Source organism: Vicugna pacos, chromosome 6, assembly GCF_048564905.1.
Source record: "Vicugna pacos chromosome 6, VicPac4, whole genome shotgun sequence".
NCBI classification, from domain to species: domain Eukaryota; kingdom Metazoa; phylum Chordata; class Mammalia; order Artiodactyla; family Camelidae; genus Vicugna; species Vicugna pacos.
In genome coordinates this window covers 52,854,756-53,395,873 of record NC_132992.1, presented here as the reverse complement: position 1 = coordinate 53,395,873, position 541,118 = coordinate 52,854,756, and the positions used below count along the sequence as shown (strand labels likewise).

Genomic DNA, 541,118 nt, shown 5'->3' with positions numbered 1-541,118 from the left:
TTTTCCCCCAGTGATCACGTGCTGTTCTCATTGCAATTGAAGGTGTTGGAAAGATAACCTAGTTTACAGGACTATTTCTCCAAGGGCAGGGTTATAAGCAGTCTTTTTCTTTCTTTCTTTTTTCTTTCTTTCTTTTTTTCCCCCTTTCTTTCTTTCTTTTTTTTTTTTTTCTTCTTCTTTCTTTTTTCCTGCACAGTAAAGTGATTTAAATGAGCTGCATGTAATCAAGTTATCTCTTTTTTGGAAGATGGAAAATTGGAAGACTTGTTAGAAATTGGAAAGAAATTTTGTCATTTACTTCATAAATCACTCAGCCAAAGGCAGGCAAGTGCTACTTCAAATAAGTTACTACAGAATGTCACAATGCCACTTAAAGATTGTTTGTTTGTTTGTTTGTTTTGGTCCTCCACCATCAAGTCAACAGTTCTGCAAGGGACAGGACCAGTTATCTCCAGCAATGTTCGGGGAGAGCGAGAAGAAGGGTTCTTAATACACGAGGTCTGACACTATAACTAGCCGCCCACCAACATCACCACCCCAAGCATCGCGCTAGAAGAAACAGAACCCAGCATTCTGGAAGCTGTGGTAGATGCTCGGGCCACACAACACGGAATAATGCTATTTGGAGTCACTCGAGACTGTGCAGTGACAACGTAATTCATCTAGAGATAGTTTACTAAACCTTGGGCACTCAGAGAATAGACAACCCATTTCTGCCTCAAGTAAACCAAAGGCTCTGGGGGCCTTGTGAAAGCTCAGCCAGGTTCTGGGAGCCTGTGGGAACACAGCTTGGGGTGGAGGAGAGGTGGGGAGGTGGAGGGGGGTGGGGGGGCGGGGAGTCGACGAGGGGCAGAGGCTCTTTGATGTGAAGAGGGTAGATACAGAAGCACGTTCACACCGCACGGTACAGAGCCGCTGCGCCGAGGCTGAACTGAAGGCGTGAAATGAAGGGGACAAAGATTTTAATTCATATACCGAGGCTTTACATCAGTCACCTAGTTTAAATCTCATGACACTAGGAAATCGATTATCCGTCCCCTTTCAGACGCCAGGAACTGAAGGGGAAAGAAGCGGAGAGACCCCCACCAGGGCTCACGGCCTCCGCCGTCGGACACCCGGGATGCGGGATGGCCAGGGGCCGGCTTCGGCGGGCTCTTGAGAGGGAGAACCGCCCGGCGGCCTCGCGGAAACCCAGGCCCTAGTGAGGCGCCAGCGGCGGAAGGAGAAGGGAGGTCTCCGAGCGGCGCAGCTCTCGCTGAGGGGAGGCCGGCGGCAAGCGCCAGCCCCCTCGCCGCGGGGAGGGGTTTCTCACGCCCCGCTCTTGGGTAACTGCGCCGGAGGTCGGAAGGAAGCGGGGCGAGGGATGAGTCACCCGCCTAATTCCTCCTTCCCGGTGCCCTCGCCTCCGCACGCCGGCCCCCTCCCGAGATCGTGCAGCCAGGAGCGAAGATTCCCCTCATCCTCACTAAACCCCCTGCGGCCTGCAGAGGAGAGGAGAAGGACGGGGCGTGTGGCCAATGAGATTTCCCCTCTCCCTACCGCCGTCCAATAGGTCGCTGTTTACAGGCCGGGGCGGGACGAGGGGAGCAGGATGGGGTGGTCTCGGGCTGGCGCGCGGCTCCGCGGTTCGGTGGCTCACAGAGAGAGCGCCTCACAGGGAGTCGGCGCCTAGGCGACGCGGGAAGGCGCCACCGCCACTGCCACTGCCGCCGCTGCTGGCCAAGGTGCTGGACACGACAGGCCTCTCGGCCACCTCGTCACCTCAGGCACCCGTTGCAGCTGCCGCTGCTTCGCTCCCAGCCCGGTCCCCATGGAAGAGATGGAAGAAGAGTTAAAATGCCCCGTATGCGGCTCCTTCTATCGGGAGCCCATCATCCTGCCCTGCTCTCACAATATATGTCAGGCGTGCGCCCGCAACATCCTGGTGCAGACCCCAGAGTCGGAGTCCCCTCAGAGCCGACGGGCCTCGGGCTCCGGGGTCTCTGACTATGACTATCTGGACCTGGACAAGATGAGCCTGTACAGCGAGGCGGACAGCGGCTATGGCTCCTACGGGGGTTTCGCCAGCGCTCCGACTACCCCGTGCCAGAAGTCCCCCAACGGTGTCCGTGTGTTCCCCCCTGCTATGCCGCCACCGCCCACCCACCTGTCACCGGCCTTGGCCCCGGTGCCCCGCAACTCCTGTATCACCTGCCCCCAGTGCCACCGCAGCCTCATCCTGGATGACCGGGGACTTCGCGGCTTCCCCAAGAACCGCGTCCTGGAAGGGGTAATTGACCGCTACCAGCAGAGCAAAGCAGCGGCCCTTAAGTGCCAGCTCTGCGAGAAGGCGCCCAAGGAAGCCACCGTCATGTGCGAACAGTGCGATGTCTTCTACTGTGATCCGTGCCGCCTGCGCTGCCACCCGCCCCGGGGGCCCTTGGCCAAGCACCGCCTGGTGCCCCCGGCCCAGGGCCGCGTGAGCCGGCGGCTGAGCCCGCGCAAGGTCTCCACCTGCACAGACCACGAGCTGGAGAATCACAGCATGTACTGCGTGCAATGCAAGATGCCAGTGTGCTACCAATGCTTGGAGGAGGGCAAACACTCCAGCCACGAAGTCAAAGCTCTGGGGGCCATGTGGAAACTGCACAAGGTGAGTCCTAAGAAAACCCACTCGAACTCCCCGCGCCTCCAGTCATCCGGTTTTGCAGCATTCGTTCCCCTTCTTTTGAGCACAGTGCATCCCAGCCGGGGCGCAGTGCAGGTGCCTCCAATATCTGCTTCCCCCGTCTGGTGCATTGCAGGAAGCGCAGGGGGACCTTAAACGGTGCACAGGGGAGTTGAACATCTCCAGAGAGTTGTTGCGAGGATGCGTAGAGCGGGTCTCGCCTGGGTGTCGCCTGGCGCAGGGCTCCCCCTACCCGCCGCGGATGTGCAGCTCTAGGCCGCCACCAGCGTGCGGTAAAGCAATGCATGACTGGGAGGACCCGCGGCAGTGCTCAGGGCCGCCTGGGACACTCCGGGCAGGTTGTAAGGCTCCGGCCGCGGTCCCCTAGGAGGAGGTGGGGGCGGTTGGGCGGCGCAGACCGCTGGGATTTGGAGCTGCTGGATAGGCTGGAGCTTGGAGTCGCGGCGGGGCGGGGACAACGCCGAGAGCGGAATACAGATGAGTCGGAGCTGGCCCAGACCCTGTGTCCGCGCTGGAAAGGATGCGGGTCTGGGTGCTTTGCGCTCAGGAGGCAAACGTGTCGGGAGTGGGGAGGAGGGGGGAAAAGGGAAACATGTAGTCGCCATGGCAACACGGCCTGAAGGCTGTGGCCCTGACCCTACCGGAGAAGATCTGGACTGGAGCGGCAGGACTGGCGGTTTCAGAGCTGTCGAGGCCCGAAAGCTAGGCAGGTGCATCTTCCCGTCTCCCAGGGGAAACCCCTCCTGCCGATTACCCACACTTATGTTTATCCAGGATTCAACCCTTTTCCCCTGTCAGTAGTTGTCTGTGCAAACTTTGAGACACTTGTTTCCAAATTTCCTTCTGATCTCTTTTGACGGTGCCTCTGCCAAAGCTAGCTTCAGGAACAGTGCCTTTAACAACATGTTAAGTCATGCCACTCCTCTGTTCAAAATGCTCCAATTGACCCCCACTTTTCTTAGATGGTCCTTAAGATGGTCTACCAGGACCTTACATGACCCATTCCCCTTTGGCCTCATGAACCTCGTTTCCTCCCATTACCTCTGCTTCAGCCACAATGCCTCTCTTGCCGTTCCTCAACCAACACCAGGCCCCTTCTGGTCCCAGGGCCTTTGCATTTGATGCTCCTTCAGGCTGAGACCAATAACCTATATCTGAATCGTTTAATCTCTCGTCTTCTTCAGATCATTGCTCAGATGTCACCCTTACAGTGAGACCTTTCTGATCCTCTTAGTTCCCTCCCTGCTTTTTCTTATCACTGACTGGCATGCTATATATTTTAATTGTCATGTTACTTTCGTATTTATATATTACTCAACCAACACACTTACATGAAAATAAACTTAATGAGGAAAATCTTTATAATGCTATTGCCCACACTGCTTAGAAGAAAGGAAACTACTCTTGAGAAGATGTACATGAATTTGACTTCCACTTTTTAATAATCCACTTAATTGGAGGTGCAAAGCACAGGGCAGGGGTTCAGGACTATCACAGGGAGGTTTTCTTCACATCATTGAGTTGCAAGCCCAAGGATGAGGTGGGGTGGTAGACGTGGTGTTCAGGCCTCAGCTGTGCCTCTCTCACAGTTTCCCAGCATTCCTTGGAGACTAGACAGGCTAGCCTTTGAGAGAGGCCCTGGGGTTAAGGCTGAAACATTGATATTTTATTTACAGCAAGAAAAAATAAAACATCACCATTTTCAGTAATGGGGGAGCTCTAACGTTTAATTTTAATATTAATTGAACATGATCTATGTTTATAGTCATTTGTGTTCTCGCATATAACCTATTAAACCACATTAGTACTGATGGAGACAAGTCAGCACAAATTTGAATCCCCTAGGCACATGCCCCTAATTTTCAAATGCTTTAATTGAAAAATTTTTAATGATACTTAATTTTGAACTTTTTCAAAACTTTTTAGTTCATGGCCAATTTTTTCTTCATAAATGATTTCACTCTTAAACTGCTAACTATAGCCTATGTTAAATGCCCTACAAAACTATCCTTGGAACTAAGAAATTAATCACCCTGTCTGGAAAAAAAACTTAGAGGCACACTCTAATTGCAGTGGTCAAACCACAGCATTACTTTTCTGTGAAGAAGAACCTATACTTCATCCATTAAGACCAAAGGCAACTTTTAAATCTCTGTCAAGCCCTGTGCAGATTTGCAATGTTAAACCATTTGTTTTATTGGTAATGGACGTTGTGAGTAGGTAGTGTGTTATGGATAGGGTTGCTGTCTGCTAAAAAAGATTTAAAGCCCTTGAGACATGACATAAGTAGGCTAGGAAGGGACTATTGGTTCATTTTTTGAAAAGGCCATTTCTTCTCTGATCTTTGGGCACATTTTTTCAAAATAGTAAATAGTCATAATTTTGTCCAGTCAATATCTAGATTATTAAACTGCCAAGAAATAATAAGGCGGAAGGATGACAGATTTTAACATTCATTTATCTGTTAGAAGAACAACAAACATTACTCCCCGACCTTCTCTCCTTCATAAGGTAATGTGTTAACATTCAATTTTTTTATATAATCTATTTATCTTCCATCCTCATAAAAAGCTCATGAGCCGGAATTTCTATGCCCTTCAAAACACAGGACAGCAAAGAATTACACTAAGTAGTTCTCCTAAATTTGGGCAGTTAGTTATTAACACCAGTTATCACTAGACCTGAAAGTTTTCGTTAATATTTAGTCATTTCTAGTGATAAGGAAGACCCTGTGAATAAATGTTTCCCTCAGGCACTAAGTCATCGATCTTACACATTCAAGGCAAAGTGGCTGAAGTTTATCTTTTAAGTGGTTTTAAAAACAACTGGTTGAAATTCATTAGTTGTCAATTGACCAAATTAAAATACCTTTCAGATATATGTGGCCTTCAAAGTCCATGAAAAACAATAATGCAGGAAGTTGTCTTATAAGACAGATAGCTGGTAACACTTTTTATTTAGTATCAGCACTTGTTCTGTTCCTTAATTGAACTTAGGTTGGTATAAAAAATTGCTCAACACACCAAAAAAAGATTCTGTAGACACTTTCATATAAGCAATTGGAATCATTATTATGACTTTGTAGTTTTAGTAATTCATATTTCTAACTCTAACATTATCCTTGAATTCCTGGTATTTTATCAACCACTGAATCAGTAATATATTTGTAACCATTCCTTTGTGTTTGTACTGTTGAGCAAGAATTTTCTTTTATCTTTCTACCCTAAACACTGGCTATTCATTGTGAATCTTATCTCAAATGTTAATTTCTCTTACCTTCTTTTTTTAAAACAAAGATTTGCAATTTAAACGTTTTAAAATAAATCATCAGTTATTATGCTTTCATCGTCAAAGTATTATGGGAAAAATTTCCATAATTTTTTAACTGCTTTGTAGTATGGTGGCATCTCATCAAACATTTGTGTAGCAAAAATGTTATTTAATATAACTAAAGTGGTGTTCAGAATATATATTATATATGTGTATATATACACACACATATATATATACACGTATATATATGTATATATCAGCAGTAAACACAATATAATCTAGATATTCCTGTGGTAATTGTAAGGGGTAACATATGTTCATGTTTTGTAAAATTTTTAAAAAGTTTACTTCTAGTGTAATTAGACATTCTGTGTGCAATGTAAACATTCTTACAGGTATTAAGGAGAATGTTACAGAGAAATGAATTGTTGCCCTTTGTACTGAGACAAGATAGAAAGAGCTATATTACAGGAGATCTGGGTTCTTGATCTGATGCCACCACTTATTACTTTAACTTTAAGTAAATCTCATAACCTTTCTGTGCTTCCTACTCACAGGACATAAGGTAGTTAAAACTATATTTGGGAAATATTTTGAAATAATTTGAAAAAAATAACTTAAGTGTTTATAACTTACTAATTTCAGTTTGGCAAAATAGAAAGTTTTTGCATAAAACAGAAGTTATTATCATACTAATCAATAGTTACTGCGTAAAAAAAAATCTCATCCCCCAGCTTGGGATACTTTGCTTGCTCCTTTCAGAGCACGGGGTGTAGTACAAAGGCTACTCTTGACAGTGGCCTAAAAGAATGAGCCATATCCTCATGGATCCTCAGAGAATAGTCAGTTGAATTAAGCTCAAGGAACAGAACACTACACCTTTGTATATTAAACAAAGGTATTTTGTTTTTCAATAATAAAGCTAAAATGATAACTGGTATGACTTTTTTCTAATGCTCTAATGAAGTTATTATTATCACTGAGAAGTAGTAGAAATTGTTCCTTCTGTATATACCATTAAAAGATGCTATGAAGTGTAATTTCAGATCAAATCAATTTTCATAAAGTATGAGAAAATTGTCACAGCTATCTGTCATTGATTAATAAGAATAATGCACAAGGAAAAATTACCCTAACCATGAATATAATACATTGCACTTCTCTCACCTAAACACCTTCCAAAGTGTGTGTATGCATATAACTTAACCCTGGCACAGAGGAGACTAGAACCTATTATATCGTAGATGTTTAAGAACAAAATAATTCTAAATAATATAGTTTTTAATCAGTTTTGTCAGGGATTGTTGGTTGTAAGAAACAGAAACCCACGTAGGGGATCTCAGAGGACTTCATGTGAAATAAAATCAACTCACAAGGAGAAGACAACCTGAAAACTAGAGATTAAGTTCACTCTCTGTGTATCAGTCAGCTTGGACTAAGTTATGCTGCAATAACAAACAATTTCCAAGTCTCAGTGAATTACAACAACAGCACATAATTTCTTCCTCCCACTAATGACCACTGAGAGTTGGCTGCGGCACTTCTCCACATCCTTCTTATTCTTCAACTTAGGCTGAAAGAACATATTTGGAATATGCCAAAGTTATTGTAGAGAGACAGGAGCAAAGCAGAACCACTCAATGGTACTTACAGTTTCCCCTCAGACATGCTATGTCACTTCTGCTTACATGCCATTGGCTGAAACAAGTCATGTGGCCAAGACTGACATCGGTGCTGCATGAAATCCACTCTTCCAACAGAGAGAGGCACCAGGGAAGGTCCTTTCAGAGTGGGACAGAGAATATTTTGAACACATCATGCAATCAGGCACATGTCTAACTCTCTCATGCCACTTCTCTTTCTCTGGATGGGCTCCCTTGGCCTGCACAAGGCCCAACATGACTCCTCTAGCCCCAGTACAGCATGGCTTTTCAGTTCAAGTGTTCACTCTCATCTAACTAGTGTCTCCGTGTCTCTTAGGCCACATTTTCATGTTTAGAGAAAACATTGGCTTTGATTGGCTCCGATTGATTCAGGAGTTTACAGATGACCATCTGGGTCACAGGCCCACCCCTCTGGTGAGGTGGCTGCAGAAGACTAGGGCCAGGCAAGTGAGGCACCTTGGGTGAAAAACATCAAGGGGCACCAAAAACTCAGTAATCAGGACAAAAAACCTTGTGAGGCAGTATCTTGGAAAATAAAGATGAATGCAAAAAATCCATAATGAGCAAAATATCAACATTTTAAATAAAGACAAGATCAGTAGCAGTGCCAAGCGGGGCCATACTAGAGCCTGAGTCAAAAGGGGAAATCAGTAATATTGATCCTGTCTTTGTTTAAGTTTTTGATCTTTTTGTTCATTGTGGATTTATTCTGGCATTCATTTTTATTTTTTAATTAAATTTTAATATTTTATTGCATTAAAATATTATTTATGTTTATTACTAAGGTTTTTGGCACCCCTTTAATTTCTGCTCCAAAGAGGGTGCCTCACTCTCCTCACCCTAGTGCTGGCCCTGACAGACAGACACTTGATACAAACCTGGCTCCTCGTATCACTGTTCAGCAGGAGGAGAGCCCAGGGCAGAATGCCTCTGTGAGCAGTAGGGGCAGGGAGGCACTGACCAGCACCTCTTGTACAATCTAAGAGGAAGCCATCCTGAGTGCAGAAGAAAGTCCTTTTGCTTTACCTGGATCTTCTGCATTTTAACTGCAGCACTAATTTGTTGAGCGGCTTCAAAAGTGAAACAACAGAGTTGATGATGAAGAAGTCAGACAGTGTAGAGGACACTGACAGCTGAAGCTCAGTGCTTCCTCTCCCCAATAATGCTCCACTATCAAGCAGTTTGTGGGGCTGGCCACCTAACAGCAAAGTGGTCCCTCAGGTTGCTTGTGTATGAGTGGAGGAAGGAGGACAGAAGGTGCCAAAACATGATATTGCACTAACTTTGGGTACCTCTTTTAAAGTATGTGATTGGGTTGGGCATGGAGAGAAAGAAAACCATATAGTTTCACTTCAGTAATTTCATCTATTTGTTAGAAGAAAGAAGAGCTAGAGTAACCATGAAGTTTAGTGTTGTTGTTTTTTTTTTTAATGTTTTGGTTTCTGTACTCTTCTTACTTAGTTAAGTGCTTCTTCTCTCACCACCACATACCTGCCTCTGCCCAGTCCATGTGGTTCTGCTGGGGCTGCCAACCCAGTGCTCTGCCTTCCCTGTCCAAGTTGGGGTGGGAACACGTGATATAGGCCTGGCCAATCACCACACCTCTCCCTCTGGCCAATGTGATTAATTCAGAGGATGAGCACGTGACACAAGCCAATCCAATCAGAGTCCTTCTCTGAGGGTTTTAGATACTGAGTCAGGGACAGAAGAGGCTTGCGTTCTTCTGGGCTTGTTGCAGCTAGAATAAAAGCCAGGAGCTGTCTGTGTCCATGCCTCTTCCTCCTCCTCCTCCATTAGAAGAACGTAAGGCAACCCACAGAGATACAGAGCTAAGAAGAGGAGAATTCTGAGAATGCTGTTTGAGCCCCTGAAACCCTTCATGACTGAGGCCAGCTCCCCACTCCTGCCTTTCCAGCTATGTGAGTCAACAAACTTCCCGCCTCCTTTTTCACTTCAGCTAGCTTATGTTGGTTTTCTGTCCTGACTTATAAAAGCATCTGATTTAACACATATGAACTTTTGTTATTGAAGGTACTAATTCTTATTAATTCTAAGTATTGTCTCTATAGTACTATACTTAGAAGACTGCATTCTGATGCTATAAATACAAAAAGAGCAGTTTTGATTCAATGAAGCAGAAATTATACAATATTTAATTTAACACTACCTATTCATTTACCACTGTGTAACCTTTACTAGCTTATTGGCTAGTTTCCTCTATTCTTATCTAGAGATTGCTTACAAAGAAGCCTAAGGGAATTTTTTTTTTACCAACTCTAAATTACTTGGCATATACAGTGATGTTATGTTTAAGGCCAATAGGTTGGACAAGGTGCTTGTGAAATCAAATTTCTGCCAACTTTCCAACTTGCCTGCCTCCCCACCAGCCTGCTCCCTATCCACCAGCCCTGCCCTCTACCATTTTCTTGACTAGACTAGACCTTCCAGTCACCCGACTTAGCTTGCCAAGCCCAGCCCACCAGCCTCCACAGCCTTGCCCAAGGCCAGCCTGCCAGCCGGAGCCTGCGTGCTGCTCCTGCTCCCCGCTCCAGCAGGGTCCCTCCTGCACCAGCAGCACCCCCACCCCAGCTGGGTTTCACTACAGATACTTTTTTTCCTTAACTGTAGAAAAGTTTTCTTCATTTTAGCTGATTCATTTTAAGCTTAAAGAGCAAGAAAACTTGCCTTGAATTTCTAGTCGTGAGTAAAGAAACATCACTGACTTTTCTGTCCTCAATACACCTGTCTCCAGAGACCTGTCTGCACCACAGTTTTGATTCCCTCTTGTACCTAAATGTCTGAAACAGATCCAGTCATTTCAGTCCCCTTCCCTTTCACAGCATGGTCCCAAACTCTGTCCTAGCTTCTATCCACTCTCCCTCCATTGCTCCCATCTCTGTGTTCTCACACTGAACATCCTCCCACTATATTAAAATTACATATTTTAGAATCTTCCACTGGACCCTAGTAACTCAAAGTCATAGACTGTTTCTTGTATGTCTCTATTTCCCCCATTTCTGCACTTAGAAGATGTTTTAAAAGGTTTGTTTAGAAACAGACTCACAGACATAGAAAACAAACTATGGTTACCAGGGGAGAAGGGGTTGGGAAGGAATAAACTGGGAGTTCGAGATTTGCAGATATTGACTAATATATATAAGATGGATAAACAAGTTTATACTGTATAGCACAAGGAACTATATTCAATATCTTGTAGTAGCTTACAGTAAAAAAGAGTATGAAAATGAATATATGTATAGTCATGTATGACTGAAGCATTGTGCTGTACACCAGAAGTTGACACAACATTGTAAACTGATTATACCTCAATAACAAAAACTGAAAACCAACCAACAAACAAAAAGATTTGTTTACTGAAAAAGAGACTCAGTGAGAAGATGATTAAGAATTAGTAACATATCCCATTATTTTAAGTTTCTTATATGAGCCTGACAGTAATAATTAAATTCGAAAACCTGTATTTCATGCTTTTTGTTAAAAACATTTCTGAGCACTCACTCTGTGCTAGATACTGTACTAAGTCCTTCCTAGGCACTTTCTTATTTAATCCTCAGAATCCACACATCTTCCTATGAGAAAACCAGGGCACAGAAAGGTTATAAAGTTGTACCGGTTGTAAGTGGTAGAGCCTGGCTTTGAATCCAGGCTGTATGACTCCAGATTTCCTATGTGGAACTGCTGTTCTGTCCTACCTTCTGATAATCACAGGAAATACATGACCTGCAGAGCACGGTTTTATGGTCTTATGCGTTATAATGACATAACAAATAAATGAGATCTTTTAGTTCTCATGTATGAAAATTACTGGGAAATTAAAAGCCATTTGTCTCCTAAGTTTCCTTGTGACAAAATAAATTTAAAGAGGAAAATGCAAGATGGAGGGAAAGGGTCAGATAAGTATGTTGAGGATTCCATAGACCAGATCAGTGAAGTGTACTAGGCTGACCAGATCACCTCTGCCTCCTTGTCAGAACCAAGCAAGGGACAGATAGGCAGTAGGGTTCTATCAGCTTAGCCATGGATTCATTGTCTCTCTCCCAACAAAATAGTCATCTTAAAATTTACAGACAGAAATGATACAAAAGACTAAGTAGATTTGGGGGAACATTTTAAGTATCTTTATTTCTATAGATCTAAGACATTTATAAGTCTATCCTGGAAAACATAAAAATATGTTCAAATCTGTAAGTGGGTATTAACTCTATGTTTATTTCAGTTTTTTCTTGTGTCCTTTGCTGAGATGGTTGAAAAAATTAAATGTATATTCCTGTTCAATAAAAGACTTGACCTGCCTTTTACCCAAAATATAAAAAGAAATATATGGCCTGGAAAAGCCTATTGTTTAAGAATGGATTAAAGCACAGCCAAATAAAATTGTTTTCCATAAGCCTTGTACAGAACCAGAACTGTGTGTTTTATAATAATATAGTTCTGGTCAAAGAAGAAACTATTCCTTAAATAATTACCTTTTGAATTAGAAAGCTGAACATTGTCCTTTAGTTCAATAGCCTAAGGGAATAGCCACTTTCTGTCATTAGCCAGTACACATAAACGGTTAATCCTCTTCTACTGCTGATTTATTCATGTGAAGCTGACTTTCCGGCCAGATAGCATCAATTCGGCTTTATTGAGATTTTCTTTCATCCTCTCTTTACTCTTACTTTGCTTGCATTTTGCATTTTAAGAAGCAACTGACACCAAACACTTATCACTCTCTCCCATGCTCCAGGAAAAGCCTGCGAGAGGACCTTGCTGCTCTGATCTCTGCTGTGCATTAGTCTAAGACATTATCTAGTCTCTGAACAAAGCCAGTTGCAGAGAGAAGTGAATCTCAATACAGGGGATTCTAACTAAGGCAGGTCTTCATAACAGGCCTTTTGATTTTGTAGGGAACAAATGCCTGAAGGTCAAGTATACACAGATTCAGTTGTAATTATAACTGACCCAAAGCCAAAGGGAAATGACTCTATAACATAATCTACCATTTTTGATCACCTGTACTTTAATTTCTTTGCATCAGTGCAAGTAATCAACAGCTGATTTTGCTAGCAGATTTTGTAGTCTGTTACACCGTGCTACTGGTGATATTTATGCCATCACCCAGACACACCAATTTATGAACTTGATAAAGTGGTGTCACTTATTCTATGCCACCCCCCACCTATCTATGAAATGTTATCCCAAGAGCATTAGTCACGTAAAATCAAATGTAGAATTGGACTTCCATCCAATCTAATAAATCTTACATGGCACAGATAAATCCATGGTGTTTTTAACAAGCAGTTGTTATTGATTTTACTGCCCATCAATCATCTGGTCAAGTCCTAGCAAGAAAATATGATGAACAGCTTTCAGCACTCAGTCAATGCAGTATGAAGAAGCTTGATGTTTACATTCAACTCATGTTTTCTGGCTAACTTCTGCCATTATGGAAGCAAATCTGCCACTGGTGGAACTAAAATATTATTCAGAATTAAATCAAATTGTCTCTACATCTTGCTTTGAGGAACAAGATATATGGAATATAGACGCTTCTATGAGCACTGAATTTCCAGGCTGGCTTCAACAAGCATGATAAGCAAGTTGTACGGTGTAACTACCATTCTCTTTCTGTTCAAAAATAGCACCTTCTCCCCTGAACTAGGAAGGATTGCTCTGGTCACTGCATATAGAGATTTTTGTGGAAGAGTTTGAATTGATAGTAAGGTCCTGTTATGTAGGCACAAAACATACTACTAAATATTGGTATTAATTGTCAAATCAACACAAACATTTTATACTAATTTTTAAAATACCATCAAGCCAAAGAGAAAATTAATGCTTCTGGCAGTGAGAATATCTTTGATTCTTATTTTCCAAATAAGCTACATTATCTTACATTCTTACCAGCAATGTATGAGGGTTCCAATTTCTCCATATCCTCACCAACACTTATTATTGTCTGGCTTTTTGACTAGAGCCATCCTAGCTGATGTGAAGGGGTGTCTCATTGTGGTTTTAATTTGTAACTACCTAATGACTAGTGCTGTTGAACATCTTTCCATATGTATATTGGCTATCTTTATATCTCTTTTAAAGAAATGTCTATTCAGAGCCTTTACCCATTTTTAAATTGGGTTGCTTCTCTTTCATCATTGAGTTGTAAGAGTTCTTTATATATTCTAATCTTGTTCAATTTTTTAACGAAAGGGACATAGATGTGAGCCCTTCATCTCTCAGACACACAGAAAATAAAAAACAGACACAGAGCTGAATGTGAGAAAAATTTTGTCAGGACTGGCCCACCAGAACCTACTGCTACTTCCTGGCCCAGTTACCTCTATCAGCCAGTTCTGAGGCAGAGCTTGGTTAAGCCCTACCAGGACTGGCCTATGACAAATATGTAACATGGGAAAATCCAAAAGCAGGAGGAGGAAATAATTTAGTTATCAAAGTCCCCAAATATGATGGCTGTGCCTCCTCCTTACCTCAAGTTCCACTTCTCCTGACTTTGATAGTAGAGTTCACTTCAGTGCAATATTATAAAGTTCCTCATGGTGCTGTGCTTTCTGTTACTTGCGGCTTACCGTTGTGGTATTCAAAAAAGTAACCTCAGGGTGTTAGAGTGGTGCGTCCTTCCCCAATATTTGAGTCATAAACTGATAGTACTGGGATACTGGGTATTTGAGATCATTTGCTCAACTCCCTCAAAAGTCAGAGAAATAAATCCCAGAAGACTTCAGTAAATTACCAAAATCATATAGTATGTGTTATCAAAAAAAAAACCCTTTGATTTCTTAGAACTTATATTAAGAATTCTGAACATCCACGGACCTGTTTTTAGTTGCTTCTGTGTGTGTGTGCGCGCACGTGCATGTGTGTGAAGCTCAACTGAAACACTTATTCTCTCTTTTGGAGGCTCCCTTGTGCCCCTGGACAACCATAATCTTAGGGTTTTCCCCCATATTCTGTGACTGCAACTATCAAAGTTTACCTTGTTGTTCTCTCTTTAAGGGCAAGTTATGTATGTCTATACTATTGAATAATGTTCCTTCTTTATAGACAAGATATTCTTTTTTTTAACATTGGCCTTCAGTAGACAGTGCCTTTGCTCAAACTTTCAATCTAGTGGTAGGAGTTTCAGCATAAAGGCTGGAAAAGGAAGAATGTGTAAACAACAGGCTTTCCTTTGTCCCTCACGCAGAGAGAAGTGCTGCATTGCAGCATGGCTGTCCCTTGATTGGCTCCCGCCTTAGCCAAGTGCTCAGAAGGAGTTGAAATGAAGCAAAAGAGTCTTCTGTTTCTCCTCTCCCACTTCTGCTACACTAGTTCCCAGCTCTGTTGGCACCGTACTACTGCCAGCCCTCTCTACTCCTCTCCTCCCCTCCCGCTGTGAATCTCCTGGTTTCTGCCTACCTGTCTGCTAACCTAGCTGTGGCTCCAGGGTATGCTTTCCTTCCTGGTCATCTCCATGGCTTGCTCTGACCACTGTGGGTCCAGTCTGCTTTTCCAGCCCCAGACCCTTGACTAGCAAGGGTCTCTCTGGGTGTCTCTCTGCCCAGCCCATCCAGCTTGTGCAGCTTCAGCCTCCAACCTGACACTGGCTTTCCCAGTCTGGCTCCCTTCCCAGCAAAGGTCCCAGTACTGACAGCTCCTCAGCTCATACCGGTGGGCAGCAGCTTCAGAGCTGGCACTGATTCCAGCAATAGATTACTGTAATGTACTTGGCTGATCACCTGTAATGTAAAAATAAGCTTACAACATATACATCTGGGTTGTATAAAAATGAACTCACATGACACTTTTCCTTTGAAACATGCCATAAAGTGATTTAACTAAATACAAACACAGACTCCATTGACATAGAGCCAGCCACTACTGAAATGAAATATGGCAGATATTTAGTGGAACCTGGAAGCTCTGTTTACGTTGAAGGTAGAAAGTAAAGAATAATTTATAAATTTCATCTGCAAAACTGGAAAGCAATGAATTAGTAGACAGAAGATTATTACCCAGTTTGGAGGCTGGCCCAAAACTGGTCAATTATTCTCTTCTGAGTGGAGCCAAATAGTTCAATTATATTATAGTTTGACTCCTTTAGGTATTCTATTTACTTTTGTGAGAATAAAGTCATCAATTTACTATTTATATTATTTAATTTGCATGTTATGAAGGCTTTTGGGTGATGGTCAATTATTAAGTTTTCTAAAACCTGTAGATACAAAAGGTTATTATTGTGAGATATAGCCATCAAAAAAAAACAGTGTTTTTAGAGAAATTCTTTCGTTAGTATATCTGAAGGGGTTGGTACAAAATTTGCATAAATATTAGATATGAAAATCAATTTCATGTAGTATTTGTTCATATCTCATGGTTTTCTTCAGGGATTAAATCATATTTATCAGTGGTCTACCAAACCCTCTATGTTCCTTCATGTCCTACTGTTCTTTTATCGCCCCAGCCATGTTAAGGAATTTAGATGATCAGTGTTCAGAGCTTCATCCTCAATGTAACTTCCCTGAGGCCCAATGTAGACTGAGTCAGGGCCTTACTGTTGATGAATCAAGTTCAGGGTACTGATGGTGTAGCATGAGGCCACTGGCTCTTTAGCCACCACTGAGCTCCAGGTATATTCAGTTGCTCAGCTGGGGAAATTCATACAATGAGGGAGATTTCCAGTTTGATCAGATAAGCACCTTTATATGCCCAGAAAGAGGACTGGATAATGGTTACACAGATAATGGTGTGTAACCATTTTAATTCCCAAGCACCTCTGAGAAGAACTTGTTCTTGTAATGTATTAAAACCAAGGTCATGTGTGATTACTGAGCTTCTAAATGTGGCTACTCCAAATGGAGATGTTTTGTTGATAGAAAATACACACTGGATTTTGAAGACCTGGAATAAAAAATGAGAGAATGTAAAATGTCTCATCAAGAATTTTAAAATATTGAAATTATAATTTTTTGGATATGTTAGATTGAAATGATATTTTAGATATATTGGGTTAACTAAAACATATTATTGAAATTAGTTTTAACTGTTTCTTTTTTACTTTTTAAAATGTAGCTACCACAATGTTTAAAAGTAACGTGTATGGCTTACATTGTATTTCTGTTGAACAGTGTTGGCCTAGAACACAGTAAACTCTCAGTGAATGTCAAAAAAAAAAAAAAAACAAAGTCATGGAACAGCTGTTGCTAGAACAGGATTTGCTGTGTGAACTGTGCTACGAGATGTGATTTCATATCAGTGCCTTTTCCACCATGAACGATTTCTTTGATTTAACAGTGGTCATCATTAGAATTGAGCCAGGAGAGCTTCATGCATGTTGAAGCTGAGGCTGAGGGCCAGGACTTAAGTCTGAAGCTCATGATCACCATACCTCAAACCTTGAAATACCCTATCGAAGACACCATGTCACCTCCAAGAAACATGAGACTCCTTACACCTCACTCCTAAAAGCAGTTGATCATGTATGTCATTGTGAAGTTGCCACATCAATGCCTTGTTGGCTGACAGCAAATCATGACAAGCATTTTAACACTATATGTAAGCTAGAAGAATCTGAAATGCACAGCAGGAATTCAGGAAACAGACAATAAAACAATCAGGAGAAACAGGAAATAGAATGAGCATGGCAGAATGTAAAAACTAGTGTCTGGTTAAGCCCTTTTATAGCAAACGCTAAAATGAGAGTTCAGGCCAAAAGACTAGAGCCCAGCTGAAGAAGCCTTTTCAGATAATGCTATGGTGGAACTGCCTACACGGTATTGAGCAGCTTACTGGTATAGCGCCAGCAAAGCTGAGTTCTGTTCCTTCATCTGCTCTTATTCAGGCAACACAATGGAGGGGTTAACAACATGGGCCTTGAAGCAGACAACCTGGGTTTAAACCCTAGATTTTCTACCATTTATCTGTGTGAATTTGGGTAAGTTACTTGACTTCTCTGTGCCTTGCTTTTCTTATCTGTAAAATGGAGATAGTAATCAAAGCAATCTCCAAGGATTGTCGTGAGGATGAAAGGAATGGTAGATACAAAGCCCTTGGAACAGAGCCTTGTCAGAATATGTGATGATTAATGTGAGCAATTGTTACCTGTTAAATAGGATAGGAAATAATATTGTTATATATGTATATGTCTTATTTTAAGAAACTGCCTCACCGAGTTGGAGGCTGAGAAGTCCCATGATCTGCCGTCTGTAAGCTGGAGACACAAACAAGCTGGCAGTGTAGTTCACTCTGAGTCTGAAGGCCTTAGAACCAGGGAAGTTGATGGTATAATTCCTAATCTGAGGGCAGGAGAACAGTGCCCCGGCTCAACAGTCAGTAACAGAGAGCACATTCTCCCTTCCTCCACCTTTATGTTCTGTTCAGGCCCCCAGTGGGTTGGATGATGCCTGCTCACACTGGGAAGGGCAGTCTGCTTTACCCAGTCTACCAGTCCACATGCTAATCTCATCCTGAAACATCCTCGCAGACACTCCCAGAAATAATGTGTAGCCAAACGTCTGTGATCCAGTCAAGTTGACACATGAAATTAACCATCACATTGGGTTAGTCAGAAGCAGGACAGGAGCCATGAGAAATTCAGATAGATCCAACCCCTTCCCCAAAGGCTTGAGAGTTTGGACAGTCCAGCCATCCACTTTACCATTTGCTCTTCCTCAGTGGTGGCTCTAAGGCTTCCTAACTCTCACTCACCTCTGGGTGTTTGAGGAAATTCAATCCATGACTTCAAAGAGAACAGCAAAAATGGAAAAAAGACTGACAGGCAGCAAGCCGCTAAGGAGTGCTTCCAAAATGCAGCTCCAAGTGGGCTTGCTTGTATTCCTGCAGACTTCTTGTAAACAAGATCATATTGTAAATGTACCAAAAACATTTCCTAGAAAGAAATCTTTGGTATATATTTTTCAAATGTAAATATCTGTGGTAAATCTACATTGCCTAGATTCCAGGACACCAACAAGTAAATAAAAGGCTTTAAATTCTTTTTCTAGAAAAAAATAATGAACAAGAAAAAGAATTCTTGAAAGAATTATAAGGTACATCTCAATTTCAGAAACATTAGCATGGGGTAAGGGTCGGGGAGAGGGTCCATCAGGAATTTAGGAAAGTGGAGGCCAAGTATAATAGAAAAAGCAGGAGACGCAGAGTTAGAGGCCCCTGTTCTGATCCTGTGTCTATCTCTCGGGCAACCCACTTGACTCCTCTGAACCTCCAGCTTCTTATGTATAGAATAAAGATGTAAAATTAGATGAGAGCTAGGGTCCCCGTCAGTGCCAAATTTAATTGGGATCTGGATTTATTGATGTTTCTCTGGCTCAGTTCCTGACAAGAGTTTCCTGTATAAAACTGTCTGCAGCCTGCTGCTTGTGCCTTTGTAAAGAGACTTCAATTTTCCTACTGTTTCAAGTTTCTCAGCTGGGGCTTCAACATTTGGGAATCAAAAGATGGACTGGGTAACTGTAGCATCTTCCGTTCCCCTCATATTACCCTGGCCTTGAAGTGCCCCAGGGGCTCCAGAGCCAGGTGAGAGGGAGGCTGCCAGTGCAGGGTGGAATGGGCAGAGGCAGCTCCGCGGGGAGATGGGAGCACGTGCTGCCCAGCTTTGACCTCTGCTTCTCTATCCTGGCTGGGACAACCGACTGGTGGACCTGTAATGACCCTTGTCTACAGATGACACTCATTGTCACTTCCTTGCAGAGAAAGAAAAGGGCAGGGTGGAGGGCGGCAGCCAAAAAGGAATAAAAAAGCCGCTTTTGACTACTTACTTCCTAAAGCGAGAAGTAAGATTTGACTGAGAGAAATAAAAGGTGGGAACAAAATGGATAAATAAGCTTTTGCCTTCTCACTTCCCCATCATGGTGATTTTGAAGATTGAGTCTTTTTTTTTTTTAATTCTTCAAGTTATAAGTTTTTTTAAACTTTTTTTATTGAGTTATAGTCATTTTATAATGTGTCAAATTCCAGTGTAGAGCACAATTTTTCAGTTATAATGAATATACATACATTCATTGTCACATTCTCTTTCACTGTGAGCCACCAGAAGATCCTGTATATATTTCCCTGTGCTACACAGTACAATCTTGTTTATCTTTTCTACATTTTGAAATCCCAGTCTGTCCCTTCCCAACCCCCTGTCCCCCTGGAAACCACAAGCTTGTATTCCATGTCTATGAGTCTGTTTCTGTTTTGTATTTATGTTTTTTGTTTGTTTGTTTTAGATTCCACATATAAGTGATCTCATATGGTATTTTTCTTTCTCTTTCTGGCTTACTTCACTTAGAATGACATTCTCCAGAAACATCCATGTTGCTGCAAATGGCGTTATGTTGTCAGTTTTCATGATTGAATAGTATTCCATTGTATAAATATACCACATCTTCTTTATCCAGTCATCTGCTGATGGACATTTAGGTTGTCTCCATGTCTTGGCTTTTGTAAATAGCACCGCTATGAACATTGGGGTGCAGGTGTCATTTTGAAGTAGGGTATCCTGAAGATTAAGTCTTGATGTGAACCTGGCCTGGAGTTCCTTATCTCAGGGCGGGAGCCAGTTTGGTGCTGATCTTATAAGTGGAGTCATGTGTGTTCATTTTAGATGCCAAATTGCTTCAATTTCAAGCAATTATTATTTATGCAGAAGAAATTGATACTTGGTTTTTGTTGTGGGGTGGTCATTGCTGTGATTCGGTGACATGCTGTAAAATAATGTAAAGCCCTGATTTGCAGCGTTTGCCATGGCTGACCTCAAGCTACCCTGACATGAAAGCACTGACCTTGGAGTTGGGGAGAGTCAGAACAAGCCAGCTCCAGTACACCACTGCTCATTGTTAGTTATTTTGCTTTAAGTCAGATCAGAGGAAGTGCCAGATTGCAAGTTGTCTAAAATTATTTCTAAAATTATTTAAGCCCACAGCTGCAAAAAAAAAAATTTACAGAAATTTTTAGTGCAGAAATCATGAATGTACAACTCAAAGAATTTCCACAAACTGATCACACCTGTGTAGATAGCACTAAATCAAGAAAACTATCAGCCTCCTGGAAGCCCTCCTTTTGCCCCCTTCCAACCAACAGCCCTACTTGCCCATGCCAAGAGTAACAAGTGTCCTAGCTTCTAACAGCATATGATTTGTGCCTGGTTTTGTATTTCAGCATGCACTCCAGCATGGCTTCTTTTGCTTATCTTTATGACTGTTGGATTCATTCGTATTGTTCCGTGCAGTTTTAAATCACTCATTCTCATTGTTTTGTAGTATTCCATTTTAGGAATATTCCACAATTTATCCATTCTACCATTGGTGGGCATTTGGGCAGTTTGCAGGTTTTGGCTATTATGAGTAGTGCATAAACATTATAGTGCGTGTCTTTGGTGCACACATGTGACTGTTCTACTGTTTTTGCCCTAGGAGGGGACCTGCTGGGTCCTAGGCCTGTATGTGCATAAGCTCAGCATTAGCACGTGCTGCTGTTAATTGTGTTTTCATTTTAGCTTTCCTGGTAGGTATATAGCGGCATGACAGTGTTGTGAGAGCCAGTGGTAGTGAGAACATTTTCATATATTTTCTGGTCATTTTAATATCCTCTTTTATGTGGAGTCAGCTAAGTAATTTGCCCACTCTTCCATTGAGTTGTCTGCCTTTTTATTATTCACTTGTCTTTTAAATTTCTTTCTTTTTCTAAAATTCAAAAATACTAAAAAAAAAAAAATCCTAAATCTGAGTTAAGCTGCTTTTCCTTGTGGGCCAGAGGTACTAATTAGAAAAGATTTGCCACCTCTGCTTTCTCTACGCTGTACATGGCTCTCTATCAAGTCATCAGATTTTGTGCATATTTCATAGTGTCACTTAGCAATATTATAGAGCAATTTAGAGTGAAGGGTTTTTCAAGAGCAAACACTTCGTGCAAAATGCAAATACATTTTGAAAAGAGAACAATTCTTTCTTAAATGAAAGTAAGAGCTATTCAATAGTCCGTAAGAAAAAAATGAGTTGAAACCTCAATAACCTCAAAAAAGTAATTCTGATTTCATATTAAATATGAATTTTTAAAAGTTTCCAGAGGTAAGGCTTCTTTTTCCTTTCTATTATCTCAATAGAAAAACCTTGTTCCTTATCTACAGTCTTTTTTTTAGAACCTTTCCACTAAAAAATTGAATTCTTCCTATGTATTGTGTGAGGCGTCTTATTTTTTAAATCCTTACTTAGATATGAGAGTGCAATCTATTAATCCATTACTGATTCTGTGGCAAGAATATAGAAAATTATAAAGAATAGTTCACTAACTTCAGAGGTTAGGGTACTTTCCTTGGATGGCTGGATGTGGGTCAGACACTCCAAACAGGTTTTTCAAATGAAAGAGCTATAAAAATCTGGAAACTGGAACAAAACATTTATCTTACAGAATTTATTCCATATTTTCCCCTTAATGAATTATTTGGAACCTGGCTTTTAGGGCCTTGCTAGTAACCAGTATTGTAAAGATGCTACACTGATGGTTAGATATTCCACAGCCCTAGTAGAGGAATATTAAATTCCCTAGTAAAGCTGCGTTTCCCCCCATTCTTTTCATTGTGCCCCCAGTTCTATGTCTTCAATTTGTGGCACACAATCAGAAGTAAATGTTGAAAGACAAGACTACCCCATGGTGTGTATTTAGCAGATGGCCTGTATTTCCTATTATTAATGAAAGCACCTGGGTAAATGCTATGCTTCTGGGCATCCACCATTGCTGTTTCTGTAGAAATTAATTCAAAAGTCCTGTGGTAACCATGGTAACAAGAGGCAACATTGTAGAAGTGGTGTTTAGGGGAAATGAAAAATCTTGCCCTTCCTCTGCTCTCTGATCGTCCGTGGGCCACTGTTTCCCTACTCAGAGGAAAGAACTGATTTCCCAAGAACCATTATGGGTGGTGGGGGATGGAGGGAAGGAGTTTGTGCTAATATTGGGCCGGTCCTAGGCCTGGCCCACTAAGCCTCCATTTCATCAGTTCCTCTTATAAACATATTCTAACCTCCTCTTATAAACATAGAATTTGGAGAACTGTGTAGTCAGTCCACGGGGTCCAAAATCCTTCTTTCCTACTATGATCTCCAAAGAAAAATGCAAATCCTCATGAGAATTCTTACTTGTATGTGGAGAGTTAAGAATCTAATTCTTAAGCTTAAGAATCATCAATATTTTTCTTATTCTTCAAACATCTCATAACAGGTCCCACTGGGATGTTCAGGGCATTTGTCATTCTGATTCAGTGTGATAGAAACACACCACATGCAGGTGAATTGAAGGCATTTAAACACAATAGAAATTTGTTTCTTTTGTAGAAACGTCTGAGCTGAGTGTATCTGTTCTGCTGAAGCAGTCACAAGAATCTAGGCCCCTTCAGTCTTGTTGCCATCGTCCTCACAGTCGAGGATCGGTCACCACCCACCTGCCTGCTCACTACCACAGTGGCCGGAAGTTAGGTCTAGGGCCACACCCAGCTGCAAGAGAGGCTAAGAAATGCAACCTTTATTCTGGTGGAAAGAATTCACATGCAGCTGAATCAGTAACCAGACTAATACACACAGGATCTCATTTAGTCTTACCAACCTACAGCACTGATAGAATACACGAGGCAGAACTAATTCTTCCCATTTGGTGGATGTGAGACTCAGCTACTAGCTCAAGTGCACTTAGATAAGTGATCATGTCTGGACCAGACTCCAGTTTCATCTCTGAGCTCCAGTGCAAGACTATGTCGTGCTGTAATGCCAGGACCCCTTCAGCCCTACCGGGGGAGGTTGAAATGTGCTAGCCTCAGCCCCTAGATTACATGGGACTTGTCTTCATTGTCATTTGTTTTTCAGTCTCTCTCTCTGAGCTCCAGAGCGAGACTATGTCGTGCTGTGATGCCAGGACCCCCTCAGCCCTACCGGGGGAGGTTGAAATGCGTTAGCCTCAGCCCCTAGATTACATGGGACTTGTCTTCATTGTCACTTGTCTTTCAGTCTCTCTACTGATAGGCTATCAGCCATTGCTTCTTGCTGTAATCTGTTTATAGAAATGTTACTTTCAATGAGTCCTAGATTTAGAAACTAAATAATCAAGGTTGTTAGAATTTAATTTAAAATCAGAGTAAATTGTCTTGGAATCAGGGCCCAAATTTCTCTCCTTTAAGTAAATTATCTTTAACTGATCTTTAGTGGATAAATTTGTGGATCAAGTTGGCTCTGCAGACATCTTTTCCACCTATTCTCCTTTTTCACTCAATTCCAGGGAGATGGTTTAGCCACGGACAAATGTTTTGATTTCAAAAGAATATTTTTTAATTTATGAATTTTATAAGCTTGGCCGTTTTTTAGTCAACAAACTATATTAATAGAAGAAAGATGAATAAATTCATATTTAAAGACCATGATTTTGATTTTGCAACAAAAATAAAGCATGATTTTCATATATTCTGAAATTTGCTGATGTGCAATGCTATTCTGCCCATGTATGTCATATTTTCATTGACCATTGACAAGCAGATTTTAAAGATAAAATCTAAAAAAAAATTTAAATATAACAAAGCAGTATTTTAAATTTAATGTATATGTTTTAGCAGATAGAATAATATTGTAAAAGATGGGGAACTCAAGTTTCAATAATATTAATTATGATGACTTCTAGAAAACAAATCCCATCATCTGTAAGAGGAAATTTATAGTAACCTATAATGAAAAAGAATAAGGAAAAATATGTGTATATATGTATTATGAAACATTATGCCATACACCAGAAATTGACACAACATTGTAAACTAACTAGACTTTAATGAAAAAAAGAGGAAATAATGTGACTTGCATTATAACCTTCTTGAAGACAACTAAAAAAATCTGTAAATTTCTTTTGGTTTTTTTGGAAGGCAGAAACATTTTAATTCTATAAAATGAGTAGCACTCCCAGTAATCAGGCTAATATCAGTAATGGAATAATTTATTAGCTCATAGTCATTTGCTGTCAAGACCACCCAAGCAATTTGCTTCCACTGAAAGTGTGAGCAGCAATTTCTGTGAAAGGGTGGTGAGGTTTTAGGGTGATGAAATAAGGATCGGAAGACAAAGCACAGCATCAGTGACTATGCGGATATATGTCTAAAGTCCCATACTGGCTACGTAAAGAGTCTTATCAATAAATGCTCCAAAAAGTAAAAGCCTCCAGAATGATTCTGTTAATAAATGGGAGATGGGTTCATTTATTCATTATTTTATTTGACGGGCTGAAGCTAAGCCAAGCCAGATAAATATTAAGGTACAAAATATTGCCTTAAATCTGTTTCATCTTAATAAATACTTGCTTCTTGATCCCAGAAGCTGGAAACACTGACATTCGGTTTGAAGGAGATAAGAGAAAGGCTTGGGCAAAGTGCATTTTGTATAAGAAGACAGCAAGGATAAAAGAAACAAAGAAAAAGAAAAAACATTGGCCAGAAAAACCAAGATCTTGAACCAGCTACGATTAAGATCCTGGAATTGTGAAACTGGAAGGAAGGATAATGGCATAAGAATAACAAAATAATAATTTTTTTAATGGTTTGCTGAGCTGTTGCTCCAAACCAAGTGCCTCAGTCATCTATTTTGTATTCAGATGTGGCCTCTGATGGATAGCTCGCTGCACACACGTGAGGTGACCTTTCCAACCTGCCTGAAAAATGTTGGACTCATTTGTTTAATGTCAAGGTTTTTACATGAGATTATGAAATCTGGGATCTAGAGTGTGGTATAGTTGGTGCTGAGGATTACTTCATGATGAATTTGTTTATTTTGTTTTATTTTTAGAAATTCAGCTTTGGATTTAGGTAGTACAGTTGCAAGCTATACATTTGTATCAAATGAATGTATTATGTGCTGGACAGAGGGCTAACACAAAGAATTTGATATTTCAAAAATTTTGAAACCAAATAAATACGAATTAACATTTTTCATTCCATTGCATGATAAAGGTTCACTGACTATAAACTAATTTCTGGTCTGGTTTGAAAGGTTTTAATACTCTGGTATATTCTGATTTTTTAGCTAGATCAAGGATGATGAATGCATAGGTGTTATTTTGTCCCATTATAAAGATTTGCTTCTCCATGTCTGTAATAGGAGTGAGCAAAACATCAGAGACATGAAGTGGACTGTTGAGGAGTGAGGTTGGTTTCTGGACATATTTATCTGAATTTATACATCCTAATGAAGATTGTCCCCTATGACAGAGGCGTGCATAATTAAACTTTTCAGGCTTGTCTAAAATTGCCTATTTATGAATAATAATTGAAAGTCTCATGAATTTATATATCTAGTAAAATACAAATATTATAACTTCAAATTTGTACAAGTTATATTCATGGATTCTACGATGTCCATTGTATTAGCTTCCTGTCCCTGCCATAACAAATTACACAAACTTGGTGGTTTGAACCATCACAGATTTATTTAACCTTTTCAATTCTGTGGGTTAGAAGTCCAAGACAGAGAGCTGGGCTAAGATCAGGGTGTCAGCAGGGCTGCATTCTTTTATGGAGGCTCTAGAGGAGAATCTCTTTCCTTGCCTTTTCTAGCTTCTAGAGGTCGCCCACATTTCCTGACTCATAGTCCCTTACTTCATCTTCGAAGCCAGCAATCTTGCTCCTCTCTGATGTTCTTCTGTAATCATATCTCCCTCTGACTCTTCTGCCTCTGTCTTCCAGTTCAAGGACCCCTGTGATTACATTGTGATTACAATCCAAGATAACCTCCTCATCTTCTGATTAGCAACCTCAATTCCATCTGCATATATTCGTGTGTATGAATACCTAACATATCCACGGGTTCTGGGAATCAGGATGTGGACATGTTTTGGGTCCATCATTCTGCCTACCACACACATTTTTTCACATTTTATCATTTCTGCAGTCAGGAGACATCTCGTAAGCAATGTGGTTTAAAAAATTACTTCATATTTTAACTGGCAATGAATTTCTTTCTTATTGGAATATAAAATGATGGTGCTTCTTATGACTGATGGCATTTAGACTTAATGAAATAACTTACGGTAACTTCTAAGTAATAAGCCAAATGAGTACAAATAAGATCCAACCCTTTCTCTTCTGTGTGAGTCAAATCATACTCTCAAAATGATGTCAAAATTATTTCTAGAGAAAGTTTAACTAATTCTGTGATGGTCTCTGGACTTCAATTACTAAATTTTAAGGTAATGAATTTTAGAAATTCAGGTTGACCATTCATCTGTCTTTAGAGATGGCAGCTAATTAAATTTAAAACTTCCTTTATTAAAGATTTTAAGACAGCAGACCCTTGTAGATTCATCCTTGCCCATAAATATTTCCTTTATTTACATTTGATAGTGTTTATCTTTGGGTGATAATTTAGAACACCTCCATCCCTAAAAATACTCATTCTGATAATTTTATAGTTGAGCTTGCATGTCTGAGATTCTCCCAAAGAGTGTGGAGTGTGGACTACAGACTGAGTATTGAATTAACTTTTCTGCATTTACACTGAAGCTTTATCCCCTATTGTCAGTGCACCCGGCGCGTCACTCCGGTCAGTAAGAGCACCCCACCTCCATGAAGATTAAGCTCTTTAAAAGGAAGTACCAGGAAGAAACAGAGGACTTCCCTCAGGACTTTGGGAGGAAACGGGCATTTGACAATTTGACTCATCTTTGGACCCTTAAGAGTCTGATAAATACTGTGAGGATACCTAAAAAAAAAAGCTCATCTTATTATCATTAATAAAACATTTCATAAATATGAAACGAGCACTTTGTGCAAGGTATTTTTCAAGATTCTTCCCAATCTGAGTTGTTGGTTTGTTTACTCTGAAGGTAGTGAAATGACAAGTTCTCTCCATCGATGTCAGGTACACGGTGTGGGGCTTATACGGTGCACCAGTAAAGTGATGTGACCGGCAAATCCTAACTCTCAACCCTTAGAGATTTATAGCCAATGATGTCTATATCTGGAGTCAAAAATGAGGGCCTTAGAGGAATCTGCTTAAGTAATAGAGTCTGAGTGCACAGTGGCAGCAGCTAAACTGCATGTTATAGAATCTTGCAACTCCTGTGTCTACATCAAAACTCCTACTTTGAAATCAAGGCCTTGTATCAGTTGAAGAGTGATGATATGTCAGATAGATGGTGCTGCTTCAGGCAATCAGAATCATTGTTCCCTTCCTATTCAAAATCAAATCCACAGGGATTTAAACATAAATTAAATCCTACTAGCAACAATAGCCAGAATACTAAGAGAAATACTGATGATCAAATTTAATTCCCGGGAGAAGAGGAATCCCAGCAGACACGCAATAGGGGGTAAAATGTTCTGAGAGTCTTTATTAACGAAAAAGCAATTCCTAATCCTTTTGACAGACGCTGGCTCTTTTGTTATTTCTAAAGGGTCTCCTTAAGTGTTAGGGAGTTGGTAGTTTGCTTTACAACATTTGTAGGTACTTTTCCACCATATTAATGATTTTGGAAAAATATATGTTGACAGAATTAATTTAATGACAAGCGGGATAAGGTATTAATACAATTCAGTAGCTGGATCATTGGGCCTGTTAAATAAAAAGACAGTTTGGATTGTTTTACTGCTTCATCTTTTTCTTCAGGAACCCTCATTTCTACCTCACTAACAATCCCAGCTGAGGATGATTTAGCTGTTTATTTTACACTTCTCTGCTCATTACACCCACACTAGCAAGTTATGTGAATGCATCTCTTCCTTGGTGTTTTGTGTAAAAATCTCCCACCTCCCAACTTCAATATGCAGCAGGGACCTGCCAGGTAAGACTTGCCTGCCTTCACCTCACCCACCCCAAATTCCTCTTCAGTCCTTTCTCCACACTGGTGGTCAGGCTCAGAGAATCACAGCTTCTCTGAGGGGCACTGGGGAGGCCAAGGAGGAAGGGATCAAGAGTGAGAGCACAGAAGGGAGCAACAAGAGGTAGGGGAAGAGAGAGAGACATTAAGGAGACAGCAAGGGTGGCAGAGATGAGATAAAGAGAGGGAGGAAGGAGATAAAAATAGAGAACATTTTCAGGGACAAAGAGGGTTTCCTGTAGGTATCTGGGTTATGATAACTTTTTGTAACTGGTAAATCAGAGCACATCAGTTCCTTACTTTCTGGTGACATTTCATCATACTTAGAATTAAATCCAAGCTCCTTACCATAACCTATAAAGCCTTACATGATCCAGCACCTAGTGACACCACTTAATGACTAAAAATAATTCATTCCCTCTCACAGCTTTTATGAGTAAGGAATTAGGAGTGGCTTAGCTTGCTGATTCTGCCTTAGACTCTCTCATGAGGTTGTGGTCACATGCTGGTCCCAGAGTCCTCTGAAGGCGTATGTAGGCTTGGAGAATCCATTTCCCAGGAGATTCACTCATAGGTGCTGGCTGTTGGCAGGAAGACTTAGTTCCTCTCTACATCAGTTTCTCCAAGTGGTCTGTGCTTCCTCACAACCTGACAGGTGGGTTCCTATGGTGAGCATCCATGGAGACAGAGAGAGAGAGAGAGAGACAGACAGAGAGACAGAGAGACAGAGAGATTGGAAGCCAAGCAAAGAGAAGCTTTATCCTTGTTATGACCTAGCCTCGGAAGACACATAAGATAGTCCATTGACTGGGACAATCCCAAGCCCCTCGCTGGCTTCAAGGAGAGTGAACATCGACTGCATCTCTTGGTGGACCACATTGTTAGAAGTACATCTAGGAAGAGACAAATATATAGGTAATGGCCATCTTTGGAAAATACAGTCTTCCATGGGAGAGGGTTTCCTGTGGTTAGATGGTTATAATAACTATTTTATGTAACTGGTGAATCAGGCAATATCAGTTTGTCCAATGACTTTCCATCAATTACTTCCCAAAACTCCTTACCTACAAAGCCTTACATGACCTAGATCTTCACTGTGAACTCTTTTCTACCCTTCTTGGCCGACCCACGCCCACCTCCAGCCGCACTCATCTTTTTGCCACTTCTCACACAGACTAAGCTCATTCTCTCTCCCTGGGTTGGTTTCCTCCCCTATAGTCACATGATTTGCTTCCTTGCTTTATTCAGGTCTCTGTTTAAAAGGTACCTTCTGAGAAAGGCCCCCTGTGACCCCATGCGCACTTGCTGTGCCCATGAACACTCTCCCTCTGTCAACCTTTATCTTGCTCTATTGTTCTTCAAGGCACTTGTCACTACCTGACATTGTGGATAGGCGGATGGAGAGAGAGAGCTAGAGATGTATATCTATATAATGTCATATATTCGCTATAGATATACTTATATCTTTGTACTTTTGCATCTCAGCAGAATATGAGTTCTATGAGAGCAGGAACTCATTTTGTTCACCACCACATACACAGAGCAGTGTCTACTCCACAGTGCTCACTGTAGTTGTGTGTATGTGTGTGTGTGTGTGTGTTCAGTGTGTAAATGAAAAAACAGAGGGGTGGTACTTCTCCCTGTCAGCCATTCCCAAGTTGCTGTGACCAATGGTGGCAGCACCATCATGAGTGTGTCCGGGAGGATTAGGAAGGGCAGCGCTCCACCGCGTGCGCACCTTCTAGCTGCTAAATCACAGTGAGACCTGACATAATCTTTTCCATCTTGCTTCCACCAAACTAGGGTAATGTAAATGATAAGAATGAGATGGGATGACTTTTAATTTGTGGATTCAGAATCCAACCCAGCCCTTCTCTTTGCTTCTGCGTTTGTTGATTCTCTGTGCCAAAATCAATCATCTTTGAGGCTTTTTAAAATAGTGGGGCATGATCTTCATAATGATATATCAAAGGGTTAAAACTTCAGGGAAAATAGGATACTGTAATGCATTTTAAAGGCAGGCTTGCCTTGCCTATCACTGGATTCAAGGTAAATTGTATCGCTAAAGAGATGAGAGTTCAGATCTCTTCTGAAAGCCAGCAGAATAAAAGCAAGAATAATGCCTGTGCTTACTCATTTAAGAAATTTAGCAATGACTTGATCAGTATGGCTGTGCTTACTACGGGAAATGGAGAAGGCACCAAGACAGCTCTGGACCACATACCCTGAGCACCCTCCTGCATCTGTGCTCATGGTTCCTCAGCAAGCCAGGCCTTCTCGCACCACCTTCGCTCGCTCTGTTCCCTCTTCTGGGAATGCCTCGAATCTTGAGCTTCATGTCCCCTCTGAAGCTCTCTTAACCCACACCCACCCCAAAGGAGAAGCAGGTGCTTCCTTCTGTTGAGTCCACAGTACCTTGTGCACATGCCTCTCCCAGTTTGCATGCCTGCCCCGCTCCTGGATCACCAGCTTCTCGAGGGCAGAGTCTGGGTCATGCTGGTCTTTGCATCCCTCCGAAGTAACCAATGACTTTGACATAGGACACACTCAGTGGAAGGATTTGATGGCTGGCCAGGCAGACAGACAAATGCGTGAAATTTCTTAACAGTGCTCTGTTGAGAAGGGCTCTGGAAAATATGAGGGAAGACTTGCTCGGCATCCTGCTCTCATTCTCACTGGGGAAAAGCATTGGTGGCTCTCCTCCTAGACTGTCACACTGAATATGGCTCCTGTCTGTGAAGTCTGTGAGATGAGAAATTCTCAGGAGGGGCCTCTGGAGACAGAGCTGCACGGTATTCAGCCCGGCCTCTACGTCACGTGCAGTCAAACATTCACAAGGCAGACTGCCCAGCCCATGTTGAGTCTTCCCTAAGCTGCCAGACATCCATTTTTAACCCCCAAAACCTTGGCCTGCACAACAATCGGACAATTTAATTTGATAGAGTGGGATATTCATTGTTCTAAAATTAATGACAGTCTTGTATAAGTAAATTTTAGCAAATGGTATCTTGGAGCAAACTGTAAATCAGGAAGGAGAATATTACCTTTCAGTGCCTGGATGAGGGCAGGTACTGTACAAGTGTAAGATTTGCTCAGGGGACTTTTTTAAAAGAATAAATTATTTAAGAACATATATATTCAAAATAGATTGTTCTTTTAGGTGCTTTTAAAAATTACAATGAAATATAAATTTTTGTTAAAAGGTATATTTTCATTGAAAGAATTTTTTACATAAAATAATATTAAGAGCTATATACTTCAATTGAAAGCTTTGTTCTTGTTCTCTAAAATGTGTGTTGCATTATTCTCACTTGAGGAAAAAAAACCCAAATCACTCAGGATTTACCCATAGCATTTGGTTTGTACTCGTCTTTGGCCCTTTTTCTTACTAGATACAGATCATATGTGCAAGTTTTTCCTGTACTGGATCAAATGTCCCTTTTCCTGTTTGTATGTCAGGGCCTAGGCAGTGCCTTACATGTGTTAGATGCATCATGAATATTTTAATTAATTACCAGTCCAATAATTTGCTGCAGAGTGTTAATTGTCCTCTCTTGCTTCCTAACTTGAAATTATCACTGATAACAAGTCGATCCAGTGATTTAATCACCCTGCAGGATGGTGTTCTAAGCATTATGTTCATTCCTCAACAGTGAGCCATTGCCCAGCGCACATGTCCTTGCCATCCAGGAGCTCTACTGGGGACCACAGCCATGCAAGAATGAGTGCTCTGGCAGAGGTAGGGGAAGGTGCTGTCTGAGTGTGACTAACGGCCTTACCTGGAGCAGGGCAGTCAAGGACAGCATCTCAGAGGAGGTGATGTTTGAGCTCCAGAACTCAGAAATAACACACTCTGCAGACAAATGATGCTCCCTGTATGCCCCTCCCCAGGGACAGTCCCTTCCCCATTCTCAGAGGTGACTCTGTCCTGAATTTGGATTTATCGCCTTCTTGTATTTCTTTATAGTCTTACTATACATATATGTATCCCTATTCTAGCATTAGCCATTTTCAAACTTTGTATCAGTAGTGTCAGACTGTTCATACAATGAGAACCAACAATTTAGAGGACACTTAAGAAGCACCAACACTGTTGTAAACATGCATATATTGAGCCAGTTAACAACTCGATGATGTGGGTACTATTGTTATCCCAGTTTTCTAAGAAAGAAATGAAGACTCAAGAGTCTTTCATCTTTCATTTGTCCAAGGTTTCACAGATCATAAGTGGGAGATCCAGGATTCCATTCCAGACAGCGTGATTCTAAATTCTAAGTTTTTTATCCCTTTGGCTTTAAAAGTAATTTTATTAATGAGAGTCACCTTGTTTTCTTCTCTGACAGTGAGAATTTTTAAAAATTTCTATCATAGAAGACCAAGAATGTTTTCCAGGGTTTTCACACTTGAAGTGATTATTTCTTTCTTTTTTTTTTCCCAATTCTCGATTCATCTGCAGCTGTTAAGAAGTAGTATATCGAGAAATCCCTTCTACATTTTCCCCAGTTTCCCCAGTAGTAACATTTTGCAAAACTGTAGTACAATATCACAGTATAAAGGGATATTGACTGATACAATCTACCGATTTTATTCAGATTTTCCCAATTTTCTTTTACTTGTGTGTGTGTCTATAAATTTCAGCACTGGGGTAAGCTTGTATAGACACCACCACACTCAGGATGATCAATAGGTCCAACCCCACAAGGATCCCTCCTGTGGCCCTTTTAAGCCACACCTTCTCTCTCGCAGCTCCACCCCCAACCTGCTCTAGCCCCTCTCCTCCATCCCCATTCCTAACCCCAGCAACCACTAAGCTGCCTTCCATTTCTAAAATATTACCATCCCAAAGCCTGAATTTTTACCTCTCTATCATACTGCAATTTGCTTTTTTCCAGTGACTGTTAGATTTTCAAGACTGATACTTTTGTTGAAGTATTTTGCCCTGGTTCAGTCACTGTAACTGCTGGGTGGGTATTCCCTGACTTACTTAGCTTTTCTTCTGTTGATAGACACTGAGGTGGTTCCATGTTTTTCACCACTACAATTCATGAACATGTCTCCTTGTGTAGATTATTGCTTCTTCACACTTGAATTGGGGTCTGTCTTTGATGACCAAAGAAAGATGAATGAGAGAGTTTATTTGTTACAAATAATGGGCCTAAATGTTATAATCAAGTTCACCAGAACCGTCTTTTCAGAGCTGTTCACTATCCTTTTTCTCACGAATATCCAAATTACTAGATCTGCTCTGTCACTTCTAATGAAGGTGTTTGAATTAAGGCAAACAAGGCTGCAATACAATGACAATAACATGACATGTCCTCTGTCCTAATGGGGATTTATGTTCCAGTACTCCTTGAATCACAGGAAATCTGGTTGGAAGGGACCTTGCAGGTAGCCCCGACCAGTTGGGTCTTGAGTACCCTATACAATGTTCCAAACAAAACTTGACATCCTAGACCTCACATCCAGGGTCAGGCAGCTCAGCCCCTCTCCAGGCAGCCCAGCACACCTCCTGATAACTCTGAGAGTTGAAAGTTGTGTTTTACATTAAAATGAAATCTGTCTTTTAATCAGCACTCATTAGTTAATGTCACACTCATAGGGCCACACACAAAAAGACTGGCCATCTTTGAGTATTTAAAGATAACCCTCATGTCCCATTCCATCCTGTATCACCCAATTCTTCTCCTCAGAGCATGATGTTCAGAACCAAACCTGGTACTCAAAGGTAGGATGTGATGCCAAGGAATGAGACAGATTCTTCAACACAGACCTGAGCTCACGAGCTGACCTGGGGGTCATGGGCTAAGCCCAGCCTGCAGATGAGTCTTAAAAAGCCCCAGCAGAGTCAGTCCACATGGTAAACAGTTTGCCATATTTTCACATGATGACAACCCAGAAGAGGTGAGAAGCAGCCACTCTCTCAAACAAATGAATCCTCTGGTTCATCACAACCCTCTCCAATCCCAAGGTATCTCACAGCTGCAATACTGGGCCAATGTTAGAGATAGCCTAGATTTTTCTTCCTTAAACAAAACAGAACTACTACTACTACTACTAACATAGGAACTTTGGTGTGGTGGAGTTGAGTAGGAGTGGCAGGGTAGCAGCTACTCACCTAACCCATTTCACTCCTTTTTTACTGGTCTCTTGCACAAGTTAACTACATAATGGAAAACAAGTTTGGATTAAATAAAATAAAATTCTTTTTCTCACTCATATATCAGCACAGTGATTGGCAGTCAGCTTATGGTGGCTATACTATCAGCAGAGACCTATGTTCCTGCTCCACCATCCTTACTGTTCATCTTCTACCCTCCAAGTTGCCTCATAGTTCAAAATGGCTGCTAAAGTTCCAGCCATTGAGCTGACGTCCCAGACAGGAAAAAGAAGGAAAGGAGGGAAAAAACAAAATGTCATACCTCTCATCTGAGTCAGTTACCATTGAAGACCTTTCTCAGAAGTCCCTTCCCAAAACTTTAACTATGTCTCTAATCATAGTGCAAGGGAGGTTTAGAAATAATTTTTAGCCGAGCACATTGTTGCTTCCAATAACATAGGTATCTGTTGGGATGGAAGAAGGAGGAACTGGACATTAGGAAAGCAATTGGTAGCCCCAGGAGGAAATTTAATTGTTGACCTTTCTAAAAATAGAGATCTATATCAGTGCATCCTAATTTTTTTTCCTGCATTCACATCATTTTGTGACCACTGCTGAACCTATTGTCTAAAATTCCTAAACCATTTTTGACATTATTCTGCAAAATCACATCCTATAATCTTATACTTGTGCATTGTTTTTGGTTTTTTTTTTAGATTTTTTCAAGCACAAAGCAAATAATCTGGTTCAATTCAGACTATTGCTCCAACCTATCAGAATCTCTTTGGATCCTAAATCTGTCTTTTAATTTAAATATATGCAAATTATGTATCCTCTTTGCCTTTAAGCCTTCCATACACCATTGAAATCAAAAAGTTAAACCAAGCAGGACCAACATTATGCCTGAACCTGCATTATACCTTCAGAAATCTCCTTCTGTTATTTAAAAAGTTGTGATCCACCCAACTGAATAATAAGTTAGCTAATTTTTCTTTTTCTTTTCTAGAAAGTTGCCACACTAGATTCATTCAAATGGCTTTTTGAAATCACACTATTAAGTTGGTTGACAGTACTTATTTCCTGTGAACCCTTATTGGCTTCTGGGGATCACTGATTTCTTTCTAAGTAAACACAATCCTATATTTAATAATTATTTTGACACTTCACAATTTCTGTTAGCTTATACTGAAAATAAAACTGACTACATTTCAAATTTTACTTAGATTTTATATAGCTAAAACCTGTTTCATTTATCAAAAAGACTTTGAGATTGATTTCATTTTTTTAAATAATTGCTTTATTGAGATATAATTCACATACCATAAAATTCACCCTTTTAAAGTTTACAATTCAATGGGTTTTAGTGTAATATTCACAGACTTGTGATCTATCACTACTATCTAGTTCCAAAATATTTTCATACTCCAAAAAGAAACTCTGCACCCATTAGCAGTCACTCTTATTTCTCCCTCCCCCTGGCCACTGGCAACTGCTAATCCACTTTCTGGCTCTACAGATTTGCTTATTCTGGACAGTTCATATAAATAGAATCACACAACATGTGACCTTCTGCATCTTGCTTCTTTCACTTAGCATAATATTTTCAAGGATCATCCATATTGTAATGTGTATCAGTACTTCATTCCTTTTTATTGCTGAATAATATTCCATTGTATGGATATAACATTTCACTTATCCATTCATTAGTTAATGGACATTTGGATTGTTTTCACTTTTTGGCTTTTATGAATAATGCTGCTATGAATATTTCTGTACAAACTTTGTGTACATATGTGTTTTCAATTCTCTTGGGTATATACCTAGAAGTAGAATTACTGGGTCATATGGTAACTCTATGTTTAACTTTCTGAGAAACTACCAAGCTGTTTTCCAAGCTGTTTCCCAAGCCCATAGTGGCTGCACCATGTTATAGGCCCACCAATAACGTATGAGGTTTCAGTTCCTCCACATCCTCCAACACTTGTTATCATTGTCTTTTTTTATTATACTCATCCTTATGGATGTGAAATGGTATCTCGATTCACATTTTGATTTGCTTTTTATATGCACAGTGTTCTTAGTCATTAAAAAAGACTTAATTTGCTTATTCCAGAACTAAATGTTTTTCAAATCTTTCTTAGCCTTCTGTATCATTCAGGATTCAATCAAAGAAGTAGGACCACTAGCTATGTCAGTTAGTTAGTTAGCCAGACAGGGGGATTTGTTACAAGGATTTGACCTCACACAATTGTGAGAGGAAGTGATTAAGCAGTTGCTATAAGGCTGTTGTCTGAATTCACATCTGATCCTGGAGCTTGAAGTCCCTGGGGCAGAGCTACAGGAAACTGAAATGCACAAGTATGAACTAGAATCCATGAGGATGGACTGAAAGCCATTTCAGTTCTTCTTGCTTCCAACTTTGGTGACATGATGCAAGGGTCCTGCTGAATCTGGGGCCTTTTGTCATAGAACTAAATGCACACACACACCTGGCTCAGGAATTGCAAAGGCTGAAGGAGGAGCCAGAGGAAGGTGGAGCAGTTGCTGGCTCAGTGGCAGCCTCATGCCAATTAGTTGAACCAGCAGATAAGCGACAATATGTGTTACTTACACAATGACTGGTAATTCCCTTCCACCTCCAAATCTCCCTGAGCAGTTGCTGGCTCAGTGGCAGCCTCATGCCAATTAGTTGAACCAGCAGATAAGCGACAATATGTGTTACTTACACAATGACTGGTAATTCCCTTCCACCTCCAAATCTCCCTGAAGTATCTCTCTTGTGGCCCACCCTACCTAGACATCCGGGAAAGAGAATTCTGGGGAATGCAGTTCCACCTTCCTCGACACTTTTCCAACCTCTTCTCAGTTTCATTTTACAAGCTGAGAACTGAAAAGCAGTCATATAATTAGTGAGCTGCCTAGTTCTATTAACTCTGGGTGCACATCCTATAAAAACGATCAAGGATCTCTAAATTATAAATCCTAATATTTGGTTTCCTGCCCAAATTTCATATGAAACGTCTGTGACATCGCTTCCTTCTAGTCCCTCAGGGTTCACCCTAGTTGAGGCCACACTGCATAGTTTTCTGGGCTGCAAATGGACTTGGTCAAGAAGGCTTATGAGTCAACAGGCTTTTCAGCACTACCCCAGAGGATCCAGTATTGGATTCTAGCTTGTTCTCCATCTTCTCTCTATGCATCTCTATACCTTCCTTCTCTACGTCATCCCCACCATTCTCTGCCTTCCTCTTTTGGATGCCCCTTCCTCCAGCTTGATGTCTCAGCTGGCCTCTGCCCGTGAGACCACATATTCTACACATGCTCGCTTCTTCCTTCCCCAACACTTCTCCTCTCTCTATACTTAACTTTAATCAATTAGCCATTAGCAGACCTGAGTTCTGTCATTTTAAATATATAACCAGAAATGGGCAGAAGAGGCATTCAGGAAGACAATTGGCATAAAATTGATTCACTCTAGTAACATTCTCAGTCTGAAATTCGGGTAGAAACACTCTAGGAGATGTAATATTTGCATTTTAGGACTTCATATAAGCAAGTTAATTCTTAAACATTATTAACCATGAGCCTAATGTTTTATGCCAGGAATCTCTATTTGTGATATATATATATACATATATATATATATATATTAGAGGTGACAGAGGAGGCGGCCAGCCCTGTGGTCACTCAGAGAGAGTTGAGGACAGGTCTGGAAGAAGAAGTAGGCAGGTCTGTACCAGAGCAGTCTCCGGTTGGCTCCTGGGAAAGGCTCAGGATGAAGGGACACTAGCTTCTCCACACCCTTACCTGCCAGTGGGATTGGGTCTCCAAAGGCCCCAGAGGGCTGCTCTTGCCCTAAGAAAGAAGATACCCTCCATGGGAGGGATGGGAGGAGAGAAACTTCATCCTAAAAAGATGATTTCAGGTTTTCCTTTATGGCCAGCAAGTTTGTAAAACTAATGTAATTTCAGGACCCTTTTTCACCAAAATTATTCCCACTTTTCTCAACATTATCAAAAGTTCCCTTAACACAAAGTCTTTCATTTGACAACAGAAATAAAAGATTTAAAAGGGAAATCTTTGGTTTAGATAAAATTTTAATGTGAATGAATTTCACTGAAAGAATGATGGGATGTTTGGCCGTTCATTCTTCCGTAACTGGTATCAGGTTCTTCCTAAGCTTTGCAAGGAGGGAGAAGAGTTAGCATTAGGGGACAAGCTGAGGGGACAAGGAAGGCACACAACATGGAGAGGCAGACTTTACCAGATATGACCATAATTATCTTCTGCTGGGTGGGGACAATAACAGGCCGGGTACTGAGGAATTGCTGTGGAATACTTGCAATGGCATATAAAAACAGCTCATGTAGCATAATGCATCACGTGCTGGGGAGGGAGGGGTAGATTTAGCTATCAAGTTCCCACTTTGCAGAGGGTCCTCATCACAGTCTTCAGTAATCTGCACCCTTATTCAAAGCTGCATACTCATTTCCTCCTCAGATCTCCGCTGAGGACACCACCTCACTGCAACACAACTTCCTTCTCCAGCAGTAAGTCCCACTGTTCAGAGGAAACGTGGTTTAATGGATTCAGGAATGGAGTTAATGGAATTCACTCTGTTAATTACATGCTGCTAGATTAATAGCATTGATTTTTTTCTTTACAAATTGGAATGAACCATTTTGATTTGTATAAATGTTATTAGGAAAATATGTTTATAAAACATTATTTGAAGCACTGACATCATGTTAGGCTTTTAAATGAAAATTAAAAACCTGAAAATGTTTCTATATATTTTTCATATAGAGAAGAGATATTTTAATTATATTTTTAATTGAAAAAGTAAGACAAATTATTAAGAAGGAAATGATGGTAAAGAGAAAAGAGAATTCTTGTACAACAGCAACACCTAATTTTAACAAAGAAATAGTAAGGAATTAAATTTATATCATACTTAAGAACAGCTCTGGGAATCTCATCTTTTCAAGGAACTAATAGTTTCTGGAAATAAGGAGGAAAGACATTTAGGGGTGAACACTTGTCATTTGCTGTGAGATGCTCTAAAATCTATTCCCTCTACCTGGGATGAAAACATCATTGAAATTCACAGGAGAGCCAGGCTGTGCCGCCCACACTTGGCGGGTGCAGAATGGAGCAAGCTGCAGCTCCAAACAGGCCTTTCCCTGCACGTTGCTCTCTCTGCCTGATGTCAGCAGCAGATTCAGTCACCTCACATAACCCACCCTTGTTCGTGCAAGCTTTTAACAGGCTTTTCTTTGGAAATGATTGCACAGTTATTTAGTCGTTTACAAAATCAACCAATTCCCATGGTGAGATTTATTTCTGTGGGAGTCAAATCTTAAATCCTAACCAGCAGAGCGAAAATCTGTTGTCATGGAAACCATCCCCATTTCACTAGGCTGGAGTTGCAGTTCACTCGCCTTGGAGATGGATTGACAAAGATGCAGAAGGAAAGGGTGAAAAGGAATCAGACATGGCTTCAATGCATTTTTCTGAACAATATTGATGATCACTATTAATTTTACTTTGGATGAAAAATTGATCTATTAATACTGGACTCTAACAAACCTTTCAATACTGGGGGGAAAACCCTAAATATGTTTTAGAAGCTATTTAAGATAATCCCCCTCACAAAAGATAACCCAAAGAGTTCCTGTTTTGCCAGTGAAGAAGATCATTTATTAGAATAAGATTGTGTTCTAGTTTGTTCTTAGACTAATTGAAGTCATGGCAGTGAGAAGGAGAGTTATGCAATTTCCTTATATTCAGGTTTTATAAATTAAATGTTAGGAGTATGCATCTCAAACTCATAGTCAAACCAAGCAAGTCTGCATACCAGTTCTTCTTCCTACAAACTTATGGCATCCTGAGTTGACTAGAAAAGACATGTGTATAAATAAGCTTTATTTATGCCTTTCTAAAGGACAAGACATTTCTGAGGGTGGGTGGAGGTACCAGCAGAGGTGGTATGAGTCATCCCAATTCTTACTCCATGGCCCCAGTCTTCCTGCTCCCTCTGAGAATTGACCACTTTTCAGATTAGTCATACATTTCCTCCTAAAGGACGTTCAACCAGATACATCCTTTAAATTATAGTGATGGCATTGTGAGAGGGCACGCAGACCAGAGTTAGCAGTTGCCATGTGACTAGATTTCAGATGCTATGGGGTGTCTGCAACGGAAGTGACAGCATGGCCAGGAGAAGGGCATGAGGGATGACAGTCTTCATCCAAGGCAGCAACAGCTCCCAATATCAGGTATTCCAGATAATTGAGTGAAATATTTCTAGGAGTCAGGTATCAGATTCTCGAGGGGTTTGTAGGTGTCTATTTAAATTCAGAGATTCATCTGAAAAAATGACAAGGCTATCTGAAAAAAATACTTATTTTTTTCTACACAGCATTGGGTCTTAGTTAAGAAAGATTAATTATATACAAGGAGTATTTACTCTTGGGGGAAAAAATGCCCATTTTAAAAAAGCATTAAGTATTTACAATATAATATACAAATCTTAAATTTACAGCTCAATAAACCTCTACATATATAAATATACTTATATATGTATGCATGTATATACACATATATATATGTATATATAACTACCACCCAGATAAAGGTGTAGAACATATCGGAGAATTTCTCCAAAACAATTTCCAGTTATTCTCCCCACCTACCAAGGTTACCATTCTCCTGACTTGCATCATGATAGATCAGTTCTGCCTGTTCTCGAACTTCACATAAATACAGTATGTATATTTTGTGTGTGTCTGGCTTCTTTTGCTCAACATGGTATGTTTTTTTCAGGGGGTAGTAATTAGGTTTATTTATTTTTTAATTTTTTTAATGGAGATGCTGGAGATTGAACACAGGATCTTATGCATGCTAAACATGTTATTTATCACTGAGCTATACCCTCCCTCCTCAACATAGTGTTTTAAAATTCATTTATGTTTTGCATGTATCATTACTTTGAATGTTTTCATTGCTGAGCAGTATTCTATTGTATGAATATATGGAATTTATCAGTGTTACTGTTGATAGACATTTGGGCAGTTTCCAGCTTGGGGCTATTATAAAGCTGCTATGAACATTTAATCTAAGTCTTTTGTGGACAAATGCTGTCATGTAGGGTGGGTGCATATTTCACTTTACTGGGAAGCATCGGTTTCCCCAAGTGGTTTTGCCATTTTAACTCTTGCTAGAACATGTGAGGCTCTCCACCCCCACCAGCACTCAGTGTTGTCAGTCTAGTGGTCTCTCCTTGTGTGCCCTTTTTTCTAAAGAAACTCTTCAAAGAAGCTGTGCTGATGTCTGCCTCAATGTTGTAGTGGGGTCCTGAGGTTAGCATTAAAATGTAGATGTTGTGATTAACATTTCCTAGCCTCCCAATGACACCATGCCTTTGAAAACAGTAGCTTTTCTAAGATAAATAGAAGTTCAAGGTGAGCTGAGATTCCAGGGTAGCCTTAAACTGATGATCACGACAGGCTGAAGTAGATAGGAGCACTTTGGTATCCAAAACACATGTCCATTTAGGCTTCTGAAATGAACAATAGCCACTTGCTCTGAAGAGACCAAGAATCTATTCCCTGTCCCTATTTTAAAATAGCTGAAATTCAATAGCTGCCTCCAGCCTGATGGGGAAGCCTCACCTTTGTGATTAGCCATAGGGCTGTTGAGCTAGCTCAGTCTCACAGAACTTCTAGTTTACCAGGAGGTCAAGTGCCTCAGATACTTCAGATGTGTATGAAAAGAGCTGAATAGCCATTTCTTGTTCCTTAACTCAACCTTGAAATGTGTCCGCAGATTTCAGTGGGCCAGCTTATTCTTCTTCTTTGTGGCCATGCTACTTTCCTTTGGACGCTTGCCCAAGGGAGTAAGCATTGGGCTCCCAACTGACTGCCTTCTCAAGTGTATTAGGTTTCTGTTTCCACAACCTTCATGACCTAAAACAATGTGGATCTTGTATTTTATATTTCTGTACATTAAAAGTCCAACACACAGGGCTGATTCCCTTCTGGATACTCTGAGGAGAATCTGTTTCCTTGCCTTTTCCATCTTCTAGAGGCTGCCTGCACCCATTGGCTCACGGCCAACTTCAGAGCCAGCAGTATGGCTTCTCCCTGATCCTTCTTCTGTAGTCACTCTCTCTCTCATTGACTGTAGCCCAGAAGGTCTTCTACTTTTAAGGACTCGTGTGATTGATTAGAATGGGTGCATCAAGATAATCCAGGATGATCTCCCCAAATCAAAGTCCATAACCTTCCTCACATCTGCAAAGTTCTTTTTGCCACAAAAGGTAAGATAACACAGATTCTGAGGATTTGGGCATGGACATTTTGGGGGCCATTAGTCTGCCTACTACATCAAGAAACAGAATCAATACCCAGGGATCGAACCTGGTCACCCTGATTCTGGTGGCTGAGCCTGGCTCTCAGTGACGCTGTTGAGGCACAGGTGCTCCCTTGGAGTGAACATTCATTAATGCTGCTTAATGGTATAGGTGCCACAAATGTGGCTTTTATTCCTCCCAAGGTGTCCCAAAGGCTGAGAAATAGGTGGTAATGCCACCCGTTGTATTTGTTTCCCAGTGAAGTTTAAAGGAAACCTGTCTTGTGGTTACCAGTGGGGTAGAGGGTGGGAAGGGATAGACTGGGATTTCAAAATTGTAGAATAGATAAACAAGATTACACTGTATAGCACAGGGAAATATACACAAAATGTTATGATAAATCACAGAGAAAAAAATGTGACAATGAGTGTGTATATGTCCATGAATGACTGAAAAATTGTGCTGAACACTGGAATTTGACACAACATTGTAAAATGATTATAAATCAATAAAAAATGTTAAAAAAAAAAAGGCAGAGTGTACCTCCATGCTTCTTGACTTTGTTAAATAAATAAATAAATAAATAAATAAATAAATAAATAAATAAAGGAAACCTGTAACTTCAATCTCAGTTACAGGTTTGCTTAGCCAAGTGAGCTATTCTTTGATGTTATGAAAAATATTTTTAAAAGAGATAGAGAGAGACCACTGTATCTTGCCATGCAAGTCACAACTTAATACTGGGGAAAAAGACACTCTGAAATTATTGAATGTTCAGAACATAAGAACAGTCATCCAGAGCCATCCTGATGTAAGCACTGAAGTGCAAAAAAAGCCTCTTCTTTCTTTTATAATCTGGCCACCATTGTGATTTACCTTTGAAAGTGTGTTAGAAGTGGGAAGGATTCTGTTCTGGGTCTAGAAGGTGCAGGATAGGGACAAGTGAGAAAATGTTGCTGGTTTTCCAAGTTCCATCTAAGAACAGTATTTCTAGTGGGAACAAAGTTATGAAGAGTATTTATTTAGGTTTCCTACCTAGTTCAAATAGTCACATTTTTTAAGTAATATATTTTCATAACCTATTTCTCTTCATTAATATCTAGGTAATTTATGAATTCAGTTTCAATTTCCAGTTTGATTCAAGGGTTGTTTTGAATGGTATTTCTGAATTTCCAAGAGATGCATTAAGTGGAACATTTGCAGGACTGTAGTGAGAATGGAGAATCAAAGTTATTACTCAAGTTTGACTTAGTAATGGACAGGTGTAAGTTTATGTGTGATAAAAGATGGGAAGGTAACAGCTTGCAAAGGAGAAAAGCATAGCAAAACATCCAAATTCATTGGTGAGTGGGATTAAAATAGTAAAAGAAACGTGATAAAGCCACACATTTTTTAAAAAAGGAAAAACAGATTGTAGCAAATAGAAATATATACAATATTGGGGGACTAAAGCCAACTATATCAATTAATACAATAAATGTAAATAGCCCAGATTTCCCTATGATAATGAAAAAACCGTCAGATTGAGGTAAAAACAAATGTAGTTTTAAAATAAATGAGCAAAGCTTTATGAGAGAGAGACAGGAGGGTATATACAATAGTATCAAATGAAATGGAGTTCAAAACCAAAAGAACTAAGTGAAACATAGAAGGATAAGATCTAATGTTAAAGATATAAAGAAAGTATAACAAACAATAAAGCCACAGAAAAAGAAGGCAAAAACTCCTAAAAATAAAGGAGAACACGATTCTTGTGGGGAATTTGATTACCTGTTTATTTTAGAATATTATAAATCAAGTAGACAAATAATGGACAAAATATACGGTATCTGAATAACCCAATTAACACGTTCAATCATGTTTACAAATGTGTTACAAAGGTTTATATTATACATATCATGTTTATATTATACATATCCTCTCCTGTAATAAGAAAGTATATTCTTCTCGTCTGCCCATTGCATGTTTACCAGATGTTGTGTACTTGTAACTGTCCACAAAATAATGACTATAAATTCAAAAGAGTAGAGATTTTGTGAACCAGACATTTGATCATAATCTATTAAGACTAGTAATCTATGACTTCGCTTCCTCTCCAAAAGACCACTTGAATTTTCCAGATCATTTTCCAGCTTTGGGGCCCTGAGGCTTTTGTGGTAAGCAAACATGTGTGGTGAGGACAGCCTTGCCCAGTTATCAGCAGTAGGAAGAAACTAGTTTGTGTACCATTTAGGTAGCATCCCATGGGCTAGGAACTCCTCTAAGGGCCTCACAAATAATACCAGTGGGAACTGACACCTTAACTAGGGAAAGATCAATAAGATGCTTTTGAAAAAAACTCACCCCACCCCCTAACCTTGGTAATTTTAAAATGCAAAATTTAAAAATGAGATTCCATTTTTTGCTTCTGATTACAAAAATAAATATAAATGATAATATTTGGAGTGAGTTATATAGGCAAGAATACTTGCCTATATATCACCTTCAGCAGGAGTGTATATTAGATGATCACCTAGGGACAATATGATTTTCAAAACCCCCTAAATATGAAAGTTTGCTGATCAGGCAATTTTACTTTTGGAAATGGGAATAATCAAAAATGTGTTCAAATATTTCCTACATGAATTTCATTTCAGCTCTTTGCAACAAGATGAAAACAAACTAAATATCCTAAACTAGGAGGTTAGTTAAATAAATTACAATGCACCTACACAGTAGGCTACCCTACAATTTATCAGTGAACAGTGTAGATTCTGGCCACAGGCTTCCTAGGTTTGAATCCCTGCTCTGCTCCTTAACAGCTTTTTGGCTTTGGACCACTTAACCTCCCTTGCCTTCATTCTATAACCTATAAAAATATGAATAATAATATTTCCCACTTTTGCTGGGTTATTTTGTGAAATAAAAAGGAGTTAATATGTGTAAAGATTTGTAAGCAGTGCCTACCACATAGTAACTGTTATCGAAGTGTCATGTGGTTACTATATAGTTGGATAGGCAGTAGCATATCTAGTCAGATGGAAAAAATATTTAGAGTATGTTAAGTGAAAGGGGCAGATTCCAAGACAACAATGGGTATATGTCATGATCTCAGTTTTGTTGACATGCATTATATGGAGACATACATATTTGACTGTAAGTGTATACAAAATGTCAAAATATAAACATCAAGGGTTAATTATCAAGGCTATTAGCAGTGTGTCTCTGGTGAGACTGAGGGTTTTCTTTCTTTCTTCTAAGTCTTTTAATTTTCTGATTTTTCTGAAATGAGCATGTTCTGCCTTCGAAATAAAGATGGGAAAAGCTATTTCTTAAGACAAATAAAGTCTTACTCTCACCAGTTCTCCTCATCAGAAACTTGAAGGGATAAATAAGAAGTCGTTCCTGTCTTGGACACTGAAGTCTCTGAAAAAACACAAAGCATTTCTATATGAAAAATAGTTCAGTGATTTTTTTTAATCTTTTCGTATATATTTCTAAGAGCATGTTTTAAACTATTTAGTGAAAACCCCTTATTGTAGAACTGGGAGTTTCTACTATACAGGGCATTTAAATACTACAGAGAACTGAAAATTCATAGATCTCAAATCTGTTTTGCTTGTCTTAAAACTGTCCCCTGGTAGTAGCAGACAGAGTGGAGTGCTATGCCACCTGGAAGAACACGACAGACCCGTGTGAATGTGAAGGCAGCCGGGGGGATCCAGAGAGAAAAGAGCTTTCTGGGAAAGGACTCAGACCTGCCGGTTGGGGCCCTAGAATTCTCCTGAGAGAAAAGGCAACATACACACAAAAGAGATCTGTCCTATAGTTCATCTCTGGGATGTAAAATCCAATATTTACACAAAGGCTTAGCCCAAGGAAGGCATGTTTTTTGATCCTCAGCTATAAAAACTTAGGAACTGCCTAACAACACACACATCATGGTTTAGACTATCCATAGAAAGGCATGCTGTCTGCCGGAGCCTTGGGCAGAGTGGTGTTGACCTTCCAGCCTGTGTGCCTGCTGCTTTATCACAGTTTCATGCCTTCAGTCACAACAGTGGCTGCACGAATTCTTTCACAGCTCCCAGCATTTTAAGTAAAAGCCATAGAGACGTGGCAAATCAATTTTCCCTGAGAAACTGTGAACACTGGGGTGAGGCAACTGTTTTTTTGCTCTGCTCTGAGGCAAAAAGTGGCTTCTCTATCTTATTGCTGAAAAACCCTGCCATGTTGATTTGCATCTCCCATTTAAGAGTTTTCTGTCTAAGATGGAGAAATATCTCAAGTTTGGTGGATAAAGACTGTACAGAGGATTTCTGGAATTCAAACTCCAGCCAGAACTCACTATGTCTTACTTGGAAGGCAAGTACTTCTCATTTTCCCTGAGAGTTGGAGGAGCTACATTTCCGTTAATTGTTAAAATAGTCCAGTCTTCCTCTGCTTCATTAGGGCACCTATGGGAGAGAACTTTTACATGGACATTATTAAGCTCAGAATGGTGGTAGTTTCACTGTAATGGCGGTTCCATGAGGGAAGGGATTGTGTCTACTTTCTTTATCATTGTTTCCTTAGCATGAATCACTGTACCTGGTCCATGGTGAAACTCCATCATTATAGATTAAATTAATAAGTCATGAAGGGAAAATTATAATACCTATCTTGTATTAGTCAGTTTTGCTGCAGTAAGAAAAAACCATCCAAGTCTCAGCAGCTTATAAAACAAAGGTTTATTTCTTGCTCTTATTATATCATAAGAAGCAGTCTGAATTCCATTCTACATGTCTTTTTTCTGAGGCCTAGAGCCACTGTGTGGAATGCCAGCCACTGGCATGCTGACCTGGCTCATACCAGCCCACAGCTCAAAAGAGTTGATGGTATACATCTTTTCCCAACTCTGTTCAGTAGTGCCATGTTGGTGGCCTAAAATCAACTGCGTATTTACACCATGGAAATTGCCAAACACTACAAATCAAAATTTGTTTGTTTGTTGTTTTTGTTTCTTGAGAATCAGTTTATCAATACATCCCTGGATTTGTGTGACAAAAGGAGAGAACAAAAGAGCTGGCAGAAAATCTCAGTGACTCTTTAGGCTAAAGCAAATCACATGGCCAAGTAGGACAATGGGGCAGAGACACATGCTCTATCTACAGGAGGAGCTCCAAGTCCTGGGCAAAGATGGGGAGGGAACAAACAGTTGTGAATACAACAGCATACCCCACTGTCTGGATAATTATAATTGACCAAACCCCAAACTGGGACATGTGGTTTGACAATAGGGTTTTAATGATTTATGTATATCTATGTATCTTACTGTATAAACAATACTACTTATTAAATGCTTACAATATGCCAGGCATTGTATAGAAGAACTTTATATACATAATGTCATATAATCCTCACCAGAGTTCATTGATGCAGATACTGTTATTATCCTCATGCTGAAGTTGAGGAAACTAAAGCCTAGAAAATTGTATTATAAATGGGGGTTCCCTGGACACAGATTCAGAGAGTTGCGTAGGGATCGTTAGTTGCTCAGTGGTCTCAGTAGACCCACGTACAAGGAAGTGAGACGGCCAGGACTGAGCAGAGGGAGGTGGTGACCTGAACGGGCTTTAGCCAATCCTGCAGGGAGTTCCAGAGCTGGGATGGCCCTTCAGGATTTTTCTCAACTCAAGGCAAGGGGCTTCTAGCCAGTCCCTAGCCATGGAATACCCCTGGAAGGGGGCATAGCCTTGAGCAATTCAGTTTCCTATGGCCAAGAGCAATTCCTGGTGTAATCTATCAACAGTGACTATACCCAGCTGCAATAAGGATGCATCAGCCATGAAAGGGAATGTGGGCAGAGCACCACAGTATGCACTGTGATGAGGTAGCATCCATGGTCACACAGCTAATAAAAGGCTAGGAGTTAAACCCAAGTCCATCTGCAAAGGAGGCAAGAATATACAATGGAGAAAGGACAGTCTCTTCAATAAGTGATGCTGGGAAAACTAGACAGCTACATGTAAAAAAATGAAATTACAACAACATACAAAAATAAACTCAAAATGGATTAAAGACCTAAATGTAAGACCTGAAGCCATAAAACTCCTGGAGGAAAACAAAGACAGGAAACTCTTTGACATAAATTGTAGCAATATTTTTTGGATGTGTCTCCTAAGGTAAAGGAAATAAAAGTGAAAATAAACAAATGGGACCTAATTAAACTTAAAAGCTTTTACACAGCAAAGGAAGCCATCAACAAAATGAAAAGATAACCTACTGAATGGGAGAAAATATTTTCAAATGATATGGCTGACAAGGGGTTAATATCAAAAATACGTAAACAGTTCATAGAGTCCAACATCAAAAAACAAACAACCCAATTAAAAAATGGGCTGAAGACCTGAATAGACAATTTTCCAAAGAGGAAGTCCAGATGGCCAACAGGCACATGAAAAGATACTCAATGTAGCTAATTATCAGGAAAATTCAAATCAAAACCACAGTGAGATATCACCTTGCACTTGTCAGAGTGACTATCATCAAAGAGAACACAAACAACAAATGTTGGCAAGTATGTGGAGAAAAGGGAACCCTTGTACATTGCTGGAGGGAATGTAAATTGGTGCAACCACTGTGGAAAACAGTATGGAAGTTTCTCCAGAAACTGAAAATAGAACTACCATATGATCCAGAAATTTCACTCTTGGGTATATATCCAAACAAAAACAAAAACATTAATTCAAAAAGATATATGCACCCCGAGATTCCTCAAAAGACTAGGAATAGACTTACCATATGACCCAGGAATCCTGCTCCTGGGCATATATCCAGAAGGAACCCTACTTTAAAATGACACCTGCACCCCAATGTTCATAGCAACACTATTTACAATAGCCAAGACATGGAAGCAGCCTAGATGTCCATCAACAGATGACTGAATAAAGAAGATGTGGTATATTTATACGATGGAATACTATTCAGCCACAAAAACCGACAACATAACGCCATTTGCAGCAACATGGCTGTCCCTGGAGAATGTCATTCTAAGTGAAGTAAGCCAGAAGGAGAAATAAAAATGCCATATGAGATTGCTTATATGAGGAATCTAAAAAACAAAAAACAAAAAAACCCCATAAATACAAAACAGAAACAGACTCATAGACATAGAATACAAACTTGTGGTTGCCAAGGGGGTGGGGGGTGGGAATGGACAGACTGGGATTTTAAAATGCAGAGTAGATAAACAAGATTATACTGTATAGCACAGGGAAAAATATACAAGATCTTGTGGTAGCTCATAGCGAAAAAAAATGTGACAATGAATATATGTATGTTCATGAATGACTGAAAAATGGTGCTCTACACTAGAATTTGACACAACATTGTAAAATAACTATTACTCAATAAAAAAAATGGGAAAAAAAGGAAAAAAAAGATACATGCACCCCAATGTTCACATCAGCATTATTTACAATTGCCAAAATATGGAAGCAACCTATGTGTCCATCAACAGATGAATGGATAAAGAAGATGTGGTATATATAAGCAATCTATATATTCAGCCATAAAAAAGAAAGAAATTTTGCCATTTACAACAACATGGATGGACTTGGAAGGTGTTATGCTAAGTGAAATAAGTCAGACAGAGAAAGACAAATACTGTATGATGTCACTTAGATGTGGATTCCAAAAAAGACAACAAACTAGTGAATGTTTAAAAAAAAAAAAAAAGAAAGATCCACAGATATAGAGAACAAACTAGTGGTTACCAGTGTGGAGAGGGAAGGAGGGCAAGGCAATCTAGGGGTGGGGGATTAGTAGATACAAACTACTATGTATAAAATAAGCTACAATGACACATTGTACAACACAGGGAACATAGCCAGTATTTTATAACAACTATAAATTAAGTATAACCTTTAAAAATTGTGAATCATTATATTGTACATCTGTAACTTACACAGTGTTGTACATTTATATGTCAAAAAAAAAAAAAAAACAACCCAAGTCCATCTGACTTTAAAGTCCATCCTCTTAACCCAAATGCCATATCGGTCCCCATTGCCCTGTCTCTTTTAATTGCTACTATCTGATGAAATAATGGCATTTCTGGTACATGTTTATGGCTTAAAGAGTGGCTGAACAGAATATTTGGATTTGAATCATTATAAAAAAGAGAGTAAATGGCGCTAGCTTTTGGCGTGAACGTCTGTGTGCTTGTGTGTGGAGGTAGCACTGGGAAATGGGAAAGGGGCTTATATGTAACTGTGTATTAGATTAAAAGTGCATGAAGTCTTCCTTCTTTCTGTCCTCCACATAGCTTTTGGGTCAGGCTCACAATTGAAATGGTGAGACTGTGAGAGACGTGCCCGCTCAGGCCGGGGGCTCTGGGTCTGCTGCTGATGTGCTTCCTTACTCATCCTTAAAGCTAACCTGGCCTGCTTGAAGGGTCAGAGCCAGGGCCAGCTGCTGTCAAAGCAAAACAAAGCCGGACACTAGTTAAAGGGGTGAGGACAGGTTTTAATCTTTAATATACTATTGCAGTAGGGGAAAGAGTCCAAGGTGAACTAAACTCAACTTTGAATTGCACAGAGGTGATTGGACATTTTAAAGAGAGAATGAAGGAGTAGGGAAGGGGTGAGCAGGGGCTCAGTAGAGTCAAGAATGTGAAAAGTTGTAAAGTGGGAAGGGGGTTGGTGTGTGAAACACATCTGAGTTTATTAACTGGTGCTTACCGAGGATAGGCTCCCACCTTCCCACAGAGACTGGGAAGGGTGGGGGTGGGGGTTCCTGTCTTCACATGTTGGCTAGAACAACAGTAAACTTTTTAGGCAGCCTTGAGTTTTCTCAGACAGACACTTTAAGGGGGACTAGGGTCACGCAAGAGGGATACAGTCTTGAGCTGTTAAGACTTGAGCTGTTAAGATTATGTTAGTGTTTATTCAAGTCTTATAGGCCACAGTTGAGGCCTATAAAATCAAGAAGAGGGCTCAGAGGAGCCTGGCTAGAGTTTGGTCAAGGAGAGAATCTTTGTCACAACCAATTAGCAATAAGCAGCACTTTAGCGAACCAAGGCCCTACCTGTAAGACTCCATGGATACAAGCCTCCTCCAAAGCCAAGAGCCTCCCCATACTCCACTGATGAGCTATCTCATACACACACATTCACATGCTCTCACACTCACATGCATACTCTTGTCCCTAGATTGTGTGTTTCAGTTCCCAGCCCAGCTACTCAGTTTGCAAACTGCAGCATGTTCACTGCCCCAGCCCTGCTGTTAGGCTGAGGGACAGGGTGGCATCTTCAGGCAGCCCAGCCTCTCACCCAGCTACCTACAGTGAGCTGAGGCTACAATAGATCCAGGATCTTCCACCAACAGAGAAACCAGAGGAAAGAGCCCCTCATGGGGGCAGGGAAGGTACAGACAGGAAAAATAGAAGTTTTAGCTAGAAGGAGAATCAGGCCCCTTGGGCATCTCAGCTTGAAGGTTCCCCAGGTACTGGTCACTCTGTGAATTCTCATTCCTTGATCTCATTCCACACTCAGCCCAGTCCCTGCCCAAAATCTCACGTCAGTAGGTGATAAAGCCAGCATTGGACCCCAACCCAAAGCCTCTGGCCCTCTCCTATGAGACGCCTCTCTGACGGGGATCCTTTTAAAATTCAGTGAAGGAGGTAGTGTATAGCTCAGTGGTAGAGCGTGTGCCTAGCATGAATGAGGTCCTGGGTTCAATCCCTAGTACCTCCATTAAAAAATAAATACGTAAACCTAATTACCTCCCACCACCACCAAAAAAATTTTTTAATAAAATAAAAATAAATAAACTGATATAAAAAATAAAATAAAATTCACTAGAAAACTTTATGCAGGAAGAAAGTTGACTGACCCATAGGGTGACTAGCCATACTAAGGATTATATATTATCTGACTGTTAAGCATAATCACATTCCCCCATAATCCTAATCCCCTCATTAACTCACCTTCTTGGGTGTTAACATGCTCTCGTCATGGGTTGTTTCTGTTTCCTCCTGTGTGGGCAAGGAAGGAATTCTCTTCTCGGGAGGCCGAAGCAAGAGCACAACTTTGGAATCAGACGAGGGTTTGTTTTCTGGCTGTTGTGTATGTGAGTGGTAAAACCTGAACTCAGGAGTATCCATACCTCTGAGCCTCTGCAAAATGGCAGGCTAGAGATTGGGATTAAAAGCACACATCAGAATTCCTGGCTCATAAGAAATGACCAATATGTTGTAATTATTTCTTGCTTTTAGTTTTTAATTGTATAATGTCAATAATGTAGTGAGACTCAAAAATCAGCATTTCTTTGAGGAAGAGTGTTATTCTCCTGGGGGACCGGAGGGGCTTTCTTCAGAATCACATTGCATCAATTGTCACTTTTCTCCTGTGTTTCGTGCTGCCCTTGGTACCTGGGAAGGGGGAGGCATGGGCCACAGTCCTGAGTGGCGAGCACTTGTCGGAGCTGCCCAGGGAGGCAGCAAGGTCATTTTTGGGGCCATCAAGCTGCTGTTGCATATTTGCTGCCTCATCTATTTTGTACCGATTCTTTGGCTGATCCTTTTTGACCCATCTGGCGCCTGTAACTTCAAATCTCAGACAGCCAGGAAGCTTCCTTTCATTTGTCCCAATTTGTCTCCATCCAATATTCGTAGTAAATTGAGGGGGAAATGACAGATGAGTAATGTTCACAGCAGGGAAAGGAAAGGAGACCTGGCCTTCTGTCTGGGAAGGTGCAGCAGCTAGGGGGATGCAGAGGCACAGAGGGGGTTGGTCAGGATGGACTGAATTCGTTACCGTTTGCTGAGCCTAAATAATAGTGGTTCTGAAACACCCTCCACAGGGGACCGATCTCTTATCATATGCATTCCTTTGGGAGGCTAGGGGAGCCAGAAAGGGTGGAAATTGGAGGGGAAAAACAGTTGGAGGGAGAAAAAGTAGGCAGGAGGCGGAGTTCTTTGTTTTTCTTCTTCAAGCTCCAAACAACTTGTCATCTTTCCAGGCAATTTCGGTTATTTTGAGCATGCTCTGAGCTCTGGACTGGAAATCTGTCAGCACTGCTTTGGCTACATCATTTTCCCACTCCTGTTCACTTTCGGATCATGACACCTTTTCAGTAAATTGGAAAACAAACATCCAAGAAATCAGAATGTCATTACTTAGGCATTATAAACATCTTCTAATGGCTACACGTACCGCCAAGGATGCTGTAACGAAAACACACACTAAATATTTGTATCTTCGGTGTTCTCGTATAAATTCATAGGGCTGGTCTGTGGTGCTGAATACAGAACATTTCTGCTAACATATAGCAGGAATTTAAATGCTTCTGGGAAACAAAATCAGTCAATAATAATGTTCTCCTATATCAGATGTAGCTTATAAATACGATCAAAAGACTGTCCAATAAAAACAATGCTCATATAAATCCTCAGAAGAAGGGCATTTTCTAGTGATAAACAGTTTCCAAGACTGTCTCCTGCTCAGTTTCTACAAGGTGACAAAACTTAAGAGAAAGGTTTCTAGATCTTTATCTTATAGTGCAGTTGTTTATCAAATACCAGCACAATTATTAGCCAGGTAGAAGGCTGAACATAGACACAAAGGGAGGAAATCTGCAAATAAATTGAGTTTTGCAGTTTACTTACTGCTTTGCTATATAAAATCTAGGGAGTGGATGAGGCCAGCGCTCTTTATCTACTATAGTATAATTTTTTTCTAAGTATATAGCAGCACCTGGTCAATAATCCTTATTGGGTGTCAGGTATGACTTGCATTATACAGACACAGATAATTGCAAGACTGAAATACAAGAAATCAGGTAACTCCGGTTCTGTGTAGCTGAATGAATTTGGTTTCTCTACGTAAACCTCCAAATGTGGTTACTAAGGTGTAGGTTACAATCAAATGGGGAAGAAAACTCGTAGCCCAGCGAACTCTGACTCATTCAGGAAAAGAGGGAGTATGTGTTCTAAAGCCACAGGAACAAAATTTGTCTTTAGGATATGTCTTCATTCTACTGCCCACTCTTCCAAATGAGACCCTCTTTCCCTCCTCCATCCCCTGGGCTCCTGTGAAAGGTCTTGAGGAGAAAACTTTTACCCCAAATTGTAGTGCACCTGGGACCTAGTAATAAATAACTGAGTAGCCCTTTAAGCAACTGTGGGCTGATTGTGCTTTCCCTTCCTTGGCTGCATTGGTCTAGCCTCCCAGAGTACATCCATCAAAGCACAAGTGATGAAGGGTATTTTCCAACAGATCTTGTACCAGCAATCTGCCCTGCAGACCCCACCCCCCACATCAGTCTGCAGGTGTGTGAGCAGGAAGGGAGAAGGCGGAAAAGAGTCAACAACAGCAGATGTGTGTTAAGCCTGCACCATGTGCCAGCAGGGTTCTGGGCTTTAGATACAGTGTCTCATGAGATGCCCACAGCACCCAAGAGGAGTAGTATTCCTCTCATTTATGGAGACGTAAAACTATGTGTGAGGTATGAACAGCCAGTAACTGGCAGCGTTTAGGAATTTGGAATACTTCCCTTAACCACTGTACGTTACTAGCAGGAGCTTTCACACTGATGAATGCATTAAACCCTCACAGTGATGCAACTAACAAGGTATTATTATTCCTGCTTTTTTCACTGGGTCCACTGGGACTTTCTCAAGGTCATGCTTAGGAAGGGGCCAGAATTTGAACCTTTCCAAAGCCTATGCTTTCTCTGCCATCCCACAGTGCTTCCACCAAGCACATGGTACGCACATTTTTAAAGTGATTCAGTGCCCGATTTCGTATTTAATGATGTAAAAATAAGTGAAAAACATCCACAGGACCAAGACATATAATTGTAAGATTCTATTCTTTTACTGAAAGGAAGGAGTGCATGAGGCATTGTGTTGGCAAGGAGGAGAATGGGCTTTAGTTTTCAAAGAAGGTGTTGTGGGAAAGGGAGTTTGTCCTGTAATTTGCAGGAAGGATGGAAGGACTTGCCCAGGCTGTCAGGAGAAGGAATTTTGTATGAAGTACAATGTTAACGGCAGCAAGTAATAGAAAACTCCAGTACGGGGATGTAACTGGGAGGCCATTTTCTCCACATGACAAGAAGTTTGGTGGTAGGAGACTTCAGAGATGCCATTGTAACCCAGGCACTTTCTCCTTTCATCCCTCCTCCTGTACTGTGTTGGCCTTTTCCTCATGAGGGTCACAAGACCTCTGCCATCAAGTCAGGAACAAAAGGGAAGAGGCTGCACCAGCCACACTGGAACCACGTTAGCAGAAAAAGCAGAAGCTTTCTCAGACCTTCCAGTCCCAACCAGTTTCCACTTTGGTCTCATCAATTAGCAGCGTGTCCCATGCGCCAGGCAAGGAGGCTGGGAAAGCCAGTGCTTACCTGGACACGTGTCCCCTGCCCCACCCTCCCAGCAGGACTGCTTCCCCACATGGATGGGGCGGTTTGGGAAACCAGAAAGAGAGAACATGTTGCTTTGGGAGGCTGGTGTGGAGAGGAGCTAGCACGACAGGGCTGCACTCGAGAGAAGGAAGACATTGATGGGGAGGAACGTCATCCTGCCCTTTGTGTCTGTCATGACATTAAAGTGGTCCCAGAGCATCATATGTGCTTGCCCCTTCCCTTTCCTCATCCTGTTCTTGACTCTCGTCATTCTTTCTGCCCCAATCCCAGATCAGTAGCTCTTTCGGCTAAATAATGTTGTTAATTATCAGATCGTCTGACTCACAGATTTTTAAATTTAAAATTAAATAAATTATTGCTGAATTAATTAAGTAATGAGATGAGGAAATTCCAGGCAGAGATCAGCTGGTAAGGGTCTTTGAGTGGAATGGCCACAAGTTTTCGCTGCTTCAGAGGGGACACTCTGCAGGAGGCAATGGAAGGAGCCTGGACGCCATTATTACCAGACTCCTCAAGTACAGATGTTGGCCAAGTGGCCCAGCTCAGACAAGAGGAATCTGAGGAGAGTGAGGACTCTTGGGTCTTGGATGACAACCACCCTGCATGGCCTTGTTGTTGCCTCTTGCGATGGTAACTCCATGGTTTCCTTCTTCGTCTCTGCAGAGCCAGCTCTCCCAGGCGCTGAATGGGCTGTCAGACAGGGCCAAGGAAGCCAAGGAGTTCCTGGTGCAGCTGCGCAACATGGTCCAGCAGATCCAGGTACTGGCAGCCCCTGAGACCGAAGGCAAGCCCCACGGGTTAAGATGTAACTGTGTAGTGGGGGATCTATCTTTGTCTTCTCTTATATTTTTATGTGTTGTGGGGAATTTCCTATGTATTTTTTTCTGCCTTGTCTCATCTGATACATATAAACACACATAGAGAGCAGCTTCAGATATATCCCTTTTCAAGAGGGTTATATTTTCCCAACAAGCCACACCACCCTACCTTCCGAATACTCCCTATCTTCCACACTGAGCTATTAATTCTCTACTGCTGTGCATAGAAAGACACCCATTTCTTTGTGAATTCAGAGTCATGACTGTTGAGTTTTTTAAACTCTATAGGTTCCCAAAGCACTATGCAATAAGTATATCTCATCTAATGGTAACAAAAAATCACATTTTCTCTTTTTTTCTTCCTTTTTTTCCCTCCTTCCTATCCCATAATAATGCTTCTCCTCTACTTAGGTACTTAAATATTTTTCAGCCGTAATCTCCTGGCGACTATTATTTCAGATTGCTTTATCTGGACATGATGATCAGCAGATCAGCCAGCATTTGAGGGCTTGTGAATTCTCTGCTGCAGCTGAAGGGGAGAAGCCATAAATTGCATGGGATGCTAAAATGGTGACCTTCCACGCTGTTTATTGTTCTTATATTTTGAGGTTCACTTCACAGAAATAACCTTAGCTCTGGCCTCCAGTAAATTGGCTTTCTGAGTTAGTATGTAACCCATGTCAAGGCAGAAATGGCTTTTTAAATGGAAGCCAGCCCTTCCGAAGCATCTCACGCTGATTTCTTTGCCCTTTTTTGGCATGCTGGCCCATGTTAAAACTTTTGATTCCCTAATAAGCCTACAGTTGTACACTTCCTTCTCTTTCCCAAAGCAATAGAGTTTATCAATTGGTCCCTTCTTTGCTTTTGCTGGCATAAAATCTGCAGCCCCGGGCCTGCCTCTGCACATCGTCTCTTCATCAGAGCAAAGCTTTCTTTCTACTCTGAATCAGAGCCTCCACGGAGAAACTGCCCCCTCCCTCCCGACATTACCCTGCTCGAGACATAGAGAGCTCTTAAATGATGTTTTCCAGGGAACTGTGAGCTCAAAAGCAATTGCCGTGAAAGCCAAAACTGAACATTTAGAAGTCACTGTTCAAGTGATTACAAATACACTCCTTATGTGAGGAAGACCTTGCGCTTGAAAACAGTGACCTAACACCTATCCATAGATCCTTGTATTAAGAGACACAATTCTTTGTGACTTTGGGAGCAAATTAAAATTTGATAGACAAAGCTCTTCCTTCCTTTCCAGCCCCCAAAAGTTCACAGTTTACTCAGATGAGTGCTGTTTGTTCCCTGCCATTAGTGTCTCTGTGAGGAGTATTCAGCTTTCATTTGCTGTAAATTACAATTGTTTTTCAGATTATAGTTTGAGAATCAAAATTACAGATGTAACTCAGCAAAAATATTATCTTTAACAAATACTTATCATTTAGTGAGAGAATTGCTTAAAGGAAATATCTACAGCACGTATAGATTTAAATCAAGTAAAAAAATTAGACCCGGCTTTCAGTGTAAACATCATGGGAAAGCTATAATCCATTTAGAACATAGTTACTGGCCCCCAACAAGCTCTTAGTTCAGGTCTGACTTTCACAGCCGAGAGACGCCTGTTACATATACCGACTGTTCTCCACTGCCTCCCTGCACTTATTATTTGCTTCTTGAATGAATGGAGCAAGTGCTTTTGCCCGTGATTATTCTTACAAATTTCTGCTGCCATTGGATTATTGTTTAATATCGAAGGCCATTGCCATCCACCTTCCTCTTTCTTCCCCTGAATTCAGTGATTCTGTGTCTCTCGTGCCTCAGCCATACCCAGCTCCCTCAGACGCCCAGCCTTTCTGCACGCCGCCTCCCACCAGGCACAGCTGGGCATAGGCCAGCCCTCAAAAGTGTTCCTGCTCAGCCCCACAAACTAAAACTTGATTTTACCTGTTATAATTCAAACGGAGGAGATGATTTCCTTTTGATAAAAAATAAATGTATTAAAGAATATTGATCCCTTTGAATCTAAATTTAAAGTGGAACACTACCACTGTGGAGTGAAACTCATTCCATTGTTCACAAGAAGCAGCTGTGCCTTGTGGACAGGGCTCCTCCCTCCCTGCGGCAGGACCGCGGCCCTGCAGATGCCCAGGAGCCCTGCTGTCTCCAGCAGCCCCGGGCGCCCAGGCACCTCGCAGCTGAGAGCTGTGCCCTCTCGTGCAGGAGAACAGCGTGGAGTTCGAAGCCTGCCTGGTGGCCCAGTGTGACGCCCTCATCGACGCCCTCAACAGGCGGAAAGCCCAGCTGCTTGCCCGCGTCAACAAGGAGCACGAGCACAAGCTAAAGGTGAGTCCTGCCCCGGGGGAGAGCCAGAGGCCAGCAGGCCGGCTCCCGGGGTGTGATGGACAGGCTGGGAGGGTGGCGCCCGCTGGACGGGGCACAGGGTACCCGCAGCCTTGGGGGGCCAGTGGCCCGGCCCGTGGGGAGCAGACATATCCCTTTATTCACCACTCACTCCTCCCTTTATGTCACCTATACTCTTGAGAGACTTCCCTACGCCAGCAAGTGCTCTGGGTACAGACGTAATAAATCAAAATCAAAATCAAAAAATGTCCTCCTCGGGCTTGTACTCCATCAGAAGGGATAAACAGTAAGTAAAATTTGCAGTATATTAGTAAAAAGTGCTAAGGAAAAAAATAAGGAAAAGCAGATGGGGGATACTAGGGATGGGGGTTGAAGTTTTAGACAGACTGGCCAGGACGACCATGCAGAGGCGAATATATTTTTGAATTGGGAAATGGAATCTGTACCTTCCAGAAAACAAACAAGATTTGTCTTAACTTCTAAAGCAAACTGTGCGATTGAACAGCTGTACAGACTTTGCTCATCACACAGTAGAATCAATTGATTACGAGTTTGGAGACCTATTGGCAGAAGGACTGGTCCTCCTGGAGACACTGGAGACATCTGACACCCCATTTATTGCCCCCTTGGGGGGCAGCTACCCATGAGAGCAGGCTGGATAGACGGGCAGCACCCAGCAGAAGGAAGCAAGAAGCAGGCCATGGGGAGACGGCCACCTACAGGGCCAGCAAGCCTCAGGGTGGCCACCAGTGGGTGGTGGGTGGAGGGAGGAGCGAGGTCTGACGGTAGGCTCTCCAGTGAGGTCAGGCAGTCGGCATCAGGGAGCTTCAAGAGTGGGCAACAGTGATCCGACACAGCCTCAGGGGAGCTGGTGTCTGGAGAACAGCCCAGGAAGTGGCAGATTTCCCCAGCAAGTGTAGAACAGGCTTTAGTCCCTGAAGAGCAAGAGAAGGTCCCATTTCTAAAAGAATGGGATTCCAGTGAGAGAGTCAAGGAAAAATTTCATAATGAAGAACTGAGAGAACACAGCTTACAAAATTTGGGGTTAAAGCTTTGTGGCAGGGATGCTTTGAGCAGGACTGGTACCCAGTTCATGGTTACTAGGAACAAGGCAAGAAGCCAGTTGCTAACTGGGGCATGAGACCTGGGCAAGATCTGCAGCAGGACTCCCAGTGCTGAGCCCTGAGCAGCAGAGTTACCAGTCCTTAACCTGTGCTCACCACACACCAGGACCCAGGGCCCAGGGAACTGTGCCAGGAAGATGGGGACCAGGCAGTATGAAAGAGAAACCTTTCCCAGGGATGCTTAACAGGTCTCTCCAAAGGCAAAGAAAATCCTGACCCCAGCTTCCTCGTTGAGGTTCCCTTGTCTGCTTCCCACCTACAGCTCCAAAGAACACATTTAGATCCACACACCTGCTTCTTTCTTCCCCAAAGCCAGGGCAATAATGCGGCTGAAATATAAATCTTTCTCCCCCGCCTCTATGACTTACCCACCTGTCACTGTGAGGGGGCCAGTGGGATGGAGGCAGGCTGGAGGCTGAGTTATGACAACAGGGTCCAAGTGAGAGGGCTTGCAAGGATTGTGCCCTCCAATGAAGTTGGCTGGCCTGACCTCGCTGGTGCTGTATCAGGGCCACGTCTCTTCGAGTGCTCCCGATGCAATAGCAACAGCACAGTTGCATCAAAAAGTGACACAGCCGATTCCTTGGTAAAAACATTGCACGTCTTAAAGTTGGAACCTGAACCAGGAGTTAGGAGAGAAAAGTATCCAAGGCTCCAATGTTCAGAGAGCCTCAGCCTGTTGGCTTGGTTGGCGAACCAAGGCTGGGGATCTTACCGCTCCTTCCAGAGAGACCATGACTGTTTCCTGGGAGCGAGTCTAACTGGAAGACCCTCTCAGGTTCATCTTAGAATGAACACAAGCCCCTGAGGGGCACCCCACCAACCCCAGCCTCGTGGAGCCTTCACCCTGAGCTGCAGGTATCTGGAAAGCACTGGGTTTCCTAGGGAGGCACCCCCACTGCCCTGTGTCTTGCATGATTCACAAAGTGCTGAAAGATGGCAGGTTTTACTTAGATGACTTCCTCTAGCTCATCAGTTTCCAGGCTCCAGTCCTTTAATGTCTGTGATCAAGTTATTTGCTTTTGAATTCCATAAAGGACCACTGGACTGTGTTTCATGATAACGTATGTGGTAATTCCTAAAATGTAAGGGAGAGAAGTGGGGGCAGTATTAAAGATACTATTTTTTTTAACTTTTTTTATTGAGTTATAGTCAGTTTACAATGTTGTGTTAATTTCCAGTGTAGAGCACAATTTTTCAGTTATACATGAACATACATATATTCATTGTTGCATTCTTTTTCGCCGTGAGCTACCACAAGATCTTGTATATATTTCCCTGTGCTATAGAGTATAATCTTGTTTATCTAGTCTACTTATGCCTATCAGTTAAAGATACTATTTTTAACCCAGAAAGTTCCCTGAAGGTTTTCCCATGTGGATATTAATCTTATACATTTAGCTGCAGCAACATGGGAAATGGATTTAAATCCACAGGCATTTTCATCCAAGATGGGTTAGGCCTGAATGAAAAATTTTCTGGAGTCATCATTTTTCAATCTGAATTAAAATCTAGAAGTGCTGTGAAATGTGATTCTGTAGCTACCCAGGTAGAACACAGAATGAGCATCCTTGGTGACCAGGCCCTGGCTTTTGTGACAGCAATAGCTAACATTTAGGGATACTTGCTTTGACACAGCACTATACAAATTGTGTGACAGGGATCAACTCCTCTGTTCCTCACAACAGCTCTACAAGGTTATTATTGCTACTATCCACATTCTAGAAATGAGGAAACCTTGGCACCATGATATTAAGAACTGGTCCAAGGATCCAGAATTCTGGTCCTGGTAACCTGGCTTCAGAGCCCAGAATCTGGACCGTGGCACTCTGCTCCTCTGGCTGGTAGTACGGTACAGAGAGAAGGCATGTTCCCACTCTCATCCTTTCACCAGTCAGGCAGCACCTACCTAATGCACACCTGCTAGGAGCTGAGTGCTGGGCAGGGGGGCGGGGGAGAGGGACACGAGGGTGACTCAGGATGAGTCCTGCCCCTGTGGGCTTACAGTGCCACGGAGGAGATAAGTCATACCCACAACTGACTCCAACATAGGTTGAGAGTGAGTTTCCAGGTGAAGGTGGCCCATGTCATGGAAGTTCTGAGGTGGGGAAAGTTACTTCCAGCTGAAAGGGTCACAGAGCGCCTCCTGCAAAGCTGGCATGGAAGGAGCCCAAACTTTGGGAGGCATGTGTTGGGGTGGCTGATGTCCTTGCCTGCGGGGATGGGCAGGGCTGCGAGGGAAGACGATAGTGAGCAGCACGGTGCACCCTGGCCTTGCTGCATCCAGCTGGCCGTGAGGACCAATGGATGCTTTCTGTTTCCATCACCTCCTCTGACGTTGCTAAAAAGATGATCGCTATAGCCCTTCATTTTAGCACCCTTTGGAACCCAGAACTTTTATTGGTATGGTGAAACTTAAAATGTCATTTGAACCACATAGAGTATCTAAGATAAAACCACAGTTGTCTTCCTTCAGGTAATGGGCTGGACAGCTGGGAATTCCCCCTTAAATAGTGGACCAGCCATTTTAGTATGTAGCCATAAATTTCAACTTTTTCCTTAATGGACATCTCTTTTGTGAAATGTTGCAGACACTTTCCTGGCATCTTTAACAGAGCATGGTAAACAGTCTGCCATAGGTGACTATAGTGGTGACTCCAGGTTTCTTATACCGGAGAGGTGGAAGGACAGCAATGTGGATGGATGAGGGTATCAGGATTGAGAGAACATCATTTAGAGCATCACAAAGTGCAAAGGGGCATGAAAGCCCCCCAGTTCTCCTTCCTTAGTGCTGCCTCTGCAGGATGGGAAATCAGTTCTGGGCCTTCCGGTGGGCGCAGATGGAGACAGCACAGAATGCACAGGGACTCCGTGTCCAGTGATGGTCCATCGGTGCTGGTATCCCGCCCCCACTGGGCACACTGCTGTGCTCCAGGCCTGCTGAACAGAGGCAGCTGCCTGTCCTCATTCCTCCCTAGCCCAGGGTGGAGTTCCCTGCCCCAGATCCCAGAGGGCTACGGAAACGAGAGACAGGTGGCCGGTCGTCCCCCACAGCAGCGAAGCTGTTTTGTCTTCTGTCTCCAGCGATTTGTTTCTCTGCTGTTTTGAGCCAATTGTATCTGTCACCACTTCTAAAAACAGCCAGCAAGGCCAACGCCGTGACTGCTGATGCCAGTCTCCATGTCTCCCTCCCTCTGCTTTTCTCCTCCTGCCTTGTCCCTTTCTTGTCACTCCTCAGTTGCTACTCAGATTTGTGAGAAAAGACTGGCCTTTTGTAGACATCACTTGCCAAGCACAGTACTTCTTTCTGTCATTGTTGGCTAACCCATCACTCAGAGTCCGCCGGGGATAATCTTATGGTCTTCCGCTTCCCTTTGGCAGAGTTCTCTGGGGGCCTGCTTTTTGCTGACAAAGAGGAGAGTTGTGTGTGTGTTCTTCTGGCAACTTTCTCTTCTTGAGCAGTCCGAAAGGCCGGGGGTGCTGGAAAGCAAGTGTGCATAAAGGCAGTCTTTATAATCTATCTACTCATGCCCCTCTCTGAAAGCACTGATTGCTTGAGCAGATTGAACAGTTCTGGTTCTGAAGCGAGATGGAGCTGAGTGAGGAGTCCAGATCCTGGGTCATAGAGAACAAGGTGTGAGGAAAACTTCACTTACTAGATCTCTAACCGTGGACAAGTCTGTGACTCAGTTTCTTTTACCTGAGTGTCATATAAGGCTCGAAGCAGTTGTCCCCTCATAGGGCCTTGTAAAGGCCTTTAGCACAGTACTTAAAATATTAGCTTCATTACTGTTCTTATCATTGAAAGACTGAAAGTATGGTTTCACTCAGCACACTGAGGATATGCCCCAGGGACTCATGCTCCCTACGACCAGGTTCGTATTGTAGAATTAGCCCATGTACTAGCGCGATTGTCCCTGACCCTGGAACTTGCTTTAGTGGCTCGAGTTTATAAATGATCATCACATAAAGTGGTGCACCAAGTTTGGTGAGCTATTTTTAAAAGCTGAAAAACAGGCTTTGAGGCTTATGCAGATGTGACCATATTTTAGGAACACTGTTTGAAATGTAAATTACAGTGAATACCCTTCTGTGGTTTAAAAAAACACTGGGGGCCAAATATCTATTTTCAGGATGTAGTGAATTAATCAAATGTCAGAAAGCTACTGTAGGGGAAAAATGCTTTTGAGCTTTCAAAAAATGTTTCTAAGTCACATTTGGCACTACTGGGCAACACCTGCACCGTCAGCAGAGTCACCTGGGTCCCCAGGTTTCTTGTCCAAACTGTATGTTTTGTTCACATCCTCCCCAGGTCTTCCTTTGCTGAGTAAGGCCTTAAAATATCCTACTATCTGTGATCCCCACAGAGAATTTGTGACAACACTTATAATTATTGAGATCTACAGTTTTTTCAGTAACTTTACAAATGTCATTCTTCTCTTGGTAAGCCCAAAGAAATATCTGGTTTTTTTTTATGTAACATGCAGAATTTGAAAGAATTCTACAATCATCTTAAATGTGTTCTCTCCCCAACAGTTTAGAATGAACTCATGTGTTGAATGGTACAAGGTGATACGTGTTTTCTTGGTTCTCTTTCAACTCTAAGATCCTCCAAAAGAAAAAAAAATTGTCATAATTATTCAGAAATATTCTGAAAAACTCTAACCTTTAATTTCCATATGTGGTTGGTAAATTAACATACCAATGAAATTACTCAGTGAGAATGCTGAAGGATAGTGATTAAGCTTCCTGATTTACAGAGCTTTTACTTTTACAGAGGGCCTCCACGTCATAATTGTAGGTATCCATAGAATACTTGATTCTGAATCCAAGTATACCGTTGGGTTTTGTTAGAAACATTATTATTATTGTCATCAGCATCTTTGTCATTACTTACCATGTATTGCCTGTTTGTTCCCATATGTTAGCATAAAAATTAATTATATGTCCATATGTTCAGAGTACAAATTTACACTAGGGATGTTATTGGCGTGTCAAATTGCTTACTTAAGTCATTTTGCCAGTGCTTTGCATAATAGACAAATAATCCTTTGATTCAGATTTAGAGAAATAGAGGAAGGAAGAAAAGGAAGATGGAAGGAAGGGAGGGGAGGGAGGGAATGAAGGAGGAGGGAAGGGCCTGCATAAGGTCACCAAGAATTTAAAAATAATTAGGTAGGATTTGATGATTACAGTCCTTACTAGAAAGAAAAACGATAAACTAAGGGGGAAAAGTCAATAATCCACTCAAGTTCAATAAAACTGCTAGCAAGGAATCCTGTTAGTCCACGACAATGAAGACATTTGAAAACATTAGGCACATTGGAACACTTGAAACCTTTGCCCTCAGCCAAAGTCTTTAGGGGGCCAACTCTAATCATTTAACCACAGTTGTTATTGATAACAAGCCCACCATTAATGGTGAATGCATTTGTCAAATTCTGTGGTGCTCTGCTTCCCACCATGTAGGAGCAAAGGTCAAAGAGACCTGTAAGGAAGAGAGTGCCCAAGATGCCCGTGGAACCACCAGGATGCCACCACATGCAGCTGGAGCTCACCAAGTTTAGGGGACATAGCTTTGAACACCCTCTACCCACTCTGGCAGTGCCAATGAGGGCCAGTCACAGAACTTCTTTAACGGCCTTTGACTAAACCTAGACATGAGTGGCACTCCTTAGCTCCAGAAGGCACTTAACGCATACTCAGAAGATGGTGGAGTATCCATCGTACCTCACACCCTACAAAACACCATACTGGCTGCATCACTTTCATTGCAGAACACCATAGATGGTAAATGCTCTCCTGTGTGAATAGGACCACACCAGGATGCTTACCTCTCCATATGGCTTGCATTTCTTCCTTCATTAACTTCTCTGTACAAGGATACAGTATTCTAGACACTAAGAGCATGCTTTGGTATTCCACTCAGTGTTTATTGATAAGGTTATTGATGGCATTCACACTTCTGAGATAGGAAGTTGTTAAAATCTCAAGCCTTCCTTAAAATAAACAGGTATGTGTTTTATTTACTTAATAAGCCTAAAGAATACATTTCTTGATTAAAAACTCCAGGCCTCAGACTTGTCTTTGAAATGATTAGTTGCCAGTGTGGTTAAATTAATAACACTAGTACAGAAGGTGGTATCAAGAGAATGGGGGAAATATTTGTCATATTTCCATAAACCATGTGGGAGAATGGTGGCATGTGATTAAATTAAAATGTTCTTCCTTCATTTAAATGCCTCTAAGTTTCAGTGAATGTAATGATAATATAGGAGATAATATTCTACTCTAGGAGAAAAGGAAGAGAATTATTTATTCTCATAGATGAACCTATAACTCACAAGCATCAGTTTGTCATCTTGCTTCAGGACATGATGGGACACACAGAAGAAACCACACCCACTGACCAAAGGGACTGTGAAGAATAAATTCTTCAAGCTTGTATCTTGAAAGTACTTGTACCTTAAATAGGAAAAAAAAAAAAAGGATTGCCTTGTACTTAGGGGAAATTGTTTTAAATGGCAATTGAAATGTATAGATTATATTTCTGTTACTATTTACTTAGACTAAAATATCACTAGGGATATCCCTCCAGACCACATGATGAGAGAGAGTACTATGAGAAGAAGTATTTATTAAAAAGAAGAATTAAAGGAAAAAATTTAAAGAGCTACATACATGAAAGATGGAGAGGTAGATGGAGGTGTCAAGGTCAAAACTGGATAAAATAATGAAATTCCCCTTAATTAAGCTCAGTTTTTGCTGGTCTTTGTATCACATGAGCTGAGTGGCAGGATATGGGGTGGGAAATGTACTGTGGATAGACAGAACAACATTTTACATTTGTGTTATATAAGTTGTCATGGGTTGCTCTCTGCTACTAAAAAAGTCTAAGCATTCAGAGGGACACAAAAGTCTGCTCTCAGATTCTCCTTTTCTGAACAGGTACAGTGTCATATCGTGACCCAAGATATGACCTTTATAAATGTACCATTCAACAAAATAAAACTCTTCAAGTGATCAGTAGGACTTGCCGTCCAGAACAGATGGTGACTACTGGTAAAATGGTGAAAGCCTTCTCTAATCTGTGGTCTAACTGTGGACCACAGATTAATTCCTTGTTCCCTGAGAGCTGGTTTAGGCTTTAATGCATATGAAAACTGGAATATTGCTTCCCAGTTCCTATTTATGTCACTCTTGCAACTTGTACACTTCCTTCTTAAGGAAAGAAAAAGCAATTCCTTAAATCCAGCCAGCTACAAACATAGTGTCAGGGGTTTCTCCAGAGCATCAGAGCTACTGCACAGAAATGTGGAAGTCAAAAAGTGACATGGCCTGGCTTCCTAAGAATTGTTTTTCATTAAAAAAAATATAATGTAGAAATAAATAATAATTTAAAAGTGGTAGATAACACAGAGTGAAGAAGGTAGCAAGTAAGAAAGCTGATAAAGACACTCAGAGAAAAAAAAATTATGCTCTTAAAAGATTTAATTATCTGGCTGATTTCCGTAAGATGGGAAATCTTGCTAGATTAATTGAGAAACAAAGTTAATTACAAAGCACCAAAAAATGCTTCTCTGGGACCCCAACTATTTAAGTTTTAGCAGTGATTTTTATCACAGGCTACTGTGATCATTGTGAAATGGTTGATTAAAATGTTTTAAAAATGGACCAACATAGTAACAGTGGGAGTTGAGAGCCAGAAACTCAGGATATTGAGTCCTTCCAAGAAACTTGAGCCATGGAATACAGGAGCCAATGGCAAACACCCCGAGACTCACAGGCTCTTTGGCAGTGCAACAATGAAGCTTCTTAAGAGTAGCTGGAGCACCCCAACACTCCCACAGCTCCTTTGGCACCAAATAAACCTTGCTTGAGAAGGAAATTTATAGAGGCAGACATAGAATTTCTTGAGGCCTGAGTAATGTACTTATTTCAGCACATTTAGGTTATAAAATTATCACTGAGCTGAATGTTCTGGAAAATAAACACAGTTCGGTCTGTTTTGCCTCAAGAACAGACTCACTCTGGGTTACAGTGCTCAGATCCAGTCCGTGCTCGTTATTCAGACTTTCACTACCAGTCAGTTCTGCAGTCTTAGGGCAGAGGCCATCTGGATAGTGGGTGGTGACTGATGAGGTTTCTGCTACCTAGCAGCACTTAACGCACTGGCTACTGAAATATAGAGACATTTTCTGGGAACAGTTTAGTCTAACCTCATATAGCAGAGAGGAATAGCATTATTAGCTGTAGGTCACCTGTCTTGCATTTTTAAGTATTTTAGTTGTGGGTATTTTTTTTCTCCCCAAGAAGCAGAAACTTAACCTTTCTTTACTTTCTTATTTTAAAGTAAAGTAATAAAATTAAAATAAAAATATAATCATTTGCATTTCTTGAGCCCAGACCAACAGTGTTGGTGATTTGACAGAAGCATACTAGATGTCAGAAGAAAAGACATCAGCCAGTGAATTGTAAAATTTAATTTCCCCCCAATCAAAAGCACAAAATAATCTTCACATCAAAGTTGGTTTCTTTCACCAATTCTAATAAAGAGATTTTTTATTCCTATATTTTATTTTATTTTAATTATATTAAAAGTTAAAAAGCAATAAATAACAAGTCATCTGTCAAAATATTAGGAGACTCCAAGTAGTCAAAACAATCTTGAAAAAGAAGGGCAAAATTGGAGTTCTCATACTTCCTGATTATAAAACTATTACAAAGCTACAAAACATAGTACTGGCATAAAGATAGACACAAAGACCACTAAAAATTGAATAGAGCCTGGAAATAAACTCTCACATATATAACCAAATGATTTTTGACAAGGGTTCTAAGAGCATTCAATGGGAAAAGGGAAGTTTTGTAACCAGTGATGCTGGGGAAACTGGCTATCCACATGCAAAAGAACAAAGTTGGACAGTTACCTAAAGCCATGTACAAAAATTAACCCAAAGTAGATCAAAGACTTAAATGTAAGAATTGAAACTATAAAACTCTTAGATGAAAACATAGGGCAAATGCTTCATGACACTGGGTTTGGCATTGATTTCTTGGATATGACACCAAAGGCACAGGCAACAACAAAATAAGCAGACAAATTGGACTTCATGAAAATTTATAAATTTTGTGCATCAAAAGAAAACAAAAAAACCCAATTTAAATTAAAAATGGACAAAGAACTTGGATAGACTTTTCTCCAAATAGGATACACAAATGGCCAATAAGCACATGAAAAGATGCTCAGGATTATTAGTCATTAGGAAAATGCAAATCAAAACCACAATGAGATACCACTTCACACCCATTAGGATGGTATTATTATAAAAAAAAACAGACAGTAGGTATTTAGTGAGAATGTAGAGAAATTGGGAACTTTGTGCATTTTTGGTGGGAATGTAAATGGTACAACTGCTGTGGAAAATAGTATGATGATTTCTCAAAGAAAATTACAACAGAATCACCATATGAGCCAGAAATTCCACTTCAGGGTATATACCAAAAAAAGCAAAAGGGACTTGCAGAGATATTTGTCTTCTCATGTTTATAACAGCTTTATTCACAACACAAAAGCTGGAAGCAACTCGAGTGCCCATCAATGGGTAAAGGGATAAACAAAATATGATATATATGTGTGTGTATATATATATATATATATAATGGAATATTATTCAGTCTTAAAAAGAGGGAAATCTTGACACAAGCTACAACATGAATAAACCTTGAAGATACTATATAAGTGAAATAAGCCAGTCACAAAAAGACAAATCCTGTATAATTCCACTTATATGAGTTACCTCGAGTAGTTACATTCACAGAGGCAGAAAATAGAACGGTGGTTTCCAGAGGCTGGGAAGAGGGGTGAATGTAGAGTTATCATTTAACGGGCACAGAGCTTCAGTTTGGGAAGAAGAAAAAGTTCTGGAGAAGGTTGATGGTGATGGTTGCACAACAGTGTGATGTATTTAATGCCACAGAATTGTTCAGTTAACAATTGTTAAAATGGTAAGTTTATGCTATGTATGTTTTATCACAATAAAAAATTAGAAAGGAAGATCAATAATGAATGAGCTGTCCAAAAATTAGGAAGAACTTAAAATGTCAAAAAATAGGTTAAATAAATTATGATAACCCACTCAATGGGATATTTATGTACCCAGTAACATTTATTGATAGTGGCAACACGGAAATGCCTATAATATGGTGTTAAGTGGGAAGGAGGTAAAATTGTCACATACTATAATTGCAACTATAACTAAATCTAGCTCAAGGAAAAAAACTAAAAGGAAATATCAGAATGTTTTAAAATTTTGCATTGGAGTAGTGAGGCAATTTGGTTTTTTTAGGTCTATTTTCCTATTGGTTTTGAAAGTAGGCATAATAATCTTTCATGGAAAATAAATTTATAATCAAAACTGAAAAGAAGGGCCTGAAAACTTGATTTGCAGTTCCCTAGGAACAAAACTGAAAAGTTTCCAAATAATTATTATTAAAACTCCTTTCAGTTATTATCCATAAAATCCAGAATGCTGGTTATTTTTGAGGCTTTTGCAAAGTACTATAAATATAGAGGATGAGTAATTGAGGTTCCTAGAAAACCCTTGGTCAACTCTGTGCTTCAAAAACCGCTTCAGGATTTGGATCACTGAGCAGAGGACACAGAAGATGAACATTTCTAAAGAAGGAAACTTTTTAAGATCTGTCATGTGCTTGACACTGGGGAAAGACAGCTTCCTAGAGGCAGCAACTGCACATTCAGAGAGATGCCTCTCTAGGTTAAGGCAGACTCATAGCTGGGCAAATAGCCTTTAAAACTATTTTGCAAAGCGAGGCAGTGAGTGATTCTAAATGAATTATTTTTAAAACTTGCTTCTGCATAGTCCTTCTCTGGCTTACTTCTTGTCATTAGCTCATTGTCTTTCAGCAAGTCTCACCTCTAGCCCTACCCCACCACCCACCCAGGGAAAAGAGAAACAGAAGAAGAAAGGAACTGGGTTCAGATGGTGACATTTGCTCTTTTGAAAGGACAATTAGAGGGCAGGAGAAGATGGGCAACTGTGTCACGGAGCAGAAGCTGCCGCTCCCCTCAGGCCACTCAGCTCCTTTACCCGTGCTTCACAACCTCCTGCTTAGAGCAGCTCCCAGCGGAGGGCAGTGAGGGAGACCTGTGGAAGGTGTCCCTTGAGGTGCCAAGGTTACCAGCTTCCCAGGGTTCCAACATCTACATAATGTTCTGATGAATTCGGTTGGTCCAAGTCCCTGTAAGAGCCATTATCCTACCTGTCCTCCAGAGCCATTGCCCACAGCGGGCACTGCCACAGAGTATCCTCATAAATATAATTCAATTCCGTAATGCTCTTGGATTCTGGTTTGAAATTTTCCAAAATCCCAGTTTGCTTCTTTTGTACCTTCTGCCGTTTTGGACCGTTCTGTTGTCTCATCCATCCCAGGTGGTTCGAGATCAGATCTCTCACTGCACAGTGAAATTGCGCCAGACCACAGGTCTCATGGAATACTGCCTGGAGGTGATTAAGGAAAATGATCCCAGTGGCTTTTTGCAGGTAAGTGTCAACTAGTTTCTGCTTCAGATTCTCAATGTCCTGGGAGACTGAGTCTATGACACCAAGGCCAGGCCCCCAGTAGCCCTGCTGGGCACGGGTCCCCCCATAACAGAACCCACCTTGGTGCTGACGTGTGTATGTGGGTGCCTAGGAAACTTCACTGACTCCCCAGAAGTCTCTGCCCCCATGTGCCACAAGACTGAGAAGCGTATGGGCTTTTTAAAATTTGGTTTTGTTCATGTTTGATCCTGAAAACATGATTCCCTGCAAGTTTTTCCAAAGCAGAATTATTGCCTTGCTTAAGAATTGGGCCCTTTTACTAATATCTTGGACAGTTCTGTCAGCTAGAAATGTCTAATCATACAAGGTTTCTACCTCCTTGACACCTCCTTCTGGCCAGTAAGTCAGTTTCTTCCCAAATAAAGTGAAGTTTCTTTCATTCCTTGGGTGTCTCATGATTTCTTCCGTGCTGTTTTAGTGAGATGCTATGATGTCAGTTGAATTTTACTTAACTTTTGATCCCAATGATTCAAGGACCTTTTATTAAGGAACATGTATCCCTTCTAATTCGAATTCTGCCAAGCTGGACAAGAATGACAGAGGGGGATTAAATATAAGAAATGAAAAAGTGCTCTACCAAAGAATAAAATGATACATGAAGATGATGCATGTAAAGTTTAAAGAAATTCTATTTTATTGATTATCATATGCAGCCTCCCTAATCTATTTAATAAAACTCATTTCTAAGTCTTAACAGGGTATACCCACAGCTCATATCAGAAACTTAGGGTTGTTGGTTCCAGTAGACTTAATGGATTGCCAACATATCATTATTTAATGTTATTGGCTTCTATATGATCAGCCATAAATAGCGTGATCATATATACAGATCATATATCATATATTAGAGCAATTAACAACCACTAATTATTTATAGTGCCCACTCTGACTCATGGAGTATTTATATTTTCATAATAAGTCACAAGGCATCCTTGTCATAACAGGCTCCTGGCTGCCTGCACAGAAATGGGAAGGGTGTGAGTCCCACGGTGGCTGGTGGTGTGCTCCCGGAGCTGAGGAGCAGTGATCTGTGTCCAGTGTGGGGTTGTACTGCTTAGGCTGTGGTCTTTGATGTGATAGATTTCTGACGCCCTCATAAGGAGAGTGCACCTGACGGAGGATCAGTGGGGGAAAGGCACGCTCACTCCCAGGATGACCACAGACTTCGACCTGAGTCTGGACAACAGCCCTCTGCTGCAGTCCATCCACCAGCTTGACTTTGTGCAGATGAAAGGTGCGTGCTTGGGTCTCCCTCACCCCACTACCACCCCCACACCCCCACACCCCGCCCCCACCATCATAGCCACACCCTGAGCGGATCCTGGTGCTGCCAGCATAAAGACTGCCACCATAAAGGCAGCTTTCCAGAAACTGCAGCAAACACAATGCAGCCACTAGGTTTATAAATCACATGACAGGTGGGAAAGTCAACACACACACAAACACACACACACACACACACCCCTCTGGTTAAGGTTACAAACATGTGGAATGGCTCCTGTCTTACCATGAATCGGAAACATAACTTGTAGCCGTGTGACCTGCCTCTCAGAATCAGACAAATCCAGATCAGCTCAGTGCTCGCCTCTTTGAGGGTCTTAGAGATGTCACATGCTCAGTATCAGAGAACAGCTGACGTAAAAAGAGATAAGGAGAAAGAAAGAAAGAGCGCATCACTGTACATAAAATCTTGTTGCAGACAGTAACCCAGATGTCTTGATAAAAATCAAAGGAGTTCAGAATTGAAACTGCTTCCACAGGGACAGAGATAGTGAACAGTGGAGCGTGGATTCGGGGGCATTTGAGAGGATCACAGTCGATTTGCCTGTGCTGGTCAGGAAAATGAGATCCTGGGCACAGAAGGAAAGTGGAAATGTGAAATCAACTTGTTAACTTTTGGTCTGTGTGGTTAAGGGATATGGCAGGATCTCTTAGAGATTTTCGGGTGGCTGAGGGGAAGTACAAATACTTAAAATTACCTTAAGGAAAATGACTCTCAAAGAAAAGTAAAAATTCGCGCTAACCATGAAATGGTTATGATATTTTTATGGCAGCGTAAGTAATATCTCATTTGAAAAATATTTCAGATTTTTTTAACTTTTTAGTTTGAAATGATTATGTATTCATAGGACGTTGCAACAATAGTAAGGAGGGGTCCCCTATACCCTGTTTCCAATGTCCATTAGTGGTTGCATGTGGCATATCTATTACAGAATATCAAAGCCAGGAAACTGACATCAGTACAATGTGTGTGTAGAGGTCTGTGCTATCGAGTGTAACCACCTCTGCAGCTGAGACACAGCTCTACTCTATCACCAGAAAGATCTCCCTCATGCTGCCCCTGTGTAGTCGCACCCACACCCCGCCCCAGCCCCTGGCAACCACTGATCTGTCCTCCACCTCTGTAACTTTGTCATTCTTTCTGATCTTTTTTAAAACTGAAGAAATTTGATTTGCCCTTTGCTTCCCCAATTTAAGCATCCATGTAATAAATGACTGAGAATCCAGTGCTTTAAAATGTTTGTTTCTTAAGAAAAACCTACATGCATCTTTTTATCAGACAGAGAACCGTGTAACCCAGTGAGCGTTAGAGCTATGTACATCATGCAGTTACATTTATCCCTGTCCCTGGTACATGTCCTTCTCTCATCCTTTTAATGAATTTTTGCCCTGTTTTATTTTCAGTTTTCTAATTTTTTATTTAGTATGAATTGCTTTAGGATGATGCCTTAATTAACTTTCGAAGTAAGTTGTGTATAGATTGTAAATAAAAATGCTTCACTGTAGTAATAAAAATATTTAGCATTTATTGACTGCTCACTAGGTCAGAAGTACTCCTAAGTACTTTCCAGAGAGTAACTCATTTTATTCTCATAACCCTGTTAGGCAGCTGAGGAAACTGGGGCACAGGAAGACTGGGTTACTTGTCTAAGCTCACCCAGCTCATGATGGGCAGGCCCAGGATTCATACCCAGGGGGCATGATTCCAGAACCCATCTACAACTTCCAGTGTGTGCTATTAAGTTAGTGCCTTACTAAGGGGCTTCTTTAGGGAACAACTGAAGTCTTCTCTTAAATTGAAGAAACTGAAATTTTTGTTGCAGCAGTTCTTTCAGGCTTTTACTAAATTGTTCTTTAACCCCTTCATGGTAGCCTATGAAGTGTCACCATCCAAGGAGTGTACAGAGCCCGAGGTAAAGTCCCCTTGATCAACCTCTCTTTATATCCTATTCTTTCAACCAAGTTGAATCATTGAAAGGTCATGTCTCAAGTAGCTCAGAGGAGAAAATGTGTCACAAGAGAGCAGTGGAAAGGCTGTTGGTGGAAGAGAGAAAAAAAAAATGAGCCAACCCAATTAGCCTTGGTGATGAGGCAGGAGGAGGGGCCGGTAGAGGGCAGAAGCCTACGGGCTTTCAGATGCTTTAAGCAGCTGGAGAGCCCTCTCCTCCCCATCCTTTTTGAGTCATGTCCATCTGCCATAGTGGAGCCCAGGCCTGCCGGCTTGCATGATGCTAACAATTGTATTGGAGTGAACAGGCCCTTCATCTGGTGTGGGAACTGCAGGCACAGACCGCATTCCTAAAGCATCCTTGCTTGGCCATTTATGGCTGTACACAGAAGGAAGTGTGGACATGGCTGTACACACAGCAGAGGATGCTACCCATGCTCAAGGCCGAACACAGAACACTCTCACAGCAAAAATTCACCTGGAACCCAAAATTACCCAGAACAGTTATGTATGAAGTTAATATAACTATGTATATATAAAGCTATATTATATGTATAATATAAGGCCATTTGGTATGAGACTGGATTATTCCATTTTCCTTTTCTTTTTAGCATTTAATTTACTTCTGATAAGTATCCTGCAGAGTTAATTCATGTGCTTTGCTTTGTGCTCATTAAGCTTAGTTAATTCAGTGAGAGCCCAGTCCTCCTTAGAATCTGAATAATTTTCATCTGTCATGCTTTTGATGGCAAAAAAAGCCATAAGGTCATGACACAGTAGAACTTGATTGGCTGTAGTTAAGACTTCTCCTACTGGCCCCTTTGGTATCTGTTAGCATATACACAACTGTGCCTGGTGGAGTGTGGGTCTTTTTATTTTCTTAGGATATTCACAGTTTAATAAATTGTGCTTTTACAGCTTGTCAGTAAAAATATCTCAAGAATTTGCACCCCCATATCCATGTACAAGTGGCCAAAATTTAAGTGACATTTGGAATTGTGTTAATCTGACCATCGTGAGACTAACATGTTAGTTTCAATGTATGTTTTCTAATTGTGCTAAATATGTGGATTAGTAGAAAGTTTAAAATATTTTCAATTATTTGAAATATGCATTTAAAGCCATGACTCAGACCTACAACTAAAATATCTGTTTACTTTCTGACTCAAAATTTGAGCATCTCTCTGGTTTTGAAATTTCATCTCAGATGCCTTTTTTAAAAATATCAAAGAAGATAGGTCCGTTGTTGGTTTTTAAATACTTCCGCTTAGGCCAGCTGCTGCTCAGCTAAAATGCATTGCCTAAAATTATTCTCTTATTAGCTAAGGATTTAACTGATCTGCTCTTTTTGTTTCACCATCACCTTCAAGCAGCTGAGATCTGAGTGGCAAATGCTGGCACCCTCTTTGTTGAAACATCCCTAAATTGTAATGGCATGTTTTCTGGTTACATTTTGATTAGAAAATCATCTTACCCTCTTTCCAGACTATTGGGAGTAGTGGTTGATATCTCAAGCTTTTCTTTTGTAGAAAACAACTGATTAAACCTTGTTTTCTGTTTTTATTACGGAGTAATAAAAACATTTTTCCTGAATTCTACATTGCTATTGTCAATTCTTACCAGGTCATGGGAATGAAATTTTAATATTTTTTTCCAGTCCAACCCAGGTCTGGTTCTTGGCTCAGAATAGATTTCAGATACCTACCCTCTCCCAGAAAAATATTACCCCAGAATTGTCTAAGTACACAAAGGATCCCAAGGTTCATGAGTCAGTGCTGAAATGAAACACTAATGTGTTCACTGTGACCCAAGATGAAACACTGACCCAGTAGTCCATCAAGCCTTTTTAGCACAAAGACTACTGACTGTTAATCCCTTGAGTGCCTCTACCCACCTAAGGACACATTTATCTTCATTAACTCATTCTGAATCTTAAGAGCCCTGATTATGCACCAAGGTCATAGACAAGGACAGAGTGATCTGAACAGACCCCTCCTATAAATCATGGAGAAAGAGTGCCCAGAGATTTGGCAGTGATGAGCACACATGCAAACTCCCGTGGGATCTGTATCATGATCTGGGAGCCTAGAGTCCATGTCCTCAAAGCCTGTGTTCACATTTATCCTTAGCAGGGTACTGGGAATAGCTTTCCAGAAACCGCCTGTTGTCCCTCTAAAATCTAAACTTCCCTCAGATGCCATTTGTATTGTTTGACCACCATAAAAAGGAATGACAGTCCACAAAAGAACCTTCAGAGGAGTTGATGGAGTAAAACTGCGTTCCCGGTCACCATAGCTCTGAAGGTGAAATATGCCATTCGTCTAGACCAGCAATTCTTGAGCTTTATCGTTCACATTGTAGGAATCAAAAAGGAACATTCCTCTTGAAATTAGGCCTGCACCTTCCCTCTTGTTTACTATTACTGACCCCCGGGATGGAGAGGCAAGGTAAACACATGGCCCCTAGAGCCGGTTGGCTTGGCATCGAGACCCAACTCAGCCCCTGCCCAGCTGTGAACCCTTCCTGTGTTTCAGTTTCCTTGTCTCCAAATAGATAGTAATACCTCATGGGGTCAGTGGGGTCATGGTAAAAATTAAGCAGGTGGACACATGTAAGCCTCTCCCCACAGTCTGGCCCTCAACAATGTTTCCAGGTCTGGGGTGGGTGGCCAGCCTCCTTTTCTCTCCCCCACATCCTCACCAGTCTCCTGTGAACTCTCACAGAGGAATTCTGGAGGGTTAGGAGTATTCACAATCTGAAGGATTAAAGAAAAAAGTAAACAAATGAGAAAAATATGAGCTCTAATTGGAGCTAGAATGGCCTTTAAAAAGTCAGACATTTGAAAATTTGGGTATCACAAGCCACTGTGGCAGAATTTAATTTTGAGCTGAGGCTCTGCCAGACCCCAAGGAAGTCAGTAAGAACAGCTACCCACCTGTATCTAAGAGGAGAACTCCTAGCCTGAAGCTTGGTTTTGCAGGCTAATAGGATGCTGAGTGCTAGAATTCTGATCAGGTCAGGGGAAACTAGTTGTTTAAGAAAAATAAAGATATCCAGGAATGATCATCATGGTGTTAAGATTAAGATAGCTATTGTAGCTCCAATTCCAGGGGTTTCAATAAAATGTTCTCTCTCCAAGTTCAGCCCAGGAACTGTCATGCTGTCCATTTCCAAAACACAAGAGACAACTAATTTGAAAATACTTTGGATTCTTGTAGACCATTTATTTTATACCTAATAAAGTGAAAAAGGGTAATGATATAATACCCAGTATAAAATTAGTTCTGAAACATCAGCCTTAGCCTTTTCTAATGAGTCTATAATTTTGTCGTATTTCCTTTTATATGCAACATCGCTTTGGGGTAAATAAGGAAAAAGTAAAAATAATTCTCAGCACATTGAGAAATAGATTTAAAGTGTTTCTAGGTTCCTTCCTTCTCTCTCTTTCCGTCTCACGTTGCTTTTTTTTGTTTGCTTATTTGTTTAAATTTGGGACATATGAATATGAGTGATTGGTCAGACTTTTTTCTGTCTTCTTGGCCTTTTAAAGTGTATCCACTGAGGACATATAAATGAAGTTCACATGTTTTAATTACACATGACACCATGTATTTCAGTTAATCTTTTAAGTATACCTACATCTATGCAGGAAACTTGAGTTTCTTATCAGAGACATTGTAAGACATTGTATGATTCAAGTTGAAACCACCTTGTGATCCTACTCTTCAGTTTTAAAATTGATGAGATTTAGATGTTCTTGAAACATGAACAAAGGGAAAATGAAGACTGACTGTGTAGATAATGAAACAGAGTCCAAAGAACAGTTGTTATATGGTAGTTAAGAACAAATGTCCCCAGGAAGAATCATTCTATGTCGCTAGAAGCCCTTTGAAGAATGGTTTGCTTAAACTTGTGAGATTTTACTCCACTGTTAATATGTTAAGATATATTATTTTAATTTGGAAAAAAATTTAAATGACAAAGTAAGTTCCTAAGTGGTATAATGACCTCAAGTTGACCCTCCAATTACAACTCCTAGGTGATACCTGTTTACATGTAGATGATCATTTAAATCATTAGAAGGAATTATATCTTTTGTCTCCTCTTTCTATACAGTCCTGTGGTCTAGTTATTGAACAAGGCAATGCATTTATTTCCTTTCCTCCATATCCAGATGTCCTGGGACCTCTGAGGCTGCAGAGCCATTGTTCTCTGATAAGGTTCCACCTGAAATCTATGCCATTGAAACTTGAAACAGGACTTCCCTTCCTAAACTGATCACCTCCAGTTGACTCGTCATAATTTTGATTTAATTCTGCTTGATCTAGTAACTCAGGCATGGTTTTCTTGTCATGTATCAGCCTTCTTAAGTGTAAGATAATAGGCCTACTTCATCCTCACATCTCTTATGTTTTAGTCCCTGCTTTTGTTTTCTAGGTTATCTACCATAGAACCTGTTTCCTAAACTCCTGCTAAATTAACCGTCTTCTTACTCGGGGTGACTGGCAAGGAGCAGATTTAATTCAGTGCATGACACTCAGAGTCCAATTTTGGCACAGCATACCAGGTGTTCTGCAATTAACATTTGTTTCTCTGAATGTCCCTGGACATGGTCCAAACTGTTCTCTCCTGTTGTTAAAGTGCCACAAAAAATAAATGAATGTTTTGATGCTTAAAAAAAAAATTAAGCAGTTGCTAAAAACATTGTTCCCAGATACCTATATTGAGTTCATATATTAGGAACTAGGATTATTCATTACCTAACATTTCTATGTCTGTATGTCTAAAAGCTCAACTAATCTGCAGTTTTAAGTAATACAGAACGGGGAGAGGGGATGTCGTGACTGGTAACACTGTGACAGATTCTCACAAGGTCACAAGGACACTCTGACCCTCTCTGCCAGGCCCCATCTGTTCTCAAACTACTCTCTAGGCTCACACTTGACTGTTCTACACCTACAGAAAGAATAGTCTCGAACTAGTGCCATTTTCAAGGTATAGCTACCTTGAAAGAATGCTGTCAAATTCCTCAGATATTTCAAAACTGAGAAATCACTGTAGCCCTTGGTACCAAATTTTTGGAAATTGAAATTGTGAGCAGCTATAGCTACTTATGTGCACAAAACCTTAAGTAGAATCATTAATTTTAAAAAAATGATAGAACCTTAAAAATATAGTGGTTTCAGAGCTATTTCTCAGCATAGGCAGTCCTCAGTTTATAAAGTGAGGTTTAAGGCTCAGAATAAATTTTATGAGAAATTTATCTATCAGCCATGTTATGGGTAAAATAGGCTTTAGTGGGCTGGACAGGAAATCCATCCCCTGTGTAAAACATTTCCCATAGGGGTGATACCTTCAGTGCTCATGGGGGTGAGAACAGAGCAGTTGTCTCTACTCTGATCAAGGAGGAAGGAAGTGCACCATTATCACCAAGTCCAAACTTGACAGGCCAGTAAATTGGGAGACAAGATGCTGGGGCAAGGAATAACAACTTCATTTGGAAAGACAGCAGATCGAGCAGATGGGGGCTAATGTCCTAGAGAACCACCTTCCCCAAGTCAGAGTTCACGCTTCTTTTATACTAAAAAAAAGGGGAGGGGGTGGTTCGTTGTTGCAAACTTTCTAGGTGTTGGAATCCTTTGTTCTTTTAGCTGTCCACATAGGTCAGGTCACGATGTTCCTGTAAACCTCCAACAACAAGACAAATGTTATTCTCTGTTCAGCAACTTTTTATCTCTATATGAATGGAAAAACGGTATACCCTTAAAGGTCAGAGCCTTGAGAATGGGCTATCTTGTATATTTTGGGCTATGGGCAACATTCTTTTACAAAAGGTTTAGAACCATCATGACAAAGCCCAGGAAACAGAGCACAGGGTTAGAGCTAAAGGAACAGATCTAATATGGATTCAGATTTGTTCTTCCCTGTTACACCATGAGCTTGGAAAAGCACTACAGTAGACCAGAAACCAGTCCCACTTCTGGAGACTGAGAGGATAGTGTTCAGGTCCCTACCCACGTACCCCCAGCTAGCTACTTAGCCTAGTCACTTGTTTATAAGGAGATGTTTATCATTCCTATTTACTGAAATGTTGGCAACTCGACAGAAGCCAGGGTTACACTAATTTCTGTTTAGCTTCCTCTCCAGTCCCAGCGACCCCCATCCTGCAGCTGGAGGAGTGTTGCACCCACAACAACAGCGCTACACTGTCTTGGAAACAGCCACCTCTGTCCGCGGTGCCGGCAGAAGGCTACATTCTGGAGCTGGACGACGGCAATGGTGGTCAGTTCCGGGTAAGTGGAGCACCTACTCCTTGTTAACCAAAACTGTGCCGAGCTCAGAGGACCCACCCTGGCGTCTCAGGCCCATCCGGGCAGGGCCTGCCGGCCCTTCGGCTGAGGCTTGCCTTCTCCCTGTGCCATCAAAGATGGACCAAGGAGCCCCTGCATAGGAACTGCCCCGCCCTCTGAGAGAAAATACGTCCAGTCCTGCAAAAGCTCTGGAGTCAGACTGCCTGCATTCAGATCCGAACTCCACCACTTAGCCGTGGGGCTGTGCCCACTTCTCACCTCTCTGAGCGTTCAGCGGCTCCTTTGTAGATGGGGAGGTGATATTAGCATGCACCTCAGGCACTGTTGTTAAGAGTGACTTAGGTAATTCACATAAAATTCTTAGTGCCTCAGTCCCAGGCCCCAGTCTTCCTAGTATCCCACTGGAGAGTTGTCATTTTATGGCCGTGCTTTGGATACAAATTATTTTTACTCATTACATCAGCGTAATGTTGCAAAGTGTACAGCTAAAGAGGGAGGCCAATGCCTAACCTGCGCTAAAGATGTATTATGCTAGGATGTATTTTAAGCTTCTGAAATGTCATTCTTCCTCCCTCCCCTGTTTCCTCCCTCTTCCGTCTGTACTGTGATGAGATCTGAAAGCTCATGATTCCCCTTCCTAAACTTCAAAACTCCTATTGCTTTGAGTCTTATCTTGTGACAGTTCCTCAAGTTATCAGTGGGTTATAAACACAGCATAGAGAGCACCCTCAAATCCATTTTTTTTAGAAATCATACTGAGTTAAAGAGCTTAGTAGGTATAATATACTGAGTAAATGCCAGCTTAATGCTAACTATAAGCACCCAATTTTAATATTCAAAGCCCTGTTAATAACAATCATTCAGGAAGCTGCCAGACCCACGCTAAACACAGGGCACTATGCTAGTCAGTTTGCACAGATGACCTTACATAATCCTCCCATCAACTTCATAAGGTAGGTGTTTTTGCCCCCATTTTACAGAGAAGGAAACTGAGGCTGAAAGCGGTCAATTCAAAGGCATAGTATCTCCCAGATGAGTCCACATCAGGCAGACACAGAAGCACCTGCTCCGTCCACCTGCAACACTGCCTCCTTAACAACCTCAAACAAGGGTTGGAGTTAAAGGGTGGCCTGTTATTTTTTGACCCTCAGGAAGTGTATGTGGGAAAGGAGACAATGTGCACCGTGGATGGTCTTCATTTCAACAGCACATACAATGCTCGCGTCAAGGCCTTCAACAAAACAGGAGTCAGCCAGTACAGCAAGACCCTGGTCCTGCAGACGTCCGAGGGTAAGGCCCTTCAGCAGTATCCCTCAGAGCGAGAACTGCGAGGCATCTAGAATGGCTGGCCAGCCTGGAGGTAACCCCACCACTGCCCACATTCTCAAGTGTTTCCATGACTTGCTCTGCATTCTGGCACAGAGCCGCGGTTTCTCTCCTACCTTTAGAGAGCCCATGGTATGTGGATGTGATCAAACCAAAGAGTCCACAGCGGCTGTTCCAATGGCCTGGGCCGGCGGCTTCCTTCAATAATGCTCTAAGTAAGCTACAGTGGAAGAAGCTGAGAAGTGAAGGCCTGAATGTGCCGCGGTGTGTAGGGCGCATGTGTCTGGGCTCTAGGGCAGGCTCCCCTTCTCCACGATGCACATCACTGGCCAGTTTGGCCCAGAGGATGCTAAATTGCTTTGTAGGGTTTGCTTGTGTCTGAGAGCGGGGCCCCGGTCCTTGCCAGCTGTGGATTTATCTGACTGGATGTGTTTCCGAGGGGTGTGGGGTGCAGGAGCTGTTCCAAGAGGGCCTGTCGGCAGCCACTCCTGGCTTAACCAGTGAGCACCGCTTCCATTTCACATGCGGGGACTGGCTTCCTGTGGGCACCAGACAGGAAGAGACCAGCGCCTCGACATTACCTCGCCATTTCCACCTTTGCCCGTCCCTCTAGGCTTAGCTAGGCTGCCTGGGCCCTTCACACAAGGTCCATCTCTAGAGAGCTTTTGCTTCTTGGCTATACTATACAGATTTTGGCCATCAGAGGCAAGCTGTCCATCTCAGAAGAGGGGCTTGGATTTGATGGCCAGGTATAACCTCTGAGGCTCTTAACATTTTCATTCTAAAAGCAATTGCGAAACATGAAATTAAACTTCTAAAGAGGTATTGGTGGTCGGTGCCAAAGCATTTTCAGACCTGAGTGTCATTTTAATCCTAGCAGCCACCCCCACCCTGCCAACATTCTCCCTAACTTCCCTCTGCAGAACTAATTATGTTGATTTGTTCACATTCAAAATGTTAGCTAAAAGAACTGTGGTGGTGTTTTTTCCCACTTCCCACGAACCTCAGCATGTGCCAGTCACCCCAAAAACGATTCACATGGTTAAAAACAAGCACAACTTCAAATCCCATAGCAAGGTTCAAAGGCCCCTAGCCGTGAGAACCACGCCTGGGGAGCAGTCGTAAGTCTGTGAGCGATGCCATTCAAAGAGAAAGGTCTGGCGAAGGGGAGATGCCCACACGACCTCTCCCCATCTGGGTTATCGGGATGTGGGAGCTGAGCCTCCCCTGAAACAATCTATTTTAGCACCTTCCCTCTGGGAGGAGACTTAGCTTAAGAGCAGTTGCCTCTCTTCCCAGAGCCCCACACTAGATGCTAGAGTTCTCCTGGACGCAATGCAGAAGGCCCTGGACGGTGATGGCCTCACGTGTGTGTACAAGGCGGTTTGATTGAAGAGTGAAGTGCATGCCGTCAGAGCAGGGAGACAATTTGCAGCAATGTTGTTATTTACTCTGTGTCACCAGACCTACGGGAAAACTATTTCTATTCATAATGCATCATGGAACTCATACTATTCTGCTAAAATCAGTTGTTAGCATAGCGGCCTGAGCACTTATGTCTCTCTTTTCATCCTGCAGGAGGATGTAGTTTCTAAGTTTCGATTAATGTTCATAAGAGTATGGTGTCTAATAAATTACAGGATTGGAACTGCGATCCTTGGTACCACAGTCACAGAACTGGGGGTCATTTTCTAAAAGAAACTAACGGAACAAGTCCTCTTCCAACAAAGAGACTGTACTGTAGAAATTAATTTCCTCCATGAATTTTATATATTGTGTACAAATATAAGGTATGTATCTAAATACAAAGAAAACCCTATCATCGTGTAGATATCAGTATTCTCTGTTACTGCACAGAAGTGATTTTCTCATGATGAAATAAAGTTCACACACATACTTTCTCCATAACTTTGGTTTGTTCTATTTGTTTCTCCCTTATTCTAATTCATTCCAACAGTGAGACAAGATTTAGACAGCAAGAAAAAATATAATAAATAGCTTATTAGAACAAAAAGATTTCATGAATCTGTAACAATAGAGAAAGCTTATAAGAACTAAAGAACTATACCTCTTTTTTTGTTTTTTTAGAAATCAGTGAGACAAATGGCATTAACAGAATTTTGGTACATTAATGGAATTTATACTTTATTCGTCTTATTTCCTACCGTTCCTGGAAAGGTTTGCTTTGGAGATATTTTTCTTTGCTGCTGTAGGGGGAGGGTGATGGAATGCTTTGTTTTGGCTTTCTACTTTAACAAAACATTTTACGTTCTTTTAGCAAGAGTTAACCCGTTTCCACGTTGCAATATCAAAAGCCTGTATCACAGAAGGGTATGATTTTGTATATGATAGCAAGTCTAACGTGTGTTTACATGCTTTTGGCCTAAGGGTTAAATCACTTACCACTTGTCCTCTCTGAACTATCACAAAACCTTCTGCTGACCTAAAAGTCACATCATGCAGGAGAGAGCAAAAGTCCACATTGTTGTGAATTCTGACTGTTTTTTCCGAAAACAAATTTGTTTATTTGTCTGTTCACCTGGGAGTGTTTGGTAAGTGCCTGCTGTGTGCTGTGCGGTGGGTATAGAGTGTTGAGCAGAGGTCACCCAGCTGTTGTGGTGCTTACAGTCTAAGAATAGAGACAGGCCTGAAAGAAATAGACACACGAATATAACATCTTCACAAATTATGATAAATGCTGTGAGAAAAGAAAAGGAGACCATAATGAAGATGTAATTTGTATAAGGGAACCAGTCAGGAAAACAATGAATATACTAATTCAATGCAATGGAAATTATAAAGAATGTGTTACCAGAAGAGAAAAGGAAAGAAAAACGCATTAGTGTGTGAGTTCAAGTTTGGCTGGTTCCCTGAAAGCAAAGTTCTTGGGGATGTACCCGAGACAGCCATGCGAATAAGGCCAGTTGCAGATCAAAACCAAATTACCCCGACCTAAGAAGAAACATAAATGTAAGCACTGAAGAATTTTAATGAAATGTTCAGATAAGGCCCACAACCTGGTTGTATGCATCTTTAAAGTAATTCATTTAATAGCCGTGATGGCTGTGTTACAGTGTCTGAAACCATCTGCAAAAGGATATTTGTTAAAAAACATTATGTAACAAGGCTTACTTAATGCATAGAGGTCTGGGGCTCATTCTGTGTCTAGAAGACTATTTTTCTGAAAAAAAAAAAGACATGGGTAAGAATAAGACAGGAAAACTTTCTGTTTATTTTCCCGTATTTTCCTTCTCCCTATCTAACCAGACTGTGTATTTTTTTTTCTTTTTTTCAAATCTGGAGAGAACAGTAAGATAGAGTAAAGATAATATTCCTGGTGCTTGGATAATTCACTGAGACTATTACCTGGCTGAAAACAGGTCTTTCTCTGACTGCCCTCAGCTCTGGGAGCCAAGAAACTGCTTCACGCAGCCTTCTCCGCAGGGGTGGAGCTGCGGCTCACCCATCCTTCAGGGGAATTAGAACACAGAGCGTTGCACCTTCTGTGCAAAAAGTACTCTTAAATACAGATCTTTGCGTAAAAAGATTATTTTCCTTGGACACATGCTTAGAAGTAGAATTACTGAAGCGTATGAACATTTTTAAGGCCCTTGATCTATGTTTGCAAATTGCTTTCCAGACATATTTTACACCAGAAATGTATGAGCCTTCCCTTTTTTTTAGTATTACCTAATCCTACTATTCAGAGTTTAATTTTAACTAACAAGCAGCCTCTTCTAAAAGAAAAAAAATAATGTTTCTAAAAGAGGGATTTTTAATTCATTGTTTCATAGAAATAATATTCTGATTCTTAGGTCTCATAGCTACATGAGATAACTTACAACACACTGCAGGGAAAATGAACAGGATCTAAAGGGGAAGGAAGACTTCTCAGGGGTGAAAGAATAGGAGAGAGACGGAGAGAGAAAAATCCAGAAAGAGGGAATAACTATGCAAAAGGCAAAAACGTCAAAATGTGCCTTGAGCTGACTTTTGAAAGGAAACCTCATTCATTCAGAAACATCCGCTGAGTCGATTTTGTGATGCGTACAGCATGGCCCTGCCCTAGAGTTTGCAGGCTTTACTCTTTCTCTTCCCTGACCTTCATGGCACCTGGCTCAGTGCCTCAAAACTACGGTACCCCCTCACCTCTCCAGCGTTAAGGTAACCACCCCACGATCCAGGTAGTCCTCTTACAGTCAAGAAGTAAGCGACAGCGACTTGTGACTGCGGGGGAGGAGTTCAGGCCGAGACGCTCCGTGCTGTCCTCACAGCAGAGCCCTTGGTGCCACTCAGCTCTCGCTTCCTCCCTTACACGGAGCTCAGTGACCCATCTGCGAAGAGCACAGCAGACTAGACGTGTCATATTAGAAGAGAGAAGAATTTGGCATAGAAGTGAATGGAGGCTGTTGGCAGCCTTGAGCATGGAAGGTAACTGGAAAAACTGTGAACAAACCGAAAAAAAAATCTAAAGAGAACAAACATTCTGTGGCATATGCTCAGATTAAGAAAGTCAGAAAGTATATAATGAATTTTGAAACGATTTCCACCTAATACATTTAAAAGTCAGTTTATTGTCTGGAGCCCTTAGTAATGGGATATTAGGTCCATGTCAGACGGCTTTATGGAATCAAACATGAAATAAGTGTCTCCCAAGTCTATGATAATAAACCCTACTACATTTTGTGTCCAGCTTCTAAGAACTTTCTTCACTGTCCACTAAAAAATTCCATGGAAAATGACAGGAAATATTTGTAGGACACTGAAATCCAGTAGAATTGTATTAAAACTACCCATTCACTGCAAGGTCCTAAGGAAAAAATAGGGATTCTTTTCTGCTTGCCCTAAGCCCACTGTGTAGACTTTCTGCCTCTGTCCCCATTGCTGATGTCTAAACTGCTCCCCTGTCCTGTTGCTGCGACATTCTAGATTCACCCTGTGTATTAGTTTCCCATTGCTGCTTTAACAAATTACCTCAAGTTTAGCGCTTAAAACAACACTAACTTAGCACCTTATCACAGTTCTAGAGGTCAGAATCCTAAATGGGTTTCCCTGGGCTAAAAGCAAGGAGTAGCTGTGCTGCATATCTTGGAGGCAGTTCCAGGGGAGAATCTGTTCTGTTTCTTTTTCCAGCTTCTGGAAACCACCTGCATTCCTTGGCTCACAGCCCCTTCCTCCATCTTCAGAATCAGCAGCGTGGGATCTTCCAGTCTTTTTCTGACTCTGACTCTCCTGCTTCCCTTTCACAAGAGTCCTTGTGATTGACTATCTTGGGTCCATCTGGATAGTCCAGGATAATCTCCCCATCTCAAGATCCTTCACTTAATCATCCCTGCAGAGTCCCTTTTGCCATGTTAGGTGACATATTCACAGATTCCGGGGCTTATGACACGGAGAATTGTTTTTGGCAGGCCATTATGCTACCTGTCACACTCTAAGAGGAAAGTATCATCATCATCATCATCATCATCATCATCATCATTATCCCGCTCTGCATATGGGAAAACTGAGCCTCAGGGAGGTTAAATGAGATGTCAGACCTGGGCCTTTCAGCTCCAGTGCCCGGCGCAGTGCACTATGATGCTGACATAAAAGAGTGCTGTGTGCACTCAACCAAAAAGGAAGGAAAGAGGGAAAACTATCCTAAGTCTGTTTGCTGGATGTCTGACAGCACTTTGTGGAAGCAGTGTTGTGTAGCTGCCTCATGTGTTCATCCAGAAACCCTGGGCAGAAATAGGATTTTAACACTTTCAAAGAGTCGTGTAGGAGTTTTGTTCAAAAGAATAGTGTGCCTGCTTTAAGAGGGAGATGTGGAGCTGGCTCTGGTCTCCAGCACAGTACCCAAGCACCTCCTTGGGTCCTTCCTGTCCTTTCTGCATATCTCTCCATTTCCTTCAGGTCCCCCCTGCCCTCCAGGGTGGCTTCCCTCCACTGGATACCAGTGGATGCTCTTGGCTGTCTCACTGCCTGGGAAGGAAAAGGAATGTCAGAGCCACATCTTCAAGGTCCTTGAAAGACCCCACCAAGTAGGCTCTGGGATGAGAAGCGCTGCTCAGGTTGAAACCCCTGAGCTGTTTACTCACAGATGCTCTCAGCCCTCCAGATCTTAAGCATGAGGAAAAGTGGGGAGAAGGCAATCAGTGATAATGAGAGAATCAGGCTGCAGATGAGGCTGAAAATTCCAGCGCTCTCTGCACACAGCTGCCCAGAGCACTGGAAAAAGAGTGCTCTCAAGCATCCTTTTACTTGAATGTCCACAGGAGCCATCTCCCCAGAGCTTTCCAGGATGGTTTTATCTAATGATAGCAAAAGGGTTGGGATTCTTGAAATTACATCTTAGAGATTGCTTTCTAAAAAGGGACATAGAAGGTGTTATTCATAAAGATTAAAATGCCTTTTTCTCTCCCATTAGACTCTCAGCATCACAGTACCCTTTCCAGTGTGATAGCTCCTTCTCCCACACATCAAAGGAAATAACCCAGAGAATATTCAGAGATGCAGAAAGAATACAGGCCCAGAACGACCCCAGATACATCTGTTCAAAATCTCTTTGCAGACATTTTATGGTGATTTGGGGCCAGGATAAGTACTGCTCTCTTAAACTTTAATGTACTGAGACACCATCAGTGTCCCGCCAACCCTCCACCACCAGAGAAGACGTAATCTCATCTGACCTCAGCCTGCCCTTCCCATGTGGCCAGAATCCCAAAGGGGAGGGTGATGTGTGTTTGCCCAGTCATCACAGTCCATGGAAATACTCTATGTAGACGAGAAAGATTCATCCTCAATACAGTGCAGGATTTGGAGAATGATACTATACAAACCTTGGTCCCCCTGAGACCACCGGAAGCGGCCCCATGGCCCAGATCATAAACCTTATCTATTACACATTTCCAAGGGGCAAAAGAGCAGCATTGGCCTTGTCACACAACCCCCCCCCCCCAGTTTTAATCACCAGGAAATGATCCTGCCTGGGCCCCTGTCCTGTCCCATCACAGCTGGTAGTGTGACTCGAATGTGTCCTTTAATCTCTCTGGACTTTGGGGGTTTTGTTTTTTATGGTTTTGTTTGTTTTTGTTTTTGGTGAAGAGTTGTCTCTAAGACTATAGATTTAGAGTAGATGACTTCTTAAGTTCTTTACAGTTAATACTCCCTGGTTTTCTTCTGTGGCTTCTCTCTTCAGAATTACTGCTAAAAGCTTTATTTCAGAAAATGCTACCAACAGGCAAAGCCACCTCCTGCTTCCTGCAAGAGTTTTAATGGGTCTTGGAGGCCACCTGTGACACTGAAAATTCTGTGCTGATAGGGGATAGTTGATAAAGGCTCACAGAAGGGCAAGTATACGGTCCCCTGGAGATACTTCCCCCTATGCCTCTGCTTCACCTTTCCTCAGTCGGAGCATCAGCGCTGCCCCCAAAAGTATTTAGTTAGAAGGATATGCATTTCCAGGACAAATTCCTCATGGTAGGTAAATCATACCTGAACAAATCTGGGTAGATTTTACAGAATTCAAAGTGAGAGGCGTAATGATAGCTTTCAGGCCCAGAAAAGAGAGATTTTGTTCCTTTTAATTTTGACAACATGTATGATATCCCAGGGAATTCCCTGCATCTTTTCAGAGGACTGGGTTGGATCCAAACCCTATTTTTACTTCTAGGGAATGGTCTTTGGAGTTGATACTCTGGGGAGCAGTTTAGTCCTTGGAATCTTTTTTGCCTGTTTGAAATATAGGAATGTTCGATTCTTCTGATGATAGTTCCTTATAAATAATGCCATGGTATTTTTCTGAATTGGGGTAGAGGACTTGGTGACAGAGTGTACAACTGTCCCGGGGTGGAAGGAGGCTGTTCCCTTTCTTCTTTTAAAAGGAGCTTTTCAAAACAGATTTGTTTCTCGCTTCTCAACTACAATTTACGCCACACTTAAGAAAGATTAAAATACCACCTTTGGCTGTAAATTATGTACCAGTGGGACGTAATTGTGACTTTGGATGCTTATTAGATCATTTAAGAAAACTCAGCCCCCTTCATTCATTTCTTCATCTCTTTTAAAGTCTTCCCAACAAAAGCAAATTATTTTACAGCTGGTTTGTAATTGAACTGAAACTCATCTCTGACACTGCTTGTGCAGCTCTTGGTGACATATCTTACCTTACTGTGCTCTGAAACACAACCATCGTGTTGAACCAGCATCCAAGGGTCCTTCAGTTATGAAGCTGTTCACTACCAGACAGGCAGATAACCAAGAATTCTACCAGGGCACAAAGGAAGCTGGATTAGTGTACATTGTCATAAAGAACTCCTGTCAGCTTGCTTTTCCTCTTTGAATTCCAAAAATAACATCTCAGCGCCTGTACCTTACATTTCCAAAATATTCTACCACACCCATAGAAATCTTTAGTGTGCTATACATGTTGGAATCAGTCAAGAACTTCTACCCTCCGAAGTGCAAAAATCAATCAATAATGTAAGACAAGAATTTTCTTTAAATTATTCTTTTTCTTACAGTCAGCTCTCCTCCCAGCCCCGTGTTTCCCAGCTGCTCAGTTCTAATGTGATGTCTGCTAGTGAAGAAATAATATGAATGTGTAGTAAGCCAAAAAGGAGTACGCCACTAAAATATTCTTTTTTTGCCTCAAACCCAAGAGTCAGTAGATAATAAGTGTGGTCCCCAGCCAGCCTTTGCTTTGATTATTCTTGATTGCTTCATTCAAGCAGAGGACCTAATCCCAGAATCCAGCCAGCCCAGGTGGGAAGGGAAAGCAGTCCAGGTAAAGGCAACAAGAGAACAAAGGCCATTGACACAGTCAAGCGAAAGTGTGTCTTGACACATTTCTATTATAAACGCCATCCCCATCCCAGAATTACTGATCTGCCCGGGGTCACCACCCTCACATTCAGTTGGCATTCTGTTTTCCATTGCTCTTTCCTGCTAGACTGCTTTCACTCAGCAAATCTCTTCAGCAGACAGGATCACTGCTTGGGATGAAACATGATAAGAAATTTTAAGGAACTATTTGTCTTTCTCTAGTGACCTATACATTAAAAATTAATAATAATCATCTGGATATTAGCTGTGACCTGAAACATAGCTTTGTATCATGTATTCTTAAAAAAAAAAAAGCATTAACCTCATTCCTCTTTGTTGTGACTAATAGAATATGAATGGCTGAGAATCCTCCAGATCTCAGTAGTTGTACTTTGAAGGAGAGGTGAGGAAGCGGGATGGACATCCGTCCCTCATCCTGTGGGGATAACACAGAACACACACTTGGCTAGCTGTGTGTGTGCCCAGTGTTCATTGTGGGATTTGGTCAAAGATGGGTGTGGCACTGCTATTCCCAATACTGTCTTACTGTCTTGGGTTCATGTCTTTGAACATGTCAGAGGGACATGAGGAGAGTGAAGATTTGAAATCCATATCCTAGAAGAAAGTTTGGAAATAGTTTCTGTTTAGCCCTCAGAAAGAATGGTTTAAAGGGGACCCGTGACTGCTCTCAAATATTTGAAGACCCAGTGATCTGCATGGCCCCAGAGAGTAATGCTGCAGTGGAGGAGCAGAGCTCCCAGACAGGTGTATCCAGACCAGTACAAGCAACACCTGTAAACTGGGGGGCCTGGCCGGAGGCCACGAGACCTTCAACCCAGGGGATTTCAAGGGGCAGCTTGATGGTGGCTGCTCAGATGTTATCAAGATAAGTGTCTTCTCTCTAAGACTCCTGCAACCTAAGGTAATATCACGTGGCATAGATGACCTACAGGCAGCTGATCCAACATTTGCACCACATGCATGGGGAAGGGCTCAAAGGTTCTGGCTGGTGGAAAGTTCTCTAGAACTTCATTTGGACAGTTTTCATGATGAAGTAGTAAATTTTTTTTTAGGAGCTTCTTAGAGAAAATGGGATAAGAGTCCAGGTAGTAGGGTATGGGAGGCCATAGGTGGGAAAAACTCCGGGACAGAGATGGAATGATTGGATACCATGGATATTAAGTAAGCTTGCCTAAAGAGAGAGCGTGGTTCAAGAATGAGAAGGGTCAAGGAAAATTGGGTCATCAGTAAATAACAGCTCTACGTAAAAGAATAGGAAAACCAACCATTTAACTTAACCATGTCAAGTTACTGGTCGCCTGTGTAACCATAGCTGCCCTCAGCCCCTACCCCGCACAAAGGTGCCGTCACCAACTCTAAGTTCTACCCTGTGATGAGACTAGAAAAGGTGAGTACCATGGGACTAGATATGCTCCCCGAGTCTGGATTCAGTACACATGTCTTCACTGGTTTTCAGATGATTACTCAAGGGTATGGTATACTCTGAAATTCATTTTACTGTAAGAGTCCTTTCCCTTCATTTTCAGGGCAACCAGAATTTTCAGTATAATGACTTGATTGTTGTCACCTGGTGAAAAATACCTCTCCAAGCAAATTCTTGTTAATAAAAATCTTTTACTGACATAAATAGAATTGTAAATGCTGTCTCTCCCTAAAAGAAGCCCATGCCAGTTTGTGGTGCTGTGCTAGTTATTGTCTTTCAAATTTTTCTGTTACACTGAAAAACCAATTCCCCCTAGAGATAATTAGAAATCATTTCCGATTTACCATTTCTGGACAAAGAAATGACCACACATGTCAAGTTACCCAAACCATATGAAATTTAGGTAGAAGAAAACTCAGATGAATGCATTACTATTGGGAACACCATGCCTTAACTCCATAAATAGCAATTCCTTTTCTCTGAAAATCTGGTTTATACTTTTCCGTTTAAAAAAAAAGAGTGCACACACACACACACACACACACACACATTTCCCCCAAGGGTAAGTCTAAAGCCTGAAAAGCTAATTAATTTTAATGTTATAAGTTCAGAAATGAAAATGGAGCTGGGTTGGCAGTAATAAATTGAAACCCACCTATACCCTTGCTCTGAGCTCTCAAGTAGAATCCTATTCTGCACACACACGCTCCGTTGAACATGCACAGAATAGCATTTTCATAGGATGAGGGTGTGTTCAACACAGAGGAGCATGCTAACAGACTCAAGCCAGAAAAATATCCCACGAACGTGCTCTGGCCACGAAAACAAAATGATGTTTTCAATGAGAAGGAATTTCCTCGATGGTTTTCGACACAGAGTGCTGCCATCATGCCACCTATATTTCCTAAATTATTACTATCACACTGAGTTCTAAGAAAGCCCTAACTGGTAAAACATCTCTCTGACCAGATCACCCTACTGCATACAACCAACTACTCTTTCATAAATGAGAAAGGAGCAATTTTAGTAATTTAGAGAAACTACTCCTAAATTGCTCTAAAGTCTAAAACCAGATCAAGTAATTGATACATTCTCACTGTGGTATAATAGTGATCTTTGTGCCAGACCTAACTATCTGAAAATAAAGACATTTTTTGCCACTAATGCACCTCACCACTGCCCATGGTCTGTTTACTGTTAGAGACCCAGAGGTGGTCAGGGATATCCCTAGAGTCTGATCTTAATTCAGAGACAAAGGTAAGGCTCTTTCCCAAGTACTTGTTCAGCCCTATCTTCCTCTCCTATTTAAAAAGCAAGTCTTAAGCATGTTGGTATAGAAAAAGCACCTCGTCCATTTAGAAATGGAAAATATATATATATATATATATATATTAAAAGAGAAAAGGGAAAATATGGAACAGCAAAGAATTGGTCAAAATCATCATTTCTTACATAGAAACCTTGTAAGAGGCCATTGGACAAGTAGTAACATCCAAGGGGGCTGAAGAGGGTAGCGTGTTCATCGCCTCTTGGTCATCAGTGGACCTCTAAGGTTTCTAAATTCAACTCCGAAACTATATAATTAAAAGGAAACCTTCCAATACTTTCTCTACTACTAAAAACTGGGAGGAAATGAAAACAATTGTCTGAGATATTTGAAGTGTCCTCTGGTCTTGGTCTCTGACCTGCTGAGAATTCCCTCCCAGTCTCAAATCACACTGGTTTGGTCATGTCTGTGGCACCTGTGGGGTGGATGAGGCTTTGTGAAAAAAGCATTCGTAAGGCAGGTCTTGGGGAACCGCGCACGGGCAGGTAGCAGATTTCTGATCTCTAGTTTGCATTGATCTTACATTTAGACACAGATTCAGAAGAACAGACACTCCCTTTTCCAGTGCCTTCGGAAAGATTGCCGCTCCGTAGAATGAGTCCTTTCTCCTCCACCCTTAATCTACAACCCAGCTTCCCGGGGAGATCCTACTTTGATTTCCGATCCTCACCCCACCAGCTGAGCTTGCATTCCTCTTTACAGTCTCTCAATGCACCGGGTGAGCTGAGCTCGTCTGACCTTTCCTCTTGATCTCTGTGCCTTGAAGGCATCTCTGAAATACCTGTTTTGTTCTTGCCATTCATGTGCGTGGAGAGGCCAATGAGCTGTCTCTGTGTATGTGGCCTGCTTCTGGGATGAGGAGCATTTGGATGATGGAGCTTTGTGGCATTCTTGTTTGTCATGTGAGGACCAACCTCTATGGTTGGTGTATATGATGGTGTTGGAAAGTGTTGAGTGAAGTCGTTCTATTTGCACGAGCTGGTACCACCATGGGAAACCTGCTCTGTCATCACATGCATCGGCATAGCACGCACCAGTGCCGGCTGAGTGGAGGCTGTGGCCTTAGTTTGGAGATTTGCAACCCTGCTGTATCCAGGAAACCAGCTGTGTATGGGAGACTGGATCAGTGCATCCAGCCTGGAGTGGTCTGATTAAACATAGACTCAAGAGATCTTTATTGAAAAAATAAAAGTGTAAAACTTGCCAACAGCAGAATGCATCATGCGTAGCAGGCAAACCGGAGAGTAGAAAGTGAAAGTATTTTCTGCAAAAGCCTCTGCTCCCTGGTCCAACAGTCGGTCTCACGGCTGATTTTTTTCTAAGCAAAGAGGGGACCCACCACAGCTGAATCAGAAACCCTCAACTAGCTTAAGGCCCAAAGATGGGAGTCCCTGAAAAGTCTGGCCTCCTCAAAGTTACCCACAGCCAAGAGAGCCGTGGCAGGGCTTCAGGCTCATACCAGGGAAGCTAGACTAGTGTTTCCATGCGGTGAACTCGGTCTAGCCAATAGAATCTTAAAACATCTAACACGCAGACCTTTGTGATCTCTTCAGGACTATATTGTAATCAGGGATACACACGATGCACATTTCACATTTCCAAAGGTTTATTTTCTTTTTTATTTTATTCTTTTTGCTCATCCCACATCCTGGAATGAAGAAGGCCACAGCATGACAGTGCAAAAAGGATGCAGGGACTTCAAGCTCTCTTGAAAATGACATTTTTCTTTGTGCTTTTATGTTTCTTATTGTTTTTCTGTGCACTACTGGCTTTTAAACATGCTTTGTTATGGAATTCTTTGCACTTGTGTCTAATGTACTGAAATATTGTTATAGTCTTTGTAACGTATATTGTCTCAAGAATTAAATGAAATGTGGGTTTGGGGATATTTGATGGCTGTACTTGACGCCATTGTTCTAGCTGTCTTGTTGAATCTTAAATGTACGATGGTGTGTTTAAAGTAGCGTAAAAAGATTTCAAAAACTTGTTTTGAAAAAGACTTGCACAAGGCATGATTCATTTAAAAATTTTTAAAGCCCTATTCAAATTCTACAAATTGATTTCCAAAGCTAGCTATGAGATTCGGTTTTGAAACTCAATGTGTTCCGTACTCACTAAGCTCCAAGCTGTGAGTAGGAATTGAAGTGATGGTTGATAGAAACTAAATATCGGCCATGAGTTGGAGAAAATTATTCTTTTGAATATGAAGTCATCCCAGAGAAATATAATGTAACCAAAAGTGAGGTCATAATCTTTACATTTTGTTTTTAATTCAATCAGTAGTCCTTTCTAAGTTGCTTTCTTAATTCTTCTGAAATTCTTTTAATTCAGTGTAATATCCTTCATTTAGCACATAAGGGCTTTAGAGTGTTGAAAAAAATTAAATGATTCTTTCTAGAGGATACCCTAGTGCTCATCAAAAATGTTTCCTAGATCAGTCACTGATACCACTTGAAATTGTAGTTCACACACCTTTGAACATCTTAAGACTAGACTGTTTCATCCATCTGATGAAACTTCTCACAGGTTAGGTAGAGCATTCCCAAATGTTAAGGAAGGGGGAAGATGGTTGTGAGAGTTCCACAGGTGATTCCAACATATCCCTGAGGCCACTCCTCACCCACTGCCCCCCACCTTCTTTGGTGAAAAGGACTGATGTAGTAAAGCACTCTAAGACGGAGACTAGGTCATTTTTGTTTTTACTACGTTTAATTCATGTCATTATTAATAATTATCAGATGTATGTATTAACATACGGATTACATTACACATTTAGTTACATAATTATCATTTGACTTGGGCCCAAGTCACAACAAATGCCTTTTGGCATAATTAGAGTTAGAAGTACACAGCATAGTGATGCAGAATGGAGTGTTACCAAGATCCAGTGATTTCTCCATTTCAGTTGGAAGCCTTCTTAATATGGAAACTTTAGTGGAAAAGATTGAACTTGGAAGATGATAAAAATTTAAGCTGTACAGTTTAGAAACAATTGGAGAAGAATTTATTAAGTGGGGGGAAAAGATGTACCATTCATTTTGAAAGAGCGGAGAAGCAATTTTTACCCAACCAAGTAAACTAACATAAAAAGGGCTTTGGTTTTTCATGAATCAGGCCTCTGGTGACTCTGTTCAGCTGGTGCTTTTTACATGTATACAAATTATTTTTATCAACCTGGTTGTTTCATAGCTTTGATGTGTAGTATCTCTTTATAGGATGCAATTTTGAGACACACTCTGCACCTTCCTCTCAATTAGGCAAGTATACCTATTGTAATTGTTCTCTTTTACTGATGTGACCGATATGCTCCATTCCCTTCACAAAATAAACGGCAGCAGCTTATTCTATGTCAATAAAATTGTCTAATTGTCATTCAAATCCCATTATAGCCATTTCTCACGTACTTACAAAGGTGGAAAAGATACGCGGATTTTGAAATTTTATGCCTCAAAGATTACCTTTCCCCTCAGTTTTCTTGTACATCAATGCAAAGCACTCTTTATAAGCAGAGCACTTGTGGGCAAAGGCATTAGTCAGACCAAAGGTTGTAGTGTTTGCAGGTTTAAACTGAACTCTTTTTTGATATTGTTTTATCAAAAGAGACATGTTTTCTTATCAATGTCAATTTTGCTTCCTATTTCTCTCTCCCATGCCTCACTTGGAATGACAACAGTTGACATTAAAAAGCTGTTGGCAGGTATGGAATAACCTTATTCTGTTACAAATAGCAAAGACACAGTGCATGTGAGGTGGTTCACAGGTTTGAGAAATCAGCAGTTTCGTCTCTCTGAGCGCTTTCTTGGCAGGCGGCTTTCAGAACTCGGGCATAGCTCTGTGTACCAAGACATCACTCTCTCTGCACCTGATGTCCAACATGTTTCACGTGTTTGTTTTAGGAGTAACACGCAAACTGCATTCTTAAGTGTGAAGGAAGCAACCTGTCTCACATCCAAGTCACAATCACTCAAGAAAAGTAGTTTCTGTTGCTGATAGCTTTCAAGCTTTCAAGCTTTCAAGCTTTCAAGCTTTCACTAACACTGAGGCCATTTTCAAAACGACTAGATCTGAGCACTTCTGCCGAAGGACGATTTCCTTGTTTCACTCAGTGTGTTTTATCCCTCCTCCATCTAGGACTCTAGATCCTAGCCTCCCCGTCTCAGGGTTACACAGGCATCTTAGCGTATCCCTCCCCCTTATGTCTCTGGTGTACTGTTCTGCCAGTCACTGGGTGAAGGGACTTGCACCTTCCAAACCGATGCCACTTCACTCCCGGATCACCTGGTTGGGAGTGCAGTCTGAGCCAGGTAACCCCTGCTGAATCGGTTGTGTGTCCTCCGTCTGCTTCTGGGCTCAGAGAGCACCAGCTCCCAGGACGAGCGCCCTGTCTGCTCACTCACGGCCCTTTCTGGCCCCGGACGCCTCCTTCCTGCATGGCAGCATGCAAACGGGACAAGATGCTCCTCACCTGCCCAGGAGTGAGTGATGGGGTTGAGCCCATCGGGTCCCTCTTAGTAACCGCCCTCCCTTCTGTTGTTCCCAGTGGCCTGGTTTGCTTTCGACCCCGGCTCTGCACACTCTGACATCATCTTCTCCAATGACAACCTGACTGTGACCTGCAGTAGCTATGATGACCGGGTGGTGCTGGGGAAGACCGGCTTCTCCAAGGGCGTCCACTACTGGGAGCTCACTGTGGATCGCTATGACAACCACCCTGACCCTGCCTTCGGTGTGGCTCGCATGGACGTGATGAAGGATGTGATGTTAGGAAAGGACGACAAAGCTTGGGCAATGTATGTGGACAATAACCGGAGCTGGTTCATGCACAACAACTCGCACACCAACAGGTACCCTGCAGCCCTCAAACCGAGCCTTCTTCACGTTGGCTTCTGGTCTAGAATGACAGCCCAACTTCAAAGACCTGTGAAATAGACAACATTGAGGAAGTAAGGCAGGCGATCTTTATTAAGTAGAAGTTCTACTGATCTGAGCCGAGTCCACCCTGGTGTTTTATTTTTTTACATAATGAGAGAGACATGAGTACTTTCCTAGGCCCCCTTCTTGCTGTATTCCATCCAGGGCTGGAAAATAAGAATCCCTGTGCATATGTACCATAGAAACATTCCAGGATTCTAAAACCCAGACTTACAACTTACCAGAAAAGCACTTTTGGACAAGGTACTTCGTTTTTCTGAACCTCGGTTTCCAAATCCACCAAATTAGAAAAGTCATATTTTGCCATGCAGAAATGTTCCCATGATCAAATGAAACATGCAAAAATGCCTCCCATCAGAGTCACCTGAAAATAGAAGCCATTGTTCTTATGATGATGATTATCAATGCCACTGCTCAGAATAGTAGCCATTCATTAAACTAAATTTTGTGAATGCCAATTGGGAGAGTTTTATGCTTGAAGAACTCTCTTATTATAGTGTGGTTTCAGAGCACCCAGTTTTCTGGGAAAAGAACACAGTAATCACCTTAGGTTTGCCTTTACCACCAAAATATAGGCAGTTATAATTTAACCCATACTATGTTTTCTCTAGATTTCTGTTTTCATTTGGTTTGTGTTTTCTTCCTCATCCGTATTTTTCACAAATTTCCTAGGTAGAGAAGTATCTTTTATGGGCCTTGGTCTACCTTACTGTCAAAGATTTCCCCAGGATACATTTTCATTGGTATCTCTTGGGGTCGGGGGTCAGAAATACAATTGTATTCAGTCTGATCACAAGGAAAGTGAGTCGGGCAGTGGTGGGCAGTGGACATTTTCTGTGTCCTCATCATTGCTCCTTTTCGAGCCAGCAGGACTCCCAGGGCCTCCCCTTCCTTTTCCCTCGAACAGTTTCTTTACGCCTGCATTCAGGTGTATGTTATTAACCATCACTTGAAGTGCACACACATGCCATTTCAGCCTGATAGCAAATGCGACTAGATGTAGATAAACCATCATCTTCAGTGATTCACATTTGGGGGACGCCTCTGTGACTACATTCCCGATTCCATCACCCATGTACCATACATTTCCTTTTCAGCTTCTCTATTTTGGCGTAAAGGAATGAATAAGCTGGGCGGGTATAGCTCAAGTTGTAGAGCACATGCTTAGCATGCACAAGGTCCTGGGTTCAATCCCCAGTACTCCCTCTAAAAACAAATAAATAAACCTAATAACCTCCCCCCCCGGCCAAAAAAAAAAACCCTAGAAAAAAAAGAAAAAGAAAAAGGAATGAACAATCTAATAGCACAGCTGCCACACTATGCAGAGAAACACCTTCTTAAGTCAGAACACGTCTGCTTGCGTATAAGCCGCATGTCACCAGTGCCGTCGTCGTTGAAGCTGGGAGTCCCCAAGATGCAGTTGATACCCCTGTGCTTTAAGGCCCGTGTGCACTCTGTATTCTACACGCTGGGCTTGCGGGCGAGTGGCGAAGACAACACTACCATTTCTGCGCTCTGCTGAGATGAGGATGAAGTTCAGTATTGCTAGATCTCAAAGAGGAGGAAAAAGACAAATCTGATCATCCAGGCTTAATGGCTTTTGTGAAACTATCAGTTGAAGAATAAGACACAATTTATAGTCAAATGACAATCACTCCAACTGGTACAGTGTAATTAATTATTTCACCTTACAGAGAGGAGACCCCTCTCCTTCAGTGTTGCCATTTTACAGAGCGCCTCCAACTTCTCAACATGCCCAGAATTACCATCTTTCTGAAATGAGTTTTTCTATTTAATGGATAACATCAGGCCCCAAGTCCAGTTTTTCACATCCGTGTTTTAGGTTCAGATTCAATTCTTCTTTGCTTTGACTTTCCAATTAAATCACATTGGATTTAGTGATGTTTCATGCACACTGTCTGTGCCAAGTGTGCAAGCCAGCTCTGGGCAGAGCTTCGATAGCCCAAAGGCTGCTGGCTGCTCTCAGGCTTCGGCGTTTTGCCTGCCTAGTACTGTGGCTGAGCAGCAGAGCCCCTGTGTGGAGGCACTCACCCTCGGCGGCAGCAGAGCAGCACAGCTGAACCTCACAGGGGAGCAAAAATTCTTAACTGCTTTTACATACAAAGCCCAGATACATACATAGCACATAAACAGATACACAGTGTATCTGTGCTATTAAAATGTATGTGAGGAGGGGGGGTTGGGGGGGAAACATTTTAAAAGGCTCCTGGGGTGGGGGTGGGGAACAGTACCTTTAAACAGGTTGAGAAATACAGGTTTAACCATACGAAACGGGAAGCTGCTAGAATGACCACAGGCAAGTGAAACCCAACTGTTTTCTTTTCCCACAGAACTGAGGGAGGGATCACAAAGGGGGCCACGATCGGGGTCCTCCTCGACTTAAACAGAAAAACCTTGACATTTTTTATCAACGATGAACAGCAAGGCCCCATAGCATTTGAGAACGTGGAGGGGCTGTTCTTCCCGGCGGTCAGCCTGAACAGGAATGTGCAGGTGAGCTGTGGGCTCCCAGGGCTGCCGCGGGCGGGCGGTGAGCTGGGCCCCTGACCCGGAAGGCCCAGATCAAGGGAGGTGGGGGGTGGGGGGATGGACAGAGACAAGTGAGAGGACTCGAAACCAGCATAAGCACTCCGTTACACTTGGACACAGTCTAGTGAACAGCACGTGGGAAACTCCTAGTTCTTTGCCTGGCTTGCCGATGATCGTCCCTCTAAGCCCTAGATTCACCTCCGGTAGGAATGAAACTCTTGAACCAGCTGGCATGACAACAAATGGACAGACTGACGCAAAGCCCGTGAGCACCTGAGCAGTTCAGGTGTGAGGCTGCAGCGTGAGCTCCACGCTCAGAAATGTGGGGCATCTTCTCTGCACTCTTGTTGGCTGTTAGGTGCTCCTGGGACAGAAAACATTATCGCTGCCTGAGAGTTAGTTACTTATGATTTACTGCAAATAAAAACAACAGGTCCTCCTCATTTGTTCATTCAACAAATATCTCTGGAGTGCCTTTAACACATCAGGCACTATTGTAAGTATTTGAAGTATTGTTGTTTCTCAGTGAAAATGAAAAAAATCTTGCCCTCTTAGAGCTCTCTTTCTAGTTACAGGAGGCAGGCAGTAAATAATATGCACAGTTGCTACATTGGTTATATGGTACGTTTGAAGGTGATACGCAGTGGAAAGAAGACCGAGAGGAGGGGAAGGGACGAGAGCGCCGGGCTCGGGAGGGCAGCACAGCCTGAGCAGGGTGCTCTGGGTGCTCAGTGTAGGTGGGCCTTCCTGCAGTCACAGGTGAGCTGAGCCTTCAAGGGGGTGAGGGAGTGAGCTGTGTGGGGCTTTCCGGGCAGAGGGAGCAGCCAGGGCGGTTTCTAAGGCATGAGGCAAGGAAGGGCCAGGAAGCTGTGGCTGGGGGAGACAGGGGAGCGGTGGGAGAGAAGAGCAGGGAGCGCCCCGCCAGCCACTGCTAGGATCGGAGCTTTCACTCCCGTCTTGAGCTGGAACGCTCGTTATCAGCTGTGCACCTCATTCAGCAGATGGCTGTCTGATGATAGAGAGGGCTTGAGGATCAAAACACTGCTGGTGATCTGTGCCCTATTCAGAACCACCATCTTGAGAGCTATTAAAAAAAAAATCCATTGTTGCTTATCCGTATGTGCAGTAAAAGTGATTGCAACCCAGTGACCTCTGCCCTTCTCTCTTCCTGCAACTAGATGGGTTTTTATGGGAGGCTGAAATCTAATCTGTCAGAGTTCAGCCTCTACACTGGAAAAAAGAAAACCATCCATTTCCCTAGCAGTGTGTCTCAGAAAACCCTCATGCAGAATCTTCCACATTTTCAGCTATTTCCCTTCCCGAGAATATTGTACTTGATGCTCTTCAGGGGTTTCCAGGATGTTCTGAGTATCTTTAGGTCTTGGGCTGCGGAAGACAGGGACAAGATGGAGAGAGATGACAGCACTGCAGGAAATGCTTCTAGCCTGGCCCAGGCAGCTACCCACTGGGGCATGAGGTTAGACAGAAATCAGTGAAGTAGCATCAGGGCCCATGTTTCCTCGTACCTGACAATCACCTGTGCCATCCCAAACTGAAAGGTTTATCCTAACTGGAATGACCAGTGGATAAATAACAGGGGAAGGGTTCTCCACTCATCTGTTCTCCATCCATGGATCTGGCAGTGATCACTGTGATGTGGCCAACAGGCTTTGCTCCCTGCAAATCAGTACCCATGTCTTCAGTCATAAGGAACACAATCTCCCAAGAATCCTTAGAAGAGGCAGGTGGATGAGAACCATATTATTTGGGATGTGGGAGCCCAGCATGGTGGCCAGGTTCTTAGCACAGGCTGAATTCTCTTTAGCGTCTACTAGAAGAGATGTTACAGAAAACTCAGTAGGATCCCCTTTTAAGTTGGGGACATACCCACTGTGTCTGGGGAGGGGGCGTGGGGGGCATGGGGGCTCCTGCAGTGCCTGCAGGACTCACAGTCTCTTCCCCCAGGTCACGCTTCACACCGGGCTCCCAGTCCCAGACTTCTACTCCAGCAGAGCATCGATAGCCTAAGGATGGGCTGTGGAGGCGCCAGCTGTCTGTTCTGACCTCCACCTGGGAGCGACGGCAAGGCATTCAGCCAGAGCCAGAGCAGGAGAGGGAGGAGGAGGAGGAGAGAAACGCTGGTCCTCGCTGCCCACAGCCCCCTGTCCCTCCGGCCTCTCCACAGCTGTGCCGCCTGCTTTCTCTTCCATGTTCAGTAATTCTAACCAACAATGGACCTAGACAGCCCACCACGTCACTTCGTTTCCACGCCCAGAGTTTGCTTTTATTTACATTAATTTTTTATGTAGGTGAGTTCCATTTCGTTTCTTTTCTGATCATGTCACTGGTGACTACTGAGCTGGCACTGCCGAGAGGAAATTCTCCTGATAACTTTTTTCCTGAACTTTCTGTCAGAGAGGTAGGTGGTAGGGAAGAATGAACTGGATTTGGAGCCGGCAGTCTAGAATGTCCTTGAATGTTTTTGCCCCATGACCTCTCCTGCAGTGTTAGCTCTGCGTAGCTAATCTTTGGGAGGTGGGTAGAGGGAATGCAGCACTGAAAAGTTTTACTCTCTGTTGAAGCACAAAAATCTCAGCTACACAAAGGCTCACAGTGGGGTAGGATCATAAGACAGCCAGGTCCTTAGGACAGGCCAGAAACCCCAGTCACTGAATGAAACTGGGACATCTCCAAACATAGGCAGGCCAGGGGACTTCATGATTTGGTTCATTTATTTAATCCAAGTTTTTAGTTGAGAACCTTTTATGGACCAGGCACTGTTTTGACACCGGAGACACAGTGACGAATACATAGGTGTGGCCTCTGCCCTCCTGGAGCTTATACGGTCCTAGGAGAACAAACCAAAAATAAAATAATTACAAGTTCCACGTACTAGAAAGGAAATAAACAAGGGCCAACGAGGCTCATTGGCAAGATCTTTCAGATCCCCTAGAACGAGGCTAAGACTCCATACATTCTGGCTGTAGCACCAGAAACATACCAACTCAATGCCTTTTCAGCCGTGCTATTTTAATTGTGGTACCTCCTGCCATTCATCACAGAGCCTTTCTTTGGTAGAAATGATGTCAGCATTCTTGTTTGTTAATGCTGCAATGGTACTAAGCCTTAAAAAATGAATGTGAAAAAAAAAATAGTGACCAGACGGAGGAGGACCCATTCTCTGTCCTGGGGGATCTTAAGTTGCAGTGCACAGCATTCACATTCTCAGGATTAACACACTTGTCTCCATGTAGACTCACTATCTGTGCCTGTCACAAATGAAAAGTCCATCCACTCTGCTGCCATTCACAGACTGACTTTCTGGAACAGTTCAAATAATGTTTAGAAGGAAATGAAACTGTAGGTCATCGCTATGACTGATAGCAGAAGAATCAGCTTATTCCATGTAGAGGTAGACTTGTATAAGCTGCCCTTCAGAGCCTTTAGTTTGACACAAGTTTTAGAAAATGTAGGACCTGGAAAGAGGTTCTGATTAGTTGTCTAAATATTTGCCAGAGAGCCAAGAAATTCACCAGGAAAAAAACAAGTATAACAAGGGAAGAGGTAGGATGGGGTGGGAAAGCTAACCATTTAAAGTGTTGGCAGAAGTGATCTATGTAAATAGCTCATCATTTACTTTTGAGCTTACTTGATTTGGATAATCTCTATGAGCCGTGGTGTTTTGCTAGTTCAGTGTTCCTAATTTATTGAATGGGTGCTATCCTGTTTGTGTCCACCTTGATCTTTCTTGGCTACAGAAACACTCTGTTGCAGGCCAACACTCATTTGATATTTGATTTACTCTCCAGTGAGACTCAGTCGCTGGGCCGCTGTAGACCCATAGTTACTCTTGTTCTTTATTAAATTCATCCTGCTAATTAGATTTCTAGTGATCGGTAACACGTAGTTTACACAGAACTGCAATTATAGATGCATACAGCTACTGTGCGAGAAAACATGGATATTCCTGGTGTGCCAATAAATGACTTCTATGAGAGAGCATCCCATGTCTCTTTAGAATTGTGTAGTCTGGGCCTATTTGGGGTGACAATTTGTTTTTGTCAGAGCAATACTTCTTCAGCAAAGTGTCATTGGACACCCCCCCCACCAAGAGCTCAGGAAAGCACCTGCACTTCACCCCATCTCCTCCAGAGCCTGGCACTGCTTCCTGGTGGTACTCACATCCTGGGTCTTAACTTAGTGTGAAATGTCAGTAGTTAGATGCTGTTGGGGATCTGCCTCCAAATACTGGGTATTTAATTTAAGAAACCTGCTCCTAAAAAAGCCACAAGCTTGTACCTCAAGAGAGTGTCACTAACTTTTTCTAACCTGGTTCCTTCATCGCTTCTTGGAGTGGCTAAGCATACGATTGTTTTTAAATAATTACAACGTCACTGATCGCCCTTACATTATTATTAGCCTTTTAAAATGAGCCACTTTTGTTTTTTATTGAAAGGAAAACACCACCTAAAAGCATATTGAAACCATGAGTTAAATCCATTTCCCAGGCCATCATTCATCAAGGTCGTTTTAAGACTTGCTTGTCCTCCAAGAAGCACGTTGCCTAAACTGTAAGATGTTGGTGGGAGTCATTGTCCAGGAACTTGGAATCAGCTGTGTCTGGTTCCAGCTGAGCTGATTAAGACGAGATTGGCGCCCCCCCCCCACCTTTCAATTGCGCATGCGCGAGTGTCCGCCCCGGGGACCTTTGGGAGGTGCGGAGCCTGTCATGGGTTACACCTGCGCAGACTGCCGATTACCAGCACCTTCTTTCAGTCATCTTTCCCCCGTCCCCCGCGCCCTCCACGCTTCAGACTGCCCTGCCCGTAAATACCCCAGCCTTGGGTAGGGATGGGCAGATTTGAGATTTGTTCTTGTCTCCTCACCTTGCTGCAAATTTCGCGTCTCAGCGTTTTGACTCGCTGGTGTTGGTAAAAAGCCCATGGTTGGGTAGCAGTAGGATCCAGGTGAGAATGTCGGGGTGGGCCCTGAGGTTGTCCATCCGGGTCTCTGTGCGCTTCTCCAACCCCACCCCACCCCACCCCCGCCCTTCTTTGTTCTTCTTCCTCTTTGGGGACCATCTCCCTCCAGGTTTTCTTCTCTTCTGTCGTTACCTAATGGAAACTTCAGCCGTTTTTCACTCTTCCTGCGGTGCGGAGGTTAATAGAACTTCTGCTCCCCCGTATTTCCTCACGGGAGTGATTAAGTGATCTGCAAGAAATCGCCCTTTTTTCTGGAAATGAGATCTTTTTTTTCTGCCTCTAATGTGTGCGTTCATCGTTTGCCCATCTGTTATTCAAAGCGCTGATAAAAAAGGAAGCCTTGCTATTGAATCAGAATTTCTGATTACGAGTCAGAGAAACTACAGTAGTTAAACAAAGGAAGTTCTCAGATCACACTACCTGATAGTTTATATGAACACGCCAGAGACATCTGCATATATTCTTCAAATATATGAGCCAGCTATTTCTACCGAGGCTGGTGTTTAGGGAGCCTTAGGCTTGGCATGATACATCACACATAAGTAAGGCTACCTAAATCGTGTCTTTATCTGAAGAACCAGCTTTTCGGCTACACACAGAACTGAGGGTTTCACTGAATAAGAGTGAACAATGGATGCATCTAATTAAATACCCAGAAACATCAGCCTGGTCCTTTGGATTTATTACCTGCTCCCCTTTACCACAACATGTTAAATATAATTATTAAGTAACCTCTACCCTCTGCATTCTCAGACAGTGAGCTGTCAGGTATGGTGGCTGAGAGCGCAGGAGCCGGCAGGTCTGGTATCACTAAAATCAGCTCCAATGTAACTCAGAAATAGAGACGTCAATGAATGTTGAACAGAGAATCACAAAAAAGGAAATGAAAAGTATTCCAAACCGTTGAAAAATATTATTCAAAACTTGGTTAACTATTTGGAAAGTGAAACTATTTTTTAATCATATCACATCTCAGATATGATGGCATTAAACATGAAATATTTAAAACTTTAATAAACCAGAAGACAAGGCAAATATTCATCTGATCTTTTTCAAGGAGGCTTAAGTCACTGTAAATTACTTCACGCAAAAGGCTTATGAGTTTTCTGAAACTTCTCTCCAACCTGTATTTTTTACATTTTAAACCCTCCTTTGTTACTTCTGCCTGTATATCTTAGCCATCTGTTTTCTTCCTTAATTCACTGGGCCTGTCTTTATTCTGTCTAAGTCCACTTCTAGTACTATAGGTAAACTGAGTGCATTGATTTATTGTTATGCTGCCCTTTAACACATGACTCTTCAGAAAAGACTGAGGTATTAAATAGGAACTACTCTGCATTCTGTTTCTGAACTGTATTTTCAGCCTAATAGTTAATGGGTTTATAATGAGCAAGTAAATGAAGATTCTAATTGTTCCTTCTGTAAATGCTGCTTGCCACATGTGATCTGTGAGAAGATGGCTCCACCCAATATATTTTCCTAATTGCCTGGTGGGCAATGTGGTTGTCAGATGCGAAGAAATAAGTCTCCAGTCTTATCGCTTGGCAGGCTTAAAATGATGAGCATATGAAGGTTAATTGCAGCTTCTCAAGAGGTTGGTTTCGGAGTTGGCAATACATGGGCTTTGCAGAATATGCAAACTTTACCTAGGTGTCGTGATGTCTGTAGACCTGCTATGCCTGCAGGAAAAAAAAATCACAAATGTCTATCAGAAAGAAATCAGTCAATCTTAAGAAACTTCTGAGGATCAATCAAAACTCCATGCCTTTATTAAATTCCTTGTCTTGAAGATTTCAACTAAGACCAAGAATTAAAACATAGCCTAGTTACATATCCTCTGTGTAAGTCAGTTGTCTATCATCCAAATGGAGGGGACACTTTCCCTTGATATTAAAAGAATCTGAGCATCTGCTCTCCATACCTTGGGGATGGGTAGAGAGAGGAGAAAGAATCCCAGTAGATCTGATGAGGCCCTGAGGGCTGGTTCGGGGGCAATCAGGATGCCACATCAGGGGCCCCAAGGGAACAAGAGAGACAAGGATACTGGGGCACACTCAGCCACAAGGAAATTCAGATGCATTTCACATGTGTTTGTTTGTTGTTGTGTTTTTTTCTTTTGAGGTCTCTGGTGTCAGGCTTCATCCTTAAGATGCTTGTCAAGTCTTTGGTAGTAACTAAAGGAAACTCAATCACTGGGGCACATTCCTAGTAGAAACTTTCAAAGGTTTTGCTATAAAGGATAACAAAGGATCATTGGTTCTTCCACAAAGTGGGTCTGACTCAATATGATATTTTTCATGGTCTGAATCTTCACGAGGCTAGGCTAATAATAACAATAACAGTAATACTCTGTTTTCTTATTTCTCAAACGCAAGGGTTGTTTGTGTTTTTACTCCCCCCACCCCCACTTTAACATCCCTGCAGTGAAGATACATCTTACATGTGTCAAAAGAAACTCACTAGCCACTGGTAAAGTGATGGTCCTTGACCTTCACTGCATTGAAATCATCAGAAGGACTTTAAAAATACTGATACCATGCTACTAATTTAATTGGTTTGAATGCAGCCTGAGAATGTGGGCTTTTTCAAGTTTCCCAGGTGATTCTAATGTGCAGCCAGGGTTGAGAATGCAGGGGTAAGGGATGAGTGGGTGGCAAATGCTCAGAGACAGTTTTCATTGCCTGTACGTTTGGGAAATTAATAAGATGCAGGGGTAGGGGAGCATCAGTTCATCAGTCTGTTACTTCTGTGGAGTTATGTGCATTGATAGCTGGTAGATTTAAATTCACCTCATAATTGTCAGTTAAAAGAACCACTTTAAAAGATTCCACTATAATGTAATATAGAACAGAAAAAATATGTTGTGTATGCACAAAATTAATAGTCACACACTGGGTAATGCAATAGAAGGCAATAAAAATTGCCAAAATTCTGAGACCAGATCACAGATCTTCAATTGTTGGGACCAGCTGTGTTAAAAACTATCATTCAGATGTCCACATTCGTCAAAAGCTTCCAGCTAGTTTCCAAAAAATGTCTCTAGTTATGTATAATACAATTAGCAGCAACAATACAAACAAAATGGCCAAGAGGGAAATGCAACCGAACAAATTTTTAAAAGCCCACATAACGCACAGTATGCTTTGATGTGTGTTTAAATTATTCTGCAGCATCACAAAGATGCTAACAAGGTCCAGGTCACCCACCGAGGTGGTGATTACATTAAATGTAACTGCCAATGGCCATACTTGATACAGAGACTCCAACTGTGGTTGTCATTCTGAAGAGGAAAGGAGCGTGTATTTGTGGGAATAAAGGTACACAGTTGTAAATTAGATTTAAAAAATCGTGTGGGCATTTAATGTTGCATTTGGTTTTGGTTTTCTCCAAAAGAACTAATATTAAATTAGTGGTCAATAATATAGTAGCCATGTATTAAATCTCATTGTTTTCCATGCAATGTTCAAAAGGCTTTACATGAATCATCTTCTTTGATCTTCATCTTACGTATTTTTGTTATTACCATTTTAGAAATGAGAAAATTGAAGCACAAAGAGGTCAGTCACTTGCCCAAGGTCACACAGCAGGCAAGTGTCAGGATCTGAACCCAGATGGCCTGAGGGCTCATGCCCTTAACCCCTTGGTTATAGGACACTGGTTGCTGCACATAGGGTGTACCCCGTACAACACAGGCAATATATATTTAATGAGCACCTATTAAGTGCTATAAACACTGGTATAACAACTAGAGATACTAGTGAATAAAATAGTCAAGGTCACTCCCTTCTTAGAGCTGATCTTCTAGCAGAGAAATGCAAATAAGTAAATCAATAAAGCTCCAGATCATTTGAGTACTAAGTGCTGTACCAGAAATTGAACCGACCAATGGGATAGAGGGATGGGGGGTCAGCAACGGCCTCTCTGAGGAGGTGACATTTGAGCTGAAGCGCTAGGGGCAGCTGGGGGTAAGGCAGCAGGCAGGGGTAAAGGCCTTTGGGCAGGAACAAGCACTGGGTGTCCAGGGAACTAGAGTCAGTGCAGCTGACATGCAGAGAGGAGAGGAGAGCCGGCCAGTGAGGCCCGGAGACGCTCAGGGCCAGACCTCCAGGCTCCCGCAGGCCAGATGCACCGCGTGGGAGTCTGGTTACAAAAAAACCCAACTTGACTCTGGTTGACATAAAGGCACAGAAGGAAGCTATTAGAATGGCACGGAGCAGCTCAGAAAGATGGAAACCAGGGCGGCTCTGCATCTGGAGGGAGCAGGGACTGATGAGCAACGGCCTTCTCCAAGCCCCACGGGCCACACACACACTCCCATGACGTCTCATCATTTACTCTCTGCTCGAGATGTGATTCCAGGAAGATGGTGTCTGATCTGGCTTAGGTCCTGTGTCTGCCTCTTAGCTGACATCATGGCCTATCACCCCAACCACTGCATCCAATCTGAGTGCCGTTTCTAGAAATGCGGGGATGAGTGCTGGCAGCCAAAGGAGGAAAGCAAAGGGACAGGTTATATCCGTGGCGTGTTTTGAATGAATGAATGCTGCTGACATCTGTGCCTTCAAATTTCTGGTGAGGGGGTTTTCTGGTTTTGATTTTGGTTTTGGTTTTTGTGTCCGGGTGGGTTTTTTTTTTTCCCCCACAAAAGCAAATGTTTTAGAAACGGCAGGAAGCGAGAAGGCTCAATTTCAACCTCTGCAGAGAATAAACATTGAAGGGGACGTTCTCTTCAGTATTGAATTTATATCTCACAATGCTAAACGCTCACAAGGCGTTTTGCTCAAAAAACAACAGAGCTTCCACGATCAGTCAAAACTGGGGCCACAGCCATTTTCACCTAGTAAAATTTTCCAAGCGGTGAACAGAGATATCGCTGCCTCTAACTACTCCAAACTGAGCTGGGAATTTTTCTCTCGTGATATAAAGATCCCACATAGTAAATTTTTTTAAAAAACAGTATTCTTTGGGGCTTGCTGATCTGAAAATCTGTCTCAACATGGGCTTTTGAGTCACAAAAACCAGTTTCCCAACCCAGATCATCCACTTTTTAAATAAAAGCTTACACAAGTTAATTAACCACAGTCGGCCTTAGTTTGTCATAAACTGGAGATAATAATACCCACACCATAGGCTGATTGTAAGCATTGAGTTGGAAAGTGTGTGGCCTGCCTAATACAGCACCTCACTGGGCTTTCTTTCAATTAAGCTCGTGTTAATCCTTGCAGTGGAGAGCAGTCAGCACGTAAATGAATACACACTGCCAGGATGTCTACCTTAGTATGGATGTGGAGGGGAAAAAAGGTTTACAAAGGGTTTTGGCCCTGAATAACTTAAAAAGATTTACATTCCTCGAGTATAGTTCATGCCAGTGTTTCTTAAGACAAGTAATAATAATCACTACTGTTACTTCAATCCTCACGATATACTGGACACCATTCTAAACAGTTCATATTTATTTACTTATTTAATCTATACAACAACCCTATGAGATTGGTATTATTATCCCCCATTTAAAAAACTGTAATGTGCACTTAAAAATTTGCCAAGATCATAAATCTCACGTTGTGTTCTCAGCCCAATAAAACAAAACAAAATAAAATAATGTAATAAAATAAAAGGTTTATGTCCAGGGCATGGAGAAATTCTGATAGAGACCTGGTCTCCGTACAAGCTGGCCCTGGGCCTTGGCCCTCCCAGAGACCACCAGTCTATTGTGAAGAGGCTGGCTCGCTCTTCTCTGGGCTCTAGTTCCCAGTTAGTGTCCTGGAGGAGAGAGGACAAAGCCAACTCCAGGCAACATTCCAAAGTGAAGGTGTCTCTTTGGTGGCCTCTCTTTCCTTTCTGTGTCCATCACTTCTCACCAGGAGTACAGTATCCAAAGTACTGAAAGCTTCCAACAGTGACAACTCACCCCATGCCTCAGGAGCTGTACTCCACTCACTCTCTCTTCCATTTCCCTCATTAATCACATCTTCCAGTCTTCAATTTCCAGGTTATTGCTGAAGCAGGGTAATAAACTCCAATATGGTTTCTTGCAACTGCCCACTAAGATATCCATATAAGCTTCTTAAAATATGAAACTTTCAACAGCATTAGAAATCCTATCAACCACTTGACAGTGCCCCAAAAAAATTTAGACCAAGGTCAGCATAAAGCAGGCCAGACCGTGAAACACAATCGTGGCAAAGATGCAAAAGAACTGACTGAAATAAACAGGCTCCACCCTCTGGGACAGAGCAGCACAGTCACCTGGGAAGGAGAGAAAAAGACACTGGGTCACCCCACTAACGGCACCCAGCTCAGAAATGCAGGTCCTGCACAAATACCCAGGGAGCTCTGCCCTGCTGCAGCCAAGAAGGCAAGCGCCTCTACTTGCATCCTTTCAGGACCACACAACAGCTGTCTGCCGAGGGGACACTCTGCCATGGAGATGATGCTGGCACGTGAGGGCTGAGGAGGGAAGGTATTCAGAGGCCAGCCATGCTCAGGGCGTTTTGCTAATATTCTTGAAGACAGAAATCACCTTCTCTAGTGAAGCAGAACTAAAGAGAAGGAGCAGGTTAGGAGCAGGATGGCTGGAAGGAAAAGAATTTTTAAACTGCAGCCACTGCAGGCATTGAGGACACTGTAAACAGCTGCTTTGGGGAAAGCGTTTCTTCTTCTTTTTTCTCCCTTTTTTGTTAAAGTGCTTTAAAGGGACCTCTGATTATACAAAAGTCAGCATGGCTGGCTGGGAGAGTGTGGCCTAGACCGTTCTGTGCGGGAGTGTGAGTGTTTCCCCTTTGTCCAGACAGGGTTTGGGGGAGAGGGGTTTGTTTGCTTGTTTGCTTGACTCATTTTAAGAGATTTCTTTTTTCCCCTGAAAAAAAAGGAGAAGCCCAGAGATTGTGGTTGGGGTTCCCAAGAGAAAGAGGAGATAGAAAATGCCACAAAAGGGTGGTCTCCAGGGACAGGGAAGGCGAATAGGACCCAAGGAAAGAAACAGCCAGTAAGGAATTCCTTCTGACAACGTTTGTCTAATGGTCTTCAGGCACAATGATGTCTGCTATCTGATTTCAAGATACTTCCCATTTGTGAGATAATTCTCTTCTATTACCAGCCTCCCTGCCTAGTTTTTACAGAACCTTCGCTAGCTTATATAAACCAGTGCCAGTTTTAAATAAGTGCCTCAATGCTTGAGACTAAGTGATCTGAGGGTCAGGAAGTAAACTAAAATGCCCAGGGTTGATTGAGAATAAGCCAGCACCCAAGTAACACGTACAGTGTTTCTTCCATCACATACAGTAAGGAGACTCCAGTAAGTAAACATTTCTTAATTTTATTACATATTTGTGCTTATTTTGAAGTTTTCTTCTGTTTCCCATATTAACTCTTTTTCATTTGTGTGTCAGTTTTGTCTGTTGAATCCATGCCTGTCAGGCTGTTGGTTTTCCTTAAGTGTTTGGCTATATTTGTGTTGAGGGTATATTGAACTATGTGAATAGTTACAACTTTTTCTTAATGCCAGTGAGACTGCTCTCTTGCAATAGGATTGTTCAGGGCAGGGGAGGAAGTGGATTGAATAGGCAGCTATTCCTCAGGAACAGTCTCCCCAACCCTTCTGTGGCTGTAAGTTACCTGGGACATTAAACCATTTCTCCTGCCCAAATCTCCCCTCTTGAAGCATCTCATTTGAGGGGACTCACTCAAAGAGTTGTATTCCCAGCTCTTTCCTAAAGGCCACCATAAAAGTAGAGGTAATGACTCACCTGGTAATTTAATTTCCCAGTAGGTCCTCATATTCGCAGCCCCACTGAACCTCTTGTTCACTGATTTACTAGAAGGACTCACAGACTGAGAAGTAGTTATATTAACAGGTATAGTGTGTTGAAATTAAAAGAAACAAAACAAAATCAGCAAAGGAGGAAGGTGCATGGGGCAAAGTCCAGAGGAAGCAGGGCGGAAGCTTTCCAGAGTCCTCTCCGAGTGGAGTCACACTGTATGTACTTAACTCCTTCAACAGCGGTGTGTAGCAATGTATGCAAAGTGTGTCTACCAGAGAGGATCACTGGCCTCAGCATCCAAAGTTTTTATTGCAGGCTAGTCATGTAGAGACCCTCTGCCAAACACGTGTCAAAATTCCAGACTCCCAGAAGCAATGCAGGTGTTCAGCATAAACCTAAGTATATATGCAATGCCTATTTCTCCAGATCTTATGAGCCTTTGAGTCAGAAGATCTCATTATCTCCAACACAAATGTCCCTGGTTCTTGCTCCCATTTTCCTTATCAAACCTCCACCCGCTGAGCACCGTCTTATATTTCTGAGGGTCTCCACTAGGTGTCTGCATGTCCTGCTGGCAACATATCTGCCCGCTGAGCAAAGCAGTTTGTCCAGACCCTCCTCTGGGTGTGCAGCAAGACATGCAGGAGAAAGGCTCACCTGTTCAGGTGAGAAGGCAAAACCTTGGATCTAAGTATTTTTTATAAGGCTTAGTGAGAAGATTCCATCAGCTTTTACTGACAGCCTTCTACGTGCTCCTGGAACACACGCTGCTAGGTTACCTAGACCAGGGACCAGAACCGAGAAATTGCTACAATGCCCCAATCAGACCTGCTGCTCCCCTCTGATGACTAAGGCTTCTCACTGGCTCAAGCGAATCAGCAGATTCCTTCTACCCTTAGGGTGAATTCTCCCCCAGGAAGCTTCTCAGCCTCACCAGCCACTTACAGCTTGCTAGACACTCCCATATATACTTCACCCCAGCCGGGGCATGGCTTGACTTCTTTCCCAGATGACTCCAACCTCCCCTGGGTATATTGATTACACTCAGGCCTGTCTCACCAGTTCACAAATGTGCCCAGACAGGCTCAAAAACCTGCAATAGACCCCAGATAAACCAGTGCGGAGATCCCTCTACTCTGTTTCTCTAATTCTGCAAACTCAGATTCTTGACTCACATGGAAGCCCCAAGCCAACAGCACACCCAACTCTGAGTGTGTTCTAAATCCAGCATAAGAATGTTACAATCTGATGCTTTTTGTGAAATATTTCTTCGATTTTCTGTATGAGCATAAATTATTGCTTTAGATTTCAATAGATTTACATCTTAGATTTTGAAAGGGAGAAAGTGCCATCTACTTATGCTCTGGCTAGAGTGATGAAAGTAATCAGCTTGGATTCATCTTCAGAATATAGGTAATTTTTTCAGAGGGTTTTAGTGCATAAATATCTGGAACAAAGAAAGAGAAATAAAGCAATAATTAAAATTGCAATCACATCCTTTGCTGCACCACTTGGTGGCCTGAAATGTTGAGTTCAAATAGCAAATTCCTCCACCTGCTGGTACAAGCTTGTCTCTGCAATTCTCACACAAATCTCAAAAATACAAAAGAGGATTTGTCAGGAAAATTATGAGTGGACTGAAACTTCATGTGTTCATCTTAAAATGGAAATGTACTGTGATTCAATGATTCAGATACTGTCATTCAAGAGGGTGGAGGAGGAAACAGTACTTTCAGGAAGAAAAACAGCTGTTGTCTTTTGGCTTCAGGATGAATACAAGATGCTCTTCCCTTCTTGTGCACTTAGCGCTTCAGGTCTGGACTAATTGTTTTTCCCTTTAGCATACTCTGCCTTGTGTTTTCCTATGAGTGCGGTGCCCTCAGCTAGTTTAAAAGTTCTTGGTAAGGCAGAGGCCATGACCTGTATTTTTTGTACCATTAACAGTGAGCACCATACCTTGTATACAGTAGGTGCTCATTCAATAATTGTTTTGTTGATTTTCCAAGTTGGTGAATACTTCCAGTTCCTTCTTTCACCAGGGACATCACCAAAGGGGAATCCTTTAGTCATGGTTGTAACACCTACTCTGGGTTGTAAAATGACCACTCCTAAAACAAGTACAGGGAACTATCCTTAAGTATAAAGGGGAAAGGGAGAGGCAGATAAAGAGAGGGAGTCAGTTTCCAGAGGACTGGGGAAACACTGTGTCTGGCTGCTGTGCAGTCAGTTTGGTCACTGATGTACCCCAAGTACCCAGCACAAGGCTGGACTCATAGCAGATTCTTAACAAAATGTTTAATAAATCAGTAAATTAAAATATTAAATTTGAAAAACAGACAGGCTATATTATGCACAACTATGTTGAATGAACTCCAGCCCATCTAACACAAGAAGTGCAAAAATGAAAGCCCAGTATTTGTGAATGAGGATCAGCTTTTAATAAATCATCCAGACTCCATCCTTGAAAAAATGAAGTAGAAAGGAAGCTATTTTCCTCTGTATTATCTGTTTTAAACTAATAAATGCTACCACTCAATTTACAGTTTTAAAGATGGATGATTAAACAGCTCAGAGAAGTTAAAGTATTTGGCATTTGAGAACCTGGTGTTTGTGATTCCTTCAGTTTACCCCTTAAGGGAACAAAATTCTAAAAAACAGTAATATTTGTATGGCACCTATATATTTTATAGGTAATCTCACGATTAATCAATCACACACAAAGAACAAGTCAAAATGTGGACCAACCGTGGTTGGCACAACAGAGGCCCTGGGACAGAGGCCAGGGAGGCTGTATCTCTGGTGCACGTCGCATCCTGATTACCTGCTGAAACCTAGTGCTTAGCACACTTCTCACTTCCCTTCCTCTGTCAGGATTTGCTCATACGTCTTTGCAAAATTTTCCCAGAATTTATCTCCTCATTCATTCCCACAGCAAGGTGAAAGCTTTTTCTGAAACATAAGTCTTGTTGCATCAGTAATAATCCAGAGGGTGAAGCAGATACAAACAGTACATAAACTCAGGTGTGTATGAAATGCAGCTTTATTTTTTTATCATTTGAATTTCTAGTTTGAACCCCCATTCCTCCAGGAAAGGGAAAACCTGATCTCAGTCAATTGGCCCATTCAGTCCAAGCACCAGTGGCAGAGAGCTGAGGGTGGGAAGCCCAGGTCTGAACAAGTCTCTCGCTGGTTATTCTGAGTCAGCCTTCAGCACACGGGCTTCAGCCAAGGGCTGCCCCACGCCTCCCTAGGGACAGGGAGTCTTTGCGGTCATGGCTAAGGCCCAGCTGCTGAGAGCCTCCAAGCAGCTACTTTCTCCCTGGGGTTTCTGCTGCCTCCCCAGGGGAGCAGGCGCCAGGCTCCTTGCTCCACTCCCCGCCCTCCGCTGTGACATCTTCTCACTCCTGGGAGTCTTCTCAGACCCTTGGCCCTCATTCAGTGTGTCTCCCAGACGTTAAGCTAGGCCTGCTTCCAAACCAGGAAGGTACATCCTTCCTTGGAGATTATAAGCACAAGCTAGAGTGGCTCCTCAAGGGAGATGGGGAAAAGGAAACCACGAGGAGAAGCAGGAAATGCTGGCTAATATTTCAAAATATAACTCCAACCCCCAAATTGACATCTTAACACTGCTTTTACTGTTTCCTAGCACTTGTCCGCTCATGCCTTGTTTGCACTCAGCCATCTTGGGGAGTGAAGAGGCAGAGAGCATTCTCCTCACTCAGCAGAGGTGGAAGTCGAGGTGCTAAGCGAGTCTCCAGCACATTCCATAACAGGCATCCTGAGACCAGCTGCTGACCGAGGCACAGGGAGAAGACAGGCCGAAATATTTCCAGCTTTTCAGGAACTCCTACTGGACCACACCTAACAAGCCAAACTACCATATTAATGAGCAAATCAGATATGACAGGACCTGAAAGTGCCAGGAAAACCCGCTTACTTCTCGACAAGTCAAATATATTCTCGTAATAAGCAAATGGTCACAGTCACAGCCAATTAGAGACGGCAATGTGGTCATCATGCTGTCGGCAGGTTCTAAGGGCACTCAGTAGTATAAAAATCTGGGCTCTTGGTCATCTTACTAAATATTTAAAGCAGTAGAACCTAGGTAGCAACTTTGGTTGACAGACTCATACATTAAATATACTGAATGAAATGTACTTAAACGCACTCATCGGGCACAAAGCTCAGCTCACCTTTCAGGCTGCCCATCTCTGGAGCATCAGAGCTCATTTGTGGGGCCACTTTGGACCACAGACATTTCTGTGGACTTCAGAACTGACTTGAAGTAGGTCCAAAGGCCAGAGAACAGTACAAAACAAACTAAGGCAACAGGGTAAGTAGGTCAGCTGACATGCAGCAAGAATTCAGGTTTACTGAGAAGATCCCAGACCTGGCTCAGAGGAAGGAAAACAATACACAAAGATTTGCAAACCTCTTCAGCCCCTTACTTGTCAAGTGATCCTGAGCAAGTGACCTAACTTCTCTTAAGTTCTTCATCTATAAAATGGGAAGAAAAATAGAACTTGCCTCACAGAGCTGGTTAGAGGATTGCACATCGGGAGCCTAGCCAGAGCCCTTGGAAAATGCTAGTTGCAGTTTAGATGAATCTGAAAGTGGTATGCTGACACCAGAAGCCCTACTCTGAAAGCTGGTGGCTTCTAACCTGTGTTTGTTATCTGATATCTTTCTCTGCTGGCCACCAGAATGGGGCTCACAGACCTCCAATACAAGAAGCCTAAGTGACCAAGGGCCCGGCTATCCTCACTGTGCTTGTACAGAGGCCACACCTTCCTGGGGTGCTCCTGCCAATGGCTAAGAGAGCATGGGGACTCCTCTGGCCATTGACTTTGGCTCCAGAACTGCCAGTGGCCTTGCTGGACCTTCCTGGACAGAGGGCAGTCTGGGATGCCCCCTCCCGTTGTTCCCTCCCTCTCTCCCTCACTGGGGGTCAGACTTGCATCACAGCCCAACACCCCCGGGCTAAGTTGGCTCCTTCCCCATTCTCTCCCCCACAGGCATCTGCCCTAATAAAATCCTTGCACGTTGAATCGCATCTTAGCATCTGCTTCTCTGAAGAGCTGGACAGACACACTTCCCCCAAGTTCTCTTCTGACAGTAGGAAGCTTATACTTGTCCACAGAGGTCTGGATGGTTTGTCCAGCTGTTCACAAGGGCCATTTCATCAGAGCAGCCACGGGGAAGTCACAGCTGAGAAACAGGAATAACACAGGCCCTGGTTGCCAAGGCTGGTGTAAACAGATGTGAGCAATTCAGTCTCATAGTTTTTCAGGGAACCACAACTTTTAGTGTTTCTAGCCAGGGAGATGCAGAAGGAAAGGTTTTTAAAGATAGTAATCTTCTTGGTCAAGTAAAAACTTACCTAGGCCTTAGTGTTCCAGACCAGTACAGAACAGCAGATGTTAGATTTCGAAGGGACCCAGGAGACCAGAAGCTACATGTTACCCAAACTTTGGTTACATTTGTGCACTTTTTGGCCAATCCATGTGCCACTCAAATGACAGTTTTTCTTTAAGTAAATTCACTTTAACTTAAGATTTAAAAAGCAAACTTAGTGTCAGAATGCTAACTAGAAAAGTATCATTTACCATAAATGGAAGACAATGTTATTAAATTTCAGTTAGATGCCAAGACCTGAAGAAGGTATAGAGTCTGGACCTGCTGAGACAAGAGGGAAGAGGGCAGGTCACAGCCATTCAAGGAATGTCACAGCAGTTAACACCAAAATGGTGGAAGATTCAACTCCCAGTAGGCCTTGAGGCTCAAGATGGTGGGAGAGTTGACTTCTAATGGACCTTGAGCTTCACTATAAGCTCATTGTAATACATTAGCATGATAAATAACACGCCCACAGGTGCCATGACAGTTACAAGGCTGACCATAAAAGCTCAAAGAGTGGATGGTGGCCCAGTTCCTGGGAATCCCAGCCCCTTCCACAGGGTAGTTGGAATGGCCCTCCCACTTGTTGGCACGTGAAGCTACTGAGCCCATAAAAACTGGCAACACCTCACCTCACTGCCTCTCTCCCTCCCTCATCTTCGTCTTTGGAGACAGCCTGCACTGTCTATGGAGTGTGTATCTACTTTTACTTTAGCCGAGCACCCAACCTCCACACCTCATGGCCTTTCTTCTACTACCTTTTGAAACAGCCTACACTCTATGGAGTATGTATCTCTTTAAATAAGTCTACCTTTACTCTACTGTGGGTAGCTCTTAAATTCTTTCCTGTGCAAAGCCAAGGACTCACAATTGGCATTCACATCCCAGGGACTCAACCTGGGACAAGGCCCTCCTCTCACCCCACATTAGTTTTTTTTTCCTGTATCACTGCCTTCTGTTAAAAATACAGATTAACAAATGTTAAAGAAATGCTAACACCAAAGACTTTCTAGGAAGACCGAAAGAGAAGCGATAGTGATTCACTATCATTCAAGACTGGATCTCTGGCACACTCCTAAGTCACTTAAGTCACCTCTTTCACATGGGGTTGGGTGGTCCCTCCCCACGGTCTGTAGTTTGGACATCCTATCATTCAGTTTTTCCTCTTTGAGGGATGTGCAACTCAGGGGTGCAGCCTCACTGACTGGACACAGAATCAAGCAAATAGGGTGTTTATTAGTTCACCATTGTCCTAGGTTTCCAATAAGAATTCATCCAAGTAGATAGGGGAGCTGGGATCCACCCATTTGAAACTGTCTTAAGCAAAACTAAGAAATAGCAAGTTTGCCTTTGGTGTCATCGGTCTCTTCTTTTGCACCCTCTAATTTCTCACTCCCCATCCAGGTACCCAGACAATTCTTTTGCCTTTTGCTGCTCAGAGGTCTCTCCAGGAGTAAGACCTACTCAGACCTTGCCTCATCCCACTGCCCCACTCTACCCTCCAGCTGTGAACTATTTCACACCAACATGTGAATGACTCAAAACTGGCTTAATGCTGTGACCATCCTAGAGGTCTGCAAAACTGATTTTAAAAACGCTTTTTTAATTATCTTACTTGTCAAAGGAACAGTCCTTTCAGGCCTGGTTATGTTAAGATCAACCATTTTGATGCTGCCCCACCCTCACTTTTAATTCAGGGCATTTCTGGCCTCATCCAGATGGCCAAATGCTCATCCTCGTGTCTCCCGAATGCTTTCCTATGCAGGTCATCAGTGATGCAAGTATTGTATATTGGAGTTCAGTCTCAGCTCTGCCCCACAGGCCTAGAGTCTAAAGCCTGGATGCTGGGATGACAAGGGTCTGGATATTTTGCCAGACCCATGCGATCTGAAGTTTTATTTTTATGGTGAAGGCTGCACTTAGCTTGAGTCAAATAATCCCACCCAGTGCATCATCTCAAAATTATCAGCTTTGCTTTATTATTAACAGTAGAGTCTATAAATCTAAGATTAATAAGTCTATTGTACTAAGATTTGGTGGGGGGGAGTCAATTCTGGCAGTGAACTATTTTTGAAATAATAGATTAATATCACTTTTAATTGAAGAAAAAGTCTCTGACAGAATAAAATACCATGCGTTTGCCTTTGCCAACTTTTAAACACACACACATAAATACCTCCAAAGCTGGAGGTGAACAGTGCAAAGATCAGCCCGTACTGCAGATTAAAACAGAATGCTTTGTTTTATGTAAACAAAGCAACCGGCTCAATGAGTTATCCTCCATTGTATAGGGACACACCTTTCTCTCCTCTCTTCCTCCACCCGCCCTCGGTTGAAACACGAGAGTTCGAACAAGTTAAAAAGCCCCGGCCACCTCATCAGCCCGAAGGCCCAACTCCGGGCTTCTGATTCTCACCAACCTGTACCCACGGATGAGCAGGAGGGTGCTTTGACAAGGCAAGCCCGGGTCTGGGAGTCAAGAAGCCCGAACGCCTGAGTCCTCAAAAACTAAGTGAAAGGAAAGGGGGCGCCCTGGGATTCCTTGCTGAGGTCTGGGATCCAAGATGGGGATGCCCAGGACTAACAGCGACGCGGGACAGCTGCAGTAAGGGTGCTGACCCTCCACGATCCCTTCTGAAGCTTACAATAGAACGCATTCCATACGAGAAATAATAACAATCACATAGCAAATTAACATCTCTGAAACAAGTTTGCCAGTAGCATCCTCCTTGTATCCAATACTCTAGAGTGGGGAGGCAGGACAAATTCACCCTCCCCTCCCTATTCGGCAGATCCGGAAAGGAGCCTCCGGCTATCTACGTGATCCGCCAAAGGTCCCACCTTCAACCGCCCAGAGGGCTCAGCCCAGGTCCCAGCCCCCAGCCCCCGCCCCATCCAGGCGCGTCGAGCGCGCAGACTCGCCGGCAGGGGTCCCCTCCTTCGCGCCCCGACAGCCGCTCCTACCCTGAAGGAGGGGCCAGGCCTTCCCTCTCTCCGCCACCCCGGCGGGAGGGCTGGAACCCGGGCGGCGCCGCGCCGAGGGGCGGACCCCAAACTTTCCTCCGACTCAAAAGCGGCGAGCGGCGAGCGGCGCGGGGCGGCTCCGCCCCTGTCCTGCAGCCGGGTGCCTCGGGCCGCACGTCCGGCTTTGCCGCTACCGCCGCCATGGCCAAGCCTCTGACCGACCAGGAGAAGCGGCGGCAGATCAGCATTCGCGGTATCGTGGGCGTGGAGAACGTGGCCGAGCTGAAGAAGGGCTTCAACCGGCACCTGCACTTCACGCTGGTCAAGGACCGCAATGTGGCCACCCCCCGCGACTACTTCTTCGCGCTGGCGCACACGGTGCGCGACCACCTGGTGGGGCGCTGGATCCGCACGCAGCAGTACTACTACGAGAAGTGCCCCAAGGTACGCGCCCGGGCGCGGCGGTCGCTGTCGGGGGGCTCCTTCCGGGGCCCGGCGCGCCCAGCAGCCGCGCGTCGGGGCGGTGTCTGCGGCCTGTGGGAGGAGACCACGGAGTGACTTATCCTTACCCGGCTCCTGGCCCCCGGGAAGTCCCAGGGAGAGTGTTAGGGCGCTGGGTGGGCAGCCCAGGGGACAGTTGGCCCTCTGCCAACACCCCATTCCGGTCCCGGGGGCTCGAGCGCCGTCCCTACCCAAACCACTGCGGTGCCCGCCCCTGGGGACCGCCTGGCGCAGACGCCCAGGACGCCCTTGCCTGTCCTCGTACTTCACAAACTTTGGGGGAGCGTCTACTCTCAAGTCACGAGTCTGTATGCTAGGCACCAGTCTAGGCTTCAGGTAGCGGGCCGTGAACAGATGGGATGAAACCCCTGCCTCCGGGAAGCAGAATGTGTAGGGAGGGAAGACAGATGCAAAGGTCGTCCTATGGTAATAAGAACTAGGCGGAGAGGAAGGAGAGAGAGGAAGGTGCTTCACAGCCCATAGGACCTTCAGAAGACGAGACGGGTTGCGTGGGAGTCCAGGGCTTGGCGTGAGCACCGCCTGCGTGTGGTGGAGAGGGGGAGGGAGAGGGGGAGGGAGAAGGGAAGTGGGGGAGAGGCCCCGCCCCACCGGCACGGCTCTGCTCGCCTCCTCCCCACCAGCTCCTCTGAGTGTGGTGTGGAGCTCTTGGACTTCCTTGATTCCTGCGGCATGGAAACCGAGGGTCAGGCTCCCCAGCTGAGGAAAGCTGTTCATAGACCACCCCTGCCCGCTGCGCAGGGGCCGGAGTGGACGCTGCTGGGCCCACGGAGGAGCACCTCCTCACCCCGGAGGGTGCAGCGGGGAAGGTGGGGCGGGGTGGATGGAGGAGAACTTGGCAGCGAGAGGGACTGCGCTGTGCAGTGAGGGTGAGAGCGGCTCTGGCAGCTGCAGTGAGGGCGGTTGTGAGTCTTGGGAGAGGAAACTGGAAACGCTGGTTGGAGGCGTAATTGGAAAGTGTGAAAGGTGGATATATTCTGGATGCAGTGGGAAATACGTATAACATTTATTAGGAATTTTTAAAATATTAAAGTATGAAAAAGAATAGTCCATAATCCCAGTGCTCAAAGAACCCCTGAGCAAAAGAAAGTAAATTTTCAGAGTAAGAAACTGCAGCTGTTGCAAAGCATTCAAAGGGAAGGTAACTTCCTCACCCCAGAGGTCTAGGCCTCTCTACCCAAAGGTAGCAATGGCTAAAATATATCCTAGAAAACACTATATTTACAGTATTTACAAAATATTTACAAAATATTTACAGTATTTTTTATTTGCATAGAGGAGACTGCACCTTACATTAAAATTAATTTTTTGAGCTTTTAAGCTGGAGATTTGTTTTAGACCCTCACTCCCCAACCCCCTACCCCCACATACACACTCACCTTGTGTGTGTCTCCTCCAGTGATTTAACTTATCTGGTACTTTATAGTTTTCTAGTTCTCTTGCTAGTTTCTGCATTGGGCAAGCACTTCCTGCTTGAGTACAGGTGTGAGCCAGGTATTCTGAGTGATACAAGTGAACAAGACCCATGCCACATATGTTAATAAAGTATCTACTCTATGACAGTCGTTCACATAAACGGAAGGTCCCTGCCCTCAGCGTAAGAGTGGAGCCAACTGGTGTGTCCAGGCTTCTCTCCCACCTCCCCTGCTCTCCAGTAACTGCAGACGAATCTCAAATCTGGATCTCTAGTCTGAATTCCTTCTCAGACTCCATCCCTACATTTGTAAGTGCCTGAAATGTAACCCAGGTCTCCCCTTATTTCCTTGAACTCAGCGGGTTAAGAACTCAAATCACCACCCCTCCCAATCCTGCCCTATCTTACGTGTTTCTGAGTTTAATGGCATTGCCATCCTGACAGTCACCTGGGCACAAACTTCAGTCTCACCTCTGATTTCCTCCCGTAATCCCCATTCAGCAAGTTGCCAGATTCTGTTGATTTCTGAAGCTTGCCTTGAAATTACCTGGTTTCCTCCATTCTCACTTCTCTGCCTGATTGAGGCCCTAGCCTCTAGTCTTCAATGGGGTAGTTCTCTAAGTGGTTACCTTGCTTCCCAGAATTGGTTAAACTGGCAGCATGCAGCTGAATATGGCTAACAGACTTATTTTGTTTGGTTGGTGAGACATCTTTAAGCAATTTTATTTTCCGTGCCTTTGGGCGGGACGTGTCCTCTCCAGTTCTTGGCCCAGGACTCCTTGTTTTTCATGGCCGCCCTTACGCATTTATTTTTTCTGCCTGGCTCCTGAATGCATTTGAATTTGCAGCCCCATCTCATTCTGTACATTATAGTCTGATTAAGCTTCCTAAAACAGTACATCGTGGCCTCTGCTCAGATATGTACCACTGATGCCCATTGCCTGCCACAGCCCTTAATCAAGGATTAAAGACCCTTCTCAGTCCGAGTGAGCCTGTCCCTCCCATCTTCTCTCTCATTACCCTCCCGGACTTACCTTATTCTCCCACCAAACCTGTTCACTATCCATGTCCTGTTCCCCCCACTTCTGGGCCTCTGCCCACACTGCACCTTCAGTTGCAATGCCCTTCAGACCACATGTCTCTGTACTCAACCCTTGCCTGTCCTGTGAGTCTCAGTTGTGTTGCCTCCTATTCCATCCACCTTCTCAGAACTACGAGGGCCTCTGCTTAATGCTAGGAACAAATTATAATTATTTAAAAAATATTGGTTGTTGTTATGTCTTCTTTATTTTATCATTACAAGCCTTTTGAAAATGTCCATTTTTTGTAAAATATATATAGAATATTAGTAATGGTGGTGCATATATTATAATTTATAAGGTATATTGGAGCTGCTCAATTATTCTACTACCAGAAATTTTAAATGTTTAAAGACCACTAAGAGGATGGGGGAGAACTTTGATATTTTAAGAACTTTGATATCCCTAAATATAAGGTGGCCCCCCAATTTATTTATGAGAAAATGAGAAGTCACCTTAAATTCTTGTCCTTATAAAATCTGTCATATAACAAAGTGCTCTCTCAATTACTTGAATCTTAAGCCCATGCTCATTTGGAATCGTTGAAAAGGAGGCAGAGTTAACACAGATCTAGTCATTATTCGGGGCTATGACCTAACTACATATGTTGGCTATAGATACTGTATTTATAAGCAAGCTTTTTATCGATCACTAAAAAGTAAAAAGCAATATGAAGTGGTTGTATTATAGAGATCATGAAAATACACACAGGGAAGAATAAACAAACTGCTCTGATGTTATACATAAATGGATATTTGTGGCTTGAAATACTCCTCCCTGTGACATACAAGAGCCTGGCCTTGGGGGTGAGTGGCACCTTGCACCTCTTTGGCCTGTGTCTGTCCCAGGAAAGATGCTTTTTCCCAGCTCACACAAAGGCATCTAACAAGATAATGAGGCCCCTAATGACAGCGCTATAGGTATTCAAACAACTTGGGTAAAAATAATGGTGATGTGCTCTGCAAAGTAGTGTTAGATGACGCGTTGACTGTGCATGTGAAGACTTACAATTCAGTTGTTTCATAAAATGAAAGTGGGAAAAAGTGAAATTTCTAAATTGACACTTTCATATACTATTTTCAGTATGTACGTGTAACTAATAGGTTAAATATCATAATAGGCATTTCGTACATTAAACTATATTCATATTTTTTTATATTTTCAGGTTGACCGAATACTTTTCTTATTGATTCTTCCTGTTGGGAAATGGGGGAGCCTCTAAAATTTGAGGTGACTTTGTATTGATACTGATGCATTTACAAATTTCTGTTTTGTGTTTGAAAACAAAAGAGGAACTGATATGGAAAGTAAGATATTTTAAAAGGGGAGGACAAAGTTACTCACTGATCTCTTTCGGTTTTTTAATTAATAATCTGTGCTTGTATTTTAAAGGGTTTTAGGCAAGTCTGAGCTTTGTACCTTTCGCTTTCAACTCTGATAGTATCTCCCTGGCTTTTGCTATGTCAAAGGCAAACAGTTTCTAAACTAATAACGAAATGACCCATTTCATCAAGAATAAACACCGACGAACCTGAGGTAGTCTTTTGTTATGCTTCATAGACTTTCTAGAATAATTTTAATTCTAAAATAATTAATTATATCGTCACTTGCAGGAACAGTTAAGGAGGAATATACGTGGTAGCCATCGGGTGTATCAACTCCTTCTTGAAGGAGTTGTGTTTCCTGGATGACTTGAGATTATCACAGCCCAGTCCACCTGACCCTCATTCTGTAAATATTTTACATGATATGAGCTGTGTCAGTCTGACTTCGATTTACCCAAAATGTATGTTTTTTCATAAGGCTCATGAACGGGGGGAAAAAAACCCCACAAAACACTGAATCTAATTAGTTGGATGAGTTTGCTTTTTTTTTCCTCCCTGGGGGTAAAAGATATTTTTAAAAGTATTGCCAAACCAGGATATAAAATGGTTTTCCTGAAGCCGGTTATCAGGGGCACTCTCCTTCAGCCCTGGGTGCATCCTACTGGGGTCTCATTTGGACCTGAGTTACAGTGGTCCTGCCTGTGTGTTTCTTCTTGGTGACCTTGTGTTTTCATGTTGACAAGTAAGGTTGGCCTCATACAATTAACATGACCTCTCTTTTCTTTGTTTCAGAGGGTTTATTACCTCTCTTTGGAATTTTACATGGGCCGAACCTTACAGAACACCATGATCAACCTGGGCCTGCAGAATGCCTGTGACGAGGCCATTTACCAGGTACGTTGTCTTCACCTTTCTTTGATTCTCTCCCTTTAAAGTTCAAGTTCAATTCAGGAACCTTGGGTATGTCATGCTCAAAAAAAAAAAAAAACTGAAAAATTGCTTCTATAGGCATGGCTGTCCCGAACTATTCGAAATGTGAACTTGGTACTAGAGAACTAGTGTTGTCTCATGAGAATTTTCTTCCACAGTCCGTTTTTGACAGCATTCCACAGTAAATTACATTTTAGAAATTAGCACCTGAGCAACCTTTGAAAAGTGCTTCGGTCCCTGCTGTCAGAATCACAAGCTTTACTTTGGGCTCCAATCCACTTTTTCAAAATGATCAAAGTTTGACGTTTATTCATTTATCAGGGCAACATCTGAAAATAATAAGCTTTTAAAATTCTGTTGTCAGACTTTCTCTATTGCTTAATGAGACGTAAAGCACACGTCCTCTTTATGAGGAGCCTGAGGCCGTGAGCCTAATGTGCTCATTTGTTTTTTATGAATATGTTTAACTGTTTCTCCTCTGAGCTTCCAGTATCTTCATACCGAGAATAATCCTGAACCTTTCTGATGTGGTTGAAAGGAGGAACGTGTACTTGCAAAGATGCACTCTAAATGAGAGACTGCTCCTTGTCCTTGGCAGGGGATTGTCCCCTTGTGACCAGCTGCTTGTCACTGGGGCTGGTCTCCTTCATGTGGGCCACATAGACTATTTCGTATGAAAGAACCATTGCAGCTCTTCTCCACTTCCATTTTCTCTGCTTCCCCTGATATCAACCGACAAAAATGTACCTCCTTCAAACCAGCATCTACCAGGTTGGGATGAAGTGACCAACTAATGCCTGCTTGCTCAAGGTGCAGACTTACGTGTTTAGAATTTTAAAAATCCTTGGTGCTAGTATTAGCATTTGATGTGTTGTGCACAAGGACCCCAGGACTCTAATCACCAGGGAACAAATTTAAAAGCCCTTTCAACAATGAACAGAAGCAAATCCATTTTTGAACTCTTAGAGGATTCAGTTATCAAGATTTGTGTCAGAAGCAACTTTGGATAGAAGGTTAGGGATCCAAGTAGGTAGCCCCATGCCAACTGGGGCATCAACTTCAACCATAGTTACATCATATGCATACCTTTTCAAATGTGCAAATTATGTTTCTGTTTTAAATAATATTTTATTTCATGGATTACATCACTTTCAGATAAGAGTGCAGGCATTTCACAACAGACCATCATTAGCCAAGCACAGGCTGGATTATCATCTAGTCAGCACAGGACGGGTTGTTCAGTGTATTTGGCCATCAATTTCCTCACTGTCAGATGAGCAGACCAAAGTGGTCTCTAGGGCTGCAGAATTTTGCCATGAGTCCACACTGCTGCTAGTGGCCTCTGGCTGTGCGGGTCCCAACAGTTTGGGGCAGGGAGCTGGCTGGCAACCAATTCCATCCAAGCCCAAGGTCACAGATGCTCTTTGGCTTCCCATAGTCTCTTATGGACCCCAGAGAGATGTAGAGGATTTTAGGCCCATCCACCTGGACCACAGTTTCCTTGACTGCCGTCGGGCCCCAGGTTCTCACGGGCAGTGACTCACTAACTGGTTTTGGGTTAACAGTCTTTGACCTTATTGCGTAAATATGTTGTGGTCATGAAAAGATGAACTTTCATCCTTCCCAGAAAGTCTGACCACATACTTTTTGATAATTTTCAAAATCCTTTAGTCCATTTAGTGTCAGCTTGGTACTGGACTATTTCTGAAGTTTTGCATGGACAGCACAAAAATAATAGTTTTAAGAAATAGTAATAGCTAACATATTTTGAGGAATATCTGCCCACGAATAATTCTAAATGCTTTGTAAAACCTCATTTAATTCACAACAGCTCTAAATGAAGTATTTCCTATGACCTTCCTTTTTAAACAAGAGGTAAAAGGAATAGCAAGATTTAGTACCTGGCCCAAGGCCACATAGCTAAGAAGTCGCGACGTCAGCGATGGACATTTAGAGCCCATCTTCTCCTCCAGGCTGGGCTGTGCCACGGGGCCGTGCGGAACCGTGCGGGACCGTGCGGGCTGTTTGCGTCTGCAGACCCTCATCAGCAGGGGGTGGCTGATGCCAGAAGCAGCAGTGAGGGGAATGCCAGGACTGAGGTCACAGATGAACCCAGAGGCCCAGCCCAGAGCTTTGGGAAATGACTGTTCTCTCTGACTGTGGGCTGCGTTTGTATCTGTCTGTGCCCAATGTTGTCTTCCTTTCATCACCAGCTTGGACTGGATATGGAGGAGCTGGAAGAAATTGAAGAAGATGCTGGGCTTGGCAACGGTGGTCTTGGGAGGCTTGCTGGTAAGTGACGTCGTGAGTGTGTCGTGCTGCCCCGCCACTGACGCCTCCGCACGTGCTGTGCCCGACCACACGGAAAGAGCCTAAAGGCTTTCCGGGAGAAGTGTGAGCTGTGACCTGGTTATAGATGTGCTTGTTTTTGAGTCTGCACCGTGCTGTGACCAGTTCTAGACAAACGGTAGGGAAGGGAACTTGAACAAAAGAGACATTGCTTAAAACGCTTGGAGACCTTGCTTCAAACCCCAGAGTTACCAGATCCTTCCTGTGCACTCAAGGGTTTCCCAAGTGGCCCCTTCACTTCACTGTTACTTGTTCACAGCTGCTCAATTCACATGCCTGTGTGATGTGACCTAAGTTGTTGAGCCATTGTGTTGTTGTCCTGTGCACTTGACAGTTTGCTTTTTGATTGACTTCATAGGCAATGACACATGTGTTGTATTATTGGTATGATTTAGTTAATAAATACCCTTTTTTGGATGGATGCAATTTGAGTTCTTTGCTTCATCCAAGAAATGGTTTTTCAACAAATATAGAGGAAAACATCACAAATATAATACCAATGCCGTTACATTAAAAATGTGCATCCCTGTGACCAAGCAGCTCTACTTCCTGATGTCTGCCGCGTGTGCATAAGGAGGTGTGTGAAAACCTTGTTCCAATACTGTTTGTAAGAGCAAAATTTTAGGAATAACCTAGTGTCCACTGATAGGATAAGTAAAGGAACAGCCACGTTACAGAATAATATGCATCAGCCCAGGAGAATAAAATCGCTCTGCATGGGCTTCCCTGGACAGACCTTGGGGAGGGGCAGAGGGTGGGCAGAGGGTGGGCAGAGGAAACAAGTTGCCCTAAAAGCCACACAGTGTGATACTATTTATGTTTTTAAAACTGTAATATTTCCTGTGAGTATGTGCATATGTAAATCCATAGAAAAAAGTCCGGAATTTGAAAGGCTGAACTGCTGCCTGTGATCTTCCCTAGAGGGGAGTGCAGAATTGGAGGTGGCAACCAAAGAGGATGCTAGCCTGTCTGGAACATTTTCATTGCTTTTACAAGGAGGATGTGAGTGTATTAGTTGTGAAATTTAACTTTAATAACAAAATTATATGACCACACATCTGTGCATCAGATTGTAGTCTTTTAGAAAAGATCCCCAAATCTTTTAATTTTACACACACTTTCTAGTGACTAGAAATCCATTTGCATGTGATGTGTTTCATATTGTTTACTACTCACTACATTAGTTGCCATGTATTTTAACGTTGCAATTAGTCACAGAGGACACTGCCTTTGGGATACTTGTCACCTTGTGAGGTCGCTGACCAGGTAAATTGGTAGGCTTTCCACGGAGTGGAAGGAAGACCAGCAGGGTCAGTGGCACGCATATCCAAGAGTTTCAGCCAGCCTGCCTTCCTTTTATGTAAAGCCTATTTGTTGGCAGGATTAACCCCACTCCGGGCCAGACAGGGAAGGAGCGAATGAAGCTGGGTAATTCTCAATAGATGACCTGATCTGTTACCAGACTGAAAAAACTGGGACTCCATTCTCGTCAGGATCTAAGGATAATTTGATTAGGACCCAGGAAAAGACAAATTACCACAGCTCATCGAGAGCAGAACCTGGGGCAGAGCCAGGCCGCATGTGCACAGGATTGGAAGAACTGTTGTGATGTCACAGTAACTTGAAGGTCTTGGCCACTGGCCTCTGTGGATCCATTCTAGGACTCCACCATGAACCTAAGTCAGTCTCTTTCTGTTTGATCTAGTTTTCAGTGTTTTCAGTTTTAGAACCTACTGTATTTTTTCATTCTCTGTTTCTCTGTTCAAATTCCTGAGAGGGACAGTCTGGCAAGTGTAACCCCTCAGATGGCACCTGGCCACAAGGTAGATCCTACCCAGCCTGCCGATTGGCTGCCCTGGATCAGCTGCTCTGTCATTAAAAGCTCTTGGCTACAAGTAACAGAAAACCTAGCAAAAGCTAGTTCAACCGACAAGTTCATGTATTACCACAGAACAAGAACTCCAGAGGTTGGCCACTCTAAGATTAATTTATTCAGTGGCACAGTTCAGTCAGGATTCTGGGTCTTTGTGGTTCTTTTGACTTTCCCCTCAAGGAAAAAAGATATCAGCAGTAAGAAAAATCTTTCACTGCACCCGGCAGACTTCCTAACACCTCTCGCTGGATTGTGTCATTGTATGTTCGTGCCAAAGCCAAACACCAGTGAAGGAACCAGAATTACTACAATTAGCTTTGAGGTTTAGAGCAGTCAAGCAAGGGTCACTTCCTGGTCCAGCCTCCCTGAAGCAGAAGGCCACCTGATGTGTGAACAACACTAGAATTCCATTAGCCAGAAAGAGTCTGCCACAGACGTCCAGCTTCCCCAAAAAGGACAGTGTGAGGGGCAGACACAGGAACAGACATATCTAACGCAGGCCAGCTTCCTCATCTGTTCTCACATGAAATGCCAGCATGTACGCAGGGGTTATTTCTGGATGGCGAAGTAATAAATGATGTTTGTTTTCTTTTTTATACATTTTTGTATTTCCTAACTTTTCTATAGTATTCATTTTATAATTAGCAAAAAAAGTGTTATTTAAAAAAAAATCAGTACCCACTGTGTAGCAGGCTCTGTGCTTTAAAATACAAATACGGTTTCTCACAGAAAAGTGTTTGTGGCCGCTATGTTTTTTAGAGACAGACTAGAAATTGTGACTCACCTTGCTGACTGCCTTTTGCTGGTGCTGTTTCCTTTAGCCTGCTTCTTGGATTCCATGGCAACTCTGGGACTGGCAGCCTATGGCTATGGCATCCGATATGAATACGGAATCTTCAATCAGAAGATTCGAGATGGATGGCAGGTATGTGAGCCACATTTAAAAATTTTGTTATTAAAGTACTTTGCCTTCATGGTGTTCCAGGTGACTTATAATTTATGGACATTTACCTTAGAGCCCTACTCATTTCTCTGGTATTTGTTTGAAATCAGTGAATACCATCATCTTCCTGCTTTGGGGTGTAAGCTCCCTGAGAGCAGAGAGCCTGCTGGCATCATTCCCCACCAGGTCCATAGCATCTCGTCCAGTGTCAGTCTCCCAGGGGTGCTCTGAAGATACTTATCACCCACTACCTGACTGTGGACCACCTATAATGTGCGATGTCCTGTCTCTGCAGCACGTAAAATGGAAGAACATAGCTTTTAGTTCATGATCTTTCCCAGTAGCCTTTGATGGTAGGAAACATGTCACCATTTTTGTGAGACAACTGAGGTCCTTAAGAGGAGATGCTACCTCAGACCACACCGCTGGCAAATATGATTTTGTGTCCCCAGATTTCCAGTCCACATTCAGTATTCTCTTCTACTCTTGAGAGTCTTGCCTTCCTTAACATGTCTATCTGACAAGATGCAGGAGCTCAGTGTTCTGACTTTTTTTTTAATAAGATAAAAGCAGACCATCTTGTAAACTATTATAACAAATAAGTCTGGCACATATTTAACATTATAGCGCTCCCTAGAAAATTGCACAAATAGTAATTAATCCATACAAATGATTCTCATTTTATTTTTATATAACCAAACCAGATTCTTAAGTATTTATTTTTCTTTGTCTTTGATCTCTCTTTGAGCTACAGTTAGCCCTAGTGTTCACAATTTTCCCGGTTGTGATTTGAATTTTTTTCTCTCTCTTTCTTTGCATCATGCACACACACTACTGACAACATTTCCAAAAAGCCTGAGGTCTCCGAGCCCCTCCCACACTCCCAAGAGTCAGTCCAAGGGCAGCGCGCTCAAGGATTGAGTGGGGGAACCTAGGCTGGAGCTATTCCCAGGAGAGAAAAGGGTCACTCTCCCACTCACATCAGCTACATGGTTGCACTTACAAGGGAGAGAGCTGATGAAAATTGCACTATCTGGGAAGATTTTTAAAGGTTGATGGACTTTCAGTTTTTGAAGTCTCTCTTCAAGGAAGATTTGCAGTAATAAAGTTCATTGTGAACTCTCTCCCTCTTCCCCACAAAAATAATTTTATCGTTAAGTGCCTTGAACTCTAGTGGGGATCGTTGAAACCTTATCAGGAATCGTCCTCTGTGAAAATAACTGGTCGCTGGGAGGAAGATGGGGAAAGACAGTTGCGACAGCCTCGCATTAAACTTTAACAGTCACACACTAAAGTTCTTCACGGAAAGTCGCTGACAGTAGATATCTCAGAGTTGAATCGAGTGGTATCTGCTGGAACCTTCTCTCTTAGAACCCGTGCCGAGCCCTGCTGTAACTAGTCATGCGCAGTTCACATTACCCAGCAGGCTTCTCGTGACCACTGTTGAATTCTCAGCATTACCCAGAACATTGTTCAATTATTGATATCATCAGAAAGCAAAGTTTGTTGACAGCTCCTGCTGTTTGCTCACTGGTTCATGTCCTGTGCATCCCACAGCTGAGGGGAAAAGCAGTTCTTAGAATTCAGCCACTGACAGGTCCTGAGCTGACCCCTGCTCCCATGCTGGCTGGGTACAGATGCTTTGATAATTCCTCTAGGAAGATGCCAGTCCAGCTGCCACCTGCCCTCCACCCTACCCCTCAAAACGGGCATGTTGCCCCTGACTCCACAGACCCACGCTTGCTTTGTCTCAGCTCCTTTTCATCTGGGATGTTCAGCTCCAAACAGCTCACTTGAATGTGAGTGAAAGCTCTTCTCCCATCTGGCCCCGCCCCCCTTCCTATGGCTCAGCAAGTGAGGGCATTCAGCGGTCACTGGCTACATGGAAGCCTAAATGTACAGACCGATTTGTTAATTCGTTGGAAGAAAGCAAGGTAGAAAGGAGATTTATCATCATCCCACAGCTTCTGTGGATTTAGCAGGGGTGGCTGGGGGCCATTCTCTCTCCTTCGATCTGTTCAGACCAGCTTGTGTTTATGAAGTATCTATTTTTCAATTTATCTTAAAAACAGACTTTGTAACATTGAGGGAATTATTGACTGATTCCTTGCCAAATGAGGAAGAGACTCAATAAAGAACAGCAAGCTAGGAAGTCTTTTCTCCTATAGAACTTGTTAACCCAATGAAATTAAAATCAGCCATTATTTGGCAAGGAAAAATCAGAGCAACATTGGATGGCAGTAAGAGTAATTGGCTGACACTATGAGGACAGTATGGAGGTTCCTTAAAAAACTAAATATAGACTTACTGTATAATCCAGCAATCCCACTCCTGGGCATATATCCAGAGGAAACCATAGTTTTAAAAGACACATGCACCCCAATGTTCATAGCAGCACTGTTTACAACAGCCAAGGCATGGAAACAACCTAAATGTCCATCAACAGATGACTGGATAAAGAAGATGTGGTATATTTATACAATGAAATGCTACTCAGCCATTAAAAAGACTGCAGTAATGCCATTTGCAGCAGCATGGATGGACCTAGAGATGATCATATCAAGTGAAGTAAGTTAGACAGAGAAAGACAAATATCATATGATATCATTATATGTGGAATCTAAAAAAAAAAAATACAATGTCTATTTACAAACCAAAAACAGACTCATGGACATAGAAAACAAACTGTGTTACCAAGGAAAAAAGGACAGGGAAGGGATAAATTAGGAGTTTGGCATTAACAGATACACATTACTACGTGACTATATATAAAATAGATGACCAACTGTATAGCACAGGGAACTATATTCAATTTCTTGTAATAACATATAATGGAAAAGAATCTGAAAAGAAAAAATATGTATGTGTATAACTGAATTGCTTTGCTATACACCTGAAACTAACATTATAAATCAACTACACTTCAATAAAAAATAAAAAGTCATTAAAAAAAAAAAGTCATTAAGGGCAGAAGAGAAAAAAAATGAATAATTGGCTGACTAGTCCCTTGTCATTTAACAGTGTGTCCTTAGAGGAGCAAATGCAACCTCTGCCTTGTGCAGGAGGCCAGGACCGGAGCCCAGACTTTCTTCTGTGAGCGTTTCATGCTGCTTGAGGGCAGAACAGTCTAATTCTGCCAAGTTTTTCAGCAGAGAATATGTTGTCAGCTCTTCTGTGTGTGTGATTTTTGAGAGGAAAGCTGTTTCTCCCTCATCATCCTCCTGGTTTATATAATACCCTAAGATGTGTTTTACAATAGTCCTGAGCACTGAAATGAGGCAGATAGGCCTTGCGGTTCTTTCCTGTTGCAGGAAGCAGTGTTCACACTGACCAGTATTTGAAACCCAAGTCCTGCCCTTGCCTAAGGGCAGCATGAAGTGTTTTGTAAGTTAGGGTGTTTGATCCTTTGTGGATATTCTTACGTGCTTTTCATACAGTTTCTAGTTATTAACACAAACTAGTGGACTCAACCAATTTCTTTTTTTTCCAACCAATTTCTTGTCAGCTGATAACATTCTATGCTTGTTAAAATTTTAATTGTATTTTTTATTGTTCTCTTTGTGACTGGGATAGAGGAAGTCTAAATTCTGAATTACAGTTACTGACTTTGTATCACCACGTACCCGCCGGCCACACGTTAAGCGGCCAATTTTTAAATGCGAAATTTCAGACCCCACCCCAGACTGACTGAGAGTCTGCATTTTAACAAGATTACCGATTAACTCACATCTAGCTCTTGCCTTCCCTGGGCCTCACCCTGCATCTCATACATCCTCTTGCCTCCAGCTGCTAACTCTAGACCTTCTATCTAAAGATGTTGTCTCTGTGAGTCCCCTTTTCATTTAACACGATGCAGGTAGTTAATGGGCAGCTTACCGGCATTCCTGATAGAAAGTTATGATCAGTGTTTGAATAAATGGATGTTTGCTTGTCAGGCTGTTGATATTAATGCTTTGTCTAATATCCCAAAAGACAGCAGCTGTGTTTGTTTCTCTCTCTCCACACTGTGCCTGGGGCAGACATTGAACTCTTATATAGGTGATCGTGAAACATCACATTGTGTTGTAATTCATAGTTAATATCCTTTAAAGCTGAGTTTTCTAAGAGGGAAGAATTCAAAAAGGTAAAATAGCCATATTTGGGGTAATCTCATGGACAAGGGAATTTTGTACTAAAAAACTTTACCCTTCCTTTCCTGCCAGAACACAATTACATTTTTAAATATATATGTAATATTTTAAAGGTTTCACTAATAATATTTTTATTTTTAAAATGCATCCCCCTACGTGTTTTTTGTTCTTGTTTTGGCATTTTTGTTTGCTTATAGAAAACAAAATTCATTTGATATCCAAGATACCTTAAATACAAATTATGACCTTATATTTTTTATAAAAAATTATATTAAAATTAAAATTTTATAAAGCTTTTGTTATAAATTGACATAAATACATGGGAAAATGTTGAGATTGTCAATAAAATAAATTCCTTACCTTCAGTGTATGTTATTTTCAAAATGAACTATAACTAATAGTTCACTATCAGATCAAAATTACATTAAGGATTAAACTAAACAAAGACTACAGAATTGTAATACTGTTCTGTTGGTGGGAGTATAAATTGGTGCAGCCACTATGGAAAACAGTCTGAAGTTTTCTTAAAAAAACTAAAAACAGAGCTACTATATGATCCAGCAATTCCACTCCTGGGTATATATCCAGAAAAAATGAAAACACTAATTCGAAAAGATATATGCACTCCAGTGTTCACAGCAGCACTACTTACAATAGTCAAAATATGGAAGCAGCCTGAATATCCATCAACAGATGATTGGATTAAGGGATTAAGAAACTGTGATATATATGGGATTAAGAAGATGTAAGATACACACACACACACACACACACACACACACACACACACACACACACACCATGGAATATCACTCAGTCATGAAAAAGAATTAAATACTGTCACTTGCACATACAGCAATGTGGATAGACTTAGAGAATATTATGCTTAGTAAAATAAGTCACACAGAGAAAGACAGATACTATTTATCACTTATATATGGAAGATAAAAAATAATACAAATGAATGTATATGCAAAACAAACAGATTCACAGATGGAGAAAACAAACTTGTGGTTACCAAAGTTGGGAAGGAAGGAGGGAGGGACAGATTATAGGTATGGGATAACAGGTACAAACTACTGTGTATAAAGTAGATAAGCAACCAGAATATACTGTATAGCACAGGAAATTATACCCATTGTCTTGTAAGAGCCTGTAATAGAATATAATCAACAAAAATATTGCATCACTATGCTGTACACCTGAAACTAATACCATTTTGTAAATCAACTATAGTTCAATTTTAAAAATGAAATGAAAATGTGACAGTGTTCTGTACCAACACTGAAATAAACTTTATCAAGGAAGCTTTCTATGAGTAGCTTTTCTTAACTAATTCTGTGTTTTCTAGACACAGGACTCTTGACAGAAACCATTTGCAGATGTTAAAACAGGCTACAGAACACACAGACCTACCATCAGATCTTATCTGTACCATTTAGTATCTGTGCAACTTTGAGGAAGTTACAACTTCCTTATCTTTAAAAAAGGAGAAATCATAGTTCCCTCCTATTGGGTTGTTATGAGGATTAAATACAATCATATGTTTAAAACATTTAGAGCAATATTAGCAAGTATTGTTCATTTAGGCTGTAAGACCATAACAAAGATGAATTGAGATTGACAGAACCAACATCTTTTTTGCCAAAACAGTATTCTTTTTTTTCTCTTTTGAATTTTATCAAATGCCTTATTGGAATTCATTGACATAGTAATACATTTTGTTGTTGTTATTGTTTTGGTGTTTTTTTAATTGAATTGTAGTTGATTTACAATGTTAGTTTCAGGTGTACAGCAAAGTGGTTCCGTTATACATGTACATATATTCTTTTTCATATTCTGCTTTATTATAGGTTAATACAAGCTATTGAATATAGTTCCCTGTGCTACACAGTAGGACCTTGTTACATATCTATTTTGTATATGGTAGTTTGTATCTGCTAATCCCAAACTCCTAATTTATCCTTCCTCTCCACCCTACCTTTCCCCTTTGGTAACCATAAATTTATTTTCTACATCTGGGAGCCAAAACAGTATTCTTGAGTTGATTCAGTCAAAAATACTTTTCATTTGATAGAATTGAAGGGCTAGGGCCACATCTCCTGAAAATCAAATTCTAAGCCATGTTCTTTTTGCAGATAGAAGAGGCAGATGATTGGCTCAGGCATGGAAACCCCTGGGAGAAGGCCCGCCCAGAGTTCATGCTGCCTGTGCACTTCTACGGAAGAGTAGAGCACACCGAGGCCGGGGCCAAGTGGGTCGACACGCAGGTATTCTGAGCATCCTCGCACTGAGCGCTGTATAGAGGATGACACAGATATGTGTACATAGCATTGACTATAGTGTGTTGTATATTGAGTAATAGAGTATATTTTTATAAATAAATCTGTTACTTCTCTTAGTGGAACCCACTCTTTTTGGAGACAAAGGAGCTGAGGCTAAGAGAGAAATGACTTCCCCAAGGTTAAGTGACTTACCAAGGTCATTTTGTCATCCACTGTCATCCACTTTATCAGAGGCTAATCAGTTCTATCATCCCAGCATATTTAACTCCCCCAGTAAAGTTGTGGAAACCAAGATTGAATAAATTTAAGTGTCGTTTCTCACCCTATTGCCATATGTACATTGACTTGTAAATTCTCAGGGGTAAATATTTTGAAGCTGAAGTGTTTATTCCAAGGATCACTAAAGCTCTTCTCATTGCAAAGTCAAGAAAAACAATGGAAAATATTACGAAATGCACTCTGTTATCTTGGTGCCAAACCACTTCTAGAGAAATCACGCTGGTGTCAATCCAAGTGTCCTCAGGTCACGGACGTGTATTTATCCTGCTGCTAGATTAGAGTGTTACCCTGTTGCTGAACAAAATTCACTTTTCAGCTCCTCCAGTGGTGGTTTGTGCTTTGCTGGCCTCATACTTCCTGATAAATAACCCCTAAGAACTCCTGGACTGTGTTGTCCAGTCACTGGAGGCTCCACTTGAGACATTTGTGTAATAAATATGGCCTCAGGCTGGAAAAGATGTCTCACTGGCCATTCTTTAAAAGCTTAAAGAAAATGGTTAAGACCAAGGAATCATTGCTCTTACATAGCAAAATCAGGAGTGAAATTCAGTACTGTAATGCTAAATTCAGTTCGTTTATGGGTTAATCTCCATAAATAAATGCTTCATTTTGTCTTAGAAGAGTCAAGACCCATGTTATAGCTGACTTTTAAACTGATGATTTATTCTGCTAATCCATGCAAAGCTATTCATGGTTCAGAAAAATAAGACTTTTTAAAAAAGCTTTTCCTATCCGAACATGATTTATTCAGCATATGAAATAACGGATTAGAAGCTAAAATAGATCATTATACATAATGATATAAGGAATAAACTAATACTGTGATTTCAAGATAAGTTTCCCTCTGTCCACACCCCACCCCTTTTATTTTGGTTAAACAATGGACCACAATCTAAGTTGTAAGCTGCAGTTGATTACAAATATGATCAGGAGAGCTGCAAACAAATCAATTGTTAATATGCCCAAAGAATTTTCACATGTTTTTGATATTACCTAGCAAGTATTTGGTGTCTAAAACTTCCAGTGGCTTCTAATCTGTTTAAATGTGTGCAGTTTACATGATCTTGTATTTACAAAGCACCTCTAGATGTTTTTGAAATATATCCAGAAATTCAATTAAAGAGAATGTGCTTTTCTGTGCCCACAAAGGCAAGGTTACGGGGCAGATGGAACAAAGTGTGGGCTGACCCAAGCCATATAGAACTTTATGGATTGACGCCACTGCCTGATCAGCCCCAGATTTGCAGTGAGTGAGGCCAGAGAGCATGAGATCAGACCTGGTGTACGCCGGCTATGACGGCTTCCAGTAAACCGAGCTGTTTGTTTCATTCTTGTGTCAGTTCAGGCCCTCTGGGAAGCAGACCACAGGGAGAATTAGCAGCATCGTGAGCTATTGCAGAAATGCCTGTGAAAGATGAGGGGGAAAGGGAGCAGGAGGAGGTGGGAAGTCGTTCAGACTGCAGCGCAGGTGTGACACTTGTGAAGAGAGAAGCGGAAAGGATTCTCACGAAGAGCTTCAGACCTCTGGAGCTCTAAGCAAGTGCCCAGGCTGATGGGACATCACTCAGGAGGGAAGTCCCAGCTCCCACCACGATGGGAGCATCCCAGAGAAAGCGCAGCCTCGGCGTGAGCTCCGAGGTGGCAGCTTCTCCCTGAAGTTCTCTAAAGGGACATCTGAGCCATGGGCCTCCCCAGCTGCCTCAGTTATGCTTTGAGGGTTAGAAGGATGAATCACTTTTGAACCCAGACTCAATCCCACTCTGTAAATGACTTTTTCTGATTGATCGCAATGCTTTAAGAACCTCCAGACACCTTTATTTCCTAGTGAAAGATAGTCAAATAAGGGTGCTTTTTTCATTCTGTGGTCATGATGTTCATGAAAGCATGACTGAATATGTGTGATTGATTGATATAGGCTGGAGTGCTTCATTCCTTCCTAATTCAGCAGACCAAATCAAAGAGCTCTTTGGTTAGGTTTCACCCTACCACTGACTGACCTTGGGCAAGTCACCTCTCTCAGCCTCCTTCCCCTCTTGTCCAAAATGAGTAAGTTGCACCAAATGATCTCTAGCATCCTCCCCTTCCTTAGAGCTTGGCTTTGATGAGGCAGGGAATAGAAAACTTTCTTCCTACGTAAATTTTAAATTCACGTGAAACGGTTCATCTTCCTGTTTTACTCTAATTCTGTGACTGTCGCAAATATTGAGCTAGAGTTTCCAAAGCCCACCACTTAGACGCATCTCAGCCAGGTATCAGCTGGTTTGTCAGATCTCTAAAATAACCCTTCATGCAACTTTGAAAAACCTAGCATAGCATTTTAAACATTGTAGGTAATATTTGTCTTCATAAATTTCCTATTCCATTAATTTCCACCATATTTGAAATTAGATCATGGAATAACTCACATGAAGCTTATCCTGATTACTGCTTTTTAATGGGTATAGATCCACATTTGCCACTTTTCTGTACATCATATTTTATTATTCTTAGAGCAGTGGCTTGATCTTAAATGTGAAAGGTCTGCATCCAGATCAGGGCAAGGGATACAGAGGGCAGTCAGTGTGGAAATGATATAGAAGACCATCTGTCCAGGGGGTCCTAGCCATCCAGATTGTTCCAGTTTGGGAGGACGACCCCCACGGCTCCCCTCCAGTCCTGGGACCCTTGTCTTGGTTTTGAGTTGGTGATGGAGCTGGGAAGCAAATTGCAGCTGCTGTCTCCCAGGTCTGTTCAACCTACGTGGGAAACAGCGAGCAGCAGCTTCGGTTTCATCCCACAGGTGGTCCTGGCTCTGCCATATGACACCCCGGTGCCTGGGTATCTGAACAACACCGTCAACACCATGCGCCTCTGGTCAGCCCGAGCACCCAACGACTTTAACCTCAGAGACTGTGAGTACAGCGTGGGCTCGCTTTCCTTGTGTGTGTCTTTAATCTTTTTGTTCACTAGTTATTACCCAATTGAACTTGAGAAAAAAAGCCCTGAGTTTCTGACCTGAACTGTTTAGTGACTAAGCAGCCCCATTTTATGGAGCAGGCATGGGACACACATTTAAAGCAGTCCTTCCATCTGACCCTCTTAGACACTCCTGTGAATCACTGCATGAAGGTTTCCTGAAATCCTTTTGAATTTTTAGGAATTTTAGGAATCCCACATGGTACTCAAGAAGCATTAGGTGAGACCAAGGGGCTTCTGAAAACAGTGGCTGGCTTGTCTGCTTATTCGTTTTTCTAATATTTCCCTCAGTTAACGTTGGAGACTACATTCAGGCGGTGCTGGACCGGAATCTGGCCGAGAACATCTCCCGGGTCCTCTACCCCAATGATAACGTGAGTGATCAAGCTTGCTTTCCCAGCGGATACGGGAGCCGCTTACTTCACAAGTGCCTATTCAGTAGCCATAACACATATACTTAATACTTTATTTTTTTCCTTCAATGAGGAAAAATCTCCATATCTCTTCCTGAATTGTCTAGATTTCCCCTCCCATCCAAGTAAGGAAAACAAATTCATACCTATCATGAAATCACAATTGATATTTTGCCCTTGATTACTGAGCCCATCACTAATTGGGAGGCTCTATACATGTGTCTCAAAACAAAACCGGGGCATAAAAGATGAGGTGCAGCACTGGTGAAGCGCTACATGTGTCCAAACAGAAGTTTCATCCAGTCTCCTGCCTGTCCTCTTCCCCTCACTGACGGGGCTCTTCCGACCTTCCGGCCCCAGGTGAGGGGTGTCACGGACCTCAGGGTGGACCCAGGAGTCGACACTTTTTTCTTATGCCACTTGTTTATCTTACGTAACTTTTTCTTATAGGTGATTATAATCTCAGAAGCAACAAAATTAGTACTCTCCTCCACTAAGATGGCATAGAACAAGGATCTTGGTGACTAGGACATAAATGGTCCTAAGACCAGAAGTCCACTTGGTGCTAAACCCTGGTGTCCAAGGAGGATGCAGCATTTTCAGGAACTTAATTGTATATATTATTTTATCTTTGTGAGAAACAATGTGACTTCAGTACACTGCAGAGAAATCTGTAACCCAAAAGCAAAAGATTGTTCAATTTTATGGTCAATTAAAGAAAGAATCCTTCCATGTCTGGGGCCATACTGCTTAACAATACTCAGGCCTACAGGATTGTTTAACTGGAAGGGGCTTGAAATTCATCCTTCTATCCTCAGTAAGGACCAAACCTAACTTTACTTGGAAATAATCATCTACAGCAATTGACAAGGCACACTAAGTTAGCATGGGCTGCAGAGTTGACCCAATTCATTGGGTAAAAGGTAGCTCTCAGGATCATGCTTGTTTCTAAGTATGAGTTAATAAATCTTTTTTGTACTGTAACCATAAGAACAAACTTATTCCCTCTCCCCAACTTGGTCACAGCCCTTGTCATCAGTTTGTCTTCCAAGAATCTTGCCCCTGTTCTCCCTTTGCAACTAGTGAGGTGTTTTTTTCTTCTGCTTAAAGTTCTTTAAGGCTTCTGATCACCCCTAAGAGAAGTACAGAATCTTAGGTATATTCCTGGGTTCTCTGACGCGTCCTCCGTGACCTTGCCCTGGCAATGAGGTCCCAGCTGGACGGGATTATTCACCCTGTTCTTTCTCATCTCCATGCCTTGCCCACACTTCCTCCGCCTGAACAGGCTACTCTGGCTCTCTGTGCTCACCTGGCAAATTCCTACTCATCTTTCAGGGCTTTTAGATAAAGAATTACCTAAGTACCCAGTTTCCCAAAGTATGTATATTTAAATACAACACAATTTTTTAAATGTCATGTTTTATTTCATGCCTTGTCTATACATCTCTCTCTCCTCACTAGTTTGAACTTATTGAGATCAGTGATTATGTTTAATTAGTCATTCTATTTCTAGGACATTAAAAATTCCCTAACTCAATAAATGTTTAATTCATTATGGATAGATTCATGTGGGGTTTTATTTTAGAATAATGAGTTCATTATTTTTTTTTACCATGAAACATGCTATTAGAAAAAGAAATGAAAACAATATTAAAAAGTACAAAGAAGTAAATTTTTTTTAAAAAGTTCAAATTCTACCACTTATAAATTCCCATTGGTAGTATCAATCCAGACAGTTTTCCTATTAATGGCTTTTAATTTTTAATTGGCTTTTAAATTTTTATCAAAGTTGTACATGCCCATGGTTTAAAGAGGAAAGCAGTTCTGTGGGGATGATTGTAAAATCAGTCTCCCATTTCCACTTCCCCAAAGCAATTCTATCCCCTTGCTTTTAATTGATTTTCTGGATATTTACCTCCGTATCTGTAGTAACATGCTGTTATTGCTGCTTCGTGATTTTCCTCTTTACAATTGTTTATCGACTCACCACTACTGAAGATGAGAATCTCGCCCACTTCCTCACACAAACTTCCACCCGCACCACACAAGCACGTTTCCTATGCCCCAGTCTCTTTACATAATTACATGGTAATTCCCGCTTGCTCCGCAATCAGTGTTTACATATTTTGACCCTGTCAACGCTACAGACAGCTGATCTGTGCATATACAGGTCATCATCTAATGGTTATTTTTCCTCTCCTTGAAAAGTTTTTGTTTTTCTTGGAGTTAATAATTTTGTTTGCTTGGTTTCCTGAGTACTTCCCCCTAATTTATCCTACACTCTACCCCAGCTGTAGAAATTTCCTCCCAGTATATTCAAACAGATTAGGTATTCTGCTGACTTGGTTTTGAAGTCTCTTCTGGGTGGATCTCTCCTGTTGGCTGTGCCACTGTCACCTTGGGACCTACTTTCCCCATCGTTCTGAGGACCTCTGTGCTCATATACTCTCCGGGGACATTTGTTTCCTGGGTTCCAGTCTGGCTCTCTCTCTCTCTCTCTCTCTCTCTTTTTTTTTTTTCGTTTGCCCCTTTGTTTTGGTAGTACACATGCTTGGGGCTTCCTGGAAAAGGATGCATGTGAGGTGAACTTTTTGAGGCCTTGCAGTTGGACAGTGTCTTTATTCTGCCCTCACATGGTAGTTTGCCTGGATACCAAAGACTCAAAGATTTTGGTTTTTTTAATCACTTAGTTTTTGGTGTTGCTGAAAAATGCAATTCAATTCGGATTCTTGGTCTTTGTTTGAATTCTGCTTTTTTCTCCTTTGAAAGCTTTTAGTCTCCCTCCCTGTTTCCCTTTCTTATCCTCCTATCTCCAAGGGCACTTTTAGTGGGGGGTGTGCTCTGGTGTGGGTCTGTTTCAGCTCATCATGCCTGGGTACCCTTTCAGTCTGGGAGCACAGGACTCCGGCTCTCTGAGAAGTGGTCTGGCGTTAAACATCCTCAGCGAGTTCTCTAGTTTCTTATCTTTTATATTTATCATTTCTTTGTCTTCTTGCTCAAGTTTCTGGGCCATCACAACTCTTTTCTTCCAGTCTTTCTACTGGGTTTTTCATTTTGGCTATTATGTTTTAATTTGCAAGTAATCTTTTTTCCTCCAGGTATTTTCTTAAAGCATCTTATTCTTAGTTCTTGAATACAATCTCTAATCAGAGGATATTGATGGTATTCCTATAATATTCTTTTCTCTAATCTCTGTTTCCTTTAAGTTGGCTTTTGTTTGTTTGTTATTTTTACCTCTTTTAGAAGTTTTTCTTAGATGTCCAATGATCCTTAGCTGCCCACTAAAACTGAAGAGCAAGGTCCCTACAAGCTTTAGGGAGCTTTAGGAATTTATCTCTTTGGCTTCACTGTCCTGTGACCTGCTGGGGCCATTTCCTGGTGGAGCTCCTCATGTCAGTGTCTTTAGGTCCTCCCTCCTGGGCTGGTCAAACTCCCTAGACAAGACCCTTGCAGCTTCCTTCCTGGTGGGATTAATGTTGGCTGCCTGTGTTCTAAAATTTGATTGGGAGGAGAAGGCTAAAAGTGTCAGCATTCAGTACATAAACTTTCACTGAGCCCTCTTCCCCCAGTTTCAGCATGGTGTGGGGCCCCTGCCTTCAGCTGCACCTGCTGCCCTCCAGCGCAGAGACCCGTGTTTTACCATCTCTCAAGAATATCTCTCCAGCTTCTGCCTGGGTTGGCAAAGGATACTGCTCAGCTAAGGGAACTGGAGATGAAGTCTGGGGCCACCTGCTTCTTAGGCTCACAACTGACCTTTTTCCTCATTCTCACCTGTACTTCTTAGGGCACCCAATGCTGACAATTCCTGTGCCTTTTGGGGGCTTCAGTGTATACACCAGGTTGCTCTTTTGGCTTTTCTCCACTACTCGATCAGGATCTTCTGGTTCAATTGCCATTTATCCACCTGTTCTTCAGCTTCTAAAAAGTTGCTGTTGTCTTCTCTTCACTCCCTTCATCCTTTATGAGTCTGCTTTTTAAAAATCCCTTCACCATCATTCTAGTGGAGTTTCAGGAGGCTCAGGCTTGGCATTCAGCCTGTCATATTCCATCAGACGTTCCATGGGCTTTAGCCTTAAAGTCCTCTGAGCAGGAGATGCCAGCCACTTTCTGGCCACATCTAATAATGCGAGCCACTCTCACTCAGTCTCTCTGGTTTGAAGTTTTTTGAAGGGAAGGAGCTAAGATTGAAGCAGGAGTACTTTGTGGTGGCTGCTACCTTGCAAGATGTCATCCGACGTTTCAAAGCCTCTAAGTTTAGCTCCAGTGATGGTGCCGGAACTTCATTTGATGCCTTCCCAGATCAGGCAAGTATTCAGTCTGTAAACACAGATGGGAACAGCTCAGAGGATCGGGACCTCCCATCAGATTTACTCCTCTGTCTCAGTCAGTGCTAAAAAAGTTCAGTATCTATATACAAAACAGAAACAAATTCATAGACAAGGAAAACAAACCTGTGGTTAACAAAAGGGAGGGGTGAGAGGGACAAATTAGGAGTATGGGATTAACAGATATGCACTACTATACATAAAATAGATAAGCAATAAGAATTTACGGTATCGCACAGGGAATTTATTCAATATCTTATAATAACCTATAACAAAATAATCTGAAAAAATATATCTAAAACTGAATCACTATTTTATACACCTGAAACTAACACAATATTCTAAATCAACTGTACTTCCATTAAAAAAAAAAAATTGAGTAAGTACAGTATGCTTAAAGCGTTTCCCAGGAGGTGGACATTTTGCTTGGTGTAGGGATGAGGGAAGTGTCAGGACAGGGAAGCCAGACCCGGGCCACCGGGCAATCTTCATGTTGCTCTCTTTTCCCCACACAGGTCGCCATCCAGCTGAACGACACTCACCCCTCACTCGCCATCCCGGAACTGATGAGGATTTTTGTGGATATTGAAAAATTGCCCTGGTCCAAGGTCTGGATGGTTTGCCTTCTTTTTCCTTTGACCAGAATATCTGTGGCTGGGAGATTTTGCCAAAAGCTTCTTTTACAGTTTTTCACAATAAGTTACTGTTGCAAACTTCCAACCGTTAAAAGTCAGTTTGCCCTGGTGCTCACATTTCTCAGTCCTTACTGCTTTTCAGGGAATAAAACTAAGAAATAAATAAACACATTCCTAATGGAACGCAGCTTGGTAGCTATATTAAGGCTTAAACTGTGTTCACCATTTCTGTGTCTGAAAGGAGTCTAAATTAAACTCTTAACTCAGAATACAGCCACTGAAATTGTCCTCATTGATTTCAAACATACTTTGTACTTTCTCAGAACATTACTTAAGTTTTATTCCTCAAATTTTGTTTAATAAATGAAAGTTAGAATAATATATTGTGGGACACAGTGGGGGCCGATCAGTGGCATGGTGATGCGGGTTGGTAAAAGAATTTACCAGAGATAAAGTATGAGAGTAGAAAAGGAGTTTATTAGGGTATGCTGCCATAGACAACAGTGGGCGACACAGACGAGGGGTGCCTGTGTGAGCCCCAAGAGCTGTTATTGGGGTGTTTTATAAGGTTGGGTCACAAGGTGCCTGATCGGCTTGTGCACAATCTGATTGATTGTAGGTGAGGTAAGAGGTTTAGTCAGTGAAGGGCAGTGGGGTCTATGACTCTGATAAGGTGGGCCGAAACAAGCCAGCCTGAGCTATAGATTAGGCATTACCTAGGGCTATTGGTTTGTTAGAGCAAACATGCCCAATAAAAAATGTACTTTATCTATCGAGAAATCACAGGCAGACATCTGAGAGCCCAGGAATGGGGGTCCTTGGACTTTGAAGGATGTCATTTGGCCCAGCATAATAGAGAAGATTTATCAGCATGCTGTCTTAAGTTTTATGCTACAGTTTTATAGCTTACCCACCCCAAGCCCCCCCCCCAAAATAAAACATGTTCCCACTATCTGGACCATTCAGTAACCTAGTGGAATTGATCATGTCTAACTATACCCGCAGATAGAACTGTCCAGTTGCAGATGGACGGGAGTTGAGGAAATGTCTGGCCTGTGGGATGGGGTGCACCTGCGGGCAGCCTGTCTGCAGGGCAAAGCTGCTGACCACCCCTCCCCACCCCCATTCCCCTCAGGCGTGGGAGATCACCCAGAAGACCTTCGCCTACACCAACCACACTGTGCTCCCTGAAGCCCTGGAGCGCTGGCCTGTGGAGCTGGTGGAGAATTTGCTTCCTCGACATTTGCAAATCATTTATGAGATAAATCAGAAGCATTTAGATGTAAGTCATTTTGAGAGACCAATAACCCTTTTGCTGCGGTCTTCCTTCCTCCCAAACTTGAGGCCCAAACATCTTTCAGTCATTGATACTTCAAAAGCATGCAAGTCTGGTGGGGCTGTGTTAAAGATATCTTTTTAAAATACTAAAATGGAAGATGGCATCTCCCTAGGGCTAACCCAACCCCTTTCTGTGGGAGTGAATTTTATATTCGCACCATCAAAGACTTCGCGGGGGAAGTAAATGATGTTATCCCCGGTTGTCTTAAACCTGAGTGACCAGTGAGGCCTTTCTCTTCCTTTGCCTAGAAAATTGCTGCCTTGTTTCCTAATGATGTCGACCGTCTGAGAAGGATGTCTCTGATAGAAGAGGAAGGAGGCAAAAGGATCAACATGGCCCATCTCTGCATTGTGGGCTCCCACGCTGTGAACGGCGTGGCTAAAATTCACTCAGACATCGTGAGGACCCAAGTGTGAGCCTCTCTCCCTGTGGTCGTGGGTCTCCACTGCTTCATTCATGGGACAGTGCCAGTGAATGCAGGGTCACATTTGGAGATGAGGAAAGGCCCTGTTAAAATGTTTATAAGTATTTTCTTCTATACAAAGAACACTTCTCTAAAAAGAAAAGGCCTTCCTCTCTGAACCATCCTAATTCTAGACTTAGGAGCCAAAAAAAACCCTATTCCGCAGAGAAGTCTGGTGTCAGAGCCAGGAAATCGTCTGGTGATTAGATTTGGGATTTTTCTTGTAATTACTTTGAATTGCAAATGGATTTTTATTTAGAATGACAGCCATAGCTGCTGTCAGCCCCTCCCTCCACCTTTACTTAATCTTTCTAAGTCTGCACTTGGCTTCTTGAATATGACTCTGAACTCCATTCAGCATGCAGGAACCTGCCGTTCCAGCCAAGTTCAGTGATGTCTCTCTTCTGTCTCCAGATTCAAGGACTTCAGTGAGCTAGAACCAGACAAGTTTCAGAACAAAACCAACGGGATCACTCCAAGGCGCTGGCTCTTACTCTGCAACCCGGGGCTGGCGGAGTTAATAGCAGAGGTAATCAGGAAGCACTGAGGGGAGGGGAGCCCTGACTGGAACGCAAGAGGCAGAGAGTATACTTATAATTTGCAAATCCAGTCTGCGTCTCTAAGAGCCAGAGGCTTGTGCAGTCCCACGGGGCCCCGCTTGCTTTCATTCTCTGCTGGAGCCATCCTGAAACTCTTAATTTTTGTAAAAAAAAAGAAAAAAAAAGCCCCACATGTTATGTTGTGGGTTTGGGGGGAGGTAATTAGATTTATTTATTTAATGGGAGTACTGGGGATTGAACCCAGGACCTGTGCATGCTAGGCATGCACTCTACCACTGAGCTACACCCTCCCCCAAGCCTCACATGTTGTGTAACTGGTCCTGGTTAACAGCACTCATGACATACAGATGGGAGATGGTACCCTTCTTAATAAAACAGGGTAACAGAGGGCATAAACAAGTAGAATCTGTGTTCTTTGTCACCCTCTTTGGGTAGATTTTCTGTTTTTAACACTTAATACCCCTGAAACTACATGTAAGATTCTAGCAAAGTGTTTCTCCCGCACAGCATTTCTAGCATCCTCTGTGAGCGAAGCCATCCTGTGTCCGGTGGGGCAGGGGCAGGCGAGCTTTAGGGGGACGTGAGCACATGCCGCAGGCTGACAGAAACTGCTCATTTGGGCTTGACTGCCATCCCTGATTAATGTCACCTTCTCCTTTAAATGAAAAGAGAATTGGGGAGGACTACGTGAAAGACTTGAGCCAGCTGACGAAGCTACACAGCTTCCTGGGTGATGATGTCTTCCTCCGGGAAATTTCCAACGTGAAGCAGGTGGGGCTTCCTGGTGTGGGTTCCTTCCCCGCCACTTGCTGGGAGGGTTGGGGCCCCAGTCTGTAAACACAGACCGGCCACCTGATGCTTCTGAGCCCAGAGGGCTCTGGCACCATGCACTGTCTCCACAGGAGAACAAGCTGAAGTTTTCTCAGTTCCTGGAGAAGGAGTACAGAGTGAAGATCAACCCGTCCTCCATGTTTGACGTGCAGGTGAAGAGGATCCACGAGTACAAGCGGCAGCTCCTCAACTGCCTGCATGTGATCACCATGTACAACCGTGAGTCGCCCGCAGCCACCACCACCCCCCGCCCCCAGGAGGAAGCCATAGTTCCCGTGTAGGTCTCATCATCCCAGCCGTCACCCATCCTCCGCTCCATCCACTTCTCCATCTTTTTCAGGCATTAAAAGAGACCCCAAGAAGTTATTTGTGCCCAGAACAGTGATCATCGGTGGCAAAGTAAGTTGATTCTCTTCACTGGGGACTTGGGGGCTCTTGTCTCTTGCCGTTCTCATCTCATCATGCCTGTCTTCTGACATGTGTTCCCCACTCCTCCCCAAGGCTGCCCCAGGATATCACATGGCCAAACTGATCATAAAGCTGATCACTTCAGTGGCGGATGTGGTGAACAATGACCCCATGGTTGGAAGCAAGTTGAAACTCATCTTCCTGGAGAACTACAGAGTGTCTCTTGCTGAGAAAGGTAGTGCCCTCCTCACAAACCTTGCGGGGCCAGGGCAGATTCTAGATTACACGCTACAGAAAAATGGAGCCGCTGACCTCAAGCTAGAAGGTATCACCTTTAGCTAGAATGAGGCCCTAAGCTAAGAACTTGTAAGGTGACTCAACTGACACTGAGATGACTGTCCCCACAGTCAATATCACAGACTACAGTTGCCAGCACATTTTCCTCCCCACTGGTCGGAGCTGGGTGCTGGAGGAAGTGGCTCCAAGATTTTGGTAATACACACACTGTGCTCTACAAATGAAAAAAAGGGTCTTCAGTTCCCAGCCCCAGTTTTGTCGTGGAACACCCATTCCCCAGCCCCTAGATACTCTGGTCACCTCATGGAGGGAAGGGCTGTCATTTGCTCATGTGGCAACAGAGAATGAGGGCAGGTGTCAGGCTGCCAAAGCCGGAGGCTTAGATGTGCCTCAGATTGGCTCTGAGAGCAGGCATGAAGTTCCCACGTCGGGACAGCTGGACTGGCCAGAAGCCAGCATCCCTTTCTCTTCCACGGGGACCTTTGCTTATTTGCATCTCAAAGCACGATCCACATGCAAATGCTAATGCTGTATTCACCCTTTTCCCAAATTGAAAAGGGACCTTTCTCTTTTTGAGGTGTTTTTGGGTCCTCTGATGTTACTGTTTAAGAACTGTCAGCATAAAGAAAAAGGAGCCAGATTCTTATGGATGCAAATGAAGATATATATCTAATCCACAGATAAGCTCTCAAAGTAAAGCAGAAAATTGGTCTGACCCTTTGAGACTGGTTGGCGGTGGGCGGAGCTGCAGGCAGCACTAATTTGTGTGTAAATCAGGCTGGCTGTCAGGCCCCAGGCACACCTCCTTACCTGTGGCTCATTTCCCTGCAGTGAAACTGGAAGGAGGGTGGTGAGAAGTGGAAGGAATGACACAATCCAATTTCCCCAGATTGCGAAAGAGGGGTTGGGAAAGATTCTGAATTTTAAGAATCAAGAAAGAGAAGTTTCAATGTATTTTGTAAAGTTACAAAATAGAAGAAATAAAAATAAAACTATAACAAAAATTGAAAGGAAGAAGGGGAAGAAGAGAAACTTAGTGTCGATGGAAACATTAATCAGTCAATCTAAGAAAGAAATGGAAAATTTTATTCGAGCCAAACTGAGGATTATAACCTGGGAATAGCCTGTCAGAAGGCTCTGAGAACTGTTCTGCTCCCAGGAAGTCCAAGCACAGTTATGTAAGTTTTTTGAGACGGAGGGCTTTACCTTAAATGTCGTATCACTGACAGTTTACACAGTCGAGATCTGCCAAGTACAGAGTGGTGGGTCATGCAACCCCTTACAAGATGAGGAAGGAATGTTACCCTTTAAGGAGTTGTCTTGTTGGTGCTAGGAGCATGTTGCTTTTTATGGGTGAACAGGTATTTCTGCTGATGGGGAAGTTTGGCTGACGCACAGCAGAGGGGAGAGGAGGCTAAAGGGCAGAGAAAATTTTTTATGTTTAAATTTTTCTTGTCTTGCCATAACATATGAATTTTATTTCCCAGTAGTGTCAACCTTTATAGCAGAGGTTCAGTAGGTGCTCTTTAAAGCTGATTGATGAAGAGAGAGTAGTACAAGCATATAGTTGTTTAGCCTTGTGGCCATGACCGCCAGCACAGCGCATCAAAACAGGGCGAAAGTGGTTGCCCGAGTCAAAGGGAAGAGTGCGATCTGTCCTGCTATACTGTCTGATGTTCATCTTGATGCACAAGTCCCACTGTAGCAAGCAAAACAGGCCAGCTAGATGGACGCTCGGACACCATACGAGCAGATCCAGAGAGACGGAGTCACTCATTCTAGCCTGCCTTCTTACAGTCATTCCAGCCACGGATCTGTCGGAGCAGATTTCCACTGCAGGCACGGAAGCCTCGGGGACAGGCAATATGAAGTTCATGCTGAATGGGGCCCTGACCATCGGGACCATGGATGGGGCCAACGTGGAAATGGCCGAGGAAGCCGGGGAGGAGAACCTGTTCATCTTTGGCATGAGAGTAGAGGACGTGGCTGCTTTGGACAAGAAAGGGTGAGAGAGCAGTCCTGCTTGTTGGGCAGGCGTCTCCCCAGGAGGGTGCCTGCTCACTCAGGCGTACCACTGAGGCAGGTCACAGGAGGTGTGGCAGCAGAACACCTCCCGTGAGTCCCATCTCCCTGCTGACCACCGACGAGTCCTGGTACACCCAGCAAGTAAAAGCAAAAGGGGTTTGGGCCCAGGTACGTGGGGTCACTGCTATTTGTCATCAGCCATGGCAGAGCTGCCCTCGTGAGCTAGTCACTTGTCCACATCTGTGATTTTTTTTCCTTTATCAAAAAACTGAACTGGTATGCAGTTGAAGTTTTTGCCTATAACTTAAACCATCTGATGTTGCTTTACAATCTCAAAGAAATGGACTAAAATGTAGTAGAGAATAGGTCTGGTTGTATAGAAGTACCTGGAATACTTGTTCCACTTAATATCAAGATAGGTTTATTAACCTGGATTAAAATAAGAAATAAAGAAATAGTCCAAAGGAACCACAGGGATCACAAAATTTGGAGGGTGTCAAATGTACTTCCCAACCCTTGGGAGTAAATTTTCACTCAGTATCAAAAAATTCAGGATTTGTGAGTCCAAAAACCAAGTGCACACTTGTTTAGAGCTGTAAAGTCTGCTTTGAAATGAATCCTACTGTATTTTACCAGATTAGACTGTTGCTCTGTGACGAGGAATTTTATTATCTATTGTCCTTAGTGTCTTTGGTTACAAGGAACTAATCAAATTTAGTGGGGAAAAAAAATTTCAGGATCTGGTTAAACATTATTTATACCCCCGTTGAACACAATGACTGCTGTAAGTGCCAGTATTTCTGAATGCAGTTTTCACAGCTAATGGAGTGTCTAGTGTTTTGTTAGTCACAGACACTAACAGAACCTTTTCTCATCCTCCTCCCCATCTCCCATTCAACAGGTACGAGGCAAAAAAATATTATGAGGCACTTCCAGAGCTGAAGCTGGCCATCGATCAAATTGACAAAGGCTTCTTTTCTCCCAACCAGCCCGACCTCTTCAAAGACTTAATCAACATGCTGTTTTATCATGACAGGTGAGTTCCCAAAAGAAGATGGAGCTATTTGGGCTGTGACAGGGGACGAGAACGTCTTAAACTAAATACAGCACAGCCGGCCAGATTAGCCTAGATCTGTGATCCGATAAGCTAACCCAGGCTTGGAAAGAAAAACTAGACATTGTCCACTAACCATGCTGGGACGATTTAAGCATAAGACCCACAAATCTGGGATTCTTCTTCTCCATCCACCGGTGTACCCAGCTTTCAGATGCATCCATATGATGCTGCTCTTATGTGTGGGAAGAACCATAGAAAGGCTGAGGGCTGGTTGAAACCCTTGTGAACAGAAATACCAGTTTGGTAAGCCAGCCATGCATTAAGCATTAAGCAAAAGAGAATTTTAAATGGAATCTTAGTACACATCTGTTACTGAACTTTCTGTTTTGTTTTTTCCTTCCAATTGCAAAAAAAACCGACAACAAAAAACAACAGGTTTAAAGTCTTTGCCGACTATGAAGCCTATGTCAAGTGTCAAGAAAAAGTCAGTCAGTTGTACATGGTGAGTACACTGCCGAGACTTATGAAGGAAACCAGTTTACTACGGTAGATTAAAATTTTGGTTTCTTTTTTTTTAATCTAAAGAACAGGTCCCCACTAACCAATCAAAAAAGGGAATTGAGGCAGTTCTCTAGTTTTTTTCAGATCAAAATTTGACTTTTTTCAAGTTCAGGCAGAGATTGGGATTTGAGATTTCAGTAGCAGTTGTAAGTTTTTTAATATCCAAGTTATAAGACACAAATAATTCAGTATGTATTAAGCACCCACCATGGAGCCTGCATGTCCTGGAAACTAAGAGTGTGAAGCCAAATTAAATACTCACTTTACCCACTCATGTATTCAACAGAGAGGCACTGGGGCCTCCTCCACGTTAGGCTCCATGCTGGGCACTGACACCGGTGTGGACAAAGTCTAACCCCTCCCACCTCCTCCCCTCACAGAGCCCACCAGACGGGTTCCTTAACGAGAAGTGCATCAGAATCATCAGATTTTGCAAAGTATAGATGCCCCCTCCTCTGAGAGATTCTGACCCAGTAGTGACTGGGATCACCATCAGTATTTGAAAAATCTGCTAAAATGATTCTAAAACTGAGGCTTAGCTTATTGGGAAAGTGTTGACCCCTTAGTCTTTGAAAACTGCAAAATAAGTACCTCTCCTGGACAATCCAAGAAGTGAGGCCAGATGAATAGACTATAAGTGTATAGAAAGAGAGGAGGTTTCATGTTTGAATTTTAAAAAAGGAAAAAAGAAAAAAGAAACAAGAAAGATTATACTTTACAAGAAGGAAGGAAGGAAGGAAAAAGAAAGAAAGAGAAAAGAAAGAAGGAAAGAAGGAAAGAGAAAGAAAGAAAGAAAGAAAGAAAGAAAGAAAGAAAGAAAGAAAGAAAGAAAGAAAGAAAGAAAAAGAAAAGGAAGGAAGGAAGAGAAAAAGAGAAAAAGAAGAAAGAAAGGAAGGAAGGAAGGAAGGAAGGAAGGAAGGAAGGAAAGGAAAGGAAAGGAAACAAAAAGAAAAGGAAAAGAAAAAGGCTGGTGGAGGAGGGTATAGCTCAAGTGGTAGAGCACATCTTAGCATGCATGAGGTCCTGGGTTCACCTGGGTTCAATTCCCAGTACCTCCTTTAAAAATAAATAAATAAATAAACCTAATATCCTCCCTGACCGAAAAAAAGAAAAATTAAAAGAAAAAGAAAAAGGCTAGAGTCATGTGAGTAACCCTTCACATGCGAAGTTATACACCTTTACCAACTAGCCCAGCCCTCTCGGTGCATTTAATAAATGTATGGAAAGGCGATCATCTCTGACAGGAAAGACTTTGAGTGAACGGCAGACACTACAGAAGAGGCTATAAAATAAATAGCTTCTTATGATTCTTTTACATAAAATTATGAGATTTGAATGTTACATATTTTATTAAGGATAAAGCCTTAATTGATCCTATTTTCAGAAGAAAAGACAAGGAGGAGGCTGGCTCTGTGCCAAGACTGCTGAGTGCCCTTGCCTACTGAGTCTCTGCTTTGGCTCTCCAGCTGGAAAGCCATTATGTGGCAGAACAGTGGGAATCCATAAAATGCCCCCCCTCGTGCCCTTTGACACATCAGTGACCACTTCCAACAGAAACATACTTCACTAACATTTCTTTCTGCTCCTTTCCCAAAGCCAGGTGACAAGGTAGTTCCTAGAGTCATCTCACATATCCCACTGGGGTTTTAAAATAGGACCCTTTAAGGTCCATGCTGCTTAACAGCAGATCCAGCTCCTCAAAAGTGTATATAAACCAGAATTTTATATCCTGCCCAAGGGCAGGCAGTGCTAGAGTTAACGCGGAGTGGCTCACCTCCAGCCTCCTGAACCCTGGAGACAGTCACATCAGCCTCCAAGAACTTGGAGAGGAAGGGAAATGGCCATCTCTAGCCCCTTCCTCTTGATCTCAGCCCAGGCTTGTATGCAGAAAAGCTTTAAAGGAAAAGAAATGGATGTAAAACAGAGCGGGAAAGGGCAATGTGAGCGAGGGCAAGTACATATGTGAATGTCAGCTTTCCACAATGGTGCCTTCTGTTAAAATGATGGCCCTAATCCAAAGGGTGTCCCCCTTGAAGCCCAGCATTTGGTCCCATCTTTCTCGTTCATTAGTGCAAATTGCAGTTTTTAACTCTTCACAGTAATTGTATTGTTGATGCTTAGAAAACATGTCCCACATGGTTGGGAAGTTTAGTCATTATCCATTTAAATAAAGAACATGAAGAGAGGAAGCTTTTATTGTCTCATTTTAGTAAGTTTCCAAAGTCTGAATAAATCAATTTCCGACTCTGCTCTGCAGTACCTTAAGGAATGTTGGTAGTTTTAGTTTTTCTTTTAAATGCTTACAGTATATTGCTATTGGTTTTAAATAATGTTTTGGTCATTTTCATTGAACTCTTTCTTCAAGTTCTTTATAAAATCATGAGGCTATAAAATAAATAGCTTCTTACAATTCTTTTACATAAAATTATGAGATTTGAATGTTATATATTTTATTAAGGATAAAGCCTTAATTGATCCTATTTTCAAATCCCAATGGAGTATTTGGGATTCAGTGTAAACCTGTGGGAGCGTCTACCTTCAGATAGAACCGGAAAAGAGGAGTCAGTGAATCAAGTCTCCCATGGGATTACCTGCCTGCAGGACAGCTAATATTCTAGAATAGTATTTTTCAAACTTTGACCGTGAGCCCCAGGGTAAATCTCTTGCATGGCATCTAGCGGACAATGAATGTGATACTCTTTCTTCTCCCTGCTGTTTAAAGAGAGATGAGGTGTCATCATTCAAAATGAAGCATGGGAATACGGCTTTCCTGCCAAAACATTGTAACCACAGCAAAAATTATCAATTAGGGAACTTACATCCATGGTTTCTCTAAAAGTGAAAAATACTTTCTTTTCATTTGTAAGAGAAATATGATCTTAAATAGGAGAAAAGCACGGTCTGCCCTATCCAGCTCTCAACTCTGAAACAAGTGTGTTTACGATTCACTGCAGTTTACTCCTGTCACTTTCCCCGTGAGTTGTGCTTGGATGTGCTTGGCTTGATGTTTGTCGTAAAGCTTAGTGGGGACTCGGACCCTGAGCCCTAGGTGCTTGTGTTGCTTACAGAATCCAAAGGCTTGGAATACCACGGTACTCAAAAACATAGCTGCCTCGGGGAAGTTCTCCAGTGACCGAACAATTAAGGAATACGCCCGGGACATCTGGAACATGGAGCCTTCCGATATAAAGATTTCCCTGTCCAGTCAACCTAGCGATGGGGTGAACAAAGCCAATGGAAAGTAAGTTGTAAAATGTCCCTAGAGAAAAAATGCTTCTTACTGGACTTGAACATTTTTACGACATTCTTTGATTTTATTTTGTTAGCTAATAATCCAGTTAAGTATCTCTGGGAATTGAGAGGGGAAAGTGTATGACTCTGTTAGCGCTAAAAATAAATTGTCAATTCCCAAAGGCTTCATGGGTGCCAAAACTCACTACTTTGTAGCAGACTGAGTAGCACACTAGGACTTTCCCCAGTGCAATGCTGAAAGCTTAGAAAATTGCTTGGAACTTTTTAATACCATTTAAGTTAACTAAACTGAAATACAAATTATTTAACTACATTGGAGCACCTTTCTTATACTGCTGTCTAAGTCCAAATCGAAGACCACCTAATCCGCAAATGTTTGGTAACTATACATTTTTAGATGGGATCCAATTTTTACCAAACTCTGACTCTCCACAGTGAAGTTTCAGCATGTTCCACAAAGTAGAATGTGATAGGCTGAATGAGAACATTCCCTGATGCCCAGCATCCATGTTTTCGCTTACTAAAATGGCAAGTGACTTGTAGAAATGCCAGTGACTTCAGCTTATCCAAGCAGCCCAGGACAATTTTACATTAAAAATACACATCACAGGTGATGTTTGGATCAAGTCTTCACTCTCCACTGCTCTCAGACCTCATGCCCACTGCTGGCTCAGGAAATCTCTGCAGAAAAAAGACCTAGATGAGGTCACATGCTTTCCCCAGCTCATGGGCTAAGACAGCCAGACCAGCCCTAATTGCATTTAGCAAAGCAGTGCTTACCTCACGGTTTTTAACAGCATGGGGCATTTACAGAGGAAGTTGTGTTGGAAGCCAGGAGGAAAGATCACCATCCTGATCCTCTCTTTGTTCCTGTATGCACTGTGGGCAATTTCATAGAGCTGCAAGGGGCAGAAAGACAAGGACCCAAAGGCTGATCATCAAAGCTGCTGTTTTTCTAGTCTGATTTTCCTAAAAGGGTACGGAAACAGCCAACTTAGGGAGTTAGTTCCATTAAGTCGGGGCTAGGGACACTTTCCACATCCCCAGGTGCTGCCTCTGCAACCACAGAACTGAACGCTGCCAGCCCATATGAAGCAGTGACGAGACCTCATCCTGCCCTTCCCATACCACCCTGCAAGGAGACAAGGAATTGCAATGGGCCCCCTCTATTTGTTGAAAAGAAAAGAAACCGTGTCCCTATTCTTAGAGCCACTGCAAGGAGAGACTGCATGGAGGTTCTCAGAGCAGCCTGGGATCTTCTGTATACTTGCAGAGCCCAAGACCCAGCTGAGGAATCGAGATCTGCCACAAACACTCCTTTGAGCTGAATAGCATAGCACACTGATGCTTACTGTATACACCAGGCAGCATGGCAATTGAGGGATGCAGAAAATCCCTCATAATGTCAGAGACCCTCCTTTAGGCTCTAATCAAAGTTCGGCTGGCTGAGAAAACGCTGAGGTGAGTAGAGTGTGTTTCCATCGGCCGCTAAGCTTAGTTTACCTTTCTTCCAAACTCCACAGGCACTGTTTTGTCATCCTCACCATGTAGGATGAGAAGGGGAGAAGACAGGAATTTAACACTAGGAACAAGTAGAAGAAAAGCATTCAGTTCCAGGATTGTACATTGGGATTTCTCCTCTTCTAAGTTAAAGCTTTAGCAAAACATGAGGTTTGCCCAAAATACAAGAACGCCCTTTCTTTCCCTCCCAGGAATAACAACTTCACATATAATAAGCTTCATACAGTAACTTCTTTTTCCTCCAGGCAAGATTCTTCTGTTTACTCACACAATTCAATTAGTTATTTAATTTATTCCTACATGATCTTTGAAAATAAAGAACAAAAACACTGAAACACTGAATTTGTACAGAATTAAAAGAACCTCATCTTTTTCCGTAAGGTATTCTACCTTATTTCTTAATATCTAGAGTGTTTTAATTAAAAGACTATAAAAGAAAAATAAAATAACTCAAAACCCAAAAATAACAAGAACTACCACAGGACAAAGAACTTATTATAGCAATTTATTTATGTTTCCCCGTAAATACATGGCATGGACATGTCATTAACAAGTTCGATTAGCTTCCTGGTCAACCTCCTGTTTGTAATTTAAAAAGGCTATGACATGAATGATGACTTGTTTCTCATTCTAATAAATAGTACTTCCCTCTCCCCGCCCAAATTCTGATTCCACCCACCCTGCCACTGTGGCTCACTGCTACTCCTGAGAATGTTAGATCCCTCAAGTGTGTTGAAATAGAAAAAAGGACTGATAAGACTGCCTACGTGTAGGCACTCCTAGGTTCTCCAACTATTTCGGTTACACAGGGAGTGAGGCCTACAATTCCTCCAAGGAATGTTAGGCTAGACCCTCCAGGACCTTTCAAAGGTCCTGATATGTCCTAAACAACTCCCTTTATAACATCAGAGGAAGTACTGAATTAGACAGAAGGATAATATCAAATACTAAAAATCTGTAGATACCTTATCCCAAATGCTAGTGCCCATCTACGAATTTCCATCTACTCATTCAGACTTCTTGCCTACCCATTCAATCAGCTGCATGATAGTTACCCCTAGAATCCTGTAGATACTAGTAATAATGGACATCTTTACATCATTAAACTTACTTTTCATCATTGGGGAAGACTATTTTGTCTTTCCTCAGGGCATCCATAATTGTGCGTAAAAATCTTGGAAGGTTCCGGTAAATCTATTTTTTTAAAAGGAAAAAAATTAAAACATAGCATATAGCTAAGTCATTTGCTATAGTTTCTCACTATGAACTGTAGTAATATAGAGAGTAGTGACTTTCTAAATATAATTAACTTTTTTTTTGAAAACAAAACTTAATGCTTTTAAAAGTAATTCATGTCATTGTAGGGAATTTAGAAAAAACAAAAAGGAAGAAAGAAGAAACAAATCACACATAATCCCACCGTCCATACATAATCGCTTTTAACGTTTTGTTTTTACTTATCTTTTTTCAGAATACAAATAGCACCACTGCCTTATTTCTTCATACTTGTAAAGGAGCAGTGATATGCATAATCTAAAAATCACTTCTGTGGTGAACTACAGAGTAGTTAAGTGGTTTAGCTGAGGAACGGAGTATTCTAATTAGTTGGAAATCCTGGTAATGTATACAATACAGAGATAATTGGTTTTAAAGGGTTTGACCATTATAAACTCTGTTGAATGTGCTTTAATGCTGCAATGTTTTTAAAAGGCATTTTAGGTTTTAACAATGACCACAGGGCTTCAATTATAACAATTATCATTTTAGGTTTTAACAATGACCACAGGACTCCAAATATAACATTTCCTCTTTAATGGCAAGTTCCAGTAAATAGAATGCTAGCTAAATATCAGCTCTTACCATATTTTAATTAAGTTGATGGGCAAATTAGTTTTATGCCCTAAAAATATCCATCTCAACTGAAAATGAGGAAAGGACAGAAAACCTAAGCAACCCTGCACCTTCCTTAAGCTTTTAACCCTGCCTCCAAACTGCAGCCCAAGTCCATTCATTTCTCTCCGTTTCCACTAATCCCCTAGCCTAACCCTCCTTCATCTCTTGCTTGGGTTATACCAACAATCCCAGGTCGCCCTGCCATAACCCAGTGCCCGCAGGGCGTTTTAACAGGCAACTCTCATCACATCACTCTTTTGCTTTACATCCTCCAAAGGTTAAACCCACATGTCACCTTGGCCTTCAGGGCCCTATGGAATCTGGCTGTAGCCTCTGTCTCCTGTCACTCAGCTCCCATCCACCCTCAGGCCCTGCTGCCTTCTGATCCTGGAGCTCATCAGCCTTGACCTCACCTCAGGGCGGATTCTCCCATGATACCTTGCTGCTTATCATGCAGATCTCAGCTTGGATGGCATTTCTTCAGAGACCTCTCCCCTAACCAGCGATCAAAACTTGCCCCTTCCCCCCCCCCCCCAGTCATTCTTCCCTCTCACATCATTTTATTTCTTTTACAGCATTTCTCACTAATCAAAATCCTCTTATTGCCCACTTGTCTTCTATCTGCCTTTCCAGCAACTATACAAACCTCATAGGAGGATGGACCACACCTTTCTTATTCCCTGTGGTGTCCCCAGAACCTGGGAGAGTTCCTGGGACCTAACAGATACTTGTTAAATATTTGCTAAAAATGGAATGAGTCTATTGTGCAAATATCCCAGAGGTACACTTTAAGCTATTTGTCATTTTTATCTTCCTGTGACTGAATTTCATTCAGAGTTTATTCCTTGGAATAGACTCATAAAGAGAAAAGACCAGCAAAGTATTGCATATGTTCCTCTGTGGTGCCTGAGCGGGGAGCGGGGTGCAGTGTCGTAAATGGGACATTGCCGAGGGAAGGGAGGGGGAACAGAACAGGGAGGCTGAGGGCGGAAATGCAACGTCTGCTTCACAGTTTAAAAAGGAGAGAATTGTGTTCACTGTACAAGCACTTTCTACATTGTGTGCATCACTGCTCCTTTATGAGTGCGGGGAAGTAACAACTAGTGGCTGTTGCTCAGCCCTTGAGTGTGTCCTTGGTTGTGGTCTCCCACTTTGAGCTGTAGTCATGTAGAGAATAGTAACTTGCAAAACATAATGAGCTAAAAATAATTTTTTTCTCTGATTTTAAAAAGTAATTCATGTCATGGTGGGGAATTTGGTAGGGGAATGCGTACACAACGTGCAGGTGGGGGCCAGTAAAGATGAACTCCTACTTTCCCGCTGTGCTGTGGGCCTGCTGTTTGCAGGAACCTGTGGGCTTTCGGGGGGTCTGTCTGGCCTGCATTTCGGCGTGGTCTCACAGCAGATGACTTGCATTTAGGGTGCGGTCTGGAGATCCTAACACTGCCTCTCCTTCCTTCCTTATCTCTCCTCTTACTCATACTAAGGGCAAGATTTCTCATCTTCTCTTTCCTTTGTCTTCTGGTTCTGCTACCCTTGGAATCAGGACTCTGAGAATTCAGTAAAGCGAAGCCCTTCAGCAATTCATCTAAAATTCCAAAGGAGTAAGAAGAAAGCAGCCCCGGTCAGTCTCCTCCCGGTACCCACCTCCTCTCCAGCCAGGGGTGCCCCTCGAGACTCAGAGGTCAGACCACCCTCTCCAGCCCAGACCTCCTAATTGGTCTCCCTGCCTCCTCTCTGTTCTGAAATTCCACCAGATGAATACTCTTTAAATACCGTTACCTGAAATCTGCTGTTACAAAGCTTTGGGAGTAGAACAGTATCTACTTTAAAAAACAAACAAAAAAAAACCTCCTGTCTTGGCTGCAAGCCCATCCACATCTGGCCACAGTCTTTCCGGCCAAAGCCTGTGTGCATTCTGTCTGTCTGCCTGGGGTTAGAAAATGTGGGACTGAGTCCCACTTCCTCTCTGTGGGCTGCCGGGCAAGCCTCTCAGCCCCCTTTTTCCCTCAGCTCTCAGCGGCTTCGGCAGTGATGCCAAACCAAGGGCTGCTGTGAGAATTTAAAAGGATGACAAGTGTGAAAAGATCTTACATGGACTCTCAGGTACTTGATGACACATTATCGCCCCATTCTGGCCATGTGCCTTGGCCCACATGCCCCCCTCCTCTCTGTTTTCTAACTGCGCTCCCTCACCTTCAGGAAGGGAGCTTACATCCTATCTCCCTGTGCATCTTCCTTGGTCACACCTGCACACAATACCCTCCTCTTCCCTGAATTCTCCCTACCCTGAAATTACTGCTCTGGGTCCTCCCCCGACACCTCGCTTAGTCTACTATAACAGAAAGGGTGGGACAAAGGAACAAGCATTTGTTGAGTGCCCACTAGCAGCTGGGTACTTTGCATGGATTATTTTACTTAATTTAACCTTCACAGCAACCCTATGCAGTAGCAACCTTATAAAAATAAGGAAAACACAACAAAAGGAAATAATATACTCAGGTCATAATTGGTTAGTGACAGAGGCCAAATTTGAACTCAGATCCGAATCCGTCCAGCCTCAGAGCCCATGCTCTTTTCCACTGTGCCTTGCTGCCTCCCATTCTGAGTAATGAGATTGATTCCACAGTGATACATGGAAACCTCTGTCGTTACTTTGTATCCCCCATTAATTTCCTGTCTCCATCCACAACTAGACAGGAAACTTCTTGAGGGTAAGGACCTATGCCTTTTACTACATCCAGATGTCTCACACCACCTACACTTCCTTATTCAACAGTAATGTTCAGAGTTATGGCACTCCACTGATAAAAACAGCTAATGACTATTGAGTGTTTACTGTGTCAGGCACTAGTATACATGTTTTTCATATATGAATTTATGTAATTATCTCAACAATCTTGAATACACTATTATTACCCCCATTTTACAGATGAGGCAGTTGAAGCATTAAAAACCATGAGTCTGGGGGTGGTGGGTATAGCTCAGTGGTAGAGCACATGCTTAGCATGCACGAGGTCTTGGGTTCAATCCTCAGTACCTCCATTTTTTTAAAAAAATTAAAAAGAAAAAAAGATTCAGCAGTTACACTGGCAGCCAGAAGGCAACAGGAACAGTGCCTTCAACATTCTGTTGGGGGCAGGGCAGGGGGAACTCTTTCTAACCCAGAACTCAGCCAAAATACCATCAACTGTGAAAGAGTAGAATAAAAACATTCTTACACATGCAAGGATCTCAAAAAAAAAAAAAAAACTACTTGACTCTCCCTTATTCAGAAGGCTACTAGAGGATGTGGCCACCAGAATGAAGGAATATGCCAAAAAAGAGAAAGAACAGGATCTAACCAGGAAAGCAAGTGAATCCCCAGGATGATTCCCCAATGACAACGGCACAGCAGACCTAGAGAACACCAAGTCCATACTGAAGCAGGCCAGAGGGCTCTGGGAAACAGGAGATGAAACTGACAGAACATCCATGTGTTTGAACATACTGAATGTTTGTGTTAGTAGAGATTAGACAACTGGCAAAGAATCTAGATTAAATTAAGGATTGAAAAAACCAAAACTCTCATTAGTCTAAGGTCACATAACTGTTAAGTGACACCCCTGGGGAAAAACTCAGAAAGTCTGGCACCAAAGCCATGGTTCTTAAAAAAAAATTTTTTTTTTTAACTTTCTGGGAAGAAGTCAGAGACATACCAAGGCAGTGAGGTCTTGAGTGGTCAAGAACCCAGAGAGAAGGGAAGCCCAGAGAGGTGAGCCTGACACTCAATACCGCTTTTTCTCCTTGAGATGCAGCTCCCAAGTCAGAAGAAAGCCAGAAAGTAGAGGCAAAAGAACACAGAACAGACGACACAAGTAGGTATTATCTCTTATATATACAAAAATCCACACCTGTGGATTATAGCTCTAAATGTAGAAGGTAAAACAGAATTTCTAGAAGGTAGCATAGAAGAGTTATCTTTAAAAAAATAAAAGGACACTTGTTAAAAGTATTAACTATAAAAAATGGTAAACTGGATCACATTAAATTTAGAAACATCTCTTCATCACAAGAAACCACTGAGGGAGGAAAGAGACAAAACAAAACAGTAGAATATATGTGCAGTACAAGTAATTTTCTAATGACTCATCCTATAAAGAACTTCGACAAATAAAAAGAAGGACAATTCAATTTAAAAATGTTTGCAAAAGACATGAAAACGTATCTAACAAGAGATGGTATCTAAATGGCTAATAAACATAAGGGGAAAAACACCCAGTTTCCTTGGTTATCAGGGAAATGTAAATAAAACCACGATGATATCAATATAAGGGTCAGGTTGTGAAGCAATTGGAACTCTCATACACAATACGTGGGAAAGTAAAGTGGCCGTCACCTGCGAAAACTGCTTGGTGCTAATAACCACTAGAGGTGAACTGTATTTTCCAGCATCGGCTCCTAGGGTATGTGCCAGTGAATACTTGGACATTTACAGACATTCGAGGATGTTCATAGCAACAGTGTTATTAATTATCCCAAACAGAGAACAACACAAAAAGATAAGAAGTACGGTCTAGTTCATGGGGGGAATAAAAGACCTTTGGCCCTTAATAAGCCACTCAACCCATTAGGAGAAAATAAAAGGACTATAAAATCCAAAAGCCACTGTGCCCCTCTTTACTAGCAACTGGCTAATAACCTGTCTCAAGTTAGAGTAACTTAGAAATATATAAGCCTAGTTAAGAAAGAGGCCATAGCTAATTAACAGAAGTGTGTGGAAACAGCTACGTCTTGACGTCTTGTGAAGACGAACCAGAGACTCACCTTCATCAAGGGATAATTGATGGTCGCATCCCACATGTTGGTAAACGGAGCTTCCAGGATAATAGCATCAACTGGAGATCCTTGAGAATAATAAAGAAGAAATAACTCCTCTACCATATTTAAATACTATCTTTCCTAAATAAGGGGTCCTCAAGGTCTCGTCCATGAACTACCTGCATCAAAATCATTTATGAATCTTCTTAATAATACAAATTCATGACCCCACTTCAGACTTGAGTCAGAAGTCAGAATCTCAGGGAGGGTGGAGGGTGTGAGAATGTGCATTTTAACAAGCACTCTCACTAAAGCTATTTCATTTCTCTGCACTGATCATTGAAAGTCACTACCTTCCCCTCATACACAGGCAGATTTTCATGACTTGGGTAATTGAAGGAAGCAAAGTAGTGCAGGAAGGGAGTGTTCTGCAGAGACTGAGTAGGCTGTTTGGCCAACACTCCCTCCGAGACCAAAAGGTCTAGATGTTGGAGTTACCGTATATAGACTTTAACTTACTGAAAATAACAAATGGTAAAATAGTAAAATATTTATTAAAATTTTAATATTAAGTCAAATTTTATATAATGAACTGTGTGTAATATGTAAAATATATATAAATATATTTAAACTAGTGCACAAAGAGAAAAATGTCTGAAAGACTCAGAAAAAAACACTGGAGACATATAGGCCACAGGAACAGATCTAAAAAATTTCCGTATAACTATAGTCACAGAGAAAGAGAAGACAAAGAACAGAGCAGACATAATATTTGAGGATATAAAGACCGGCAGTCTTCCAAAATGGATGAACATCAAGCCACAGTTCAGATGTGCTATGACTCCCAAGCAGGATAAGAACTTAAGAACACCTAAGAAAATCTGAGTAAAAATGCTGAAAAACAAAGACAAAAAGAAAATCCCCAAAATCACCAAAAGCAAAAGTAAACACTATCTTCAAAGGAGCAATAGTAAGACTGGCAGCTGCCTCCCTAACAAAACAGGGAAAGCCAGAATAAAGTGGATGACAAAAGCTTCAAAAGGCTGAAATAAAACCATTGCCACTCCAGAGGCAGCGTGCGGCTCAAGTGGTAGAGTGCGTGGTTAGCATGCATAAGGTCCCAAGTTCAAGCCCCAGTACCTCCATCAGGAAAAAAAGAATCTGACAATAAATAATTAAATAGACCTGATGACCTCCCCACCAAAAATAGAAGTTTTTTTTAGAAATTACTGCCACCCTAGAACTCTATGCCCAGTGAAAATATCCTTCAAAAGTTAAGATGAAATAAAGACATTTTCAGGCCAAAACTGAGAGCATTCTTCACCAACAGACAGGCAGACAAAAATCCCAGATGGGAAGCACAGAGATGCTGTAAGTAATAAAGAACAAAGAAAAGGGTAAATCTAAATATTGACTTTATCAGAATAAGAATGTTTTATGGAGTATTTGTAGAGAGAAAATGAAAATACATGGTAGCAAGAGTTCATAAATCCGGGATGCAAATGGAAATAAAATGTTCTAAGATAATGCATGATCCAGGAAGCAAAGTACTCTTTTTCATGAATTCAGTTCAGACAATACAGCATTGCCAACACCATGAAGGAGGTGTGCACAGAGAGCTATGAGAGAGCTTATAGGAATCTTGAAGTGACGTTTATTTTATTAAAGTAAGTAATAAGTCTGTAGGTAATTAAGATTGTGTATCACAGGTGACATGCTTTAAAATGCTTATGTAATTCTGGGTGGAGGGTCTAGTTCAAGTGGTAGAATGCATGCTTAGTATGCATGCTTAGTATGCATGAGGTCCTGGGTTCAATCCCCAGTACCTTCTCTAAAAATAAATAAACCTGATTACCTCCCCTATCCCCTGCCAAAATAAAATAATTAAATAATATGATGATAAAATGTTTACGCAATTCAGTCTGACCTGTGTTGCCAAATAAGGTTTAAGATAACGCAAGAGATTTGTAAGCTTTTAAGGCGCATCAGCATCACGTGGTCCTAGTTACAGAGATTCTAGTTCATGAAAACAGCCAGGATCCAGGACACTTACGTTAATAACAAACGCCCCCAGAGATTCTGATAAAGGCAGTTCTCAGAACACTCTGAGAAACACGGACATAAATATTATGTAAGAAGGGCTGCAGAAAGCAAGTCCTGCTTATTATTTCATAATGTATTAATTTCCTCTCCTATAATCCAAATTACTCCATAAAAACACTTATTATCTCTTCACAATGAGGGCCCTTTCAGGGTAATTTGAACTCTTTTCCTAGTATTTACTTTCAATTTCATAACTCTGAAAAGCAGCTATTGTTTTATATTAAATAGAAAAAAGGAAGTCTGTTAGACCTAAAGTTGGGGTGCTTTAGGTATCTCTGAGTTCAGCATATGCACAATAGTCTCTTGATTGTTTTTATTTTCCCACCTCAAGCCAAGAAATTATACCATATAAGCATCTTATCGTACCTTTCTCTTCCAGAACTTTTGCAGCATTTGTCGCAACTCTGTAAAGCAATGAAAGTGAGTGCCAGTGCAAAGCAGTAACTCTATAGTCAAGTAAATGGTACAAAACGCAACATCCAGTATGAGCATCTAATGAAAGCTCTGGACCCTCAAATGCATGTAGACACACATTTTGCACAGGATTTCAAGGGGTTCCACTGGCCCTAAATAAGAACCCTTTTATTTAAAACTCTCAAGGAGCATTCTGGAATGGGCTTCAGTGTCACAGATAATGACAGAGCTAAACCCTCCCTTGTGTTACAGAAAGGCACGCTGCAGTGCTAAGGTCACTAGCCACTTGTGGGGTGTAACAGACACCAGAGAAGAGTCCCCATCTCCAAGCTCAGGGGTCCTTCCCCCGCTCACTGCTGCCTTTGATACGACACTCACACCCCAAGAACCCCATCTGGGGACCAATCTTAGGACCTCCAGACCCTACTTACGCTGTACCCAGAGAGTGGCCCCAGAAACACACGGGGGTGGTACCACTTCTCGCCTTGGTCCATTCATAAACACAAACAGTGTCTGCAGTCAGCCCCTCCTCCGTGGGTTTACCTGTCGAGTCCCCGAACCCTGGCAGCAAGAAAAGGCAAACACAGTATCACCACCTCCAAAATAAGGGTCATCAAAAGCCTCCTGCTTATTGGAAAGTCTCTGTACACTGTTTCTAACACGTACCTCTGTAGTCAACAGACAAGACGTGAAAGCCGCCATCACTCAGCACCTAGATGACAAAGGAGCTGTTATCACCTGAATTTGGAGATATAAACAGGAAAGGTGTTTTAATCTCCTCAAACACGTCCATAATCCTGGTTGTGGTGGTTTAATAGGTAGGGGAAAGATGCATGTCTGAAACCTGGGGTTTGACTTCAAACTCGAGAAGCTGAGACTCAGTGGGACTGGAGGAGCGCAGCGTGGCAGAGCAGGGTCACAAAGCCTGGGGCACACCCTGGCCCTGCCACCTGCTGGCTCTGTGCCCTTGGGAAAGCCACGTAAAATTTAGCTATGTAAATATCCTGAGTCATGGAAAGCAATGCCTTCAGGATTGTTGGAAGATTGCATGAGATGCTACACTAAGTACACTGGTACCTAGTAAACAGCTTCTTCAGGAACTTCCTGGAGGATCAGAACTCTAGACAGAGTTGTAGTAGAAGCAATCAAATACTGGGGAGATGTTTATAGTAAGTATGAATAGATAAAGAGTTCATATGGATCAAAAATAGATTGCTTAATTATATGAAACTACTGCCAAGCCCCAAATAAAGGAGAAAAGAATACAAAAATGGCATTTTAAACGAAATAAAACACAGTGATAGATGAAAATAGAGATAAAAGAGGGCAAAAATTTACTGTGCAGGCATCTTTAAAACTTTAATTCTCAGAACAGTCCTACACTGGAAGTATTATCCACATTTCATGGATAAAGAAACTGAGCTCTGGAGAGTTGAAGTAACTTGTCCACCCGAATGGCAGCGGCAGGACCAGGATTCACACCTGAGGCTGCCTGTGTCTAAACACTGTGCCTCCGCTACTTCTGCAGAGATGCGGGCGACTGAACCTTTAAATACAAACTGCATTACGAATGAGGAAGTAAATGGAATGTTTTAGTATCCTCTTATACTGCATTCACTCCCAACAAGTTATCCAAGACCCGGGGCAGTTCAGCATCCAGGGAAACAGGAACACCTGTGTGTTGTCCGTGGTGCCATAAACTGAAGATGAACTTGACAATGTAACTCAAGCCACAGATTCTATTCCTCAGAATTCATCTCCAGGAAGAAATTCCAAAAGAAGAATAAAGCAACTGCTTATAGTTTTCTGTAGCAATACAATTTTAAATGAATGGGGGGCAGGGAACCTTGTATTCAACAGCAGTGGAATATTTAAGTAAATAAACAACTGTCTATAACTATAACAGAGAATGATCCCCCTTTAAATTGGCAACTATGATGACTACAGAAAAACATAGAAGAATGTTTTAAAAATGTTGGTATTAAGTAAAAGCACAACATAAAATAACTTATGGATACAATCATAGTAATGTAAAAACTGTGTAGAGATAAAAACTACGTGGGAATGCAAATAAATGAAAAATAGCTGTATTGGGTGATAGAAGTGATGAATGAATGAATGAGAGAGGGAGGGAGGAAAGACAATTTCATAATTAAGATTGAATTTTTAAAGGAAATTGCCTATGCAAAGAAGAAGACTCAGGGCTAAGGAAGTCTGGTCAGACTGGGAGATAGTGACTATGGAGTGTGGTATCTAGGATCCGCCTTGAGAAGAAATCTTATAACATCCCAACTCCCACAAGGATGCTCGGGCTACTTTTCACACCTACACCTACAGCTCTTCTCCTTTCTGTGCACACGGAGACATACAATTCAGCTTTGCCAAGAGTAGATGGGGAGAAAAAGTACACATTCTCACGGCCATCAGCTTCATAACATTCCACATGGGAAGTACACAGTGGGTTTGGGGTGGAAAGCAAATCTAAAAATTAATAGACATCGTCATCCCAGGCACAACTCCATTCAGGCAGCACTGCTGGGAGTGAGGAGAGAGGGGAGGAGCGTCCTGTCTGAACAGGGGAGGGGGGTGAAGAAGGTGTCTGTCGGGTCCCACAAATGCTGTTCAATCCGGAGAGGGCTCTGGGGTGGGAGCTGGCTTGTGGGGAGCGCGATCAGGTCCTGGGGTCAAAAACTGGACAAGCAGCTGGGTCACCTGAGGGAGAGATGACTAACTGGAGTGTGGGCGCGCATCAGCTGCTCTGCGCGGCCAGCTGAGTCAGACGCGGCCACGTGGAAAGCCTGTCGCCTTCCTCGCACCGGGAGATGCGGGGCTGCCCCAGCCACCTGGAGCCTGTGGCCACCTTCCCTCTGCCGAACCTCTGATGGGGCTGAAGCAGGGCCTGAATGACTTATGAGCAGACATCCTATGTCTTCATCCCATACCACAAAAAAGGGTGTTCCAGTAGAAGAAGTGGCTTTCATACTCAGTGTATTTTCTCAACCCCTCCCCCAGCTCTCAGAAAAAGCACATAAATGTGACTTCAACTCCATCTGGTGATAAAGGGAATACGTTCATGAAAGTGTTTGGGACTCAGAGATGTTCACATCTGCTTCGATGCCCCACGGTCACTGTAGGAAGAGAGGTGCACTCAGGGGATGTGAGGCTCCAGACACCACCACCCGCTCCTGGAGTTCTCCGTAGATAACCACGCCTGGGCTGAGGAAGATCAGATGCAAATAAATGGAGACATAAAATCGGTGCCTCGAGGCCTCTTTGCACATACCTTTACTAGCCGAAGTCTATGAGGAGCTGCCCTGTAAAGGAGGTTAAAAGCAAAAAGGGCAAGAATTAGGCATTACCATGACAAATTTATCAAAATCACTGCCACGCTGCTGGCATCTGTTCTCACACCTTTCTCTTTCAGGTTAGACAAACAACTAGGAGAAAGGGCAATGTTTCTTGGGGTCAGAGCCCACCTGCACATGTCGGGGCAGATGATCCACAGCCCCCATGGCTGCTGCCTTCCTCGGGGCACCTATCAACGTAGGCATGTCAGAAACTCCTGACAGTCCGTCTCCTTTCACTGCTACACAGCAAACCTAGTCCTAAGGATACTTCTAGTAGCTAAAGGAAAGTCAGTTCTAGAAAGTGGCTTTTCAGAAAAAGGATAATATAATCAAGTTCATAAACTCAGATCTGTCCAGTCTGCTATGAGGCACAAGGTGAACAGCCCTGGAGGTACAACAAATGGTTGTTTCCAAAACAACCACATCGTTACTCTATTAGCCACATGAAAGGGAGAGACGAAGATAATTCAAAGGGCAGAGAATTCTTTAAAAAAAAAAAACCATTTGAATTTTGTTTTAGAGACAAGTTTCTAAAACCTTAGTGTGTTGTTGAGTCCTTTGAACATGAAGTTAAAGCTACAGCCCATTTCCCAGAAAAAAAAATGTATCCATCCTTCAAATTTTGTGTAAAATTTTGAGCTGGGAATTTGTGGACCCTCTGGGGGGCACCTATCGGTTCCAAGTCTGGAACCACTGTTTTCATCAAGGTTCTCTGTGGCCTCTCATTTGGCCTCCTTCCAGCTCAGGACTGCTGAGAGCAAGCTGCCACTTCCGGCAGGGACGGGAGGACGGGGCAGCTGGATAACGGAGGGCAACTGCGGCTGCACTCAGAGGGCAGAGATGAATATGTGATCCACACCAGCCTTTAAATAAATGATGTCACACCATGCCCAAGCTAGCACAAGCACGACAACGTCAAACAATGTTGGAAAATGTCTATTTCACAGGAAATCTCCGCAAATGTGACTCTGAAGCGTACACTCCTAGAAAGCCCCTTGAGCACAGGCCAGTCTTGAGAAAGCCATCATTTGACTGGAAGACAGTGAGTAAAAGAGACAGAGGCGAGGGAGCCAAGGGGCAGATTCCGGAGCACATCACTCAGTCAGAAGTGTCCCCCAAGAGACAGAGTGAGGTCTCTGGGTCTCCAGGACACGCTGCCCCTCCCCCACCTGGAGCGACACAGTCACAGCTGATACTCGTCACCCACCATGATGACCCAGGCCCACCGAGGACCCGGGCAGCACATGCAAGGAGAGAGCCAGATATGGAAGAAGTGGTAGGGGTTGGGGCGGTGCTCTTTGTTACAAAGCAAGATTGGGACCACAGAGATAAAGGAAGGTCCATGTAGTTTTGCGAGAAGGACCTCTGAGGTGGAAACTGCTCGTCCTTTTCCCCATACCTCATGCCTGTTCCCTAACCAGTCTTCCCTGGCTTCAATCCAGCATTTCCACCACTCTCAGGGAGTCCAGGAACCCCTTCCTTCTTTGAAATCAGTATCCAAATTTTGAAAGTTAGTCTCCCTTTCAGTTAAAGATCCACATTATTCTCCATATAGCATATACAGATTTTATTAAAAGAGATGCCTATTACCAGAACACTCTCAAATTTCAACAAAGGAAAAAAAAATATGGAGGCATGCTTACAGAATTCAAAACAGCGTTCTGCCCTTCATTCCCCCACAGGGCTGAAATGCCCTATCACTCTGTTTAAAAAAAAAAATCCAAGTAGAGGCACTGACCTGTGTTCGGCACTGCCGTGAAGATAAATAATAATTGGGTGGCCATCACGAAGGGCTGCTTCGTACCAGCCACGGCCTTTCCCTTTGGCAACTTCCCCCCAGCACCTGGGAACCGTGTGCCTAGAGAGCAAGGAAAGGTTTTAAGCAACACAGACAGAGTGGAATTCTCCATCCTCGCTGAGGTCTGAAACTCTCCTGAGGTCAATCAGATATAGATATTTACATGTATATGCTTATATATTAATTATTCAAATATATGCTCAATTACATCACTGCATGTAAATATTGACTATATTTACATATAAATATTTATGTGAGCAAATGCCCTTGGTAAAAATTAAAGTACAATACCACACATATCTTATAATGAAAACCATTACTGCCCTACCCCTACCCCTACCCCACTCCCCTACGCCCAGAGAGAATCCCTTTAACCGTTCACTGCATTCGTTCTTCTGACTCCTGCACTGATTACTCTTCCAAGGCTGCAGTTCTTAGGTGTGGTTTATTGAAATGCAATCCACTGGGTGGAAACAAGTGAAAAATAATAGATAATTTGCCACCTGCAATTGGTTTTGCTAAAGAAGCAAGTTGGAAAGAAATGAAATGGAAACCAGCTTAGGGAGGGGAAAAGAACTTGAACATGAAACTAAGCTATTCTACTCAAGAAACCCAGTGACCTTCAGGTTTTAAACACCTGTCTTAGCTCCAGTTCCTCCACCTTGTTGAGCCAAACGAATTAACCCTGATAATACAAACACTGCCATATGACATGTCACCAGAGGACACATTAGAAGAGAGAATTGGCCACGTGAAGATAGAATCTTCAGTTCCTCAATCATTTAGAGGCAGAATGTCTGACATGAGACCTTAAGGCCTCTGTACTTCAGCAGCATCACTGCCAGCCAGATAAGCCAGTCAAGGGGACAGGTGACTCCTCAAACCAAGGACTGATGGGGTAAGAGCAAAGAATAAAAATATTTTCAAACTCCAGCACTCTGAGTGGAACTGCACCTTGCAGATTAGGGAGAAGTTACGTGAACCCATACTGGTTCCTAAACATTCTGTGATCACATGTTTAAATTCAGGGAAATGAAATAGAAAACAGGGCACTGGAAAACCGGCAGCCAAGAACAAGGATTAGAACCAAACAGAAGAAAACATTGAAATTAGCACAGCAAAAAAGACAATAGGATGCTCACGACTTTGCTGGACAAATACTTATTGAGTGCTCTCTGTACCAAGCACCGTGGTAAGCAATGAAACCTCCCCGCAAAAAAGTCCTTCACCTATGAAGTTATTGTCTCGCAAAGGAGACGCACAGTAATCAGAGATGCACAGACATTTATTCAGTTACAGCGGGAATAAATGCCGTGAAGGACAATCACCGGTTGCATTACCATATGCCTAGAATGAGAAAAGGCTTCCCTGAAAACTGCCATTTCAACTGAGATCCAAAAGATGGGTGGGCAGTTAGGCAAAAGGAGGGAAGAGAGGGAGCAAAGAGGGAAAGGCTGCAGACAGAGCGTGGCTTTTATGCTGGGAGCCAGAAGCCCTGGGAGAGAGCAGGACGAGGGTGAGGAGTAAGGCAGGGGAGGGGCCGGCCAATCCCTCAGGCCTGGTGAAAGGCCCAAAGCCCCTGAAAGACCCCACACTCCGAAGTAAGAGTCCTGAAAAGCAAATTCAAGCAAGTCAGACATCACTACAAAGGGAAGATGTGAGGAACAGCCTCCCCCAAGGAACACTGACCTCTCCACAGGCAAGTAACACAGCATGGCTCACCCTTGCCCTGGTAACACGAAAGCTCCATCCACCAAGCACTCCAGTGTCTAGTCAGTGCACTCACCAGATTCCCAGAATCACCCCAGGTTCAACTTTGATGTAGAAGTTCACTGTGTGAGGAATCTTTAACTCGGGTTTCTTCAAATCCACGAGAAATGGTGCTTTGACTGGAAAGTAGAATTCATTATCAACTTCCAGAATTAAATTCCATGTCTTTTAATCACAATCGAAAAAAGTAATTAGCCTCATGGTTAACATGTTTCTAAGTTGCAAGCTACAATATTCAATTCCAAGCAAAGTATTCTATTATATAAACTAGGACCAGCCCATAGAAGACCTGGGAACACAAAACTAAACTAAACTAAAACTAGATTTAAAAGATAACACTAATGGGAGTGGGTAATAGCTCAGTGGTAGAGTGCATGCTTAGCATGCACAAGGTCTTGGGTTCAGTCCCCAGTACCTCCAGTAGAGAAAATAAAATAAAAATAAAAATAAAACCAGCATGGTAACCTGTAATAGAGTTTACTTAATCCTTACTCTTGTTTCAAGCTAAACGCAAAGGAGACCCTTTCCCTAAAAAGGTAAGAGAATCTAGAAGAAGGTGATGCCGATCCTGCTACATAGGTCAAAATTACTCTCTCCACTAAGTAAAACCTAATTAGCCAGAAGCCATGAAAGGTCCAGGATCAGCACACACCTGGAGCCATGCAGGTGCGAGCACTATCCGTGCGCTAGAAGGACTGTCAGTTACACTAGTGCAGCACTCAGTAGGAAAAAAAACGGGAAACTTCATATCTTTCTCTTTCTCTTTCCAGGGATACAGGCAGGAGGAGGAAGTGAAAAAGCAGAAAGTATAGGAGGCAGAAGGTTATCTATAGGAACAGCTAATTTGAAGACTGGGCTCCTGAATTGAGACCCCCCCCACCTTCAAGGCCATATTTCTCTCTCCACCCTGACAGTTTGCAGGGATTCATGCTAGAGCCCAGAGCAGATGTTAAATAGCTTCAGACCATTTAAGTCTGGCACAATTTTATAACTGACATATCTTCTTTATTATGTCATAACTGTAAGGGCAGTGAATTCTTTATTTGGAGAAAAAATATAAAGGCAGATTCACAAAAGGCACATACTTACAAAAGTTGAGAAAAACCAGGATGTGCATCATAGGAGGGAAAATATGTTCTTTTAATGATTTACTGGTAAAACTTTCACACAGAGAGGCAATTTTTCTTCCAAGTGTTGAACAGGAATGTGGAAAAGCTCTGCAAGACATCGTGAAACAAGCAAGGTATTCAAAATCAGCCCATGTTTTGTCTTGGTTTGTTTTTTCTCTTAGTGGCCAAATAAAATTTCAGAGACTAAGAGGAATTACAGGTAAGTTGGCATTGAGGCGAAATCCATTACAGAACTATATGTAATGAGGGCAGATCAGGACCAGGCACTAAGGGAGGACCAGGCACTAAGGGAGAACCAGGAGAGGAAAGCAGTGAGCCAGGGCCCCAGCCAGCTACTCAGAAGATCCAGGACAGGAGAGCAGGGGACATGGATGCACTCGAGTCAGACTTGGGCCCTCGGTATAGCCCACAGAAGGCCAAGGTGGGACCCTAACACCATCAGGAATCAGGATTCAGACTGTTTAACAGGTGCCACACTTTTTAATCACATCACAAGTCAGTGCTGTAAATGTTAGCTATTTTATTAACCTAAAGCAGTGAATGAATTATCATCAGGTTCTCCGTCTTCCAGCTGGGTCCTGGGAAGAAATGAACCAATGAGAGAAAACCGCCACCTCTGAGGTGACATCCCTGGTGAGCTGGGCTGTGAGGAGAAGAGTGGGGCATGGGGAAGGGGGTCTTGGAGTTTGACTATAGCAGGGCTGGGGTCTGGTCAGGGAATGGGACATGAGGGGCCACATACATATTGTTTATCCCATTGATTCCGTGACGGGAGCCACCCAAACAGGGAGCCACCAGCAGACAAGTTATGATTTGTCCCCGAGGGCTCACTCCTGCCACCTTTCTCTCTAGTCACATCTCTCATGAGGGTTGAAGGCCTCCTATCTTTGAGAAACAAGGGACACAGGAGGTAAGTGTCACCATCTCCTGCTCCCAGTTTTTGTCCATGTCATCCATTAGCTTAATCCCTTTCCCTACTGTGAACAATGTGAAGACAGTCAGTGCAATCAAATTGTGACGGTGTGGGGGCTGGAAAGCATTTCTGATGCACTGTTTCTCCTGCCCTGATTTCTCTGCTAGATGTGAGGCGTCTTAGAAGATAACTGTTATGACCTACACTTTGCAAATGAGGAGACTGAAAAATTAAGTACCCTTCCCAAGGTCACACAGCCAATGAATGGCAGAGCCCCATGAGGTCTGTGTGACCCTGGAGTCCCACGATGACCTCCAATGAGCTGTCACAGTCCTGATGAGTTCTTCTTGTCCTCCTTGAAGCAAAAATGAGCCCCAAGAACACAGTTGAGCTCTTGCAAAATGCAGCTTTTACAGAAAGTTGTTTCAGGGACCCTTTCTCCCCTTCTGCACCCTTGCCCCTCTTGAGGTCCCTTTCCTTCCACTATCTGCTTCCTTCCTGCTCCCATTTTCTCAGAAGCCTTTGGATACCAAAGTCATCAAAGAAGGACTTCTAAAAACATTCTCCCTCAAGTGTTAATAACTTAAAAAAATCAGAGCACTCATACATGTTTGGGAAAGGCACGGAGGCAGAAGATAATGAAATCTCTGATAGATTTCCAGCAATTCCACAGGGAGTGGAAAAGATAAGTGGGCTAAGGGTGATGGACAGCTCTTCCAATACATCAGCCTTGGGCAACTGCCTGCTCATAAAATCAGCAAGAAAGAAATGAAAATGACTGTTTCATAATACTTTAAAATAGCCTCCATGAGGTGGTCGGAAGAAGACACTGTTGTTCTGATTTCCGAGATAAGAAATCAAAACCCAGAGAAGCCACTTTGAGCCACAGATCAAGCCCAAACAGGCAGCACTGAACGCAATCTGAATTCTCATGCTTCCTTCCAGTCGGCCAGCTCCGGCTCCGGCTTCCTTTCTCCTGATTCTCTGAACTCCCGCTGCGCTGCCTGTTAGTCTCCCACTAAGTCACCTTTTGAAAGTAGTAGGGTGCTTTTCCGAGCAGAGGCAATAGAGGGAAATATATTTCTGTTTTTAAAGAATAATTCATACAGAACCCCTCTCTCAAATAGCTCAAGGCACTTCTGTGAGAAGCACTGCGGGAAGAGAACAGAGTGACCAGATCCCTCAGAGCATCAATAATGCACAGCGGCTCCTTTTAACTAGGGGGTTGTCAGTTTGACTTCCCCTAGATCAATAGGGGATCAAAAGTCACCAGTGGCTAATAGACCTTATTTGAGCGGAGGATGCAGTTTCAGCCCAGTCCCCGCTCAGGGCCAGCACATCAAACAGCCACCTTGATGCTATGGTGTTCTCTTGCCTGCCCTTTGATCAGCTGTGGCTGTAACTGCACCACCTCCCACTGGGCCCACAGAACCTAACTGGATGCTTCTTAACTGGTGAAGCCTGGTGAAGCTGGAGGTGCTACAGGACAGATCATTCCTGCTTCCTGCTCAGGGGTACCAGCTTTGGGAAGCCCGACTCCAACCACACTTGTCAAGACGATTGCAAATATTAAATCATGCTGCACATCCATCCTATGGCATTCATTCCACAACCATTCACCAAGCACCATCATGTCTGTGTTCTCCTCCCTTCTTTCCTCCCAACCAAATCCTCCCTTTCCTTCACATCCACTGACGTGTCCCTTCTTTGTCAAAGCCTCTCTAGACAGGTCTTCCCATCTTCCCCATGACAAGAACCATGGAGCATATAATGCTGCTTTTATAATCCACTCTGCCTAGCACAGAGCTGAGTACCATAAATATTCGATGAATAATAGGTTGAGGACACAAAGAAAAGTGTATTTCTTTCATAAGGGAGAAGGAAGCAAGGCTGATGGATAGTTTTGGGGGGTAGGGGAAGGCTTCCTTCTCTTTTTTGAATTACAATTGAAAATTAATCAACGTGAGCTCCCCAAGAGCAGGAGTTTTGCCTGTTTTATTTATGACTGTGGGCCCAGGTCCGAGACTAGTGCCTGAGAGGTACCAGATGACCAATACTGTGGCGCGAACGGAGAAGTTTATCAGCCTTCTCATGGGGATTTTCTAAGTAGTAACTGAAAATGTAAAGCCTTGGAGTGAAACATGGAAAAATTAAGAGGAAAATAGCCCTTTGGCTTCCCCCAACTTACTTCCTGAGCATGGTTTTTGTTTTTCTAATTTGAAGAAAATCAGTTGCAAGTGGGGATTTACTCCCCTGGGCCCATCCATCTTAAGAAGCAACCCTATCTGATGAGATTTTTGTAAAATAAATAAATAGGTCTCCAAAGCATCACACAGACACACACACACACACACACACACACACACAAAACCCACCAAAAATATCATGATTAAATATGGCCCTTGGGTCTCACAACACATCACAGTAGATCCAGTGCTACAGGCAAGTCCAGGCACACATCAAGCCCTCCATGAGTTTCTGTTGCTCTGAACTACCTTGCTCCAAGAAACAAAATCAACTCAGGATGCTGGATGTCAGTCTGTGTCTCAGCACAGCCTAAATTAGATCAGTCATTTTCTGCTCAGATGAAGAAATGCCCAAGTATTTTATTCTTTCAAGAAGCATCTTGAGACTTATTTTTAGTAATTATGAAGGCAAGGAATAGAAGGTCCCCAACTCCATCTCCCACTCCACTATCAATGAAGTGATAAAAGAGAGTGATTTAAAAAAGTGATGAGAGAACTGCAGCTTTGATTCTCTATCAAATAAATGTTAAATAACCATCCATCCTCTCTATAAAGAGCACAAAAGTAAAGGGTGGTAAACGCCAGCCTTCCCAGAACAACTGAATCAGGGAGGTCAGGCCCATGAATGTGAAGTCTGAGAAGTGCAGCGGGTGAGGACATTTTGACCTGTGTACAGATCCAACACAGAAGCGGGGCTCCAGCCACTGGGCTAGACCAGGGGAGGGCTGCTGTCTGCTCCCTGCGCTCAGCTAGAGCAGGAAGAGAAAAAAGACATCAGTGTTGGTCTTCACCACTCAGATGTTCCAAAGTGAAGTCTTCTGTGTCTGGGTGTGATGTTTGGATATTTTGCAATCAGCAAAAATTAAACAGGACAAAGGAATACAAAGAAGAAAGGTAAACAAAACTGCCAATATCGTCCCACACCAAAACAAAACAACAAAACAAGATACCCAGTCCAGGGTCTCCAACCAATGCCTCGGCTTCAGTGCAAACAAGACTGGCAGTACACTGCTGGTCCATTCAGGTGGCCTGAGATTACCGCTTAAGACAAGGATTCACCGGAGGAAGTGAAAAATACCTACTAGCCTCCAAAGCCCTGGAGCCAGTGCCCGGCCTCCAGCCCCGGGCGCACAGGGGCGGCGCGCACTCACCGCAGGTTCCGCACCACCATGTCCCACCACGCGGACACGCATCCCCGCTCGTCAGCCTCCATCCTGCGCCGCGTCCGGATCTGTCGCCGCCGCCGCAAGAGACTCCGCAGGGAGCCTGGAGCCCCGCCTGCCCGCCTCCTCCCCTGCAGGGGCGGCGACCCGGGGGACCCGCGGCCGGCCGAGCGTCTGACTCAGCACGGGGCAGGGACCGGAGCGCGCTGCCCTCGCGCACCCTCGCCACATGCACCGAGGTATGATAGAAGCAAGTTTCCCACGCTTCTAGCTGGCCACGCGCAAATTTGTTTTCTTTCTTCCTTTTTTTTTTTTTTGCCCTCCTCCTCCTCCTTCCCCTTCTCCTTTTTTTCTTTTAAGTTGTGAAAAAAAAACAAGCTTTATTAGGCCCCCAGCCCTAGTTCTCTTTCTCCTGCACAGTCCGGCGGACAGCAATGAAATCCACTTTCTGGCCGGCAGGAATATTCTATTTTCTTTTTTACATCTGTGCGTGTGTGTGCGCGCCCTGCGTGGAGCAGAATACATTTCTCACTATGGTAGTAATAAAACAGAAGTCTGAGAGTCACGACTTTAAGATCATTTTGGAGAATATACGCTTTCCTCCGCTTTGACCCCTCTTTTTATCTTTTTCCTTTTTGTTTTTCACTTTTTCTGAAGCTTACCCATTCCAATCTCCCTCTCTCTCTCTTTCTTTGGTTTCCTTTCATTGAGTACTAGTTTATCTGTCCACGGGGTTAGGAACTACACAATTACTCCACTTGTCCAAATTTACCACCTTATTGGAGTTTTGTTTACCTAGCAGCAAACAGCTTACCCTCGCATCGGGACTTCACCCCTTGCAAGGCTTGGCAGGGATACACTTCCATAGTGCACGGTCTCCTAGGGGCAGGAACTGTCCTCCACCAAAGCTGCTCCTGGAAAGCCACAGGGCAAAAAGTGAGGACAAAGGAGAAAAAAGAGGAATGAGGTTCGTTTGGAAGATGTTTGACACGAGCACCAAAGACTTCGTCTGAGAGGCAAGGTGCAACCTCCCTAGACGGAAAATGTGGTCTCCCGTGTGCCGTGTGCCGGCGCTGTCGGGGCTTTGCCAGCAGAGGGCACAGCAGGGGGCTGCCAACCCATAGAAATGGCACAGGGACCCATCTACGAGGGGCAACAGACCAGCCTGGAGGAAAGCACCGACGCCTTTCGAGAAAGGACAGTTCCCTTGGAGGACTAGGCCATTTCAAATAACTGATCAGACCAGGGGGATTTTGTTCGCTGCTTCTTGTAATTGCTATAGCAACGTCAACTTTTGGATGCACACCAAGTCAGAAGAGGAATGAGATCAGGAAGGATCAAAGGAATCTAAGCCTACCTGAGGAGCCAGCTAGAGGTGGGTTTTTACAGGCCCACACCCTGCATGATGAGAAAGATTAAGCCCACGTCAGATCATGTCAGATTCCACCCCTGGAGCCCTTCATAAAGTGAGTCTGGAATCTTACAGAACTTATTCCAGGAAGCGCAGGATAAGAGCGTGGGCCACGCCCCGCGGAGGCGGAGGGATCAAAGAGGCGGAGGGAATCAGAGAGCCAGAGGGATCAGAGATGGGGAGCCAAGCCGGGAGGAGAGCCAAGCCGGGATGAGAGAGCAGCAGATGCGTTTGGTCCCAGATTCCATTTCCATCTGTTTATTCAGGTTGAGAGGGTAGAGGTCCCCATGTTGGTTGAGTAAACAAGGTTGTAAGCCCCAAGTCTAAGGAAATGTTTGCAATATCCAGCAAAATCTCTGAAATTACAAATCATTATGGCCCATTTCTCAAAAAAAAAAAACTGTATGAATTAGAACAGTGGGAAAAAGCTTTCCCCGACATTAATAGTCCCTTTTCAAATGGTACATTCTAGAAATCAGAGAGCAGAGTCTTTGGTTTGATTTGGCAGATCTAAAAAACAAGGGATTCGTTCATTTATTAAGCACCTATTTCCCCAGTACCTTTTAGGTGCCAGGTACCACATTTGGGTTACAAAGCAGGATCCTGCCTGGTAGAGCTCCACCTCAAGATAATGGATGAGAACACAAAACAGGGATTGAGGACATCCCCGAGGGCAGAAATCAAGAAAATGAGGGCGGGGTGCCAGGGTCCGGACGTGGAGAAAGGGGGGTGACTAAAAAGGATGTGACTGAACGTTTTACGGTGATGGAAACAGCCTCAAGTGTGATGGTGATTACATGACTGTAAACTTTCACAAAAGTCTCTGCATTGGAAACCTTCTAAGGGTGATTTTGACTGAATATGAATTATACCTTAACAAACCTGACTTTTAGAAAAGTGACCTAAGAAATGTACAGATAAACTACGGAAACAAACATGTCCTTTCTGACGTTGTAGAAATGACAAGACAAAGCTGGGTCTACATCTATCAGAAACTAGCAGTTGGATGTTATTTGCACTTCCAGTAGGAAAAGAAATCTTGATTCTAGATTGATTAATTTTACCACCTCAAATTATTCTGGAAAAAAAAAGGAACGGGGGATAAGACTGACTCTCAGCTGCCACACAGCTGTGGAGGTAAACCGCTGCTGATAGAGCATTTGAGGGATGAAGAGCTAGCAAACAACAAATCACTGATTTCCTAAGACTTGGAGAATGTTTCTTCTTGCATTTTCTTCTTCTTCTTCTTCTTCTTCTTCTTCTTCTTCTTCTTCTTCTTCCTCTTCCTCTTCCTCTTCCTCTTCCTCTTCCTCTTCTTCTTCTTCTTCTTCTTCTTCTTCTTCTTCTTCTTCTTCTTCTTCTTCTTCTTCTTCTTCTTCTTCTTCTTCTTCTTCTTCTTCTTCTTTTTGTTGAGATATAATTGACATATAACATTATGTTAGTTTTAGGTACACAACATAATGAGCCAACATTTGTATGTATGTTGAAATGATCACCACATTAAGTCTAGTTAACAACCATCACCCCACATACTAAACAATATTTTTTTCCTGTGATAAGAACTTTTAAGATCTACTCTCTTAGCAACCTTAAAATATAATGCAGTATAATTAACTAGAGTCACCAAGCTGTACTTTACATTCCCAGGACTTATTTATTTTATAACTGGAAGTTTGTTTTGTATCATTTGACCCCCTTCTTCCACTCATCCACCCCACCCCCCACCCCCCACCTCTGGCAGCAACAACCAATCAGCTCTCTGTATCTGTGAGTTCAGTTTTTCTTTATTTGTTTTTAGGTTCCACATAAGTGAGATCTTTGTCTTTTGTCTTTTCTGTCTGACCTATTCCACTTAGCATAATGCTCTCAATGTCCATTAATGTTGTCACAAAAGGCAAGATTTCCTTCTTTTTTTAGAGCTGAGTAATATTCTATTGTGTATAGATACATATATGTATATCATATTTTCTTTATCCATTCATCCATTGATGGATCCTTAGATTTGTTTCCATGTCTTGGCTACTGCGAAGCTACAGTGAATATACAGGTGCATGTATCTTTCCAAGTTAGTGTTTTTGTTTCCTTCAGATAAATACCCAGAAGTGGAATTCCTGGGTCATATGGTTGTTCTATTTTTAATTTTTTGAGGAACCTCCATGCTGTTTCTTATGGTGGCTGTACCAATTTACAATCCCAACAGCAGTGCACAAGCCTTCCCTTTTTTCCGCATCCTTGCTAACACTTGTTGTTGCTTGTCTTTTTGATAATAGCCGTTCCAGCAGCTGTAAGGTGATACCTCATTGTGGTTTTGATTTGCATTTCCCTGATGATTAGTGATGCTGAGCACCTTTCCATGTACCTGTTGGCCATGTGTGTGTCTTCTTTGGAAAAATATCTGCTCAGATCCTCTACCTGTTCTTTTTTTAAATAACAGCTTTATTAAGATGTAATTCACAAACCATAAAATTCACCCTTCTAAGGTGTACAATTTAGTGGTTTTAGTATAGTCACAAAATTGTGCGTTTATCCCAACTGTTTAATTTTAGAACACTCTCATTACCCCAAAAAGAAATCCCATACCCCTTACTGGGTCATGTGGTAATTTCATGTTTAATTTTTTAAGGAACTGCTAAACTGTTTTCCAAAGTGGCTACACCACAGTAGAATCCCACCAGCATGAGCCCTACTTAAACTATTGCCTTGCATTTTCCCGTGCTCATCCTTTTCACCCTTTCTCAACTTTCCATACTGAATTAAAAAACAAAAACGAAAACGAAAAAACATGACGCTGTTGAGATTGAAATGAAACATTAAAGGGAAGTTTGAAGATAGTCCCAGATGACAGGGAGTGAGTCAGATAACCCATTCCGATTATTTTTCTGTGTTGTTCAGGTTTTGTGTTGTCTTTGTCTGTATCAGATCTAAGTTAAGATGATTCATTATCATTACAAGAGTGAATGTTGGATTATTCTCATGTGCTTGGATTTGAGTGTGTTAATATGGCCTTCCTTTTAGCAAAGAGGGTGGGTTCTTTGAGAAGAGAGAGTGATGAGAATTGGAACTGGAAGTGCTTCAGTGTCTTCTTTCTTCCAAAGAACTCTGCACATAGCCCATAGGCTCTCCTGTTCCATGGCAAGAGACAGGACTCAGTTTCTCCCTGTATCCATGGAAGGACTGAGCCAGGATTAAGCCAAGGGGTGAAAACTGCCTCTACTTCTCTGGATGCTCCTTGTCAAATTCCTCCTGCCATTCCTTAAAAGTTCGTTGTTCCGCAGGCTTCCTTCCTAGTCCTGCCTCTCTCCTTATGTTATACCAGTGTTTCCAAAATCATGTTCAATTATTTGGGCATCTCTTGGCTTAACAGTAAAATATGTTCCTTTGGCCAGGATCTCATGTCTCAAAATTGTTACTTGGCTAATGTTCTTCGAGAATCTCCAAAAAGGAGGTATAGAATGCAACTCATCACTAAATTCACCCCCGCCCCTCCCTCCTCCAGACCTGTTCATCTTGCAGGATTCCCTTCTTGAAGAACAGCATCATCACACACCAAGTTTCCCAAACTAGAGATTTATCCTTGATTCCTATGCTTCCATTAAGCCGAGAATTCCCTCTCGATAGAATTAAGATTTCTTGATGTGATATCTACTTATTTAACAAATATTTGCAAAGCACGTTTTCTAAGGTATTTGGTTTGGGAAGCTTACACTGTAATTGTAAGGACAGGACCTACACAGATGAAGACCTAAGTAACAACTTGAGATGTGTCACCAGGTAATAATATATATGGGTTACAGATAATGCGGTGCTGCAATGCTGTAGGCTCAGCCAGAAACATCTTTGTGGGCTGAAGAGGTCAAACAAGAAGTTCAGGGAAATACTGTCCTGTTGCTTAGAAACAACTTTGGAGATGGGAGATCATTTTAAAAAGCTATCCAATAAAGAAGCTGTGGTATATTTATACAATGGATTACTACTCAGCTAAAAAAAAGGAAGAAAATAACGCCATTTGCAGCAACATGGATGGACCTGGAGATCATCATTCTAAGTGAACTAAGCCAGAAAAAGAAAGACAAATGCCATATGATATTGCTTATATGTGAAATCTAAGAAAAGGAACTCATTTGCAAAACAGACAGAGACTCACAGACCTAGAGAACAAATGTATCATTACCAGACAGGAAAGCAGGTGGGAAGGGATAAATTGAGAATTTGAGATTTGCAGATACTAACTACTATATATAAAGTAGATAAACAACAAGTTTCTACCGTATAGCACAGGGAAGTATATTCAATATCTTATAGTAACCTATGATGATAAAGAATATGAAAACAAATAGATGTATATACATGTATGACTGAAACATTATGCTGTACACCAGAAATTGACACAACATTGTAAACTGATTATACATTAATAAAATGCTAATAATAATAATAATAAAAGGCTATCCAAAAGGCTCCATAGAATGTTCAGACCAGCAGAGATATATAAGCAATAATTTGCCAGTATTTTTATTTTACGCAGAGGAAACTGAGACCCAGAGACACCAAATGTTGGATGTTGGGCTATATTTATTCAGTATTAATTGTGTGCCCACTGCATGGAAAGGCACAGCATGAGCTCTATTCAAAAGAGCAGGCAAGGTGAGGCTAATTCTTCAAGGGCATCTGGATCTAGTAAGAAACTAAACCTGTGTCAAAGCATTCCAGAGGGCAGGGCTGGGATGACAAAGTGGGGGGACCAACTGGTAGTTGTAAATGGGGTTACTAGTCCTTCCACTTACCCTTGAAAATAAAAGAATTAAAATAGTTAATCACAGGTTAGTTATTTCTGCCTTGTAAGTAACTGAGGTGAAAGAATTTACCACCACCTACAGTATCCTATTGTCTCATCAAATATCCAGGAAGGAGATTCCAAAGCAATCTGTGCAGTGTCCACTCGAGGGACGGTGACACAGCCTGAATTCTTGTGAAGTGGAAACACTGTGGTTGGTTTCAGAACAACATGGACAGGAAGAAGGGAGAGTCTCACCATCAAGGATTTTTTTAATTTGACTTCTTTTTTTTTAACTAATTTAAAATTTGGGGGAGCAGATAATTAGGTTTATTTATTGTTTTAACAGATGTACTGAGGATTGAACCTGGGACTTCCTGCGTGCTAAGCACTCACTCTACAACTGACCTATGTCCTCCCCGCTAGGCTTCTACTTGAAATATTTTTTAAATGCCCCTCTAACAAATTCAGAGTAAGGGCCCTCCCGTGGTCCACGTTCCAGCCTTAGGGAAAACAGTGATGTGGGGCTTTCACTCCAGAGGAAGTCATATAGAAAATGCTAAATGATTAGGTGAGAATATGTAAAAATATCTTACGTGCATTGAGAAATTGTTGAAGACCAGAAAGTCGACCGTGTACTTAAGTAACAGGAACTGACTTTGCAGTCCCAAGAGACAGAAGGTTTCTGGGCTTTCTGGATGCCTGGCATTAGTTTGAAGTCACATCCATGCCTCATTGTTTGTAGACTCTCCCAAGACTGTCCTTAAAGTAGCCTCATTTCCTTAGTTCCCCTGTTCATGCCCTGAGTGTACGTGTATGCTCTGAGCACAGCTTGAAATTAGTGTATTTTTTCATCTTTGCCTTAGTTTTGAAACAAGCAGGGAGAGACCCCAGGGGACCCCATGGGCATGCGCCCTGGTCCACGATGCGAATGCTGTCAAGTTAGCCTGGGGCGCGCCTTCATTATCCTCACCCTGCCAGCTTTGCATGCGTGGAACAACCCGTCCCTGGAGAGGAGTTTCAAAATAATAATATGTAGTGTGAAGTGAGATCATGGATATGAAGGCTCCTCTTTGAAGTTAAAAAAAATTCTCAGCCTTACAAATGCACAGTATTGATGTTATTTATTAATGGATGTATTTGACACTGTCTTTGTCCGATTCCCAGGCATATTAGAATGCATTCATTTAAAAAGATAACCGTCAGCATTATGGCTTATAGACTAACACAGAAGTTTAATTACTAATAAATACTAATATTTACACAAATGTACACACTGAGGAAGCTGTGCAGCCACTCTCTTCTACTTCACTGCCAACCAAAAGGGATTAAAAATTAATGTCAACAGGACACTCCCTCCCTTCCTTTACAGCGTGAGACAAAGGAATGCATGAGGGTAGGGGTGGGGGATGCTCTTTCCTCTCCTGCCTGCCAAGTGTCCAAGAGGATCGGCACTCCCAAAGGAGCCCGCCCAATCCAGCAGTCACAAATGACTTAGCAAATGCCAGCTCATTAATGAGAGGTGAGTATGAGTAGTGTTGTAAGGTGACCTGCTGAGCAGTTTTGAAGCAGAAAGGTTATAATGTTTATCATGCAACTCCATAGTCTTGCATGATAGGAGTCAGGAATCCTTATTATGTTTGACACTACTTGTCCAGTGTAGAGCAAAATTTCATGCATGCAGGCTGTGTATGTTCCTAGCACCTAGTATAATACCTGGCACAAAGCAGGGGCTCATAAGTGTATGCATGAGTATATTCATGAATAATTGAAAAACTTCAGTCTATCTGTACAGCAGCCAGTCCAGGACCACACAATTCCAGTCTCTCCATCACATGCATTCTCTGGCATTCTCTGATTCACACTATAGAATTCTGAACTGCATGATAGTAAGAAGGAGGAACCTAGGGCTGGAAGGTCTACTGGGGAGGCCATTGCAGGGTCCCCGGACTTGTTTGCACCTTCCCCACCCAGAGCTGACTTCCCAGCTCAGTGTAGACAGACATCACTCCCTGTGTAAGGTGGAATCCCACCCTACTCTACCTTTGACCCATCCAAGGATTCGACAGGTGCAGTCCCACTCAGCACGCAGTCATCAAACGCCAACTGCACGTTACACCCTGCTAGGTGCTATGGGGGAAAGCAGAAATATAACACAAGGCTCCTGATCTCAAGAACTAGCATTATAGGGAGGGAGGGTATAGCTCAGTGATATAGTGTGTGCTTAGCATGTACAAGGTCCTGGGTTCAATCCCCAGTACCTCCATTAAATAAATAAGTAAATAAGTAGATACACCTAATTACCTCCCCTTTCAAAAAATAAAATACAAATAAAATAAATAAATCTATTTTAAAAACTATTTAAAAAGTAAGCATGTAAACTAACAAAAAATAAAGTTGAAACCAAAAAAATTTTTTAAAAAAAGAACTAACATTATGCTTAGGAGGACTCTCGGTTATTCTTCATTTATTTTACCATCATATGGAGCATATGTGCTTAGTACTGTTCTAAGTGCCTGGAATTCAACGTTGACCAAGACAAATAACTTCCTGGCCCTCCTGATGCTGACATTTGAGACAGGGAAGACCAAAAAACAAATAATTTTTGTTTCTATGATAAAAATTCAGGTAAGTGCTATCAAAATGAAATCAGGTCATAGAGAAACTATTTTATCTGAGGCTTTTAAAAAATGATTATTATTTTTTTCTTTTTGTTTATTTGGGTTTTGGGCGGGAGGGGATTAGGTTTATATATTTAACAGAGGTACTATGGATTGAACCCAAGACCTCATGCATGCTAAGCGGGCACTCTAAATTGAGCTATACCCTACCCCTTTTTTCCTAAGATCCTAGTGAGAAGACTTGAGAGGAGACTTCCTCTGGTTGGAAGGAATATTTATTTGGTTTTTCAATGGAGGTACTGGGGATTGAACCCAGGACCTCATGCGTGCTGAGCATGCACTCTGCCACTTGTGCTATACCCTCCCCCCTTGATGTCTCTTCCAAAAGACTGTCAGATTTCAGGTGGCATACATCTGTCTCCAATACAGATCACTTCTCCAAATCTCCCTTGAAGATAGTTGTGGCTATGTGACATTAGGGAGTGACAGATATGACTTCCTGGAAGTGTCCCTAAAGGACATGCTTTCTCCTTCCCATTCTCAGGAATACACATTTAAAGGCTACTTCTCCTGCAGATATCTTGAACCATGAGATGTCCTTGAGGATGAAAGCCACTTGAGGGCAAACAACAAAACAGAGAGCCTGGGTCCCTGCCCAGCTGGTAAGAAGGCCTTACCAGCCCTGAACTGACTACCTGTCAAACTCCTGAATATAAGATAGAAATGTCTACTTTCTTTAAGCCACTAATACTTTGAATTTTTTGAGTTCCAATCAAGATGGCGGAGTAGTAGGAGCACTAACTTGTCTCTCATCACAACTACAACAAAACCACAACCGACTTTTGAACAGCCATCCAGAAAAAAGACTGGAGCCTAGCAAAAAAGATCTGCTTCAACTGGAAACATTGAGACAGAACCACAACAGGATGGCAGGAGGGGTGCACTCACAATATAATTGGGCCCCATACCCCCTGGGCTGGCGATCCACAAGCTGAGGAACAGTTAAGTCACAGAGGCCCTCCCACAGGAGTGAGAGTTCTGAGCCCCACGTCAGGCTCCCCAGCCCAGGGTTCTGGCAGTGGGGGGAGGAAACCCCAGGACATCTGGTTCTAAAGGCCAGTGGGGCTTAACTTCAGGAGCCCCACAGGACTAGAGAAGACAGAGACTTAACACTCTTGGGAAGCACACACAGGATCTCATGTGCACCAGCTCCAGGGGCAAAGACAGTGATTGCATAGGAACCTGGGCCAGACCGGCCTGCTGGTTTTGGAGATTCTCTGGTGGAGTTAGGGGACTGCTGCAGCTCACCCCAGGGGACACAGAAGGTGGTGACAGACATTCCAGGAGTGTTCATCTAACATGAGCTTCGCTGGAGGCTGACATCTTGATTGGATCATTAGCAGCAAGTCCCAGCCCCATCCAACAGCCTGTAGGCTTAAGGACTGGGAACCCTGAGGCCAAAACAACATACTGGGTGGAAACACAGCCTTACCCATCAGCAGACTTTCTGGGCCACAAATGCCTCTAGGCAGGGCCCTACCCACCAGAGGTCCAGGGCAAGCTTCACCCAGCAGTGGGCAGACACCAACCTCTCCTGCCAGGAAACCTACATAAGCCTCTAGCCCAGGCTCAGCCACCAGGGGGCAGATACCAGAAATAAGAAGACAGTAGCCCCAAGCCTGTGGAAGGAATCCACAAATACAGGCCAGACTCTGCGCTGGGACCAGCTCCACCCTGCCCCTTGGGTGACAAGAGAGCAGTGTACTGAGGGGATGCATAGGATGTCTCCCACAGAGGGCCACTCCTCCAAGGTCAAGAATCATAACTAGCCCGTCTAAAATCACAGAGAGAAAGACAGACAAAATGAGGCGGCAGAGGAGTATCCTCCAGGACAAGGCACAAGATAAAATCACAGAAGAAGAAATACGTGATGAGGAGATAGGCAATTTATCCGAGAAAGAGTTTAGAATGATGATGGGGAAGATGTTCGGAGAACTCAAGTGAAGTATAGATGCGCAGAGCAAAGTTTTTAGCAAAGAGCTGGAAAATACAAATACCCAGAGTTGAAAAATAAAATCATCGAAATGAATAACACACTAGAAGGAACCAAGAGTAGGCTAAATGAGACAGAAGAATGGGTTAGTGAGCTAGAAGACAGATTAGTGGAAATTACTATTGCAGAACAGAAAAAACAAAGAATGAATTTTTCTGTTACTTCCAGCTGAACTCAAACCCAACTAAATCACACTCTGAATCATTATTTCTCTTATAGAACTGTACCTTTCCCCCAACCTATAAGTAAAATCAGCAATCCAAGAAGATATACTGTATTTCTCCTGTAGTTTCAAGATCTCCTGCTAAGCCCTGACCCACCCCCATTCATCTACGGACACTCATATGGCAATGGAAGCAGCATGGCCCCAGCTGGACGGTGGCAGGGAGGGTGGACAGTAGCAAGGGCAAGGGCAGAAGGCTGAAGGTTGGCTTGGGCTCCAGGCCTTCTGCTGCTTCCTTCCTGAGGGCACCTGGGGAAACGGACCCCTCCAGGCTGAGCTGCCGGGCCTCAGGTCTAGGTGGCATTGGCCATGCTACTCTGAGACATCTAAAATTGTTAAACAACCAACAGATCTCTCGCTCTGTTGAAGAGACCAACCTAGACTGATGAAATGCTTCACACCGGGTCTCTATACTTAGAAAAAGCCTGTTATTTGACAAATTGCAGGACTGACCAACGGATTCTCTTTAATGGTAGCTCAGTGGGCAGCTCCATTGACAGCCCCAAGAGCAACCTCCAGTAAAGACACAATCAGAACAGTGTGTTTAAATGCAAATGCACCCTCCTTGAGACATTCCCTCCAACACACACATTCAGTCAGACAGTTACCCTAAGGCTCCTGTTTAGACATTCTGGAGCCCCTGATGCCCAGTTTCTCAGCTGCTTTTGCATATGTTGCTTGGCACCTTGTTTCTTAGAGTTAAGTGTCCACAGATGTGCCAAAACTGGGTATCACTAGAGATACAGAGAAGACTCTGGTCAGAGCAATCTAAATGGCCCAGAAACACTGGATTCATATCTCAGTTTGTATCCCATGGTTTCTGACCTCCCCTCTAGTGTGGTAAAGCTGATCTTGACCTTAGTTCACGGAAGCCTAACATCCGCGACTGAAGAAATTATAAGACACGACGAACATCCCACCAAGAGCTCTTCTCTCAGTAATACTGGCTGCGCATTCACACCATACCTTCACAGCTTTCCACTGGGAGCAGACACGGGGTTGGGTCCAAGAGAATCTGCCCCAGTGGGTCCTATGTGGGCACTGAATTTGACCAAACTTGTTCAGTTGCTTTGAAGGATGTAAGGCCTGAGCCCTCTCCGTCAGAGCTATTCTGAGATTGAACAGGGAACGATCAATAAGATCTGTAGATAAGCACTCAGGAACCACAGAAGATTGCTTTAGCGGGTGACTGTGGGAAGTGACATCTAGGCAGGCACTGCCAAATGGGAAGATTCTGTGGTGAGTACTGGGAGCAAGTGGCCATCTCCTCCATGCAAGTCGTGTTAAGAGGAGACTACTGCAACCTTTCTGCATAAGGGAGCAGCCCCTTCATCTATTCAGGATGGAAGATGTTTTCCAAATTCCGTCCAGGACAACATGATATTCTGTGTGGCTCCAGTTTCTCTGAAGCAAGAAGAGACTCAGATACACTATATGGATGAGCAAGAAACAGAAAGAATTGGTACTTAATACAAACCCACAGAGGCAGCCTAGTTCACATTAAAAATCAGGATCCAATCTCCCTACTGAAGACAAAGGTACCGGGTGAGCATAAGGAGGTTGCACTTTGATGTGTGTTTGAGCCCTGTATCAACAATTATCTCACATCAGAGATTCTTTATGCAAACTTTCAATCATCCTGAATATAGGATTTTTATTTAATGCTATAAAATAAGATCTAATGCCCATCAATGAATAAGTCGTGTGGTTTCTTTGGAAGAGGGTATCGTTAGTAGGACTTAGATCGCTAATATAATTATAATCTCTCCCTCTAAGAATTAAATTTATCCCTTCAGCAAAGGCACAATAAATTGAAAAGAGAGAAAGAGAAAGACTATAATGATGTGTTCTAAAATAAAAGACTTGCTGAGAACTCACCTGGGTTACACAGCTCTCATTAACAAGCTAGAAAATTGCTATAATTCTATATGGTTTATTGTCATGGGAGCTGACAGACTGGTGGGCGGTTTTCTGACACTTGTGAAGAAAATTGTGTTGTAATGTTCAGATGAGACACGTGGCGGCAGCAGTGAGCCGATGCGGAGAGAAAACCATGGTGACACTTTGGAACCAGAAAGTTTGACACGAGTCATTGAGATGTTGGCCAATCTCTGTTTAAAAACGTTTAAACCAAGCAGAAACACTCTTTTTATTTTTTACTGTAAAGTTAAATATTAGAATAACTTACTCTTCTAACATATGTTTTCTGCTCCCCATGAGTGCTTAATGTCCTTACTTCCCAAATGTTTTTGCTTTTCCTCTTGACAATTACTGTGTTTGTTTTTTTTAATTGAAGTATCGTTGGTTTACAAGTTGTTAACTTCTGGTATACAGCATAATGACTCAGTTGTACATATGTATCCTTTTCATATTCTTTTTCATTATAGGTTATTACAAGGTATTGAATATAGTTCCCCGTGCCATAAAGTAGGACCTCGCTGTTTATGACAGTTATCTTTTTCAATCCCTTTAGGAGTTTGATCACTTTAAAGCTGAGAAACTTCTTCGCGACCAGACCAAGTTGAAGCGGGCTGGGGGGTGGGAGGGCAACAAGATACCCCACGCCAGGGGCACAGAGAGCAAGATCTGGGCGGCGCGGAAGGTCGGGAGGGCCGCCCCCGCGGGGAGCCCCCTGCGGCCCGGCGCTGACGGCGCCGTTCGAGCAGGCGGGGCCAAGGGCTCGTTTTTAAATAGGAGGCACTTCCACTTCCACTTCCTCCCTGGAGACGGCTTCGTTTCATCCCCGCGCGTCTGAAAACGGAGGAACAGGGGCCGGTACTGGGTTTGCTTTCGCGGCAGGAAAGAGATTTTGTAAACGAAGGTACCGCAGCCAGTCCTTCCTCACACCCGAAACGGGCTGGTGGCGAGACAGGCCTGGAGGCGGAGCCGGCGACTGCAGGGCTGCTCGCTGACGGCTGGGTGGTGGGGAGCGCCACCCCCGAGGGGCGGGGGGGGGCGCAGGGCGCCCCGACGTGGCCCGGAGCCGCGGGGACGGCCCTCTCGCCGCGCCCGACCCGAGGCCTCAGTCAGGCCGTCAGGCCGTCAGGCCGTCAGGCCGGGTTCTAGTTTCAGATTCAGCCGCCGGGGGCCGCCCTCCTGCCCGGGGCTTTCCCCTCGCACAGCTGCTGTTCCTGGTTTCCAAAGCCGTCGCCTACAGGTGCGGCGCTTCCCTTTGCCTTAGTTTGGCAGGGACAAGTTGGAAGAGAGAGGGGGTGGGGAAGGCTGCAGGGAGCTGAGATGCGTCCCCGGCTCCCAGGCGGGAGCCTCGGCGGTCCCCGTCCCCGCCCGGCCTGCAGGCGCCAGCCCTCCCCTTCCCACCGCGGACCTCCAATCCAGGCATGTCTAAACCAAAGGATCTCAGGCTCAAGGTAGGGCGCCTCATCTTCTTGAGCACCAGGGCCCCCTCACTACTCTTAGTAGGGGGGGGGGCGTTTCGCCTGGTGCTCACCTGCCCAGAAGCCAACAGCAAGAGCAGAGCCCGGACTCAGGCTCCAAAGCCTGCCCCCTTCTCTGCTCCGACACCTCAGGATCCTTGTAGGGGGGAAGGTGTAGCTCAAATGGTAGAGCGATGTTCAATCCTGGGTTCAACCCCGGGTACCTCCTCCAAGAGTAAATAATCCCAAGCACCTCCCCCCACCAAAAAAGGGGGTTCCTTGTATGTGTATTATTTTAAATAGTTTATTTCTTTCACTATTAAAAAAAACTGTGTTTATTGCAGCATTTCTATCCAGTGCCTCTCTGGGCAAATCTAGACCCAATTTATGATTCTGCTTTTTTGAGCAAGGTTGCAGCCCTATGGGACAGGTGACTGTGTCTCTGTGTATATTTTAAAGTCTGCACTGAGGTAGAGATTACCTGTGGGCAATAGGACTGGGGGATGAAGCTGTTTTGTTTTTTACTTCCTACCCTCTGTATTGTCTAAGCTTTCCCCAAGAAATGAATTCTTTTGTAATGTTTAAAAAGAAAGGAATGAGGACAGCTGTAACTCCAGTCTGGGCCATTGGGGTGTTGGCCATGCCCTTGGCCAGGACTCCATGCAAAATGGTATTCTTTTCTTAAAAATACATGTAAATTCTTGCTCACACTGTTGAAGTCCCCTTTGTTAAGAGTGTTAAATGGCCATGGTGTCCCTAGATAGCCATTTCCTGAGAGCTGGCTGAGTGAGGGCTTCCTTCCTTGGCCCAGCATCCTGCCCCCTCCACACACCCACCCACACACTGTTTTTTCCCTTTCTTTTTCAGAAACTCGATGCTATCACGCCCAAGGATTGGCCTGGAAAGGACTCAACACAGGCAGGACCACTCAGAAAAACTGTAAGATAAGTCTGTATGTCATACAATACTTTGAAAAGCAGACTGTCAGGAGAGTGGAAGAGAGCCAGCTCCTCTTCATTTGAACACTTTGTCCTTTTATTTGTATTCTCTCTTTAATCCGTTCAGCCTGCAAACCCTTGCTGACACCCACACTGTGCGGGGCTCTGGACAGTTCCTGGGAAGGAGCCACAGACCCTGCAGGGACGACCACCCATTCTGGGACAGGACACAGCTAATTGATGGGGTTTGGTGAGTTGAGCAGGTGGGGGCGCCAGAGAGCCCAGAGCCCAGCCCAGGTGGGGAAGGTTCCCTGAGGAGACGCTTGAACTGAGTCTTAAAGCACCAGTTGGCAAAGCAAAGAACGGAGAAAGGCCATGCCCTGTGAAAGAAACATGAAATAATAACAAGGTCCCTCTGCTACTGAGCTTTTCGGTACACCGTGGCATGTCCTGAACATTTAACATGAATCGATCGTATCGCTTAGTTCTCACAGCCCTGCTGGGCAGGTGCTCTTATGGCTCCATTTTAAAGCTCAGGTCCCTCCGGCGTAGAAGGGCGGAGGGATTTTTCAAAGGCCCTGCAGTTAGGGGCCGCGGAGCCAGCGTTTGAACTGAGGCAGTCTGGCTCCAGAGCCCTCCTTCTAAACCTCGGTTATCCTGCACTTTGGGTAACTCAAGAATTCGGGGGGAGAGTGGAACACAGCTGCAGGAGCTGGGTTGGAAAGGTGGGTGGAAGTCTCATGATGCTAAGGATCGGACTTGGGCTCTGGATAGATCTGTGCCTCTGAAAGGACTATGAGGCCGGGCTAGGGTAGCAGTAAGGTGGCCTTTGTAGTAATCTGGTTGAAATTTATTTTTTAATATTGACTAGTGGGATGCAGAAAGCTGCATCTTCACACACAAACCTACTCACTGTTTGTAGTACTGCTATAGGGCTCTGCTCTGCAAATGCAGGAATTATAATTCTATATACCAGAATTCTCATTAAAAAAGAAAAAAGTGTGTAATTTATGTCTTGGTCAACTCAGGCTACTATAACAAAATGCCATAGACTGGCTGGCTTAAACAATAGACATTTATTTCTCACAGTTCTGGAGGCTGGGAATTCCAAGATCAGGGTGCCAGCCTGGCTGGGTTCTGGAGAGGGCCCTCTCCCTACTTGCAGAAAACTGCCTTGTTGCTGTGTCCTCACGTGGCTGAGAGACAGAGAGCAAGCTCCCTGGTCTCTTCTTCTAAAGTCACCAATTCCATCATGAGGACCCCAGCCTCATGACCTCATCTAAACCTAATGACCTCCCAAACATCCCCCAAAACCATCACATTGAGGATTAGGGATTCAACATATGAAGAGGGTGGGGGAGATGAACATTCAGTTCATAGCAGTGCATTACTAGTTAGTAACGCTGCATTGTCTAGTACATTCCTGACACAGTAAGACTTCTGCTTTGACTTTTTTTTTTTTTTGACCCAAGCTGAATGTCAACCTTTTATTGATAACAAAACGACAATGCTGGGCATGTTTCCTAGACACCAAGACCAAGCTCCTGTCCCCATGCTGGGTGTGTGTGTGTGTGTGTATGTGTAGAGAGAGGGCTGGGGTAGTGATCTACGGAGCTGGGTGTGACGAAGGGAGGGCGGACCCTGCAGAGACAGGAGTCTGGGAGGCATCAGAGACTCGGAGAAGCCAGAGCTGGGAAAGAGTCCTCAGATGCCATGTTGAGCTCAGCTCCCAAGACCAGCAGGGCTCTGGGCTCAGGTGGTGGCCAGTCTGAGAACCATATCGTCTACTTAAAATTTTATACATCAGAGGATTACAAGAACTTTCCACAAACTAAATTCTGGCTCTATACATTTCAAAACCTGTTTCCCCCTCTGTCCCCATGCCCCTGCTGCCAGCCTCTATGGGACACATTCCTATCACTGTGTCCCACCTATGGATGGCACGTGAGTGGTAGGAATCCTGGGAGCTGCTTCTACACCAGGATGATCAGCAATAATAAATCAATATGGAAGAGACCAAACCACATAGATGTTCCCCACTAAACCCAAACCAATGTGTCTTTAGCTTCCTTTTTGCCTGATTCCCCAAATACCCACAGCTGCTTCCATGCTATCTGACACAAGGGGGACATATGGAAACAGGTGGCATGTTAACCAATTGCAATGAAAATATCCTACTTTTGCTAACTTGGTAAAGGCACCACCTGAACACATTGCTAGGGCCTCTCTCAGAACCCAGGGAGTGAGGGGCTCCTCTGAGCAAGGGGCTTTCCCTTCACAGTGAATCTGTCTCTGCCTCTAGGGCACATGCTGTGAATGTGAGGGTAAGGGCAATGATGAGACACCTGTTTAAAATAAAAGCACCAACTATTATGTAGTGCTTACCAGGGGAAATGCTATGTGGGTATCAAGTCCTTTAATCCTCATAACAACCCCGTGATGTTGGCATTATGAAATTCTTCATTTTGCAGGTGGGGAAACTGAGTCACAGAGACGTTAGGTAACTTGCCCAAGACCACACGTGTAGTAAGTGCTAGACCTGGGATTTGAACCCAGGCAGTCTGGCTCATGCTTATACCTAGTGCACAGAGCAGCCTCTCCACAGCGTACCTCACAGCCTGCACCACCACTCCAGGACTCTGTAGTCCCACCTGTCACTTTCTGACATAGTATATGTTTTGCTGATTTACCTATTTTCTGTCCCTTGTTACTAAAATGTAGACTTTATGAGGGCAGAGTTGTTTATCTTGTTCATTGCTGTAACCCCAGCACCTAAAGTGGTGCTTGGCACTTAGTAGGTCTGTAGTAAACATTTTGTGATCATCTTAAACTCTTTAATACTCCTCTAAACTCTTTAATTACTCCAAGAAGTGATCTATTTGGAAAACTGCAAAAGAAAATGAAAATAAGAGGAAACAGACAAAAAAACGGGGAAGAAAATTGGCCCACCAATCCAAGGGGAGAAAATGAACTTTATATAATTTTAATAAGAAGTTAGCACTGTCCTAAGTGTCTGTAGTTCATGTTCTCCAGTACCACGTATCTCAGATCTGGTAGATTATCCAGGGAATTATCTAGGAACGATCAAAGAATTTCCAATGGTCTTATGTGCCCAGTTGAGGTTTGAGATCAAAATTTGTGTGAGCACCTGACTGCGTAATTATGTATTATGTGATTTTCTCCTGTAATGCTCAGGGGCCAAAGGAAACAGATGGATGCGGGGATCCCAGATTGAGGATTTGTTGCTTGGCTATGCCTGCACGTCAAAGGAGTCGGTGGTGGGAGTTGTGTCTGATGAGGAGAAAGTCCTTAAACCTGAGAACTGGGGGCTGTTAGCCAGAGAGAATGAATGCTTTGATAAGACTGAAGATGGGTGGGATGAAGGTGTAGGGGAGGGAAGGGTATAGGGTTGAGGTCAGAGTAGAATTTCAAAGCTCAGGATTTCAGACGTAAAGCAGTTCTAGGTGATGACAAGGTCTCGTAATGGGATAGGAGATATTGATGGCAAGTGAGTAGAGCTCTCGGATGAGTCACAGGATGGGAGAAAACTTGATATTATGTGGATTAGGCACTGATGTATACATTTATCCTCTTGGGCCATGATTTGGAAACTGCAGAGCCAATTTTAAATATCACATGATGTTTGAATATCACCTTCTCCAACAGTCAACTTTTGCTTGAAAATACTTTACTTATAATAATTCTAAAATAACAATCCTCCCCAAATTAACAAACCAGGATTCTAGCGTCATTTCAATTCAGTAGGTTGATAATGTTGTAGGCTGTGAGTTTTGCTTGCTGAAGGTTTCATTCTGTTCAAAGAATAATTTGCAGATAAACACACACCAAAGGAGTGTCACTTTATAGCTCTAGATTGCAGCCCCCTTTGAGATGATCCTGAAGAATCCATATTTTATTTGGTGCTACACACATCATAAAAGATCTTTAGTCTCCAGAAGTTCACATTCTAAGGCCAGAAGACACTCAGTAAACACGCAAATACCGTGTTAAACAATGGTAGGACAGATAAAAGCCCTCTGATCTCCCAGACACCCAATCCATGAAGTACTCCAGTTACATACATAACAGGCTGATTAGCAGAGAACAAAATCTTTACTAAGTATTCTCCAGTGACCTAAAAAAAGAAAAGATAATAGAAACTTGAAATTGGATGTAACATCCAGTGAAGGGTGAGATTTCAGCTTCTTTCACTGTTGGGTGCAGCTAGGGATACACAAAGAAATGTTTTGTTTTGTTTTTTAGATTTTTTCATCCAGCACTTAGCCTGAAACATTAAAGGAAGATATCAGAAATCCCAGATCAACCGTAGGCAGCAAGTGAATTGATCATATTCTTTTTTTAAAGGATATTCATAATAGAAGAATCAGTCTGTGTCTTTCATTAAATTCACTTGAAATGATGAGAAATCTTACCCACATTGTGCAAAGTAGAGGTTGTGCAAAAGGCATTCAACCTTGCAGTCTTTCTAACCAGGGAGTAACTAAACGTTTTCTCGTTTCCCTGCTTGGAAAGGCAGATTGACAGGCACCTGGGAGGTGTTGGGAAGTTGGAAGTGAAGAAATCCGTGTTCTAGACTTTACGTGGGAAGTCATTTTTAGACATTTTATAGAACCAGGGAAACAGTGTTGCCCTCTCCGTTTTCCCCCTACCGAGTTTTCCATGTCTCCAAGACAGATGGAGCACATGCAGCAAAACCAACCAGTGCAGAGGATGCAGTCTGGGATATGAAAAATAAAACCTTTTCCAAATCTTCACTGGCTCCTTTAAAAACACTCCCAGCCGAGTGTTAAAGCAGCGAGCAGAGGTGTCTAAAAATGGAAAGAAGAAGAGGTGCTCCAAAGGGTTCTTTTTTCAAAACCAGTCTGCATTAATATTTACTTTTCAGAAAGAGCTCTTTACACAATCAGCGAATATGACCAAATTTAGTCATATGTGGATTGAAAATGGTTCTATCCCAGAGGGCTCTCCATTAACAATCTTTAAATGTAAAAATGTTGAATAAAATCCAGAAATGAGAAAATAGTCAAACGCAGTTAATACACAGGTAGAATGTTAATATTTTAATGGACTCCAAATAAACATTCAGTACCATTACATTATTCAAAGAAATCAGTAAAGAAAATATGGTTAACTAGACTTTGACACTGTGTTCTTTACCCTTACTAACTATAATAAGCCCTTTATTATAGAAACATTTTAGCTTATATTTTACATTTCATAATATTTAAAGTTTATATTTTCATAATATTTAAAAATAGGAACCTATCAATCATGGCTCCTGGATTTTTAATTTTCTATGTAAAACTAACTTATTCTGAACCATATGTAATTTCAGATTTTCTAGGGGTAGATTATCCTCACAAAATTGTGTTCAAATATCACTATCCCATTGCCATACATCAATATTCAATTAAATGTAAATAAAATTAATTTTTCTCCTTTTTTCTACTGGGACATATAAGTAAATTGTTCAAAATGTATTACTGATGGAAATTAAATGTAAATTACTTATTTCTTAATTTATGGAGCCTCGGTGCATTGAGAACTGATCTAGGTGCTGAGGATACAGTCACAAATGAGGTGAGGGAAGCCCTTTCAGGCTAATAGGGGAGACTGGCACCAGCCCTATAAACAAGCAAATGAACAAACGAGACCGTTTCAGATAGTGATGGGTGCTTTGAGGGAGGGGGAATCTGCTAACGACATGGAGGGTGGCTGAGAGAGGGTGAGGGTGGGGGGACAGGGCAGTCGGGCAATCAGGGAAGGTGATGTTTAGATCAAGACCAGAGGAGCTGAAGGAGCCAGCTGTGCAGAGAGCTGGGGCAAGCATTGCAGGCAAAGGGAACAGGCAAAGGGAGTTGGGTGTGTTTGTATATCAGAAATGCAGCCAGTGGGGATGGGGTGTTGGGGTGGTGGTGAGAGATGAGATCCAGGTGTCAGGCAGGGCCAGATTATAGAGTAAAGATTAGGGGTTTATAGTGAGAATGAGAAGAAGCCACAGGAACTGATTACACTTTTAAAGCGATCGCTCTGTCTCCTGTGAGGCAAATGGTAGGGCGGGGACTAGAACGGAGGCAGGGAGCCACTTTAGACTGACAGGAGTCCGGGGGAGGCACAGCTAGGTGGCCTTTAGTAGGGTGCTAGCAGTGGCCACGGGGATGGCGACAAGTGTTCAAATTTGAAATATATTTTAGGGATACAACTAAAGGACTCTCTGGTAGTTAATTGTAGCTCCCCAAACTAAGTTCTTTCTCTTGAACTACATTTCCAAAGCTTTTCTGGAACAATTTTAGATCCCAGCCCCTTGTCTTCACCTCCCTACTCCTCTGCATATCTGTGCACCCCTTTCAGGTCTCAGAAGAATGGCCCCTCAATCCTCTTAAATCACATTTGGTCCAAATGGCTTTTCCAGCCATCCATTCCTCAGTGCACCAAGGGCATCTCAGCTGCAGATCCTGGAAGCGACTCTCCAGACAGCCTTCCCCAGGTCTTATCACCTGACAATCCATACCCTCCTACAGACTCCTAGAGAAATCCCCAAAGGGTCATTTCACATTTTTACATGTCTCTCCACATAGCCAACACTTCTACACCCTCTGGGGATCTGTTCTAGAGTGTGACAGCAGCCCCAACCAGGGTCAGTGGGTGGTTTTCCAGGCAAGCTCAAAACTAGGGTCTTTGCATGTCTCAGTTACCTCCCAGAGGACAGACCTACCAGCAGCGAGATCTTACCGTTGAGAAAACTGGGTTGTTTTGGAAATTGTGAAACAACACTCAGCTAGGATTTGTCAGGTGGGGCTCAGCTGGGCTTTTAACCTTGAACTTCTCCAAGAACTGCTGCCCCAAGGACGACAACACCCCCACCTCCACCCGCGCCCACTCTTGGTTAGAACACAACTCTGGAGCCAGATTGCCTGGAATCAGATCCGAGTGTCATTATGTTTTAGTTGCATGACCTTGGACAAGACACTGAACTTCTCTGTGCCTCTGTTTCCTCTTCTGTAAAGGAGAAATAATGATAACACCTGCCTCATAAGGTGAGGATTAAGTGAGTTACTGTGTATGAAGTGCTTAGAATGACATCTGGTGTAGAACAAGTGCTCCGTAAATACGGACTATCCTCATCATCATTCTCCTGTCTCCCACTGACAGGTCACCTTCATTTCATATTTGTGCAATGAAACTTCAGCTATATGATCATCAAGCTATTACCAAGAGCCCCCTAGGTATGGGGTTGTTAGGAGAGTGCATAGCAAGGTCATTATTTGAAAAAAAAAAAAAAGCTTGGAGGGCAAAGTAATGAGGGAAGTGTCAGGGATGCTAAAGAGACACTTAATAAGTTGTGATTAATTTACTCTGAATAATGCATTGCAGTGAAGACCTTTTTAAAGCATTACTCGGATTAAATTCCTTACCATTCCAAAACTCATCTCACTAACCAGAAAGTGTGTGGAGTAGGCACAGGGAGCCTGCTCTTCCCAGTAACTGCCGAGTTACTGGGGGTTAAGGGTCTGCATCTTAAGCTCTTGCTTCACTTCATTGTCTTAGTCACTGCAGTGTTTACGATGCTTACCAGTCAAAGTAGACTAGATTTATCTGTGGTAACAACAATAACAACACATTTCAGTAGTTCAGTGATAAGGTTTATTTCTTGTTCATGCCACACGTCCATCATGAAAGGGGTAAGAAGGGCCACTTACTGTAGTCATTGAGGAACCAGGCTGGCAGAGGCTCCATCTCAACATGCTTCCCTGATCATGGGGGCATGGGGCAGGGAGCGCAGCAAGCCACATGTTGGCTCTTGGAGCTTCTGCTCAGTTACCCCCCAGAGGACAGAACTACCAGCAGCGAGATCTTACAGTTGAGAAAACTGGGATGGTTTGCAAATGCTGCTTACATTTCATTGGTTAAAGCAAGTCATATGACCATACCTGAGCTTAAAAGGGACAGCAGGGACAGTCTTCCTGCAGGGAGGTGCCCCTGAGGACTTGGAGACAAGCTACCATAAGGAGTTAACTGAAAGCAGAAAACCATCTAAAAGTAGCTGAAACAATAAAAGGGGATGGGTATTTTCTCACACAACTGTAAATCTGGAGGTGGATCAAGGCCCAAGTGGGTAAAACCAGCAGTTCAAGGGGTCTTCAGAAGAGGTCTGTCTGTCTGTCTTTCTACTTCCTTAGAATGTCAGCAGTATCTCCCTTCACGGTCACAAAATGACTGCAGCAATACCAGCCATCACATGCATATCAACAATATCTCAGGGAGAATAGTGGTGCTTCCTTCCATTAGCCTCATATTATTGAGGAAATCTTTCCCAGATCCCCCATCTTACCTTGGGTCCCATTGGCCAGAATTAAATCATATGACTGTGATTTAGAAAGTCACTGGCAAAAAGAATTGGACTGCTTCCTGGCATGAGAAAAGACCTATTTTCCCTTTGCACAAACAACTCTGATTTCTATAAGAAATATGTTGCTGAACATAAGAAATCAGGAAAATGTAACCCAGTTTTACCAACCTCCTCTATTCAGAGTGTAAGTAAAGAGGGGCCACACTGTCCCTTCCTGAAAAGCTTATTAGCCACAGTGGAATAACTATGGGCAAATAAAGCAAGCAAAACAGGCATTTAATAGGGAAGGATCATTTATCTAAGGGTCAGGGAAATAAGAAACTACTTTGGACTGATATTACATCCGCCTCAAAAGAGTTGACCAAAAGAATTCACCACTCCCTTCTTTCTGATGCCCCCACTATAGCCTAAACTTACTTCTTCATCAGTTCACTCACCATGCATTATTGCCTTTAGCTGTGTCCCTGTCTGTCTCCCCCTTCAAGACTGTAAGCTCTTTGAAAGATAAAGTCTGTTTCATCTGTTTTTTTCCTGTGTGTGCTAAAAGTAATAATGGATAACATCAACTGGGTGCTCACTGTGTACCAGAGCCCATTCTAAGTTCTAAACAAATTAATTCGTGTGATGTTCACAACTGCCTTATGAGGCATGTGCTATCATTGTCTATGTTTTATAGATGAAGAGATGGATGGTCAAAAGGTTAAGACACTTGACCAAATGTACACAACTATTAAGTGAGAGAGTTGGATTTCAAATGTAGGCAGCCTAGCCGGGTTCACAAATGGGTAAACCTCAGATGCTTTAATATGCAAAGTGAAGGTGAGAGAGAACAGGAGTGAAGAACAAGTGATATTATTTTTAAATTCCACGTAGAATCTAAAATCAAAAATGATATATGTAAATTCCCTGCAGGTGGATATCATGTATGTTTCCCTTGTTTGCTATGGTATCTTGTAACTCCTAGTACAGTCCCAGCACACAGTAGGTCCTTCAGTATTCCTGGAAGTGGAGGAGGGAGGAAGAAAGGGACTGAGCCAGGGAGGAAGGCATGGAGGGAAGGAGGAAGGAAGAGAGACTGAACGAATAAACACAGCTGGTATCCTCGCTCCGTTGTATTTTCTACCTTCTCTTCCTCTATTATTTCCATAGGTAACTTGGCTTCTGAAACCTACGACATCTCACCTAGGATAGGAGAAAGTGTTATTTCTCCAGTATTAAGGGTTCTCAAAGAGAATAGTTTAAATATAACATTTTTATAGAATACTGAGGCCTCTCTGGGGCCCTACTAATTCATTTGGCTTTTGAAACAATGTATCTTGTATAGAGTAGACTTTTCCCAAACTGAAACATTTTTAAAGAATTTGGACTTGCGCTTTTTCTAATTGTGTGCTGTTTGAAATGTCAGTGCAATGCAGGGATGCCAGTTCCCCCATGGACATATTGACTTATTTTAAAAAGTCAATACAAGGCCATAAGCAAATGAACAGCAATGATTAAGGGCCAGGAAATGGCCACTGTCATTTGATGGAACTATTCCTCCAGCAATCCCTCCACCAGCAATGTGTTACATTTGGTAATAGGCTATAAATGCTAAAAGCACTGTTTTTCTTGTTTCAGCACCATTGTCATCGGACCCTGCTTTCATAGTGCATAAAATTTCACAGTCCATAGAAACAGCCATACAAATTTAATATATCAGATCTAATCATTAGATTGTATAGACTCTTCACTCTAGTTTTAATCAACAAAGTAAAATCATACTGGAACTGAAGCATTGAGCTTGTGTCATAAGTGAATTTTAAGTGTTCTTATTCCTCAAGAGTGTCCAAGTTTCTGTTGTTGATCTTGTTTTGATTCTTATCCAGAGAGCTAATTTTTAGAAGTGTCTCTTTGGTCTAACCTTGGACTAGAACTTCACGAGTCTCTGAATGTCCCAAAATTTGTTTGTTCTTTGTTCTCATATTACTTTCAGATCTCACTCAAATTTCTTTGCATTATTAAAGATTTTTTTTTTTGGTGTCTCCTTCAATTTCAACATAACCAAAAATGAACTCATTGATTTCTCCCTCATCTGGCTTTCTCCTCTGGATTCTGTTTCTTGGTTGATGGCACCATCCTTTACTCTCTGATCCAATCCAACATTTTGCCAACTTTTGATCATTCTCATTTCCCCATGTACATCCCGTTAGTTGACAGGTCCATTCATTCAGTCTCTAGATCCATCTTTCCTTTTCATTCTCACACCCACTGCCCAAAGTCAGTCCCTCATCATCCTGATGTCGAATATTGCGGTGATCCCCAAAGATGCTTCCATTGTTTATCTCTTATCCCTCCAACCCATCCTTTATATTTCTATTCAATTATTTCCTAAAAGAGAAATGTATCATTTCTCCCCTGCTCCAAAATCAAAATTGGCTCACTATTGCAGATTTTAAAAAGTCCAAGTCTTTAACGACATTCAAGACTCTTCTTCAGTTATTTCCAGCCTACCCTGGCGGCCCCATCACCTTCACTCCCCACTATTACCTTTGTGATCCAGACACATATATGTATGTCCCCCAGGTTTATTGTGATATTCCTCAGTTCCATCTGTCTGGCATAATCCAAACAGCCCTTTACCGCCTCGTTCAAATACCTGTCCTCTCGTGGAAAGGTCCTTGATCTCCAGGCAGAATGACTCACTTCTCCGCTCCCACAGCATTTTGTTTATATTCTTATTATGCGCCCTGTCTTAGGCCAGGTTCGCAGAAGGCGATCCGGAGAGGAGGATTTGTAGGGAAGTGTTTTATTAAGGAGACGTTCCCAGAAGAGACTGGCAAGTGAACGAGGGAAGTAGGACAGGGAAGGACAAGAAACAGCATGAGGGTGAGATCAGGCAGAGTCCCAGCAGGGGTGGCTCTGCCGGATCTGGTTGAGAAGGCCTGGGCATTCACTTATGTCCTGTTCTGAGGCAAACGGAGCTGGCTTTTTTACTCCCACATTGAGCAGTCACTGGCTGGGAATTTAGGTCCCAAGCACTTCCTGCTCTCTAAAAATGTACATAGTACCCAAGGGAAACCACTGAAGAAGAGCCACAGGTGCAGCCAGCAGAAGCAGAAGCCCATCAGCTGATGGAAGGACACACAGAAATGGTAAAGGGGGTCCCTGAACAGCTGGGAGGAGGTGGCCCATATCAGCTACGGTCCTTAGTGTAGTCTACCTTGTTCCCCCTGAGCGTCTCCCAGAGCCTGGATGGTGAGCCACTTGGGAGCAGAGACCCCTAATTAGTCATCCTTTATGTCCCCACAGAAGGGAGGCGATCACTTTGCACTTAGAAATTGCTTAAACAGCACTTATTGGTTCGAATTGAATACTCCTTTACTAGGTCTTAATGCAGCATTTTGCTGCTACTAATCATATTGCTGAGATATTTTTCCCAAGCTGGTTTTAGCTCAATAATAGAAGATGTGGCGTCTGGGGTTTCAAAACCTCAGGTTCAACTTTTCACCTTAACGCTTTTCTTCCTGGGGCAACAACTTGCCTCAGCAGATCTCTTTCTAAATTCCAAGACAGGCTGCCTGCTTGCTCTGCACAGTCAAGGCTGCCAACCCAAGAAACATTTTTGAAAGATCACAGTCAACATCACTGCCAAGAGAAGAAGTTCTTGGCACACAAAGAACCTGGTTCAATCTGAGATGCCAGATGGTGATTTCAACTTCAGCTAAATTTCTGCTGAAAAAAAAAAAGTGTTTGAACTGCAGATGAGAAAAGCTTCTACGACAAATTTCCAAGTGTTAGAAACTTCAGAGGGAAATGGCAAGTGTTGATACAACCCTCTCCCCCACCAACCACATGCATACATACCATAGAACCACTACTTGCATCTGGTAGCTAAGATTCTTACAAAGATGCCTTTGCTTTTTAAGAAGACTGTCAGCCCTGATACAATTTTTACTCACATGAAAGTATATTAACCAAATCTATTAAAAGAAAATATTTGTTTATGCACAGTGTTTTTACAAGAGGTATGCCCCTTTAGCACCTGCTGTGAGCTTTTTTTGGCATCTGGAGGTAATTCTTTCCTCTCCACCAATATGTCCACGATGAAGCCAGTTGATAATCAGCATGGCACCTTTCCCTGAATACTGTCAGATTACAAGGGAGATACTGTGAAGTGTGGATTGGTGATGCTCTGTCTGGATGCCCTTGGGTCCATCTTACTGGTGTAGGAATGTGAAAGTCCAGCTCCTTAGACTCAAGTCGAGGTAAACTCTGGGATGTAGTTTGTTCTCCAGGGCTCTGCTCAAGATTATGCTGGGGCTGGGACTTTGCCTGACATTGCACCCTTGGCTGGCTGCTTCTCTTCTGCTCTCCCTGTCTTGCTCTCCCCCACCCCTCCACCACACTCCCCTACAGGTTTCTCCTGGGCCATCTCTTTAATAAAACTCTTGCACACAAATCCTCATCTCGGGGTCTGCTTTGGGGGAACTGACCTAAAATTCTAGGCAGTAGAAAAACTGAAGGCATTTTACACTAATAGTGAGGAGACAATTTTTTCTGGAACAAGAAATGTATGCCTACCTCCTTTATCAATCAAGGTCTCTGAAGGAAATGGTGGATACATTCAAATTAAATACACAGTTGACTAGTTAATAAAGGAACTAATTACAAAGGGGTGGGCAGGGTCCAGAGAAGCAAGGATGGTTCCTGCCAGGGAGCTGATAACGGGGGATGTCATTACCAACCCAACCCTAGGCCTCACTGGCAAGAACAGAGGTGACAGGGTTGTGTGGAGAGGGCTGTGCCTCAGAGCTGTGACCGTAAGGGATGCAGCGAGCCTACAAGGCCCTGTAGGGGTGAGCTGGCTGCATAAACACCCCCGCCTCACACTCCTTCCTGCTTCCAGTCTTTTGCCAGTGACCCCATCAGCCAAACCTAATGGATGCCAAGTGCAGTACATCTAGGTTGGCCTCTTAGGGCGTAGAGCAGAGGAGGACAGAGAGGGTATCTGGAGGGACAAACAAGCACACCTATCTACCTATCCTCACACGCATGCACACACCCACGCATGCACGCGCGTGCACACACACACACACATTTGGCCTATTCTTGACTTTGCTCTGTGACCAGCTATACAAAAAAAGAGGCACTAATTTTTCTCTCTGCTGACTTTTTCCCCTTTTATCTTATTTGTACTTCAGGGGATCCAGAGATACACTGCGTGACATGGGGGAAGGGACCTCAAAAACCGAGAACCAGACAAAATGCTTTATGTTAAAATCTGAGCCTGGCATCTGGGCATCTCAGCCTAGCCTCCAAACCTCATCTCTAAGATGGCATTTTTTTGCAGATTGAAATATGACTCACAGAGCTCACTGCCATAAGATTTATCATGACTTTGACCTCAATATTATGGAGCAAAGAGGTCTAAATTGTGTCCTTAGAGAACCATGCCCATTCTCTCCAAATTGAAAACAAAATGCAAATCAAAGTTTTATGCTGCTTTTTGTAATGAAGGATCTAATTGCTTTCTCATCAATCCAGGTGCAAGGTGCCCTCGTTCAGTTTACTCCCACATGTTCTCATTATTGGAAGCAATGCTGTCTTCCTATTGGTCTTGTTTTCTGTTTTTGAAATGGTCGTTTTCCCTGCATTCAGCTTTGGCTTGGTTCAGAACATAAAGCACTGTAAAACTGCAGAATGGAAGACAAACGTTCACCTGGTTCTTTCAAGGCCTTTGAGATTAATCATGGGAAAACAACACAGCTCCTTGGGGGGCTGGCAGTAGCTGATGTGGGCAGGATGAAGGATGGAGAATGGAGAAGCACCCCTCCCACTCATCCCTGCAGGACAGGCATGCACAGCAGTGACTGTCTTCTTGGCCTCCAGCCCCATCTCTCTGGGTCCCCTGCAGGTGCAGATACAACTGAGCAGAAAACAGGCAGACTGTGGGGCAGTTATTAACAAATGGCCTACAAGGTTGTCATGTCTAAGTATTAAAATTGTACACACTGGGCTATTCTGAGATTTTATTTTTTAAAATGCTCTTGGGGGGTCCAAGGGTTTGAGGGTGGTGGTTTAAAAAAGTATTTTAAAACACTGTTTTCATTCCAAGAAGGCTGTTTGCATCATCTATGAACCTGCACGGGAGGTGAGTGCTGGCGTGACGAGCCCAGCCCAGGGGACTGATGTGTGGTCTTAAGCAAAGCACCAAACGCTCCTGAACCCAGGTTCCGTACCACAACAAAGAATTGGGTTAGATGAAGAACTCTTGTCTTGTTCCAACCTTGCACTGCCTGATACAGCAGCCACCGGTCATAGGTGGCTAGTCTGAACTGAGATGATCTGCAAGTCTAAAAATACACACCAGGTACCAGACTTAGTACAACCAGTAATGTAAATTGTATCATTAATAATTTTTATATTGATTACATGTTGAAATGATAATATTTGGGAGTATATTGGTTTAAATAAAATATACGTGTTTTACTTGTCTGTCTATAGTTTTTAAAATGTGACTACTTTAAAAAATTATATTGAATAAAATTATATTTAAATCTATATATAAAGGAAAATTTTGAATTGCACATGTGGCTCATATGATATTACTATTGGACAGGATTATTTTCTTTCTTTAAAGAACTATTTTATTTTCTTATTATTACTTTTTTTCTTTGGGGGAGGTAATTAGGTTTATTTATTTATTCTTGAAGGGAGTACTGGGGTTGAACCCAGGACCTCATGTATGCTAAGCATGCACTCTGCCAATTGAGCTGTACCTTCCCCCCAAGACCTATTTTAAAATACAACTTTTTGGGCTCCCATTTCTTTTGTGTGTGCATCAAACTCTACAAAGCTTAAAGTAGCTTTGCTTAGGAAAAAAATGTAACATCACTTTCCATTCAAAGATCTTTAAAAAAAAAAGGGTGAAGATTTCATGTCATGTCGGCTAAGTGTTTAAGAGAGTTGAGGTGAAAGAATATCAGTGTTCCTTAAACTAGAATTTCATTTCCTTCTTTGAATGAAGCTGTTTAAGTGTCTGTCTTTAGGCATTTACAGTCTTTAGAACAGCAGAACATTTCCAGATTCCAGTCACAAGAAAAGGTATTTCCAGAAGTGAAGATCAGCCTCCCCCCAACCCCAGCACACACACACACATGCAACATCGCTTCTCCACGTGAGTGCTAAGTATTTGGAAAGCACCTAAAACCTCAGTCCATGAGCTCTCAAAAGCACATGTTCAATAACCACTTCCTCTTGTGCATCAACTGCTGGGCCAAATAAAGAACAGTGGACAGAGACAGGGCATCAAATATGCCTCCAGACTGATGATCTGGGCAGAAAAAGCAGCAGAGGGAAGCTTCAGAGGCACTTATGAGCACAGTGGGAGGCGGGTGGGTTGTCTGGAGACATTGAGGATACATATATTTGCATGGATCGAGTAGGACCTTGAATGTCAGGAAGGAGATCCAGGACCTGAGATGAAAGGCAATGGGCTGAATGACTTCATAGAAGCCATGTTTTAGGGAAACCATCCCTCTCTTCTCTGTCACGCTATATACACGTATGTTCCCCCCAGATCCCCCCATGTGGAGGACCTGACTGGGATCCAGTGCTACTTTACAGTGTTCCTTCCCTCTTACGTATGTGTAGTTTTGCTTCCCAAGAGGAGAAAAACGAAACATTTCCTCAAGGGCAAGAACAAAGGCTGATTTTTCTTTTGAACAGCTCATGACTTTCAGGAAGAGTACTAGACAGAGTAGGTGTTTAATGTTTACTTTAAAAAAATTAAGTTGTGCTGAACCCTTGTTTCTTCTTCATTCGTGTTTTATGAGGGGAAATTAAGAGAGAATCCTAATTCCTTGTGGGGATCCTTCAGGAGCAAATGTGTAAATCAGTTTGCCTTCTGTCTCGTTCCCACCTCTCGTGATTTTCTCCTTTCTTGCTGCCATCTTCTTGGTTTTTTGGCATCAACATTTTGTCACCGAAACTCCTAGTCTTTGACTTGCGTGTCTGAAACCCCAATTTCCCCCTTCCTCCTTTCACCACCCAGTTGCTTAGGACCTTGGGGAGAGTATGATGTCCTTTTCACCCAGACAATCCCTGGGTTGGATTATTCCTGATAATCTGCTTTATCTACTTGGCCCTCCCTGATGCAGCTCTACAACTTACATGAGCACTGTTCTGATTAGTTCAAAGGGTCAGAGAAATAAGACAGACATTTATTAAAGAAGGGTTGAAGGAGCTGGGAGTTACCACAGAGCGACAAAAGAGTTGTTTTGTTTTGTTTTGCTTTGTTTTGTTTTGTTTTGGTTTTTTACTATTCTGTGACTAAGAAATAATATATACCCAGCTATGACTTTGAGGGAAGTACCCTGAGTTTGGTCAGAGCTAAAGCCTTTCCTTAACTAGAAAAAGATAACTCTGCAGATGCTAGGAAATTTACAAGCTTGAACATTCTCCTCCCTCCCTCTTTCTCTCTCTCTCTCTCTTTTGATTTACTTCTATTGTCCTGACTCTAAACTTAACATTATGAAGTTACCTCAAGAAGAAACAAAGAGTAGCTTTCTTTTCCCTGGATTACTTTTTAGTTAACTTTTTTGCAGCTTTTTTTTCATTTCTTTTAAACAATCTAACAAAGCCAGCCCAATACTGAAAAATGTAGCAGAAAGCCATTAGAAAGTGTCACCTACAAATACTTAAGGATACTGGGTCCTGGAACAAGACTCTTTTTAAAGTAGGAACTGATATCGGAGGCAGATAAACTACAACAGATAAGAAATGTGGTTTGTGTAGGGTATTAACTCAGGGTAAATGTTTACATTTCTTTTCATTTTTCCCCTTATATTGCATACAATGTAGTACTGGGGCTTGGCTACTATTTCTGTTATTATCTTACATTTTTGTTTAACAGAGAAAGGCTCAAGTGATAGCTTCTAAGGTAAATTTCTGCACTCTTCCAGTGACTCAGTCTGGACTAAGACTCACCTTTTACCCTGTGCAACCTTAATTGCAGGCACACTGTGTCAACTTATCTGCCTTGGCAGAATGATTCTTGCAAAGCTGTACCATGAAGTAGCCATGCTCCACACTTTCCCCTCCTTTGTAGCAAAGCTGGAGGTTGAATGTAATTTCCAGTTCTAAGTCCCAGCATTAACTCCACCCCCATTCACTCCTCTCATGAAAGAGTATCTTCTGTGAAATTATACAACCCCCACCAATTCTGGTCTTCCTCCATAGGGAACATCTCCTAGTCCCCAAGAATCACTGCCTGACACTAAGAAACAGTCCCATCATTAAGGATTCTTGCAGGTTGAAAAGGGATGCTTTGGCAGAGAACTTGTAGGATGAGGCTCCCAGAGACTAGATGAACCAAATAAAATCTCTTCACTCTTACTTTCTAAAACTGTTGGTTGTTTTAGTCCCCAATGAACATAGTCTTCTGGATTCTGGTAACAGGTTAGCTATTCCCATAACAAACAGTATGTATGTGTGTTGTGTAATTATTACTAGACTGAACAACACACATAAAGCACATATACACATGTGTGTATTCCCACTTGCCCAAGATTGTTTAAAAGGGGGAGAGAGGAGCATGAGCCTCTCCTTTTTCTGTGCAGACTGTGTTGATGGAAGAGAGTACGGGTTCTAAAATAAAACTGATCTGCTTCATAAAAAAACAAAAAACAAAACAAAAAGACCTTTATTTTGAGTTAACTGTAGATTCGTATTAAGTTATAAGAAAATACACAGAGATCCCTTATAGACCTTTTACGCAATTTTCCCCAATGATAACATTTTGCATAATTGTACTATAATATCACAACCAGGAAATTGACAACAACATCATTCTAGGGCCTTATTTAAATGTCACCAGTTTTATGCTCACTCATTTGTGTGAGTGTATATTTAGTGCTATGCAAGTTCATCACATGTGTGATCTGCTTTTGAATCCCAGCTCTGCCAACTAGCTATGTGGTTCTGAACAAGCTCCTTACCTTCTGAGGCCCAGTTTCCTTATTTTGCAAAATGGATATAATAATGTCTGCCTCCTAAAGGTAGTGTGAGGATTAGGTAAGATCACTCCTGTTTCCAGCACACTGGATTCTCAGTAAATGCTAGATTCCTTCCTGTCTATCCCTTGTTCTTTAGTAGCAAGGGAGCGTTCTCCAGTTTTCTGCTGAAATTACCAGGCTTGTGGGTTACAATAAATCAGGCGGCTCCTTCTTCAAGGGCAACACATGTAACTCTGCAGCCCAAAGAGAGAACAACGGTGTCACCTCCGGCCCACAGCCAGAACTGGAATCTTATTTGCAAACAAGTCAGAAGTGGAGGGATAATGGAGTGAGAAGCTGAGCCTGGAGTAGGGGGAGGAGAGAGGAGGTGGTAAATTCACAGCAATCGCCGGCCTGATGACTGCCAGCTCCAAGGAGTTTCTGTCCTGTGTGGCTTGTGACCGAGGGCTGGATTTCCTGCAGAAGGCTGGATAGGGGGCAGGAGCCTAAGAGGACATGGTGGGCAGGTGCAGGAGCAATCTAGACCTGGCAGGAGGGTCGCACTCGCTCCACAGGGTTCAGAGTCAAGTCTGGAGCTTCCACCCCCTGGACCCCTCTTCCAATGACCGCCAATGGGCGCTCTAGGGCTGAGAAATCCAGGGCCGCCCGTGGGCAAGAGGGGCACCTGAGTTCCCGCTTTAAAGTCCCACTGGCTGGAGGCCGGGGCTGTTCCCCGACCCGGAGACGTCGCGGGCCGGGTGTCCCTGGCGCAGCGGAGCGTGTGCGGGCGCCTTTGGAAGGAAAGAAACGCTAGCGGGCGGGGAGTTGACCTCGCGGCTCCGACCTCCTTCACCTGCGCCCCCGCGAGCCCCGCGGCTTCCAAGTTCAAATCTCGGAGGCGACCGCCCCAGCGCACACAGCAGCCAAGCCGGGACCGGGCTCATCCGTGCTCCAGCCACCCGAGGCGGGGGTCCCGGTGGAGGAGCGAGGGGACCGACCCCGCGAGGGCCCGGGCGGCGCCAGGCGCTCCTCCCACGGCGGCCCCAGCGGCGCGGGCGGCGGAGGAGGAGCCGCGCCCGGCCCGGCGTCGCCCTGGCTCCTCCTCCCAGCGCGGGCCTGGCCCTTCCTCCCGCGCGTCCGAAGCTTCGGGTGGCCGCGGCTGAGCCGGGAGCCGAGCGCGCTGGGCGCGGCCGTCCCGCTGCCACCGCCGCCGCCGCCGCCTCCAAGCCCCGAGTGCGCCCGCGGCCATGGCCCCCGCGCCGGCGGCGGGTGCCTGAGCCCCGGGGCGCGGTAAGCGCGGAGCCGGATCCCGGGGACCCCAGCCCCGAGGCCTGGGGGTGCGCAGAGGCCTCGCGCTGCCCCCACGCGGTCCGCGAGGCTTCCCCTCCAGGGTCGGGGCCGGGCGGAGGCTGTCCCCGCTGGCTGGGTGCAGGGGGCGGCGGCGAGGAAGCGGGTGGCCTGGCGGCAGGCTCGGGCCGGAGCGCTCCGGAGTGGGGGGGACGGAGGAGGGGCCGGTCCCGGAGCGCGGGCGAGGGGCGGGCCGGCGGGCAGGGGGGATGCGCACCGCAGCCCCCGGGAGCGGCGCTTTTGTGAGCGCTGGCCCCTTACATATGGAAATGACGCTCGCGCGGGTCCCCATTCGCGTCCTTTTGAAGGACGCCCGCCCGGAACCCCGGCGTCGGCTGCGAAGTATTGTCCCGCTTCTGGAGCCCTAACAAAGCGTCCTCCCCCGCTTTGCAGAGCACTGGAGGCAGGCGGCCGGCTGTGCCGGCGCAACGGAGAGGCCGACCTAAGGTAGGCGAGGACGGCGGGGGCCGGGAGAGGTGCTGCCTGGGACACAATGGGGTGTCTGAGGTTCCCGGGGGTGGCGATGGGCAGGCAGGTCGGAGGCGCATCTGCATCACAGGTTGCCAGAGACCCGGGCGGTGCTCTCGCGCTGCGTCCGCACCTCGCCTCCAGGCGGGGCAGCCCAGCGGCGTCTGGGCACCTTCGCCACCCGCGTGGTCCCCGCCCGCAGCCGCCAGCTGAAAGCGGCTACTGTGTGCCGGTCCAGGAGCGGACTTGAGTCCTGGAGGGAGCAGAAAGGGTGCTTGTTCTGTTGTCTTGTGCCACCCAGGCAGCTTGTGCCTGAGCAACTGAAGAGAAACCGGCCTGGGGATCCCCGAGGTGTTAGCCTGGGCTGTCTGAGTAGCGGAGAGCTGTTTGGAAGCTGGTAAAGTGAGAATTTAAGGTGTGCGGAATCAATGCATAGAGAAAGACTTTGCTGGTGCAATTGCTAAGAGAGAGAAAAGAACAAAATGACTCTAGGTTGTTGCCCGAAAGCCTTGACCGCCAGACCCACAGAAGGGAAGTGTGGAGAGTTGCGGAAGAAGCTTCCAGGGTTCCAGGGGCTGGGCTTCTACAGCTACCAAACCGGTCCCTGACAAAAGGACAAAGCTGATGGAAAGAGTTTCCTGCTGAAAGCTCTTTCTGTGAAGTTGAAAGAGATAGAGATGGGAAGAGGCGATTTCCCAGCCTCAGCCTTGACAATCCGGGGCTAAGATGCAAATAAAAATGGGAGCTGGAAAGGTTGTCCTACCATGTACCTTGTTTCCAGACAACTTAGCCATTATAAGATCTTCTGCTCTGTTTATCTAACTGGAGCAGATCCCCTCCCGTTGACGAATTCCTGAGATGGGCTTGCCATACAGCGTAACTCCTGAATTTGTGAAATCAAAGCAGATTGCATGATTATCTTTTGTGACAGACGTGGTGGCTTTTTAGAGTCAGGCTCCTAACAAAGTCCACTGAGGAACATGGGCTAAGCTTCTGAGACAGGATGGAAGGTTTGCAGCCTGGCTCTCTTAAATAAATTAATCTGAATTTGTATCTATTTACTTGTTTCCAGCGGCTTGGCCATCTGCAAGGATATGTATTTTCTCTGTGTCAGCTTAATTTTATCTTGAGTTGTCTCTAGGGGCCAGCGTATTGGTAGCTGACCTGAAATGTTGGTAGATCTTGCTCTGAAGTTGAAGGGGGCTATGAAAATTTCCAGACTGTGTGTAAACCGTAACATTACAGGCTGGCTGGTAAAAATTGTTGTGGTCTCTTCAGCTGTTGTCAGTGTCCTTAGGGAGGTGAAGTGAACTGCTGGGGAATTTGTTTGCAGATTTGCTTATTTTCACCTGGTCTGTGGTGATTCCTTAGAGGAAAGCGTTCTGAACCACGATATAGATAAAGTGTAGGAGTTACAGATGTTCCAAATGGTTTGGATATCAGCAAAGATATTGCCAAGGCAGGAGCGGCATTACTGGGTCAGTGAAAGGCAGCCATCACAGGCACAGTCTTTGCTTCAAAATGTCAAGGATCAGTCTTTTTAATAGGCACTTGCTCAGAATGGCATGAATGTCTTTTTTCTTGTCCTTTTTTCATTTTAGATATGTGATGACCCTCAATATCAAAACATGTTGATTGTCACAGAGGGAGAGGATAGGGCTCCAATGAACTCTGAACAGCCAATCTTAATTTAATAGGGAACATTCTTATCATAAGTCAAATGCTGTTCAACTAAATTGTTTTAAATGTCACTGCAAATGACTTTCTAAGCTAACATTTCACCAATCTTGATGATTCCATTTTATGTTGATAATGAAAATACATTTTATCAGTCTTGTATTGATAAAGTGTTGGCAAGTGTAGCCAGAGCATTTTAGAGGGATTCAAACAACGTAAAGCCTTTCCAGGAGGTTTATTTTTGTAGATGCCGATTCATCTGTAAGCCAATAAATTATGTGGTTTGGATTCTGGCTATTGAACTTACATCTGTTGGGCTTGTGGAGAGATTTCACTGAAGCTTGCAAAAAGATATTTTTATCCTATTCACAAATAAAATAGAGTTTTTAAAAAGATTATGGGAATATGCAAGTGAGCAACTTTATTTGAAATTAGGACACTTCTTTATTGAGATTTATATCAGCAACTAACCATTTATTCAAGCTTTTGGATGGAAAAACTGCAAACTATTTGTAATCAAACTATGAGCTAATGCTCACTTTAAAAACAAAGTTGGGAAAATATTGTCTGTAATTGTGAGAAGAGAAGCGCTTCACTTTTGTACCCCAGGGACTGTAGTCAGAGCTGCAGGCATTATAAATTAATTTGAGTAAATATGGCTCAAGAGGTGAAAGCTGTTATAAGCTGTCTCTTTTAAGAAAGTAACAAACATACAGCTCAGATTTCAGCTTCAGCTGATCACAGGTTACTGACTCTGCCTTATGCTGGGCTAATGGTTTTATTCCTCCAGGTATCGTGAGTTAACAGCTTGATTGGGTAACCCACCTAGCTGTTAGGTTTAACAAAAGCTTGGGTTTGCTACATCATTCAGGCTAGTAAAATATTCCTGCTTATTTATGTTTTAGAATACATGCTAGTAGAATACCCTTAGTTAAATTCAGTTTTATATGGGAATTAGCAAAGATTGTTATTTCATTCAAATTTAATGTGTTTTTTTATGTGTGGTGTTTTTTAATGTTTTTTTTTAATTTATTTAAGCTTTTGTGTTAGATTTTTCTACTCTGATTTTATTCTTGCTGATACTTTTGTGCTTTAAGTATCCAGCTAGAAGTGAGGTGCTGTCTGACAGTAATCAGTTTGACGAGCAGCAGTTTTGGGCAGAAATATTCTATATTGACACATAAATGGGGACAGTTGCTTTTTCTTTTTTCTTTTTTAATTTTTTTGACAGTTGCTTTTTCTATTAAGCTTTTGCTAAACTTGAATTGATTCTTGTCACTATTTCATTTTATGCTGAAATTAGTCCAAAATGGTAAGCCTGGACGTCTTTGCAGCAAATTAAAGTGCTTGCAGAAAAGAGAGGAGAAAAAGAAACATTATATTTTGACCATCGGCATTATGAGACTTGCCGGACAGTGAAAGCTAAAGGCATGAATGAAAACCTTTGCCAAAGTAGAGTTTGTCCACGTTCATTGCTTTAGTTAGAAAGGAACTAAATTAGTCACTTGCTGGTCATTGCCTGGACTGTGGACCCCCAGCAGCTCTGTCTGAACACAGATCCAAAAGCATCTATTATAATACCCAGGGCAAGGGGCTGAGCCAAGAGGGGCATCCAGACATTCCTTATAGCTGTTCAGCTGCTGGACCATCTGGAGGGGAACTCAAAGGCCTGGGCTCGCAGCGCTGGCTTTGTGCTCCTTTATTATTTGGTTTTGCCTTGCCAGACTTTGTCCCCTTTTCACTCCCTCTGGCCCAGAGCAGGCATCCCCTTTGGCTGGTCTGCCATTCTTACAGGCTCCTTTCTATACCTTGGTCCCTGGAAAGTTCACAAGTTCACAGATCCACTTCATGCTGGCCTTATGTTGGGGACTTCATTATTCCGGCCGCACCTCCACCTCCTTCTTGTCCAGTCCCGGCTGGCACTGTGATTCCATCAGCTGGGGTTGCCAAGGGGAGCACAGTGATGCCGGTCTCTAGCGGACATCCCTGCCAGGGCCTGCACGTTCTGGCACCCTTGTTCTGAGTTATTTGGAAGGAAGATGCTCTGAATAGTTCTCATTGTGGGTGGTGGTTCGATAGTGAATGTTTTGATTAATGGCTCTGTGCATCTGCCTCTTAGTTAACCATCCCTTGCTGGAACTCCAAAATATTGCCAATGCTGGCCTGTTTATTCCAAAGGAGTTGTAAAAGCTTCTGACAATTTAATTGGAGAAGTAGATGGTGACGAGAGGCCCAGGTTTGTGGCAGGTTTTATAAAGCTGGACTTGTCCTTGGCAATTTGAAGGACAATTTAATCACTCAGAACCCAACTTCCTTCATGTGGAAGTAAGATTCCTGCTGCTGGTGAGGGTCAGCTGGGCTCTGACTGTGGACAGCACTGCATTGCATAGATTAGACATATCTAAGTGTTTGGGGGGAAGTATTTGAACAATTATCAACTTCTGGACTGTGCCCATTATTGAAGACATGGGACTCCTCGTGATCATTTTTGTATTAAAATCTATTTTGTCTTTGCCCTAAACCCCAAAGCTGCTTTAGGAAAAAAGAGAGTGCCTATTCTGTGCATCTCTAGTGCCCAGTAGGCTATAATTATCAATAAATGAATCAAGGGAGATAGGGAGGAAGGAACCCCACCCCTCCTTCCATTCTGGAGGAGTTTGTGGCCTCCAAGTATTCCATGGTGGTTTCTAGTGCTTGGTACTGTTCAGCTGGTTACCACATAAAAGTGGAGGTAAGTGACTTGCCATTGATACCATTCCAGTGGCCCCATTCATGTGTTCTATGTGCATGTGCAAGAGTGAGAGAAAGTATAATTTAGTGTCAAACCAGAGCTCAGATGCCAGCTCCACCACCATTATTAGCGCTGTATCATCGGACAAGTAGCTTAATTTTGCCAAGCCCCAATTTCTACATCCGAAATGAGAATGTGATACCTACTTTAAAGAATTAGGAGGGCTGAATGAGATCATTTATGTTAAGTACTCAGCATAGGCCAGACTTACAATAAATGCTCAGAAGTTAAAAAAAAAAGTTTCTTCTGAATTCTCAACTGTATTTCAGCCATTGCTTTTGTTTGCCGTCAAATTGATCAGCAATCTGCCTTTGAAGATCAGGGAAGGCCTGAACATCACCTGCTGCTATTTCCACTTAGTAACAAATATAATATTACTTTTATGTGTAATGTGGCCCCTGCTCAGTCTTGCTTTCTGCATTATGATGTTCTACAGCTCCTGTTTTGCTTTTTTGAAGGCAGATCTGTGGCCAGCTGACTTGTATTCAAGTTACCCCTCTTCAGTTTACTTTTCCTTTGTAAGTCACAGGTATTTTCTTGGTTTTCTCACTTCCCCTCTTGTGCCAGCTTTCTCTGGGATTAGCTGCTCTTGCCACCATATTTAACCCTCAGAACAACCCTCCAGATGGGTATTATTATTCTCATCCTGTAAACAGAGGGACATGGGAAAGCATTTTAGTGCAGATTCTCCTCCACAGTCATATCCCGTAATAACAACAACAAAAGTGCAGCTGAAGTTTGTGAATCCATTGGCTTAATTACTACCTCATCGAATCAAGCTTGAGGCAGCTCTACATGGTGCAGTTTGGCAGTGGGTGCTGGCTTTCTGCTTATGCTTGGTCATGTCTAAGACTGGAAATGCCTTTGAAAAGGGAGTGGACTTGGCAAAAAAAGGTATGCTTATGGAAGAAATAGGCATTTCAAAGCCTTCATATGCTCGTTTCCATAGCTTTTATTCAAGATAAGTTTCCTCTCAGGGAACCTCCATACACTAAGTCAGTCCGCGATGTTTGCTGAGTCCCTGGTGTAAAGAACAGACAGTGCATTTGGGGGAAGTTATATGACAGAAATTATGGACCCTGCCTTTAAAGAAATTTCTGCCACATAGGGAGAAAAAGAATTCTTGCACATGAAATTACTGATGAACATTTGGAGAATAATATCAACCAGTAAAGATGCATTCTGTGCCAGAAGAGTACTGACAACTTGTCACCATATGTAACATCTTTTGGATGTTTCCATACGACCATTTGTTCTGCAAGGGTGGGACTGTTTTCCCCCTTCAGTCGAAAGGATATTTTACAAAGCACAGTTCTTGGGAAGGAAGGAGATGAAATAAAGAGAGAAAAAAGGAAAGTTGCTGTAAAATGAAAGAGGTTTGATTTAGTGAAAAGCCAGTGCCTCTCAAAGAACAGGGCGTGATAGCTTATCAGATTCAAAGCCTTGGATAAGATCAGGACTTCTCAGTATACCGTGAGTTTTTTTGTTTCTTTCCTTTCTTTCTTTTTTTAAAAAATATTGAAGTACAGATCAACTTATTTACAAAACAGAAACAGACTCACAGACATAGAAAACAAATTTATGGTTACCAAAGGAGAACAGGAAAAGGGTAAATTAGGAGGATGGGATTAACAGATACACGTTACCATTGTGGGTTCTCTGGCCATCTTTCATTGGTTTAGATGGGCAAATCCCCACCCCTTAAAAATAATTTTTGAAAGGGGAAGTGTTAGAATTCTTTCACTTTCAAGTTTTTTTTTTAATATACAAAATCAAGCAGAAGCAGAATAGTCTAGCTTTTATGAAATTGGTCAGGACTGTAGAACTGAGAGAGTGAGTCCGAGAGCTTCTTTCTTGGGGATTCTCAGCTGACCTTGGTTGGGAATTAATTGGGCAGACTCTGCATGAATCTCATTAGCCAAGCCACGGCCTTGTCTAAATTCCTCACTTTTGTTGCTTTGCTTAACACCTTGGTTTTTCTTTTCTTGTGTTTTGATGTTTATGTAGCACTCTCTCAAGTTATTTTGTAAACATTTATATGGTGATTAGTTAATCCAACAGACCAATCCTGGGAAGGCAGCCAGAGCCAGCAGCACCTTAATAGAAAAACTGATAATTAGGAGAAGAGACCTTTGAGACCAGGAGCCTGGACCAGAATATTACAACTTCTCCTTAATGAGTGGCCCAGCTGTTTAGATCCATCTTCTGAGTCTGCCTCGTTCTGCTGAAACCCCTGGGATGGTTGTTGGCTTTGTTTCATAGCTTGTTGTGTTTTGAACAGTTGTCCATGGAAAGAAAGCAGCCCAGCTTAGAGCAGCACTGCTATGTTACTGAAGGCTCGTTTATTTTCAGATCTGACTGTGTTCAACATCCTAACATGTACATTTCCCGTTTGTAATGATCTGCCCTGTGACATCACCTCCGAGCTAGTTTTCTGATCCAGAGTTTGGTTTAGTTAAGGTGTGCTTTTAAACATAGAATGGTGGTTGCCAGGGACTGGGGGTGGGGGGAAATGGGGGAGTTGCTGGGCAGTGGGTATAGTGTTTCAGTCAGGCAAGATGGAGCAGCTCTAGAGATCTGCTGTACAACAATGCCCGTAGAGTGAACAGTACAGTACTGCACACTTCAAATGTTGAGAGGGTGGATTTCATGTTATGTGTTTTTAATCACAATAAAAAATTATACTGGCAAGATAAATATCTTTTTAAAGGTACAGCTTTTTATAGTCAAGGGGCTAGCTCTCAGAGCCTCGTTTCAGATGGCTGAGCTCACCCTCTCGAGGGTGTATGTCGTGTTTGGCTTCCATTGCGTCATGGTGAAGGTACCATCAGATGTGAAGATTTTAGGCTTTCACTGGAAAACACAACACATTAAAAATGAATTATGGGGGGAGGGTATAGTTCAGTGGTAGAATGCGTGCTTTGCAAGTACGAGATCCTGGGTTCAATGCCCAGTACCTCTGTTAATAAAAAACAAAAACACACAAAAAAGTGAATTATTGTGCACGCAAAAAACCAGATTGTAATCTTCAAGTATGAGGAACATAGATTTTTATGATATCTATATATTTAATGAAAATTATTTTTAGCAAAAAAAGTTATTTTGATGACTCCATGTTTTTATGGATCCCATGAAATGTGGAAAAATGGAGAGCCTGGGGTTGGGGTGGGTCAGAGAGATGGAAGACCAATTAACCAGGAGTGCAGAGATGAGATGGTGGAGATAGTGGAGGGTCCTGAGAATCCATGTGATTCACGTGTGGTCTGTGGCTCCTTAGAACCTCACTGTCTGAAAAGCTGGAGTAGTATTTTCCTCTTTCTCGAGGCAACCAAGCATTACCTAAAACTCCCTGGGGCTAATGCGAGCTTCAGGGAATACTCTTCCTGTCACACCTCATGTAATTGCACGGATGAGGTTAATTGCATTGCTTTTTGAGGAACTCGAGTAAGAGGCATTTGGCCTCCTGTAAACAGGAAGGTGGGTTTGTATCAGACGTGTTCATCCAGTGCCTCTGCTGTAACCGGTGGTCTGACTACAAGGGGGGCATCCAGGCTGAGAAAGAGAAAGGAAGCAGTGCGGCGGACTGCAGCACCTGGCAGGTCTTCTGGAGCTCGCTGACTTGCGTGGAAGCTCCGGTCCTGCAGTCTACTGTAGCTAACAGTTTATTTGAAAGGACTGGATGTCAGAAGTGGCTTTTCACCTTCTGTGAGTCCTGGACCACATAGGCTGGTAGAAAGAAAATTGCTTTCAGTCTTGATTTTGACAGACTGGCTACCAGCCTGAGGGCCGGGCAGGAGAGGAGGGCGCCCTTCTGCGTGGGAGACTCCCTCATTCTGGTCACCCCACTGGGGCCGGATCTTGTGGATGTGCTCCCGGTGTGGGCGCCGTGCCGGAGCTCCGCTGGCTGGCGCTGGGTCCTGGAGGGACCTGTGGTTTCGCTGGGAGGTGTGCAGTGTTACCTCTCCTGCTGACCCTCGCGTGGTCCCGATGGACCAGGACATAAGAGCATTCCCAAGTGGCCGGCAGGGGTGGAGGCAGCGTGCTGGGGGGTGGTGGTCGGACTCCAGCGGCTGCCACCATGCGACCTTGTCTCTGTCCTGCACAGGTGAACGCTGTGGGCTATGGGATGGATGAGGCGGAGCAGGACCAGCATGAGGCCCGACTCAAGGAGCTGTTTGACAGTTTTGACACCACAGGCACCGGGTCCCTGGGACAGGAGGAACTCACCGACCTTTGCCACATGTTGAGCTTGGAGGAGGTGGCCCCGGTGCTGCAAGAGACTCTGCTTCAGGACAACCTCTTGGGCAGGGTAAGACCTGGGAAGAGGCCGGCTATGGGAAGTGGGTGCGGTTTCTCTCGCTAGCAGGGCAGGCAGGGATGGGAGCGGGGGGGCAGACCGCGCTGTGTTGCAACTGGTTTCTAACATCCTGGCAGTGTGTGCCTTTAGCTGTCAACCTGATAAACAGAAAAAAAAAAAAAAGTAATGGGCGTGACATAGCAGCTCTGGTGATGAGGGCCTGCTTTAATTTGTGCTCTGAGTGAAGGTGTGTCCTGAGCATCTTAAATGAGAAGAGGAAATGGGAACAAGAGGATGTTTTCCAATTCTCAACTTGTTCTTTGCGGATCATTTTCTGGACTCCACATTCATCTTTGGGACAGAAGGGAGGGGACTGAGATTTCCACGGAAGAGAAGGGAAGTGCAGTAAGAAAACAGCCATTCCCAGAAAGAGCAGCTTGCTGTTGTGACTTGTACTCCCCATAAAGCTATTTCTTGTGTGGGTTGTTTCTAGGGTAAAGTATTAATTATACCTTTTACCCAGGAAATAAGACAGGAGGGTAAGTAAACACAGGGCAGTTTCACTGAAAACCCAGCACGACTTGCTTCCAGCAGGGATGTGCGTGTGTGCCGATGTTAACTTTTACAAATGACAACAAATAGTCAAGTGCTCCCTGTAGATCAGGTTGCACAGATGAGTGAGAGGTGAGACAGGGTCCTTTTTTTCCCTTCTTCCTGTTACCGGGAAGGCTCTATCACCACCTGATTGTGCCTTCAATTCTCATAATTAAAATTAAGAGGAACGTTTATATGGCTTTGGGTTGAACCTTGTTGCTGGCTTTTGAATGAGTGAGAAAAAATGAGCAGTGCTTCTGGAACCCTGTTGCTGCCATTGCTGATGCGTTGTAGCTGTGAGCTTTTGTCACGTGGTGTAAATTGAGGAAGCGGCTCTGAAGCTCAACTTTATTCCAGTGACCAGACCTCCTTCTTATTTCGTTTTCACTGTCTCTTAGCGGAAATGCTGGGCAAGTGATCTCAGATACAGTGCAGGGTCCTGGCTCTCTGATGTGAGCCGGACAGGAGCGTCAGTCATCCTGAAGTTGAAGTACAGAGGGTCACGTTCTCTCGGGCTCCACACCACGGAGGGGGACATTTAACAGAGCTCACACCTAAAGAAAGTGGGGTTTTTTTGTTGTTGTTTTTTCATTTTTGCAAAACGAGAACCATTTTTGGTCACTTTAGGGGATTAGCTTCTTGAGAATACTGGTGATGTCTGAAAAATCTTGCTTTGAAAGCAAGAGACATGGGAACTTTGAGGTTTAAACCACTTGCTCCTTTTCATGTTATGGGCTGGAATGTTCCTTAGTTCTGTCTCCATCTCAGTCACTTTGGGGAGCTCACAGAGTAGCATTTCCCACTGTGGTCCTGGGGGGTCTCAGGCCTCTGGGTAGCTAAGGAATAGTATCCAAGAGAGGATCTGTTTCATGCTTATTAAAGCCTGAGAAGACTTCATAGAGCTTCAGGTTTCCTTGAGAGGCAGCATCAACAAGGAACCCTCCACTGTAAATAGGCTGCTCCTTGGCAGCCGATGGACAGTCTGCTCTCCAGATGTTGCACATCTTTGCCCTCCGTTGGCAGACTGAAACGGGGGCCAGTTATCGATTGATTCGTTAACGACTTGACACTACCAGCCCGCTTTTACGTTTGCTCTTTGCCTGTGAATAATGAATACCTAAGTGGTCTATAGTGTGATATTTACTTAGTGAGCCAGTGATAGAAGTTAAATAGATGTATGCATGTTGATCGCGGGGGAAGTCCCCGGTGGCTGTCTTGAGAGCAGAGTTGGTGGGAATTAATGCACTACTGTTAGATTTGCATTTTTTATGAAACTGAATTATTCTCCTCAGATGATCACATAAACTTGGCCATATGCTGTTAAGATACTCTTATATAGTCTACAATTTTAAATTGTAAGGAAAAAATTCCTTAGACTTCACTGGAGAATTCTAAGTTCTCTCACCTTCTTGATATATTGAATAGCGATCATAAGTTGTAAAATTATAAGTGGTTTCTAATGCAGGCCACTTCTTTTTTAGATGGTATTTGTAGAAAAATATATAAGGGTTAGCAGTTCAGTTTAATAAAAAAAGGAGAAAGAAATAATAGCATGACATTTAAATATATTCATCTATTCATTAATTCAACAAATACGTATTGTCTGTGACTGGTATGTCAGGCATCCTCCTGGGCTTATGGTATGGATGCAACTTGTGTTTACTGTGAACTAAAGTTTTCCATTAGATTGACTTTTGGATACATTAGTATCCATCAGCTTCCTGGATGCTTGTGGTTTTAATTTTTCTTTTATAACTTAAGCATAATTTTTAAATAAAATAAAACCTCAAGTTTTACCTCCATTGGAATTGGGCTGAATTAATCATTTTTTCTTGAAAAAAGAAATAAGGTAAAAAGCATTGTCGCCCTCAACTAAGTTATTTTTTATTTCCAAATCCATCTTTCATAACTTCTTGTTCTTTTTTTTTTTTTGGAAGCCTAATGCTTCTTTTGACAATTGTTAAGAAAAGTAACTTAAAACCACTTGCCATTTTCATGCATTTTAGTAATAGGCCATTTACCCTCAAATTATGTTTCAACTAATCTGTCTGATTTTGCTTTGTAACTTGAAATCATCTTTCCCCGAGCATGGTGGTTACTCTGTAAATGTTTGAAATGCCCAAAGATTGTGGATCACTGATTTGAAGGAAAGAGGACATTGCTGGTAGGTGTTTCCTACTAGTTTATGGAAAGAGCTCCATTCATATCTTTGTCATCAGTTAAGCACCTATCAGGTGGGTCAGACCCCAAGACAAGGGATTCCTCGAGACACGGAGGAACTTATTATCTGGGCAGGTAACATTCTTGCAGGTGAATAGTGCTGGGAGTAAATACTGCACACATTTAAGAAAGGGAGCCATGTTAGCTCACTTACTGAACCAAGGTTTCATCCAAGCACTTGGTTCCAATTGTAGATGTTTCCTGGTTTTGTGTCTTTTAAATGGAGCGTTTCCACATGTCTCTCTATCTCCTTTATTAGAAAACAGACCATAAAGATGGTAATTTGCCTTGGTTTTGTTGAAGCTTTAGCTAGATCCAGTTTTAAAAATACATTTTCCTTTCCTTGTAGAATATACTAACTTTGAGACAACACAGCCCCCTGAGTTTCCTTGCTACACCCTTTAATATGAGTCTGGATGCTGAAGTATCTCACGCCCTTGGCACTTTTTAGAATCAGAACAAGCCACATGGTAGGAGAACTTACCATTGGCTTCCAGAGAGTCCCATAGGTATGTGGACTCCAGTCATCAAAGGCACTTTGTAATTTTTTGTTTTAGAATTTGATAACTGTACAAATATATAATTCAACCCAGCTTTGTCACCTTTTATTTCAAGTGCTTGGGGTTCTTTTATAAATGTCACAATTAATTTTATATGGCAGATTTGCTTGTTTGTTTCCAGTTCATTGAGCTTTTTTTTTTTTAAGGATTTATTAAGCCAAATAGGTTAAAATTGGACTCCTTGGGGTTGTTTTTGTTTTTTTTGTTTTGTTTTGTTTGTTTTGATGGAGGTACTGGAAATTGAACCCAGAACCTCATGCATGCTAACCATACACTCTACCACTGAGATATACCCCCTCTCCCATTAAACTTTTTAAGATTTCTTTCTGTGATATACATTTTAGCTATTTGGTAAGTGAATCAGAAATATAGAAGTACTTTCTGGCGGTAATTGTTTGAACTTGTAATCTGTGTGCAAAATTACGCTTGATTGTCAAATGGTGCCTGTTTATAGCTACCTCATGTTCATGCTCCTGTTTTGTATTATTGATCAGGGCTTTAAAGAGAAAGGTGGGAGCATTTCTCATTGCATCTCTTAAATGTCTGAACCTTTGCTGTATCTTACTGCTTAACCTGAAACAGTGAGGGACAGTTTCTAATTCCATGTTTCTCTTGTGACTCTACGTAATCATCACTCCTTTCCTTTACCACAGTGTCACCTGGGGTTGATATGAACTCCTAAGGTCCTGTAGTTCACATTTATAGACAAGAAGACCTTCTGATTAAGACGCTGCAAGACTTGCATCTACTCTTAACACTTTCTCGTCAAACCCACTGTAGAATTCACTTTGGTCTTATGTGCTAGGAACCTCGAGCCCTAATCTGACAGAGGGCAAGGGGCAGGGCTGTTGGGAAGGCTCTCAACAAGAGTTAGGAACAAGTGCTGAATGGCTCCTCTCTTCTACCTACTTTATTTTTGCAATGACCACCTCTCTCACTGAAGCAACTATGATCAGGGATGCTCCAGTTTCTGCAGTATTTCACTCATACTTTTATGAGTAGCTTCTTGTTTGGATGGAAGGGACTTAACAGTTCTTCCAGATTTTAGACTTCAGTGTTCATCTATATGACAGAGAAACCTAGAACCCAGAGCTTGGAAAAGTACGGTGACTTGTCTGAGGTCAGGCAAATTGTTTAAAGCAGCACCAGACTGGGAACCCAGACTTCCCAGGCCCTGAATATGAACGCATCTCTCCACAGCCTCCTCAGCCTCCACATATGCAGAAATAAATCTCATTCTCCATCCCCTGCAGCCCACCCCAGCCCCCGCCACATCGAGACAGTGTGCTGCTGGAGCCTAGTCTTTCAAGTTGGACCTGCATTCAAGTACTGACTCTTGTCATATTTTAGCCATGTGTGCAAATTGTCTTAAACATGCTGAGCCTCAGTTTCTTCATCAGTAAAATGGGAAAAATAATGCCCTCCTTATAAGATTGTGGTAAGGGTGACTTAGACTGTGTGTGCCAAAGGCTTGTCATAGAGCCTGGCACACAGTTAACTACTGTGTTCTGCATCTTTCTGTACACTCCCCTCCTCCATCCCTTACACACCGAGCGTGGGTTTTTGATAAATAGTGGACTTCCCAAGGATGATTTTCTGAGAAAGCTCATTAAAGGGGAGAATGGACTGACTGGAAACTCTCTTGTGTGGTAGTGGTTTGTGTCCGTTTCTATCCATAGGCAGGACTCCCTGCATCCGTCTTGGAGTACAACCTCATAAGGTCACTTCAGATTTTACAAATCTACCTTTTAAAATGGGCCTTTGCCTCTCTCCACGTTGTCTGCAGTAAATTAAGTCCTGAGTTGCGCAAATGCTGTATTTAGAGGAAAGCATTTCATGACTGTGTCTTTCATTATGAAACCACGTCTCTTTGTTCTTCTGTCATTTCTCTTTGCCCAGCGCTGTAAACGTTACTTTTCTCTCCATCGGCCTTCTGGTGAGTCCATATTTCTATGCCCATTTCCACTAACACTTCGTGTTTCTAACGTTCTTTCTTTGATTTCCCTTTGTATTGATAGACACAAACCTCCTAACTGTGATGATAGTTACATGGGCCTTTGTCTGGTCTAATAAACTCACTTGGTTGAACGCTGACTTGAGTCCTCTCATCTCGGGTCTGTGTGAAGCGCTACCTGCACACACGGGGCAGCCGTGTGCATCTGATCTCCGTGATTGCATGAGATGATTTTATGCAACATTAAGTTCCTTATTCTACTTCCTGTTGCAGGCTTTTCTTTCTTGTGGTTTGAAATAGCATTTGTTTCCGATACGGTGCTTCAGTTCTTTTTTCAGAAAGGCAAGTTGTGTTTCTCATGGAGCATTCCTATGAAATCTGGAGAGGAAAAATGATGAGGTAAATTTCTATTAAGCACTGATGACAGATGTCAAAAAATATCAGACTTGACTGGCCTTCCTGTTAATTTAGTTTAAATGTCATGTGTGTTTTTAGTCAGTCATGTAATTTTCCCGTTGCTGCAAACTGCCCTTAGAGGCAAACGAGATACAGGGATGCTTGTAAAATGAATGGCAGCAATTATTATTCAAATGAAGGGGTACCAACCAAGGGAGGCATGGCTTGGAAGCTAGTTACCGTGTGAGATTTAATTGCATTGTATATTTGTGAAGATTTCTCAATTTTAACAGATTACAATAGTAAAGCTCCCTTGGAGGAGAAAAATGCTACTTAAAAATTACAGGGGCTGAACTGAGTGAGCGCACTGATGCGCATTTCTTCACAATAGAGGGCGTTTATTCACGGTTTGGCTCTGGGTTGTGCCCTGAGGGGCTTTTCCAGCCCATCGGTATTCCTGAGCATTGGTGGGAAATAGCCATCACCTGCCTCTATTAGAGCACTTTCTTGAAAGATATGGAATTTACTGCTACTTAAAGTGGAAGGTCCAGTGCCTACGCCCTGGCAAGAAGGAAAATGACGATCAATTTAGGACTTAAAGCTGCTCCAGTTTTGATCAGCTTGCCCGGTTTTTGTTTGGGGATTTAAGATTCTTTTTGTGAGGGAAGAAGGGGCACCTAGATGGACTTTGTTGGATTATGAAGTGCTTCCTGGTTAATAATCATATGTAGTCATTTATAGACCTTTTTTCTTCTACAGTTCTGCTGATTTAATACATCCTAAGTCCATGGAAGCCTTTAAGCTCTGCCTGTGGCTATCTTGGAGAAGTCGAATTGGCCCTCTTTCCCCCTCTGCTGGCCTAGTAGGACATGCTTACTTATCAGAGACCCTTACCAGCTCCCCCCCCCCAAAGCATTTACCAGCTTCCGCCTCATGCTTACTAATCACCTCCCCCTCTCCTTCCTGTTCACCCCCTGACACATGCTGGAATCTGGAGTGTAGCTGGTAAACCACTTGAGGGCAGAGGTTATGGCTTTTCATGCTCTTGTGTCTCCTAAAGTCCCACAGTCCAGCGTTGCACATGGTGGCCTTGTGTAAAGTCAAAGATTTGACTTAGAACAGCAGAGGGATTTCCCTGAGAGGTCAGACCAGGAGTGGAGTGGGCCTGGGGCAGGCAGGGTGGCTGGACTTTGATGAGTCCAGTCAGAAGGGCTGGTTCTCCAAGTAACTCTGTCACTTCAAGACGTGTGGCCTTGGGCGGGACACAGGCCTTCTCTGAGTCTCTTTCTCACAGTTCTAAGGAGGGATGCCTTGTGGATGTGAGTGAGTCAAATGGCCAATTGTCCGAGAAAGGACAAACCTACAATAATACCCCCACTTATCCAGCATTATCCAGAACCCCCATTAATATAATGTTTGAATAACTGAATCCCTTACCCCATTTAACCATTGGGGATTGAAAAATTTTTATTGAGGTTTTACCCTACCAAAGAGTTTAATAAACATCATAAAGTTATTCTTGATCACTTAGCATCGTCCTGGTCTATCAGTTATTCTTCTGTATTGTAAGAGCAGTACCTCCAGGATTTATTGAGCAGCGTGCAGTTCCTTGCCTCAGCACTCAATAACCCCAGCCTATTAGGTTTTAAGTGCATATGTCTTTTTTTAAAAAGTTTTTTTAAGTATAACAAATTATGCTTATTTTTGTTTGAGGGAGGATAGTTAATGTCTTTTCTTGACCCAAGTATGTCAGTAGTGACTTCTTGTCCTTACCTTGAAGTGCCCTGTCTTTTTGTTGCTGCTTCTACTCTGTAGTGGGTTGGGAAGCAGGAGAAATGACGCTTGTAGTAAATCAGGTAGGATGAGAGGAAATAGCTCCTGAGCTGGTTCAGCGGCATTTTCCACGAGAAGAGCACGCCTTCCTCCACTTTGGACACCGCTGTTTGCTTCCCGATCGGCTGTGATGCTCTCCATCACCGAGGCTGCGAGAAAAGCTGCCTGTGTGAGGGAGGCTCATACTGTCTCAGAACTGGGTGTGTTTGTGTGAGGCCTAAGTGTCCCTTGATTCTGGTATAACTCATACAGTCTTGGAAGTTGATTAGAATCAACTTCCAGAGTATAGGTGTCTGTGTCATTTTTTCAGTGGGGAGTAAAACTGAGACACAGAGACCCCCGAGTGACCTGCATGGCTAATACTGACTGAGCTGAACTGTGTTTGGACTAAATTCAGAAGGGCTCTTTCCAGTGACCTCTAGCAAAACTAACACCTTGAGAAGCCCCAGCAGAGACCCGCAGAGTCAAATGGAAAAGATTTGAAAGTCTCAAGGCAAGCGCCTCCCTTCTGAAACAGAAGCCCCCTTCTGTTCGGCTCACTAACTGTGGCAATGAGAGACTCCAGCTTCACGGGCTCCCTGAGAGAGGAGAACTGCTGAGCTGGGGCCCCAGAACACGGCAGACTGGATCAGTTCCTCTGATGCCCGGCAGCTGCACAGATCTGGGGTGGGGGGGGTCGCTCCTGGGCCTCTGCGGTCACCCCACCTCCCCGACTTGGCTTGCTTGGTTACTCTCACAGCCTCGTTGCTTTACTTGAAAATATGGCCCCGTTTCTCTGTAAAAGTGGTGAGAACAGTCACCCCCATGACTGTTCCTATTATAATGTCAACTACCTACCTGAGTGCCCGCCAAGTCCCAGGAAGCTCTAGACACCTCACACAACTCTCATTTTATCTTCCTCAAGCCGCTGCGAGGAGGTGGTGGTGCTAACAACATAAAATCCGTGCTGTGCTCTTAGCACAGTACCCGCCTGACCCCCAGGACACTTCCTGAGAATATGCGCTCCATCCCAGTGAGACCTGGCACATAGCAGTTGCTCAATAAAGACCTGTTGCATGAATCATAAACATTAGTTGTTAGATAGCCCCATTTTTAAAGACAAGCAAATGAAAGCTCAGAGAGGTTTAGTAATTTAGCCAATTCACAGCTGGAAGTGAGTGGCTGAGCCAGAGTCAGGACCTTGAATCAGGTGGTTGCAGCAGAGAGACTGCGCTCCTAACCCTTCTACTGCCCACCCTGAGAGGAAGGCATGATTCTGGTAAGCAGTAGTTGATGCCGGGGTGGGAGATGCACCTCAGTGGGAGAGGCTTGGGTATGTGATGTTTATGGGTTGTCTGATTAGGAAGACAGCCTTGCCCCTAATATCTGAAGCTTGATGCCACAGTGCCTGAAGCCCATGTCTGACTCTGGCAGGACTGGGCCTCCCTCCCTCCCTAAGGCTTTTCAGTGATTTGTCAGCCATGAAACCTAATTAGCACAGTTTATAGTTCTACAATCTTTTAATCCTTCACTGATTGTACCACCTTGGCTCCTTAGCAGATACCCTCCCTCTCTTAACAGACTTCTGCTCTGGCTCCATAAATATGCTGATTTTTAGTCTGTGTGATCTAAAGGAATATGATTTTGGAAAGCAATTTCAAGTAATCAAAATGAATGTGGTAGAGAAATCATGTATTACGGAGAGTGTGGTAAATTGCAAGCATGTACGATTTCATGACATACGCATCTCAGTGGATTCTTTCCTTTGCATTGATTTGCGTGGATAAGATATGATTTCTTTCTTTTATTGTTTAAATAACTAATGAGGTTTGCTACTTTTTCAAATTTAATTCGAAAGTGGTTTTTATCTGGCCCTTATATTGAAACCTCTAGGCAATGTTTTGTAATGATGTCCAAAGAGACCCACAGCAGCAAAGATGATAAATTTACCAACTTTGTATTTACATAGGGGCTTCTGTATAATAGGTGCCACGTTATCAAACTAGAATTATGGTGGGAAGAAAAACCCTCTCCCTTCTGCCCCATGGTGAGATTACATAAATTTAAGTTACGGAAGAATATACTTGGCCATAAAGAAAATGATTTTACCTTTTTAACCAAAATAATATCCCAATTCTAACTGAGTATTAAGTAAAACTCACGTTCCTTCCTACTTCAGTCAGGGTAATTGTATTTTTAAGAATTCAGGAGAATGTTTCCCAGGGTTCTTTTATCCTTTGTCTTTGCTATTGATTTCTGCTTGTTTATAGGGGCCTTGGGAGATTAATATTATATACCTGCCTCAGGCAAGACTCTATTCAAGTCATCCTGAAAGATAGCTTACTCCTCTCTAGAATGTCTTAAGAGATGAAAGCGTCTTTGGGACATTGTAACAAAGGATCGTTTACTTGGGAAGTTTCTCCTAATATCTAACCTAACATCTTTTTCTTCTGGTCTCGTTCAGAAAAATAAAAGGAGCTAAGGGTTCAAAACCTATCTGTTTCTGAGTTTATAAAGAGGGTTTTGCTGTGTCATTTCCCCCCTCAGGGTTGAATAAATATTTGATATTAATGTTTGTGACACTGGTTTGTCAGAAATGATCAGCCTGTTTTCTCTTCAGTGCTTGAGAGAAACGAAGGAAAAATGGAACAAAAACAGGTTACGTGACTCAGGTTACATTGAGGCTGTCAGGACACCAACAAATGGCTCTGAAACCTTGTAGGTGGGTTTGCTTCCTTAAGGCTATGGAAACTATTTTGAATTGATTTTGAATTGTTTATTTTTAGGTGCATTTTGACCAGTTTAAAGAAGCATTAATCCTTATCCTGTCTAGAACGCTATCAAATGAAGAACACTTTCAAGAACCAGGTAAGGACATTAACTTTTTTTCTCTTCATTCCACTTTCAAAGTTGTCCAGGGAAGAATTTGGGGACCTGGAAGCATGTCTGTAAAAGATTTGGGGCATCTGCCTCCCTTAGATTGAGCAGCTATTTTCAGTGACTCGTCCTTCGACATTGTCGTAAAAGCCTTGCAGCTGTGACGCACTTAGATGAGACTTCTCCACCACAAGAGCGAATCATGGAAGAAATAACTGGATTGTTCCCAGGCGATGTGTCAGATGGTGTGGCCGTAGCTCATTCCTGGAGTGAGCAGCGTGGAGCTCCCTCTGTCCTCCTTTCCTGTGAACATGGAGCAATGTGAATTGGGGAGAATTTTGTCTGAAGGAAGAAGGGTGGCCAGCGTAGAGATAATTTTATTCAGTCCTAGTGGGGCAGTGACCCTCTGTTATCGAGATTATCACGTTTTATGGCAATTGTTTTTCTAGCTCCTCCTCTCAAGTGGTAGTTCCTTGTGGACCATGTTGTCTCTTTTAGTATTTTTAGTGCCCGGTCGGATGCCTAGCACATAGTAAGTATTCAATGAATGGTATGAAATGAAAAACTTGATATTATATTTCACATATTTTTTTTGTAAAGGCACCATAAATTATGACCCATCATTGTTTTATATATCTCTAAGAAGAAAAATTCTTCCTAATTATAATGCCATTGATTGTAAGACACCTCATTATTTCAGAATGTTCAAATCTGAGGGTGGGGTGCGGAGAGGGGCAGGTTATGTTTTAGAGTCAATTAAATAGGGTAAATATTTAAGGGGAAGTCTAAAAAGAGTTGAAATTTATATTGTAGTACAGTCTGGTTTTATTAAAAAGAATCCATGGCTATCAGGGGCTAAGGTTAGAGGTTGGCTATAAAATGGCACAAGGGAATTTTGGAGGTGATGAAACTGTTAATAACTTGATTGTGATGGTAGTTACAGATTTTACAAGCTTTTCTAACCCACAGAATTGCTCACCACAAGGGTGAAATTTACTCTATGTAAACTCTACCTCAATAAACCTCAATGACTTTAAAAAAAGAGGACACTGAAACTGTGGTCCAGTTTTGAGACTGAAGTGAAATCATTAACATGCTGTCACTACAAGGAGTCGTGCAGGGTGACCTGTGCAGGAGAAGCCCAGCTGGGAGCTCATTTCTTACCCTCACCACTGAGTTCTTCCCTGTCCCCTCCGCAGCACTGCAGACTTGTGTCACATGTGTGAACTCTGCATTTAGCAGTGCTTTGGATTCCAGATTGCACCTCCCCCTTTTTGCTAATGGTGACCACCCCTAGGAAGGTTATTGTCAACTCTGGAGTTTGCCAGAGCTCTCTAAGAGCCCCTAGTGGGCCTGGGAGGGAGGTTGTTGCATTCTAGAGATTTTCCATACGAAAAGTAAAATTTCTGTGGGTGACCACTGCTGGAACATGGACTTTTGTGCTTATGGCAGGGGGGGTGGTCCTCACATGTTATTGGTAGTTCTCCTTTTTTAAGGTTGTCATCTTGATAACAATAGTGTGTGAGATCTAGGCACCCTGACTAGAGCTCTGGTGACACCACCCCACCCTTTTTAGTTAATATGAGTGTAGGTACCATAAGCTTAAGTTCAGTGTTCTCTGTGCCTGTAATGGGGTTTCTGCGGGTTTGGGACAGGCAGTCCTGCCACTAGTCCATGGGATCGTTTTGCTGCCCTTTCTTCAAAATCTGTATTGTTACTTGCCCAAAAATTGACATAATAAATACAAGAATTGATGATAACCACAAATGCGAAGGATGCCCTGTGGAGCTGTGCAGTGTTGGGATGTGAATAATAGGAGAGTAGGATGAGGAGGTGGATGATGGCTGGCCCAGCCTGCTGGCAGCCAGGAAGTAGGTTTGTGAGTCCAGCTCCAGCTCCAGACGCTGGTTTCATAGTTACTGTTGTTTAGCCTGAGGCCATGATTTGGACAAGTCTTCCAGGGCGACAGGCAGAAGGATTTTATAGTTCACTGTGTGCTCCATCCTTTGGGTGGGTTGCAGCGAACCTCTGTCACAGAGCTGCCCCTAATCAGTGTAATGAGGCAGCCAAGTTCGTATTGATATCATTTCATCCAGCATATGTGGGACTCCCCTAAGGTTTGACTCGACCCAGTAAAATCTAGGATTAAGCCTGTGCTTTAAGAGTTTGATCTCATCTGAGCCTGGGAGTCATCCCTTCTTTGTTCCTGAGCATCTCTGTCTCCTGCCTGTCACTCCCTGGCCCTTCCAGTTGTCCTGGGGATCACACACCTCTTTCCCTCAAATGTTCTCCCACTCACGCTGCCCCGTGACTCCACCCGCACATGCTGCCTGGCTTGGCTGGCGGGAGACAGAGCAGGAAAGGTCAGGGCTCAAGTTCTGTGCATCAGGAGGCCCCTGAGTTCCCCCCTTTCCTCCCCTTGCAGAAGATAACTACCCCTTAAATCCCAGGCCGCGTGGTTGTCGGCCTGGCGTGGACGCTGCCGTTTTATCCATAAGCGAACTGAGGCTTGAAAGAGGGATGTTGCTTAACTGAAGTCTCACAAATCGCGGCAGAGAAGACGCTGACGCTGTGTCACCCAGGGCTGGGCTCCAGGAGGCTTTGGTGTAAAGATGCTGGCCCTCAGGTGGGTGAGCTGGGGGCAACCCAGTCCTGGCAGCGCAGCCCGGCCAGAAAGGTTCTGACCAGTGGCCCGAGGCAGAGAAAGGGAGGGAGGAAGAGCAAGCTTCACCTGACCCGCGCTGACAGGGATGCCTGTGTCCTCAGCATTACTTGGCTGCTCTGTACTTAATTCATCTTCTACAATAAGGGGCCAGGGCTGTGGCGTTTTTGTCTTGCCTTTTGAAATCAGCGGGCCTACTGGACTTGGAGAGAAAGGATTACCCTTAAACAATGGAAAGTGACAGCAAAAATAGGAGGGTCAGAGTGCACAGCCTTCGGCACCGAGTGGGTCATGAATTGATACTTTATAAGATTTGTATAAGTCAAAAATATCAGATGCTGCACCTGACTATATAGAAAATCCAGCTTGATGTGGTAGAAAGACCCTTCAGCCAGCAGTTATGAAATGCTGGCTCTGCCCCTCTCTTTGGGTGGCCTTATAATCACAGCCTCTGTGGTCTTTGGTTACCTCATATGTGAAGGTAATTGTACTGGAAAGTGCTTAAAATCCATTTAGCTCCAAGATTCAATTGTGTTGTCTCCGAATATCTGAATGACATCTACATTATGAGAAAAGCTTGCTTTGTGCTTCCGTAAGATTTTACCCAACATAAACTGACACCGTAAATTTCTGCTTCCTAAGGACAAATGCCCAGTGTATTTTATGCCATTATATTCTTCTAATAAAAGGCAGTTCTTTATAAATCATACAAAAGCAAAGCTATCATGGGATTTGAGAGGAGATGGAATTGTAATTATTTCCATAGTCTTGGGTTCTGCCATTTATAACTTCTCTGAGATACGGTTTCTTTATTTTTAAAATTAAAGGGTGTGGACTAGATGGTTTTCAGCATCTTTTTAACTCCGATGCTCTTGCTTCTAAGACTCTTAGGAGAGAGATTTTCCTCTAAAAAGCAACAAAAACAACAGTAACAGCAACACAGTGAAAAACACTGAAATTCAGATAAGGGCAGAGAAATGGATTGGGGGTGTTGGGAGTCCTGTGTCAATTCCAGAGTGATCAGCATTGCTGGTGGCAGAGCTTCCTTGTTTCTATGTATACACTTTAATGTTTAAGTTATTTTCCTAGACTAAGGGAGGGACAACAACTTTATTATTATTTATTCAATTTGCTATAGCTTTGGGCTGTAGGATTTTTGTAGTGGAAATACTGGCACAGACTCTAAGCTACATGGTATCAGCATGCTGTCCGGATCTGCTCCCCAGAGGTTTTGTCCTTGTTTGATGCATCTTGCATTAGATTTCTGCTCTGTGGTAGATGTTAGCATAAAGCCGAAAGCCCCTTCTTTCCCTGACGTGGCTCATGTACAGTGTCTTTCCTTTGTTTATCTGGGAGGGAAAACTCAAGTTTGGAAAAGCTAAATCATTAGAAAAATAAGGCAGGAAGGGCATGGTTTCAGTGTAGATGATTGAGGGTTTTGGGTCATAAATGTTCCTGATTCCGGGAACTGCCCTACTTTGAGTTATTTTCCTTATATTTTGGAGAAGCTATAAATATAACAAACACCTATCTCTTCATTCGCTCAGCAAGTGTCCATTGAAGCAGGTCTTATGGCCAGACAGTGGGCGAGATCCCGATTCACAGTGATTGAAGATTTGTGTTTCAAACTGTATTCAGAGTTGGGTCAGGCCCTGAACTCTGGCTGAAGGCCCTGTTTTTAGGAGATACACACAGATGGCCCAGCAGGCATGTTCTCTTGTCCTCTTTCTGGTCGAGTGAGATAAGTAAGAACTTAGTTCCCTGTTCCCTTGGTATATATGAGATGCTAACAGTGAGGAACAGAAAATTTCTTCAAAAGTTGAAAGCAAGGTAAAATCACTACCATTAACCACCACCACCATCAAAAGACAATGTGGGGTGGGGGAGAGGGTATAGCCCAGTGGTAGAGCGCGTACTTAGCATGCATGAGGTCCTGGGTTCACCCCCAGTACCTCCATTAAAAATAAATAAACAAACAAACAAACAAACCAACAAACCTAGTTACCTCCCCCCTGCCAAAAAAGACAGTGGGAGGGTTAATTTCCTCAGGTCAGAGGAAACTGGAAACACTCGTGCCCACTGGTGGTCACGTAGGATGATAGGACCTTCTTGGAATTATGTAAAACGGGAAGCACCAAAAACTGTAAGTGCCTTTGGCTAATCAATGTCACTCTCTGATTTTATGCTATGGAAATAATTGTGGATGTGCACAAAGATGTGCGTTAAGTACAGTCATTTAAAACAGTAAAATTTTAAAAATACATGTATATATAAAGCGTAAGTATTTGCAGCGTATTGGTTACGCAAAGGATGGTTTATCTGTAATCGGAGACTAAGCCGCTATCCCACTATGCTGTAGGACACTTACTGTTATGATTTTACAGAGAGTAGGAAGGCTCTCTTTTTATAAAAATATTATAAGTATATGTTTAAAAAAGAGAGAGAGATACCCCTCTTATTTAAAATTAAATAGGCTGGGGAGGATTTTGATAATGAAACTGTTGTGCTGATGTCAGTTTATTTCAATTCCAGTGTGTGAGAAGGTGTCCAAACCAGGGGCAAGAAACTGATAGTTTTCTACAGGGAGTCTTAGAGAACTGGTGTGTCCTCTGACGTCAGCTGACTGATGAAGGGACTGGAGATGACGAGGAGAAGATTAGGGCAAGAGTGAGACAGAGGCAGCTGCAGTTTCTGAGATGATGCGCTGGACCACGTCACTGCATTTGCCAGTAATCTTACCCATCGCAGCAAATGAGGTCAAGGAATCTGCTGCATGGCTGGGGGCGGTGAGACTCTCCCTGATTCTGCTCCGCTGGTCCCAGGCCACCGCTGGCCCCTCAGGAGTCTGGGAGGGGGGACCCGGTGGGGTGTGGCCGGAGCTTCCAGGGCAGGAGCTCCCTGAGAGAGCCGTGACCTTGCCCCGCGGATCTCCTGCTGTTTTCCCTTCCTCCCAATGAGGAGACTCAGCCTGAGGACGTTAAGTACTCCTGGCCTTGAAAAGGACCGAGGTCCAGGTCCATTTGAATCCACAGCCCACAGGCTCTTTCCATGAAGCCTTGCTGCCCTGGAAAGCATTCAGTCTGGCTGGCTAGGTCATTCTAACATATAAAATGCTTTTAGAAAAATATGACCAGCATCATTATTAAATTGGAAACTCAACAGCACGGGTTGCACTAAATTCCCAGAAAAAAAGGTTTCGTGAAAGTTGTACCAAGCAGTTACTTGAAAGAATTGAGTTTTGAGTTGAGCCTTGAACAATGAGGGGGATTCAGTTAGGTGATAAGTGACTGTCTACCTTCTTCCCCAAAATAGCTCAAGATGCAGGCAGGGCCTTTGGACAGGGAGCGGCAGACTGGTCCTCCTGGAAGAGGCTGGGCAACTCTCACATCATCATCATCAGCTCAGAGTTCTTCCTGTTGACTGATCTTCACCTGCTTTAGGGCGTAGGTAGACTCGTCAGACCAGTCAGCCTGAGGTTGCCGGGCTGCACCCGTCCACCCCCTCGAGGAGGGCTAGCCTTCCCTTCAAAGCTTCCCTTCCAGGCAAGCCTAATCAGAGCCACCCTATTACTTTTGTGCCCAGAAGCCCCTGTATTCCAGCAGGAGACATCACTCACGTTGGTGAGAATGGATGTGGAGGCTCCTCCTAAAATTCTGTCATTGCATCCAGGGAGGGCCCATGAGCCTCACCTGAACATGTGCATGTGGCGTGGAGATCCGGGGAGAGAGGCATGGTGGGTGAGCATGGTGCCTAGGAGAGGGCTGTGTGCCCACAGGAGTGTGGGGTGAGGCCCCTGCCTGCTGATGCCCCGGCCCCACAGAGATGGGGGGCACCCTGGGAGGCAGAAGGAATGGCAGATAATGTCCGAAGGCTTTCCAGGTGTCTTTTTTATGTTGTTCATTCTCTCCTGGCCTCTTCCCTCCACTCCCCAGGACATCTCCCTCCTCATCCCTTCCTTTTTCTCCCTCTCCTGCTCACCTCTGCCCTCCTCTCCTCCTCAGCCCCTCACTCCGCTCCTCCCCTGCCTGCTGGTCCCTAACCCATCGCTTCCTCCTGCTTCCCCTCCTCCTCCCTCCAGAGACCTCAAGCTCTCTGCCCATCTTCTGTCCCTCACCTCCTTCTCTCTCTGTTGGTCTCAGTCTCTCTCTCTGTCTCTCTCTGCTTCTTTCTGTCTCCATCTCTCTCTCTGTCTCTGTCTCCCTTTGATTCTTTTCTTCCCCTCTCCCTTATTTAGTATCGGGCGTGGGCTTGCACTCTAACGTGTGATCCCTGTGCAGTGGTGTGCTCAGAGTTGGCGAGAAGGTGGGGTGTGCGGCGGGGCTGGCGGTGCTCGTTTGCTGCCTGACCGCCTCTTTCCAGGGATGCTTCGTGGGGGTGCCCATCCTGAGGTTTGCATGTGCTTCATTTTTGACTTCTCATTTTCGAATGGGTTTCAGGAATCCTGTGAGCTGAGCGGTAGTATGGAGGGCCTCAGGCTGACATTCCCGCTGTGCCAAGGTCCTCTGCAGCGGGTGGTGTCTCTGGGAATGACCTCCCAGGCTAACTAAATGGGGCAGGAAAGGAAGTAGAAAGCAAGGGTCTGCATGAGCAATTCCAAAATAAGGATATCAGTACCGCAGAGGCAGGGCTTCCTTCTTCATCCAGGAAATCTCTCAGGTGATTTTTGGGAATGGGGTCATTTGAGTCAAAAAAAAGATAAAATATCCACCTTCTCTCTCAATAAGTACAACATAATACATTCCCATGGCAGATGTTCAATCAATACACATTAAATGAGTCCAGCTAACACTGGGGTGCACCTTCGAATCTCCCCTTTAACTTCCCGTGTATGTGCCTCGTCCCCAGGCCTAAGCTTTTTTTTTTTTTTAAAAAAAAAAGCATTGATGGAATAAATAGTGTTCAGGCTTTCTTTTGGGTAACTATTTCAGCTTCCTCTTGGGTCCTCACTGCTTTGCCTTTTGCCATTGGGAGAACTGAGGGTTCAAAGGGCAGTCTGCATCGCACAGGTGGCTGGGTCAGTTCTAGGAAGGGTATGGAGTGCGCACTGCCCTGCTGGCGAGCGGGTGGGGGGGAGAGAGAGAGTGAGAGAGCGAGAGAGAGTGCTGGGGGAGGCATGGGTGGGCGAGTGGCTGCTGGAGGTCTTCTCTGCCTGCAGCTGCCCTGTTTCCCTGTTCCAAGGGGTCGCTTTCATTTACATCGTATCCCACTTTTTCTTTTATCATAAGTGCAAGACCTTCTCCTCACAAGTCATCCATGTGCCCTTTGGTTCATCCCGATTCTGGGAAGCGAGCATTATCACAGCTCTGGAGTTTCTCCTCCTGGTGCTGTCAGGGGCTGCAGGAGTCCAAGACTGCTCTGGGCAGGCTGGACTTGTCCTTCAAAGCTCATTTGCATCTTGATGTACTGATGCCAAACAGGGAAAAGGGAAAATAGGAAAGAAGGGAAAATGGCTGCAAAACCTGACAATCCAGGCAGAATCATAAATATACATTCAAGGAAATAAAACACTGGAAGTACAGCAGTTGTGTGATTGATGTTTGGTTTTTTCCCATGGGCTTTCATATCCCTCTTGGAGCTCATGATTGGAGCAGTTATTAACCCTTATGGTCAAGGAAGCGATATGTAAGTCATTTCATTTCTTAGTAAATTAAATAACCCTATATTATCTGGCATAGATAAAATTGTTCCAGGATAAAACCCTGAAATACATAAGTTACACCTGGATGCTCTCATAAAGGAAAGAAACTTTGCCTCAGGGCTGTGGTTTGGCAAGTCTTTGTGGACAGGGTAAGGAAGGAGTTAGGCCTCGTGTAAGAGCATCTTACACGCCCCATGGAGGTCTCCTGTTCAGTGGCCTGCCGCTGTGCACTTCGAAAGCCCTGCTTGAGACTGATAAGGAGAACCTTGCAGTTTTCAGGTGCCTAACACAGCAATGGCTGTGGCCCACAAGTGTTCTCTCTGGACCCCCTTATTTTGCTCTCTTCCCCTTCTTATCCTGTAAGTGTGGTGAGGCTGATGCTCTAAATAGAAGGATATGTGAATGTGTTAAGTCAAAAAGGTGACTATTTTTAATTGGTGTGATTAGTCTAAGTCTCTATTGGCTCCATGGATGGTTTGTGAAATTTCGTATGAGGAGACTTTAATACCCCATTTTTCCTTTGTGTGTGCTAATATCTTCCAAAAAGATTATGCATTTTAATAGATTGCTCTAGAAATTGACTTTGTGATGTATGTACATTCTGTGAAAGTTATTAACTTACAGTTTACTCAAAATTGGTTTTTATAATTGAAAAATAAAATTAATTTAAAAATGAAAATGGAAAAATAAGTAACTATATAAATAAACCAAAACCCCACAGGATCCCTAATGTTCATGGTGTATGACCTTTCATTGCTTAGAAAAAGAGCTGTTTCCATTGTGTAAATATACCACAACTTCTGTATCCAGTACACCAGAAACTGACACATTGTAAACTCACTATACTTCAATTAAAAAATAAAAAGAGCTGTTTCAAATCCACCACCCCTCCTTACAGGGCGTCGAGTATTTAGTAGCAAATCACTAGGGAACCACTTCATCCACAGGTGGGTTTTTCATTAAATCACTGTGGGTTGTTGTGTTTGTTTTGTTTAAGACTGTTGCTTTGTCCCACTGCTTTTTTTTCCCCTCTGAAAAAGCACAGCATGCAGGAAGAGTTCTTTTGCCACTTCCTTCCCCAGACCGTGACTGTGTTCTCACGCTGGGAAAATCCCACGTTCCACCGTCTGACGTTACACACTTTCCTTTTAATCTTTTCCAAGCCCCCATCATCACTAATGGTGTATCTTGTTGTCTGCCACTAAACCTTAAGAGTATGTAATAAATTAAGGATGGTTCTGCATTGCCTCTTATCTGACTAGCATCTGTGGCTGTCAGCTGCCAACAAGTAGCTCGGGTGTCTGGGCCGCTCCTGAATGCTCACAAGCTGACACATTCTCTTCTGATAAAAGGTACCTTCAAATGTGCATGTGACTTTCAATATCAATGTTGTACGCTTGGGACACTTCCTGTCAGAGAATCGCTCGACCTAATGAAATGACCTGGCTGGGGCTTTGAAAAAGCTGGATATAAATATCGCTGGAAATTATAGAGCAGACATAAATACTTCACTCTGAGCTTTGCCGAGCATTTTCGGGATGTTTCCAACCACATTTGTGAAATCTGAGCTTATCCTAGAGGAAGGGCTGGGAGGGGGGAGGACAGAGTTAGTCCACAGGGTCACCAGTCCTCCCAGGGAAACTGCAGAATAGCTACCCTAACACGGTTTCAGTGGTGATAAAGGAGGGGTTTTGTTCTTTTAGCTCTTATCTAATCAGCTACCCTTGTTCTGATGATATGTGTACAGACCTCATCTAAAAATCTGCACGTCTGAGTTCAGACAAATCTTGTTAAGACTGTCATGTTCAAACAGAACGCATATTATGTTCTCCAGAGAGACAGCTTGTCTGTGTGGGTGATAAGAACTGAAATCAAAGCATTGCCAATCTTATATTTTAATGGAATATTTTATTCTCCTAACTCTGCACAAGGTACTAAAATAAATAAATATCTGAGCTGATACTTGCATTGAGTGAAGTATTTATTTAATTGCTTTAAAGCTACCATTGTAGAGAAGGGTTAGTATGTGGTGGTGGTGGTGGTGGTGGTGGTGGTGGTGATGATGGTAGTGGTGGTGGTGGTGGAGAAGGTGAAGGTTGTGGTGAAGGTTGAACCTGAGACATGTTATATCAGATTACTGAAGTCCTTCAAGGTCAAGAGATTCCTTGCAGATTCCTTTTTATTTTGTACAACACCAAAGCTCCTGAAGAGAAAAGCACATGGTACACCATTTTCTTAACGCAATTTTGCATTTGCTATTTTATTCTACAGCTTTTAATTTTATCATGAAATCTGGATGCCAGGTTTCAAATAAGTGATAAGCTGTCATTAATTGATTAGGATCCCAGTGTGTCAGTTTCTTTGTTCAGTCATCCTTCTTGTCCGATGGATCAGAAAATGAGAGGGTTAAAAAAGGAGTCACTAAGGTACGAGAAGGGTGTGTTCCAGACCCATTGGTGTGAATGCTAACTTTGCAGTGCTGATATGGTGTTCATTTTATCATCATTTTCCAAGGCTTCCTTCAACATGTCTCTTTGGTAATATGATCCCTCCCTCTTGCTTTCCCTTTCTCTACAAAACAGAGCTTAACAGAAGAACAGCTATGACCCCTCAATTTGTCCTGATCTGAATTCTGCACTTTGAAGCAAATACCTCACTGCTGGCTTAGCATCTCTCCAGTCCTATGCTGAGACCTACTGGGGTGCTATAAATCATTCGGAATTAGAAGCTGTTCTCTGCCTCTGACCTGGTGGCTCCCACACGCCCACATCCGCCACAACTGGCAAATGGTGGTGGTTTATTTTGGGGCTGGTATAAGAGGCTGTGTCTGAAGGCTGTGATTGTCAATTAAGGGCTAAGATTGTCATGTAATGTGGCCTCAACTCTTGTCTCCTTGCCCAGACTGTACTCTGGAAGCTCAGCCCAAATATGTTAGAGGAGGGAAGCGTTATGGACGGAGGTCCTTACCTGAATTTCAAGAATCCGTGGAGGAGTTTGCAGAGGTGACCGTGATTGAGCCACTAGATGAAGAAGCGAGACCTTCACGCGTCCCAGCCAGTGACCGCAGTGAGGTAAGACATTGGACAGGCACATCCACCTGGACCACAGGTGTGGATACCCATGGGTACCCACATCATTGTGCAGAGACAGGAGGACTGAGGGGGGTTATGGCTTTTCTCAGTGACCAACTACTTGATAATCTTACTGCCTTTTGGATATATGTGAGTACTTTTTCTATTGTTTGTTTCATCTCTGAACTTCTTTGGAGAACTGACTTTTCTGTGCATGCTGTATGCTTTTACCTTTTTGAATTCAGTTATTTTTATATTTCCTGAGGTCTGCCACTTCTAGATTTTCTTGGGACTATCTCTCCTCCATGGCACTGTCATTTTTAGTTATGTAAAAAGCTGACCAGCTGCCTCCCCCCAAATTGTAATGCAGTGTTCGTGACAGGTAGGAAATGAAAGCAGTGTGTGCAGGTATTTCAAGAGCTAGCATCTCAAAAAAAAGAAAAGACAAGAAAAGAAAAGCAGCTAGCATCTCCTCTCTCATGGTGGGGTGAAGCAGCTTTGAAACTTTGTCCTTGTCGCAGGCTCAGCAGTTGCCAGGCTTCTGTTGCCCCCAGGAGAGTCTGACTCCCCAGTGATCAGAGATTCCCCTGCCTCCCTCACCTCCCTTCTTTTCATTTTACACGTTGCCATAATCTGCCAATAAAGGAGAAGCAGTAACATTTTCTTTTTTCTTTCTTTCCGGCTCATTTACCAGCATCCCATTTATAGAACATGGTTGAACGTGCCAGGCTGAGCAAGCTCTAAATATTTCTTGCAAATCCCAGCTTAGACTGGGGGCGCAGATAGTTCAGATGCTTATAGAAGCTGGGAAAGAGACAAAGTGCCTCAACTTCCTTAAAGTAGTCTGTAGGTTATAGGTTGACTGGGGGGATGTGTGTGTGTTATGGTCAAGTGTCCATGTTCAGCTTATTGAAATCTACAAGAAGCTTGCTCCCATAATGTCCCCAGCAGTCAGACAGCTGGCATCTTCAGCTTTCCAGACTACCGACAAACCCACAGGCAACTGGAAAGAGCCCCAGTATTGAGCAGAAATGAAATCGGATGCAAGTACCGCAGTTTAGAAGACATGTGACTGGTCTGCTCATCAGAAGAAGTTTATACCATTTTTTAAAATCAAGTGATACCTGTCCTCACAATTAGAAGTGAAGGAGCAGTGGCAGAAATATGAGCGAGAAGAGAGAAAGAAAAGCAGGCTAGAGAGGGTGAGAGGGAGAGAAACCACGAAAATGGTGTGAGAGGAGTGTGGGTGAGAAGTGACGGCTGAAAACAGAAAAGACCCTGAGAAGCAAGAACGAAAACTTTGCCTGGGGCCAGTGGGTCTGCGGCAGAGGCTACTTCTCTTCATGGTTCAGTCGGTTTCAGACCCTTTCCTGGGTCTTTTTGAGAATTTAGATATGGCCCTCTCCCCAGTAAAACACATAGACTCACATGCACAGAAACGTGACATGTACTGTTTCAGGGAGGCAGGTGATTTGCACACTTTACTTATTGCTGTGTTCGTAATGTTTGTCAGGAGGGTACCATTTTACAACATAAAGTCTGTTTCATTGCCCTGAGTAGTATGGAATGTACCCGAGACATTTTCCCTATAAAAAAAAATGGCTAAAATATATCTCAACACTTCAGGGAATAAGCTTCCGTTATCTGGAAAACACTTTTTTAAGTCTAGTATCTCCTTTTTCCAACTATTTGCAGTACCTGAGGCGTTGTTACCTGGTGCTAAGAAATTAAATGATGGCTTATTTTTTGAGAAGATAGTTTCTAGTTGCCACTGGGGGATACCCAGAAAGTTCTTGGGCAGAGCTGGTTTTGTTGCTGGCAGTATATTTTTTATGTCCTTGTTTTATCTTATCTACTGATTTCCAGTGAGGTTGACTGTTTAAAAAAGTGAGACTTTAGTTTCACATGTAAATAAGGTTAAGGATTAAAGCCTAAGCCTGAGCAAAATCTTGCCACCGGCGGCTTAGTCAAAGGGCTGTTGGGAGAGTCATTTCACTCCCCGATGTGCTTCAGCCTGAACGCCTCCAGGTGTGACCTTTTGGTGCTGTATTTAGGCGCTTTGGTGTGACTACCCACCGTCAATAGGATGGCAAATAGAGGCCTGGAGAAAGCCGCTTCTCTCTGTGTCTGCTCCCCCCAGGCCTCCGCTGACATCCCAACCGGAAAGCCTGTAGGGGAACCAGATAACACGTTTCTAACCCCCCTGCCGTTTTCTTTCTTTTTTTGTCTGAAAGTGGACTAACTCAAACCAAAGTACATCCAGCTGCCTTCTTGCCTAAAATGAAGGATTCTGTAAGCTGAAAGGAGCCTGTCTTTTTTAAAATCGATTCATCACTGTAGAAGGTTAACAGCTTCGTGTGTGGGTGTTTGACGTCCCGCTGGCAGTGAGAGGGGCCGGTCCTGGCCTCGGCGGTAACCGTGGCCGTGCGGCGCCCGCGCTGCCCTCGGGGACGCACGCGGGCTGGGCCGCAGTTGGTCGGCATCAGTCGTCCCGTGTACGGGTGTGTCCAGCTGGCACGCCTGTGTCCTGGCCAGTTTCTGTAGGAGCCTCAGCAGATGAGGGCCACTCCACTGGCCAGCATGGCGTGTGCTCCGGGCAGCATGGGCTTGCTCAAGAAGCCCTTGCCCTTCCTACAGGCACTGTCCATCGAGGGCCCCGTGGAGGGCCAGGAACCATTCCCTGGTCTAGAGGGGCCCTCAGATCAGGGCTATGCGGGAGGGCAGGGTTCTCCGTGAACTGTGGGATGGGTTTACTCTTAACTCACAAGGAGTTCAGAATCTGTCAGGAGTTCTTTTCTGTCCTGTTGGCTTCTTTCTTCTCCCTTTCTGTTACCTCAGGCCCTTTTGTCTCCTGCCCTTGGATGTTAAGAATTTATTCCTTGGGTGTGTTTGTTATCACTGACTCATACCTCATTGCAGTGCCACTGGGCAGTGTTGAAGGAGGGAGTGGTGGATCTCCCGTGACATGCATATTTCATGCGGAGAAGTCAGATGGGGAGCCAGAGACAGGCCTTCTTGGTTGGGTTGTGGGTTTCCAGGTCCTGGCTCTGGGGACGTGGGGATTCTGCAATCCCCTGAGACTGCAGTTTCTCCTGTTCTCAGATGCCTCATTTTTCCTAAAGCAACTTCAGAGTTTTTTGATGAAATCAAAAGGACCCAAATCTGTTGTCAGAAGCTCAGCGGAGGGGAAGTCTGGCTGCTGCTACCTAACAATTGGGAGACTAATTTCAGCTCTAGGATGAATCAAGTAATTCTCATTTATCTGAGGGCTTAGGGGTGAGGGTGGGAATAGAATGCAATGGTGTCACCAGCCACCAACCATAGCTGTCCTCAGGGTGGCTCACATTCCTTCTAGGAACTCATCCTGGTCATCTGAAGGGATAAAACAATCAGCCCTGCCCTGTTTCCTTCTAGGGTTGTTCCACAGTTGCTTCGAGTGGGCAATTCATTCCTAGGCTCCTGGGTTAGTGGTTCACAGTGTTCCTTCTGCATCCTTATTTGGAAGGCCTTCTCCCATACCTACAACAAAATTATAGGTCATTTCAGTAGTCATAATTCTCTGCACTCCCACCCAAGGAAACAGAAATGCAGGCAAGCGAGAGTGATGCTAATTTAGAAACTGCTTTTGAGCACCTGAATTTATTTATAATGTAAGTCCTGTGTGAAGCTTCAGGCTCCTTTAGTGACAGCAGTTTGGAGCTCCTCCCCTGACCACTCATGCTGACCCCTGTGACGCGGTGTCTTGGGTGAGAACCCATGTTTTTACTGTAGGGTCACAGGTGCTCTGCACCTCGGCCTTATCCCCTGAATAGAACTTATGAGACTAGACCTTGTTGTGAGGTGTTTTTGATTGTGTTTGACTTTTGTTTCAGTTCATATATGTTAAAGCCCTAACGCAAATTGTTAAACATTTTAATCATCTCCATCCTACACTCCCCCAGCTTTACTCAGGCAAGTTGATTCTTTCCTGCTGAATAGGAAACATCTGACCTATTAAGCATGCCTCCCCTACCAAGGTTACTTTACAAGGCCATAAAGGCGTGCCATAGGGAGAGACCACTGTCATCCTGCTGAATTTTCAGCATTAAAATGTGTATTTCAGCATTTCGTTTAGAGACCCTGAAGCAAAATGTGCTAGTTCACGAGTGACAGGTGGGTTCCACCATCAGGCGGAAATGCACATTCACCTTTCAATTTAGTGTGTTTATCTGGCAAATGGAGCCCTTGGGAGTCTGACCTCTTGTCCGGGGTGGTATTGAAGGAAAGTGGTGATTTTTCTTTGTTCATGGGATCATTTTCACTCAAGGCAGTTCAGTTGGACATTCTATTCTGAATTAATCCAGACTAACAAAGGGCATATTCTTGATTTCAGCGTAAGGTATGATTAATGAGAAGGTTTGGGTTGTTGCTGCTTTTCGCTTGTGAAGAGATTGAAGTGAGCTTTTAGGTTCCGAAGAGAGCATGTTTTTACCCCCGATATATACATACAGGCAATGGCTATTGAACTGACCTTGAATTTTATACTCAACGTTTCTGCCAAGGGTAGGTGGAGGCGGGGGAGACCAACGTTTCTGCCAAGGGTAGGTGGAGCGGGGGGAGACAAACAAAACTAATTCTTGATTCTGTTCTGTATTACTCAGACGTGCTAGGGAAGGCTGACAATTAATACAACTGGGACAGGGTCACTTTGCTTTCTGCCCTATTGAAAACAGGGGACACCTTGTTAACTGTTTTCCTCCACAGGGAATAAATCGGGTCTAGTAAGATTCTTATCAAGAGCCAGGGGCTCTAAACAATGACTTCTTCGACTCTGGACAATAGTAGCGTAAGCCAAAACCACGCAGTTTAAGTGAGGACCTGAGAGAAAAGTTAAAGGCAACTGCTTCATTCGCCTGAGAGTGGACAAGCAAACCAAGCCTTTGTGTTGGGCCTGTGGGGAGGACGGTGACGGGTCGTGGTTGTTTAAAAACAAAAACAGAAACAAAACCCCCTGAGCTGATTTTACTACCCTACATAAAATCAAACTTCTTCAAGAAGTGTGGCACTGACTTACATTCCCCTTATGTTCATTTTCATATATGCATAACTTTGCAGTGGAACTTCATGAATTATTCATTTACACTGTGCAGACTAAATATTTAATTCCGGAGCAGACTTCTTAATAACTGAGAGAAGTTCTGCTGACAGTCGAACTGTACCTATTTCCAGCTGTCCCCCTGTTACATTTTTTGTTCTTTTCTTTGACAAAGTAAGCGATTTCATTACTGATGCCGTGTTTCCATCAAACGATATGACATCACCAGGATAGCTTTTTTATTAATGGAATTCCAGTGTTTCCCTCTGTATTTCTGAAGTATTATTAAATCATCTGGCTATTCTCAGAGATGAAACACTCATTCAAGATGCAATTGTCGATCACTTGAAAGTGATGTCAAGCAGCCCCTTCACAGCCAGTAAGATGTCTGTCATCCTGACACAGACGCCACTTCAGACCTCCAGGCTCTGCTGTTCTGGTAAGCCCTCCTGACCGGATCCCAGAGGAAGTTCCCTTGGAGTCCACCCCTCATTCTCACCTCCTTCCAGGTCAACAAGTCCTAATATTTATTTTCTAACTAGAAAATAAAACAGACAACACATCAAAAATTAACAAGTTAATTTTAATAACAGTAACATTTTCCAGCTCTACCATTAAGGATTTTTTAAGTAGGAAAGCAGTATTCACTGTCCTTTGAGACTGACTCTAGGCAGGATACCATGAGTAGATGTATTAAAAAAAAAAATCCCTTTCCTTTACGGGCTTTAAAATCCACTGAACCAAAACCAGTCCCCAGCCTTGGTAGAAGAGGCTTAAGGCTCAGACTCTTAAATTCAGCATTTCCTCACACTGGCAGTCCTGACGGCTGTCTGGCAGGATGGCAGGACTCATCTAAATGTGTGTGCATTTAAAAATCGTACATTACTTCCCGTTATCCCTAGCACGCACTTGTAGCTTTTAATTGCTTTTAAAGATAAAGGAACTGATTTGCATTCTAGTCGCGACAGCCCTTCAACTGAGCAGCGTGTCCCTGGGCTCAGAATAGAGAGACCGGGAGCTGGGCTGTCAGGCCCCTTCATCGCCCCTGTGCCTTCAGAGGCAGGGGAGCTGGAGAGCAAGTCCTGGGAAGCCTGTCCCTGCGGGAGCAGTGGCCTTGCTGGGCACACTTAGCTTCCAGTACCTGCCCAGAGCACAGGCTTTATAAGTATTTAGAACCTTTAGTTAAATATACCATAGGTGCTGTGTTTTTAAAAGTCCTGAGGTTTCTGTTGTGAGTATTCTCCTAAACTGATTCTGTTTTCCTTCAGAGACTTCCTGTGCTGGTTGAAGTGTGCTTCTCTTGTAAAATGGACACCACGGCTCAGTTTGTTGGGGCAGCTGTGTTACTTTAACAGTTTTCCTTTCTCTTCTGAGTCTGCAAGGCTTTCCCTTTTCCAAAAAAAAAAAATCTGCTTAAGGCTACTGAGATCAGCTCAGCAACCTCTGCTGGGAAAGAATAGCCCTGTGTGTGCCCCCATAATCGTTTTAATTAGCCGTACACTCTGAGGGGCACAAAGGTCTGCGCTGGAGCAGATGGCTGGTGGGGCCGCGGTGGGGCCACTGTGGGCAGGGGCTGCGCCAGTGCAGATGCTGGCCCGGCCCCGGGCGGGGAGCCCCGGGGTCCCGGAGGCTCTGGCCATCTGCTCCGCAGGCCAGCAAAGCAAGTGTCCCTCCAAAGAAAGCATTCCTGAGAGCAGTGCCGCCTGTGCGGCCCACGTGTGCGGGGCACCCTCGTCCAGCTGTAGGACAACCTGAGAGCTGACCGCAGGGGTCAGCGGGACCGAGTCGCACAGCCCGCAGGCTGCGTGCGGGGCTCCCTTTGTCTGCCTGAGTCGGGTGGGGGCTGCTTTCTGTAGCAGCCTCCGACCCTCCCCCCACCCCGTCTGCTCTCACAGGGACTGTTGGCCAGCCATGCACGGTGTGGCGAGCCCTGCCAGCTGTGACCACCCACGGGATGCTGTCCACAGTGCGGGGGAGCCCCCGGGAGGCCCTGCTCCTGAGCGGAATCAAAAGTTGATTGCTTCATCCCAGCTAACATGCTCAAAGCTCTAGTTTCTACAGAGTCTCCTCTGGTTCTGTTCTTTGGTTTTATTTTTGTTTTTTGATAGGGGGTAGGTAATTAGGTTTATTTACTTATTTTTTTAATGGAGGTACTGGGGATTGAACCCAGGACCTTGTGCATGCTAAGCGTGTGATCTACCACTGAGCTATATCCACCCTCCTGGGTTTGTTCTTAAAGCTGACTCTGGTCTGTCTCCTGTTTGTCTCCTCTGCCCTTACCGTAGTGTTGAACTCCCAGGTAATGGGAATAGTAATTATAATATTTATTTACTTAACAGACACTTTGCCCTTAATTTGTAGCAGGTGCTTTTTTAAGTGCTTTCCAGATACTGGCACACCCTCATTGGTACTTACTCACCTACCCCCGAGGAAGCTGAGGCACACAGGGGTTGAATGAGTCCCAAGCTTGCACAGCCAGTAAGAGAAGGTCCGGCTCTGGAGTCTTAACCGCATCAGTGTTCTTGGCTGAAATAACAGCAAGAGCTAACATTTCCTAGAAGCCCGGCACACACCTCCATGGCCCCTCAGGCGGTCATCCCCACTGTGCAGATGAAGTAAGGTGCCGAGGGGTCACACAAAGTGACAGGGCCAGGCTTACCCCCAACAATCTCTGCCCGACCCTTGTGCTCATGCACGCTACCATTTTGCCTACAGAGTCAAGAGTAGCTGGCATCCCACAGGATGATTTTTTTTTAACATTTACTAGTATCTATTCTTTCTCCAGTGAGAGGCTACATAAGATTTCAAGGAAAGAAACTGAAAACCCTTTTTCATGAAAGGGTATGGAGCGCACATCCCAGCAGTTGTCCCCGGCGTGCTCCCCCCCTTCTCCGGAGATGCTCGTGAGTGCCTCCTTCCAGTGCTCACAGCTGGCCTGTCTAGAGGCCACCTGTGGGGCTTTCACTGCACTGGGCACCCTCAGCAGTTAGACGACCTGCTCCAGAATGATGCCTCCTTTTATTGGTGGTGGTCCAGTAGCCGAATGATCTAATCCCCCCAACCTTCTAACCTGCCTCTCCCTCCTCCTCCTGCTTTTTAATTGGAACCATTGGCTCCCAGCAGTGAGAATGAAAATAAATGAGCTGTGAATGAATTGAATCTGCCCCCACCCACCCCCCAACTCTCCACCCCTGAAATTGCAGGTTAATAATAAGCATTCAGCCGCCATGTGCTTACCTCCCCTTATTAAAGGAACAGGCCCTTGGTAGAGACTGGGGAGATATATCTGGATGGCAAACTCAGTCTCCAGTTGAAGTGGTCTTGGAATGAAGATGTAGCCATTAGCATAACCTTGCTTCTCCTTCTAGCAGAGCTGGTCTCAGCTGGATCTGTGCACCTCACACAGGGCCCTGGAGAAATGCTTGAGTTGTTACCCTTGGAGGTTTTAAAACAAGGTACCCCTTACCACTTGCCCTAAGGGTCTGTGTGAAATCCCTCAAGCTGCCCTGCTTCCTGGGGGTTGGAAGGCTGTGCTGTCCTTGATGCTGCTGGGTTAGGCTGTCTGAAGAATGCCTCTTTGGATGGTCGTGGTCACAGTCCCCGAGGCGGGTCTTGGACAGATGTCCCTGATCTTTCCACACTCTGCTAAGTTAGGAGATACTGGCACCAGCAGCTCTCATCCTCCTGACAGCACCTGGGTGTCCCCCTCAGTCTTGTCCATCCCAGGCCACAGTGCCGCCTCTCAGAGTGGTACATCCCAAGGGGACCACCGGGGTCACAGGGTATTCACATACTAAGAATTTGAGGGCAGGTAGGCAAAATAAATAGTGAAGCATATCTGTTTATATGGTATAAACAACTTTATAACAATGAAGGAAATAAAATTGTTTCCCAGATTCCCCCAGCCAAATATGTCTATTTTTATTATCTCTGTTTCCTTCTAGTCTTTCTCCAGTTGTATAAACATTTTTTTCCAGAGGTAGTCATAGTGTAGGTAGCATTTTTGTTGTGATCTTTCATTTAACATTTCATACGATGTCTTTCTATGCTCCTACATAGTTTTATAATTATACTTCTAATGGCTACATTATGTTGTATCATTATACTTTATGCCCCATTGTTGAATATTTAAATTGTTTTCACTACTTCTACAAAATATGCTAAATGTACATACTTTCACATACGCTTTTTTCTTTCTTTGATCTTATTGCCATCAGAAATCATATGAATTTGGGTTAATGAGTATGAATATTTTCATGGCTTTTGATACATAAAGCCAGTTTTCTTTACATTGCTGCCCGTAACACATAACCAGGTCTATTTTAAATCAAAGCCTTATTGACGATAGGAGTCATATCTGAAGTACTTTGCTAATTTAATGGGAACGAAATGCTTCGTTGGTTTTAACTGATACTTCTTTGATTGCTGTTGAGGTGAAACTTTCCCCCTATTTGTTTAATCGTGTTGCCTCTTATGAAAATTGTCTGTTTGCGTTCTTTGCTTACCTGCTGGAGACTTGGTATTTTTCCTACAGATTTACATAAATAACTGATACCTCCCCAGGGCCACTCAAATTAATGCTGTAAGTTTAAACATGGTAACAGAAAAATCTCTGCAAATATAGATTTAATATGTACTACATAAACATATGCCAAAAATAGTAATAAATTTTGTAGTGCTTATTAGGTGCTGGCACGATTCTAAGTATTTTACCCAGCTCTGTGAAACATGGATTACTTTATTCCCATTTTATAGATGGAGAAGCTGAGGCAAAAGAGGTTGAGAAACCTGTCCAAGCCCAACCCAGCTGGTAACCCAGAATTCAGACCCAGGCAGTCTGGCTCCCACCCTCAACCTCTTGTTAATTAGGGGTGAGAATCAGGGAAGGAGGAAGCAGGGAAGGACTGTCCTGGGGAGTGAATCAAATATATGCACGCAGGAGCATAGATTCATGAGGTGTTGGAAACAGTATATTGAAGCCTCTTGCTCCTCTGAACTAATTAATTGCTCCCTATTTTCAAATGAATGGAGAAGCGAGCAAATGTAAGAAGTGTAAGAACTATTATGTAGCAAGAAACACACCTTGTTGCTTTAGGACCTTTTGAAGTTGTGTGTGTGTGTGCACGTGCATTTTTCCAACTGTGTACCCCAGCAGGGGCTTGTCCAGTGATACTTACGCCCCTGCCCTTTCTCCTGTCAGTTTGTGCTGTAAAAAAAAAAACACTTCCTGCTTGTGATTTGGTAGGTGCATTTTGGCCAGTGGTTCTTAGATCATAGAAACCTATTTTATTGGTTTTAGGTGGACTGAATGGATTTCATTTTAGGGTGTTTCCAACTTGTATGCTGAATAATGAATTTTAACCATTTTGGGTGCTAAAGTAGTATAAGCATTTAGATCATTTGCTCTGTTGGATGAGGAAATAAACATAGAGGGACAGACAGGCAGGATGCTTTTATTAGTGGGGCTTTAGTGACTTAAAACGTTTTAAATGAAAACAACTGAATTCTGGCCAGAAAAATAGTGTGAGAAAATCTATAGAAGGCTATTTGCTCCATTGCTCCCTCCCCACCCTGACCACACCTCATCCATCCACCAGGCTTGAGATTTGTCTTTACGTGGAAAACGTGCTGATAAAATTATGATCACAAACAAAGCAAACATCACACTGTGCCCTGATTCAGTTTTCACAGGTATACCAGGCACACTGGTGACTTTCCGCTGTAATCTGAATGAGTTGTGCTGAGCTGATATATTTTGAATTACAGCCTTTTGATGTCTTCTCTATGACAAGAATAATTTATCTCAGCACTGTCAGTTTGGGGTTTCAGGTTAGTGTGGCAGATTTTGGCGAACTCTTTGAACTGGTGCCATCTTCAGTATCTTTCTGAGTGAAATACGGAGTTGTGAAATCCTGGTAGACTTCAGGTAAGAAGGGAGGACTAGCAGAAGTGAGTGTGGAGAGGAACGAAATAGAGGTACTTAGGTTGCCTGAAAGGACTTCAGTTCCCATCAAGTTCAACAAGTCAACATTGAATCTAAGAATTTTAGGGGGCACACTGCCATGAGGAATCCGGGCTCTGGGGATGGGAGTCAGTTAGACATATTTTCCTGTTGAGTTCCTTTCAGGAGTCTAAGAAATCAGTTCACCTTGCACAGTTCAAGCCACCAGAGAGAATGGGTTGGTTATTTATCAAAGGCAGCTTCATTCCTAAAGTTGGATCTTTGCTGAGTCAGCAGCGTGTTTCGAAAGGGGGACACACCTTTTCTCAACAGGTGTTGCCGGCCGTGGTCGTAGAACCTCCCAACAGGGCTGATTAGGAGGCTCGCCGGTGAGGCCAAAGGCCACTGCGGACCTATTTGTTGCCACTGGTTGGAAGCAGGTCTGTGCCATTCCTGGCCCGTGGAGCAAGGGCTGGATTTTGGTTGTGCCCTGTGCTGGGTGCTTTTGTGCACTACCTAGTCTACACCTGTATGCTGCGGCTTGGAAAAGACCCAGCAGTAACGCAGCACGATAAAGGGGCAAGATGACCCAGTTTGGATCAGTTTCACTGCTTTTAACGTAGTTACTTACTGGTAATGTACATTTTATTTAACTTCAGCTTTCCAGCCTACCTGTTTTGGGGCGCATCTCTGTCTCCTCACTGAGCCGCAGACACACCAGGCTCATTCTTGTCTAATGCATCAGCAAATAGTAGCTGCTCTTTTCTTTTCACCTGGCTGTCTGCAGCTGATCCCTCGGGTCTCAGACCTTGCTTCTCTCAGGAAGTCTACCCTGAACTCCCCAGGCTGAAGGTACCTGTTAGGTTCCCTTTCTTGAACTCCCTGACAGTAGCACTTAATACTCTACACTATTGTCCTTCCTGTTTTCTTGTCTGCATATCTTCATTAGCATAGAAACTTCTTGAGGCAAGAAATACTCTTGTCCTGTTCATAGCTGTATTCCAAAGATGGAGCATAATACCTTGCACTCAATAAACATTTACTGAAGAACAAATTCATAAATGCATGTGTACAGACCCTTGTCGGCCGATGGACTCTGAATATTTGCGTTGGCTCGGTTTTACTGATTGTGATAGGTTTTGCTGTTGATTTAGTGGTGTCACCTCACAAATGTGAAAGGCAAATCCTTGGTGAGATGCTGCTGGGGGCTGTGTGGTGTTTCTCAGGAGCCTCCTCTCTCTCCATGGGCTGGTTGACTGAGGAGAGTCCGCCGGGATGAAAGCATTGGAGGGTCCCGTGTCACGTGACTCACTCAGACGATGACTCGAGAGCCAGAGAGTGATCTGGCTTTGGAACAACGGGCCTAGTCGTAAAGCACACTAATCTTCCTCTCTTGCCTCCTCCAGCACTGGAAGGCGCCGCGCAGCGAGGAGTACGAAGCAGAAGGTAGGGACTGCCCGGGAAGGACCCGCCTCCTGACCTCTTAGCTGTCTTCCTAACAGCCTTGCACGTGGGAGGCCAGCTCAGAAGTAACCTTAAGAACAACAGCAACAAAACATTCATTGCCGATCGATAGCTCACGGTTTTAAAATCCTAGCATTTAACATCATGCAAGATATGGCAACTAAGATGTAAGATTTCACTTACAGGTTAATTACTCTCTTATGTAGATTTTCACGTTAATCTATGAACAGGCCTAAACTAAATTTTAAATTACTATTAAAATGCATCCCTTGACAAGTTTGATAATAGAATTTAAGCATCAAACCATATTGACTTTTTGGCCAGCAGGTGGCACTGTGGTTCAGCTGACAAAAACCTCAGCCCGCTTCACAGCCTACCCTGGGTTTAACTCTACTTAAGTGTAACTACATGTTCTCTACGTCTCTATCCTGTAAAAGCACAGCAGTAACGGACTTGATTTCTTCCATAAATAGTAGGGGTAGCACTGACTGCTCTTCTCAGTCCTCCAAGGTTCTTCGAGGCACACAAAATTGTGCCAGTGATCAGCTCATGTTTAAGTAATGACTTCACAGAATCTCTAATATGTTAAGTGGAAATTTTAACGAGAAGTGAGAACTTCTTTTCTTTTTCTTTTTAATAGAAGATAAATACGTTTTGATTTTTAAATAAGTAGTTTGATCCTTAAATCTTCAAATAGAACCTGTCTTTAATATACAGATGATTAGTAACTGGCAGCTTGCAGCCATTTATTCTTCCACATTGCGCTGCTTGTAGGTCGAAATATTTGTATGTGTAAAGATTTGCAGACAGGCTAATCTTGAGACTTTGATAATAATTTTATGATATTTATCAGGAAATTATTTCCTTTTCAGTGAAAGCAGTTCTAGTGCTTAAACTAGAAAGAAAGTGGAGATGATAAAGTCTGGTAGCTGTAGTTGAGGTGGGGCATGTAAAGCTCTTTAGAGTGGCTCTCAACCAGCTTTCTCTTCCAATCACACCAAAACCTGAGCCTGTGCATGTTTTTATTTGGAATGAAACAAGCCTAGGACCTTGGCCTGACTGCACAGGAGATGCTGGTTCTTACACAGGTATGACTGCTGGTGAACAAAAAAGTGCCTGTTGGCCCTGGGTGCACCCTAAGAACCAGGGGTTCCATGTCATTGAACTTCAAGATCAAATCAAATCAAAATCAAATCAGCATTTATAGTCTTTTTCCTGTAGCATTTATTTTCCAAAACACATTTTTCTTTGCGAATAGGCTCTCTCTCTTTGCAATTCCTTTAGGGACAACACAATATATGCTTTTATTTTAGGCCAGTTAAGATTTTGGAACCCAGATGATTTGAATGCCTCCCAGAGTGGGTCTTCCCCTCCCCAAGACTGGATAGAAGAGAAACTGCAGGAGGTTTGTGAAGACTTGGGGATCACCCGCGATGGTCACCTAAACCGAAAGAAGCTAGTCTCCATCTGCGAGCAGTATGGTTTGCAGAATGTCGATGGAGAGGTAAGCTTTGCATAGTATTTTTATTCAGGAATAATAATCACGGTAAAAGCTAAATTGGCCACAGGCTAGAAACAGCCATATTTTGGTTTCCTGCAGCATGTTACAGAAACTCCTTTCTCTTTTTTTTTTTTCCTGGGAAGTCAGCCATGAAGATTCTTTCCCCGAGGAGCTCATGTTGTGTTGTGGAAAAGAAAAAACTGACAATAGCTGACATTTACTGAACCCACACTGTGCCCCTCACTGTGCTAAGCACATTACCCCACATTATTACCAGACACGGGCTCAGTGTAGCCATGATGTCAGTATATTTGTAGATGCAGCGTTCACAGAGCAAAAGCTGGGAAAGGTGTGGAGGAAGGATTACGCAGGGAGTTTAGGAGGTTTGAGTTGGGGTAATATTTTGAAGGCCAGGGTGATAAGCTTAGTTTTTTGGAGAGAAGGTCTCCATATCATCTCTGGTGTCTTCAGCAGATGAAGTAATATATAGGAAAGACTTCCTTGCTGAGGGTGGTCTGAAGCTGCTTTTATGGGGTATACACTGGTATAGAGAGAGCCCTGGATTAGGAGACCAGCCAGGAGCCATCACACTCATCTGGTCATGAGGAAATGGAAAAGGGTAGGTTGGTGGTTTTGAAAATATACAATAGAAGAGTCTTGAAGGAGTCCCCAAAAGACTCTTGCTTGGCAAAATTCTTAGCTTCACGTTTCCTGAAAAATTGAGGGGAGTGGCAGGACTGGGTGAATGAACAACCATGAAATGTAAGCCTGTACGTAATTCCAACATCTGTCTTTCACAGAGCTGAAAATAAGGATGGGGGGGTCACTTAGAGGTTAGGGCTACAGTTGTAGCTTTGGGAATCTTTGATTATTATGCTATTTGAAACCATGTTTTCTGCTTGCTCAGGGGATAAACGGTATTATTCTCGTAAACCAGAAAGATTTATTATCAAAAGCTTCTACATAGCCTCACTTGCAGGAAAGTTCTTTCCCTCCTTCTCCCTTATATATGTGACACACCCTCTGACTACCTTTTAATGGCTCGGTGGTCATTTATTTTCCAGTGGTGGTTGTTGAGTCATAAAATTAAATTCATCCTCCTAAATTATAAACCAGTGCAGTATGCAGAACCTCGGGTTGTTTTTGCCAAGAAATATTGCACAAACTTGGATTATTTATCTAAGGACAATTCTTGGAATAAACTGTAGCCGTTTGTGGGGAGTGGAATTTTCTTCTGTGGTGGAGTTTCCAGACCTGGGAATAGAAGCAGCACATTTGTCTCCCTCCGATCTGACGAAGAGTAAAGGATTGCTTATTGAACGCAGCTTTTACTTGGTGTTTTTCCTCCCCTCTCAAATCATGAAATACCATAGTCCTCTGTATTACTAGCTCGAGACCACAGCGGAGCTGCAAGTTCAAGATGATCTCATCAACATACAGCTTGGAATCCTGGAATCATACAACTGAAAGCAGCTTTAGATTTAGTCACCCCTCTTTTTATAGATGAAGGAAGTAAAGTCACTGCTGCTTGTTGCCATCACCAGGAAAGGAAACTGGATTCACTGTCTTTTGCCTGAAACCAGTTCTCGGCTTTCTAGAAGCAATGACAACCGTAGGGCAGGGACGGCACACTCTCATCCTAGATGCCAAATATGACCCTAAGGCTGCTTGGCCTACCTAATGTTTAAAAACTAAACCTTTTGCTCTACTTTTTTAAAAACGGGAGATTTTTCTAAAAATCATAAGATTTGGCTCCATTTTGCTGGCAATGGGAAGTGGCTAGCCCCCTTGGACAGGGCATGCACTCGTGTGTGCAGTTAAAAGGTACTACTTTACTGCTTTAAAAGACACGACGTTGCAGTGTCTCAAGACCATCCTGCCTCATTTATTTACTTCACCTCCCTGGCCCCTCTGGGTGTTTGGGTTTGTGATCCCTACACCAGTGCGCTATTTTCCAGCTTACACGTTGGGAAATCAACCATCTAAATATCCGGCTGGTCTTGGGGAGTAAGGATGTCCTCAGGGTTCTAGATTTGGCTCCTGCACAGGCTGCAGGGGGTGCCCAGTTGCTCATTTAACCTTCATTCTTTCCAGCCTAGCCTCTGCCCATCTACCCTCTTCAGAGTCCACATCCTTTTATTCACCACTTGCCCACTTGCCCTTGTGCAGTAACTGGCAGGACCCTCTTGCTCCACCACGTTGGATCAGGTGATAGGTGTTCAGGCAGCCGGGAAGCTGTGCATTGACTTGGCCAAAGTCAGAAGGCTGACCAGTGTGGAGCAAAGGTTAGCGCCAAAATATGCCAGTTAACTTCAGTCAGCACACTTGGGATTTACTGTGACTTCTGGTTGGACAGTCCTGAAAGCCTGGTCCTCTGAGAAAGTGTTCTTCTGTTTGATGAGAATGAGACAGAGAAGCTAAGGGAGCTCGGTAACCTCAGAATTTTGCCCAAAATACCTTTCCATCTGTCTCCCCATATGACTCTCTATTAGGAACTGCTGCTTCTTCCAAAGATTTACACTCTTTAGCATGGTTTTCTTGTTTCAGAGTCCTCTCCAGAGGAAGTGGTGTAAAAGGAATAGAGACAGATGTTTCCTATTGGATATGAATTGGACAAAAAGCACTCAAGATAAAGAAATGCCTCAAGCACTTAGATGAAGGATAAAATCAACAATTACGAGATCACAGGAATCCTAGCAATAGTCCAGACTTATGAAATGGATTTTGAAAATTCGAGGATTTGTTACAAAGAGGCCTTTGTTAGAATGGACCCAATTGTAGGCTCTAAAGCAACAAGAGTAAGTTTGTTGCTTATGCTATTCTTTGCTACTCAGCAAACTGGGCATCACTTGAGAGCTTGTTAGAAATGCAGAATCTCAGGCTCCACCCCAGATTTCACTATATCAGAGCCTGCATTTTAACAGGATGATTTGTTTCGTACATTGGGGGCGTGTTCTTACAGAAAAATTTTAGCCCCCAAAATAAAGAGGAATCTGTGAGGATGCTTTGTGGTGTCTGTGATTCATGCTGCTCTATTCCCTTTTCCATTCCTCTGTTGAGCTAGGGAACAAACCACCTCCTAGGCAAGCCCTGGAGGGGACTGTAGTCTAGTCTCCCCTTCCCCAGTTATATGATAAGGACTACTTGACTACTATCAGAGGGTACAAAGTAGTCAGGCAAAATTCTCTTCACATCTCTTGGAACCCTTCTATTGCACACACATGAAATCCTTCCTCTCCAGGCTTCATTTCTCCTGTGCTAAAGCATTAAAAGGAGTAAAAACCCCAAACACACTGTGTTGTTCCAAGTAATGTTCTAAACCTCAAGCCGTGGGTTTCAGACCCGAACTCTTAGATCACTGCAGTCTGGCCCAGACCCACTTCTGCTGTGCTAACACGCCAATTTCCAAAATTCAGTGTAAGCAAAATATCATGTGGCTTCACCACAATTTAATGGCTTAATGAATGTCCAGCTATTTTCTGTTGTTACAACACTGCGAAGCTCTAGCTTTATATTTTTAAGCACTTTTTTAATTCGCAAGAATAACGTGTAGGAATGTGAAGGATGACCTGTTTTAAGAGTATACACAAAAGAGGAAACAGTAAATTGCTAAATTGCATACAATTATGAAGATGCTGAAAATGAACTTTCATGTAGTTTGTATGAGGGGAAAGGACATGTTATTAGAAAGGAAAATAAATGCAATGAAATGAGAACAAAGGGATATGTTTTATTTCTGGAGTCCTGGGATCAAGAGTGGTGCCAATTTGTATTGGCCGGAAGTGTACTTTGGGCCTTGTGGGTTTTTTAGGGGGTGGGGAGGGGATAATTAAGTTTATTTATTTCTTTTTATTTTTAGAGGAGATACTGGGGATGGAACCCAGGACCTCATGCATGCTAAGCATGCACTCTAACACTTGAGCTATACCCTCCCCACCCTGGCCTTGTGTTTTTTTGAATGAAATAGTTAAAATATATGGTTTTCCTTTTCTAGATGTTTGAAGAAGTCTTCCATAATCTTGATCCTGATGGTACAATGAGTGTAGAAGATTTTTTCTATGGCTTGTTCAAAAATGGAAAATCCCTTACACAGTCAGCATCTACCCCATATAGACAATTGAAAAGGCACCTCTCCATGCAGGTAAGAAATAAGTAGGAAGTGGTTTCTCTGTGAGTAGAAGTTAAAATTCATTGAAATAATTTCTTTTTCTTCCTCTTTTTTTTAAATGAAGTATATAGTCAGTTTACAATGTTGTGTCAGTTTCCGGTATACAGCACAATGCTTCAGTCATATAGGAACATACATATATTTGTTTTCATATTCTTTTTCACCATAGGTGACTACAAGATATTGAATATAGTTCCCTGTGCTATACAGTATAAAATTTGCTGTTTATCTATTTTATGTATATTAGTTAGTATCTGTAAATCTAGAACTCTCAGTTTATCCCTTCCCACCCCCCTGAATAATTTCTAATGAATTAGCCTGCTGTCTGAAGAAGAATACTAAGGAGAAAGAAGCAAAAGAAGAGTAGTGAGGAAAGACTAAACCATTGCAGAAGGAAAAGCTGGGTTTTAAGAAATGACCATAAATTATAGAGTGGGAAGACCACGACTTATGCCCTTAATGTTAGCTGTGGGTCAGAAGAACCCTGGTGCTAAGTAGAGACACATCTCATCCATATGAAGGAACTCTGCCAGGTCAACCGTTGGGAAGCTTTGCATTCTTGACTCACTTAGGAAAGGGAGATCAAAGGGGCTGCGGGACTTTTTATTCTACCAGTATAAATTATAGAAACATGCCTTCTGCTCCTTGTGGTCTGGACTGACCAGTTTCGGTCTTGACCAACATCATCTTGAATGCCTCAGCTCGCTCAAGTCTCTTTCTTCTTCCAGTCTTTCGATGAGAGTGGTCGACGGACCACAGCCCCATCTGCGATGACAGGCTCCATCGGCTTTCGGGTCTTCTCCTGCCTGGATGATGGGATGGGCTATGCATCAGTGGAGAGAATCCTTGACACCTGGCAGGAAGAGGGCATTGAGAACAGCCAGGAGATCCTGAAGGTGTGTTGGCTGAAATGGGAGAAAAATGACAAATTGGGGAAGGGTTGAAAAATTCCATGTTTTTTTTGAAACTGTGATTTGATTTGATTTCTCCTTAATGATTCTTCTAGTCACACGATTTCAGAGAGAAGAGGTAACTTTTCCTACCCTCTTTAAACAGGAGTGTTGGTTACTTCTTTCTATGTTTTTAACCCCTAAATTATTGAGAAGAGATTTCTTAACTGATCTCTGGTCATAAAGATTAGCGTTTCACCATTGTGTTATTTACAGTGCCAGATAGTTTAAAAAGAAAAAAACCATGCAAATAATCATGTTATGTTTTCCTTAGAGAGAGCTTAGTTATGCTCTGGATTGAATATTGTTCCTAAGCAATCACTCAAGAAATGATTACAGCCAGCTTCTAGACTATAAAGTCAGCTCTCTGAGTCTGTATAACTTTGACAATTTCTGCTTTCAGAGGATAGAACTTGTGACTGTTGAACTTGTTCTGATTTCTAGGCCTTGGATTTCAGCCTTGATGGAAATGTCAATTTGACAGAATTGACACTGGCTCTTGAAAATGAGCTTTTGGTGACGAAGAACAGCATTCACCAGGCGGCTCTGGCCAGCTTTAGGGCTGAGATCCGGCATCTGCTGTGAGTTGCGCAGAAGGTTCACCTGCTCCATTCCCTTTCCTGCTTGTCCAGCGAGTCAGTCACATTCTGTGACATAGATTCTTCCATTCTGTGCACAAATATGGCTAATCTCCTCTTATCTCACTTCTGTGAAAATGAGGAAGAGCTGAGATTTGCGTGGAGGCTTCTGAAGAGGGCCGTGGAATGTCTCTGTGGTTTGGAAGGGTTTGGGTTGTCTTGGTTTTGTTTCGTATTGAAGCAAGCCAGATGAGAGCTTTTTTGGGTCTGCCTGTTGCTTAGAAACAGCTTCCCTCAGACTTAGTTTATTTCTGACTCTAGAGAGCGAGTTGATCAAGTGGTCAGAGAAAAAGAGAAGCTACGGTCAGATCTGGACAAAGCCGAGAAGCTCAAGTCTCTAATGGCCTCCGAGGTGGACGATCACCACGCGGCCATAGAGCGGCGGAACGAGTACAACCTCAGGTGCGACTGGTGGGCCCAGGCCCCTCCTCTCCTACCAGCCTGGCCGCACCTGGCGGGGGGGGGGAGTTAGGTGTGGCCAGGCCTAAAGGAAAGCAGGAGCCTCCCATCTCTGTGACTCTGTGTTTCCATTTTTGGCGCATCCACATGGGGACCTCTGAGGGATTTGATGGCAGCTTCTCAGTCTTCCCTCCTCACAGGAAACTGGATGAAGAGTACAAGGAGCGAATAGCAGCCTTGAAGAATGAGCTCCGAAAGGAGAGAGAGCAGATCCTGCAACAGGTGGGCAAGCAGCGTGTGGAACTCGAGCAGGAAATTGAAAAGGCAAAAACAGAGGAGAACTACATCCGGGACCGCCTGGCCCTCTCTTTAAAGGTAACTGTCGGGGAGGAGGGTACAGCTCAAGTGGCAGAGCGCATGCTTAGCGTGCACAAGGTGCTGTATTCAGTCCCCTCTAAAAATAAATAAACCTAATTACCTTCCCTCTCCCCCCCAAAAATAAGTGAGACACATCCATATGTAGCTGTTTTTAATAAAAACAACCTTAAAAAAAAAACAAAGGTAACTATCCTATTGGTTCTGTGGTCTGTGTCCCTGCTGGGAGAACCACATGGAAAAGCGTGGCTCTGTAAGAAGACAGGGTTGCACAGGGCTCCATCCAAAGATTCCCCATAGGTCTGCCCAGCTGGGTCATGACCCAGATGTGGTAGGCCCCCCAATGTGATCAAGATTGCAGGGTGTCCAGGCTGGTTTGCCAGCGCTGTATCATGTTCTCACTCCCTGAAGTTGCACTGGGTCCTGAGGGCTGTTTGGCATCTGGTTGATGCTCTTTCCCTTCCCTGCCCTCTCCCCTCCTCATTCTTAGCAGATGGCTTTATTTCCTGCCACGCAGAGGCCATCAGCTTTGTTTCTCTGCTTCTAAATGTACCTTTTCCCTTGTACATCCTCCTCTCCTTTCCTGTGCCTCAGTAAAGGAAGTAATCCTTCTCCTTACTGGACTCTGAGACACCAGGTGGTGCAGTGTCATCTGAAGTGAGGGGTTGAGGCTGGTTTGGACTCAGGACTGCCTGGTTCCAGTCTGGATACCACTATTTACTGGAAAACCTTGATCAGACCTGTTTCCTGATGTACAGAATAGGCACCATCATAATACCCTTAGCATTGATAGGGAGATAAAGTGAGATGCTACTTACACAGTGTCTGGAAGGTAATCAGTACATAGAGAATATTCACTCCTGCTGAGATTATAAAAGGTTCCTGAAACTCCACACATCACAAACTTGGCTAATTCTTACTCCCTAACCATTACACTGCTTCCTCTCCTGAATTTTCTCCCTAATCTACATCACCACCCTGTGCTGTAAGTCACAGAAGCTAAAGTCCTCGGTCATCCTCAGCGATCAGTTTCTGGGGCCTGTGATGACCTGAAGTGCTTCTCAGATTTATCCCGTCTCTCCGTTTCCATAGCCTCTAATAGGTTCGGAATTCACGATTTCTCAGCTGACTTTTGTGCACCCTTTCTTCCATCTGTCCAACCTCCCTCTGGCCACCAGACTTACCTTACTAGAGAACACTGACAGTCATGCTTTTTGGAAAAGTGCAACATGGCAGCACCGAAGGGCCCTGAGAGGGGGGCTGATCCTCATACCTTTCTGACCTCAGGCCCTGCCGGCAGCGACCCCCAGCGCCACGCCCCCAGTCCTGCTGCACCTGCCGTCAGCTCTCTCAGTTCCTCAATGGGTTTTATGCTCCTTCACTGCGTTCTCCACTCTGCAGGCCAAATTATGTTTTCGTTCCCATTACACTTACCTTTTTCTTGCCTGAAGACAGCACATTTTCTATTACATCATAGATCACTGTATCTGTGTCTGTCTCCCTGCCATGGTCCCGACTGTGTGTTCCCTGTGGTCAGCAACAGAATCTGATCTGTCAGCTTCCAGAGCACCAGCACAGGCCCGATACACAGCAACTGCTCCTGATGGTTTTAGCATCTCAATTTAGGCATATTTTGAAAGATCAGAGCTGTCGAATTGGCATTTTGGGGGAAGGTAGTATTTTTAAAAAACGCTTCAAGCACATTCTTTTTCACTCCATGTTACTGTGTGAGGGTGTGAACAGGAATGTATTAAAAATATACTGGCTCTATGTTCTTTTGGCAAAATGTACTTTGAAAATAATGTTCTTCCAATCAGCCTTTAGCACTGGAATAGAAAATATGTCAAATGGCACATCCGTGTGGTTTTATATTTTTAACAAATGTGGGTGGATATCTAAAAAGTATTTTGTATACGTAGAAAAACACATTTTGTGGACTTCAGTTGGTGTTATTTTATTATAATTTAAACATACAAATTATAAAAACCTGTATGTGTAGCTTTTACATCTAAAAACCAAAATAAAACTGTAAATTAAATATAAACCATATCTGCATCATCACTAAATGAAAATTGCGAAAGCTATTCTGTTTTATACTTTTTGAGCTCTCTTCTGCTGTCAGATGAACAAGGTATTCTGCAACCAGTTTTCTTTCATTTGACCATCTATTGAGAATGTTCTTCATGTCTTTAAACTTTTTACTATAGTGCTATTTAATAGAAATATAATGCAAGCCATGTACGTAATCTCAAATTTTCAAATAGCCACATTAAAAACTAAAAAGAAACAGATGAATTTAATTTTGAATCATTTTATTTAATATCTCCAAAACATTATCATTAAAAAAAATTGGGAGGGGGAGGTAATTAGGCATGTTTGTTTATTTATTATTTAAATGGAGGTACTGGGGATTGAACCCAGGACCTCATGCATGCTAAGCACACATTCTACCACTGAGCTGTATCCTCCCACCAAAACATTATCATTTTGCCATGTAATTAATATACAAAAATTATTATTGAGCTATCTTACATTTTTGTACTATTCAAATTCTGGTGAGTATTTTAGACTTACAGCACATCTTAGTTTGTATTATATATATTTCAAGTGTTCAGTATCTACATGTGACTGCTGGTGGCTACTGTTGGACAGTATGATTCTATAGGATCAAAAAAAAGAAGGCAAACTTTGATGTCATAAGATAAATATCAGTTTTTTAATACTTGCTTTTGTCTGCTCTAATCTACTGAAACTTTCAAGATGAACACGTTGTCTCAGTCTAGAACACTGATTTATGCATGACATACAGTGGTACAACAGTTTGATTAGTTTTAATTGTGCCCGCTTAATTTCCCCAAATTTCTTCAGGAAAACAGTCGTCTAGAAAATGAGCTTCTGGAAAATGCTGAAAAGTTGGCAGAGTACGAGACTCTGACAAACAAACTTCAGCGAAATTTGGAAAACGTTTTGGCAGAAAAGGTAAATCTGTTTAAATTTAATTTCCTGATATGTAGCCTGAAAGTGTAGTTTACTCAAAAGAGCGGAAGCGAGGCCACCAAGAAAACTTCTATGACAGTTATTTACATGCCTGAAGGAAGCTGTCGCTTCTGCAGCCGTCATTTAGTAGGTTAGTTATGAGGGAAGCACTGCATGGCGCTGAGAGGCAATCTCTGCTTTAGTTGAGTACATCACTCTAGAATGTTCTCCCATCATCCAGCTGGTGGTGTTTCTGCTTAAATGTCACATTCCTTTCATACTCAGGAGACTGGTTGAACACCAGAAACTGGGGCCTTTGGTATGTTACAGGTCAAAGAAGGACACTTGGGAAAAATGACAACTCTGCCCTTTTCCTCTTCTAGTTTGGTGACCTTGATCCCAGCAGTGCTGAATTCTTTTTGCAAGAAGAAAGGCTGACACAGATGAGAAATGAGTATGAGCAGCAGTGCAGGGTGAGTGCCTGACGAGAACTCAGCCAGTGGAGGGGTGCCTGGGTTCAAATGCTTCTTCACCATTTACTGTGTGCGTGACCCTGAGCACGTCACCTAATCTGTGGGTGGCTCAATTCCTGGCAAGAATAAGAGTTCCCACCAAGTAGGGTTGTTGTGGAGACTCAATGAGTAAATATAGTAGAGTCCTTAGAACAGAGCCTGGGACACGAAAAACACTTAACCCAAGTGCTAGCTATTAATATTATTACCTAGTACCCTGAAATATCATGCAAAGTGCACTTGAGTCTGCTTTATCTGGGTCAGAAATTGCTAGTAATTAGAGGGAAATAAAGTTTTATTCCAAGAGAAGGAAAATGTGGGCATGATGATGGGCTAGCCTTTCCTGAGCAAACAGTGCAGACCTAATCTGATATAATTTGCTTTTGTCTTGTGGGTTTTTTCCCTGAATACATTCCTTACTTTATAAAATGCAAATAGAGTAGAAACCAGTCAAGTCTGTAAGTAGTAACTCATTATAAATTCCTACCAGAAGACATAAAAACATCCTTAAAAATAACAGGAATCTTTGAGTTTTTTAAAAAATAACTCTCCTAAGCTCAGGAACTTCGGATTTTGGTTTTTTTTTTTTTTCTTAAACCGCAAACACTTGTCTATTTTAACAAGGTAAGCATAATTGAGTTCTGACTGCTGGAGATGAACATTGTACTTGTGCAAAACTGAGGGAAGCAACCACCTCCCTATGAGGTTGCTCAGAGCCTGCCTTCTCAGGAAATAGACATGCACATTTTGAGAAAAGAAGTGAAACGTTTATGCCACTCTTAGAAATAAGTTTTGGCTCTTGGCTCTAATTGGGCAGAGGTGTTTTCTTATATGCCTTTAATTATTTCATCGGTAAAAATCTGTCAGCTCTACCTCCAAAATCCCCCAAATTCATCCACTTGCTTATTTTTTTTTTACAGCTTTTCATAACCATATAATTCACCCACGTAAGGTGTACAAGTCAATCTCTTTTAGGATATCCACAGAATTGTGCAACCATTACCATGATAAATTGGAGAACATTTTCATATCCCAGAAAGAAAACTCCCATTCCACCATGCTGTAATCTCTCCCGGGACCCCCAGCCCTAGGCAACTGATAATCTATTTGCTGTCCTTTGGTTTTGCCTATTCTTTATGTTGCTTATAAATGGAATTACATAGTGTGTGGTCCTTTGTGCCTGCTTTCTTTCACGTAGCATAATGTTCTCAAGGCTCATCCACATTGCAGCAGGTATCAGTACTTCATTTCCTTCATCTGCTGAGCAATACTCCATTATACAGCTGTACCGCATTTTATTTACCCATTCGTTAGCTGATGGACATTTGGGTTGTTTTGAGTATTATGAATAATGCTGCTGTGAATACTTGTAAGCAAGGCTTTGTGTGGACATATTCTTTCACTCCTCTTGGTTTTATACCTATGAGTGGAATTGCCGGGTCGTATGATCACCATATGTTTAACCTTTTGAGGAACTGCTCAGTTTTTTCCAAGATGTTTTCCACCGTTTTACATTCCCTCCAGTATGAGAATTCCAGTTTCCTCCACATCCTTGCCAACAGTTGTTAATTGTATGTCTTCTTTATTTTAGCCGTCCTAGTGGGTATGAAGTGGTATCTCATGGTGGGTTTGATTTGCATTTCCCTGATGGCTAATAACATTGAGTATCTTTTTATGCGCCTGTTGGTATATCTTCTTTGGAATAGTGTCTATTCATATCCGTTGCTTAATATTTAAATGTGTTCTTTGTCCTTTTGTTATTGAGTTGTAATAGTTCTTTATATATTCTACATACAAGTACCTTATCGGATATAAAATTTGCAAAAGCTTTTCTCTCATTCTGCAGGTTGTCTTTTTACTTTCTTGATGGGATCATTTGAGGCACAAAAGTTTTTAATTTTGATGATGTACAGTTTATCTGTTTTTTTCTTTTATCGCTTGTGTTTTGGACATTACACCTAAGACTTGTGTTGGTTTTTAAACTCCAGGTATTACAAGACCAGGTAGATGAACTCCAGTCTGAACTAGAAGAATATCGTACGCAAGGCAAAGTGTTCAGACTTCCCTTGAAGAACTCGCTGTCAGAAGAACTTGATATTAACAGTAGTTGCATCGAGCCTGACCAGGGTAAACCATTCAGGCGCTGTCTTTTCAGTCTCTGCCTTTGACTTTTGTTTTTAGAACCATGGTTGAATGAAAAATTGCAAAACATCGGCAACCAAAAAAAAAAAAAAGAAAAGAAAAAAGAGAGAGAGACTGGCAATGCTATTTTCTTGAGCTATTTCACTTGTGGTCTGTTTTTTTCATTTCTCCTTCAAGTCTTTATGAGAATAATTCCATCTGATTTTGAAATGCATCAACAAAGAAATGGAAAAATCAAACCACAAGGATATTTGCTTCATTAAAACGAAAAGCTGGCCACAGATCTGAGGATCCAGGCCTTGGGAGTGTTAGAATTCAGTGGTTGAGCTACTACTGAATCCTCCCTTTCTAAAAGAGTGTCTAACTGGTGTGACAGTATTTTAGAGACTGAGCCAGCCAGAAACCAGAGTTTGATATTCTTCTGCTGGCTGTGCTAAATGTCTGCAAAACAACAAATAAGATAAACAAATGTTGGTTGCCTGTGCCTTTGAGGAGGATTTTGAGTAGCAAGGTTGGCAGGCTGGATTGTTTGGGAACCCTCCTACATTCATTATCAGCTCTTTCCCTCCCTCCTGCTGTCCTACAGGAAGGACTCCACTGTGCTGAGTTTCAATTTCAGAAAGGGTTTATACTAAATTCTTCTGTTATAAATAGTTCTCCCCACTGCTACTGGGAACAGGAGAACAGGTTCTTACAAGCGTTGTTTATTCTTCTCCTCACTTGTTTATTCTAGAATAAGGGACTAGGGAGGGGACAGGAAGAGGCCTGAACACCTGCCCTCTGATTCTGAGTCTGTACTCTGTAGCCTTACTGTGGTATAAGGATGGAGCCCAACCGATATGCTAAACCTCAGAAGCTTTTCTGGGCTTTTCCACAGATGGCCAAGGGAGTTCTCGTGGGTACGTGAGGCTGTTCCACCTTGGGGTGGTTTACGCCCCAGGCATCACTTCTCAGTTGAGGATATGTCATGATACTTGAAGAGAAAGCCCGAAGCAGGACTGTCAGTTCCAGATGCTAGACTTGTGCTGTTTCTGGCATCTGCCTGTGTACCTCCCTATGAAAGGTCTCTACGTAGGGTTAGTACACAGACAAAGTGGTTATGCCTAGCTCAGCCCTCAGCCTGTGCTTCACATTTCAGTGTCCTTCTCACCATCACAGGCAGTTGCTGAAGTGAACTCATATGAATGACTTGAGAATTTTCCACCCAAACTGCCTATATCCAGGTTCATAACTTACGCCCTGTTCTTTAAAAATGTTAGCTGGTAATTTAGGATGAGGCCCCACCTGTACTACAGAAAAATAATATTACAGTATTCAGTCTTCTGTAATGTGGAGTGGTGGTTTGGATATCTTGACCCTTGAAGTTAACACCTCAAGGTGTTTAGCAAGTATGCTGGCCATTCATTCTCCTGCCACGTTGTTCCTCTGCTAATTTGTCATTCAGTATTTGCTGGATGGCTGGTTGGTTTGAGTGAACTACCTCACTCTGCAGCATTTTCATTAGGAGGAGGTCACGTTTAAACAGCAATTCCACTGTTCTGTCAGATTCCATTAAGGTTTATTACACTGTCTGTACACGAAAGAATCTATTCACCTTCATTTTTTTCTTGTTCTTCCCTAATGCTTGAAAACAGGAGACGTCTCTTGGCTTCTGTTGTTTCCTAGTAGATCCCATCTGTAGCAATTTAGGCTAAAAATCATCCCTTCATTAAACTGGATGTCCTTCCTCAGATGCCAGTTGTGTTACTGAAAAAGCCTGCTGCAGGGTCAACAGATCCCATGTGTTTTCAGGGCTTGGTTCTGAAGAATGCAATCCATTGAATATGAGCATCGAGGCGGAGCTGGTCATTGAACAGATGAAAGAGCAGCATCACAGGGACTTGTGTCGCCTCAGACTGGAGCTTGAAGATAAAGTAAGTCCTTCTCATCAGTCCGGCTCTCTAATGTCTTTGAGCTCTGACAGGCTTTGCATGTAGAACATTCTCAATTCTTTTTTCTCAAAGAGCAGCACTGTCTACACTTCCTCTTGTGTCTTGATGGCTGCCAGAACTCACCTCCTCAGGACAGTTTCATAGGCCAAGGGTGAGGCCTTTTCTTCATAGGAGAGAGTTTCTTAAAAATGTAGTATCTTCAGCCCTAGCAACCATGGAACTTGCAGGTCATTACATTATTCCCAACTCATTAAAAAAATCGCAATAAAAAATTTTAAAAGCCCTTTGATATAGCATTACCACCTCAATTAGGTACAAGTTTTGAATCTTGGTCTCCAAAAACCTTCACCATGTCACTTCAGCTGGTATATCTAGTCTTCTTTTTTTTCCCCCAGTCCTCTGAGTTACCTTATCCTCCAGCCAAACCAGGTAGTCTGCTGTTCTCCATCAAACTGTCCTGCTCATGCTGTGACATGTGTTATTATTATCTCCTTCCACCTCTTAAAAGTCTACCTACCCTTCAGAGTTTATATCAAATGCTACCTCTTGCATTCCTGGATTCTCCCAACCAAATGTGATTTTTCCCCCCTCCTTTAAGTCCCTGGGTTACATCGTAGCTGTTTTCCCTATACTTTTAATATGTTGTATTCTGACTTGTAGTGTACTTTTTTTGTATTTGTCATAACCATATCTGGAGTGGGTTTTTCCTGATGACAGGGGCTCGTCTTACCCAACTTTGTGTCCCCACAGGGCCTGATAGGCATTAAAGAGATATTTGAATTAAATTGAGCATGTTAAGACACTAAGTGTGCAATTGGAAAGGATGCCTGTGAAGACAAATGATATCTATGTGAAGGCTTAGTCGGTTTTAATAGAGCTGTTCAGAAACTAGAAATGCAACCAAGTTAACAAGGAATGCAAACCATGCCTGACTTCAAAATATTTAACATGCTTTCGAGTTGTTACTTTAAAACAAAATGAGGAAACTGAGGAATGTCTTATAGGAAAAAAGAACTTACTGCCCCGTGGCATTTCCAAGGCCTTGAATTGAGTAACACTCTGGTTATTTCACTTTCGGGCTTCAGGTGCACCACTATGAAAAGCAGCTAGATGAAACCAAGGTTGCCTGTGAAAAGGAGCGGGAGAACATGAAGCAAAAGTATGAGAATGAAGTGCACACCTTGGAAAAACAAATAAGTGACCTTAAAAATGAAATTGCAGAACTTCAGGGCCAGGCAGTGGTGCTCAAGGAGGCACAACATATGGCTGCCTGCACACTTGAGGAGGAGAAGAAACAACTGCAAATGAAGTGGGATGAGGAAAAGGCTCACCTGCAGGAGGAGCTGAGGCTGGAGCATGAGATGGAGCTCAAGGCTAGGCTGGCGCGGGCGGAGGAAAGCTTTAACGGAGAGAGGGAAAAATTCATTCAAAGTGGAGCCTGGACAGAGGAGAAGGTGAGAGGCTTGACTCAGGAACTAGAACAGTTTCACCAGGAGCAGCTCAAAAGCCTGGTGGAGAAGCACACTCTTGAGAAAGAGGAATTGCAAAAAGAGCTCTTGGAAAAACACCAAAGGGAGCTCCGAGAGGGAAGGTAAGAAAATGGGGGAAATGGAGCAACCTGGGGCACTATTCCTCAGGGGCACCAGAAGTCCAGTCAATTGAGATGATTATGAAAAATCAGAAGACATAACAGCCCATGGGTTCTTTTTTAGTTTTTCAACTTATTTTGCCATTATTTAATAAACCTACTTTGGGGTTATTGAAACTTTTTTTTTTTAAGAGGAAAGTATTTTTTTGTGTCAGATGTGTACCTTTTACAGTTCCAGATGAGGACAAGATTATTGCAAATGTGGTTTCTTCCTAGTTCAGTCCTGTTGTTTTCTGAGAAAGGTCATTTATAAGCTAGATTCTAGGCAAGATTACATTTCCTCAGAGTTATTAAACACCATTTTGTGCTTACTTTTCTTGCATGAAATCTGAGATACTTTTGAGGGCTTTGGTGCTTCATACTTTGATTAACTTAGTGCTACTTTATTAAATAAAAAGCAAAACATAATAAGTTTGTTAATATGTGTGGTTTATATGACTACTATCCACCAATGGATACTTAATTAAAATGAAAGAATTTTATGTATTTCCCAAGTTAGGGTTTAGGTTAATATGCACTTGAACATTTGTGAAGTATCAGTCTAAGTTTTTGGCTACAGATCCATAAACAAATACATCTGGGATTATGCCAAGGAACTTGGTTTCTAAATTTTCCTTCTTAAATGCAGAGAGGTAAGTAAGTCTTTTAAATTGATTATGACTGCCAGTGTTGGCTCTCACAGATGAGATCCCTTCTCAGTGTAAGTGAATCACATAGGAATAAATGAAGATCATTTTTTAGAAAATGTCTAAATTATTTGCTTGGCTGCTGCATCTATGTGTGGGAAAATGTTTTTTGTTTGCTTCCAGAGTTGATGGCAGTTTCAGTAATGCTGTATGTTGACCACATTTAGGGAAAAATTGGAAACTGAGTGTGATAGAAGAACCTCTCAGATAGAAGCCCAGTTTCAGGCTGACTGTCAGAAAGTCACTGAGAGATGTGAAAATGCTCTGCGAAGTCTGGAGGGGCATTACCGCCAAGAGCTGAAGGAGCTCCTGGAACAGCAACGTGAGGAGAGGTCCCAGTGGGAGTTTGAGAAGGACGAGCTCTCCCAGGAGTGTGCAGAAGCCCAGGAGCAGCTTAAGGAGACTCTCCAAAGAGAGAAAGAAGCTTCTCTGGTCCTGACCCAAGAGAGAGAGATGCTGGAGAAAACATACAAAGAACATCTGAATAGCATGGTTGTTGAGAGAGAGCAGCTACTCAGAGATCTGGAAGATCTAAGAAATGTGTCTGAAAGTCAGCAAAGCCTACTGTCCAACCAGATACTTGAGCTGAAGAGCAATCATGAAAGAGAGCTGAAGGACCGGGAGCAGGTCCTGTGCCAGGCAGGCGCCTCGGAGCAGCTGGTCAGCCAGAGGCTTGAAAGGCTAGAAATGGAGCGTGACCAGGAGAGGCAAGAAATGATGTCCAAGCTTCTGGCCATGGAGAGTGTCCACAAGGCGACCTGTGAGAAAGCTGATCGAGAGAGGGCCGAGATGAGCACAGAAATCTCCAGGCTCCAGAATAAAATTAAAGAAATGCAGCAGGTGGCATCTCCTCCCTCCAGGCTTCAGAATGGCTGCCAGGCAATGGGAGGGGCGGAGGTGGCAGGAAGTGGAGCCCTGTCCCTGCTCCAGCAAGGAGAGCAGCTGTTGGAGGAGAATGGAGATGTCCTCTTAAGCCTGCAGAGAGCTCATGAACGAGCAGTGAAAGAAAATGTGAAAATGGCTACTGAAATTTCTAGGTTGCAACAGAGGCTGCAAAAATTAGAGCCAGAGTCAGTAATGGCTTCTTGTGTAGATGAGCCAACTACTGGATTTTTGGGAAATTCTGTGGAACAAACAGAACCATTTCTACTGCAAAACCGAATGAAGCAAGTAGAAAGTGGAACCATGCAGAGTGTCCTAAGTGACCTGCAAGGTGATGAGGTCCAGGATCTGGAAAGTACAGGGACGAGCTCTGGTCAGAAACAAGAGGTCAGAATACAGGAGTCTGAAGCATCAATAGAGAGTTTTTCTGAGCTTGAAAATAGTGAGGAGACCAGGACTGAGACCTGGGACCTGAAGAATCAGGTTGGCCAGCTTCAGGAACAACTAATGATCTTACGTGCAGATTGTGAGCGAGCTTCCGAAAAGAAGCAGGACCTACTTTTTGATGTTTCTGTGCTAAAGAAGAAATTAAAGGTGCTTGAGAGAATCCCTGAAGCTTCTCCGAAGTATAAACTGTTGTATGAAGACGCTAGTAGAGAAAATGAGTCTCTTCAGGAAGAGCTGAGAGTGATGGAGACACGCTATGATGAGGCTCTAGAAAATAACCAAGAACTCACTTCAGAAATGTTCCGATTACAGGATGAGTTAAAGAAGGCTGAAGAAGTGACTGAAACATTCCTTAGCCTGGAAAAGAGTTACAATGATGTCAAAAGAGAAAACGAGGAACTGCATATTCTGGTTCTGAAACTTCAAGGCAAGATTGAGAAACTGCAAGAAAGAGCAGTGCTGCAGTGTGATTGCTTCTCCTTATGGGAAGCCCATTTAGATAACCTGGACGTCGAACCTGATGAGCAGGTGCTTGAGCTAAATCGGACACTGGGAGAGCACGCACCGAAGGTTATGAAAGTACATCGTATTATAGAAGAACGTTATCAAGAAAACCAGTATATTGAGCAGGAGAATACACAGCTCCTAGATAAAGTAAAAGCACACAAAATTGCCTGGCTCCATGGAACACTCCGGACACATCGAGAAAAGCCTGTAGTAGAGGACCAAGTTATCCTGGAGGAAAACGCTGCTCTCTTAGGCCTTCAAGACAAATATTTTCAGCGCCAGGCCACAATTGCAGAGTTAGAACTGGAGAAAAAAAAGCTGCAGGAGCTGACTAGAAAGTTGAGGGAAAGAGTCACTACTTTAGTTAAGCAAAAAGACATGCCTTCTCAAGGAGAAAAGGAGGAGGAGCTGAAGGCAATGATGCATGACCTGCAAATCACGTGCAGTGAGATGCAGCAAAAAGTTGAGCTTCTGAGGTAATGTATGTACCTTCTCAACCTCACGGAATCCCACAGAGCTCCTCACCAAATCTAACTTCCACTGCTTGCTGTGCCTAGAGACACTAACCTGGTAGTCTTCGAGAAGAGAGCAGTACTTTAGACTTCCTCCTGCTTCTGTGTCATATTAACAAATAGAATAACCCTGCCTAGGAGGCATTCCCTTCCGCTCTAGGAAATAAATGTCATTCATTTGGGGTGTGAAAGTTCATAATGGAGAGTGTTTGTTGTTTAACCGTGTGCACCGTCAATGTGTGTCAAGTCTTTAACTCTTTTCTGGCACTTCATTTGGATGGATAGGTGTTTTTTTTTTTTTTTGGCTAAATGTTAGTTATTTTCCTCATTTCGATAAAACCAGTTACATGAGAATGAATGCCTTTTGCGTATTATTAACTCATTTGATAGATAAGAACTCTCTTATACTAATATAGGAAAAATGTTGTGTTTTGTGGCGTTTAGTTTTTTACTTACATCACTTGAAGTACATGCTGACATTCTGTAAATAATGGAAATTTATCTTAGGACATGTAATTTTATGGAAGAGCTATCAGATTCTAACAAATGTGCTTAAAGAATAAAGACAAAAATGAAACTAATTTGAACCACTGCTCACTTGATTTATAATATATAATCGCAATAGTCTTTTAACAAATTTCAGTTAAAAAAAACTTGTAAAATATTACATCATGTCTGAAATATCTTAATGGTGTGAAAAAAAAACCCAAAAAATTCTGGGTGAAGTTTTTCCTCTTATTCAGACCCTTTTTAGTTCTAAAAATCATAATGAGATGGAAAAAAAATCGCAAAGTAGACATTAGTGTACACTTCAGTGTGGCCCCTTCGTTTATGTAGTGAATTTTCTTTCTTTAGGTACCCTGGGGCTTAAAACTAAAGCTAATGCAGCTTAGTAAAATGGCTTTTGTCTTTTAGGAGTAGACAGGACTTGAGACTGAAATAAATGAAGTTATTTGCTCAGAGCCGTATGCTTGCCACTGGGAAAGGCAGCAGCCAGGCTGGGCATTGAGTCTCCATTTCTGTGTCCATACTCCAGTGTTTAAGCCACACCTACCTAATGTCTTTTAGTGAATTTCTCACTTCCCAAAAGAAATGAGTCAATATGTCATAGCTTGATTTCCAAGTACCAAGAGACTACTAATTTAGATTTTTCATTTTAACTGGCATGGAATGCTTGTTTAATTGGAAGTTACTAGAAAGTATTTTCCAAAGATGCCAGATGACTGCCGTGTCTAACTTTTTTTTTTTAAATCTCTGTACTTCAGATATGAATCTGAGAAGCTTCAAGAGGAAAATTCTATTTTGAGAAATGAAATTACTACTTTAAATGAAGAAGATAGCATTTCAAACCTGAAATTAGGGAAATTAAGTGGATCTCAGGAAGAAATGTGGTAAGACGTATACTTTAAATGTTCTTAAGGCATTTTTGCAAGGACTATAAAACTATTTTACTTCAACTTTTAAAGCCTAACTCTTAAGTTACATTTTCATTCTCTGTTTAGGCAAAAAATAGAAACTGTAAAACAGGAAAAAGCTGCAGTTCAGAAGACGGTTGAAAATTTAAAGAAACAGGTAAGAAGAGAATATTTCCCAACTTTTCCTGATTCTAAAATTTTCTCTTTTTTTTATTTGAAATGTATAAATTTATAGCACATGCTGCTGGAGATGTAGCTAATAATGGTAAGTTTGTAAATCTTACCATCTGAGTTTCAAATAGAAACTCACCTCAAGCTAATTTTAAACTAGATTTCTGGTTTTTGTGAATATAAGAATGCATATATTATTTTTAGACTCTGAATGCTTAAAACAAGCTTTATAATTGGTGGGAGTAGAGAAATGTTACCTCTAAAACCAAATACTAGCTCTGTCCTTCCTGTGGTTTTGATTAATGTGTGCTCCTTCCTCGTTCCTCCCCATGATTGAAAGCACAAAGTTAAGAACGTAATTTTATAGATGTAGAACACTGGTTAATTGGTATATATTTTCACAGGATTATGACTTATTTAGATAGCTTGTGCCATTCAATGCCCAGTTTGCATAATCTCACAATATGCAATTGTGCGGGGGAAGGCAATTAGGAATCTGTCTGAAACAGTCCAAAGACAAGGGCATCCTGGGAAAAGAGTATTTTCAGCACTTGAAATAGACAAGATGTTAACACCCAAAACATATTTTGTACTCTTACAAATGGCAAAACCCTGTTGAAAAATGGGTAATTGATATGAATGGTCAAGTCACAGAAAGATAGAAGAGAATACATAAAAAGATGGTTAGTTAGCCTCACTAGTAATTAGGGAAGGGCAAGTTAAATGAGTTTCTTTGTTTTCACCTATCAGATTGGCAAAAATTAGATTTATCCATCTAGTACTAGAGAGTGAGGAAATGGATGTACTCAGACATTGCTGATAGGACTGTAAGTTGGTAGCACTGTGAGGAAGCCATTTTGGATGTATCGATCAAAACAGTAATGTGTATGCATACCTTCTAACCCAGCTGCCCCAATTCTATAAAAAGGATCCTGAATACAAAATGCTACTATGTATAAATGAATTTTCCAAAAGATTGTTTTGTTTCTTTACAATTAAAGGAATGATAACAAACCTATATGTCTATCAGTGTGAGAATGGGTAAATACAGTATGGAATGTCTTGATACACGAACACCCTACAGCCACTAAAAATATAGCATGTGGTGGTTTCTGAATGCACTGACTTGGAAAGATAAGAGTCTGTAAGATATTGTAAGTGGAAAGAAGAGACTATCCAAACATCAGAAATGATGCAAATTTTTGTTAAAAAAAACTTATGTGTCTATGGCTGTTGTATATGCTTGGAAAACAATCCGGAGGGATACATATCTGGCTGTGCACAGTGGGGACCCCTGTGGACTGGGATTAGACAGAGTGTCTAGCACTTCTTCATACACTTCTGAATCAACTGACTTTTTAATAATGAGTATGTATCATTTCTGTTATTAAATGTGTGTGCGTGTGTGATACAACTTTATCTGCATAAAGAGGGAAAAAACAACTAGTCTCTGAAAATGTTTTTTAGCAGAAACATGGTAACAGTTTTTAAAACGTATTTCAATTTTAATTAGATTTCAGAATTAAAAACCAAAAACCAACAGTTGGATTTGGAAAATACAGAGCTTAGCCAACAGAATTCTCAAAATCAGAAAGAACTGCAAGAACTTAATCAACGTCTGGCAGAAATGCTGTGCCAGAAAGATGAAGAGCCAGGTCAGAGTACATGTGAGGAGTGGGAACAAGAGAAGTCTAATCTGAAAGATGAACTGGAACACTGCAAAGTGCAGGTATGTTCTGCAGCTCCTCTACAGCCTTTTTGGAAGCAATCCTAAGAAAGAAAAGAAATGCTTGCATTAAATTCTTACACATAAAGTCTTAATAATTAAAACAGAGTGGTGCTGGCACATGAATAGACAGATAAGTGGAATAGAGAGTCTAGAATTAGACCCAAATCCAAATGGGAACTCAGTATGTAACAAAGGTAGATACTCAAGTCACTGGGGTAAAGATGGACTTTTTAATAAGTGGTGCCTGGACAACTGGGTAGACATTTAGAAGTAGATAAAATTAGATCCATATCTTGTATCACACATAAGGGTAAACTAATTGGATTAGGAGTCTAAACATAAAAGATAAAACTATACAAGTACTTAGAAGAAAATGGGGATATTCATCTTTAGCCTTGGTGTAGAGAAAGGCTGTGTAACTATGACTCATAAAGTAGAGGCAAAAAAAAAAAAGATTAAATTTAAAATTTTTACATGGCAAAAAAATACCATAAACAAAGTCAAAAGACACCTCACAAACTGGGAGAAAATATTTGCATCATATTCCACAAAGAGTGGGGCCAATATCCCTACTATGTAAAGAACTCTTAAAAATCAAAGGACTTAGGACCCAAATCTGATAGCAAAATGGGAAGAACACGTGAACAATTCACACACAAAAAAGAGATAAAAAATGGCCCTCAAAACTATGAAAAAAATGTTTAAATTACTCAGAATTAGAGAAATGCAAATAAAACAACACTGCCATATCATTTCTCACCTATGAGATTGGCAACAGTTAAAAAATATGACAACGTATTCTGTTGGCAAGGCTTTGGGAAAACAGGCACTTTCATACATTGCTGGTGGGGATGGAAACTGATACTGTCCTTCTGGAAGGAAATTTGGCAATACCTAACAAAATTACATGTGTACTTACCTTTTATCTCAGCAATCTGACTTCTAGGAATCTACCATAAAGATGCTCCTCCAAAAATATGAAAATTCATACACACAGTGTTGATTATTCATTGCAGCATTGTGTGTAACTGCAAACTATTGGAAACAGCCTAGATGCTCATACATAGGAGAGTGGTTGGATAAATGTGGTGGGTGTAGCCACACCATGGAGTGGTATTACACAGCTTTAAAAAAAGAGAAAGAAAGAATGGATGAAAGAGAAAAATCTCTATTGATATGAAATGATTTCCAGGACATACTCTTATGTGAAAAAAGAAAAGCACAAAAGAGTGTCTAAGAGTGGGTAGAGTATGCATACTACATCCAGGTTAAGAAGGGGACATTAGACAGTACACATGTGCTTGTGCAAAAGAAATACATGGATGGTGAACCAGGTAACTAAAGAGATGGTTACCTATAGGGGGAGAGTAGGAAAGGGATGAAAGAGAGGAATGGGAATGTGATAGAAGGGATGGGGAAGGAGGGGCACTTCCGAGTATCGTTTCATATAACTCTGACACTTAGCACCATAGTAATGTTTCATATACTTTTCACCTGCCCCCTCAATAAACACACAATTTAAACCAGTCCAAAAAATAAAGATGAGGGGGTATGGAAATGGAACACAAACACTAACAAATGAACCTAACTCTATTATAAATGGATAACATAACCACAATGGGGAAGAAAATACATAATTTGGAAATTAGTATCTTGACTGTATACTGTAGGGTTAAGACAAAAAGAAGTGCACATAAATACTCTATAATCTAGCCAGTAAATCTGTTTCTCTTGGGCGTGTATGTTAGTAATTCTTGAGCTACTCTGTATATACTCGAATTGAACAAATAAGTAAATATATTGCAGGTAATAAGAACTGAGTTTCTCACTGCTGGAGAAGGAATTTGGAAGTGGGAAAACTGGGAAGGATAAAATGAACCCTCTGATGTTGGATTGAAATTTGAGTATCAACTTGAGTATCAATTAGTATCAGCTCGGGTTTCTCAATACATAGACAGATACATACAACAGAGGTGTAGATGTGTGTATATGGCTGGAGTGCCCAGATTCTGGTTTCTAAACACTATTATCCTATAAGAAGAACCAGGGCTCGTTGGAAAAATGATTGATTCCAAGGTTGGGGCAGGGACAGTTCAAGATGAGCCTAGAACATCTCATGCCAGAAAGAAAAAAGTGCTCAAAGAGACGGGGGATGTCGAAAGGACACAGTGCACAACCCCAAGAAACTCCTAATGGTCAAAGCTTCAATAAGTTGATCAACAAAGTTAAGTATAGCATAACATAAATGTAATTATAAAATAAATTTAGAATAAAATAAATATCTATAGGTCTGTACTGTTATAAAAAATTGAATAAGTAAAGGGGTGGGAGAAGAAGTACCAGCTCTTCCTTACAGAACTCCAATTAATAAATGTAGAAAGAAAGAAGGAAACAAAGTCTTCATTAGGCAAACACCAGAGTAATGATTGTTGTAAACAAAATCCACTGACGGACACTAAAATGTATAAGCAAAAGCTTAAGGAAAAACAATGTGCGTGGTCTCAAGTATCTCCCCCAAGAGAAAGATAGTAACTTTACGGTGGGAAAATCCGCAAAAATGAACTTAGAAATCATGTTCATGCCATTTTAGTGGAAAGTCTTTTAAAAGGTAGTTTTGGTTAGTTCTAATGAGTATAAGGACAAATGGTCATAAAACAGCATGTCACTGAATTTGCACTCGTGTTTCCTTAATGCTGCCTTTTGTGAACCTATTGAGTTTCCTCGGGCTAAATGAATATGTGTATTATTTGACTTTTTCATTTTTTTTCTTAGTCCTCCACTTTAGTGTCTTCTCTGGAGGCAGAACTTTCTGAAGTTAAAATACAGACTCATATAGTGGAACAGGAAAACCTCCTTCTCAAAGATGAACTGGAGAAAATAAAACAAGTAAGACCGTGTGCTGCTTAGGCGGGGCGCGGGGGCTAGCAGAATATTTACCTGCTGGTCCGTCTTTTCTAGCCACCAAATATCCTTTTTACTGAGTCCTGTTAACTAGCTTACTGCTTAGTAAAGTCGAGGGCTTGCAGTTCAAACCTATTTATCAGGGTTTTGATTGCTGATTCTTTAAATGTTGTTCTAGTTATATAACTTACATATGTTGGAGACTGAAATACTATTATTATAAATGAATCACAACCACTTCAGTTTAAGAAATGTATTGTTCTACTTGCTCCTGGCCAGGTGTCAAAGTAATATTAGTTTATCTAAAAACATGTTCTTGCTCATAACTTTAATAGCTATTCACCCAGGTATGTGAGACACAGTTGAAGCTGGTGCCTTGTCCCGTTTTCTCATAGTGAATTTGAGGCCTCTACCTTGGGCAGAAGAGTAGATTCTAAAGGATTATCAGGGATGCAGTCTCGTCTATGAATTTGGCTTTAAGGAGCATATTTCAAATTTCTACTTTTAACAAAGATCTACTTTTAAATATAGAAGAGGGTTCACCTTAAAGTTATATTCTGAACATTGTCTAATTTTACTCTTTATTCTGAATTTTTCAATGAGTACAGGACTCTCTGAGTTTGAGCAATCCTGATTTACAACGGGAGGATTTAGTTGTTCCATTTTATTTATGTGCTTCACCAAAGGATTACTTTAATATTATGATACCCTTAGATTGTAAAATTCTCTCATATCTATTTAGCCTGTGAGCATAAATGTATCCTTCTCTGAATGCTGAAATATAGAGTGTGCGATGTTTGATCTTTAATTGACTCCTGTAAGTCCGGATTTCCTAATAGGATTATAAGACTCAGGAAATTTGTGTCTCTCATAATGCCTAATAGAGAACTGTTACCTGATAGGTGCTTTTAAGAACCTCTTCAAGTCAGATGCTGCTGTGCAAAGTATATCTTTTCTGCCATAGCAGAAGCTGTCTGTCCACGTAAACATTCCAGAAGTAAAAAGGCCCTTCTGTGGTGTATAAGTATTCCAAAGCTGTTATTACCAAATTCATCCTAATTAACTGGGGCATACTTTTCTCCTTTACCTTTTTCTGTCTGTTGTTTAGTCTTTCAGATGATAATGATGGGTTCCAAATTCATAGCATGGGAAGTGTGTGCTTTGTGATCCTGCCAAGCTATGGGTCAGAAGACAAGGAGCAGAGTTGGGAGTAAAATAGCATAATGAGAACATCATTTGGCATATTTTTATTGCATAATTTTAGAAGCACTGATGTAAATAGTGAGATGGGAAAACAGTGAGCCCTGTTTGCCTCTGGTAGGAAGGTGTTCGTGGCACCTGGACTCTTCTGGATCACAAGAGGAGGATGGTGTCAGCCCACGGTTGCTGCCAGGCAGCTTGGACCTAGCAAACATGTGCTGCTCTGTATGACATAAGGATTCCTTGTTCACAAAACATTTTTCCTTGTACTATCTGTTGCACTGAAGGGAAACACAAATAACATCAGCAGAAGTCGCACGCCAGTCAGTAGACACCCAAAATGGCACCAGGCTTTGTGAGCATCTGGGGATGGGGAGGCGAGGTAGTGAGAAAAGCAGAAGTGTCCTTTATTAAACCAGTGCCCAGGTACTTCAAAGTACATTTTCCTACATCCCGACTTGGTTAGATTTTTAAGGTATGCTGGATTTGTTGCCAGCTGAAGACAGGATTCAACCCATCAAGTCTGTTTTGTCATGCTATTCCTAAAGCTAAATGTAAAAGAACTTAAGGCAGAAAGTAGAAAGATGGCCATAAAATCATAATAGTAATAATTAAAGATTTGAAAGCCACATGAAGAGGGAAATTAAAAACATATGAACTATGGGAAAGGGTTAAGAAGTGTGAGAAACACTCAGCTTCTTTAAAGCAGTGACTGTGGGGAGACGGGGAGTCCTCCCTCACCCCGGGATATTTATCAATATCTAGGGACAATTTTGGTTTTTACAGCCAGTGTATGAGGAGGGGCAGGCGCTCCTGGAATGTAATAGGTAATGCCAGAGATGCTGTTAACCACCCTACAGCACACAGGACAACCCCCCTCAACAAAGAATTAACCTGGCCCAGAATGTCAGTAGTGCCAAGGCTGATGCTGAAAAGGAACAAGTCTTTGGTTTGTCTTGGTTCCACCAACTAGAGAGGAGGAAGCCAGTGTGTCCACACCAGCAACATTTTACTAAACAAGTCAGTTTAGGCATCTTCCAGAGGGAAGGGTACATGGAACAAGCTAAAAATACTGACTGATTTATCTTTAAACTTGCCCTTGTGTTGATACATTGAATTTGGTTGATGCCAATCCTATAGTCTTGGCTGAGATTTTGGAAAAGATTTTTTCTAGGTAAAAAAGCATGAGGAAAACATTTTGTGCCATATGTACATAAGTTAAACTGATGACAGAATGGCAGTATGTTATTTATTTTACCCTGAAGGTGAAACAGAAAGCTAGGACCATAGATAACAATGTCTCGTTGATTTTATCTGAGCAGACATTTCAGTCAGTTGGAGAATCAGGAGAAACCAGCAGGGAACATTTTGTTAAAGTTAATTATAGTCCCCTAGAGTTTATATGTCCTCTGAAATATCTACAGATAGGGAGATAGCAGCAGCCATGAAAATGCCCTGTTTATAAATAAATCTTTATAAACACAGCCATGAGATGTGATGGGAGGGCTCGTTTGTTTATCTCTTACAGCTGCACAGATGTCCGGATCTCTCTGACTTCCAGCAGAAGATTTCTAGTGTTCTAAGCTACAATGAAAAACTGCTTGAAGAAAAGGAAGCTCTAAGTGAAGAATTAAATGGCTGTGTTGATAAGGTAGTAAAAATAAGACTTTTTACCGTCATTGTACAATGTGTACCATGATGAGCATTTCCATAATGCACAGTGGCACATGGGCCTGCCATGTTAGCCTGAAAGTCTTCTGGTGCAGCACTGTGGCTGGCATTTTGTGACCTGAGACCATGAGGATTTTAGTAAGAGTCTGGATTTGTTGTTTAGTATTTATATTATTAAATATAGTAATATAAAGTTTGTCTCATTTTAATAAGTAACCATGCTACTTAATATACAATGTTATTTAAATATATCACTATTATACCTATATAATATAAATATTATTGTATTTAATAATCTGAAACCCATTACATTACATAGGCTTTTTTTTTTTTTTATGTGTTCCCTAGCAATTCCAAAAACACTGCTTTTGTTCCACCTGCCTTCATAGGCAGTCCATATTTCCTATTATGGCACACTCTTGAGGTTTCTAACTGCCTTCCAGCCCACCATCTCACCCACAAAACACGAGGCAATGAGAAAGAAAAATGGAAATTCCCAAAGAGAAGAGACTCCTCAAAATTAAAGGTAGAAAAGGGAGTTAAACAACAAGTTTATACTGTATAGCACAGGGAACTATATTCAATATCTTCTAGTAACTTATGGTGAAAGAGAATATGAAAACGAATATATGTATGTTCCTATTATGACTGAAGCATTATGCTGTACACCAGAAATTGACACAACATTGTAAACTGACTATACTTCAATTTAAAAAATATATATACGTATATATATATATATTTTTTAAAAGCAAATTGAAAAGGGAGTTAAGACATCTCTCTTACCTTGCCCTGATCCCCCATGTAAAGAGATGGTACTTGATTCTTTCAGTATAAATGTAGGCATATGAATTGAGACTAGACATGTTTGCAAAAATGCCCTGTTAACTCTATTCTTTTCCTGAAACAGTTGGCAAAATCAAGTGTTTTAGAGCACAGAATTGCTACTATGGAGCAGGAACAGAAGTCTTGGGAACACCAAAATGAAAGCTTAAAGTCACAGCTAGTGGCTTCACAGGAAAAAGTATGTCAATAATTCTTGTTTCATCCTCACAGTTAATATTTTCCTAAGTCTTCCAACAGAACCCCAGTGGAAAGAATGTTCCAGGTGAAAGTGGCTGAAGAGGGCTCAAAATGATTCAGTGTAACTCATATTTGACACATGCTTACAGAATAGTGAAATGACTGAACAACAGTTCCTTCAAAGTTCATTATTATGAAATAATTTTGAGGTTATCTCATCATTATGAGATTACTTACTTATGAAAGCTTAAGAATAGTGTGTAAAAATGAATGGTTGTTTCTAATTTAGAAATAGGATTTATAGAGCAGGTTCACGTCCTTTTATAGTTAAAGAACTCTATCAACATTCCTTTTACCAACTTACTTTTTTTTAACTGAAATATATATGAGATGTTTAGCATGGAGTAGGGTTCTACAAAGATATGTTTTTATTTTCAACCAAGAGGTCCTTTCTTTATATACCAACCCCACAAAATTCAGTAAAACCATCTTTTGTGATGCTGGTTGGTACTCACTGGTTTTGAAAGATATTAGTTGGTAATATACCAGATGACTAAATCAGCAATACCTTGTTCTAGACATAGTTCATTGCTGTCCTAAACATAATTAAACATCCTGTAAAGATACATAACATCCTGGGTTTCTACTGAGCTGTGGAAAAGAGCTGGATATAGTAAGTAGAAGAAGAAGGGGACTTGGAGTTCTCTTGTCTTAGCTCATTTGTATGTGGACGTGCTACAGATGAGACCATGAGGATTTGTGTCGCAGTGTGAGATTGTTCTCATGATGCAGGTTCAGAATTTAGAAGACACCCTGCAGAATGTAAACCTGCAAATGTCCCAGATTAAATCTGACCTGCGAGTGACTCAGCAGGAAAAGGAGGCTTTAAAACAAGAAGTGATGTTGTTACACAAGCAACTTCAGAATGCTGGTGACAAGGTAATTTCTTCTCTGTTGAGGTATGACTTTATACAGCAAAGTGCACAAATTTTAAGTCTATAACTTAATTAATTTTATACATATATATGTATACACTAATGTATGATATTTTACCTATATATAGATGTATATATATTTGTGTTTGTGTAACTAGCTCAAAATATAGAACATTTCCAGCACCCAGCAGGCTCTCTTGTATCCCTTCCAGTTGATAATCCCAAGGGAACTACTTCTCTACCTTCTGCAACCATAGGTTAGGGATGCTGGTTTCTGAACTTCACATAAATGGATCTATAATGACAAGGTTATTTTTTGTACTGTTCAAGTCAGAAGACCATGGCTGAGTTATTTTGTAGTAATAAAACTAAAACATTTTGATGTTGTAGAAAGTGTGTCTCATTTTAATATATCACAACGCTGCTTCATCTGTGTGCAAATTAAGAACAATGTATGGATGTTAGCCTTGGTAGATATTAAGATTTTGTCCTACATAAAAGGAGGCACTAAATTCTGCTACTTTATTTCTTGGTAATCCTTTTCTTTAACTGTGATTAAAAAACAAAAACAAAAACATAATAGTTGTTTCCAGATTACTTCTGGGCTGACATTTGTCTCAAAATGATATCGTACCTTTTTTTTTGTTTTTCATACTTTGGCTTAAAAGTCAAAGCCTTATCTAGTTGTGTTACCTTTATGAACAATTTTTAAAGCACTTTTCAGGATCCAAAAAATCACTGTGGTAACTTAAAGCATATTCCTGAGTTCAGACCTTAATTACATGGATGATATGTGCTTTGGATTCTAAAAAAGGATTATGATTGCATGTGTGAAAATGAAAGTAGAGTTCAGCATGTTAAAGCTTCCAAGTTAGCAGTAAACTTCAGAGTTCTCTTTGCACCCTCTGTTAACCAAAAGAGTAGTTATTTGGGTTCAAAGAATAACTTCATAAAAATGAGGTAATTTTTAAGGCCACCAATCTCTGTGCACTTGGGTCCTGTATGGAACTAGGAATTGCCCTGCAGTCATCTTTGCTATTAGATTTGATGTTTCTATTTTATCAAAGACTGTTTTAAGCAGAGATTTTCCAAACCTTTTTGAAAAAGTCAAAACCCAAGAATATTGTTTTATTTATACCTAAATATACATGTGCTCATTCTCATTAGAAGACATTCAAAACAGAAATCAGCTTGATTTTAAGGCTTAACTCTGCAATTCTCTCCTAAGATTTGGGCTCCAGAAATAGCCACCTATCCATCAGGATTCCATAACCAACAGCAAATGCTGTCTTGGGACAAGTTGGATTACCTGATGAATGAGGAACAACAGCTGCTTTGGCAAGAGAATGAGAGACTCCAAACAGTGGTCCAGAACACCAAAGCAGAACTCATACACTCCCGGGAGAAGGTAAGTTGAAAAGTTGCACATGGTGGTGTGTGTTTGAAAATGAATGAGATGATTGCAGTGATTCTAGGGTATGGATTTGAGTATTCTGCTGCAGGAGACTTATTTTCAGAATGTATAATTTATCATTTACTTGCAATATAATTTTATCATATGTCTATATCATGTTTTTCATTTCATATAAGCAGTGGTAAATTTAAATCTGTGCTTTTATGAATGGAAATTATGTTAACCATATATTCCTCATTCAAGTAGGCTAGCTGCTGAGACTGGTAGTACAAAAATGGCAAAACTAGACTCAAATCTTATGGGTCTAAGTCCTTGCAAGAGAAAAGGTACCCCTTTTTAAAGACTCAGCATTTCAAGGTTAGAATGGTCCTTGAAGATAATCTTTTCCAATAACTACACTGATATTTAAAGTCTTTACCTCTGCTAAGTAGTCGACCAACTATGTTTAACCTACGCTTAAATACCTCTTTGAAGGAGGAACTCTCTTTTTTAAGAGTCACAGATACTCACTTAGAACGCCTACACTGTGCCAGAAACTCTGCTGTCAGTAAAGTTACAGTGTTGAACAAGACTAAACATGGTCGCTGTCCTCATGGAACTTAGTTGATGTAAACGCATTGTTTCAGGTGTGAAGACTCCAATACAAAGTCACTGGAACTGTCACTCCCTTCACTCCTAAAAGTTATGCTTACAGCAGAGCAAAGGTGCCTAGGACTATGTCTGTTCTCTTGGCAGCCACATCGCGATTCTCAGTGGTTTGGCTGAGCCAGAAGTGCCCACTTCCCTGTCTGATCCATTCAGTGTTGGGATTTTAGACCCAACTGGACGAAAGATAGATTTGTCTAGGGAGGATCCTTTCAAATCCAAAAAAGTAGGCTTCAGGAATTGGCAGATCTATATACTTCAATTAAAAAATAATAATAAATAATTTTAAAAGTTAAAAAGAAAGAATTGGCAGACTTGACTGGAAAAAGTTTTTTTTATAACAGAACAAAACACAAGTACTGAATAAAAACTTTCCTTATGTTTGCTTTTTGTTTTTCCTGGCTGGGTGGTTATTTATTAGCACTTCTTTCTCTTACACTTGTTTTTAGGTCCGTCAACTGGAGTCCAACCTTCTTCCTCCTAAGCACCAAAAACATCTGAACTCATCAGGTACTGTGAAGCCCACAGAGCAGGAGAAGTTGAGCTTAAAGAGAGAGTGTGAACAGTTTCAGAAGGAACGATCTCCTACTACTAGGAAAGTGAGTTTTTGCGAGTTTATACCAGTGTCTTTGTTCTGACTGTGATGCGTCCCTAAGTGTATGTTGCTTCCCCTGCATGCTTCCAAGGAAATGATTACAATGGCATACTCTGGTTCTTCCTTATATCTGTGCTTTTGTAATCTTGTCAAAACAGTAGCATAGTTCTTTTTGACTGGGTGATCACTGAAAAGGAGTAATTTAAGTTTTCATAGAGAGGATGGTAATCATCTTCATTAATATCACAAGCCTTTACAAGTTAGTAAAACATATATATACCCTCAATATTAGGAATATCTTAATATGGTTTATATTAGTTATCTATTGCTCTGTAACAAACTAAAACAGCAAAAATTTATTGTCTCAGTTTCTGTGGGTCAAGAATTTGGAAGCAGCTTAACTGAGTGGTTCTGGCTCAGGGTTTCTCAGGTCTGAGGTTGCAGTCCAGATATCAGATGAGGCTGCATTTACCTGAAGGCTTCACCAGAACCAGAGGATCCACTTTCACGTTCATTCGTATCACTGTTAGGAGGAGGCTTCTGTTCCTTGCTGGCTGATTGCCAGAGGCTCAGCTCCTCACCACCTGGGCCTTATCTCAGAATGTGGCAATGAGTGATATGAGAGTGATCCCAAAAGACCAAGATGGAAGCTGTAGTGTGTTTTATAAGCTAATCCCAGAAGTGACACACCATTATTTCTGCTCTATTCTGTTGGTCACACAGACTAACTCTGGTGTAGTGTGGGAGGGGATATTGCAAGGCTGTGAATACCAGGAGATAGGAATCACCGGGGACCATCTTGGAGGTTGGCTACCATGTGGTTAAACCTCTGTAGCACCACTCAGTTTGCTTTCTATTCTTTGTTCTAACTTAGAGTTCTAGACCAATGTTACTCTGGGAGTTCTTGTTTGTTACTTTTCTTTCTTTCTTTTTCTAAACTAAAACTCAGAGTTTTCACCACAGGCATACCTTGGAGGTATTGCGGGTTCAGTTCCAGACCACCACAATAAAGTGAGTCACAGAACAGTTATATTTCCACTATGCTGTAGTCTAAAAACAACATAAATACTTTAAAAAAATCTTTATTGCTGAAAAAATACTAACAACCATCATCTTCAGCAAGCTGTAGTAGTGACATCAAAGATCACAGAACACCATAACAAATATAATAATTAAAAAGTTTGATATATTGCAAGAATTATGAAGTGTGGCACAGAGACACAAAGTGAGCAGATGCTGTTGGAAAAGCGGCACCAGTAGACGTGTTCCACACAGGGTTGCCACAAACTTTCAGTTTGTAAAAAAACTCCCTATCTGTGAGGCTCAGTAAAAGCCAAGTGCAATAAAACAAGGTATGCCTATGTTTCCTTCCTCTTCTGAAAATTATTGTTTGTTTAAAAATCTGGGAAGAATGATGAACAGTCATTTACTTTCATTATAAAATTTTCATAAATTTTTTTTAAGTTTGTGAGAGTTATGACCATTGTCAGTAAAGCCACCTGCCTTAAGGAACCTATTCTATGTGAGGAGTGGTGATTAAAAAGTAAATCAACTATACTTCAATTTTTTTTTAAACATAAAAAACTAGACTACTTAAATGTAATCAAGGCACTGAATTATACTGTATGCTGTTTTCCCTCGATGAATGAACTCAGTTTTCTTTCATGAGTTGAGATTTCTGACTAGTGTAAATTTGTCAAAATAAAGTAGAGCAACTCAGGTGTTTTTTTTTTTTTCTTAAGGGTTTGTTGTTGTTGTTGTTTTTAACAGGTTAGTCAGATGAATTCCCTTGAACGAGAATTTGAAACAATTCATTTGGAAAATGAAGGCCTGAAAAAGAAACAAGTAAAACTGGATGAGCAGCTAATGGAGGTACGTTTTTTAAGCAAATGGCCCTAGCTATGAAGAATATTTTAATCCATGAATGAGCCATTTGTTGAGATAAACTAGCATAGTGTTAGATTCCTATTATGAAAACAATGAAAATCTAAGTGTACTGCCAAGATGGATTCTTTGGTCTGTCTTACCAAGTTTGACAGATATTTTTGCTAATTACACAGTCATAGGAATACATACTGTTTCACCAAGGAAGGAATAATGTTGATTATCCTAAAATGCAAGGACCTGCACTTCAACAAATTCAAGTGGCAAAGACTCAGTCCAATACTGACCAAGAGGCTGAGAGCTCTCGCTCTATTGCTGTAGTTGTAATAATTTTCCTGATACCTCCCATAATGTCATGTTTTATAGATATGATTGCACTCTAACAACCTGCTTAGTTAGGAAATGCATGCAGGGAATTAAGAGCATTAGCATTTAGAGGTTTAATTTTCAAGTGTTGCCATTGTTCACAACTACATTTGTAACTCAGCACCGCCTTGTGAGAGGGACATCTGTTAAATATGAAAATGGATTTGTAAAACTTGGCAGCTTGGACACTGAGTTTCCTGTCTAATAGACTGCTTTCTGAATACTGAGTTACAAATATATGATATAAAACAACCTATGTTAAATCCTCCTTATTAAGTAAAAATTTCATTGAGTTACTTGGCTTTGGGTAGATCAAAATATTAACCCAACATTTAGTGACCTGTAAAATTTATATAAGGTAGAGAGGCATGGGTAGAAAATGTCTTTTTGTGTTCTTAAAAAGTATTATGTATACAGATATTTTTAAACCAGAATTATAGGAGGGAAATGAGATATTTAAATACTTTCTTTTATGAAGCTGGAAACATGCAAAGGTAAGTTTCAGTAGATGCTTAGTTTTAAATATGAAATATGGGCAAACACATCACATTGACATTTAAATGTCAGTTTTATGTTCTCTGATTTATCCGTTAATAGGGAGATTAGTGGAACTATAAAGAATGAAATCCAAACTATTTTTTTCTTTCTCTGACAGCATATAATAAATGTGTTCAAAACCTTGAGCTGCAGGCTGTGTTTAGATGTAGATATGCTTTTCTGATAAAATAATTATATGCTCTAATGAATAAAATATCTGAAGCTAAGTGTGACATGTCTGGTACCAAAGTAACAAGTAGCAGGGTGTACTTAAGCACTGTTAGAGCCTCTCCACGTGCTCTGCCAACAGGCCAGTTCTTCTTCCACCTGCTCTCTGGCCTCAGAAGCCACCTTCTCTCCAGGTCCTACTCTAACATTATTAGTCATCAAAAACAATTTCCCCTCATGACCTTTCTCCATGATCTAGGAGTAAATACTTAATAATGGATGAGAGAAATTGAGTGTTTTTGGCACTGGAGCTGAATAACTAAAGAAAAAGCATGAGTTTTCAATTGGAACACTGAAAAGAACATCTCATACACTATTCTAACAAAACTTTCATCAGGAAATAAGACTGAGCTATTAACTCTGTACAGACATACAAATTCTATTCTTTAGCAGCTTTATTAAATGTAATTCACATACTACACAGGTCACCTGTTTAAAGTGTCTAATTCAGTGAGTGTGGGTATATAACATTATCTTTTTAAATTGTGGTAAGTATAAACATAAAAATGGTTAAAATGGCAAATTTTGTGAGGTGGCATTCAGTGGCACTAATTACATTTATAATGTTCCACAACCATCACCACTGCTTCTAAAATTTTTTCATTATCCCAAATAGAGACTCTAACCATTAAGCAGTAACTCTCCATTTCCTCCTTCCCACTAGCTCTACAAATTGCATTTTTATGTCATGGTATCTATAGCTTAGGCCAAATTTGGCGATGAACAATGGTTTTCACATTGTTTTTTGTGTCCAACTCACCTAAGGGATAGGTACCTTCCTCTTGCTCTGGGATGGATTCTCAGCAGGTTCAGGGGAGGGGCAGTAGGCAGGCAGAGAGATGCTCCTACAGCAGAATCTTTGGGATCAAGGAATTTAGGAAAAACTTTCTACGTGATTCTGATCTGATGTATTCATTCCTTGGGGGGAAGGGGTTTCTCCTTGTCCCTGTGTGCCAGTTTAAAAGTCACTGATGTAATATAATACTCCTACCACAGTGTAATTAAAGATACTGAATCACTAGACAAGGAAATGGAAGAATTTGACTCCCACTCCAGGATTTTTTTCAACTCTATGAGGAAATGTTCTATAAACAATTCATTTTGAACACTCCAAAAAAAAAAAGGGGGTTATAGACTATCAGCAGTTCTCAAAGTCTGTTGTGTACCTCTGATAGCCAACAGTTCAGACGCTTGAACAACAAAAATGTTTTATAGCTTATATTCTGCATTTCCAAATGGCAAGGTTTGTTTAACATCAGATCCATTCCATACTGGACTTGGAATCTTCTGAATAATTATACTGGGATGGGCAGAGGCAAAGGTAGCAAGTTCAAAAACCAACTAAATTGCAATAGGTGAGAAAGTGGCTGCAGAATTGGAGCTATAAGATATTTTAGTATCTGTAAAATTTATATACAGAGAAATGTAAATGTTGGTCCTTTATGAGTGCCTACTGACTAGCGCACATTGTTCAGGTATATAATATTGAACTGTTCTTTCTCTTTATAACTCGAACTTTTCTTCCTCTTTTGTAACTCCTGTAATTTTCTTTTGTTTTTTGTTTTATCTGTGGCTAACCTGTACCTAGAACTCTGTGGTTGGAACTAGCAGAGAAGGGTGCAGTTCTCTGCCTGAGATAGTGTGTGAAGGTAGAACAATCTCTTTCAATGAATTTCATAGCATGCCAACACCTCATTAAACTCCTTGTTCATGTAGTCATTTCTACTGACTGTAACAGTTAATAAAAACTTAAGGTAAGAGCCAATATTCATTTTCATTTTGCTTCAACTGTGGAATGTCTCTGTTTACATTTATATCAGGATTTTCCTCAGTATTTAAAAATGTGTGAAGAAAATCATCCCACTGATATAAAGTCAAGGGATCATAATTCTTCATATTATTTATTCTTGAAAATAAAGTGGTGGGTTTTCTGAATCTCTAAATAGAAATATTTCAAAATGGGTAACACCCCACCTCAGAAAGAAATTCAGATATAAGGAAATGAATAGTGGCTCTGAAGTTTCATGGTAACATTTTAATTGTAGTTGTGTCCTAGAGAGCCTTTTCCCCTTCTCACAAGCCTGGGGGTACTTCTTCTTGACTTTGGTACTTGGTCAAGTTTGTTGCATGACTTCCATTGAGCCGTCTGTCTGCTGAATGTGTTGACAGCTGGGAAGTGGCATGCTGCACCAGCCAAATGTAGCGCATTCTCCTCCTTTCCCTCGCCCCAACTTTGATTGGCATGTGATACACATACCATTTCCTCACTGTCTTGAACAAATACTTTTATCCCATGTACTTCAAAGCCCAGATGTTCTAGGGTATCACATTATAGCCTAGAATTGCCTGTATGATAAACTAAGGTAGGCTAAAATAATTTTAGGTATGAGATCCTTCAAAAAAAAATGCTAACTTGGAAAAAATGTAGCCATTGAATATTTGCTTATGAGAATCTTTAAGAATGATAAGTAAAGTGGCAAAACCCTAAAGCATAACCACTTTCTCCCCTTAGCCTATTCCAACCTGTTTTTTAAAATTTTAAGAGAGGCATAATTAAATGTTCTAGTGTAAGGAAAAAAATGAAGTAGAATTCAGACATATGTACATCGTGTACCTCATGTCCTTATGGTCACTCATGAGTGAGGAAGTACAATTTTTTAAGTCTAAAGCTTTTAAGAAGGCCTGCTTATTCATTAAATATATTGCCTCCTAAACAAAATGATTCTTTATTCTTACTCAGGATCACGTGCTGTCCTGTTTTCAAGTTATTTAATGAATTCATAGTCTTCCTTACTCTCTGCTTGCCACCTTAGAGGGCAGCTCTGTGGTTGAAGGTACTGCAGCTGATCAGGCCTTTGCCCTTACCCTCCAGATGCAGCGCCTGAGGTCCACTGCGATGCTTAGCCCATCCCCTCATGCTCGGGATCTGCCGCTGCTCCAGCAGCAAGTCTGTCCGATGGTTCCCAGGGAGCAGTTTCTGCAGCTTCAACACCAGCTGCTGCAGGCAGAAAGGATAAACCAATGTCTGCAGGAGGAACTTGAAAACAGGACTTCTGATACCAACACACCACAGGTATGAAGATCTTTCTCTAATAGTATACTCAGATCACCTAGTTTAATTTTACCTGTTTGTTTGAAAGTTATACCAGTTCAAACGTGGGGATGAAGAAGCGAAGTCTTCTCTCTAGACTTTTACACCTTGCCTGTATTACAAATCCACAGAACTGCAGTGCTGCTCTGGTTTTGGTGTCTTCAGTGCTGCTTTTGAGCTCTCAGCCTCTGTGCTGTGTAATTAAGTGTTCTGGGTCTCCTTTGCACATTTGTAATTGATGATGAAGTATCAGGATCACTTGAGCTCTGCACACTTGACCTAACACTCTTGTCTGATGCCAAAAACATTATAGAATTCAAGTGCAGCTCTAGGCTATGTATTACTAACAAAGCATCCTGGGTTTTCCTGTACTAGAGAGAGTGCAGCCTGCTGAGTTCCATGGAATGCATAAATGGGGACTTTTCACAACTAACAAAGTAGAATGTGTGATTAGTGACTTTTTTAGTTGACATAGTTTATTTAACTTAATTTTTAATGCTCTAACTTGAAAAACTTTTTTAAAGAAAATATTTTCCCCTTCCCTTAGAATTAGCGTCATCCCAGCTCACTACCAGACACAATCTTTTATTACCAAGGTTTTCGAAGTTATTTCTCTGTAGTGTTTCATTCATGATCCTCCTTTTTCAAGTCTCAACTCTTTAGTCTTGCCCATTTAGTCTATTCAGAATTAGAAATAAAATAAAAAATACTCCTTAGTTTGTAGAATTCTAAAATAATTCGTTCTAGTTTGGCTATTCTTTTTTCAAATACCTTGCCTCTCAGCAGACATTTGACAAGGAATTTCTCAACTCTTTCTGTAAACCCCTCAAAGTGGCTTTGCCAAGTCACATTAGCACCATAATTGTATACTGGAGCAATTCTGTTTTCTTCTCCTTTTAATATATCTATGCTTTTGCATGATGTACTTCTGTCTTCTTTCTAACAGAGGTTTAAAATCCATGTTTTTGGAAGCTTCCTATATTTCAATTCAATTTCCAAATACTGAAATTTAATCAGGAGTTGTGATGGTGGGTATTAGATGCTTCAAGTCTTCCTTACAGAACTGAATTATAAACCTGACCTCAGTTTTTAACGGAATATTAAACCAAATGTTTAGGCTAAGATCCTGCACACTGCTTTCTCGTCTGCACTGTTTTCAAAGTGTGCTCTTCCCACACCACCCACCGATGTTTCAAAGTAAAAAATAGCCTTTTACTCTAATTACTTCAGGATTTGATAGATAAAAACTGGCAAGACTTTTATGCTAAAAAAAAAATTCCTCCAGTGAGATGGCAGGGTGGACTGCTTATTGCTCTCACTAGACCACAGCAGGCTCTCCTGATTCCGGTAACTAAGCTGACACTAATTTTAAGAATATGGAACATTATTAGAATCTGTATGTTGTCTGTGTGTGATTTGATTTCCTCTGCCTTTGTGTTCCTTCGCTTGTGTATGTAGTATTGATGTGTGCTTTTAAAAATTGTTTGCATTATAAATGTGTGAATTTAGACTCCCCCCTAAAAAACATAATCTTGACATCGGGGTGAAGTGTACCACTTGCCTTCTTTCTCTAGGCCTTGCTACCGGAGCAGCGAGCGGTGCATGCAGATTCCTACAGAAGGATTGGGCACCTGTGAAAACTGGGCTGTTATTGATGGCATTTCTTACCATGGCAGACACTCAAATGCACACACTCATGCACACCACACAAACACAGAGCCATAAGCTGAGAAATATTTTGGAATCAAGTGATCTTTTAAGTTTATTGTTGTTGTTGTTATTATTATTATTATTATGCCTTTGCAGTATTATGTTTCTTATTTATGTAGAAATGAGATTCTGTGAATCAAATTCACGAATTTCAGTTTGTTATAATTATTTATACCATTTAAAGAGTGTGGATTTGAGATTCTTGAAAGGATGTAGTCTATATATTTTCTCATTCCATATGTTGTAACTATTTTTAACAAATTATTACTTTTATATATGGAATTTGAAGAAAATCAGGGTTATTTATACTGTTTTATATAAGATGTATAATACTTTTTTGACAGGAAAAAGGAAATTTTTGATGAAATAAAATAAATTTTAAATATGACTGCTTTTGTTTTTCCTTTCTCTACTCTCTTGCCATGCCCTGTGTTCTTTGAATTGTCTGTTATTTTTTGTTTTGCCTTTTTTTTAAGGCAACTGGAAATTGGGCATTTTCCATTTATGTTTGAACTTTAAAAAGCCATTATATCTTTTAAAACGTAGAATTTTTAGATGTTCTGGAGGCCTGTTTCTTGAAATTTACTTTGTGCATTAATCTTCTGCTTACTACAATTTTTGTCTTCAAATTAGTTGCACAGTTTAGTTTCTTTTATGCCTGAATAAATGCTATTATTTAATATCCAAACAAATGTTAGCTTTTAACTTACATTTGATCATTCTATGTGCTTATTTAAAGGACACCTTTTTGAAAGTATTTTTAAGGACAGGTTATGCCATCAGCCATTAACACCTGAGTTTTGCTTAAACATTTGAAGAACATTTTAAAATCTGAAATTCCTTATATGAACATTTTGGTGGACTGGGAGAAGGGGCATTCAGTCCCACTCTAAATCTTCTTCTAGGTCCCTCTGCTCTCCAAAACCCACAAACTCCTTAATCTAGCACTGCTGTGTGAGGGGAGAAGGACAAGCTGTTTTTTGTTTTTTCCCTCTATTTTATCTAGGAGTTGTTTATGGGGAGAAGATTTTCAGTTTTAAATCTATTCCAATGATAAACCCATCCTTCAATCCAGATATTTGCTTCAATTGACAAGTCAATTTGGGAAACTCATAACTAGAATAACTAGCAGGAAGAGGCTCATTATTATGAAGAATAAATTATTAACACCCTCACAGTAATCAGCAATTTCAAAGGAAAAAGACACACACTGCTACTGATTAAAAATGTTAGGTGATCCTGAATAAACTTAATTTTTGTTTACTTTGTTGTTGAAAGGCCCACAGTATTGCAAATACCCAAATCACAGATGAAAGGTTGACAACCATTTTTTAATTAACTTTTGATAATACCTGTTTTACTATAAGAAGTACACATAGGTCTTAAATTATGGGTTTTAAGAATTTTGCTTTATCTCAGGGGAAGATAGTAACACAGGTAAGATTTTTTTTTTAAATTTTTGATTCTTTCTCTGATAGGGTTACTATTCTCACACGTGCAACCCATGCAGTGTTCAGAACTTCCATTTCATCAGAAATCCACCCTTCCTGTTACAAAGGCAAACATTTGCTGTCCTTTCTCTAGGCATCTTGTGGGGAAAATTATCTACTAGTGTTTTTGTGTGCGATAATTTTCAAATGAGAATATACTTTTCTTTCTTTCCTTCAGGAAAACCAGGAACACCTGGTAACTGTCATGGAGGAACGAATGATGGAAGTTGAACAGAAGTTGAAGCTGGTGAAAAGACTTCTTCAGGAGAAAGTGAATCAGCTCAAAGAACAAGTGAGACTCCCAGGTCATCTCTACCCACCCACCTCACATTCCAGTTTTAACTCCAGTTTTACATTCCTTTATTGCTATTAACTTGTTAACTTTCATTGTCTAATAAGGGCAAATCCTATTATAAATGTTTAGAAGAACTTAGGATTCACTCTCTCCCATACCACTTCAAAAATAAGAATTCTGTATTCTACATTATTTTTTCCAAAGCTCTTTTGAGTCATATGTTAGTCTGCAATTTTAAAACATGTATATTTGCTAACAGTGATTCACATGGACCTAAAGCATTTCTAACGAGGTTCAACTCAAATTGAATTTTTATAGTTTTTTTTCCCAAGAGAAGAAATATTCCCATTTAAATAAATAGAAAGTTTACATTGGTAAAAAAAATTAGGGGTAATAGATATAACTTTAGCTTTCCTATTTACAACAACTATGACAACCTCAAAAACTACCTTATGGTTACAGCCAGACTCCAAAACGCTGTGTTTTGAATTAGAATCTGACTCTGAAATCCAGGATCACTAAGTAGTACCTTGATCCTTTTCTCATGCTGGCGGCAGGTGTGGCCTCAGTGTTTAGAAATTTTGTGTGTATCCACTGCAAAAAGGACTACTTTTTAGGAAAGTTTTATAACTTCTTTGGAATCTGAGATTGAGATGAACTATGGCAGGGGGTGGGGTGGAAATTGCCCAACCTGGTTTTTTAGATTCATAAAACCGAAGAATAATAACCCCAAGAGAAAGTCTTAATGCAGAGGTAGATACAGTTCTTTGCACTGTATCGTAATACACAGAATAGAGATAAAGTCCTATACAAGCATTTACTGAGTCAACCCTTTAATCATTTATTCAACACGTAGTTACTACATGCCAGTTCCTGTTTTAAGCACTAGAGACAGATCAGCGAACAAAACAAAACCCCTGCCTATACGGAGTGTAGTTCACCTACAAGGTACTGAGCATTTGGCCAGGTAGTACTTTCAAAAATATAGAAAATGCGTAACATACGGGTTGTGGACATCTATAAACACTTTGGCATTAACAGTTCATCCTGTCCTGGGAGAAGCAAAAGAAATGAGAGATAGAAAAGAGTGAACAGTAGAGGGTCTTATGTGCTAAGCTAGAGTTTGAATTTCATTCTGTAGTAGATATATTACAGATATATTACTGGTCATCATTACTGGTCATTACTGAGTCATCAAAGCGTTTTTTAATAAGGGAGGGAAGGAAGGAGGAAAGGTTGTACTAAAGCAGTTCAGTAGACAGTAGGTTAGTATTATGTTACACTTGCCAGTCATCTAGGTTCTGGACTTCAGCTTGAAAGCCGTTGTCATTGCCCTCTGAAATGCTATTATGTAAATTAATTATCCACTCCTTAGTTTTCTCTATTCCCTTAAACCTTTATACTTGTAGATGCCCTGCTTGAAACTGGGTGTCAAATGAGGAGTTAAAGGTGTAAAGAAGGAAGGGAGATTGGAAGATATTAACAGGAGCAATAATAAAATTATCCCAAGACTGCTGACAGGTTTTCCCACCTCAACTTAAACTATATAATCTAACCATGAAGATTAGAATATATTTTCTAGACAAGGTTCTATGCAAAGAAGAGTTTAGGAAAAGTAATTGCCCAAATCTTCTCTCTTTGTTGTAATACATGAGCCAAATTTTAAAATAATCAGTAGGTTGTATGCAGTTATGAATGGGAGGCTCAAGAATCTGTTGTTAAGAACAGAGTTAAAACATAGTTCACATCCTACACCTCAGAAATTTAAGTTATTTTGGTATTTTTAGAAAATGAATAAATGAATAATACCTAATTTATTTAGGTCGAAAAATATCTTCATTTTTGAGCCCTCAAATATCAATCTGTCCTTTTTATTAGTGACTTTTACAAACATACAATGCAACAAAACAGCTTGGAATAAGTGGATTTGCTCTACTTGTATCCCTGGTGCCAAGTCTGACGTTAAAGCTGTATTATAAAATAAAAGACTATAATTGATAGAAGCCATTTCCCTTTATAAACAACTGTCCTTATGTCAGAACTTAAATTTAAAAGAATTACAGAAATGGAGTCAAGATGTTTCTGGTTCTGTTTCTAGCTCTGCAAGAATACTAAAGCAGATGCGATGGTGAAGGATCTGTATGTTGAAAATGCCCAGTTGTTGAAAGCTCTGGAAATGACTGAACAGCGACAAAAAACAGCAGAAAAGAGAAATTACCTCCTAGAAGAGAAGATTGCCAGCCTCAGTAATATAGTCAGGAATCTGACACCAGCACCACTGACTTCTACACCTCCCTTGAGGTCATAGCCAAGCCAAAGGATACACTCAAGAGTTGTGCACTTTACTGAAATGGATGGAACATTTCAGTATGTTCTTTCAAACTTCTTTTTTTTTTTTTAAAGAACTTTGATGGCTTAAAGTTAAGCCTGACCTAAAACTTCCAGCAACAGAATTAAAGCCTCTATTCACTGTAATTAGTTTTCCTAAATAGACTATAATGGGAGTTGCAAATAAATACATATTTCACTGTTTGAATTATTCCCAAGCTTTGAATTTTAAAAGATATTCTAATAGCCATCCAAGAAGGTGATATGAAAAGAACTCAAGAATATTAAGACCCTAGTTTTGAATGAGTTTTAAAAAAATCACTCTTATGTACAAATTATCATCTACAAATTGCAGATATTTTAAATTTGAGGTATTATTAGTTAGTTGTTTTAATCTTTATTCTAAAACCAAACGTTGTGTCTTCTCACGTATTTAAACATGGAAAAGTCATTCTGTTTCTAATAGTTTTGGTTTTTTGAGTTAATTGGTAGACTTTCTGTTTGGTTACAGAAGCTGGGCTCAATAACCACTGAGATCAGAAAAGCCGGAGCCCACAGAACTCTACCCGCTAGCACCGATGACAGTATTACCACTCTTGATGTATTACAGATATAAAACCGATTTGCTCAGCTGCACTGTTAACTAATGTTAAAACTTTACTTTCTTTTCATAGCCTTTTTTCCCCCCTTCTTAGAAATTTCATTTGGGAGTTTGTCTTCTCAGAAATGGATAAAGCCACATTCTTAAAGCATTTGAACTACAGGGTAAGCACTGAACAAACTGCTTTGGAGTAAACAGCCACTCCTAGAAAAGAGAGAAGCAAACCATGTGGGTTTTTCTCTCTCTAAAGTCTTGGAGTTCATGAACTTACATTTGGGGTTGCCTCAACAACTCAGGGAACAATACTTTAAGCTGTCTTCCTGAAATACTGTAGGGCCTCTTTAAAGAATTTGAAATGTATAAACCATGTGACCTTATTTATTTGTCTTATATTTAGAGCCATAGTGGGATTTTTATTTCTAAATTTTTAGTGAATTTAATCTTCTGGAAAAAAGCCTTGATTAAACTCTAAAGAGTTTAAAAGCTGTTCTAAAATATAGAAGAATTATTATTTGCTTGTTTGTTTAATATGGGTCAAGATTTCCATGCTTCCTATTCCTCTGCACCTCAGATCTGATAAGAATTTCTAACTTGATAAGCACTGGCATGCCATCTGAGGTAAAGGAGTCCCAAATGGGATCTTCCATTCAGTCTCCCAGAATGTTACAGAACAGTAAACATTTGGATAACTTTTTTTTCCCCCCAAATAAAATCTCGTCCTCTAGCCCACCACAGCCAACAGTTGGTAGAGTACTTACTATGTGTGGGACACAAACAGAGCTTATCACAGCCACCTATTTGTTTTGGTGGAAGAGTAATTAATCACAAAACTTCACTTTGATGCATTCCAGGAAAGCCAAGCGCATCGATTGGTAAGAGGTATGACAGCAAAATCAAACACTGCTGTATGGGCAGGAACAAAAGAAGCAAACTGCTTAAGAAGTCATGTCAAAAACTCTCTCTACAAAATAATTTGCACTAAGGAACTTTAGAATTCCTCAGGCCTAACCATCTATTAGTCCCACCTGCCAACACAGGAGTCCTTGCTACCAGGGCCCTGACAAGGCATGACCATTTGTGGGACTGGGAGATCATAATCAAGAAGCAGACTTTTTCATTTTTGGACAGTTCTATTGTCAGAAATTCCGGATTTTCCCCTGGAAAAGAACTAATTTTAACCCTTTCCTATAATTACACTTCCAAACATTTGTTGTCTGCTATCATGCCTTCCCTGATCTTTCTTCAGTGCAAACATTACTAGTAACCTCAACGACTTGTGTGGCATTGACTTTAACAGAGAATCTTTTTCACTTAAAACTGTTGATATGCCTAGGTTAAGATCATAAATAAACTAAATTATCTGTACTGTACTTATGTGATATGCTTTAAGTTACTCGAGGTTTTTGCCATCAGAACTGAACATCAAGCATATTTCTCAAATAGATTGCTTAGCCTATGATCATATGTTATATTTTTTATTTTTATTTTTTACATTATGAAAAGTGTAGGTTAATTTGTTTATTTCTTATAAATTTGTATTTATGTGTATATAAGATGTTGTACAATAAATGTAAATATGACTTCTGGAAAGTTTTAGACTACATTTAGAGTCCCTTTATCCAAAAGCAAAATGCTGCTCAAATGAAAGTTAATTTAACTAACGTCTCGGTGCTTACTTCTTGCTTTACTGCACTCATAAGATTGGGAAAAAGATCAACATGAGAAATAGAGTTACCTTAAATTTATACATTTGTGCAGCAGATTACTTTTGTAGACTAGTTTAGAGTGGGAATTTAACTGGCAACTTAGAATATAGCTTACAGCTTTTAAAAGACCTTTTAAAGAAATTAAACTATTAAATGTTTAGATTTTGCTTTCAGACTTTATAATAGAACTCTTTAAAATCACAAGTTATGTCTTATTTCATAGGCATTTAACTCCTTGTTCATTAAAAAGTACTGGTTCCTTAAATTCTCTTCATTTCTTAAGAACAGTTACTTAGTCTTAGAAGATAGAATCTTCATTTCAAGGAAAGAGAATCAAGTTTGCCTTTGTGATAATGTTACCCTTAGAAAAGGAAAATGTAGATAAAACCTAGATTGTTCTATTTGCTTTCTTCTGCTTTTTAGAAGCCTGAACTCTTATGCTTAAACCTGTGAAGGGAGAGAAGTAGAAGGAGAGGGGTAGAACCAAACATAGTATTTTATTTATTTTTCTAAAATTTAATAAACCCAGATTTTAAAAACTATTTTAAATATGAATTCTTCCCAGAAGCTTCAAATGCATTGTTCATGTATTTAACCTTAAACATATTTTACATAAATAGATCACAAAGTCATAGGCTTTCCAAGTATAGAAGGAGTTCTCACAGGTCTAGTATTTCAATAATGTACAAATACCAAGGGCAGGATTTCTGTTTTTTGAAGAATGAATAAGACTTTATGATGGATTTAACATGTGAAAATGAGTTTCTCATTTTTGTGATTTTTTTTTTTCTGAGCGAAGGAAAAGAGAAATAAATGTGTTGATATTGTCAGCATTTTCAAGGCAAGGCTAAGTGCTTTGTAATAGTATTAAGCAAGCTTTGTTTTGAACAGATAACCTAATAATTCATTGGAATGATATGTAAGTAACGCCAAAGCTAAGTCAAAACCTAATAACCGAAGCATTCCTTATTTAAAACTTATTCATTGTATCATGTTTGGACTTATCTGAACACCTCAGCACTCTAAAATAGTTTTGGTTTTATGACATATGTATAGCTGTTTATTAATAAATACAAGTTAGCTTTTTGTTTCTTAGATTTTTTTGAATAAGTTATATCTATTCTTATGAGAAGACATTATCACATTGGGGACATTGATTTTGTGAAGGAAAACCTGAGTTTATCTAAAGCCATCACTAGGATTCTTTTCATGTAAAGATTAATGTGTATGTGTTTATATCAACTTTGTATATTTCCTATTAGCCATTCTGTCCTAGATATATTTTACCAAGAGCTTAAAATGTAAATAAATAATTTTGTAAACACGGCTCTTGTTTTCTATACACCCTAAACATTTAGAAACAGTTTCAGTATGTTTACCGTTGGTCTTTGAAGTGAAAGCATCAAAACATTGCACTAAACACATTCTACAAATGCAGAATCTCAGCCCCGCTCCAGACTTACTGAATCAGATTCTGCAGTTTAAAAAAACCCCCAAATGATTTGTGTGCAATTTAGAGTGCCAGGATTCTACTTCTGTCACAGAATTGATGACTTTCACACCAGCCATTTTGAGATCCCTGTACCCTGTGATGGTTCATAATTTACTTTTAAAATCCTGACAACCTCATGCGAGGCTGTGCTTCAGATTTTGGGTGCTTCAGAGGTGGCATTATTTCACTCTGTCATATTTATGGTGACTCAAAATTTTTTATTTGAGCTGCTTATGAATAATAAGATATATGCAACTAGTAGCACAAAAAGTTAACCTAAAACACATTAAGTTAATATGCTGAGTACTAAAATGTAGAATGGAAATACTGGCCAAACTAGATTCATCTCACAAGGCTTGTTCTATTTGCAAAGCTTCTATACCAATCTCATGCTGCTTTTTATGAGGCAGGAACTATTATTATCCCTGCTTTACAGATGAGAAAACTGATAATTAGGAAAGTTAAGACTTACTCAAGGCCACAGCCAGCTAAGAAGGGGACTCAAGACTCCATGCAGGTTTGTCTGTATTAGTATGTTGCAACAGGTATCAATTTCTACTTCTGGCAAACAACACTTAATCTGAGTTGACTGAATACCTATCATGTGCACTGTACTCTAGAGAAAAATATTAAAAAATTCTTGGTTTTCTGTTTACAATCTGGGGTATAGTAGTAAGATTTATGCATAAAAAAATTAGAAAAAAGTACACTGAAACAAGACAATCAAGTTTTGTTGATGGACTCAGTGCTATGTGCACTAAAATAAGAAAGATTAGTATCCTCTGGTATTTTAATACAGAAAATGTATAAAGTTCTTAACCTAGTATTAAATGTAATTCTGTACTTCATTGAGATTAGTGTAACCTGTTTTGTAGTCTCTTATTCATTTTGCAACGAAAAAGTCTTATTTTTCTAATATATAACTGATATCCATTTTCCCATAATGGTTAAATTTTGTCCAGAGGACCAGAATTTTGACCTAAATGCAAAATGTCTATATTCTGTGGATTGAAAAGTTAAATTTAATATAGAAAGTATGTTATAAGGCACAAAAGTGTTTATTTGGTTTTGCCTCATTTGCAAATCAGGAAAAATGGCTAATTTTGACAAATAGACGTGTTTAAAAATTAAAACTTCAAAAGAGGAACTCTAAAACTGAATCAGTACATCAGTGAAATGTTATAAGAGTAGGCAAGAATGTAAAATAGAGCTAGGTATCTTTATGTTAAAAATAATATTTAATTCTGAGAAATGATTACATAATATATGCTTTACTGGTTAAGGCAAAGTAAACAGCTCTGAACAGTCTGCAGCCCAGATGAGCATTTACCAATCATTTGTCTTTCCCATTTGGAGATTGTCTTTAAGATTTAAATAAGCATGAATCCCATGCCAGGAATTATGTTATCCAGTAAAGGCTATGGACAATAAAAAGGCGCTATTCTTCAAAAGTGACAATGTTATAAAACGATTTTTTTAAGCCTTTATAGATGTTCTAAATTAAAGAAGACTAAATAGACGTGACAACTAAATGCAATATCTAACTCTAGACCAGATTCTATACTAGAGAAGAAAACATGCTATTAAGGACACTGGGTCAATTGAAAAAATTAGAATATGGGGAGGGTGAGTATTGCTCAGTGGTAGAGTGCATGCTTAGCATGCATGAGGTCCTGGGTTCAATCCCCAGTACCTCCACTTAAAAAAAAATTGATAAAGTCTAATATTTGTTAATAAATTTCAAAAAACAATACATGGATGATTAGAAAATAGTATTTTATCAATGTTGAATTTACTGAAGTTTATAAATACTGTGCTTATGTAAGAATATATTCTAAGGAAATACACACTAAAGTATTTAGAAGTAAAGAACCATAACATATGCAAATTATTCTCAAATGATTCAGAAATACAAAATTACATCAAGAAAGAGAAATCAATGAAGCAAAATGTTTTAACAAATAGATAATGAGCAAAAGCATTGTTTGCATTATTCTTGCAAACTTTGAAACGTTTCCAAATAAAACATTTAAAATGTTTTATACAGGAACTGACTAAGTGTGGTACTAGGCACTTTACCTTCCTTACTCTCATTGCAACTCTGAAGAGTAGACAGTATTTCAATGGTACAGAAGAGGAAACTGACTAGAAACATTCATGGCAGCCTATCCATATGCCTGTGGTCTATTAGGAAAAGTTAAGCATAATCAGAAATTTTTCCTATTTCCCCAGGCATACAGAAAATGGGGAAATGGAGACGACTGAGGCAGTTGGCAGAAAAGGTATAAGCCAAAAGGAAGCACCAAGGGGGCCCATTAAGTTACAGGAGGGGCTGTTAAGCAAACGGATCACACACATACAGAAATGACAGTCATGAAGCAACACATAAAGGTCCAGTGGAGGCTCAGGATATTTCTAGTGTATAGTGCCCCCTCCTCTGTCTCTACACTTGATAGCATACAAGGATTTATTTTTCCTGAGGTAAAAGACACCCTTTATCCATGTCTACAAATGCTTTTACTTTCTTCCTGCCTTAAGAAGAATCTGACTCAACCAGAGACCTACACTGGCTATTTTAAGTAAAAGGAGATTACTATAAGGGATCATATTTGGTTCATGGAACCAGAGGGCAGGAAATACAGTGTTCATGAGGTATTAAAACAAAGCCTTTGGTGTGCTCCCCTACCCTCCCCCTGCTCTATCCCTGTTTCTCATCACATGGTCTCTTTTTTTGCTTCTCTGCACCCTTGGTGGGAGGTGGTAGAGGAGGGTGTTTGTTTTTCCTGCTTTATATCACTTTCTTGTTTAAGTGCCAAATAGAATCCGACAATTACTTCCAAGTCACAATTCCAAATTCTTAAGGAATCTGATTGTCCAGGAGGAGTCTTTGCATAATCCAATCAACTATGGCCAGCAAGGGTCAGGGTCTTGGGGTACAACCTGCACAGGCCACCACAACACAGAGAATACGCCCACAGATAAGAGGTTAGAAGATTTAGTGAGGGAAATTTGGACTAAAGATGTGTAAACAGTGGATAAAGATGGCTTTAAAAGGTAGGATCTCAAAGACAGATTTTCCTGTTTACTCATATTTTTATAGATGTGTACTGCCTATTCAAACCTAAGCACCATTTTTAAATGCCACCTAGGTGGGTCGGGGAATAACAGCTCAGTGGTAGAGTGTATGCTTAGCATGCATGAGGTCCTGGGTTCAATCCCCAGTACCTCCATTAAAAAAATAAAATATGACACAAATGAACTTAAAAAAAAACACCACTTTATGACAAATGTCACTCACTATTACTTATGTTATCCTAGCTTTTGTCCTTGTCCCCTGTGCCTACTTCTTTGTCCTGATTCATGCATATTCTCTGTGCTTCATCAAGGTGTCCATCCAAGTCACAAGAGTATAATAAATGCCACCCATCATATCCTACTTAAGCAACACAATCCTGTAGCAACTTATTTCAAACACTGCCAGAGAATGCAAAAGTTAAAGGTCTTTTAAAAAACATAATTAAAGGATATTTGTCTTTCTTTGAACTTTTTCAAGGCATCTTCCTTTACTCTTGAAGAATGGTATAGGAACCCCTCCTATGTGCTCACATGTGCACCCTGTGCATTCCCAGGGAAGCAAGTACCACTCTGTGTAACTGCCTACTAACTTGTCTGGTCTCCATGAGACTCAGATCCGTTAAGATAATAACTGCTGTCTTACTCATCATGGTATTCTCAGTTGCCAATTCAACGCCTGAAACAAAACTGGTGCTCAATATTCATTACATGAATGGAAGAGTGTGTACATTTCTATTTTGGGTTTGTCATCCTGTAATGGCACTCACAAAGTATGTGTGCTGTTTCATGTGTATGATTTAGTGGTGTTTTTTTTTCCTTATTCTTTAAAGGATCAGTTTTTAAAATGTATTAGAAAGGAATTGAGTAAAATTTACCAAGTAATTTAAGGAAAAATCATCCTTCAGCATAATAAAAATTAACTGCTATATTCCAGCAGTTGAAAGAGTACATTTCCCTTTTGGGCCCATAAACTGCAATCTAATAACTCTGACAATAAGCAGATGACATTTACTGAGGTTAGTGGTTTGTAACAAACAAGTTAAATATCACTTTTTCTAAAGAAAAGGACAAAATTCTAGCAGGTTTTTTTTGGTCATGATACTTGGCTTAAGTTATCTCATATAATGTTGCAACTGTTCAGATTTTGCTATTTAATAAATTCCAATATTCTCATTTTTCTGATGGAAGCAAAAACTTGAAAATTGGTTCATGTTCTGATTTCATGCAGTGGGGTGAACCTGTGTCTCTAGGTTTGTGCCAGGATGTGATTTAAATGCATTCCTATAGCAAATCTTCATCCACCTCCTTAAATCTTATAATCCCATGAAACGAGAAGACTAAGTCTCTTCCCATCTGCTCTTCTTTATTTCTATTCTCCTGCTCATTATATATGTATTTAAAATAAAGATAAGGCAAGGACCAGTGCTACTTCAGAACAATCCATTAAAATTTTTTCCCCAAATGATAAATAACTTTGCATTCTCCTAAATTCAAAGATGATACATATTTTAAAAGAATATTCAAGCATTAAAAAAACACTATAAAAAAGTAAAGATTAACCCAAATCCTACCACCCAGTGGTAGCCACTATTAATATTCTGGTGAACTCTCTTCCAGACATAATTTTATGCTTACATATGCACACACATGCACACATTCATACTTACACATTTTTATATAAATGACAGCATACACATATACAGACATGCACATATGGTTTCCTCCACAACGGTTTTCCTCCTCCTACGTAAAAAATGTCACATTATTTCCCTTAACTAGTGTAAAGCTGGCTTCAAGCTCCTTACTCTCATGTCAGTGGTTGGTCATAATTGGATGGTCCTCCTTTCTAAAACTGTAATAAGAGTCCTATCTCCTAACCTTTAAGCCACCACCCTCCTTTACCCCCATTTACTGAGGAGTTTGGCCCCTAAGTTATTATCTTCTCAACGAATATTCCTGTCATTCGTTATTCTTGGTGACTTCAATTTCCTTGTAGATCCCAAGAGTTCAGAAGAAGTAAAGAGCTGGGGCAACAAATAAACTGGGCCATGAATGTGAGAAGGGAGAGTAGGTGGGAGGGGAACATGTATCCTAGAGAAAATTTCTGACTGTTGTTTTTCAGATAGGAGACACTTGAGTTTAAATGCTGTGAGAATATGCCATCAGAAAAAGAGGGACTAACAGAACCAAAGGTCATGATAAAGAGAAACAGACAAGAAAATTTAAGATATGTCCAAAACTTTAAAAAAAAAAAAAGATGGAAAAAAAAAAAAAGAGAGAGAGAGAGAACTGAAGATATGTCCAGGGGAGAGGTTTAGAAAGAAGCATGGAAGCTAAACTAGGTAAAGAGAGCATGAGGACAGGAGTTGGATGTGGGTAAGTGGTTGATATACAGAGGGCCAACTGTTAGGGACTTGAGCATCTACAGATTTTGGTATCAGGTGGTGGGGCAGGTGGTGACGTCCTGCAACCAATACCCCTCAGAAACCAAGATGTATATTGAAAAGTGATAGAGACAGTGTTGGGAGTAAAGACTTTCTGAAGTTAGGGTGCTAAATCAGATTAGCTAGAAAGGTAAAAAATTATGTTTAAAAGATTTCTGAAGTGATCCACATAATAGTAATAAAGTGAGTAGATGAAATGATCAAAAGTGAGGAGATCAAGGGTCTGAAAGGCCAAGATTTGGGATTGCTTTTTTGTCAGATGCCTGTCCCCATCATTTTATGAAATCTGCCTACCAGCGTCACTATGAATCTCTTCAAGTTGTCCTGCTCCAACATGTAATCCACACAGCCTCCAAAAGTGGTCCTAAAATAAAACTGCATGTCACACACCTGTTTAAAATCTTACAGTGGCTCCCTCAAGCTCATTCTCTGTTTTTTTTAACATGACTTACAGGCTCTTCAGTCTCAGAACCTAACCTCCTACCTCTGCTCACAATGCCCCACACCCCACAATAATTAAACCATATTAAACTTTGGTCAACTTCTCAAAGGGCAAGGCTGTCTCTTGCTGTTGTGTCTGTGTATTGAGTAGGGAAGGAAAGGCAGGACAAACATTTGCCTCCAATTAACCACTCTCCCCTTCTTCCTTAAAATAAGAATGTTGAAATTAAACCATGCATATTATTATCCAAATGTAACACTACATCCCCTAGCCTCTTCTGAAGCTAGATGTGGCCATATGACTAGGTTTTAGCCACTGATACATACAAAGTCTGGAAAGATGTCTTAAAGGGATAAGATACATCTTTCTTTGTGCCTTCTTTGTTCCTATTGTCTGGAGTGAAGATAATGATTGGAGATCTAGCAGCTATTTTGGACCATGAAGGTGAGGGCCTCATCCCATCAACGGAAGAGTGGAGAACTGGAAAAGGCTGAAATGACTGATGAATTCAAGTAGTTGTCATGTGAGGTATGAATTAAGTCCCTCTGCAATGGAATATTCATTCATTTAAAAAAAATGAAATCTTGCCATATGAAACACATGGTGGATCCTGAGGGCATTATGCTAAGTGAAGTAAATCAGACAAAGAAAGACAAATACCATGTGATATCCTTTATATGTAGACTCTAAAAAACAAACACGAAAAAACCAACCTCATAGATACAGAGAACAGACTGGTGGTTGCAAGAGTCAGGGAGTGGGAGGTAGGTGAAATGTGAAGGAAGTCAAAAGGAACAAACTTTCAGTTATAAAATAAATAAATCCTGGGGATGTACAGTACAGTCAATAAATGTTTGAAAATTGCTAAGAGTAGATCTTAAAAGTTCTCATCGCAAGAAAAAAAATTTGTAGCTATGTCTAGTAATGATGTTAACTAGACTTACTGTGGTGATCACTTGGTAAAATACACAAATAACAAATCATTATGTTGTACACCTGAAACTAACATGTTATATGTTAATTATACATCAATTAAAATTTCTAAAAATTATTATAGGCTCAAAAGAGTTTTATTTATGTGGGTATATTGATTGATATTAAATTAGAAATTAAAATGAGAAATTTAAAAAATTATCCCTCTGGATTTGTTTACATAAAAGACATAAACTTTTAGTTTGCTTAAGCCACTATTATTTTAGATTTTGTGATCACATGCAGCCAAATCTAATCCTAACTGAGACCAAGAGTTAGTTGGATGTTGGGGTGGAATAGAGAGGTCTTGATCTTCTCACTTGCCACTCTGAGAAAAGATGGGGAAGACCAAGAAAAATAGAACTTAGTTCTGTGGCTGGTTTCCTGGAGAGAACAGGGTAAATTTTATGTCTAAAGGTGACATATCCACTAGGGAAGAACAAAAGTGGTGGAAGCTGGAGAGGGAGAGAAGCAGAAGCAGTAGGCTGCAGTGCTGGAACCTAATTAAATGCAGCAGTTTTATTTTTGCATTGACATCCAATGTTATAGTCTCTGGATTCCACTTTTCAAGTAGAGCTACATTGGCTGCACTTTGATCCTGAAATAAGACTGGTCATACTATCATTGAACAATAGAGAGAACTAGACAGTCACACATATGGTATTAAGGAGATGACCTTCTGGCACTATTTATCCTAAGAACTGCAGTGGATATCTGAAAGTAGGGTCTTTAGAAGAGAAGCCATGATGTTTTTGCCTATAGGTAGCAGTACCATTAGGACATAGGCACCAGTTTTGGGTTTTATTGCTGTTGATTTTTTCAAAACATAGATTTTCTTATCCTAGAACAATCACTCCAGTGGAATCTGAAACCAAGAAGAGCCCCAAACAAATAGCCGAATACATTAAGAGAGCATTTTTGAAGACTCCCTTTGAAAAGATCACTTAAGTTTTTTCATATTTTCTGAGAACAAAGTCTACCAAAAGTAACTAGTGGGTTCTACTCCACTCCTCTCCCTTAGTTTAATCTCTTCCTCTACTCCAGGATGGCCACTTCATTGCCTGAGAAATTATCCACTGAAATCTATAAATAAGCCAAGAATGCTCTGTGTGTTTTAGCTTAGGCCACGCTCTTCTAGTATGATACCACAAACCTCAGACTCATCACTACTAATTACCCAAGAGACCAATCCCAAACAGGAGGCAATAATTAAAACAGACTAGTCACACCTTTCTACAGTCATCTACCTACCTCCTAGCCTTCCCCCTCACTGACCTGGGTCACTGTCTTATCTCTAGTACTTCTATCACCATTCCTAGCACTTTTAAAATCCCACAGTTGATATATCCAAATCATGTGGCCTCATCTTTTCCTCCACCTTACCTTATCATCACTCGTAATTTCAACATATCTGATATCTTTATTATTTCAAGCATCCATCTCTTTGAATATTGCCTATCTTTCCTCTTCTCTACTTTTTAAAAGTCATTTCCTCCATCCATTGATCACTAATCCCCTACCTCATATCTGCATAAATCTCTTCACCCAGCTTATATCCCGTGATCCATCCAGGTAAGCAGTCCCTTGAAAACAGTTTGTTTGATCTCATCTAACTACATTATACTCATTTGGAACAATTCCAACCCTGGTTAAACCCAAGTCTCTCCCTATTCTGCAGCTATACCAGAGCAATCGAAAATGTTTTTCGTTAGCCAGACAACTGCTCTGACTGGTCTCATTTTAAATTAATAAACACCAATATCCAGTGACCCTTCAGCACTGCCTAACAATTTCATTGCATTTCTTTAGAAAAATTTGATTTCCCATTATCCAAGAAAATGGTTTTACACATTCTGTCTAATCAAATCTCCAATACTCCCATTTATCTTCCTTACTTTCAACTAATAATTCTCTGAGAAATTAAAAGGAATCATAAGAAAACAATCTCATCTACTCACTTCCAATTCTACCCAGTCCCCTGCATGTCCACTAATAACTTACAATGAATAAACTGTCCTTGTTCCCAAGGCCTACACCTTTATGAACTGGATCCTGTCCCTTCTTGCTTTCTCAAGGATATTTTCCTACAATTATTCCTTCTCTCTTACATTACCAGGTATCCTTTCTCTGTTGTTCCCATCAGTACCTCTCCCATTCTCCATGATTTTTCAAAGGTCCTTAACAGAAGTTGAGCCATTTCATTCACAAGTTTTCTCTCTTTTTTTTTTTAAATTGAAGCATAGTCAGGTTACAATGTTGTGTCAATTCCTGGGGTACAGCATAATATTTCAGTCATACATACACAAACATATATCCATTTTCATATTCTTCTTCACTATAGGTTACTAGATGATGTTGAATATAGTTCTCTGTGCTACACAGAAGAAACTTGTTGTATATGTTATGTATAACAGTATCTGCAAATCTTGAACTCCCAATGTATCCTTTCCTACCCCTTTTCCCCCCTGCTAGCCATAAGTTTGTTTTCTATGTCTGTGAGTCTGTGTCTGTTCTGTAAATAAGTTCATTTGTATAGTATTTTTTTTTAGATTCCACATATAAGTGATATCATATGGTATTTTTCTTTCTCTTTCTGGCTTACTTCACTTAGGTTAACGATCTTCAGGGCCATCCATGTTGCTGAAAATGACATTTTATTCTTTTTATGACTAAGTAGTATTCCATTGTGTAAATATACCATTGCTTCTTTATTCAGTCATCTGCCGATGGACATTTAGGTTGTTTCCACGTGTTGGCTATTGTAAGTAGTGCTTCTGTGAATGTTGGGGTGCATGTATCTTTTCAAATTAGAGTTCCCTCCAGATATATGCCCATGAGTGGGATTGCTGGATCATATGGTAAGTATATTAGTTTTTTGAGGAATCTCCATACTATTTTACATAATGGCTGCACCAAACTGCATTCCCATCAACAGTGTAGGAGGGTTTCCTTTTCTCCACACCCTCTCCAGCATTTATCATTTGTGGACTTTTTAATGATGGCCATTCTGGCTGGTGTGAGGTGATACCTCATTGGATATCTGAGGGATTATAAACTTCCTACCACGGATGTAGAAAACTTAAACTCTATTAACAAATTTGAACTGACATTTATGGAACATTCCACCCAACAGCAACAGCACATTCAAGTGAATATGGAACACTTACCAAAACAGACCATGTTCTGAGCCATAAAACCAATCTCAATGCATTTAAAAGGATTCAAGTCATACAAAGTAAATTTCCTTTTAAAAGACTTTTGTCAAGTATGATGAACTCTGAAAACTCAACAATAAATAAACCCAATAAAAATTGACAAAGATTTGAACAGGCACCAAGCAAGAATGGCAAGTAAGCACACGAAAAAAATTTCAACATCATTAGTTATTAGAGAAATGCTAATGAAAACCACAAGATACTACCACATACCTACTTGAATGGCTAATGAAAAATGACTGACCAAAACAAGTATGAGTTAGAATGTGGAGTAACAGGAATTCTCACACACAAACACACACACACACACACACACACACACACACACACACACACACACACACAGACAGTGAGACTGTAAAGAGACTAAAATGGTACAGCTACTTTGGAAAAGAGTTTGGCAGTTTCTTAAGAAGTTAAAAACATATATATTCCCTGTCATTGCCTTCCTGATATTTAACCATGAGAAACAAAAGCATATGTTCATACTAAGGCATGTACATGAGTGTTCATAGCCACTTTATTTATGATGGCCAAAAACTGAAGACAGCTCATATGTCTGTCAATAGATGAATGGATAAACAACCTGTGATATGTCCACAGAATGAACTACTATTCCAATAAAAAGCAACGAGGTACTGTACACACAACATGGATGAATCTCAAAAGAATTATTTTGAGTAAAAGAAACCAGAGGATAAAAGTACATATGTATAATTTCATTTATATAACCTTAATCACCTGCAAACTAATCTGTAGTGACATAAAGCAGACCAGATGGAAGCTCGTGGGAAGGAGTGGAGAGCAGGGAATACAAAAGAGGATAAGGAAACTTTTTGGGGTGATGGGTTTGTTCATTGTCTTCATCATGGTGGTGGTTTCTCAGGTTTTATACATGTCAAAACTTATAAAATTGTATACTTTAAACATGTGCATTTTATTATACGTAAATTATACCTCAATAAAGCAATGAAGAAAAAAGGGGCAACTTGATAGAAACCTGTGTTAGAATGCAGATGAAAACAGAATGTTAATCATGATCTATTTTCAGGTGTATATAGATTTGTGGAGTATATTTCTATTTATTTCCTATAATTGTTTTTCCAATCTTGTCTCATTTTGATAACAACAACACAGTAGGTCTCCTAAGCTTGCCCTTTCAGCATGAGACAAGGGATTCCTGATATATTTACACATACTACTTGATGCTTTTTCTTTCTAACACCAAAACACATGATATACTCAACTTCACTCAGAGGACTCAAACATAGAACTTATTCATTTCTTCAAAGAAAATTCAGATCAAATTTTTCTTCAGTGTTTTCTTACTCTACTGAAATTCATCCACATTGTTAATATATACTTCTGTGGATCTATCAGGTTCAAGATACTTGTGTGAGATAAAAAGAGAGGAGATATCCTACACCTAGAAAAGTTTAAAGATTACTTATATTAGAAGAACATATGAAAAACAGAGATTAAAGATAGATACTCTTATTCACTGCTGATGGGAAATTTTGGATATTAAAACCTTGAAACTATTTGTAAACTCTTTGCATTAGTTTCTGATTGCTGCTGTAACAAATTACTACAAATTTAGCGGCATAAAACAACACAGATTTATTACTTACAGTTCTGGAGGGTAGAAGTTCAAAACCGGTCTCACTGGAATACAGTCTAGGTGTTGGCAGGGCTGGTTCCTTCTGGAGGCCCTGAGGGGAGAATTAATTTCCTTGACTTTTTCAGCTTCTGAGGCTACCTGTACCGCTTAGCTCATGGCTCTTTCCTCGAATCACTGCAACCTCTTGCTTCCATCATCACATCACCTATTTTAAATGTTGCCAGAGCTGTTCCAGGTCTTTACTCACAACCTCCAACCCCAACCTTTAGCAGAAGTTAACATAAATCTCTAAGTTAAAGGGTCCAGAAATAAGAAAGGAAGCTAAAAACAAACAAACAACCCAGATGGAACCAGCTGGGTCCAAGACAGCCACGAATCTGAACTCCAACAGACTCTGAGTCTCATTATATTTTACTTTATTAGCATATGAAATGACACAGCATATGAAGTGCCAGGCATTAAGGACCAAAAAACGATAAAAAGGGGGTGGCACCCCACTCCCTCAAAAAAGCACTGCCCCTTCCCCAGTAGACTAATGCATATGATTCCCCATTCTTAGCCTCCTCCTCTCTTTGTTTTCACTCTTTAAAATTAAACCCCTCTTACCAGGTGGACAAGAAGCTGAACTGTAAACTTAGTTCCGGCTTCTTCATTCTTCGGCCACTGAATAAAGCTTGTGCTGTGTCAATCTCAGCTTCGGTTTTATTATTGGCTGCTCAAACCGGAACAGAAAAAGAACCCTCCCCCGCTGAGGCGCTTTGCCTGAGCACGGTCTGTAAGACTTAATTCGGTAACATAAAGATCCTTGTGATTATATTGGGCCCACCTGGAAAATCCAAGCTGCTCTTCCCATTTGAGATTCTTAATCACATCTCTGAAGTCCCCCTTATTATGTTAATGTATTCCCAGGTTTCGTGGATTACAGTGTGGACATTTTTGGGGTGGCATTATCTAGCCTACCACACTCTTTGACCCAGATATTTTGCCTCTAAGAGTTTAATCCAAAGGAAACGTACACAGAAATTCAACTCTAAGAGTTATTCGCGTCAGGAACCAATTACTAATTTGATGCTAGAACAGGGAATTTCTCCATATTCGTAACAAAAGCTACAGTGCTTGTAGTTTATCTGAACTGTTCTAGCCATGGATCCTCATATTATACTCAGTAGTGTCAGTATTTCAAGTATTAGTTATATTACTATTAGAATCCAATGAAGTTTAGGATTTAGATGGGGCAGTTTTGTGAGGAATGATGTGTGTGTTTATGGGGTGAAAGAAATGGAGATAGTAAAGAAAAAAAAGTAGGTTGAAATTTCTCTTTTCCCCCTATATTCTCAGTCATTGTAATCCCAACCAAAAATATCGAAGTTGTCACTGGGAAGATTGATGACACTGTAATTAATTGTCTTGGCTGCCAGATATAATCATTCAGTTCTATTAACTAATCAAGTATGAGATAATCAGGCCCTCACATGCAAGTCAATACATGCTCTACATTTGGAGGAGACTTGCAGAAAAATGGGGTGCGAGAGGATGGTCATGTCCCAGATCTTTGGTGAGTCCCTGAGAGAGGTCCTGCCAAGTGAAGGTCCTTGGCTTCATGCAGGGAAGAATTTAAGCGTGAGCCATAGTAAAGTGAAAGCAAGCAAGTTTATTTAGAGAGATACATATTCCATAGACAGAATGCAGTCTGTCTCAGAAGGGAGAGCAGCCTTGGGGTTAGTTAGTTTTTATAGGCTGGGTAATTTTATACAAGTAGAAGGATTATTCCAACTATTTGGGGGAAGGGGCAGGGATTTCCAGATATTGGGCCATCACCCACTTTTTGGCCTTTTATGGTCAATCTCAGAACTGTCGTGGTGCCTCTGGGTGAGCCACTTAGCATGCTAGTGTATTACAATGAGCGTGTAATGAGACCCAAGGTCTACTGGAAGTCAACTCTTCTGCCATCTTGGGCCTAACTGGTTCTAAGTAGTATTTGTCCTATACTCAATGGCTGTGTCATTCTTTCAATGGTTGTGCCCTGCCGCCTTCCCTCCTGTTTCAAGACTATTATGGAAATCCTGAAGATCAATGTGTTTAGAAGCCTAATAGCATTGAGAATGTAACAGTGAAACAAATTAGTGAAATACAATATTTTAATGGTACTATTAAGTGATTTGGAACAGAAATTCCAAAAATACTTTCTCAATAGAAGTTCTAGGAATTCAGAGGCCTCTGAGTAATACATGAATCATAAGGAAGAAATCTGTTATTTTTATGGCTTTTATTTATACTATCCTTTAGTATTCCTCTTCTACTAATTTCTGGGACATTCCTTTCATCCTTTTTCAATGGCTCATATTTTGTTTTTTAGCATATTCCATGCCTTCTGACATGCCTTTACATTCCTTAACTTTCTCCTCTCCATCACTTCCACGTCTACTACAACTACTGGCTAATGTGGTCATACTTGGTAACTATCATTTAAAACTCTTGAAATTCCCCTCTGACCACAACCTCCTATTCATGCCCTCCAATTTCCTCACTCCACTGAACCTACTCTTTGTCTACAATGCTACTGTTAGTTCCTCAATCTTAATCAGCATGAGGTAAACAGCATCACTTGCCAAAGGCAGAGGATCTTAATATTCGATGTCCTGTTCAGACCTGTCTTGACTAAATGCATGATTTGGGTGAAGTTTTAGAAGATACTAAGCTCTTTAAAGCAAAAAATTTTAAAGAGGTATTGACATGGGAAAACCCAAGGCAAAGTCTGGTTTCTTTAAAAAATCTTCATTCCCACAATTGTTTAGGCTTTTCCATATTAAAATGTTTTTAATATTTACCACCAGTCCATTTTCAACTACTCCTCCAACCCCAAATTTTAAATTTTGACTAATCTCTTGGTTTGTTGGATTTCACCCTCAAGTAGGTCTTTTCCAAAGGGTCACAATGCTGTATTCCCCAAAGTTTTTCATGTTTCATTGCTTTATTTCCCTGAATCTTCAGTCTTTATCATCTTCTTAATTTGTTCCAAATTGCACAGATTTCTTAAGTTCCTTCTTTTCCTAGGTATATCCTCCTAGAGTCCTCTTAAATCCAATTCCAACTGGACTGAGTTCCAGCTGTACAGCTGTGATACTGAGAAATTCATTTTTCTCCTGAGTTAGTCACTATTTCTTTAATCACTATTTCCGTGTTTTTGTTTTGTTTGTTCTTTGTGGGTAAGAGAATTTAGGGTAAGAGAATTTATTCTCTCATTTTGTTAGAACTTATCTCCTGGTAACTTACAGGATAGGGTATATGGAAAGTGTATTTTCTGATCCCTTCATGCCCCCAAATGTCTTTATTCTCCCCTAGCTTTTGACTGACACTTTGGGTAGATATGGAACTGTAAACTAAAACTGATTTTTCCATCATATTATAGCAGTCCCTGATGATTAAAAATCTGATGCTAGTCTGACTTTCATTCCTTTATAATTGACCTTTACTTTCACTGAAAGCTTTTAGAATCTTCTCTTTATCCTCGACGTTCTGAAATTTCACAATGTCACATTGAGACATGAATCTTTTTTCATTAATTCTGTACGGCACTTGGGAAACCCTTTCAATTGGGAAATTCCTTTCTTTCATCTTTGAAAAAATATCTTGTATTAGTTTTTGATGATGCCCTCCCCATTTTCTCTACTATCTCTTTCTGGAACTCACATTTTCAGGATATTGGGCTTCTTATGTAGAAATTATTTCTCTTATATTTTCCCTCATATTTCACACTTCTTTTTATTCTGTTCTGGGAGAATTGCTCAATCTGTTATCCTAACTTTCTTCTGAATATTTTACTTGGCAATCCCTATCTTTAATTTCTAAGAGCTCCTTATTGCTTTCTGATTGCTTCTTTTTCATAGTATCCTGCTGTTGACCTCCTGATGCAACATCTTTTCTTAAATTTCTCAGTTGATGTTAGTAAGTACTTAAAGTACTCATCTTATACCCTCATCTATCCTCTGAATTATCTGTTTTCTTTCGGGTCTAGTTTTCTATTTATCTTGCTATCTCTTATGTTGCAAAATTTCCTAAAATTTCTAGTAATCTTCAGTAGTGTGTTTATATTTAAGAATGGCACATTAAAAAAAAGAAATCACTTAGGCTCTGTGTGAGGGATCAGGGCCCACTGCCCGACTGACTTCTCCATGAGAGGAGTGGTTATTTTGTTGTATGACCTACAAATAACAGAATGTGAAGACTTTTGTTCTAGGGCCACTGATTTCTTCAGAAAAGCACCCTAAGATTCCCTGTCTGGGGGATAGGTGCCTAACTGCCTGAAATTCTTTGGAGGATAGAGAGTGGAAGTTTGACTTTCAATTAATACCTTTTTCCAGCTCTACACTTCTTTCCTAACTTCTTAACTGAACCAGGTACTTGTGAGTTCTAAGTCTCTCCTAGATCTTTGGCTGTATGTGCTTTCACAAGTATTTTAGGCTGTGGCTTCCTCTGGCCTGCTTCATCTGTTCTCTTCACCTCCTTTCCACCTTACCTCACTCCCAGCACTCTAGTTGAAATTCATTGATGTCATGTCTACTGATGGCTCACCTTGTGTTCTCATAATAACTATGATTTTATTCCCCTTTTATTCTTTGTCAATTAAGCGGGGTTTCAGGAGGGAGAGAAGATATATTTATGTGGCCAGTCTCCACATAGAACAGGACAGTTCCATTTTTTCTCTTAAAGCTTTGCATTCTGGCTCTAATCGCAAGAATTCTAATTAAACTGGTTTCTTGAAAATATTTAAACAAATGCATTTTTCATTCCCTCCTTCTCCATAAATATGTTTACCTTGCACTCCAAGGCTAAAGCTTATTGCCCAAGAGAAGAAAGTCAGTGGGTCCGTCAAGAAAGCAGTCCACAAGGTAGGGAAGAGGTGATATACAAGAAGTTCCCACAAGACATGAAATGGAAGTGAAGAGATTCTGGTAGGGAGAAGACTTTGAGCACAGAATATGTTCCAGGCTTGAGTAAGAGATGGTAGTGTTAAAAGGCTAGTGAAATATGCACAGCTATTAAAGACAGAGGAATACTTTATCTCCATCTCAATCTGAGACTCTTGGAAATCATTTGCAGGGGGCCTCTGCATTAGCACAGAGTGGCCACAGCAAAAAAGAAATAGTGGTGTAGCTTATTAGATTATGTTTCTGATTATTCCTTGGCTTCCACGTGGCATAGAAGGGATGCAGGTGTTTCCACATAGATATACATCAGTATACCCCTCATAATGAGAATCCTGGGTAAATTTTTACTAAGTTCTCAAAAAAAAAAAAAAACTAAAAGCCAAGTAAATATTAATCATTACAAAGAATAGTCAAAGTTGAAAGTGACTGAAGATAAAGCCCAATGTTGGAAGAAAGATAAAGTGTCCGGGGTTAGAGAGGCAAAGAGATAGAAAGGCCCATTAGGACAGACAACTGAAGTCAAAGGCTAGCACTGCCAAGAAGAAAAGATTCATCTTAGCTAATAATCACAGTTTCAGAGGACCTCTATATACAGTATATAGTATACAGGAACAAGAGCTAAGCTTAGTAACACCAAATCTCCCAGCTTGATTCCTTTGATCAGACTTGTGATACTAATTTTCTACATTATTTGGGGGTAGGGGATGATTCACAGACACTAGAGGAGTTTAGGAACCTAACTTAGTTGCTAATGCTAGGTATTTTTATTTTCAGAGCTGTACAGATATCACACATCCTTCTCCTTCATAAGAAACAACTAAAAAAAAAAGAAAAAAGAAAAAAAGAAACAACTAAAGCTTCTGTAAGGTTACTAAGGAATTTACCCTCCCAGATTTCAAAAGCAAAACTTTGGAGGCTTGAAGAGCCCTAGATTCTAGCATAATTATTACTTCTTCCTGAGACAGATTAAACTTATCTTATTATATGACCAAGAAGAGTGGGTTGGAGAATAGAAGATTCTCTTCTTTTCTTAAGAGGTTCCACATGTAGCACTTATTTCCATTTGGTTATTTCTTGGACAATCCTCTATTAGATAGTTCGTCCTTTTAAATTTTACATGCTTCTAGCAAGAGAAAGAAAAATAGATTGAATCAAGATGGCGGAGTAGTAGGACCACGAACTCGCCTCTCCTAGCAACTACAACAAAACCACAACCGACTTCTGAATAGCCATCCAGAAAAAAGAATGGAGCCTAGCAAAAAGATCTGCTTCAACTGGAAACACTGAGACAGAACCACAACAGGAAGATAAAGAAGTTCATACTGTACAGCACAGGTAACTATATTCAATACCTTGTAGTAACCTATGGTGAAAAAAAGTTTGAAAACAAATCTGTGTATGTTCATGTGTGACTGAAGCACTGTGCTGTACAGCAGAAACTGACACATTGTAAACTGACTATACTTCAATAAAAATATGTATTTTTTAAAAACTAAAAAAAAGTAAGTAAAAATAGTGTAACAATTTCAGCTCTCTTTGAAAGTAGCAACTTGGCATAAAATTTTATTTTTATGCTAATGATTTCATATAATGTTGATATTTTAACACTTGCTTTAACAGTTTTTTAATAAAAACATAGTAAAAAATTTTTTAAAGAAGAGAAATTACCTGTGTGCCTATTATACCACTGGGGTAACTGCTTTTACTTTTGTGTATTTCCTTCTACCTATGTGCCACAAAACTGTAGGGCTGAAAGGCACTGGAAATCAACTAGTCCAAATTTTTAATTTCCATGTGAGAAAAACTAACAGCCAGAAGGCTATTAGGTTAACCCCTTATGGCCTCCTTTAAAATAAATTTTAATGCTTAATTAATAAAAAATAGTTAAGACATAAGTTATAAGTAACTCCCTAATTGTCTATTTTATCCGAGAATGCAACTGCAAAGGGAAAATACGTCACTATTATGTAATACAATATTAGTTTTCTCAAAAGCTATGTCTGAAGAATTATAGCTGCAAAATTTAGATTCCTTAATATAAACCACCAGAAGTCTAGTGATTTCTAGAAAACAGATGTGAATTCAAAGTGTCTGCATTTAAGGATTTAAATTCAAAGTTCACATAATGCTACACATTGCTACTGCTCATGCTGTCTGCAGATCGTTGATTCTGGAATGCACCTCCTTGATAAAAAGGCAAATTACAGCTCTTAAAAAAAGAGCACCTAATTGCAGCTTTCTCTCTATGTAATTCAAAGAATTGAAATAGCATTGAAAAGGGGAATTCTTTGCAGGCAACATAGGTGGCTCTGAAAATAACTATTAGAATCTGGACTCACATTAGTGGGGTTCTTCATGCTGTGTAAAGCATGGAGGAAAAGACCCAAAACGGGAATAGAAAACTTGAGACTTGTCTGTCACTAACCAGGAATAAAATCTGAAGCAAAACAATTAATCTTTCTGGTTGTTTCCACATTAATAAAGTGAGGTCAGCCTAGCTGATCTCAGAATTCTTTTCAAACTATAAAATTCTATGATTCAGCCTCCCCCTTCCCCCTGCCCATGAACGTGAAAGGTATCCTGTATTCTGTATTTCAGTCCCTGGGAAAACCCAAGTGTGAAGAGCTGGCTTTATTAAACAAGGTCTTAATATGCTTTTGTTTTCTTATCTTTTTAGGTAAATCCTGGGCAGAAACCTGGCACTTCTTTGGTGCCCCCTTCCCTCCCTTCATCTCCCACCTTCATGTCCTATGTGTAACAAAACCCCATTGTCTCTCCATTTACGTTTCATCATTCTTCTTCATTCACACTACCAAACACTTTAGTACTAGTCCTTATATGTGAACCATAGGAACAAATAACTGCTTTTCTTATGTTCCTCTCAGAGTAAAAATCTGCTATTCTATTGAGCTTCATTCTGTTCTTTTTTTTAAAAAAAAACTGAGATATAGTTGATATACAATATTAAATAAGTTACAAGTATACAACATAGTGTTCCACAATTCTTAAAGGTTATACTCCATCTATAGTTATTATCAAATATTGGCTATATTCCCTGTGTTGTACAATATATCCTTGTAGCTTATTTATTTTATACGTAATAGTTCTGTTCTATTGTTAAGATTTACATACCCACAGGAGTGATCCTTAATTTCTCTCCCTCTGACACTCCATAATCAATCTGTCAGCAAATCCTGTTGGATTTGTCCAAAGTCTGATCACTTCTCATCATCTCCACTGCTATTACCTTGGTCCAAGCCAGCAACAGGTTCTGACTGATCTCCCTACTTTTACCTTTGTCTCCATTCAGGCTGTTTTCAACACAGCATCCAAAGCGATCCTGTTCAAAACATTGTTAGGTCATGTCACTCCTCTGCTCAAAATGAAATTCCTTACAATGACCCACAAAACGCTAGGTGCCATAGTTATCTCTCTAACGTCATTTCCCACTACTCTTCTTCTCTGCTCCAGCTACATACTTCTTATATTCCTCCAAATTATCAGGAATGCAGCAACCTGCAGTGATTTTGCACTTGCTGGTCTTTCTGCTTGGAATACTCTTCCTCTGGATAGCTGCGTTACCAGTTTCCTTTGTCACTTAACACCAATGTCCTCCTCATGAGCCTTCCTTGTCATTCTATCATGTTATCTAAAATTACTAACCCTTTTTTTCTAGTTTTCTTTCATCTCAGCACTTATTACTATGTAGCATAGCATGTTTTATTTATTTTTCTTTACTGTCCTTTTCCCCATGAGAGTAGAGAGTAGGGATTCTTTGTTTATTGCTATATCACAAGCATCTAGGACAGGGCTGAGCACAGTGGATGCTCAATGAATACTTGTTGGTTACTGAATGACTTGTGAGAGATCTGTGCCAAGGGACCATAACAGCATGCAAAGATAGAGACAGGCACTACATAAAATATCTTATTTGTCCATGGCAAAACAAAATTTGATCATGTTCCTAGCCTTGCGTAGTAAAAAATTCCTTGGCTTTTGTTAATTGTTCACATCTCCTATCCCTGAGAAAGCATTTTTTCCCACTGCTAAAGCCTTAATTTGGTCACTAGAGGGTGCATCTCATCTTACTTGTAAATGTTATACTGTACATTTTGCACCTCTGCTAAGTTATATAGAAGAAAGTAAGGTCTATTTTAGACTCAAAAACCCAGGTCTTTACCTTTAGTGTTCAAAATTCTAAAAAAAAATCTACGATTGGAATATTTAACTATGAGGAAAGAAATTTTCACATATTGAAAATATACATACATATGGAGGTATGGGGAAGTCATTCTGAATTATACATGAATTAACTTTAATTTTATGCTAGCTAAAATTGCCTGTTCATACGTGTATATATCTATCAAAATTCATCAAATTTTACATCTGAGATATGTGCAGTGTACTGTACAGGAATTATACCACAATAAATGTGTTAAAAATAATAAAATAAAATAGCCTGTTTGTGGCCTAGCCAACACACATTGTACATTTGTTTTAATTATTGAAGACAAAGGCTCACTGACCAGAAGTAAAGAATGTTTGTGTTAAAAATAAAAATTAAATGCCTCCCTTCCTGGTAAATGCTGGTACTCCTTCAATGGTAAGACTACCTTCCCAGGTGTCAAGGCCAACTGACTCTGTATTCTACGCTGGTCTATTTTTTTCTTTTTTTTAATCTTAAAGGAATGTATCCCTGACTTGTTTAATGTTCTTTGTTCTGACAAGATACAGAACTACACCGACCGACCATTTCCTCAGTTATCTGAGAGGCTGTCTTCCTGGCTTACAGTTCTCCGTTTGGCACAAATAAAACTCTTTCCTATTCCTATTACAGATTAATGGTTTCCATCGACACCTCCAAGAGGAAATATGTGACTAGTAAGTATAACAAGGATACCGATGATTAAATAAAAATATATTAATATGAAATTTATCTTCAATAAACCATAGTAAAAACTCCATTTTGGCTTTTTCCTCCGTTTTTCCCTTTATCAGAAAGATGCACTCCCTGTCACTCAGGAGACTACAGATTTATACTTGCTTCATTATTATCCGATGGATTAAAGTTTTCAACTTAAGAGTCATCTAGATTTTTTGGGTGCAGCACTAGCCTAAGGGTGGTATTCCTTCAACGCTTGCGGGCAGTCTGCGTTATCTCGGACCTAAATTTACCAACCCAAAACGCTCCAAGAGGGATGTCCTCTCTGGTGCACGAGGAGCGAATGCGTCTGTCTCAGTGGGCGTCACCGGCTCCGTCCCGGTCCTGAGAGAAAAATCTGTGGGTAGAGGAGGCTCCACCGCAGGAGCGCGCGAGGGCCTCCAGCGCTCAGGCCGGCGGGCTTCGTTCTTCGTCCTCTCGTGTCCGCGGGACTGACTCTCGCTGACGGGGAGTGAAGGCGGCCGCCGTTCCTTGGAAAGACAGTGGAACCAGGCCGTTAGCTGAGGGCGCAGACCGTCATCCCGCAGCCCGAGCCGCGCAGGGGACTGGGGAGGGGGAGGGGCGAAGGCGCTCGCGCAGCGTCGAGTTTCCCAGAATTCCCAGCGGCCGCGGGGAAAGTTTACGGGACGTAGGCGGCGGCGGAGGCGGCGGCGGCGGCGGTAGCGGTTACTAGGCGGCCCGCGGCCGACCATGGCCCTGGCCGGGCGTCCCTGGTCTCTCCTCTCCGAGTCCTGGGGCGACGTCGCGGAGCGGGCAGACTTCCGGGAAGGAACTGACAAGCGATCGAGCGGCGGCCGGCGCGCATAGCGCCCCGAACATGCGGCAGTCTCTGTGGGCGACCCCGGGCTGCGGAGAGGCGGCGGCGGCGAAGGCTCGGGAGGGAAGGAGGCGGCGGCGCCGGCGGAGGTGGCGGCCGGGACACCCGGCGTCTGGCACGGAGCCCTAGGGAGGCTGCTTGGCGTGGCCTGGAGCCTCGTGGACAAGGATGCTGTCCCGAAAGAAAACGAAAAACGAAGTGTCCAAGCCGGCCGAGGTGCAGGGGAAGTACGTGAAGAAGGAGACGTCGCCTCTGCTGCGGAGTGAGTGTCGGGAGGGGCGCGCCCACACCTGGCCGGGGCGGCCACGGGCTGCGAGGAGCCGGGCGGGCGCCGTTCCTCGCGCCTTCTTATTCCTTTTGGTTTCTGTAAAATACTGTTTTTTTTTTTAATTTCATTACGCCGAAGAGGTGCTCGTTCTTTGAAAGCTGACAAAGAGTAAGAAACTTAGATTAGTCCACTCCCGCACCCCTGTCCCCAAATAACCACAGACTTCCCCGTCCCTTTATTAGTTTTGATTACTGGGAGAAAGAGGCTCTTTAGGAAACGCTTAAATTACTGATTCCCTGATGCTATAGAAATTAAAGTGATTAGACTGGGTCGTACTTTTTCCTCTTCCAGTTACGTCGAGGTTTGCCTTGTGTTTGCAAACATTGTGGGTGTCACTCGCCAGTGCTGGAAGTTGTGCGAACTCTTGGGTAGAATTCCTTAGCCCAGCTATTGGATGCTCTTGGATGAGGTGAAAGCTGATTGTCGCTATTGTAGCCGCTACCCAAAGCCTCATCAATCGTAGATCTCAGGGTAGAAGAGAAAAAAGTATAAGTATTTGGCTATGTTCGTGAGAATTGCTTCAAATAACCCTCCCCCCCCGCCCCCCGAGACTCCAAAAAGGCAAAGTACTCAAAATAATTTCTTCATATTTCCCGGAAATTACCGAAGTGTGTGTTTGTTTTTTAAAACTTTAACAGAATGCATTTTTTTCTTACGCCACTCCGGCACTTTTCTTCTGTTCAGTTTAAGTTTCTGACTCTAATTTTCCAGCTGAATCTTTTGAATTTTTAATTCTTGCTTGTGAGGTAAGGAGCTAATTTTTTGGTGCTCATACTGCATGCTGGGCCCTTTGTGTAAGTTTCCTTCTTGGAAGCTCGTAGTAACCTTGTGACTTAAGCATTACCTCATATTGTAATTGGGAAAGCTTGTCATAGAGGTTCCTAGTAATGTTTGTCCAAAATCACACAAAAAGGGGTGGAGAGCATGTTTTTCCATTGTAACTACGTCATCAACTTTCCAGATTTATCCTTGTATTTGCAGTGTTTTCTTATAGAACAGAACAGATCGGATGGGTATTCCAGTAATCTTGAACTTGATTTTTAAACTTTTTTTTTTTAACAGTTTAATTTTCAGTTGCACCTTCTCTTTTGATTTTGGCTAATTTTATGATAGCTTACAGTTTGCTGCAAATAAGATTTATTGAACATTATTTGAAATCGTTAAATATGTTTGCCACACCTTTAAGCAAATAACTTTTGATATAGTATTTTGTTTCTGTTTTAGTTTCATCAAATACGTGTGTGGTGGTGGTGGTTTTTTAAGTGGAGCTGCTGGAGATTGAACCCAGGACCTCCTGCGTGCTAAGCCTGCGCTCTACCACTGAGCTATTCTCACCACTCTAAATCAAATGTTAAGCCTTGTTTATTGGGATATTAAGTTTTTGTCTAGAGTTAACTTTGATGCTTACTAATATGAGTGCTCTCTGAAAGTGTTTACTTAATGAACTAGTAAAACGGTCTCCAAGTCCAGTTTTCTTCATGTTTTGAAGTTATTTGCTTTCTAACCAGGAATGCCTAAACTGTTTAAATTCTGTATTCAGAAGTACTGTTTACTTAAAGCCATTGTTCTTCTGTTATCTTCTGCTTTGAATTATAATTGTTCTGAAAGGAGCCACAGTTTCAGGCTTGGAGTGTTTTTGAACTGATTCAACATTTGTGTGCATCTTTGAAATGAGACATTTTTATTTTTTAATTTTTATAGTTAAATTTTTAGCTTTTCCAGCTCTTAATTACTGTACTAGTACTACATAATTTCAAGAGTAGGAAGACCAGATTGATAATTTAAAAAATCTTTTTAAAGGAGTCTACCTTTGCATGTTTGGGAATAGCATTGGGTTCTGTTTTTTTTTTTTTAATTGTGTTTGCTTGAAGAAGGACTTGGGGAATTTTGAAAATGAAGTAAAATCAACAAGACAAATTGTAATGTTAAATTATGCCGATAAATTGTGTATCCATTTGTTAGATTGTTTACTATTTTTACACATTTATTCATAAGTATTTCATTAATATTTATTTCATAGCTAAGCTTATTGACATTTCCTCATATTATATGTGGTAATATGCAGAATATTTGATTTTGTCAGAGCTTACACATAACACATTCACACAAATTATAAATTCATTTGAGTGGGAAGATGTCAGTCTAAATTTTAAAATACCCAAATAATATCCTAAAATTTAAATTGTGTTTTCCTAAGTCCATTGAAATTTTTCATTTTGGGGTGTTAGATGTAAATGACCAATTTCTGAAAAGTGTATTACTTACTGATCATTTTATTCTTTCATTACAGATCTCATGCCTTCATTTATCCGGCACGGTCCAACAATTCCAAGACGAACTGATATCTGTCTTCCAGATTCAAGCTCTAATGCCTTTTCAGCTTCTGGAGATGGAGTAGTTTCAAGAAACCAGAGTTTCCTTAGAACTCCAATTCAAAGAACACCTCATGAAATAATGAGAAGAGAAAGCAACAGATTATCTGCACCTTCTTATCTTGCCAGGAGTCTAGCAGATGTCCCTAGGGAATATGGCTCTTCTCAGTCATTTTTAACAGAAGTTAGTTTTGCTGTTGAAAATGGAGATTCTGGTTCCCGATATTATTATTCAGATAATTATTTTGATGGTCAGAGGAGGCGCCCACTTGGAGATCGCACACATGAAGACTATAGATATTATGAATATAACCATGATGTCTTCCAAAGAATGCCACAGAATCAGGGGAGGCATGTTTCAGGTAAGGTAAAATTATAAATATTACATTGTTTTGTGTTTGGACATACTAACACTTCATTGAAAAGGTATTCTTTTCTGAATTTTCTTGGGAAGCCAGTAGATACTCCTAGAGAACTACTTCTCCATTTTGCCATACTTGCTAAACCACCTTGCAAATTAACCTACACTGAGGGAAAGAATTTTGTGTCCATTAACTCATTTAATCAACTTATTTTATAAAAACTTGGTACTTATCTGAAGGCTATGTAGACTGTGTAACACTGTGAACCTTGAAAACCTGGAGAATTTAATGTCTACAGTCGGACTGAATCTTGGTTTAGATTTGGTAGAATGGGAAGGTTAGGGTTTCAGAGAAACTAGACTGAAACCCACAAAAGGAAAGGCAAATAGGAAGAAGGGGCATAGTGGGCAATACCATGGCAGCTGCATCGATACTTAGCTAGAACCTTCTGTGTTTCTCTTCACAGAACTGTTTTGTAGTTAAATAATTATTTCCCTAGTTGGTGAAAAAGACATTTTTGTCAAATGGTTAATTGTTGTGTTAAGCATGTCCTTTTGTTTTTCTTTTTGGAATGGGCAAAAATATTTTCCATGTAATTTATAAAATCTAATTTCTGCGTTTGCTTACTTGGGGATAATTGGACAAGAAACAGAAGAGCTAGGAGAAATGCACAATTTTCCCTTATTCCTAAAGTACTATGTTACCCTGGATAAACTAAAGCAAATAAGGTGACTTAAAAACAGTTTGTTGGGAGAGGATATACGTTCAAGTGGTAGAACGCATGCTTAGCATGCATGAGGTCCTGGGTTCAATCCCCAGTACCTCCTCAAGAATAAATCAGTAAATAAACAGAATTACCTCCTTCCACCAAAAAACCAAAAAACCAAAAAAAAAAAAAACAGTTTGGAGTATGAGTGTTCTGAGTAGAAAACGTTTCATTTATTTAGTATTAACCATTTATGTGGGTCTAATGTTTTCCCTGACCCTCTTCGTATCTGCCTTCTGATACCTTATGTAAGAGAACAAACCAATATATACAAAACGATCACAGAACAGTTAGTTGTTACACTTTGTGGTACTGACTGTAAGTGCAATAGGAACTCAGAAGAGAGAGATCAGGGTAGGCTAGAATACTTAAAGAATGGTTCTTGGAAAAGGTAGCAACTGAACTGTGTGCTTTGAGCTTGGAGTTTAGATAACAGGGGACATAGGAAGGACATTAGGTGGAAAATCAGGAATAACTCTGTGAAAACAGTAGACGTGACATAAATCCAAGGAACTGTGTAGTTCTACCTAGTTAGAAGATGTAAGTTGTAAGGTGGAATGGAGATTAGTGGTGCTACAGCAGGCTATAGGATTTAGACTTGAGTCAAGCAGAAGCCATTGCAGATTGAGGGATGAGGGAAAGAGAAGAATCAGATAGGATTAGCAAAGCCCCTGACTGTGTAGGAGGTGCTCCTAAAAAAATGGTTGAGTAAGTGAATGGATCCACAGATTTCAAGTCTGGAGTCTTAAGACACTTTTGGTAGCTGAGGGATAGCTTATAACAATCTGCTGTTAATACAGATTGTTGTTCTTCACACTTCCTTTCGCATGTATATTTATGTTGCAAACATCACTGATAGCTCATGACATTTTCATGCTTGAAGTATGAAGAATTGATGATACCAAGTTAAAATCTTGTTTTAAAATTCTGATTTGCAAAATATCATGGAGGAAATGCTGTAAAAACTGAATTTCTACTGATCCTCTCTTGGGACCCTACTTATGCAATCTAACGTAGTTTTTGTAATTTTAATGACACATTTTTAAACAACTTTCCAATCACAATTTATTTTTTAATTTTTTTCAATCACAATTTAGAAATAAACAAAATACAAGTTAATTGGATACTTATTCAGATTAAAGAATGTCATTCAAAAAAAGATTTGCATTTATTATGGCAGTGATAGATGCTTGATAAATTTCACTTAACATTAATTTATATCAGAGCAATAAGAATGCTTTACCTTTCAGGAAAAAACAGTACTTCTTTGCAGGAGTCTCTTAAGTGGCAGGAAAGGATTAACAACCAATTATTAACCAAACAGAAAAGCCTAACAGCTGTTTTCTCCAGAAAGGAAAAAAATCTGAGTATGAAACAATAGCTGGAAATTTCTTGAATTCATCTTGAAAAGGTTTGAAACTTAATATATATTCAAGATTTATGCTGGAGAGAGTTTAAGGAATTGAATGAATGGAAAGGAGAAAGTAAGTTTGTGGGAGAGTAAGGATGTTCTATGGACAGATCTGTTTTCACAAGGTTTAAATTTTGATTGCTCTTACTAATGTAATAAGAATAAAAAAGTATGGAAGAAAATAGTTTTCGAATGATTTGAGAGTAGTATTCCTGCTAATTAGTTATTAGTTAGACTTTTAGGAAATACCCTATCTCTAGGGTTAATTTCATCTCATTGTATTTGGCAGAAGTACAAAAAAAGTTGTATAATATCTTAAAAGTTTTTAGGGCCTAGCAAGTTCTACATTTAGCTGTGAAATTTGACCTTTAACATTTTGGCCTACATACCAGTCAGGCACTTACTGTATGTGCCAAAGGAAGGAATTCTGCTGCTAACAGGAAATCTTTAGTTGGAATACTAAAGGCAGATTGAATTCCTTTGTTTGTCCTAATAATTTAGTCCTGTTCAATTTTAAGTAACAAACTTGTAACTCATTTTTAAAGACAGCTAAAGAAGTCAGGTTATAAAAATCAAATTAAAATGTTCCAGGCTTTACAAAAAAATATTGGAGTTGTGTTTATTCCAGGAAATGTATAAATAAGTATTTTGTGAACCAGAATCTTCTTTTGAGGAAGTGTTAATAATCTTTAGGGGTACAACTTTATTTGTAATTAAATTTTGGAGAGGAGGGAAAAAGGCATTTGACTTGGTTTAATACTTTTATCTCTTTATCAACATCTCGATTATAACATGTACTGTAATGTTTAGTGTCTGTTACCCTGGATCTTATAGCCTTCATTGGAGTTCCAGATTCCATTTATTCTCCAGCGACTACAACGGTAGGAAACTAGAATTTTTGAGCTTGTCTGTAAGTGCAGATTTTGTAGATATCTGCCTAGTTGTATGAGATTAAGTTCTTTGGAGGCATATCTAGTGAAAGCTTGGTGGAGAGACAAAGTAATACTTTATCTGTGCCTTTGGGAAATCACGTATTTAGATTATTAATGTTTTAGTTTATTTTATATAAGTGGAAGGTGCATGTACAATTAACTCCTGCAAATGGAAGTTATTTTGAAGATTATGAATGCCACTCATTCTTTTCCGGGACTAATTGAAATTATGGGAAACTAATTTTTTCTTTGTAGCTCAGAAGGAAGTTCTTATTTTTCTGACTGAGTTCAGAATTTATAGATTGCTTTTTCTATTGTTAGTGATAGTCATTTTGTGTGTGAAGAATTATGGTTGATCGTTTGTGGTAAGATTATGTAGTGGGTAATAAATTTGTCATATGACTTTATACCATTTGTGTGGCTTATGGTAAAATAACTTATTCAGACCTTTGTTTCCTTGTCTAACTTGGTAGTGATACCACTAGCTCATAGAGCTGATTGAGTATGAAATAGCACATACGGAAAGGGCCAGGTACAGGGTAGACACTCATAATTGTGAGTGCTCATGTCTTTTGTAAGAGTGTTATGTGCTGTCCTCTGCTTTTCCCAGGTTTGGCGTGTTTGATTACCAAAGTTTCAGCTTTCTTGCTGAACTTAAGAATGGAGGTCTGGTATGTTAGAGCTTGATAAAGCTTTTTTTTTTTCTTTGAAGTCTGCTAGACTTATTTTATTACTTAGAATGTTTTTTTGTTTGAGATCAATGGTTTCTAGTCTTTTTGTACTATACATTCTTCTCTCAATAGGTTTTATAGAATTATCCAAATAATAGGTTGAAAAAAATTTAGTGTACATGGCAGTTTCAAAAAGTACAGGTGGGGTTTGCCATGAAACTAAACTGTTTATAGATATCTCTAAAAAGGTTAGGAATCATGGTCTCACATGGTGTTGATAAAGCCAGTGAGTCTGTTTGGAACTTTGTGAACTTTATGGCTCCCTTATCAACTTGTCAAGGTTTAGTTGCTGAATATTTTATACTTATAGAGAGGTCTTTGTGTTTGCTCTAAATATGAATTTCAAGTTTACCATGGGTTAAAATCTGGTGTTAGGTATCTACTATTGTTTAAATGTAAAAATACCTGTGTTTCTAGATTGAGGCAAGTTCAGTACATGGAAATTTGAATTTTCTAAACAGATGAATGAAATTACCACAGACTTTAATACTCCTAGGCCTGTACAATTTTAAATTACTGTAATAGTTTTTTGTTTTTAATGCTGCATTTAGAATTCTATTTATATATTTCCAGGCAGACCTCTTGTCAGGCCGAAATGTTATGGTTCTTATTAATAACTCAATTTGAGTACATTCAATTGACTATAATTTTTAAAAAAATTGCTATTCTTGGCTATGGCTAGAACTATAACATTTTTAGTGATGAAAGTATGAGAAAGTATAAAGCCATTGCATGCTTATACAATGTGATTTTAGTGTTTTACTAAGTGCATGTCTTTAGCACACTGGCTTATTTTTTTTCTGTTTAAATATTTTCTTTTTAAGTACTGAAGTTGCTTAAGCTACCCTTATTAAATAAACGTTCAGTTGCAGGTGACAGAAGCCAAGGCCTGTTAGCTTTGTTTTGTTTCATAGTCACCGTATGTTTTAGAAATATATGCCTTTCTTCCTAAAGGGTACTGAGCAAGAATGATTTTGTTTTCTTTCTTGCATTTTCCTTCCTGCCAGAGTTCTTCATAGGTGGTATTGCATACATTCTATTGCATCAGTTCCAGAGACACATAATGACTGATTTCTCTTTTTGTGATGTTAAAATTGATCATGGAGTAAGATGTCATCCGAATTCATCCATCATGATGTTCTCCGTCAACTTTTTACCTATTGATTTGAAAGCCGTTAATGATTATTGGCTAGATCCAGTATTTCATTAGGTGTTGCAAATAGTGATACTCTAATTTTGTTGTTTATTTATTTGTTAGTTGAAATTCTATAATGAAGACCTTTACTTTTTCAATTATTGTTCATGTAAAACAGGATAAATGCTAGCTCTTTCCTTTTATTTATTATTTTTTCAGAATAATAAATTGGTACCCTAGCCACCTCCAAAGGTAACCAATGAGTTTTTATTTTTAGTATATTTATGAACTCAGGGATTAAAAAAAAATTAAACACCAAGCTTTATTTAGATTTTACCAGTTATTTCATTAATGTTCATTCTCTGTTACAGGATCCAGTGCAGAGTACCACATTGCATTCAGTTGTCATATCTCCTTAGTGTTCTTTGGTTGATGACAATTCCTTAGTCTTTTATTCTTCATGACTTTGACAGTTTTAAGGAGTACTTGTCAGATATTTTGTAGACTGTCCCTCAACTGGGACTTTGATGTTTTTCTTATGATTAGACTTGGCTTATTGGTTTATGAAAAGAATACCACGGAGGAGAAGTGTTTTCATCATACTTTATAAAAGAGATATATGATCTCTATATGACGTTACTGGTGCTGTTTACCTTCAGCAACTGGTTAAGATTTGCCAGGTTTCTCCACTATAACAAACACTGCGTGTTCTTCTAGTTTTTGTCTTCATTGTTGTTTCTTTCTTGAGCATACCTTTTATGTCTATAGTCTTTACATCTGCTTTTTGGATTCTTGCATTTCTTCCTTATGGTCTTCTTTCAGGGAGTTGTTGCTTCAATCTTTTTACTCTTTTAATTTATGGCAGTGGCAGAATATTTCATTTTTTTCTCTGCTTTGGGACAACATTTTTCTGAATGTTGTTTTTAATGGATTTTGTATCTTTTTGCCTCTTTAATTTTTCTTATAGAACTGGTGTTGTGCTGTTCTTATTACACGTTATTGAATAATATGGATATTTCTAGCTAGTTATTTAAAATTGGCTCTTGTCTTTGCCAGAGAGGTTAGGGGGTTGTGTAGGGAAAAGGAAAAATTATTTCAAGATAGTGTTTTGGGATAGGTAATTTTTCACAGTGCTCTGTTCTTATTTTTCCACTTCTTTCCTTATTGTTCTTCTAGCCCAGCTGCATTTGGTAGTTTTATATATGTGTGTGTGTGTGTGTGTGTGTGTGTGTGTGTGTGTGTGTATATATATATATATATGTATATATATATATATATATATAAATAAGATTGAGGGATTATACCTTCTTTTTTAAAATTTTTTTTCCTTTTTTTAGTTTATTTTTTCTTGTCCACTTTATATTTTTAATTCTTATTTTTTATTGAAGTGTAGTCAATTTACAGTGTTAGTTTCAGGTATACAGCAAAGTGATTCATGTATGATGAACATATACATATACTTTTTTTAAGATTGTGTGTGTGTGTGTGTGTGTGTGTGTGGAGGGGGGTAATTAGGTTTATTTACTTATTTATTTTTTGGAGGTACTGGGGATCGAACCCAGGATCTCATGCATGCTAAGCATGCACTCTACCAACTGAGCTATATCTCTCCTTCCTTTTTTTTCATTGAAGTTTAATTGATTTACAATATTGTAGAAGTTTCAGTTGTACAGCATAGTGATTTGGGTTTTGTGCAGATTATATTTCATTATAGGTTATTATAAGATATTGGTTATAATTCTCTATGCTTACAGTAAATCCATGTTGCCTATCTATTTTATGTATAATAATTTGTGTCTGTCTGTTAATCTCATACTCTTACTTGTCCTTCTCTTCCCCTTTTGGTAGCCATAAGTTTGTTTTCTATGTCATAAGTCTGTGTCTGTTTCATATATAGATTGTTTTGTATTATTTTTTAGATTCCCCAGATAAATGATATCATATAGTATTTTTCTTTCTCTGACTTATTACACTAAGCATAATATTCTCTAGGTTCATTCATGTTGCTCCAAAAGGCAAATTTCATTCTTTTTGTTTATGGCTGAGTAATATTTCGGTGTGTGTGTGTGTTTACAAACATATACACACACCACATCTTCTTTAGCCAGTCATCTATTTGTGAGCACTTGGGTTGCTTCCATGTACTGGCTGTTGTAAATTGTGCCACTGTCAAAGAGGAAGTCTAGTTCCTCCCTTCTCCTGTAATTAAGTAATAGTTAATACTGGCTAGTTTTGTGAAAATTTTTATTTTTAATGATAAAATTGTGACTTTTAACAGAAGAGTATATTTGGGAATTAATTTTATAACTTTCTCAGATGGAATATTTTTTAGCTGTGAATAATTGTTTTATTTCTTCTCTTTTTCTTCTCAGGTATTGGGAGAGTTGCTGCTACATCTTTAGGAAATTTAACTAACCATGGTTCTGAAGATTTACCCCTTCCTCTTGGCTGGTCTGTGGACTGGACAATGAGAGGGAGAAAATATTATATAGATCACAACACAAATACAACTCACTGGAGCCATCCTCTTGAGCGAGAAGGACTTCCTCCAGGATGGGAGCGAGTTGAGTCATCAGAATTTGGAACCTATTATGTAGATCACACAAATAAGAAGGCTCAATATAGGCATCCCTGTGCCCCTAGGTAGAGTATCAATTTATTTTAACTTTTTGTTTTGATATTATCTAATGTTAGATTTTGAACTCATAAAAAAAATAACAGACCTGCCTTCTCACGTATCAGAATATACTTTTGCATTGTAACGTCTTGCTGTTTTTATTCAATTTATAAATATCTTATGTTGTTTCTTACTGTTGTCAGGCAAGAAAGTGAAAATTGGAACTGCACAGAACATCTCAGATCTTTTGATAAATGCAGCCAGTGATCCTTTGGGCTATTCTGATTGATGCTGGGCTTATCATTACATCTCATTTATAGCCAGACTTCGAGCCCTAGGAATTTTATAGCCAGTTGTCACATATAGCTGTAGAGCCCTTGAAATGTGATTATTCCAAGTTGAGATGTGTTATACATGTAAAATACACACCGGATTTCATAGTACATAAAAAGTTAGTGTTAGTCTAGTAATGAAATTGCAAATGTTTCCAGTTTACTGCATTTGAGTTCTCAAGAACTGAGACATAAGATTAAAAATGGGTAGGGTATCATCAGCATGTTGGTAGGTGTTGCTTAGTATCTCGCGTCATACAGATATTTGATTATAGCAGATGTGCATTATTTAGAACCATTAAAATCATTATGAAAATACATTTTAATATCACCCAGAAAACTAAACTTTGTCATTGTGCTGTTTTAATCATTTTACATATTTGGACTTATTTATTCAACTTTGAAAAGCAGTTTTTTACAGTGATTCCATGTAGTGGGACTCAGTGTTTATTGAACAACTAAATTTTTCATCCCTTCAGAAGAACTAAATCACCCACTCTGCCTGTGTTGGGCTCTAGCCCCTTTGCATACTCTCCTTACCATCTCAAGCAGGCTGCTGCTGTCCCTGGCTTCTATTTTTAGGCCTGGAACATGGAGATAATTTATAGCTTCCCTCCCACCTGATCACAATCCTCACCCAAGGGCCACTTACTTCTGCTGTGTCCCCAGCACCCAGCACAGAGACAAGCACACAGATAGATGTTTGTTGAATGAATAAAGGATAGAAATGCAAAAAAAGAAAAGAAAAGAAATGCGGTTATAGTTTGCTATCACTGGGTGGCAGAGGCTTTCTGGTCTGTAGAACTAAATTTGAGAGCGTATATTGAGCTTAGTTTTCTTATCATCGTTAATCTTATATTATTACAGAATTTTTATAGTTTACAAAGCATTTTCACAATTAGTTAATTTGCTTCTCTCCATAACTGTGTAGACTTTTAAAACAGGGAAGAATAAACACCTTCCTTAACCTCAGATAGGTAGTATTAATAAATAGCTATTTGATTGTCTACATTATGCTAATCTTTATACAGAACTCTTGACATATATTAGGTCATTTAATCCTTGTCAGTCATCTTTGGTATGAATTTATTCAAGTTTTACAAATAAGGAGACTGAGGCTTAGAGAAGTGAAGCAGTTTCGCCTATATTCATACAATTTGTAAGTTGCCAAACTAAGATTAAACCCCCCAACCCCCTAAGTATATCTGACTTCAAACCTCAGTTCTTTCCTACCTCCCAGCTGTACTGTCAAGGAATATTTCACTTTGCTGAGTTGAAGATAAAATTTAGTGCCATTTGCACATTGATCTTTAAATTGCTAGCCACAGTCTAATCCAACATTTAACTTTAGTCCTAATTTAGTATTGAAATGACCTTCTCTGATATACACATAAATCTTTATGTTTGGAGGCAGGCTCTTCCAGTTTGTCTCCAAGTCTGGAATAGGCCATTATGGTCTCTCAGAATTCAGTCTTTAACCTTCCAGTGGTTCAGTGCTTTCCTTTAGCATTTTCCCATATAATAAATAGCCTCCACACCAGCTTGCTGCTCTCTCCTTCCCTCAGCATATACAGGCCATTAGAATTAATTAAAAGCATGTTTTTTTATAAGTTTCTCATTTAAAACAGACTAATCAGCTCTGACTCCCATATGCTGTCTTTAGGTGGTAAAAGCAGAAAGGAAATAATAGTACAGTGGGTATTTCAAACACAGTACTCATCCTACTATAGTACCTATTCCAAACCCCTTTTTCAGCCTAAAGGAGGTAGAAAAATTATCAGTCTTTCCCATATAAATTTGCAGCTAATTACTAATTATTACTGAAATTTATGATTCTAGTTTTAAGCCTCTATATAAAGATTATAACTTAATTCTGACTTTTTTTTATAGAATATGTAAAGGTTTAGGGTTGGTTTTATATCCATCACTAATGACCTACAAGTTTCCAAGAGAAGGTAAATTTTACTTCCTCTATAGTATGGTTAAAAAAAAAGGCATATCTGTATTTTTTAGGTAGTAGAAGTTTGGGCAAGAGGCACATTAAAAAATGCTTAAATGTTGTTTGTTCTTATAGTTTCTTGTTTGATTTAGGGCCTTTATGCTAAGGAATGTTGATTCTTTCTTTTTAGCGTACCTCGGTATGATCAACCTCCTCCTGTCACATACCAGCCACAGCAAACTGAAAGAAATCAGTCCTTTCTGGTACCTGCAAATCCATATCATACTGCAGAAATTCCTGACTGGCTTCAGGTTTATGCTCGAGCCCCTGTGAAGTAAGTGAATTTACAGCACAAAGCTTTGTTGAAGGGTGAGTGGAGGGCTGAATGGAGTATGGGCTGCTTAACCCCCACAGCACGATGTTTTTTCTCTTAATAATATTTGGCTTTTAAATAATATTTAAAGAAAGGATATTACAGCTTATAAAGTTTGAAAGTCATTGATTAGAAATGGAATTTCTACGTTTATTGAATCTCTACTTTCTTTGTGTGCAGACCTGTGCTATTATAGGGATACAGTAAAGGACTTACATTCTCAATAACTTGTAAATAAGTGATACAGTACCTTGTGTGATAAAAGGAAGGATGCAAGTAAGTCCTAGGCACAGAGGTGAAACAAAGCAGGACACAAGGGTGTTAAGGAAATAGTATGTGCGCAAGTTCTGGGATGAGATGATATGTGCTTACTGACACTTAAGCTGTGTTACCCTAGACAGGGTGCTTAATCTATAGTTTTGTCTTATGAAAATTGGATATAGTAATAATACCTACTTTTAAGGTTGTCTTGCCCATTGAGAGAGCTTAGTAAATGATTGTTATTATTTGGGGGGTAAAGATACAGAATTGTGGTTAAGGTCACTCAGGAAGAAAACTGAGTATGATTTCTGTCTCCATCACCTACTTACTGAATGACATTAGGTAAGTTCTTGAACTTAGTTCTAAGTGTTTTTCCTCTACTGAAACACAGGGGATAATAATCTAACCTCCCTTACTCAGTATGGTGAGGCTTAAAAGTGACCATGCATTTTAAAGCAAATGGCACAGTGGCTGATTTGGGTAAGTCCTCCGTAATGGTTTCTTATTAATATGAGTGAGCAAGGAAGACTGCACTAAAGAGAAAAATATATGGGTTAGTTTTTAAAGACGCTGATGAGTGTGCTAGGCTCATTGAGAATATTTATTGGGTGCCATAGTATGCACTGTTCTTAGGATGTAATCATGAATAAATGAAATTTGCCTCAGAGAGCTTCTCTTTTCTGGGAAACAGAAGTAGTTACTCAGATCAATAACCCAATGTGATAAGGATTAGTGACAGTAGTAATACAAAGTGCTGTGATTTCAGAAAAGGGGGTGTTTGAAAGCAAATAGTTACTGATAATCCAGTGCTTCCTATGCTCAACTTTTAGGTATGTTATTTCTTATACTCTTCCCCAAACCTATTTTACAGGTGAAAAAAGCTTTGTCTCTGCTAAGATCACACAACTATTGCATGGTAGATTTTAAACTTTCACCTCTAACTTCAAAGTTCATGCCGTTAACCTTTGTCATTACTACTTTCTTATTTAATAATAATAATCACTAACTGAGTATCTATTAAATTCCTGGCACTTTGCTAGGCATTTTATACATAATAATTGCATGTACAGTACTATTAACAACTATATAAGCTGAAACTTTGTAGCCTTAGTCTTAATATTCCTTTTGTATATCAAAATCCAAAATTATCAGCATAAAATAGCCTGAAGAAGAGTTTTAGAAAGTTTAAGATGATTGTACAGTGAATTTAGAATAAAATATTTAAATCTCATAACATTATTGGTCATTTACTGTGAATTATTTGTTAATTTTTAGCCAGCATAAACATACTCTTACATTCCCTCTGATCTTCTCAGTCTGTAAATTCATAGTTGTGGCCTGATGCAGTGAGAGAAGATGATATTTGAGGGTTGTGGTCTCAAAGCATCAGTTTTTTTTTTCCTGAGTCAAATTTAAGCCTTGTCAGTGTAATTTTTTTCAAAGGTTTTAATTATAGTTATTATTCCCTGGTATAAACAGTGCTTGTCAAAAGTTTGGTTTTAGTTTATTTGAAATTACATAACACATTTATCCATAGAAATTAAGCACAGTTTGGTATTTGAGCTAACCTACAGAAGCCTCTGTATCTGATAATACCCATATAGTATAGGAATGGGATGAGGCATGATAGCAGATGGACTTTTCCTTTTTTCCTCTTCTCTCATGCCTGATACCACTTGACCTACTACTGTGTATAGCCTTTGTTTCATATGCTGATCCTAAGTCATACATAATATGTGCATGTATTTATATTTTCTTTAAGTCTGGAAGAATATGTGCTTAACTGTTAACCTTTGTTATTTTAGGGAGTTGATAAGATTGAGGAGGGTTATTCTTTCCACTTTATGTTATTTCTATTTTATGACCATTGTTGGAAAGAAATAACAAAAAGCTTTCCTTTTTGGGGAAAAAGATAGTACTTAAATGGAATTCTTTGCTTCTTATGAAAAGAAATGATTTCCAAAGATTAGATTCCCTTTCCACTCTGGTTCTATAAGCTAGCTATAAAACTTTAGGAAACTAGCAACTTAAGTTATTTTTCAAATAGATCAGAACTCTCCCAGAATGGGCCAGTAAGAAGAGAGCAAGTACTTCTTTACTGCTTAAAACAAGAGGTCTAAAAGCTGATACTTTTTAGCTGATCCTAAATCTTTGTCTCTAAAGAGGATGGAAATGATTAATATTGTTCTGTCAATGAAAGGTGAGCTGTTATCTGTGAATTAGATAATGGAGAAAAAAGAGATTTTAGCCAAAAAACTAGCTTGTTTCTTCGTTTAACAAACAGTCAATATCTTCTAACTTCCTAAAATGCTTTGATTCTATCTCTAGCAGTAACTTAACCAAAATAATTTTTGCATATACTTCTGGAACTACCTTAGAACAGATAATATTCTAAATTTTTATTTATTAATTTTAGTTAAGTTTTATCTCTAAGTTTGCTCACAGAGCCTAATATATCATATAACTTTAGTCAAACTGAACTATAGGATAAAATTGTAAGATTTAATCTTTAACCGGAAAGACCATTAGGAACATGTTTACTTTCCAGTATTCCTCACCACCCCCCCCCCCCGGCCAACACCAGTCCCCAATAGCATTGTGGTACTGACTCTATTTTATTCTTGTGTCTTGGTGATCCTGTGTTATCACCGTTGACTCACTTCTGGCTGTAGGAGGAAAGGAAGAGTGGGCATGATTTTAGATAAGGCAGGCACAGGGAACTTGGGCTATGTTATGATACCCGGGGCTGGGAATAGCAGCACTTTTGGCTCCTGAAGGTAGCATCCACTGGAGTGTGCACATGATTTTTTGGTAGCATTACAGCAATTGCTGTTTGCATATATGGGTTATTTACAAGTACTGTTTGAATATTACCCTAGGAAAAACAGTAAAAGAGATACTATAAGAAAAGGTTACTGGAGTAGTTTATAGCCTATTTTCTGAATGATTTCCCTGTATATTTAGAGTATAGTGACTAAAAGTTAAACTGAAGCAGATTATTTGATTCCTTAAGAAGAGAAAAATGAGAATGACATACTTCTTGTAAAAAAAAAAAAAGGCAGGCATAGGCAGAAGGCAGTAACTATATAGAAACTGCAGGGGCAAGAATTTGGAATGGAAATTGGCACATGGCATACTTTTCTCGTCTGTGCTCTTCCTTAGAATGCTTTTTCTTCTTTTTTTTAAATGGCGTTTTTGTTTTTTTTTTTAATGGAGGTACTGAGGATTGAACCCAGGACCTCATGTATCCTAAGCATGGGCTCTACCACTGAGCTGTACCCACCCCCAGAATGCTTTTTCTTCTTCTCAAAGTATTTTTACTAATTACTCTGATTTTGTGACTTCTACCCAAAATCCTATTCTTAATGCTAAATTGGGAGTCAGAAAACTGTCTGCAGCTTTTTTTTTTCTTTTTAAAAAAAACTTGAATGCTTATATAGAATGATACTCATGTCTTAAAGACAGGTGTGACATTTACTAATATTACTATATTTTTCTCCTTTTTCCTTGCTAGAAAGTATATAGATGATACATAAGCTTTAGTGTTCTTACAGTTCACCTGGCATAAGTTTAAGCAACTTGAAATCAGTAGACATTGCTGAAATGTCCCTTAGCTATGAAATTCAGACTCAGAAAGATTAAAGTTTTTTGTTAGGAATTATGAATTTGTTTCAAACAAGTAAAATTTTAAGGTACATGAATGGCAGAGTTTCTAGGAAACACCTTGCAACTGTTTCTTCATAGAGGCTTCATAGAGGCTTATTAAGTATTTCTGGTAATATTTCTCCAATTTATGTTGGCAAGTAGTTGGAGTTAACAACTAAAGAGAATATAAAGCTTTCTACCAAGTATATCTGTTAGTAAATTTGCAGTGCTCATTAAATTGGTACATTTGGGATCCAACGAAATATGTTTACCTTGTGATTTTATTTAACGTGCTTCTGATATTCCTGGTACACATACCCAAGTTGTACAGGAATATATGTGGACGTGCCAGGCACAGTATGTGGCTCATACTGGCTTCTCTGTATTTGTGTACTGTTTCTTTTTATTAAAAATAAAACCTTTTAAAAAAAATAGATGATTTTGGAATAAGACAGTAAATGAGACTGACACGCTGCCTACTGCGCTAAGGAAGCAGGTAAGACATTAAATGAATTACCAAGCAAAGGATCATTGGGTAGGAAATGTTGTAAATGATTATTAAGAATAAATTTACCGTATACTGTATAGCACAGGGAAATACATATACAAGATCTTGTGGTAGCTCACAGCGAAAAATAAATGTGACAATGAATATATGTATGTTCATGTGTAACTGAAAAATTGTGCTCTACACTGGAATTTGACACAGCATTGTAAAATGACTAGAACTCAATAAAAAAAATGGAAAATAAAATAAAATATTACATGTATCTTAAAAAAAGAATAAATTTACTGGAGTTTACAATGAAAGGTCTTCGTATTATGTCTGCTCCATAATATGATTTGAGAAGTATAGCTTTAAAATTATATAAGTATATGCCTTGCTCTAGTTCTAGTTTTCTTTCTCTAATCTTAGTAGTTATTAACATTCAACACTATTACTCTGCTGCACCTTGGCCCATTAGTTCTCTGCCTTTCTGATCTTCTAGTCACTAAACAGTTTAGCAAGAGATATGTATATAGCCTCTTTAGGTTTCATCAAGAAGTGAGAAGATTGGATTAGAGTGCTGTCTTTAGGTCTCTTTCAATGCAAATTGTAGATTACTGCTTTAGAAGTTTGTTGCATACTTCCGTGTCAGTATGTGATCTGCTTACCATTGAAGGATTAAATGCCTTCTGAAATGCCTATAAATATAATCTTACGTGAGTCCATCCCTACATTGTGGAGTCTTCTACAGTCTACTTATTCTCTCATTTTGAAAAGAGCTTATTCTTTCCTTTCTACTTGAGTTTTTCTGTTTGTTTTTAATATTATATACTCAACCTCAGGAAAATTCAGCCCACAAATGATGGTTCCTTTTCATTCCTCTATTTATTTCCTTGTTTGCTGTAGTGATCAGCATGCCTCAAAAAGCTTCATCAACACTAGTGACACAAATGATCTTGCCCATTTTTGTGTATTGTTCTTTGTAGAAACAGTGTCATCTAAAGTATTCTTAAGTTCCTGACAGTTAACTTTGGATGAACTTATGAATAATTTGAAATGTGTTCTTCAGAAATTATAGAACCACAGTGGTTTAAAATATGTGTTCATTATTGTCTATCTGTTAATATTAGAATAACTGATACTTAAGATGAACAGAAATGGGTATTTTTTTAACTTAAATTGAAATGAAGTAATATTAGCAGTTTTCTCCTCTCCCTAAAAAATAGTGCATTTAGCAGTTAATAGCTCAGTTATTTTTAATTACAGTTTATAGTTTACTTAGTTATAATAAAATTCATATTTATAAAAATAGACCATTTTATTGCTATAAGTTCTTATTTAAGTATGTGTTGTGAACATATGTCTGATTGTGTTTTAAAACAGATATGACCACATTCTGAAGTGGGAACTCTTCCAGCTGGCTGACCTGGATACGTACCAGGGAATGCTAAAGTTGCTTTTCATGAAAGAACTGGAACAGATTGTTAAAATGTATGAAGCCTACAGACAGGCTCTTCTCACAGAGTTGGAAAATCGCAAGCAGAGACAGCAGTGGTATGCTCAGCAACATGGCAAGAATTTTTAACTTAAATTTATAAAAATAAAATTTAAGTTTTATAAGGGCTTTAAAATATCTTCACAGATGAAAAACTGCAAACAAGTACTTTGGTTAATAAAGGCAGCTTGCTTTTTTGAGATTATAAAATTCTAATTTTACATATATTTTATTATTAAAAGTATTCTTTTATTGAGAAAAAAATGAGTTTATCATTTTAAGAGCCAGCATGGCAAACATTTCTGAATGCTGTACGTTTGGAAACTACTTTGAATATTCTCGATGGAGACAAATGCAGCAAGAAATGTCATTTAACCATATACTAAATGGGAAGTGATCAGTTGGTAAACTCTTCCAGTAGCAGTACCTTTCTTTAAAAAACAGAGAGATAATCTATGCAGTATTTAAAAAAAGATGTTTACTGCTTTAGTGTGGAATACTGTCTGAAATTGGATGGTTTAAATATTACCATCGTGTAGTTCAAAACATAAGATGGTATTTGGGTCCTTTATTGTGATAAGTTTTTATATATAATGTGTGGGGTTCTTCCCCCCTCCAAATGTAAAGAACCCTTTTAAAACATGTTGAGAAAAGTATTTTTTGGTATGAAAGGGTGAAGGGCCTGTAATCTTTCAGGAATAAATTTAGGCATAAGGCCTTAGCCTGTGTGGGAAAGGTATGTACAGCACTCAGAAGTTGCTAACATTACTTCCTTACTGTGGGCCAGGGCTCTTATGGCATTTAGTAGCATGGTTCTGATGAGACAGCGGAGGGTTCCCAACAGCATAGCACGTTGCCATCTTAACAGACTGGATTGAGCTGCCAAAAATGACAATCAGGGATTCATTAAGAAATCTTGGTCATTAAATTGATTTTACATATCTTTTATCTTCTAAGAGTTTGTCACAGAACTTTAAAACCCAGTATTTCCCTTCCAGTTTTTTTTCCTTTTGGCTTAATAGTTACTAAGACATTGTTCATAATTAGCACAGTATATTTGATTGCAGGAAATTTATGGCACGTCTAGCCTATAAATCTCTAGAATTCTGTGAATTTCAACACTTATTGAAATAGCTATTCAGTTATATTTAGACGTGTTGTAAATATGTAAATAAATTTTTAGTTTAGGTAACCTTCCAAAATACAAAGCACTCCCAGTTAGATACCATTGAGTTTGAATTATTGGTAAAATGTTGAAAATGTTACATGTTTGATTTTATATAACAAGGTTATTAAATATATTTTTGTGGAAACTAAATGTGTTGTGTTTGAGTCCATGTTTTATGCATAGTGCTATAAATACTGTTTTTCCATTCAGAAGGCCCATAGGCAAAGGAAGCAGTATAATGAAAGGGGTATTGAAAAATGAAAATAGGTTAGTGGAATTTTATCAGTGGGAAAAGTTATTCTGCAGGGCATTTGATCAGACTTTTCTAAGATGTGAGTTTCTATATCTTAAGAACCCTCACACACTCTTCTATCCTGGTCATTGTCTACTCCTTACTTAATAGTACCATTTAAGGCTTAGCCGTTTCTAAGAAAGTTAGAAATTACTGTTTTAGAGCTCCCAGATAAGAGGCATTACCTTCCTTTTTTCATTACCACACTTTTTTTCTCTCTTTAAAGAGTATGTTCCTTGAAATTCCACTACAAATTTTAGTAATTGGAAATACAATATAGAATCACTAATGTAAAAGAACTGGAATGTACCTAAAAGAGATTAGCATACATTTCTTAAAATGGAAAGCTGAATTTGTAATGGTGTCAATATTTTTAAAAAAGCATTTTGAATTTGAAAAAGAGAAATCTTCAATCATTCTTTATCAATACCTCTCAAACATTTCCAAATTCAGTTGTTTTTAATCTTAGGAACCAGAGTAAACTTTAATAATAGTTCACATGTTAAAAGAATAAACCTATGATGAATACATTTCTTTGTGTACCAAATGAAAAAATATACAATGCAGTGAAACTCAAATACATATACAAAGTGATTTTTGTGCATTTTTGATCAAGAGGTTTATATTCTATATTAAATCATAATATAAAAGAAGCAATATATAGTTTTTGATAAAGCAACTGAAAAGCTCTCTTAAATGTCTTCTAAAATATGAGCTAATGATATATGTAAAATGCTATAGATTGAATCAAGCCTATTGAGTTACGATGCTATCTTTAACAGGTGACTGTGAAATAATTTAAAAATTCTTCTGTAGAAATTAAATGAGCATATCCAAATGTGGAGTAATATTACTACATGGTTTAACTATAACCTGGTAGCAGAATTTAGTAAATTCAAGCAGAACACATGTACTGTTATCATAAATAGACAAATACTTTAAATTATAACAGCATATTTAAAGACAAAAATCAGGAAACTGTACATGTTAACAAAATGATATAACCATGCATACATACATCTGCTTATTAAACACTGAAGTAAAAGAACTAAAACCATTTTGCAATCTTCAGAGGTGCTTGGTATTTTACTCTGTTCTGATGGAAGCACTTTTGAATGTTTGCATGGAGACATAAAACAATATTTAACTGACAATTTGGTCATGCACCTGTATTTTTAAAAATTTGGATTAGGTTTTCTTCTTTTCTGATTGTTCAGTAGATTCTGACTTTGGTGCAGGAAAAGCTTGATGATACAGATGTCTGTGGGTTGCTGCAGCACTGTAAAGCTTATATAAAGCCTAGAAATACAAGAATCAAGATTATAAAACATTAAATACACAGATACACTAGTTTATGGTACCATATAAAATTTAGCATGCTAAATTTGGAATCCTTATGTCATCAATCAGAGACTGAGGCTGTCTCTGCAGCTGTGCCACCAAGACCTCGGGTTGGCCTCAGTCAGCCTGAGCCCGAGCCTGAGCCCGGGGAAGACACCAAGGCCCTCCCAGCAGGTCCCCTCACGCATCTCTGCTTTAAGCCTGAGCCAACCAGTGATAAGTAAAACTGACTGGATAATCCCCATGTGTTCTGGAACATTTATGTAAGATTGTCATATGAAATGTATTTGGGAACTAAACTAACTAAAAAGATATAGATTAATAACTAATATCTTAGTCCTCAAAAGTATTTTCAACTCTCCAGTGTGTTAATGTTACTACTTTTGTGGGTTATCTTCGTGGTAAATATTCTATTCTCAATCTTCATTTCTTTTGCCTTTCACACTCGGAGCAGAGCTTCTTAACCACTGTGCCCCACCAGTGTGCTGAAAACCCACATTGTGAATATTATCAGGTTTAGAGGAATTATAGGAGCTCACAACTTCTTACTGCCAATAACTGTTATACATAAGTAGACCACTTCCTATCAGAGCTTCCTGATTTTCTCATTCCTAAGAATGAGATCACTTTTATTTTCCATTATTTCCTGACATGGTCATGTAAATAAGCATGTTTCTTGCCCACATTGGGATCCCTTGAATTTGCTCGCTTGCCTTGTTTCCATTAATTAGTTCATATCTTACAAAACCTTATTCAGAAACGTTACCTCAGAAAGCCTTTCCTCATTAAAACTACCTGTGTGAATACTCTTTGTGACCAGTTAACAGTGTCTGAACCATAGGAATTTTTACATATTGCTTTGTGTAAGTATCCACAAATATTTGTATGTTCTTTTTTTCCTCCCTCAGCAGTCTAAGATTCATTACTTCCTCTAACTTTCACATAATGGACATTCAGTTAAGACCAGCTTATCTGATGTAATTCTGGAGTCTGTAAAAAGTCTGAATATTTTTAAAAGTTGGATAAAGCTTTTGATGTCCTTTAATAGTAAACAATTCCCAGGAAAGTCCATTCATTTTTATCTTTTTGAGTCTGTATGGCTATTTTCTTAAGTCTGAATAGTACTATCTTCAATTCTACAAATGTATATTTGGTGCAACATGGTATGTCTTAGTTCTATTATATTTTGATTCTAACACATTAAATTTAATCTGTGTTCTCTTAAAAGCTTAGATTTTTTTAAAATTTGATTTACAAAGTTGAAATTTGTTTCTACTTTTTCAGTGAATTCATTTTACTGAATTTTACATAAAATAATTCCATATTGACTTGTAAATATTAAATGTATTCTTGGTATTAGAGGACATAATCCGGTTATATATAATAGCAGAAACTGAGGAAAGAATTACGTGCTGTCTCTGTAGTTGCTGAAGATCAGTTTTGCTTCCTGAGCAAAACGACCAAAAGACTCCACAAAGATAATTTTTCTTATGCAACAAATGATTCCTTCATGAAGCACAGATTTTTCCTCAGACACAGAGCTTTGCACATGTGCAGTGGGAGGAATGAACACCAGTTTACAGGTCAGGTCAAGGTATGCCAAGAAAGCTACACTGCATACTGGCCTGGAACCTGCTTAAAGTGGTATAGGGAACTCACTCAGAAGCCAAAGTTAAAAACAACTTCTAAAGGTTGTAGCTCCATTTACTCTCCAGCAGTTAATTTTCCTCAAGATTCATAACTGTACTTGTTTCGTTCTGCAGTAAAGCAAAATGCACGATGTTGGAGCTTAAGAATTTTGAAATTTTCTAAACATTCAGAAAACAAAACATAAAATATTCATGGTAATAAATTCTTGAGTTTCATATGCAGATCAAATCACATAGGATGTCTGGAATAAAATAAGTATTTTAGAACCATGGCCAAAATTCACAATTAAAATTGGAGCAGTAATCACCAAAGATTTTTAATCTACACTAAGACATCCTTCAATGGCTAGTTGGTTTATAAAATAAGAATATTGTAATGTTTACAAATACATAGTTCTTAATTTTAAAAAATGTAACTTACCTCATTTGTACTTCCCTGTGGCAAAGGCAGTTTAAAAGGGAGAAAAGAGAAGTATATATCCTGCTTCATTAACAGCATTATGATAGTCAATTTTATGTACAGTAGTCATTTGTGAGCATTTAAGAACAAATACCCCTGCAGATTTTTTCAGTTTAGATTACATATTTAATCTGAATCTTCTGAAGAACTTAGTTGTATATTCCTCATAGGTTTCAGCAGCATACTCTTGGAGAGCTTTGGGATTTACCTCAAGTAGCTCCTCTTCATCTAAGGGGCTGTTTGACGCACTGGCTCAGAGGGTCCAGTTTTAATTCATTCTTTTCCCATAGTGCTACCATTTATCTTAACTAGATTCTCCAAAGAGACCCAGAATATCCATTAGTTACAGTTTTATTTTAAAGAGTATGTATAAGTGTACTCTTAATGCTGGGAGAATTGTAGTTACTACTTGCTACCTGCAGACCATAAATAGTCACAAGTCTTAACTCCAAAATTTTATGAGGATTCTCAATTTTAGCCTCACAAAGTTCCCCTAAACTTTACTGAAGTAATTGAAGACACTTCCAGAATGATACAGTGAGTTGATTATTATTCTAAATGTGTTTATAATTTGTCCCCTGTCCATATCAATTATTTGAACAATGGACCATGGTGACTCTGACTCCCTGGGTTGTTTAATTGGACCATAAAGGACAACTGACGCATAAGCAGCTGATCCAGAGGTTGACCTGGACTCATACTAGGCCTGGTACAAATCCATGGCTCAAATAGAGACAGTTTGAAATAATCAGATAATGCATTTAGGGGTTTTACTAAAAGAGACAGTGATACAATTTACAATAGTGGTTTATATATGCTTCTAACAAAGCCAATGCTAGTCAACTGATAGGCTGTAAGTATGAAGTAATGTTAACACATAATTGAGTCACAATCAGTTAATAAAAACTGTGTTTTCTCACTTCTTTCAACAGCTTTAACTTTAAGGATAAGAAAAAGTAGAAACACTATCCAGTCTATATATTTTTGAAAAATACTGAAATGTTGACTGGAAAATAGTTGTATAGGGCTTCACATGTTGTAGTTAGTTGTCTGTGTCTGACCATCTTGACAGATTCTAAAGTTCTTGAAGACTGGGGCCCAAGTCATGTTCATCTGCCTATTTCTAACATCTAACATAGTGTCTGGTACATAGATGGCATTCAAATGTGTGCTGCATTTAGTTGAAAAGAATTAAAAGTCTTCCTACCTGGTCCCACAAGGCTGCAGCCACTTGGTCTATGACAGCTCCCAGCTCTCGGTATTCTCCGGAGTATCGGATGTACGCCCAGGTGCACAGGGTGATGAGGGTCAGTCCCATTATCATATTGCATAGGCTAGCTATGATGTCCAAACCGATGAATCCAGTCACACCAGCAATCACATATGTGATAAAGATGACAACAAACAGTGTGGCTGGGGTACGAGCCGCATGGAAGATATTTTTACTATCATTGTGCTTGATATACTGGATGTAAAGATCATCTATTTCACTCTCCAACTGTTGCAGGTAACGCCGGCTAAATTCCTCCCCACCCATCTTCTTCACCCCTCGGAAGAGCTTCACAGATTCTTCCTTAAGCTCCAGATGTTTGGTCTGCAGGTCATTAGGGGCCAGAAATGGTTTATCACCACCACAAATCTGTATCAGGTAGAAAAATACTGTTTATGCAGCGGAGAGTAAAATCGGCAACAGTGTCAAACATGTTCACTTAGCTAGTTGAATTTGTTAGAACACAAGAATGAGAAGGAGGCTGCATTATATTTTGTCAACCCACATCTTTCCACATTCCACATTTATCAGGCATGACTATAAGTGGGACTGGTACTTTATAGGTGACTTATATAAAGTCTTTCTTAATTTTTCTTCTCTTTTAGACACAGGAAGGAATACCCATGACTTAATCCAAGTTCCTCAAAACGAAAAGGCAGGATACAAAGAGAACTGCAAACTGAGTTCATTAATAGAATAAATCCAAATTTAAGATAACTACTTTTATCCAAGTTCCTGTAGGAGATTTATTCTAACTACACTGAATAATTTTGACCAATGAAGTTTAATTTAAAACAATGAGCAATGCTATACAGCTCTAAAATAAAATTGTGAAAAACATTTTCTTTGGCAGTTTCACTAATTTTTGTTTGAATAGAACCCATTGAGTATTTTCTTCAAGAGACTAAATGGAAGCATATTAAATGTTCTTAGACCACATTTTCAACTTTTTCAAAAGTTACAAGAGAAATCTGTTACCCATATCACTTTGGTTATTTGAGATTTAGTGATATAAAGGAGACTCTCATTCCAAATCCCCTTTAATTATGTTGTAAACACCATTCCATATGCTATATTTCCCTCGACTTTTAAGACTCGATCAATTTTGATATAATTTTCACTTTATAGTGAAAGAAAACTTATCACATTAGTAGATGTAAACAATAATCATTAGATGCATCCTAATTCAGAATGTTAAAAAGAGGAAATACAGTATTTAGAGATACTGGTCTGCGAAGTCTATTTTTTTGCTAACAAGTTTTTATATTTAAGATAGAAATACTGGAATTGTGGAATGTAGGGAGGTGTAGTAGAGAGGACAGTATGTTATTTTAGCCACTTGATCTTATAAACAGTGGGAAATGTACCCCCTACCCCTACAAAGTGAATTTTTTAAAAAATGTGTCTCTGTTATAAAGAGATAACTCATTTAAAGTACATTTAGAATTGTGCATACATCATGTTCTTGGCATGTTTATTTTAAAATATTTTAAGAATGTAATAAAAAGAAATGGGATACAGATAGGCTGAGAGAGTAAGTCAAAGCCACTCTTTGCATGTGTGTACAGTGTAACTTGGAAGAAAGAAGAATGAGCTCATGGAAGAAATACTGATTTTATGCAAAACATTTAAAATATTATCTTTAGCAACTTATGGTGGAAAAGAATATGAAAATGAATGTATGTATATTCATGTATGACTGAAGCATTATGCTGTACACCAGAAACTGCCACAACATTGTAAACTGACTATACTTCAATAAAATATATATATATATATATATATATACACAAGAAATAGATATTATTTAACTCTTACCTCCTCCATTTTTTTATTGTATGTATCCTTGGCAGTTGCCACGGCTGCTAAATTGTTAGCTTCTGCTGTGGCCTTTGGACAAAGTACAAAATATGATGTAAAATGGAATTCATGTTTATTAAACTTCCACAAGCAGTTCTCATACACGAGCATCATGTGTAAGAAATGTGCAAGAACCCAAGGTCATCAAATAATTTGAAAAGTGTTGAAATATTTCCACTACATCTTTTAAAATTAGTAATTTAAAATTTCAAAATGCATAAAACATAGAAATTTACTCAATAAACCATGGTTCTAAAATGAATTTTCATTTGGAAGATTATTCCTCTTAAAAATATTTTTAAGCCTGTCACCAAATATGGGAAGGGGATCTATAAATCCAAACACATGGGAAACAATGTGTAGTACATTTTACATACATAATATATATAAAAATATGTCAACTTGAAGGGTTACTACTGATAGAACAATGTACCACTGATAACAAAAAGGGACCATTAAGAATTTACAGAAATTTAAAAAATAAGTATGAGAAACATCGAGTTTTACCTTTTTTAAATGTTTATTTGTAGAGTCCACTTGTTTAAAACCTGGACCTGCTTTTCTACCTCCTGTTACATGTGTGAATCTAAATCACAGTATGAATCTGTTTCCTAAACTTAATTCAAAGAGAATGAAGACTCTGGTATAAAGTATATCTCAGCACAAATGAGGCTGCTGTATGTGTATGTGAAAATGTTTAGATGAACACAAATGGGTAATTATTAGAAAAATAATCTTCCAATAAGTCATTCCACCCACTATTATTATTTAGTGATTTCTGACGGCCAGATTGGAGCATATCTTCAGCGCAGCTTCCATGACAATACGTTTTTACAATATCATGCCTCTTGATGAATAAATACCTGTAACATTGACTTGGGATGTGGTAATTCTTCGCCTTGATAGATCTTTATGTAAGCCTAAAAAAAATTTTTAAAAAGAAAGAAAAAGATGTATAGCACAGGGAAATATATACAAGATCTTGTGGTAGCTCACAGCAAAAAAGAATGCGACAATGAATATATGTATGTTCATATATAACTGAAAAATTGTGCTCTACACTGGAAATTGACACAACATTGTAAACTGACTATAACTCAATAAATAAATAAATGGTTTATATTGACCCACAAAAAAAAAGATAAGAAAAAGACTCATGTTCAAATAATTCCATTCAATATTTCTCTAGTCTGTTAAATTGTATTCTAAGGTCTAAGGTCTTGATAATTAAAAAAAATAAATTAAAAAAGGCCTTGACAGTTTCAGGAACAGTTATCTCTTTCTCTACTTTTAATTCCCTCTTAGTTCTTGTTCCCTTTTCCTGCAAGTCCCTTTTCACACATCTCCACTTGCCAATCCTACCCTTTCCAAAGGCTTAACTCACTGTCACCTTCTTTAAAACTTTCTCAGATCCCTCTGCTAGGAGTAACATTTCTCTTTCAGTTGCCCATAGGAATTTGTACCTACTGCTGCCACAAGCTTTATGGAATATATCTGTGCAAGGGCCCTAAATCTCCTACTAAATTCTAAGCTCCTCCACACTGTTTTGTGCACAGCCAAGGATTCAAATTTTAAATAAATAAATAACATGTCATTCATTGCTGAGAATGATGAAGGTAAATATCACATAGGAGGCATATGATCATATTTTAAAATGATAAAATGTGAATTTAAAAAATTGATATTTCAGTCCTTGGAGCATCAATACACATAGATTGGTAACTGAAATCCTCTGCTATATATGTGCATTGGTTAAAAAAAAAAGAATTGTATTTGGGGCTACCTGAGGTAAACAGGTTAATGCAAATTTAAAATAGATTCCACTTCAAATTGGCCTTTGGTGCAGAGAGCAGGAAATGTGGAAGAATGTTCTCCAGTAGGAAGGCAAAGTACAGCCTCTTGGGGAAAATCTTCAGAATGAAGCTAAAATTCAGTATAGGTCATGACTGAGGACTATGTGGTATGCACCCTGGGAAATACTTCCTCCCCCTAAAAGGAAACAGACTTTTCCAACTCTTAGATACCTTTATGTTTCAAAATATATTTCTGTCACGATAAAAGAAGATCGTAAAGTTACCTCAAGGAGTTTCCTCAAAAATTTTTTTCAGAACGCAAGCTCCTCTTGGGAGTTTAATAACATTTTTATCATTTTTATATAGACCTCAATACCTTTACCTCATATTACAGAGTCTACAATTTTCTTTTTTTGTTTAAGGTAGGAACTGCATTCCCAAACATGTCAAACCCAAGTACTCACAAACGCTCTAGAAATGAGAGTGATACCTTGAAGTACTCCACCAGACCTCGGCAGGTGATTTTGTTCCCATTGATCTCTTTAATATCTAGGTTCTCAGGAGTAAGTAGCCAAGGAATGAGTATTTTCAAGTTTTTGATGAATTCATCATCTATTTCTACAAGTAAAAGCAAATTCATCATTATTTTAAAAATCCTATCCAGTCCTCCATGCCATACAATAAAATTATTCATCCTTTGACTTCCTCTATTTCTTCCCCAGGAATAAAGCTGTCACTTTCCCATCATCTAAATTACTCCTGAAACCCACTTTTCTCAGGCTAAACGATCCTCCTTGCCCAAACTCCTATTGCTGGTCTTTCTTATCTCTGCTCTAATTACATTTTTATCTTGTCTTTCACTTATAAAATAGCTTTCTTGATATTATACATTATACAAATGTTTTATACCCCATTCACATAACCATTTCATGTGTTCTGATATCTTTAAGTCTTGTTCATGGTTTATATAAAAGTATATGTATATAATATGGGCTCCTAAATGGGGAAAGGGCAGATATTTACGATTTTATAGGATGTACTCCCTTGAGAAAATGTATCTAAAAGTTGTGTTTAGTGTGCCCACCTTATGAAAAATGTATGGAACTCGGTGGGGAGTGGGAAGTGGGACTCAAGTTCGAAAAGACACTGATGCTGATGCTGCCTGCAGTGGTGAAACTCAGCAACACAAAATAACACTGTTAAGAAAAGGCACCAGAGGCCTGGCAGCCAGCAGATTAGAGGCAGTCTGAGTTACCGACCTACCGTGTTTGGTACATGTGATGACACATAACCCACGTTACAGAGTTAGGTTCAAGCTTAACATTACAGATTTAGGAAAGTAACCCAGAAAGTATTTTCAGAGACATCTTTTGAACACAGTCTAATTTTTAAAATTATTATTTAACTTCCTATAATTTTTTTAAAATCTGAATTTCAGCAGAGTCACTGAGTTTTCAGGCTTTGGGGCTGGTTATTTCTGAGGCCTTAAGGGTAAATAGTCAAACCTTATGATTTGTTTACACGTTCCCTCCTTGTTATTATAGCCCCAACGTACATTGAAATACCAGTTTACATAAGAATTCATGTTTCTCTTCTCTTGCTTACTGCTTTTATGATGTGTATGAGCATGATGTTGGAAATCCTTCTGATTTGTTTTACTTCATGTTTTGTGCAGCACAAATTTTGAAATTTGTGTCCATGTTTCATGAGTACTTGTAGAGGAGTTTGTTCAAATTTATTTTCTGTTTGCACTGTACCAATTTTTACTGATAATTGTGCTTTGTATTACTATAGGTTTATTCAAATGTATTTATTATTGTGGTCTGCTTTTTAGTTACTAGTTTAGTTTAGTTTTAGTTTAGTTTAGTTTTCTCTAAATACTGGTATTTATATTATGTTCCTATGTTCCTATGTTGTGTTTTGTTGCCTACTATGTATCTGTATTCACTGATGCTAATAGGTTTCTTTTTCGCTCTATGATTTTATGCTTTTTTTCAGCATTAGTAGACTATTACTATATATCTAGAATATATGAATTATCCCTGAATATCTGTATAAAACAAAAAGCTTTCTCTTTCTTTATAAAACCACTTTTAAAACATAGACTTAAATTCTACTCCTCCAAAAAAAAATTCCTTATAAAACTGTAATGGAGTAAGATACACCTGCATATCTAATGCACCAGCAAGTGTGGTAATTATCATCAAAATAACCAGTACAGCACCACACATTTGGATTAAAAATGTGTTCTGAAGATGGTATTAGCCATAGTCTAACTTTATTCTCACCAATGCCAGGTAGTCCAATTTTGGATTCAGAAAATACGAACATTATATTCATGTCACACACAAGTGGGGAGCTCTAGCTAACAATATTAATGGAACACAAGTAAATCCATAACCCAGAACATCTGCAGACCAGTTCAGATCAACTTGCAGAGGTACGCTAGTCAGCTTTGGCTCACTGCAAGTGTTCAATAATATGTGCGGGTGGGTGATTATTCAGGATGATGTTCTGTTTCTATCACTTCTTCAACAATTTCTGCCACAAGAGTAAAACCTTGCTAGGAATTCAGGAGCTAGGCCAAAGTCATCATCGGTCATGATAACTGGCGATGATACATGCTTCATAAGAACCCTGCAGGGCAGATGCACCGGTATGGTGCTGCTGTGTAAACCAACCAAGGAAGGCATTTTCTCAGGATTATCTGACTCTGACAAGTCATTAGAAATACCTTTTTAAAAATAATAACCTTGCACTGGTGCTTGGCTATGCTGTCTGAAGTCTAACTGGAGCTGCTAAGGAAGCACAATTTGTCTCAGTAAAGGACTGCTGTTGAAGGCCTGGCCCTGCTCTGCCTATTTATGGCTCCCCAACTACAGAGAAGAAAGAACGGCCTTGTGGGAGCCCTCTCTTTATGGAATTTATTCAAAACATATTGAAGCCATTAGGTAATTGCACGGTATCAAGAGGTCTGTGTGCTCACTAGTGGGTTGGAATTCAGAAGTGACAGTAAAATTATAGGGTCCTATAATCCATGCATTAACATGTGCCTATGGCTATCTGTTCTGTTGTGTAAAGAAAAGACAATTTAAAACATGTATAAAAACTATGCTGAAGATTCAGAAATTTGGGATTCTGTTATGATATTAACTGCTATAGTTAAATACACGGTTATCTAGAGAGTAAACACCATGGATATAGGGGGAAAAAATAGGTTTGCTTTTCAAACTTGCCAGTTCCATAAAAACTGAATACGAGTTATGCTGTCCATTTTAAAGCCCTTTGAGCACATCTGTGCTGAAAAGCTTGTCATGTCACTCTCATTACCCCTGGCACAAGGCAAAAAGGCTGCAGTAAATTAAGCAAATGTCTGAACTTGGTGATGGACTTAATACTAGGCTTACAAGTGAAAAATCAGAAATATCTTTCTACTACCTTGTATTAACTACAAAGCAAACATCTAAGGAACTAGCGATTATCTATTAGGAAAGATTAGTTTCTGCTTCCTCAGATCCCTGCCTCCAAGTCCTTCCTCCCCACCCCCACCCCCCCTTTTTTTTTAAACTAAATGGAGTTGCTTTGGAATCTTAAAATGTTAGTCAGACCTCTGTTCAAGAGATAATTACATACCATTAGTTTATACTATTTGAAAAACACTCTGTTTTTTTTGAAACTGGTTCTCATTCAGAAGAGGATTTCATTATTAGTGAAGTTTCTAAATTATTTATAATTAAATTTTTAGCAGTGGTTTTAAAGTGCTTCACTTCAGTACTAAGCAGTATTTCTATCTCTAATTATATTAATTTAATACAACATTCCAAAAATATAGACATGTATTTTTCCTCTTAAATGAAAATAAGGAAAGTTGAACAGGAAGATATTAAGGAGCACAGAGGTGAGTAGCAACCTCTGAGAAGGCGTGAAGGTTAATGCCTCCCAGGTGAATGCAGGATTTGGCCTATTTTCTCAGTGTACGTGTTCGGCACCTATAGAATCCCACAGTTCACCAGGGAGGTGCTTGAGCATAAGCCCAGGATTCCCAGCTCTACTGAAAATTTCTAATCATCAGCCTCACATCAGTTGATAAATTAAACTAGCAGCCACAAGCCCTGTGCGTAAAATGACATTTTTGTACTCAGACTAAGTGACATAAACATATTCATTAAAAGACAGACAAACCTTTCAGTTTTCCATCAAAGTTTGGATTGGTAGCTACTTTTAAGCCAGGATGAGGTAGCAGAAAACAGGAAATTTTGGTGAAACAGGAATGGATGTGTTTTCGAACATTCTGTAGTTCTTCATGCTGGTTCCCTGAGACCTGCAGTAAATCATTCTGAAGTTTAAACTACTTTCAATATAAATCAAACTCCAGAAGAATTCTGTGGCATCTTGTATTTGCTATGTCTGTCTGGTCTCAATGATAAAAAAATGACATGGCAGGGCTGATACTAAAGAAAGAAAACAGCCATATCTTACGTATAGTATACATATGGCATTATTATTATGATTAACAAATGTCTATTCTTGCTAACTCAGTGGGCCTTCCCATTGTTTAGTACAAATTAGTGGAGTTTTACTCTAGCTAGTTCTGACAAATTCAAATTTTAATTCAAAGTACTCACGGGAGACATGAATAGATCATAAGACATTCTTACCTTCTTTTAGGAGATACTCAAGACAGCCTCTTGTAACCTGGTAGGTACATACTTAAATTCTAGAAAGGCATCTGGATAGTTGGGTGTTTTTATAAGCTAAATTGCTTCCCCTGCCTTTTTTTTTTAAACATTATTTGACAGTTAATAGTAAAGACAAACTACCCTAAAAATAACAATAAACCAAAAAAGGTAAGCTTAAAGATTCTGATTATCAAGGAACTTTTTTTTTAATCTCCATTTTTTTCCTGATTACTCAGTAGGTATTTTGGACGATATCTGTTCGGTGTAAGCAATTCATTCAATATTGAACTATCCTGACATAGAAAATGGAAAGCCTTCTAATTTCACTTTCTGTGAACTACTACCAAAATGTTCTAAGATTTACTTCGGGAATTTCAAAATGAAATATTTCTGTTAAATTGACTTTAAAACTCCACTAAAACATGAATCCAGTTTTTTTACTGTCAATCTTGAACTGATTTGATTCTTTAAATTAAAAGTTTCAGCTTTAAGGAATAAATCATTATATTACAGATATCTACAAAAGAACTCTTTTTCTGTCATAATTTTTTGTTCTTTCTTTATTTTTTTCTTCTATTGTTTTTTCTGTACCATAATTATTGATAATATTTAAAATTGTAACCTACAGTATTTTATTAAACATCAATCTTAGTTTGTTCACAGAGATGTTATGAAGGTTAAATGAGATTGTGGCTACTGAGTATTCAGCAAATCATTCAACAAAAATAATTCTAGATTACTACTGGGGAAATTTCATGCATCTAAATATCTAACAAACCTTGAGGCGTTTTTCCAGGAATTTGGAGCCACCATCAGATCCATATGAAAATTCATATGGGAAACTCCAGTCTCGAACAAGAAATATCAGACTCTAAGAAACAAAGAAGAATGGATTGATTAAGGGGACTCTAAATTGCCTCCCTGCTTTTCCTCCAAACCAATTAAGTGATATTACTGTCATCTGAATAGTGTATGCCACATAGTGGAACTGAAAAACAAAACTTTGAAAGTTTTGTTTCCGAGCAATCTCTCCCCTATGAGATCATCCTACCCATTTCCATTAAATGTGAACAGAAAGCAGCCCCCAAACTGATTAAAGTTACATAGTGCCCCTCTGCCAGCGTAGGGCACCTCTGTTAGTTTTTGGGAAGCTTTTTACGAAGATTATTTTCATCTATCATCTGTCTAAGCAGTTTTCCTCTATTGCATTTGTCCCAGTCTCTCTTTTGGGGCTCTCATGATGCATATGTGGTAGGCAGAGGGGTGAGGATCCAGGTTTTGTGGGACCTGAAGCTTATACAATCTGTTCAGGGGAGGGCTTAATAAGAAAAGGGCTTAAAAGATAGCATTTATTTAGAATGAGAAAAATAACAAATTACAAATTTAAAAAAACTGACAAATACCACAAACACACATAAAAAAAAATTCAGAAAAATAACTAACATACCTTTGTAATACTATTTCCCCCTAGTTTTTGGCTGTAAATAACTATGATTACTTCTTCATATGACAATTTTGAAATATTTTGTTAGGCAGCTAATTCAGTCTTTCCTCTAACAAGGCCAACTTTTTATTATAAAAATGTTTTTTATTATTAATAGTTTAGAAATGTTTCAGCTTCCTAACTTGTTATTTGTAATGTCACGTACATTTTTAATTTCTTCATCTGTCAAATAGAGGTAATAATGGAACCCATCTCACAGGACGACTAAATGAGACTATATACACATGGTATTTTGGACAGTGCCTGACGCATGACACTATGTGAGCTATTCGATTTTAATTTTAATGGCCACATAATATTTTAATACATGGATAGACCACAGGTTTATTTTGCCATTCTCTTAGATGTTTTCCAGTTTTTCTAGTATTGTAAGAAATGCATTGATAAACATCCTTCAAGCTGAGTATTTGCTCACATCCTGAAGAATTTTATCAGGGACTGTGTGTCCCAAATTAGAACAACCATTAGAATCATTTGAGAGGCTTTTAAAAGTACCGACTTCTTGGGCCCCACACCACACCTACTGAAACCAAAGTAAGAGTAGCCTTCATTTATTGACTGCCTATTATAAGCCAACAACAATACCAGGAATTATACACATGGTATTTCATGCACTCCTGCAACAGCTCCAAGAGAGGTTATAATTTACTATTTGTTTAAAAAGAAATACATAAAAATCACTTCCACCCCCATTTGACATTAAGCAATTTGCCCAAAGTCACACAGCCAGTATGGAAGAGCTAGCATTTAAACTTGGGACTTACTTCAAAACTCCTGCTGCACTGCCTCAAAGTTAAGTATAAAACATACAGTTTACAATCTGAGGCATTAAAACATTCTTTTATAAGTTAGATTAAGTTATACCTCAAATGTTAGTTTCCGGAAAAAAATGTAGAAGGCTGAGAAAAAAGAATGATATTTATGAAATTAGCTATCTTTAAATGTTCTTAGAGTTTATATCTTTGGGTTACTAACTGAATATTTTAGCCTTGTCTGTTAAAATTTACTGATATTTCTTTTAATTCTCTTTTAAACTACAGGTTCCTTTTTCATCCCCATTTTCCCTTTACAGTTTATCTGTTGAAGAACCTGGGAATTTGACCTGGAGAGTCTCCGTAACCTGGACCTTGCTGACTATATATTCAAAGGGCACTTCAACATGTCCTTTTGTCCTCTGGATGTCCTGCAAACTGGCAGCTGGATACAGAGGCTTAACCTTGCTCTGGTTTTATTTCTTTGGCAAGACTATAAGAAGCAGAGTGTTATTTTATCAGGAAGCACACAGTATATTTCTCCTTTGGTGAAGCTATGTCATCTTTGCTTAACTGAAGCTTATTCTTTAGATTTCTCACTAAGGGCTCATGGGAACAACATCCTTTGCATTCTTATATGCTGAAAACAGTTTATGCCCTTTATATGTGAAAGTCAATTTTGCTGGGTATAAAAATCTTTGACTGAACATCTTTCCTTAAGTAGGGACACTTCTTAGTTTGCATCATGGCTATTTCTTGTTTCACTACAGTGGAAGCCTCTCTCTCTCTCTCTCTCTCTCTCTCTCTCTCTCTCTCTCTCTCTCGTGTGTGTGTGTGTGTGTGTGTGTGTGTGTGTGTGTGTGTTTTCTGTGGATTCTTGTGGGGAGAGGAGAGATTCTTGTGGAGAGGAGAATTTTAAAATATCCATATATACTATCTTTAAATAGTCTCCTATCTTTAGATAGATGTCCATTCTTGTCAATATTTTTGTCAAAATAAAATACGATAATTTGTATTAAGAACACTTCTGCCTAAAACATGCATTTTGAAAATGGAGGTCAGTTAAGAAGCAACTTTTGCAAAATAGAGGTTCATCAAACCAGGATAAATGAAACCAAGTATGTGGATTTGGCTGTATTTTGCATTTTTCTTGGGAAAGTTTAGTTTCATGTCTTAGTCTTTTTCACTGGGCATCTTCCCAAGTCAACATAATGAGGACCATGTGTAGAACAGGATCAAATATGAAGTCTTATTTTCTTAAATTAGCAATCTATATTCTATCTACCTATAGTGTCAGATTCCAAGTTCCCTGCCTAATGCTCCCATCCAGCGATGTGCTGGTGTAAACTGGTTCTCCAAGAAAACATGCCTTGATTTGTAGCATTTGACAACTTCTGTGGTGCAAATAAGGCCCCCATGGCTAATTTCAAGCTACTAATGATTTAATAATTGGCTTACACAATCCCTAAATATTTACTAGTTAGCTCTCAAAGTGGAGGAGCCAGGTACAGTATACCCACTGGCCCCATCCCCTCCCAAAATAATTTGTATCCTTTACATTTATCCTGTATGGAATTCTATGAATCTAAGTCCTTATTTCAAAAGTCATCCACTTTTCCACTGCTGAATCTTGTTTTGTTCATAAGTATAGGCAGAGATGAAAACATCAAGAATACAAATTACCCTAATGTACTCAGGTAAAAATATCTGAAGTCATAAAAACTTTTTAAAAATAAATTAAAGCCAGTCAGGCAACTGGGGCAAATGATGAACCTATGCTGTGCAGATCCTACAAATGATCCTATTTTTTAAATCATGAAAAACATTATAACCTTTGTTAACTTCTCTTTGGAGACTATATCCTTCAGGAAATTATTCAAAAGGAGTGTTATAGCAATACTATGAGTTATAGTGAAAAATGGGGAAAAAATTCAAATGCTCAACAACTGGGAATGGCTATACAAATTATGGCATATTAATATGATAATATATTATGTAGCTATTAATATTAACAAGTATATGGAATATATCAATACATGAGTTGATTATGTCAGTATAAAAGAGCTGACATGAAATAACGTTACTTGAAATATAATGCTAAATTTATGCGCACATCCATTATAAATATGTGAAGATACTCCCAAACTCCCAGGAAAATCTGTTCTCGGGCCATGCAGCCAGTAAAGAACTGGTTTTAACCTGTTTAAGCAGTCAATTTCAGTTCTAATTTCAGTTTCAGGTAATAAGTAAACACAGAACTTGTTTTAAACCCATCTAATTAATTAACAATTCACTTCAGTCAACAGCCCACTGAAAGCCAACCAGTGACAGCTTCATACTTTAAAAGTCAGCTAAGTAGTAGAAGACTCATTCCAGAAAATTAACTGAGGCTCATGTCAACCCATTTCTAATCTCTACAACCAATATAAAACATGCTTCTGTATTAAAAAAATAATAAAACAAAAAGTACTCAAAAATTGATGTCAACCCATCCTTGTCTCTGAAACCATGCAAATCCAAAACAAATAAGCCCTTAAATCCTACATATAATCATTAGTTTGCTCAATGAGACTATGCCTCACAAGCATAGCTCTTATATTTAATTAAGTAATAAATTCAGCTTTGGTTTTCGTATCAGATTTTGAGTGATGGTGTCATCCTTTGGCAATTCTGGAAGTCCCACCAAGATAGTTTTGAACTTGCTCACTTGGCAGCATCCCCTATGACACTCAGACTAACATGTGCATTCTCCTTGTCCCTTGTCCCCAAATTCCATTTGTCCTTCAAATTTACTTCCAGTTGAATGTGTCTCAACAATTATCTGATCTGAGTTCTGATTTGTTTCACTGTGCTCTTATTGCTGATTAATTTGTCATTCTAGGATTTTTGTTATAAAGACCCATTGGGATCATTAGTTCTAAGTCTTTGTATTGGGTAATTCAACTTTTAGTTTTGGAAGGACATTCATTGGATAAATAATTATACCTCAGTTTTGCATAAGGTTATTAGAACTTTTGGTTTTGAGGGATGCCATTCAGTAAATATTTTTGCCATTAATCTGTTTATGATTTTGCAGTTTGCTTTGTCTTCCTTTGTTTGACAATTCATACAAAGTCTTGTCTCATGTATTTTGTTTTGTCTTGAATTGTCTTGTGTTGCTGAAAGTGTAAGGAAGTGTCCATAACGAACAGATAGAGGCACAGACCTAAGCCTCCAGACCAATCAAGATACCCTCTTGAAAGACTATGGTTGGAGATCTGTTAAACTGGCAACAAATTTATACCAAAGTAATTAGCCAAATTTTGCCTTGGGTATTCTACAAAACTCTCAAGAGGACACTCTCAGTCTTGTCAATTTGTGTGTCACTTTATTTAGTCCATAATACAGGATCAATGACTGTTAGATTATTGATTGTACAGCACTGTTTCAACCTCTGCTTGTTTGGGAAACCAAATGCTTTTCATAAGCACATAATTTGACCAATTTGTCTATAATTACTATAATGAACATTAATTTGAGCCACATTAAGAAACATATTTGGCACAGTGCCTGGGACAAAATGATAAACTGTTATTATTATGTAGGTCTTCTAGACATTTCATGTACCTAAATGTGGACAGTTGGGAGAATCCTGGTCTGTACCACTGACCTCATTCTGTGTCCAGATGAATATTCTATTCTAATTCATACAGTTCTCAGATCACTTAAATTGCTCTCTGGACAGAACGTGGGATAAAGAAGCTTTCCCAGACAGCTGTCTTTCTCCTCAGCACTACTACCAACATATCTTCTCCTTTCATTTTCAGCCCAAGCAGCCAAACAACAGCCTCTCATTTTCTCAGTGAAATCATGGATTTCTCTGGTGTGACTTGGCAGTTACAGCCATCACAGATACTTGACAAATGACGTTTTGTTTCAAAGTAGCTGAAATCACTATCAAAGAATTTTATTCTGTAGATGAACATTCTTAAATCATGGGAATAAAGAGTCCTTAAGCATAATTAATAATTCCTAATTTTCCATATGTAGGCTCAATTTGAATGGGAAATTGTGAGACACAGGTTTCTCCTAATGTAACAGGTACATTATCATATGCTTCCTCTACTGTTATTTTCTAGCAAACTTCAGTTTAACCTTAAGACTGGCATGGACTGACCTGCTCACTATTACGTCTCCACTGAAAGGAGCATGAAGAATTGAGTTTCACTCTAATCTCACAAAGAGAACTCAGATCTTTTTTTCCAGTTTTACTGAGATATAACTGTCATTTAACACATTGTGTACATTTAAAGTCCACAACGTGATGATTCTACATATGTATATTTTGTGAAAAGATGACCACAATCAGGTTAGTGAACACCTCCATCACCTCACATACTTACCATTTGTGTGTGTGTAGGTGGTGAGTCAAATCTATTTCTAAGGCCTAAGATGTTGGTGGGCCTTTAAGCGTATAAAAATGGTTACTGAAAATGCTCTGGATAAAAACTGTGATGAATTAATCTAGAAGGTGGAGTACTTAATACTGGGGAGATGAAAGAGAAGAGAATAAATATAACTAATCTTAAAACATATGCTCAAGAATAAGGCTTCTAAGAGAAGGGAATTCAAGTTTACATGCAGGAAAATTTTTTCAGGGTTTATCCTTCTTCCTCTTGCAGGCAAATCTTAATTTACTAACTACCTGTACATAGAAATATGCATAGAAATGGTATTCTATCTCTTGCTACCAGAACCTCCCCTACCATATGCCCTCTGCCAGGTGTGCTCAGTTGCTAATTCAGTCTGCAAATGTTATGTGCTTAAGAATGACCTGGAGAGTGCCAATTCCCTGGTCCCAAATGCAAGGATTTGATTCAACAGAACTCAGAAACCTAATAAGCTCACCAGGTAATTCTAATCTAGGTGCATATAAAATCTTGCTCTGTGTCTGTCACCAAGGGTGCAGATCTCATTAACACTCATCCCTTCTGTGTTAGCCACACAACCTAAATACTGCCAGTAATCTCGCCAGTCTATTTCAGGGCTCCATGCCGCAGAGAGGTCCAGGAATAATTGGATATATTCAGGGCTCTGGATAAAGGGACCAGGGTTCAGGAACAGTGTGGCTAGTATTTAAACTTACTACAGATTAGACAGGCTTTTGTAGACTGGCTTATAAAGATACCTACCATACAGAAATGCCACTGGGAAATGCAGGCATCTAAAAAATTGGCTCAAGGGAGTACCAAGAATATACTTTAGTAAATTGGGGGATGTTTCCATTTCTTTGTAGCCCATATAGTAAGAGGACATGAAATGGTTAAATGGCAAACTTCTGGGTTGCTCCAGCCAAAGGGCACATTTAATGGTGTAATAACACAGAGGCTTCTTAGAGTTCACGTTCCAGCATACTGGGGAATCTGTTTTCAGTGCAGGCCCAACAGCAAACTTACTGTTATCACCACATTATAGAAACAAGTGAAAAACCCTCTCCACCACCTCAGCCCGGCAGATTTAAGAGGACATGAGTGAAAAGCACACAAAGAAAGCTGTAGAGCCATGCAAATGAAAAATGAGCCTTTCCCAGGGTAAGAAGTAACTAGTGGCCAACCACGTAGCATAGGGCATTAGAAGATGATTGTCTGGCTTGGTTGAAAAAGTCTATAAATGAAACAGTTCATTTAAAGAGAACTTCAAATAATATCTAACAATCTAAAAAATTCCTACAATTAGTAATAAGGATTCTGACCCAAGGATGTAATCATCTCAGAGTAGAGGTATGTCACGCCAGGTGTGCCTTGTACGAGTCCAAATGACCAAGGAAGAAAAATTCATAGACCCAAGTAGAGACAAATCTCCTACTCCAACTGATGAGATATTTTCACCAGGTCCTTAGAGCAAATGGGAAATTATTATCTAAAGTTCTTGTCAGATATGCCTGGGTATTCCACACCATTATGTTTAAATTAATGGAAATGTATTCATGCTCAACCAAACCTCTTGAAGACCTATGGTAGAGAAGCTAAAGAACCTAGTTATTTATAGAATAGTTACTGATGAGGTTGCTCCTGCTGGATTATTATTCTTAAGATTCAAGTGCCCATAGTGAGCAAAACAAGTGAGAAAATAAGTAACGTCACCTAGAGAATGCTATGTCCTAATACGGGTTACACTTCTTGAGTGTATTAAATAGTTCAGAATTGGCTCTATGGGCTCACCAGGAAGAGTTATTAAAATTAGAGAAATTTTACAAGTCAGGTGACATCATGTTGGTAGCTTGAAACTGGCCATTGTGAAAGTGTTTACACCACAGAAATGAGTAAATGCTACAAATCAGCTCCATCTCCCCCTCTTCCCCAGCTAGTTGTAAACATTTACCAGCACACCACTGCCTTCACTTTACACCTCAAAACTTTTTTAAAGCTGAATTCACTTAGCTTTTAGTTCTCTTTTTAAAAACATAGTTTTAAAATACAGTGACAGGTATTTTGTTTGCTTGGTATAAATTGACTTTTGGTTGAAGAATCAAAGTAACCCGTTAATTCAGCTATTCGTTTCATTGGCTAGTTGCCCTCACTTTTGCTGCCTGAGATAGAGCTTGTTTATTATTTATAACTTCACTGTTTCAGAGTTAAGAATTCTTCTGTTTTAAACTTGTTAAATTTACTTTTAGTACAAATTACTATTTTTAAAATTTCATGGTCCCTCACCTTATTTTCTCGGGCAATATTTAAAATCTCTCCACAATTTTATCCAAATAAATAAAGCTGCTATCTTCTCAGACAGAGGAAGAGGACATAAAGAGTGACCTGCTAAAAAAGTTTACTGAATTAGTTGGGAGGGTAAAGCTCAGTGGTAGGGTGCATGCCTAGCATGCATGAGGTCCTGGGTTCAATCCCCAGTGTCTCCATTAAAAAATATATAAACCTGATTATCTACACCCACCAGGATAAAAAAAAGTTTATTGATGTAGACTTTCATTTAAAAGTTGTTTTAATTTGGAATTTTTTCTCTCCACGCTTTTCCTAATTTCAGTGTGAATTATTTTGCTATCTTAAATGCTGTTCTGAGACGAATATATTTGCATTTTATCTCAATTTCATGCTGTGTAGTATTTTTTGTTTTGAATTTGGTTGCTTTAATCTTAAATATTACTAAATAGCTTTGGAAGCCACTTTTGTTACTTACTGAGTTTCTCATTTCAATTCCAGACACTTAGATGTACAAGTCCAAACTTGTTTAGGAGTCACTGTTGACTCATTCAGTCAAAATTTTTTCTTTTCGCTGATATTTTATAATGTCAACTGTTTACCAATAAGTGATGCTCTCTTAAAGTTTTTTCAGCAGCTTGTTTTCAGTTCACTGTGGGTTGTTTTTGTTTTGTTTTGTTTTTGTCTTTTACCAAAGGCAGTAACTCTGTTTGCCTGCTTATCTATCTACCTACCTACCTACCTGCCTACCTACCTACTTAACAGAGCACTTGGTCTCTTGGTTTCTGTTTATCTAGCAAAGTGTAAGATGCAGTGACACCTGCTGGTAAGACTTAAAATCCCTCTCCAGAATTTACTATGGAGTTACCCAATCTATGACAGTAAGTCCTGAGGTAACAAGTTCAGAGAAGAGAAAAATCAAAGCAAATAGCCTAATTACCATACAACAGTTCAACTATCAACTTGACAAATTATTTTTAAAAAAGACAACAGAGTCTAATAGGTATTGTAAATCACATAGATGGTTGTAAGCAGGGGCTGGTTTTATTCTACCTTACCTCCTCTCCCCATCTGTTTTCCAGACCTCAAAGGAGAGATTCATACTCTTTCACTCACAACACACCAGCATCTTTCCATGCAAAGGTCCTTTTCTTGCATTACTTTATCAAATTTTTTCCCAGATCTTCACTCCCAGTCAACTGTCTACTCTCAACCACACCTACTCTAACATATATTAATTTGCATATGTAGAGAGTTTTAAATAATCACAAATAGTATCATGTTACAGATCTCAGACTTTTTTCCTACTTAATTCAATATAAATTTTAACACTCTATTCATGCTACTCTATATACTTTGGGTTCATTGCCTTTGGATGTTGCAAAATATTTTAGAGTATGCTTTTCACCATATTTTATGAATGTATTTGTCTCTTTCAGAATATCATATAATTGGAATCATACAGTGTATAGCCTTTTCAGATTGGCTTTTGTTTAGTAATATGCATTTAAGGTTTTTCCATGTCTTTTCATGGCAGACAGCTCGTGTCTTTTTTAGTGCTGAGTGATAGTCCACCATCTGGATATACCACAGTTTATATATACATTCACCTACTGAAGGACATCTTGGTTGCTTCCAATTTCTGGCAATTATGTATAAAGCTACTACAAATAACTCTGTGTAGATTTTGTGTGAATATAAGTTTTCAACTCCCTTGGGTAAATACCAAAGAGCTCGATCATTCGATTGTATGGTATGAGTATGTTAAGTTTTGTAAGGAATCACCAAACTATCTTCCAAAGTGGCTATACTATTTTGCATTTCTATGTATGAGAGTTCTTGTTGTTCCACACCCTTACTTGTGGAGCATTAGGTGTTGTCAGTGCTCTGAAAATTTGGCCATTCTAATAGCCTTGTAGTAGTTCCTTTGCCTATTTTTGATGGGCATCCAAGTCTTATTTGCAAAAACTTCCTTTCATATTCTATATATTAATCCCCCGTTGACTCTTGACATTGTCAGTGTCTTCTGCCAATCCATTCACTTTGCTCATAGAGTTTTTTGATAAATGGAAGTGCTCTATTTTGATACAGTAACACCCATCAATTTTTTACCACATTTTGGGGGGGGGTCTTAGTGAATAAGTGTTTCTTCGCCCCAGTTTAGAAAGATATTCTCCAATATTTTATTCTAATAACTTTATAGTTTTAACTTTCACATTTAGTTCCTTAATCCAATTGGAGCTTACTTCCATAATGTTGTTTAGTAGAAATCCAAATTTTTCTTCAAAAAGTAGATAGTTTTCCAAATCCTACCTATTAGTCCATCCATTTCCCACTTTTTGATATGACCTCTACTGAATGCCAGGCTTCCATCTATACGGGAATATATGTGAACTCTGTTTAGTTCCTCTGGGCTTTTTTCTTTTATCTGTGCAGAATCATACCATTTTCATTGCTATGGTTTTCTAGTATGTATTCAATTCTCCAATTTGGATTTTCTTTTTAAAAACTGACTTAAAAGAGAACTTAATTTTCCACATAAGTTATAGAAAAATGAGTTGACTTTCTCAAAAAATCCTGTTGTAGTTTTAATTGGAATTGCACTGAGCATACTGATTAACTTGGGAGAATTAAATTCTCCACAACATTAAATCATCCCATGTGGAATCATATTATAACTCTGTTTTATATAAATTTTCCTTGATCTTTAATAAAGCTCTGAAAATATTTGCTCCATAAAGGTCTTTATATTTTGGATTTTGGTAGTTAACCATCAAAGGTTTTTTTTTTTTTTTTTGCTATTGTAAATGGTATACTTTTAAAAAACTTAATGTTTGCTAGTTGGTAATTGCCGGCTTTGAGACATACTACTGATTTTTTTTAAAAGATCTTAAAATTTTGTGATATCACACCTACAAAATAACATATGTAACATATATGTATGTTATTAAGTACATTAATGAAATGAACACGTGACAATCCACAAACCCACCTAAATAATTGAACGTATCAGTAACATTGAAGGTTTCTTTGTGTTCTTCCCTGATGCATCCTCATTTCTCTCCATTGGTAACCACTATCCTAAATTTTGCTTCAGTATAGCTGTATAACATATGTATATGTGTTCTTCAACAATATGCTCTTTAGTTCAGTTTTGCTCATTTCTGAACTGTATAAAAATGCTATCATACTGCCTCTTTGAGAAGCAACTAGTTTTTTTCACTCCACATTATGTTTTTAAGATCAATTCATCTTGAAGCATGAGGCTTTTATCTATGGTCTTTCTTTTATTTTCTTTAGGGTTCTTCTGTTGTTTTTTTCTCTTGGCTTGTGCTTATATCATTAATTTTCTTCCTTTCTTCTTCTCTAGTATAAACTTTTAGGGCTGTATTTTTTCCTCCAAGTGCTAGTTTCACTATAGCATTTAATTTCCAACATATACCATTTTTAAAAATCATTCTGTTCTTAGTATTTTCAAATTTTTATTATGATTTTGACTTGAACCATGATTTCTGAAAGATAAATATTTAAATTTCCAAAATATGCTTTTTTAAATGAGCACTTTCTTATTTACTTTTAACTAAATTATCCTATAGTCACAGAATGAAGTCAGTATAAATTCAATCCTTTGGAATTTGTGGAGACCTCCTTTGCAGCTTAGTGTGTGATAAATTTTTGCTAATGCATCTAAGTGCTTAAGTGCAATGTATTCTTTGTTAGGTACAGTATATTATACATGTCCAATAAAGCAAGTTTGATAACCCTATTTCTTATCTTCTCTATCTTTACCAATTTTTTGTTCACTTGACCTATCATTAGTTAGGAGAGCTGTGTTTGAATGAATTTACCTGTCTCCCCTTATGGGTCTATCAAATTTTTTTTCTTTACATAGTTTGAGGCTATTTGACATACAAATTTGGAATTCTTACATCTTCCAGGTGAAGTGAGCTTATTATCATTATAAACTTTTTTATTCTAAATAATTCTTAGTGACTTGAAGTCTCACATTAATATAACTACTCAATTTTTCACTTAGTGTCTGGTATATTCTTTTCCAAAGTTTTATCTTCAAATGAACACATTATTACATTTTAAATGTTTCTCATAAATAACACATAGCTGGACTTTTCATTTTTATAGGAACTGATCATCTCTTTTAACGGGTGACTTAAATCTATTTGTACTTATTGAAACCATGAATATATTTGGACTTATCTTTACCACTTTGCTTTGTGCTTTCTTTTTGTTCCTCTTTTTCCTCATTTCTCTTTTCTTTCTTCTTGTCCTCTTTAGTATGACTGCAATATTTACTTGTTTTATCTGTTTGTTTGCTTTTTCCTAATACCATTTCCCCCTCTACTGTTCTGGGTGCAATATACTCTAGTTCTGTTATTCTTGTGGTAACCCTTAAACTTTTGATGATCACATATAATTTTTTAAGTTTAGGTAATTTTAATACTCCTCCTGATTAATGCAAGGACCAAAACTTACATGCTATTTTGTCCAGTGTTTTGGTTCTATCTTTTTTAACTGCTATAAATTAGAAATTATTATTGCATTTATAATGTTTGTTTACATATTTACCAATTTGTTTACTCACAGCTCTTTCCTATATTATTAAGAAACAGCCTTTTATCTTTAGTAATTTTTTTTCCTTAAAATTTATTTATTTTGATATATAGGTACATTAGCTTTCTTTTGACTTAGGTTTACATGCTACTCATCCCTTCACCCATCTTGCCTCAGATCTCAACAATTTTTTACCATCTTATTGATATTCTTTCATTCAAACAAATTTTTAATTTTCTATCGAGTTGTTTTGATTATTGTCAGGAAGACGGTCAATCGAAATTATCTAGTCTATTACTGGAAACATTAGACATTCATCCCCTATTTCTTTAAAAATATTTAATATGCCCATCTGTTAGTTTGCCTCCAAGACAGCTCCCAAGATCCCTGTCTCCTGGTATTCCCCACCTTTGTTTTTCTCCTCTCACAGTACGCCCGGGTTGGTCTATATGACCAACAGAATTTGGCAGAACTGATGGTGTCTTCACTTCCAAGATGGGGTTAGAAAAGATTGCAGCCTCTCTCTTGGCTGCTTCCTCTGGTGATAGGATCATTTGTTCTGGGGGAAGCCTGTTGTGAGCAGCCCAAAGGAAAGGTCCATGTGGTGAAAACTAAAGCCTCCTGCCAACAGCCATGTGACTGAGCTTGAACGTGGATCCTCTAGTCAAGTCTTAAGAGCGTGTCTCCCTAGCCAACATCTTGAGCACAACTTCATGAGAGACTGAGCCAAAAGCACCCAGGCTAAGCCACTCCAGATTCATGCCCCTCAAAAAATATTTGAGATAATAAACGTTCATAGTTTTAGGGTGATTTGTCATGCAGTAATAAATAACTAGTACAGCTCACTTTAAATTACTTGTCATCTGAGTCATTAATTCTACTTTGCCCTTCATCAGTTGTTCACTTTCCTGGTATGCTCTCATTCCCCTCAGGGTATGATCCATCTTGGTTGGTGATGTGTATCTGCAGGGAGGGGTTGAATTCCAGGGCCCCCTCCAATAAGCCTAGGCTGAAGCCATCATACTTCAGATAGATAGTCTTTGGTGTTTAAATCTGTACCTGTTCTCTGTATTATTTTTAAGAGTTATTTGACTTGGTGATATGCTACCAGTTCTTGGTATATAAAGAGGTTAAGGGCAGGAGGAACACTAAAGGGTCAGACAGTCTGCTTATACCACTCAGTCCAAGCTCAGATATTGCCCTGATGTTCTTCTACGGTCCCCAGCAGAGGCTCAGCTTGTTGCTGTTCTGATCCTCAGTGCAATGGAGCAGGTAATGGTTCACATAGGTCAGCGCATAGTAAAGAAACAGACACCTTCCAAAAACTTGCCCTTACCCAATATCCTGTCTCTGGTGCTCGGCCAGGTTTTGCCATGACTTGGAACTACCTTCTATTACCCCAGGAGTCTTGTCTATGTTTAGCTTTTATGTTTTACAAAGTACAAAGTCATCAATTTGGTTTCTACGACATCTCTAAGGAAGGGTTCGGGGGAAAATTTCTTGCAGGAACCAAGATACCTAATTCATATTTTTATTTCCACATTAAAAACATAATTTGTTAAATTTTTACTTTCCCATTTCTGTCTCTTCCTTTGAATCAAATAGCATTAAACAGGTATTCAAAACTGCATTTCTTGAATAAAAAGAAAGAAAGAAAGAAAGAAAGAAAGAAAGAAACATGACCATCTCAATTAACATACCTGGTTATAGTCTTCAGGAAAGAATTATAAGAATTTATCAACATTTTACACCCACTCACCTGAAATGGCTTCAGAAACGTTTCCTCCATTGCCAGCCTGCCATACTCTGTGAACAGCTAGAAGGATAACCACACACACACACACACACATAAGGAAAACTCAGTATCTGCATGGCTTTCTTCCATTCATTTTTCCCTCTGGCTGTAACATAATACTATATTATTAAATTACGATAATCACTTTAAGGAACCAAGTATTAGATAAAGCAGAGCTACAGTAATTATGTATTTAAAAATTAAGAGCATAAAGTGCATTTTAAAAATAAAGTTTACATTTTAAAGGTAACACTTTTTATATCTAGAATGCCAGACAATTTTTTGTGGGGAAGATGGGGGAGAAAGAAACATGTTAAATGACCTTTCAAAGCAGAACTTGTACACATTAGACCAGAGAGGCATAAACTAAGTAGGATAATTTACAAAAGTTATTGCTAGAGGAAACTTAATGGTACAATAGCCCAGCTTATTACAAAGGCATATAGGTATTTGGTTTAAAAAGTGGAGAATCAAATACACCGCCTTCTTTTTTTACTGCCCTCAACTGAGAGGTACCATATCATTTTGGTGTTGCCAGAAATGTAAGGTTTTGGAGAATATACACTTGAGGTGGGTGACTGTGATTGGCCTCTGGTGAGAGTATTGTCCAGACTGGCCAAGTGGATTTCTCCATATGTACACAGGAAATGCTATTTCATCACATAAGGGTACCAAACCACAGAGGCTTTTCAGAGCTGGGGAAGAATGCTGGCATAGAGGACTCCCATCCTTTGCCCCTTTAGAATAATCCCAAAGTACCACACAGCCTCTCCTATAAAAACTATGGGAATCTAGAAAGCAGAAGATAATAACTAAGCATCTGATTACACTGATTAAATGAAAGTCTGGAATATCATGCCTAAAAGGCAGCTGGTCCAGGGATTAGATCCTTTCATTAGAATCATTTACTAACATTATTTGAATGCACAATCTTTTTTGAGGAAGGATGAGATGTTATTTACAGGAGAATTTTTAAACGATCTCAAAAAAATTACTTACTCAATATCAAAGTTCAAAATCAGTCCTTTTTTAGAAATCCTAAACTGGTATTGAACAGTGCCATGTCACTAACTTAGAAAGTAACTGGCTAGGTTATGACACATGCCTAAAGAAGCAATTGTCCACAGACATAGAAAACAAACTTTGGTTACTAGGGGGAAGGGGGTGGGAAGGGATAAGCTGGAAGTTTGAGATTTGCAGATATTAATATATTAAAAAATAGGTAAACTACAAGTTTATAGTATATAGCACAGGGAACTCTATTTAATATCTTGTAGTAACTTATGGTGAAAAAGAACACGGAAAAACAAATGTATGTATGGTCCTATATGACTGAAACATTGTACTATACAAAAATTGACACAGCATTGTAAACTGACTATACTTCAATAAAAATATTTTTAAAAAGAAGAAATTGTATTTACTCTGAGAAACATCTAACAATTATTCGGTATATTGCCTCTTTGTCATAAATGGTCGGTGTGATGTACTAGAAACATATTTGGGAGTAATGCTTAATGTGAACTCTCAATGTTATTTGTCAGCATCACAGATTACCCTGCTCTATCAGCCTTTGCTATCTGTTAAATTGTACAGGGTTCTTATTGCAAAGAAAAATAATATACTGAAAGCAAAATTTTCTATAAAATATGCAGAGGGAAACTATCAGAGAAACAATAGGTTTTGCTATGTAACCAAGAATAACATGAATTGAAAGAGAGCAGAGGGTATGACAGAGATGTGAACTACCTTTTGGGAATATCTAATCTTTTACTTTTGGGGGATTTAAATGCTGCTTGGAGAGTGGAAGGAGCACTGAGTCCAATCAGAGATCAGATTTCTATTCCCACTCTGCCACTAATTAGCCACATGAGTTTAGGTAAGTCAACTTGTTTTTAGAAAAATTTTTCTCATCCATAAAATATTAAGGATAAATTAGATGTCACTGAGGTCTCTCTCAGATCTAAAACAGAATTCTATGAGTTATCATCAGGTAGTTCCTCGTAGTTCTTAGCTATGAAGTGATCCACAGGGAAAAAATCTGGCATACAACTGATATCATACTAACAATTATTAAATCCCTGCCTATAAGACTTCAATTTCACATTTTGGGTCATTTTTAAACCAAAGGTTCTTTCTCCACTCTAATTTGTCATATATTTTCACATATACAGAGTTGACAGCAAGTAGATTTATTGAAACAAAGGTCTTTGAAAACTGAATTCTAAAGAATATAATCATACAGGGCTAGAATAAGAAACTTGGAAATGGGACAACCTCCATTTGGTTATGTTTTTAAACCTTTCTGAACTGTTACATTTCCAAGCAGAAGAAGACCCAACAAAATCCTAAAGTTCTCCTATACATGCCCCCAAAATTACTATATACACACAAAAAAGACTGTAAATATTGCTACCTGGAGATGCTGAAGATCATCCTCTTGGACATTTTGAGATAAGTTATATACCTTGATTAAGAAACCAAATCAAAATGAGAAAATAATTAGTAGCATCCTAAGCACTTATTTTGTCATTCTCTATTTTTCTAAAATATTAATGATCACAAAATCAAACTCTCTCATATATATTCTTTTATAATGATATTAATAAGACATTGAGAGAGGAGTAAATAAAATCAGAAATAAAAGGATAAATTACAACTGATACCATAGAAATACAAAAGATCATGAGGCTGTTATGAGCAGTTATATGTCAACAAATTGGTAAACCTAGAAGAAATGGATACATTTCTAGAAACATACAATATTCCAAGACTGAACTGTGAAGGAAAAAAATCTGAATAAACCAATTACTAATAAGGGATTGAAACAGGAATCAAAAAGTTCCCCCAAAATAAAAGCCAAGGACCAGATGGTTTCATTGGCAATTTCTATAAAATATTCAAAGAAGATTTAATAACTATCTTTCTAAAAATATTCCAAAAAATTGAAGAGGAGGAAAACCTTCCAAACACATTTTATGAAGCCAGAATTATCATGATGTCAAAACCAGAGCTGGAAACCACCAAAAAAAAAAAGAAAGAAAAAAAAGAGAGAAATAAGAAAAGAAAAAAAAGAAAAGAAAAGAAAAAAAAAGAAAGAAAGAAAAGAAAAATACAGACCAATATCCTTGATGAACACACATGCAAAATCCTCAACAAAATATTAGCAAACTGAATCCAACAATACAGTAAAAGGATCACACACCACCATCAAGTGGAATTTATTCCAGGGATGCAAGGATGGTTTAACACCTGTAACTCAATCAATATAATATATCATATTAACAAAATGAAGGATAAAAACCATATGATGCAGAAAAAGCATCTGACAAAATTCAACATTCATTTATGATAAAAACTCTCAACAAAGTGTGTATAGAGAGAATATACCTCAACATAATAAAGACCATATATGACAAACTCAGATCTGACATCATACTCAATGGCAAAAAGCTGAAAGCTTTTTCTCTAAGATTAGGAACAAGACAAGGATGCCTACTCACACCACTTTTATTCAACATTGTATTTGAAGTCCTAGCTATAGAAGTTAGGCCAGAAAAAGAAATAAAAAGATTTCAAATTGGAAAAGAAGAAGTAAAACTGTCACTATTTGCTATTTCATGATACTATATATAGAAAACCCTAAAGACTCCACCAAAAAAAAAAAACAAAAACCCCAAAACCCTGTTAGAACTAATAAATGAATTTAGTAAAGTCACAGGATACAAAACCAATAGATAGGAGTCTGTGGCGTTTCTATATGCTAATAAGAAACTATCAGAAATAGAAATTAAATAAACAATCGTACTTATAATTGCACCAAAAAGAATAAAATATCTAGGAATAAATTTGACCCAGGAGGTGAAAAGATTTGTACACTATAAACTATAAGCCACCAATATAAAGAAGACACATTAAAAAATGGAAGGATAGTCAGTGCTCATGGAACAGAAGAATTAATATTGTTAAAATGTCCATACTACCCAAGCAATCTACAGATTCAATAAAATCCCTATCAAAATGCCAATGGTATATTTTGAAGAACTACAAAAAATAATTCTAAAATTCCTATGGAACCATACACACACAAAAACAACCAAAATAGCCAAAACAATCTTGAGAAAGAATAAAGCTGGAGGTGTCACACACACCATGATTTTAAACTATGCCACAAAGCTACAGTAATCAAAATAGTAAGGTACTGGCACAAAAATAGACCTATAAATCAATGGAATAGAATTGAGAGCCCAGAAATAAACCTATATGTACAAGGACAATTAATTTATGACAAATAAGCAAAGAACATACAATGGAGAACGGACAGTCTCTTCAATAAATGTTCTGGGAAAACTGGACAGCCACATGCAAAAGAATGAAACAAGACCACTATCTTACACTCTACACAAAAATTAACTCAAAGTGGGTTAAAGACTTGAATGTAAGACCTGAAACTATAAAATTCCTAGAAGAAAACATGGGTACTAATCTCACTGACATCCATCTTAGTGATGTTTTTGTGAATCTGATTTGAAAGGTAAGAAAAATAAAAGCTAAAATAAACAAATGAGACTACATCAAACCAAAAAGCTTTTGCACAGCAAAGGAAATCATCAACAAAATGTAAAGGCAACCTACTGAATGGGAGAAGATATCTGTAAATCATACATCCAATAAGGGGTTAATATCCAAAATATATAAAGAACTCATGCAACTCAATATCAAAAAAAAAAAACCCCACCCAATCAAAAAATGGGCAAAAGACCTAAACAGACATTTTCCTAAAGAAGACATACAGATGGCCAATGCGCACATGAAAAGATGTTCAACGTCACTAAACATCAGGGAAATGCAAGTCAAAACCACAAAAGATACTGTCTCACATCTATTAGAATGGCTATTATTAAAAAGATAAGGAATAATAAATGTTGGAGAGGATGTGGAGAAAAGGGAACTCTCTTTCACTGTTGGTAAGACTGTAAATTCGTGCAGCCACTAGGGAAAACAGTATAGAGATCCCTCAAAAAATTAAGGACAGAACTACCATATGATCCAGCAATTCCACTTCTGGATATTTATCTGAGGAAGACAAAAACACTATTCCAAAAAATATATGCACCCCTATGTTCAATGAAGCATTTTCTACAATAGCTAAGGTATGGAAACATCCTAAGTGTTCATCAATGAATAAATGGATAAAGAAGATGTAATACACACACATATATCACACACATACACACATAATGGAATACTACTCAGCCATAGAAAAGAAGGAAATCTTGCCTTTGTGACAAAATGGATGGACCTTGAGGATATAATGCTAAGTGAAATAAAGCACACAGATAAAGACAAATACCATATGATTTCACTCACATGAGGAATCTAAGAACAAAATGAACAAATGAAATAAAACAAAAATGAACTCATAGATACAGAGATCAGATTAATGGTTACCTGGGGGGAAAGGGCTGGGGGCTGGGCAAAATGGGCAAGGTGGGTAACTGTATGGTGATGGATGGTAACTAGACTTGTGGTGGTGACCACTCTGTAATGCATACAGATGTTGAACTATAATGCTGTACACCTGAAACTTCTGTGATAATTTTTTAAAAATCTAGTCAATCATTGGTTATAATATGCCTTTTATTGTAAAGTCTTTTATTTAAACAAAAAAAAATCGGTCTTTCTTCTACCCACTCTTTCATTGTCCTAACCACGCATGATGCCCTGGTTGGCGTTTCACTACTTCCATTCTGTCTACTTGCTTGTAACTTCAGACTTGACTTACTTACTCATTGTAACCACTTTTCCTTTCCTATCTTTTAAAATTATTTTACCTTTCTTTAGCGGTCTGTTTCTTGATCACTATCTCTTCTTGTTCTTTCCAGTGAACAGAAAACATCTAAAACTTGTCTTAAAAATTTTACATTATGTGTTCTATGATCATAATAATACTCTCAAGGACTTTTAGGACAATTTATAAAGCCTACAGTAACCTCAAAAACAATACTTTAAAAAAGAGAGAAAGAAAAAAGGAAAAAAGGGAAATGTCTTCTCTTAAAACATTTACTTTCTTAAATGAATATTCAGGCATTTAAAAAAGCTGTGAACACATATAAATGTTTTCACATTGGGAAATGTTTCTACTGGCTATGTAAAACAAAATTTGCACTTATAAATCATGTTTCATTATATGTAACTTATAACAGGTGGTCCCAACATATCTGCATACATTATAAAATTGAATATTATTAGGTTTATTGTAGGCTTTAAACAGAAAAAAAATCAATAAGATAATATAACTTCTTCTGACTAAAGTAGGCAATTTGAAAACTGATAAAAGTTAGATTATACTAACAAAAACAATTCTACTCTTATAGAAGTCATAAGAACTGGTATGCTAATTGAGCTAAGTAATATATACAATTTACCATTTCTGTTGTCTCATTACCACATGTATGTAGGAATACATATATTCATAAATTTTAGTTAAAGAAACACCCATCAAAATGGATTTATTTTATTCCATACCTGTATTGAGCTGATCATTGTGCTAAGGGCAAATACTGTGGCTGAATCTCTCAAAGTTGACTGACTATCAAAGGTTCCCTGAGTATCCATCAACAGGACTGCAACCTATAGGCAAGTAGAGTACATCATTAACATTTTTTAGAACATGTAGGGTATTAGGCTTACCACAAGGTTAACCCCATAAGAAGCAAACCATTAACAATGAATGCTTAACAGGTAATTTTTCATATGTGCCATGAATGCCACAGAAAATAAAGATACTAATTAGTTGCTGAATATTGTAATGGTTTTCACTGGTAATCCAACATATAGAAACAGCATTGAAACAAAGTGCAGATAGATGTTAGCTAGCTGATCTGCCATTCTATTGCCTCTACGATTTTGCTTACTGTGATCACTAGAAAGGGAAACAGGGAACATGCAATAGGATGCTACCTACTCCCCTTTTAAACTTACATTAAATGGCCAAAGTTAGTTTTCAAAAAGAGGATTTTCAATGGTCCTGAAAAGCGGTAACTGTTGGCAGGTGAAATTTGCTTGCATCATACCTTTTTACCATCAGGTTTATCGATAAGGAAGATTTCACTCCATATCTGGATTCCCGTGGTCTCTCGTTCAGACCCACCTCTCCATGAAAAACCAGTCAGTGGTTCATTGTAATCTCCAATCCAATCAACTGATTCCTATAAATTAAGAAAGTCTGTGATATTGAACTAGATACGTAGTACAGGTTTTTCCATTCATCCATTCCGGTTTGTATCCCTCTCCAACTCTAGTCAAAAGGAAACAACATAATGCACAGATGCTATTATATTGATACAATTACTTTATTTACTCATCCAAAAAATAATTACGGAGGAGTAACCATCTGTCATATTATGCTAGGTCCTGGCATAGGCATCATTCCAGATGAGAGGAAGCTCACAGCCTAACAGGGAGACAGACACGCTAACAGACCATTATGACGCAATACATGCAAGCCAAAACGGGTGTGTATATCAGACATACATGGAAGTGTAGGAAAAGAAACAACTAACTCTTATTCAGTTAAGATTTCATAGGAGAGGTGATGTTTAAGCTAAGACTTGAGGGATGTTTAGGAATCTTCCTAACTCAGGGAGGGCATTCCAGATACAAACAAAGAAAGGTATGAGAGAGCACATTATGCCAGGATATACACAATAATAATACACACAAATGCTTTGGTACTGGGGGAGGTGGGAGTGAATACACCAAGAGGAGAGGCACCTGGTAGTAGGTGCAGAAGAACAAAAATAGAACAAATCTGTTATACTTTCATCTGAGCAAATGCTATTTAACTCAAGCAACACGACAAGCATTATTGAGTATTTCATTCTAATCTCTATTTCACAAAATTAATGATTCATAAAATTATAAATATGCCTAAAGCGATACAATCCCAGAGAATGGAAAGTATGCTAATTCTGTTCATTTTCCCTATGTTAAGCACATATTAATACTGGTATGCTAAAAATAGAAAATGGTAAGAGTTCTGTTTGCTCTCAAAGCCTGAAAATATTTTGGTAGCTCTGTTCTTGATTTGTTTGGACTGAGGCTAGAGCTAGAAGATGTTAAAGTTAACATTGCAAAATTGTTTAAAAATGTCCTACCTATAAAATATCAATCCAAAATGGATAAGTATGGGATAAATACATACTATAAAGTTTCTTTGGCTAGTGTGTCCATTCTGCCTCAATATCCACATCTACATCAGAATTGCTATAGGTAAAAGAGAAGGAAAAATACTGCTATGTTATATCTAAACCCCCTGTTCCCCAGCTCTAATCTCCTACCTGTCCTTCTGCTTTTAATTTAGCCCAGGTCTCTTAAAGTCTCACATCTGTGCCACACTGTTGTCTCAAATGTTATGACACTGTTGGCTGCCTCTGGGTATGGGATAAGGGTGGGAACTGAGTGTAAAAAGATAACAGAACTTTGTGGGTAACAGCAAGATATATTTTATAGGATTTGGGGCTACCCAGATATTTACATTTTTCAATAAATAAATAAATAAATAAATGTACATTTAAGATTTGTGCATGTAACTGTATATAAAATTTATAACAAAAAACCTAAATAAATACTGAAAAATATCATAATATATATGGAAATACTTATAGGGAAGATACGGAAGTGTACTGAAGTCAGCAATTTACTTTGAAATGAATCAAAAAATAAGATGGAGTAATAGATGAAAAGAGGGAAAATAGCTGGAGACACGTGATATAGCAAGAATATTAGTTGAAGGTGGAATCTAGGTAGTGGATATTCAAGCTTTGTACAATTCTTTTAGCTTTGCTGCATGCTTGGAAAATGTCATAATAATGTTGAGGAAAATTTATTACAATACAAAAGTTATGAAAAAAGCTACTTGATATTTTAAACACTGTAACATGTAAAGTTTATAATCATATCACTGTCTGTGTCTATTTTTAAAGGAGTTTTAAAAAATAAGTTACATTCTAAGGGAAATGTAGCAAAGTGGCTCCAGACGAAAGTGGCCTATATAGCTTGGTGCCCAAAGCACCAAAGTTAAAATGGTTACTCCACAGCTTTTTTTAAGTAGTTCACCTTTAGGGTTCATAATAAGGGAAATGGAAATAGCAGCCACCACCAAAAAGAGAGTGACAAAAGCACAGAAACCAGAAAACTTTTTAAAGCACCTCCTCCCTACCTGGTTATACATGTATCTCAACATGAAGTCCATCAGGAATGATTTTCCTTTTCTAAATGCTCCAGCAACAGATACAGCAACGACCTCCTTGTCCCTAACAGCCTCGGAGAGAAGGATTCGATTTAGAGCAGTTTCATCTAATTCAAAGGAATGGTCATCTTTGACAATGAGGACTTGGACTGGTCCTGCCTTTTTCACTGGTTCCTCCTCTTCTGAGCTCCATTCATATGCCTTTTCTGAAAACCCACCTGTTGAATAAAACAAGAATTTATTCAGCAAATCATCACAAAATAACAGGAAATGTATCTCTCAACTCTCTGTTTTCAGTTTTCTATTTAATTGTCAGAAATATTGTTTTTGACAGAGGTCTACTTTTAGAAATCATCCCTAACATACAAGAATGTTAGAAACCCAGACCTTAATATCTGTAGTATATTACAAAGCAACTCCAGTGTGTCAAGTGACACATTCTTATATCTACAGCCTTTGTATTGTAACTTTGGAATGTCCTCCCACTTTGACTCCTGGGTTAGTCATGTGATTTGCTATAGCAGACATGACACAGCAGAGGCTTGAAAAAGCACTTGTGTGTTTCTATTTTGCTCTTTTGCCACTGTCATTCATCATGAGAATATTCCCAGACTAGTCTGTTGCAGGATGAGAGACCAGTTCCAGCCAAAGCCTGTAGCAAGCCAACCCCCAGCTATGTGAAGGAGTCCAGCCAAGATCAATAGAGCTGTCATAATAACCATTTCAACATGTGATCAATAAATACTATTGTTCTATGCCCCTGAGGTTTTGTGATTGTTTATTATGTACCATAACAGGCAATAAATAACTGATACAGCCTACAACCGCTTCCTTTAGAAAGGCAGTATAGTATAGTGGTTAAAACACAGGTTCTGGAAACAGACTGTGGAGATTCAAATCAAGGCCTCCCCATTTCTTACTTGAATAACCTTTAGCAAGTTATTTAACCTCTCCGTATCTACCTCATAAGGTTGTTGTAAATTAATAAATGCATGTAACACACTTAGAACACTGGCTGGTATATAATAAATGCTATTAGTATTGTTACAGATTTAGGAAACTAAAGCCAAATATGTAACTGACCTTGTCCAAGTAAAATAAATGGAATTTCTATATCAGGATGTTCTCTTGTGTTATATATTTATTCCTTTTAATATTCCAGCAGGGTATATATTATTATCTGTATTTTTGACACATGAGGAAGTTAAAAATTGAATTAAGTAATTTTCTCAAGATACCCACTAGAGTTCATACAGTAACTGTCAATTTGGGATTTGATCTCAGGTAACTAAACTACTTCCATCCCAGATCTTTCTACTATAATATTCTGTCTCTTTAGTGGAAATTAAATAACTCTTGGACAACACATAAATGGGCTCATTTGCTTTGTATCAAAAGGACAGAAAGACGAAACATACACCAGTTAATTCCTCAGATCAGATATGTGATCTAGCCTCAAATCAACCCTTAATAATATTAATTTTGAAACAAACTGGGCTCTTAAATAAGCTTTAATCTAAATTTTTGAAAATATATTTAAATAGACATTCTTCATGTGTCTATTTGATACAAAGTTTTATAACTAGAGAAAAACAAGGCAATTATATATCTCTTGGGATAATTTTAAATGAATCTTCAGATCACATTGATGTACATGTATATACATGTATCACACTGATAACTACATGTATATTACTGTTCATCTATAACATAGTGCTATTGAAATATTGCAAATCTAACACACAATTTTAGTTTTTCATTAGTGGAGATAGATACACACCAATACTTTATGAACAATTGTACAAAGCATCTAGACACAACAAAACCATTGCATTAGCCACAGATCAGGGTTGTTCTCTCTGTGAAGTTAAGAAAAATTGGTTTTATATCCCAAAGATAACAGCTTCTATACTGCCATATCACAGATGCTGGAGTCAGAGTCTGTTTAAATCCCAGCTGCACAATTTACACATATATGAAGCTGTGGAAACTATTTAACCCCCCAATGGCTCACTATCCTCCATCTGAAAAATGAGATTAAGAATGGTACCTATATCAGAGGCTTTGTGATAATTAAATGAAGCAATGTTCATTAAATGAAGACCAAAGAGCCTTGACAAATGGTACATGTCTAATAATGGTGACCGTTATTATCTATTATTACCTATTCATATTTGATTCCAGTACTACTTGTCCACCTAATTTCAGCCTCAGCAAAAGGTCTTTTTTGAGGATAGCAAATAACACATTTTCTTTGGTAAACCTTCTTACTTATGGTGTAGCTATAATCTAAGTACACAACTGATGTGAATCTAGGACCCTGGCTAGATAATATTTTGGACAGAAAAACATCTTTAGAGCTGAAAGCTAGATCACAGCTTTCTACAGACTGAAGTAATTCTCTACGATTGCTTGTAGCAAACTACATATATGCAAGAGGTACTCTAAATGGAATTTCTGGCTTGTAATTTTTTTCAAATATTCAACTTTACAACATGTTTAGAATTTTTTTCTAAGTGGCTGTACCAAATTTTCACTCTCCACAACTCCCAGCAATTTATTAGACAGTCTATTGATCCATATTCTTGCCAACACCTGGTTTTGCTGACTTTTAAATTTTTGTCAATTGGGTAGGTATAAAATGAGTGAGTGGTATCTCACTGTAGTCTTGATGTATATTTTTCTAAATGCTTATGAAGTGAGCACATGCCTTTAGCTCATTTTTCCTACTAGGTTGTTTGTTAGTAAGAAAAAGCTCTAAAGTTCTAAAGAAAATATATAATCAAATCCAGAGATAATAAATAAATATCACAACTACATAGTATTTATTATAGGAACTCAAGGTTAGTTTAACATTCAAAAAGCAAGCAATGTAATTGGCTACATTAAGTAAAAGAGAAAACGATACGGTAATTTTAGTAGATTCATAGAAGCAAGAATGAAAATACAATACTTATTTCTGATTTTTAAAAAACTCTCAACAAATTAGGAAAAGAAGAATTCCTTAATCTGATCAATGGTATCTACAAATACAGCTAATATTACACTTATTTTTGAGATATAGTTTTCCCTGAAATTAGGGATCTGACATGGATGTCAACTATCACTACTTCTAATCAGTATTATACTGGAAGACTTAGCCAGTGCAATAGGCAAGAAGAATAACCAAAAATAAAAGAATTGGAAAATAAACAAGTATCATTATTCACAGATGAAAAGACTGAATGTGTAGAAAGTCCAGAAAAATATACAGATAACTATTAATGAATTTAGCTAAGGTTTTGGATATGAAGTTGACTGGAGGGGAGGTAATTAGGTTTATTCACTTATTAATTTAATTTGTTTTTAATGGAAGTACTGGGGATTGAACCCAGGACCTTGTGCATGCTAAGCACACATTGTACCACTGAGCTGTAACTTCCCTCTTGAAGCTGATTTTTAAAATATTTTTTATATACTTGCGGCAAACAATTACAAAATGAAATTTAGAATAACATGAATATATAGTCAACTGATATGTTCTGGGTCAACCGATTTTTTATAACAGTTCAATTGGGATATAATTCACATACCATATAATTCACCCATTTAAAGTCAAAAGCCCATTTGATGGTTTTTAATATATTCAGAGCTGTGCAACTGTCACCATGATTAATTGTATAACATTGTGATCATTCCCCTAAAATACTCATACCTTTTGGCAGTCATCCCCATTCTCCCTTACCCATCTCTAGCCTTAGGCAACCACTACTCTATCAAAGATTTGCCTCTTCTGGGCATTTCATATAAATGGAATCACACAATATGTCATCTTTTGTGACTGTTTTCTTTCATGTAGCATAATGTTTTCAAGGTTTATCCCTATTGTAGTATGTATCAGTACTTCATTTTTTTAATGGCTAAAAGTATTCCATTGTATGGATATACATTTTGTTTATCCTTTCACCAGTTGATGGGCATTTGGGTTGTTTCCATTTTTGGCTATAATGAATATTTATGAAGAAGTTTTTGTGTGGACATACGCTTTCATTTCTCTAGGATGGTCATCTGATTCGTGACAAAAATGCTACGGCAATTCAATAGAAAAAGTCTAGTCTTCACAACAAATGGTGCTGGAACAATTGGATATCTAAACACAAAAACGTAAACCTCAATATATCACACCCTATATAAAATATTAATTCAAAATGGATCATAAATCTAAAGGTAAAGTCAGAAAAATACAAAACATTAGTAAAAGAGGTATATACATGTTCTCAGACTAGAAGACTATTATAAACATGTCAATGCTCTTCCCTGGATTCTTAGATTGGTTATAATAAATCAAATACTCAGCAATCTTTCTAGTACAAATTAACAAATTTCTTTCTTTCTTGTACAAATCCTTTTAATGAAGATTAACCAGCTCATACGGAAAGGCAAAGAGCCAAGAACACGAAGACAATCTTAAAGAAGGACAAAATTAGGGAATTTACGCTAACAGACACCAACAAATATTTAAAATCTCCAGTAATTGAGGCAGGGCAATGTTGTCACAAGGATAAAGTAGACAAATAGAGAAGACTAGAGATTTCAGAAAAAGATCACATATACACGATCACCTGACTTACAACAAGGTGCCACTGCAATAAATGAAGAAAGGATGATCTTAAACAAATGATGCTAATTCAACTGGATATTCATATAGGGAATCTTTATCCCTTGTACTCACCATAAATAAAAATTCCAAAATTAAAATATCTTAGATCTAAATGTGAAATAGGAAAACTAGACAGAGGATATAAACAAACAATTGAAAAAAAATGGTATCAAATGGTTATATATATGAAAAGATATTTATTCTCAGGCAAATAAAAAATGAAAAAATATATTGATACTTTTTTATATATCAGATTTACAAAGATCCGAAGTGTGATAATTCCTTTCATTAGCTGGGATGTGAATCTGTATCCTCAGGCACTGCAGCTGGGAATTTAAATAGATACAGCATCTTCAGGCAGCAATTTGGCAATTAATTATCAAAAATACAAATATACATACTCCCTGACTGAGCAATGCTATTTCAAAGAAATGATCCTTCAGACAGACTCATACACACGCAAGATACCAGAAGCAATGCTAATGGCCATCAACAAAGGACTGATTAATAAACTATAGTTCATTCATCTATGAAATATACGGTAGTTATAAAGAATAAGGAAGCTAATTTGAAACAATTGTCAATATGTATTATGAAAAAATAATTCAAGGTATAAAACAGTGTGTATAGTATGATACCACTGGGGAAAAAGTGTGTAGGACAGTGTGTTTGGCATGTCTGAGGAACAGCAAGGAGTATGGTATGGATGGAGCAAGCTGGGAAGATTATGAAGGACCAGATTATACAAAGTGAGACAAACCAAGATCTAAAAGGACTTGGGACAGAATGGATGGATGTTGCGGGTGAGAGAAAGAGAAAACACATCAGTGGATGTTGGTATATAATTATCCTTTCCTACTCTACCTTTATATACTAGGTGTGGATGAGATAGAGAACTTTGAACTTTTCAGATTATATATTCAAGGACTGAAGAGTTACCAATAGGCCTAATGATGAGGAGGGAGATTGTAAGTTTGACATAAGTATGCTGTAAAATAAAACAAATATCTGAGTCGTGACTTTAAAATAATGAGATAGTTTATGGGAAGAAGTCTCTTTATAATGTAAGCAAATTGCCATATTAAATATTCCTTTTGGTAAGGAAACTTTAAAAAACTCAGAAATATTTTGTTATTAAATAGCAGAATGAAACTGGAATAGAATAAGTTTGTGGAATATTTATAAATATATAATCATTAGCTTGTATCTCACCTAAAGCTAAGAAAGGCTTCCTATCTGAAACTTATTGCTACTACCATCAATCTATACACATTATTTACGGTAATCAACATTTACATATAAAACTATTTAGATAAGCTACAACACAGATGCCCATCAACTGATGAATAGACCAACAAGATGTGGCATACCTATACAATGAAATGTCATTCAGCAATAAAAAATGCAGAACCAATACATGTCAAAACATGGATGAACTTTGAAAACATAATGTTACATGAAAGAAGCTAGTCACAAAGGACCACATACTGTAGAATTCCACTTCTATAAAATATCCAGAATAGGCAAAGCTATAGAGATAGAAAGCAGATTATGGTTGCTTAGGATAGCGAGCAGGGGGGGATCAGGGGATGATGGCTAATGAAATGTTCTAAAATTGTGGTGATGACTGCACAGCTCTGAAAACACTAAAATCCACTGAGTTGTACATCTTTATGTGCGTGAATTGTACGGTATATGAATTACATCTCAATGAACTTGTTAAAAAACTATTTAGAAACACTTCAGCTTCTGTAAAAAAGGTCAAAATTGAAAACACAGACTAAAGATATCTGGAAAGCAGAGACTGTCTTACTCATGTTCGCATTTCATAAAAGCTTGTAACAGAAGTTCACACAGTAGGCACCCAAAAAATATTTATATGAATTTAATAGAAAATAACTCTGAAAAGTATTGGAATACACAGTATAATCAAGAACAAATGTTTTGTCCTTGATTCATTATTCATAACTATATTTTATCTGAGCAATAATTATTATCCTTGTTTTAAAAGAATCCAAAAGTCCTTTGGAATGCATGCCAAGTCTCTTTAGCACCAGATTTCTACCTTCTTAAGTATGTTTTACTAAACTTAGCTTCAAATCCCAGAGCACTATGTAAATCTTTAAAAGGCAGGAAACAAGTCAGAAGCAAACCAGGTGGGAATTAGCATTTTACTATGGGTAATACAAATGTATAGCTCACAAGGCAAGAACCAAAAAATAGGTATCATTTGACCTTTTTAGATATTGGATCTTATGTTCAATAAAGGGGTTTGGGGGACTTTTCCATTCTATGTGGTATTTTAAATCACTGGAAGCTGGTTACCCAGCTACTGAATTAAGATATGCTGAAAGGGAATCTTCAAAAATTTATATATGGAGAAATCATTTTAATACATTAGAAATGCTGTGGGTGTTTATTTCTAATTTTAATTGTAAACTTTGTAAAAGAAAATTATATTTCATCTTTCCAGCAAAAATTAAACCCCACAAGATGAGTAACTCTGAGAATACTGAAGCCATTATAGAGAAAAGATATGGCACCTAGGAAACTGTCTCCTGGCAACTGAAATTAAAAGGAAATATTATTTTTCTTAAACTATTATGTCTCTTTCTAACAGCAGAAGTTGAAGAATGACAGAAAAAACATTTGTCTGAATGAGTAACTGAGAATGACTTCCAAAAACACAGCGAAAGGGAGCTTGTACAGAAAGGACAAACAGAATTGAGGAAACAAAGTATTAACAAAAAATGAATTTTAAGAATGTTTGAGCTGGAGTAGAGATGTAAGTCACAATGAGATGGTTACACATAACAGATCACAAACATTACCATGCAGATTCTTAGATCATTCTGCTATTAACAACACCCTTGAAGAAGAAGGTTAAAAGGAATGATGCAGAGCCTTGGAAGAAAGAAGTAAATCATTTAACAGGCTGTTTATGTCTATTGACTACAAAAGCATTCCATAAACTATTAAATGATTCCTCTAGAAGAATGATGCCATCATGATTAGGGCATTGCATGTGTATATATATAAACATATATATTCACATATGTACATGAAAAGACCTCAACAGAAAAATAAGCAACTAAAAAAAGAAGAAATACTAATGGTTAAAAATCATAGAGGGAAAAGCTCAGTCTTACCAGTAATTAAAGAAATGCTACTTAAAAGGATATAAACATTTTGGCTTTTATAACTTACAAAAGTTAAAAAATAGATATACTCAGAATTGGAAACATTCAAAAACACTGAAAAATATCTATACCCTTTAATGAAACAATTCCATTTTTAGAAATTTATTCTAAGGAAATTATCAGGGCTATGCATATGTATTTATCTATATAATGGTTCATTACAGCATTATTTATTTAACAAAAAATTGGAAACAATCTAAATTCCCTAATTGTAGAATACTGTAAATAAATTATGTCACAGCTATACTGTGCAAAATATGAAGCATTTTGAAAACATGTTATACAAAAATACCTAATCATGAGAAAACATGTTCACAGATTTAAGAAAAAAAGCAGATGGGAAGTATAATTCCCATTACAAAAACAAATAAATCTGCATGTATTTACAATCACTGAAAAAAGTCAACTTTAGAAGTATTTGGTTCCTATGGAATTGTTTCATCCTTTAATCATCTTTGAGTCAGCTATTTTGAAAATGGGTGGTTACTCTTCCTGCTGACTATTGTCCGTGTCATGCCCACCATTCTAAGCTCTTCTCTATATTGAAGAGACTAGAAGTGTGGAAACTACAGTACTACAACTTTTATAATCCCTTCTTAGCAGAGTTCTGGTTTAGATTTTGCCCATAAAAGGCTCTTATGACACTTGAAGGAGAGAGTGAAGAAGAAACCTCTACTGTGTTCTGCGAGAGTGGACAGATATGTAAGCAGATAACACCTATGAGGCTTCTAGCACATGCCATGCCCAAGGTTCACAACTGTACCAGTTCACAGGTAGTAGCCAATATTTTGGCCAGATGGTCAAGTACTTTGAAGAAGAATGTGCCTGGACCTTTGGAGTGGGCATAGAATATAAGAATATTTGGTCCCATGTGAATGCTCACCAAAGGGCATTCACTGTAGAAGAGGCTCTCAAAAATCAGATGGACAAGGTGACTCATTTTGTGGATTTCAGTCAGCCTCCTCCTGCTGCAACCACTCCTGCTCAGTAGGCCCATAAACTAACTCAGCAAAAGAAACGTGAAGCACCCATATTAATATCAGATAAAACAGACTTGTGGCAAAAAGCACTACTAAAGATAAAGAGGCTCACTACATAAACATAAAGGGCTCAATTTATCAGGAAGTTGTAACAAGTCCACATTTGTGTACGCCTAACAACTTAGCTCAAAAGTCCACAAATAAGGCTTAATGGAAGATTAAAGGAAGCCTGACAAATTCACTGTCATGTTTCAAAACAACTCTCAGAATTTTAAAGTATCTATCAAATATCAATACCTGGTAGATCAAGCAGTCTGAAAATCAGAGCTTGGAAGATATGAATAATACATTTAATAAGCCTGAGCTAATGAACATATACAACACACTGCATCAAAAACTCGTAAACAAAAAGTGCTTTTCAAACTTATGTGGTGTGTTTATAAAAATTAAACATGTAGTAGTACATAAAACAAGTTTCAACAAAGTTTAAACCATACGTATTCTATAAACCTGAACTGTGCAGTATTGGCTACATGTGGCTGTTTAAATTAATTAAAATTAAATAAAGTTAAGTGTTTGGTTCTCATTCTCAGTAGCCATACTTCAAATGCTCAAGAGATGCATATGACTAGAGGCTACCATATTAGAGAGGACAGATATAGAACATTTCATCACCACAGCAAGTGGTGCTACTGTACAACATATACTCTGACTAGAATAAAATTAAGTGAGATCAATAACAAAAATATAATTTAGAAAAACCCATACTTTCTACATATTTAAAGGTAAAGAAAGAAATCATTGTGGACATTTAAAATACTTAAAACTTATTGAGAATCAATCTAATGCATATCAACACATATAGGACATAGCAAAATTGATAGTTAGAGAAAACCTATAGCCCTAAATACATATATTAGAAGAAGAAGAAAAATTAGAAATAAATGAGCTCACTATTCAACTTTTTAAGTTAAAAAGAGAATATAGAATAAAACCAAAGAAAGTACAAGAAGGAAATGACAGAGATGCACAGAAATTAAGTAAATACAAAAGAAATAAAAAGGAGAGATTAACAATAAAAGATGAAATTTAAAAAGTTACACATAAACAAAATTGAGAACAACCTCATGCCAAGTTGATGAAACAGACAGATTCCAAGAAAAACATAAATCGCTAAAACTGACTCGAGAAGAAATAGAAAGTTCTAATTGTTCTGTAACCAATACAGAAGTTAAATCAATAGTCCAAAATCAATAATTACAGAAAAAGCATTCATTACAAGTCAATATACAATGATGATTTTTAAAAATTTACTTAGGAATAAAGAAGAACATTCTTAATCTGATTAAAACAAGAGAAGGACATAAAAGACAAAGATTAAAAAGGAATGAATAAAGCAATAACTATTACAGGTGATAGGTTTCTTTATGTAGAAAATCCTAAAACATCAAAAGGCAATTTAGTAGAATTAATAAGAAAGTTTAGCGAGAAGGAACAGACATATAGAAAATGAGGCAAGTAAAAACAGAGTCTGATTTCAAGGAAAATAGAATACAGTTGGAAAAGAAAGATCAAGAGATAACTATAATAAACTGAAGATCGTTTCGAATCTTTCCTCCAAAAACAAACACAGAAACTTAAAAATTAATTTCCAACAAATGTCTTTTCAACAAATTTCCTATACTTACTGTGAAGCTACAATAGGTTTTTTTTAAGGGGCAGGAAAAGCTGACACCTTAGTGCAAACATTATTTTTCTAAAGCAATATTGCACAAACAATTCCAGTTACATTGTAGAAAACTCAAATTCCCAAGTGGTATCCCAAGTTTTAAAGCAAATGTAATTATCAGAAACAAACAAAAAAGGGTGCATTTTTGTTTTGTTTCTGGGAGTACTTAAGCTCTAAGCTCAACACTAAAGAATGCTTTCTAGGTTACCGTCTCTGATATTTATTTGTCTCCTTTATTTTTCAAGCTAGCACATTCTTTGCCTTCATTTCTATTCCAAGGTGATCAAGTTTATAGAGCACTGATTTCTTTTACCAGCTTAAGCCTCGATAGGTTTGTTGTGGCATCTACTGGCATTCTATTCTAGTTCCTTGTCCTTATCACATGGACTAAGCAAACAACTCTAAATTTAAATCCTAGATCTATAACTTATAAATTATAGAATATCTGGGAAGTTATTAATGCTGTCTGAGTCTCAGGTTCCTTATATATTAAAGAAAATAATGTTTACCTTTGAAGAATTGACTTTAAATGATTAAATTTACTCAAACTTCTAGTTCAGTGTAGATTTAGTATAGATGGTAAGATTCTCAGTTTGGGAAGCACAGACTTGCTTCCCAGTTGTATCTCTGAGTATGATCCTCAAACATCACCCTTGACTCTGGGTGTCAGCAGAGATGCTTTCCTGTTTTCTAGCTCCCATGGCTCTTGTAGGTCTTTGACTACTTAGATAAAAAATAATACCTGTTACATGGTTCGACAGGGTCCTTACCTGAATTTTAGGTCCTCTGTACAAATTCTTCAAAGATCTCTCTTGCCCTTTTCTTGGAAACCCTACATTTTCCAATTCTGGATAGTTTACCTTACTCCTCTGCCCTTTGCTTTCTAACTCATCTGAAAAATATGTATTTAACTAGATGACAGACAGTTCACTGTCTTCTAAGCTATCACCTGAGTTTTTTCTCATCAGAGCTCTCTGGCTTCTATGAGGGCCTGTTTTCTCTATTACTGTCACACCATGTCCCATTATCTTATAAAAACATTCCACAGCATTATGTTATAGAAAATAAATTAGAAGACAACTCTATGTTCTAATCTCAGTCCTTTAACTTACTAAATACTATGTGACTTTCATCAAATTATTTAACCTACCTGTGACTCAGTTTTTTCATCTGCAAATAGAGAACACATCCTGACATATTAAGATGCTAAAGATCAAATGCAGTAATGCATGTGAATGTGCTTGGAAAACTGTAGTTTTATACAAGGCAAAAGGTATTATCCATTCAACAAAATACTGGTGATGATAAAAGAATCTGAAGTCAGACTACCAGAGTTGGAGTCCCAGACCTATTATTTACCTTTTAATAATGTAAAATGAGGATTTTAATCCCGACTTCATACAATATTAGTTCAATGATGTTAGTTATTATTGCTATTATTAAATGCCTATTATATGTTGGGCATTGCACCAGGTGCTGGTATTAAAATGGAATCAAGACAGACACGACTAATATCTTTGCCAAAAACCTCTATCTCTTACTCCACATGCTATATTTTTTCCTAAGTCATTTATGTTACATATACTTTACAGCAAAGAAAAATCTGAGTAGTAAAGTGCTTCCATAGAGCATCAAGGTAAGACTCCATAATTCCGCTATTTCTTTTCTGTAAGACTTCCAGTGAACACACAGTGACTGTGGAATTTCTTTTCTTAATCATCACTTGACTCAAAACTCTTTTGATGACTTCTGGGTAAACTATCTGGGATATGTTTCTAACAAATGTAAATAATCTAAGATAGTGTTTCTGAAAGTAACATCCAAAGACTATCTGCTTCTCAATCACCTAGAATGCTAATTAAAAGGCAGATTCCTAGACCCTACTGCAGACCCATTGATTCAAAAGCTCAAGCTGGAAGATGTGGGAGTCTGCATTTCTAATAAGTTCCCAATGTGATTTTTATGCAAATCTCACTTGAGAACCACATTCTCAGAGGAAGAAAAAACCTCCACTACATAAGAAATCTGTAACCAAAGGAAATACTGAAGAATGACGATCCAAAGCTTGTGAAGGAGGAAAATTTAAATACTCAGAATAAATTTTCACATGCCTGTCTCTTAACAGGGTTTGAATCAATAGTGCACAGAGATTAAGACCAAAGTTGACTTGAACATACACATCTTAACTGTAAGCATTTAAGAAATTCCTATTCTAGAGCCCAAGAGAAAGGAAGGAAAGTGAACACTCTAAAAAAGTTTACCTGTATTTCAGGAGAACCAAAGAAAATGGTGTTATTACAGTAGTCACGCCTACTAAAATTGAGATTTGGTGATAACAGAAAATGGAATTGCTTTCTCTTAAACTCGGACAATGAAAGGCCTCCCTGCTCCAACTCCCCACGTCTACCATAAACCTTGGATAATCTCTCGGATGTAAACTTGGCCTACTTGGGATTAAGTTGGTGCTGTGACCAATCAGAGGCAAGGACAAATACGATCTTTTGATAAAAGATAACCAATTTTCACAAAAGATAACCAAAATAACCAATTTAAATTTAAATTTATATCTCTTACTCTGATGGACAGTTACAGAAGAGATCTCTATGAGACAGGGAAGAGAATCAATCAAGGAGCTTTGAACTTCAAGCAGATGTAAACTTTCCAAGTAACAATTCAAAGCTAATGAACAAAATCTTTCTCTGCTTACTAAGCCACAGAGGTCTGAGATCTGCTCTGGTGCAGATAATAAAACGCCCTAAGATGGCAGTGAGTTTAGCATTGTGACTGGAAGAAGTCGGGAGTCCAAAGAGGGAAAAGACGCCCAACCTGCCCACACTAATCGTCCTCAACAGAGTCTGGAGCAGCAGAGCGGGCGGGGCTTTGATTTCTCCTGCATCACTGTGCTCTCTCTTCTCCGCCTGCGTGAGCGCCGCCCACCCACTCGCGGCATGAACCCACTGGGCCTAGCCTCTCCTCCCCCCTCCCCTCGGCCTGGTGCTGAATCATGAGCCCAATATCTCCAAAAGGTAAAATCTAAGAACAATGCCACCCTTGGGCTGGCCTGAATTGGGTACCAGGTTGGGGTGGGGCAGAAGGCTGGAAACCACAACTTTGCTTCCCTTCTTCCCAAATCTCCCATCCAACCCCCAAATTAAAACGAGTACTGCAGCGCTGGGGGATTCCCAAGTGGCTGCCCCTTCTCCGAGGCTGCTCAGGTCTGCAATGCTCGGACCCGGGCCCAGCGCGCTCTGCCTCATTGTTCAAACACTGCCAGCCCGCCCGCCCGCCCGCCGGGAGTCCGCGCCCTGCCAGGCCCGCGAGCTCGCAGCTCCCAGGGAAGAGGGTTGGGGATCTCTGACCCTCGTCCCTCACCCCACTGGGCCAGGTAACTACAGCCCCCTGCCCACCTTCTTCGCCTCTCTGCCAACCTACCGCTAAAGCGGAACCAACGAGTACCCCGGAGGCAACCAAGTGGGTGCTGTCCAAATGCTGGGAGGCGGAAGACTGGGCTGGGGGCGGGGGCGGGTGAGAAGCAAGAGTCTCCGGCCTGCGCGTAGCTGCGGCCCTGGCCCCCATAGCGCGACGCCGGTTCCACCGGTACCCCTCGGTCACGGTTCCTCCCGCCCGACAGGGAGCAGCTCGGCTGTGGCCGTCTCCCAGCGCTGGATGCTGGCGCCGAGCAGCCCTTGGCCCTCGTTTTCTCCAGAAGCAGAAAGCGGAGGGCGGTCTGCAGAAGTCACCATGCTACTCACCCCAACTGTTTCTGTCCCTACGGTTCTTGGCCATGGTGGTCCGGGGACTGGCGGCGGTGGGGCGCTGTCACTGCGCTCGCTCTTCTCCCGGGCCGCAGGTTGCCGGCGGTGGGAGGCTCTGTGCCCGCGCTGGGCGCAGTTCGCTCAGACTCTGAGGATGTTGCTGTGGCGCTGGTGGGAAGGAGTAGGGAGGAGAAGGGAGGAGAAAGCGGATGAACCAAGCTCAGCATCACAAGCCTGAGTTCACACAAATACCAGCGTCACACCCTCCCTATCTCAGCCCACCCCCATAGCCCGAAGACAGTGACAGACGACGTACTGCAACATTTTCACTGGAAAACACACACAAATAAACAGCACCCCCTTACACACCCTCAAAGAATTTTTATACGGTCACGGAAATACACAAACCAATATACTGTATGATACTAGATGTTCAAATACCTGTTTCCTAGAACAGTTACATATTTGTATAAACACGCTGGCAATATTTATACAGCCAAAAAATTTTTAATAATCTTCATTTATCTACCAGGCACCATTTCCCCCATAATGTAAAAGCAAGGTCATATTAGTAAAGAGGGTGTTGTCCATTTTTGTACTGTATACTGAACAGGCCTATCTTTTAAAATTAGGATAACAAAATTTAGATTAAGAAGATCAAGATAAATGAAAGCTAGAGATTCAGCATAATGTGTAACTAACTCCATGTCTAGTGGGCAAAATTTCACACTAGATTTGCAGAGATATAGTCTGGAGTTATATTGGCAAATATTCTAAGTAGTCATACTACATAGTCAGGGAGAGTCTTTGCAGTAACAAAGGTTGCAGGCAATTTTGAATGGAAAGCAAAAGGCAATAAATACTTAAGAAAATAAAACTATTCTCAATCTCTCCCTTTTCACTGGCTTCTTCTTTACCTATGAACTTAAATTTTCAGTGTCCTAGAAACACTGTCCCTTCATGCTACTTGACTCTCAAGATACCATCATCCCATTCCTCACCTCCTCACACAGTTTTCTCCTGCATTTGGTTATTACCCACACTCTACACAGATCAGTTCCACCTAGGAGATTACTGCTAGCCTCTTAATTACCAGATTCCTGATCTCTGTTTATTCCTCATGATAAGCAACTCTTCACTCTATGTTCCCTCATAGATGGATGGCTTCAGATAGGACCTCCATGCTGTTGATTCCCAAATCTATTCTTCTAGCCTTAAGCTCTCTTAAGGAGAGAAAATCATCCTTCCAGAGCTGACTTTATAACTGCCTGAGGTCATCTTCACTTTCTTTTCCTAATGACACTTCAAAATCAATATGTCAAAAACCAAACCCACTCATCACTGCCAAAACTTATGTATTCCATATTTCAGTTAATGGTTCTGTGACCTCAGAACACTGTAAACCATTACATTGTTTACAAGTTTACATTATGGTTTTAAAGGGGACTATGTTCAGTCGAGTTACATTTCCTAGACACTAAGGAAGTAACATAGGAAGACAGATGTTATCTCATGCTGTACCTACAAACCATATTCATAGAAAAGAAGGCTATTCTGCTCTTCCTGTATTTGTTTACTATAATTCTCAGTTTATATTCCAGCCTGATAATCCCTTTCAGGGGAACCCCATTAAAAAAGAGTATAGTAGATTCCATCCTCAAAAGTTATATATGTAATTCAAAATCTATTTCAAATTGAAAATTTTATTTGAAAAAAACTTTCTCCTTCATAATTAATAAGTAATCTGTGAGATAATACTTGAGACTCTGAATATCTCAGCCAAGAACTTCTCACCCAATGGTTTTTAACATCCACTGATATCCTTGCCTGAATCAACTTTATATTAGTGATTTTAAAATGGTGCTTTTAAAATAATTATACCACTTCTTTTACATTTTACATTTAGTAGCTGACATTTCCTCTCCCAACTTTGTTGAGTACCACTATGGATTTATGAAATCTAAAAAACATTATTGTATTATTTACCATCATTATTCTTTTTAATCCACAAATTGCCCTCAATTTGGCCAATGGTTGCTCCTTCAGGTTAACACCAGTGGGTTTTTTTTTTCCTTTTTTCTTTTTTAACATGTCCTATTTCTTTGGTCATTTTCCTTGTTTTCTGGCACAAGAAAACATTTCAAGTTTCCCTTATATTTTTTTCTCTGCCTCAGAACTAGGATTAACCACTCCTCCAAGAAACTCTGGCTGCTTTTAATGAGAAAAGGTATTTAGAAACCAAGATCTGGGTGCTAGCTGTGGTCATTGCTAGCTGGAGTTTCACTGTTTGAAGATTCTTTCAGCGGACATTGTTAGAATATATATATATTTTAAAACCATAAACTGTAAGTTTAATCTACTCTAAAGAAATACTGCCAACAGTGTGAAAATATATACACACAGAGCAATTTATTACAGCATTTTTTGTAATTGCAAAGTATTGGAAAAAACCTAAATGCCCATATATAGGAGAGTGGTTGAATACATTGTAATACATCTGCACAATGTAATACTATACAGCTATAAAAAAAAGAATATAGATCTTTATAAACTGATACATACTGATTTCTAGACTATACTGTTAAATGGAAAAAAAAACCAAAGCACAAAGACTTTACCCATCCTGTAAGAAAGAAAAGGATATAAAAATATAAATGCATCTGGCTCATCTGTACAAAAAAAAAAAAGAAAAAGAAACCAGAAACCAATGAGATCAGTTACCCAGGAGATGGGTGGGAAAAAGATAAAAGCAATAAGTGTATGGGAACAGGGTAGTAGGGATTAGGAGGAATGACACTTCTCCAAATTAACCTTTCTTTTTTATATAGCCCTGACTATTAGAGCAATAGTAATGTTTCACATTCTCCAAAATAAATAAATAGCTAAAAATCAATCAGGATATGGGGGACGAGGGTTAGAAGGAACTCAAAATGGAATTACAAACAGTAAAAAAAAAAAAGTGAACCTAACTATATTTCAGGTTAATAACATAACTACACTGAAGGGTTTTCTAAACCTTGAGCAGCTTTGGAAAATAGCATTTTGATCATATACTATAAAACTAAAGTCAAAAACTGTACCCAAGTATTGTTCTTTCGTTCATAGTTTAATTTTCTCCCAGGACACACATAGGTTAGCAATTCTGAAATTACTTATGTATGCAATAGGATTTAACAAATACCTGGTGCCTTATCAGGGCCAGATTTCTTGCTTTTGAAGATAAAGTTATAGTAAGGAAAGGGGAAGTTCAGAATGAACCCTGTGGTGTTGAACTGGAATCTGAGATATCAGTATGACACAGTAAAAATTGATCTAAATAGATATTTTTCCACAGAAGACACAAATGACCAACAAGCACATGAAAAGATGATTTAACATTTTTAGTCACTTAGGAAATGCAAATCAAAACTACAATGAGATATCACTTCATACATACTAGGATGATTATAATTAAAAAGATGGACAATTATATGTGTTGGTGAGAATGTGGAGAAACTGTCACTGCTGGTGGGAATATAAAGTGGTGCAGCCACTTTGGAAAACAGTCTGACAGCTTCTCAAAAAGTTAAACATAGAGTTACCATATGGCCCAGCAATTCCACTCACAGATACATACTCAAAGAAATGAAACCATATGTTCACACAAAAACTTGGACAGGACTGTTCATAACAGCATTGTTCATAGTAATTAAAAGGTAGAAACAACCTAAATGCCAATTACTGATGTATGGCTAAACAAAATGGGGTACATCCATAAATGGAATATCATTTGGCCATAAAAAGGAATGAAGTAGTGGTAAATATTATACCATGGATAGACTTTGAAAACATTATCCTAACTGAAAGAAGCCAATCACAAATACCACATATTGTATGATTTCATTTATGTAAAATGCACAGAATTGGCAAATCTATGGAGATAATAGATTAAAGGTTGCCTGGGCCTAGAGAGGGTAGGTGGGAAGTTAGGGAGAAACTGGAGAGTGACTGCTACTGAATATTTCTTTGGGGTGATTAAATGTTTTAAAATTGATTGTGAAATCAATTCTGTTCAGCTCTGTAAATATACTAAAAATCACTGAGTTACATAATTTAAATTGGTAAATTATACGGTATGTGAATTGTATCTCAATAAGGCTGTTTTTAAAAAGTCAAGGTCAAGTTTATTTTAAAACAGAAAAAAAGATGAAAAGGTATTTGTACTTTAGTACTATAGATCCTCTCTCTTCCTGACTCCTCTGGGATATTACTCCATAAATTATTCCTCTCCTTCTGTATCCTCAATTATTTTTTCTTCCATTGGTTCCTTCACCATTCTCATTTCCTCAATCTTAAGAAAAGAGCTCTCTCAATCAGGACTTTCTCAATAGTTGATGATCCAACTCACTCCTTCCCTCTGTAACTAGCAATCTTGGAAAAGTTTATCAATTAGAATGCTTTTGTCTGTAATTCAAAATGACTTAAATAAAAAGGACATTTACTGTCACAATTTTTTGAAGATAGGTTGGTTCTATGGTGGTACATTCATCAGCTCAATGTCATCATAGATTATATTAGTTAGAATAATGATTTGGCTGCTGTAAAAAATTTTTATAGTGGCTTAAGACAGATACTTATTTTCCTCTCATGAAATAATCTGAGTATAAGCCATCCAGGGCTAATATGGTGGCCTCAAAACATCAAGGAATCCAAGTTCTTTATATTTTAATCCACCCTTAATCTGGAATGTCCACCACATAATCAAAGATGTCTGCTTAAGCATTCATATTCTCATTCTAGACAGATAGAAGGGAAGAAAAATAAGAAGTGGATATATCCATTCTAAGGGTACAACCGAAAAGTTGCACGTATCACTTCACTCAAATATTATTGACCAGTACATACCCCACCTAGTTGATAAATACATCATGGATTTAACTAAAATTTGGGAGGTTTAATACTAAAGACAGAAGGGAAATGGATATTGGAGAATACCAGCAGACTTTTTCAAAAGGACCAAGGTTTCACCCTACCATCCTCAGTGTGTGGCCTTATACAGGCCAAGGAGCATCAGCTTCCTGATTAATGAAGCTGTGACTGGGTTATCTGGGGAAAGTACCTGTCCCTTGGGCACTAGGATCTTTGGAGCCATCAAGCCCAATGTCTTAAAGACAAAAATTCTTCAAGTGTATTATTAGGTATAATACTAGCCACTCCTACCTCTACCCTCTGGTTCCTAGGCCCATGCACTCTCAATATAGGGTAGATGGTGACATATATTGGCTACTGAGTTACATCCTACATCATATCCTCACAGGGTTTTATCTCTCAGTCAGCTGATCCTTCTGCTGGCCTTTCCTCCATTCTATTACACTAGATGCTTCTAAATGATAAGTTTGAGGTACAATCAGTTAATTTTGTGGGTATGACTCCATTGCCATAATTCCTTCACAGTAAAATTAGCATCTCACTCCAATTTAATGTTGTTTGTCATACATGGTGATGAAATAAGTTATTCTATAAGTCTATGAATCATGGTACTAACAGAAACTTTCCAAGCAGGGAAGGTAAACCTGTATCTGAAATGTGTATCTATTCTCATGAGGACAAACTGCTCTTCCCTCCATAAGCAAAGAGATTTAGTTTAATTAAACTGCCAACAGATGATTGTCTGCTCTATTTGGGGAATAGTACCCTACAAGGGTCTCTGCAATGGCCTCTGCTATAAGCAGGTTAAGTACTCCACAGTGGCAGTAAACTCATTACCCGTGGCAAGTAGAAGTCCATGCCATTGAATCCATGTTTAGCCTCCATTCCTATTGCCACATAGCCTCACTGAACTAGTACTAGGGTGACTGGGTAAAGGAAGACTGACATCTATAGGATACATCATCTTGTATACCTGATTTTTGGGATGGATGCCCTCTTGTGGGCAAATAGTTCACAGATATTATCACATTCTAGGCCAGTTTTGAGAACCCATCCATAATACATCTCCCACTGACTTCCTTATTTCTGATCTTCTTCTTTCTAAGTTATTGTCAATCTATTAACTACTGTGCATAAATCACTATAGTTCCATACCTCAGGCTATCTCTCATGCCTAACAAAGAGGACAACCAGATGTTCTGTTCAAAATTATGACCACTGGGAGAATTTCTCATCACTTTTTCAGGACCACTTCATTATGAAGTAGGGCCACACTTCAGTGGCTCTACGTTTCTAGTTGGTGCCAGTGTATTATCCAGACCGTTAATAAATCAGGCTCAAGCTTTTCCTTCCTCTGTTAAATGACCCTGAGCCCATAGATTTGGCTCAAAAAAAGGTGGCAAAGAAGTAGGGGCAGGTACAATGAAAGTTAGTCCATGTAATTTACTTATGCCTACTCAGTCAGCTCAGGCCACCCAGTAAATACCTTTCCATTTGACAACAGACGTCTCCTGCTAGTGTTCAATTTATGATTCAGTAAATTAAATAACACCCAATTCCTGAAGAGCAGTTCACATCACAAAATCATTTAGAATCCTGTGGTCAGGTGTTTAGTATTTGCCAAGGCCTGACAGCAAACCAAAAGGTGCCTTTCAAATGAGAACAGATGTCAACAAATGAGGGCATGTTCTTATTACAAAACCCTAGACTTCTGCACTTGGATTCTCCTATTGGGCAGGCAAGAAACTCCATATAGTATCCTTATTTACCATGGAGTCTGCTGAATTCTAAATCTTATGTATAAATGCAGCTTGTGCCATAACCTGGACTTTCTGTAGGGTATTCTGTTTTCCCAAGTTACATGAAGAACTGGCAGCCACATAGGTTGCGTGGTAAATGGATCAGAGAGCAGCAAATGCAATACCATGGCATCAAAATCCAAACAGGCCAATCAAGCACTGCAGGCACTGTGCATCTTCCTTTGGGGTGGAAGACGCAAGGTGGAGCACTGTAACTCCAATGGATTGTTAGAAATTTCACAAATGTGCAAGTCTCTGAACTGGGTTTATCTCCCACCCTCTGATATAAGGGTCTTTTTAGGTATCTAGGATGGTTGCTACTTCCCACTCACCAATCCAATTTGCACAATGTCATCAAGATAATAGACTAGTGTGATATTCAATTGGAGATCAAGGAAACGAAAGTCTCTCTGGAATGAAACAATATTAGAACTGAAGTGCTGAAACAGCCTGGAGGTAAGACAGTGACAGTGCCGTCCCAGTCACGTGAAGGCAAGCTGCTTCCGATTATTTCCTTTGATGGAAATTAGAAAAAAAAGTTATATTCTAGGTTTCAAGTCAATAGTTACATTCTAGGCACCAAGAGCTGTGTTGATTTTCTCCAGTAAAGATTCCACATGTGAACTACAGCTGTAATTGACATCAACATCTGATTAAATTTTTAATAGTCCATAGACATTCTCCAAAACTAATTTCGCTAGTGAGTGAGCCAAGCAGATGAGTTAAAATGGAAAAACGTCTTTCATTTTTAATGATGGCATTAATATCTGTAGTTCCCCCACTGATAAAGTTTAATTTTGATTTTCTACTTTGGCACAGGAGAGGGGCCAGCTAGGGAGGTTTCACATGGCCTTTCCAGTCATTAACTTTTACTACACATAAATGTATGTAAGGGATTCTCCTACTGCATAGAGCTATTCCCATGTACATTTTGGGACTAGAAAAATAACCCCACATAGGTCTTCAGGTCCACTGTACCCACTATTAAATGGACCTGAACCAAGACTACATTTGATTTTATTGCTTCCTTTTTTAAAAAAATTTTTTTAATTGAAGTATAATTGATTTCAATATTAGTTCCAGGTATACATCATACTGATTCAGTTTTACATATTATACTCCATTAAAAGTTATTACAAGATAATTACTGTAATACCCTGTGCTATATAATACATCCTTGTGGCTTATCTATTTGATATGTAGTAGTTTGTATCTCTTAATCCCACAATCTAATTTGCCCCTCCCTCCTTCCCTCTAGGGCAACCATTAGTTTGTTTTCTATAACTATGAGTCTGTTTCTGTCTGCATATACATTTAGTTGTATCATTTTTCAGATTCCACATATAAGTAATATCACATAATATTTGTCTTTCTCTGCCTGACATACCTCACTAAGCATAATATTCCCTAGGTCCATCCACATTGCTGCAAATGGCAGAATTTCATTCTTTTTTTTTGGCTGAGTAATATTCTATTGTATATACATGTGTGATTGATATATACATATATATATATATATATATATATATATATATATATACATATATACACCACAACTTCTTTATCCGTTCATCTGTTGATAGGCACTTCGGTTGCTCCATGTCTTGGCTATTGTAAATCATGCTGTTATGAACATTGGGGTGCATGTATCTTTTTGAATTAAATGTTTTCATTTTTCCCAGATTTATACCCAGGAGTGGAATTGTTGGATCATATAGCAGTTCTATTTTTAGTTTTTTGAGGAAGCTCCATATTGTCTTCCATAGCAACTGCAACAATTTACATTCCCACCAACATTGTACAAGGGTGCCCTTTTCTCCACTTTCTCTCCAACATTTGTTATTTGTAGACTTTCTGATGATAGCCATTCTGACAGGTGTGAGGTGATTATCTCATTGTTGTTTTGATGTGCATTTCTCTAATAATTAGTGATGTTGAGCATCTTTTTGTGTGCCTGTTAGCTATCTGTATGTCTTCATTGGAAAAATGTCTATTCAGTTCTTCTGCCCTTTGTGATTGGGTTGTTTGGTTTTTTGGTATTAAGTTGTATAAGCTGCTCATATACTCTTGACTTTAAGTCTCTACTCTAATCATTGGAATTTTGGTCACATTTTGAGACTGCAGGGATTAATATTCAGGGCTAAAACTTATTAACCTTTAGAAGATGTGGGAATTTCCCATTCCTCAGTTTGTAATCCCCTGGGAAAAGATCACAAGTGCCTCTAAGAATTGCCTCAGGGAAGATTCACTGTTTATACCTGGCTGCACTGCAGAATCCTTCCTCAAAGAAACCTGGTATTGCTCTTAATTAAGGGACTCTAGGTCTGTTAACTGGCTTTAGTCTAGGAATTGGGTAATAGGTCTGGAATCTCCATTATAGTGACTTGAGTTAGATTTCTGCTCATCAGACCTAGAATTCTTCTGCTTACATGTGTCACACAGCACTTAAGTAGGCTGTGGGTTTCATTCATTCCTAGAGACTTGGTGATCATAAGCCACCAGCAAATATCCTTGCAGTCAAACACCCTGATTATCACTTCTTCCTGAGGGTTATTAGGGCAACTGTGCTGAACATAACTTTGACAGTTAAGAATCTCCCACCTGGCCTCTATTCCCTACTCTCTACTGAGGAGATCAATATTCCCATTGAAATCATGGATCCCAATTTCATTGTGGCAACTCCATCACCACCTCTAACCAACCGAGGACAGCCACCAAAGAATTTTTCAAGGATATCTATGGACTTTACTCAATGAGTTGATAAGGGTCAATTTTAAGGGCCCTTCTAGGGACTGTATGGATACAGCATGACTAAGCACGATGCACATAATAGAGCAGGTCCAAAATTCCCATCTCCCTAAGACTTCATATTCCTTCTACAGTATGCCAGGGAAGTTCCAGTATCTCAGCGTACAGACCAACTACTCACAACAACAAATAAAATCTGAATCACAGGTAAGTATTTGGTAACATCCTGTAACTCCTTCAGTACATAAGCTCTCTCTTCCAAGAACAAGTCTTGTCCTTCTCCATCAGGGCTATGTTGAAATCTAACTCTTGTTCAAAGTTCTCAGCCTCATTCATATCTGCCCAAATGCCCCTAATTTCACATCACAGATCCCAATCCTTCCCCACCAGTGCTCTGAGCATAAGAAGTCTAGTTCACACATTTAAATGCCATTGTAACTCTGAAGCCTTTACCACCAGGGCTTGATCCTCAACCGCATCTGCCCTGCAGCTTCAAGAGAAATAAGGTTTCTTCAAAGCTGTCAAAGAAGCTTCCTGATTTTCTATTCATGCCTTAAGTTTGGAACTCAAGGCTCTCTTTGTCTTTTTTCCCCATATATTCTCACAGAAGCAATCAGAGCAAATAACACAATTTTAGTAATCCTCACTGTCAAAGCAGCCAAGTGCTAGTGCTCCATCAGCCCTCCACCTCATGCCACCGTTGATGATTATTTAATTGTGATGTCACTCCATACTATGGAACACCATTGTTTCATCGTCCATGGCAAGTAGTTTATACAGATAATCAACAGATATATGGGGCCACTGATTATAATTAGCATTTTACTGAAGAATTTTGCAAGGGTTTCTTTCCTGAGTCTACTTCCAATTTCTATAACTATCAACTGGGGTTCTGGCAAGAAAGATACAGCATGAAAAGAGAATCTAATGAAAGGATGAGTTGTGAAACACGTGCACAGGGTTAAAGGGACCAACAAGGAATGTAAAGCATTCTGAGACTGGCTACAATAGGAAGCCACTATCATTCTTGCCCTAACGGGGCAAGGAGAAAGACAACGTATTAGAATCCTGGAAGAGCTAGATAGCTTAGGATGCAGTGCCAGGCATTGCAGCTTCTTCTGCACATTAGGGCTTCCCAGAACACTAGTCTGTATGAAGTGCAAGCAAACTTTAGGAACCCCTTCTGAACGTTACACTTATTATGTTGCGAGGTAATCGATAAGGCACAATGTAAGATTATATCTTTTCTTAGCTATTGAATTTGTACACCGGACCTGTTTGTGAGCTGAAAACAGGAAGCCTGCTATTAATTCTGACATAAACCTTAAAACCACCCTGAGGATCAAGGTTACATATCAGATAATCAATTCAATCTGGATTAAAAAAGAGGTGTGCACTACCTTCCTCAACTCTTCTTTTTAAAAACTCCCATCATAATGACCTGATAACTGATTCTGAATGAGATACATGTTCTATTGCTCTCCAGAACAAAATAGAATTATCCTGTACTTTGAAAACACAGTTTTGGCCTCAACAGACACCTGATTCTTACTAGCAACAGAAAGAATACTTCAAAATTAACTATTTGAAAATCCAAATTGTAATTGTGGCCAATGCCTTCCAACATTTAATTGATTTATACTTACCAAACCTTTGGAGTGGTAAACTCAATCACATAAAGTTACATTTTGCAACTAATTTATGTTGGAAGATTCATCAGGAGATTATACTGCTTAAAGCTATACATTCTATACTAAAGTTATTGTCCTGATACTCTATTTTGTCACACTGAGGGGTTTTAATTAGCCATTCTGTCTTGGATAGTAAATTGTGAAACTCACCTATGTAGAGGTTAAAATTTTTTATGTCCCCCAATTTTTAAAAATTCAGTCTTAGCTAAATTGAAACCAGAGGCCTCAGATTATAACTAGCATTTTAGTAAAGAAGTTTGAAAGAAGGGGAAAACACTATAAAGCATAGAGTGAACCATATAGATAAAAGTAAAGCATTATGTAGATAAAAGTAACGCATGGAAGATATTTACATGTCAGATATTATAAGACACAAAGAATATATGACAATCAGGTTGAGATGAAGAGCCTATCAAGCCATATTTATTCTTATTCAATACCCTGGCATTATAAATTTGGGCAGTTTTTAAGAAACTCTTCTGTTACCTATAATTTTTATTGTGTAACCTTCAACCTTGAAATCATGTGCTTAATAGTTTAGAAGGTTAAATTAAATTCACACACTGGATGTTTATTTTATAGAAACTAAATTTGAATTTTATACTAATCATGTAATATTTAACTCACAAGCTATGACTTCACCGACCTTGTTAAAATTAACTTAACAAGTTATTTAAAAATTCTAAAGATTCTTTTAGAGTTAGCATAAAGCAGATGTTTTTTCTTTGCATCAATTGTGGTAAAGGAAAATAATGATTATGGCAGACACATTCTTAACCACCACATAGAATCTGGACATTTTCCATGCTATCCACCCCTGGGTTGATGGTCAAAGCATATGGATCTGCCACTACTGGCAACATAAAATGTCTGCACTCCATGGTCTTGTTGAAGCCTATGACCTCAAACATTTTATTGCCTAATTAACATCAAACATTGTATTTCAAGAATAACATGTTTGAAGAATTATCAGAAAGATTTTATCCTTGTTTGAAGATAGGAATTAGGAGTTTCTACTCTATGAAGGCTCATGAGGTAAGTTTTTCTAAAGTCTCAATATCAGGAAAAGATGTGCCTCTCTCGAGCAGTAAGTTCATTGTGATCTCAAAACCACGATAAAACCTTCTGCTTTGGGCAATTCTGATATCCTATTTTTCCTCTCTTTAACATCATATCTATTTCCTCACTTACTAATTTTTTATCTTATAGTGTAGTATACATTATCTGTATGCTGCCTCAAATTCTCTGAGGAATAATGCAAGTATAAATAAGTAAGAACAAATAAATTTCAGACTAGAAAAGGGGCCAATGTTTATAGGGTCAAAGGGAAAAAAAAGAATCTATGACAGTGAGCAAGTACTAGGATACCAATAGAACATTTGAAAAGATTTTGAGTCATTGAAGCCAAAAGTATTTGCCCACCAAAACAAGTGCCAAGAAGCTTTGAAAGAAGGAACTGTTCTTCAACAATTTTTTCAATGCAGCAAACACATAGGCTTTGTCCATAGAGCATGTAAGTCTGAGCTTACTTATCTTCCCTAAATAAGTGCCCTTTGTGCATGGAGCACAAGAAAATACACATATTCCCTGTCCTGTTAAGGTGTGAATTTAATTTCTACAATATACAACTAGTTACAACGATCAACAAGGAGCATATTGCCCAAAAATGGAATTGAGTGATCACACAAAAATGGAATGGAATGGAATTGGATGATCACAGCCACAAGCCAACATACGCAACTTGCCTTTTGTGATTTCTCAGTCACTAAAAGCATTGGCCAAGTGTTAGCTGGCTTTTTTGTTCAAAACCTTCCCTGCACTCTAGAAATAACTTTGCCAGTCTACATAAATCTGGCAACCTTATTTCTACCTTCAGAATAAGACTGGAATTGAAACTACAAAACAGCTTGTGAAATATCAGCCAAATTACTTCCCTAAACTCCTGTTCCATATTCTGTGCACTGTGAAGTATTTTAAAACCTTTTATATCTGATAACCCTCTTTATAATCCTGTAACATGCTTTGTAAACACTTTCTTGGGCAAAACCTTACCCTCTTCAATCTGCAGATAAGGATATGGAGATGTTGCCAAATAGGATGTCTTGCCCCAGATCACATACTGAGGAAGTGGCAGAGCCAGAACCAGGTTGTGGTCCCTGACTTTGTTTCAGCTTCTGTAGAACTCCTGACTCAATTAAAGGAGCAATATGAGCGCTGAGACACCTAGTGTGCCCCTACAGGGATAAAGGCCATCGAGACTTCCTAGGAATTCAGACTTACAGAAACATCTTGCGGAAACTCAGTATCAGACAGGTTGCGCAGGTGTGCAGTGCAGCCTCAAACTGGTACCACTGGGAATGGTTTGCAAAACAGGAAGGTGCAGTAGGGTGTGCCGCGGCTTAGTTAACCTGGCACTTCCCCACCTCCTTCCCTGGCGCCCCACTGCCAGGTTACTTCTGGCCCAGAGCCCTCAACGTGCCTTTTCTGAACTGAGAAGGCTGCGTTCCCACCGCTCTCGTGCCCACCCTTCTCCCTCTCTACCCGTCACCCTCCAAGTTTACCTGACACAGCTGGGGGCGGTTTAGCGGAGGCGCATCGGCCCTCGAATGCCCGGGGGGAGGAGTAGGGGGCGTCCCTAAGCCCTGAGAATAGGGAGTTGGGCCTGGGTACCCCCCCCGGAAAGGGCGCGCCGGGCCCGGGGGCGCAGCGGCCCGGCCGGGAGAGTGTCGTGTCCCGAGCAGGCCTCAGGGCGGCACTCTGGTCCCGCGGCCGGAGCGCTCGGGCGGGCCGCTGGGCGCCGACCCACGCTGGCCGGGAACGTGTCTCCCGGTGACGCAGCCCCGGGTGGGGAACGTGGTGCGGCGGCGGCGGCGACGGTACGCGCCTCCGCCGCCCGCGAGAGGACGTGCGGTGCAGCGGGAGGAGGCGGCGGCGGCGCCAGACCCCGAGTGGCCGGCGGGCGCCGGGAAGTAGGAGGCGCCGGCGAGGAAGTAGGTCCCGGGCGCGGCGCTCAACAAAGAGTGGGGCCGCCCCCCTCAGGTACCGAGCCGGCCCCAGGGCCCTGGCGGGCGGGCAGAGCGGGCCGGGCAGTTCGCGGGCGGCCGGGGAGGGGGAAGGGCCGCGGCCGGAACGCCGCGGCGGGGCGTCCGGGACCCTTCCAGGCCCGCCGGTCCGCGGTCCCCGGTGTGGCGGAAAGGACGGGGCTGGGCCGTTCGTGGTTGTAGCCTCTGCTCGTCCCTCGTGCAGGCGGAGCTGCAGGCAGAGGCTCCATGTTGGGAAGCGGCGCCGCTGGTCCTCGTTAGCGGGAATCGGGGCGCCGCGGCCAGAGGCGGCGGGGGCCGGGCCTTGAGCGAAGATGGAGGCCCCTCTGCGGCCTGCCGCGGACATCCTGAGGCGGAACCCGCAGCAGGACTACGAGCTCGTTCAGAGGGTCGGCAGCGGCACCTACGGGGACGTCTATAAGGTGAGGCCGGCTGGGCTCTTTTCCTGCGGCCGCTGGTTCCCGGGAATTGGGCCACTTTCTGGGGAAGCACGAGGAGGGGGAGGATGCTTTTATTGTTGCATCTTGGAGATGCAGCTGCCGGGTCCCGTTTATTCTCCTGTATTCATGGCTTGTTGTAGTCGCGACTAACAAGCAAAACTATGCACACCTTTGCAAACCACTTTTGGGTGTGTGTGTGTGTGTGTGTAAGGCTTTTTAAAGCTTATTTATGGTATGTAGTGTGTGTGTGTGTAAGGCTTTTTAAAGCTTATTTATGGTATGTAGTTTGTGTGTGTATGTGTGGTATAAAGGCTTTTTAAAGCTTATTTATGGTATCCAAGAGAGTTCGAATCTGCTTATGGAGTTGTGCTTGAGGTTGTTCTTGTCTTGGCGTGGAAAAAATGCTTCCTGGAAGCAAGAAATATCGACATTCCAACACTGCATAAAAAAAGTTTTTGATGGATAAGCCTGGTTTAAAAAGTCCTGTGAAATCCAGCCTCTCAGTTTTAACCGTGAGCAGTCCAATACTGGGTCACAGTGAAGTGTACACAAACATCCTATGTAGAACGATGCTTTTCCTGGCAGAAGTTTCATCGTTTGTATCTGGTTGATGATTTCTTTTTCTACTTTAACAATTTCTCTCCCTGGGATTCATAACATCCCAAGACCAAGAGTAGTTAAGAGCTGCTGTCTTTTTAATTGTGCTCTTTTGCTTTATTTGAGACAAACGGGAAGAGGGGATGAATTACTATTAATTTGAAATTTAAAAGGCATCATAGAGAAGCAAACCCAGTTCCCTAAAGTCCACTGAGTTCTTGAAGGATCAAGAGGAAAGAGATTGTTTCAGATTGCCTTATGCTTTTTGTTCTCTGTTCCAAAAAGAGAGCATTAATGCAATTCATATGGGTGTATTAAGGGAATTTCCTTTGATTTTGAAACAGCTTTGTTTATTGGATTTAATCATGTTATGTATCCCATTATTCCAAACAGCACTTTTGCATATACCTGAAATGGCCTTGTGTCACACGAGTATTTAACCAGTAGACTCCTTTGGGGAATGTTGTTTTGCACAGGTTGGTAATATGGAAGGAAAACATCCCTTCTTCCTAACTTCTCTGTTTTTGCTTAATATCCTCCCTATTAATAGTAACAGTTCAAGGTTGTGTTATGACAGCTCTAGCACTGTTTGATTCTATTGAGATGGATGGTAATGGGTAGGCTTTTTATTCTTTAAACAGGCTTTTGAATCTTCGGTACTAGGCACTATTCTAGTATGGGATGTTGAATTGTAAGGAAAGTTCCAGCTTTTGCCCTGTGAATACCTTTTAATTCAAAGTAGATAATTATAGAATCCTCTTTTTTTATAGACTTAGACGTAGTTAACTCTTAATTGTTTATCCATGGATAAGCCATTTTGTGGAATGCTCTTTAAAAAGCTGGAATTCCTATTTGCTTTCTCAGTCCCACTTTATAGTCATCTTTGTCTTATGATTCACTACGTATTAGATCAGTCCAGCTCAGTTCATGTTAATAGTACAATAATCTGAATTCCAGTTCTTATATATTTTCTCTTCTCCCTATTACAAGAAAAAGTGTTTTCCCCACAAAAATCTCAAGACCTCCACCTTTTTTCTTTATAAGTATCACAAACAAAGGGAATATCTGGAGCAGGACTTTATCCTTGCCAGGGAAAGCAAGCAAAGGATTATATTAAAGGGGCAGCTAACACTTACCTTTTGTGCTGGTGCCTCTCTGCCCTATCTCTCTCTTCCACAGCTCCTAAACAGAGGATGGAAGGCTGATTATTTATCATACACCACCTTTACCCTTCATGATCCCCTTCCCTCATGTTCATGCTTCCTCTCATTTATGTGTATACCATTCCACACCAAGCCAGCCTCTGATTCTTAAACATCCTCAAAACCGTGGTTCCTTGTCTTTTGTTTCCCTTTGTTCTTATTACCTAGAATCACCTCCCACCTTCGTTTCCAACTGTTACTATCCTACCTGTCCAGGAAAGCCTTACTGAAATACTCCTCTGGGAGGCCCCAGCCCCTCCCCCTGTTCTCTCCAACCACCTTGATTACTCTTCCCCTTCTAGCCCCACTGGCCTTCTTGCTTTTCCTAGAACATAATCTGCATCTTCCTACCTTTGGGCCTTTGATATGGCTGTTCCTTCTGCTCAGAATGTTTTCCCTCAGACAGCCACGTGGCTTGCTCCCTTCCCTCCTTGCTTGTTGTGTCCTCTCAAATCTTTTTTTCCTACTTCTTTTTTCTTAGCACTTACCACCATCTAATGTAATGTTTTACTTATTTTTGTCTCATTTATTGTCTATCTCAATCCACTAACATACTCCCTGAGGGCAGGAATTTTATCTGTTTTGTTCAGTGCTCTAACTCTAATAGTACCTTAGAATTATGCCTGGCACAGAATAAGTACTTCCTGAAAATTTGATCATGAATGAATGAATGAATGAATGAATATCAGTAATGTCCCCTAGTTCTCCAGGCATATGCTTTTGATATCCCAACACTAAGCTTTTAATACTCTATGTTCTTGTAATGCCTATTATGATATCATGCATATGTATGTTTCCTATAAATGTCAATTATTGTTCTCTAGGAAAAATATTTCTGGAAAACTATATCATAGCATATCCATTTTCAGCACACTAAGTCCCACAGAATTTTGTCAGTTTATATTTGCTCCTTAATATGCCTAAAAACATGTAACATTCAGATTGTAGTGTTGAAGAGCACTTAATTTTGTTTTTTATCACTGTGTTTTGGATGAGCTGAAAATCTTAGAAAGTTTTAGAAGAATTTCAATCTGTGATGTAAACTAGCAAAATAATTACAGTGAAGAATAATGAACGTAAATTAATTCCTGCTCTAGTCAGATATTATCTCTACTTTTCTTTTTTAATCTTATGGAGCCAGAGCTTTAAAAATACCACAACTTTGAGATATTTTGTGAATTTATTTTTATGTTCTTCAAAAACACAGTTCCCCTCTGAAGCTCCTGTCTTTTCTGAGAATTCCCAAGAAAGGAGAGCTCAATCTTAAACTGGCTATTTCTTGGTTGAAAGAAGAATACTATACAGATTCTTTTAGATAAATGGGGTAAATCACAGGGTGAGAGCAGGAAACAGTGGAGGGGAAAGAAACACGAAGGAGAAAAGAAACATGGTGGAAAGTAGATGAAGAATTAAATTTCAGCTGAGCAAATTTTATTTATAATTACCATTAATTTTTAGATCTGCTAACAGGAAAAGGAAGTCTGGAGATCTAATGTCTCTACTACCTCTGTCCATAGTATTCTAGACTGTTGTCGTGTCACGATGCAGTTCACAGCAGCACAAGCCACTTAGGCAGTCTTCATCCAAATATTTGTGTAAAATTGTTCCCAGGCTACATTCCAGAGAAGTTTTAGTAATCTTTTTCAGTCTTTGTGGGATATAAATTTAGAGTGGGCAATCTCATGTATTTTTTTGTAACCTGTATTGCTTTTTCTGATTGATTATAAAAATGTGACATGTTCAGCTCCAGGAGGACAAGAAGAGCTGTCTCCTTTTCATCACAGTACAATAGCAGACAGATAGGTGCTCAATATATATTTGTTGAATGATATTGTAGAAAATTATCCAGAGATAAATACTGTTAATAATTTAATATGGTTTATTTCAGGCATTTTTCCTAAATGTTTTTAAACCAGTATGTTTTTAAACATGGCTTTTATAAAACTGAGATCATGATGTAGCTCTTTTTCCTATTTGATTGGAATGGCAGCATTTTCCCTGGTCTTTAAATAGTCTTCAAAAATACCATTATTAAAGGATCCATTGAACAAACTGTAATTTAGTTAATCATTCTAAGTTTCGTATTTGTTGTTTCCAATTTTTTTTTTCAGTTTTAAATAATGTTATAATTTGTATAGAAACCTTTGTCACATTGTCTTATCACTTCTGTGGATTCTCTGGGTGCTGGACGAACTGGGTCCACTGTATTGAATCCCTCTTTTATCTATGCCTTACTTTTCTGTCCTCCAAGCCAGAAGTCACAATTCTGGACTGGCTTTAGATACTATAAAGTTTACCCCAGGAACCCATAGTATAGAGTCAAAGCTTGATACATCACACTTATGTAAACATCATTTACTCAGGAAATACTTATTGAGTGCCAACTGTATGATAGGGTATGGGGACGCAAACACAAGAAAGAGAAAGTACACTATCAACAAGAAACGTATAATTCAGTCAGGAAAACAGGCATGTAAACAGTCATAATTTGCTAAGTGCTGGAATAGAAGTGAAGTGGAAGAAATGCCCAACTCTGTTTTTTGTGGGAACAGGGAAAGGGAGAGGAGGAGAGAGAACTATGATGTGAACCAGGAAAAATTAGAAGAGGAGGGGACATTTAATGAGATTTTAAAAGAACACGGGGTGATTTCCAGGTGGACAAGATGGGAAAGATATTGCAGGCTGTAGGAATAGTTGTGTGCAAACATCTGGTGGCTTGAGAAACTATGAGTCTTGAGGGATCTGCATCTGCTTTCTAAGTTTGATGTGACTAAACCTGGTAGAGATTCCAAAGATGGAGGACACAAGCTTCATTTTGGCAGAAAAGGACCAAATAATGGACCTTGTAGGTCATATCAAAGAATTTGGACTTCTTCCTGTAAACTGAAAAAACACTTTAAGAAGGAATCTCTCATGGTAGAGAGGATGGATTAGATGTAGTTTCTGAAAGTATAGAGATCAGATACTGAATAATCCAGATGAGAGTTTATGTAAGCCTAAATTTAGGCACTGATGTTAGAGGTGAAAGGAGGTGAAGGATTTGAGTCATGTTTAGAAGATGATCATAATTACTTGGTGATCAGTGAGGGAAAAACAGGTTGTCAGTGGCATTTAGAATTTCTGGCGTGGGTGACTACATTGGTGCCATCAACAGATTAGGAAATACCAAGTTTATGGTGTCCAGATCTTGTGTTTGGTTTTGGAAGTATGATAGTGCATAGGTGGTTATGTCTAACAGATGGTAGGAGATACAGCTTTGGCCTTGAGAGAGCTGGTCTGGGGATACAGGTTGGGGACTCATCACTTTATGGGGTGATACCTGTGAACTATGGATGAGGTCACCCAGGAGAGTACATTTGTAGGCAAGCTGAGGAAAGGCAGTAGTTTTATAGTACTAACAGGACAATGATATATTGAAGGTGTTTGAGAAGAAACAAAAAGGTATGAGGAAGTTCCTTCTGTAGAAATCAAGAGTTTCGAGAGCACATCTCTATCATTTCCTGCATCCATTTTTTTCCTTCTACTCTAACTGCAGTGAGGAAAATGTTCTTATCTTTCCAAAAATACAAATCCAAAGTTTTGTGTCATTCTCATTTATTCTTCTTGTCTATAGAATAAAGTCTTAGAATAATATGCCTTTTAAGGCCCTGCAGATCCTAACACTAGCCATCCTGAATTCCTTCAGTTCTTTATATGTGCTCTCTGTCCTTTACATTTTTGCAGGTACTATTTCCTTTTCCAAGAGCACTCTTCCTCTTTCATCTATCGTCTCCTCTTTGCATTTCTGTTTAAACATTGTGTTTTCAGGGAGGCCTTTTCTGTCCCTTAGATAAGGTCATATCTGTCTGCTGTTTGACTTCTTACATGATGCTTATCACTTGTCACTCATCATTGTTGCAGTCAGTGTTCCTCCTTTGCTCAGACTGCAAGACCAGGAACTTGTGTTTACCACTAAATCAACTAGCTTAGCATAGTGCCTAGCACGTAGTAAGTGTTCAATGAAAATGTTTTGTAGGAATGAGCAACATAGTGGTCATGTAAGTAAGGAGTCAAAAGGGTTTGTTAAGAGCTAAAGAATTTAGGTGTGAATGATCAGTAAGGAAATGGGGGAATGTAGACCACTTTTTGAAGCAGCTTAACTATGAAGAGAAAAAGAAATGAGACACAGATGTTTCTTCCACTGTTTCTGACTTTTTCTTTCAGTGAGAATGATTATAATTTTTCAGTTATTATTCTTTAAAGTTGACTTATAACCCAGACCAGAAGTGTTGCTGAGTGTAGAGAAGGAATTCTACAGAGAAGGAATTCAAGACAAAGAATTTGGGAGGAATTGAAAATTTAGAAAGATTAAATGCAAAAATTTAGGTTAGATTATTAGGGACCAAACTAGGTAATAAACTGAAAACCTCCCCCCTCCCTTTCCTCATCCTTCATCTTTCCCTCTCTTCTCTGAAATAGAACCTCCATTGATTTCCAGTCCCAGTTGTTCCCCTGTGAGTATGGTTAGGATGAGGCACGTTAATGGATGGGGAGCTGGGATGGAGCTGGGGGATGATAGGGTGGAAAGGAGTATTCAACCAATACTTATAGAGGGCCTCTTCTGTGCCAAGCACTGTTCTGGGGTCTTGGAATACACCAGTAAACAAAGTAGACAAAGATTCTTGCCTTCATGGAACTTACATTCTTGAGGGAATAAACCACAAACGTAATAAGTAAGGTGTATGATATGTTAGAAGGTGATTAAAGATATAGAAAGAAGAAAAAACTGAACCAGTTAAGGAGTTCAGGATGGCCAGGATGGGATGGGGAAGGTTAAGGAATTACATTAGGATAGACAGGGTATTAGGCCTCAAGTAGATTTCAGCAAAGACTTGAAGCCAGTGAGGAGTTCGCCAAGCGGATATCTGGGTAATGAGAGGAAATCTTAAATATCTCTCTGTCTTACTGAATCACCTGAACCCATCTCTATAGCTGAATTGTAAACTTCAGGTTAAGAATTAGAACTGAGGTACAGTTATTGCAGTCATCACATCTCATTGGCTGGTGCAGGAGTATAAGTCATTGTGATTTTAATTAAGTTAAATTCAGCAGTTGTATGTAAGTACCATTTCTTTGTCATTTTTTAATAGCACGGTTTTGCGAAAAAAAGCTGCTTCTACTATATCGTTCTCCACCAGGGTTCTCTAATGTTTAAATGCTAATAAAATAGACATGCCTAATGGCCACATATCTGAAGGTGATAGATGGAGGATGGACGTTTATTTTGCTTGTTACTTCTCTGACACTTGGTATCAAAACCTCATCTACTTTTTTTCCTTCTTTTTTTTTGATAGTAACACAATTTGTGTGAATGTATACTATCCTTTCTGTGTCCTGGTAGTCTGACATGAGAGACTATTGGGTTATCATGTTAGAGTGAGAGAGTGAATAACTTGCCAGCATAGGTTAAGGGCAGGAAATAAGAATCCTATTTAAAATTACATTTTTTATTAAGCTAGTGAGTATCTTACTAAAGTTAGTTAATTAGATGTTATGTTAAATACTGTGCAAGTTTACTGTGAAAATAAAACGTTTTATTAGGGTGAAGTGTACTGTTACAGATGTTTACTGTTTTATAAGTCATCTTGTTAAATTCTTACTTTGTATTTATTTTTCTTACTGTGTAGAAGTAGGCTTATGTTATGACTGCCTAAAAAAAGAAGATGGTTCTGATGGTGGGTTTGAAGCTCTGGGTCATGGTTAGAGGCAAATTATTTTAAAACTCCTTTCTACTTTCATAGAAATGTTGCAAAAACTATGAAAGAAGTTTTTAAAATACTTTTAACTTTGTGAAAATAGACATAAAACAATGTTATAACTGGTGCAAGTATATAAATTCTAGTTCCAAAATTGACTTTTAGGTACAACCTCTGCCTTAGGGTTATAATGCATCTAGTATTCTTGTTATTTTTATTTTCATAGGCTCAGCATTTTTACTTTAACAATCATTTCCAGTGTTTTTGATGAGGACAAATGGAGTAGAATGCAGATTGACTTTGACTTCTTATTTTAGTTTTCCTTTCAGAATTTATAAAAGTTTCACCCCAACCTTCATTTTTTTAAATTTAAAAATTTATTTTTTTATTTTTAGTTGAAATAGAGTTGATTTACAATGTTGTATTAGTTTTTGGTGTACAGATTGGTGATTCAGTCACCTGTATACACACACATTTTTTTTTCATATTCTTTTTCATTATAGGTTATTATAAGTTATTGAATATATTTCCCTGTGCTGTATAGTAGGACCTTGTTGTTTATTCTGTATATAATAGTTGGTATCTGCTAATCCCAAACTCCCAATTTATCTCCCTCTCCTTACCCTTCAGTAACCATAAGTTTGTTCTCTATGTCTGTGAGTCTGTTCCTGTTTTGTAAATAAGTTCATTTCTGTCTTTTATTTTGGATTCCACATAGAATTGATATCATATGACAGTTGTCTTTCTCTGACTTACTTCACTTAGGTCCATCCATGTTGCTGCAGATGACATTATTTCATTCTTTTTATTGCTGAGTAGTATTCCATTGTGTATATATACCACATCTTTATCTACTCATTTGTTTTTTTTTAATTTTTTTAACATTTTTTATTGATTTATAATCATTTTACAATGTTGTGTCAAATTCCAGTGTTCAGCACAATTTTTCAGTCATTCATGGACATATACACAGTCATTGTCACATTTTTTTCTCTGTGAGTTATCATGACATTTTGTGTATATTTCCCTGTGCTATACAGTGTAATCTTGTTTATCTATTCTACAATTTTGAAATCCCAGTCTATCCCTTCTCACCCTCCACCCCTATCTACTCATTTGTTGATGGATGTTGAGGTTGCTTCCATATCTTGGCTGTTGTAAATAGTGCTACTGTGAACATTATGGTGCACGTTATCTTTTCAATTTAGAGTTTTCTCCAGATATTTGCACAGGAGTGGGATTGCTGAATCATATGGTAAGCCTATTTTTAGTTTTTTAAGCAGTCACCATACTGTTTTTCATAATGGCTGCACCAAATTACATTCCATACCAACCTTTTCTCTGTACCCTCTCCAGCATTTATCGTTTATGGACTTTTAAATGATGGCCATTCTTACCGGTGTGAGGAGATACTTCATGGTAGTTTTGATTTGCATTTCTCTGATAATTAGCAATATTGAGCATCTTTTCATGTGCCTATTGGCTGTGTGTTTATCTTCATTGGAGAAATGTCTGTTCCGATCTTCTGCCGATTTTTGGATTGATTTTTTTTTGTTTTTGTTTTTGTTTTTGTTTTGTCATTGAGTTATATGAGTTGTTCGTATATTCTGGAAGTTAGGGCCTTGTCAGTCACATCATTTGCAAAGATTTTCTCCCAGTCTATACATTGTCGTTTTGTTTTGTTTATTGTTTCCTTTGCTTTGCAAATGCTTGTAAGTTTAATTTTGTTTATTTCATTTTTATTTCTATTGACTGCCCTAGGAGAACATTGCTACAATTTATGTCAGAGAATGTTTTGCCTATGTTTCCTTCTAGGAGATTTATGGTGTTCTGTCTTAGGTTTAAGTATTTAAGCCACTTTAAGTTTATTTTTGTGTATGGTGTGAGGGTATGTAGATGATTTACATCACTCTAACCTTTAAATTGTGGTTTCAGACCAAATACACAGGAAGAGAAACATGAAGCTTATTAACAAGTGATACTTGTCTTTTCAGGGCTTTGTTGCCAATTTAAGAGCTTAGTTCTGGATCAGATAAATTGGAGCAGGCAATTTCACTTTGCTGCATTGGACTGTTTTGAGTATTTGTACGCGTTTGAGTGTCATTAGAGAAGGCTATTGCTTTCCAATTATGTCAAGTACTGCTTAGGTTAGAGAGGGTAGACAACTCTCTGAAAAAGGCAAGATGAATTGAGGTCTAATGTAGCTCTGTTTCTGTTAAATGTCATAATCCCCCACTGAGATTTTGAGTAGTTGATATGGGAAGCCAGGCTGATAGCCCAGTCTATCCTTGGAGGTGTTGGACCCATGAGTCATACCTTCTAACATCTTTATAAAAATGAAATCCGATTAAAATGACTAACACTGACTAATGTTTGTTTAGCTCTTTCACAATCAGTATATTATTTGTTTCTCACAATAATCCTAGGAGGTAGATGGGACAGATGTATTACCATCTCCAGTTTACCCAAAAAGAAACCTACTGTTTGCTCTAGATCTTACCGTTAGTAGGTGGCATTGTGAGGACATGACTCCAGATCTTCTGACTCTATAATCTTTGTTGTTTCTACTATACCAAGCTGCCTTGGAACTGCATCTTTTAATTCATTGCTGTATACGTAGCCCTTAACACATTGCCTAGCACATAATAAATTCTATACCAATTATGGGCAGATGGTCAGATGAAACTTTGCTGCCTAACCCCTCTGCTGAGAGGTGGGGGTTTTTTTGGACTGATTCGAATATACATATAAGCTTCAGGTCTCAGCACCAATTTTCAGAAGCACTTTTTCCTGGTTACCCCACTGGTTGTTACTCTTACCCTTATATTTTCCAAATTGGAGCCCAGGCTTGGTTTGCTTTTACTGTGGAGATGAATTTAGCTCATAGCCACTCTACAATGTTAATAACTAAAAAGAGAAACTGTCCTTTTTCTTGGTTGTTAGACACCCCTCCTGATGTGCCTTCTCTTATGCTCATTTTGTTGGAACTTTAGACTTACTGTTACCTAGATTAATCGTGTCCAATAGACTAGAGTTGGTAATGTTATTACAAGTTAAAATAAACAAAATGCTAATCATTACAAGCAGTAGAATAGCCTGCCTTCTGTAGCATTAGCTGGTTACATCTGTTTGCCTCTTTCTAACTTAAGCCACATCTTGAGAAGGATGTTTTGTGAACCAGTGTGTTACTTCTCACACACATGCACCCTCTTTTTCAGGTGCACTATGCCTTCTTGCCCTTCTTTTTTAACCCTTCCTTTTATCAATATCAAGAAGAATCAAATGTGAGCATGACAGTATATTTTAATAGATATAACTTGCAATAAATTATTAACAACTTCTGCATTTTAAGGTTTTTAGCCCCTAATTGTAATTGACAGTGGAGATGCTTGGGTCCCTTACCACTTTTTTTTTTCCCCCGGAATAATTTCTTATTCTTTCTGTAGATCCATGGGTAGGACTTGCCTTCCTATTTGTGTCTCTCTCTTCCTTGCCTCAGAATAGATAGCCTTCTTTCCTACCTTTAAAAAAAAAAAAGTGTAAGTAATATGTGTTCATTTTAGAAAACTGTGACATAGGAATAAATGAAAAATTACATGTACGTCCTTTATCGAAAGATAAATATTGTATATGTTTCTAGACTTTTTAAAAGTCATAATAATACATGCACATCATAATATATATTATATATAAGCATATATAAGCACAGTATATATAGTATATATATATAGCATATATATTTGATAATGTATGTTTTTCATATAACAGTATGTCACAACCAGCTTTTCATGTCAGTGAATATACACATTTAATATTTGTGTATTATTTCCTTGTATCATTGTCCAATTTTTAACTCATTATTTTTGAACAAGCACATTGTCTCCAGTATTTCCCTATGTGTCCTGAAGGTATATCTCATATGGACAGATTTGGGGTCACTCTAACAGGCAGGCCTTGGGCTTAATAGTGGGGCAAACACTACAGTACAGCCTCCTTCCATGGAAGAGAGAGCACCTGTCTACACCTGGGCAACTGTGTGGAAGGCAGCGTGGGAAGAACTTGCGCCACCAAAATTAAGGAATTTGGGAGGTGGCTGGAACCTCTTACACAGTACATATATCCCTACCCTATCCTTGACAATGGGCCCTTTAACTTGTTTAAATAATAAGGACCTAGTATGTTTAGAAGCGGTAGATTTGCTTTTACTTTTAAAGTGCTGTAGAAAACTTTTCTGTATTGATCTAAAATCTGTCCCACGGAAACTAAAACAGGACAGGTAAATCTTTGTAATTCTTTGTTGACACACCAATTCTACCCTCATACCTAAAGTACTGGACACATAAGGGGCGCTCAGTGAATACATGTTAAAATAATGAATGATTAATCTTCATTTTAAATTTTCATATGGAGGATATGCTATAAGTGACTCCCCCCTTACTATATTTTGTTCACATAAAATTGATAATCTTATTGGAAGTGGTTTCCTTGAAATCTACATAACCTATACACTATGTAATGTGTGTTTATAACCTCCTCTTTTCCCAGAAAGATTTATAATAAAAGTGAAATGAAGCTCTTTACTTTGCCCTTATCACAGGAAAAGGTACTGCATTCTGTTTTGAATATAACACTTTTCAACGTTTGTTTTTAAATTTTAAAAATATCATAACTTTATAGAAATTTGAAGAAAAGTCACCTATAATGTGAATTTTGTAATGAATCTAAAATTTTAACTACTATTAATTTTGTTGGATATCAAACTTTGAGCATATAGTCAAAGTACATAGTAACCAGAATGGTACTAAGTGTCTGGAATCTGTATATGGCATGTTGAAGAAATTAGCATATATCATCCATACATAGAAGGGAGCTTTTATATTTTTATCTGAGCAGGGTTAAAATTAGAACTAGGCCTTCTGACTGCCATGGGTACTCAATACATACTTACTGAATAAATCAATGAATTTAGGTATCTGAAATTTGTCATGGGAGGAGTAGTCTAAATCAGTGTTACCTCACAGACCGAAATTGGGACCACTGAAGAGAAATTATAGGAAAGTAGATTTTGCTTATCATAAAAATTCTTCATACAACCAAAATTATCCTAAAAATGAATGTATTGGGTTGACCAAATGACTTCCATAGACTAAGTAGAAGAGAATTAATTACTTTTTAGAAAGAAAAGTGAATTAGATGATTTCTAAAAGTTCTTCCAAACTGAGATTCTAATAGAAGAGTATCTTTGGAGTAGTTATAGTTTCAGTTTTGTCTGTTTTCTTTCTTCTTTCCTTCCCACCTACCTATTTACTTATTTTTATTGAGGTATGATTGACTTACAATATTATATTAATTTCAGATGCACAGCAGAGTGATTTAGTTTTTTTATACGTTATAAAATGATCACAATGATAAGTCGAGTTACCATTTGTCACCATACAAATTTATTATACTATTACTGACTCTGTTCCCTGTGCTGTACATTACATTGCCATGACTTTTTTATGATCAGAAGTTTGTACCTCTTAATCTCTCTCACTTGTTTTACTTATTCCTCAACCCTCTCCCCTCTGGCAACCACTAGTTAGTTCTCTGATCTATGAGTCTATTTCTGTTTGGTTTTTGTTTTTTAGATTCCTCATATAAAGTGAAACCATACAGTATTTGTCTTTGTCTGACTTCCTTCACTTAGCATAATACCCACAAGGTCCATTCATGTCACAAATGGCAAGGTTTCATTTTTTATGGCTGAGTAATATTCACACACATACACATCCTGTCTTCTTTATCTAGTCATCTATTGATAGACATTTGGGCTGCTTCCATATCTTTACTTTTGTAAGTAAATCTGCAGTAAACAGTGACATGCATGTATCTTTTCAAACTGGTATTTTGGTTGCTTCACTTAGATACCCAGAAGTAAAATTGCTGGATCATATGGCAGTTCTATTTTTGATTTTTTGAGGAACCTCAACTGTTTTCCATAGTGGCTGCACCAATTTCCATCCCACCAGCAGTGCATGACGGTTTCCTTTTCTCCACATCCTTGCCAACACTTGTTATTTGTTGTCTTTTTGATGATAGCCATTCTGACAGGTGTGACATTGGGGTTTTGATTTGCATTGCCCTGATGATTAGTGGTGTTGAACATCTTTTCATATGCCTGTTGGCCATCTGTATGTCTTTGGAAAAATGTCTGTTCATATCCTTTGCCCATTTTTCAATTGGTTTTTTTTTTTTTTTGATGTTGAGTTGTATGAGTTCTTTATAGATTTTGGGTATTAACCCTTTATGGGATATATATTTTTTTGCAAATACTTCTCCCATTCTATAGGCAGCATTTTTGTTTTGTTGTAAAACAAAGCCTTTAAGTTTGACGTAGCCCTATTTATTTTTTCCCCTTGCTTGAGGAGATATATTCAAAAAATATTACTAAGACCAATGTCAGAATGCACTACCTATGTTTCAGGAGTTTTATGGTTTCAGGTCTTACATTTAAGTCTTTTATCCATTTTGAGTTTAAGATATATGTGTATGGTGTGAGAAAGCAGTCTAGTTTGATTCTTTTGCATGTAGCTGTCCAATTTTACAAGTACCATTTCTGGAAGAGGCTATCTTTTCCCCGTTGTATATCCTTGCCTACTTTGCCATAGATTAATTGATCACGTAAGAGTGGGCTTATTTCTGGCCTCTCTATTCTATTCCATTGACTTATGGGTCTGTTTTTGTGCCAGTACCACACCGTTTTGATTACTGTAGTTTTATAGTATAAATAAATTAAGGAGTGTGATACCTGCAGCTTTGTTTTTCTTTCTCATGATTGTTTTGGTTATTTGGAATGTTTTGTGTTTCTATATAAATTCCAGAATTATTTGTTCTAGTTCCATCAAAAATGCCATTGGTGTTTTGACGAGATTGCATTGACTCTGTAGATTGCCATGGGTAGTATGGCCATTTTAACAATATTAATGTATCCAATTCATGAACCTGGTATATCTTACCATTTGTTTGTGTCGTCTTCAGTTTCTTTCATCAGTGTCTTACAGTTTTCTTACTACAGGTCTTTTACCTCCTTGGTTAGAATTACTCCTAAGTATTTTATTCTTTTTGATGCAATTATAAATGGAATTGTTTTCTTAATTTCTCTTTCTGATAGTTAATTGTTAGTGTATAGAAACACAATAGATTGCAAAACAATCTTGAAAAAGAAGAACAAAGCTGAAGGTATCATGCTCCCTAATATCAAACTATACTATAAAGCTAGAGTAATATATTAATTTGTATCCTGCAGCCTTACTGAATTCATTTATTAGTTTTAATAGTTTTTTGGTGACATCATAAGGATTTTATCTATATAATATGTCATTTACAAACAGTGACAGTTTTACTTCTTCTTTTCCATTTTGGATTCTTTTTATTTATTTTTCTTGTCTGATAGCTGGGGTTAGGACTTCCAAATTGTGTTGAATATAAGTGGCAAGAGTGAGCACCCTTGTCATGTTCCTGATTTTAGAGGAAATGCTTTTAGCTGTCAAATATGACATTGACTGTAGATTTGTAATATATGGCTTCTATTGTGTTAAGATATGTTCTCTTTATACCCACTTTCTGGAGAGTTTTTAATCATAAATGGATGTTGAACTTTGTCTGAAGCTTTTTCTGCATCTGTTGAGATGATCGTATGATTTTTGTTCTTCAGTTTTTTAATGTGGTGTATCACATTGATTGAGTTGCAGATATTGAACCATCCTTACGTTCCTGGGATAAATCTCACTTGGTCATGGTGTATGATCCTTTTAATGTATTGTTAAATTCAGTTTGTTCATATTTTGTTGAGGAATTCTGCATCTGTTCATCTTTTATTTTCTTTTTTTGTGATGTCTTGTCAGGTTTTGGATCAGGATGTTGCTGGCCTCATAGAATCAGCTCAGAAGTGTTCCTTCCTCTTCCATTTTTTTTGGAATAATTTGAGAAGGATAGGTGTTAACTCTTTAAATGTTCACCTTTCAAGCTGTCTGGTCTTAGACTTTTGTTTGTTGGAAATTTTTTTTTTATTGATTTAATTTCATTACTGGTCATTGATCTTTTCATATTTTCTAGGTTCCATAGAAACCTAAAATTTAAATATGTTCAAATCTGAGCTCCTCCTCTGTGTTCCTTCACTGTCCTCCCCCTCCACTGATAAAATATGTCTATCTTCCTATGTTTGTGTTTGTGATCTTAGTGAATGGGATTGCATTGTCTACTCACTTGTGCAATCCAGAAATTAGGGGTTATCCTTGACATGCTATTTCTTTGCATTTCACATTAAATAGTTTGCCAATTCCTATTGGAGACAGGCTTGGACTTGAGCATAGCAGAGGAGATAGAGGGAAGTTAATGGAATTGCTTTGTATTTTTAAGCCATCACTATTTGCTGAGAGATCAGATGGGAAGAATGTGAAGGAAAGAATTCTTATGAAGAATGACCTAGGGTTTTGTACTTAAGCAGTAACTGGCTGCAGTAAATTTTATTTAGATTGGGAATATTTGAGGATGAATGGATTTGTGGAGCAGGGATAAATGAGTGTTCTGTGTTAGGCATATTAGGGTTGACATGCCTGTTAGGCTTCCATGGATTTAGGAGTCTGGAGCTAAGGGAGGAGAGGTTTGTTATGTTAAAGCCATAAGACTACATAGGAGAATGTTATATAAAGAAATGGTTAACTTCCATTTTAGTATAGGTAACAGAGGAGTGAGTAACAAAGAGGCTTAGGCATGACTGAAGATTTTAAGAGAGAGGTATAAAATATTCCTTATAAAGAGTAGGAAATCAAACCTAGTGGAGAAGTTGTAGTTTGAGGTTTGTGTTATGATTTGAAAATAAGACCAGTTCATGTGTTTTTTATAATTTTTTCCCCAGTAACATTTAGTTATGAATATCAGTATGGAATTAGTGGATAATTGAGTTTAATCAGATTAGGATTTTGCTAGGCTAGTATGATAGAGGATAAGAGGAGAAAGGAAGTTAAGGATGTTTTCAAGGGAGTGACTATAAATAGTGGTGGATGATGGAACCCTAATAGCTAAGGGAAGATGTGCGGAATTGAGAGACATAATTAGTAGTTGTATGGGAATGCACTGGGTTGATAAGGTGGAAGAATTACTGGAATGGGACAACTAGAGTAAGTGAGCTGAAAAGATAGGTTGTGATCAGGAATTGAGATGTTTGAAATTAGGGTTCAGATAGAAGGCTAAAGAATGAAAAGTCAGAGTAGATCTGGATATTGAAGCCTCTAAGAATGGTGCCTAGGAAGGGGGTAGAGAGGAACACCGTGAGCCAGGAGCCATAACATCTTAAATGAACAAGAAGAGGTGACCAAGAAGTAGGTAGATGATAGCTACAATAGGGTAGTACGTAATACAGTCTGACTTGAGCTTCAGAAGAATCGTATTTCACCATCGTCTCTTTACACTCTTATGTTTCCTTAGTGCAAGATCATTTTACTTCTTTGAAATGACCATGTTTTCTCCTATCTTTACACTTTTGCCTGGAATTCTGCTATAATTCCTTACCCACCCCTCTCCTCCCAGGAAAGGCTCTCATCAGATCCCAATGTAGATTTACTTTTTCCTGGAAGCTTTCTCCAACCAGCTTTGACTTGGCTTAGAACCCTCCTGTGTTGTCTTGTGTCACCTTTGAGAGCATTTCTCACATTGTTGTATTTACTATTCACTTACATGTCTCTCCACTGATAAAAGCTGAAGACAGGACTGTTTTGTTTCATTCCATCCCCAGTATCAATAACAGTACCTGGCACATATTTATTAAATAGTAATATTTAGTATTCATTAATGTTTATTGAATTAGTGAACCAGTCAAACAGTTCCACAAACATTCCATTGTCAAATATTGAGAAATCTGGATTTTCTGTTGTCATGTTAAAGAATATTTTTGGAGGAAGGGAGCATATTTGAAATTCATGCCCTCAGTTGGCTTCATGGAAAAGTTTTGTAACCCTAAAAAATGCTGGAGGTTAACTGGGTTTAGGATGAGGGGCTTTAATGTGAAAAACAGTGAAGTGGAACACAAGAGCTGATCTCATTTATCTTCATGGTGACCATCTTGGTTGCCATAACTATTTTTAGATGACTATCAATACTTGCCAGTTTTATTTTTTTACCCCAATTCAAAAAAAAAAAAATTGTCCTCTGGCTTCCTCAGTACTGAGACATACTGTGCTTTAAATCCTATCTTCCTGTTCTCTGTTGATAACTCAAGACTTTTCCTTTAATTATTTCTTAGTCACATTAAAATTTTTACACATGGGAAAGTTCATGGCCTATAAAACTGGCAGCTTCATAATAGTGTTGAAATAGAAACGGCTTAGGAAGATAAGCATCTTTAATTTTTTTCTTGGTAAAAGTGGAAATTTAACTTTTTTACTATGAATTAAAAATCTAAGACTGGCGAGTTTGAATAAAATACTTCCTTGGTAGCAAATTGACTTGGAAATATTAAGAGATACAGTAAATACCTTGGCAACGAAAATAGAAACTTAAGTGGGAAAGCTCTTTTATATATTTTATAGTGACGTTGATCCTATTTATTATTAGTTTACTTTTTCCACCCAGTAATTTTAATTCTTGATTAATAAAGAGTTAAGAGATAACCTATAGTATAATATTTTATTAGACTTCTGGGTGTTTAGTATATCCTTAAGTCTGAATATTAGTGTATAATAATAACAAACTAAATGAGTAGGAGTCATATACTTAGATCCTTTTGTAGAGGTGCTGTGGCATTTCTGTTAGTTCCTTTTATTAACATAATGCAGGATCTTCAAATTCTTTTGTGTTAAAATTAAAAACGAAAATGCTTGAGAATATCACACTTAATTTGTTGAAAGGAAATGTTGGGTTTCAGAAACCAGTGCTATGTATGACTCCACTGGATTATAGTGTGAAATTGTGTAGTTAAATTTCTGAAAGATCTCTTTAGTAAATTGAATCTGTAAAGTCTCTGTTTAGAAGATCTTTTTTTCTGAAAGCCTCTATGCCTTTCATTATAAAAGAGCCTGGTACTGCTTTCTGTTTTAAAATTCCAGCTGGAAAATTACAGAGTATGAACATTTACCCATCAGTTCTGCATTTGGAGAGAGAAGAAATATGTCTTCAAAATGGAGACTTAACACTTAAGTATTTATCCTATCAGTGGGAGTTATACCTCATATTCTTTACTTTTCATTTCTATAACGACATAGAATATATTTTGGCTTCTGCATGCTGTAGCTGAATTTTAAAATGCCATCTTTATTTTATGTGGTTCTGTGATTGTTCAAACCTTCCAATGATCTGTTTCTTTCTGAGCCTCTGAGAATGTCTAAAACAAGGCATTCTTGGTTCTTGCCTCTTCATTTTGGTTCTGTTAAATTGAAATACAACATATTAGTGTTGATTCTAATCATAAAAATTGACTTAGTGTGTCTAAAAGTACTGATATACTTAAATTTTAATTTTGTATATATTCTTTTAAAAATAATAGATTTAATTTTAGTACTATTTTAGATTGATAGAATAACTGAGCAGATATATAGAGTTACATTCATCCACACCCTACCCACCCATGCAGTTTCCCCTTTTATTAACATCTTACATTAAGTTTGGTATATTTATTACAATTATTGAACCAATGTAGATATTTTATTATAGTCCATATTTACAGGAAGGTTCACTCTTTGTAAACAGTTCTGTGGATTTTGACAGATGCATAGTGACATCCACCAATATAGTTTTATACAGAATTGTTTCATTATCCTAAAAATTCCCCGTGCTTCACCTATTCAGCACTCTTCCCCATACCCCTGGCAACCATTGTTGTTTTTACTTTCTATGGTTTTGCCTTTTCTGGAATGTCAGAATGTTATATAGTTGGACTTACACAGTATGTAGCTTTTCCATGCTGACTTCTTCACATAGCAATAGGCATTTAAGGTTTCTCCATGTGTTTTCATGGCTGGATGGCTCATTTCTTTTTATCGCTGAATAATATTCCACTGTATAGAAATAAATGCTGAAAGATCTTAGAAACTGGAAAAGACCTGAGGCAATTCTTCTGTCCAAGGGTGAGGAAGAGGAGAGGTTAGGAGTGGTGTGAGGCTTCTGGCTGACCTCTCCCCACTTCTGTAAATACATTTGCAGTTGAGGGAGGGGTAACCAGTAACCAGGGGTGGGGGGGTGTTAAAATACTTGTTTTCTCTTCCTGAAACTCCTCCTTACTCTACTTACGTGATTGATGAGGAAAATATGAACTTCTCATCACAAATATTTGAGACTGATGCTGTAGAAAATCCCTTTTTTCTTCTACCTTTCTGTTTGTGACTTTCCCTCTGTGTCCTTCTCCCCCATTCTATTCTTTTTCTTATACTCTATGTGTTATTTCTAAAAATAGCCCTTCTAAGCCTCTCTTCCCTACATTCTTTGTTATTCTTCTATTCCCTTCCCTTTTTCTTTTCCACTTTCTTCTTTCCTCTGGTAACATGACCTACTTAGCCTAGCAAAGTAAGTATAATCATACTTTTTCTGTTTCATCATATGCTCCTTATTTTTTATACCAAGTATGAAAATTCAAATCTAATATAGTGAGATGAAAGATGTTATAAATTACTAAATTGTATTTCCACATATGATGTACCACTGGGTACAGTGAGAATGAGCACTTATATTAGTGATGACAATATAATGTTTCAATGCTATTAGACTATTTTGGCAGTGTGTGTTGATGGCCTTATGTTCATATTTATACCCTTGACCTAATAATTTTATACCTTAGAATCCATTTGAAAGAAATAATCTTAAATAATGAAAAGACTGTGTGTAACATCCTTAATGTCTGGCAGTAAGGGAGAATGATTATATGAACTATTATATAGCCATTTAGAATTATGTATAGCACAGAGAAAGTACATAACTTTAAAAAAAAAAGAATAAAAATTTGTACCTCGAGTAGAACTTGGCAGACATAGTTTAAACATCCATAGTTGGTGAGAGTATAAATCACCATAATTTTCTTCAGAGCAATGTGGCAATATATCCGTTTAAAATCCACATATCTTTCAACCTAACAGTTATGCTTGTGGGTTCCCTTACTGATAAACTTTGATATGTGCTGAAATCTTTGCAGTGATAATCATTGCGCACTAATTATACTAAGTATGTCCATGATATTTTGTTAAGTAGTAAATAGTTTCTCTTCTAGGAATTTATTTGAAGGAAATAATCAAATAATCTATGGATATATATAAAGCTATGATATATATTTATATCCCTCCATTTATAATTCCAAAATAATTATAAAATCCTGAGTGTCCAAAAACAGCAGGTAAGTTAAATTAATTATATATACCACCAATGGAAAATTAGGCAGCATTGCAAATCATGTTGTAGAAGACTGTGATGGTACATCCTGTAAAACACATATGCAGTTGAGCACACATACACAGAGCAAGAAAGGAAATATGTATGCTAATTATTGACTTCTTTCCTCTGTATAGTAAGATACAGATAATTTGGTTTTTTATTTTCCTTTAAAGGCCTATAAAATATATAAAAACCAAGAGTTTTTCTTTGATTAAGAAAAGTCAGTATAAGAAAATACTTGGAGGAAGGACACCAAAATTTTAAACAATAGTTGACTTTCGATGGCAGGACTAAAGGTAATTTGTGTGTGTGTGCATTTTTTCTATATTTTTCTCTAGTGGGAAAATAAGTATACTCATTTCATTAGAAATAAAGATTCTGTTGATTTTCAGCTTTGATAAAAGCCTGATTGATAAGTAACTAATTAATTTTTGTTTTTACCAAGTAACTTTTATATAGTTGATAGACTTTTTAAAAATTATACTTTCATTTTTATTTTAGGCCAGAAATATACATACAGGAGAGTTGGCTGCAGTAAAAATTATCAAATTGGAGCCTGGTATGTATTAAAACTCTCAAGATAATTTTCGAAAACTTTTCTTGTGCAGTTTATAAGTGTGAAAGGAGTTTCCATATTTCCTTCCGTATTTCCCTTCTTCCAAAAGAGATCTTTTATTTTGTCAGGGCAGTGTATCTCCAATACAGTTGTATTTAAATTCCATTGGAGGTTGTTCATTAAGGATGAATTTGATGCAGTTTTGTTGCTAAATGAAGTTTGAAATATGCACATTCAGAAATTGAAAGACAACGATGCTAAAGTAAATTTCTTTTAAGATTATAGTGAACTACTTTAACTACAGTTTTAGCTTCTATGAGAATTTGATTAGTAAAGTATTGATTGATTTGGGGGGAATATTTGGTGAAAGTCAAGATAATTGTATTTTATATGTCAGCTGTTCCCTGGCTAATTGATAGAGGTTTAATAACTCTGGTCTTAGCCTAATGCTTATTTTTTTATACCTCTATCTATTGGAAGGCTGTTTGTTTTAAAATGTACTGAGTAATTTGCTTTGAAAATAAAGCTACTATATAAAACCTGAAGTGATTTTGTTATTTTGATAACCTAAAAGTTTCTAATGAGAGCAGTAGTAGCTTTCCTTTTTCTCTAATTTTTTTTAACTTTAGTGAAGTACACATAACATAAAATTTACCATTTAAACCATTTTCAAGTGTACAGTTCAGTGGTTTAAAATACGTTCATAATGTTGTGCTACTACCATCACCACCATTCACTCCAGAACTCTTTTCATCTTATAAAACTGAAACACTGTACCCATTAACGAATAAATTCCTGTTAGCCCCTTCCCCAGTCAATTCTACTTTTTTTTGTCTCTGTAAGTTTGAGTACTCTATATGTGGAATCATAACAGTATTTGTCTTTTTTGACTGGCTTGTTTTACTTAGCCAGGTGAAACAGTCCTCAGGGTTCAACCACGTTGTCACGTATTTCAGAGTTTTCTTCCTTTTCAAGGCTGAATAGCATTCCATTGTACATATATACCACATTTTACTTATCATTCATTCATCTGTTGATGGACACTTAGGTTGTTTCCACATTTTAGCTATCGAGAATAATGCTGCTGTGAACATAAGCATGTAAATATTTCAAGACCCTACTTTCAGTCTTTTCAGTATATACCCAGAGTTAGAATTGCTAGATATATAGTTTTTCTTTTGTTTTTTGGGTTTTTTTTGGAGTACCAGCATACTGTTTTCCACAATGGCTCTACAATTTTATATTCCTACTCATACTACAAGGGTTCCACTTTTTCCACATCCTTGCCAAGGGTTTTTTTCTGCTATATTTATTATAGCAGCCATCCTGATGGGTGAGAGGACGATTCTCATTGTAGGCTTTTTTTTTTTTTTTGCATTTCCTTATTGATTAGTATTGTTGAGCATCTTTTCATGTGCATATTGGCCATTTGTATATATGTTTTGGAGAAATGTCTGTTCAGTCCTTTGCCCGTTTTTGAATCAGGTTTGTTTTTTGTTGTTGAGTTTTGGGAGTTCTCTTTACATTCCGGACATCAATCCCTTATCAGAAAAATGATTTGTAAATATTTTCTGTCATTCTGTGGGTTGCCTTTTAATGTATTGATAGTGTCTTGGTGCACAAAACGTATACATTCTCATGAAGTCCAGTTTGTCTATTTTTTCTTTTGCTGCCTGTACCTTTAGTGTCATACCCAAGAAATCATTGGCAAATCCAATATCATGAAGCCTTAGCCCTCTGTTTTCTTCAAAAAGTTTTATAGTTTTAGGTCTTGATCCATTTTGAGTTAACTTTTATATATGGTGTTAGGTAAGTGTCCAACTTTTGCTTATGGATATCTGGTTTTCCTAGTATCTATTGTTGAAAAGACTGTCCTTTCCCTGTTGAATGGTCTTATTAGCACCCTTGTCAAAAATCATTTGACCCTATATGTGAAGGTTTATTTTTGGGCTCTCTATTATATTCCATTGGTCTATAAAGTGCCTGTGTCACACTATTTTGATTTTAGTAGCTTTGTAGTAAGTTTTGAAATCAGGAGGTTTGAGTCATCAGCTTTGTACTTCTTCAAGATTGTTTTGGCTAATCAAGGTCCCTTGAGATTCCATATAAATTTTATTATTAGTATTATTATTTTAATTGAAGTATTGTCAGTTACACTGTCAATCTCTGGTGTACAGCATGTCCCAGTCATATATATATATACATATATTTGTTCTCATAATCTTTTTCATTAATGGTTATTACAGGATACCAAATGTATTTCCCTGTGCTATACAGAAGAAATATGTTTTTTATCTATTTTTATATATAGTAGTTAATATTTGCAGATCTCGATCTCCCAAATTTATCCCTTCCTACTCCCTTTTCCCCTGGTAACCATAGGATTGTTTACTATGTCTGTAAGTCTTTTTCTTTTTTGTAGATGAGTTCATTAGTATCTTCTTTTTTCTTTTTTTAGATTCTACATATAAATGATATCATGTGGTATTTTCCTTTCTCTGGCTTACTTCACTTAGAATGATGATCTCCATGTCAGTCCATACTGCTGCAAATGGCATTATTTATTCTTTTTTATGACTCAGTAGTATTCCATTGTAGAAGTATACCATAACTTTTTTTTTTAATTGAAGTATATAGTTGGTTTACAACGTTGTATCAATATCTGGTGTACAGAGTAGTGTTTCAGTCATACATGTATATACATATATTCATTTTCATATTCTTTTTCATCTTAGATCACTATAAGATATTGAATATAGTTCCCTATCTTATACAATAGAAACTTGTTGTTTACATATTTTATATATAGTAGTTAGTATCTGCAAATCTCAACCTCCCAATTTATCTCTTCCCAGCCACTTCCCCCCGTGGTAACCATAAGTTTGTTTTCTATGTCTGTGAGTCTGTTTCTGTTTTGTAAATAAGTTCATTTGCCTTTTATTAGATTCCCCATATGAGTGATATCATATGGTATTTTTCTCTCTTTCTGGCTTACTTCACTTAGAATGACTATCTCCAGGTCCATCCATGTTGCTGCAAATGGCATTATTATATTCTTTTTATGGCTGAATAGTATTCCATTGTATACCACAACTTCTTTATCTATTCATCTATCAGTGGACATTTAGGTTGTTTCTGTATCTTCGCTATTATATATACTGCTGCTGTGAACATTGGAGTGCATGTATCTTTTTGAATGAGTTCTCTCCAGATATATGCCTAGGAGTGGGATTGCTAGATTATGTGGTAACTTTATTTTTAGTCTTTTGAAGAATCTGCATACTGTTTTCCATAATGGCTGCACCAAATTACATTGTAGGAGGGTTCCCTTTTATACACAGCCTCCACAGCATTTATCATTTGTGGACTTTTGAATGATGGCCATTCTGACTAGTGTGAGGTGATACTTCCCTGTAGTTTTGATTTGCATTTCTCTGATAATTAGCGACATTGAACATCTTTTCATGTGCCTGTTGGCCATTTGTGTGTCTCCATTGGAGAATTGCTTATTCAGTTCTTTTGCCCATTTTTGGATTTTTTTTTTTTAATTATTAAGTTGTATAAGCTGTTCTTATATTCTGAAAATTAAACCTTGGTCAGTCACATCATTTGCAAATATTTTCTCCTATTTCATAGGTTATTATTTTGTTTTGCTTATGGTTTCCTTTGCTGTGCAAAAGCTTGTAAGTTTACTTAGATCCCACTTGTTAATTTTTGCTTTTATTTCTTTTGCCTTGGTAGACTGCCCTAGGAGCATATTACTAAAATTTATGTCAGAGAATGTTTTGCCTATGTTTTCTTCTAGAAGGTTTATCATGTCTTGTCTTATGTTTAAGTCTTTAAGCCATTTTGAGTTAATTTTTGTGTATGGTGTGATGGAGTGTTCTAGCTTCATTGATTTACATGCTGCTGTGCAGTTTTCCCAATACCATTTGCTGAAGAGACTGTCTTTCCGCCATTGTATAGTTTTGCCTCCTTTGTTGAAGATTAATTAACTGTAGGTCTGTGGATATTTTTCTGGGCTCGCTATTCTGCTCTGTTGATCCATATGTCTGTTTTTGTGCCAATACCATGCTGTTTTGAGTACTGTAGCTCTGTAGTATTGTCTGAAGTCTGGGAGGGTTATTCCTCCAGCTTCATTCTTTTTCTTCAGTATTGCTTTGGAAATTCTGGGTCTTTTGTGATTCCATGTAAATTTTAGGATTATTTGTTGTAGTTCTGTGGAAAATATTCTGGGTAATTTGATAAGGATCGCATTAAATCTGTAGATTGCTTTGGGCAGTATGGCCATTTTAACAATACTGATTCTTCCAATACAAGAGCATGGGATATGTTTCCATTTCTGTAAATCATCTTTAATTTACTTAGTCATGTTTTGTAGTTCTCCATATAAATTTTAGACTGGGTTTTTCTATTTCTGAAAAAAATATCATTAGAATGAGAATTACTAATTTTTGACCAGGTGAGTAAATATGTGGTGATCTGTTCATTTGCTGCTTCATACAATTAGACATGTAGGGTAATTGTGTGACCATGATTATCCCAAACAATTTCTTAATTGGCACAGTTAAAATGTTTTTACACTTAAAATACAATATTTTGATCATTATGTGTAAGACTCTTAAGAGATATTATGAGGTAGCATATGTGGCAACACTTTAAAAATAAGCTTTCAGATATGGCACAGTATCCTTTTTTCCTGGATAATAGAAATTGTTATAATAATGCTATTTTAGAGTCCTTTTACTAAATTTCACCTAATAAATATAGAATGATCTCAAAATGTCATTAACATACATGTAAGGAATATAACAAAACTCTGCAAGCATTCACCCCTTCTAGAGTCACTTGAGCAAATATTCAAGTTATGTTCAAGGAACTTTATAGTTTGGATAATGAATGGGCTGCATTCACAGAGGAAGCAAAGAAATTTATCCCTTCTTTGCCTTTAGCAAGTGCACAGGGCTCATCTTATATAGCACAATTTCACTTATTCAACTTAAAGGTATGGCTTAATTTTGATTAAGTTCATGTAATGAATTAATGAGTATATTTTTAAAATCCTACAGTTCTGACTTCTCAGTAAGCCATAAAAAAGAAAGTATATCATTATATGATGTTATTATTTAACATATCAGGATTAGTTGCTGGGACCATAAATTAAGACTCTCTGAAAGGTTAGAATTTCTCACTGCCTTGCTTTTTAAAGTTGCTGCCTTTATGTTAGAATTCACTCATATACAAAAAGTGACTAATATTTAAAATCCTCCCCCAAAAAGGCTGACAGAAATCCAGTAAATGCTTGATGATGTGATTTTAATGTTTGGCCATTTTAATATTCTGTTAATTGCTTATATGTATGCTTTGCTCAATATTGTCAGGTTATTAGTCTTTTGCTATTGTTTTTTTAACAATTTTTATTTTTTATACAATTGTTAAAGTTTATGCTCCATTTACAGTTATTAAAAATATTGGCATTATTACATATCTTGTATGATACATCCTTGTAGCTTATCTTACACCCAGTAGTTTGTACCTCGTACTCTCCCAACCCATATTTCTCCTCCACCAGTCCCCACTGGTAAGTACTAGTTTGTTCTCTGTACCTGTGAGTCTACTTCTTTTTTGTTAATAAGTTCACTAGTTTGTTGTATTTTTTAGATTCCACATATAAGTGATATCATAGTGTATTTGTCTTTCTCTGACTTATTTCACTTACCATAATGCCATCCAAATCCCTCCATGTTGCTGCAGATGGCAAAATTTTGTTGTTTTATGGCTGAGTAGTATTCCATTGTGTGTGTGTGTGTGTGTGTGTGTGTGTGTACACCACATCTTTATCTGTTCATCTGTTGATGGACACTTAGGTTGCTTCCATATCTTGGCAGTTTTAAATAATGCTCCTGTGAACATTGGGGTGCATCTGTCTTTTTGAATGAGTGTTTTTGGGGTTTTTGGATATATGCTCAGAAGTGGAATTGCTGGGCCATATGATAGTTTTATTTTTATTTTTTTGTGGCACCTCCATACTGTTTTCCACAGGGGCTGCACCAGTTTACATTCCCACCAACAGTGTACAGAATTCCCTTTTTTCCACATCCTTGCCAACGTTTGTTATTTGTGTGTTTTTTGTTTTGTTTTGTTTTTTTGATGATAGCCATTCTGACAGGTGTGAGGTGATATCTTATTGTGGTTTTGATTTGTATTTTCCTGATAATTATCAGTGTTGAGCGTCTTTTCATGTTGTCTGTTGGCCATCTGCATTTCCTCTTTGGAAAAATGTCTTCAATTCTGCCTATTTTTTAATAGGGTTATTTGTTTTTTTGATATTGAGTTGTATGACCTGTTTATATATGTTGGATATTAATCCTTTATCAGTCATATCATTTGCAAATATTTTCTTCAGAGGGTTGTCTTTTTGTTTTGTTGCTGGTTTCCTTTGCTGTGGAAAAGGTTTTAAGTTTAGTTAGGAATTGGACACAGAGTGAGAAGCTGGAAGTTTTTAACAGAGTTAGAAAACATAAAGAAAAACTAAATAGAGACAAAGAATATAGTAACTGAAATGAAAAAGTACTAAAAGGAATAAACAGTAGACTAAATTGTACACAGGAACAGATCAGTGAGCTGGAAGACAGAGTAGTGGACATCACTGCCGCTGAACAGAAGAAAGAAAAAAGAATGAAAAGAAATGAGGACAGTTTAAGAGACCTCTGGAACACCATCACATGCACTAATATTTGCATTGTAGGAGTCCCAGAAGGGGAAGAGAGAAAGGGCCTGAGAAAATATTTGAAGACATGGAAGCTGAAAACTTCCCTAAACTGGGAAAGGAAATAGTCACCCAAGTCTGGGAAGCACAGAGAATCCCATACAGGATTAAGCCAAAGAGGAACACACCAAGACACATTGTAATTAAAATGACAAAAATTAAAGATTAAGAGAAAATTTTGAAAGCAGCAAGGGAAAAGCAACAAATAACATTCAAGGGAACTTTTTATATATATGTAAAAATAGACCATTCCATCCAAAAGAAACAGAATACACATTTTAGTGCACGTGGACCATTCTTGGGGATAGATCATGTGCTAGGCCACAAAACAAGCCTCAGTAAATTTAACAAAATTGAAATCACATCAGGTATCCTTTCCAACCACAATGCTATGAGATTAGAAATCAAATACAAGAAAAAAAATTGCAAAAAACAAAAAACCTACACAAACACGTGGAGGCTGAATACTATGCTACAGAACAACCAGTTTATCACTGAACAAATCAAAGAGGAAATTAAAAAATACCTAGAGATAGATTAAAATGAAAACAGAAAATCCAAAACCTATGGGATGCAGCAAAAGCAGTTGTAAGAAGGAAGTTTCTTACTGATTTTTAGATGCTATTTATACTTTGAAAATAATGACTCTTCATGTGTTTCAAAAGTTTCCCGAGTTTGTCTTCTGTCTTCGTACTCTGCTTATGGTCCTTTTCTGTGTAAAAGTCTTTTCTCCTCTTAGGTAAATTTGGCAGTTCTCCAGTATTCCTCTTTTCCTCATACTTAGGCTTTTTTTGCTAGACAATTCTAAAGCTGTTTAACTGCATTTTCTTCTAGTTTTTTTCCCTTTTTTTCCTTCCAACATTTAAATACTTGCTCCATCAGGGACAATTTTGTTCTAAGTTGTGAAGCAGAGCTTTCATCTATTCTTTTTCAGATGGCTAGACAGTTTCCCAGAGCTGTTTACTACAGACTCTGTCTTTTATTCACAGGTTTGAAATGCCTCACTTGTCATGAACTAAATTTCCATGTAAGCATGGGTTTTGTTTTCTGTTACAGTGATTTTTTTCCCCCTTCTGTTTGTAGTTCAGTGTTATCCTATTTTTGACTACTCTGACCTTTCATTGCATTTTATAATCTTTATTGCTTTTATTTTTTAGTCATTTCCTTTCTGTTTTTATAATTTTTTCCCCAGGAGAAATTTAAAACCATTTTTCTCAAAGTGAAAAGAGAAAGACTCATGAAAATAATTTAGAGGACTTGGCATTTGACAATAGTAAGGATTTTTCTTATTCAGATATTCAGGAAATATTATAGCTTTTGCCACATAGATCTTCATATTTATGGTAACTCTTGCTATTGTGAATAGCGTTTTTTTCTCCCCTTATACTCTAGTTGGTTACTGTTGATATTTATGTGAATTACTGATTTAATGGTTTTATTTTCTGATAGTCTTACAGAATTCATATTTTTTCTAATAGAATTATTATTTTTAGTATTGTTTGATGCCCTTTTTGCTTTGCATATAACTTTGTCAAACATTGATATTGCCAACCCTGTTTTCTTTTTGTTTGTATTTGTGTAGCACACAACAAATGGATAATGCCCTTATATTTGTGCCTATCATTCTACTTTAATCATTTCTGGGTCATTGTTTTTAGGTATTTCTCTTGTAACTAATTATATTTAAGTTTTATTTTATAACCTAGTCTGAATCTTTTTCCTTTTAATAGATGAGTCAATCACTATTTTATTGTTTAGTAAGATGATTGATCTTCTCTGTTGTGGTGGTTTTTTGTTTTTAATGTTTTTTGAAGCTTTTAAACAAAATATGGCCAGAGGTTTCTTTTATTTTTACTGCTGATAATCTAAAAGGCACACAGTCTGTGCCTTTATCAGAGGATGACTTTTAAGACTTAGAATAATATACTTAAATTTGGGTTTTTAATTTGTCAACTTAAGAAATGAAATAGTCATTGACTTCCTTGTTTTAAGATGTTGAACTTTATATTCCTTCCGCCTCTTCATCTTCCAGTTTTCAGATGTTAGTTTATTTGAAGGTTTTAATCTCAGAAGTTTTTTTATTAGTTTGCATATCTTTTCTTTTGAAAAATTATAAAATATTATTTAGACTTAGTTTTATATTTAAACAGATTGAGTAGTCACTACTTGTCCTTTCATTCCATATCCTTGTCACTCTGTCTGACGTATTTTCTGTCAGTTGTTAAGTTGGATCATACCATCATACAAATTTTCCTATTAGTATCAGGAATAATATAATTTTAATCTACAAATTAATTGTTCTTCTCAAACCTGCTTTTCCCTCAATCTTCCCCTTTTGCTAAGCAGTTAGCCAAGCCAGAAATGTAGGCATTGTCCTTGATTTCTCTTTCATTTGCACTCCAGAGTCATTCTGTCAGCAAGTTCCTTCAACTACACCTCCAGAACAAGTCCTGAATCCATCTACTTCTCTTTACTGTCATCTCCACCCTCTGGTCTCCCTGTTTCCTCTCCCACACCTCCCATCTGCCACCATCTAGTTTGCACAAAGCCACCAGAATGATCTTTTTAAAAACACTGGTTAGATCATAGTGCTCTCCTGCTTAATACCTTTCTGGAGCTTCCAAATTCCACTTAGAACAATATTCAAACTTTCAGCCTTGCTTATAAAACCCCATGTCATCTGTCCTGTCTGCTTCTCTGAGTTGATCCTATACCTTTTTCTTTTTCCCACTCTGCATTTTTCCTTTTTGAACAGTCCAAAATTAAACTGGCCCTTCTGTTCTGCCTAAAGTACTGTTTTTCATGATCTTTGCCCAGAGGGCTACTGGTCATTCAGATTTCAGCTTAAATGTTATAATCCTGAGAGACCCATTTCTGACTATCTAATTTAAAGTAGTCATCCAGGCCTTTGTTATTTTAGTTCTCTGCCTAGGACATGTGGCTGCCTGATACTTTTCTTATTTATTTATATGTATTTGTTTAATGTCTGTCTCTCCTAGAATGTAAGAACCATGAGAATAGTGATCTGTCCTTAGTGTTACATTTCAGCACCTGTAACAGTATAGGCACATAGTGGGCATTCAGTAAATATCTTTCTACAAACAGGTGTTATAAATGTCTTTCAGTTGCCTTTGAATAAGAATGACCGGTTGACTAGGTATAGAATTATTACATCATACATTGTTCACCTGTCCTCAAAAATCTATAGGCATTTTTCCTTTGAACATTGTTATTAACAGCTGTAAGGCTTGCGTGGTATTTTCCCTCTTGTAGGTGACTTGCAGCTTCAGCCTGATTGTGGCACTATTAATGCGTATCTTCTCTAATCTGTGATATTCAGAAAATAAGGCCTTAATATTTATTATGTCTTCAGATTTCAGTTTATGATTAATAATAATTCTGATTTTAGTAAATTTAGTCAATAACAACTATAAAATTAGTCATCTTAGGAATAAAATAAGTTTTCTTATACTTTAGATATACCTTTCTTTTATTAGTTGCTTTAGTAGTTTCATTTATTTTCATAATCTGTGCTTTAGAATTTGAGAAATTAATCTCCTGTTTGTGACAGTGATTTTATTCATTTGGTTTGTTTCATTACATTTTATTTTTGAATTTGTTTTCTTTTGTTTTTTGCACTTAAAAAATGTCTTCTGTGTTGACCATAGGTTTTTATATCTTTTTTTTTTTTTTTTTAGCATTTCCAGTAAAGCCAAAGTAAATGGCATTTTTCACATTTTTGAAACAGACTTAAGGGAATATTTAGGTTAAAAATACGGTTATTTTAACAAATTTTCCCAACATTCAGTTCAGATGCTTTAAGTAATTCTGGAGACAACTGTATATCAAAAATGAATTCTTGATTGTACTCAGCAGCTTTTTAAAAAATTGCTCTAAAGCCAGTATAATGCAAAAGTGATTCCTTGTATTAATTTAACAGATGAGCTGGTTTAGAATTTTATTTAGACATGAAAAGATAATTATTTGCCAATATGACTTAGAAAAAGCCTTGCATCTGATAAAATATAAACAATTTTTTTAAAGTAAATGATGTTTCAGCTGTAAACTTAATTATACTTTTCACCCCAGTTAAAAATAGATTATTGAAATTTATAGTAACTTTAAAATCCTGAATTTTATTAAAAATTTACTGACTTGTTCCTGGTAATTTACTTTTATAATACTATTTTTAAAATTTCACTGAAACATTGCTTTTGAGGTTCTTCCTAATACTTAAAAAATCCTAAAGTGAACCTTAGGGTTAAGAATAAAATAGATTACCACAGAGAATTGGGTTTTTTTAATTAGCCACAAAAGTAATTGATAGAGAAAATGAGTGAGCATTCCTCCTTGTATTTCTTTTGCCTTTGTATGTATACACAAAGCAGATGGTTATTTTAAAAAATGACAGCCATTTCTCTATCTCATTTTTATAGTATATACTTATTAAGTATAGGCACCATTTTATAAATGGTGACATTTAAATAAAGTTTACTTACCAAGTGAGTAGTATTGAAAATAAACAATACAATTGATACCATTTTTGAGTTTTATTTGCATTTTCCATCTCTTTGGTCAGGCAACTGCCCTAGAAAAGCAGGCAGATACTATGATGATGTTTGTGTCCATGTTTCCTGTTTGTGTCTAAATTTCAGCCTACCCTCTAACTCATTTTTCAGATGCTTGTTTTACTCAACAAGTCTGTAGCTGGTATTAGCAAACAGCCAGAACATGGCCAAGCTTCTAGGAAAGCTGATCATCAGAATCTTACTTTACCTTCCCCTCTCTTCTCTCCTCCCATTACCCCTTGTTTATGGTGAAACTACATGATAGCACTTTAAAGTTTTGCAAATTACAGTTTGTTTAAAACTGTGAGCCATGCATACAGGGATGGAGTTTAATAAAAATCATTGGCCAGAGTGATTAATGCAATATACTTCTTTTGTTTGCTTGTTTATTTTTAAAAATGCTAAATTGGAAATATTCATGAAATAGTCTAGTATATTTACATAAAATAACAAGTTAAGTATATTTCACTAGATTGGACAGTTTTCAGAATAAATGGGAATCTTTAAATATCTTTGAATAGATGTTTACAACTTTTTTCAGTTCTTAATGATATCTCATCTTGTTTCCTGGAAGTATAAATGGAGAAAGTAGAGTAAATTTTTTAAAATCAGAAAGTGTATGAAGATTTAAACAGCCATTAGTTTGCCTTGTTAATGTTCTTGAAAAAAATCCCTAAGTAGAAGCTTTGGCCAAATAGGACAACTGTCAGCTATTCTGGTTAAGTGGTATGTTTGTGCTTTTCAGTATTTACTTGTATTTTAGAATCTAACAATCTAATTTTGATTTTTGAAAGTAATATGTAAATTTAAACATTGGTACCCTATCTTCACTGTTTAAAAAGTTCAAGTCTGAATTGGTGGAAAATGTTAATTTGAGGTCACATATCCCCACAAAAAATGTTCTTTTATTGGTTTTAAATAATAGATGCAGAAAACATAAAGGCTAAATAGACATTTTCTGCCGTTTAATAGGTAAAAATCACTTGTAATGCTAGGATGCTATGTTTCATTTAGATTCCAATGTCCTTTTGGTAAAATTGAAATGAAGATACTTCTTTTTACTCTGTAGTAAAAAAAAAAAGTGAATTTCAGTATCATATTGTAAATTAGTGAATTTAAAACTGGTGGGGATTTTCTGTCTTGATGTTTTCAGACTCTAAGATAGGTATCTCAAAGAAAATATTTTTTTAGAAATGACTGTTTTATTTATATTCTACATCCATTTTGCTCAATGGAAAAATTCATATTTCTTTATTAGCAACCAAAACAGTCAAACTGATAAGATAGCCACTCGTCACTACATTTTTTCATGGACATTTAAATATTAACTGACAGAATACTTAGCAGTGGACAAATTGGTTTTCTGAAGATAATACTGCCAGTTTATTAGTTGTACAGTAAAATCAATTTTCCCTTCAGTATCTACTTTTTAACATTGATTTCATTTCATAAACTTCAGAAATGTATTTAGAACTTAGTGTAGAAATCTTTTGCCATTGCTTGACATTGCAAGTATTAATTAAAAGATCTACTTTTTGCATTGTAATTTTGCTATAAATAATGTTTGGAAAGAGAATTTTTAAAACTTAAATATCTAACTATAATGAAATGGTTAAATAAATTAATCTATATTTACATAATTTGAAATTATTTTTTATTTTGATAAAGAACACGCAATCTTTACCATCTTAACCATTTTTAAGCACATAGTTCAATAGTGTTAAGCATATTTACATTGTTGTGAAACAGACCTACAGAACTTTTTCATCTTGCAGAGCTGGAACTTAACATCTATTATACAGCTTTTCCTCTTGGCACCTTACCCCCAGCCTTTGGTAACCACCGTGTACTTCCTTTATTTATAAATTGGACTGTTTGGGATACCTCATAGAAGTGGAATCATATAGTATTTGTCCTTTTGTGAGTGGCTTGTTTCACTTAGCGTAATGTCCTCAAGGTTCATGCATCCATGTTGTAGCATCTTACAGGAGTTCCTTCCTTTTTCAAGGCTGCATAATATTCCATTGTACCACATTTGGTTTATCTGTTGATGAACATTTGGGTTGCTTCTGCCCTTGGCTATTGTGAATAGTGCTGCTCTGAATATATGAATATATATGTGTGAATAGTGCCCACGTACATGGGCATACAAAAATCTCTTTGAGATCTTCTCTTAGTTATTTCAAATATACACCTAGAAATGGGATTACTGGATCATATGGTTGTTCTGTTTTTAATTTTTTGAGGAACTACTGTACTATTTTCTGTAGTGGTTGCACCATTTTATAATACCACCAACAGTGCCTCAGGGTTCCAACTTCAACACATCCTGCTACTACTTGTTATCCTCTGTTTTTTGGTTTTTGGGGTTTGTTTGGTTTTTTTTGATGGTAGATTTCCTAGTGCGTATATCTCATGTAATTTTGATTTGCATTTCTCTGTTGATTGGTAATGTTGAGCATCTAGTTATATGCTTGTTGATCATTTGTATTTCCTTTTTGGAGAAATGTCTTTTTAAGTCCTTTGCTTATTTTTGAATCAGGTTTTTTTTGTTGTTGAGTTATAAGAATTCTTTATATATTCTGGATATTAACTCATTATCAGGTGCTTTGCAGATATTTTCTCCAATTCCATAGATTGCTTTTACATTCTGTTGATTTGTCCTTTGATGAACAAAAATGTTTGTTTAATGTAGTCCCATTGGTCTATTTTTGCTTTTGTTGCCTGTGCTTTTGGTGTCATACCCAAGAAATAATTGCCAAATCCAGTGTAATGGAACTTTTCCTTTATGTTTTCTTCTTAGGAGTTTCATAATTTTGAGCCTTGAATTTAGGCCTTTAATCCATTTTGAGTTAAATTTTATATATAGTGGAAGATGAAGGTCTAACTTCATTCTCTTTATGAGGATATTCAGTTTTCCTAACAGTTTTTGTTTAAATGACTGTCTTTTCCTCATTGAATGGTCTTGACACCCTTGTTGAAAATCATTTGGCCATATATTTGTGGGTTTATTTCTGGGCTCTCTATTCTGTTCCATTGGTTTTATGTCAGTAGCACACTGTTTTGATTACTGAAGCTTTGTAATACATTTTGAAATCAGGAAGTGTAAGTCCCCCAGCTCTGTTTCTCTTTTTCAGAATTGTTTTAGCTGTTTTGGGTCCCTTGAGATTCCATATGAATTTTAGGATGAGATTTTTCTATTTCCAAAAAAATGCCATTGGGATTTTGATAGAGATTGTGTTGAATCTGTGGATTACTTTAGGTAGTATTGACATGTTAACAGTAGTAAGCCTTCTAGTCAATAAACATGGGATCCTTTCTGTTTGTGTCTTTTTAAATTTCTTTCAGCAATGTTTTGTATTTTTCAGTGTATAATCTTTTGCCTCATCATTTAGCTTCATTCCCAAGTATTTTTTAATGCAATTAAAAATGGAATTGTTTTCTTAATTTCCTTTTCTGATGATTCATTGTTAGTATACAGAAATACGACTGTTTTTTGCATTGATTTTGTATCTTACAGTTGACCCTTTTACAACATGGGAGTTAGGGGGACAAACACTCTGTGCAGCCAAAAATCCAAGTGCAGCTTTCAGCTATCCAAAAACTTAACTACTAATGGCCTACTATCGACCAGAAGCCTTACTGCTAACATAAGCAGTTGATTCACATATAATCGTATGTTACATGTATTATATACTACATTCTTGCAATAAAATAAGCCATAAAAGAGAAAATGTTAAGAAAATCATAAGAAAGAGAAAATACATTTGTAGTATTTATTGATACTGTATGTTTATATCATCTGTTTACAAGATGAATCATCAGTACTGACATCAGTATTGTCTCATATGGCACAAAACACTGCAGATGTTATACATATTATTTCTAACCCTAGACATCAAAAATGAAAAGATAATATGAGAAAGAGATTTGTCTTTATTTGCAGGTGTAACAATTCATGCATTGATAATGAAGAAGCAGCAGTATGATTGCTTTATGGTAGCTTAAAGTCAGTAAAATTGCTTCACACTGATAGTAGCCTAGCTATACACTAATGAGTGACTCATAAATTTTTTATGACATGCAGTATTATAGTTACATAATATAGTCTTGAAAACATTGTTAAATTTTTTTAAAAACCACTTACTCGTTATAAGCTGAAATGCAGTTTCTCCAATGATAGAGAGGCATAGGGTACAGTAGTGTAGTTCTTTGAAAGCAAAGTTATTAAACAGTAAGAAAACTAACACATTGTTAATTTTGTACTAATTATCACTCACCTTATGCCTGTGTAAGGATAGGTTGCCCACTTCAGTATGGTCTTACACACGAGGTTGTACACATACATTTTTGTATGCTTATTGAAAAAAAAATCCACGTATAAGCAACCTGCACAGTTCAAACCTGTGTTGTTCTGGGGTCAGCTTACAATTTTGCTGAATTTATTAGTTCTAACAGGTTTTTTGTGGAATCTTTAGAGTTTCCTACATATAAGACATGTCATCTGCAAACAGAGATAATTCTACTTTTTCCTTTCCAATTTGGATGCCTTTTAAACGATTTTTAATGACACAATGCTTAGTAAATATTGAGTGAAAATAGGTTGTGAAACTGTAGAGTATTAGTCCAGTTTGTGTATATGGTGGGAGAAACTGTATAATTATTTTTGATAGGACTGAAAGAAAATATCAAAATGCCAATAGTGGGTGTCTTGGGATAGTGGATTTATGGGTGATAATTACTTTATTCTTTATATTTTTCTATATTGGCTGACTTTTCTAAGATAGGAACATTTATGTGATACAATAATAAGGAATGAAATATAGAAGTTTTATTTAGCTTAAAAAAGTTAATTTCCATTATTGATTACCCATGTAGAACTAGACATATTTCAGATGATTTTCTGTCAATACTTACTAATAATTAGAGGATTAAACTAGGAAATACAATTCAGAAGCATCATGATTAATACTTTTAATGTATAAACAAGCAGAAATACTTAGAGCAGATAAAAAACACGTAAACTAGTTGATAGTTGATGAAGTAACAATTGGAAAATCTTGCTCGGTAATATGCTTTTTGTGGAAATAATAAAATATGCTGACTTCTTGAAAGCTCAATATATAATATTAAAAAATATTTTGCTGGTGTTAATCAACCTGATGGCCTTTCCCAATATATGGTGACATGAATGGGACAGAATTTTAGGAATTTAAAAGACACACACAGTAGGTTTAGGGCTCTGGAATTGTAAACAGGGATCTACCACTTAATGACTGCATAACTTCAGGCAGGTTGCTAGGAGTCATACTACAGTGGTTCTACTGGGGGAAGGAGGATGTATGAAAATCACCTGTGGAAGTTTTCCTTGATATCCTCAGGTTCTGCATCCTCAGATTCAGCCAACTGCAGATCAGAAATATTTGGGGGGAAAAATTTCGAAAAGTTCCAAAAAGCAAAATCTCTGGGTACTTGCATAGGCTTTAGTTAGTTACAGGTACTATTCTTTTGTGTTTGTTGGTCCAGTTTAACTTCAGGACTTTGACTTTCCTTTCCTTGAGTAGATGTAGCCATACTAGTTCGTAACTTTACTAGCCATGTTTAGGGTTACATTTTTGCTTCATGCATAAAACAAGGAGTATAGAATGGGGTTTTCCTGGAGTAAATTACCAGGAACTAGATGACAGAGAGAAATGAGGAAGAAGATTAAGGAAAATAGATGTATTTGTGAGAAAGAAAGATTGCCTGATATGGAATTAACTGTCAGGGTGTGAGACAGAACTTATATATTACGTGTGTCCACCTCCCTCTTTTCCCCACCTACCCAAGGGTGTGAAGGGAAGTAGTGCAAAAGAAATAATTTTTAATCAAATAATTATGTATACTAGTAGCCAAATGTTAGTTGTCTGACAGGTGGTGGTTCTCCAAAACAGAATGAAGGTGCATTACCTTGGAATGGAAAGGTTGTGTCAAAATAAATAACTGATGTTACAAACTGTTTATCATTTAGATACTTATAACTCAGGAAGTACTTATCCAAACAAAATTACTTAAAACAGAAACTTGCCTGATCGTAAGAATTCATTGAAGATTGTGATTCAGAGAGTAAAGCGTGAGCCTGGGAATCTCTATTATTAATGGTTGATTTTATGATTGGTTAAGAATGGAAAACAGTGCTTTATAGCATTCAATTTAAAATTTTAGTAGGATTAAATTAGCAAGTCTAATGCATAGCCCTTAATTTTATATAATAGTTGATAATACTAATAAAAATGTACTTTTTAGTTGTCCTAAGGGGTTTATTTTCATATTCCTTGTAAAATGAGCAACAACATATAGCTTTACTCAGTTCTCCATTTTCAGAATTGACATTAAAAGCTATGAATAAAATAATTATTAGATTTCTTTTTTAAATTGCTCAGTAGCCAGTTACTTTACCCTAAATTTATTATGGAAAAAAAACCACACAAAATGATGGATTCAAATTTTTCTAATCTTTTAAAATACACCAGTGCAGTAGAAACAATAATAATAATAATAACAACAGTTAAGTGATACTTTCTATGTATCTTAGAAATATTAACTTAATTCTCAAGATCATCTTCTGCGATTTAATTATATCCTCATTCGTAGATGAGAAAATTGAGACACAAAGACACACAAAATAAGGAATAATGAATGCTAAAACCTAGAGAAATAGGCAGGATATTGAAGCAGGCTTAAATCTTGAAGAAACTGTTTTGAACCACATAAAATTGTGATTTGAGTTTTAGGTCCTTCACATAGGGCATAAAGGATAGGAGACAAAGCCCAAGACCCATCCTAAGTGAAAAGCTACCCTGCAAAAAGCTGGAACCCCAGGAGGCTTTTTGTGTGGGTAAACAAGAAATTGCCCATCTCCCAACCAGGGATTACAAAAAATATTACTTGTCTTGAATTGGAGTCACACTATATGTTTGGCTTTAAAAATCTTAGTTTTTTTTTTAGTTGCGGATATCTCCTGGGCACATCCAGCCACCTAGCAGAAGCTAATGTAATCTTTCCCCTTTAATGCAAGCTGCAAAGAATTTCCACACTTGAAGTTCTAAAAAATAGAGCTCAGGGTGAGAAATTACAGAAGACACAAGGTGCCTAGAGCAAGAGCCAGCAGAAACAACTGCAGGATAGACTTATGAAGATACCAGATTTTGGAATTATATACTCTGTATATGATATGATTAGATAAATAAAAGACTGGTTTGAAATGAATAAAAGGTAATAAACTGTTGAAAAACAAGCAGATTTGAAAAATCTATGCAAATTTTCCTAGAAATGAAAAATAATGATAGACTTAAAATTCAGTAAGTGTAACAGGTTAGACATAGCTGAAGAGGGAATGAAGAAACTATGTAAAATATAGCACAGAGAAATAGAGAAATGAAAAATAGGAAAAAGTATAAAATACATGGAAAATAGAGTGAAAAGATCTAAATTACATCTTCAGGGTAGGGATACAATTGGACAAAGGTAGTATTTTAAAGCATTTATGTTGAAATTTTTTCTAAAATTGACAGAAAACACCAAATATTTAAGAATTCCAGCCAGAATTAGTAAAAAGAAATGTGTATTTGCATATGTTGTAGTGAAACTGTAGAATACTAAAGACAAAAGGATCTTTAAGTCAAATAGAGAAGGACAATGTTAAGTGCAGAGGAAGGACTTTTAAGACTAACAGTGACTTACCAAAGCGATGAAGGAAGAAGGCAATGTATATCTTCAAGGAGCTGAAAGAGAAGGACTGATGAAAATATTTTTCAATAATGAGGGCAAAGTAAAGGCATTTTCAGGTAAAAACTAATGTGTCTGGCACAAGTAGACCCTCGCTAAAGGAAATTCTAAAAGATAAACATTAAGCAGAAGGAATGTGATCCCAGTTCGTAAGTCTGAGATGAAAAAAGAAAGGAAGAGCAAAGAAAGTGATAAATATAGGTAAATCTTGAAAAAGGAAAATAGACCTGTATAAAATAGCAATGTAAATGAAGATGATGTTTTGTGAGGTTCTAGAAAAGAACCAAAATTCTGGCCAACAATAGCACGTGAGTTGGAAGAGATAATTGAGTTGCTGCATTCTAAGGTTATTGTTTGTTTGAGAGGAGAATAAAGATATGAATTATGTGTAGTCTTTGCCATAGGAAAGTGTATGCATTAAAATTGCTAGGGTAACTTCTAAAGAACAGACATAGAGGGTGTCATTTCCAAACTGGTAATGGAGGGAAAAAAGAAAAAGACAAAACAAACAGCAACAACAACTCAATCTAAAGATAAGAAAGGATAAAATAGAACCATAGAAAAGAAACAGAAATCACAAAATAAGAGGTAGGTAGATATCCAAATATTTCAGTAATTACTGGAAAAATAAAAAACGGTTAAATGACCTAAGTGAAAGAAAAAGATGATCAGACTAGAGTGCTGTTTTTTGTTAAAGTACTGTTCATGGTGTTTCTGTTTTTTTAAATTAAAACAACACAGAGTGGTTTGAAATGGAAAATAAGGTAAGGAAAGTAAGTTCTCCTGGCTGCATGTCCTGATTCCCACTCATAGAGGTAGCTACTATTTTTTTTTTGTTTTCTTCCAGACATTTCCCATATACTGTTCTGCAGACTTCTTTTTTTGTCCTCTCACTTCACAAATATTGGAATATCTTTCCATGTCAGCATATATTGCTGTAATTTGTTCTTATTAATAGCTGCAGAGTGTTTCATTGTACAGATATACCATAATTTAATCCCTTATTGATGTACATTTTGGTTATTTCCACGTTTATTGCTGTTAGAATCAGTGTTGCAGTGAACATCTTTGTATGTATTGTTGGGTATATGTGTTCTGAAGTTTGATTGATAGTGCCAGATGGCTTCCAGAAAGGGTGATCAGTTTTTCATTTTCACAAGCAGTTTCTCAGTACTGTCTCCAAGCTTTGGGTATTTTCAGACTTTGAAGTTTTTGCCAATCTGATGGGACAAAAAAAATGTCTTTAATTTGCATTTCTTTAATTTGAGGACAAGCATCCTTTGTAAGTTTATTGGCCTTTATATTTCCTTTACTATAAAGTACCTATCCATCCTTTTTTCTTAGCGTGCTTTTGAAGATATGAGAGTGGGATTATTTATGAAATACTTTTTGAAAGTTGATTTTGAAATTCCAAGATTCCTCTTCTCAGGATAATTTTTTAGTATTTTTGTGGAGTGCTTAGAAATGTCAGATGGAGCATACTAGTAGTAGAAATTAGTTGGTGCAGTCCAGAGGATTCCTTTCAAAGAATTATAGCAAAGTTCAGAGGTGAGGAATATGACATTGGTATTAGCTGTTATGTTTGGTTCTTCTTAGTCTAACGTCCGTGAAATGAATGTCCAGAAAATCTGCCTTTTGACTACATTCCCTAGAAATCAGCAGTTCTTTCTCGGTTTAATCTCTTCCTTGCTCTGAGTTTATTTTTTAGCCCATGCTATGTTGGCATTCTAATCATAGGCCACACATCAATAAGGTAATTGTTCCTCTTTTGCTGGAAAGGGGGCAGAGTAGTAAGTACTTTGCCAGGGGCCTGGCAGTTATTCAACCTCCTCTCAGATACTCCCTTTCCAGTTGTCAGGATTTTTTTTTTTTTTTTAACCAGTTGCAGTTGGAAAGTCAGCTGGGGCTATGATGCAGCAACTCCGGAGATCACTTTCTGATTTTGGATTAGGGCTTCATAGCGATGCTGTTTTTCTTTATGTCTTGGGCCAGGCATTCTAGACATTAGGATTATCCTTTTCTTGCTGTAAACTGCCCTGTTGTTTGAAGCAATTATGTGACTCTTCTATGGCTCATTCTGTAAGCCTTTAAATTGCTGTAGGTCAGTAGAACAATTATATAATTATAAATATTGGTTTAATTTTATCTCAGTATTAAATTAATGATCTACCATATTATTTCAGGGAGGGATATGATGAATCTTACTGTTGCCTTTCATTTTCCCACAATCAGATTTTTAATACCTTTTCGTTGTTGTTGAAATTTGAGGTGCCTACTGCTTTTAATCATTGCCTAAGTACTATTTTTTGGGACCCATGTGATTGCAAAAACCCTTAAGAGGATATTGAATCCAATTGTAATCCAGAGGACCTTTATTACACGTGAGGGGTGCAGCCAACTTACTCCAGTCTATTCCCAGAGTGTGAACACTTAAGACAACTTGCCGATAGCATCAAGAGGCCCTACGGTTCTAGTCTTTTGCCTTCCAAGACTTCTACTCTTTCCTTATTATGTCTTTACAGATTTCTTAAGTGTGGTGTTGTTAGAGTCTGTCTGAATCCTGTTTTGATGGACTGATTGTAGCAGATGCAGCTGGTAGCTGAGTAAACACTGGCATTGGCTAATTGTATCTGGAGCTAAGAAACAGAACAAAGAGCAGCCCTGAGAGTGACCCCAGACACTAAGGCTGTACCTTATAGAGGAGTATGTTGTAGGGGATTGGCTGCCCTCTTCAGTTAAAAATTGTGGTTTAGGGTTGCAGTGTGCTGCTAGACAGGAGGTGGCTTAGGAACTAGGGACAATGGTAGAGTTTGTCCACTTTTAAAATTTGCCCTTCAGGATCTTGCAGTGCTCATTACCCTTATTAGCAAATCTGTCTCTGAATGTTAGCCTTGAAACGCTGTGGTGGAGGCTGAGATCACTGCTGTAGTGACCTTAGCCACAGTCATTCATGGACTCTTGTTCTAATACTCTACTTTAAACGTGGTTCTCCTGTAGCTAACAACTGACTCAGTCTCCATGCTTCAGATTTTCGAGAGACCAGATGTGATTAACTCATCCCTTTTTTTCTTTTTCAAGTCAGTTGTCCCAGCTCAGTACCTTCAGCAAGTAGAAGATCCCTGGCACACACAGTAGCTTCTGCTACATGGAGCCTTACGAGGGCTGTGGACAGGCTGCCAGTGGTTAGTCCTTTAGGGAAAAAAGTCCTGCTTTAACACAAGTAGGAAATTCAAAAGAGAAAATTGGATTTTAAGAGAAGATATTGGTACCCCGGGGCATATTAAATTCAAGGTGCTAGCAAGGCATTCAGGTGAAAAATAGCAGGTACATAGTCAAAACTACAGATACGGGGCTCTGTTTCTCAACTAGTCTAGACTGCTAGTGTGGTCATCCTTCCACTGCCAGGGTATGAAGAATGAAGCTTCTCTTCTTTGAGAAAATAACTTCTCAAAACCCATTTACGCATCAACAACAGAGGTGGAGCCTACAGGCCAGAGGCCTCTGAACCTAGTGGATTTTATGCTGTATCTTAGTGAAAGGTAACAGTAGTCTGGCATCACCTAAACAGAAGAATTAAATGAACGCAAATTTCAGGTCATTTTGATAAGACTGATGTAAGCCATCAAAGAGTAGCTACATCTGTGATAAATAACTGTATTTAGTTTATCTGACTTTCAGGGTGGACTATAAAAATATTATCTTAATGTAAATGTGCTTCATGGTACAATTTCAGTTCACAGAAGATTCTACCCCTTTTGCATTAAAGTTTAAGGCAGAAGCATGAAACGGGGGTTTATTCACTGAGTTACGTATATTAAAGAAAGCACAATCCTCAAACACCTGAGTTATTAAGGACCTGACCTGTTCTTGTGAATTCTAGCTTCTAACTACAGTCATTAATATCTGTCGCTTAGTCTCCCCAAGACCCCATCTTTCCTGGCAAACACCTCACATAGCTGCTACTGGGAGCACAGTTGTGATGTAGAATTCAGCTAATTTTCCTGAAAAAGTAGTGGTTTGTTACTTACAGTTTTAATTCAGCAATATTATTGACTTTTACAGGTTAGTTTAAGAATTTAGACATCATTAAGAAGTTAGGCACCATCTGTGAAAGTACTCCTGTGAGAAAATATGTTCTCAATCCCCAGACTTAACTGAAGAATTGTTCAGCACAGCTCAGGTATAAAACTTCTGTGCACATTTAAGTGAGTAGGTAGAAATCCAAAGTACATATTAACAAAATTAGGTGATTCTTTACTCTTCTTTCCTTTGTAATTCAGGGCTTCTTGATTAAATGAAGGATGGGCTAGAATCTAGCCAGCTTGTTGAAATTAGCATGTATAAAGAATAATATTTAACAGTGTAGGGGAAAAGGCTTAGGTGGAGTGAGAAATACTGTAATGGAAGAAGCTCAGGAGAAGGAAGGAGGAACAGTTCTTTGTGCCCATGAGTGGACAAAGGAACCCCCCGCATCTAGGTGGACAGGCTTTTTACTATAATCTTCAGGAGTTACTCCCCACTTCTGCCTCAGCTGATAATGGGGAACTTGAGATTATCATCTATTTTGGATCATCACTGATCTCCTGTTGGCAGACTATTAAATAATTTTTTTCTTTTTCTTTCACTTTTTAGAAACTCTAGTGCTTGCTGAAATAAATTTCTTACTGTAAAATATTGCCATGGTTGCACATATGTTTGTTATATGTAACCATTCACGGAATGCATGTTTCCCATTTTACAAATAAAAGCTAAATTTTCTTTAAAGATTTTCACTCAGATTTTTATTGTTAGAAGATTGTACCTTATTTATCTAGTTCTTTAAAATTAACACTTAATTACTTAACTGAATTATCAGTTAACGTTTACATGAAGGGATTGTTGAAAAGAGTACCTTAATGATTATAAATAAATTTGGTGTATCATACCTAAATTAAATATATGTATAAACCACATCAGTAATGATTGATTCTTTAAAAGGCATTTTATGACATGGCAAAAATATTTAAAGCTTTGTTTTGATTCTGAATCAAAAGTTGTAATATAAAGGGGAAAATATCTGATTTGTGTGAGGATTTTATTTGTTTATTTATCTAAGACCTAACTTCTGAGTTTTTCCTTCTTGGCCTTGTATGCTATTCTAAGATGACTTAAAGTTAGAGCTGGAGCTTATCTAAACATCACTGGTTTTAAACTTGATGTTGTTTTACCAAAGACCATTACAAAACACTATCTAATGAAAAAATCTTACGGTGATGTCCTAACAAGGAACATTTTTGTTTGTATCTTTCTTGTCTCCAGCATGTAGTTGTGTTGCTATTGCATTTATTCTGTGTCAAATATTGTACTCAGTGCACTGCATACTCTTTCTCACAGCATTTCCAACTGAGGGACTTGCACAGTCAGAAATTTAGGGGCATAAGAATCTGTTACAAAAATGGCCAGCAGCTGGTATTACCAAACTGTAGGGAATGTTTAGGGAATGATAGATAAGGAAGCTAAATAGGTGGAAGGAATCCAGATGGTACTTAATGGATTCAACCGTGATTCAGAGGGTTAAATTGTCCAAAGTTACATTGCCAGGGAATAGCTGAGTTGGGAATTGAGTCTGGGAGTGTCTAATCCAGACCTTGAGCTTTTCTACATTATATTGCATTTACATAATGCAAATGCAATCATTTTATCAACTCCTAAACCCCTTTTACTGGAGTAAACACCATTGCTAATGGAATATGAAGTTTCATAGTGACAATATCATTCTAGGCTGTATTCCTGTAATAACCACCAAATTCCCATAAATAACCAACATTTTATTTTTGTTTAACTTTTTCTGATTAGAAACTCAAACAGGTTTTTGATAGATAAATTGGAAAATGCAAATCAAAAAAGAAAGCAAAATTACTTTAAATTTTACTGCCCAAATACAAACATCATATGTATTTTTGAGACTTTTTTCTATATACATATGTACTTACATAACATATATAAAATATCCCTTTTTCATTTAACATATCATGAACATATTTTAATATTTTCATATCAAAACATGTTTTAACTGTACTGTAATATCTATGACTGTACCATAAGTTATTTAAGCATTTCATTTTTTTTACTGAGTTATAGTCATTTTACAGTGTGTCAATTTCTGGTGTACAGCACACATTTCATTATTAAGTAACATTATAGAGAATATCATCTCTGCATATCTCAAGAAAATAAATTTTGAAGTGAAATTATGAGTTCTAAGATTTTATACATGTTTAAGGCTTCTGGTTTATAGAAAGAATGTAGTGGTTTACATTCCCATTAAAATATTTGAGAATGCCTAATTCCTCATCTTTATCTAATACTTACTGTAAAGTTTTCCTTCCTTCTTCCCACTTAGACTCAAAATGTAACATGGTGATCAAGTTACTATCATTTTGTTTTATAGGAGATGATTTTTCTTTGATTCAGCAAGAGATATTTATGGTTAAAGAATGTAAGCATTGCAACATAGTTGCCTATTTTGGGAGCTATCTCAGGTAAAAAAATAAAAAGCTTCTACTCTTTTTGTATTTTATATTTCTTTACTACCACTCTCCCTCCCTTTCATGTAAGTGCTGTTTTGTATGTAAATTTTTAAAATTACTTGCCTAAAGTTCTAAAATTTCTTAGGTTTTCTTTTTGTCTCCCCTGTTGTATTAATAATGACAGCTTCATTTATGCATGTATACCTTATCTGTCAACCTTAATGAAAGAGTATGAATGATTACAAGTTAAGTGTTCTAGCTTATAAAACCAATCATATTCTAAACAATTTAAGGTGGGAACAAAACTGAAATTAATATGCTTTTCTGTATCTTGAAGAAAGACTGCCAGGGCCATTTCCTGTTGCATTGTGCCGTCTGTCCTAAACGTGTGCTGAAGAGTGAATGCCTTCAAAGTTTGTCAGTGGTTGAAAAGTACTAACTAATTTTCTTTCTTTTTCATACTAGTCGGGAAAAACTGTGGATTTGTATGGAATACTGTGGTGGTGGATCACTTCAAGATATTTACCATGGTACTGTTAATTTGACTCTACGTTTTAAAACTGACTTTGACATTAATGATTGTTGTTTGACATTTCTAGTTAAGGGCTATAAACAGCTAGATTTATCGTTTTACGTTCTTCTGTTCTGCTTCTAGACTATTCCATAAAAGAAACCTTAATTTTGTATTTTGTTGGTTATTCAGTTAAATTGCAGGAGCCTGAACTGAGAAGTCCAAGAGTACATGAACAATCCAGATTTTACTTTTCAGATGTAGTCTCTAGGAAAGTATTTAATCTACAAATGGAAGTGCCTAAAGTTCCTTGTAAATTAGAATTGAATGCAAAGGGTGACTCTCACATAAAGCAAATTATATATATATATATATATATATATATATATATATATATCTTAATAATAATGAAACTTGCTAACTAAGGAAACAATTTAGTTGTTGCTATAGTATTTTTGTGTTAAAATACATAATTTTAAGAATTTGGAGTATTTTATGTAGCATTATGTTAATTTAGCAGTTTTCTGAATTGAATTTGATTTTCCCTTATAATACTATTTAGGGATAGTTTTCATTTCGCCTCTGCAGTTTAGCTTCCAGTTTGTTTTGTTGTTGACAATTTCATGAGACTACCGATAGATCCTTATAAAATAATTTTTCTTTGTTTAAGTGGTAAATGCAACTGTACATTCTATAATTTGTTAAGAATTACGTGAAATATTTTTGAACATTCCTAAACTGAAATCTTTATATTAAATGCCTTATCAAATTTCAGTCATGCAGTTTACAAATGCAACCATGGTATATGTGAAAACAAATGCTATTCCAGTTTAAATAATATTTGTAGCTTGTAGGGGTGAAATTTTTAAACTGTCATTCAATAGAACACTGGTTAAATAAACTACACTGCATTTGCAATATGAAATACTATGCGTATTCAAAAAGATGAAGTAGCTCCATTTATACCGACCTGGATATATATCTCCCCAAAGCCTCTTTTTAAGTGGAAAAAGTGAATCATGAAAAAATATGTATGAACTAATTGATCACACTTAGACTTTTTAAAATTATACTTTTGAAAGCACAAATATGAATGTAAATGCGTAACAAAATGAAAGAACACATACCAGACTGGTAAGTCATTACATCTAGGGGAGAAGAAGTGAGACTCAGGTAAAAGTTTGAATTATAATGAAGATATATTGATGTATTCTTTAATTATAAATTAATAAATGCAATAATTATTTAATTTTGTCATAACAAATAACCCATGACAAAAAAACAGTCATGACAGATGTCCAAACTTTGGTCGCTGCCTCTTTTTATGTAAAATAATATTTAATACCACATAAATGTTACAAATATACAAAATATTATGAAGAGTTTTTAAAACAAAAACTAATCCCATTTTTTAAAAGAGAAAAGTATTTTATTCCCTTATTTAATAATCTTTCATTTTCTTATATATTATACCGTACTAGAGTGAAATGACTGTTCTCTTTTATTTTACCCCTGCTATTGACTTTTAAGAATTATTGGTAGAAAACGGCTCTATGCCACTCTGTTTAAAATTCTTTTCTATGATTTTATGAAGACTTGTGATCTTATATATGAAGAGTTTTTATCCAGTATTTATAATTTTTATCCACAACACAGTTTTACAGAATGAGAACTAAAGAATATGGATTAATAAAACTATACAGCTGGCATTTTTTACTGCTTACTCTTTTAAACTGAAAGAATTGTTTTGAGGCATTCGTTTTATTCCTTTATGAAATGTCTGCTTTGCATTATTAAGCCTGCTATTAATTGAATTAAATTGAATCTAAGAAGTATTCATCCCTGTAAATAATATACTAAATAGCATAGTAATCAAGAACAACTGCTATTTCATCAAGTTACTAAGAATCAGTTTTATGCTCCTGAGTAGTTGGGGAGAACCAGTGATTAAAATATTCAGTAAAATATTGTCTTAAGTAAAGCTTACATGTAAGTATCTGATTTTGATTTCATTGTCAGCAAATACCACCCCAGATTTCAAATATTCTCTCATGATATTGGAAGGCATTGTTCCAAAGCCCCTCCTCAAGTATTTGCAGAAGGATTTTATATTTTATAGCCTGGAGAGATTTGATTGGATGTCACAAGTGACCTGATTACTGTTTAGATTCTTAGATAAGGTACTGAATCAAACTTGCTCTTTTGATATAGTAAAGAATTATGCTAAAGAAATAGTATCTTGATCTTTAAAAAAATATGTGATGCCTTACAGTATATTTCAGCAGTCGATTTCTTTATGGTCCTCTAACTTGTGTATTTAACTGTGATTAATTATATGTTTTTCTCATGTAGGGGCTTTATTTTTAAAAAATTGTTCAGAATTGAGATCATGTCCATTGCTTTGTATAGAACATCCTGTGAAGTCCAATACTGTGCTTCACACGTAATAATAGGTGTTTATTTTGACTGACAAAAGTTGTTATGGAGCCTTCCATTTTTAAAGTACATTTAAAATTTTTCAACTTTGCTATTTTGGTTTCCTGGTGATAAGAATACTATATGTTCATGATGAGAAGTCACCCAATGATATGTAGAGAAGAGGTTTTATAATAGTTTGTCATTTTTAAAGTAGACTGTTTTTAATCTGTTATATTCAAATGTGTAACAATGCAGTCTCTTTTTTTCTTTTTAGTTACTGGACCATTATCAGAATTGCAAATAGCCTATGTATGCAGAGAAACTTTACAGGTACTACATCTGCTTATACAAACAGAAATGCAGTTCTAGTTTCACAATTGAAAACTATAAAATAGTGATCTGCCCAAACGAAAAATAATAAACAAAATTTTTCTGTTAACCTCTCGTATTGTAATTCTGTAAGAATAACTATTTTTTTGTGACTGAGTCTCAGGAATTCATGTAAGCTGATGCTGACGTACACAATGATGATATTTGGTGTTCTACTTTGTGGTGCTTGGTGCTCAGTTGCTTGTGTACAAAGCTGAGGAAAGCCATAGGTATGAATTGGTTTTCAAGAATGAATTACCAGACTTCTCAATTATAACAAGTTGCCTAAGCTTTTCCTTCAAGTTTTATGGCAGTAAAAGGAGTCTTTTTGCACAAGACATGAGGTCTTTTACCATTTCTCCCAAAATGAAAATAAAGTGGCATAACAATAACCCAGAATGTAATCTGGAAATCCTTGTTCTATGTGATATTAGTAAGTGTTACTGATATCAGAATCCCCTTTTATAAGCTTGGTAAACATTGGTTAAATTAAACAGAGATTTCCTTACTTCTTCATTTCAGATTCTGTGAGAGCTCTTAGGATGCTAAAGTAGGTTGTGAATCTTCAGTGGGTATATAGAGTATGCAAAATTTCTTCCCATTTTTTTTTTCAGTTCCTTGAAAGACTATTCAATGAGAAAATTAGCAGTTAGTAATTTTATTAATATACTTTAAGGCATTTAATTTAGGAAGTAGAATAAGTAGTGGTGACTGTATTTTTTATTTTGGCAATTCACAACTGGTAATTGTTCATTGCTGCTTCTGTCTCTACATTTCCTAGATTGTGTAGTTTGTTTAGAAGTGAAATTGGTATTCTATATGTTGTTATTTGATATTTTAGAAATCAGGAGTTTGACCTGACTTGAGAGGAAGCTCTAGTCATTTCGAAAAGAGTTGGTTTCCACATGTTTTAAAAGACATGCCATGCTAAATTTTATTGTTAGATATATGAAAGTAAATTTCTTCAACATATACATATATTTCTGTAATATTCACATAACATAAAAATCTACTTTTTTGTATCCTAGAAAGCTAATCATGTGCTCATAGCAAAGAATTGGTAGCAGATTTTTTTTAATATATTTTAATTTCCAAAGCTCATTGCTTCTTTATGTAGTGGACAGAGTACAAAATGGAAGTGAAAAACCAAAACTTGCAATTGCATTCTGGCCTTGGTATGTAACTATAATCTCTTCTATGGTTGTAGTTCCCCAAGTATAAAAATGAGGCTTTGGAAGGGAGGGACCTCCAAGATATTAGTTCCAATTTAAAAATTCTGTTATCCTGACAAGGTTCCACATCTGGTGTCTGTCAACAGATGAATGGATAAAAAGGCATGCCTTGTATATACAATGGAATATTATTCAGCCATAACAAAGAAGAAGATCCTGTCATTTGTGACAGTACAGATGTACATGGAGGACATTATGCTAAGTGAAATAAGCCAGGCACAGGAGTTAAGTCCTCACTTGTATATAGAATCTCACTTATATGTAGAATCTAAAAAAGTTGAACTCACAGAACAAAATTCTCAACTACCACTTTAAGAAACTAGAAAAAGATGAGCAAATTAAAGCCAAAATAAGCAGAGAAAGGAAGTAATAAAGATCAGAGTGGAAATCAATGAAATAGAAAGCAGAAAAAATGTGAGAAAATTACTGAAACCAAAATCTGATTCTTTGAGAAGATCAATAAAATTTGTAAACCTCTACGCAGATTTTTGGGAAAAATAAAAAGAGAAGTTACAAGTTAACAATATTTGGGATGAATGAGGGGACATTATGACAGAATCTACAAATATTAAAAGGATAATAAGGATATTCAATAACCAAGAAATATTATGAACAGCTTTATGCCAAAAAAGCCTGCAACTTAGATTAAATGGAAATAGACAGTTTCCTTGAGAGATACAAACTATCAAAGCTCAGTCAATTAAAAATCATCTAGATAGTCCTCTCTTCCCACAAAGAACCCTCCAAGCCACATGATATCATGGATAAATTCTGCCAAACATTTATGGAGGAAAGAGTGCCAATTTAACACAGACTCTTCTAGAAAATTTAAATATAAAGAATACCTCCCAAGTCATTTTATGAGGTGAACATTGCTCTGAAACCAAAATTATACTTTACAAGAGAATAAAATTACAGACTAATATCCTTCATAAACATAGATACAAAAATTAAAAAGGAAAATAAAAGATTAGCAAAGATAATCCAATAATATATAAGCAGATAATACATCATGAATAAGTGGGATTTATCCTAGAATGCAATGTTGATTTAACATTCAAAAATCAGTTCAAGTAATTGATTATATTAGCAAACAAAAAGAGAAAAAAAATATGATCATCCAAATAGACACAGAAAAACCATTTAGCTAAATCCAACATTTATTTCTGATAAAAATTCATAGCATACTGAGAACAGAAAGGAATTTACTGAACCTGATAAAGAGCACCTATGAAAAACCTACAACTAAATCATACTTAGTGGTAAAAGACTAGGTCTTTCTCACCATGGTCAAACAAGGCTGCTCTCACCACTTTTTTTTTTTCTAAACATTGTACTAGAGGTTTTGGCCAGTGCAAAAAGAATAAGCAATGAAATAAAAGGCATCTAGATTAGAAAGTAAGAAGTAAAACTGTCTTTATTCACAGACCACATAATTATCTTTGTAGAAAATGGAATAGAATCTACAAGGTAGCTACTAGAACTGGTGCGACTAGGAAGGCTGCAAGATTCAAGATCAGTTGACAGAATCAGTCGGATTTCCATACACTAGCAACAATCAGAAATTAAAAATTTTAAAAATACTACTTATAATAACAAAAATATGCCATTCTTAGAAATACATAAAAGAAAGATACATAAATACCTGTATACTGAAAACTACAAAACTGCTGAGTGAAATTTAAAAAGACCTAAATAAGCTGAGAGCTTCACCATCTGTAGTATTCCTGCGTTCATGGATCAGAAGACTCAGTATGGTTAAGATAACAATTCTGCCCAAATTGACCTGTAGATTCAGTGCGATTCCAATCAAAATCAAAGGAAGATTTTTTTTTTTTCTGTTGAAATTGACAAGCTAATTTTAAAATTCCTACAGAAATACAAAGGACCTGGAATATTCAAACAGCTGTGAAAAAAAAAGAACAAAATTTGAAAGCCAACAGTAGCAATTTCAAGACTTTATAAAACTACATTAATGAAATGTGGTTTAAGGCATAAGGAAAGATAAGTAGTTTAGTGGGACAGAATATAATGAAAAAATCCACACATCGCTACTGATTTTTGACAAAGGTGAAAAGACAATTTAGTGGAGAAAGGAGAAACTTTTCAATAAGTGGTTCTGAAATAATTGAACATCCATATACAAACAAATGAAACTTTGAACTATATTTCACACCATATGTAAAAATTAACTGAGTATTAATCACTTAGACCTAAATATAAAACTTCAAACTAGAACTTCTAAAGAAAACAGAAGATTTTGCAATCCTAAGTTAAGCAAAGCCTTTTCAGACATAACACAAAAAAACATGATCCATAAAGGAAAAACTTGGCATATTTGACTTCATCAAAATTAAGAACTTTTGCTTCTCAAGATACATTGTTAAGAGAATGAAGACAAGCTTCAGACAAGAAGATATTTGCAAAGTATAAATCTGATTAAGGACTTGAATCCAGAATATATAAGGAACTCTCAAAATTCAGGTAAATAGAAAAACAACCACCAAATATATAAATGGACCAAAGATTTGAACAGACAGTTCACCAAAGAAGCTATATAGATAGCAAATAAAGACATGGAGAAAATGCTCAGTATCATTAGTGATTAGAAAAATGGAATTAAAACCACACTGAGATACTACTACATACCAGTTAGAATGGCTAAAATTAAAAAGACACCTTGGCAAGGTTGGTGAGGATGTAGATTAACTGGAACTCTCAGACACTGCTGGTTTCAGCATAAAATGGTACAGCTGCTTTGGAAAACAGTTTGACAGTTGTGTAAAAGTTTAAACTTGTACCGCCATATGATCCAGCCATTATACTCCTAAATATTTACCCAAGAGGGAAAAATCATGCAAATACTTGGTGTAAATCTTCATAAGCAGGTTTATATATAATAGCCCCAAACTAGAAACAACTAAACAACCCAAATGTCTATCAACAGGTGGATGAATAAACAAATTCTGTAATATCTGTACAGTGGAATATTACTCAGTAATAAAGAATGAAATTGACAACACATTAACAAGGAATGTCAAATTATTGTGAATGAAAGAAGCCAGACAAAAAGGAATATACTGTAGGATTCCATTTACATAAAACCCTAGAAAATTTTAAAATTACCTATAGCGACAGAAAATAGATCGGTGTTTGTATGTGAGAGGGACTTTTGGGAGCAATGGATAATATATTAATTATCTTGGTTGTGGTGATAGTATCATAGTAAAATATTTCTGATTTTTGCCAGAAAGTGAACTCAAAATCTTAAAACACAGTAAACACTGATTAGTGAAAAGAAACTCATCTAGGTTTTTCTACCCTCAAAAGAAGGACAATCTAGTTTCTTATTCAACAAAAACTTAAGTGAAAAATTAGGTTTGCAGTTTTACTAATGCATACTTTTTTTTTAATTTCAGGGTCTTGCCTATTTGCATACTAAAGGCAAAATGCATAGAGATATCAAAGTAAGTTTATTTAACTCAATTTAAACTCAATATGTTTAAATTTGATAATTTTATTGAAAGGAATTTTATGATGCTAATTTAATAATATTTGTATTTTTGTTTTAGGGTGCAAATATTTTATTGACAGATCATGGTGATGTAAAATTAGGTATGTTATTTCAAATTCCTAAATTTTTTCCAAAAATATTTTAATAAAATTTTAAGTGAGAATTAACACTATACAAATTTAATATTCATATGAAGAACAACAATAATATTCATCTTTGATCTACCAATTTTACTTCTGAGATTAAATTTAATGAAATTAATCCTGAAGGTAAAAAAAAAGTCCATATTCACAAAAGTACCAATCGTAACATTATTTATAACAGAAAAATGAGAACATAGGTTTAGCAGTAGAAAAACTACTTACCTGTGATAAATCAACTTATGGAACAGTATTCTGTCATCAGAATTAATAGTTAATAAGAATAAGAGTAAAATCCCCTAGTATGTTTAATGGCAAAATGAACTATATGAGTCTTCAGTTTTTTACAACCATGTTTAACAACAACAATAAAAAAAACACACTTTTTAAAATAGCACCAAAATATTAACCTAGTTGTGTTAGAATAAAAGGAATCCAGGTAGATGTTTTATTTTTTGCTCTTTTTTACCAAATTAACTCAAGGTACTTTTAATGAAAACTTTTTATTAAGTTTGTTTTTAATAAAGTATGTTTTCATTCTAGGAAAGTACCAATAATTTGTTTTCTTTTAATGATTATGTTATGAACCAAACAAGAAGATACTTAGCATTTTCTCTAGCATTTACATACATTTCTCTAGCATTACTATCTGAGTTATTAATAATGGCACGACTGAGGGTAAAATTTAGAAATGGTGGTTGTATTGAAAACTAAAATTTTCTGCTTTGTCTTTTCCCCACCAGCCGACTTTGGTGTGGCTGCAAAAATAACAGCCACCATTGCAAAGAGAAAATCTTTTATTGGCACCCCTTATTGGTAAGATATTATTATGATTGAATTTTGTGCATTTTCATTTCTTCTATCTTAGTGATGAGCATTGATTATTTGTAATACAATTCATACTTGACTGAAGTCTGGACGCTTGTGTGCTCCTTGATACTATCATAGCTCTGATTGGGTTAGGGAACTCTGTTACTCATTTTCATTGTCTAGCTTTCCCTGTGTTAAAGTGATAATAATTCCTACTGTCCCTGGGATGTTGTGGTAAGAGGACTCATAGGTATGAGATTTTCAAAAGAAAATTGTGTTACAATCTCTTGTCATTTTGTTACCCTTTCTTTTGATATTGCTTCTATTTAATCAAGGACTTCAATTTCCTGGTTGTTAAAAAAAAAAACTCATGCATACTACCCTACCACTAGTCTTTACCAGTCACCTTGTTTCTAATGCATTCCACCGATTACTGATAAAATCATCTAAAACATTGCTTTTGTTAATGAAGTTAGATAATTGAAATGTAATGGAAATGTAATAAACCTTAATATGTAAAATGATTCAGTATTATAAAAGGTGACATTTAAAGTTTATATGAAAGATTGGATTCTTTAATATGCAGTGCTTTGATAATTTATTATTTGGAGAGAATTTTAAAGTGGCTTCATACCTCTTACCTAATCAAAAATAAATTGTGTATGGAACCTCAGAGTTACTGATCAGGGCTGATATATAAACTCAAATTGACGTATTCACACTTTATCTTATTAGCAAGTTTTTATATAAAGTTTTAAAACTCATATTGTTAATATTTTTCCTTTAAAAATAAAACTCACTAGTTATACAATAAAAATCCTCACTTTGATAAAAATAAATTGTATATGGAAGTAAATATAAAAACGAAATTAAAAGAACTATCAGTGACTACTTCAAGAGTTGAGTAAGCCTTTTTTTGGAGTAAAAGCATAAAATACTGCTAGATTCATTTGATAGATTTAACTATATGAAAATTTAAAACTTCTGTATGTCTCTGAGCTTAAACAGAAGTAAAAGGCAAGTAATGAGCCAAGAAATAATATATGACAAATGAGGTTTTAATTAATATGTAAGTTCTTTATAAATTAATAAAAAGAATGTTTCCTTAGAAGCAGTTATTCAAATAAAATATTTAAGATCTCATATAATATGAAAATTATTTCTCCTAATGATGACCAGAAATGCAAATTAAATAAGCAATAATATTCTTTTCTGTCAAATCAGAAAATATTTGGAATCATGAGTAGTAACTACCACTATCACTAAATATTTGACATTGAAAATGGATGTGAGTAGAACAGTTTTGAAGGATAATTTGGCAATAATATTTTTCAAAACCTTAAGCAATGTGTATGTTCTTTAGTCTCAATTCTACTTGTAGTAGTTTATCAGAGAGGCATACAAATATTATATGAAGAATTTTGTCATGATACTTTAATAATGAAAATTTGAGAGAAAGTATGCATATACAATAGGAATTAAGGAAATTATATATATTCAAATCAGTGGAATAAGTTGCTGATATTAAAAAATCATGTTGTAAAAGATGGATGGCCAAGGGTAGTCTCATGATATACTGTGAATCAAAAAAGCAAGATTGAATGTAGCACATGCAAATACCATTTTATAGAAGATGTGTATGTGTATAAGTAAAATTTGTCAATGAAAATGTGTGAAACAGTGGCTCTCTTTGGATGGGATAATGTTTGACTCTCCAGGTGTTCCATGCTCTTCTATCTCCCTGGATTTGTACTTGTTTCCCCCTACTAAAATGTCCAGGCTCCTCAACCCCGTTAGCTCCCTGCTGATTCATTCTGTAAGTCTCACCTCCTTTGGGAACTTTTCTCTGACCTTCACAGGGATTTAAGTGTTCTTTTTCTTTTCCCATGTTATAAAACATGATTCACAAAACAGAAACTAAAGTAAGACAACACAATTTTCTCCAGATGAAGCAGTATTCAGAGGAAAGGATTTAAGATTTTTAAATAATAAATTTTAAAAGGATACATCAGTGTGTGGTCTTTATTAAAGTCTTTTCTAGTAAAGTTTCTTCTTTCCTAATAAACACCTCTCAGCCTCTTTCCCTCCAAGCAGTCTAGTGAGTATAGCAAAAAGCAGATTTCATATCACTTTTTTAAAATAAAATGTTATATTCATTGATTCTTTCTAGGATGGCTCCAGAAGTTGCAGCAGTAGAAAAGAATGGTGGCTACAACCAACTCTGTGATATCTGGGCAGTAGGAATAACAGCAATTGAACTCGGAGAACTTCAGCCACCTATGTTTGATCTTCATCCAATGAGGTGTTCTCAGTATTTACAATTATGCAGTTATTAATGAGATCTTCAGGGAGAGTGAAGTACTGATAACTTGGGTCTTCCAAGCTCATTTTAAAGCATATTAAAACAGTAAAGGTGTTCTGAGGGACTAGGGATTTTCTCATCTAAAACCTAGTCTCTTGTATTGCTGTTTCTAAGACAACATGAAGTGAATCATCCATACTGTCTGAAACTTTTCCATAAAACAAATTTCCCTTAATAATTATACTAGGATATAGCAGTTATCATTTAAAAAGTCTTTCTAAGTCTTTGTTCATTCTTACATCAGTTAAAAATGTTTCTTTTTTTGTCCAAAGTGGAGTTATAAACAAATGATAGACTGCAGATGAGTTTTTTTCTATTCTCATTTGGTTTTGTTTCTTTTTACTTTGCCAAGGAATAATGAAGAGGTAGATGCTTATTTCGTATAATCATTTATATTTTAGGGCATCTTGTCTCAGAAAAAAGTATTTGAGAGACTTTGAAGGTGTTTTTAATACTTTGAAGGAAAAGATAAACTGGGCTAAAATTTAAACTTTTGAAATAAATAGTATAAAGTTAAAAGGAAAATCAACATAATAGGCAAAGTATTCTCCTAACATGTGATAGACAGCAGATTCATTTATATTACATAGGTAACTCATTCAGAAACTCTGAGCAAAAAGATAACTTGTTTATGAGAAAGTACCAGATTCTAAAGAAACATGGAAAACTATTTAACCTCACAAGTAACTAAAGATATACATGTTAAATCTGCTTTTAGCTGGAATGCTGGTAAGTACAGACCTGTAGGAAAATAATTCAAATGTTATTTGTTATAGGCAATATAAATGTTGCACTCATTCCACTTTTGGGAAAATCATACTTAGGAAATAAACTAAGAAAAGAAAAAGCTAAGAATTATCTATTTCAGGATTACAGGGGAAATATATGAATGTCCGAATCCTTCATGAATTGTTAAGCAGTTATTTAGCAGTTAAGGGCAGCTATTACGTATGAGTAAACCAAAGCAACATGGAAAATTGATTATTAGTGAAAAAAGCAGCACATAATATTACCTATTATAATTATAATAATGTAGCAATTGGTTAGTATTTAGATAAAGACTAAAAAGAAGAGCAGAATATTTTAAATAATCTCTTAGGGTGGGAGAATACAGACTTTTTTTCTTTCTTTAGACTAAATTTTGCTTTATATATGAATCATTTAATTTTTAAAAAGAAAATATTCTTGATATTTAAAAAAGAAATACCAAGGAATTTGCTTGGAAATGTGCAAGGGGTTTCTGGGAAATACTGAAATAAAACTTCCTTCTTACATCCTCCATCCTTCTACCCCCATAGTCCATAGAAAATGGGTCAAAGGTGAATTCATAGAGAAGGAAAGTTGTCTTTCAGGTTAACTTCTGTATCATTCCTAACAACAGAATGTGGGAAATGATGGTCCAAAAAGGGAAATAGACTAGGAAGTGAATATAATTTGCCTATACACCCAAAATAATGGTAGAGGCCAAACTTCGGTTAAGCATATAGTCTACAGTTAGAGTAACATATCATCTCTGTGAGCTGTAGAATGATGTACAATTATGTAGACTTGTGCTTAAGATCTAATACTAGTTGTATGTGTAACAGTATGGTAATAAGAATCTTCTCTAACATTTGGTCACTTTGCCTAGTGAATAGGAGCTTGTTGGAAATTTAAAGATCCTCTCTATAGCCAGGAAAAATTTTCCATAAGTATCTGAAATATAAAATATTAACTTCCATATCCCATACCAATTTTCATCAGTACCTACATTTGTAGTAATCTTGTATAAATTCATTATAGAATATTGATTTTGATTATTAGATGTAATAAGAAAAGTATTTTGTATTGCTTTTTAACTGAAATTTTAATTCCAGGGCCCTCTTCTTAATGTCAAAAAGTAATTTTCAACCTCCGAAATTAAAGGACAAAACAAAATGGTAAGTTATAAAATACATAGATTTATAGCATTTTATGGTTGAAAGAGACAGAAGTTCAGTTCCCTTATCTTATGGGTGGTGAAACCGAAGCCCAGAGACATTAAACTGTTTCCCTGAAGTTAGCACATCTACTTCACTTGCAGAGTTATGGCAAGGATCAAGGTTTATTTTCTGGTCAGTGTTCCTTTATAATGATGTACTGCTCTCGTAAAACTCTGACCATTTTATTAGTATTTTGGCAGCTTGGATAAGAAGTGTGGTAAGGCAAGGACATGAAATTAATATATTAAGATTTTGGAGATTCGTAGTTTACTTCCATTAATTATATGTTGACTTTCATGGGAGGTAATAGGACGATGTTTCCCAGATACAGTGACACTTAAAATCAATCCCCACTGGCTTTTCTCTACCTTCCTTGTCTAATATTCAAAAGGTTATTACTTGTTTGCATCTTAATCTCTTCTTTCTTGTACAAAGTAAAGCAGTTTGCCTATTCTTATAGTCCAAAAGGATATCTTCAATTAGATGATAAAAAATGGTAATGTCTATCCATACATTTAATAAAAGAAATTGTGCAAATAAAAGTTTCCAAATTCTTAAATTCAATAATTCTTCATTATGAATTACATGGATCTCTTGGGAGATCCACGAGCCCCTACAATTCTGTATGTGTATTTATTTTTTCTGGAGAGATAATCCATATCTTCCTTCAGATCTAAGAGGCTTGTCCCCACTGGCTCTAAACCACTTTTTTGTGTCTTATTAGCCTGTCCATGCATAGTATTATTTAGGAGCCAGGACATCTGGGGATCATGCCGGCAGTGAAAGGCAGATCACACTGTGGAAATAAAATTTATTCCTTACTGCCAGCTGTATTCTTTTGTATTGACATGGGTTTCTTCCTATTCATTGTTACCATAAGTTCCTAAGCAACTCGAACTGGAGAACTATATGGCAGGAATGACTGAATATTCGTTCAGGAGTGCATGCTAGCTAAATTCACAGTTAGATTCCAGAATAGTTGTTACCATCAAAGTACCTTTGCCAGTCTCAGGTTCTTTCTCACTCCATGGTATGTCTGCCACAAGCCACCACATATAACACAGAGATTTGATTTCTCTGAAGAGGGCTGCTATGTTGTTGGTATCATTGGGAATAACTAAGGTTATTCTCTTTGATTCTTGCCCAATCCCTCCTCCAGTGGAATCTCAGCAGTGGTACAAATACCTCTTTCTGCCATTAATTAATAATCAAAATATGATTTTTAAAATTTATGTCCCCTTCTTTTCCCCATTTAATCAATGCAGATGATAGGAAAACTGATCTGGTTAGTCAGATCACTCCCTCTCCTTTGCCCTTGTTCCTAAGAAATTTAATGACCTTTTAAGAGTTTAAATAATCTCTTGCATTACCACGCTACCTCCATGCCATCCACCTCTTTTAGTATAGCAGAACATGTACATACTGTATAAATTACGCAATGAGAAAAGCTCATTTTGACTCTTAAGTGGTACCTAGAACAAAAGGTTATAAACTTTCTGGATGACACACCTACCCACTTATAGTTTTTCGTGTACATTTTTGAGGTTATATATTACTGTTCTGTTAACTAATTGCATTTTACTAAAGAGATGAAGCTGACACATGTCTCCAAGGAATACACTGTGCTTTGGGTTTAGTTTTTTGGCTTATGTATATAGCGCTAAGGGGCCTAAGGAAAAAAATCATGTGTTTTCAGTCTTTCTAACTGCCTAAATTTTATTTAGTAACATCAAAAAACTAATATTAGTGAAATATTTTTGTACATGTCTCTTTTTATTTGAAGGTCATCAACATTCCATAACTTTGTCAAAATAGCACTAACCAAAAACCCCAAAAAAAGACCAACCGCTGAAAGACTTCTGACTGTAAGTCATTGAATTTATAGGAGAATTTTCTGTAGTCATGCAGTAATTAGGCATATCACTACAACAACAATATTTAGGTTTCTAATATAAAAATGTTAGTGGTCTCTTACAGCAGGGGTCAGCAAACATTCTGTAAAGAGCCAATAGTAACTATTGTGGGCCATGCTGTCTCTGTCGCATCTCTTCAATTTTGCCCTTGTAGCACAAAAACAGCCATAGACAGTACACATGAAGGGTATGGCTTTAATACCCAGTAAAACGTCCTTTATAAGAGGAGGCAGTGTACCAGATTTTGCCTGTGGGCTGTAGTTTGCCAACCCCTGCCTTAGAGAAAACTCTTAAAAATATTGCTTTCATCTAAAATTAATTGCTTTTCTTGGCTTCTATTGTAAATTTATAGCATGCTTTGTGTATATATGTGTTTCTAAAATACTCTTATATCAGAAAAAGATGATTACAACAATCGAAGAAAACAATTTAAATGTTCTAAAATTTAATTATGTGTTTGTACATTATCATAATTTTATTGAATTAAATACATGCAAGTGTAGAATACACATGCTTTTTTCTTATTGTGATACAAACTGCCATAGTATTCATTTGCATATTATTATAATGACGTGGGTAATGAATGCCATCATTGTAGCCAAAGTTGTAATTTGACAGCCTAATATAAATCAGTTAACTTTACACAGAGAAATCATTTATGTTATAAACTTACCTCACAGTGGTTCTTTAGCTTTATAATATGCAATTATGAATTCTCTGATTAATACTTTTACTAATACATTTTCTAATTTATTTGTGTTAGTAGGCTCCCAAATGCTTGTCTCTGATAATTACTGAATGGAAAAGTACAAATAACAGTTTCTAAAAGCCATAGATTTTACATCATGAGCATACTTACGAAATTTTGTTTTGTTTTGTTTTTACTTAGCATACATTTGTAGGGCAGCCAGGTCTCTCTAGGGCCCTAGCAGTTGAGCTGTTGGACAAAGTGAACAATCCAGACAACCATGCACATTACACTGAAGGAGATGATGATGACTTTGAGGTAAGGAGTGTTTGCAGTCTGATATTTGAAATGAATGTTTAACGTGGCCTTAGAGTTTGTGTTCTAATTCACTCTTTTAAGTTAGTTAAAACAGATTTAGTAACAAAGATTAATCAGCAATATAAACTATACTCATCCTGCATATAATTACCAGTTGATACTTTTTTAAATTATGTCATAATATGCATAACATAACCAATTGATACTTTTCTTAATCCTACTTCTAGAAAGCACTATATCATTTTATTTTCTTAGTTGGCTTGCTTAAAGTTGTTAAGAGATAGCTGAGATTAGAATCAGATCTATGCCTTTCCCCTCCCAGAAATCTAGAAGTGTTTTCTCTTCTCCCTAGACCTCAACTTCTGTAGTGAGAGTTTGATCTTTCTCTAAAGAGAAAGGACATCTATTTCCAAGGAAATACAGGTTTTAGGAACACTGCTTTGGACTAACAGAATAAAAGTTTAGCCAGAGCACATTTTTTTCACAAAAGAGACTCCCCAGAAATCCAATTGGTCATTTCTTTAGTTTCTCTATTCTACAGATCATTAACAGGATACAATTTTTTTTTAATTAGGATGAGGTTCCCATAGAAAAATGTTATCTTTTCCAATATGTATTCAAAACTATTATTTGTTATATAATTGCATATAGAGGTATTCATAACTATGCTTGCCTTTTCTGAAAATATTGTAGAATTATTCTGAATGTATTTAGCAACACAACATGTAAATCAGGAAAGAAGGACTTCTTACCCATTGTCAGATACCTGTTTGTGCCTGTACATGTAACACAACTATATTTTTTCACTAATGTCTCTTCCTCTCCTTTTTTTATTTCTGTGTTTCTCTAAATCTGTGTCTTCATTTCTATTTTATGTCTTTATTTCCCTTTATACCTCTGTCTTCAATTCTTGCAAGACTATAGAACTGAACTTTACGTGTTACTATTTATTGAAAGAAATTGTCTACATCATGTACTTAAATTTTAAACTATGTCATTTAAGTATCATGATAACTACTAACACTCATTGAGTAGTCATTGTGTACCAAGTATTAGGCCAAATAATTTCCATGTTAACTCATCTAATACTCAGAAGAGTCCTTGGCAATAGGTACTATTACTATCCCAATTTTACAAATAAGAAATGAAAGAGAAAGAACAGAAGTAATTTCATTTGTCTAAGATTATATGCTTAGCAAGTAGTAGAACCAGGATTTGGATCCAGACAAACTAACTTTAGAACCTGCTCTTAGTTAATATACCATCATTTCTATGTATGTGGTTAATAGAAATAGTCATTAAACAATCTTTGCAAACTAATAATTGCATAGTATATAGCATAGTTCTATCATGTAGTAGGTACCTGATGAATATTTTGTTGAATGTTAAATGAACTTTAATTGAAAATATTAAATAAACCAGCCATATATAGATTTTTTCCTACTTAAACCACCATTTGCTGACTTGTAATAAGATTTTAATGTCTTAAAAATTCAAAATTATTTAAATTGTTGTAGCTTAAATATAGGATTAGATATTACTTGATTCCCCAATTAGTGTTTCACTGGTTGTGTAAATAACTAAACTCCTCTTTTATTGCCCACACCATTTTGCTGGGCTTCCCAAATCCCCTCTTACCTTTGGAATTCTCTATTTCTGTTTAATGGTATTGCCAGACTTTTTAATCCTTGAAATGAAATCCTTGTTCCAGGCAGTTGAGGACACAAGAGTGGATAAGATTGACATAATCCCTGTCTTTAGAGAACTTATGGAATGGTCTCAAAAGAAATACAGAAATACAAACAAATAATTTACATGTGTGATTACTGTTATGAAATGGGGAAATAAGGGCTATATTTTAGGAACAGGAAAGAATTCACTGTAGAAGCAATATATAAGCTGAAAACCTGAAGGATAAATGGTAATTAGAGGACAAAAGCAGGTAGAAATGTTCTGAGCAGAGGGAATAATAGCATGTTTGAAAGCCTGGTGATAAGAGAGAAGGCAGTGTACTTGAGGAACTAAAGAAAAGTTAGTGTGTTAGAACAGAAAACAAGGAAGGAATTTGTGGGAGATGAGGTTACAAAGCTAGACATTTCAAATTTTAAGAATTGGAGGCTTTAGTCTAAGGGCAGCAAAAGCCATTAAAGGGTAAGGGAGTGATGTAATCAAATGTCACTCCCTTAGCATTTTTTTAAAGGTCTCTGTGACTTCAGGTTGGTGATTCTTTCCTGAAAACCTGAAAAACAAAGTTATCCAGGATAGAGATAGTGATGTTTCAGACTAAGGTGGTAGGGCAAGGGAAAAAAGTGGATTCAAGAATAATATGAAAGAAAAAAAAAATAGGCCGGTGACATCTTCCAGGTAATGAGGGGTCACCGTGACCTCATTCTTGGCAGTTGTGTCATTTTGAACCCTTGTATTTGAAAAATGTCTGGAATTGATGACATCATTAATGTGCAGCTCACTTTCATGTTCTTCCGTAAACTTATTAGAAGTGGATTTGATGTCCACAGAAATATGTTAAAAGGAATTTCTAAACTGCAGTACCATGTTCTTTCTTTTCCTTTTATTATAAGTCTTCGTTGTGTAGAAACAGTTTTGAATACACAATCACATTTAATTATGAGAAAACAGTAAGTTTGCATTACAGTTAAATTAAAAGAAGTGAAGACTAAAAATTTGAAGAAAAGAAGAATAATATGAAAGAGTTGGTGATTGGAGGTAGACATGAGGGTGGAGAATGAGAAAAGGATTACTCTCAGATTTTGGCTTGAACAGCTAGGTGGATATAAAAGTGCCACTTATCAAGGTAATAATACTAGAGTAAAATCAGGTTTGGGAAGAAAGATGAGTTCAGTTTTATATATGGTGATTTTGATATTGCACCAGACTTTCAAATGGAGAAGGCTCATAAGGAGTTAGATATCTGGGTATAGCTTGGGAAGAAAAGCTTGGACTAGAGATATAAATTTGAGAGTCATTAAATATAGTTGTAGTTGATAACTTAAGGAGTAAATGTAATCATCCAAAGGAAGCATTATAGAATGAGAAATGAAGAGGACCTAGGACAACTTCCTGAGATTTCTCCCCAAAATTAAAAAATCTATTAGGCTAAGAGGAACAGTAAAAGATTAATAAAGAACATTAAAAGACAGAGAAAGTTCCAACAAGAAGACTGCCTAGAAATTACACTGAAAGATACTTACAGTAATTCATTTATGAATTTAGTTGTGAAAGGGAGGTGTAAGAGAGCAGTAGTTGGAGAAAAATGAGTTGGCTGTGGATTTGTTTGTCTTTCGATCTGTCGGTCTGTTTATTGGCCCTTCATTGCTTGGTTGATTTTTATATGAGGCAAAGAGTGTTGAACAGGATTAGATGCTTATGAAAAGGATTTAATAATTAGATATAGAAAAGTCAAGAGAAGCAAAATACATAGGCGAAGTCCCTGAGAAGGAAGGAGAGGGCAGGATCTAGATTATAAAGAGGGACTTAATCTTAAAGATACACTTCTTGAAAAGCTTTCTTTTGAAGTGCGGCCAGGATGGTGGAGTAGGAAAACCTTGAGGTCACCTCTTCCAATAAGTACACCAAAATATAGCTATCTATAAGGATGTCCTGAAGACTGATAGAAAGGATTTTCCACAACTGGTGATGTAAAGCAAGAACTACAATGAGATGAGTAGGAGAGATGGGGACATGGTATAGTCAAGACTCACACCTCTGGGTAGGCAGTCCACAAACATGAGGATAATCACAATTTCAGAGATTCTTCCCAAGGAGAGAGGTGTCCTAGCGCCATATCAGGATCCCCAGGTGAGGGGTCCTGCACTGAGAAGACGAGCCCCAGAACTTCTGGCTTTGAAGGCTAGTGTGGGCTTGTGTACATGAGAGCCAGAAGATTGTAGGAAACGAGAACTCTCCTTTTAAAGGGTGTGTGCAAAATCTCACATAGTCCAAGTTCTAGCACACAGAGGCAGTAATTGGAAAGGAGCCTGGGTCAGACCCACATAGTGATATTGGAGAACCTCTCAGAAAGGCAGGAGACAACTCTACTCCCCCTAAACATACAGATGCTGGTGACAGCCTTTATTGGGAATTTGTTCTACCACTAAGATACTGTTGTTGACAAGCACCATTTTGGATTTCTCCCTCTACCCTATTAGTCCTGGGGGCTTATCACCCACCATGGGCTGGCACCAGCCCTGGGCCCTCCTGGCCCCCACAGCCAGCCATGCCAGGACCTGGCCCTGCCCACCAGTAGGCCATCATCAGCCCTGAGACCCAGTCCCACCCACCAGCAGGCCACCATAGCACCAGGCAGATCATAGTAGCTAACTGAGCTAGAGGCCAGGCCTACCTACAGTGGATGGCCTTGCCATGACAGAAGGACTCACTAAACCCACTTAGGGGCATCGCTAGACCATATAGCTCTGCTGCCCAGGGGGGTGTGCTGCTGGGCCCCAAGGGTGTCTGTTACATAAGGTCACTTCTCTAAGACCAGGAAACATAACTGATCTACTTAAGACTTAGAAATAAACACAGAGAACGAGGCAAACAGAGGCAGAAGAATATGTTCCAAACAAAGGAATAAGACAAAAATCTCAGAGGAAGAATTAAATGAAGTGAAGATACGCTCTCTGCCTGATAAAGAGTTTAAGGTAGTACTCATAAAGATGCTCAATTAACACAGGAGAAGGATGGAAGAACACAGTAAGGATTTTAAAAAAGAGAAAATATAAAAGAGAACCAAGTAGAGCTGAGGAATACAGTAGCTGAAATTAAAAATACACTGGAAGGAATCAATAATAGGAACCTACCTAAGATTAGATTAGATAGAGGAACAGATTGGTGAACTGGAATACTGAGTAGTAGAAATCACCAAAGATTTGAAGAGGAAAGAGAAAAGATAAAAGAATAATAAAAAATAAGAATGGTTGAAGAGGCCTCTGAAACAATGTCATGTACTAACATTCACATTCTAGGGATCCCAGAAGAAGAAAAGAGAGAGAAAGGGGTAGAGAACTTACTTGAAGAAACAATAGCTGAAAACTTTCCTAACCTGGTAAAGGAAACAAACCAAGATCCACATCAAGACACATTATAATTAAACTGTCAAACATTGAAGATAAAGAGAGAATCTTAAAAACAGCAAGAGAAAAGCAACTCGTTCTGTACAAGGGAACTTCCATAACATTCTCAGCTGGCTTTTCAGCAGAAACTCTGCAGGCCAGAAAAGAGTGGCACATTATATTCAAAGTGATGAAAGGAAAACATCTACAATCAACAGTACTCTTTTTGGCAAGGCTATCATTCAGTTTTGAAGGAGAGATAAAGAGTTTTATAGACAAGAAGAAATTAAGAGAAGTCAGTACCACTGAACCAGCTTTACAAAAAATGTTAAAGGGACTTCTCTAAGCGGAAAAAAACACAATTAGAAATATCAAAATTATAAGTAGAAAAAGTAAAAGGCAAACATGTACAGTAAAGGTAATAGACTAATCACTTATAAAGCTAACAGGAAGGTTAAAAGGCAAAAGTAGTAAAATCATCTCTGTCTATAATAAGTAGTTAAGGGATTCACACACACACACACAAAATATGTAAAATATGATGTTAAAAGCATTAAACATGGGGCAGAGTGGGGTGCAAAAATTTAACATTGTTGGAATGTGTTAGAACTTAGGAGATCATCAAGTTAAAATAATCCTGGCAGTGTGTGTGGTGGGGGGGCTTATCTGTGAGCCTCTTGGTAACCATAAACCAAAAACCTGTAGTAGATATATACCCTGAAGAAAGAGAAAGAAATCCAAACATAACTCTAAAGACAGTTATTAAATCACAAGGAAAAAGAGTAAAAGAAGAAAGAAAAAAAACTACAAAAACAAACAAAATAGTTAACAAAATAACAATCCATACTTATCTATCAATAATTACTGTAAATGTAAATGGACTAAATGCTTCAATCAAAAGACATAGAGTGGCTAAATGGATACAAAAACAAAACCCATATATATGCTGTCTATAAGAGTCACTTCAGATTTAAAGACACACATAAACTGTATAAAGCGGTGGGAAAAGGTATTCCATGCACATAGAAATCTGTGGAAAGCTGGGGTAACAATGCTTATATCAGACAGACTTTAAAGACAGAACTGACTTTAGAGACAAAAAAGGACATTACGTAATGATTAAGAGATGGATCCAATAAGAGCTAACAGTTGTAAATATATATGCACCCAATAGGAGCACCTAAATATATAAAGCAAATATTAACAAACATAAAGGGAGAAATTGACAATAACAGTAATAGTAGGGGACTTTAATACACCACTTCCATCCGTGGACAGATCATCCAGATAGAAGGAAACACTAACTTAAAAGGGCATATTAGACCAGATGCATTTAATGGATAAAATAAAATTTTCCATCCAAAAGCAGCAAAATAGATATGCTTTTCAATCACAGTATTTTCTAGGATTGATCACATGATATGCCACAAAACAAGTCTCAATAAATTTAAGATTGAAATCGTATCAGGCATCTTTTCTGACCACAAAGATATGAAGCTAAAAATGAACTACAAGGAAAAAACTACAAAAAAATACAAATTCTTGGAGGCTAAACACTAATCAACCAATGGGTCATGGAAGAAACCAAAAAGGAAATTAAAAAATACCTGGAGACAAATGAAAATGGGAACACAACCATCCAAAATCTATGGGATGCAGCAAAAGCAGTTCTAAAAGGAAAGTTTATAGCAAGTCTACCTCAGGAAGCAAGAAAAATCTCAAACATTTAAGCACACACCTAAAGGAACTAGAAAAAGAAGAACAAACAAAACTAAAAGTAAGTAGAAGGAAAGAAATAATAAAGATCAGAGCAGAAATAAGTGAAATAGAAACTTAAAAAAAAAGATCAATGAAAGTAAGAGCTGATTCTTTGAAAAGATAAAGAAAATTGATAAACTTTTAGCCAGACTCATCAAGAAAAAATTAGAGGATCCAAATAAAATCAGAAATGAAAGAGAAGTAACAACTAACACGTAGAAATACTTAAGAATCATAAGAAGATACAACAAACAATTATATGCTAGTAATATGGACACCTAGAAAAAAATGGATAAATTCCTGGAGACATACAAACTATCAAGACTGAATCAGGAATAAATAGAAAATATAAACAGATGGATTACTAGTAATGCAATTAAATCAGTAATATGATAAATTTCCAGTAAACAAAAGTCCAGTACTAGACATTTTCAGCAGTTAATTTTATCAAACATTTAGAGAAGAGTTAACTATTCTTTTCAAACTGTTCAAAAAATTGCAGAGAAAAAATTGCTTCCAAACTCATTCTACAAGGCCAGCATCACCCTTATACCAAAATCAGACAGGGGCACCACTGGTGGGGAAAAAAGGAGATGAAGAAGAGAAAGTTACCGGCAATATCACTGATGAACACAGATGCAAAAATCTTCAACAAAATATGAGCAAACCAAATTCAACATTACATTAACAGGATTATACACTATGATCAAGTGGGATTTATCCCAGTGATACAAGTGTCCATAAATCAGTCAGTGTGAGACACTATATTAACAAACCGAAGAATAAAAATTATGATCTTCTCAGTAGATGCAGAAAAAACTTTTGATAAAGTTCAACATCCATTTATGTTAAATACTCTCAACAGTGTGTATAGAAGGAGCATACCTCACATACTGAAGATCCCCATATAACAAACCTACAGCCAACATCATACTCAATGGTGAAAAGCTGAAAATATTTCCTCAAAGATCAAGAACAAGACAAGGATGCCCACTCACGCCACTTTTATTCAGCATAGTATTGGAAGTCCTAGCCATATAGCAGTCAGACAAGAAATAGATATAAAAGGAATCCAAACTAAAAAATAAGTAAAAACTGTCACTGTTTACAGATAACATGATATTTTATATAGAAAATCCTGAAGATACCATTAAAAAAAACTATTAGAACTAATAAATGAATTCATTGAAGTTTCAAGATACAAAAGTAATATATAAAACTCTGTTGCATTTCTATATGCTAATAGTAAACTGCCAGATAACTTAAGAAAACAATCCCATTTACAATTGCATCAAAAAGAATGAAATGTCTAGGAATACCTAAGGAGGTAAAAGACTTGTGCTTGGAAAAGTGCATGACGGTGGTCAAATAAACTGAAGGTGACCCAAACAAGTGGAAAGATACACCATGCTCATGGATTGGAAGAATTAATATTGTTAAAATGAGCATATTATCCAAGGTAATCTACAGATTAAATGCATTTCCTATCAAAATACCAATTGCATTCTTCACAGAACCAAAACAAACAAGTCTACAGTTTGTATGGAAATACGAAAGACCCCAAATAGCCAAAACTACCATGAGAAAGAAGAATAAAGCTGTGGACATATCATGCTCATTCATTTCAAACTATACTACAAAGCTACAATAGTCAAAATAGTATGGTACTGGCATTACAACAGACACATAGATCGGTGGAACAGAACAGAGAGCCCAGAAATAAACCCACACTTTTATGGGCAAATAATTTATGACAAAGGAGGAAGAATATACAATGGGCAAAAGACAGCCTCTTTAGTAAGTGATGTTGGGAAAACTTGAGTTACATACAAAGAATGAAACTGGATTGCTTTCTCGAATCAAATATAAAAATAAACTCAAAATGGATGAACGTTTAAATGTAAGACCTGAAACCATAAAACCCTAGAAGAAAACATATTACGGTCTTTGATATCTATCTTAGCAATTTTTTTTTTGGATGTGTTTCCTTAGTCAAGGGAAACAAAAGCAAAAATAAACAAATGGGACTACATCAAACTAAAAAGCTTTTGCACAGCAGAGAAAATGTCAACGAAATGAAAACATCACCTGCTGAATAGGAGAAGATATTTTCAAATAATATATTCTGATAAGGGGTTAATATCCAAAATATACAAAGAACTCATATAACTCAACATCAAAAAAACCAACAACCTGATTAAAAAATGAACAGAGGGCCTGAGTAGACACCTTTCTGAAGAAGATATACAGATGGCCAACAAACACATGAAAGGATGCTCAGCATCACTAATCATCAGGGAAAAGCAAATCAAAACCACATGAGATATCACCTCATACTTGTCAGAATGGCTAGCATCAAGACAAGAGCAAATATAAGTGTTGGTGAGGACATGGAGGAAAGGGAATTCTTGTGCATTATTGGTGGGATTGTAAATTGGTGCATCCACAAAAGAAAACAGTATGGCGGTTCCTCAAAAAATTTAAAACAGAACTGCCATATTATCTAGCAGTTTCACTTCTGGGTATTTACCTGGAGAAAACAAAAACACTAGTTCAAAGATACATGCACCTGTATGTTCACTGCAGCATAGTTACAATAGCCAACATGTGGAAGCAGCATAAGTGTCCATTAGCAGACAGATGGATAAAGAAGATATAGTGTATGTGTATATACATATACACGCATAATGGAGTATTGATTAGCCATTAAAAATGAAATCTTCCCATTTTGACAACAAGGATGGAATCTAGAGGCTTATGCTAAGTGAAATAAGTCAGCCAGAAAGACAAATAGCACATGATCTCACTTGTAAGTGAAATCTAAAAAACAGAACAAAATAAAATGAAAACAGACTCAAATACAGAGAAGAAACAGGTTGTGGGGATGGGCAAAATAGGTGAAGGGGAATAAGGGGTACAAACCTTCAGTTAAATAAGTCACAGGGATATAATAAACAGCATAAGGAATCTGTTCGATAGTGTTATGTTACTTTTGTATGGGGACAGGTGGTTATTACACTTATAGTGGTGATCATTTCATAATATATGCAAATGTCAAATCATTATGTAGTGCATTGAAACAACATAATATTGTACATTAACTATATTTTGGTTTAAAAAAAAAGAAATACTTCTTCTCTAGCTTTAAGATAGTTGAGATTATAGCTAGAAGTTTTCATCTATTTGATGATTTCTGTTTTCTTTGTGAGCTAGGTGGCAATGTCATCTCCTGAAAGTGTGAAGGAGGTGGGTTTGAAGAGTGTGGTGAAGCTATGAAGTAGTAATTGAGGACAATGGATGTGTTAAATGACTAGAGAGGTATTTATGGGCAAAACTGAAGTCTCAAATGAGATGACTTTTCAGTGTGTTCTCCTGTGTCATTTTCCTCCAGCAGTGATTGGCACCCCTGATGTAAACCAAAGGTGATTAGTTTGATTCATCCAGGGCTGTCATTTTGGTATGCCAGTGTACTGAGGGACAGGGGGACAAATGAAATTTAGGTTATATGCAAGAGATTGCTTGAAATTTTGGACCACCAAATCTAAACTGAATAGGAAGAAAATTGAAGATAGAGGAAATGCATATGAAGAGTGAGAAAGTAATGGACTGATGAACTTGAGATTTCAGTGTGAACATTTAAAAAGTATAATGGGAGTAAATGAGAGAGTAAGCTCAAAGGATGAGAATTTTGGAGTATTGTGTGAATTCATATATCAGAGCTAATTGATAAGGTCCAGGATATGATCTTAGTAGTATTGGGTGCATTGAACTATGGTAGAATGTCTTTAGAGATGAGGTCAGAAAACTTAAGTCCAGAGCAGTGGGCTTTTGAAGTCCTTTGGTATGATGGTGAATCTTCAAGTAGAGAAAAAGACATATGAGCCACTGTCCAAGTCATCAATGAATGAGAGCAAGTCATCAGAAATTTGGTAAATAAGAGTTGAGCTGAAGGCATTGTTTGTTGTAAGATCAGGAATTTATACAAAAGGGTGAAAGAGGTAAGCTTTCTCACTTGATTTACTACAATATTCTTACTCAGTCTCCCTGCATACAGTATTTCTCCCCTCCATACCCTCTACATGCTTTATCAGATTACTCTTAAAGCTGACCCTTGTGATGTCACTCCCTGTCTGTAAAATCTCCAAAAAATTATTTTGCCAGGAATATAAAATTGAGAGCCCTAGCCTAACATTCAGAGCCTTTCCTGATCTGGCTCATCCTCAAGTTTGCCTTTTCAGCTTTGTCATCTCCTCACTTAATGTTCACTGTAGCCAAATAATAATCAACTCCAATTCCCCTAAACACTTCACAATTTTCTTTTCTTCTTGTATCACTTTGCTCATATTCTTTCTGCTGTCTAAAATGCATTGCCCACATTGCTGCACAATTAATGCCTACTTGTCCTTCAAGGCCCCAGATCAGAATATAACTCCATCATGAAGAATTTCTTTACCCCTTCAGATGGAAGTCATTTCTCCTTCCTCAGGGCATTAGTAATAATCTTAATGAATGACACTTATTTTCTAATCTTATAAGTATTTGTGTGTCTTATTTTCCTAGACTATAAGCTCTTTTGAATATAAGATTTCCATCTGACTTTCTTTGACTCTCTTCAGTATTTTATACTGTATAAAGATGGAATAAATGAATAAACTTTTGAAGTATCTTAGTTTCATTTTTTAATATTATCCTACAGTTTACTTTACGAGTAGGTATTCATGCTTGTCAATAAATAATCATTTAATTAAAAAGAGAAAGTTGACCTAACTTTGTTACTGAAATTTTTTAAGTGTGTATGTTATGTTTATATTCACAGCCCCATGCAATCATTCGTCATACCATTAGATCTACAAACAGGAATGCCAGAGCTGAACGGACAGCTTCAGAAATAAATTGTATGTGTTTGGTATACATTTTCAGTTGGTGGTTTTGGAGGGTTGAGCTGGGTGTTCTTGTGGGATTTTTTTGGAATAATAAAATCTCAGACTAACTGTGGCTACATACTTTAACAATACCAGGATTCCTCTAAAATAAAAGTTGCTTTTCTCACTTATAATGGAATTCCCTTAGTTTATAATTAAATAGTTTTTATTTTCTAATTATAAAGAAATTATACAGAAAATTGCAAAAAAAAAGTAGAAAATTAGCATTGCCCATAATCATGGCACCCAACACCACCCACAGATAATATTTTGCTGAATTTCCTTTGTGATTTTTATCATGTATATTTTCACATGGCTTAATTTATACTATACATAAAATTTTGCTTAACATTGAAGTATTTTCCATATATTAGCCTAGCCTTTATAGCTGTTACGTTCAATGGTTTTATCCTATTTTGTTGATGTATTATAGTCAAACAGTCCCTATTGTTGGACACTTGAGTTGGTTTTAGTTTTTTAAGTCAGATTAGCACTAAGATGAATATTTTCTAAAATGCATATTTATAAGGGGAAATGGATTTTTATTTAGTAAATTAATCACTGACAAAAATTTTGTATCAACAATGTTTGTCATTTTAGCCACATTAATTTAGAAGAACAGATTTGCAGAGAATTTTTAAGTATAAGTATATTGACTTAAATGCCTAATTATTTCAAAAGAGATTTTAAGTAGTTTACAGTAAAATAGCTATAAATAAAAATTATAAACCATAATAAATTTATTAAATATTTAAGCTAATTAGAATTATTGCATATGAGCATTTTAAGTCTGAGTTTTCTTGAAACCAAGTATTTCTAGCTTTCTGGGTACAGCTTTGGAAGTCTAAGTCAATGGAGAGTTAGAACGTTCTTCCTATGTCAGTTGTTTCAGTCTGGCCTTTTTGTAGTTAAACCAGTAATTCAAGACTTTCTCTCTTTGTTAGTCTCAGGTTGGTGATATGTTCTTACGCTATCTTCTTATATAATCCCAAATGAACTCTACGGGCTTCAAATACCAAACAGAAAAGTAGCAAATCTGGTATTCCATTATAAAGCTGCTTTCTTTCTTTTATGCATCTGTGTAGTATTCAATTAATGTAATCCAAATTTATCTTTCCTTATATAGCTTTTGGCTTGTGTGTCATATTTAGCGAGGCCTTCCTGATTTTAAGATTATAAAAGAACCTTACTGTTGTTTCTTCTTGCCTTTGTACAGTTTCATCTTTTAAATGTTCAAGTCTTTGGTATTAGGTATTTATTTGGTAGAAGGTGTGAAATATGGATTCACCTTCAGTTTAATTCTAAATGAGTTCCCATTTGCCTCAATGCTATCTATTAAAAATCTAATATTTTCATTAATAGATTTGATATACCATCTTTATTATGTACTAAATTACCACATGTATTTTAGGGCTTTTTCTGGAAATTCTCTTCTGTTGTATGAATATATCTAGTCGTGTGTCAGTTGCACATGTCTGATTGTTATGTCTTTACAATACCTGTTAAATGTGTTAGAACTAATCCTCTTCCTGCTCTCCGTTACCCCTCCACACATTTTTGCTGTTTTTTTTTAATCATATTTGGCTATTGTATTTTCCCCACATAAACTTAAAAATCAACTTATCTAGTTGATCTCATAAATTTGTACATTAACTTTGTGAGGGTTGGCATCTTTATGATATTCTGTGTTCTTAACCAAAATAGGCTTTTTTAGAGATAAGTTCAAGACTTACTTCTTTTATCAGTGTCCAGAGTACTAATATCTTCATGGAGTGAGCTCTGTGTGCTTCACGTACCAGACAAAAAATGGTAGAATTGAAGGTCATTTTATTGATCAGTTTATCTTTAAATTTTCCCAAGTCTTTTGTGTCCATCAGGAGTATTTTATAATTTTGTTTTTGTTTGTTTAATAGATTTTGTACACACCTACTTAGTTCTATTCTTAGTTTTTTTTCAGTTTTTTAAATTAAGCTATCTTACATATAGTAAAATGCTTAAGTATATTGCAAGATGATTTTTAAATATGTATACACTCATGAAACTATCACCCAGATCCAGATATAGAATACTATCAGAATCTCCTGAAGGCTCCTTCATGCTCCTTCACAATCAGTACCCTTCCATCTTCTAATTCCACCTGCCCTCCCACTGCTGAGGCTAATCATTGTTCTGATCTCTGTCACCATAGATTGGTTTTTACGTGATCCTTGACCTCCAGATAAATAGGATCATCCAGTGTGCACCCTTTTAGGTGAAACTGAAGTGAAAACTTAAAGCAAAGTGGGGATATATGAAAGGGTGAACATCAGCTCTATATTGTAAAAATAGACTGAGAGTCCTGTATCCTTGGGAACTTGGAAAGTCGTACTGAGAAACCTCTTTATTTGAAGCTCTGTGTCGAGGTTGGAAATTGAGGCTGCTTCTCTCCATCCATGACTTTGATCTTCCAAGCAAGAATAGAATGGTTCATTTTAATGCAAGTGACTTCATACTGTAATTTCTGATAGTCTATGATTTTAGAGAATAATGTGTCTCAGTAAGAAAGCAGTAGTAATTCAGAGAGGGGGGTCATCATGTGATGCTTTACATATATAGCATATTCTTGGAGAAAAATTGTTTCTTCTTGACTTTGCATTTGGACTTGTGTCCGTCCTCCCAACCTGATGAATGGCAAGGCAGATTACTTTCTCAGTTTGATCCAGATACGGATGTATTACCTAAATTAACTTAAAAAAATTTTTTTTGTCATCTGAAAAGTCACTTAGTGGTTGAGTCCACTTACCTTGGAAACTAACTGATTACAAAGAATTGACACCAAAAAGAAATGAGAGATATCCACAAAGAAAGTAACTCACCAACATTTCGTTTAAGTATGTGATTTTAGCTGACTTACAGGTAAATTCTAGCCAGGTAATGGACGCATACCAAAGACTGACTAAGGCTACATAGAACAATGTTAAGAATAAGGACTCTACAGCTATCATAATTAGAGGTAATAAGGGTCTGTCAACAGACCAAACCTTCAAATGGCAGGGAGGGAAAAAAGGTAGCTAAAAAAATAAAGAACTATAATATGCACATTAAAGTATGACAACCAGTGTCTCAGGTCATCTTGTTCCAAGGGTCTTGGGCAGATGATTGATTTCATGTTGTCATCAGCTTGATTCAACAGACTTGTGTAGAAACTGTCTTCTTTTTGCAGTCATTTGCTTCTAAAGATTCTTTGTCATCTCCAGTTTGAGATGTCCTACTGAGACAATCTTGGCATTGATTTAGACTGGCCCATGTCGCTGTAATTGAGAGCCATAGATCATCACTCTGTTTTAACCATTGTGTTAGTTGTTAAGAGTACCTGGCGTTATTCTATTTATTGAAGTTAGAAAGCAGTTTTCCAGAAGGCAGTCTCTGAGTTTTAAATCATTTAAAGGTTATTTCAGAAGAAACGCTTCTTGGACATGTTTGAGTATAAAACTATGTACTATACAAGACTCAGCTATATTAGTCTTTAATAATGTAGAAACTGGAGTTGGAGCGGCAGTATTTCTAGATATTTAAGATACTCGGTTTTGTGTTCACTGGGAGAGAGTTAAAGGACTCCTGCGAGAATTGACCTTACTGTCATTCAGGCCAAACAAACAAACAGGAAAGCGCTTTAGGCTAAAGAGGTCTAAAAATTTCTTAAATTTACCCAGCTTACGTTTGAAAATTTCATTTGTCCTTTTTCTCTTACCTGAAGACTGAAGATGATAAAGACAATGGAGATTTTGAGGAAGATGTGTTTTCTTACAAATCTCCTTAGTAACACTTCTAGAGAAGTATTTCCTAGATAAGTAATTAGAGTTTTCCCAGGTGGGAAACACAAACTCAAGCAAGCTTTTTCAGCCATTGTTCAAGTTGAACCTTTAAAACAAACTTTGATCCATCCTAGAAATAGACCTGTGATAACCAAAACAAAAGCCTTTGTTGACAGGAACACTATTTATGAAAAATTATCTGAAGTACAACACACCATATGTTCCTCTACTTTGGGATTTTTAAACTGCAGGTTGCAACCCAATCCATGACATCAATTCAGATTTGTTTTTAAGGCACAAAATAGAAAATATCCAAGTTCATCATTTGGATCTGTAATAGGTACTGTACTATGAAACTTTTGTGGATTTCTGTTTGTTTGTTTATTAGCAATTTGACTGTGATGTGCCTTGGTGCATTTTTCTTTTTGTTCTGTTTGGTGTTCATTGAGTTTCTTAGATCTATGAGTTGATATTTTTCATCAAATTTGGAAAAATTTAGGGCCACTCTTTCTTAAAATTTTCTGCCTCAGATTCCTCCAATTACATGTTAGACAACTTGATGTTGATTGACAGTTCTCTGAGGCTCTGTTTCCCCGCCCCTTTAAACACACATATGGTGTTTTTATTCTCTGTACTTCAGTTTAGTTTCTGTTGCCCTGACTTCACGTTCGTTGATCTTTTCTTCTGTAGTGTTCAGTCTGCTGTTTAAGCTCATCAATGAATTTTATTTCAGATACCATATTTTCTGGATCTAAACTTTCATTGATGTAGATACATACATACATACATACATACATACATACATACATAGATGTATAACATACATATATATATAGTTTTAATCTCTCTACTGAGAATTTCCATCTGTTTGCTTATTATGTCCATCTTTTCTCTTAAATTCTTGAATATATTTATAATAGATGTTTTAAATAGATGTCCTGGTGTGCTAATTTTAACATCTGTGTCATCTCTGAGTATATTTCTAATTTTTTTAAACTGGTTATGATTTTTATTTTTCAACTTCATCCCTAGTCCTTAGTCATTTTTTATTATATCCTGGATGTTATGATACCACATTGACTGTCTTGATTTTCATGTCTTATTTTAAAGAATGTTTAAATCATAAATTAACCGGTAGGTTATCTTGATCCTTTCAGGGCCCATGTCAGGTTTTACTATAATCCTTGGCAAGGCCTTTCCTCTGGGTGGAAACTCATGTCTTTTCCTCTTACTCTGTGATCACCAGAACCTCCATTCAGCTCATGGCAGTGTGTTAGCTATATTCTGTCATACTTTGAATAATCTTGCTTTGCTCATGGGCAATTTAGTATGCCACCAGAGATTTAAGGAAACACTTGGCATATTTCTAGAACTCCTTCTTAATGCATCTTTCTCATTTGTGGTACTCTTCCCTTCAAATTTCCACTGCCTAAGCAGCCCCAAACTCCAATCTTTGTTTCCTACACCCAGTGAAACTCTCTCTTTGGGTTTCACTTTCTTAGAAAGTGCCCCCATGCAGAAAGCCAGGGTGAATGGGGGTCTTACCACCATATATTTCCCTTTTCTCAAAGATTACAACCCTATGGTGTAATCCATTGCCTTAAAACAGTTGCTTTGTATAGGGTGTATGCATTCACATATTTGTGTTACGTGTTGTAGTTGTTTATAGCAGCATTATACCTATAATAGGTAACATCTTTTGGAGATAAATGAGAATATATACTAGAGGACCTCCCCACCTTCATATTTTTATAGGCCAAAGATACACTCGATGGTACTGCCAAGATTTTTTTTTTTAAGCAAAACAAAACAACTTGGAGTCTAGTCTGCCACCCAGAACAGTGATATTGGAAACACTAGTGTTCTTTGCCATAAGTCATGGCTGCAGTAATTATAGGCTTGTCATAATTCAAATTTAATTTTTTAAGGAATGCTTTTCTTACATGTTAAAGTAAAATATCTTAAACGTTTATGCTGTTATAAAAGAAGTAGAATTCAAAATTTTTTTCAATCACTGATACTGGAGTGCAGTTGATATTTTACTATATCTTTAAATCAAATTTATAAACTCATTTTCTGTAGTAATTTTTTAAGTCTTGAAATTTGCTGAGTATATAATTTTTATTAAAAGTGATTATTTTCTTTCCTTTCCGTATTTATGCCTTTTATAATTCTTCTCTAGACCTGCTTGCCAATATTTCTAGTTGTGACAAAAAAAAATCTTCAGCTCATCTCTGTCTCAAATGAGTGAAGTGATTCTTTGCCAGTTCTAGTAATGGTTCTTAATTAACAAGTTTTAAAATGATGTTAAGTCAGTCACTAATGAACAACTGCCTCTTATTTTACATTATTTTTGAAAAGCAGATATTATGTTTTATGGAGTATCTTTCATTGAAAACTTTATAACTTATTGTTTTTGTCTAATGTAATGATTTATGTAAGTACTCTGTTTTGCTTTACAAATCATGTTTTTAGGAATAAGGACAACTGGATCTTTTTTGAAAATACTTTTTTTAGTGTATTTTGTTTACCAGGATTGTATTTAGGAAACTTGTGCCTCTGATGCAAGTGTGAGTACTTTAATTTTAATTTTTTGGTCTCTTAGTCACATTGTATTTTAGAACTTTAAAGTTCTATGTACTTTGAGTGGATAATAACCCATCCTTTTCTCTCATTTATAGGATATTCCTTATAAAAGAAGTTACTCTTTCAATATTAGGAATAATTCTAAAATTAGTCTGATTAGGCCAAATAAAATACACATTTAGCAAAACATAATATTAGATTCCTGAATGCCATCGTAATATTTAATTTGACAAATATCATTTGTTCCTTTTAGATAATTATAGGTAATTTTGGAGGTTTCATCCTGCCATAAAATATTAGTTTAAATTAGTGTCAAGATAGAGTCTGAAGGTATAGCTCAGTGGTAGAGCACATGCCTAGCAAGCACAAGACCCTAAGTTCAGGCCCCAGTATCTCCACTAAAAATAAGTAAATAAATAAAAGCCCAATTACCTCCCCCCCCAAAAAAACAGAGTCTGTGGTCTAGATAAAAACATCCTTAAAGTGTTTGCTTAGTCATCTACTTTTTTTTTTAACATTTTTTTATTGATTCATAATCATTTTACAGTGTTGTGTCAAATTCCAGTGTTCAGCACAATTTTTCAGTCATTCATGGACATATACACACTCATTGTCACAAATTTTTTCTCTGTGATTTATCATAACATTTTGTGTATATTTCCCTGTGCTATACAGTGTAATCTTGTTCATCTGTTCTACAATTGGGGTTTCAAAATTGTAGTCATCTACTTTTAATTAATTTTCTTAAAATCTCTAATACACAAAAAGTGCTATTTAATTTCCTGACTCAACCAAGACTTAAGAAGAGTAGTTAGGAAGGTACAAAATCGTTACTTTCTTTTGGTAGGCATAAAGAAAGGGGTACTCTTGTAGTTTAAAAAAAAAAACAACAGTTTTTGTCTTTTCTTCTTTCTTCTCTTCTCTCTCCCTGGCTCCCCAATACACGTGCTTCTCATTACATTTCCCAGATTAGTCCTTTAAGATAGAATTTGTGAATATCTGTTCTATTTTACAGTTGACAAATTACAATTTGAACCTCCTCTGAGAAAAGAAACAGAAGCACGGGATGAAATGGTAGGAATTAAGAGTTTTAAAGTATTTTACACATTAAAATTTGAGAAAATTTAAGTTACGTATACTTTGACTAAAGAACAAAATAATATACTCTTCAAAGCATTAATTTTGATAATGTATTTCACACATTAGAGTTTGAAAAATCTTTTATTTTGACCAGGGCACAATGTGTAATATGCCATTTTAATCATACATTTTGATCCTTCTGAGTCTTTTGAAGAATTCATATAAAGTTATTAAATATATAGAATTTGAGGCTCAACTTTAAGCTTTCAAGATCTTTTGTCTTATTGATTCTGTTAAGCCTGTAGAACATTTTTGTGTTACCTTACTATTTTTAATATTTATTTGTTAACATAGCTTGTTTTTTTTTTTACCATTACTCTTACTTTGGGATTACTGTTTGGTTAACCTTTATATTAAAGGTGAGAACAATAACTAGAGCAAGATATTATTAGAGTCAGCCTAGATGTTATCCTAACATCCACTTTATTTTTAACTTTAGTAAAAGTATCATTTTTAGAGTAATTGTCTTCTGTTAATGGATCTCTTCATCCTTAACATTTGGAAGTGGTGATCTTCTTACTGTGTATATTACTGTACAATAAATTCTCAATTTCCATGTTATTTGGAAAAAATAGGGGCACCAATAAATTAATGATAATTTAATAATACGGTGTATAGTTCTCCATGCTAGTGGAGTAGTGATGCACGTTATTCAAAGTTAAGTTTTTCTCTTTTGCTTTGGAATATACTAGCATGTTGGTAAAGAGGGCTTGTCACATTTTAAGCTATGTTTAGTATGTTTACAGAATTTCTTGCACTGGTAATGAGTCATTGACCTAAATATATCAAATGACAGAAAATCTAGCTGTAGATTTAAAAATTGAAAGTCAAGATGATGCTAATCATGACAATGAATATTTTCTTGAATTAAATGATTAATCTCCATTATAAGGTAACATTTTAAACTCTTTTTTTTACCTTCGCAGGGAGTGTCATCAGATCCAAACTTTGTGCTCCGGTGGAATCCTTTTGTTGATGGTGCAAATACTGGCAAGTGAGTTGTTTTTTTAACTTTATTTTACTTGATTATATAAGAACAGTATTTAGTAGGGGAGTGATTTATTCTAATAAGCTTTAATTTTTCTTCTTATAAAAGCTTAGGTGCCTCTTGTCAGTGAAAATCTCCTGGCTTTTTTTTTAGCCATGATACCAGAAGGCATCATGTGTTGATCATTAAGGTTTTGGGGTTTGTTCTTTAAATCAGAATACAGTATGTGTAATGTTAATATACTGAAAGATGAGCTACATTATGTCGTGGGAAAAAATACTATAGTAGGAGTCGAAAACCCCAACTTCATCTCTGCAATATAGTTACTTCATATTCTAGACATGTCTTTCCTCAACAGTTAAGTGACAAGGCTGGCCCTGATGAGTTATTCCAAACCTATTACACTGCCTAGAGGGTTCTTTGAAAATACAGATTCCTGGACACCCCCCAACATTAAGCCTATAGATCTGGGATTAGCAAAGTATGGCTTATAAACCACATCTGGCCCAGTGTCTAATTTTTGTACATCCCACAAACAAGAATGATATTTGCATTATTTAAAGATTGAAAAAATAATCAAAAGAAAAGTGTTATTTTGTTACACATGAAAATTATATGAAATTTAAATTTCAGTGTCCATCAGTGAAGGTTTGTTGAAACACAACCGTGTTCATTAATTTATATACTCTCTGTGGCTGCTTTCACACTACAACAAAAAGTTAAGTAGTTGTGACCACCATATGATTCATAAAACTTACAGTATTTACTCTCTGACCCTTTATAGAAAAAGTTTGCTAACCCCTGCTATTGAATATAAATCTTGGGGACTGGAATCTGAGAATCCTGAAAGCTTCCCAATTGATTGCAGTGACTGTGGTTAAATGTATGGAACCAGTGGGCTATATCAGTGCTTCTCAAGTTTTAATATGCTTAGAGGACCACCTGAAGATACTGGTGAAATGCAGATTCTGATTTAGTAGCTCTAGGGGTACATTTATAAAAGTTTCCAGGTCATACCAATGTTGCTGATCTATGGCCCCCCACTGGAGTGAGTAGCAAAGGGTTTGGTGATACAGCCATTTGAACCTGATTCATTGTGGGTTCCAACTATAAAATTCTGAATCTCTTTTTTATTATTTAGTTTAATTTAGTTTTTATTACATGTTAAGTGTATAAGCTTACCATAAAGGCGTCATAAAAACTCCGTTTTATAGTCATGCTAATACAATTTAACAAAATGAGATCTTAAGTGTTCCTGTAGATTTTAAAGTACTCTACTATGATCTAATTGTCTTTTATATCCCCCGAATATAAGCAAATTTTAATGCACATTTAATGCTGCCTCTGTGTTTTGTGTTACGGTCATTTATCACCATCTAAATTGCATTTTTTTCTGTATTAGGTCAACTTCACAACGTGCAGTACCACCTCCCCTACCTCCTAAGGTGAGCTACTTAAAAGATTTTCAACAATAAATCCTTGTTTAAATAATAAAATAGATTTTAAAAAGTTTTATTGAATTTGTTCAAAATTCCCTTAACTATATTTTAGATAAATACAGATTTCTTCAAGAGTGTATTATGAAGATGTAAAATATATATTTAAAGAAGATTTCATGAGAAATACAGTATTTTTATAGCTATTAGAAAAAGGCAAAAATACTCATTTGAGAAAATACTTGACCGCGTGGAGAGCAGATAAAGAGTTCATCATTTACAATCCTCATTTACTACTGCATTGGACATTTCACTAGAGTCATTTCATTAAGTCATTTTCCTTGCTTGTTTCTAGTTATCAAGTATTTTGTGGATTGTGTATATAATTTTATTGGTTATAAAAATTTTGTCAGTTCTGTGTTAAGGCTGATTGTAAGTTACATGGCATGTTCGTAGTCGTGTTGGGACAATAACTCAGCTCTTGCTTACCTTGCTTACTTGGTCCAGTGAATTGAACTATACAAAAGGGAAAAAAAAGGCATGTTCTCCTCCCCCTAAATCTTTGATACATAATAATAACAAAGTGTTGGTTAATATTTTATATCCAAATTTATTAAAGTACTTTTGTGTCTTTCGACTAACTAGCCAAGGATAAATAGTTACCCTGAAGACAACTTTCCAGATGAAGAAAAATCATCAACTGTAAAACGCTGTCCTGATTCAGAGAACAGAGCTCCCCAAGTTCTCAGAAGACAGAGTAGCCCAAGTTGTGGTCCTGTAGCCGAGACTTCCTCTATCGGTACGGCTAGCAGTATCAGCAGTCCTGGAGTGCATACAGCTAGATACTGTGATCTGGGTAAATAAATCAAAGTGAAAACTGAAAAGAAAGACATTTTGTTTATATTTTAAAGAACGTCTTTTTCTTTAGTCAGTCTTACTACTATCTAAAGCTTTGTGAAGTTTCTTTAAAATTCCACATGGATGGGCTATAAATAAATTCAATCCAATTCAACCCTAATTTGACCCCTTACTAAATATTATAGGATCTAGAAAGACGAATGGATGTCCCTGCCCTCTAGAAGTTCAGGGTCTGTAGCAGCAGTTATACCCATGTACACAAAACATCAGACAAGGCAGTTTGTATAAGTATCTCCTGTAGTATAAGTAACTATATGTAACAGAGGACAAGAGATCTCTGAGGGAGATAAGGATAGGGAAAAGAGGAGGTGGGCCGTCACAGAGTGTTAAAAGGCTTGGTGAGCCTTCAGTAAGTGGAACCAGTACTGACAGACCTTAGAGAACAAGAAAGAATGAGCAAATGTACTGAAGCAGGAAAATCTAGATTGTATTTAGAAGTACAGTTTAGTATGGTTGAATTTTGAGCTTTTGAAAGGTATATACTGGGAGATAGGACTCAAAAAGGTACACTGAAGTTCAATTATGGAAGGTCTTGAATATCAGTATTAGTAGATCAGATTTCATTTTTCTCCCAACATGGAAACACATTTGTTGTTTTCATGGATTAAGACCGCTGCTAAAGATACAGTGGTACCTCTGCAGAATCTAGAGAAAGGCACCAAAGACACTTTAACTCATGTGACAGTAGGGAGAATTTCCCAAATAAGGATCACTCTAATGGAAAATGTATTGGGGGAAAGGGGAAATTATTTTCCAAGAAAGGTACTTACTTGTGTGGTCTTTCAACTTATAACTATGATTCTCTTTAGGAAATGGTGATGGTATTTCAAAACTGATTAGTGAAAATACAGAAGGATCAGCGCAAGCACCACAGTTACCACGAAAAAAGGACAAGCGAGATTTCCCTGTAGGTATTAAGAGGCATTTGGTGATCAGTTGGAATTAATATTGTATTTATATATAAGGAGCATAGTCTATTTAATTCAAGAATTTGAATAACTGGATTTCTAAATGTATAAAGTTTAAGACTTTAAGAGGTCTTACAGTATTAAAAATTATTTTCCCCACAGAAACCAGTCATCAATGGCCTTCCGCCCACCCCAAAAGTACTGGTAAGGAGTACTTTTATGTGAACCACTTGCCAATTTTTCTCTCTTCAGAAAAGCAGCAAAAATTGTTTATTTGCTATCCAGTATCTTGAGCCATTGAAAGAAAGGATTCATAAAATACAAAGGCATTAAAAATGATTTTGGATATACTGTGGATCAAATCATGTATCCTAATTTGAGTGCGTTGGTTAGGATTGGGATAGTTTCACTTTTTATAAATATGGGCAGTTGGGTTCTCAGATTAGCCTACCAAGGCCAACTTAATGTGATCCTATTAGTAGTACTGTGTCCTCTTCATTATGTGGGTTAAATATCTTTCTACCCCTGAAGCCATTTTCACATTGAACTATATACAATGAAAAGGAACAGGGAAGCTTCTGTGTTCTCTGGCCCTTCAATAGAACCTATCAGTAAGGTAGTTCAGCCAGTCATAGGAATGGGTGCTTTATAAATTGTACCTTTTTGTACAGTAAAGGTTTAATATAAATACTAGTCTTTTTCTCTTATCACTATTACAGAGGTCTGCTGTCATTATAATCACTATAATGTTATTCAATAGAGTCATTCATTGTTTCACATTATTAAATGTTAGTCATAAAGATAATTAATGACTTAAAATTCCAAGAGTGTGTCATTGACATATGTAGCTGTTTTGATAAATTTAATATTTTTGCCCTAAAGTGGTAGATTACAGAAGGAAAAAGTATGAGACTGTCTTAGTAGAAGGGGTTAAATTATACCAAAATATGAATTTTATTTTGTAATCAGATCATAGGTATATGCAAGTAAGAGGTTAGCATTTTGTAATAATCTTAGCTATTTTCTAAGAATATATAAAATTAATCAAATAAGTCAATGTTTCTTTCTTTATAAATAAGATGGGAGCTTGTTTTTCCAAAGTTTTTGATGGCTGCCCTTTGAAAATTAATTGTGCAACATCCTGGATACATCCTGATACAAAAGGTAAGATTTCTGAACTTTAATATATCTCCAACAAAATATTTATTATTGAAGGTTTCTTTATGATCAGTGAACTGAGGGTTTTTTATTTCAAAAGTATGACGTAGAGACAAATAGTTTAGGTACCTGCAACAACCTAAATAAATAGTTTTCATTTAAGGCATTAGAATTTAAAAGTATATAGGAACAGTTTCTGATTGAAGGAGACTAAAGAGACTTCACAACTGATTGCAACCATAATATGGAATTTTCTTTTATGTAAAAGGACAATACTGGGACAACTGATAGTCTCAATCAGTAAAGTCAATATATTAGATAATGTTTCAGTGTTAATAACCTGATTTTTTTTTTATTGAAGTATAGTCAGTTTACAATGTTATGTCAATTTCTGGTGTACAGTGCATTGCTTCAGTCATACATGAATATACATATATTCATTTTCATATTTTTTCACCATAAGCTACTACAAGATATCGAATATAGTTCCCTGTGCTATACAGTATGAACTTGTTTATATATTTTATATATACCTTGATTTTAATCATTGTACTGTGGTTATGTAAGACCTTTTTTTCTTTTCTTTTTTTTTTTTTAAAGAAATGCACACAACTATTTAGGACTAAAGGAGCATCCTACTTAATAACTTAAAAAATTCAAAAAACAAGAAAAAGTGTATATACAGATAGAGAAAGAAGGATAAAAACAAAACCAGTAATTGTTAACATTTGTGGGATCTGCATGAAGGAGATTCAGGAATTTGTTGTATTATTTCAACTTTTCTGAAAGTCTGAAATGATGGCAAAATAAAATTTGTGCATATCAAAACTACAATGAGGTATCACTTCACACCTGTCACAATGGCCATCATTAAAAAGTCCACAAGTGGTAAATGGTGGAGAGGATGTAGAGAAAAGGGAACCCTACACTGTTGATGAGAATGTAATTTGGTGCAACCACTATGGAAAACAATATGGAGATTTCTTTAAAAACTGAAAGTAAACTTACCATGTGATCCAGCAGTCCCACTCCCGGGAATATACCCAGAGGAAACTCTAATTCAAAAAGATACATGCACCCCAATGTTCATAGCAGCACTGTTTACAATAGTCAAGATATGGAAGCAACCTAAATGTCCATCAACAGATGACTGGATAAAGAAGTTGCGGTATATTTATACAATGGAATACTACTCAGCCATAAGAAAGAATGAAATAATTTCATTTGCAGCAACATGGATAGACCTGGAGATGGTCATACCAAGTGAAGTAAGCCAGAAAGAGAAAGACAAATACCATATGATATCACTTATATGTGAAATCTAAAAAAATGACACAAATGAACTTAGTTACAAAACAGAAACAGAGACACAGATATAGAAAATAAACTTATGATTACCAGTGGGGAAGGGGTATGAGGGATAAATTGAGAGTTTGGAATCTGCAGACACTAGCTACTATATATAAAACAAATAAATGACGAGAACTTATTGTATAGCACAGGGAACTGTATTCAATATCTTATGATAACCTATCATGAAAAGGAATATATATGTTTATGTATAACTGAATCACTATGCTGTACACCAGAAACTAACACAACATTGTAAATTGACTGTACTTCAATAAAAAAAAATAAAGTAAAGGGAATTGGCCACACATAGTATAACTTGAAAAAATTTTATTTAAAAAATTTTGGCTTTATATTTTTAAAATAAGGAAGCATAGTACATAGAGGCAAAAACTTGGAATCAAATACATCTGAGTTTGAATTACCTCTCTGTCTTACTGTGTGACTTCAAAAAGATACTTAACACCTCTGGTTCTAAGTATGATCATTTATAAGATAAATACTCATAACACTCACCTGTTGCTAGGTAGAAAGGAACCTACCTGGTTGTCTGGAAATTAGCAAACAGAGGTTAGGCAGTAGAGGGTGTTCGGAAAATGTTTGTTTCTACCTCAACACAGTCATAAAGACAGGTCATATAATTTTCTGCTTTAAATGCCACTATTATAAAGTATAACAGAAAAAATATTTTTAACAGTAAGAAAATGAGGTTTTTTTATATTTTTAACTTTGTAATTTGATTTAAGTTTAAACTTACAAAAAATTTAGAGAAATAGTGCAAGAAACTCCTATATGCTTAGAGTCATCACTTGTTTCTGTCTTGCTGCATTTGTTTTACTGTTTTCTATCCATATGTGCATTTTTTTCTGAATCACTTGAGAGTGAGTTGTAGACATCATACTCTTCCCCCAGTTATACTTCAGTTTGTATTTCGGAACAAGAATCATCTCTTATAGAACCACAGTACCATTATAAAGATCAGGAAGTCTGTCATTAATATGATACTGTTTTCTAATCCACAGTCCATATTTAAACTTTGCTAGTTATCCCAGTAATGTCCTTTATCATCTTCTCCCTCCTTTTTTCCCATCCAACATCCAATTCAGGTTCACATGTTGCCTGTAGCTACCATGTCTCTTTAGTCTCCTTTAGTCTGGAACAGGTTTTCAACCTTTCTTTCTCTCTTGATCTTGCCATTTTTTAAGCTACTTATTTCGTAGAATGTCCCTTAATTTGAGTTCGTCTGATGAATCCTCATGCTTAGATCAGGTTATGCACTGTTGCCAGTATTATCACAGAAGTGTTATTGTGCTCTTTTCATTTCATCATATCAGGAGGCACATGATATTAGCTTGTTTAAATACCAGTGATATTAACATTGACCAGTTGGTTAAGGTGGTGTTCACTAACCTTCTCTACTGTCAAGTTCCTATTTTTCACTTTCTAATTAATAAGTAATTGCTTAATTAACTTCCTAAACTAATTAATAAGTAATGAGCGTGGAGAAACATTGAGACTTTATCCTCTTGCTCTTTAGGCTTTTCACTGACTAGGTTTAGCATCCATTGACAGTCTGTTGACATCTATTGATGATTTCCCTTCTTTCTCATTTATTCCCTTATGTTTGAATAAATTGACATGTAATGAAAATTATGTTGAAAGAAGGGATTGTATAATAAGATAAAGCCAAAATGAATTAGTAACAGAAACTATATCTGCTTTAAAAAATAAAATAAGAATTAGAGAGAGAGGTAAACAGGGTGGCATGGATTTTAGAAAATAATTTTTCTTTGGATAGGTGGGTGGCTTTCTAACTCTTCATACCATTAAAATATAGAGTCATCATTTTAGTGAATAATTTCAGAAAATGATAGTAAATTCTGATGATTTATCTCAACTATTTTAGATCAGTACATTATTTTTGGAACTGAAGATGGTATTTACACATTGAATCTCAATGAGCTACATGAGGCAACGATGGAACAGGTAATTTCGAAGTTTTAACTAAAAAATTTAGGTTAGGTCAGTTGAATAAAGGGAATATCTTAATTTTAAATCAATGTAGATGGGCCTCAGTTTTCATTTTTCTGATGTAAGTTATTTAAAGGGTTGAACTTGTACTCTTTACATGTTCATTTTGAAAGATTTTTTTCCATAAGGCTTTGATATTTTACTGAAAGAAACTAGTTATTTTTCTACCCTTTCAGACTGTTGGAATTTGGAGGTTAAGGAGTAAGGGGATGAAATTTGGAGAGTTTTAATTAATCTTTTTTTCTTTATAGTTATTTCCACGGAAATGTACTTGGCTCTATGTTATCAATAATACTTTAATGTCATTGTCAGGTATGTATATAATGAAAATAATATGAAAAATAAACCATAGACAAACAAAGAAATGTAATTTTAATACACATTATTTTAAAATGTTATTTGGGGTAATTATAATCTTGTATAGTTGGCTTTGAGACTTGAAGACGTTTTTACCCATCTAGAATGGGAAGAAACTTTAAGAAGGGACCCTGTTGCCAATTAACAGTAGTATTTCCTACTCCTGCTCAGGGACTACACAGTTGGGCAACATGACAGCGACTGGTACCTAAAACTGTCCCCTCTACTCAGACTTCTCCACAGTCCTATTACTGTCACTACCCTTTCCTTCTATTGAGAATCAGTGTTTGAAGGGAATGAATCGGAGGATCCAGCCAGCCACTGTCCCTCCACTGTTTTCTTAATTGTAAAATGAGGACAGCCTCATGACATGGCCATGAGGACTAAGTGAGATACCCTGAGTACTTAGGAAACTGTATTACAGGTGTTCACTGGTACAGTTCATGCCATTCTGGACCACATACTAACCAACTTGGACCAATGCTTTAAAGCCTTATAAGTAAGCAAGTGGGTTCCAGAGCAACCTATCCTATTCTAATTTTGTTATTTATGTTTTTCTTTTTTGGTTGTTGTGGGTGGGTGGGTGATGTTTTAGGCTTTTTACCCCCTAATTCTTACCTGCCAAAACCTGTTTTCTTACATTTTAGAGGTTTGCTGCTTGCTTTCATGCTAATAGTATGGCCCTCTGTATCCACATCCATGGATTCAACCAACTACAGATAGAAATTATTTTTTAATCCGAGAAAGTTCAAAAAAAAAACCTTGAATTTGCCAGGCACCAGGCAACTATTTACATAACATTTACATTGTATTAGGTATTATGTGTAATCCAGAGACGAATTAAAATATACAGGAGAATGGGCATAGGTTATATGCAAACACTACACCATTTTGAATAAGGGACTTGAGCATCCTCAGATTTTGGTATCCAGAGGGGGTCCTGGAAACAGTACCCTGTAGATATGAAGGGACTACTGTACAAGATAGTTAATTATTTCTCTCTGTCCTTTGCTAATTCTAATGCTATCAGCTCTTAAAATAGCACTCATTCTTTTCTCTGCTTTGAATAATTAAATTATTTTACCTTTTCTTAAATTTTTTTCAGTGGTTTTATTTGATACTCTTTTGTGGTCTGTATCTCAATAGATGTGTGATGATTATATCTTGGGCTCCTATTTACTGTGCTGTCAAGCTTTTTGTTTTTAAGTGTACCTTTCAGCTACTTACGCTTTAAAGCATAAGTGCTGATACCGTTTTAACTCACTGACAGGTAGATGAGTAATTTGTGGCCTAATATAAGAAATGTCATTTTCATAATTTTAACCGTGTGTGTGTATATAACTTAAACTCTTCTACCAACCATCGCATAGTAGAGATTCTTCAGGAATTTGTATGTTTGAGCTGATGTCAGTGCTTATAAAGAGCCATTTTTTTTAATTGAAGTATAATTGATGAAGAGCATGTTATTTGATTGTGTGTAAATGTCTTTTAAAAAGCCAGGGTCCTCAAAAGAGTACTTAATCTCTTTGATTTTATTATGCTTTCCCCCATTTTTAACTTTTATTTAATAAGATATTAATATATTATATTACTATTATGAAAACAGATTTAAACCCAATTCTGTTTGGGTTAACAATTCTGAATTATATACGTATAGAGTCACTTTCCTCTAACTCTCTTACAGCTTTTATCCCTACTCATACCTGTCTTTGGGAATAGCCTTAAAAGTCACACAGAGTGCATCTTATATATTTATAAAAGTGCATCTTACATATTTAGAAAAGCAAGGAAAAGTTAGCCTATAAGTTAGTTCTTCCCAAATTCTTAAAATGACCCATAACATTGAATGAAGGTAGGTAGCAGTGCTCGGTAGGAGAAAATGTTCTGCCTAAGGGTCTGCATTTGTGTGCGTACACACACATACATGTACATGGGTGTAGCTGCCTGGGTAGCGAGCTATATATAAAGGGGGACTGGAGAGAGAAAGGGTGGTATAGTGTCAGGCAGAACATTTGCATTTTGAAAAAATACAGAAAATTTTGTTGAGGATAAGACCATATTTTTTTTCATGTTTTCTAATAGTAAAGTAATAAATACTAATTTGGGTTGTTATAATACCATATCATGTACAATAAGGAGTCAGAAGATGTTTACCATATTTCCCCTTCTTAGTATTTCAATCTGTTATCCTTAGGACTTCATTCACAGCTTTAATACAAGGTAGAGTGGTAGATTACTGGTAAATAGGACTATCTCTGAAAGGTAACGTAATATAGTTATGGAATTGTCCATGTTGTACTAAAATAATCACATGTACATCATTGTAACTCAAACCACTGTACAAAGATGTTTAACAATTTCTCTATATTGACTTCATTTATGGTTTACATATTCTGCCCAGATCACCTATTAGAATGTATCTAATTTATGTGTTGGGAAACACAATTATTTATTTGCTTTGAAACTCATTTTATTTATTATCTTCAAAATAGTATTAACTGGGTTTTTTGTTTGTGTTTTTCTATTTTGCTTGGCTTTTTGAACATTTCTGGACTCATCATTTTAGAAGGTAATTATCTTTTTTTTGCTTGAAAATTATATTTCTTTGCTGTAAATAATTCTAATAAAAATAACATGTTTCTCTTTTATAGGAAGAACCTTTCAGCTCTACTCTCATAATCTTATAGCTTTGTTTGAACAAGCCAAAAAACCAGGACTTGCTGCCCATATTCAAACTCATAGGTTTCCAGACCGCATACTACCAAGGTACAAAATATTTTGATTCTACTGGTATTGAGGGGAATTAGTGTCTATTTTTAAAACAGCCCATCTTCCTTGCCCACTGAAAAACTCCTTTGTCTTAATTTTGAAAGGTAGTTTACACTAAAGTAAATGTCATGTAGAATTCAAAGGATCGGTGTTTCTGTAACTTGACTGTCCGTGGGAATCACCCATATAAGTTTTATAGTACAGATTCCCAGGCCCTGCCTCAGGTCTATAAAATGAGGCAGTTTGGGGTCAGAGTTTAAGACAGTTTTTTTTTAAGCTCCTTGACTGATTCTAATGGAAGTGATTCACAGATCACTTGTTTGGGAACCACTGCAGGAGAGTACATTTTTATTGTCCTGTGTTTTCAGAAAGTTCGCTTTAACAACAAAGATTCCTGATACAAAAGGCTGCCACAAATGTTGCATAGGTGAGTAAATGCTATTTCTCAAACTACATGGTTAGAACTTTTAACATCTTTAAAATTTTCTGAAGACTCTTATAGTGTTAATTGAAGGAAGGTAGGCTTTATGTTTGTTTTAAATAAGGAGTTCAGGGACCATTGACACTCAAGAATGTATAGTGAGTGGGACATGGCAGAAAAATGCTTGAAGGTAACATCCCTGATGCTTTCTCAGAGCATAATGTTCCTCGAATTTTTTAACGATAGCCCATAATGCTCTATCTCTGCTAATATCCTAGTTTTCATTTAACACTTCCATTTATTTAACAGTTATTGTTTATTGCTTTATGAGCATTTTTATTTCATGAGTTTGGCAACTATAAAGCTGTAGGGAATGGTCCACACAAGACCACTCTGACTTCTGACACCAATTGCAAGTTTGGGGAGTTCCAAAAACAACCTACAGGTTCAAAAATTCACTAGACAGACTCACAGAATTCACTAAAAGTGGTTATACTCTTGGTTATGGCTTATTACAGGGAAAGGGTATAGAGTAAAATCAGCCAAGGGAAGAAATACATAGGGTAGAGTCCAGGAAAAATACCAGATGTAGAGTTTCTTTTGTCCTCTCTCTGGGGAATAATAGACAACATATGAACCACGTTACTTTTCTGGCAATGATGTGTGGCAGTACACACAGAGCATTGCTAACCAGGGAGGCTTACTCAGGAACCTGTGTCCAGAGGTTTTATTAGGGCTCAATCACATAGGCATGCTTTCCCCCCAGATATTTGCATTTATTATAAACAAGGATGCAGACCTTGCCCACATGGCTGATCTCAATGTCTAGACCCTCTGGAGGTCAAGTGGTAACTGCCTGACCCAAAGCCCCTAGCCTAAATAGCATAGTTGGTCTTCCTGGCATGACCATCCTCCACCCTGAGACCATCGAGTGTCGCCAGTCCCCACTCTAAATCATGTTGTTGAGTATACAGTGACCCACAGCCCCAAGCTAGCAAAGACACTCGCATCTGGCATGACTTTCCTGAAGTATAGAGGTTAACTCCCAAAAGGGAGGGCAAAGACCAGACCTCTTTTGGGACAAGGTTAAATTCTGTGCTATATAATTATTTTATCTTACTTAACCCTCAAACAACTCATGGTACATACGTCACTGGTAGAAGAACCTTCGATCAGACCTGGTCTATGATTTCAGATCGTGGGCTCCTAACTTTTTGTGTATTCTTTTTGTTTAATCAGTGAGCTTACACATTGATCTTCGCACTGTGTAAGTTGCACAGCATACTCTCCAGTTATAAGTAAATTTCATGAGCATTTTTCTAGGGAGAATCAGGTCCGTATCTGTTATCAGATTCCCAAGATCTATGACTTCTAAGAAAGGTCTAGACACTTAGAATCTGAGATATAAACTCATAAATATATTAAGATAGAGCTTACTGCAAATAACTACTATTATAATTTTAAAAAATTATTGTTGATTGGAATCAAATTGGGCAGAAGGAAGGCCCGGTGAGTTGCTATAGTTTGAGTCAAGGAAGTTACATCTTTATTAGTTGTAAAATAATTAGTTATTTTCATCTTGTCTGAAGTGGACAGCTGTAAACTAATACACGGAAAATGGAATCATACATTTCAGTTGTCTCCTAGACTTTCTTGTCAGAATGTATTCTTTTGGTCAGTTTAATTAAGAAGCAGATGTTTAGATTGTATAATAATTTAGGTGTTTTAGTGCTTAAAATATTGTTCTTTTAAAAAGTTCCTGTGTTTAAGAATCTAGTACATTAAAGATGTTTAGAAGTAAATGTATAAATTAAAATTGAGATAAGAAGATGAAAAGGGAAGGGTAACAAAGCCAAAAGAAAAAGACATCATCTTTCTTTACTTTCTGCCCACTCTTATCATTCCAGTGAACATAACCAATAATTATCCTTTATCAGCTAAGTTAACACTTCAGTTGGTTCTTCTTCCATTCATATTTTGGTATATGGCAGGCCACATTTAATTGTTTTTATCCCATACATATATCAACACTGCCTTTATAAAGAAATCTCATTTAGCTTTTAGGTGAATATAACTCAGTTACTGCTTTTAGCTAAACTTTATGTTTTCATATAAAAATAGTGTCTTGGTTGTATCTGTTTTGTTTCTTTCCAGTAAGAAACCCTTACACAGGGCATAAATACCTCTGTGGAGCTTTGCAGTCTGGAATTGTTTTACTTCAGTGGTATGAGCCAATGCAGAAATTCATGTTGATAAAGGTATAGTTTACTTTGTTCACATTTTTCTTCTTTAGAAAACGCTGCATAACTGAACCTAAAATAATAAGATCGCATTGCCACCATCTATGGTCAACACATTTATAGTTATTTATAGGTGTTTATTTGATTTGCGGTTTTTGTGTTCTTCTTAAGATTTCATCTTGATGTTAATAAACTTCCAGAAACATCACATCCATAAAGAAGAATATGGCCAATTCTCTAAAACATTTTTTATGGAGAACTGATTCTTATGATCATTTAGAGGTAGTCATTTTTTAATTGAAGAATTACAATATTGTGTTAGTTTCAGATGTACCAAGTATACAGATATATATTTATATTTTTTCAGATTCTTTTCCATTATAGGTTATTATAAGATATTGAATATACTTCCCTGTGTTATACAGTAAATCCTTGTTATCTATTTTATATATAGTATTTTGTATCCATTAATTCCATACTTATAATTTTCCCCTCCTCCACTCCCTTTCCCCTTTGTTTTCTGTCTCTGAGTCTGTTTCTGTTTTGCATATAGATTTATTTGAATTATTTTTTAGATTCCACATGTAAGTGATACAACATTTGTCTTTCTCTGACTTGTTTCACTAAGCATAATATTCTCTGGGTCCATCCATGTTGCTACAAATGGCAGTATTTCATTGTTTTTATGGCTGAGTAATACCCATTGTGTATGTATACACCACATCTTCTTATGCCAGTTGTCTGTTAATGGGCACTTGGGTTGTTTCCATGTCTTATATTATAAATAGTGCTGCTGTGAACATTGGGTACATGTATCTTTTTGAGTTAGACTTTTCATCTTTTCTGGATATATACCCAGGAGTGAGATTGCTGGATCATATGGTAGCTCTATTTTTAATTTTTTAAGAAATGTCCATACTGTTTTCCATAGTGACTGCACCAAATTACATTCCCACCAATAGTGTAGGAAGGTTCCCTTTTCTCTACACCCTCTCCAGCATTTATTATTTGTTGACTTACGATGGTGGCCATTCTGACCGTTGTGAGGTGATACCTCATTGTAGTTTTCATTTGCATTTCTCTAATAATTACTGATGTTGAGCATCTTTTCATGTGCCTTGGGGAAATGTCTGTTTAGGTCTTTGGCCCATTTTTTGATTTGGGTATTCTGGGGTTTTTTATTGAAGTATATAGTTGGTTTACAATGTTGTGTTAGTTAGGGTGTATTTATTTGTTTGTTTGGTTTTTTTGATGTTGAGTTTTATGAACTGTTTGTTTATTTTGGGAAGTAATCGTTGGTCACATCATCATTTGCACGAGTCTTCTCCCATTACATAAGTTTTCTTTTTGTTTTGTTTATGGTCTTCTTTGCTGTGCTTTTAATTTTAAGTTTGATTAGGTCCCATTTGTTTATTTTTGCTTTTATTTCTTTTGCCTTGGGAGACTGACCTAAGAAAACATTGTTATGATTTTTGTCAAAAAATGTTTTGCCTATGTTCTCTTCTAGGAGTTTTATGGTGTCATGTCTTATGGTTAGGTCATTAAACCATTTTATTTCTGTATGTAGTGTGAATGAGTGTTCTAGTTCATTGATTTACATGAAACTGTCCAGCTTTCCCAGCACCACTTGTTGAAGAGACTGTCTTTTCTCCATTGTGTATTCTTGCCTCCTTCGTTGTAGATTAATTGACCATAGGTGTGTGGGTTTATTTCTGGGCTCTATTCTGTTTCATTGATCTGTATGTCTATTTTTGTGCCAGTAAGAGGTAGTCATTTTTTTTCAAGAAAAGGAAAGCCTTTCTGTTGAATTTATTCAACAACAGTATGAATGGGTAAATTGTTTCTAAATTACACTTCTGTTTATTTTTTGCAGCACTTTGATTTTCCCTTGCCAAGTCCTTTGAATGTTTTTGAAATGCTGGTCATACCAGAACAGGAATACCCTATGGTCTGTGTAGCTATTAGCAAGGGCACTGAATCAAATCAGGTCGTTCAGTTTGAGACAATCAATTTGAACTCTGCATCTTCATGGTTTACAGAAATTGGTGCAGGTAAGTGTTTTTTACTTTATGTTAAAATATTAATGCTTTTGCTTATGAAAGTAGCAGAATAGATTCAACCTGTGTGAGCTCTTCAAATAAAGATTCCCAAGTAAGCCCAGAGGATCATGGGCATATACTTTTGATCTCTATTTGCCTGAGGCAATTTGATACAAAGTATTTTACCAAGGAAAATTTTAATGAGTCCTGATATTTAAAAGTCTTAGTTGTTATCAGTTAATCTTTGAACTTACTAAATCATTAGGTTTTCGAAAATAATTTTATCAACTTCTAAAGCAAAGAAATTTACCTTTTTTTCCTGTCAGTTTCTTTCCTACACATTCTTAAAATGATTGCATTCTAGTACTTTTCAGACTTGAATAGAAGCTTCTCATGTGTGGGCTCCAAGCTTTACCATTTCAAGATACAGGGAAATATCATTTGCATTTTTTGAGAATGATTTGTTAGCCCAGGATTTTATCAAGCGTGTTTCAATGAAAGCTCTGAAAAGGTTGGGAAGTTTATTTTCATACTTTAAAATTGGGACAGATCAATCAAGAATTCATGTAAAAAAAATCAACATAATAAGTAAAATGAAGAGGGTCTTCATTTTGCCAGCTTACTGTTTTCGTTGTGCTAGTATATTATTTGATCATTTGTCACCCCAGGTTTATCAAGCTATTTTTACACATGAAGTCAAGCAAGCTTTAGTTATAACTATTTCATTACTGACCACTGTTATATTCTTTATCACCTTGTGAAGAAGTCTGTTAAAAGTATCACAAGTTTGAAGGTTCTTATTAAGTATCTTTGGCTTTTGATCATTTATAGGCTAAATTATAAGAACTCTGTACAATCCAGCTACTGAAGTTAATGTAGAACTACACTAATGTCACTTTCAGAATAAGAATCAGTATGAACTAGTGGTGTCATAGTAAGTGTTTAGCAGCAGACTCTTGGGGTGCAGAGAAGCCTGGTTTGTAGCAGTTGCCTGTTTCTGTGGTATAAATACTCCCACCACGGCCCATTCCAAAGTACCAACTTGATGTCATCCTGCTCACAAAATTCTTAAACGTTTATCATCCCAGTACAAGGCAGTTCCAGCATGCCCTGGACTATGATCCTTGTCTTTATGGACCAAGTTGTAATTTCCAGTAGAACAAAAGAGGAATGTATTCTTTCCCCTCCCACCCCACCTTCACTCACCTTTCTTTTTAATTTATTGTTTAATGCTTTTGGTTGAGTTAGATGCATACCCTCCTGGTATAGCTAAGAGAAAGGTGCAAATGACATTGTTTTATCAGCCCAAATAGAAACATGTTCCTGTAATGTACTTATCGCTAAAAAGAAGCATTTTAGGTCAATTTATTTAAAAGCCAAGATCATACTTGGCAGACAGCCCTAACTTGTTTTTGCTGGTTAGTATATAGAAAGTGTAGAGAAAGTCATTTCATACAGTTATCTAATGTGAGTTTGCAACTACTTTCTTCTGTATGATGTATTAGGAGGTTACATTGCTCAAAGCTAGGCAGTCAGTGAGTTTTCTTGTGAATTTTGAGGGGTCGAGGTAGAGGGGTTTTTGTTGTCTGCTTTGTCTTTAAATGCCAGAGGTATACTGCTCTACCCACTTTTAACATTGTCTAGACTCAATTAAGGCAGACCCAAAATTACTTCCTGAGGAGAGCCAGGACTCTGTCTGAGGGTAAACAGTCAAATCACCCTAGAGCAGAGATTGTCTTTATTAGACTTCTCCATCTTCACAAATGATTATTAATCTACCTCCCAGCTGTGTTTATTGTTGGGGCCATGCCTTGAAATCGCAGCAGTTGTAACAATTAAAGTGATCCCCTATTCAACGACTCTTTTCATCTTAGTTTGATTTGTTATCTCAGTATCCTAATCCCCAAGGATGGTGCTTAGCACTTATCATCAGCACTCAATAAATATTTGTTGAATAAATGCATGAACATAGATTTACTGAGAAAAGCTAATTTTTGAAATGTTGCCTGAGGGACAAGCAGTTTAACTTATTCTGTAGATCTGGATTCTTTACTATATGTGCTTTGGAAGGTCCGCAAACACCCCAAAATAATGTGTAAGATTTTGTGCTTATGCATAGATGTGTAGTTTTTAAGAGAGAGGATCCATGGGCTTCCTGAAGAGATGTAGTTAATAATGACTACTCCAGATAATCTAAAATCTTCTCTTAGATTCCGCTAGACCATTCAAGCAATCTGAGTGGCTAAAATGAATTGTTTTACCAAAAATGTTTTGCAAAAATGTCTTCACTTCTATTAGTAGATGTTAAGAGAAGTAGCCCTGTGAATGTTAAGAGAAGTTACACAGTGATGAAAGTTGTTTCCTGCAAAGATGTTGACAGAATTGTTCATTACGCTACTTGGTGTCCTGCTAATAAAGAACATACCACCTACACACATACACACATGCACACACACACACATACACCAGTACCAGGAAAATTTCTCTTTGATCGTAGTTTAATTAATTAATCCTTTTGCTTTTTCTGAATTACTGACTTATTTTTATATCAGAAACACAGCAATTCACTAACTGGTGTTTTCATCTTCCCACTGGCTATGATAAAATGCAGAGCAAAATCTAGTCACTGTAGAACATGCATCTTTCTTTCTTCCCCATATTTACCCTTTGCTTCATTTTACTTCTGTAACTCGCCTTTCTAGAACTAGCTGAGGTATTAATTAAATATAACATTGAGCCTTTTTCAACTCAGTTAACCTTGCTTAAGACTTCTCTTTGTTCTTTTAAATTGAGGTACATATATTTTTGAGAAGATAATATAGCGTTACAAAATATAATTTCTGTATTAAATTTCAAAGATTTGTTTAAAATCACAGAATAAAGTCAAAATTTGTGTTTCTCTTCTAAGTTATAGTTTTTAAAGCATGTTGCATAACTGTAACCTTGTTTTTTTTCCCCCAAGGCAGTCAGCAATTAGATTCCATTCATGTAACACAGTTGGAGAGAGATACTGTTTTAGTGTGTTTAGATAGTAAGTATTATTTTAAAATTTTATTCTAAGTATACTACTTGATACAACATTTTTCATGGAATTGATGGATTAATCTGATAGAATCAAGAGAGTAGACTTTCACTTTTCTACCTTGAGTGGCTTGTTTTATTGGTGAAAAACCTAAATTGGCTACAGGTATAGTAATTAATTGATCTATTTGTTATTACTATCCTCTGTGACCTTTTTGTTTATTGTTTGGAAACATTATAAAGTTGGCCCTCTGTATCAGTGGGTTCCACATTCTCTATTCAGCCAACCATGGATTGAAAATATTCAGAAAAAAAAAATTCCAGTAAGTTCCCAAAAGCAAAGCTTGAATTTGCTGAGTGCCTGGCAACTATTTACATAGCCTTTACATTGTATTAGGTATTATAAGTAATCTCATGATGATTTAAAGTATACAGGAGGATGTATATAAGTTATATACAAATACTAGAACATTTTATATGAGGAACTTGAGCATCTTTGGATTTTGGTATCTGAGGGTTACTGGAACCAATTCCCCATGGGTACATGGAGGGACAAACATACTGGAACAGCTTACCATAACCTTGGGATAAAACCTCTGTATAAAATTATTCTGTATAAACTGTTTTGAGGGTTTTAACACATAACTCATTGTAATTAATGAAAAATAGCAGGTTATACTAATATGGTCACTTACAGTCATATAACATGAACTTTTGGAATCATGTCAGTGTGGTATTCTAATGTACAAATAGATTTGACACCTCCATCTGGTAGATGTGATTCTTTGGATGCAGGGAGAGATGTTACTGATAGATGTGTGTGTTGTACTATGTATGCTGTGGAGAGACAGAAAAAATTCTTTAACAAGAAGTATTTTCAGTTTTGCAAACAAAGCACTTTAATTCTTGAAACCCATCTTATTTTTAGGCAACGAATCCTGCAAGTGAAATTTACCCACACTTGGAATTGTATTTGAAACTTGGCAATATTTGCTATGGTTTGATTCATTCTGATATTTTAAAATTACTAGACCTGCCCATAGATATTTAGGGTTATTTTTTAAATTGTTCCATTACTGAATTTGTATTTTTGTCTTAATTTTTATTCTCTAAAGGTTTCCCTAGTGAACTTACCTTATAGAATCATAAAGATCATCTAATATTATAGATAAGGAAACCAGAACACAGTATGTTTCATTTGCCCATCATCCCTTCTTTAAGTACTTTTGATTCTTTGAATACTGATAAGATTGGAGTGTTATTTGGTAACCCTTAAGTGAATTTGATAAATTCTTTTTTACCCAAACAAGTAGAAAGCTCAGTACTGATTAACCAAATAATCAGATAATCAAAATTTAATAATGTTGAACTTTTAACATTAAATCCCTAAATACCTTCTGAGTCATCCAAGGAAAATAAATTGTACTTAGTTTTCATTTTGTTCATTTATGTACTTTATCAAAAATTTTTCTTAAACCTTTGATTAAATAGGCCTTCTATTTCCCAATTATTCCTGGTAAATGGAAAGTTGACTTTCTTGAGTTGTTTTTTTTTTTTTTTAAAGGAGCAGTGTAAGATTTCAAAAATTACTTGTCAAGTATACAATACAAATCAGTCTTACTAGGCAGCAACGGAGGTGGGCCTGTAATCACAAATCATGGCAGACAGATGAGAAAGTAATGCAGAGAGAAGATTCTTCTAAGTCAGAGCTAAGATGGTTAATTAAAAATAAATTAATGAAAGAAAATTATTAATGTGTGTTCTCTATTCCAGAGTTTTGCTTATAAAGAAATTATGACCCCTAAGAGTACTGTTTTTTTTCTCCCTTGTACTTCTGTAGAATATTACTCATATACTAAGTTAAGAAGTACTAGGTAATAAACATCACCCAGGTTTGTGGTTGGCCATACACGTAGGCATCAGTTTAAGACCTCAGCTGTAAAATACCATTTTTGTTAAATAAAGTTATACTGTTCTGCAGCATTTAGACATGGACATGTGGTCACATTTCAATAGCTTTGGCAACCATACTGTTAACATTAAACATAGCATACCACAGGAGAATAAAAAATAAGATTTAAACTGTTAAAAAAATAAAAGTACTGCAAATATTGTTTATAATACCTTATGTAATTTGTAAGGGGAAAAAAATCAACATTTATTGCTAAATATTTGGGCACCAAGGTAACCACTATTAAAGACGCATTGTACTTTTAAAAAAATGAGAATGTAGGTATTCAGTATATACTATGTAAAAAAGAAAAATATGGCAGTGGAACTGCCATTTACTAAAGGAGGCTCTCTTATAGAACATGTCAATGAGAATTTTTCACTGTGCATGCTTGAATCAAGAGAAATGGTTGAACTTTATTAAGAATATTGTTCCATATCTATGTAAAATCCACATATCAAGTTATGTTCATTTTAGCAAACTTGTATTTCCAGTCTTGACAGTTTTTTCTTTTTTAAGAATTTGTAAAAATTGTAAATCTACAAGGAAAACTAAAATCAAGTAAGAAACTGGCCTCTGAGCTAAGTTTTGATTTTCGCATTGAATCTGTAGGTAAGTCTCCTTTTTTAAATAATGCATTTAGAGTACTTGATTTTTTGTTCATTCTCTACTTAGGGTTATCTAGACCAGCACTGTGTCTCACAGACATTTCTTTGATTTAGAAATGTTCTCTGTACTCTTAAATACAGTAGTCATTAACCACACCTGTTAAGTACTTGAAACATGGTTAGTGCTACATTTTTATTTTAATTTTTATAATTTTAATTAGTTTAAAATTTGATGTAAATAGCCACATGTGGCTAGTTGCTATCATATGGGACAGTGCAGATCTGGACCATGATGAATCTTTTATTGTTGTTTCTTGAATATTTAAACATGAAATCATTTCTTAAGTTTCTGTTCATTGTTTCCTTTGCTGCATCAAGTGAATTATACTTCATCTAATTCTTTCCCAGTCATGAAGGTATTTGTGTGTTGTGATTAACAGTGTTAGGTATGCTATAATTCTTTGCCATATAAGATTCTGGTTGAAGTGTGTTGATGGTTTTTTGCTTTTAGGTCTATAAATAACTAGTTTCCCACAGGACCTGAAAACTACTGTGCCATTTTAATTTGCTTCCTTGTCTCAATGAGTATTTTACTCTGTAATACTCATTGGTTTTATAGTAAAAATTATATTTTATTTGCATCCTCATTGGTTATATGTCAGTAAGTACTTTCCTCAGGGGTGATAGAACTTATGAAAAAAATATTGTGACTGGAAACATTTTGAACAATTTATGATATGATTCTACCATAAGTCAAAAACAGTTAAAACAAAGTTGGCAATTTTCATTTGGGCCATAAAAAAAAAAATCTGTATTTTACAATTGTATACAATTTTAAAAATGTTGTTTCTCATTATTTAGAAAGTTTTCTGTTTATTTTTTTAATATTTTAATGGCTTCTCAAATGGAGTTTTGACCTGTCGCGAAATACATTCATCCCTCTGAGTAAACATCTTACATAGAAGTAATTTGGTTTTGATTGGAAATTTTAATGTATTCAAGCAGAAAACCTAACCTTTCTTTAGATACCACGACAAAAGGAATTTTGGAACTAGTTTCTTCTTTTACTGCTTTATATGCTAGATATTGCATGCCAGTTTCTGATTTTAATGTTTTCAGTAGAGATTCCAACATACAGATCTTCAGATTCTCTTAATTTTAACTGAAACACTCTAGTCCCTACCTCAGCTTTTTCCTATGTGCCCCATTTTTTAGGGAATATTAGTTGTTACGTAAAAGTTCTTCTGAGGCTACCCATCTCTTCTTTCCAGCAAACCTTGAAATAATTACAAGGACCCACCTATGTAAAAAGAGTCCCTTTAAATCACCTTTTAAAAATAAAATCAGTAACTGGATTTTACTTCATGGTTAGTGAAACTTGTATGTTTTGTTATTGTAAAATACTTTGATTTTATTGAGCTAAATTATGTTTCCAGGACATTCTTACATTAACTTTTTACAGGATCAATATTCTAGTAAGAAATATAATAAATTTTAGTCATTTTCTCCTGTCACCTTTACTGGTATAGGGCTTATGGATAACTCTCCAACAATCAAATGGGTTCTCTCCCTCTCTCTTTCTCTCCTTCACTGTGCTTTAATGACTCAGCCTCCTGCCAGGAAGGACCCAGAGGCCCTGCTCCACCCCTCTGGGCCCCAAATTGGGGGTCATGCCACTCTGTTTCTAAACCACTCACTAAATGATCCCATGTGTGTCCCTCCATGGGCCCAGGCCTGTGCTTAGCACCAAACAGGACACAGAATTGGACAAGGCGCAGCAAGAACAGGTTTCCCTCCAAGACCTTCAGGCCACCCCAGGGGGTCGTGGGAGTGGCTGGGGAGTAGGAGGCAACATGGCATGTCGTGGGGTGGCCACACTTTGGGGTCATGTTCGTTCCTGAACCTAAAGCTGTCGGGAAGGTGGGCAAGTTTGACTCAAATCTGTGAACCATCTTGGGGCAATGGGGCCTACAGGACCAAGGCAAAGGCCCAGGGGTCTCTGGAGGCCTTAGAGGGCTGGGGCAGCAGCAGAGTGCTGTAAGTGAGAGCCCCTCTGAATCATAATTGGCTCACAGATCATAAATATTCAATGTGCCATTAAATTTGGGATTATGAGACAGGTTTATTTTTAATAATTAAGTAATAGGGAAAATGTGAGCATAAATAAAAGATGCTTCCTTAATAGCTACTTTTAAATATATGACAGTATTTAAATAACCATGTTTTAATCCAAAAACCCAATTATATGTTTTTATTATTTTATTTACCTGAGATAATAGATACTGTATAAAAGAAAAGTTAATATGCTGATATCTAGCTCATCAGAAGTTAGCCCATTGTTAAATAAATGCCTGTTATATGTATCTTTGAAAACTTGCATGACCCTGCCTCAATGAATTATTTGAGCTTCAACATGACTTAGCCACAAAAATGTTGGGAACTAATGGTCTAGACAGTGGAATTATGCACCACGTACTTGAATAGCCTTACATCATCATTTATTAAAAACTGCTAAGGAAGATGTATAATGCACTACTCTGCTTTATTTTAGTTCCCTTCTCCCTTATCTTTTTTAGTATGCCTTCAAGACAGTGTGCTGGCTTTCTGGAAACATGGAATGCAGGGTAAAAGCTTCAAATCAGATGAGGTAAGGCAGCTCAGATTACCTCCAGTGATTCCCACTAATAATTTTAAATATTGAAACATTCATTTTATGCATTTTCTTTCAGCTCACAGTGCCTTTAATGCTATGAACTGGTAGAACATAATTGCCAGGATTTTCCCTTCAAATGTTCAGTTTTGTATTTATTGTATAATTCTCAGTAGCCACAAGGAATTGTCCAACATGAGTTTACACAATTTCAGTCCTCTTATTTGTAATTTACAAATATGGTTTCTAAGCTTACTAAACGTTTCTAAATTTAATAAGCTTTTTCCATAATCTATAAATATGCAACTTCTTTTTTAATGTTATACTTAAAAAGATACTTGGTATTTACCATATCAAGTACGGATTCTGCTCCCTATTTTTAAGTCATCTTGCTTACCTATTTCTTTCTGCTTATGTTCTCATTCTTTGACTTGGGCCTGGCTGTAATATTCATAAAGTTAACATTTCAGCCACTCTAGTCCACAATGATTGGAACGTTCTGAACTTAATACTCTAGCACCAAATTTATTTTCTCATTCGGGTTTATGATTGCATCTTCTCAGTTAGACGGCAAACTCATTAATAGCAGACTATTTTTATACTTAATATCCACACTGTCATAGTTTGGGTTCCTCCAAAAGCTGATCCTAAGACAAGGACTCAACTGCAGGTAGTTTATTTGGGAGTAGATCCCAGAAAACCAGTGCTAGAGTGAGGAATGTAAGATGGAGAGGGGCAGAATGCCAGTAAAGAGCAGGTTAGTAAACTGGTTCCCACTATGGACAACCAGGGCTTAACCCCTTAGGGACCACTGAGGAACAATGTGGAACACACCTCAGAACTGACTCATTTAAATGTGGGGAGGCTGGTGTATTTTTATATACCAGCTGCTCTCCTTGTTAGTTAAGGGTTACCCCCAGGGGTATAAACGTCCACACTTTAGAATAGTACCTGTGCATGGCTGAGTACCTTCTCTAGCTTTGGAGAAGACAGAGTGGAGGAATGCCACAGGTACACAGATGTAGGACATTGGTGCATGGGACTGTCTGCTGCTCTGCTGAAATGAGGTGGGCCGTGGGATGTGATAGAAAAGAAAGAGTAGGGCAGTGCCGTCCAGCTGACCTGTATTCAGATCTCGGGTCTACAGTCATATGACCTAAGCAAGTTACTTAACTTCTCTGTGTCTTAGTTTTATCTTTAATATTGTGGGAATGATAATACATATCACAAAGAGTTCTTCTAAGGAAAGTGCCTGGCCCATACCAGATGCTCCGTAAATGTTGGTTTGTTTCTACTAGTAAGCAGTCAAAAAAAACTTAATAAATTTCTTTCATTTGAGGAATTAAGTCTATCAAAAATTATCATTCTGTTTAGTAATTATTCTAAGTGACTTTTAAATTATTATTTAAATAATGTGGGAACTAAAGTATTACTGATAAGTATCCTTTTTCATAGGTTACCCAGGAAATTTCAGATGAAACAAGAGTTTTCCGCTTATTAGGATCAGACAGGTAATAGTTTGGTTGTTTTATTACCAAAGAAGTTTTAACAATTGTATTTTTAATTATATTGTCAACCTCTGACTGTGTTTCAAACAAAACTTTTTTTATTTATCTACTTATTTATTTTATTGAAGTAACATTTGTTTATAACATACTAGTTTCATGTGTACAACACTTTATTTCTACTTCTGTATACCCTACAGTGTGCTCACACCAAAAGTTCAGTTTCCTTCCATCACCATACAGTGAATCCCCTTTACCTGTTTCACTCTCCCTCCGCCCCCAGCTCTTCCCCATGGTAGCCATTCTGTATCCACGTGTTTGTTCTTGTTTGGTTTGTTCATTTATTTGTGTGTGTGTGTCAAACAAAATTCTCAAAGGGCTCAGGAACTTACAGAAATGTCCCAATATCTTTATTGAGAGAGAGAGTACAATGTTTTATTTAATTAGCCAATAAAGCAATCTTTTGTCAGTGTGAGGATCATGATTGTAGAGATAGTTGCACTCAGCTAAGATGAAATGTGTTAATGTAGGTTTTTATGTCTGTAGTACCATGAAGTAGTTCAGGCTCCTTGGTTTTTGTCATTTCTTCCTAGTATGTTAACTTCTATTAACTATTACTATATAAATCCAACAGAATATGCACCTCCTTACATTTACTTTTATATCAAAAAATATTTGACTCATTTTCTGAGGTCATTCTAAATTAGAAGGAATTATGTGGTCTCTGTGGTCAAAATGAAAGATTAGTTCCAAAACTGTGCTATCTTATGAAAAAAAATGTATAGCTTTTGTTCTTCAAGTCTATCTTGTCTACCTCTGTAGTGAATAAAATACCCATTCTCCCTATTTTGCCACCAAAAGTAGTTACTGCAGCAAAATTGGCCATAGTGGTGTGCATTAGTCCTGGGGCAAGGATTGAGAACCTCTGATCTTCCAAGTTCAGTCTATCACAGAATCATTGCTTAAATATTACACACTTAAGGAAAGGGGTGGGGATGGAATTATGACTCCAGAAAAAATTTTAAGAGGCTTTTGTGAGGGGAAAGATGGTTTTTGGCAAATGGCATCTACCTCAGTGAGAAAAAAAGGTAAGCCCATAGAGCATGGCCACCTACTAACTAGTCCTTCAAAAAAGAAGGGCTTTGAGGACCACCTGGTAAATGACTCTGGAATGGGAGGCTCTTGCTTCTCCAGGAAGGGCTGACAAGAGAATTGTGGGTCCTCCAGTGATCCTGGCGCAGACAGCACTTAGTGAGACATAGGAGGAGAGAATTCTGCTTGATAGAGGGTACATACTAGAAGCCATTCCTCATAGTTACTTGTTATCGTTCCACCCCCTCCCCCGGAATTTTCTCCTTCATCTGTTCCCTTCTTTGTCTGTGTTGTTTCTCCATTCTCTGCCACTACTTTTTTTTAGACCATTGCCTTGTTCTGGTTATCTTCTTACTTGAGCATCTCCTTGATTTTAAGATATACATATCTTAACCAAAGTTTTTGTTTTATCTTAATTTTTAAAGTAATTTTAAAAGTTGGTACTGTTTAAATACAGATATTAGTGTCTAGGAGAAAAAAAGCTAAGTGTCGGAATATTAATAATGGTAAACTGCACAGTTGAATTATAGGTAATTTTATTTTCACCTTCTTTTCTGTAATGCATAATTTAAGTACATATTACTTTTTGTTGTTTTCATTTCAAAAGTAATAATATGCCAGTTGTAGGAAATTCATACACTAGAAAATTATAAAGTGTATTTGCAACTTCCCCCCTCCCCATTTCCCCTTCTAGACTTTTTTCTCTGCCTGGGTATATTATTTTTTTATTTTGTTCTCAAACCTGTCTTCCCCACAGTATCAATCCTATGATATGACACTTGATTGTTTTTTTCTTCCTATTGGTGCCTTAATGGGACTCTTTCCCTGCCCTTGTTCCAGTGACAAGGGAGATGGCCTTATTTCATACTTTTTTAAACTATTTATTTTCAAATACCTTGAAGAACAGTGTGAATGGGTGTCTCTTAGGATCCTGTTTTAGTCTCTCAGCCCTTCTTCCATCCCCTTCTTTTTAGTGTATATTCTAAAGCTTTGTTATACCTGTTGTTGGCATATACGAGTAAGCAAATTTGGTTTTAGTTAGAATGAGACTATCCTGAAATGCTTTCAATATTTTATATTCAGAAATTCATCGATTCTTAATTCAGTTTTGTTTTTATGCTATAAAACGTAAAGCTGAATTGGACCGAGCACCTATGATCACTGCATAATCTTACGTGAATGTGAACAGTGATATTCTTTCCTGGTTTGATGTTAGTATTTGAAGATGAAACCTCTGTTTTTACTTTTTAACAAGACTTTTGTTTTGATTTAATTGCAGAGTTGTCGTTTTGGAAAGTAGGCCAACGGAAAATCCTACTGCACACAGCAATCTTTACATCTTGGCTGGACATGAAAATAGTTACTAAGCGACAGAAACTGGTCTCAAATGACAGGAAAGTGAATACACCCCACATTGAAAGCAAAAAAATCTTAAGGAAATTCAGTACAGACTACACTTATTTGCTTTAATTGTCATGGGTGGTAACTCAAGTGATCTGTACTTTAAGGTAAAATTCAATATTTTCTGTAGCTGGAAACAGCTGTTCTATCTCTTGCCACTGTGTGGTGGTTATATCAAGTTTGCTTAATAAAAGCTATGAGACAAATAGTCCTCTAGTTCCAGGAGACACAGTCTTTTAAAAAAAAAATAATGTTTGTAACAAGGGTGCCATGATATTTTTAGGTAACAACTCATGTGATTATCTTGAGAGAGAGAAATTTAGTGACAGTTTTCTCATTTTATACCATGTTTTATTCCTTCTTAATGAACATAATTTGATAAAGAAATTATCAGATAAGCCTTTCACTTTTACATTGGCCATTCTGTATGTTTTTGTAAAATAGAATATTTAATCCTTATTTATTAATCTCTTGCTGGAGTGGTGTAATGTATCTAACTTTTAGTAAAGGAGGGTTGCAGAGCAGCTTAATTTTTTATAATGTATAAAAATTTTGTTTACCTTTTAAGACTAGTACTTTGAGGGGTTAAAGGCAGTGTGTTTGGAGGTTCAGTACATACATGCAGTTTTATTTAACTCAAGTATTTTGTAATATAATATCATCCAGAATTGCCTTAAAAGGGAGTTTTGTTTTCTCAACTACAAATAGTTGTAGGGAGTCATACAGAAGATATTGATGATGGTTGAAATATTATTAGAAGGAGTGTGTATGTCTAGATGTGACTACCGTGTGTATGTATTCTTGACAAGCAGTATAATATACCTGTGATTTTTTTTTACATTAGGGATAATACATAAGAAATTAATCTTCATATATATTACCATCCCTAATGTTGGGGGGGAAGTATTTAACTGCCCATGATATGTATTTTACTTATACTATACCATAGGGGAAACTGTAAAGCAACTACACATGTATTCTTGGGTTTTTCACATATGTAGGTATTCATGTGGAGTAGGTTTAAGGAAAAAAAATCTTTAAATGAAATTTAATTCCTGATGGGATAGTATAAATAAGTACTATAAAAACCAGTATTCTAAAAATAAGAAAGGATAGGACCATTCTTAAGTTTTCTTCCTTTCTGCTATTGTTAGTATTCAAAATTAAAGGTTCACATTGGTACCTGTTGTCTTAATGCATTTATTGAAAACAGTTACTGTTGGGATGATGAACAGGGGGTTGGCAACAGCGAACTATAGATTCATTTTGAGCAATTACTTGAGAGGAAGACAGTTTTTTTCATTCAGTCTTTGGTATTATCACCATCTCCACTTTTCAGATGAGAAGATAAGGGGTTAACAAGGTTACAAGACTACCCAATTCACACAGCAAGTTGATGGTTGAGCCAGACCATGAGTCTTGTGACTCTATTCTTTTCACTATGCAATATGCAAACAATAAAAGGTTATGCAAATGAAATATAAAGTATTGTCCTTTACAGATGCACATATGATTTTGGTAAGTATGTCGCTGTTTTGGGGGGTCTGTTAAATGGGGCCTCTGGAATGAAGGACACTGGATACAACACATGGCAGGTGACCATACTGAAAACAGGAAGTATTTACCTTCTGTATACAAAGACTGGTATCCTCCTTCTCTCACTGAATCCTGGCAGCCAGATCTTCCCATCCTAACAATATTGGACGTCTTTCTATGCCATCTGGCCAGTGCAAGTGGAAAGACCTAAACAAATCCTGCCATCAGAGGTGTTCTCTCTAAGCTGCTCAGCTAGGTAACTCTACAGTGATAATCATAGCTATGTGCCCACTACCCATGCATGCATCCAGAGCCTGCAGTTAGTCTTTTAGCCTCGTGCAATTAAAAACGATTAAACAACCAGGAGTTAGAAAACGTCTGAGGAAGGCCTCTAACATGAAAGAGAGAAAACAGTTGGGGAAAAAGCACTTAAAGAAAACAAACTATGCAAGATGAAGAAAATGTCAATAGAAAAAATATCTTTGGAAAGATGTTGCAACTCTGAGTCAAGAGTATGACACTAAAAAAAGAAGCTTTCAAAAAACAGAGCTATTAGAAAAAAATATAGCACAGCTGAATAATTCAGGAGATGATTTAGAGTATGAAGTTAAAGAAATTTCTCAGAAAGTGAAACAAAAAGAAATTTAAATATTGGAGAAAAGTTAAGAATATTAACAGCCCCGGAAGCCCAATATCCACTCTCCCACAGTTCCAAAAAGAACAGAAAACAGGGAATCAGTAGAGTATTACAAGAAATATTTCCAGTACTAAAGAACTTCAGATTCAAGATTGAAAGAATACAATGGATGGGGAAAAAAATCTATGCCAAAGCACATCATTATGAAATTTCAGGGATATTGGGGTCAAAGAGAAGATCTGTTGTGTTTCTGAAGAAAAGGAACAAGTCAAATACCAAGTAATAAGAATCAGAATAGCTTCAAATTTGAACGGAAGCAATGCCTTCAAAAGTCTGAAAAATTTCCAACCTAAAATTCTGGATCCAAATAAACTATTAATCAAACCTAAGGGTAAAATGAGGACATTCTTATTTGCATGAGGTCCCACAAACTTTATGTCTCATATGGTCTTTCTCAAGAAGCTACTAGAAGATGTGCGTCATAAAAATAAGGGCATAAACCAAACAAAATGAAGACATAAGGTACAAAGACTGGGCTTCAGCATAAAAGAGAGATGAAGGAAGTCCCCAGACAGTGGTGATGAGATATCCAAGGATGGCACCACACCAGGCATACAGAACATAGTGAAGCAGATCAGAAGCTCCAGAGAGACTTTTTCAGAAAGTTTAAACTTATGAACTACCTGATGCATCTTCTGCACTCCAAAAAGTCAGAGTGAGGGGCTTGTGATACTGAAATGGAGAAGGGGAAAGGTCAACATAAAGGTGCATGATTGAGGTCATTGCTGTGTAGACAGTGAAAGTAGGATTCCACCAGTTCTTCTAAGAAGCTCCATAATCGTTCCCCCAATCGTCTCCTGAAAGACAAGTGGCTGGAGCATTTATCCAGACCCTCAGTCCTCCCTGGTTGAGCTGCCGCCAGGGCATTACCTCCTGAAGTACTAAGTTGCATCTTGCGCTAGGGCCACATGGGTCCCTTCAGTGTCAGAGAACGCCCTGAAGCAGAACACTGGAAGAGCAGAAGACGAATCTGAGCTCAAATAGAACTGTCCACTGCCCTGTGGCTGAAATCAAGTGGGTGGAGGGATTCAGTCAGTGATGATACTGTTTCTAAGCAAAAACTTATCTAACACTGAAATCAAACAAAAAAATGCAGTTATTAACTCCAGGAAAGTAAAATGTTGTATAGGAAAGATAAGGTAAACTATGACCAGTGGTTGAATGGCATGACGGTGTTAATAGTAAATAATAATCCAGTCGAAATTACAATGTAATTATATTGGGAGAGGATATGGTATTGTGGAGATGAGGTAGAAAAGTTTTCTAAATCCTCATCTCTACAGTGGGAAATCAACAGATAAAACCTAAAAATTAAAAGTCAAGAAGTAGCTTATGTAGTGATATCAAAATAAAATAATCTGCTGAAAGAAGGAAAAAATGTTTTTGAAAAGAGAGTTGTGGGAGGGGCTTTTTTTTAATGACAAACCTTATAGGACTATTTGATTATTTATGTGTATGCCTACATTTGTTTTTTCAAACAATATGAACAAGCATATAGGTCCATCTTTTTATACTATACCTTACACATAGTAGGCATTCACTAAATACTGATTATAGCTGATCTATGCACAGTGTGGAAGAAGGCTAGGTAATTAGGGGATGGGGTGGGGAGCTGGTTAAATAAATCCAGAAGGTCTTGTGAGAGAAAGCATTTTTATCAAACTTTTTTTTTTTTTTTTTTTTTTTGCGAAACCTCCTGTCCAGCTTTCTCTCCTACTCCACAGACACCCTGGAATGCTGGCACATAGAGACCATGACCATTTTAGCCTTATTGCTTGACTCATAATGGCTCTCCCACTGTGAAATTCTGATTTTTTACCAAAAATTTAAATCCTTTTCTTCACTCAAGGCACTCAATTTACTTCACTCAAGCTATAATTCTTACATGACTGTTTAGCCAGACTGTTTTCTGTTTTCTAGAACTTCTACAGCACATATAGAATATACATCTCAGCATAATACTCAGTTGCCACTTTATCAGCCAAACCATTTAGCATTTACCACTTACCTCAGACAAATTACTCAGCCTGTCTAGGCCTCCATCACCTTATCTGTTGAATGGAAATAATGGCCACTTCATACTGTTGTTAGGAGGGTTAAATGAGATCACATACATTAAAAGCTTTTTGCTCATGGTAAGAGGGGAAAAAAGTCAGCTCCTTTATTTTTCACCAAAAAGTTCATTAAGGGCATAGAGAGTGCATTTTGTTTCTTTAGTTGTTCCTTTCAGTATGTTGCACATTAGTAGACTTATCATGGGGCTTTTTAGAATTCTGCTTTTTTCTAATTCCTTACTTGCTTTTTCATTAGAAAAATAACTGGTATCTGTGTCAAAGGTCCAAAAAACTTGCATACCAACCCTAGCACAAGGGATCATTTTAAGTTTTACTGAGAATTTCAAACTGTTGTTAGTGGAACTTACTTAGAAGAAGAGTAAGAAATTTTGTTTAAAATCTACTATATTGATATCAAGAATGAATCAAATATTCTCACTGTCACCGCTTGTTACTCATTGTACCGGAGGTCCTAGTCGATCAAAGAAACCAGCAAAACAGAAAAAAATAAAAGATTCTGAAAGGAATAAAAATGCCGTTATTTGCAAATAAACTTAGAAATCATAAGTGAATTTGGAAAAGCAGCTGGATGCACTGTCAACGTAAAAAACAACTATATGTACATTTACTGCTATAAACAAAATGAAATTTTAAAAGGATACCATTTACAATATTGAAAACTATCAAATATCTAAGAAAATTAAATGCAAGATCTCTGTACTTAAAACTCTGTCACTGAAAAAAAGACCTAAATAAATGGCAGATTATTCCATGTCAATGAATTACATTTGCTTTTGTAAAAGTATCAGTTGATTTAAAGATTCTCTGTGATCCAAGCAGATATTTTGTGGAAATTGACAAGTTGGTTAAAAAATTATAAAATGCACAAGGCCAGAAATACCCAAGGCAATCTTGAAAAACAAGCCTGGGAATCTTAGGTACCAGATTTAAAGAGTAATGATAAAGCTGCTATAGCAGTTAAGACAGTGTGACATTAGCATGAAGACAGACAATGAGATATAATTGAGAGTCCAGAAACAGACCCACACTTAGCCGCCTTATGGATGACAGATATCCTGCAGCAGAGTGAAGGAAAGGATAGCCTTTTCAATAAATTCTGTTGAAAAATTATTGAAAACAATAATGGAAAATCAAATGAATCTTGACTGCTACTTCACTCAGTAAACAAAAATACCAAGTAGATTGTAAGTAATCTAAAATATAAAACTATAATGCTTTAAAATAAAGCATAACATCTTCATGAACTTGGGGTAACCGAAGATTTCCTAAACAGATCATTAACACTTTAACTATAAAAGAAAAAGCTGGTAAAATTGACTTAAGATGCTCTGTTCATCGAAAGACACCTTTACAAGAATGAAAAGACAAGCTACAAAATGGAAAAGAGGCTTGCATTACATACAACCATAAAAGACCTACCAAGAAGATATAAACTAAGACAAGCCAATGGAAAAATGGGCGAAGGGTTTTGTACAAACACTCCATCATAAAAGGTAACATCCAAGTAGTTAATAAATATGTGCTGATGTAGTCACTTCCTTGGCTATAGAGAAACACAAATTAAAACAAAAGAATAAAACCAAGAATCAGTGAGATTGTGGAGAAATGGGGGTGCTTGCACATTGCTAGTGGGAATGGTGGAAAACAGTTTGGCAGCTTCTTAAAAATACTGAACATAGATTCACCTTATGACCTAGGAATTCCACTCCTAGGTGTCTGTCCAGGAAAAAACACATCCACATGAAGATTTGTATGCCAATTTCCATAGCAGCTTTATTCACAATGGCCCAAAATTGGAAGCAACCCAAATATCCACCAACTGGTAAATGAATAAAATGAGTCTTGCCCATGCGATGGAATACTATTAAGCAATGAAAAGGAACAAAGTACTGATAATGCTACAATGAGGATGAACCTCAAAAATATTTTAAGTGTGAAAGAAACCAGTCACAAAAGATCACATATTGTAATGACTCCATTTATATGAACTGTCCAGAAAAGGTAGATCCACAGAGACAGAAAGTGGACTAGTGATTGCATGGGGCAAGCATTAAGAATGAAGAGTGACTGTAAATGAGTGTGAGGTTTCTTTTTGAGATGATGGAAATATTTTAAAATTATATCATAGTGATAGTTGCATAACTCTAAACTTACTAAGAATCGTTTCTTTACACACTTAAAATGACTGAATTTTATGGTATGTAAAATGTACCTCAGTAAAACCAAACAGAACATCCAAGGGGTCAGTAAACAATGGAGAAGATATTAACTTCATTAGTTACCAGGGAAATGCAAATTAAACAATAAATGCTGCTACAAAATAAAACCGCAATACAGTACTATTACACATCCTCCAGAATGACTAAAATGAAACGAGGACAATATGAAGTGTTGATGAGCATATGGAGCAACTGGAACCCTTATACACTGTTTATTGGAGTGTAAATTGGTACAGTGCTTTTGAAAAACCAAAGGTGAACACACCCATACTTTATAATCCAGCATTTCCAATTCTAGATCTGCACCCAAAAGACATGTTCACCAAAAGACACATAAGGCTATTTACAGCAGTGTGATTCCTAGTCGCCAAAAATTGGAAGCAATTCAAATGTCCCTCGACAGTAGAAAGGATAAGTAAGTTGTATATTCACAGCGTGGAATACTACAGAACCATCAAAAAGAATGAACTCCTGCTGACAACAACATGGATTTTAATCCTCAAGAAACTTAAGGTTTTTCATAAGAATCCAGACATTAAAAGTATACTGTATAATTTCACATAAATGAAGTTCAAGAACAGGCAAACTAATCTGTAGTGTTAGAAATCAGGATAATGGTTACCTTTGAGCAGTAAGGGAATAATGATCGAGATGGAGCACGAGGGGATGCTTTTGAGGTGCTGGAAATGCAACATTTTTCAATTCTTAGCAAGATGTACACTCATGATTGATGCTTTTTTTTTCTGTATGTACTTATACTTCAATAAAAACGTTTATTAGAATCTGTGCCAAGAACCGTACTGGGGAGAACTATTATGTAATTTTCATATTAATCCTATGATGTAGTAGGGTTCCTGTTCTCTAAATGAGAAAATCAGAGGTTAGTCATTGTCGCAGCTTGGGTTCTCTGGAAGCAAACATCAAGGTGGAATTAAAAGTGCAGATTTATTTGGGAAAACACCTGTGTGAAGAACAAAAGGGAGAGTGAGCAGGGTAAGCAGCGAGACTGCAGATCTGACGTGTGTGAAAAGAGAAGGGGAGGGAGAAGGACTGGAGAGAGGCGCAGACTGCAATGCAGCTCTGAGAACATCTTGGCCAGTCAAAGGGAGCTCCAGAGCAGATTGCTGGCTTGAGGAATCCCATGTTAGAAAGAAATTGCTCAGCTTTCACACCTGTACAGAACTCGGTTGTTGGCTGGGAATAGCTCAGGGAAGGCTTGGCCTATGCTGAGAGGAATTCTGAAGATTAATGTCTCACAGCAGGTTCTCTCTTGAAGGGAGATCTGACCGATGCATGTCTCTAGCTGCCACACCCACACATTTAAGTTAGTTGGAAAGATGGGATGAATCTCAGGTCCATCTGTCTGTCTGAATCCAGGCAGCCCCTTTATGACTGCTTAAATGAAGACCTATCAAGTGTAGCTCAAATATCTAAGAAAACTTTTAAATAAGTCCATATCTCTAAAGGGAACATAGTATTTGGAAACATAATGGGCATTCTGGGAAGAGGAAATTGTATCGGAAATAAACATAATTGAGAGTTAAGCTCCTGTATCAGGGTTCTTCGGTTGTTAAGGATTAAAAAAGCTGAGGAACTGGGCTCAGAGAAGACCTAGGGGCAGGAGCCAGTGGATAGTCTCTTTGGGCCCTCAGAAGGAATCCACTCTGAAAGACTTCTCCAGTGTGTCCTTTCATGCAAGATTCAGGTTCCTCCACCTAGGTCTGGTCATCCGTTGGTCATGAAAAGTGCAGTACCTTGAACGATAGTCCCACTGAGACAGAAACCAGAGCAGAAGAAGGAGTGGATGCTGGGCTGATAAAAGAAGCTGATGTCCTGTACAGTTATAAACCATCATTTGGTGAAGCTTAAAAAAAATTAAACCACTCACTAAGTGTGAGTGAAATGGCTCATTAAAGCATTATGATCTTCAACCAACCAGTTCTTTCCTCAGTAATTTCGGTAAGTGTAAGATGTAGCATGTTCTAAATATGACATTTAATTTTGGGTACATGACTTCATCCTGGATTAGTTACTTCCTGTGATTATCTTGTGATGACAAGAGGACACAGGGAATCCAGTGATCTGTTAGTCACTGAGCCAGAGCATCCCAGCCATTTGACATTTAAATGCTCCATATAAAGCACTGACTCTGTATCAAGCTTTTAAATATATAATTATTCTCAGTTCGTGGTTTCTGAAAACCCACAGTGGATACCAGTGTCCACTTAAATTCCTTAAAGCCCAGTTCCAAAGTCTCTTCCAGATCCCGGAACCTTGTGCACCCTTGATTGAAGCTCCTAGTACTACATAATAAGTAGGTATTTCTATTTTCTCTTAAGGATAAGAACAATGACACTTGCATCCCACGCACCTGACAGTTCCTGACACATAGTAGGTGAGTAGTAAATGTTTGTTAAGTCAAATGGCAATAGGATGAGCATCGTGAGTCAGTCATGGAGTAACTCATTCATGCGTGTAACTCTAAGAAAAATTTTCTTTGACTCTTAGAGTGTAGCTCCTGCAAAATGCAGATACATTACAAAAATGTGCTGGTTTTCTAAAAATGAGGAAAGTATCGTGGGTAAATTATTTGAGAGTATTAAGCCTAGCTATCTAGGCTCAGAATCTAGGGTAATTCA

General features: G+C 39.1%; 7 protein-coding genes, 2 long non-coding RNA genes and 1 other non-coding gene across 26 annotated transcripts; 7 read left to right on the top strand and 3 right to left on the bottom strand.

The window, feature by feature from the left end:
* Positions 1-1,504: 1,504 nt before the first annotated feature.
* Positions 1,505-106,122, top strand: TRIM9 (tripartite motif containing 9). 6 transcript variants are annotated; one of them, XM_072963049.1, is made up of 14 exons: positions 1,505-2,632; positions 56,939-57,034; positions 59,305-59,427; positions 72,023-72,133; positions 73,274-73,427; positions 81,558-81,715; positions 82,885-83,039; positions 91,651-91,664; positions 95,168-95,356; positions 97,854-97,895; positions 98,312-98,335; positions 99,179-99,428; positions 101,922-102,084; positions 104,086-106,122. In XM_072963049.1, exons 1-14 carry the CDS (start codon positions 1,811-1,813, stop codon positions 104,146-104,148), a joined length of 2,364 nt encoding a protein of 787 aa, XP_072819150.1. In that variant the 5' UTR covers positions 1,505-1,810; the 3' UTR covers positions 104,149-106,122. The 6 variants fall into 6 exon arrangements, with proteins under 6 accessions (XP_072819150.1, XP_072819147.1, XP_072819149.1 ...); XM_072963046.1 differs by lacking the exons at positions 91,651-91,664; positions 97,854-97,895 and having other exon boundaries at positions 82,885-83,023; positions 99,179-99,482; XM_072963048.1 differs by lacking the exons at positions 91,651-91,664; positions 97,854-97,895; positions 98,312-98,335 and having other exon boundaries at positions 81,570-81,715; positions 82,885-83,023; positions 99,179-99,482.
* A 17,119-nt stretch (positions 106,123-123,241) lies between these two features.
* PYGL (glycogen phosphorylase L) lies at positions 123,242-159,637 on the top strand. The gene is made up of 20 exons (XM_031679033.2): positions 123,242-123,670; positions 128,356-128,457; positions 130,707-130,785; positions 133,537-133,640; positions 139,927-140,058; positions 143,132-143,243; positions 143,599-143,681; positions 147,881-148,024; positions 148,561-148,653; positions 149,816-149,962; positions 150,268-150,431; positions 150,897-151,011; positions 151,712-151,813; positions 151,945-152,092; positions 152,214-152,272; positions 152,375-152,516; positions 154,376-154,583; positions 155,505-155,639; positions 156,096-156,162; positions 159,290-159,637. The coding sequence occupies exons 1-20, from the start codon at positions 123,428-123,430 to the stop codon at positions 159,464-159,466; spliced, it is 2,556 nt and encodes an 851-aa protein (XP_031534893.2). The 5' UTR covers positions 123,242-123,427; the 3' UTR covers positions 159,467-159,637.
* A 379-nt stretch (positions 159,638-160,016) lies between these two features.
* ABHD12B (abhydrolase domain containing 12B) lies at positions 160,017-182,741 on the bottom strand. Its single transcript, XM_015235581.3, has 13 exons — positions 182,560-182,741; positions 178,209-178,336; positions 177,136-177,238; positions 175,290-175,409; positions 173,488-173,518; positions 170,871-170,916; positions 170,636-170,765; positions 170,157-170,194; positions 167,694-167,773; positions 162,106-162,188; positions 160,977-161,055; positions 160,254-160,372; positions 160,017-160,154 (listed from the first exon to the last, which is right to left on the bottom strand). The coding sequence occupies exons 1-13, from the start codon at positions 182,619-182,621 to the stop codon at positions 160,127-160,129; spliced, it is 1,047 nt and encodes a 348-aa protein (XP_015091067.1). The 5' UTR covers positions 182,622-182,741; the 3' UTR covers positions 160,017-160,126.
* A 13,606-nt stretch (positions 182,742-196,347) lies between these two features.
* Positions 196,348-212,804, top strand: LOC140696922 (uncharacterized). Its single transcript, XR_012073597.1, has 4 exons — positions 196,348-196,474; positions 197,895-197,966; positions 198,093-198,215; positions 212,431-212,804. It is a non-coding gene; the product is annotated as an uncharacterized lncRNA (long non-coding RNA).
* Positions 212,805-217,428: 4,624 nt separating this feature from the next.
* NIN (ninein) lies at positions 217,429-310,688 on the top strand. 7 transcript variants are annotated; one of them, XM_072963035.1, is made up of 32 exons: positions 217,433-217,600; positions 218,051-218,104; positions 226,699-226,902; positions 237,213-237,294; positions 246,866-246,955; positions 248,505-248,674; positions 261,096-261,135; positions 262,467-262,657; positions 266,649-266,795; positions 267,551-267,718; positions 268,217-268,353; positions 268,672-268,812; positions 269,010-269,184; positions 272,053-272,163; positions 272,544-272,633; positions 274,661-274,799; positions 276,606-276,727; positions 277,831-278,336; positions 279,247-281,391; positions 282,693-282,818; positions 282,930-282,999; positions 284,527-284,742; positions 287,515-287,628; positions 290,372-290,494; positions 291,425-291,538; positions 292,330-292,476; positions 293,701-293,880; positions 294,981-295,130; positions 296,897-296,998; positions 301,014-301,214; positions 304,611-304,724; positions 306,826-310,688. In XM_072963035.1, the coding sequence occupies exons 3-32, from the start codon at positions 226,720-226,722 to the stop codon at positions 307,033-307,035; spliced, it is 6,504 nt and encodes a 2,167-aa protein (XP_072819136.1). In that variant the 5' UTR covers positions 217,433-217,600; positions 218,051-218,104; positions 226,699-226,719; the 3' UTR covers positions 307,036-310,688. The 7 variants fall into 7 exon arrangements, with proteins under 7 accessions (XP_072819132.1, XP_072819135.1, XP_072819136.1 ...); XM_072963031.1 differs by lacking the exon at positions 246,866-246,955 and having other exon boundaries at positions 217,429-217,600; XM_072963036.1 differs by lacking the exon at positions 279,247-281,391 and having other exon boundaries at positions 217,525-217,600.
* On the top strand, positions 225,483-225,555 carry TRNAA-UGC (transfer RNA alanine (anticodon UGC)). Its single transcript has one exon. It is a non-coding gene; the product is annotated as a tRNA-Ala (tRNA).
* Positions 310,689-333,104: 22,416 nt separating the features above from the next.
* On the top strand, positions 333,105-353,814 carry SAV1 (salvador family WW domain containing protein 1). Of its 2 annotated transcripts, none has more exons than XM_072963041.1 (5): positions 333,105-333,572; positions 335,929-336,372; positions 343,720-343,990; positions 346,426-346,569; positions 352,385-353,814. In XM_072963041.1, the coding sequence occupies exons 1-5, from the start codon at positions 333,479-333,481 to the stop codon at positions 352,584-352,586; spliced, it is 1,155 nt and encodes a 384-aa protein (XP_072819142.1). In that variant the 5' UTR covers positions 333,105-333,478; the 3' UTR covers positions 352,587-353,814. The 2 variants fall into 2 exon arrangements, with proteins under 2 accessions (XP_072819142.1, XP_072819143.1); XM_072963042.1 differs by having other exon boundaries at positions 333,131-333,572; positions 346,426-346,604; positions 352,385-352,618.
* A 582-nt stretch (positions 353,815-354,396) lies between these two features.
* Positions 354,397-419,767, bottom strand: ATL1 (atlastin GTPase 1). Of its 5 annotated transcripts, XR_012073595.1 has the most exons (16): positions 419,584-419,767; positions 405,874-406,044; positions 391,544-391,791; positions 389,397-389,531; positions 388,849-388,953; positions 384,737-384,787; positions 382,285-382,341; positions 367,787-367,879; positions 366,512-366,650; positions 362,820-362,947; positions 361,400-361,456; positions 360,495-360,566; positions 358,614-359,045; positions 357,368-357,382; positions 356,957-357,054; positions 355,099-355,255 (listed from the first exon to the last, which is right to left on the bottom strand). XR_012073595.1 is itself a non-coding variant. In XM_015235583.3 (15 exons), the coding sequence occupies exons 2-15, from the start codon at positions 405,905-405,907 to the stop codon at positions 355,145-355,147; spliced, it is 1,677 nt and encodes a 558-aa protein (XP_015091069.1). In that variant the 5' UTR covers positions 405,908-406,044; positions 419,584-419,767; the 3' UTR covers positions 354,397-355,144. The 5 variants fall into 5 exon arrangements, 4 of the variants coding, with proteins under 4 accessions (XP_015091069.1, XP_072819139.1, XP_072819140.1 ...); XM_015235583.3 differs by lacking the exon at positions 356,957-357,054 and having other exon boundaries at positions 354,397-355,255; XM_072963038.1 differs by lacking the exons at positions 356,957-357,054; positions 419,584-419,767 and adding an exon at positions 415,979-416,035 and having other exon boundaries at positions 354,397-355,255.
* A 103-nt stretch (positions 419,768-419,870) lies between these two features.
* On the top strand, positions 419,871-533,134 carry MAP4K5 (mitogen-activated protein kinase kinase kinase kinase 5). Its single transcript, XM_072963043.1, has 33 exons — positions 419,871-420,061; positions 420,269-420,485; positions 441,934-441,991; positions 467,523-467,613; positions 468,067-468,131; positions 470,805-470,860; positions 475,551-475,598; positions 475,704-475,746; positions 476,529-476,601; positions 478,766-478,897; positions 480,814-480,876; positions 482,702-482,783; positions 483,721-483,837; positions 495,484-495,562; positions 502,985-503,043; positions 504,036-504,103; positions 505,500-505,542; positions 506,179-506,332; positions 507,261-507,358; positions 507,522-507,563; positions 508,439-508,523; positions 511,774-511,853; positions 512,150-512,210; positions 514,822-514,824; positions 514,907-515,021; positions 515,393-515,451; positions 517,600-517,703; positions 519,559-519,736; positions 522,687-522,755; positions 525,216-525,308; positions 527,881-527,951; positions 529,410-529,465; positions 531,831-533,134. The coding sequence occupies exons 2-33, from the start codon at positions 420,378-420,380 to the stop codon at positions 531,916-531,918; spliced, it is 2,541 nt and encodes an 846-aa protein (XP_072819144.1). The 5' UTR covers positions 419,871-420,061; positions 420,269-420,377; the 3' UTR covers positions 531,919-533,134.
* On the bottom strand, positions 439,307-439,792 carry LOC140697125 (uncharacterized). The gene is made up of 2 exons (XR_012073952.1): positions 439,670-439,792; positions 439,307-439,438 (listed from the first exon to the last, which is right to left on the bottom strand). It is a non-coding gene; the product is annotated as an uncharacterized lncRNA (long non-coding RNA).
* Positions 533,135-541,118: the final 7,984 nt, after the last annotated feature.

Coding starts and splice junctions, on each gene's coding strand:
- MAP4K5 (XM_072963043.1), top strand. CDS start 420,378: ATGGAGGCCCCTCTGCGGCCTGCCGCGGACATCCTGAGGCGGAACCCG. Junction 470,861..475,550: donor TATGCAGAGAAACTTTACAG/GTACTACATCTG, acceptor TTTTAATTTCAG/GGTCTTGCCTATTTGCATAC. Junction 527,952..529,409: donor AAAGCTTCAAATCAGATGAG/GTAAGGCAGCTC, acceptor CCTTTTTCATAG/GTTACCCAGGAAATTTCAGA.
- ATL1 (XM_015235583.3), bottom strand. CDS start 405,907: ATGGCCAAGAACCGTAGGGACAGAAACAGTTGGG. Junction 389,532..391,543: donor TGAGATACATGTATAACCAG/GTAGGGAGGAGG, acceptor CTTAATTTATAG/GAATCAGTTGATTGGATTGG. Junction 362,948..366,511: donor CTTTGATGGAAAACTGAAAG/GTTTGTCTGTCT, acceptor TTTTACTTGTAG/AAATAGATGATGAATTCATC.
- TRIM9 (XM_072963049.1), top strand. CDS start 1,811: ATGGAAGAGATGGAAGAAGAGTTAAAATGCCCCGTATGCGGCTCCTTC. Junction 81,716..82,884: donor GCAATGGTGGTCAGTTCCGG/GTAAGTGGAGCA, acceptor TTTGACCCTCAG/GAAGTGTATGTGGGAAAGGA. Junction 97,896..98,311: donor TGCACCTTCCTCTCAATTAG/GCAAGTATACCT, acceptor GAATGACAACAG/TTGACATTAAAAAGCTGTTG.
- ABHD12B (XM_015235581.3), bottom strand. CDS start 182,621: ATGGAGGCTGACGAGCGGGGATGCGTGTCCGCGTGGTGGGACATGGTG. Junction 167,774..170,156: donor AAAAGTTCTGGAAGAGAAAG/GTACGATAAGAT, acceptor ATTATTCTCAAG/GATCTCCAGTTGATGCTATT. Junction 160,373..160,976: donor CTGTGGAGTTTGGAAGAAAG/GTAAACTAAGCT, acceptor TGCCCCTTGCAG/CTCTATGAAATTGCCCACAG.
- PYGL (XM_031679033.2), top strand. CDS start 123,428: ATGGCCAAGCCTCTGACCGACCAGGAGAAGCGGCGGCAGATCAGCATT. Junction 128,458..130,706: donor GTGACGAGGCCATTTACCAG/GTACGTTGTCTT, acceptor TTTCATCACCAG/CTTGGACTGGATATGGAGGA. Junction 152,273..152,374: donor CAGTGATCATCGGTGGCAAA/GTAAGTTGATTC, acceptor CTCCTCCCCAAG/GCTGCCCCAGGATATCACAT.
- NIN (XM_072963035.1), top strand. CDS start 226,720: ATGGATGAGGCGGAGCAGGACCAGCATGAGGCCCGACTCAAGGAGCTG. Junction 248,675..261,095: donor CAGCCAGTGACCGCAGTGAG/GTAAGACATTGG, acceptor TGCCTCCTCCAG/CACTGGAAGGCGCCGCGCAG. Junction 283,000..284,526: donor TTGAAAATTTAAAGAAACAG/GTAAGAAGAGAA, acceptor AATTTTAATTAG/ATTTCAGAATTAAAAACCAA.
- SAV1 (XM_072963041.1), top strand. CDS start 333,479: ATGCTGTCCCGAAAGAAAACGAAAAACGAAGTGTCCAAGCCGGCCGAG. Junction 333,573..335,928: donor GACGTCGCCTCTGCTGCGGA/GTGAGTGTCGGG, acceptor CTTTCATTACAG/ATCTCATGCCTTCATTTATC. Junction 343,991..346,425: donor AGGCATCCCTGTGCCCCTAG/GTAGAGTATCAA, acceptor CTTTCTTTTTAG/CGTACCTCGGTATGATCAAC.